Genomic DNA, 484,064 nt, shown 5'->3' with positions numbered 1-484,064 from the left:
TAAGGAGTCCTAAGATACCCCCATTGTCGATGCTGTAATCTCTTTCCCATAATGTAACTGAGACCCTAGCGTAAAACTGTACCTCTGAAAAAATGTTCCAGATTGGCCAACTCCCAATAATAAAGAATTGGGTTTTGGGAGCCAATTTGGTTTTTTTCTTTAGGAGCCTGATGCGGAGCTCAATCCCAGGACCCCAGGATCATGACCTGAGCTGAAGACAGATGCTTAACTGACTGAGCCACCCAGGTGCCCCCAAAGAAGTGGGTTTTTTATACTTAAACGATATATATAATTATAGTACAGCTATTCAAGAATTTCTGGTTATTTTCAATCTCTAAGATTACAACGGAAATTAGCTGCTTCTCTGAAACACCCCAATTACACAATTAACTGCAACTAAATTGGTGTTAACAGCCAGTACTTATTATCACTTACAGAATCTGTGTATTCTGTGGTAGCCAGGAGCTAGTTCCTGTCAATTCCAGGCTTGCCGAGGACAGCTCATTGGTTTTGCAAAGACACTTAACGTTTAGAAGATGAACAGCTACTATTTTCAGCTTGAAATTGGGGGACAGCTCACACTCCTTTGAAAGTATTGATGGGGTTTAAGTTAATCTTTATTGTCACTGTTAAAACATTTAACTGAGTATACACAAGTACAGTAAGAGGCAAAATAACAGATTCTGGTCTCAGCTTTGCTGGGGTGTCTCATTGGACAAGTTATTCTGTTTTGCTGGCCCTCAGTCTGGCTGTCTGAATAATAGTATTAGTGATAATAATAATAATAATAATAATAATACACTGATGGAATGCTTCACACTGTACATGCCAGGCACTGTTCTAAAAGCTTTTTAGGGGATCCCTGGGTGGCGCAGCGGTTTGGCGCCTGCCTTTGGCCCAGGGCACAATCCTGGAGACCCGGGATCGAATCCTACATCAGGCTCCCAGCATGGAGCCTGCTTCTCCCTCTGCCTGTGCCTCTGCCTCTCTCTCTCTCTCTCTCTCTCTCTCTCTCTGTGACTATTGTAAATAAATAAAAATTTTAAAAAAAAAAGGATAAAAGCTTTTTAGGTATTTGGGAATCTTACCAAACAACCCTATGAGTTATTATTGCCCTGGTTTTACAGATGAGGAAACTGAGACGAGGAGAGTTTAAGAAACTAGCCGAAGGTCAGTTAGCAAGCGGCAGAGCTGGGATTCAAATCCAGATGGGTTGGCCCCAGCATCCATGCTCTTAGCCCTTTGGGATCCTCTAATGCTGAATTTCGTGATGCTCTCGGCTGCCCTGGGCCACAGCAAGAACCTGGCTGCGTGTGCGGCTGCGGGTGGGGGAGTGTGAAGAGGAGCGCGGAAGGAATGTGCCTGCTTCAACAATTGTGCAACCGGATGGACAGGTTACCTTAACTCTGACCTCATCTCTCCCAGAACTGCCCAAGGCTTACTAGCATTTTTTTTTTTAAATAAATGAAGACCCTGAGGGGCTGTGCAATTCCTGCCTCCTCTCTTGTGTACTTTGTCGGTGAGCTGTCGAGGAGAGGTGGCATAGTGTGATGGCAAGGCGAGTTTGGGTCCAGCCTGTGGGGCTCAGATTCAGCTCCGTGAACTTAATCTCTGGGTGACCTTTGCAAGCATCTAGACCTCCCAGCTATAGGAGGTAACATCCTGGATTTCCCAGGTCTGCTTGGGAGTGAACTATGGTGATGTCCATAAAACGTCTAGCACAGTGCTTGCTGTTCAATAAATTGTCCTCTCCTCCTGCTCCGTGACTGAGAAATCCTGAGTATCTTGACTAGACACATCTACTTAGTATAATGCAGGTAGACACTGACACCAGGGATTCTTCTAAGGCTGGAAAGAAACTGTTATCTGAGATTTCAGGTCAGATCATCCTGACCATCAGCCTCTTCTCACCGGGGTGGAAGTGACCCCGAGTTTATATCCAGGTTCCATCAGTATGAACTTAGGTAAATTACTTGACCTCTTTGGGCTCTGTTTTTTCATTGTTAAAGTCAGAGGTCATAATGTCACCTGGTCTTGGGACTGTTTTGAGAACTATGTGAGGTGATGCCCACAGAGCACCTGACATGTGCTGGGTGCTCACTGAACGGTGGCTGCAGCTGCCAATGTTCCCATTTTGTTTTCCTGAGCCTCCCTGGCCTCACTAGAAGCCTTCCTGACATCCTACAAACAACCTCAAAGTCATAACTTCAATATACAATTGAGATGCAGGATCTGAGTCACTCATAACCACCCCAGCACAGATCATGCCATCAGTTCAAGGAGGACATCTTACTGGGCTGGCACTTCCTCCCACCAAGATCCTGGGCTTAGGGCTGCTTCTGGGCAAGGCATCCAAGGCAGAAACCGTGAGTCATGAGCAGAAGGACCTAAAAATTCTTAAGAAGATTCTCAGTTCAATACACCCACACTCACTAAACCAGGACCTAAAATAGTTTTTCTCTAGAGGGAAACATAAGTCGAGATGTGTCTCTATCATGTCACAGTGACAGAATGAAGGCTTAGATTATAGGGAGTTCCCGGGAGCTGAATCACTGCCTGTAATGCCCCCTACCGTGTCCCTAGGACAGGCTCGATTAATCCTAGCACAGCCAATGTCTCCCAGTACCTGAAACATCAAATTCACAGACTACCCCCTTATCCTCCAAACACACCATCATCCCTGTACTTGGTTCTTATTTTCACAGGCTACATCAGTAGGAGAGGGAGAGGTTTCATCCTGCACCCTCCTGTGGCCATCCCTGCAGCCTATATAGACTTGAACTACTCTATAATCACACTGAGTTCTTCCTCTCATTCCTCAGTGGACTCAATACACCCATAACCCAACCACCCAAGATGCATGTGGACCCTGTCCTTAAGATACTGTAAGCACTTAAGATACTTAAGTCCACATGCATCTTAAGTCCACACGCATCTTGCCCCATCCCAGCCTTAGCGTCTAACACGAGTGGCACAGAGTGGGTCTCAACAGATCTTCACTGAATGAATGATAAGTGAATAAATTCTGACATTAGAGAAGGAGTGAAAGTCTCTCCCTGGTACAGAATCACTAGAGTAATAAATACCTTCTAGAACTGTGCTGCCCAATGTGGTAGTCACTAGCTATATGTGGACATTTAAATTTTAATTGTTATTTTTTTTTATTTATTTATGATAGTCACACAGAGAGAGAGAGAGAGGCAGAGACACAGGCAGAGGGAGAAGCAGGCTCCATGCACCGGGAGCCCGACGTGGGATTCGATTCCGGGTCTCCAGGATCGCGCCCTGGGCCAAAGGCAGGCGCTAAACCGCTGCGCCACCCAGGGATCCCTAAATTTTAATTGTTATTAATTAAAACTAAATAACGCCATAAAGTTACACCTACCATATGCTCCAGCCATTCCATTCCTAGATATATACCTAAGAAAAATGAAAGCATATGTCCACACAAAGACTTGCCTAATGATGTTCGTAGCGACTTTATTTGCATTGACTAAAAACTAGAGAAAAGAAGCAAATGTTCATCCACAGATGAATGGATAAAAAAAAAATTGTAGTATATCCATACAACAGACTACTACTGAGTGATAAAAAGGAATGAACTATTGATACACACAACAGACATGAATCGCTGAATGACTACGCTGAGCAAGTAGACAAAAAATAAATATTGTATAATTCCACTTGTATAAAATTCAAACTATTTGTACAGACTGGAAGCAGCAGGTCCACGGTTGCTTGGGGACAGGGAGGAGCAGTGGAGGGGGAGGGAGGAGGCTTACAAAGGTGCATGAGGAGACCCTGGGCTGAGAGAGATGCTCACCGTCGGGCTCACCGTCGGGACTGTGGTGATCATTTCACAGGTATGGGGGTCATACACATACCAAATATTATTTTTTTAAAAGATTTTTTAAATTTATTCATGAGACACAGAGAGAGAGAGACAGAGACACAGGCAGAGGGAGAAGCAGGCTCCCTGTGGGGAGCCCGATGTGGGACTCGATCCCAGATTTCGGGATCAGGACCTGAGTCAAAGGCAGACGCTCAACCGCTGAGCCACCCAGGCGTCCTCATACCAAATATTATTAAGCTGTACTTTTTAAATATGTGCTGGATATTGTTTGTTAACTATATCTCAATTAAAATTGAGTGTTAAAAAAATTCAATAAAATTAAAAATCCAGGGGCACCTGGGTGGCTCAGTGGGTTAAGAGTCTGCCTTTGGCTCAGGTGGTGATCCCAGAGTCCTAGGCTCGAGCCTCAGCGGGGAGCCTAGCCCTCCCTCTCCCTCTGCCCCTACCCCCACCCATGTGCTCTCTCTCTCTCTCTCTCCCAAATAAACAACAAAAAAACCCCTCTAAAAAATCAGTTCCTAAGTCACTTTCACCACATTTCAAGCACTCAGTGGCCTATGTGGCTCGTGGCTACCACACTGGATGGCAAAGACAGAGAACATTTCCGTCATCGCAGAAAGTAGCAGATTGGCAAGGGCCCCAGAAGCCACCTGCGCAACCCGCCCCCAGAGCATAAATCTGCAAAATTCCTGGAGGCCCCTGTGGCCTCCCTGTTCCCAAGGCTCACCCCACAGCCCACCGCGCTGGGCCCCTGGGCAGGCTCACCAAGCTCTCCCTTCCCCCTCTGTGCTCCACTAGCCCCTGGGCCCTCAACCCTCCCCCCATCCCCTCCCTTCAGCCCTCGCCCTCAGTAAGTATCTCAAATCTGTCCCTTGCAGAACTGCAAATTAAACCTCCCTTGTTCCCGGCCCTGCCCCTGGCTACTGCCCCACTTCCCTCCCTCCCGAGCAAGGTCAGGCCAGCAGGTGGCCTGTCTCTGCTTCTCCTCCTTCTCACCCTCGTTTACTAGGCTGGATTTCACTGCCTCCTCTTGACCAAATCTCTCCCCTGAGGTCACCAGTGCTCTTCCAAGTAATGGCCCCACTGGACCTATTTTGGCCTTTTCCATTACTAGGTTCCAAACTTCCTCTATTTTCAATTCATAAACCCGTCATATGGTTCAAAAATTAAAGCCATATAGATAGCTACATGGCAAACATCTCACTCTTCTGGCTCTCACCATTCTTGCTGTCCATCCCCTAATAACGAATCACCTACCTGAGCTGTTTAGGTGTCTTCTTCCAGAACTTACCACCCCCCCTTCAATGCCCCCTCCCCCTTCCCACCCCACACCCAGCTCTCCGGGCATCCAGGAACTGCCCTCTCTGATCTTTTCGGCCCCCAAGAGTGCTCCCTCAGGCTTTTGTTTAGCTGACTTCTCACTGGATCTGCAAGGATGTTTCTTAAGGCTTTATTTTTTCTAGAGGAGCTTTAGGTTCCCAGGAAAACTGAGTGGAAGATACAGATTTCCCATAGACCTCTCCTCAACACACACACAACCAGTATCAACACTCCCTGTCACGGTGGTTACGATTTCTTACAATTGGTGAGCCTGCACTGACACTTTATTATCACCCAAAGTCCAGAGTTTACACCAGGCTTCATTCTTTACATTGTACCTTCTCTGGGTGTGGACTAATTTATAGTGATATGCATCCACCATTATTGCACCATATAGAGTAGTGTCACTGCCACAGAAATCCCCTCGGCTCACCTATTCATCAAGCCCTCCTCCCTAGTCCTCCTCAACCACTAGTGTATTGTCTCCCTGGTTTAGCCTTTTCCAGAATGTCACACAGTTGGAGTCCTGCAGTGTTTAAACTTTTCAGATTGCCTTCTCTCATTGAGTAATGTGTATTTAAGCTTCCTTCAGGTCTTTTCATGGCTTGATAGCTCTTTTCTTTTTAGCACTGAAAACATTCCGTTGTCTTGAGGCACCACAGTTTATTTACCCATTCACCTTTTGAAGGACTGTTGTTAAAGCCTACTGTTGGGAAGCCTGAGGAAAGGTGTACTTTGGGGGCGTTTCTGGGTTGCTCTAAGTTGTTCTGGAGGACAATCTGGCAAAGTATATGAAACAAGACATTCAAGTAGCTGTGCCCTTTGACCAAATTATTCCACTTGTGACATTTTCCCTACACAAAGAATTCAAAAGAGAAAAAGCCAAAACTAAATGTTTGCCTAAGGCCAGAATTCTCAGGGGGAAAGGACAGGAGTGGGGCTGGGGGGCAGACCCCCTAGAGGGTAGAATCTGAATTGCCTCGAGATTGTTTTTACAGTCAACACCTACTTCTGTCCTTTTCCTGAGTTTCTGGTGTCTCACATGAAACTTTGCCTAGGCTCTCCTGATTAGGCATTCCACCCTATACTTCCATTTAAAATTTTTTAACTTTATAACTGAAGTGTTAAATATATTTTTAAGTGCTCAAATCAAAGATAAATTATCACAAAGTGAACATACTCCTATAACCACGCGGGTGAAGAAACCTAACATCACCAGCCCCGGAAGGCCTTCTCATACTGGGTCCCCATCCCTGCTTCCATCCTCCATGCCTGAGATCTCCGGTATCCTGGCAGCTAACATACGTAAGCTGTTTTGCGCCTTATACAATTATTATCATACAGCCTGCATTATTTTATGCCTAACTTCCTTCAGAGCCCAGTTTTTTTGTTTGCTTTGTCTGTTGTTAGGAATTACATTGCATTGATATATTACAATTTATTTATCCAGCTGATTTTTCATGGTGTTTTGGTGTTTCCAGTTCTTGGCTACTACCAATAATGCTGTTATAAACAATCCCATATGCCTCTTAGTGTACATGTGCACACATCCGTGTTGGGTGTATACCAAGAAGTCTATGTTCTAGAGTATGTCTGTGTTCAGCTTTTTTTTTTTTTTTTTTTTTTTTTTTTTAATTTTATTTATTTGACAGAGAGAGAAAGAGAGAGCACATGCTGGGGGTAATGTCAGGCAGAGGGAGAAGCAGGCTCCCCGCTGAGCAGGGAGCTGGATGTGGGGGCTCAACCCCAGGAACCCGGGGATCAAGACCTGAGACAGGGCAGCCCAGGTGGCTCAGCGGTTTAGCGCCGCCTTCAGCCCAGGGCCTGATCCTGGGATCCGAGATCGAGTCCCACGTCGAGCTCCCTGCATGGAGCCTGCTTCTCCCTCTGCCTGTGTCTCTGCCTCTCTCTCTCTCTCTGTCTCCCATGAATAAATAAATAAAAATCTTTAAAAAAAAAAAAAAAAAGACCTGAGACAAAGGCAGATGCTTCACTCACTGACTGCACCACTCAGGCACCCCTATGTTCAACTTTAAAAAAATAATGTCGAACAACTTTTCACAGTTGTGTCACTTTGCACTTTCTCCAGCAGTGTGTGAGAGTACCTGTTGCCCCATATTTTTGCCAATTTGGTATTGTTAGTCGTTCAGTTTTAACCATTCTGGAGGGTATGTGGTGGTAGTTCGGGTGTTCTATTTGCATTTCCCTGATGCAAACGGAGGTGAAATTTCTCCCCCTAGTGGGTAAAATCTGAATTACTCGGGAGATTTTTTTTTTCCCTCGGTATTCGGTATTTTCTCCACCTCTTTCCTCCCCAAAGAGTCTAAGAATAAGAAGTTGACCATCTTTCTTAAATTCATTGTCCACTGGAAATCACCTTTTATGGACTGTCCCCTTAAAAGTCTCTCTTTTTAAAAAAAGATTGTTCATTCATGAGAGACACAGAGAGAGAGGCAGAGACACAGGCAGAGGGAGAAGCAGGCTCCGGGGAGCCCGATGTGGGACTCGATCCCGAGACTCCAGGATCACACCCTGGGCCGAAGGCAGATGCTCGACTGCTGAGCCACCCAGGCGCCCTTAAAAGTCTCTTGTTCATTTTTCTATCGTATTCTTTAGATTAAGTTTTAGGAGTTCTTCATAGAGTCTGACCCAGATCCTTTGTTAGTTACACCTGTTGTGGCACGCATCTTTTCCACCTTTAACTCTCAAATCACCTTATTTTCACCTGTACAGGAGGCTCAATGCAAGTTCAATTTTGTTATACCCAGAAGTGACCAGTAGATGGCGCCCTAGCCTCGCATCTGAGCCTTCCACCGAAGGCCTGAATTTCAGCTAAACCTCCCAAGATATTTTATAAATCAGCAACGTTAAAGAGAAACCAAACTTTAAACCATTATGCAGCTCCATGGAATACAGATAGGACTTCTTCTTTTTTTTAAAGACTTTTTAAAAAATGTATTCATAAGAGACACACAGAGAGGCAAAGACACAGGCAGAGGGAGAAACAGGCTCCATGCAGGGACCCGGATGTGGGACTCGGACTCGATTCCGGGGCTCCAGGATCATGCCCTGGGCCGAAGGCAGGCGGCAGGCGCTACACCGCTGAGCCATCCAGGGATCCCAAGACTGGGCTTCTTAAAGGGAACAACACATTAATCCTTTTTTGCTCAAAATAAAAGAATAAAAAGTTCTTTACCACAAGGCAGAAAAGCAGGGGTGAGGCTGTCCTCAGGCAAGTAGGCACCAAACAGAATCTGGGAAATATCCTCAGAAACTGTTTCACTCTTTTTTGTAAAATGATGATGATGATTTTATCTATTTGTTTGTTTGAGAGAGAGAGAGAGAGAGAACACAGAGGGAGAGGGAGAAGCAGACTCCCCACTGAGCAGGGAGCCCAATGTGGGGCTGAATCCCAGGACCCTGAGATCATGACCTGAGCCAAAGGTACACGCTTAACCCACTGAGCCACCCAGGTGCCCGTTTCATTCTTCATAGAAGGCAGGTGCCCCCTAGCACAGGGTCTGAGAGGACAGCAGAACTAGGGTTGGAGAAGGGGTGAGATATTTCTCTACATCCCCTTCCTTATTCCTTTTATTTTTCATTAGTTACATTTTGTGATTGCTGAAAACTGACATGGTGTGAAACCAGCATGTAGAGTGAACATGCTTGAAATGTGATGAGTGGCCTGTCTTCTCTGCATCTCGGGATGCTCCCCTTGAGCTGCCCCACACATGGTCTTGGAGAGACGTTCCATCTTGCTTCTCTTCCCCAATCCCCTTCCCCAATGAATGAATAAGTGAGTGAATGAATGAATGAGTGAGTGAATGACAAGGTCCTAGCCTTCCTGAGCTTAGAAAGCTGAGCATCTAAATCCCACACTCAAAGGAAGATCCCAAGGAGGATGCAGAAGCCCTACAAGTAAGTAGAGACAGCTCCTCGGAGAGGGAGCTAGGAGGGAGCCCGATGAGACAGGCTGCCTTGTGATGGGCTGTGACCACGGACAAGGGGAAGCCACCTTTAGCTGAGGGAGAGACATCAACCAGGGACTGAGGCATATTTGGGATGTGGTGGAAGGGGACCTCTTTCCTCCAGCCTCCACAATGGTCATGGACGGGAGGGAACACAGGAGCATCAAGCCAGAGATACAACTCTGGGGTCATGCAACTCTGACTCATTTCCTGGGGTCACCAAGACAAAGTTTTCACTGCTATGTGTCACTACCTCTGCTGTCACCAAGACCTAGTGCAAAGACGGACAAATTTAGAACATGCCCAATGAACTCTTCGGTGCTTTTCTTTCTCCCTGTGCAGAAGGGGGTCCAGGCTGAGTTAGCAGCCCTGAGGCTCTCTTCTGTCCCACGTCCGTTCAGACCCAGCACTACCCGCCTGGCATTGCAGCCTCTGAGAAATAAACAAAAAGAGGCTCTAGTCTCTTTTGTTTTCTTCATTGCTCAGAAAGCAGGCTTTGCCCCATCATCTACAATGTGGAAGTTCCAACCGCCGCAAGATTTCACACCTTCAAGGACAAAGGGCATTGCGCCACTCAGACTCCCTGGTTCTGGGCTGCCAGGGTAGGTGTCTAGGGACTGGGCTCTGGGTAAGGCCCAGGGCCCAGGGGTCCAGTACCAGGAAAGCCCATGTCTGCGGGTAGAGGGGTGCCCAGGGCCAGGCTCTGCTGCCTCTAGGCCTTACTATAAACAGGGATGCTGAGGCTCGCTGCCCGTCCCCTGCCACCCAGACCAATAGTGTCCAGGGCCGGGGCAGGGAGGCAATGCCAGAGGAGATCCACATTGGTGGAAATGTTATCCCCTAAAATTTGGGGTTTGGAGTCTCTCCCTTTTCTCTTGGCCCAGGTAGCACTTAGTTGTTTCCTGGGGCCAATCTGTACTGCTTGCAAGAGTGAACTGTTAAATTTTCAGGGATTTGGCAAACCAGTTGTTCAGCAGCCATTATTTAAAAAATGAGATTATAAAAACTGACAAGAAAATAAGTTCTAGGGGATCCCTGGGTGGCACAGCGGTTTAGCGCCTGCCTTTGGCCCAGGGCGTGATCCTGGAGTCCCGGGATGGAGTCCCGTGTCAGGCTCCCCGCATGGAGCCTGCTTCTGTTTCTCTATCATGAATAAATAAATAAAATCTTAAAAAAAAAAAAAAAAAGAAAATAAGTTCTAACTTCTGAAAAGCAATGAATACTTAAAACTCATCATTTCCTAAATAATTGTGGTTGTAATTGCACAGGCTCTTGAGGCCATCTCCACCTACCGTGTCTGTGCGGAGGGGGTATTACAGGAGCGGCTAAGACTGTCCCGATTCTGCCTTCAGTGCTGTCACATTGACACCTTGAAACTGGTCACAGCAGGGATATTTACACCACAGAAACCAGTAAAGGCTACCGGTCAGGGCTTTCTGCCCCAAGTGCCGGTTACACATTGGCCAGCGCCCCGCACACCTGGCGACCAACACCCTTGACTCTCCCGGGGCAGCGCAGGGAAGGGCCTGGCTCCCCCACGGGCAGACGGAACCAGCTCAGGAGCTCAGCCCCACACGGTCCAGCTCCTGCCCCGCGTACTGAACTCTCCTCAGCTCTGTCACCTGTGTCATCCTGCTGGCACCCTCATTACCCTCAGGCACTCCTGAGCTCCTGAGGCCGTACAAGTTCCAATCAGAATTTCATCCATTAAACAGCCACTGAGAGGTACTGCGTGCCGGGCACTGTGCCAGGCACCAGGGATGGGAAGGGAATAGGCCCGGGCCTGGCCCTCCGGGGCTCATGGCCTACTTAGGGGAGAGCCACATAAAGAGTCATAAGTTGTAACGATGCCCCGAGGTAAGGACAGTGGTGGAGTGTGCGCGGTCCTGCAGGACTTTGGTGGTACACATGCCAAGCTATAAGCCTGGGCACCTTTCTAGCCACTTGGGTCTCCCTCACTCCTAATAAGGGACCCCATGGAGGGTCCCTTCCTTTCCCAGATGCCCTTCTGTCCCCCAGCAAAGTGTAGCTCACAGGAGTTAAGCCCAGAGCCAGACACCAGGCTCCAGGGTAGTGGGTGACAGTGGAAGGTCAGCCAGGTCCTCTTAATCCATCCACACCTAAAAAAGTGTTTGCATCTAAAAAATTAATTATAAAATTTATCTTAATATCTATCATATACTCAGAAAAATGCTGGAGCTTCATGCAAATAAAGGTACAAGGAAATAATTCTCAAGACAAGGATGCGTGTGAACCTGAGGACTTTACTGTGACTATGACTAAGCAGGAGGCAGGGCTGGGCCCCAGGAGGCCCGGGAGGCCCGCTGTGGTGGGGCAGCTGAGGGGACGCGACCTGCTGCCCAGCCTCACTCTCCTCAGGCTCTCGGCTCAGGGCCCCTGGCTGACCTTCCACTGTCACCCACCACCCTGGAGCCTGGTATCTGGCCCTGGGCTTAACTCCTGTGAGCTACACTTTGCTGGGGGACAGAAGGGCAGCCGGGAAAGGAAGGGACCCTCCATGGCGGCCGGGGCAGCTAGCCCCCAGCTGCTTCTAGCACTTTACCCTGGCCAGCCTCACCGATGCCTCTGGGTTCCTGCACTTCCCCACCTCCAGTCAGGGCCTTGGAGCTGAGGCCAGGTCTCTGAGCAGTAGAGGTCTAGTAGGGAGGTGAGCTTCGTCCTCCACCCACTCTGCAAGCCCCCTCCCTCTCTGGAGGAGGCTTCCTCTGTCTGGAAGGCCCCACCTGCAGCTGCTTAACCTCCAAATCCCACGCTGACCTTCTGACCCAGAAGTGGGGGCAAAGCTTGACCCCACCTGGCAGGCCTCACCCAGGCAGGAACCCGGAGGAAGGACTGACCCTTGGCAGGAGTGGCTGCTAGGATGGCTGTGAGGAGGGAAGCCAAGCACAGGTGTGCTGTTTACCTCCCTGGCTCCCAAACATAACTGGGCCCTCCCTGCCTGACAGGGTAAAGTCCCTTCCAATGAGCCCAGCCCTCAAGCCTCTGCAATTCAGGCCGTAACCTGCCCATCCAGCCTATCTCCCCCACCAGTCTCGACCCCAGACGCTCTCCTCTCATAGCAAACCATCCTCGGACTGCACCACACCCTCGAGGCCTCTCTGGCTTTGTAGGTGCTGTTCCCTCTGTCTTTAATGCCCTTCCTGTCATCTCCATAGAGCCAGCTCTTTCTCATTAGGCCCAGGTAAAAGGTCATCTCCCAACCTCTGTGCAGAGCTTCCTCTCATCCTCCCCTTCCTCTCCTCCCACCCCCCACCCAGGCACAGTGTGCTGGGAGTGCTTCTGTGCCCCCCCTTACAGCATAATAAAGAAAATACAAGCTCAGGAGTCTGTGTCCTCACTAGACTCTCAACTCCTCAGTGATAGTGATTGTATCTTTATCTTCAAATTCTTAGAGCCTGGCACATAGTAGACACTCAAAAAAAAAAAAAAAAAAAGGAACAAATGGCTAATCAAAATCAATATATGGACCCTGGATTTATTCCAGAGCTAAATTAGGAAGCAAGTCTCAATGTTACACAAGAATCCCCTTCCAGCTCATTTATTCAACACATACTTTTTGGAGTACTGTTGTGTGCAAAGCCCTGGACAAAGTACTAGAAACTCAAAAGCTGGAGTAGACACAGGAATTTAGAGTTTGGGGGTACAGAGAGGCAGAGAAGAGGACTAGTTGGAAGGAAATGTCTGACCTGACTGGCTGGTGCAAGCAGGTGATTGCATTTAATCTTTTTTTTGTTTTGTTTTAAGAGTTTATTTATTCAGGAGAGACACAAAGACAGGCAGAGACATAGACAAAGGGAGAAGCAGGCTTCCTGTGGGGGAGCCAATGTGGCACTGGATCCCAGGACCCCGGGATCACGACCTGAGGCTGAGGCAGACACTCAACCACTGAGCCACCCAGGCGTCCCGATTGCATTTATTCTTATGTTAGCCCTACAAGGTGGGCACCTTTATTATTATGCTCACTTTACAGATGAGGAGATTGAGGCTTTCACAAGTGGAGAGACTTGCAATGGCGTAACTAGTAAGTCATGGGGGCAGGATTTGAACCCAGGCTACCCTCAGACACTACATGCCCAAACAGAAAGATCTGGTATAAGCATTTTCTTTTCTTTCTCTTTCTTTCTTCTTTCTTTCTTTCTTTCTTTCTTTCTTTCTTTCTTTCTTTCTTTCTTCTTTCTTTCTTTCTTTCTTCTTTCTTTCTCTTTCTCTCTTTCTTTCTTTCTTCTTTCTTTTTTTATACAGATTTTATTTATTTGGTAGAGAAAGAGCAAGAGACCACAGGCAGGGGAAACAGTAGGGAGAGGGAGAAGCAGAGTCCCCACTGAGCAGGGAGCCCGATGTGGGGCTCAGTCCTAGGACCCCAAGATCATGACCTGGGCCAAAGGCAGACACTTAACCAACTGAGCCACCCAGGCACCCCAAGTGTTTTATTTTCTTAATTAGTGATCCTCAAGATCGTCTGCATACCTCAAACACTTGGAGAGCTTTAAAGAGCACTGGTGCCCACCCTAGTGCCACCGAGAGATCCTGATGTAATTGATGGGGGGTGCAGCCTGGGCACCAGGGGTTCTCATGTGCAGCCAGGGCTGAGAATCCCTGTGAAATGAGGGAGCCTGGTGTCAAAAGTGTAAAGGGAGACCCACCTGTAGCCGAGATGCTCCTGGTTGTGGCAGCGTCCTGTTTGTCCAGACACAGAGCTTTCTTGTCCCCTTGGGAGGGGCCCCAGACAGTGTAGGCAGGGCTGGCACTTCCTCCCTGGCATTCTCTCGATGTTTCACCAGTTCTGACCTTCTTGTAACATTGGAGTTGCCAGAGACAACTTACTGGGGAAATTCCACGGTTTCCATGTGGGGAGGTAAGGGGAGGGAGTGGGAGTGCATGGGTTTTCCAGGCCGCCAGCCACCCAGCTTTCAGTATGAAGGAGCCAAGATCTGTGGGTCATAGCGAAGACAGGTGATGTGAGGACCCTGGGTGGATGGCTTGTGGGCTGCAGGCCTGAAGGGATCAAAACAACCCCCCACTTGTCCCGGTAGGCAGGCCCTGTGGGAGCAGAGTGGGGAGAGGGCTACTGGGCCCACTGTCTGGCTACTGCCAGACTCAGCAGCCACTGGCCCCCTGCACTCGTAGGTTCCCAGGGACTAGGAGGCTCCCCAGAGCCAGCAGAGCCAGGCTATGTGGCTGCAAGCAGAAAGGCTGGGTTTCCCCTTCTCAAGCCCAGGCAGTGACTCAGGGAACAAGTATTAAAAGCAGAGGGTGACCTCGGCATCCTTGCTCAATGGCAAGTGTGACCTTGCCCAGAACCCTCTTAGGAGCCCAGGGCCCAGTGGGATGGAGATGGGTAGTGAGGTGTAGGCATATGGAGCACAAAGGACACTGTCCTCGTTTGCTGGGTGCCTTGAGTCCCTTGTTCCTCAAAGAGGTGTCATGAGCATAATTTCATTGAATCCGCACACAGCACTTGAGGTGTAGCTTTTCAGTGCAACAAGCTCGGGGCTTCCCAGATCACACAGTCCCCTGGGCAGTGCCGGGCTCCTGCCCCGGGAGATGGGGAGAACGGACTTGGGCTACTTCCAGATCTCTCCCAATGCCAAACTTCCTGCCTCTCTGGTTCTAAGTCATGATTCCCGACTGCCTGACCTAGAGAAGCCATCACTTAGTGTCAGTTCTTCTCATCTTGGGGCTAGGATGTACCTGTGGTTTCACCCCACCATGACCCTACAGGAAATAGCTTTCTTTACAGGAAAACAACTGAATGAGGCACCAGAGCAGCCACAGTGCAAGGTGGGTTCCACCCCCAGCCTGTACTTATTCATAAGGGGAGAGATCCCAGGGACACCTGGGTGGCTCAGTGGTTGAGCGTCTGCCTTCAGCTCAGGGCTTGATCCTGGGGTCCTGGGATGGAGTCCCACATCGGGCTCCTCACAGGGAGCCTGCTTCTCCCTCTTCCTGTGTCTCTGCCTCTCTGTATGTCTCTCATGAATAAATAAAATATTTTAAAAAAAGAAAGGTGGGGAGAGATCCTGTTTCCTTTACCTTTGTATAAGCTCCCTCCCCACATTACCTAGCGCAGTACACTGCACAGGGCTGATGCTCCTCAAGTGTTTTCTGAATGACAAAACCCAGTAAGGAATCCTTTTGTGAAGACTCATGCCATGATTGACCTTTGGCATACTTAATCTCAGGCATCTTAAGTATTCATTTATTCAACAACAAATATGTGTGATGAGTGCCTGCTATCCACCAGGCACAAGCCAGCCGCTAGTGATCCAATGGTAAGCAAAAAAAAAAAAAAAAAAAAAAAAAAAAAAAGCTCCTCATGGAGCTCCACTCCTGTGGGGGAAGAAGTTAATTAATTGCCCAAATCCATATAAAATGACACCGCGATAAGGTTTCTAAAGAAAAGGGCCACAGGACTGTAAGTGTAGGGAAGAGGGCCTGCATAGGGTCAGAGAAGGCTTCCTTGAGGAAGAGGTTGGCACATGAATCCACCAACCAAAGCAGGGTTTGCTTAGCAAGCGGCCAGGCCCACGCTGGCTGTGCGTGATCCGCCGCACCGACCCGCACCGACCCGAAGGCCCCAGGGAAGCCCGAGGCTCCTGACTGCCCCATCCTTGCTCAATGCCGCCTCGAGCTTTTAGGTGTAAGTTTTCTGGTCAAGAGGAAAGAGGACTTTTGTTTTTTTATGCAAAGCAGCTTAAACTGGAACTGACCTCACCCTGGGCGTCTGAGGTGGTTTTCGGTGACTGGTGACCGTGGAGGAAATGAGCCAACTTTCCAGGAACCCCGAGGACACACCCTGATTGCCCAACATTGCAGGGCAGTGCAGGGCAGACGCCTCCCGGGCCCCTTCCCCAGCCTTGGGAGCCTGAGGGGACGCCCTCCTCAGTGTCAGCTCCTCTAGAGCCAAAGACCCACAGGGGATGACCCCAGCTGGAAACTTCCCCAGGGGCAGCGCAGGGTAAGGTCAGGGGCAGGCCTGGAGAAGTGACTCTCACACCAGCCAGTTGATACTCAGAGACCAAACTGTCAACAATCAGGAGGTGGCTGGTGACTGTTCCTCGCCCCCCTAACCCCCACCTCCCACCCCTTGCTTTGCCTCTGAGCTGCCCTCATGCCTTTTCAGGGCCCTTAGCTCGTGCTCATAATCCTACTGGCCCAGGGCAGGCGCTGCCTCCATCAGCTCGGCTTCTTTCTGGCTTTCTGCTCAGCTCGCTTTCTCTCTCCTGACTGGCTTCTCTCCATGTCTACTCCCTCGGTAACTTGGGGCACAAGTGGCCCTGCGATGGCTTCTCAGTCTCGACTTTCCTCCCCAGGTTGTGTGCCTCTGATCATAACTCCTGCCTGTCTCTTTGCTGAAGCTCCAGAGAGGCTCTGACCAACTTAGTAATTAAACCTTTGCAAGCCGGGCCTCCTGGGGTCTTTGAGAAGGGGACTCTTAAGATCCAATCTCACCTCCTCTCATTCTCTCTCCTTCCTGCTGATCAAATTGGTTTTCCTTTTGGATGTACAGGTAGCTACTACATCCTCACAAACTCTTCCTGTCTCCACGATCAGAACGTAAATTCTGTGCTGCTTCTCACGCTTTGTCCCTCCAAAGAAACATCCTTTCTCTCTTAGCATGCTGTGTACATATGCACCCTGGCTTTTAGGCTATGGTCTCAGCTCTGGATTTTTAAAAAAATATATTTATTTGTTTATCTGGGAGGCACGGAGGGGCAGAGGGAGAGGAAGAGAGAACCTCTGAGTGCAGAGCCCAGTGCAGGGCTCAATCTCATGACCCTAGGATCATGACCTGAGCCAAAACCAAGAGTCGGAGGCCTAGCCAGTCATGCCACCCAGGCACCCCTCAACTATGGACTTTAAAGCCTGTTCATTGAAACTTCTTTGGTCTAGACCAGAGCTTCTCAAACTTTAGCCACGTATAATAACCTGAAGAGGTTGTGTGTTAAAACACAGACTCCTGGGCCTCCCCCAGCCCAGAGATTCAGATTCAGTCGGCCTGGGGCACGGTCCCAGGTGATGTTGATGTTGCCCGTGGAACCCATCTACCCTGGAAGTAGGAGGGGGCTCGCATCTGCAGCCCTCACCCCGAGGCAAGGAATACTCCTGGCTTACAAATTGCAGGGGAGGAGAGCAATGAGGAAATGATGCAGGAATGTAATATCACAGTGAAAAGATTTCTAAATATTAACCCACCCCACAGGCCTACTCCTGAGATAAATCCCCTTTTGCAAAGCAAGGCTCTGAGAAGTTAGGAAACTTGCCCCAGTCACCCAGCTCTCTCGACCGGCAGAGCCCAGAGTCCGGTGCTGACCCATCTGCTTGTTCCTGGCCCACTGTGTCAGCTGCAAGGCTGAATCAATGAATGATTCGATCGTCACTGGCAGGACCACTGTCATCTGTCCTGATATGGGTGGTCACTTCTGCAGAGAAATGAAGATGTTCACAAATGCACAAGCCTTTACCCGCATGCCTGATAAATCCACTGCTTCTCAGGTTAGGTGCCAGGCCAGTGGGATTCAGTAAGCAGCCAGTCTCCCCGGCCGGGAGAGGTGTCCCACCCCTGAGCCTTCCATGCCTGGCCTGCCCCTCTCTCCCGGTAGCAAGAGTTCAACTCCTGGCTCAGGTTTGGGTAGAATTACCCACGAATTACCAAATGTTATATGGAGTGAAGCTTCGACACCATGCTCGCACTCTGGTGCCTGGACCACCATCATCAGCCTCACCAGGAACTTGTTAGAAACCCAAGTACTTGGGTGCCCCCCCACCCCGGATGTATCAAAGCAGAAATTTGGGGTTTAGGGCCCAGCAATCCATATTTTAACATGCCTTCCAGGAGATTCTGATGTATAGCTGGAAACCACTGTTCTACTGAGAGAATTTGGCAGGTTGATAGTGGGGGACTTGATTTAGTGACATGGGGGGTTCCGTGCTCTCTGGGCGAGCTCTGACATACACCAGTGGCAGGGGAGTTGGTGAAGCATATGCTAACCCAGCTGAGAAGTCAACTGTAACTTCCCCTGCTTCACGTGGTTACAGCCTTGCCCTGGAGAGGATTTACTGCCGGATAGCTTTGTTGCCATGGTAACTCTGGTCCTAGGCCTGGGCCTGTCCTCTGTGGGTGGTAATATTTGTGTCGCTTAGACACTAAGTAAACCCAGCGTCCAGACTCTGCTCCCAGGTCTCTGCACACCAGAGCGTAGGGAAGCCTATTTGTTGTCACTGAGAGGACTGAACTAGAAGCCCTGGTCCGAGTTGACCTTGTTAGTGTGCTTCCTACCATCTTTAGCGACGTCTAATTTCTTGTTTTCAGAAAAAAAAGCAAATTGAGTATAATATTTAGGGTAGGGGATTACTTCATATGATGGGGAAAAAATATACCAACCTGTCTTAATTCTTTTTTTTTTAATTTGATTTATTTTTTTTGTTTTTTTTTTTTTAGTTTTTATTTATTTATGATAGTCACAGAGAGAGAAAGAGAGAGAGGCAGAGACACAGGCAGAGGGAGAAGCAGGCTCCATGCACCGGGAGCCCGACGTGGGATTCGATCCCGGGTCTCCAGGATCGCGCCCTGGGCCAAAGGCAGGCACCAAACCGCTGCACCACCCAGGGATCCCAGCCCGTCCTAATTCTTGAGATGAGATGGCAAGTAAATGTGGAGCAGATTCCTTTTTTTTTTTTTTTTTTGGAGGGAAAGCAATAATTCACATACCATAAAATTCACCCTTTTGAAGTGTGCAGTTTGGTGGGGGGGGGCTTTTTAGATTTTATTTATTTATTCATGAGAGACACAGAGAGAGAGGCAAACACACAGGCAGAGGGAGAAGCAGGCTCCCCACAAAGAGCCTGAGGCAGGACTCGATCCTGGATCCCAGGACCACGCCCTGAGCCAAAGGCAGATGCTCAACTGCTGAGCCACCTGGGCATCCCTAAAGATTTATTTATTTGACAGAGAGAGAGAAAGATAACAAGCACAGGGAATGGTGGGGAGAGGGAAAAGCAGGGTATCCATGGAGCAGGGAGCCCAATGAGGGGCTGGTGTTTGTTTTTTTTTTTTTAAAGATGTGTATATATGTGGACAGAGAGAGAGAGAGAGAGAAGGGGCAGAGGGAGGGAGAGAATCTCAAGCAGACTCCCCACTGAACATGGAGCCTGATCCCATAACCCTGAGGTCATGACCTGAGCCAAAATCAAGAGTCAGATGCTTCACCAACTGAGCTACCCAGGTGCCCCAGTTTGGTGGTTTTTAATTTAAAAAGTGCCACAGAGGGGATCCCTGGGTGGCTCAGCTGTTTGGCACCTGCCTTCTGCCCAGGGCATGATCCTGGAGTCCCGGGATCAAGTCCCATGTCGGGCTCCCTGCGTGGAGCCTGCCTGTGTCTCTGCCTGTGTCTCTGCCTCTCTCTATATCTCTGTGTCTCATGAATAAATAAATAAAATCTTTAAAAAAAAAAAAAGTGCCACAGAGAGTGGACTGGAGGGGTAACAAGATGGCGGCAGAGACGGTGGCACTCCATAAGCTGAAGCTTGCTGAACTAAATAAAGCAGGAAGGTCTTGCTCGTGGTCTGGAGACCAAAGGAATCAAACAAGATCTCATCAACAGGCTCCAGGCATATCTTGAAGAGCAAGCTGAAGAGGCAAATAAAGATGTACTGGAGATGAGACAAAGGAAGAAGAGTCTGTCAAAGAGAAAGAACCCTCTGAGAAAACTGCTGCTGTGGCAGCACAGAGCAAAGTGGTAACAATGACATCTGAGATACCACAGACAGTGAGAATGCAGAAGATCACCGAACGATTCGATGTACCTGTGAGCTTGGACAGTTAAGAAAGCTGCCTGGGCAGCAAGATTTGGGGTTTCTTCAGTTCCATCCAAAGGCTGGTCATCTGACGTAGGTAAGCCTACGGTTAACCTGGATAAACTAAAGGAAGGAGCTCCAAGATTTGAGCTTTGAATGTCTCTTCAATCTCCAGAGTCTGAAGATGATGAGAAGCTTCAAGAGAGAAAGGAGAGATGTGGGATTGTGACAAGTTCAGCTAGAAAAGGAACCATGGAGGATACAGAGGCAAAGAAGAGGAAAAAGGCACTTTAGGATTGCCTGATGAAAAGCTCTTCATGCTGTCTGCTTTCCAGTGGTTTCCACCTCTTTGACTTGTGTTGGTCAAATATACACCTAAATGGACAGTCCTGCCCATAGGTCCTGTCTCACCATGAGAGAACAAGGACCCCGGGTACATCCAGGAACTCCAGCAGCAATTCACTCATCACTGTTCCAACAACTTTAAAGTTGTTGTTTTTAAATTATTTTACTTGTTAAATAAAAAACAAAAAAATAAAATTAAAAAATAGTGTCATAAGAGAACTTTCTGGAGTGATAGAAATGTTCAATAGTTGGTTTTGCATGATGCCTTCATGGATATATATAATTATTAACCCTCTTCTAACTGAACCATTAAGACCTATTCATTTTATTATATCTAAAGTATACCTTAATTTAAAAAATAATTTAAGGGATCCCTGGATGGCGCAGCGGTTTGGCGCCTGCCTTTGGCCCAGGGCGCCATCCTGGAGACTCAGGATCGAGTCCTGTGTCCGGCTCCCAGCATGGAGCCTGCTTCTTCCTCCTCCTGTGTCTCTGCCTCTCTCTCTCTCTTTGTGTCTATCATAAATAAATAAATAAATCTTTAAAAAACAAAACAAAACAAATAAGCAGTACTTTATTATATATGTATTATAAGTCATACCAAGGGAATGAAAAAAAGTGGTTTTAGCATGTCTACAAGAGTTCTGAATTTTGGCGTTTTCCTTAATTTTATTCTAATTTTTATTTTAAAGCTAACTGAAAATGATGGCATCAAACACCACCAAAACCAAAACAAAAGCTTTAACTTCTAGAGAAAAATCACATAATTATCTGAGGCAACTTTCTAAGCATGGGGAAAAGACATTATAAGGGCCAGAAAAACTAATTTGATTTCTGTAACTCCCTTAGGTACATGCACTCTGCTTTACCTGCCTTCCTTATTTAAACCACATCATGTTTGAATGTGAGAATCTATGTAATATACATGTGACTATAATGATCACTAAAATACATTTGTCTTTAAGGATATATCTTTATATTGTGTAAATACAAATAATTTCGTTATTATATGTGTTCTGGATGTGAGGTCATCTGTGTGGGCATATGTGTAGGGGTTCTTATCTCTAGCTAGGTCTCTATGTAGGAGAGAGTCAAGGTGATATGTATTTATCTATGGGTGTGTTTATGCTCTCGCAAAGGTTTATAACCGGGGCAAAGCGCACCCAAGGTGGACCAGTCCCTAGAGGTAGGGATGTGTGAATTTCAAACAGTCAATGTTCCCACTCACGGGAGAATATAATTTTAAATACAGTAAGACCCTCCTACTTTACAGAGATAATCATTTAAAAAAAGAAAAGAAGGGTACACTTTTTTGAACAACTAATGCTGCACACATGAAACACCAGACTCGGTACTTTATTGTTGCACTTGGTCTTCACAATTAACCCAAGTGGGTACAAATTAACCCAGTTTATAGATGAGGAATCTGAGCCTGGTCCAAAGCAGTATAGGTAGTAAGTGGCAGAGCAGTCTCATTTCAGAGCCTAGACTTTCACTTTCTACCAGAAAGTCTCAACTAAAATGTGAGACAATCTTCCCAAGGGGGGAAAAATGATGAATATTTTGTCAGATCTCAGGCCAGTTTTTAGTGATATGGAATGTGATTTTAACTTTATTCAGAAAGCGTCCTTCACATATTAGTTTCACATAAGAGAGAATTATAGATGTTTGCTTAAGGCTGAAAGCCATAAAGTTAAAAGGATTCTGGCCTTCAGTTTAATTGCAAACTGGAAAAATATGACCCGGAAGAGCACTCCTTCCCCTCTGGGCTCCAGGACACATTTCCTGGGTCTCCTTCCCTAGTCGTTTCTCTCAGTCCTCATCCACGGACCAGGTCATCCTCCTCTGGCCCCGTGCTTCGTGGTGACATCCCTCCCCATGTGGTCTTTATCTCACTTAGATGCCCTCTGCCCTCTGTGGGCTGCCTCACACACACCCCCTTGCAGTTCTCCAGAAGTAACCTACCTAGATAGCTCACGAGACTTTCAAACAACAATTCCGAAGTCTAGCTCAATTTCTTCCCTTATTTACCCACCCTGGGTCATTCCACTGTTTTCCTCCTATGCTCTCCATCTTGGCACCAGCACCCACTCACTTACTCAGGTGAGAAACCAGGGTGTCATTTTGGGGATACTCCATCCACATTCAATGAGCCTGAAGGTCTTCTCATGAATGGCTCTCAAAGACACCTTCCTTTTTTCTCTTCCCTGTGCCATTGCCTCGGATGGTTGTGTCCCTCACTACCTGTGCCCTGGGCTGCCACTGGCAACAGCTGGTCTCTGGCTGCCAACCAGAAAGTCCCTGCCAGTGTGCGTGCCCTACACTATCTGCTGTGGCCAGCACTCCAGTGAGAAGACTCTCTCCTTCCACAACTTAAATCCCTTTTCTGGTTCCTTAGTGCCTGCAGGCTAATAGCATAAAAGGCCCTACACATTCCATCTATTACACTCCAGTATTAAATTCCCCATATATTAAACAACTTCAAGTTTCTAGAAGATAGGCTATTTAAGCCCTCTATGCTCTGGTAAATATGCACGTCTATCTCAATTGAATTGCTGACTTCCATTATTGGGGTTTCAAACCAGACCGATCAGCCTCTCAGGGATCCACCTTCTTTGGGAAGCTTTCTTTTGTACCTTGTGCTTATGTCTATCCTTGCTTTGTCACTGTATTGCTCTGATTTGTTCATAGGCATGTCTGCCTTTCCTATGTCAGATTCTTGAGGCCAGCAAGATGCCTAGCATATAGTGAATGCTCAATCATTGTTCAATTTCTTAAATATTTCAATTATATGAAATTATTATTATATCTCAAATGAAAAAATTCGAACTCCACATCCAGGAAAATCTTCTCTAGATCAAACTCTATTGGGAAAGCCGTTCTACACAGGTTCCTTTGGAGTCATTTTTACAACCACGTATTTGTCAAGTACTCACTACAACAAACAAATGCAACAAGTGAATCTTGGATTGGATTCTGAACATAAAAATACAGCTATAAAGGACATTACAACTAGAGAAGTGGAAACTGATTGTATGTTAGATCACGTTATTGAATTAATGTAAATCCCTGGGGATCCCTGGTGGCTCAGCGGTTGGGGCTTCGGCCCAAGGCGTGATCCTAGAGTTCTGGGATCGAGTCCCACGTCAGGCTCCTTGCATGGAGCCTGCTTCTCCCTCTGCCTGTGTCCCTGCCCCACCCCCCTCTCTGTGTCTCTCATGAATAAATAAAATCTTTTTAAAAAATAATGTAAATCTTTTTGGGAATGATAATAGTATTACAGTCAGCTAGAATGTCCTTTCCCTAGGCATAAAAAAACAAACTTTGAAGTCTGGACTTATATTTTAGGAGTTCATTTTATTTATTTTTGAGAGAGAAAGAGCACATGCACATGAGGTGGGGTGCAGGGGTGAGAGGGAGAGGGAGAGAGAGAATCCTAAGCAGGCTCCATGCCTGACAAGGACTCAATCTCATGACCTAAATCAAAATCAAGAGTTGGAGGCTTAATCGACTGAGCCACCCAGGCACCCCTCAAAGAGTTCATTTTAAAAGAGCATAATAATATAGAGATATAGCAAATGTGGCAAAATGTTCAATTAAAAGTATGAGTACTCTTTCTATTAATTTTCCATCTTCTCTGCATATCTGAAAAATTTCAAAATAAAACATTTGGGCCAAATGCTAAGAACACAACCAAAAATGAAATCAATCAATCTTTTGAAATTTAAGCATCAATGTTGCTCTTGGGGTGTCCCACTCCCAAACCTTCCATTGCCATGTTCACCCCTTAAAGCCACTGCATTTCAATCAAGTTTGTGTTTTAAAGTTGTAAGCTAGTTACCCCTCACAAAACACTCTACAGTTTACTCTCCTAGTTGACCAACCTTCACAAGACTGTTGATTTTTATTTGCCTAAATGGCACCATATTGCACTTTAAAAACCTAAGCAAATAAAATTATGCTTCCTAATTGGTACATGTAATACCTTGAGATCAACCATTGAAAGTTTTCAACTGGGAAAACTGGAAGTGATAAGGAACCACCGAGGTCGGTACAGTAATCCTGCTTTAGTCCTCTCAGATGATGAAAGTCTCTAGCAAGCGCTAGTTATTTTTTATTGCCAGGAAGGTGATAGGATAGTCTGTCTCTTAAATTTCTACTCTATTCAGATGGAAATTTTTAAGAGGCATTTATCGTTTTTATTTAAAATAGTTGATGAACTTAGGTATATACACAAGAGAACTGAAAATGTATGGGTCCACTAAAACTTGGACATGGTTGCTCACAGCAATAGTACTCATGTAACAGTCAAAAAGTGGAAACAGTCCAAAGTCCATCAATGGATGGGTAAACAATATGTGGTATATCCATACAGTGGAAAATCACTCATAGAAAGGAATAAAATACGAGGCACAACATGCATGAATCTTGTACGCTTATTAAAGGAGCCGAACACAAAGGTTGCATAATTTATGATTTCATTTATATGAAATGTCCAGAATGGGCAAATCCATAAAGAAAGACTAAACTTATCAGTGTTTGCCTGGGGCTATGAGCAGCGGGGTCAGGAATGGGGGAATGACTGCCAAAGGGTACAGCATTTTCTTTTTTTTTTTTTTTTTTAAAGATTTATTTATTTATTCATAGAGACACAGAGAGAGAATGAGAGTCAGAGACACAGGCAGAGATAGAAGCAGGCTCCATGCAGAGAGCCTGACGTGGGACTCGATCCAGGGACTCGATCCAGGGTCTCCAGGATCACGCCCTGGGCTGCAGGCAGCACTAAACCGCTGCGCCACCGGGGCTGCCCGGGTACAGCATTTTCTTTGGGGTGGTGAAAATACTCTGGAGTCAGATGGTGGAGATGGTTGTTGCAAAGCTTTGTGTGAATATACTAAAAACCACTGAAGTGTGCACTTTACATCAATGAATACTATGGTATGTGAGTTATATCTCAATTTTTAAAAATATTTTATTTATTTATTTATTTGGGAGCGAGAGAGTACAAGCAGGGGAGAGGGGCAGAGGGAGAAGCAGGCTCCCCACTGAGCAGGGAGCCCAATGCACCTGATCCCAGGACCCTGGGATCATAACCTGAGCCCAAGGCACATGCCTAACCAACTGAGTCACCAAAGCATCTTAATTTTTTTTTTTTTTATAAAGGTAATAGAAAGCAATTCCTACTTGGTCCCATTTTTAAGAATAGTCAAGGGCATGCTGGGTTTGGTTGCACCTTCAGTGTTCAAATCACCATTGGCCAGAGTGAAGATGGCCCCCCACTACAGAGCGCAGGCAAAGTCTCCAGTCCTGCCTCCCCAACCCTTGTAGGAGCATCTCTGTTAGCCTTGGGATCTGCAGGGCCAATTTTGGCATGCCTCACATTCCTACTTACCACGGTGATCCCCAACACTTCCTTCCAAGACCAACTGTCATGCAAGTCTCATCTCCCATATCTTCTTCACTTTCCTCGTTGTGCTCACCATCTTTTATTCATCACCCCCCAAAATTTGGTTCTATTCATTCTCTTATCTTACTGGCCCAGGAAGTGCACAGCTAACAGCAGGGGCTCCATAAATTTCTGGTGAATGAGTCCACTTACAGGAAAAGTTGATATAGAAATTTGCACTGTGTATTATTTAAAAAATGTAGCTCCATGCTTCAAAATGTGTTTTTTCTCCCATAAAAGGACTTCCTCCTCCATTTAAATATGTATCTTTAAGAAATATTGCACAGGGATCCCTGGGTGGCGCAGCGGATTGGCGCCTGCCTTTGGCCCAGGGCACGATCCTGGAGACCCGGGATCGAATCCCACGTCGGGCTCCCGGTGCATGGAACCTGCTTCTCCCTCTGCCTGTGTCTCTGCCTCTCTCTCTCTCTCTCTCTGTGACTATCATAAATAAATAAAAATTAAAAAAAAAAAAAGAAATATTGCACAAATAGTATTTTATTATAGACAATTCAGTTTATAAATCTCTATACACTTTAAGGAAACCATTTGGGCATCATAAACATTAAAATTTCAATATGCAAAATTAAATTTACAACAAGAAAATAAACACAAAATTATTTTTGAACTATCTGGTCATTGCTATACTACCTTCATAATTCCTATCCCGAGTCCGAAAATGTAGTCAAGCCCTAAAAATGTAGCAGAAGCATTTCCGCACACTGGTATCCATAATCTAGTTTGTGCAGCAATGTTTCCACTAGATTCATAGAGTACTCTTTGAAAGAAAGAAGCAAGAACTGGTCATTTAGTGGCTCTTCGGACCTTCTGCAACTCTTCAATGGGCTTCCATTCTTGGTTGATTGTTATAAGCTTGGAAAAAAAGAAGGAAAACATGAAAGAGTTTTAGGATCTGCCCTTCATTCTCATGTCCCTTTTTGAGATTTGTCTACACTCCTCTTTGGAAAGAGCATCACCATAATATTTATAGCCAAGGAACCATCTCTCCCCATCTCTAAAAATATGCACAAAACAGTAACATGGGCTCTAAAAAGCCTTTGGGTTCCTAAGTGGTATAGGATCAGAAAGAAGGAGCCATGTATATTTGCCCACTTTCACGTAACAGGTGCTAGATTTCTAAGTTGCCCTCGGCTTTATGTAATCTATAAGTTCAAAAAGTGTGTCTGCTCCTGGTGAGTGGATACATTCTGCTCTAGCACAGGGGCTTGGCCCATAGTAGGCTCTTAACCAATCTCTTGTAATTGTAATTACTCAACAAAGGTACACATGATCCAAGTTATGCAATAAGAAAGAAGGGGCAGAGCTGTGTAAAGTCCCTGCCTTCCAAAAAACTCAAATTCAGAGATTCTCATTTATCCTTACAAGGTTTCTATTACCTCAAGATCTAAGAGAATGTAGGTAGGTTTTGTTTTATTTTTTTTCTGTTTTTAAAAAATTTTTACATTTAACTCTAGTATCATTAACATAAAATGCCATCTTAGTTTCAGGTGTACAACTCTACACATAACTCAGTGCCCATGATTCATTAACCCTATACATTACTCAGTGCTCATGACAAGTGCCCTCCTTAATCCCCATCACCTATTTCCCCCATTGACCCACCCAGCTCTCTCTGGGAACCACCAGTTTGTTCTCTAGAGTTAAAAGTCTGTTTCTTGGTTTGCCTCTCCCCGCCCCTTCATCTTTGCTCATTTGTTTCCTAAATTCCACATATGAGTGAGATCATAAGGTATTTGTCTTGCTCTGGCTTAGAGATACAGATAGTTTTAAAGACTCTAAATATCCCTTACTAGGTCAAACTCTGCTATTTGAAAGCTGTTTAAAAAAAAAAAAAGATTTCCTGACAGACCTAAGTAAATTCCAGCAGACTCAATGTTTTTACTTTCAAAATATTTAAAATGTTAAAAAAAAAAAAAAAAAAACTTTGCTATAGTCTTAAAAGAATGAGTGAAGGGCACCTGGGTGGCTAGGTCAGTTAGGTGTCTGCCTTCAGCTCAGGTCATGATCCTGGGGTCTTGGGATCAAGCCCGCATCCAACTCCTTGCTCAGCAGGGAGCCTGCTTCTCCCTCTCTTTCTGCCTGAAGCTTCACCTGCCTGTGCTCACTCTTTGTAAAAAGAAATGAAATAGGGACCCCTGGGTGGTTCAGCAGTTAAGCATCTTCCTTCAGCTCAGAGCATGATCTTGGAGTCCTGGGATCAAGTCCCACGTCGGGTTCCCTGCATGGAGCCTGCTTCCCCCTCTGCCTGTGTCACTGCCTCTCTCTCTCTGTGTCTCATGAATAAATAAATAAAATCTTAATAATAATAATAATAATATAATAAAATAAAAAAGGATGAGTGACTAATAGCTGATTTTGTTTAAACAGAATACCACTCCTGTTTCTCGGAGCTCCTGTTATCACAACAGACCTTATATTAACTTTATTTTTTTTTAAATTTCTATTTATTTATGATAGTCACAGAGAGAGAGAGAGAGAGAGAGAGAGAGAGAGAGAGGCAGAGACACAGGCAGAGGGAGAAGCAGGCTCCATGCACCGGGAGCCCGACGTGGGATTTGATCCCGGGTCTCCAGGATCGTGCCCTGGGCCAAAGGTAGGCGCCAAACCGCTGTGCCACCCAGGGATCCCTTTATATTAACTTTAGATAAATAATGGATACAATGGGATAACATATTACAATAATGATGAATATTAATATCTAGCCACTATGCTAAAGAATTTTATATATTTTATATTCTTTAATCCTCTTAACTCTGAGGTATAGATCTTTTTATTAAGCCCATTTTAGAGATTCTGAGAGCCCCAGAAAAGGCCAGTTGTCCAAAATCTCCTGTGAATAATGGAACAAGGATTTGAACCATATCTCCAGAACTCCATAGCACTCCCCTTATCACTACACTAAACGGCACTCTGAAAGTATTAAATCCATTTTGCTGACAAGGGTGCTAAAGTTCAGGCTAAATGTAAATCACTTTTTTTTTTTTTTTTTAAGATTTACTTTAGAGAGAGAGAGACAGAGGGAGAGAAATTCAAGCAGACTCCATGCTGAGCAGGGAGCCCACTTGAAGATGGATCCCACAACCTGAGATCTGATCTCAGCTGAACTCAAGATCAGACACTTAACCAATTGAGTCATCCAGACATCTCATAAACCTTTTAAAAATTAATTTTTAAAAAATATTTTATTTTTATATATTTGAGAGAGAGAGAGAGAGTGCATGCAGAAGCAGGAGGAGCTGCAGGCAGAGGGAGAGGGAGAAGCAGGCTCTCTGCTGAACAGGGAGCTGAATGCGGGGCTCCACCCCAGGACCCCAGGATTGCGACCGAGCTGAATGCAGACGCTCAACTGAGCTACCCAGGCTCCCCATAAACCACTCTCTAATGTAGCAATACCTTGCTAGGTACACTAGGGTCCACGGTTTCCCAAGGTTCTGGATTTCTTTTCCGATCAAGGCTAAAAATAAAAAAAAGCTGATTAAACACTAAAGTACGTGAATTTAAACCAACTCTGACATTGTGTCTATAAACATGCTGGGACATCATGGGACAATAACTAGGCATTCACCTGTTAGTTCACTGAAATTGATGGAAGGTTAGGTAAGGGAGCCTCAGGATTTGGCTCAAATGTTGAGGACCAGTTCCTCTGCAGGATAGAAGGTCTGTATTCCCTTTGTTGGGCTGGATCAGAGAAAGTTCCCATAAGCTGAATAACAACGGGAATGGAAGTGCCAGGATAAGAGCCAGGCAAGAATGTTCTGGCTCTGGTTTCTGGGAGAGGCAGAGGGTCTGGGCCTGAACCCTGCAGGTGGTGAACTGCACGGTGTGAGTCCCCTCTGCCAGAGCCTGGCCTTACTGCCCTTTCCAGCCCTGCGCTGGGCCAAGATCAGTTTCAAGTTTTTCTCTTCCTCATATTCCAGGATTCATGGTATTTTAGCTTCTTGTATCAAGAGCTGATTGTAGACAACTGAATCTATAAACTCTATCACATTAAGGAAAGATCTTTCTAATAAACTGAAACGTAAAAAAACTCATTAAAATAATTATTTCAGTTTGATGATATGCACCCCAAAGGCCATTTAAGAACTTTAGATTTCAAAACTTCAGTTTAAAAAAAAAAAATCGTAAAACTTGGGCAGCCCGGTTGGGTCAGCGGTTTAGCGCTGCCTTCAGCCCAGGGCGTGATCCTGGAGACCCAGGATCGAGTCCCACATCAGGCTCCCTGCATGGAGCCTGCTTCTCCCTCTGCCTGTGTCTCTGCCTCTCTCTCTCTCTCTCTCCTCTGTGTGTCTCTCATGAGTAAGTAAATAAATAATAAAAAAATAAAAATTAAAATATTAAAGAATCCTAAAACTTAAAACGTAAGTTAAAAAACTTTGTTGTAGAAGTGGAAGAAGGCCAATGGATGAAAAGATATTTAGATACAAGGAACAAACTAATTTTATTAATATCGTAATTTAACAGTCCTCTGGTATCAGCTTGCTTTCTAGTCCCACCTACAAGTTCACAATTTGACGCTCTTATTGTGAGGGTAAAACTCGGAAACTGAAACCATGCATTTATTTCATTACTAAGGTCAATCTAACACTGCTAAAAAACGTGTTTACAATTGATGCCTACTTACATCACATCAGATTTTTGAAGGGAATATACAGCAAAAGACGAAGCTCCGCCCGCCGCTGTGGCCATGAACAGCACCAAAGGAATAAGCTAACAGAGAACAGGTGGAGGGTAAATATTCCGACGTTTCCAGGTGAAACATATGAAATATAACAGAATAGCTAGATACCATTTTATACTTTCTTCAAAATCTGCACCATCTTTTCCATCGTTAAAAATCAGTATTTTAAGTCAAGAACGTCAATGGCCTTAAACACTTACTTCCTTCTTTTTCATCAGGAGTTGGAAAAAGTTCATGATGGCCTCAGCGCAGAAAGCCAAATCTAGGACTAGAACAAAACCAAACCCAGATACCGATCAAAACGTCAGCCCCCAGGACCCAACCCGGCGCTCGCCAAGCGGCCAACGTACTCCCCGAGGCGACCTCCGGCGGCTCACCTGGGAGGCGGCTCACCTGGGAGGCGGCGCCGGGCCACACGCGCGGACGGCGCACACGCCCAGAACGCAGCTGCGCCTCGGCGTCCGCGCTTATATACTGACCGCTCGGGTCACGCGGGCTCGGGGCGGGCGTGGGCGGAGGGGGTCCTGCCGAGCCGGACTCGCTTCCCCCGCTCGGCCCCCGGCTCCCCGGCGCCCCCTGCAGGACGTCCTGCCCGCGGACGCGCCGCAGCCAAACGCGGGCGCGAGCGCCCCCTGGCGGCGGGCGCGGTCCCTACCCGCCGACCCGCGAGGGCCGAGGCCCGGCGGGGACCCTGGCGGCCGCTCCCAGCTCCGCCGCGCGCCTGCTAGGGGTGCCCCCCGAGAACCCGCGGAGTTCCGATGGCCAAGGCCTGGGGGAAAATCCAGTTTGCTAATAGGCGGCCCGGAAAAGGAGCCGCAGAGCCGGGGGTGCGGGACGGTGGGCTCCCAGGTGCAGGCAGGTACATTAGGATCAATCCAATCACATTAACAGCTCCGAAATGTGATGGAGCGCACGTGCGCTCCGTCACATTTAATTTATTTTTTTTTAAATTTTTTATTTATATATAATAGTCACAGAGAGAGAGAGAGAGAGGCAGAGACACAGGCAGAGGGAGAAGCAGGCTCCATGCACCGGGAGCCCGACGTGGGATTCGATCCCGGGTCTCCAGGATCGCGCCCTGGGCCAAAGGCAGGCGCCAAACCGCTGCGCCACCCAGGGGTCCCCGTCACATTTAATTTAAAATTAAATTGTAAAATTCATTTCAGAAGAACTCTCATGATGTCCTGATTTATTCCATTTAATTTTTTAAAATTTCCACCACCACCCCCCCTTTTTTTTTAATGGGAAAAATCAGGAGGTGAGGGAGAAGAAACAGAATCAGCTTTGGAAAGAGTTCCGTCCATGGGAGACGGCACAGTCTTTGGCTTCAGTCTCCTTTTAATCGCCCCTAAACTAGCAGCGTTGCCTCGTACAGAGCATGCAGGAGTCTGCAAAACCACGGAAATAATGCTAACATTTCCATTAAGCCAGGCCCATGTGTCAGACTCTGTGCTGGAATCTTCTCAACGGTTTTGCAAGGTGAGTATGTTATTTAGGCTCGGAGATGCTCAAGTCACGCAGCCAGGAAGTGGCAGGGCTGTAATCAGAACCCAGGTCTGTCTGGTACCCAACACCACTGTTCTTCCTGCAAGTAAGCCAGGAACACTAGCTCGGTTATTTTTAAAATGGTTATTTTAAAACAATTATTTTAAAACTGAAGTTCAAAGCTATGAGTTAATATTAAAACAGAAACATCATGTTCTCTGGAAAGGACCAGGCCCAGATCTGTTTCAACCTCATTTTTTAGTTCTAGGCATGGGCTTTGCAGCGAAACAGAGGCCTGAGTTCAGAACCCACCCTGCCACACTTCATCAGCTGACTGACTTCAAGGAAACTACTTAACCCTTAAGAGTCTTAGCTTATAAATCTGTAAGATGGGAACAAATCTACTACAGGAAGCAGTTGGAAAACATATTAGAATGTATGTAAAGTGCATGGCATTCTGCCTTGGTAGTAGTAGGCATTCAATAAGTAGTAATTATTATTTGCAAAGATTTGTTTTGTTTTATATAAGGCAGATCATAAATGTAGCTTCACGCCCACTTCTCACTTCAGATAAGGGTTCTTACTGTGTAACCCCAGAGCTGTAACTGGAGACATCCTCTGGTTGGTTAGGTTCACTAATCAATACAATAACAACAAAAAACCCTCAACATTAATTCTCTGTGGTTTGTATTGAATAGAATCAAAGGAGCCTTTTAATGCTCCTTCTGCAGGATTTCTAAAACTTCTTTTGTCGGGAGTTTCTTTAAAAAGCCTCTTTTTTTTAACAATTAAAGGTAAGTGTTTCTAAAAAGGAAGGGAGAAAGGGGAGGAGGAAGGAAGAAATTTTACAGGAATGTATCATGTCTCCCAGATCAAAATTACAGTGTGTAGCCCTTGCCACTGATGGGTTTAAACTCAGAGCCCTGCTTCTTTCCAGTATTGCTTCTTTGCAAAATTCGGTGTTTTGTAGTAGTCTAGGCATTAACCTGGGGGCAGGGGCATGGTATATTTAAAAGATTAATGAGATATGAGTATCTTTTTTCAAGGTTCTTAAATTTTAATGCCGGTAAATAACCCCAGGCATGGGGGTTAGTGCCTGCAAATAACCCCTGGCACCAAAGACAGGTTATTAATTCCAACTAAGGGGGTCTGAGAAAACTTACAAAAAGTGAGGATATATATTTGGGGGCAATTAGGGAAACCAAATGTGGACCAGACATGAGAGAGTTATATTTTTTAAAGATTTTATTTATTTATTCATGAGAGACACAGAGAGAAGGCAGAGGGAGAAGCAGGCTCCATGCAGGGAGCCCGACGAGGGACTCAGTCCCAGGTCTCCAGGATCACACCCTGGGCTGAAGGCCGCACTAAACCACTGAGCCACCCAGGCTGCCCAAGACATGAGAGATATTAAAGAGTGTTGTTCATTTTGTTAGGTGTGATAATGGTATTATGTTTATGACAAAAATACCGCCCCCCCTTTAGAGATTGTGTATGGAAGTATTTAAGGGGGGAATGTATTTTGTGTTTTTTTAAGTAAGCTCTAGGCCCAACATTGACACTTGAACTTACAGCTGAGATCAACAGCTGCATGCTTTTCCAAAAGCGCCGACCAGGTGCCCCTTAAGGGAAAAATATGATGACTGAGATTTACTTTTAAATACTTCTGCTAAAAAACAAAACAAGGGGATCCCTGGGTGGCGCAGCGGTTTGGCGCCTGCCTTTGGCCCAGGGCGCGATCCTGGAGACCCGGGATCGAATCCCACGTCGGGCTCCCGGTGCATGGAGCCTGCTTCTCCCTCTGCCTGTGTCTCTGCCTCTCTCTCTCTCTCTCTCTGTGTGACTATCATAAATAAATAAAAGTTAAAAAACAAAACAAAACAAAAAATCCCACCAAAACCAGAAAAAAACAAACTTCCGCTAAAAAACAAATGAAACAAAATATTAATGATTAGTCGGTCTAGGTGGTAAGTATGTGGGAGTTTGTTATAGTGCTGTATTCAAGAACATTTGAAAATGTTCAGAATAAAATGTTTTAAAAATTCACAAATTGTATATACAGATACCATGTGTCCATATAACCTTTAAGATCTGCTTATTTCTACTTGCAGCAGTGAGAATTAGACCCAGACAGCCACATTTTCCTTCCTTTAAATTAATGCCCAGGTTTACTGACCTTGTGGGAGATACAAGGTCAATACGTAATTTGTTTTCTCCCGGGATTATTTGCAGGCACAGCTCCCACCCTTCAAATTCTGGCAGTCCCCAAAGAACCCACTCAGGACACACACCAGGATCACTCTCTGTCTCTGCTCCAAAACCTATAATCCACTGTGGGAGCCTCCCCACTCCACTCCAATTGCCAGTAACTTCTAGAACCTTCTCTAGCTGCTGCTAGCCAGTCTTGCAGGGGCATTGAGCCATAGCCGTTTGGCTTCCACTCTAGGAATTTCAACTTAGATTTTAATCAGCCCAGCTCAATCTTTATAAGAAAAATACTCTTTAAAATACTATGTTTTGGGGCAACCCCCTTAGGTCCCCTCCCTCTTTGGGAGCTTTGTACTATCACTCAATAAATTTTGACCACCATTAAAAAACTTAAAAATAAGATAAAATATTATTTTTTTGTTGAAATTCTTTCTGCCCATCCTTCAATGACTACCTAGTTTCCAGGCTTAGCAAAAAACTGGATTTGCTAAATTTTGGATGTTTAGGAGTACACTATATTGCTTATGGCTGTTAATGTGGCTCAGAAAGGAGTTTGAGCTCAGTGTATAGGGAAAGCTGTTCAGACTTCCCAGGTGCTTAGAAGCTGAAGTGTTCTTTTGTCACTGATTAAGAACACAGGTTTTAGAAGTTGCCCAGAGCCATCTTCAAATCACATTAAAACTGAGCCAAAGGGGCACCTAAGTGGCTCGGTGGTTGAGCATCTGCCTTTGGCTCAGGGTGTGATCCCCGGGTCCTGGGATCGAGTCCCACATCAGGCACCCCACAGGGAGCTTGCTTCTCCCTCTGTGTCTCTGCCTCTCTCTCTCTCGTGAGTAAATAAATAAAATCTTTAAAAATAAATAAAATAAATTAAAAATGATCTATACATGCATAAGGAACTAAAAGATTAAATACCTAAGTATTTTCTTTGTGTTTGTTTTTACTAACATTCGAATTAACTTTTGTTTTAAAAGGAAATAAAAACATACATATAACCTATGTCCTTAGAAGTTGCTTATAATTAGGGATGCCTGGGTGGCTCAGAGGTTGAGCATCTGCCTTTGGCTCAGGGCGTGATCCCTGGGTCCTGGGATCGAATCCCACATCAGGCCCACTGCAGGGAGCCTGCTTCTCCCTCTGCCTGTCTCTGCCTCTCTCATGAATAAAATAAATAAAACCTTAAAGAAAAATTGCTTATAATTACAAAAGGAAAAATAATAGCTATATGTAGAGGAATTGGACCATACCGTGAAGAAGTGATCAAAATTAACGTCACTGATATGTAGAGTCATGTGCCTCTATCAGTGATCTCTGAGAACACACCCCTTATGTAGTGCTCCACTGATAGTGCATAACCTGAATCTATCATGATGCAAAATCAGACAAACAAACCAGAAGCCAGTCGTTCTATGAAATAGTTGGTCTGTACTCTTTAAGTGTTGAGGTCAAGACTGAGGAACTGTTTCAAATCTAAAGACACATGACAACTAAATGCAATGTATGATCCTAGACTGGATTCCATAACTGGAAAAAAAAAAAAAACTGCTTTTGGGACAATAGATGAAAATCACTGGATAGATTAAAATGTTCTATCAATGTTAAATTTCTTGAGTTTGATAAATACATCATGGTTATCTAAGAAAATAATCACATTTATAAGAAATATACACTGAAGCGGCACCTGGCTTGCTCAGTTAGTGGAACATGTGACTCTTGATCTTGAGGTTGTGAGGTCAAGCCCCACACAGAGATTACTTAAAAATAAAATCTTAAAAAAATATATATATACACTGAAGTATCAAGGGGTAAAAGGGCATGATCATAAAATCTTTTAAATTGTCCTGAAAAATACTGTGTGTGCATGTATGTGTGTATATATAAAGGAGAAAGCAAATATGGCAAAATGTCAAAAATTGGTGAATCTGGTTTGAGTTCATAAGAGTTCTTTTTGTACTATTCTTGCAACTTCTGTAAGTATGAAATCATTTCAAAATACAGTTTAAAAAAAGCAATCAAGCCAAAACAAACAAAAGCAACCACCATCCCTACTACAAAAATCAACATACAGGGGTACCTGGCTGGTTCAGTTAGTAGAGCATGCACTCTTGATCTTGGGGTTATAAATTCGAGCTCTACATTGGGTGTAGAGATTACTTAAAAATAAAATCTGAACAAAAAAAATCAGGGGCGCCTGGTGACTCAGTTCGTTAAGCATCTGCCTTTGGCTCAGGTCACCATCCTGGGGTCCTGGGATTGAACCCCACAGAGGCTCCATGCTCAGTGGGGAGTCTGCCTCTCTCTGCCCCTCCCTGCCACTTGTATGCACTTTCTCTCAAATAAATAAAATATCTTGGGGGACAGGGCAGGATGGCGGAGGAGTAGGGTCCTCACCTCACCTGGTCCCACCAACTTACCTAGATAACTTTCAAACCATCCTGAAAACCTACGAATTCGACCTGAGATTTAGAGAGAACAGCTGGAACGCTACAGAGAGAAGGGTTTGCGCTTCTAACAAGGTAGGAAGGAGGAAAAAAATAATCCAGTGGGGGAAGCCGCCCCCCTCCCCTCCTCCTCCGCGAGGAGCCGGGCTAAGGCCCAAGGCGAGAGCCTCCAGGACGAGAAAGTCCAGCCTCGGAGAAGCGGGAACTTGAAAAACCCGCGCTGGATCCTTCCGGACGGAAAGGCGCCTCGCGGGGAGCTGGGGCAGAGCGCAGGAGGGGCAGTGGAGCCTCCGGCCTCCCGGGCCCGGGAGGGAAGTGCGCCCGGGGGAGAGCGCGCCGCACCCCGCGGCCGAGCTGGGCCAAGGGCTGGAGCGCGCCGGTCGCGCCTCGGGGAGCAGCTGGGCGGCGGCTCCCGACGGAGGGGGCTGCCCCTGCTGCTTTCCGCAGCCCCGGCCCGGAGCGGGAGCGCGATTGCAGCAGCGCAGGCCCCGGAGCCCAGGGCGCTGGCGGACAGAGCCGGGGTCCTGCGCTCCCCCTGGGACAGACGAGGCGGGGACGGCCCAGGACCGCAAGGACGCTCCAGCAGCTGGGGCGGCCCCAAGCTGCGCAGGTCGGCGCCCCCGCCCCGGAGCATCCCGGCCAGTGCGGCCCCGGAGACCGCGGTAGTTACTGCGAGGGCTGCTCCGAGCTGCTCCGGGGCTGGGGAGCCGGCCGCCGCCAGTGGGGCTGCTTCTCCTGGGGTCACCGCGTGCCTGGGACCGAGCGGGCCGCCAGGAACAGGGCCTCACGGGGTCAAGGGCTCCCACTGGGCCGCGCACCTGGTAGGGGCGGGGCACCTCCCCCAGGTGCACACACCTGAGAATCAGCACAGCAGCCCCTCCTCCCGAAGACCAGCTGGGAGGACGGGGGAAGAGCAACTTCTTGACCCAGCAGCACTGGAGAGCTCCAGGGGAAGTCGAGGATTTACAGCCTATAGAACCAGAGGGTACCCCTCCTATTTTTTTTCTTCCATTTTCCAGTACAACTCGGTTTTATATCAGACTGTAAATTTCCAATTTTTTTCTTTTCCCACCTTAACTACAATATTTTACCACCTCTTCATTTTTAAGATTCTTCCTTTTTGACTTTCATATTTCTACAAGTCTTAGATATACTTTCCACTTCTGGATTCCCTTCAACATACTCAATTTTGGGAGATATACAAGATATGTTTTTTTGTGTTTTGTTTTCTCTGCCTCATTTTGTTCTACAATGGCATAAGTTAATACCTTCTAAAACATGGCCAGTATACACCCAGAACCAAGTGGTATACCGTGCTGGTTTTCTGTGAGATTCCTCATTCCTATTCTGCCCCCCTCTTTTATCTCCTTTGTTTTGGTGGTCAATGTTGGGGCTCTCTACAAGTATTTCTGGTTTATATAAATTTGGGACTGAGCATCTTCTAACATACAGAACTTAATATACTCAGAACCAAGAGGATCACCCTCTAGGACCCCTCAGGTAGACTACATTCTCCCTCCACTACAACTTTGTCATCAACATCATCTCCCAGTCCTCCCTTTTTTTTTTTTTCTTCTCCTTTGGGATTCTTTTATTTTTTACTACTTTGTTTTAAAATATATTGTTCACTTTAGTGGTCCTTTTATTTTGTTCTGATCTGTTTTCAATTTCTGGTCTCTGACCTCGTCAGAATCATCTAGGTTGAAATTTACTTAGGTCATGGTTGATATTCTTGATTCAGTCCGCTCACACAGCTGCTCTGCACTGAGCAAAATGACTAGAAAGAAGAACTCACCACAAAAGAAGAATCAGAAACAGTACTCTGCCACAGAGTTACAAAATTTAGATTACAATTCGATGTCAGAAAGTCAATTCAGAAGCACAATTATAAAACTACTGGTGGCTCTGGCAAAAAGCATAAAGAATCGAGAGACTTCATGACTGCAGAATTTAGATCTAATCAGGCCAAAATTAAAAAATCAATTAAATGAGATGCAATCCAAACTGGAGGTCCTAACGATGAGGGTCATTGAAGTAGAAGAAAGAGTGAGCAAATAGAAGACAAGTTGATGGCAAAGAGGAAGCTGAGGAAAAAAAGAAGAAAACCAATTAAAATACCACGAGGAAAGGTTAAAGGAAATAAATGATAGTCTCATAAGGAAAAATCTACGTAAAATTGGGGTTCCAGAGAGCGCTGAGAGGGACAGAGGGCCAGAAAACATATTTGATCAAATAAATAAAAAATCTTAAAAAAAAAACACATATATTTTGTTCCTAAATTATGGTATTTTAATATATAATATATATTTAATATATATTTTTAGAAATAAGATGAGCTTTAGCTTATCTGGTACAAATTCTTTTATTTACAGGAAATAACACACAAACTCTAAAAGTGCAAAATTGCAAAAACTATAGGGCAATTTAACAGTTCAATTAATCTGTGAGCAGAGATGTAACATTAATTTTTAAATATCTTCTAAGTTAGAAAATCCTTGTTTCTGAAATAAGTTTTCATACAAAGTCAAGTCCTCAGGACTTAAGGATGGTTTCACAGTCTTAAGTGATTTTAGAAAGTGCTCTTGTTTCACTGTGGTTGCTTCTAATCCATTTTCTTGCAGAGCCAGCAAGGCAGCCTATAAGACACAAACAGGAGGAAATAATGAATGTGCTTCACTTTTTTTTTTTTTTTGAACAATTTGTGGTAATACTTTAAAATCCGGGGTAAAAACCTCAGTCCCACTTCTTAGAATTCCAATATTCATGACACTGAAAACACTAAAAAGTTAAATAAAGCGATTAAAAGTTATCTTAATAGACCATCATCTCTTCTTAAATGGGAAAAAAGAAAAAACAAGTTGCAGCATAATGCGTACACTATGAGTCCATATACATATTTAAAGATGAGAGACTATCTTTCTGACCTCAGAATAGGAGTTTTTAAACAGAACAGAGCACTGATCCTAAAGGAAAAGATCAAAAACACCTACTCTGTGACCCAGCAATTCTCTTGGTAGGTATATACATATATAAAATAGACTTATCTATACATGTACTAACAGACATAACAAGATTATTCACAGCAGCATAATTTGTAACAAAAAATAGTAACCCGAATGTTCAAAAAAATGAATAAATGCAGTATATTCATAACCTAGAATATTACAAAGTGATAGAAATGCACAAACTACCGCTATAGGCAAAACCACAGATGAAGTTCAAAACATAATCCTGAGTTAAAGAAGCAGATATAAAAATATACTGTACAGTCCTATTTATATAAAGTTCCAAAGCAAGCAAAACTAATCTCCAGTGTTGGAAGTCAGGAGAGTGGTTCCCTTTTGGGAGGGAGATTGGGAAAGCCCCAAGAGAAGCTTCTGGGGTGTTGATAATAATCCCTTTCCTGATAGTTATAAAAGTGTTCATTTTATGTTAATTCAGTGAACTATATCCTTATGATCTGTGCATTTTTCTGAATAGTACATTTTTTTAAAGATTTTATTTGAGAGAGAGAGAACACAGGGGCAGAGAGAGAGGGAGAAGCAGGCTCCCCCTTGATCCCCTGAGACCTGAGCCAAAGGCAGACACTTAACCGACTGAGCCAACCAGACACCCCTATCTGAAGAGTACCTATAATAAAATATAATATATAATAAAAGTTTGTGGAAAGGGAAACACCTAGCTTCTTTTGCTCTCAAAGTCTAAATCCCTTAAAGTGGCTTATAAAGACCTGTGTGATCTGGCCATTATCCAGCTCTTCAATGTCATGTTCTCTCTTACTTCAGTCGCCCGCGGTCTGGGTCAGTGTCCTTCACAAGTGCTCCCATAATACCCTAAACTTCCTGATTCACTACACATTATCAATTGTCAATTCAGTATTACAATTTCCCTCTTTGCAACCTGCCATGAACCTATAAGCTCGAGTAGGGTAGGGTATGGTAGGAAAGGGTAGGGAAGGGTAGGGAAGGATAGGGAAGGGTAGAGAAGATCTGAATAAATGAAGAAATGTTGTCAACCATATGTTCCTTCGCTAATTAACTTACTTCTTTGCAAAGATTTCCAAGATCAGCACCAGAGAAAAAACAGGTTTCTGCTGCTATGTTTTCTAAGGAAACATCAGGCCCCATTGGCATATTTTTTGTACAGACTTTCAAAATAGAAAGCCTGCCCTGAAAAAAAAAAATTAAAATGTTTATAATCTTATTATAACATTTATGTTTGACACAAAGCTGTATTAAAACATTTTAATATGTTTCCTGTCATACTACAGCTGTGTATATATTTATTTAAATAAATAATAATACTTCTGAAGAGGTAAGAAGAGTAACTCATCAATGGTTCATATGATAATGGTAAAAATAATGACATGATAAACTTTTAATACTTTTATAATAATTTTTAAAATAGCCAACTATAGGTACATTTAAGAGACACATGAGTCCTCATTTTGGGTATAAATAGTGTTATCAGACATGGTTATAGTGTTATCAGACATGGTTTAAGAAGCAAAAACATGAATTATCTGGATACAACTTAAAAATAGACATTTAATTTTTTTTTTTCATTTAGGAAGGATGGAAAAAATTTGTTGACTTTAACCATTCCTTGCTTGTGGCTGTGGATGTTAAAAGGGCAAAGATTTACTGATTCTCTGACTATGGAAACTGTGTAATCTCTCTAATTTCAGACTTTCCTACTATAAAATAAGAATACTGATAAAAATAATCTCCAACTGTTTTTAATACTTTAAGATTCCTCCATTCTAGTTGTAAAATAATGTTTGAGTAGATGTAACAAGCTCAGTATTTTGAGTCTGCCTCAGCAATGAAAAATATAATTATTTTTAGGCTTATGTTTCTCTGAAAATAGGCCTAGAGTATCCAGCAAAAGCAGATCAAAATTATGTGTTTATGAAGGGCTACCAGGCAAAGAAGAATGAGAACCCAGTGTAAGTCATATACCATGTACGTATATATCCAGTTTGGGATTCAATTCTGCTAGGCTCCTTAGAGCTCAGACATTGATGTGTTAAGAATCCTCACATACACTAAACATGTGCAATGATTACCTTTTCATCTGGAGGTGGAATATAAATAATCTTATCTAATCTTCCAGGTCGTAACAAGGCATCATCTAATACATCAGGTCTATTTGTTGCAGCAACAATCATGACATTTCTGTTAAAAACTTCTTGAAACTCTGAGAGAAAACACACAACATAATTTCAGTAAGCTGTCAATTATTAAATTTTTAAGAAATTATAAACCAGAATGTTCAGTTATTTTTAAATGAGTATATCCTTTTCTTAGGACCAGAATGCTTATACCTCCTATCTTTTTTTTTTTTTTTCTTTAAGACCATCTTTTAAGATTTTATTTATTTATTCAGGAGACTGAGGAAAAAAAGAGGCAGAGACACAGGCAGAGGGAGAAGCAGGCTCCATGCAGGGAGCCTGACGTGGGACTTGATCCCAGGTATTCAGGATCAGGCCCTGGGCTGAAGGCAGGTGCTAAACCGCTGAGCCACCCGGGCTGCCCCTAGACCATCTTTTTGATATCAAGGTATGCTAAAACAAATTATTAGTCAAAGAACTACTTTGTGTGGTGAAGGGACTAGCTAATCCTGAGGGACATCTCTCCATGTAAGAACCAAAGGAAAGCCTTATACCACAGCAGAGAATACCTATTGAACACACCTGAGCCCCAGTGAATGATTATAACCTAAGTGGATGACATGAAAGAACAAAGCATGTGACTTTGGAGATGGAGATGTATGGCTATGAACCACACTGGCTCTAATATCTTGGATGAGAGAGATTTACTTTTTATTTATTTTTCTTTCTAGAGGCAGAAATATACAACATAAGCTGCAGATGTGTAAATCCTAGATGAAGATAAGAAATACAGAAAAGCAGCCAGGGCAAGGCCTTTTACATGCTTGCTAAGCATTCAAAATGGTCTATTGAACTCTCAACAAACAGAAGTTCAGGATGGCTTCTAGGTGAATTCTACCAAACATTTAAAGAAGAGTTAATACCTATTCTCAAACTATTCAAAAAAATAGAAGTGGATGGAAAACTTCCAAATTCATTCTATGAGGCCAGCACTACTTTATATCAAAACCAGATAAAGACATGGTGAAAAAAGAGAACAGCCAATATCTCTGATGAATATAGATGCAAAAATATATATATATATAGATGCCAAAAATACTCAACAAAGTACTAGCAAATCAAATGCAACAATACAATAAAATAATCATTCGCTACGATCAAAAAGGGTTCATTCCTGGTATGCAAGGGTGGTTCAATATTTACAGATCAATCAACATGATATATCAGTAAGAGAAAGGACAAAACCATGTGGCCATTTCAATAGATGCAGAAAAAGCATCTGACAAAGTACAACATTTATTCATGATAAAAACCCTCAACCAAGTTGGCTGAGAGGGAATATACTTCAATATAATAGAAACCATATATAAAAACCCACAGCTAATATCATACTCAATGGTAAAAAACTGGAGCTTTCACCCTAGGCCAGGAATAAGACAACAATGTCCACTCTCACCACTTTTATTCAACACAGTACTAGAAGTCCTAGCCACAGCAATCAGACAACAAAAAGCACTAGAGGCATCCAAAACGGCAAGAAAAAAGCCAAACTTTCATTATTGCAGCTGAGATGATACTATATTAAGAAAACCTGAACAACTCCACCAAAAAGTAGTAGAATTGATAAATGAATTCAGTAAGGTCACAGGATACAAAATCAATGTACAAGAATCTGTTGCTTTTCTACACATGAATAATGAAACAGCAGAAAGATAAATTAAGAAAGCAATCCCATTTACAATTGTACCAAAAATAATAAAATACCTAGGAATAAACTTAACCAAGGAGATGAAAGACCTGTACTCTGTAAACTATAAACACTGATGAAAGAAACTAAAGATGACCCAAACAAATGGAAAGATAGTCCAAGCTCATGGATTTGAAGAACAAATATTGTTAACATGTTCAAACTACCCAAAGCAAGCTACAGATTTAACACAATCTATATAAAAATACCAATAGTATTTTTCACAGAACTAGAACATACAATCCTAAAATTTGTGTGGAACCATAAAAGACTCTGAATAGCCAAAGCAACCTGAAAAAGAAAAACAAAGCTGGAGGCATCACAATTCCAGATTTCAAGTTTATATGACAAAGCTGTAATCATCAAAACAGTGTGGGACTGGCACAAAAACAGACACATAGACCAACAGAACAGAACAGAAAGCCCAGAAATAAGCCCATGATTATATGACGAACAAATCTTTGACAAAGGAGGCAAGGATGTGCAATGGGAAAAAGTCTCTTCAACAAATGGTGCTGGGAAAACTGGATAACAACATGGAAAAGAATGAAATTGGACCTCCTTTCTTTTTAAGGTTTACTTATTTGAGAGAGAGAAAGAGAGAGCATACAGGCAGGGGAGGGGCAGAGGGAGAAGGAAAGAATCATAAGCAGACTCCCCAGAGTGTGGAGCCCAATTCAGGTTCAATCTCTTTACCCAGAGACCATGACCTGAGCCAAAATCAAGAGTTGGACAAGCTGACTGAGCCACCCAGGCACCCTGAAACTGGATCACTTTCTTAACCATATACAAAAAAAACTCAAAATGGATTAAGGATCTAACTGTAAGACCTGAAATCATAAAAATCCTTGAAGAGAGCAGGTAGTGATTTCTCTGACATCAGCCATAACAATCTTTTCTTGCCTCCTTACGCAACAGAAACAAAAGCAAAAATAAACTATTGGGAGACTATGTCAAAATTAAAACCTTCTGCACAGCAAAGGAAATAATTGACAAAACTAAAAGAAAACCTATTGATTGGGAGAAGATATTTACAAATGACATATCCAATAAAGGATTAGGATCCAAAATATATAAAGAACTTATATAACCCAATACACACAAATAATCCAATTTAATCAAAACCACAATGAAATATCACTTCACACCTGTCACAATGGCTAAAATAAAAAACACAAGGAACAAGAGTTGGTGAGACTGTAAAGAAAAGGAACTCTTGTGCACTGCTGGTAGAAAGGCAAACTGTTGCAGCCACTGTGGGAAACAGTATTGAGTTTCCTTAAAAAATTAAAAACAGAACTACCCTATGATTCAGTAATCACACTATGAGGTATTTACCCAAAGAATATGAAAATACTAATTTGAAGGGATAAATGCATCCCTAGGTTTACTGTAGCATTATTTACAATAGCCAAATTATGGAAGCAGCCCAAGTATCCATCAATAGATGAATGGGTAAAGAAAAATGTGGTGTACACACACATGAATATTATGCAGCCATAAAAAATAATTAAGTCCGGCCATGGCTCTAGAGAATATAATGCTAAGTGAAATAAGCCAGTCAGAGAAAAACAAATACCATATGATTATACATATGTGGAATTTAAGAGACAAACCAAAAACAGACTCTTAACTATAGAGAACAATGGGGAGGAGGGAAAGAATGGGTGAAATAGGTGATGGGGATTAAAGAATACACTTATCTCAACAAGCAATGAGTAATATATGGAATTACTATATTGTACACCTGAAACTAATATAATGCTATATGCTAACTACACTGGAATTAAAAAAAAATTTTAATTGAACTGAATATGAATAATCAGAGTAGTTCCTCCAGTAATCTGATCTCTCAAAGTAGTGAGTTCCCTATATCTGCAAGTATTTTAGCAGAGGCTGAGTCAACACCTATCAGATACTGTAGAAGGAATTCCTGCATTATGAGAAAATTTGATTAGAAAACCTCATGCGGGGCAGCCTAGGTGGCTCAGTGGTTTAGTGCCGCCTTCAGCCCAGAGCCTGATCCTGGAGACCCGGGATCAAGTCCCACGTCAGGCTCCTTGCATGGAGCCTGCTTCTCCCTCTGCCTTGTGTCTCTGCCTCTCTCTCTCTCTCTGTCTAGAAAAGAAAAGAAAAGAGAAAAGAAAAGAAAAGAAAAGAAAGAAAAGAAGAGAAGAGAAGAGAAGAGAAGAGAAGAGAAGAGAAGAGAAGAGAAGAGAAGAGAAAAGAAAAGAAAAGAAAAGAAAAGAAAAGAAAAGAAAAGAAAAGAAAAGAAAAGAAAAGAAAAAAAGAAAACCTCATGCGTCCCTTCAAATTCTAGTCTCACATGTTCCTAATGAGCTGTAAGACTCTCCTTCCATGGAATGATTTTTCAAATGGGAGAGAACAAAAGAAAAATGATCTGTTGGATAATCTAAGTATATCAAACACTATTGAGGAAGAGACTCAGAAAGGGAGGAAGGGACTTCCAAAGGTCATTTTAATTTCATTATAACCAAAGAAACCCATTCCTCAAGAAAACCGGAAGTTTTGAATACTAAAATCGTTGGTAACAACAATATTTTGTTTTGTTTCATATAAAAATTTTTAGAAAGGGATGAACACTGATAAATCACTGACCTCTACCTCTGAAACTAATAATATATGTTAATTAATTGAATTTAAATTTTTAGAAAAGGGATAAACACTGGTTCTTCAGGATATAAAAATAAGAATAAGAATAAACTCCCTTTCCCATTAGCAATATGTAAAGTCATATTTCTAAACCTTAGGAAAAATAAAATTCAGGTTCATATGTATTTAAGATAACTTATTACAAATATAAAATTTACCTCTTTCCTAGCCAATTTTAGCAGCTCTATGAAAATTCCAAGAGTCAAACCAAAATTATATAATTCCTTCTATGAGATGAATCCAGCATAGGAAAAGCTAGTGTATATGCATTGTATTTAATGTTGGCCTGGGTTTTTGGTATATTCTGGCTAATAAATACCTCTTCATTTATTTTCAGCTCCTTGTATTTACCCTGTTGATCTGATTTACTTCCTCTTCTTTCTGTAGTCTTCAGTCCTACCCCATCTAATTCATTCAGGAGAACAGAAAGAACACGCTCTTGAACATTACATTCTGTTTTGCTGATGGATCGGGAGCCCAAGATTGAATCAATCTCATCCAAAAACACAATTGCGGGAGTATTTGCTCTTGCTTGTCGAAATACCTTTTGTTAGGAAAATAAAATTATTGAAAAGCCGTATGTTATATGGTATTCTAGTGAATATATGCTTTCTGCATTACTATTATAATTTTTAAACTGTAAACAGAGAAAGGTGCTAAAAGTCTAAGAACTGGGGAATAAATAAATAGAATAGGAAACCATACAGTATTATGTACAGATTAAAAATTATGTTTTCAAAAGATAGTTAATATCACTCCATAAAAGTGATGAAGTGAAATTTCTAAATTTTCTATAAACGAATATAACTTTTCTAATCAGAAAAAAGGCCACTAATACTTTTAATAATAAGTTTATTTTTAAGGCATGCCATGAAAATTCAAAAGGACACTTATGTACTTGGGGGAAAATAAATGAACAAACCTGAGATAAGACTTTTTCTGAATCTCCAACAAAAGGAGAAAAGAGATCAGCACCACTCACTGAAACAAAAGAGCAATGACAGCTTGTGGCCAGGGCCCTCACCAGGGTGGTTTTAGCACATCCAGGGGGACCATACAGGAGAACTCCCTTTGGTTGTGTAAGGCCCATCCTAACAAATTCCCGAGGGAATTTAAGAGGCCACTCGATACTCTGTAAGTACACAAAAAGGGATAGTATACAATAAGAGATCATTATTTTAGTATAATGATAAAACATCAAATAATTCAGTAAATTCATTTGTTCACTCAACAATTCTCTGGTACCTATTATGAGCTGGAAATGCAGTCCATTCTCCACACAGCCATCAGTGATCTTATAACTTAAGTCAGGTCACATCATTTCCTGCTTCAAATCCTTCAAGAATGACTTCTCATCAGAATTAGAATAAAATCCAAATCTGAACTCCTTCCTACCAGTGATTACAAAGCTTTATACAGCCTATTTCCCAAACACTCCAGTGTGTTCCCATCTTGGGGCCTTTACTGCTTTTCTCTCTCTGCCAGAACACTCCTTCAAGATCCTTGTGCGGCCATCCCTCATCATTCCATCTCAGCTCACATGTCATTTCCTTGAAGAGGTCTTCTTTAATCACTCTAGTTAAAGCAGAACCCCTACCCCACCCCAGACATTCTATGCTACTGTCCATCTTTTACTTTGGGAGCACTTGCTCATTCATTATCTGAAATTATTATTTTTCCATGTTGGGTTTGTCATTCTGCTCTTGCTAGAATGTAAATACGGTTCACCTCTAAATAGCCAAACCTAGAACGACACCTTCACAAAGTAGGCACTCCACAAATGTTAAACTAAATTAGTAAACAAGTCCCCTTTATCTCTGAGGTAGGTGATTTTTATCATCATAATTTTACAGATGCAGAAGCTCAGGCTTACAAAAGTTAAGTAACTTGCCCAGGTCTTATTTCTAGTGAGGCAGCAGAACTGAGACTGCCCCAGGCAGTGTAGATTAAGAAGTATAAACCCTCACCCACAAAACTACAAAAAAAGGATAAAGTCCCTTACCAAGGGAACTCAGATTTTAGTTGGAGGGACTGGCTTATAAACTAACAATGAGGTCAGCAAAGGGCTTCCACAGAGAAGGAACAGTATGCACAGAGACAAAAACTCTTAATTCATCTCACCAGTCAGGAGGAACAAAGGGGAGAACAGGAGAAGCAAGGAGCAATAGAGTTGAAGTGGAAAGAGGAGTCAGATGGTGCTGCACCTTGAAAGTTTTAGTGAACACTGAGGAAGCAGTATAGAGAATGGACTGGAAAGAAATAAAACTAGAGGCAGGAAGACCAGTTAAATTCTCTCACAATGACTCAGACTGCAAAAATAATAAAGCTGGATGTGTCATAGGCAGTGGCAATGGTGTTGAAAGGATGGATTTGAACATAAAATGTAACTCTCTTTTATGCGGGGATTATGTACTTTTTTTTTTTTTTTGGTGGGGATTATGTTCTAAATCCAGAGAAGTTACATGCACATATGGCATGACCCATGCATTTATAAGAGTTTCTTTCTTTCTTTCTTTCTCTCTCTCTCTTTTTTTAAGATTTTATTTTTTTATTTTAGAGAGAGAGAGAGAGAGAGCATGCACGAGTGGGGAGGGCCTAGAGGGGGAGGAAGTGAGGAAAGAGGGAAAAAGAACCTGTACTGAGCATTGGAGCCCAACATGAGGCTCAATCCCATGAACGTGAGATCATGACTTGAGCTGAAACCAAGAATCAGATGCTCAACTGACTGAGCCAGGCTTCTGATTAGGACATGGGTGGCTGGCTATATTCACAGAGGTGCGGAACTCAGGTGTGGAGGGGCTGAATAGCTGAGCTTTGAATTTGTTTGAGATCCCTATAAGTTACCTGGTAGGCAGGCAGCTAAGCAATTCTAATGATCAAAAGAACTACTGGGGTACCTGGGTGGTTCAGTGGTTAAGCATCAGGTCATGACCAGGCATCCTAGGATAGAGTTTCACACCAGGCTCCCCACAGGGAGCCTGCTTCTCCCTCTGCCTATGTCTCTGCCTCTCATGAATGAATGGATAGAATCTTTAAAACACCACCACCACCACCACAAACAAAAATCCATCTTTGCCAGATATAAAGATTTTTCAAGTTAATAGTTTTCAGGAACAGTTGAAGCCCTGGATATCAAAATCATGAACTCATCGAATGAGTTTCTTCCAGGAGGCCTCCCAGAAACTTGGAGCACTAACATTTAAGGTACAGGAAAGGAGTGTTCTGAAAGTCAGGAAAGCTTGACAGCTGAAAGCTATAGAAACAGTGTTTACAACAGGAAGTTGTGGCTAATCTCTTAAGTACTTTGTGAAGATTAGTCATGATCTTAGGGCTCTGGGGTTGAGCCCCTCATCCAGCTCCCTGCTTAGTGGAGAGTCTGCCTCGCCCTCTGCCCCTTGCCCCTCTGCTTGTGCTCTCTCTCTCAAGTAAATAAATATTTTTAAAAAAATGCAACAGTGCATATAAAAAATTAGGGAATATTATAAATGTACTGATCTATAGACACAAGGATTCTACGTTTCACAGCAGAATAACTTCTAGCTAAGATGAGTAAGTTACAGTGATACTTATAAATCAGTCTTTTGTATGTGTGGTTTGAGAAACCTAGTTGCTTATGGCAGAATTACCTGAAGGTAAATTAACAAAATTAATTTCTAAAAATGAAATGCAAATGAGAGCATTTGGAGAGCTATGTCCCTCGCAGCCACAGTGAGAACCAGTGGCCACCCAGACCATACTGTTTTATAATTTTGTGCTTTTACCAGTTTTTCAGGGCAAACTAAGGCCTACAACCTAAAAATCTATTTTACCACCCACAAACTAAGAATCATTCTTACATTTTTAAATACTCGGGAAAAAAATCAAAAGAATATTTGTGACGTGAAAATTACATGATTTCAGTATCTATAAATAAAATTCCACTAGAATACAAGTACTAATTACATATTATCTATGGCTGCTTTCATGCCATGAAAACAGAGTTGAGTGATTGCAATAGAGATTGGATGGCTCACAAAGCCTAAAATATTTACTATCTGGCCTTCTACAGAAAACGTTTGCTGACTCCATTCTCTATCATAAAGTCTTTAAAGGAAAAACAAAAGAAGGGTGAAGTAGGAAATTATGAAAAATGGTATTTGATGTCTCTAGAAGGCCAGTTAAACCAGGACTGAAAAAGGCCCCCTGGATTGTGATATCAGGATGGCATTACCAATGTCAGCAAGATAGTCTCAGCCTTTTGTCTTCATTATAAAACTGTTACACTTAAACCCTACTATTCTAGTGGCATAAGCAAATTCTGTATCACCTGTTTTAACTTCAGTTTTACATCTTCAAGGCCACCAATCTGCTCCCAGTCAACGGGCTTGATATCCATCAGTCCAATGACACTTCGAAATGATGAGGGTTGAATCTTTTTAAAAGCTTCAAAGAAGTCTGTTTCATCAATAGCTGGGTTGTCCTTGTTCTGAAGAAATAAATCCCCAAAAGCAAAATCAGACCAAAAATTACATGGGCCTGTTTTATAGTACAGGAGCACAATTCTTTCTTTTTTTAAATGTTCTTCTGAATTTATAAATCTATTGTTATCATTATAAAATTTACATACACAATACAAAAAAATTAAATGTCTCCTCCCCCAGCTTTCTCCACTATTCATCCCTAGAGGATGTCAACCACTTCCTGTGTACTCCATCAGTATGTTTTATGACAGTAAGGATATGTACATCTTTTTTTTAAAAAAAAGATTTTATTTATTTATTCATGAGAGACACAGAGAGGCAGAGACAGAGGGAGAAGCAGGCTCCCTGTGGGGGAACCCAATGTGGGACCCAAACCCAGGACCCCGGGATCATGCCCTGGGCCAAAGGCAGACGCTCAACCACTGAGCCACCCAAGCGTCCCTATGTACATCTTTCAAACAGATACATAAGTGGGACTCTATTGTATAAATTAACCTGCACTTTTTTCCATTTACATTAGAAATCTTTTCACATGGATTAATATAGTTCAACCTCACTTTTTTTGGACAACTGCAAAAGACATCAGTGTATAAGTGTACCATAATTTAACTGCATCCTTCTGTTGAACATTCATTTATTTCTAGTCTGTTATTAAAAACAAAGCTACAGGGGATCCCTTGGTGGCGCAGCGGTTTGGCGCCTGCCTTTGGCCCAGGGCGCGATCCTGGAGACCCGGGATCGAATCCCACATCGGGCTCCCGGTGCATGGAGCCTGCTTCTCCCTCTGCCTATGTCTCTGCCTCTCTGTCTCTCTCTCTCTGTGACTATCATAAATAAATAAAAAATTTAAAAAAAAAATAAAAAACAAAGCTACAGCTGAAAATGTTTGTGCACACGATCAAGTATTTTATATAATTTCCTCCGAGTAGAATTCTGGGTTTAAGAGGATGTTCATTTACAATTGTGACAGAGGTACTATCACACTGCCCTCAAAGCTGCACTGATAATATAAGGCTGTTCTCCCCATATCTCTCCAACACTGGATATTACCAAGCTTTTAAGTTTCTGCCAATGTGACAGAGGAAATAGTACTCACTATTGTGTTGATTTCTTTAGTTAAGAGTGAGGTAGAAGGAACATGGAATTAGAAAATCAGCTTTTGGGCAGCCCCGGTGGCTCAGCGGTTTAGCGCTGCCTTCAGCCCAGGGCCTGATCCTGGGGACCTGGGATCAAGTCCCACATCAGGCTCCCTGCATGGGGCCTGCTTTTCCCTCTGCCTGTGTCTCTGCCTCTCTCTATCTCACTGCGTCTCTCATGAATAAATAAATAAAATCTTTTTTTTTTAAATCAGCTTTTTTTAATAGTCACATATAGTACAGGCTGTTTAGGGCAAGAATCATCCATGGATGCAAAACAAGGGGAGTGGAAGTGTGACAAGGAACATGATCTCAAAGGGTCTCCACAGATTTCTAATTAGTTACAAAGGGGAAAATAGCAGCTATACAGTGGAGAAACTGGACAAAAAACCCTGACTGGTTGATCATACCAACCACTGATTAAGGATGTCACCAATGAGGGGCAGGCAGCCATTTTGTACCTTCATCTGTGACACCCTAAGGACATACTATCACTTACGGAGTATTCCAAAAGTGCATGTGTAACCTGAATCTGACTATGAAAAAATATTAAGACAAACCCAAATTGAGAGACATTCTATAAAATCATAGACCTGCATCCTTAAAAACTGTCACTGTAAGATGTCTCACTGAAAAAAAAAAAGCAGGGGCACCTGACCTGGGTGGTACAGTCAGTTAAGCTAGGGACTCTTGGTTTCAGCTCAGGTCATGAGATCAAACCCTGTGTGGGGCTCTATGCTGGGTGTGGAGTCTCTTTCTCTCCCTCCGCACAACCGCCACCCCCAACAACCCCCCCCGCCGCAACATTTTATCTCCCTCTTAAAAAAAAAAAAAAAAAAAAAGCTACGGGAGTATTACAGATTAAAAGAAACTAAAAACTAAATGCAATATGTTATCCTGAACTAGATCCTGTACTAAAGGGGTAAAAAATGCTAAAAGGATCAAGACAACCACCAAAAATCACAGTATGGGCTGTAGATCTGAGGTTCTGTATCCGTATTAAATTTCCTAAATATGATTACACATAACCATACTGTGGTCACATGTGGGGACATACATTTTCTTAGGAAATGGATAATGAATGGGTTATGATGTATGCAACTCGTCCTCAAATGATTCAGAAAAAGTAGGTAATATGTGTGCACATGTACATTTAGAGGCAGAGGAGTGAAAAGGAGAATTATAAAGCTAATTTGGCAAAATGTTAAAAATTGATGAATTTGGATGGAGGGTTTATTGGGAGTGCTCTATTTTGCAACTTTCCCTAAACTTTTTAATTATTTCAAAATAAAGAGTTAAAACCTGAAAAAGACTAATTTTTTAAAAAAGATTTATTTATTGCCTGCTTAAGCAACAGATACTAAGATTTATTTATTTATTTATTTATTCATTCATTCATGCATTCATTCATTCATTCATTCATTTATCTATTTGAGAGACAGTGTGCAGAAGGGCAGAGGGAGAGGCAAAGAGCATCTCAAGGAGACTCTGTACTGAGCATGCCCCTCTCTGGGCTCTATCTCATGACCCTGAGATCAGGACCTGAGCTGACACCAAGAGTTGGTGCACTACCCAGGCGCTCCTGAAAGACTAATTTTTAAAGAAAGTAAAGTTGAGCATTTTTCATGTTTACTGGCTATTTGTAATCCTTTGCTGTCTACTACCTGTTCATATTTTATTACCCATTTTCTCTTGGATTGTTGGTCTTTTCACATTGATTTGTGAGAGTTCTTCCTGTATCAAGGTAATTGGTCTTTCTGTCATAGCCCAGAGAGGGGCACGTGCAGTGCAGTCTCCTTGAGATTCTCTCTCCCTCCCGCACACCCTGTGTCTCAAATAAATTCTTCCCAGTCTGTCTTGTCTTTATTTATGTATTGTTCTGCCATCCCCAAATGGTCAAATTAATAAATATTTTCCTTTTTGGCCATTAGGTTTTATGTTATGTTTGGAAATGCCGTGTTCAGGGTGCCTGAGTGGGTGTGGTTGGTGGAGCATGGGTTCTTGGTTTCAGCTCGGGTCATGAGATCTAGCCCCACCTTGGGTTCCAAGCTCAGTGTGAAGTCTGCTTAAGATTCTCTCTCCCTCTGTCCCCCATCCACCCTCCCCCCCATGGCATGTTCTCTCTCTCTCTCAAATAAATAACTTTTTAAAGAAAGAAAAAAGAAAGTTCAGCTTTAAGATTATATTTTAGAGAATTTTTCTTGCAATTTCCTTTATCATTTTAGTAAAGCAGATTTGTTAAAAACTGCTTGTATTTGTAATACCTGTATTATATTTGAGATTTGCCCTCATATCAAATTCTGAACATACAGTTGTCAAAAAATTTCCATTTTCAACAACAAACTATTTTATCCTATTTATAGAAGATTATGTAAGAGTATATATATGTATAGAGCTATTCTGAACAATGTTCCTAAAAATTATAATCTCTGGAGGGGTAGATTTCAGGCAATTTTTACTTTCTTTATAATGTATTCATCTGGTTTAATTTCTCACAAAGAACACCATTAAGTAATTTTTTTAAACAGCTTTTTCTTTTTTTTCTAACTGGCTAGGAGTATTAAATGTTGGGTACCTGAATACTAATTAATTTTTAAGCAACATCAACAAAGATCACTTATATGTACATTATTTCACCTAATTGTCATAACCCTTTCAGACAGACAAAATTCTTTCCCCTCTGTGTATATACGTGTATGTATTAAACTATATTCTAAATCCTTTAGTGGGAGTACTTCACAAAAAGCTGACTTTTTTTAGCCTTTTCACAAACTTTAACATATCCTCTGTCTGCCCTGATAGCAGCAGCAGCTCCTCAGCTGCCTGAGGGGTAAAGATGGAAAAGATGAAGCCAGTACCTTCCTAGATGCCTGTCCCTTCTTCCTTTTTGCCTTTCTTCCTTCCACTTCCCCTGGTTGTTTATGAACTCAGTCATCACCTGTGGTAACTATGCCTGGGCAGGCCACTCCTGAAGTAGCAGCTGGCTGGTCCACCTAAGCCAGGGTGCTTAAGGTCAAACCTGGAACTTCAAAAGCAGAGGGAATCCTAAGTGTAAATCTCCCTTCAGCCCCTGGTACTCTCATCCTCCTTTCAGAAGGCATATATTCACACCTCCACGCATGAGAAGTATCATTAAATGTTCAAGCAGTTTTGTTTTTTGTTTTTTTTTATATTTTTTTATTTATTTACTCATGAGAGACACAGAGAGAGAAAGAGAGGCAGAGACACAGGCAGAGGGAGAAGCTGGCTCCATGCTGGGAGCCTGATGTGGGACTTGATCCCGGGGCTCCAGGATCATGCCCTGGGCTGAAGGCAGGTGCTAAACTGCTGAGCCACCCAGGGATCCGACAGCAGTTTTGGTTCTAAATCCAGAAGAGAATTTACAAGTTCACATAACTCCTTCCCCACCTTCAGCGTACATGTAAAAATAAATGAAAATGAGCAAGGGTGTAAATTACATAGGTAAAAAGTTTTCAAAATTTTGGATTAATTGTCCTCTTATAATTGAAATTAATTCAAAACTGGTTTTTAAAAATTATAAGATCAAAGGGCAATTTTAATGTTATAATAGTTACAACAGAGATTGTAAACTTCGTCCCAGAATCCTCTGGGGGCTAAAATTAATTTTTTTCTGAAGGTGTTTAGGGATTAAGGATTACTTATTATATTCATGGTGAAGAGATTTTTCCAATCCATGGTGCTGAAAATTACTATATTTAAGCTAACATCCTAAATATTTTTAAGAAAGGTAGTCATGGGGACGCCTGGGTGGCTCAGCAGTTGAGCGTCTGCCTTCAGCTCAGGGCGTGATCCCGGAGTCCCAGATTCAGGTCCCGTATCAGGTACCTCCCAGGGAGCCTGCTTCTCCCTCTTCCTATGTCTCTGCCTCTCTCTCTCTCTCTCATGAATACATAAAATCTTAAAAAAAATAGTCATGAATTAAAGATTTCAATACCAAAGATAAATTTAAATAAAAATTCCAGGAGTCCAATCTTCTCCTGGGTTAGAAAAGGTTACTTTCCCTACAAAATATTTATTTATTAATAAGGAAAAAAACGGATGCAATGAGAACAGTATTTCTGTGCTCCTCCTGCCAAAAATGCAAAAGCTGAATCAAATCATGAGGAAACACCAGTCAAACCCAAACTAAGGGATAGTCTACAGAATAAATGACATGTAGTCTTAAAAAGTTAGCCACACGCCTGGGTGGCTCAGTCACTTAAGTGTCCAACTCTCGGTTTTGGCTAAGGTCATGATCCTAAGGGTCAGAGGACTGAGACCCACTTGGGTTCTGTGCTCAGTGCAGAGTCTGTCTGTCCCTTTCCCTCTGCTCCTCCCCCTACTCATGTTGTCACTCTTTCTCTCAAATAAATGAATAAAATTTTTTTAAAAAAATTAAAAATTAGGGATGCCTGGGTGGCTCAGCGGTTGAGTGTCTGCTTTTGGCTCAGGGAGTCCCGGGATCAAATCCCACATCAGGCTCCCTGCACGGAGCCCGTTTCTCCCTCTGCCTATGTCTCTGCCTCTCTCTCTCTCTCTGTGTGTCATGAATAAATGAATAAAATCTTAAAAAAAAAAAAAATTAAAAAGGCATAAAAGAAAGACTAAGGAATAGTTCTAGATTAAAATATACTAAGAAATCATAACTAAATGCAATACGTAATCTAGGATTACTATTATTCTTTTTTCCTTTTTAAATTTCTGCTATAAAGGAAATTAATGGGACAGATAATGAAATTTAGATAAGGTCTATAGATACTGGGTAAAAGTATCGTGTCAGGATTAATTTCCTCATCTTGATAATTGTATGGTCATTAAAGTCTTTGATTTTAGAAAATATACACTTAAGATTTGAAGGATAAAAGCCCATTATGACTACAGTATACTCTCAAATGTTTCACAAAATATATACATAGAAGAAGAGAGATATATCTATATGCTAATATATATAAAAACACAGATGAAGACAGAAAGATAAAGCAAAACTGGTAAAATGTTACATTTGGAAACTCGGGGTAAAGTATACTATTTCTGCAATTTTAAGCCTGAAACTGCTTCAAAATAAACAAAATTAAAAATTAAAAAAAATATATGTTTGATTCTTCTGGGGCCATCCTGTCTTTTTCCTGGCTGTTCTGGGCTTCAGCACTAGGGAGTTACTATGGGAATGGGGGAACATGCCCTGGTAGACCTAGAAGACTCAGCCCTCTGTCCCCCCATATGCCAGTCCCAGAGAGAGGAGATGTAAAAAAATATGTAAGAAATAGCTGTGGAAGGTATCAAAAGTAGCAAGAAAATGTACTTACCACTTGTTTAATCCCCAAATTAGTTTGTTATATTAATGAAGAGATCAACATACATGGTCATATATCAATACTTCCTACCTTCTCACTGTGAAGGAGAGCATGCAGGGCAGCCTCTCTACAAAGTGCAGTCAAGTCTGCACCGACATAGCCAACTGTCATTTCGGCAAGGAGACTCAAATCCACTTGACTGGAGATGGGCATCTTTGAGGTAATCACTTGGAGTATTGCCTTTCTTTGTTTAAGTGTGGGAGTCCCAATGACAACCTATATGCAAAGTAAAAAAAGAAAAATTAAAAGTTTCCAGTTTAAAATATTATGTAATATTTTTATTCTCTCAAATGTGAAAACTTAGTGAACAAATTTGGAATTGGAACGATGTACTCTTAAGCATACCATAAATTCTGAATATATTAAACTCCAGAGGAGTAACACTGGCCAGATAGTTATACAACGAAAATTACGTACAGAGCTTCCTCAACTTAAGATAGGGTTACAACCCAACAAATCCACGGTTAAGCTGGAATTACAGTAAGTGGATAAAGCATTTAACATACCTAACCTACTGAGTATCACAGCTCAGTTTACTTAAATGTATTCTGAGCATTTACATTAGCCTATGGTTGGGCAAAATCAACTAGCAGAAAGCCTATTTTATAATAAAGTTTTAAGTATCTCAAAAAATTTATTGAATACTGTACTAAAGTGTAAAACGGAATGTATGAGTATAAAATAGTTGTCAATGTGTTGGTTGTTTACCCTCATGATCTCCTGGCTGCCCAGCATCACAAGAGAGCATCTTACTGCATACGGCTAGCCTGGCAAAAGACGAGAATTAAAAATTCTAAATACGTTTTCTACCGAATGTGTATGGTTTTCACACCACTGTAAAGTTGAAAAACCATTAAGACGAATCATTGTCAACTGGGGGCCCTCCATATAATCATTAACAATATTTTGTTATTTTTTAGAACCTATCAAGTTCTGGAGCCAGGGATGCAATAGTAAACCAGTCTAGGTCCCTGGCCTTATGGAGTTGATTCAGGACACAAGTACTAGATGGTGCAAAAAAGAAATGTGCTCAAGTTCTGCAGAGATTAATCAGAAGTGTGCAACTATCATCCTTTTCTTTAGAAGCCTAACACAAAGTTCAAGCATCACTTAAATTAATCACTATTCAAGCTATTTAATCAAGAATCAAGGGCGTCTGGGTGGCTCAGGTGGTGAAACTGGGGTCCTTGGATCAAGTCCCTCATTCGGCTCCCTGTGGGGAGCCTGCTTTACCCTCTGCCTATGTCTCTGGTTCTCTGTGTCTCATGAATAAATAAAATCTTAAAAAAAAAAAAAATCAACTTGGGACTAAAGCTCAGGAAATAGAGGACAGCTTTGAATACTCAAATCTTCCTGGCAACCCAGGGAGCAACTGTGGGTAATTTCTCACTTGTGGGACAGGATGCTGGCCTCCTGACAAGGAATGAACAAATCCAGAATTAATGCCTGTTTTGATTTAGTTCTTCCCTGCCTTTTCCCTTTTTATTTCAATACACTTCTTGAGGCCATCCTACTTTAATTCTCATTCCAAATCCCTAAGAATGTAATACACGCACAGCTGACCTAGTTCCCTTAAAAATGAACGGTACCGATGGTACTCATTTTCAGGATGTGCACCACAAAACTAATCCTAACGGCCACCTGGCTTCTCGGAACAATTTGATTCTGGGGAAAAACAGGTCCAGGCTCACAGATCCCGTAAGGGCAGAGGACGTGCTCTCTGCATTACAAACGGCCCCACTGTACCCTCACTGACTGCCAAGCCTAAGTGGCAAACGCCTGGAGGCCACCACCCAAGGCCAGGAGAGGCCGAGGTTCCATCCAGGGCCTTAGGGCGCACAGCCCGGCCCTAATTACCTCTCGGTCAAATCTCCCCGGTCTGCGCAGCGCTGGGTCTAGAGCGTCCGGCCGGTTGGTGGATGCCACGACCACCACGTCCCGGTCCCCACGGATGCCATCCAGCAGCGTCAGCACCTGGGCCACCGCGCGGCTCTCGGGGGCTCGGTGCGCGCCGCCCCGCCGGGGGCACAGGGCGTCCACCTCGTCCAGGAAGAGAAGCGTGGGTCCGCGGCTGGCCAGCTCCCGCGCGCGCCCGAACACCCGCCTCACGTTCTCCTCGGTCTCCCCGGGCCGCGCGCCCTGCAGCGCGGGGGCGCTCACGGCCAGCAGCTCCGCGCCGGCTTCCCGGGCCACCGCCCGCACCAGCTGGGTCTTGCCCACTCCGGGGGGGCCCGCCAGGAGCACCCCTCGCGGCACCGCGAGCCCCAGGGCCGCCAAGGTGCGGGGGTAGCGGAGCGGGAGGCGGAGGAGCTCCCGGAGCGAGTCGGCCGCCTCTGAGAGGCCCCCCAGGGGCGCCTCGGGCTGCGGCTCCGCTCCCGACGGGGGCACCTCGCTGAGGCTGATGCGGGTGCGAGGCGTGACCAGGCCGGCCGGATCCGGGCTGGGCGCCCCGCGGACGATGTGCAGCGCGGCCACCGGGCCGGGGGCCCCCGGTGGAGCGGCCACCACGTGGCCCCGGGAGACCGGTCGGTTCCGCAGAAGCTCCTGCGCCGCCTCCAGCACGGCGGCCGCATCCCAGGCACCTGGTGCGTCCGCGCCCTCCCGCAACACCGGCCACACGGTGAGGAGCCGCAGGGACGGGCAGGGCACCAGGCGGAGGCTGCTTAGGCTGAGGCTCCCCCGAAACCCTGAGGCCCCCACAGCCGTCCCGGGGCTCGCACACTGCGGATCCAGTTGCACAAAGCCGTCGGCTCGGTCCCGCCGCAGCCAGGCGGTGCAGAGACAGGAGCCGCCGTCGGGCAGAGAGATCTTCACCGCCGAGCCCAGGTGCGCGCCCAAGGCGCGGAGGGCGGCCGGGCCCAGGCGGCAGCGCTGGGTGCCCCGGTCCCTAGCGTCTAAGGGTAGCGCCTTCAAGAGCGGCTCTTCGGGAGGGGGACCTGAGTCCGGAGCCATTGCACACACACACTCAAGCCGAGGAAAGTTGGGGGAAGGAGTTCCCCACGGACCGGAAGGGCCGGCACACCAGCTCCTCGGCCGGAAGCAGGTGACGCGCATGCGCCGGAGACAACCCTCCGTCGCTAGCGGGGGAGCGGAGGCCGAAAGGGCCAATCGGGAAGTTGGGTGATGCTCCGACTGCCGGTGGGGCGGTGTCGGCTTTGACTAACCCCCAGCGGCCCATTCCAGACCCGTATGGGAAAGGCCTTAGTTACGGGTATCCGGGAGGCCTCCTACGCTAGTTTCAGGAGGTCTTTAACCATGTACCTAGGTGATTTGGAGAGTCCCCCGCAGAGTCGTCTGTCCCTGGCGCTCAGACTCGAGCATCACCGCCAGCGCTTTGGAAGAATCCTCATCTGTCCCTACGGGCACAATATTTTGGAGCGCTCTCATGTTAAAATCTTTTTTTTTTTTTTAAAGATTTTATTTATTCATAGAGACAGAGAGAGAGAGAGAGAGAAAGGCAGAGACACGGGCAGAGGGAGAAGCAGGCTCCATGCAGGGAGCCTGATGCGGGACTCGATCCCCGATCCCCGATCCCCGGTCCCCAGGATCACGCCCTGGGTTGAAGGCGGCGCTAAACCTCTGGGCCACCCGGGCTGCCCTCATGTTAATATCTAAGGTGACTTGGAGCAGTTGAGAAATACCGCCTTGGTACCTCCGTTGGATCTGGGTTCTTACGTGTTGGGAAGGTCCAGGCACGCCCCTCCTCTGGAAAAGCACAGCGTAGCATTTCAAATCCCTGGGAGAGAGAAAAGAAGGGAACGCAGCCGCCTGACCTAGCTGTGGCACACCAGCACATTCTGCTCCATGCTCTACTCCTGTGGGGGCCAAGGGCAGGCCGGCCAGACTGGCCCGCAATGGCATACTGATTATTTTGAATTGAAGCTACCTGGGGAACGGCTGGTGCGAGGGCACTGACTCTCCCCTGTCCCCGAAAGCGAGAAAGAAACCTCCATGTGAAAGGTACCCTCTCTGTACTAAGAAGACATCCTCATCACCAGAGATAACGAACTTGAAAGGGGAGAAAGCCGTGGAAACAAACCTTGTGACTTTTTTTTTTACTAACCTACTACCTCAGCCCAAATTCCACTTAGAATTCCTCACTAATTAAAGCTCCCAAACATCTTTTTTTTTTTTATCTTGTCAATTCCTCACAAATGTATTGTCTCTTTGTATAAAAATTTTCTGCCTGGTTTATTTATTTATTTATTTATTTGGTCTCGATTTCATTACTGGGCCTCTGAGCACATAATAATAAAACTTAGGCGTTTCCTCCTTTTAATCGGTCTTGTGTAAATTTAATTCTTACTCCAACTTAAAGAAGGACTTACTCCCTTCTTCCATCTCGAAGGGCAGGGAGAGAATTTTTCCTTCCCTACACTTCTTTAAATGTTCTTTGACACCAGCATGATGGTAACCTCTTCTGTTGGTGTGATAGGTGCTTATTGCCTATTTGCTGCACAGCAGTACTGAGGTCTGTATTAGAGGGGATGGGATGCCTGTCTACATTATTAAGACCACTGCCTGCTATTCTCTTTCCACCTTCGTTCTCCCTTCCCCACAGGGGATTACTCCTTTTTTCTTTTTAACTTAAAAAATTGTAAACTTATTTTAATTCCAGTATACTTAATATACAGTGTTATATTATTTTCAGGTATACAACATAGTAACTCAACAATTCCATATATTAGTGCTCATTGAGATGAGTGTACTCTTACTCCCCTTCACCTATTTCATCCATCCCACCCCACCCTCACCACCCCTTCTCTGCTAACTATCAGTTTGTGCTCTATATTTAAGAGTATTTTGGGTTGCCTTTTTTTTCTTCGTTAATTTGTTTCTTAAATTCCACATTTGAATGAAATCATATGGCATTTGTCTCTGACTGGTTTCTGTTGCTTAGCATTATACTCTCTAGCTCCATCCCTGTTGTTGCAAATGGCAGGATTTTATTCTTTTTTATGGCTGAATAATATTCTACTACATACATATACCACATCTACTTTATCCATTCATCTATTGATGGACACATGGGCTGCTTCCATAATTTGGCTATTATAAATACTATTTACAATAATGCATATATCCTTTTAAATTAGTGTTTTCATATTCTTTGGGTGAACACCGAGTAGTGTGATTACTGGATCATAGGGTGGTTTTATTTTTAGTTTTTTGAGGAACCTCCATACTGCTTTCGACAGTGACTACATCAGTTTGCATTCCCACCAGAAGTGCACAGGGGTTCCTTTTTCCCCACATCCTTGCCAACACTTGTTACTTCTTGTGTGTGTGTGTGTGTGTGTGTGTGTGCGCGTGTGTTTTATTTTAGACATTCTGACAGGTGTGAGGTGATATCTCATGGTGGTTTTGATTTGCATTTCCTTGATGAGTGATACTGAGCATCTTTTCATGGATTCTATCTGTATATCTTCTTTGTAGAAATGTCTGTTCATGTCTTCTACCCATTTTTTAATTGGATTATTTGGTTTATTTATTTATTTTTTGGTGGTGTTGTGTCAGTTCTCTGTATATTTTGGATATTAACTCTTTATTGGATATGTCACTTGCAAATATCTTCTCCCTTTCAGTAGGTTGTCTTTTAGGCTTCAGTTTTATTTTTGTTTGTTTTTAAATATTTGAGAGAGAGACAGCATGAGCAGAAGGAGGGGGAGAGGGAGAGGAAGAAGCAGACTCCCCACTGAGCAGGGAGCCCAACATGGGACTCAATCCCAGGACCCTGGGATCATGACCTAAGCCAAAGGTAGACGTTTAATCAAATGAGCCACTCAGGTACCCGCTGTCTTTTAGTTTTTTTTTGTTTGTTTCCTTTGCTGTGCAGAAGCACTTTTTTTTTATGTAGTCCCAACAGTTTATTTTTGTTTTTATTTCCCATGCCTCAAGAGACATATCTAGAAAGATGTTATGGCTAATGTCCGAGAAATTACTACCTGTGCTCTCTTCAAGAACTTTTAAAGTTTCAGGTCTCACATTCAGGTCCTTAATCCATTTTGAATTTATTTTTGTGTATGGTTTTAAGAAAGTGGTCCAGTATTTCCAACACCATTTGTTGAAGAGATTATCTTTTTCACATTGCATATTCTTGCCTCTATCAAATATTAATTGACCATATAATTGTGAATTTGTTTCTGGGCTTTCTAGTCTGTTCTGTTGACCTAAGTGTCTATTTTTGTGCCAGTACCACACTGTTTTGATGACTACAGCTTTGTAATATAACTTGAAATCTGGAATTGTGGGGGTGCCTGGGTGGCTCAGACGGTTAGGCATCTGTCTTTGGCTCAGGTCATGATCTCTGGTCCTGGGATCGAGCCCCATATTGGGCTTCTTGCTCAGCGAGGAGTCTGCTTCTCTCTCTTCCTCTGCCTCTCTGCCCCCTCCCTACTGCTCCTTCTCTCTCAAATAAATAAATAAAATCTTTAAAAAAAGAAAGAAATCTGGTTTGTGATACCTCTAGCTTTGTTTTTCTTTTTTAAGGCTGCCTTGGGTGTTCAGGGTCTTTTGTGGTTCTATACAGATTTTAGGATTGTTTGTTCTAGTTCTGTGAAAAAAAAATGCTGTTGGTATTTTGATAGGAATTGCACTAATCTGTAGATTGCTTTGGGTAGTATAGACATTTTAACAATGTTTGTTCTAGAGGATTACTCTTCCTCTGTATCAGCTGGAATATATTTCCTATCCTTTTAAATTCTGTTCAGGAAAAAGAGCTGCATATCTTCAAAGTCAAGAAAATATGCCTTGTTTTTATCTTACATCTCTCTACCTCTATTTTTTGCACTTCACTGCAACCCAAGTTTATGTTTTACAAAATTCATATTGCACAGTGCTTAAGTCACTGGGGCCTGGTGGTTTCTCTCTGCTTATGCAAATAATCTATTGTGGACTCTATAGCAATGTCTTCTTAATGGAAAGTATTGTGAGACCTGGGATCTTAAGACCAATGCCAGTTCCCCCTACCCTACTCAAATCTCAGGGCAGACACTATGACTGACTTCTAGATTCCACATTTATTTATCTGGTTTCTGTTGTTATGTTTCCAGCTCCAGTGCTGGAACATCTTTTTTTTTTTTTTTTTTTTTTAAGATTTTCTTTATTTATTCATGAGAGTCACAGAGAGACAGGCAGAGACAGAGACAGAGGGAAAAGCAGGCTCCTTGCAGGGAGCCTGATGCGAGACTTGATCCCAAGACCCCGGGATCACGACCTAAGCCAAAGGCAGATGCTCAACCACTGAGCCACCCAGACATCCCCAGTGCTGGAACATCTTGAATCAGGAAAAAGCATACTATGGGGAGGTTCTGAACTGAGTAAGTCACCCATTACATACCATTTTCTTCTTTCTCATTATCTTATTGCCTTCTGTTCTTTTTGGAGAACAAAGACTCCAAAATCAAACTTTTCAAGAAAAATTTTGTATTTTCTGAAATAAAAGCCAATATTTTTACTAACCCCTGAAGGGGTGAATAAAATACCCATCAAGTTATTCTATCACAGGGCCTGTACTTCACAGATGTTCTTTTATTCTGGTACCAAGAAGCTTTGAGGAGCAAAGAAAAAGGGAGGGCAGAGGAAAGAAGACTTAACTGTATTAACTATGCGGAGAGCTCTCATATAAAAGAGTCAGTAGATTTATGTATATCTACAGTGCAGAACTATCCAGGAATGAAAGGTTAATGGAATAAACATGAGTCTTCCTCCTCATCTTTGGAGTATGGTTACATGGAAGAGGTAGGAGACTTTTTATAAGATAGCTGAGAGCCATAACCAAAGCCAACATAAATAAATTAAATCAAGATTTTTCAGCATTTGATGCCAGGAAACTACATGTTGTTTTGGGCTCTCTGACCTTATAAGGCCCATATACCCAGGAAATATTTACTTCACCCTATCTCTAAAAGGTCCAGTTCTCACCGTAGGCTGCAAGTAAAAGCAACCAGGAGTCTTGTTTCTGGGCCTTTGGCCCTTATCCACACTCTCTCAGAACGATAACTAGCTTTTCCAGTCAGCCATTGAAATTCAGAGTCCCTTTAGGTGGAACCATTTGCAACACTATTATTTCAACTATCTTAATGTCCACATTTATCCTACCAAGGATAAATTACAATAGTCTTTTATGATCAATGATGTAGTTTTCTCCTTGTCGAAAACCATTCTAATAGTAGTTATGTGGTTCTTTTGCTTATTTGTTTTTAATATGACTCCAAATTTGGTGATTCTATGGAGTACCAATTAAAGCTCCAAAAGGTTGAACCACTAGAGGGAGTCCAAAACCAAATATGCCCAAAGGCTACGGGATTGTTGCTATTGAAGTGTTTCATTTGTGGCTTCTGTTAGATTTCCCAAGATTCACACTAGGTGTGTGAAACGGTCTGTTGTGTATGCAGTTACTTATTTTCACATAATTTCTACATGTCTCAGGCCATGTAGAACTCACTTTCCAAGTTATAACTCTTGTATTAAATATCAAAATGACACTCCCCAATTCAAATTTACTGGTGGATCAAAATCCAAGCAAAATGAATTTATCTTTTGATAGCCTAGAAATAATTCTAGCTCTGAGTTGTTTCAAATATGCTTGCTAAACAAAACCTTTTGTGACGCTTTCTTGAAGAGATGTATTTAACAAATAGTTCCTCTTCATTTTATTTACTACATTCAAGGTTATTACGATCTAATATTAAATTAACTCTAAACATTCTTCATTAGCTATAAGTCTAAATTTCAAAAGATACAACTGGAACCTGCTTATTTTTTAGAATAATGGTTGTACGTTATTTTTGTGCCTTCAGTATCAATAATATTACGTATTAAATAATATATTTCAGGATGTGAAACACGGTAATTGTAAAAAATTTAAAGAAAATGGTTAAGTTAGTAGTGTGAGTCATGAATACTAATCTTTCTTATGTTTCCATTTTCATGTTGTGTTCAACCCTAATATTTTTGAACAGTAGGAATGATTATGAGTTGTAATAGATAAGTACAGAGAATCATTTAACCACATTTGAAAAGGCATGATTTGCAAATGCTTTCATCTCAACCTGTTCATGCAGACATATTAGTGACTTATTTCCACAGATACCTAATATGCCAAACAGTTTCTTAAAGTATGTAATGAAAACCCTCTAAAATAGGGCCTCGTTGAAATAGTTTTTTAAAATTGGACATCTTTAGTCTTTCTCATATCTCAAGACTAGAATTATTCTTTACAAGATACAGAGTCATGAGGCAATTAGAGCCACCAGAAATCTTGGCTGGATTACAAATGACCTGCAGACTATGGTTCACAGATCACCATTTGTAAAGTCTGTTCTTGCAAATTTTCCAGAAACTACGTGTTTCATCATTTTTTAGAAGTCTTTAAGATAACTATCCTCTATGATGTTGGTTCAAACTGTTCAACTAATGAAAGTATTAATATTCATGATTTATTAAAAAATTATTTATTGAACATCTACTTTGTACTACTTACTGTCCTGGAGGCTTAGTGTATGGCAGTTTAAAAAAAAAAAGGTAATTCTTGCCCTCATAAAACGTATAATTTAGTGGGGAAGTCACATGAAAGGACTCAATAAGCAAATAAATCAGATAATCAAAGGTGATGAAAAAATACAACAGAAAAAGACTACTTTACACAGGGAAGCAGGAAGGGCCTCTCTGAGGAAGCAGCATTTAGGATGAAACTGGCAGAAGAATTGGGGATGGGAGGCAGGGTGTACTAGTTAGAGGAAGGGCTGTGCCAATGCCCTGGGGGGTGGGGGTGAGGTGGGGGTGGGATGAGGGGGGTGGAGCATGATTGCTATGTCGGAGATATTAAAAGGAGGCCAGCTTTTTGTGTTGTGTGTGTGTTTTGTTTTTACTATTTCTTTGGTACTTATGTTCCATTTTTTTTCTAAATAGATCGATATTTTACTACTCTTACACTTTTCCTCTAACTAGATACTTTATTACTACTCTGTGTATACAGTAAGTTATATAAGGATAGAAACTAATTTTAAAATCTCTATCTTTGGGGAGGAGGGCGGGGGGTGGGGGTGAATGGGCACTGAGGGGGCATTTGACGGGATGAGCACTAGGTGTTATTCTGTATGTTGGCAAATTGAACACCAATAAAAAATAAATTTATTATTTAAAAAAAAATCTCTATCTATGGGAATGTCTGGGTGGCTCAGCGGTTAAGCCTCTGCCTTGGGCTCGGGGTGTGATGGTGGAGCCCTGGGATCGAGTCCCACATCAGGCACTCTGCATGGAGCTTGCTTCTCCCTCTGCCTGTGTCTCTGCCTTTCTCTCTCTCTCTCTCTCTCTCTCTCTCTCAAGAATAAGTAAAATCTTTTAAAAAAATAAAATCTCTATCTATGGTACACTTTACAGGAATCTGGTAGTGTGTTGGGATATATCTGTGCTCAACAAATACTTGATGAATTGAATTTGATTGAAATTAATGAATAGAGTCTGGTGACTCATGATATATGGGTTGGATTTTGTTCTCCTCAGACACTATTCAGGACAGACTCAGGTAGACCTCAAGGATAATCTTCAAGAAGGATGTCCCTGCTCCTGACTGAGGCAGTTCTATCATTCATTTCTCTCTCTTTTGATATTTTTAAAATTTCAGTTAAACCAATCATAGTAAGAATCTGTTAAAATTCAGGATTGTTGCCATCATCATTGCTGATGTTCAAATACTGTATCTTAGGATGACCATAATGTGCAATTGGAAGTCCATGTCCTGCTGACCTATCTAAACATCCATCTTCCCTTTTCTCTTCCTACTATCAATAGAAATAGAAACAGAAATTCATATCACTTTTATCCAATTATTACAACAGCCTAACTAAACTCCATCCCTCCAGTCTCTCCCTCATTGTCACTATATTAATCTAGTCAGGAAACTACTATATTCTGACTGGCTTGGGGGTTATATGTATTTTCATATATCCTAGATTTTTCATTCTCAAACTTGTCTGAGAGTCGACCCAATTTTATGTAAGTTCTGACCTTAGAGACTGAGCCAGAAAGAAGTGCACTATATAGGAATAGGGAAGATCTATCTGAAAATGTTTTATTCATACTGACTTCAAGGAAAATTGATAAACTTTGAACTTATTCTACTTTATTTTAAAAAAGATTTTATTTATTCATGAGACATACAGAGAGGCATAGACATAGACAGAGGGAGAAGCAGGCTCCATGAAGGAAGACTGATGTGGGACTTGATCCTAGGACCCTGGGATCACACCCTGAGCTGAAGGCAGATGCTTAACCAGTGAGCCACCCAGGGGCCCCTTAAAATTCTACTTTGGAGGCATCTGAATGACTTAGTTAAGTTCCTGACTCTTGATTTCTACTCAGGTCCTAATCTCAAGGTCTTGAGATAGAGCCCCTGCCTTGGGCTCCGCACTCAGTACAGAGTTTGCTTGGGATTCTCTCCCTCTCTCCCTTTCCTTCTCCCTCCTGGTCTGCTCTCGCCATGTTCATTCTCTCTCTCTCTCTCTCTCTCTCTCAAATAAATAAATACATCTTTTTTTAAAAAAATAAAAATCTATTTGGGGTCACTTTAAATTTGAGCGTCTGGGTGGCTCAGTCGGTTAAGTGACTGCCTTTGGCTCACATCATGATCTCAGGGTCCTAGGATTAAGCCCACATCAGACTCCCTGCTCAGTGGAGAGCCTGCTTCTCTCTCTGCTGCTCCCCCTGCTTGTGTTCTCTTGCTGTCAAGTAAATAATTAAAATCTTGAAAAAAATAAAGTTGATGACTTTCCTTGATCCATTCCCTTCTCCAAGATAAGTGTTCCTGTTGTGGGTTTCCTCAATAGCCTGTGCATACCTCTTAGAATGATTATTATATGGTATCATAGCTCTGGTCTCCTTGTCTGTCTATAAGGCAGAAAACAGGTCTTGCTCTTCTCTGGATGCTCTGTGCCTGAAGCATTTAGCTATAAAATAAAGATCTGCTGAATGAATGAATGAGTAGTAGCAAGGCTAGATTGGTAATACAGGACTCAGTTGTGGAAAGCCTTGAATACCATTTCATTTGTTTATTTTGTGTTCCAGGCAATGTCCTAAGAAATGGGCAGGAATAATACCCAAAGCACTAGAAGGGAAGAGAGGACAGTTAATGGTATTACCTCCTGCAAATAAATTCTTTACTCCATATATAAATCCTCAATACAAATCTAAGTTCCTCCTCCACATTGTGGTTCAAATTGCTCTTACCTTACTCTGAGGTTCTATACCAGTATCCATACATTAATGCAACTAGTTGCATTCTGTTTGTGTTAGGCAATTACTTATGCAACTTTGTATTCTCTCTCCAGTGAGATCTTCAAGTTATTGGAGATTTGTACCACTCTTTTCTAAAATTTTTTTTAAAAGAGTTTGTTTATTTATTCATGAGAGACACAGGGAGAGAGAGACATAGGGAGAGAGAGAGAGAGGCAGAGACACAGGCAGAGGGAGAAGCAGGTTCTACGCAGGGAGCCTGACGTGGGACTCAATCCCGGGTCTCCAGGATCAGGCCCTGGGCTAATGGCGGTGCTAAACCACTGAGCCACCATGGCTGCTCCTCTTTTCTAATATTTTATCAGTTTTGCTCCCTACCCCCAGCACTGAGCAAAATGCTAGTTGTTCAATAATTAAATATGTCTGTTCTTTCAACCACTAGATATTTGGTTTGGATTTAATGACATGACGAATCTCAGAAAATCTGGTTTGAGTATTACACCTGAGATATATTAGATCTAAGAACTCTATCATAATGAATCCTAGAGCTTTCATACTCTCAAATTTGTCTAGGAATTAATTAATCTAAGATCTGGTCTTGGGGACTGAGCCAGAAACAAGGCCAGTCTACAGAAAGAGGGAAGACTCTATTTGAAAATGGTTTATTCATAGTGATTCACAGATACATATTTCACTAAAGTTTCCTCTAGGGCTCTGCTACACCTCATCCAAAAATAGAATAAAGTATTTTGTTTCTATTTCCCAAGCCACCAAGATCAGGTGGAGGAGAAAGGATCATCTTTGCTGCACCATGATATCTCACTGATTGGCAAGATCTTGCTGGAAGAGTCCAAGCCCTGAAAGAGGAGAGAGACAGAGAGAGAGAAAAAATATCTCATAGCCGTTAGGTCTCAAAATGGGAGGACTGACTCCAGAAGAAATTGATCCACTGGGTTTCAAAGTAGCAAAACTGAAGATAAAAGGAAGAAGATACACATTCTGAATCATCTCAAGCAGATAGGGAGCTTTCTTAGAATAATCACATTGTTCACATTATCCTTGGTACTGAATACTTCATTTGTCCTTAAAATGAAGGTCACTGTTTCCCTCCTACATCCAAAAATGTGTGGGAGTAGCCTTGAATGCCTAGGCATTTTTCAAAGTTTTCTTTGGGCAACTTCTTTCCCTGTTATTCTGCTACTCCCAGACCTTCAAACTTTCTGACTTCAAGTAAACTCAATATGCTTCATTACCATGAAGTAGTTAGTGTCTGACCTGCTTTACTGCCATTGGGCTGAATTCTAGGCAAACATACTACCTCCAGACAGCATTCATTGATTCTTCCTTTGGCTTTCTTTAGCATGTAACTTGCACCCCGTTTAGCACATGGCTTCATTCTGCCTTGAATGAGCTAGTTATTTTCCTAGCTCTCTACCCTCTATTCCCTTCTGATTTTAAGAGTTGACATTGTGTGTTAGTCATTTTTAATTTTTCATTGCACTTTCCCCAACAGGGGCTATTGACTTGCTTCTGTATGATCTTGAGCAGTCCATTTAGCCTCTCTGAGCCTGAAAGGTATAATCTATAAAATGGATTATTGTGAGGATTAAGTGATAAACAATTATAATAACTGCAATTATTATTGCCTATCTTTTAAAGTCATTATGAGATAATTTATGGAAATTTCTTTTGAAAAGTAGAAAGCCCAACTGCTGTATAAGTAGGCTCTACTAAACAGTAATAGCTCTACTTACAGAGTACCAGACATAGTTCTAAGTGCTCATTTAATCTTCCCACTAATCTTGGCAGGTTAGAATTATTTTTATTTACAGATGAAGAATTGAGGCACATAAAGGCTAAGTAATTTCTCTAAGGTCACACAGCTAAGTATGTAGTAGAAGAGCTAGGATTCAAAAGTAGGTCATCTGGCTGTCTCTGAACTACACTACACTATGCTATAATCAAATTTGGGTTTGCAAACTAGGTTCACTAGTTACTTAATAGCTATGTGACCTTTAGCGATGCTTGAAATTCTAAACCTACTTTTCATCATTTGAAAAATAGATAAACATAATTCCTACCTCAGGTTAATTTACTGAACAGCAAATAAAACAAAGCTCCTACTGTTTGCTATATGCTGGGCATACTGCAAGATCATGATGATTAAATTCACATAAAACTTTGACATATTACCAGTCACATATTAAGTGGTCAATATTAATTATTTCAATTAATTATAATAACCCAATAACTTCTCTGATACCTATTTCCTATTACTTGGCTACAGATGATGTTGTCATCACCATATGGCCATTCTCTACTGGTCCCCTAATTCTATTTGAAAAATTTTTTGTGGCACTGCTATATAGGATATTGCCTTGCTATCATAGCAAATACAAAGCAAAACAAAAGACAGTGCAAGTATCTCTCAGGGCTAAATAGAGTGCTTTAAATGACTACTTTCTAATACATAGCTAAGGCCAGATAAGGCATGCAAAATATGCTTACTATGAAGGAATATGAAAATATGAAGTACAATTGGTGAATGTGAAGATATGAAGATGATCAAATACAATGCTTTCAGGAAATGTATGATGAGGTCATCTTAGGAAATGAAATAGCCCCATATTACATCTCTAGTGACATATAAAGAGCCCAGCAACACTCTTTGGACTCTAGAAAGAAATGGATGTCCTGCCATGCTCTCCTGCACTGTGCTTTGATGCTCACAGGGTCCATCTGATGCTTGCCTTAGCTCCATACTGTGAGACTCAGGAGTACTTGGTAGGTTGCATAAGGGACTTTACCTCCCTAGATTGCTGATAATCAAATGATATATATGGAGTCACTTTGAAGTACTACACACACACACACACACAAGCAAATAGTGATGAATTTTATACAAGATGTTGTATAGTCATGTACAGAGAATACTTAAAGTAGGAAGCAGATGTGGAAAGTACTATCTTCCCCATTTCTGAAATTGCTCTTGGTATCTTTTTTTTTTTAACATCTTTTTCTTTCCTAATGTGACTAAGCTTGCCTTCTTGTTCTGACTAGTTCCCCTTCTCTCCATTTCAGTTCCTAATAATAACAATAATGACAGCTAATTTGTAGTGAGCAGTGTTAAAAGTGCTTTACATGCACATATCTTCAACTTACGATGGAGTCACATCCTGATACACCCACTGTAAGTTGAAAGTGTCGTAAGTAGAAAATTAATTTTATACACGTAACCTACCAAACATCATAGATTAGACTTCAATGTACTCAGAGCACTTACATTAGCCTGCAGGTGAGCGAAATCATCCAACACAAAACCTATTATAAAGTGTTGAATATTTCATGTAATTTATTGACTACTATACTGAAAGTGACAGAACACTTGTAAGTGTGTGGCTGTCTACCCTCGGGATTGTGTGGTTGACAGAGCTGTGGCTCCCTGCTGCTGCCCAGAATCCTGAGGGTATCATACCACATATCACTATCCTGAGAAAAGATCAAAATTCAAAATTTGAAGTGTGGTTTCTACTGAATGCATATTGCTTTCACACCATCCACCATCATAATGTTGGAAAATCTTAAGTCCAAACATCCTAAGCTGAGGACCGCCTGTATTCATTTAATCATAACAACTCTATGAGTTATATATTAGCATTGTGCCTATTATATTCAAGAAAACTGAGATGCAGAGGAGTTAAATAACTCATAACCATACAGCTAGTAAGTGATAGAGTCAGGCTTCCAACCTAGAAGTATAGCTCTAAAGCACGTGCTCTTTACTGCTATGCCATACTTCATCGACTTTGCAATAGTGCCTGCCACTGTCTTAGACACATATTTACCAAGAAAAAATTCTTCAGGCAGCAGTCAGCAGTTTTCCCCTTTGCCTTTTATAATCAGGTCAGTGAAACTTGAAACCTGAGTCATTTTTTTCTAAAATCAACTCTAATATAACATGTTATGATAAATTTGGAATCTTATCAACTGCTAATAACTCATGCTATAGGGATCCCTGGGTGGCGCAGCGGTTTGGCGCCTGCCTTTGGCCCAGGGCACGATCCTGGAGACCCGGGATCGAATCCCACGTCAGGCTCCCAGTGCATGGAGCCTGCTTCTCCCTCTGCCTGTGTCTCTGCCTCTCTCTCTCTCTCTGTGACTATCATAAAAAAAATAAAATCTTTAAAAAAAAAAAAATTTAATAACTCATGCTATAAATTTTTATTTTTACTCATTATCAGGTGAAAAGGAGCATTTAGCAATAACTCTGTACTGTATTAACTAAACACTAACTAGCTCACAACCACAAATATATCTATTCAGGAAATGAAGTAAAGAATCTTGGCTATTTTTCCTCTGATGATTACATGATATAGGATAACATTCAGGCTGCCACTTGCTCAAAGGCTAGGCACAAAGTTGGCAGAATCAGCTTTATTAATGGCATTGGAATTAAACAGGGATGAGCATTGTTCTGAAATGTATACAAAGTACCTTTCTGAGATATCAGAATGAAGTGGTGAAAAACCAGGACTTGAAAGAAGCCTTGAGATTAACTAGTGAGGCCTGGAGAGGTTAAGTGACTTGTCCAAGGAGTTAGTTATCCAAGTGTTTAATGGTTGAGCAGAGGCTAGAAGTCAGGTGTCCAGGGCGGCATGCATTTCCTCAGCACGGCACCTCTGACCAGAACTACCTACGGGACAGGCACACACACGTACAGCAATGTGAAAGACTTCTCACAGTCAAGAAACCCTTCCTCAGTTCCCCTAATGAAAACACTACACTCATGAATCACAAATTCATTGTATATTTAAATAAGCAGATTTTGTATGTCATATCAGCTTAGTGTGAAAGCAGCTGAGGGCTTGGCTGCTATGGCTTAGAATTCAAAGGACGGACAAACCTGCTTCCTGTTCATGAGAAAACAGTAGTAGAAGCAATCATATAAAATGTATGTGAGTGCTTTACCAAACTCAAGTCCAACTTTAGGGTAAGAAGCCCCAAGTTTTGGAAGTGGAACTTCTCTCCACAATACTGATCTCTACATAAAATGTATCATCTTTTTGATGTTGGCAGCCTACATTTTTCAACATCACAGGAACTACAGAGTTGAGGAACTATTCAAAAGTAGTTTTCTTAAGGAAGACGATTCTTTCCTTCCTTTGGCTTATATTAGAAGATATCCAGATAACTGAATTTTATTCCTTTAATCACCAGAAGTTCTTTTAATATATAAATTTCTCCCATTCTTATGGCTGCCTTACTAAGACACATAATATGCTTTCACCTTCTTGAACAGAATATTCTGAAACACACTTTAACCTTTTTACAAAAGTTGATCATTATACTGAAATTCAGGTGATGGTTGAACTTGATGAGCTCTACAGTTTCTTCCAACTCAAGTTAGTAAGTATAGGACAATATTAATGAAACCATGTCCCCAAATAACCAAAGATTTCTTATTTTCAACCTAAGGTTTTTACCTCAGAGTGGGGGTACAATAGTTACAGCCTTACTTCTAGATCAGAGGTAAGCAATAGGTGTTCACCCAAAAGCACCCAGAACTGCACATACAAATCACTCAGGGAGGTTGCCAAAAGGAAGACTAATTCAGGCCTGAGATTCTACATTTCTTTCTTTTTTAAAACCAATTTATTTATTTTAGAGAGAGCAGGGTGTTGGGGGGAGGGATAGAGGAAGAGGGAGAGAGAATCTCTAGCAGACTCCCTGCTGAGCGCAGAGCTGGATGTGGGGCTTGATCCCACCACCCTGAACCAAAATCAAGAGTCTGACACTTAACCAAGTGAGCCATCCAGGTGCCCCTCAGACTCTACGTTTCTAACAACCTCTTAGGTGATGCCAATACTGCTGGTGCATAGATCACTCTTTGAGAAGTAAGGACACAGGGAATCCCACATAACAAAATTTGTATTCTAGGTGTTGACAGAGCTTTATGAGGTCAGGCAGTTTCTGGGACAGGGAAGAGCTTTTCTCTTGTGCTGCAAAGATCTTTGAATAGATATGGATTATTCACAAAGTATGGTCAAAGCTTTATAGTAGAAAGAGGAGCTAAAATTAACACTTTTATTAGGCAATGAATTCCACAAACATTTATTAAGCAGCAAGCACTGTGCTAGGTATAAGGGCTATGGGTCTCAGTCTGGTGAGAGAGACAGATCTGTAAACACGCTAATATAGCCATGTGGTAAGTGCTGCAAAGGAGGCAGCAACCCAGTGCGCTGGTACACAGGGAGGAGCTGCTTCACTCTGCCAGTGCAGGCAGGGAAGCCTTGGAACCTAACAACTAGGAAGACCATGAAATGTTACTACTTGACCTAACCAGAGTCAGTGAGGAATAAGTCCTACGTGAAACATTTATTTCAACTGGCGTGTGCAAAAATTTGGGATTACTGGATTTTCCCAGTCATAAATTGGCTGTTGCATCAGAATGTGGTTGCTACAGAGCTGGGCCAGAAAAGCACAAGCGTCTCATGTTGCAGATGCACTCTCTTGGGAATGCTGGTTGATATGCATGAAATCTGTCCGCCGAGGTGCCTTAATTGCTGTCACATGAATAACATCACTTTCTAGAAAAGGCCATGTGTTGGCTGTAATATTCTGTCATTTCTAAATCAGGCCTTCATAAAAAATTCATGCCTCTGAGATCATTCCATCTCCATCTTATAGCTGAATACTTGTGGCTCAGGCCTTGCAAGCCTGTCTTAGTACAGGTTTCCCCTGCCATCTGACAGTACAGTGTTCCCACGAAACATTTTCATAAGGCAAAATGGTGTAAAACATGAAAGCAACTATCTTTTCTTAGAAGGGAAAATCTTTTTCGGATTTCTGGCTACTAATAAAAACAGGTTCTAATGTAGTAGGTCTTTTGTGAAAGCAAAGTGGTGTGACACAAACCTTCAGATAGCAGGGGGAGCCTGAATACAGTCAGGCTTTTAAATACTGAACAGCGTGGTTGAAACAGAAATTTAGGGTTCTTAAGCAAAGTTCAAAATTGGCTCCTATTTTGACCCTAAGCTTGCAAATTCTGAATTTTCTACCTCCATTGACCTTTCTTTACTAAGGACAACATGCCTGGAGGGCAAGTTTTGCCACTTAAATGGTCTTGAGGGGTGTGGATGAGTGCTTTCTGCTGGGATGTTGCCCAAGCCAAGTAGGACTACTGCAGATGGGTAGAGAAAACTGGCAGATGTTAGTTCTCTTTTTCCCAGGGCCCAAGTGGGAAAGTGCCTTTTGCTGGGAGCCATAATTCTGGAGAATTCTTTATCAGCAACAAGTGAGACAGATAGGAGTGAAATAACAAGTAGAGACCTGAGGGAGACGGGCAAAGTGCACGACAGACAGAAGTGCCTTCCCACGCTGGTCTCCTCGTCCTGCCAAATCACTGCGGGGGTGCACAGGAGAGGAGCCAGGTGGCTGTGGGAGGTTTTCTCCCAGAACAGTGTCTACAGTTTTCTTGGGGAAGAGCTGCAAGGGAAAACATCTGTGACAATAAGAGAGCTCTTTCTGGGTACACACAGAACACTTTGCTTCTTAAAAAAAAATAGCATTTATGGTTCTTTTTCTTATAAAGAGATAATGGCTTATAGAGAAAATTGCACAAGTTGCAGAAAAGTAGAAAGAAGAATATAAAGAGTACCCATTATTTCTCTATCCATAGTGAGTTTCTTTCCAGGATTTCATATGCATAGGTATTCAACATGGTTAAGAGAATATTGTACAAACAATTTCATATTCTATTCTTTTTTTCCCTAATGACATAAGAAGTGTTCTAAGTTATTAAAACTCTTTGTAAACATTCTTCTTGGTGGCTGCATCTTTCATCCTATGATGAAATTTACGTATTCTAAGTCCTAAATGTATTCATCATTTAAGAATAGTCATTAATATAAATGTGCTTATTCACTTAAAAGCCAAATGCTGAATGTGTTGCAATTTCTTTAATCATTCTCTAGTTGTTGGTCGTTCAATCTGTTTCTTATTTCATAGTGTTTTGGGGCTTTTTTTTTTTTTTTTTTTTGAGGATATAGGCCAGAAATGAAAATAGGGAGTCAGATTGAAGAAGAGGGTGGGGAAAATCCTGGGAGAGGAATTTGGGCTGAAAGAATGAGATAAGGGAGAGGGTCCAGCGACAGCTGCCTTCCCCCCATTGAAGCATCCTAAGCACATTTCCTGCAAAATCAGGAATTGTTCATGGACAAAGGATCTGGCATTATGTAACATAGTGATGGTGATTAATTAACTTTTGCATCATTTCTGGGATTGCCCAATATGCATTCCTCCCTCTTAAGTGCCAACTAGCTGTGGCCACTCCTGGCCATTGCTGCCAGTACTACTGGCTGTTGGGTTAGGAAAGGGAAGTGCCAATTTAGGGGAAAAATGCCAATGGAGGGGGAAAGGTAAGGCACAGTATTTTCAGCAGGGTGAGTGGAGCTATTTTAGCTCTTACTAAAAGTCTTAAGGTTGGACTCAAGTAGGGATGAATAAGTAGCCTATTTCCAGAACCATCCCAATGGGATAGACCCTTCTGGAGCATCTTCCCCTTCCTGATGTTTTCTCCTCTTTGACTGCAGAGCAGGAGGCAACAGGTACATGATAACATAAAAACTTAAAAAAAAAATTAAAGTCAATAAATGTTAATTGAGCACAATTAGGGGCAGGACAGTATGAGAGACACCCTCCCCCCCACCCACACACATATACTTTATCTTTTAAGTAAACTGAGTTTTTCTATACAGTTTCATTTATATGTTTTTTAAAGATTTTATTTAGGGACGCCCAGGTGGCTCAGTGGTTGAGTGTCTACCTTCAGCTCAGGGCGTGATCCTGGAGTCCCGGGATCGAGTCCCACATCGGGCTCCCTGCATAGGGCCTGCTTCTCCCTCTGCCTGTGTCTCTGCCTCTCTCTGTGTGTGTCTCTCATGAATAAATAAATAAAATCTTTTTAAAAAAAAGAGTATAAATAAGAGTATAAATAAAATCTTTAAAAAAAAAAGAGTATTTATTCATGAGAGACACAGAAAGAGAGGCAGAGACACAGGCAGAGGGAAAAGCAAGCTCCTTGAGGGAAGCCTGACATGGGACTCGATCCTGGGACCCTGGGATCACGACCTGAGCCAAAGGCAGATGTTCAGCCACTGAGCCACCCAGGCATTCCCCATTGTTTAATTTTTTAGAAGTGAACTGTACTTACTGCTTATTTATCTATTCTAAAAATGAAATTTCCTCTCAATCATTTAGCTCTAAAGTTACCTTTCATAATTTAAAGATAAAAGGGTGTTTTAATCCCAGTCTCATACAATCTATATAAAGAAGTATTTCTTCTTTGTATTTGTAAGCAACTACTAATTTTGCCTCATTTGAAGGAAGGACGTTAGTTACTATTAATAGGCATCAGTTCCTCCCTAAATAAAGGTTTCAGTTTTTACCTGTTCTAAGACAGGTGTTCCAAGGGTGTACAAATGGCCAATAAGCATGTGAAAAGATTGTCAACATCTTTAATCATCAGGGAAATGCAAAGTAAACCCACAATGAGATACTACATCACACCTACTAGGATGGAGATAATAATAAATGTAGACATATAAGTGTTGGTGAGGAGAAATTGGAACCCTCCATATATTGCTGCTAGGAATGCAAAACTGGTGCAGCCACTTCAGAAAAGAGTTTGCCAGTTCCTCAGAATGTTAAATGTAGAGCTACCATATGATGCAGCAATATCCACAAGAAATGAAAAACTACATCCATATGAAAATTTGTACATGAATAACAGCATTATTCATAATAGCCCAAAACAATACAAATGTCCATTAACTGATGAACAAATGAGCAAAATGTGGTGTATCTATATAATGGAATATTACTTGGCCCTAAAAAAAGAATGAAGTACTGATACATGCTACAATGGATGAAACTTATAATTCTAAGAGAAAGAAGCCAGACACAAAAAGACCACTTACTGTATGGTTCCACATATATCAAATGCCCAGAATAGACAAATTGACAGATAAAAAGTAGATTAGTGCTTGCAGGGGTTGGGAGGGGGATGAAGGATAATTGTCTGCTAATGGGAACAGGATTTCTTGTTGGAACAATGAAAATGTAGTGGAATTAGTGGTGATAGATGCACAACTCTGTCAAAATATGAAAAACCACTGACCTTATACTCTTTTAAAGAGTGAACTTTATACTCTGTGGGTTATATCTCAACAAAGCTGTTGTTTGTTTTTTAAGACTGGAGTGAGGGCAGCCCTGGTGGATCAGTGGTTTAGCACCGCCTTCAGCCCAGGGCTTGATCCTGGAGACCTGGGATCGAGTCCCATGTCAGACTCCCTGCATGGAGCCTGCTTCTCCCTCTGCCTATGTCTCTGCCTCTATTTCTCTCTGTGTGTCTCTCGTGAATAAATAAAAAATATATATTAAAAATAAAAAGACTGGAGTGAGGGGTGCCTGGGTGGCTCAGTCGGTTAAGTATCTGCCTTCGGCTCAGGTCATGATCCTGGGGTCCTGAGATCTGAGCCTTGTATAGGGCTCCTTGCTCAGGGGAAGTCTGCTTCTCTCTCTCCCTCTGCCACCCCCCCCCCCACTCGTGCTCTCTCTCTCTCTCTCTCTTAAATAAATAAAAAAAACTGGGGTGAGACTGGAACAGATGCAGTTGTTTTTCCACTAACAAAAATTGCCTGCCATATACTCATGCTATCAGGACATGAACAAGTGTCAATGACCTTTGCTTTTTTAGTTTAAATTTAGTTAGGACCTAAAAGTGAATAGTATTTACTGATTTTAAATTCCAGAAGGGCATCTGAAGACTGAAGTGGAAGAAATAAGATCCTTTGGAGCAGACTCTGGATGTTTCTTCTTCAATATTCTTTTTTATTTTATTTATTTATGAGAGAGAGAGAGGCAGAGACACAGGCAGAGGGAGAACCAGGCTCCGCGCAGGGAGCCTGACGCGGGACTCGATCCCGGGTCTTCAGGATCAGGCCCTGGGCAAAGACAGGTGCTGAACCGCTGAGCCACCCAGGGATCCCCCTTCTTCAGTATTCTTAAAGCCAGATGGAGTGCTGACTTCAGCTGAGATTGGAAAAAGCTGGATTTAACTTAGTTGGCGCTACTGTTTTTGCAGTTGTTGTCTGATAAAAGAATCCACCTCTGAGACATGTTGCCCAGTAATGACCCAGATGTTGACAATACAAATCCTAAAAGGCTCTGTAAGAAGACTGTGCAGAAGCTGCTTTCAAAAGACTTTGCAATTCAGGGGAGATGGACAACTAGAGTAGAGGGAGGAGGCAAAGATATCTAGAGAGTTTCAAGCCTAAATGATTAGGAAAGGATAGAACTCTTTCTAGGAGAGAGGAGGAAGGGTTGGTGTGAGTTCCACTGCAGGCAGACTGAATTTGAGGTGCTGACAAAATCCCAGCATAGAAACACAGCATTTTTAGAGCTGGAAGGGACCACAAAGATTACCTAGTGACCAGTGTCTTTAATTTCAGAGGAAAAATCCCAGGCTGGGTGAAGAGGAGTGACTTGCACCATGTATAGCAGAAAACTGGTATCAAGCCCCTAGGCTAACATTCTGACCTGCAGGTACTTGAAAATGTAGGTCAGGCACCCAGGACAGAAAGTGGTGCTAGAACTACTGGAAATCATCTGAATAGTGGGGAGAGTCAAAGTTATGTGAGAGGATATCCAGAGACATAAAGGATGTTGAAATCAAAGACCACAGACAGGCAGCAAAGACAGAGGTCTGCTTATTCAGTTCTGGGCTTCCAGAATGGCATCTCCTTCATTGAAATTGTTTGAGGCACTGTGTCCAGAATATAGCAGCGGGTAAAACAGGCTCCCGGGCCTTCTGAAGTCACTGGCCCAGCAAGAGACAAAAAGATAAGCAGGCAATTTTAGGGCAGTATGACAGATGCCAAGAGTTAGGAGAACACGGTATTGTGAGAGTGAGTCAGTCTCACAGAATTTCAGGTCCAGAAACAGAATTTCATCAGTTTACCCACAATTGACTAGGCAGACAGGAAAGGGAGAACATTAAGAAGGGGAATATACTCAGAGAGCAAGGATTGAGCTACACCCACCCAAATCACCAGGCTCTGAAGAAAAAGCTAGAATAGTGATGTAAAAGTTTACAGGGAGGACTCCACCTTTCCAGCTCTTTCACTTGTGCTCCACCTGACGTTGTGAACCCTCTTCCCATGGCAAGGTTTCCAGAAATGATAAGGTTGCTCAGCGAACTCAGAAGGTAGAGGAGGTGAATATTCTAGAAGGATATTCCATCAAAATCCATGAAATTATTCTTTTCCTCAGTAAGTATCACCTTTTCAGGGACCAGAATATTCAGATTCCATCCTTAGAATTGGATGAATAGATTCTTACAAATTGTGCACTCTGGCTTCCTTTTGTAAAACTCCATTTTGACAATCATACCTCTATAAAATGCAGTCTTCTAAATATTTATTTGCTTAATAGGCAATTCATTAAATTGTTCAAAATTTAAAAGTACAATACGGTATGCAGTGAAAAATCTCCCTCTTGCCCCTGTGCCACAGTCACCCAGTTGCATCCTTGCCCCAGGCGCAACTTCTGTAATCACTGTCTTATGTATCCTTCCAGACACATTTTATTTATTTTTAATTTTCCCCAGAGACATTTTATTAATGCAATCCAAATAATACTTTTCTTAACTTAAAAAAGTGGGGTTTTTTTTGGGGGGGAGGGCGCCTAGGTGGCTCAGTTGGTTGAGCATCTGGCTCTTGATTTGGGGTCAGGTCATGATCTCAGGGTTGTGAGGTGGAATAAGATTCTCTCTCTTCCTCTCCCCTTTCCCCCTCTAAAAAAAAAAGTTTTTAAAGTAATCTCTAAACCTAATGTGGGGCTCAAACTCATAACATCAAGATCAAGAGTCACATCCTCTACTGTCTAAGCCAGACAGGTGTCCCCAAATAATACTTTTTAAAAGTTGTATCTTTCTTTAATTACATTCTAGTCATGAGAACATACTATAGTCACTTGCTTGAATTTGAGTAATCTCATATTTTTCTGATTTAATTTGAGAGGTATCCTGCCCCTTAAACTACAAATACAAATATCTCCTAGAACAGATGACTTCTGAAGGTAGCTAATTTCATCCACTGTGTGTGTGTGTGTTCACAGAGTATCTGTATCTCTTAAGCTCTAGGAACACATTACGATTGCTTCCTATGCACAGATTCTGACATCAAACCATGATGGTGAGATAATTAATTCTTACAATAGGCTTTTTTGTTGTTCATTGCGTTGACCCAAAGACTTTACTAGCTTTTTGGGGTTTTTTAATCTCAGGACACATTTCACAAACTCTGTACTTTGTTGGGTAAAACCAGGTAGAGTTGGGCATGTCCCCAAAGCAACAGTGATGAGGGAGAAATTAGAAAATGGAATAATTTGTCATACTTCTGTTGAGTTTTCTATCCCTTGTACTTTTACCCCCAAATGACTCTAAATTATGCCCCTAGATTAACCTACAAGAGTATACTACTATTAGACATGAATATGCCTAACCATTAATTATGAGACCACCAAGATCCTAAAATTATTGGTTTGATCAAAGTTATTGGTGTTACACTAACCTATTGCCAATGAGGGAGAAGAAGGTAAGAGTTCACAGCCTATTCCACTTCTGGTTTGGGTGGCTCTATTCACACACTCTCCCTGGATCCCAGGAGGTAAGTGTATGTTCTATGGCTATGAGCCTCTCTTTATGTAAAATTTAATGACATCCTGGCTTCATTTATTTCCAGGCACTTCCAATTCTTACATCTGCAAAATTAAAAGTGTCTTTAATGAATGATGTGAGGGTATCCTCAGATCTCAGAAATGTTATAGAGTAATGTCAATACCATTTGTTAGGTGTACTTACTGTACTCTTAAATTCCTTTATTGAGGAGGAGTATATTTCTGGCTACCATAAGACCATTAGAAAATTAGACCTTAGAGGTGACTGCACTTAATTCTTGGGAGAGATACTTTCTAAATTTTGAGAAATATTAGAGACTTGCCAAAGCTTTCACTAGAAGTGTGATGCCTTCACTAAAAAGGAGGAGGATTTTGATTCCAGGTCACAAAGCAAGTTAGTAGCAGAGCTAAGATATGATCCTGGATTTATTGACTCATTTCACCCTATTATCACATTTGGAGGCCTTCTTATTGTTAGAGCTGGTGAGATATTACCTCATATTCATATATAGCTCTTAGTGCCACCCTACTTTCACATGTACAATCTTTCCTTTTGGCCCCTCCACGACCCTGTGTGCTAGGGACAATAAATGCAACTGTTCTTCCTTTGAGGATAAGAAGACACAAGAAGACACATAGTAGTCTATAATAGAGTCAAGACTAGCACCCAGTTTTCCCAATTCCCTCTCCAGGGCTCCTTTTACCATGGCATTCTGCTTGTCTGGTGCCTTCTATCAGCAAACTTTGGAACACAAGTCTGAGACACCAGAATTAAAAAGACAGCTCATTAAAAATAATTACATATTTTGTAGGTAGTTGGTCAGTGATTCTTCTGCAACAGCCAAGAACCCTTCCTGATTTGACTTTGAGGCCCCAACATTGTAGCCACGGGGCCGCCCGGGCCCCAGCACCCTCCCGCCACCGCCCCACCAGGTTCCCCAGCACAGGCGCGTCCCCAGCGCCTTGTCCCTGTTGCCTGCTGCACTGATCACGAAGACACCGGCCGTTGCCACGCGTGTAGTACACCTGCCATCACGCTCCCTCCTGATGGGCAGTGTGCGAGGGGGTGTCACCCAGCCGTTTTCTCAATCCCAGGGGCCGGTGGCTGGTTTTGAACTTGTGTTGACTATGGATACTTATTTACTGTACATACATAATTTATCATTTGTATCATGAAAAAAAATTTTTTGTAGGTACAAAACGAAATACTCAAATCTCTCTGTCTCCTCTCCTGCTAGGTACTTAAAGGTTAAACTGAGTTCTCTCCTTTTGCACCGTTAGGGAAACTCCTTTTCTAATAAATGTATCCTAATCAAACCGAAACAAAAATTTAAATGTATGGAACGGAAGGGGAGACGAGCCTGTAGTCCTCCCTTATTTCTGGCCCACTTCTGTGTCTCTATGGCATGGCCGAGATTCTCAAGCCGGAGCACGTGGTCAACGACTATTTGAAACGTCTAGTTATTCCCCCAAACACCTGCCAGGCTAGTGGGTGCAAAGTGCAGCACCCCGGGGAGCTGATAAGCTGAATTCCAGACGTAGGCTTCTCTGATCGCAAACCTCGCGTTGCCCTAAGAAGCCGTCCAAGCTTTACGTGGTTTCGTTCACTGCAAAACGAGGGGACTGAGTCCGTGCATACAGACGACTTCAACCTGCGAGGGCACTTAGGCTTCACCTGTGTCGTCCAACAGAGTGCGCTTAGCGTCCTGGTCAGGTTACTCGGTCAAGTCGCGCGCTCCTCCTCGCGACCCGACGCACTGGCGGCCTCCTCGGCCCACGCGGGCTGGGCTCGCCAGCAGAGGCCGGCGGGCGCGCGGACGCGCTAACCCCCGCAGTCGGCTCGCGGTCCCCAGCTCGGGGCGGCGGCCGCGCCAGCCCGCGCTCCCCGGCCGCGCCACCTGCCACCGGCAGCCAATGGGGTGCGCGGGAGGCGGCGGGGCGGGGCAGGCTACAAAAGGCCGGGGCCGCGCACCGCCACACGCCTGCCGACGCGCTCCCGGGAGGCTCGGGCGGACGCCGCGGAGCGCCGGGAACATTCGCTCGAGGACAAGCCGGGCGCGGGGCGATGCTGCGGGTGCGGTGTCTGCGCGGCGGGAGCCGCGGCGCCGAAGCGGTGCACTACATCGGCTCTCGGGTGCGTGCGCCGCCTCGCCTTCCCTCGCCTTCCCTCGCCCTCCCCGGCCCGCGTGCCCGACAGAGCCCCTCTGCCCCCCGGGAAGCCCGGCTTCGGGAGCCTCTGCCGGCTGCCCCGGGCGCCGCGGTACCCCGGGGGGAGCGGCCGTGCAGTGGGGCCGCACCCCGTGGGCGCCGCCGCTCTCCGCGCCTCCCGCCGTCGGTGCAGGGGGCGCCGCCCTCCCGGCCCGACCCCGACTCGCTCCAGGAGGCCTCGGGCGGGGGAAGGGTGTGGGGCGACGAGTGACACTTCTTAATTCAGGGATGGAATTCTTGGGATTCAATGCAGGGGTGGGCATAGAGTTGGGGAGCCTTCAGGGAAATGCGTGGGGTGTGATGCGCGAGCGGGGAGGCAAAGTGGGAGTCAGACGGCGAGGGAGCAAGCAGGCCCACTCCAAGGGTGACACGGGCCCTGAGTCGAGAGAGGAGTCGGAGCGAGTTGAGGCCGTCCCGTACTTTGTGCCGGGCCCCACTTCCCGCTCGCCTAGTTAGCGTGCAGACCCTCCCTGGCTCCTGGGACAGGAATAGCCGGGCAGCCTGGCTCCCTCTCACAACTGCTTCCAGAACACCTGTCACTCGCCTTCTCGCTCCGGTCCCTACCCTGGCTCCGCTCCTGCCTCCTTCCCAAGGCATTTAACAGAGTAGGATGAAGATTGGGCGCGGGGCTAGGGTGTAGGGTGTGAGGTGTGGGTGGTGTTTGAAGTTTGCCCTGTGAGTGAGGGACTCTCCCTGTTGTAGATTTTATAGACCCTGGATTTTCAAAAGGCTTTTCTGAAGTCCTTAGTTCTCTTTTCTGTTGTTTACATTTGTACTTGGGTTAATCCTGTCTTGGCCAGGATACCATGGACCATCTGTAAAATGGAGCAGATGGCACTTGGTCACTCTCAGAATTGGAGTGCCAAAGAGTGTGAAGTGTGTGTTAGCAATGCAGAATTTTTAGTTTGAAGCTGATTATTCTGAAAGATAAGAATCTTTACATATGCATCTACATTTTTATTTGGGGAAAAAAAGTCTAATATTGGTAACTTTTTTTTTTTTTTTTTTGGTGACTTTTAATACTGAAAAGGAAAGGAGGCTTCTTCCTCCAGCTGGACTTGGCAGGGAGATATGGAGCAGCGTTCTGTGGTTTTCTAGGAACAGGATGATCCATCATCCATGGAAGGGTTGCTTAAAGCTTGATTAAAACTTGATTGTAGAAAACCATTCTGAGATATAAATGGAGGTGGTCACTGGGGACAAAATCTTCTGAGGAGCTTTAACAAGCTAGCTAATGAACATATAGACAAGGTAATTTATAAAAAAACAAGAAGGTAAAACTATAGCCCCACTACCCACTTACTTACTAACATCTTGATTTACATTCTTCTAAAGGATTGTAAATGTCTATGTTATGTTGGGTTTCTCTCCACCTGTACCTCCTCCTCCCCACAAGTACTTTGTAGGACTGTAAAATAATCTTTTTTTGTTGTTCTTGGAAGCTTGGAAGAACCTTAACAGGATGGGTGCAGCGAACTTTCCAGAGCACCCAGGCAGCTACTGCTTCCTCCCGGAATTCCTGTGCAGCTGACGATAAGGCCACTGATCCTCTGCCCAAGGACTGCCCTGTCTCCTCTTACAATGAATGGGACCCCTTAGAGGAAGTGATAGTGGGCAGAGCAGAAAACGCCTGTGTTCCACCGTTCACTGTGGAGGTGAAGGTAAAGCAAGGGTATTTGCAGGTCTGACGGGGTTTCACTCCTCACCTTCTGTAGGCTGGCTTTTGCTCCCATTCTCCTCTATAACTGCTTTCATTGTAGCTCACTCCAGACCTCCGAAATCTAGTGGTGATTTTAATTGTCTTACTTGAAATCTCTGTGGTGTTTTATACTAATTTACACAAACAACTCCTTTTTTACAACAACTTACTCCAAACAACTCAGATTCTAGCACCTTATCTGGGGATGTTAGTTCTTTCACTATTCCTCACCTCTTCCTTCACTGTCTGTGATGTTCGGGTTCAGCAGAATTTCACTTTGGCCCTTTTCTCTTAGTTCTTCTCACAGCTTCTGCTCCCACCTCCATGAGGGTTCAGATCTCTCTCCAGATCAACATGTTGAACTCCTTGGTGGGTATTGCTGTGGGACCTCAAACCTGGCACATCATTTTGGCATTCCTGTTTACTTCAGCTGAAACATCAAGGAATCATCTTTGATTTCAGTCACATCCTCTATATCCATTCTCCAAGATCTAACAAGTCCTCTGTCAAAGGCAGTCTTGCCTCCATCCCTCTGCTGCTGCCTTACCTCAGGATCTCATCCACTGCCTGGGCTATTGCTAAGCCCCCATTGTTCTCTCTCATTTGCTCTTCTCTCTGAACCACCTTCCAGCTTCTATGAGAGTCCTTTAAAAAAAAAAAAAAAGGTTTTATTTATTTATTCATGAGAAACACACACAGAGAGGCAGAGACATAGACAGAGAGAGAAGCAGGGTCCCTGCAAAGAGCATGATGGGGGACTCGATCCCAGACCCAGGATCACACAGTGAGCCACTAAGCTACCCAGGTGTCCCGAGAGTGCTTTTTTTAAAAAATTTTTTTTTAATTTTTATTTTTAAAAATATTTTATTTATTTATTCATGAGAGACACAGAGAGAGCGAGAGAGGCAGAGACACAGGCAGAGGGAGAAGCAGGCTCCATGCAGGGAGCCCAACGCGGGACTCGATCCCTGGTCTCCAGGATCAGGCCCTGGGCTGAAGGCAGCACCAAACTGCTGAGCTACCCGGGCTGCCCCCAAGAGTGCTTTTTTATTTTATTTTTTTTTAAGATTTTATATATTTATTCATGAGAGACACAGAGAGAGAGAGAGAGGCAGAGACACAGGCAGAGGGAGAAGCAGGCTCCAGGGGCAGCCCCGGTGGTGCAGCGGTTTAGCGCCGCCTGCAGCCCGGGGTGTGATCCTGGAGACCCGGGATTGAGCCCCACATCGGGCTTCCTGCATGGAGCCTGCTTCTCCCTCTGCCTGTGCCTCTGCCTCTCTCTTCGCTCTCTCTCTGAATGAATAAATAAATAAATCTTAAAAAAAAAAAAAAAAAAAGAGAGAAGCAGGCTCCACGTAGGAAGCCCGATGTAGGACTTGATCCCGGGACTCCAGGATCATGCCCTGGGCCGAAGGCAGGCACCAAGCCACTGAGCCACCCAAGAATCCCCCAAGAGTGCTTTTTTAAACCAAAATTGGATCACCTTGCTCATCCTGCTCCTATCATTCCTCTATTTCCCAATCTTCTACATGTCCCCTCCCCTGCGACTACTTCAGATAAAGTTCTCATGGTATTCAAGATCATTCACAATCTGGGTCATGTGTGCCTTTCCAGGACTCCCCATTTCAATCATTGGCTCATCTTAGAAGTGTGTTAGTATGGCAGGTTAGCAGATGTCCATTCCTATTTGGGTACCTCTCAACTCTAGTATTTGCCTTGACTTTCAGCAGACTTTATAGGATAACCATATAAGCAGCCAAACTAGATTACTCACTGTTCCCCAAACAATGCTTATGCCTTTGCTCCCACTCAGGACCCTTCCACCTATATTCGTGTATCTCTCTTGTCTGTAGTTTAAACCTACCCCTCTTACCACCACGGAGCCCTGATGGTACCTTCCGCAAAGCCTCCCAGGGTTTCCCTGGCAACAAGTAATATCTCTCTTCTAAAAACTCCTAATGTTCTTTATCTGTAATATTTCTAAGGAGGGGCCTCTGTGGTTTGATGTTCGGGTTGTATCCTGCATAAGAGAGTGCCAACCTCATTGCAGATACAGCCTGAGTTTCCATTAAATAAGGGGTTACAAATACTTTTTCAAGGAATTTAATTCTTCCTGAATATTTACATTTTTATTTGTAACATGGATTAAGGAAATAAATTCCATTACATCATTATCATCATCATCATAAATGTTGGCTACCTTGTACTAGAGCTCCAGGGGTATCAGCACAAAAGAACTTGCTTTCTATTTAGAGAGATAAGATATGGGATATCTGGGTGGCTCAGTGGTTGGTTGAGTGTCTGCCTTCAGCCCAGGGCATGATCCTGGAGTCCCAGGATCGAATCCCACATCAGGCTCCCTGCATGGAGCCTGCTTTTCCCTCTGCCTATGTCTCTGCCTTTCTCTCTCTGTTATCTCTCATGAGTAAATTAATAAAACCTTTTCAAAAAAGAGAGAGAGAGATAAGATATTCATATAGTAAGAAAGACTAAAGCTAAGTGTTTTATGCCAAACAACTGGCAGTTGAATTGAATGCCCGAAGAGTAAAGGAAAAAGCAATGACCAAATGCTGGATAGTTAGGAAGTCTTCTTGAAGAAAATGACTCTTTAATTAGAACTTGAAGGCAGGGTAATAGAAAAAGTAATAACTTCTAATTGTTCTGAAACTGCCTCTGGTTCTGATATTTGACACTTTGATGAACAGATTAATTTATGTATCATCCACATGTTTTAAAAAGGCATGATCTTTTTAAAGTTTTTTTCTTGGAAAGAAGTCCCATTCCTTAACCATTTTAATTGGGTGGAATTAAATTTCACATTCAAGCAGTGGTTTATCCTTTTACTTGTCTCTAAAAGTGTTGACTTTTATACTATGCAATCTTATGGAAACAGACATGATTCTCAGATATGATTTCGAGTTCTCTGTCATTTGTGAAAAGTGTACCAGGCTGAAGTTAGGAGAATAGGACTGAATTATATATGTGATTTAAAAGTTTGATACTAGTCTTGGCTAATCAGCTCTTTGACTTTGTGTGAGATCCTACAATTTCTGGGCCTCAAGTGAGGATATTAAGAGGTCTACTATCTACCTAACAAGACTAAATAAGAAGGTAAAAGGTTACATGCTAAATTTTTCCAAGGATAAAACCAAACTTCATTACTGGCCATATGGATCTAGTTTTATATCACAAAAATACATTGGAAGTGCAATGATTGTAGATACTACTAGCATTAGCTGTATTGATTTCATTCATTTGTCTGGTTATTTCTGCCCTATGCCACATACTAAACTAGGTAATGAGGGAGAGAAAGTTAAAGAACACGCATGGCCCCTGCAAGGTAAGGCCTTGACTAATAGAAAAAAAATGATACAGATGTATTAATCAGCTTGGGAACAGTGAAAGATAAAATAATGTATTAAACTGCTTATAGGCAATTAGAGCATAAGATTTGCTGGAATATATAAATGCTAGAGAAATTTTCTGGGAGTGAGGAATGTAGTTATTAGGAAGCACAGTTTTTAAAAGCTGTGTCGCTTTTTATTCTGTAAAACATAATGAATACTTTCCACCAAATGTATGCTTTTTGTTTTGCTTTTATCTCTTTAAAGCTTTTAAGAAAGGACCTTTTATAAAATACAGTCATTCAAGGCTAATGTACTATAAGCTTGAAGCTGGATAAATAAGAAGTTTCTATTGATATTTTTTAGCCTTCCAAAGATAGTATTTAAAATTCCTTTGGCACCCCCCCAAAAGATTTTAGGCCCTAAAAGACTATAAAGTTTTTAGGAGGGCAGCCACATCTCTGCAACAGGTTATTAAAAACATCATGTGCTAAGCATTTAATATAGTGGTTTTTTTTTTTTATCTTGCAGACACTTGGTAAATAATTGCTAACTCATTTAGCAGAGTTACAAAGGAAGTGTAAATAATTTCCAACTATCTCTTGGAAAATGTAATGTGCCTTGATCATTTGGACTTTGTTCAACCTTCGCCAGACAGAGTATCGGTTGCACAAGAAAACTCACACTTGTTCAAATAGCTTTTCTTCCCCTAGGAAAGTTTAGTTCATATTTACCAAAGCAAGCTTCATTCTGCATAGTTACACAGAATACTTTGGAATGTGTCTGGCAAGACAACATGGCTGTGCATCTGTTGTAACCCAGTGTTAATTTTCAAAGCCTTCTTGTCCTTTAGTGGACTGTAAGAGATGTGCCTGGCATGAGAAGGAGAAAGTGATGAATGGATGAGTAGTACCACGATGTGTCTGAGAGGAATATAAAGAGTCATTATTATCCTCTCCTGGTGGCTGCTGCCGGACTTCCTAGGAGTAGAAAACAGTGGAATGCTTTTGTTCTTAAAAAGAGTAGATTGATCTTAAAAAGTAGTCAATTAATACTGATAATTTGATACTGATAATATTTGTCACAGGCCAGAAATTGAGCTAGTTGTTTTCCTATAGATCTTCAAAAGTAAAGCAACTAACTAATAACTTAGACAGGGATCAGCAAACTTTTTCTGTATAAGGCCAGATAAATATTTCAGACTTTGCAGACCACTGGTCTCTGTCCCAGCCACTCAGCTTTCAACTCTGTAGTGCAAAAGCAACTACAGACAATATGTAAATGAATATGTCTGTGTTTCCATAAAACTTGTATTTACTAAAAAAAAAAAAAAAAAAAAATTGGCTATGGGTTTTAGTTTGCCAAAATTTTTTATTATTTTTTTATTTTTAAAGATTTTTAAAATTTGTTTATCTGTAAGAGACACACACAGAGAGAGACAGAGACATAGGCTGAGGGAGAAGCAGGCTCCCTGTAGGGAGCCTGATGCAAACCAATCCCAGGTGCTCTGCCAACCCCTGTTTTATACCCTCACCGGCATCTTCCATGTTTGGAAGACTTTCAACTTTATCAAGACATAGTTATCAGATTCTTAGTCCTTTTCCAGCCGGCTCAGCTCCAGCTTTTCTGATGTGAACCTGTGTACTGAGCTAACAAGAGGCAGGTCTGCCTCCATATGTTTGATATTTATCAGACTGAGGTGGAAATGGAAGCAGAGACAGAAAATCTGGAAAAAAACATTGTCTTTGACATTAATGAGCTAGGCATCTAGACACACTATATCTCATTACCCAGTTCCCTTCTTTCTACCCTGAAATTGTCTGACTTGTGGTAGAAACCTGACATGATAAGAACTGGTAGTCAGTTAATCAATGATATAAAGCAGTATTTTTTTAAATACCTGCTTTAGGGGATCCCTGGGTGGCTCAGCGGTTTAGCGCCTGCCTTTGGCCCAGGGCATGATCCTGGAGACCTGGGGTCGGGTCCCGCATTGGGCTCCCTGCATGGAGCCTGCTTCTCCCTCTGCCTGTGTCTCTGACTCTCTTTCTCTCTGTGTCTCTCATGAATAAATAAATAAAATCTTTAACTTTAAACTTTTTTTTTTTTAAGATTTTATTCATTCATTCATGAGAGACAAAGAGAGAGGCAGAGACACAGGCAGAGGGAGAAGCAGGCTCCATGCAGAGAGCCCAATGCAGACCCGACCCCTGGTCTCCAGGATCACATCCTAGGCTGAAGGCAGATGCTCAACTGCTGAGCCACCCAAGCGTCCCGCTTTAAACGTTTTTTAAACTTAAAATATATAGATATATATCACTCTGCCAGTCTTTTTGTTGAAAATCCAAGGTTTTTTCTTAGCATTCAGATCTTCTGATTGGAATTCTATACCTCATCTATCTTGATAAATTATATCCATATACATCATCTACATTTCCCAGTGTATTTCTTTAAATTGAGAACTTAGGCATATGCAAAACAATCAGAAGGAAGAATCCTTCTACATTTTTTTATTTTTGCAAACCAGTATTTTACAGTTGTTATGCCTGCCCTAATTCAACAGTCTTTTTTAGCAAATTGAGCCTTTTTAAAGCATTTAACTGGTTCAGTTGTCTTTTAAAATGCATATGACCTTTGGACACTTCCTAAATGTTAAGCTTTTTTTCAACTGCCAAAATTGCATGAATTCACTTACCAGATCACTTTCTTTTTTTTTTTCTTTTTTTCTTTTTTAATTTATTTTTTATTGGTGTTCAATTTACTAACATACAGAATAACCCCCAGTGCCCGTCACCCATTCACTCCCACCCCCCGCCCTCCTCCCCTTCTACCACCCCTAGTTCGTTTCCCAGAGTTAGCAGTCTTTACGTTCTGTCTCCCTTTCTGATATTTCCCACCCATTTCTTCTCCCTTCCCTTATATTCCCTTTCACTATTATTTATATTCCCCAAATGAATGAGAACATATAATGTTTGTCCTTCTCCGACTGACTTACTTCACTCAGCACCAGATCACTTTCTTCTAAGATAAAAGGATTTGAAGCAGTATGAAAACTTGGAAACACTGGGGAGGGGAGGCATGTCTGCAGGGAAGGATAGAAAGTCTAAAAGGCAGGCTTGCACTGCTGCACAATTTTGCCAAGTGCTAATTCTATTGAATGAGAGAATCAATAATGGTTTTTAAGAGCAACAAAGAATGTTTGAGACTATGTCCCTAATTTTAAGGGGGCAGTGTCCTATTTTCCTACAGAGTATTTTGCAGTGCTGTTTTCTAGACAGAATTCTGGGATGCATGGTTTGATCTAAGTAACAGATGTGCTCTTATCCTCTTATGCTATTTTGTTTGTTCTGTTATTTGATTTCATTGAGACTGTCTAACAGAATACCTATGTCCTGTTTTGTCTATGAAGCTTGTAAAAACCGGTCCAAGAAGACGTCAAGCTCATCTGAGGGCAGACATGCTGTGAACGGCAGGGCATGAGATCTCAGGCAACAGGGGCAAAAGGTCTCAAAATATCAAGAGAATTTAGAATTCTTCATTCAGCAAATATTGAGTGTCTGCCCGGACAGGCAGTATGCTGTGTGCTAGGGATCAACACTAGACAAGACATGGTCTTAGTCTCATTTCTATTAAATTACACAAATCATTGTTCATTGCCTATGACCTTATCAGGAATTGCATTTTTCTCCAATTAAATATTCTGCCTATTTTCTCCTGCTTTTAGGCCAACACATATGAAAAGTACTGGCCATTTTACCAGAAGCACGGAGGCCACTATTTTCCCAAAGATCATTTGAAAAAGGCTATTGCTGAAATTGAAGAGATGTGCAATATTTTAAAAACAGAAGGAGTGACAGTGAGGAGGCCTGACCCCATTGACTGGTCTTTGAAGTATAAAACTCCTGATTTTGAGTCTACGGGTAAGTGATGTTGTATACCTAAACTGCTAGTGTCTTAATGTTTCCTTCCTTCCTTCCTTCCTTCCTTCCTTCCTTCCTTCCTTCCTTCCTTCCTTCCTTCCTTCTTGTTTCTTCATGAGAGACACAGAGAGGCAGAGACACAGGCAGAGGGAGAAGCAGACTCCCTGTGGGAAGCCTGATGCAGGACTCAATCCCAGGACCCCGGAATCATGACCTGAGACGCTTAACCACTGAGCCACCCAGGCGCCCCTTAATTTTTCTTTCTTAATGTGTAAGGAGAAAGCTCAGATAATTTCTCAGGGATTCCTTTATTTTAATAATCCTTCAAAACTTTAGAGATTACTTAGGAACAGATTGGTTCTTTTTTTTTTTTTCTTTAAGATTTTTTATTTATTTATTCATGAGAGACACAGAGAGAGGCAGAGACACAGGCAGAGGGAAAAGCAGGCTCCATGAAGGGAGCCTGATGTGAGACTCAATCCCCAGACTCCAGGACCACACCCTGGGCTGAAGGCGGCGGCGCTAAATGGCTGAGCCACCCGGGCTGCCCCAGATGGGTTCTTTTTGATATGATTAAGGTGTCCATATCTTTTTTTTTAAAGATTTTATTTATAAAACAGTGGATTCCATGAGTTTTCCTCAAGTATAGAAGAGAGGAACAGAAACATTCCCATTTTAGTTTTAACTGATATTGCTACAAGATTGTTCTTGTGCCTGAGGTCAGTGTTCTAATTTAGAGTTCTAGAAATGATCATTGGCCCAATTTTTATCTTGTGGTACTGATATTCCCTGAAGAATTCCATTTCTGTATAGCAAGAAAGGAGCTTACAAAATGTGAAAACTTGGTGGTTCTAGATCTCTTTGAACAAGGTCCGTAGGGCTTCATTTCTTTTCTTCCTTTCCCCTTCTCTTTCCCTCTCTCCCTTTCTTTCTCTCTCTTTCTCTATTATTTTTTCTTTTTTTTCTTTTAAAGATTTTATTTATTTATTCATGAGAGACACAGAGAGAAAGAGAGGCAGAGACACAGGCAGAGGGAGAAGCAGGCTTCATGCAGGGAGCCCCATGCGGGACATGATCCAGGATCACTCCCTGAGCCGAAGGCAGGCGCCAAACCACTGAGCCACCCAGGGATCCCCTATTCTTTTCTTTCTTTTCTAGATTTGCCATACACATACAGAATAATCATGCTAACAATCTAGTATGTATCCATTTTTTTCCATTTGCATTTAAGTCTATACATACACATTCCTATAGGTTTTCTGTAATTTTTTTAACCAGAAAAACTGGGATCTTATTCTATAGACTTTTCTGTCTTGGAAATTAGCATTACTGAGATTTTTGTGGAAATTTTTGTGTAATTTTTTTAACCAGAAAAACTGGGATCTTATTCTATAGACTTTTCTGTCTTGGAAATTAGCATTACTGAGATTTTTGTGGAACCTTTTGGTCTGATAGGTTTATATGGTGCGATGCCTCGAGACATTCTGATAGTTGTGGGAAATGAGATCATTGAGGCTCCCATGGCATGGCGCGCCCGCTTCTTTGAGTACCGTGCATACCGGTCAATTATCAAAGACTACTTCCATCGTGGCGCCAAGTGGACAACAGCTCCTAAGCCAACAATGGGTGACAAGCTTTATGACCAGGTAAGACCCTAATTGTAGATGAGCTTATTAGTAACTCTTCTCAATAATCTAGAGAATGAGATAGAGATTCTCTGATACCTTGTATTTAGTATGCATATGAGAAACTGAGAGCACCACCTACATTAAAAAAATGGTTGTTTTATGATGAAGAGTAAATGATATTGTGATAATAAGAGTTACAGTAGTGATAGCTAACACTTATCTGGTGCTTACCGTGTGCTAGGTCTTGAGCTAAAGGCTTTTATACATCAACAGTCCTGTTTATTATCCACAAAACCCTCTGAGGGAGTAGCATCAATCATTCCCTTATAAAGAGGAAGACTTGCCTAAAGGCACACAGCTATTCATTGGTAGAAACAGAAAAGTGACTAAACTGAACCCCATTCTTTTCTTCTAGAGAAGCAATCTGGTCTACAGGCCAAATTCACAATAAAAGAAAGTATATGTCCTTTGTTAGGTCACTTATTATTTGATCATTTATAAGAAGAATCAAAAGATCAAAATTTCTTCTTAAGAGTTTAAAGACAGAAATAAGTAATGAATTCATTCCACCACACCAAATCAAATCTGGCGGGGGATGCATGGCATTTCATTTTATGGTCAGAGCCAAATTCCTTTTCTAAAAGAACAGAATGACTTCATTCTGATGACTTTCAATACTCTAAGTAGCTACATAAATCAGTGTATGGGTCATGGAATATTTTCAGAATCATTACTACCTCTGTATCTTTGCTACTAAGTATTAAGAAATTGGTGTCATGCCTAGTTTTTGGTTTTTGGTTTTTGTTGTCACCTTATTTTGATTTAGTTAGCATGGGCCTACGAAGGTCCTGAGTCAGTCTCATAGTTAGCATGGGCCTACATCTTCCCCCATACATGTTTTTGTCTAAAACAGGGTAGTACTATTTTGGGAAATTATGATGTTGAATTAATTTTCTTAGTAATTAATGCCCCATAGATAATTTTCTTATGAACCAATGTATGATATGTATTCATTCTTGTTCCATTTAGAATTACCCTATCCATTCTGTAGAAGACAGACACAAATTGGCTGCTCAGGGAAAATTTGTGACGACTGAGTTTGAGCCATGCTTTGATGCTGCTGACTTCATTAGAGCTGGAAGAGATATTTTTGCACAGAGGAGCCAGGTCAATAAAAGCTGCCTCTTAAATTCCATGCTTTATTATTATATTTTATTATTGTATTATTTACTTATAAATTGTATTTATTTAGTTTTTGAAAATATTTTCATCCTAAATATTTTTAGTTATCTAAACATAGAACCAAATCTTTATAGAATTATTATCATCCTTTCATTTTCAGGTTACAAACTATCTGGGCATTGAATGGATGCGTAGGCATCTTGCTCCAGACTACAGAGTGCATATCATCTCCTTTAAAGATCCCAATCCAATGCATATTGACGCCACCTTCAATATCATTGGACCTGGTCTTGTGCTTTCCAACCCTGACCGACCGTGTCATCAGGTAAGGGAGTTTTTAAGACTCTGGAAAAGCAATAGAGTCTAGTAACTTAAATAATTATCACTTTTATTTTAAGCACTTCCATATTTCCTAATGGTTATAAATTACAAATTCAGCAGTGCTCAACATTATGATAATCAAACATTGGATTGCTTATGGTGGATTTACTACAAAATGTCCAGCACTCACAAATGTACCTTGAAGCCATGATAATTAGTGTAGTGTCATCAGACTTTGACTTTGCTGCTTGCTGCTTTCAAAAGCTTCAAGTTTGTGTGTCTGTGTATGTTTTTATCGAACAGAGTATATTAACCCATAACTTGCAGCCAAGACTCCACAGCAACTGAATTGCAAATAGAATGATCCCTGCATGGCTGGGTGATGCCATTGGGTAGTGGGTATCTTCCTCCCTCTCCAGTGTGTCAGGACCCCTTTGGCCAGCCCCACCCTGCAGGGAGGAGCAGAGCCACTGCACTGCAGCTGGTCTATCCCTATCACCTGCAGCCTCCTACTTCTGCTCGCTCCCTCCTACTTCCAGTTGGGTGGTGAGTGATTTTGTGTTATTTGGTAGGCTGCAGTACAGCTCAGCTGCTGAGAGAGACCAGAAAGAATCCAGCCTTAGGGGTCTCCTGGAAGCAAGGGAGCCCTTTGTCATCATCAGTGTGTGGTTCCAAACCTCCTTGGGCCGTGTCTGCTGTTGCAAAGGCTTTTAAAGATATTCATTAAAAACAGACCTTTCCACTCAAAAAAAAAAAATAAGATAAGATAAATAAATAAATAGATAAATAAATAAATACCTTCACAGTGGGTGAAGTCATTTTTAAAAATGACTATTTTATCATGTTCATTTCTATCCCATATATTTATACCCAATGACCAAGTTTACTTATGTTTCATTTTAACATAATTTATTGATGTACTAAGTGAGTATGTGAACATAGGGATGCTGGGTTATAATAAGTCCCTAAGGACAATTATAGTTCCTGGGGAAGTCCATCCTTAATATCTATCTTTATGTTGTGGTATAGATACAAAATGATGGACTATGAAGTGGATGGACTATGGGTTTAATGCAGTGATATTTTTGTTTCCCTATAACTAAATAGGAGGAAATATTTTCATTTTCTTTAATGTGAATTTGTCAAGGAAAGTATCTTGTATTTTAAGGCCTCTGAAACCTAAATAAAGCATGAGAATATTTTTAAAAGCTTTAACATTTCCGTTACTTTTTAAAACTTTAACCTGGTAGTATGGGGATTTTATGTACATTTATAATTAGGATTCAGACAAAATCATTTCAAATGTTTAGAAATTTAATTTCTTTATTTTGGCAGCTGAGAAGTCAGCATCTCAAAAAGAATTATTAATCATAAGAGCTACCAGAGACTAAGAATGATAATAATAGCATGTATAGATTTAAACTTTGTCTTTGGGGTTTGTTTTTTGTTTTTGTTTGTTTGTTTTTGTCTTGAAGATTGATCTTTTCAAGAAAGCAGGATGGACCATAGTTACTCCTCCAATACCAGTCATCCCAGATGGTATGTTTACTATTATGTACCCATAGCATAAAATGAGTACTTCAGTGATTGAAGATCTTTCATCTATAGATAGCAGCCCAAATTTTAGTACTTTAGAGAAAATGTTTTCCCAGGAAGGAGTAAACTAGCATGTGGGCCTATAGGTACAAGGACAAGGCTGGGACTTATGTTTGCAACCTCTCTTTCCATGGACAATGAAAGTGCGAAGATGGGAAAAATCAGTATAAAGCAATATCACAAAGCAAGAAATGACTTTTTAAAGAAAACAAGGTGAAATCCGAATGTGTAATGCGCATAGATTGAGTCATAACATTCATAGATAAACTGTCTTAAGATCAAAATAAAGGGATCCCTGAGTGGCGCAGTGGTTTGGCGCCTGCCTTTGGCCCAGGGCGCGATCCTGGAGACCCGGGATCGAATCCCACGTCGGGCTCCCAGTGCATGGAGCCTGCTTCTCCCTCTGTCTATGTCTCTTCCTCTCTCTCTCTCTCTCTCTCTCTCTCTGTGTGACTATCATAAATAAATAAAAATTAAAAAAAATATATTAAAAAGATCAAAATAAAATCCACAGGGAGGGGATCCCTGGGTGGCGCAGCGGTTTGGCGCCTGCCTTTGGCCCAGGGCGCGATCCTGGAGACCCGGGATCGAATCCCACGTCGGGCTCCCGGTGCATGGAGCCTGCTTCTCCCTCTGCCTGTGTCTCTGCCTCTCTCTCTCTGTTTGACTATCATAAATAAATAAAAATTAAAAAAATAAAATAAAATCCACAGGGAAAGTGAACTACTGAAAGAATAGAGGTGTCACTTTAACATTCTTCACTTTGGAATCCAGGCTTAAACATAAATGAGAGTAGACATGATTTAACAGTTGTTGCTATTTTTAGATCACCCACTCTGGATGTCATCCAAATGGCTTTCCATGAATGTCTTAATGCTAGATGAAAAGCGTGTCATGGTGGATGCCAATGAAGTCCCAATTCAAAAGATGTTTGAAAAACTGGGTATGTACAATAAATGAAACATGGTGTCATGCATTAAAGTGTTAAACCAGAAGAACTAAAGAAATTACCTGCTAGAAAAAAAAAAAAAGAAATGACTTGCTAGGTCTAATGTATGGTTTATCTAATTCAATTTCTGTTCCTTTTAGAGGTACCAAGCTATTATTTTGTAGATGCACAATATTTTTACTTTTAATAATCATAATCCCAAAGGTTGGAGATGTATTCCAGGCTCCTCAGACACTCCCTTAGCAATAAATGTCAATCTTCTATGACTTACCTAATCTCTTGGTGGCCACATATGAAGAACTACCCCTTTGTAGATGGGCATATGGATTATTCAGTCTTTCTCCAAATAAGAAATTGACTTGTTGAGGGTCCTTTAAAAGTAGTTTCATTGTCATTACATATTTTAAAGGACTTATAAGGGTACAGATACAGAAATGACTTATGTGTGTGATAAGCACAGTGAACAAAGTCATGAAAAGCAGTAGAGGCTGTCAGTAAATCCTTCAGCTTTGAACTAAGAATTAGTTTTTACTTGGGTGGGAATTTGCTTATCTTGATATTCAAAATTTAAAATAGATATTCTAACACTATTGAGAAAAGTATTGAAAGAAAGGATTTTCATATGGCTAACTCATATAGAAAAATGTTTATCACTCTTCACATACTTGGCATATCCTAAGTGTCAAAGAAAGCCAGACAGTATATACTTGTTGAAAATGAGTCATGTTTTGATTCATGCCTTATATTTCAGGTATACTAAAGAAATTATTTGCCCCCTTAACACATCCCTCTTTAATGTGGTATCAGTTAAAAGGATTGTCCTGTCAGTTTTAGATTGAGCTCTTTAATGATTTGACCTAATACTCTGCCACCATTTTTTCTGACTTTCATTAAATAGCCAACTGCTTGAGCTTAGTTTCTTTGTCCATTAATATTTTATTGTTTCTCAAGTTAAAATATTATTAAGAACCAAATATATGATTTGTAATATTATTTTATAATTTTAGACCCAGGGAATTTGTTAAAGCAAACTTTATCAAGCAACTAGAACCTCTCCAATTCAGGATTAAAATGTCTCTAGCCATCTGAATAATATAGATATGTCTGTCTACCAAGAAGCATACTTGTGTTTAAAAGTCTACGCCTTATCCCAAGCCCACTCCTTACCCCTTCCAAGCCCTGTTCTTACTTCCCAAAGCCCTGCTCAGTCTCATTTTCTAGAAAAGCCTTTTCTGGTGGCTCCTGCTGCCTCCTTCCCTGACTACCCCAGTAGACTCTTTAGTGACTCTATAGCTATCTTTCCCCTCAAAATAATAAGTTCCTTGAGGGAGGAGAATAGATTTCCTTTTTAAAATCCCCTTATGCTGAACACAACAGATTTTTTTCTAAATACCACTGGTTGACTGGGCCGTGCACATCAGCACAACCACATCAGTAAAATAGTGCCAGATTAAACTAATTGCCTGAATATATTTGGTACCTGTAGGATTCTACAACCCAGCATATTAAAATATGAGTTCAGTTCCACTGTTTTCTTAAGGTGGTAAAGTTAATCTTGTCAGATACATCTACTCATTCAACTCATGGACTTGTGAATTGTCAGTAGAACAAAATAGACTTCACAGTCTCTGCTGACTTTCTGGTGAAGATTTTATATCAGCAGTGGAATAGGTTAGATGAAATAGAATTGGTGACAATATGGTTGAAAGACTGTTTGGGGTTCAGATAGACTTGAGAATAGAGACACAGGATTCCTACCCATCTTTTGGCTTACTTCCTACAGGAAATCTTCACGGGAGTCCATCTAACAGACACATGTCTCTCTTTTGATGCAGGTATCAGTACCATCAAGGTTAACATCCGTAATGCCAATTCCCTGGGAGGAGGCTTCCACTGCTGGACCTGTGATGTCCGGCGCCGGGGCACCCTGCAGTCCTATTTTGACTGAGGGGGCCTGGGTGGCTGGTGGCTTGGGCTCCAATAAATCTAGGAAGCTTAGGGAGAAGGTTCATTCTCTCACTTGAAAAAGTGCATGAACTGTAGTGCTTTAAACAATCATATATTTAACAGGGGTCTTAAGCCTGGTTTATTTTTATTACTTTTCTTTGATATAAGGAAATAACTTGTGCTAGGTCATACTCTCTACTCCTAAATTTATTTACTCTTTGGCTTCAAGTGTAAACATTTGGTAAATATGAAGCAACAAAAATTAGTCGTTTGAGTAACTTGGCCACTAATATTTAACCGTCTACCTCTGTTGTTAATTTTCTTTCCAAAAGGCAGCTTGAAATGTTGGTCCTAATCTTCATTATTTTTTCCTTTTTTTCTAGACTTGTGAATGTTTCTATCACTTCTCTTTTCTAAATGAGAGAAAGATTTAAAATGTACACAGATTTGAAAAGAACCAGATAATTGTCTCTTTTTCTAATGAGGAATTTAAAATTTTAATTTCTCATCTTTAAAAAATAACCTAGACTATGCAAACATTTTAAGTGAATTTTCCATAAATGTTTTTAATATTCCTATTTCAACATTGGTGATATTTGCTACTAAAAACCTTTTCATACAACTTACCTCATTTCAAGTGATTTAATCTTTTTTCTCTGTCCAAATTTTACAAAAATACTTAGTGCAATAGGTTATAACTCAATTCTGAGCCTAGAGTTTGATGTCCAGTATCTAATGGATATATTGCATCTTTGATAATCTCAGCTTGGTTTACAGATGTGCAAATTATTTAAAGCACAGACCTTAAAAGCATTTAAAAAAAAACTAATGGAGGTAAAACCTATATGCAACATGAAATAATTTTAATGTTGGATTGTATGTGTATTTTTATTCTAATAAACTTTTATGTTACAGAATGGATTTCGTTAGAGTTTGTCATCAGTCTTATTATTTTAAGCATAAGTAAATTACTAGAATGTAGCTCTAGGGACAGAATTCTAATGATCTGAAATAATATATTCATCCCTACTAAATAATTTAAACCCAATACTTGTATTCAGAAATGTTTAGCAGAGTCAGGTTTTATTAGTTGTGTTTTTTTAAAGATTTATTTATTTTAGAGAGAGCACGTTGAGGAGGGGCAGAGAAAGAGGGAGAACAAGAATCCTTAAGCAGACTCCACACAGAGCACGGAGCCAATTTAGGGCTTGATCCCACGACCCTGAGATCATGACCTGAGCTGAAAGCAGGAGTCAGATCCCTAACTGACTGAGCCACCCAGGTGCCCCAAAATTTTATTAGGTACATTAATTCATTAAAAAATATCTGAATGTTTTCTGAATCTAAGAGACTAATCCTAGGCCCCAGAAAACAAAGAGAGTCTCTGTTCTCAAGATGCTAAATGTTTTGACTCATGAGATATCTGGAGGGTTGGAGGGTGGGGAAGACCTGCTTTGAAGTGAGCCATAGGTCTCTAGCCGTGTCCATGCCAATACCTTAAGCTCCATTGTATTCTGGTGTCCTTTTTTGCCCACCACAGGAACACCTTATCAGTTCTATACTCGGGCTGAATCCTCAAGAAGTCCACAGAATCGTGTGGATGGGTGCACACTTAGGATATATATTCCCTGGTCTGAATACTGTTCAGCAGTTCTATTACATACCCCTCCACCTATTCCAAACCTTCACTATGTTCTCTTACCTGATCTTATCATTACATTTTTCACTGAGAAAATAAAGGCAGTCCAGTGTCAGCTCCCTCAGCTTTTCTGCTCCAAACCCCTGCAGATTGTCTGCATTTGCATTCTCTGGTTGAAGTCCTTTCTCTCCTTAACTTTATAGCTAAGCTTCTAAAGAGAAAAGTCAGGCCTTCATCTCATCACTTGTCTTTACTTCTCGACCCTCTACAAAGAGATCCTTCTCTCACCACTACAGAAAACAAGGTAAACCTTCTGAGCAGGTCTAACCCATACAACTATCCTCTGACTCTAATCTTTCCTTCAGGAACTTGCTGTATCAGTTATCATTCTTGTAACTCCAGTCTCTCTGCACAATGTATGCATGTTATTTTTTCCTCCTCAGTAAATAGTCATACTTAAAATAATTTCAAAATAAAAACTGTTCTTTTGACTGAAGTCAGAAGAACTAAGCTTCAAGAAAGAATACATCTACAATCTTAATTTTTTCACCTTTTATTTACTCCTCAATCTCCTGCTATCTAATTTCTAACTTATCACTGCAATGTACTAATATATATCCCTGATCTGACCTCTGCAGTGCTATTTTTAGTGGACATTAGTCAGGCCTTACTGACCATTCCTTTCAGTGTCTCTCCTTACATGGATTTTTGTGATGCCACTTTCTCGCTCTAAAAATAAATAAATAAAATCTTTAAAAGATAAATAGGCACATGAATCTGATCACTATGTATGTTAACTTGTTTCTACATAGGAATACCACACAATAGTTTGGGAGAATGTAAAAATACACTACCACAGACTTTTTTTGGCCAACTTTTTGGATACATAGGATCTTTTTCTTTTTTTGAGAAATTAGGAAAATATTTTTAAAACACGCCATTTTTGGGCAGCCCGGGTGGGGTTTAGTGCTGCCTTCAGCCCGGGGCGTGATCCTGGAGACCCGGGATCGGTCCCGCGTCGGGCTTCCTGCATGGAGCCTGCCTCTCCCTCTGCCTGTGTCTCTGCCTCTCTCTCTCTCTCTCTCAAATAAAAAAATTAAAAATAAATATAAATAAATAAATAATAAAAAACACACCATTTTTTTTTTTAAAACACACCATTTTTAACTTCACTGATGGTAACCGTTAAATGAGGCTTGATTGCTAAAGACTTATCAGAGTCAAAATTACATGCTTATAAATCTATAGTATATTGCAGGAAAAGGATACAATAGAGCAACAGCATTAAGTAAGGACATGCATCATAGCTAAAGGCTACCTCACAGCAAAGGATTCAGGGCAGCCAAGCCCAAGCTCCACTTGTAATCCCTCTGTAAGGGGCCATCTAGACACACTTTCTACAGATCAGGAACCACCAATGTGGACATGGACCATCTCAGAACCAAGGAGTTCAAGATGGAGTCTTGACCAGGGTTTCTCATCCCCTGTTTGTCATGTGGGCACATACTTGTTATGTAGCTACCTCCAATGACAAACCCTCGGGGTGTCTCAGACCAGGTGTAAATCATCAATATTACTGTTATCAATAAACAGTGCCAACAGCTTGCCCTGAAACTCTTCCCACCCATGGTTACAAAGCAGCACTAATAATCTGTAGACATTATGCCTTGATGAGATGTCAGGATCATGTGGGTACATTTCCTAATTTAGTAAAACAACTCAGGCCAATTTCAGTCCTGCAGGAATTAATCCTCACAGTACAGTCTATTCCCTTGATACATGCTCAGGTGGTTTTTTTTTTCCTTTTTTTTAGGATTTATTTTTTTATTTGAGAGACAGAGTGTGTGTGTGTGCGCATGCACAAGAGTGGGAGAAGGGCAGAGGGAGAAACAGAATCTCAAGCAGACTCCCTGCTAATTGTGGAGCCTCATTTGAGGCTCAATCCCATGACCCTGAGAACAGGACCTGAGCCAAAATCAAGAGTCAGATACTCAACCAACTATGCCACCCAGGTGTCCCAATAAGACAATTTTTATTATGAGTTTTAGCCTTAGCAGAGGCCAAATAACAGCAAATCCTTCTCAGAAAACTCCATAGTCAACCTAAAGGAAAAGAGGCTACTTGCTTATGGGACATAAATTCCTCCCATGGAAACTCATGGTAACATGCTCCATTTCCTTATTAGAATGCAACTTATTTGAGCATTGTCCACATTGGAGTGCTTTTCTGACATTACCCATGATGCATTTCAGGTCTTAACATAATCTTCTATCCTTTCGTTATTGGAGCTGTTTCATAAATGGTCAGTAACAATCCTATAACTGTTTTCTAGAAGGAGTATACTAGAGAGTAGCAACTGGTGCTTTTCTAGTTCCAAAGCCCAGAGGTCACCATCGATCAATGGCTATGGGCTTTTGTCAGAGACTCTAGTTGACATGAGTACAGGCAGAATGCTTCTAATTTAATCTTATCTTTAGGATCATATAGTCCTAATAGAACAATCTGAGCTGTAGCCGTCTGCAGTCTTATGAAGCCTTGTTTGCTGTTCAGACCCTCAATCAGATACATCCTTTTCCTGGGTAATTTTATAGATTTAAGCTAATAGTATCTATCCCCCGGTGAAGGATATAATTTTTCCAAAAACGAAATAGGCCCATCAGGTGTTGAACTTCCAGTTTATTCTGGGAGGTGAGAAGCAACAACAATTTATCCCTAGCTGTCTGTGGTAAGCCACAGGTTATTCCACCTTGTGCAATCGCCCCAAGTTTTACAGTCTGTGTGGGACCCTGGATTATTTTGGAATTAAATTGATCATCCCCAGTCATATGATTTATGACCTTAGTAAGGTTGCGTTTAGCTTAATCCTCAGTTGCTGAGATAATCATCATATCACCAAAATAGTGTACTGAAATATTGTCTAGTTGTATTAGATCTAGGTCTCACCTAACCAGACTGACAGTACATGGGAGAGTTCAATATCCTTGAAGTGATCCTGTACATGTATGTTATGGACCATAACATGTGAATGCAAATTGGTGTTGCCTCTCCTTGGAGACTGGTAATAAGAACAACATATTTTCTGTGGGGTTCTGTGGGGTGAATTGGCTCACTTCTCATTATCTCTGTAGACACTAGGGCTCTGCTTCCTGTATCCTGCTATCAGATCAGATATCACTCCTCCATCAGCTGTCTTGTCTTTCAAAAAATGTGTGGCCAGTTCTCATTTACTATTCTCTCTTTTCCCTTCTCTTCAGCCTTGTGGGTTTTAATCTTGTTATTCTGCAACTACCATTTTAGAGCAGTTTCAAAGATAAGTGAAGATAAATGTTTGTGTTTCATCCGCTCCGGTCCCTGATTGTGTAAAAGTCGTTAGACCATTAATCCTAAATTGCATGATAAAGGAGGAAATTGAGGGAGTACCCCAAAAACTTCATGAGATTTTGTAGGAAGTTGGGGGGTTACCCACAGCTTTGTCTCTTCAGACTCCTAGGATGTAAAAATCCCAAGGCTGGGAGTACAGTTCGGTAAGTGAAGTACTCACCTCGGGCACAAAGTTAAGGTAGCCCGAAATTTACTGATCCACATAAATACTTCAATGCAGTATTATTAATTAAAATTCATTAATAAAATAATGAAAAATCCATGATGAACAAAACATCGAATTTTAAAATAAAGATAGGGTCAGTATTATTGATGTTTCTTTTGCTTCTACTCCAATGTGGCTTAATTCCTGGTTGCATACTAGGAATTAAGGTGAAGTAGAAGTAAACCAGCCCTTGCACTATCTTCAGCCCAGCTTCAAATCGTCTGTAGCCCAGAAAGCCCTTCAAATTTTCTGTAGCTCAGAAAAATCTCTAGCCACCTAATGGATTAAGATGATACTTGATTGCCCATAGTCTGAGATGCATGAAAATAAGCAATGAAATTTTTTTTTTTGAAGAAATAGAACATCCATCTAGGGTTCAAATTATTTCTAAAAATAAAATTTCACAAAGTCCCACATACAGCCAAAAATAGATGCAGGAGGAGAAAAGACCCCTTCAGAACACATCATTCAGTAGAAACATATCCACAGGGACTCCTGATTATCAGATTAACAGAAGTAGACTATAAAGCAATCCTCCCACACCCCATGACCATTAGCAGTCCCTCCGCATTTCTCTTCCAACCCCCAGGCCATTACTAATCTACTTCTTGTCTTTAGAGATTTGTCTACTCTGAATATTTCACATAAATGGGAGCATACAATTTGTAATGGGCTTCTTTCACTTAGCAAAATGTTTTCAAGATCATACATTTTGGGGCAGCCCGGGTGGCTCAGCGGTTTAGTGCCACCTTCGGTCGAGATCATGATCCTGGAGACCCGGGATAGAGTCCCATGTTGGGCTTCCTGCATGAAGCCTGCTTCTCCTTCTGCCTGTGTCTCTGCCTCTCTCTGTGTGTGAATGAATGAATAAATAAAATATTTTTTTAAAAAAAGATCATACATTTTGTAGCACATATCAGTACTTCATTCCTTTTTGTGGCTAAGTAAAATTCCACTCTATGGATATTCCACATTTTATTTGTCCATTTCTACTTTTTGGCAGTTATGAATAATGCTGCTGTGAACATCTGTGTACAAGTTTTTGTGTGGATATATTAATTTCTCTTGGGAATAGGACTGGAATTGCCGGTAACTCCAAGTATGACTTACAGAAGAAAATCACATAAAAAAAAATTAGTAAGGGGATCCCTGGGTGGCTCAGTGGTTTAGTGCTGCCTTCGGCCCAGGGTGTGATCCTGGGGTCCAGGATAGAGTCCCACATCCGGGAAGCCTGCTCCTCCCTCTGCTTATGTCTGTGTCTCTCATGAATAAATAAATAAAATCTTTTAAAAAATTCTTTAAAATTTCTTGAAGCAAACCCCGGGGTGGGGGGGGGGGGGGAATTTTTCTCAGGTATTTAAAAATTAGACTAATGGGATATTTTTATATAAACAGCAATTTTATTATTTTCTAATATGATAGTGTAGTAATTCAAAGTAGACCAAGAAAACATTGACTAATAGAGCACCACAGTGAAACAGAGAAAAAATAAACAATTTGATACAAGAAAGCATGGGCTTCCCACAAGGTGCTACTTACACTGAAATTTATTATTTGCATGTTCATTGAAAATAATATCTGAAGCCTTTAAAAAAGTTGCAAATTTTCCCATATAATTTTGTAAATGGCCTTAATTTTCTATGGAAACGGTATCTCTGAGGTAAAATTCTGATTTTGTCCCTTCAGATGATCACAAGTGGTATGAAATCTGTTTTAGTGAGGTCTTACTCTAACCTACATTGCACAGAAAGGTTGTTTGGGTGATATTTGTGTGGATGCCCATATATATGTATCCTCCAGCCAAAGCTGAGACATTGGCCAGCATTTTGGTCCACACACTGTGTTCTTGAGCTCCAGGATACAGACAGAGGCCTTCAAACAGCTTTCTACTCTGTCCCTACAGAAACTATTTCCATAACCAGAGCTGTTGGCATTCCTTTTGCATAGAATGAGAACAAACTTTGGCACAAGGTTAGAATGCCTTTAGTTCTGTGAGACATTCTGAGAATTGCTCCAGCAATTTCTCCCCTCTCTCTGATGCACTGATATTTTTTTCCTTCTCTACAAAGACATTTCCATTCATATACAAATATGGTATTATTTCGTCCACTTAAACAATAGCATTCTTGACCTCACTTTTGCCTCTAGCTTACTGCTCTATTTCTGTACCCTCTCTAGAAAAATTCCTCAAAATAATCATCTAACCCCATGTCTGCAATTTCTCTCCCATTCTCTCCTGAACCCACTCAATCAGGCCTCTACCCCGACCTCTCCACATAAGCTGTCCTTGTTATGGTTACTAATATCTCCCAGGTTGTAAAATCTAAAATCCAAGGCACATCTCCACCAGCAGTGTTCTCAACAGATTACTTCTTTTTCTTCCTTGAAGCATTTCCTTCCTCTGGCATTCAGGATACCCTACTCTCCCTGGCTCAGACTGCCCTCAGTGGCCATTACTCCTGAGTGTCCTTGGCTGGTTCTTCCTGACTCCAGATCTGACCCTAAAGGCCAGAGTGCTCCTGGCCTCAGTCTTGGCTCTTTGTCTTACACTCTATCCACGTTTTCTCCCTTGGGAGTGTCATGTGTTGAGATGGCTTCCATATTTCTATTTCCAGGCCTGACTTGTCTATACTCGTATAATCCAACTGCCTACTCAGTATCTCTCCTTGGATGTCTAATAGGCATCTCGATTTTCACACATCCCAAACTGGACTCCTGATCTTTTTCCAAAAACTTGCTTTTCCCTGAGTGTTTGCCTCTGTTTATTTGGTTAAGGTAACTCCATCCTTCCAGTGGCTCAGGCTAAAAACTTTGGACTCATCCCTGACTCCTCTCTTTCTCTGGAATAAAATGAAAGGAAAAATTGATATCTGTTAAGATAATGCTTAAAGACAAAGGGACAGCATTCTCACCACTGTCTAAAAGTTGTAAGAGGGCTACTGCTGCCTCTTCTTCTCCCAAAATGCCAAGCATCACCTATCATCACCCTTTGGACAGACAAGGACAATTTTTTAAAACTTTTTTGTATATTTTTTTATTGGAGTTCAATTTGCCAACATATAGCATAACACCCAGTGCTTACCCCATCAAGTGCCCCCCTCAGTGCCCGTCACCCAGTCACCCCAACCCCCTGCCCACCTCCCCTTCCACCACCCCTTGTTCATTTCCCAGAGTTAGGAGTCTTTCATGTTCTGTCACCCTCACTGATATTTCCCACTCATTTTCTCTCCTTTCCCTTTCACTATTTTTTATATTCCCCAAATGAATGAGATCATATATAATGTTTGTCCTTCTCTGATTGACTTACTTCACTCAGCATAATACCCTCCAGTTCCATCCACGTTGAAGCAAATGGTGGGTATTCGTCATTTCTAATGGCTGAGTAATATTCCGTTGTATCCATAGACCACAGCTTCTTTATCCATTCATCTTTCGATGGACACCGGGGATCCTTCCACAGTTTGGCTATTGTGGACATTGCTGCTATAAACATTGGGGTGCAGGTGTCCTGCCATTTCACTGCATCTGTATCTTTGGGGTAAATCCCAGCAGTGCAATTGCTGGGTCGGAGGGCAGTTCTATTTTTAACTCTTTGAGGAACCTCCACACAATTTTCCAGAGTGGCTGTACCAGTTCACATTCAAGAAGAATCAACAAAACTAGAAGACAACCTACAGAATGGGAGAACATCTTTGCAAATGACAGATAAAGGGCTAGTATCCAAGATCTATAAAGAACTTATTAAACTCAACACCAAAGAAACAAACAATCCAATCATGAAATGGGCAAAAGACATGAACAGAAATTTCACCAAAGAAGACATAGACATGGCTAACAAGCACATGAGAAAATGCTCTGCATCCTTTGCCATCAGGGAAATACAAATCAAAACCACAATGAGATACCACCTCACACCAGTGAGAATGGGGAAAATTAACAAGACAGGAAACAACAAATGTTGGAGAGATTGTGGAGAAAGGAGAACCCTCTTGCACTGTTGGTGGGAAGGACAATTTTTTTCAAGATTTATTTACTTTTTTTAGATGGGGGGTGGACAGAGGGAGAGAGACTCTTAAGCATGCTCCACACCTCACACAGGGCTTGATCTTAAGACTCAGAGGTCAGACCTGAGCCAAAACCAAGACTCGGTCACTTAACTGACTGTGCCACCCAGGCACCCCCAGACAAGGAAACTTCTAGTCAGATCTCTAAATTCTACTAACTGGATAACAAATACTCAAACTGATTCCAGTCGGAGGAAGGAAGGAAAAACACAAGGCTGGACATTACATTCCTTTTACACACTCTACTTATATACACCGAAATATTTTTCACACATTTCTTTTATTCTCTACTCTCAAATGGTCAACTTGCCTACCAAGTGCTAAGGGGAACTCTGAGATGTCAACCTTTGGAAAAGTTCTGTGCAGAGCACATAGTTGTCATAGGTACTGTGGGGTGCTTGTATTGGAGGGAGGGAGAAACAGAGTTGGCTTTACCTCTTCTGGGGACATAAGGGATTCCTAAGAAATTATGGTAATGGGGAAAACTTCTGCCGTAGACAGAATGTAGACTCTAAGTCCCTCTGGGAGCTAGTTACTTACTTATTTACTTATTTATTTGTTTGTCTGTTTAGAGGGAGAGAGAGCACAGGAGGGGGTGAGGTGTACAGGGAGAGGGAGAGAGAGAGAATCCCAAACAGGCTTCACACTAAGGATGGAGCCTAAAGCAGGGCTCAATTCCTCAACCCCAGCAGAAACCAAGATCTCAACTTGAGTGGAAACCAAAAGCCAAAAGCTTAACCAACTGAGCCACCCAGATGCCCGTCTCTGGGAGCTTTTTAAACCGTAGGTGTATCTTCTGCTTTTTAAAAATCAGCCCCTTTGCAATTTCTTTGAGATATGAGCTATGTTTTCCACTCTTTTGTGGGGAACAGGGGGAACCACACCAAACAGCCTGAGTAAGGTATTTTATGTTTGATGAATACTCAAAAAAAAGTTGCTGATTTTTCTGAACGTTTCTCCCCCTTAGAAACTGGATGAGTTCCTTTTATTCTTTAAACACTCATCATATTTATATGTGTTTCTATGACCAAGACACAAGGAAGCACCTACCTGTCACATGAGGAGATTAAGATACACAAGTCCTAGTGAAGAAGGTATTTGAGACAGTCTTGGAAAGTTGCTCTCCTAGTGGAGGGGCTTCAGGCAACAAGGAAGATTAGGAGAAGAGATCCTAAGGTAGCCATGTATTTTACACATTACCAGTTTATTAGGAGAAAATCTAAAAGGATTGTTAATCTATCACTATTAATAGCACTACCTTCTTTCTCCCTTACAAATCAGCATTTGTACTCTTGTTGTCATTCTTCCTAACAATCTCTTAGTCTTTGGTGTCTTGAGTGCATGGAAATACACTTCTTCCCCTCCCATCATCCACCATCTATAACTAATTATATTTTGACATAAAGGAAATGGACACTATTTAATAGACATCCTAAAGATTGAAAATATTTTTAGAAGCTCCATCTGAAAAAAACTGTGACAGAGAAGTATGAAGAAATTACTTTGTATTTATATTTTAACTTTACTTTCTATTAAATGTTATTTTGAAATATTATTTTCTGGAAAAGACAAATGAACAATAAAGTTCTTTTTTTTAAGATTTTATTTATTTTGGAGAGAGAGCATGAGCAGGGGAGCAGAAGTGCCTACACAGGCCTGGATCTCATAACCCTGAGATCATGACCTGAGCTGAAATCAAGAGTTGGACACCTACCCAACAGAGCCACCCAGGTGCCCCCGAATGATAAAGTTCTTTTTATTTATTTATTTATTTTTAAAGATTTACTTATTTATGATAGACAGAGAGAGAGAGAGAGAGAGAGGCAGAGACAGAGCCAGAGGGAGAAGCAGGCTCCATGCCAGGAACCTGACGTGGGACTCGATCCCGGGTCTCTAGGATGGTGCCCTGGGCCAAAGGCAGGCGCTAAACCGCTGAGCCACCCGGGGATCCCTGATAAAGTTCTTTTTAAAAGAAGAAATTGCATAATAGAAATCTGTTAGAGCTATTACTAAAAAAAAAAAAAAAAAAAAAGCTGTGAACCCATGAACAAATGCTTACAAATAAACGCAAGTAATTGATGTAAATTAAAAACTCAGTCCTAGTTTCAAAGAAAGAATTGATAAAAGTAAAAGTAAAGTTAAAGAAATAAGGTTCCTTCCCACCCCTCTGTTTTATAGAGATATAATTGCCATATAACATTGTATTAATTTAAAGTGTACAACCTCAGGGGTTAAGCATCTGCCTTCAGCTCAGGTCATGATCCTGGGGTCCTAGGATTGAGCCCCACATCCGACTCCCTGCTCAGTGGGGAGTCTGTTTCTCTCTCTCCCTCTGCCCTCCACCCACTTGTACGCTCTCTTTCAAATAAATAAATAAAATCTTTTTTTAAAAAAAAGGTTGTATTACTCAAGGTTCTCAAGGGAAACAGAACCAATGAGAGAGATAGATATATCCATATAGATATAGATATAGAAACAGAACCAAGATATATATATATGGGAGATATATATACATATATATATTATATACAAATATACATATGTATATATATATATATTTAGAGAGAGAGAGAGAGAGAGAGGGAAGGAGAAAGAGAGAGAAAAAGAGAGAATGAGAAGAGAGAACAAGATTGATTTTAAGGAATTGGCTGATGCAATTATGGGGGCTGGCAAGTTTGAAATCTGCAGTGAGGTTAGCTGGAAATAGGCTGAGTGTCTATGTTGCAGTCTTGAGGGGAATTCCTTCTCCTTCAAAAAACCTCAGTCTGTTTTTAAGGTCTTCAACTGACTGGATGAGGCCCACCCACATTATGGAAGGTAAACCGCTTTACTCAAAGTCTACTGATTTAAATGTTAATCACATCTAAAAAAAATCTTTACAGCAACATCTGGACTGGCATTTGACCAAACAATGGGGCGCCATAGCCTCACCACGTTGACACACATAATGAAACACCATCACAAAGGTAGTCAAGGGATCCCTGGGTGGCGCAGCGGTTTGGCGCCTGCCTTTGGCCCAGGGCGCGATCCTGGAGTCCCGGGATCGAATCCCGCGTCAGGCTCCCGGTGCATGGAGCCTGCTTCTCTCTCTGCCTGTGTCTCTGCCTCTCTGTGTGTGTGTGTGTGACTATCATAAGTAAATAAAAATTAAAAAAAAAAAAAAAGGTAGTCAAGAAGGAGTATTCTTCCTCTATTTCTTCTTCAGCTAAGGAAGGAAAAGAACTCTTGAGTATTCAGGGGCGTGATCACGTGCACTAAGAAGGGTCACCAAATTTATTCAAGATTGGCAGACACCCGCCTAACGCTATTAAAGTCTCAATGAAAGAAGTAAGCGCTTTTGGCACTCTGCAAAGCTGCTGAAGGTCCCAGAACTGTGGCCAGGCCAGAATAAACAATAAAAATATGCTCTCCTTTCTACTTAAATCAATCCCTAGAACTATACACTGGTATGAAATGGGGCACTTTACTGGTCTGGGCACTAGTTTTGCTTTGGCTCAGTCAAGCCCCTTGGAATTTTTATACAGGTTCCCTCTCAGGTCCTCCCTGAGGTTCCCCAGTGCAGAGACAGCTACATGCTTAGGCCAAACTGCTCCATTGCTATTCACATATAAAGTTCACCTTGCAGATTTTCATCCTGAGGTCATTTATGAAGTTGACTATCTAATCATTTGGACTTCTTTTTTTTTTTTTTTTTAAGATTTTATTTATTTATTTATGACAGACACAGAGACATAGGCAGAGGGAGAAGCAGGCTCCCTGCTGGAGGTCCGATGTGGGACTCGACCCCGGGACTCCAGGATCACACCCTGAGTGGAAAGTAGATGCTCAACTGCTGAGCCACCCAGACATCCCTCATATAAACTTCTTGATCTACCCGCAGAGGCTGAATTAATTTTTCCTAAATTAATATTTTTATTCCCCTATTGTAATGAAATCCAAGCCTCTCTGATGTAGAATTATGATAGAAAATTATTGGTCTGCCACAAGCATTCTAGAGAGTGAAGGAAACACATGGCATTAATAATTTCTCTAAATTGAGTCCATTGAAGGGATCAGAGACCCCCTTTTCTTTTATTTTTTTATTCAAAAATGGCTTTCAATCACAATCAGTTGGATAGGCCTTCCCATCCATATCTCTGATAATTCCCAATGCCACCTAAGGAACTGCAAAGGAGACAGCGGTTAACTATCTGGGATGATGAGTAACAAAATCTGAATGCACCACCATTTCCCCCTCTGATTCTTTTTTCAGACCATCTTCCATGACTCTCTTAAAACTCCATCTTTTTATTCTTGGAATCCAGGAGATAGAGAAAAACTCCCGGTGCCTTATTTACCATCTAATTCTTGTTAATGTTCCTTCTACTAGAAAAGATGTTGAAAGTTAACAGCATCAATGTGGGTCTATAGGCAAGAATACTCTGTGGAAGATACAGAGAACAGTTTGGTGTTGCCAGAGATGGGAGGAAGGGCAAGTGAAGGTACAAACTGCCAGTTAGAAAATAAACAAACACATAAAATAAGTTATGTACAAGGCAACTAGAGTTAATAATATTATATTGCATATTTGAAAGTTGCTAAGAGAATACATTCTAAAAGTTCTCAGCACAAGAAAAAAAATCTGTAACTATGTATGGTGGACAGAGGTTAACTAGTCTTATTGTGATCTTTCACAATATATACAGATATTGAATTATTATGTTGTACACCTGAAACTAATACAATGTATGTCAATTATGCATCATAAAAAAAGAAATTTTAAAAAGAATATTCTATGGACAATAACTTACATGTATAAGTTACTTTGTGATATACAAAGCACTTTCACAACCATCTATCTTATTTGTTCCTCTTAATACCTTAATATGGCAGGGATTGTTAGCTCAGATTTAAAGACAACATTGAAGCTCAAGGAAATTAACTGACCTGTTCAATGTCACAAGGTCAAAAGGTGATAGGAACCGAGGTCTTCCAAAACCCAGTTCAACGCATCACCACTATACTCTACTGTCCTAATGAAATGAGTTCTTGGCTGTTAAATTTACCACTGCATGAGGTCTATATCGTAGAGGGAAGATATCACACAGATATCACACAGAAAATAATTATTGGTAAGCCTACAGAAAGAACCAGCAACAGAGGACTATAATTTTCTTGGATGGATTCTTTCAAAAATAAAAAAGTGCTGTTACACATAGTATAATGAATTTTAAAATGACTCTAGCACCCCTTCCCTTTTCCCTGTGACCTCATTCATTTTCTTAATCAGTTCTGAGATTGAATTTGCAATTCTGAGTTCTAATTGCCAGTTTGAATGGGTATGTTAATACCTTGCTATTCAAGCAGTAGCACATGGATGATAGATGGGTTGCATGGGTATCATTTGGGAACTTGTTAGAAATCCAGATTCTTAAGTCAGATTCTCATCTCAAAATTATTGAATCAGAATCTACATTTTATTTCTTTAAAGATTTTACTTATTTATTTGACAGAGAGAGAGAGCACAAGAAGGGGGAGTGGGATAGGGAGAAGCAGGCTCCCCTCTGAGCAGGGAGCCGGACACCCAACTGGATCCCAGAACCCCTGGATCATGAGCAGGGCAGCTTCTCAACCAGCTGAGCCACCTACAATCTACATTTTAATTCCCACAATCTACATTTTAAAAGATTCCCCAAGGGATTCATTTGCACTCTTAAGTTTGAGAAACATTGTTAATATATACTTGCAGATTTGTGTCAATATTATTCCGAAAGGAGGTGTCATACTAGCATGTTCATTAATAAATAGAAAGTCTGGGCAGCCCCGGTGGCTCAGGGATTTAGCGCCGCCTTCAGTCCAGGGCATGATTCTGGAGACCCAGGATCGAGTCCCACATTGGGTTCCCTGATGGAGCCTGCTTCTCCCTCTGCCTGCATCTCTGACTCTCTCTCTGTATCTCTCATGAATAAATAAATTCTTTTAAAACAAACAAACAAACAAAAACAAATAGAAAGTCTGCTTCAGTTAATGAGTGTGTGAAATGACAGATAATCAGTCAATAAAAGATATGTGAAAATCAAAATGTTTGACTTAGGTTCGTGCTAAAACTATCAAGTCCAAATGACTAAGATATTAAATCATGACAGTTATCATATTAAAATGTACAACTTTCACTCCAAATAATTCCAATTAGCATAAGCAAAAAATCTGGGGACCTTTCCATTTCCATATTCCCTTTACAAGCACAGAACAAGAAAATTTTACCATTTGTAAAGAAGCCCACAATCACCTAACCACCTGTTTCTCTGCCCTGGCTAAATATGAAAATAACCTGAGAGGGCCTGACCACCAGACATTCTGATTTACTTGTCTAAGATAAGGACCTGGGTCCCCATGATTTGAATATACAGCCAGGGTTGAGAACCACTGACTACCCAATCCCTTCATTCCATAGATGAGGAAATTGGGGTTAATTAAAATGGTACCAATACAGTATATTTAAATTAAAAAATTTCTCATAAATAAGTAGTGATCTCTAAAACCTGAAACTCATTGATCAAGTGATACTTAACTGTTCAGACAACTGTTTACCATCTCTCCCTCCATTTTTTTTTTTAAAGAACTAAAGGTCTTCCTCATCCTTGCATGAACTCTGTGATCATGGGTTAAGTCATCTAACCTTTCTTTGAAAAAATTACTAGCAAAATATTTACCCACAGGAGCCAACAAAGGCAAATTTCAAAAGAATAAAACCTTAAATAACATGGTTGACTCCCATTTTAACTTACTCTCACAGAATTTCATCATGCATTCACATAGTGAGAAGAGCTATTTTAAGTAGCTTACAAAATTAAAAACCAAACAATGATTAAAGTCTAACAAGTAATCTCTGCAACTAATAATACAGTATATGTTAAATTGAATTTAAATTTAAAAATTAAAAAATATATCATAAGAAAAAGTATATCTACAGTATTTTAATATTGTGAGTATAATTGGATCTATGCAGTTCAAACCTGTGTTGTTCAAGTCAACTGTAGTTAATGCCATTAAACTGTACACCTAAATATGGTTAAAATGGTAAATTATATGTTATGTATACTTAACCACAATAAAAGAAAAAGTGGGGTTACTTAAGGTTCAAGCATCTAAATTAGGAGGATAAATCAAAGCCAGCCTTTGAAATATACTATTTTCATTTTACTTTTCCCTTATGACAAGATGTCAAATATATATAATTCACAAAAAAACTTTATTAAAATTCAGTTCTTGCAATAAATGTGTGACTTGTTCACTTTTATTCACTTTTTATTCATCAACTACTGAATAAAAGTATTTCTAAAAATACACATTAAAAAACTGAGAGGTAAACAGACGCTATGGTAATTTCCAATTTTCTGTAAAGAGCCAGATAGTTAATATCTTAGGCTTTACAGACCTTACGGTCTCTGTTGCAACTACCCAACTCTGCATTGTAGCATAAAAGCAGTCATAGACAAAATGTAAATGAATGGACATAGCTATGTTCCAATAACACTTTATTTACAATGACAGGTGGCAGGCTGGATTTGACACAAGGCCACAGTTTACTTATCTCTGTAATAGAGTATGGAAGAAATGCCATGTGACTTCTAAAAGTAGGTCATAAAAGGCCCTACAGCTTCCACCTGGAACACTCTCGGGACATTCTCTCTTGGAACTTAGCCACCACCCTGTAAGAAGCCCAAGCCAGAAAGAGAAATTGGCTCTAGGTTAGTGATCTGGTCAACAGTCCTGGCTGAGCCCCAAGCCTTTGTGTCATCCCAGCCCAGGTGTTGGCATGTGACTGAAGAAGCCTCCTGATGATTCCAGTTCCCAGCTGTTCAAGTCACCACTCAACACTGAGTCTTCCTGGCTGAGGCCCTGGACAGAGTGGGACAAAGACAAAACATCCCTACCATGCCCCACAGAATTCTGTGAGGATAGTAAAACTGCTGTTTTCATGTTGCTAGATTTGGAGGTGGTTTATCATGCAGCAATATATAACTAGAACAGAGGATGACTAAAAAGCTCTTAAGATCACGCACAAGGCTAAAAATCTCAAAAAAAAGAAAGCTAGAGTTAATAAACTAATTTGAAAATATTTTTGCTTTTTAAAAAAATATATGCTTGTAAGTGATAAATCAAGAAACTTGTAATATTCTTTTCATATGAATACTATAAACATCCTGGAGTAATACATGAAACATAGTTGCCAATTTGGGATTATCCTATGACAATGGCTTTATGGTTAGGTGATAAAACAAATCTGGGACTAGTTACCAACTAACCATTAAATATTTATGAAAATAGTAAGCAATTGGGATCAGCTAATTTAGTCCCATTGGCTAAACCAGTTTCTGTGTATGTGCAGAATGCTGAATGCTCAAATGTGCTATGGTTGCAGATCCCTTGTACATTATAGTGAAACCAAATTTACAGAGCTAGTAGATACTAGAAAAGCTTTCTAATTTTAAGTAATATGATCTTTGTTCTAGTTGCAAGTAAATTATTGTATACATAAATATATATAATACATATATATATAAATTATTATAAAATCTAACATGATAGATATTAATTAATGTTGAACTTCAGGGATACGTGGATTAACAATTTGCTAACAATTTGGTTATAAGAGATTAAAGTCCAGACACCTCCACCCCCCTGCCCTGATCCCACAAGGCCCTGGACTGTTGGATATGGTATAGTATCAGGATTGTCCTAAGAGGACAGAGTATAGGTTGAAGCAAATGTGAAAGCATTATTCTGAGGCACACACAAAATCAAGTCTGGCACAGAAGAGGCAAAAACCAGGTATAAGGTGAGGGTACAATCTTAAGCCACCAACATAGAATGAGTATTTAGAGAGAATCTAAAAACTCATTAGGGATATGTTTAGAGTTTCTGAAGCATAGCTGCAAGGATTTTTTCTAGGGAAGTAAAATGGCTCTAAGACCAATTCCAGCATGTGTATGGAGGAGGTTCCCCCCACACCACTAAGCAATGCTCAGGACACCAGGTAGGTGTTCTACAGCTGAACTCAATTCTGAACTATCTACCTGGAAATAGCATCAGATTCTAAAGAGACAGATTGGGATCCCTGGGTGGCTCAGTGGTTTAGTGCCTGCCTTCGGCTTAGGACATGATCCTGGAGTCCCAGGATCGGTCCCACATTGGGTTCCCTGCATGGAGCCTACTTCTTCCTCTGCCTGTGTCTCTGCCTCTCTCTCTCTCTCTCTGTGTCTCTCATGAATAAAAAAAAAAAAAAAAAAAAGGCTGTTTAAAAATAAATAAAAAGACAGACCTCTGTCCCAAAAGACCACCCTCCATATCAGAAGCCAATTACAATCTCATGTTGCTGTTGTTTTTAAAGACTTCATTTATTTATTCATGAGAGACACACAGAGAGAGCAAGCTCATGTTTACACCTGTGCTATAGACTGGGGGTTCCAAAGATCCACTCCTTGGATTTCAGATGCCAGTTGCAAGTCCACATTGTTAGCTCTGCTTCTTAGCAACGGGCTATAAATCAGAGGCTCTCATGACCTCTACCCTTTCAGCTTTAACTTATTAGCCAGAGTGGCTCACAGAACTCAAGGAACCATTTACATATACTTACTAGTTTAATATAAGAGGATATGACAAAGGCTACAAAATGAACATCCAGATGGAAGAAATGTTTAGGGCAAGGTATATGGCAAGGGACACAGAGCTTCCATGCCCAGCCTGGGTGTGCTACTCCCAGCACCTCCAAGTGTTCATCAACCTGAAAGCTGTCCAGATTCTGTCCATTTCCAGGTTTTTATGGAGACTTCATTACATAGGCATGATTAATTAAATTATCAGCCAATGGAGATCAATTCAACCTCCGGTCCCTCTTCTCTCCAGGACATATGAGGGTAGGACTGAAAGTTCTAAGCCTCCCAATCACAGAGTTGTTTTTCCTGCCAACCAGCCCCATTCTTAGGTGACCTGGGGGTGTTCCAAAAGCCACCTCATTAACATCACAAGAGGCCTCTTTTTTTTTATTTTTTTAAATTTTTATTTATTTATGATAGTCACACAGAGAGAGAGAGAGAGGCAGAGACACAGGCAGAGGGAGAAGCAGGCTCCATGCACCGGGAGCCCGACGTGGGATTCGATCCCGGGTCTCTAGGATCGCGCCCTGGGCCAAAGGCAGGCGCTAAACCGCTGCGCCACCCAGGGATCCCACAAGAGGCCTCTTTATCTCACTCACCACTTAAGAAATTCCAAGGGTTTTAGAAGTTATGTGCTGGAAACAGGACCAAATACCTATTTCTTATTATAATTCATAGTATCACAGGAAGGAAGCCATTAAAAGATGATATAGCTTAAAAAAAAAAAAAAAGGACGATATTGCTTCCTGAAATTATGGATTCATTCTTGCACTTACTTGCTCTGACGGGTCTCATGCCCAGTACCCTTATTAGCCTCCTAAGGTTAAATCTTTGCAACTAATTGTTATCCAGGAATATTCTACACTTTGCCAGCCTTTAAGAAATAATAAGAGTATAGACAAACCAGCTATTGGTGAAACATCAACAGCAAAGTGAAGAATCAAACTATTGGTCTAGAACATGATTTCTTACAACTTTGGCACTACTGACATGCAGATGGCACATCTAACATAATTCTTTGATTTGGGGCTGCCCTATGCACTGTAGGATGTTTAGTAGCGATTCCTGGCCTCTACCTATTGTCAATAGCATTTCCCACCTCAAGTCATGACAATAAAAATGTCTCCAGATGTTGCTAAATGTCCTCCAGGGACAAAATTGCCCCCAGTTGAGAACCCCTGGACTAGAAATATAATTATCCATGTGGTGTTCTTCCTGCTTCTTTTCTTAGAATACATGCCAGGGGATTACTACTGGGGGAGGTTGTGGTTATTCTTTTGGTAATAAGCTTAAAGCATTTCCTGTTGGACTGAGGACCTCAGTTCCTCAGGTGTAAGTGACCAGAGGCCTCCCTCAGTTCCTTGCCACACTGACTTTTTTATGGGATGGCTCATAAGAAGATTGTTGACTTCATCAGAACAAGGAACCAAGAGAACAAGAGAGACTGCAAGCAAGACCAAGTCAGGCTTTTGTAACCTAATCATGAAAGTGATATCCATCATTTTTGCCTTATTCTGTTCATTAGAATTCAAACCTCATTCTGTTATTGTTATTCACCAGGGCCAGCCCATATTCAAACAGGATCACTGGGGGCCAATTTAGAAGCCTGACTACACCAGGATGCAAGGGAGGTAAATTAAAAAATATATATATTTGCATATATATCTATGCATATGCATTTGCATATATATCTTTTGTCTAAAAAGGTCTTTTTTCTACTCTCCTATTTAGTCAACAGTTAGGCATAGTTGAGGGTGCTGGGCTGGCTCTCCTCCCCAACCCTACTGAGGGTAGGCTACTCTGAGAAGATAGGAAGGGTAGGCCAATGACACCTAACTCCTTCATAACTCCCAATGTGCACAAGAAAGAGTCAGACCTGGTCTCCTTCAGGTTCCGAGGTGCCAGGCCAAATACATCAGTAGGTGAAGAATTACAGAAAAGCACACTTAAAAGATAAAACTTAGAAGAGACAACATTATTGGTTACATACTAAACACTTTGAGACCCCCTATGATCTGCAGAATTTGTCCTCACAGGACAAATTTTTTTCTTACAAGTCATCCAAACAATCTGCATGATAGACACAGAAAATGAATAAAAGAATTGAATGAAGATGAAATCAGGACACTGACACATAAAAACAAAAACAAACAAGAAAAAAAATGACAAAACTTCTGCCCAGGAATAAAACAATAAAGACACAAACAATAGTGATGCTTCGAACCCCAAAGCAGGAGGTAAAGAACTGGATGAAGACATTTCACATTTAATCCTTGAAGAGAAGGAAAACAATACCTAAAATCCTTATTTGAAATTTTGATACTTATGTAAACAAAATCTGCCTTTGGATGGACCAGAGGCTGATGAAACCCCATAAACTCTCTAAGCTCCTGATAACTTTCAAGCATTGCTGATGTGAGGGATAAATTCTGGTGAAGAGGTCCTGAGAAAGCACTTGAAGACCGTTCGCACTAACAAGTTCCACTGGAAACAGCACAGTCAGATGAGAGATCTGTGAGTGCTGCGTTTCGGAAGAAACCATCAGGGAAGTGAGACTCACTGCTTTCTTTCCTTTTTTTTTTTTTAAGATTTTATTTATTTATTCATGAGAGACACAGAGAGAGGCAGAGACACCGGCAGAGGGAGAAGCAGGCTCCATGCAGGGAGCCTGACATGGGACTCGATCCGAAGTCTTCAGGATCACACCCCGGGCTGCAGGAGGCGCTAAACCGCTGCGCCACCGGGGCTGCCCGACTCACTGCTCTTTCATGGTCACTGGTGATGTATGGACAAAGCAGGGGAACGAACACCCACCTGTGTTGGTGAGGTTAGTTGATGAATCCACACCAGGGAGAAGAAGTTGTGGGCATCTTGCCTTAGGAAGCAAATGCAGAAATTTTGATTGTGTAATTTCATACCATAATAACCAAGAAATGGGAACTAAATATGGAGTACTGTTGTGGCCAGGAGTGCCATACTTCCAGTAGATTTGCATCAAAAATGAAAGTTGCTTCAAGACTTTTAGAGGAATGGCCCTAAGCTCTCTACACACTCTGCTCTTCCTGTGCCTTAAATAAAGTGGTTGGCAAAATCAGTGCCTGTTATGGGAGTATCTGTTGTATTGGGAACAATTGAGGAAGGTTTGTTCTTTCATCCATCAATCACTGCAACTCTTTCAAAATGTGACAGTGTAATTTCTGTCTTTTCTCAGAATAATGAAGAAAAGAGTAATGAGCTGAAGGAAAATTGTCATTATCCAATGGAGAGACAAGCATGATGTTTTTGAAATTTTAATAGATTTCCTGCAAGCATTTGTTTTATGTTTGGATGGTATAAATTAAAACATAAATATTAGATGGAATAACTATGGCTGCTAAGAATCTGTCCCTCTGCCGCACTATCAACAGATTTTTATTTTATTTTTGTCATTGTTGTTCTTAAAAATATCCTATCTTAACCTTTAAAAAAACGTCCTTTTATAAGAGCCATTGGACAAAATTCCCATAGGACACATCTTAGATGTTTTCTTTGCAGCTAGCAGCTTGACTGCAGTGTTGCATTCACTAATGAGGTGATGAAAAACATTAAAACCTACCATGGATTTTGGTTGGAGGAAGCCATAAATTTGATAACCAACTTGGTATTTAAATGAAACTCCCTGAGACATTCCACAGAGCTCAGCAAGGTAAACTGGAATCTTAGCTAATCTTTAAGAATTACTATAAAGGATCCCTAAGTTTTTCAACAGTGGAAGACATTACTCAGGAACCTAAAGAACAATAGAAAAATACCCCCAAAGCTTGTAAACACTGATCTCAGGTACTGTCTGTCATGGGACAGCTCAAATTCAATATATCAGAGAAACACCAGCTGACTTGTACAAACGTGATTTAGCCAATCCTGGTACACTCTCAGCCCAGCTTCACTGGTAGAAAATCATGTAGAAACACAGAGGGAAAGAGGTAGAGCTCGCATCCACTGCTTAGGAAGCCGTCCATCTGCCTGACCTCAAATTTATTCTAATGTTTACACATTGCTAAAAGTCTTATGTATTCTTCCTATGATGAAGGTTGAAAATGAGTCCTGTGAAAATGCTCAGAAGCATCTCAAAAGCATTCCAGAATGCACCTCAAAAGCATTTGATGGAATGAAGGCGAAGTAATTTGGCTTTGCTTAACATAAACTCTTACATAAAACATGATCTGAATTTAATGGTAGACACATATATCAAATTCTATACAAACAAGTCAATGCTTCCTAGAGGTAATTCATAAACCATAAAAAAGTACCTAAGAGAATGTTAAAAAATAGATTTTCTTCTGGGACACTCAGTGGCTCAGTTGGTTTAGCATCTGCCTTTGGCTTATGTCATGACCCCTGGGATAGAGCCCCACATTGGGCTCCCTGCTCAGTGGGAAGCCTGCTTCTCACTCTGTCCTACCCACCCCTCCCCCTCCCTGCCAATGCTCTCTCTCAAATAAATAAGTAAAGTCTTTTAAAAAAAAAAGGTTTTCTCCTATATTTAATATTTGGTGGAAAAGTTGTAAGGTGTATATAGGCCATTTAATCACTGAATTTCTTTGCCTATACACCTCTTATTGAATACATTAGGCATTGATAATATATCTATGTAAACAACCTGTTTTAATGCTCACACCTTGAAGATTTATCTGTTCTTCCAGAAGATAGTATTGCAAGTATGTTGTTTCATTTCTGCATGATCTCTGGTTCTGGCACTCTAGAAATGTTTAAAGTCATTTTGGATATAGCATTTATTATCACTGTGGATCTAATTGTATTGAGTTGTCACTTCTTTGAAGGAATAAATTTGGAGGAGGTATAGGTGGAAAGAATAGATTTTATAAAATATTACAATGAATCTCACAACTGACCTTTGACTATAAGGACTTTAAGTATAATGTTAAAGATTTGTAATGTACACTTAATAGGAGTATCAGAGAGAGAGAAACTATAAGCTCACTAAACAAGAGTGTCAGTACAGGTTTTGTCTTTATCATGTGAACTTAAAGGAACAAGTTACAGTTGAAGTTCAAATGGGAGAACCTGCCATTCTTGTTCCATATCTGGTTGTTGCTATTTATTACTTTGTTAAGCTATACCTTCCTGAATCTTAAGCTTTTAAGCAAGTATATATTAAATACTACTGTGTCATGATCAAACTAAAATCAGAGACCATGGGTCCTAAGAATTGATTTATTTTCTTCTGTCTTTTTCTGTGGCTGTATCCACTTCATCTTAACTTGAAAAACTTACAAAAATAAGAGTTTTGTGGTTTATCTATGCTTACGACAGAAAATACGACTATTGATTTTAGTGAGGAAAACCAATTTCATTTCAATCTAAATAATAAGTTTTCCTCTTATTTCAGTGAAATGTGGGTTTTGTTTTTTCAAATTTGTTTTTATTTTATTTTATTTTTTAAAAGATTTTTATTTATTTATTCATGAGAGACAGAGGCAAAGACACAGGCAGAGGGAGAAGCAGGCTCCATGCAGGGAGCCTGACCTGGGACTCGACCCTGGGTCTCCAGGACCACGCCCTGGACTGAAGGCGGTGCCAAACCGCTGAGCCACCAGGGCTGCCCTCAAATTTGTTTTTAAAAAAACATTATTCCCAGAAGGGTTCATTGGTGAATCCTACCAAATATTTAATACAGAAATTATACCAATTCTCCATAATTTCATCCTGAAAATAGAAGCAGAGAGAATACTTCCTAACTGATTCTGTGAGGCCAGAATTACCCTGATACCGAAACCAAAGACATTAGGTCTTTGAAAAAGGAAATTATAGACAGATTCTCATGACTATAGATGTAAAAATATTTAACAAAGCATTAGTAAGCCAAATCAAATAACATAGAAAGAGAATTATATGCCATGGCCAAATGGGATTTATCCCATGTATGTAAATTCAACATTTGAAAAATCAGTTGTAATCCATCACATCAACAGGCTAAATAAAATCACATGAGCTGGGGCAGCCCCGGTGGCCCAGTGGTTTAGCGCCGCCTTCAGCCCAGGGCGTGATCCTGGGGACCTGGGATCTGAGTCCCATGTCTGGCTCCCTGCGTGGAACCTGCTTCTACCTCTGTCCGTGCCTCTGTCTCTCTCTCTGTGTGTGTTTCTCATGAATAAATAAATAAAATCTTCAAAAAAAAAAGATCATATCAATAGATGCAGAAAAAGCATTTGACAAATCCCACACCCAATCTGATAAAATCTATCAGAAAATTAGGAATAGAGGGAAGCTTCCTCAACTTGATAAAGAACATCTACAGAAACCTATAACTAACATCATATTTAATGGTGAGAACTAGAAGCTTTCTGACTAAGATCAGGAACAAGGCAAGGATGTCCCTTTTCACCACTCCTTTTCCTTTTAGTTCTTACTAATGCAATACAGAAAGACAAGGAAAAAGAACATAAACAAATTCGGAAGGAAGAAATAAAACTGTATTTGACAGACAAAGTGATTGCTATATAGAAAATCTGAAAGAATCAACAGAAAAACTCCTGGAACTGTCAAGCAATTATATAACAAGGATGTAGATACAAGATTAGTATACAAAAAGTAATCACTTCCCTCTATACCATCAATGAAGTAGTGGAATTTGAAATAAACCAAGGTTCTAAATGGCTATGCAATTATTCCAAAGTCATTAATTTACTAATTATTTTCCACACTGATTTGGAATGATCCCTGCATCATACACAAAATTCTCATATACATTTCCATTTTTAGATTCTCAATACTATTCCATTTAAGTGTAGATTCCTGCATTAAATAACAAACTGTTTTTATCATTATAACTTTATGATCAAATATCTAATTGGGTCAATGTATTAGTTACCTATTGCTGCATAGTAAATTACCCCAAAAGGTAGACCCTTAAAACAACATTTATTATATCTTACACAATTTTTAAGGGCCAGGAATCTGGGATTAGTTTAGCCAGGTAGTTCTGGTTGTCTCTCACAAGGTTGTGGTGGGGCTGCAGTTATTTTAAGGCTGGACTGGGGTTGAAGGATCCATCTCTAAGCTCACTCACATTGTTGATAGGCATCAGTTCCTTACTTGATGCTGGCCAGAGGTTTTAGTTCCCTGCTATGTAGGGTCTCTCCATAGGGCTGCTCACACAGCATTGCAGCTTGCTTCCTCCAGGGGAGAAATTGGGGAGTGGGAGGGTATCCAAGACAGAAGCCACAGTCTTTTATAACTTAATCTTGAAAATGACATACCATTAGTTTTTTCATAAGCTACTAGTCAGATCAACGTTGGTTTAATAGGGTTTCAGATTTAAGAACAACAACAAAATAGTATTCTCAGTTAAACTTGATTTTCAGATAAACAGCAAACTTTTTATTATAACTATGTCCCTTGCAACTAAAGATACACTTATACTAAGAAATACACATTGCTTGTCTGAAATTCAAATTTAATTTGGCATTCTATATTTCATCTGTCAACCTTATACTGGTACAGTGTGGGAAGAGTAACAAAGGGTGTGAAAACCAGAAGACAGAGATCATTAGACTCCATCTTGGAAACTGGCTACCAGAGCTAAGTCTTCTAAGTCTTTATTATTTATTATTTTTATTTATTTTGCTGATCAATTTCATGTAATTACTTTCTAGTTGAGCTGAAAATCAAGTTGCCAAAAAAAAATGCAGTTATCGTTTTTATTGGGATTTCATTGAACCCATAGATCAATGAAGAAATACATATATTCATAGTACAGAGTCTTCTGATTAGGACTTTTTATACCCTCTACTAAGCTTTATATTTTTCTTCCCCTAGATCCCATATATTTCCTGTTAGGGCTTGTTGTTATTGTTGTTTTGATTTGTGATTGCCATCATTTTACCTATGATATTTTTTTTTTTAATTTTTATTTATTTATGATAGTCACACACAGAGAGAGAGAGAGGCAGAGACACAGGCAGAGGGAGAAGCAGGCTCCATGCACCGGGAGCCCGACGTGGGATTCGATCCCGGGTCTCCAGGATCGCGCCCTGGGCCAAAGGCAGGCGCTAAACCGCTGCGCCACCCAGGGATCCCACCTATGATATTTTTGAACTGGTTGTAGTTGAAATATGAAAATGCTACTGATTTTTATACATTTATTTTGTAAGACTGCCTTATCAAATATTCCTATTATTTCTAATAACTTTTAAAAGCTGATTCTCTTAGGTTTTCCAGGTATATTATAATGTTGCCTGCAAATAATGATAATTTTCCATCTCTTTTTCAGTATTTAAACCCTTTATTTTTTGTCCTTTTGATTGATTACACTATAAAGCAGTTATAATTTTAAAAAATGATTTATCCATTTATTTTAGAGAGAGAGCATGAGTGGGAGGAGGGCAGGGAGCAGAGGGAGAGGGAAAGAGAGAATCCCAAGCACATTCTCTGCTGAGCATGGAGCCCAATGCTCAATGGCTCAATCCCATAACCCCAAGCTCACAACCCAAGATGAAATTAAGAGTCAAATGTTCAACCGACTGAGCCACCCAGGCGCCCCCCCCCACACTTTTTTTTTTAATTAAGTAGACTCCACTCCGAGTGCAGAGCCTGACATCAGGACCTGAGCTGAAATCAAGAGTTGGGTCATCCAACCAACTGAGCCACCCAGGTGCCCCAAGCAGTTTATTGTTTTAATGAGGAAAAACTTGGGAAAGGTTTTGTTTTTTTTAAAGATTTATTTATTTGGGAGAGAGAGAGAGAATACGATCAGGGGAGGGGCAGAGGGAGAGAGAGAACCTCAAGCAGACACTCTGAGGTTCAATCCCACAACCCCAAGATCATGAACTGAGCAGAAACCAAGAGTCAGACACTTAACTGACTGAGCCACCCCAGTTACCCCTAGAAAAACTCTTCAGAACTGAGGGAGAGTAATATTACTGTCATTTTATTATTTATACACATTAATATTACACATTTTATTATTTAGGTTATTTAGGCTGAGGTGTAAATGTGCTATGATGTTTCTAAACTACCCTCCCCAAATGCAGTAAACCAAAATTTGCTACATAAAACTTTCTAGAATTTTAGTTTGTTTAAATATCCCATACTGCATTGCTTTGAAAGAACTTGCAACTGAGTCTGGCTTCCAGATGGCAGCCTGACTTTTTCTTTACTTAACATTTCAGGTAAAATGTTCAGGGGGGACTTTTCATAGTACTTTAGCCATATCACTTCCCAAAGAATTTACTACACAATAAGCTTTGGATGAGAATCACACAAGTAAAGATAAATAAGAACAAAGTCTTCTGAAAATCCAGAATACAGGCCACAGCACAGATATAATATAACCTAATAGGAGAAGGAAAGACAAGGAATGAGAGACTCAGCTCTCAGAGGAATGCTACATCTTTTGCCAGGCATTGGCATCCAATTTTTTTTTTTTTTGGCTGCCATTCTTTAATAACAGCTGTTAACAATCTCTTGAGCACTAGGAGTGTCAGATTTCTTTACCCGGTAAATGCTTAGGAATAACAATCTGATGGGAAGGGGAAGCTACAGGACTTGTCTTAACTTCATGTTACTTTTGCATAGTAAGCACGCTGTTTTTACTTAGACAACAATAAAAATAATGTGTTTTCTAAAAATAGTTTTATTTGTAATTCGTAAACTTCTTTCTTTTTATATATATATATTTTTTTGTTTTCTTTTTATATATTAATTATGATTCTGAAGGAGGGTTGTGGAGCTTGTGAAAACTGGAGTGGCGAGCTAAAGCTCTCCTAGGTCATTCCTTTAAATATAGCATTACCGAGGCTATAAAATAGCACTGTTCTACACTGTATGAAAGTATGAAGTTTAAAAAGACAGAATCCTTCCCTTCAAAAAACCACAGTCCAAAGGTGCAAGCAAACAGGTACAGAGAAAATGCAGAGTGAATCAAAGGAGGCGTGTGGGGTAACTGTTGATTATAAGCACAAAATGAAACCACTGCAGGCTAAGTAGATTTTAAACTTTGCTTTAGGAACGCCTGGTACTCAGTGGTTGAGTGTCTGCCTTTGGCTCAGGGCGTAATCCCAGAGTCCTGGGATTGAGTCCCACATCAGGCTTCCTGCATGGAGCCTGCTTCTCCCTCTGCCTGTGTCTCTGCCTCTCTCTCTGTGTCTGTCATGAATAAATAAATAAAATCTTAAAAAAAAAACACAACTTTGCCTTAACACTGTGTTGATAATGGCAAAATATTCCCGTGCAGTGGGGCATGTGCCTTTTTCTAACACACCTGTTGTTGTAGTCCTAAACTGTGATGAGTTTGGAGAGGCACCTACTCCCAGCCCACAAGTTATGCAACAGCTTTTTGGGAAATAGGTAATACAAGGCATTTCAAGTCCTATGGAGAGTCTGACTGAGGTCTGAAGTATGAAAAATGATCCAGATGGAGTGGTTTCATTTCAACACACATTTATTGAGTTCAGGTACTACGTTGGGGACGAAACGTGGTCTCTATCTTCAGAGTCAAGGGAAGAAATTTTCATCTCTGTCATCTCAAAATCACACCAGGATCTTACCTGCACATATCAACTAGAGAGGATCCATCAGCATAAGTGGTCTTGCATTTCTAGAAGCTTCTTGTCTTTAAGATTATGTCCTCCTCCTGAACAGAGCGCACACACACACACACACACACGCACAAAAAATGTAAAAGGTGCTCTGCCCTGTTTTTTGTTTTGTTTTAAGATATTATTTTTAAGTAATCTCTACATCCAACATGGGGCTGGAACTCACAAACTCAAGATCAAGGGTTACATGTTCTACTGACTGAGCCAGCCAGGCACCCCTGTCCTGTTTTCTTTAACTCTCAAAAAGCCCAGCTCAAAAAACAAAAAACTCTGAAAATTTAAGCTGATTTTGCTATTGCTCAGTAGGAGAAATGAATCAACAGCAATTTTTAACTAAATGAATGCCAACCAAAAGCCAATTTAAACCAAATATGCCAGTCCAAACCATTCTACTGGGAAGTAGATTGGTGCAAACTCCATCCTAGCCTGGTTAAGCGACATCTACCAGAACCCAAATGCCTAGGGAGGAGCAATTTAATTAACATTTTTCACTGAAATCTTGATTCTTATCTACCATCCTATCCTCTAAAATCTTTCTCTACCCAAGTCTTCTCTACCTGAAAAAATGCCAATCCATGCACCCAGCCACTTGCTCAATCCAGAGATGTTAATGCATCTGCTCTCTGACCTCTTGCATCCAATGACCAAGTCCTATCAGTTCTATCTAACTCCAATACATCTTGAATGCATCAACTTCTCTTTCCCCTAACACCATCCTAATCCAAGTCATCTGTATCTCCCACCTACACAATTGGTCTGCTTACTTTCCATCCTGGCCTCTATCAAATTCCTCAGATAGATATGTGATTGAACTTGTGGGGGTTTTTTGGATATTTGGAATGAAGCTCCTTGAATCCATGTCTGACTTTTCCCCCTGGGTTATTGCTAATACCTAGCATATAGTAGGCATCAATGAGACTTGAGAGAATGAATGCATGGATGCTTTGTAGAATTCCTGCATATAGGAGTCTTCCTTTGTAAAACAGTTAAAGCTCAGAGTCAATTCTCTTAAGTCTTGTTTTCCCCTCAGAGCCTCACAAACCAATTCCTCAAAGATAATTGAGTCTTTTTTCTTCCTTCAGGCAGATTGTATGGTGACCTTTTAGTAGAGCCTTTTAGGAAGAAATCAGGAGTGAGAGCTCTGATAGAGCATGACTAAATGGAAATAATCCAAACTAAGCCTACCTCTTTTCTAAATCTTTGGAAAGAAGTGGAGAAATTGTCCTAAAACCCCATCTTAGAAATAGAGCTTTTGAGGCAATACTGCCATCTGGTGGCAATAATCTGCGGGCAACCAAGAACTTTTCCCCCTTTGCCTTAGATTCATCTAAATGTTTCTGAAATTTTACAGTTTTGATTTTAGCTTTGGAATGAGTCTCTTTTGATCCATCGTGCCTTATATTCTGGAAATGTATGTCCTTCAGTTCTGGGAAGTTTCCTGGAATTACTTCTTTGATATTTTTTTCATCATTTTCCCTGTTCTCATTTTGTTTGGAATTCCTGTAACTTGGATATTAAACCTCCTGAATTGATCTTTTTTTAACTTTTTTATCCCTTTTCTCCCACTTTCCCCTCTGCGTTTTTGTGGGTTTTTAAAAAAAAATGATTTCATTTACTTACTCATGAGAGACACACAAAGAGAGGCAGAGGCATAGGCAGAGGGAGAAGCAGGCTCCTGTAGGGAGCCTGATGCAAGACTCCTTCCTGGGACCCCGGGATCATGACCTGAGCCAAAGGCAGATGCTCAACCACTGAGCCACCCAAGTGCCCCTGTGGGGTTTTTTGCACTACTTTTTAAGAAGTGATGATTTTGGGTTTACCAAAATATGGCTGAAAAACTTGCTGATAAAACAAAACTGAGTTTATTCCTACTAACTTGACAGCCTACTAGTAGCCTCTCAGACGGAGAAAGGCAAAGTTGAGATATTTGTGAGGTTTTGAAGTCTGGTTTAAGGCAGGTCTTTCAATGCTACCACTTGATTAAGATTGAACAAAGATAATAGTTCAGGGATGGAGGACACAGCAAGCAAGGATTTTGAGATGAGGGATCAAAGAGACTTTTTTTTTTTAAGATTTTATTTGATAGAGCTAGAGAGAGCGCAACCTGGAGGAAGGGGTGGAGGGAGAGGGAGAAGTAGACTCCTCACTGAGCAGGAAGCCAGACTGGGGGCTGATTCCAGGACTTTGGGATTATGACCTGAGCTGAAGGCAGAGGCCTAACTGAGCTACCCAAGTGCCCCAGGATCTGGGAGTCTTCAGGAATAAACTGATGCTATTGGTGAGCTAACCAGTTTGATTCTCATTTTAAATAAGCTTCCTAGGGAATGAAACTCCCAGAGCAGTTATTTACATCTTCATTGCCCTGTGAAGGAGTTCCCTGTAATAGTAAAGTTATACTGCCAACAAGATTGAAATAGAAGTTCTATAAAGGTAACAGTAAGTTGTGTGAGTATAGCTGGTTACAGTTTTCAGGCATTTCCTCACCTTATTTTCCATCCTTTTTGTTGAATTTTTCATTTCTACTATACTATTTTCAATTTACAAACACATTTTTTTCCTTCTGAATGTTCCTTTTGAATGTGTTCTTTCCTTTGTGGGACAAGGATATCTACAAGGATAGGCAATAGGGTTTTTAAAACAAGTTCTCCTACCAATTTCATAGCCTCTATTTTCTCTGAGTTCCTTTTTGTTCATTTTGGTTTCTCTTCTGCTGGAGGCTTTCCTTGATTGTCTGAGGGCAAGCCTTGGCTGTCGGAGTGAGGCCTTAGCAGGGATGAGGTAGGGTAGGAGGTTGGGCTGGTCAACGGAGGATGATTTTTTTAGAATTGCAGGATTTTGCCCCTCTTGGGCTGGAAAGTTTTCCTAGTGAGAAATTATCCAATCAGCTATGGATGAAGGAGGGAATGGAGTAAGCCTGGTTGCCAGTATCCTCAGAGCTGAGTTGGAAGCAGGGGCTGATAGATCTTGCCATCTAATATTGCCTTTTGTTTAATTCCCATTTTCAGTACAGTATCTCTGTCCTCAGCGATGCCTCATATTTTTTCTCACTCATACTCCCTCTGTCAGAGGTATCTAGTACCTCCAACATTTAAGCTCCCCTAGGGGTTCTGAAAATTGGCTTGCTCTATTTCCCTTACTAAGAGCTTAGTGAACTACTACTCTGCAAAATCAGCCCCCACACTTGTACCTGCTTTATAACTTCCAAAATGTGGTTGCTGTCATCTGCTCACCACCAAATTATGCATTTGAGCTTATTGTCTCTTTAGAGGACTTTGGATAAGCAGCAGAGATAAATGAATGTGTTCAGTTGATCATATTTAAATAGGACTCAGCATTATATTCCTAAAGTCCCCTCTAATTCTAAATTCTGTTATTTTAAGTGCATTTTCTTTTTTTTTTTTTTTTTTTTTTTTTTTAATTTTTATTTATTTGTGATAGTCACAGAGAGAGAGAGAGAGAATGAGGCAGAGACACAGGCAGAGGGAGAAGCAGGCTCCATGCACCGGGAGCCTGACGTGGGATTCGATCCCGGGTCTCCAGGATCGCGCCCTGGGCCAAAGGCAGGCGCCAAACCGCTGCGCCACCCAGGGATCCCAGTGCATTTTCATTAAAGCAAGAATAACATAGGTGGGAATGATATTGAAGCAAGTGCAACTCAGGAATTTCATGTCTAAATGTATTAGGAGAAAAAAGGTAATTGGTTTTTCTTTTCAGTAATCAATTTGAGGAACTTCAAGGAAGAGGCAAAATTTGAGGGACTATTAACATGATAAGAAATGTACATCTTGGGCCGCCTGGGTGGCTCAGCAGTTGAATGTCTGCCCTTCAGCTCAGGTCGTGATACCGGAGTGATCCCGGAGTCCTGGGATCCCCATCAGGTCCTCAGCAGGGAGCCTGCTTCTCTCTCTGCCTGTGTCTCTGCCTCTCTCTGTGTCTCTCATGAATAAGTAAATAAAATCTTTAAAAGATATAGGAAACTGTGGTATCAGCTGGAAGGATAAACTGAAGGAGGAAGAGACAATACTAAAAAAACAAGTTTTTTTAAAGAAACAGAAAAGTCAATCTTCTAAAATTCATAGGGATTTGTAATAGGCCTTAATTAGCCAAAACAATACTGAGAAAGAACAAAGTTGGAGGACTCCCTTCCTAAATGCAAAACTTAACTACATGACTACTGTACTTTAAAATCTGTGTGGTACTGGCATAAGGATAAACATCCAATGAAATATAACTGAAAATCCAGAAATAAACCCATACATCTATGGGCAATTGATTTTCAACAAGGATTCCCAGACCACTCAATAAGAAAAGAATAGTTTCTTCAATAAATGGTGCTAGCACAACTGGATATTCATATTCCTATCTCATACAATATACAAAAGATTAACTCAAAATGGATCAACAACCAAAATGTAAAAGCTAAAACTATAAAACTCTTTGGAAAAAAACCTATGGGTAAACCTTCATGATTTTGGATTCTGAATGGATTCTTAGATATGACATCAAAAACACAAGCAACCACAACAAAGATAAATTCGACATCATCAAAATTAAAAACTTTTGTGCATCAAAGGATATTATCAAGAAAATGAAAAGATAAGCCCTAATAGGGCTAAAGAATCAGGCCTGGGCAGCCCTGGTGACTCAGCGGTTTGGCTCCACCTTCAGCCCAGAGCCTGATCCTGAAGACCTGAGACAGAGTCCCAGCCAGGCTCCCAGTATGGGAGACACTCTGTCTGTGTCTGTCTCTCTCTCTTTCTCTGTGTCTCTCATGAATAAAAAAATAAAATCTTTAAAAAAAAAAAAAAAAAAGAACCAGGCCTGTGTCATGCCTTAAGGATCTACTCTGGGGGTACTGTGTCCCACGGGGATATGAGGTCTCCTTTGGGATTTCATTGCAAAGTGTATGATTTACCTCTTCACAAAAATAAATAGCAGTACAAAAATAAAAGAGAGAGAGAGAGAGAGAGAGGAAGAAAGAAAAAACCGAAAAGATGACCCACAGAATAGAAGAAAAAAAATTGCAAATCATGTATCTGATAAAGGATCTAGCGCTCAGAATATATGAAGAACTGTTACAACTCAACCACAAAAAGATATGCAACTCAAAGTAAAAATGTGCAAAGAGGGCAGCCTGGGTGGTTCAGTGGTTTAGCGCCGCCTTCAGCCCAGGGTGTGATCTTGGAGACCCAGGATCAAGTCCCATGTCAGGCTCCCTGCATGGAGCCTGCTTCTCCCTCTGCCTGTGTCTCTGCCTCTCTCTCTCTCTCTCCTGTGTCTCTCATGAAGAAATAAAATCTTTTAAAAAAATGTGCAAAGAACTTCAATAGACATTTCTTCAAAGAAGTTATACCAATGGCCAACAAGCACAGGAAGAGATGCTCAACATCACTCATCATTAGGGAAATACAAAGGAAAACCACAATGAGATACAACTCTAAGCCCACTAGTATGACTATTTTTAAAATGGAAAATAAGTGTTGATGAGGATAGGAGGACATTGGAACCCTTGCATACTGCTGGTGGAAATGTAACACAGGGCAACTGCTATGAAAAACAGTTTGATGGTTCCTCAAAAAGTTAAACAGACTTACCATGTGACCCAGCAATCCCACTCTTAGGTAAATATCCAGAAGCTTTGAAAACAGGGGCTCAAATATATATCCATGCATATAATCATACCAGCATTACTCACAATAGTGAAAGGTAGAAACAGTCTAAATGTCCTTTAATAGATAAATGGATAGATAAACAAATTGTGGTATACACCAATGGTGGAATTTTAGTCATAAGAAGGAATGAAGTATTGATATATGCTACAATGTGGAAGAACCTCAAAAACACTAGGCTTAGTGGAAGAAATCTGACCCTAAACGCCACTTTTTATATGATTTTACTTACATGAAATATCCAGAATAGGTAAATCTATAGAGATAGAAAGTGATTTGGTGGTAGCCAGGGACTTCACTTGGAGTGAAGAGTGAGGAGTGACCATGAATACAGGGTTTTCTTTTGGGGTAATGAAAACATTTTGGAACTTGATAGAGGTGGTGATTTAACATCATGAATGTTTTAAATGTCACTGAATTGTATACTTTAAAATGGTTAATTTTATGTTATATGAATCTTGCCTCAATTTTTAAAAGAATAGAGGAGATGCTGAAGGACCTATCAAAAAAGCCTTAGAAGTGAGACAGAAAAACAAACAAAAAATAGTGAAACAAACAAATACAAATACAGAGCAAAAACAAAACAAGGAGGCATAAAACAGATTTTCTCCTCTGAAGCAATGATGTATCTGAACATTCTTAGTTCTAAAAAAGGGAGCAGAGTGTATATAATCAGAAAAAAGCAAATGAAAGAATTTTCTAATTAGTAGAGCTCTGGGAATGCTGGTTGGACAGGTGAAACATGTGATTATCATTTTAAGTTCACTAAGATACTAACGAGCAATAAACCTAAGTGGCATAGAGACAGTAGGGAAGAACCTTGCTTTTCTGAGAACCTAGGGAATTTGAAAGAGCTCAGATTGGTTTGAAAGTGGTTACTGAGTAAACTAGAAAAGAAAAACCATTGCACTAAGGATCAGGACTTACAGAGATGTAATGTAGGGTAGGAAGATAGTGAATACCTAACAGGCTATATTTTTTAAGATTTTATTTATTTGAAAGAGAGTGAGCAAGTGAGCGAGTGAGCATGAGCTGGGGAGGAGCAGAGGGAGAGAGAGAGGCCAACAAGAAAGTCTGAGGATTTATGAAGTTGTAATCTAACTTTTTCCAAAAAAGATTTATTTATTTTAGAGAAAGAGTGTGCATGTGTGAGTGCTCATGGGGGGAGGGGAAGCAGGAGAAGGAGACAGAATCTCCAGCAGACTCCTGCTGAGTGCAGGCCCAACGTGAGGTGAGGCTCCTGAGGCTCGATCCCAGGACCCCGAGCCAAAATCAAGAGTTGGATCTTAACCAACTGAACCACTCAGATGCCCCAGCAGTATTCTAACATTTTATTCTCAGAAAAAATTGAAAATTTAAATTAATGACTGTATAAAGATACACATACAAATGTTCATTGCAGCATTGATTATCTTAGCAAAATAATTGATTCAAAATAAATACTCACTAGTATAGGAACGGATAATTTATGGTAACCATACAATGAAATATTATGAGGACGTTAAAAAGGGTGAATAAATTTTTCTATATTGGTTTAGAAGAGGTCCAAAACATAACTAAGTGGGCAAAAAGCATATTGTAAAGCAATATATGGGAAAGGTTTCCATTTTTGTGAGACCAAAGTAAAAAAGAAGCCCCAAGGAACAAGATTCTATGTGTGTGTAGCCTAGGAAAAAAATCTAGAAGACTGCACACCCAACTGTAAACAGCAGTTATCTCAGATGGTAATGGCTGGGAGATTGTGCTTAAGTTAACATAAGTAAAGTAAAGTCCTAGAACAGTGCCTGGCACATAATTATCATTCATTATGTGTTAACCATCATCATTTTTCCTTTATATACTCTGACATTAAATTATTACAAAAATTACTTTTGTAATTAAAAAAAAACAATGTTCACAGAATGACAGAAAAACAAAGGGCTGAAAACATATGAAAAGATGCTCAGTCTCTTTAAGAAACAAGAAAATACAAATTAAAATAATAGTATCATTTTCTGCTCATCAGCATGGCAAAAAAGGGAAGGTTTATAATATCCATTTTGGTGAAAATTTGACTAAACCAGCATTATCACATACATGAAAATCAATTTGTAGCATAACTACCAAAGTCTAAAACAGAATGTATATCCTGTGATCCAGCAATTTCACTTCTAAAAATCAATCCGAAAGATATAGTTGCCATACATACAAAGTGATATGTATAAGGATATTCACCATTTCGTAGTGAAAAACTGGAAATAACCTAATGTCCACAAATGAAATGAAGACACATGGAATTATACAATCATCAAAAAGAGTAAGATCTATATGTATCAATATGGAAAATTCTCTAAGAAGTAAAAAAAAGTTAGTTGTGTATCTGTTCCAGTTATCAATTTACTGCCCTCAGCTCCAAATGTATCCTTCATAGCCCTGTTGTGATTCTGCATATAACATTTTTCCTTTGCCAACTGATTCAACTCTAAGCTATATCAGTAGGGGGTGCTAGAGGGCCACTGCAGGAGGAATGGGGAATTCTCTTCCTGGTTCCTAAGTGCTTTCCTCCTTTTTTTTCCCTTTGTATTGGGGGAATACCCAGCGATGCTTGCCTACCATTAAGTTCTCAACAGCATTATTTCAGGAAAATGAGTGAGATTGGAAGTATAGGGTAAAAGAAGTTTCCTCATTTATTCTATATATTTGTCATTTTAATTTTTTACAATAAACATTAATTTAGGTATTATACAATTCAAAAGAAATATATATAATATATAAGATACATCATGCCAATTTCTGGGGATTAAAATACAGTATTAGAGGACTATTTCATGACTGAGGGTTGTTCTTGGAAAGATAAACTAGTTATAAACAGAAAAAATGGGGATCCCTGGGTGGCGCAGCGGTTTGGCGCCTGCCTTTGGCCCAGGGCGCGATCCTGGAGACCCGGGATCGAATCCCACGTCGGGCTCCCGGTGCATGGAGCCTGCTTCTCCCTCTGCCTGTGTCTCTGCCTCTCTCTCTTTCTCTCTCTCTCTATGTGACTATCATAAATAAATAAAATTAAAAAAAAAAAAAAAAAAACAGAAAAAATGATAAATTGGGGGCTGGCTCAGTTGGTCAAACATGTGATTCTTCATCTCAGGGTTGTTAAGCTCAAGCCCCACGTTGGGAGTAGAGACTACTTAAAAATAAAATCTTTTTATTTTATAAGAAAAAAAAAAGATAAACTATAAAAAGGCAATGAATAGTGTGGAAGAGGCAAATTCTACATGATAAGGATTTGAGATTATTGCATAATTTCATGAGATGCCAGAAATTATGGGCTGCTCATTGTGTCAACAGTTGCACAGGCAGGAAAAATGATAAGAGGAAGATGACCAGCTCCAGCTTCATGATATGAGTAAGCAGAAGTTAGTATCTAAAGTATAAGATATTTATTTATAGATTTAGAGCTCCTCCTAAAATTTGGAGGCCTTGAGTTGAGGGGAAAGTTAATAGAATAAACCCTGAAGTGCTAACAACTGTCATTCCAATAATTTCCAGCTTTATTTATCAACTTCCTCCCACCCCTGCCTGATTGCCTGTTCCACAGTAGCCATGGCAAAATCTACTACTATGGTCAGAGCTGTAAAGTCAGCATTCCCTAACTTAGCAGTTAGGGAATATATACTCCAAAATATATTTTTTTCTTGAAACTGAAGTGTTTTATAGAACCAAACTGAGGGAATGAACTTAAGGTAGTGAAGTTGATTTACATGCCATTCATATACAGTACCGATAACTGAACTTGCAAAAAAGATAAAGGGCTTTAGACTTAATGGAAACTGTGGTGTGATTAAAGGGGGGGGGGAGCACTCCACTGAACTGGAATTACAGTCCTACCACTTATCTAGTATTTCTTTTTACTCAATTATTAAGCAGGTGGGTTTTAAATCAGATTTCCTGGGTTCAAATCCCAATTCTATCACATATTAGGTTAATCACTCCTAGTCTGTCTTTTCATTTGTAAAAAGAGAATGAAAGTACCTACAGCCTAGGTTTTTGAAGACTGTATAAGAACAGTAAGTATCTGATACTTACTAAGGTCTTAACACATGTCACTTGTACTCTTTCTGAGTCTCAGGGTTTTGTCTTTTTTACCTAAAAATGAGGCTTCCCTACCAGATTATTTCAAAAGCCCCATGCTTTACCAGTCTACAAGTCTAGAGATCAAGGATAGAGTTTTCGTTTTGTTTTGTTTTGTTTTGTTTTGTTTTGTTTTGTGTAGAGGTGGGATGGAAGGAGGTATTACTACAGAAAATAGTCTAACTTGAAAGTCAATGAAAGAAATGTTAACAGAAAGGCAGAAGATAATTCAGCTGAAACGGTCTTCAGGAAGTTCATGAGGGGCAGCCCGGGTGGCTCAGAGGTTTAGCGCCACCTTCAGTCCAGGGCGTGATTCTGGAGAGCTGGGATCGAGTCCCGCGTCGGGCTCCCTGCATGAAGCCTGCTTCTCCCTCTGCCTGTGTCTCTGCCTCTTTCTCTGTGTGTCTCTCATGAATAAACAAATAAAATCTTAAAAAAAAAAAAAAAAAGGAAGTTCATGTCAAGAGAATGTGTCACAGGAGTCAAAATGCCTGGTGTCCTATAAAGGCAGGGGAAAGAAGAGAGATGCCCTTCTCATAGTGGAGGATGTGCAGGTGATTTTGCAGTAATTTAGAAGATGAATCTGCTGATCTGGTTGTTTAGGCCCAATCCTGAGAAGGGCTAAGGAAAACTCTGTATCAGTCACCTCTTCAAGGCCTCGGAGGTCACCTCTGCTCTCGAATCAATCTCCTTGCGTCAGTTTGATACTAAAGGGGCGGCTAACTCGGGGATCCGACGGGCCCAGGCGACAGCGGACTCTCAACACACTGCCAGGCTCTGCTTGACGGCCCCACTCGGGTGAACCCCTCGGATATCCCATACTCGGGGGGGGGGGGGGGGTCACGCTATTCTTCCCTTTACCCAGTCAGCGCACCGCCTGCACACTCCTCGTCCTTGGGCCTCCTCACCGCGCCGCTCCCCCCACAGCTCTCCCTCCCGGTCCCCGTTTCTTCGGCCCCTCTCATGCTCCCACCCTAACTTTCTTCCCCATTGCTTCCTATCTCTCATCTCTGATGTTCATATCCCACCGCTTTCCCGTTTCTACCCCCCCGGGTCCACGCTCTTTTCCCGCTCTCACCTTGGTCTAGGCGCCGGCGGCTCGCCTACCGCCACAGGATTGACGGCCGAGGGGCGGGGCTGCGCGGAGGCCCCGCCCAAGGCGCGTGACGTCCCCATTCTCCCGCCCCCTGAAGGTGGAGCCCGAGGGCGATTGGACCCACGTGCGCCTCCCGGGCCCGGTAGTTCTTCCCTACCCTCCGGGCAGTGCGGGCCGCCTCCGCCTGTCCCTAGAAGGGCTCCTTTCCGCCTCGGAGTCTGGCGGCGGGGGCTGGTCTCGTTGCTGCCGGGGTGGTGCGCGGCTTAGCTCTACCTCTTCCACCTTTTCAGTCTGTTTGGCGTTTCTAGGATCCGTCCTGTTTTTCATTGCGCCCAGATTTGCTTTAAATAGGCCGAATTAGGAAGCCGGGCCTTCCTCTCCAAATTTCCTCCTTGTTTATTGTGTGTTGGCCAGATTTCTAGAATCCAGCAAACTGATTCGGAGCCATGGACTGAGCTGCATGATAGTACTGATGGTGGCTAATGCTCCAAACTTACTGAGCGACAGCAACTGTTAGAGATGCTTTGCAAAAATTAGCTCATTTCTCTGTAAGGTACACATATATATATTATCCTCGTTTTACAAATGAGGAAATTAAGTTACAGAGAAGCTAAGTATCTTCCTCAAGATCAGCTATAATTGCAGCTCTTAACGGGCAGGTAGATTAGAACCAGGTAGTTGGACTCCACTAAACCAAACCCACTGTAACAACTGCTTTTGGGTCCCTAGGACAAATCCCGCTGCCACTCAAGAAGCAAATTTTTGAGGCTTATCTCTTCTGAGTCAGATTTATAAGACATGGAGGAGGAAGGGTGAGGATGGGAAGGAAAACCAAGAAATTCTTTGTTTTGGTGTTATGTTTTCTGAGTTTGGTGAATTGGAGGATAAGATGGATTCATTACGTGTACCTACAGTATATGGATATCCTTCAGAAATCATTCTTTAAACGTGACTTGCTCAAATACTAAGAGGAAAAAACTACTAAATGATGTCTTATTAAAATGGGATGGGACGCCTGGGTGACTCAGCCGTTAAGCGCCTGCCTTTGGCCCAGGGTGTGATCCTGGAGTCCTGGGATCGAGTCCCACATCCCTGAGTGGAGCCTGCTTCTCTCTCTGCCTATCTTTCTCTCATTCTGTCTCACATGAATAAATAAAATATTTTAAATAAAATAAAATGGGAAAAATCTAGCTCTCTAAAACTAAAGCATAGTATTATGTTTATTTCAAGAGAACGTGTCACACAGGAGTCAGAGTGCCAGGTATCCTGAAAAGGAGCATGGATATTCCTTAGGGGTTTGTAAATAAATAGTATTTTTGTTTCTCTATTAATATTTAAGGAGCTATATAGCAGTTATGCAAATGTAGGGGGAAGGGAAAAAACTTTGCCCATTAAGTATATATGTACCTTTGTTGTTGTTGTTGTTGTTGTTGTTAAAGATTTTATTTATTTATTCATGAAAGACATAGAGAGAGGCAGAGACATACATAGGCAGAGGGAGAAGCAGGCTCTCCGAGGGGAAGCAATGTGGGATTTGATCCCAGGACCCTGGGATCAGGCCCTGAGTGTGAAGGCAGAGGCTTAACCACTGAGCCACCAGGCATCCCTTATATGTACCTTTCAGATGATAGAGTAGCCACATAAATCTCACTTCACTGTCAAAATTTCCAGAAACAGGGCTTTTCTCCACAAGTTCTATTATTCACCATACCACATTACATCATCTAATTTATAGAATGACCAGAAACAAAAATTTTAAATATTTGATATAATATTTATCATTTCAAATATAAGTTCAGGTAAGGTCCATGGACAGTCTCCTATATTACTGTTCAGTAAATTTTCATTATTAAGATACAGTTAACAAGACTAAACATTTTCTAATAAAGATCTTGGTAAATTATAGAGAAGGAACTCAGCTAGCTTTGCTAATAAAAAGGTAGTCTGAGTAAGGAATGGTACAGTCTTAGGTACAGTGGTCCACTTAAACACTAAACTCTTTCTACTTAAGGACTAGAAAATGATGGTGCCCTTTAGAGAATGCTCTAAATGAAATGAAAAGACAGAGGAACACAGTGGTTAAATTAATATAGAGCAACAAAATTGTGTCAATATGGGGAAGACTTCAGCAATGGCTAAGTGAGTAAAAAAGGTATTTTTTCTTTTCTACTTCAGATTACACCAATAAGGAACTCTGGAAAATGTACTAGGAGAATTACTTTCCTGTCTTCTCCCATGCTTCATACTTAACTCTCTGCCCCTGTTGGGAAACTCACTCTTCAGGCTTTGTTGCAATTTAGTTGATGCTTTGCCAAGTAATTTCTTTTGTGGGTCTCCATCTTAAAAGTTGAGGTAGGTATCCTCAGGTCTCTCTACTTTTGACGGAGAGAGAATAGAGACTGAGGCTTAATGTTTACTGATGATTGGGTAAAAATTGTTCTGCCTTCAGATTCAGGATGTTAATGGCCTTCATTATGGAACCTTAGGCAAACAGTTAATTCTGGCTCTTAAAAAGCAACTAAGAAACACTCTGCATATTCATTTGGGCATAATATACCTCAGTAATGTAACTATAATCACGTTGAACAAAATGGTTATTTTTATAGTATTCTTTTGCTACATTTGGCACTTATGATGACACAGAGCCACAATAAGAACAGAAGAATTAAAAAAAAAAAAAAAGGCCAGGTAAAGATTATCCAGCTCAGAATTCTAACAATGGACCAAAAAGACTAAACTGGAGAACTAGATTGCCTTCCCTGAAATTAAATTGGAAATTCAATAGGATAGCATCCTATAACTTTCCCAGTATAGAGCCAGGACAATGAACATAATACCTCTAATGTGACTGTCATTTATTTGCTATTGACTCCCAAATCTACATCTCCAGTTCTGATTTCCTATTCTGAACTCTATAAACTCCAATGGCCTTCTTTATCTCTTCCTGAATGTCCTGGGTGTCCCACAGGTATCTCCAACCCAGCCTGTCCAAAACTGAATTACTTATCTCCACCCTCACCCACCCCAGAACCATTCTCCTATATTTCATTGAATGAATAGTACCCCCTTAGTTTCAAGCCAGAACTAGAGAACATTTCAGGTTTTTTCCTCCCCTTACACTACATTCTCATTCATCCAATTAGCAGTCAATCATACTAATTCTACTTGGTTCAGTGTATCAGGCATCTCCATCCTTATAAACAGTTAATACTTGCTGTCTTAGGTCTGGTTCCCTAGAGAGTCCAAAAGAGGATATTGGGTGCATGTGATCTCTTGAGGGAATGAGTTAAAAAAAAAAAAAAACTTTGAGGGAGAGAAACAGACTAGGGAAAGGAAAGTAACCTGACAAGCATGTAGTCTCAGGTAAAGTCTTGCCTGGCCTGATCCACAGGTAAAGGACTTAAAGCATTAACCATACAGCAGAATTATGCCCCCGTAAGGCACGAGGGCCAATCTCTTCTACTCTTCTAGCAGTCATCAACCAAGGGCAGTGGTTGGCAGAGGGGCATCACAGATTGTTTTCCAGGCATAGTAGCTGCAGTCAGTTGTGGGTGATTCTCTGAAGAAAGGGGCAGCTGTGAGTTATCAGTATCCATAGTCACTGCTGGGAATGGGGACTTCCACTTGGTGAAAGGAGACCTGGGCAGGGCACCACAGTGTCTTCCACACCAGCCCTCATCATCTCTCACTTGAACTACTACAGTAGCCTTCTTGTTGGAATTTCTACTTCTAGACTCGACTATCTTTCATTCACCATCCACACTACAGCCAAGATGATCTTTCCAAAAAGAAAATCTGATCACACAGCTATTCAAAATTATAGAGAAAAAGCGAAACTCATTAACATTTCACATCAACTTTTCATGTTAAAACCTTACATGACCCTCCTAGCTTTATTTTCTAGAACTCTTCACTTACCTACACTTCATGACTATCTCACACTCACACACACATACACATGCATGACTTGCTCATATGCGCACATTTACCTTTGCTCTAGAAGTATCAAATGAAAACTTCATACTCTCATGTTGCCATGTTTGTATACTGTGCTTGATCTGCCTAGAAGATCTTTCTGTCCCTGCTGCCACTTACCTACCAGCAAAATTCCTATTCCTTCTCTAGAACAAAGTATAGCATCACCTATAAAGCTTGCCCTGATTCTTTAGCCAGACCCACCCACAGCTCTTATTGTACCAAATTACAGGACATATCACTTTGTATTGTAATTGTGCATGTAAGCACATGTGCCTCCAGTTAAACAGTGAGCTCTTCCTTTTACTTCTTAGGATTGGCGTGGAGCTAAGGCTCAATAAATGTCAGTTGCTGATCTTTCAGGTTTATCATCCCTTGAATAACATGTTCTATTTTTTAAAAAATGATTTTACGTATTTATTCATGAGAGAGACAGAGACATAGGCAGAGGGAGAAGCAGGCTCCCCGTGGGGAGTCTGATGCAGGACTCCATCCCAGGACTCCTGGATCATCCACAGGCTACACTCAACCACTGAGCCACCCAGGCATCCCAAAATGTTGTACCAGACCCACCCACACCTCTTATTGTACCAAATTACAGGACATATCACTTTGTATTGTAATTGTGTATGTAAGCACATGTGCCTCCAGTTAAACAGGGAGCTCTTCCTTTTACTTCTTAGGATTGGCGTGGAGCTAAGGCTCAATAAATGTCAGTTGCTGATCTTTCAGGTTTATCATCCCTTGAATAACATGTTCTATTTTTTTAAAAAATGATTTTACGTATTTATTCATGAGAGAGACAGAGACATAGGCAGAGGGAGAAGCAGGCTCCCCGTGGGGAGTCTGATGCAGGACTCCATCCCAGGACTCCTGGATCATCCACAGGCTACACTCAACCACTGAGCCACCCAGGCATCCCAAAATGTTACATTAGTTTAACATTCACGGTTTCATGTGATCCTTCCTTCCATGGCCCCAAATTGTCCTCTTAAAGCTGCATGATGTATCGTCTCCTTTTTTTTTTTTTTTTAACACCGTAGAATTTGGTTAAAAAGTCGATGTTCATTCATGATTTTACTAACTTCAATGTTATTTTTCCTAAGTCTTTTGCAGTTCTATCTAATATAGTAATTTATATTTGAGCTAAGTAAGCTTTAAAAATGGAATAAGATTTCTACTGATGAGGAATGAGAAGATGTCCTTTGACACTTAAGAAGTACCATGGACAGGGCAGCCCCGGTGGCCCAGCGGTTTGGCGCCGCCTTCAGCCCCGGTGTGTGATCATAGAGACTGGGAATCGAGTCCTGTGTCAGGCTCCTTGCATGGAGCCTGCTTCTCTCCCTCTCCCTCTCCCTCTGCCTGTGTCTCTGCTTCTCTCTCTGTCTGTCATCAATAAATAAATAAAATATTTTAAAAAAATAAAAAATAAATTTAAAAAAGAAGTACCATGGACAAAGGTGGAGGAATGAGAGTATTGGTGAATCAGAGCACTAACTACAGCATCAGGAGGACAGAGGGATGTGGTAGGGAAGAGACTAGAAACCAAGGAGTGTGGAGCCTTGAATGCCTCACTGACTGAGATGCAGGACATAACTTGTGTTGTCAGAGGTGTGTAAGTCCTGGGTCCTCCATGTCTTAGCTTTTTGATCTTAGGTAAACATCTTTGCCTCTCTAAGCATTACCTTCCTCATTTATAAATTTAGTTGTGAAAACTTTAAAAATATATGAAACCTAATTAAAATGTGATGACTGAATGCTAGTGGGGAGATGACTGGCAGAAGGGCAAGGGAGAAAGACCAGTTCCAAAGGAGAGGAAGAGCTAGCTGGGATCTGGGAGGACTCCCCTAGTTGCTGTTGGTGGCCCAGCACAGGTAGATGGAAGCAGGGAATATGGAAATTATTTGAGTCATGCTGTAGACTAAGACCCAGGTATTCTCCAAGCAGAATGGAAAAGGTTTTCCATGTGGACTGAGAAATAGGAAAGAAGAAGGCCTTTCCCAGGTGGGGATTGGTCTGGAGGAGATGACCCAGTGGTTCTGACTCTGAACGTTGGCACAGAGTTGCTTGCCTGAGAGTTGACAATACATGCAGATAGTAAAGAAGCAGCATCAACTCTAAGAGCATTCACACCTGCAGTAAGAAATAGCACATTTGGTCTCAGTGGATGGTAGGACTAGAAAGGGAATTAATTCCCAGGTAACTGCATGGCTCAATGCACACCAAGATAAATGAGGAGCTCCTGGGGAACCCACTAACACCTGAAAAACAGAAGGTTCCTCAAAATAAGGCTTTTGAGGGATAACACTTATGTTCGGTCTTCGTGTTTCCAAATAGAGAGACTTAAGCTAGAAAAAAGTTCCCTCCCTCACTACTCTTTGGGTATTTGTATTTGGGATGTGCTGGGCAGAGACTCATGTGAATGGTGACTTTGGGAGAAGGGACAGGGAATATAAGGCTCAGCCTCTAATTTCATCCTCTTTGGGACTCAATCTGATCTCGGGATGCAAATATTTTAGTCTGTATAGTAAAGAGACTGTTCCTGCAGGAAAAAGCCTGAGATTGTCCTCAGCTGCTTGTCCTGGGCAGAAAATTACTATATGTTCTTCAACTTAGCTCTCATTAATTAAAAAATAAAGAAAGAAAGAAGGAAAGAAAAGAAAAAAAAGAAAAGAAAAGAAAAGAAAAAGGCTGACATTTCTTTTAGTTATTTTTTTAGATATTTTTGAAATTGATAAATTAATTTTGTTGAAAATAAATTTGATTTGATTTTCAAACTATAAGAATATTTCCCTTCACCTAGATTTCTAATTGTAAACATCATGAAGACAAGTGCTCAGCAGTTTCAAAGATTGTCAATAAATAGTCTGAATCTGGCAATAAGAAGGTGACTGAAGACAGTTGAAAGTACTATTTCAAAAGACCTACTAGAGTGTAAACTGAACATTACATGAAGAAATGAAAACAGTAAACATGACTACTTTTTGATAACATTTGGCAATAAGTAAACAAACAAGGAAAGTAATAGAATATAGGTTGAGAAGGGAATAAGATGAAGAGAGGTTTGTAGGGTTGAGCCAGTGGAGGCAGGCATGGCTCCCAGTGTTGGCAAGTGCCCTCGGCTTCCTGCCCCCAGATCCCCACTGGGGCATAGCTTGCTTCCTTCCTACTGCCAGGCACAGAATATGATCTGGAAAGGCAGGTGACCCGGAGAGATCACCCTTACTTCCACTCCAGCCTCTGTGACTTGCAACTTAACCTAGACCACATTGCTTCTTACAAATCATGGCCAGAAGTACAACTGAGGACCCAAAGAGCTGCCAAAGGTCTGCTCCACAGAAACCCTAGCAACAATGATAATGAATTAACATGTTGAATACATAAAGTAGATCTCGACTGTCCTAGGTTTGCAGTCCTTGAAACCTCTCTCTCACGTGGGAGTATGAGGACTCACATTTTACAGATGTGAAAACTGAGGTTAGGAAAGTTCAATTAGTTGTCCAAATCATAGGGTTGGTAGCAAGAAAGCTGAGGTTCAAAATGACATATTTCTGATTCCAAAGGCTATACTTCTTCTCCTTGGGTACCTGAGGCCAAAATACAAGCTACAAGCAAAGCTACAAAGCAAACCTAAGGACAGATCATGAGTAGCCGACATTCACAGAGAGTATTGAGTTATAGGACCAAAGAGAGACAAGTTAGGACCAGAAGGGTTTGCCAGATAAAATATAAGATGCCTGGTTAAATTAGAATTTCAGATAAACAGCAAATAAATTATTAGTATAATTTCATTCTAAGTATTGCTTGTGATATATTTACATACAAAAATTATTTACCTAAAAATAAAAATTTTGTATATTTTTATTTGGTCAATCTGGCAACTGTATGGCCAGACATGGAAGGTTCTAAAATATACTAAGGAATTTAGACTTTTTTTCATAGCTAATATGGACCCACTGAGGATTTTGGCACAAGGAAGTGATGCTGGTAAAGTGTATTTAGGACAATGAAATTCTGAAATATAAGACCAGGATGGTGGAGGAAGGAAAGAAAAATGGCAGGATAGTAGCCTGTTAAATACGGACAGATGAAAAATAAGGAAAAATCCAGTATGATAGGTCTTCAGCCTGGATGACTGAAAGAATGATAGTGATACAAAGAGACATGTCTAGAGGAGGAATTGCTGTGAAAATAAGTAAAAATGGCCTTTGAGGTGATGCTTATATATTTAAGTGGATTTTACAAGGGGATAAGTGATTTATCTTTTTTCCAGCACTTTCTCCGCAGTACTGCAGAGATGGGATGTTATTCCTCAGCCTCACAGCCACCCGGCCAGGTCAGGAGGACCGAAATATTTGAAGAGACAAAACTGGCACCACCAGCAGATGGCAGTGTGAGGATTTGAAGTCCCAGGCTGCTGGCATTAAGCCTGCGCTTGTTTCCGCTACTCCACACTACCTCTGGTTGGAGATCTAGAAGCAGATCTCCAGGGAAATCATGGTAGAAGCTTTGGCTGCTGAGAGTTGGGAAGAAGGAGCTGACGGGGAGGAAGTTTGCTAAGAGGACACGGAGGGCGGGAGAGAACCTGGGGGCATCTTTGGCAGAGCAAACATGAGGGATGGCTAGGAAGCTTGAGTGAGCCTAAGCATTTTGAAAACAGCAGAATATGAAGTTCCTAGAAAATAAGGAGCCTAGGATGACGAAAGGACATACAGGAAAGGAATAAAGGCGTCGTGTCCTCTGGGGCCTCCTGTGCCCAGGGGCTCAGAATTTTACTCTAAGCAATGGAGAGTCACTGAGCATCGTAAGCAAGACCTGCATGACCAGATTTGTGTTTCAGAAAGGGCATGCTAGTGGCAGTGGTGTGACAGCTGGACTGAAGGTCAGTTAGGAAGCAGCTGTGATGATCCGGGGGTGAAAGAACGAGGAGGCAGAGGAAGTAGATGTTTGGGAGAGTCAACTGGACATGGAGAGGAAAGAGATGTGAGGTGGTGGCCAAGAGGCCTTTCCCAGGGTAACTGGGAATGGTGATAATATTTACAAAACAGAGAGTGCAGGATAAGGAGCGTATTTGGGAAGGGAAGTGTGAAATTATTTATCTCTGCATACCTACAACATTACTTAGAGCCAACAGAATAGACAAGCACTAAATGCATGTTAATTTGAATTTGACTTTAGACACATTTTGTTTGAGATACCACTGGAATATGCAGGTGGAAATATTTGGCAAACCATTAGAAATATTGCTCCAGAAGCTTAGAAGAACAATGAAAGCCTGTGAATTAGCTTTTTTATTTTTTAGAAGAATTTATTTATTTATTTATTTTTAAATTTTTATTTATTTATGATAGTCACACAGAGAGAGAGAGAGGCAGAGACATAGGCAGAGGGAGAAGCAGGCTCCATGCACTGGGAGCCCGACGTGGGATTCGATCCCGGGTCTCCAGGATCGCGCCCTGGGCCAAAGGCAGACGCTAAACTGCTGCGCCACCCAGGGTTCCCTTATTTATTTATTTATTTATTTATTTATTTATTTATTTATTTGGAAAGCACACACATGTGAGCAGGGCGAGAGGCAGAGAATCTCAAGCAGACTCCCCGTTGAGCCAAAAGCTCAACATGGGGTTCATCTCACCACCCTGAGAACATGACCTGAGCTGAAATCAAGAACCGGCAGCCTGACTAAGCTGTGCAGGCGCCCCTGAATTAGCTTTTTAAAGCAAGACATAAATAAAGGAGTGAGAAAGGCCCATGGACAAAATTCCTGAAAGTACTTAGCACATAAAGAGCGGGGGGCGGGGGGTAGCTAATAAAGAGAGAATGGGCAGCCAGAGAGGTAGGCATACAAGAAAGTTCGGTGTAATGAAAACAAACAGATGAATTTCAAGGAAGGGATTTGCACACCCATGCTCATGGCAGTATAATTCATAATAGCAAGGTGGAAGCAAATGCCCATGGGTGGATGAATGAATGAATATGCTAAATACATGCAAAGGAATATTATTCAACCTTAAAAAGGTAGGAAATTCTGTTATATGTTACAACATGGGTGACTCTTGAAGAAATTATGCTAAGTGATATGATCCAGTCACAGAAGGACAGATTCTACCTGATTCTACTTATATGAAGTATTTAAAATAGTTAAATCCATAGAACCAGAAAGTAGAATGGTGGTTGCCAGGGTCTGGGGGGGAGGAGAGAGGAGTTGTTATTCAATGGGTATGAGTTTCAGTTTTGCAAGATGAAAAAGTTCTAGAGAACTTTTTTTGGGGGGGGGTCTTGAGAGGCAAGAGAACTTTTTAACAATGAGCATATGGTTAAGGCTACCATACTGTACACTTAAAAATGGTTAAGATGATTTTTTTAAAGGGAAGGGGTTATTTCAAGGGTCTTGCTGCAGAGATGCCCCATGAAATATATGTGTGTACCTTCAGTGAGAGCATTTAATAAAGTGATTATGATAACAGTTAATTGCTCTTGGCTGAGGAGTGAATGAAAGATGAGGAAGTAGAAAGAATAAGCGAACTTCGCTTTTGCAAGAAGTTTGGCCACAGAGGATATGGATCTTTCTTGGGTAGCACAACATTAAGAGGATAGATTTAGGGCTCACCTTGCTTGCATTCATTCTCCTTAGGGGTCACAGTCCTTCACTGATTATTGTTTAACATCTAAAACCAGTCATTTAATACATTTTGTCCAGGTTCCCAATTGTTTACTGTGGGGGGACATTTTTCATACTAGTTAATCAATTGTGGGCAGAGACAGGGCTCTCTTTAATGAATAAAAAAATTTCAAATATAAAATGGAGAGTAACATTTTAAAAAAATCAGCCACCTTCCAGATTCTCCCTTTTTCAGTATCTCCCTGGGGATTCCACAAAGGTGAACTTTTATAGGCTCTAGAAGGTAACATTCACATTCTGCATCCTCATGAACAGGGTCCTGACAGCACCTGCCTGGACAGGCTAATAATTTGGTATCCTCCAAACCAGTATCTAAAAAATATTCTTAGTGGGTGGGAGACTCACCTGTGAGAAGGAAGGCAGCAAGGACTGCTGCTGCTGGGGAACAAGGATGCTTAGAGTCCAGGGCTCAGGCCACCTACATTTCCTCCTGCAGCAGAGATTACCCTGCCTAGGTGATTCTGTGAGCAGGGAAACAGAAACTGAAAACAATCCTCAAGCAATAGGGACTGCCCTACAAGATCTCCAGCCAGCCCAGACCACCCAGTGGCTTTAAGTGTAACCCCTGACTTAGGCCTGAGAAGATGGACCATGGTGTAATCTCTAGAATGATTGACAAGTACCTTTACTTTACTATCATTCTAAAGTCCCCACGCAAGGAGGAGCACAAGCGGGGATCCCTGGGTGGTGCAGTGGTTTGGCGCCTGCCTTTGGCCCAGGGCGTGATCCTGGAGACCCGGGATTGAATCCCACATCGGGCTCCTGGTGCATGGAGCCTGCTTCTCCCTCTGCCTATGTCTCTGCCTCTCTCTCTCTCACTGTGTGCCTATCATAAATAAATAAAATAAATTTTTTAAAAAAGGAGGAGCACAAGCCTCATTTACATAACATACAATGTATGTATAGGCATGTTTCCTTAAGGCCTATGCATGGCCTTATGCCCACCTCTACATACCATGAAAAGGTTTCCTTCCCTAACTAAATATTCCTCCTAACCCTAAATAAAAGGAACCCATTCTCCCTTGCTTAGAGAGTCACAGCTTTGATAGTCATTCCCTGTGATCTCCTTATTTGCTGCATTAGTAAAGTTTCCTTTGTACAGCAACTCACCCAGCATAGTTTCTATCTGTGACTCACCAAGAAGCAGACTCACATTGGTTTGGTTACACCAGGTCATTATCTTTGTTGATTCTTCATTTGTGAGCTGGTCTTTAATAGGGCATAACCCTTAATTGATAAAGCTTTGTGTAATGTTACCCAATTTATCTATTTCTAGTAATTCTGTATCTCATATATAAGAATTTTAATTTCAATTTGCAGGTGATTTGTATTTGCATAGAGAATATTAAAATATTGGGAGAGGATAGAAATTAGTCTTGAGGAAAGGCCCACTTCTAACAGCCAGATAAGTCATGCACTAAACTTCAAGGGATGTCTGGACAGAGATGAGTGGGAACAGATAGATTTAACTTTATTTGTGGTTGGTTCCTAAGTGATTGTTTCGACATTATAACACATTTTATTACCTAAGCATGTAACCACAGGGACTCAGATATTCACTAATGTGGTCATGAGAAACTGCTTCCCTCACGATTGGTGATTAATAACAATTGTGGATTGGCGCAACTGGTTGGCTCAGTTGGTTGAGCATCCAACTTTTGATTCTGGCTCACATCATGATCTCAGGATCATGGATGGAGCTCTGCTCTGGACTCCGTGCTCAGTGGGGAGTCTGCTTGAGATTCTCTCTTCCCCTCTGCTTCCCCTACCTTCTTTCCAAAATAAGTAAATAAAATCTTTTAAAAGGTAAAAAATAAAAACTGTGGATTGAATGACTGAAAAAATAAAAATATTTTTAATATTATGGAGTGAATATAGAAGATGCTTATTTTCTTTTGTAAAATTGAATGCCTCTTTCTTCATGCTGATAAACTGTATGTCAGCTGACTCCCTGGGCCTTTCTTTTGAGCTTTCCCAAGTGAAACTGCACGTACAAAAGAACATTACTAAGTGATGAAGAAGCCAACTTCCTGAATACACCCTTCATTTGCTCCTTCAAGGATATAAATGAAAAGTTATCAAACTTTCTTTGTCTGAAAATATCTTTGGTTCTTTTTCAGTTTAGCTAGGGATAGAAGTCTATTGACCATTATTTCCCTCACTACTTTGAAGAATTTATACCATTATGCTTTGGTCTTTAATTATACTGATGAGAGGATTATTGTCCAATTGTTGTGTCTTTGTTAATTTGTCTCTTCTCTCTTCTGTTGAAATGTTGTTCTTTGTCAGAACAAGTTTATTTGTTTAAAGATTTTATTTATTTATTCATAAAGAGACACACAGAGAGAGGCAGAGACATAGGCAAAGGGAGAAGCAGGCTTCTCATGGGGAAAGAGAAGAGCCCCTGTTGTGGGGCTTAATACCAGGTCCCCAGGATCACACCTTGAGCCAAAGGCAGATGCTCAATTGTTGAGCCACCGAGGTGCCCCTGGAGACCTGAAGTTTTACTACAATGTGTCTTGCTATACATTTATTTTGAATCATTTTGTTCAGGACCTGAGCATCCTTGCCTTTCATCACATCAATCTCATCAATCATGAGATCTCTTATCTACTACATTAACTGTCTTGTGTATTTATTGTCTATTGCTGCCATAATAAATTACCACAAATTTAGTGGCTTAAAACTTTCTTTCTCTTTCTCTCTCTCTCTCTCTCTCTTTCTCCCTCCACAGCTGGGAAAGATCCATTTTTAAAAAAGATTTTATTTATTTATTCATGAGAGGCACAGAGAGAGAGGCGTAGAGACATAGGCAGAGGGAGAAGCTGGCTCCCCTCAGGGAGCTCAATGTGGGACTCAATTCCTGAACTCCAGGATCGGCCCTGAGCTGAAACAGAGCTCAACCACTGAGCTATCCAGGCATCCCCAGGAAAGATCCATTTTTAGGGACTCATGTGATTACAATGAGCCCACTGGGACAATCTCAGATAATCTCCACATCCCCAGGTTCTTTTTTTTTTTTTAAGATTTTATTTATTTATTCATGAGAGACACAGAGAGAGAGGCAGAGACACAGGCAGAGGGAGAAGCAGGCTCCATGCAGGGAGCCCAACATGGGACTTGATCCCGGGACTCCAGGATCACGCCCTGGGCCGAAGGGAGTCCCAGGATCACACCCTGGGCCGAAGGCAGATGCTTAACCGCTGAGCCACCCAGGGATCCCCCCCCCCCATCCCAAGGTTCTTAACCTTAATCAAAGTGCCTTCTTCCATGTAGGGTAGCATATTCGTCGATCCTAGGGATTAGAACATAGACATCTTTGGAGGACGATTATTCAGTTTATTATGCCTTGAGACCTTAGCTTCAAATACCAAAGTCTCATCCAATTTTTGCTGTTGTCCCTTAGGGTATCGAATTCTCTTGCTTCAGCTACTTTGTCGAGAAGCTTGGCTATCACTTCTACTACTAGTGACCTCTGTGAGAATGTCATTCCTCCAGACACAGTAGTCATTAATGGTAATCAGACTTCTGATTGTGGTCACCTGGAGCTTTTGGGGTCCCTAGGTTACATGGAGGCAGAAAGAAAAGAGAAAAAAATGGCCTGTTTCCCAGCCCTATAGATACATTCCACTACAACCCTAAATTTTGGAATATAGTAAATAATCCCAGTCTCTTAAATTTTTTCATGAGTTTAGAACTTTTTCCTTTCTAAAACTAAGCCTTCTTTCCAAAGACACTCAAAACTAGACCATTGGTCCTAACTGATGGATAAGCCCAATTCTATCCCCTCCTAGTTGTTACCTCCTTTTTCTCTTACTCTACATCCCTGGCACACCTGCCCTACATGCCCACCAAAACAATGAAAGTCCTTGTGCATGTCAGTTCATGCCTGTGGCTTACCAAAGTGCTGTTCCATGGGTTCTCTGAACTGCCACTTCCTGAATAAATATGGAGGTCAGTTAAGATACCGTTCTTTAGAAAGATTGAGTTGATGAAATATTACAGGTTTAAATACAGTTTAGGTGAGAGATTCAGTCATAGGTTATTCTCCTACAACCAACATTTTTCAAGAGAACATGACATCAGAGATTACCTCAATCTTTTATCCTACCTAGAATCAAAGTCTCTTCAAATCTGGTCCTGAAAGAAAAAGAAAAGGCTTCACTTTTGTCAAGCTCCTTCCTATATTATTCTGATCCCCACACATTCTCAGGTCCTACAATTCTTTTGGAATGTAGACAACTTCCTTCTGCAGCAGGCTGAGCAGAGCTCTGACACAAGCTATTAGAGGGCCGAAAGGGTGATGCAAGCATGTCTTGAAGAAAACAAGTCATCTTACAATGAATCTATTTCAGGTGAGTACATATATGATCTCTAGGCAAGGGGAGGTTGTTCTCCTCTGTAAAGAGGAAATGTTCTGCTTCTTTAGCTAAGAAAATTTAGGGACAATTGGGAGCTTAAGGTTCTGTGACTCAGCCACCCATATATTCATTGTCCAGGTTTTAAGGTCTCACATTTTTCCTATCTGGAAAAGACTTTGACATGGGAGACCCATTGAAATCATGCATTCAATCTCTTTTGCAGTTCTGCCACTCTAAATCTTGAACCTAATTTTCAACAGTGTCTAACTTACTGCTGCAAGAGATGGGAGTCTCCTTTATGGTTGCCATAGAAGTCCTCTGGCTTTCATAATGTTCTTACATTGTCAATTAGCTGATTCAAGTTGTGTGTGTGTGTGTGTGTGTGTGTGTGTGTTGCAAGGCTTATCAATGCTGTTAAAGACAACCAGTCTATTCCTCAATTCTCATCATTATCATTTCTCCCATACCAATCAAGTACAGTATCCACTTGGTATCCCAATGTCTTGTCTTCCACTTGCACCTCATCCCAATTAACTGTAGGTGAAAGCTTTGGTAACAATGATGCATGCCACTACATAGTAGGGATTATTATCCCACTTGAGTCAGGAAAACCATTCCTATTGCTTTCAGATAGAAGCAATAGGAAGTTGGCTATTCAACTCCAAAATCCCATTTTGAGGGTCTGCTCTTAAAAACCACTTCTGGTACCAGCATTTTTAGTTGAGGGTCCTAAGAAAATAAAGTTTGAAGCAAAAGATTATGTGCAAATGCTTTATTGCTGGGTGAAATTCCCCAGGGGAGAGAGGGAAGAAGAGAGAGTGAGAGAAAGAGAGAGAGAGAGAGAATTAAAGTAGCAAAAAAGTAAAAATAAACATAAAAGATGTATTACCAAGATGGTCATAGCTTCATTGCCAACAAAAGCTGACTGTTGCATCTTATGGGGCATCTCCAGAGAGTACTTACAAAGCTACTGCTTCTCAGAACCATCCACCACACAGAAGGCAGTTTACAATGCTGGCTGCTTTCTATCTCCTATTTCTCATTGGTTGAGAAATATGCCCCCAGACTAACTCCCCAACATTTCTGGATTGTATTACCCAGCCCAACCAAGTATCTTCTTGGGAAACCAGAGTCTCTGCTGACTATTCTGGCCAATTTTCAGGTGCTTCAGTCCTTCCTCCTAGTCAATACTAAATATAGGGGCTAGATGGCAGCAGTGGTGTGGCTATGGCTTTATGATTGTAGGATGCCTCATAGGGCTCTTGTGAGGACTCAAGTCAGGTAGTATCCAGTGCCTGACATATAGTAAGCACTCAGCAAATGTTAGCTGTTATTATTTATAATTAGGTGAACTTTTTATGTGTGACTATTATGTGGTATGACCATTATGAAAATTTCTCCCACCCCTTCTAAGACTTTGTTAAGCACTGCTGGACTCAGCACTCTGATACAGAGCCAGACACAAGTGAGTGGTTCAACAATACCACAGGATATGGTCTATAGGAGTGGGAGACAGCCAGGGAGCCAAATGCTTTTGCACCAAATTCATAATAACGGTAGCTACCAGCCAGGTGGGATGCAGCTACACAATGGTGCTGAGCACTTTGCTTCTCTAAAAACATGACTGTGATAATGCCTTCCATTGTCTAGCAACCTTAAAAAATTCTTTTAAACTTTTATTTATTTTTTTTCTTCTTTTAAACTTTTAACTGGTCCCTTAAACCCACTAAGGAAATAAATTGGTATTGTTTTTTGTTCTATAAATTATAGCCATATAGCTGAAGGATAAGTTGCCCATTCACAGAGTCATAGATTTGCTTCTGAAACCATGAATACAGGAGCCCTCAAATGTCAAATATCTGAAGGATAATATGTTCTCTGGGAAATTTTCTGCATCATCCCGAGTTTGGCTAATCATAAATTAATATCTTTCATTTAATGAATAATTCACATCTTAGTCTTGTCACCATAGAAAAGAGGGCTACCAACTGCTAATGTTTCTTTATGAGGCATTCGGTGCCACAGGCATAAATGTTTACTTCCCTTGAGGGAATTACAGCTCTTGACAAGTGGAAACATGATTTCAGCAAAGAAATTGCTGTTCTATATGTTAAAAATGGCTTCAGTATTCTGCTATGATTCCTGCTTAAAATATATGGAAAGGATTTTTATAGTCAAGGTAAGTCTCTGTACTGATAAATGTGATAGACATGAATCTTGAGAGAGTGAAAAAATGAATTTTGGGAATTCAAAAAATATGTCTTTGCCCTTCTGGAAGCAAGAGTTGAGTTTTTAAAAAATAAAAACTGATAGAAGTTATTCAGTCTAATGAAAAATACAAGCTACAACGTGGGTGGTTTCCAATAAACTTCCTAAGTCATACCTTTCTTGATGATAAATGTTTACCATGAATGTCTGGTATTTGTGTTAAAACCATCTGAATACCTAGTTGTCCCTGTTACCTGATCTACCTCATCCCTATCACTTGAGAACAAATTTGGCTTCATCAATTCTGATCTTTGGCCTTGTGCTCTAAACATGGCAGGGGGGACTCCTGTCATGATGCTTCAAGCCACCCTGAGCAATTACCAGCCTCTAGCCCCACCCTTCTGAGACTATCTTTGGCCCTAAGAGAGTAGTAGGACATGCAAAAGACATGGAGTCAGGTGCCATCAAAGCTGTAGAGAAATATAAGGAATATATGGTAGAGTTATGAAAGAAGTATTGAACTTTAAATTGGGAGATGTGAAAGAGAAAGAAAGCCAGGGAACCAAGGAGAGAACATTCTTTAAGTATCTCAATATTCCAAGTGCTTTAAAGTTAAGACATTTAATCTCCACAACAATTCTTTAACAAAGCCATTTTATCCTCATTGTTTTTTTTTTTTTTTTTCATTTTATCCTCATTGTATGACTGTGAGAACAAAGGCTCTGAGAGGTTAGGTACCCTTTTCAAAGTCACTTAAGTGTAGATTTCTTAGGGAAAGTCAGTAGATCTGTGTGGTGATGTGTACATGGATGAGTGGCATGACACAGTGGTAAGAACAGTATTAGAATGCTAGATTTCACCCAGATAGTGAAAGCCTTAATAAACCATGTCATTTTCACTATATGAGGCTGGCTTGGGTTCTTTGAGCTCTGTACCCAAGAGCATACTTGCTTGGTTAAAGTCTCTCTTCCTGAATTTCCTTGTCTTTTAAATGGAGGGGTGAGGAATGACACTATCATACCTACCACAGAAGGTTTCCTTAGTTCCAATGAGTCAGTGCAGGGGCACCTGGGTGCCTCAGCCACCAAACATCCAACTTTTGATTTCAGCCCAAGTCATGATCTCAGGGTTATAAGATCAAGTCCTGTGTCCGGGTCCATGCTGGGCGTGGAACCTACTTAAGATTCTCTCTCTTCCTCTCCCTCTACCCCTCAAAAAAGAAAAAAAAAAAAGAGAGAGAAAGAAAAGAAAAGAAGAAAAGTTTGTACATAGAAAAGTGCCATGCAAATTCAACTAATTTCTTGTCATTTCTAGTTGTATAAATTTACAATCCAGCTGGGATGACATGACATAAATATAACCATAGAATTGTAACTTGAGGTCTAGCTGTCACCCAACCCACTAGAGGATCGACCATCCTATAAGATTTAATGGAAATGGTTTTGCACCTCCATCCTAAAATGAGACCGTCTGCTGACTAGCCTGCCTTTACCACATTATCTACATTGCATACCACTTGGATTCTTGAATTCTCCAAAAAACCACGGGCAGCAGAACATATATAGAGTAGACTTTTACTAAAGATTTGAAGGCAAAGCTGGGGGCCAGGGGGTTATATCAGGGTAGATATTAGGTATCCTTGTTCTTAGATGCCCTTTGCCTTATTCTTCTTCTGAAAAGTCCTCACTGGCCATCTCTTTACAAAGAGCTCAAACCCAGCATCATTTTTCTCTATTCTTTCTTTTCTTTTCTTTTTTCTTTTCTTTTTTTTCTTTTCTTTTCTTTTTTCTTTTCTTTTTGCCTTCCCATTTTCTACCTATCCATAAACTTCACTTTATTCACATTATACTTAAATAGCAATAATAACTAACACTGATTAAAAACATATTTTGTACCAGGAAGTACAAGTGCTTTATGTGTAATCTTTGATTTGGCAGACATTTTCTCTCCTTTTGTTATGCCCCAGGTATTCATGCCCAAACCCTTGGAGTTTTGTCTTTTTTGTTCTTCGACAATATTAAACAACTCTGTGTGTGTGTGTGTGTGTGTGTGTGTTGTTGTTGAGCACAGTGCTAGCTCCTAGGGCTTTGGTAACAAATAAAACAGACTTGGTCTCTGCCCTTAAGAAGCTCCACATTCAGAGAGCTGATAAAAGTAACTTGTTAAATGAAGTCAATTCTGTCTTTGCGGGAATTGCCAGCTTGAATAGCAATCATTTTTCTACTTGCTGCAACAGAAGACAACAGTAAGACAAATAGCAAAATGAGACAATACAAAAAATGCCACATAGCAGGATATGATTGGCATACAAGTAGTTCAGAAAATGTAAATACTTTAGAAACTGATGAGATCACTTAGGTTAGACCCGTGAGTAATGGAGAAGGAAGACAGGCAGGAAGGGCTGAGATGGTGAGAGTGGACATAATGGTTATGAGTAAATCCTCTGAAGTAGACCTGGGCTCAAATCCCAGCTCTGTCACTTACTTTGTGACTATAGGAAGTAATTTAAGCCTATCTTTCCTCCTTTGGAAAACTAGGATAATACTAGTACCTACTTCAAAGCATTGTTATATGGATTAAATGGGGGGAAAAAGCAAACATGTAAATCTTGTCAAGCAATGCAAGGTATGATAAGTGCAAAGGCTTGATATATAAGGTTCTTACACTTTACTTATGAAAAGAAAATCTTCAGAGCACCTTACCATTAACATAATGTGTTTTTTTTCATATACATTACTCAAATTTTCTAGCAGCTTGTCAAATATATAATTATCATCACATTCATCATGCAGAAGTGGAACATGGGCTTCAGAGAGATTAAGACCCTTCACATGGCTTGAGAGGGACTTTGAATCCAGATCTTCTGGATCCTAATCTTTCCTTTTTATTCCTGTCTTAAAAGTCAATTATTCCCACAGAGGTGATAGACCATTAAATGCTTGACCACCTTAGCTTAGCCAAAAACTTTTGAAACCAAGAGTAGATTAGGCATCTAAAGGCAAGTCAGAAGCAGAAGTCAAACACAAACTTTGCCTACCTAAGGCCTCTAGAAATAACTGGCCAAATATAAATCAATCTAAATGTCCATTAATAGGGGCACCTGGGTGGCCCAGTTGGTGAGGCTTCTGACTCCTGGTTTCAGCTCAGGTCACGATCTCAGGGTCATGAGACGCCTCTCTGAGCTCAGCCTGGAGTCTGCTTGAGATTCTCTCTGTCCTTCCTCTACCCCTCCCCACGCAGTTTCTCTCTCTCAAATAAATCTTTAAAACTAAATGTCCATTAATAGGGAAGCAGATAACTTAGGAGGTATCCTTATATGGAATATCGTGTAGCCAATAAAATAAATGAGGTAGATCTATATGTACTGGCCTGGAAAGACCGCCACACACAAGCAAAGACGGCGCACAATGGAACAATCAATTTGCACAAGAGACGCTTCAATGTGTAGCGTCGAAACCGACTCCACCCATTTAAGGACCCAGACTGTCACTCTCCTTTCCTTATGCCCACCGTCTCCTTTCCACACTGCCATTCCCACATCCCACCACAACCCGCTCTTCTGGTCCTCTTTCCTCTTGCCCGCTTTTCCTCAGCCTCCACCCTTCTCTGCCGGAGGATCCCTTAGCAGAGATAGAGGCACCGAGGCCCCCCCGCAAAGAGATGGTCCTCCCTGCGGAAGCCGGACGCCCGCGCCCTGGCGCCTCCCCAGACCCGGGGAGGCCTGTTTGCCCCGCCCGCGGGGAGGAGCCCGAATGCGATTGGTCTCCTGCGACTACGCCTCCCAGGATTGACCGGCCGCCGACTCCTCCCACCACGTTTGGTGCTTCTCGGAAGGTGCTTCTTGGCCCTAGGAGGAGGCAGCGTAGCTTTTGCTAAGGTCGCATTCGGTACCGGCTTTTCCTGCTCGACTGTTTGACAGATGATGGCATTAAGGTTGCCATGCTTCCTGCTGTGTGGTCCTATATGTTATAGCAAGAGTTTTCTTTAAATAGGACACGGAGAATCAGAAAGCAGGCCCTTACCCCCTGAAAGATACGGAGCTTCCTTTGTCCCACATGCGTCCGTGTGAGAGCTAAATTTCATACATAACTCAAATTAATAGTCGTGAATTCAGCTTAAATAGTAATAGTAGGAGTTCACCTGTACACTGGGCTTACAGTGAGCGGTCACTGTTTTGATCCGTTTAAAACCTCACAGCCTTTACCTAGAATGCAGGTTCCATTATCCCATTTTATAGACAAGGATCCCAAGACACAGGGAAGTTAAGCAGCTTGCCCAAGATCACCCAGGGCTAAGTGGCAGAGCCCCAGTCGGAACCTGGCCTAGTGTCTGGCACCACCAACCACAGCATCAGTCTGCCTCTTAGAAAGAAACCAGGCAACGGTAAATATTATTGTCTAGGTCAAGAAGCAGTTTATTGAGGCTTCGTTTTCTTTTATGTCAAGTTTGGAAAATATGGGAGAGCAGATGGCAATGGAGACTGGAAAGAATGGAGACTGGAACCTCCATTCAGGAGGTTCTGAGCTCAGGTAATTATAAAGTAGAAGAAGGTAGATTAGCTAAGGGAACATACAAATACAAATACCTACATCCATGTTTAAAATATATGTATATTTAATTGAGACACCTGCTAGAAATTGCTGAGAGTAACTATAAACACTTGGGAGGGATAACAGAAGGAGCTCTAAAGCAGAAGAGAGAACAGCTTGAGTCTGAAAAGACTATCAAGGAACTGCAGGGCCAGCTGTGGTACAAACAGCTCCCTAGAGAAAAATTAGAAGGTCAGTTGGGATGAGTATCGTGCAGAGGTGGATCAACTCAGGGAGATACTGGCAAAAATTCAGGTCCCCAATTTTGCTGTGGATGATGACTCTTCTTGTGAGTCAAGCAAAGAGAAAAGGCAAATAAAGAATAAGGTGTCTTCTGGGGAAGTTTTTGTGAGAAGGTACTAATCAGTGACATAGTTTGAAATAAACTTGCTTGATTTTTCTTTTATTTAAAAAATATATATACATATAATTTACTGAGGTGAAATTCACATAACATAAAATTTAAGTGAACCATAAGTCATATTTAGGACATTCACAATATTGTGCAACCTCTATCTATATCTCGATCCAAAACATTCCTGTCACCCCAAAGTAAAACTTATATTCATTCAATAGTCATTTCTTATTCCTGCCTTCCCCCAGACCTTGGTAACCACCAATCTGTATTGTCTCTGTGGACTTCTCTGTTTTGAATATTTCATACAAATGGAATCACGCAATAATAAGCCTTTGTGTCTGGCTTCTTTGAACTAGATAATATTTTTTTTTGGTTCCACTATGTAGCATATATAGTACATACAAAGTACTTCATGCTTTTTATGGCTGAATAAAATTCCATTGTATGTATGTAACATGATTTGTGTACCCATTCAGCAATTGATGGATATTTGGACTGCTTCACATTTTGACTATTGTGAATAGTGCTGCTATGTACATGCCTGTACATGTACGTGTTGGAATACCTGTTTTTAGGTCTTTGGGGTGTATACCTAGGAGTGGAATTGCAGGGTCATGGGGTAATTCTATGTCTAACTATGAGAAATGCCTGCATCCTTTTGAAATTCATTCTTTTTTTTCATTTGCAAAAGAGTCTTTTTTTTACATATTTTTTAAATTGGAATTCAATTTGCCAACATATAGCATAACACCCAGTGCTCATCCCATCAAGTGCCCCCCTGAAATTCATTCTTAAGGATATAATATTATTCATATTATAAATAATATTTGATATATAATATATATTAAGCATTTTAAATCAGAGTATCTTAAAGTTAGCACTGTTGACATTAGGACCATAGAATTTTTTGTTGTGGGGGCTGACTTGTGCGTTTGAAGATGTTTAGCAGCAATTCTGGCCTTTACCCAGTAGATGTCAGTAGCATCCCCCCAGTTGTGACAACTAATATTGTCTCAAGACCTTGCCAAAGGTTTCCTGGGTGGCAAAATTTCCCGCTATTCCCACTGACATCCATTGCTTTAAAGGATTCTCTGTACACTGGAAGCATATCTGTCACTAAAACAAAACACTCAAACAAAGTAAGGGCATTTAAGAAACAGATGTTCCTTGCAAGTTTGCATACAGGAAATATTGTTTACTGTGTAATGATGTTAAGGAGTTTGCAGATTTCTAAATGTGTGACAACCAGAAAACTGTATCATTGGCTTCTCTCTTTCCGCCATCTTGGAGCCTGTGGAGGCCTGCTGGGAACAGGACTCCTAAAGCGACGACTATGTCTGGAAGGCTTTGGTCCAAGGCCATTTTTGCCGGCTATAAACGGGGTCTCCGGAACCAGAGGGAGCACACACAGCTCTACTTAAGATAGAAGGTGTTTATGATCCAAGGTGTTTATGTTCGAGATGAAACTGAGTTCTATCTCGGCAAGCGATGTGCTTATGTATGTGTACAAAGCAAAGAACAACACAGCAACTCCTGGTGGCAAACCAAACACAACCAGAGTAATCTGGGGAAAAGTTAACTCGTGCTCATGGAAACAGCAGCATGGTTCGTGCCAAATTCCGAAGCAACCTTCCTGCGAAAGCCATTGGCCACAGAATCCGCGTGATGCTGTACCCCTCAAGGATTTAAACTTACTGAAAAGTAAATAAATAAAGGTGTAGATTTGAAAAAAAAAAAAACTGTATCATTAAATATTCAGGTAACTTTCATATATTCTTTTGTTCCAGCTCACCCACAGAACCCCAAGAAATATAGCTTTTCACATCAGTACATGTTATATATACCAAATCGCTTTTACAGCTCACCGCATCACATAATTTTTAAGATGGCAGCTAGAAGCAAGATTTCACAAGATTTTTTTGATATGGTAATATTTATTATTTCAAATCTAAGCTCAGACAGAGCCCATAAGGAATTTCCTATTTGGCTCAGCCAAATAATGGAAAGACATCTGCTAATTTTCATTATTGAGGTACAGTGAACCAAAACAAAATTTTTACATTTACCTTTAAAGATCATGGTAAGTTAATTGTAGAGTGGGAACTCTAAGTACATAAACACCTTTGCCATCAAAAAGCCATTAGGATCAGAACTGTTATGGAAATGGACCAGCTTTAGGCACAGGCAGCATTGGTGTAAAACTCACAGCAAGGTCTATGGCACTGAACTCTATCTTCCCAGGTATGGAAGTGGAGGGGTGGGGCAGGAAGGTTGGTGCTATTCTGCAATGAAAAGCCAAAGAGATACCTAACCTAGTAGGTCACATAAAAATAATGCAACAAGTGTATCAATAAGTACTACCAAACTGCTGAAGAAAAACAAGAACACAAACCTATAGATGGATTCAATTGTGATGACCAAATAAATAAGACAGAATTAAATGTATTTTCTCATTCATGTCCAAGATAATACTAGCAAGAAAGCCTGTAGAATAGGTCTACTTCTGTGACTAACAGCTACCACCATCAAATCACTGAGGTGAAATTTATGCCTTGAATTGTGATATAGAATTCATTTTATTCTGAAAAGTTGGTATTCCAAAGCCAGTCTCCTCTTGAGAAAACAGCTCCCACTTATTTAATTATTAGATTTATGTATATGTGTGTGCTTATTTTTATTTATTTATTTATTTATTTATTTATTTATTTATTTATTTATTTATTTATTGTTTCGGCTTTATTGAGGTGCAACTGAAAAATGTAATTGTAGGAATGCCTGAGTGACTCAGGCTCAGCTGATTGAGCAGCTAGCTCTTGATTTTGGCTCAGATCATGAGTTCAGGGTCATCAGATGGAGGCCCACCTCCATCTATGAGCTCAGTGGGGAGTCTGGTTGAGATTCTCTCTCTCCCCCTTGTCCTTCCCCCCATTTACATGCTCTCTCTTAAATAAATAAATAAATAAATAAATAAATAAATAAATAAATAAATAAATAAATATTTTTAAAAAGAAATATAATTGTAGGGATCCCTGGGTGGCGCAGCGGTTTAGCGCCTGCCTTTGGCCCAGGGCGCGATCCTGGAGACCTGGGATCGAATCCCGCGTCGGGCTTCCGGTGCATGGAGCATGCTTCTCCCTCTGCCTATGTCTCTGCCTCTCTCTTTCTCTCTCTCTCTCTGTGTGTGTGACTATCATAAATTTAAAAAATAGAAGAGAAATATAATTGTAATATATTTAGAGTATATGATGATTTCACATATGTATAAATGTGAAAGGATTCCCAACATTAATTAACACACCCATCACCTCACATGTTTATCTTTTTCTTTCTTCCCTCCCTCCATTTCCTTGCTTCCTTTCTTTTCTATTTTGGTGAGAACACTTCAGTTCCACTCTCTTAGCAAATTTCAAATTTCAGTTATATAATACAGTATTATCAACTATAATCACTATGTTATATATTAGATTCTGGGACCTTATTCATCTTATATCTGAAAGTTTATACTTTTATACTGGTCATTCCCTATTTTCCCCACTCCCAATCCCAGGCAATCATCATTTTACTCTCTGATTCTGTTTTGAACTTTTTTTTTTTTTTTTCAGATACCACATATAAATTATACCGTGTGGTATTTGTCTGGTTTATTTCAGGTAGCATAATTGTTTATCCATGTTGTTGTAAATACTAGGATTTTCTTCTTTTATAACGATAAATAATATTCCTTTATATATATATACATACATATATATACACACATATACCATATTTTCTTTATCCAATCATCAGTCAGTTGATATATAGGTTATTGCCATATCATGGCTACTGTGAATAATGTTGCAATGAACATGGGAGTACAGAGAGTGATTTCATTTCCTTTACATATATACCCAGAAATGGGATTGCTGGATCATACGGTAATTCTATTTTTAATTTCTTCAGCAGTCTCCATACTCTTTTCCATAGAGGCTATACTATTTTACATGTGTTTCTTTTTCTCCGCATCCTTGCCAGCATTTGTTGTCTCTTGTCTTTTTTATAATAGCCGTCCCAGAAGTTATAAGGTGATATCTCCTTGTAATTTTGATTTGCATATCCCTAATTAGTGATGTTGAGCACCTTTTCATGTACTTGTTAGCCATTGGATTTCTTCTTTAGAAAACTGTCTATTCAGTTCCTCTGCCCATTAATTGGATTGTTGTTGTTGTTGTTATTGAGTTGTGTAAGTTCCTTGTATATTTTGGATATTAACCCCTTCCTGGATATGTGGTTTACAAATATTTTTCCCATTCTGTAGGTTGACTTTTCATTTGTTGATAGTTTCCTTTGTAATACAGAAACCTTTTAGTTTTATGTAGTCTCACTTATTTTTGCTTTTGTTGTTTGTGCTTTTGGTGTCATTCCCAAGACCAGTGTCAATGGGGTTTACCCACCATGTTTTTTTCTAGGAGTTCTAAGGTTTCAGGTCTTATGTTCAAGTTTTTAATCCATTTTGAGTAGATTTTTGTGTATGGTATAAGATAGGAATCCAATTTAATTCCTTTGCATATGGATATATGCATATGAACTATTTATTGAAGAGACCGTCCTTTCCCCAGTTCTTGGCTCCTTTGTCAAAAATGAATTGACCACATACGCATGGGTTTATTTCCAGGCTCTCTCTTCTGTATTGTTAATCTATGTGTTAGTTTTTATGTGAATCACTATAGCAATTACTATAGATTTGTAATATACTTTGAAATCAGGAAGTGTGAGGCCTTCAGCTTTGTTTTTCTCAAGACTGGTTATTCAGTGGTTCCACATGGATTTTAATATTGGTTTTTTCTCTTTCTATGAAAAATACTATTTCAATAGGGATTGCATTGAATCTGTAGATCACTTTGGGTGGTATGGACATTTTAACAATATTAATTCTTCTAATCCAGAAACACAGAATATCTTTCCATTTCTGCCTTTTTAAATTTCTTTCATCAGTGTTTTATAGTTCTCAGTGTACTGATGATCTTTCATCTCCTTGGTTAAATTTTTTCCTAGGTATTTTATTATTTTTGATGCTTCTGTAAGTGGGATTTAAAAAAAAATTTTTTTAATGAGATTTTACTTATATTTTTTCCAATAGTTGATTGTTAGTGTATGGAAACACAACTGATTTTTTTGTATATTGATTATGTCCTGAACTTACTGAATTCATTTATTAGGTCTTACAGTTTTTTTTTTTTTTTTTTTTTTTGTGTGTGTGTGTGTGTGTGTGTGGAGTCTTTAGGGTTTTTTATATATAAGATCATGTTATCTGCGGAGATAATTTTATTTCTTCTTTTCTGATTTGGGTGCTTTTTTTTCCCCCTTGCTTAATTGCTCTGGCCCTGACTTGCAGTTCTGTGTTGAATGAAAGTGATGAAGGTGGGCATCTTTGTTATATTCCAGACCTCAGAGGAAAATGTTCAGCTTTTCACTGTTGAGTATGATGTTGGTTGTGGGTTTGTCATATATGGCCTTATTTTGTTGAGGTACAGTCCAATTTGTTGGAAGTTTTTATCATGAAAGGATATTGAATTTTATTAAATGCTTTTTTGCATCTATTGAGATGATTGTATGATTTTTTTAAAGATTTTTATTTACTTATTCATGAGAGACACAGAGAGAGGGAGAGAAGCAGAGACACAGGCAGAGGGAGAAGCAGGCTCCATGCAAGGAGTCCGATATGGGATTTGATCCTGGGATTCCAGGATCACGCCCTGGGCCACAGGCAGGCGCTAAACTACTGAGCCACCCAGGGATCCCGACTGTATGATTTTATCCTTCATTTTGTTAGACTGGCATATTACATTTATTGATTTGTATATGTTGAACTATCCTTGCATCCCAGAAATAAATCCCATTTGATCATGGTGTATGATTCTTTTAATGTACTGTTGAATTTGGTTAACTAATATTTTCTTGAGAAATTTTGCATCTATATTCATCAGGAATATTAGCCTGTAATTTTCTTTTCTTGTGGTATTCCTATCTGGCTTTGGTACTAGAGTAATACTGGCCTCATAAAATGAGTTTAGAAGTATTCATTCTGGGCAGCCCGGGTGGTTCAGCAGTTTAGCACTGCCTTCAGCCTAGGGCCTAATCCTGGAGACCTGGGATCGAGTCCCAAGTCAGGCTCCCTGCATGGAGCCTGCTTCTCCCTCTGCCTGTGTCTTTGCCTCTCTCTCTCTCTCTGTGTGTCTCTCATGAATAAATAAAATCTTTTAAAAAATTTTAAAAAAGGAAGTATTCATCCCTCTTATGTTTTTAGAAGTATCTGAGAAGATTCATATTAAATCTGTATTAACTGTTTGGTAGAATTCACCAGTGAACCCATCTGATCCTGGGCTTTTTTGAGGGGAGAATTTTGATTACTGACTCAGTCTCCTTCTTAGTAATCAATCTCTTTAGAATTTGTTTCCTCAGATTCAGTCTTGGTAGGTTGTATTTTTCTAGAAATATATTCATTTCTTCTAGGTTATCTAATATGTTGGGGTATATTGTATAATTGTTCACAGCAGTTTCTTATAATCCTTAGTATTTCTGTGTTACCAGTTGTGGTATCTCTTTTATTTCTGACTTTATTTGAATCTTCCCTCTCTCTTTCTTAGCTAAAGTTTTATCCTTTATCTTAAAAAAAAAAAAAAAAGAGCTCTTAGTTTCATCGATCATCTCTATTGTCTTTTTTGCCTCTATTTCCTTTCTTCTACTAACTTCTAGCTCAGTTTGTTCTTTTCTAGTTCTTTGAAGTGTTAAGTTAGGTTGCTTATTTTGAGGTCTTTCCTTTTCCTTAATGTAGGTATTTATTGCTATCAATTTTCCTCTTGGAATTGCTCTTGCTCCATCTTTGAAGTTTTGATATATGGTGTTTCCATTTTCATTTGTCTCAATTCTTTTTCAAGTTTTCGCCAGTTTTACTTAAGTATAATTGACATATATCACTTACAAATGTAAGGTATGCAACATAATGATTTGATATATGTATATATTGTGAAATGATTACCATGGTTAAGTTTAGTTAAGATCCATCACCTCACATAGTTACAATTTTGTTTCCTTGTCATGAATCAAGATATTTTAATTTCTTTTTCGATTTTTATTTTGGACCCACAGTTCAGGAGCATATCATTTAATCTCCACATATTTGTCAATTTGCTAGTTTTTTTCTCATATTTGATTTCTAGTTTCATAGGATTGTGGTCAGAAAAAAATGGTTGGTATGATTTCAATCTTCTTAAATTTATTAAGATTTGTTTCATGACCTAACATATGATTTATCAGAGAATTTCCATATATACTTGAGAAGAATGTGCATTCTGCTGCTGTTGGGTGGACTGTTCTGTAAATGTCTGTTACGTTCATCTGGTCTAACATGTAGTTTAAGTTTCCTGGTCAATTTTCTGCCTGGATGATCTATCCATTGTTGAAGGTGGAGTATTGAAATCCACTACTATTGTATTGCTATTTCTGTCTTGAGATCTGTTAATACTTGCCTTATATCTTTAGGTACTCTATGTTGGGTGCATATATATTTACAATTTTATAGCTGCCTAATGAATTGACTCCTTTATCATTATATAATGACCTTTGTCTCTTGTTACTGTTTTTTGCTTAAAGTCTATTTTGTCTGATGTAGGTATAGCTACCTCTGCTTTCTTTTGGTTTCCATTTCCATGGAGTATTTTCCTGATCCCTTCACTTTCAGTGTATATGTATCTTTGAAGCTGAAGTGTGGGTCTCTTGTAGACAGCATTTAGCTGGTCTTTTTTTTTTTTTTTTTTTGAAATCTATTCAGCTACTCTATCTCTTTTGATTAGAAAATTTAGTCCATTTACATTTAATTATTGATAGGTATGGACTTACTATTGTAATTTTGTTGTTTTCTGACTTTATTGTAGTTCCTTTGTTCCTTTCTCCCTTTCTCTCTTCCTTTGTAAGTTGATCATTTTTCTGTAGTGGTGTGCTTTTGTGTATCTACTACAGGTTTTTGTTGTGTGGTTACCATGAGGATTACATAAAACATCTTATAGTTATAACAGTCTATTTTAAGCTGATAACAACTTAACTTTGAATGCATAGATTTATATAACCTTCCTCATTTTGTTTTTGCTGTTCCAATTGACATCTTTTCTATACTGTGTATCCATTAAATATTTTTGTTAAATATTTTTGTCTTTTATCATTTGTATTATAGTTATGTGACTTACATGCCATCATTACAATATTAGTCTGAATTTAACTATATATGTGCTTCTACCAGTGAGTTTTGTACTTACATGTGTCATGTTACTAATTACCATCTTTTTATTTCAGCTTAACATTGTTTCCTTTAACATTTCTTGTAAGACCAGTCTAGTGGTGATGCAATCCTTCAGATTTTGCTTGTATGGGAAAAATCTTCTTCTCTGAAGGACAAATTTGCCAGGTAGAATATTCTTGGTTGGCAGTTGTTTCTTTTGAATATACCACCCCACTCCACTGTGGACTGCAAGGTTTCTGCTGAAAAAATTTTTAGTAGTCTAATGGGGGTTCCCTTGTCTGTAATAAATTGTTTCTGTTGCTCTTTTTAAGAATCTCTCTTTATATTTAACTTCTGACAATTTAATTATAATGTGTTTCAGTGTGGGCCTCTTTAGTGTCCCAAAGGGAGGCCTGCAGTTAGCACTTACTTACAGGCTGATTAGAAGTTAGGCCCTTAGGTACCAGGAGGGAAAGCATGCAGTTAAACCCCTTTCAGGGAGAAACTGGGAAATGGGCATTTTTGCCTACTCCCTCTATGCTGAGACTGGCTGGTTAGCTGTTGGAGTTCTCCTAAACCCATTTGAAAACTGCATCTTTGTTTGTTATAGTCCTATTGTACTCATGAATGCAAACCTCGTTTATTATCAGAGCTAGGTGACTTAGGGGCTCATCCCTTGGTGGCAGCCATAAAAGTTAAGGTATCAGACATGAATTCACAAGCTCTTCCAGAGAGATACTGGCAACTTAATTTTATTGTTGAAGGGAGCTAGAGGGGAAAGATGAACTCCAGGGAGGATCAGAGTTATCCCCTAGATACACACTGGTTAGAAGCTGGATCCTCAGGCAGTGGCTTGTAAAGTATGCAGTCAAACCTCTTCCAGTGAAAGACTGGGAAATGGGTGTTTTTGCCTGCTCTCTGCACTGAGCCCTGCGGGGATAGCCACAGTGAGTGCTCTTGTGCAAGCCCATTAACAACGGCTTCTTTGTCTGCTTCAGTCCTGTGGGATTCATGAATGCAAGTCCTGTTGGCTATCAGATCCAGGCAATCTGGAAGCTTGTCCCTTGGGTGGCAGCCACAAAAGCTGTGGCACCAGACATATGTATGAAGCTCCTTCCAGAGAGATGCCAATGACCTGGTTTTACCATTGGAGTGAGCCCAGCGAAAGGTATGGAAGTGCCTATCAGCTTGTTCAGGCTCCAGGGAAGATCTTGGTCAGCACCAAAATGCATGCTAACTGGAAGCTGGGCCCCCAGGCAGCAGCTTGTATATAGCTAAACCCTTTCCAGGGAAAGACTGGCATTTTTGCCAGCACTGTCTGCACTGAGGCTTGGAGGCATAGCCACAGTGAGTAGTCACACACCATTAAGAACAACTTCTTTATTCGCTATAGTTCTGTGGAACTCAGGAATCCCAGCTGTATAGACTATCAGAGCTAGGTGTTTGGGATCTCATCTCTTGGGGGTCAGGAGTCTTAAAAGTTGGAGCACTAGATGGGCAGTTCAAACCCTTTCCTTCTCAGGGAGAAGATGGGAGTTAGGATTTCCCTTGGATTATATGGTGCTGTACCAGGGGTAGGGTTTATGGGGAGACTGTTTCAGATTTTCCTACCCAGTTAGATGTGTATATCTTCTCAGTTGCCTGATATGTAGGAGTCACTCAGCCACTAGTTTCTGGATTTCTCTCAGAGAGAATTACTCCATGTGTAGCTATACATTTGGTGCATCCATGGGAGGAGGGAAATTCTGGAATCTCTTATGCCTCCATATTGGTCTGTAGTCACTTCAGGCTTCCTTAGTATAAATGAGATGGACAAAAACATTATCTCTTTCAGATTCTAGATGCTAAGGACACTCAGTAAGTGACTTTGCCTAAAGTCACTTTGAGGCAGAAATGAGCAGGAAGACTATTTTATTAATTTTTTAGTGAAGTTGGGACACCTGGGTGGCTCAGTGGTTGAGCGCCTGCCTTTGGCTCAGGGCATGATCCCAGAATTCTGGGATCAAGTCCCACATCAGGCTCCCTGCATGGAGCCTGCTTCTCCCTCTGCCTATGTCTCTGCCTCTCTCTGTGTCTCTCATGAATAAATAAATTAAATCTTTAAAAAAAATTTTTTTAGTCAAGTTTAGTGACATAAAGAAAATTCATCATTAAACAAAAATTAGCAATTTTTACTTTATTCATTTGCTCAAGAGTATGCTTACAATGACACTGACTGAACTGCCACAAGAACACAGGAATCAAAACTATGCCAGACCATGATCTATCCAATATATAATTCATCTTTAATAGTACATCAAAAAAAATAGTACATCAAAAGGATTATTTTTTCAGAGGATGATGTTGCCCTCTCTGATGATAACCTTCAAACAGAAGAGGGTAACATCTCTTAATTTGGCATAGTAACCTGTCAAGCAGCTAGCACCTGAACATCTACCTGTATAGTGAACAAATCACTTACTTCCCAATAACTTCCCAATCTATTTCCAGCTCTGATTTCTCTCCTGAATCCCAGGCCCCAGCTGGCTTGCAAGTAGCTTCACATGGTGATCCCCCCCAACCAGGTACCTCCAAATCAACATATCCAGCTGAATTAAGCCATAATCTGTCCTTTACTCCTATTCCTGAAACTAGTCCTCTTCTTCACAGTGAATGAATGGCACCTCTTAGATCCACTTGCCCAAACCAGAAAGAAGTCAGTCATTTATGAGTCCTTTCCCTTCCTCAAAACCCTTCCCTCCTGTCTAGCAATGTCCAATCCCATTGATTCCCCTTGGTCTAGTGCATCTCCACCCCTACAACCACCTAGTATCAGCTCTCATTATGTCTCACTTGGACTATTACAGCAATGTGTTTATTGGTCTCTCTGGCATCCAAATGGCTCCCAGAATGATCTTTTGAAAAAACATCTTATCATGCCAAAATTCTGTAAGTTAAAATCTAAATCCCTAACATTTCATACAAGATTTTTTTTTTTAATTTATTTACGATAGTCACACACAGAGAGAGGCAGAGACACAGGCAGAGGGAGAAGCAGGCTCCATGCACCGGCAGCCCAACGTGGGATTCGATCCCGGGTCTCCAGGATCGCGCCCTGGGCCAAAGGCAGGCACCAAACCACTGTGCCACCCAGGGATCCCTCACACAAGATTTTTAAAGATATTTCAACCTCATCTCCCAGAATGCTCTTCATTTACGTATATATCACTACTAACACATATATCTTTTGCTTTGGGAGAACCATTCTAGTTCCTCCAATATTTTTGTGTGTTCTATAAGTAGTTCTTTTAGTTTAAAGATAATTTTTTTCTGCTGGCTCCTTTCAATAGTTTTTCTTTTATTTTTGATTTTCTGTGATTTTAAATGATATGCTTAGGTGTAATTTGAGGGGTGGGGCATTTATCCTGTTTGTTGTTCTCTAAGCTTCCTGGATCTGTGGTTTGGTATCTGACATCAATTTAGGGAAATTCGCAGCTATTACTGTTTCAAATATTTCTTTTATTCCCTTTTTCTCTTTCTGGTATTTCCATAATATATATGTTATACCTTTGGTAGTTGTCCCATAGTCCATGGATATTCTTTTCTGTTTTTTTTTTCCCAGTCTTTGTTCCCTTTGCTTTCAGTTTTGAATATTTCTATTGATATATCTTCAAGCTCAGAAAATACTTTCCTCAGCTGTGACCAATCTACTAATAAGCTTATCAAAGGCATTCTTCATTTCTGTTACAGTGTTTTTTGATCTGTAGCATTTCTTTTTTTCTCTTAAGATTCCTATATCTCTGCTTACATTGCCCATCTGTTCTTGCATACTGTGTACTTTATCCATTAGTGCTCTTTGCATAATAATTGTGGTTGTTTTAAATTCCCAATGTGATAATTTCAACATCCAGACATGGCAAGATGTCTTCAAGTTGTATTTTTTAACTTTTAGTGTGCCTTGTAATTTTTTTTTGACAGCCAGGCATGATGTACCCATAAAAGAACTGCTATAAATAGGCCTTTAGTAATGTGGTAGTAAGGGCAGGGGAGGGGAAGGGTACTATAGTCCTATGATTAGGTCTCAGTCTTTTAGTGACATATGCATCTGGACTATCACAAGTGTTTCTTAGGGTTTTTTTCTCCATCTTTAGTTGGAACAAGATGGCTAGAGTGGACTAGAGTTGGATATTTCCCTTCTCCCAGGTCAGGTAGGCCCTAATAATACCCCAGCTCTGGTTAGGCTCTGGCTAACTAGTTTCCCTTGTGTGAAGTCCTTGTCAAAAAGAACAGAGTGCTCAGGGATCCCTGGGTGGCTCAGCAGTTTACCACCTGCCTTCGTTTGGCCCAGGGCATGATCCTGGAGTCCCAGGATAGAGTTCCACATCGGGCTCCCTTCGTGGAGCCTGCTTTTCCCTCTGCCTGTGCCTCTGCCTCTCTCTCTCTCTCTCTCATGAATAAATAAATAAAATCTTAAAAAAAAAAAAAGAACAGAATGTTCTGGTTTCAAAATGGTTCCTTTCCCCCTTTTCCTGCCAAAGTATTAGGGAATTTTTTTGTCTGATATGACTATGAAAACCTGGTCTAGCTACTGGAGATAAACTCCCTAAAAGTATGGGGACTTCATACTGAAATGAGCATTTCAGACTGCTCATTTTTTTAGTTGTTGTTAGAATGGAGTAGTGACTTCCAAACTCCTTGTATTCTATTCTAATAATATCCCAGAATTGGTAAGCAAGTTCAGGTTTGCACTATCTAAATGCACCATGGTTTTTTCAAGACAACTTTATCCTCTCTCAGTCTTCTTCATTTCTGTCAGGAGCAGCCCATAATTTTTTAGCCACTTAGGGCCACTGCCAAAATTTCACCTACAACCTATCTATATCCCAATCACAATAAATACAGTACCTTCTTATTAGGGAAACCCCCACTACTTACTTATTCCTCTGCCTCTCCACTTCTCAGTACTGCACCAATAAAGGTAAAATCTGTCACTTATCCATATGAGAACTAATATGAGGATGTATCTAATGAGAGAAAAGAACAAAAATCTAGACTGCCACAAATACCCATCCTTCTTTTTACATACTATATTAGCATCCCCATTATTACCCTCAAGACCTTATTTCTCCCCACTCCCAGAAGATTCCTGAGTGGAAAATAGTGTACAAGAGGAGGGAGCAGGGATCCTAGTGTTCACCCAACTCTGAAAGCAGCCTTTGCAGCACACATAGGTTTCAAAGGTTCTACTGGTGAAATCTGTGTCCTAGGAAGGGGACACAGTTTCAGCTCCCCTGAGGACTTAGAGGATTCTTAGATAAGGAAGACAGAATTCCTAAGGGGAAGATTTTACACATGTCCCTTAAGGCTCTTAATTCTTTGTGTATGAATTGAGAATGTTATAGATTAGGTGCCTTTTCTTTGCATCTTTGAGATGGATGCAATCAGTATTCTGAGAGAGATTTTTTTCAGGATCTATGTAAGTGATTTCTGCCAAGAGATGAAGCTGAAGTGCCTCCCTGCCACACAGACACTGATAAGGGATACACAGGCCCCTGTGAAGATAGCACTGACCACAATCTTGGAAACAAGTCACTCTTCTGGCGAGGTACCACTGAGGCTATAGACCACAAAACACAATTTAATATCGTCCCTATCAGACAATCGGGTATGCTTCATGGGCACCCATGTACAAGAATGCAGAAAAACAAACATAGCAGATGAAAAGCATCCTTAGCACCAACCACCAGAGGCTAGCCAGTGGTACCCCAAGAAGTGTGTTTATAGGGTTCCCTGGGTAGCTCAGTGGTTTAGCACCTGCCTTCAGCCCAGGATGTGATCCTGGAGACCCGGGATCGAGCCCCACGTCGGGCTCCTGCATGGGGCCTGCTTCTCCCTCTGCCTGTGTCTCTGCCTCTCTCTCTGTATCTATCATGAATAAATAAATTAAATATTAAAAAAAAAGAAGTGTGTTTATACATTAAACCTGATGGGCCACAAACTCAGAAATCCCCTAGGTCAAGGATTGTGTATCTGACCCTAACTTCAGTGCTTCTGTGAAATTCCAGAGAAGTATCTGGATCAAGCAAAGCTCTTTGTTGCCCAGGCAGGCACAAACACTTGGATGTTCACTAGATAAGGTTTGCATTCTTAAGCTATGGCCAGAATTAGATGGACTGCTTTGATCAAGAGGGATAAGGAGGGCAACACTCACCTAAGCCTTGGCTGCATGATGCATATCCCACTGCTAGATGTCAATCACATGGTTAGACAGTAATCAGGCATCAGAATTAGAACAATACAGACAAGTGTTTAACAGAAAAGATAAACTGAGATGAAATTGTTTCACTTTTCAATTGTTTAATCAGCTACCAAATAAATTCACTTAATGATTCTACTCCAGAATATGAGTGCCATAAAAAGTGGACACACTGAACTGTATTTCTTCTTTTTTAAAAAGATTTTTTTTAATTTACTTATTTGAGAGAGAGTGAGCAAGAGAGCATGAATGAGGAGAGGGGCAGAGGGAGAGAAAGAAGCAGGCTCCCCAGTGAGCAGGGAGCCCAGTGAAGGGCTCCATTCTAGGACCTGAGCCAAAGGCAGATGCTTAACCTCCTAAGCCACCCAGGCACCCCTGAACTGTATTTCTTCTTATATGTTAGTTTTAACCTGGATCTTCCAAACTTTTGGAATCTGCTAGTCATTCTCCCTCCCCTATCCTCAAGGATAATTCCACTTTCTTCATATCATTTTCTGCAAGTCACCACCCACATTCAGCAATATCTTTGGCAGTCCAACTGTATGTAACTGTGTCTGCTTCAAATACACTTATACCTCCCACACCTGATGACCTGTAGCTTTTAATCAAACACTTCATACCACTTGCTCTTTCTATTTATCTGTCTTATATGTGTGCTGCTTTTATTTGTATTTTGAGTCTTTGTGTAACTCCTATTTCTGTGAAGATGGCTGGTAAGCAGCCTAATTTCAGAAGCAATCTTTGCTACAGAATAAAAACTCAAATATCTTTACTTATAAATACATTATGTCCATTTAATGGCAAAATAAAAATATTATGCCACTATAATCTCCCTCATAGGAAAAATAAAAATGAAATTGGTCTTTTGGACCTCCAATCAAAAGGAAAAAAAAAGAAAAGTAATAGAAGTTGAGATTGTAAATCCAGGTGGGCTCCACCCATAGTCTGGTAGCAGTGGTTGCCTTAACTCCAAATTAACTGTCATGTGAGAGGGCCCATTTCACATCAGCTTCTCTATCAGGTCTCAAGTTGTACTGAAAAACCAGGACTATCCACTACAGAAGCTGGAATCTTGTTGGCTTATTGGGTGTTGGGAAAATGAATTAATTCACTCAAGCCTCCCAGTGTGATTCCTATGGAACAGAGATTGGCAAAATCCACAGTGTTAAAATATAATGATTTCAGCTCTCACCTCGGGAAAACAAAAATAACTGAGTAAATAAACTCAGTCCCTTGTGTGCAGCCATATAATCAGGATAAAAGTTCTAGAGTACTTAGGACCCCCAGCTTGTCCACACTACCCTAAAGAATGTGGAAAGGATGCTCAGAAAATAATCACTTCATGAGTTATTATAGGAATATGGAAACCCCATGGGCCTCTTTGCCCAGCACTCTTCTTGTTGAAGCTTGTGAATAAGGAATGAGGATGATGGAGAAAAAAAAGGAGATTGATTTATAGCAACTTAAACATATAAATGAAGAAGTGGACCTTAGACTATCAAAAATAGCAAACAAACAGACTATCAAAAACCCTGGAGTGCTCCAACTGTAAAGACCCAACAATTACATTACAGAGAGAAGCTGGGTCAGACTGTGGGGGAAGAAGACCTCAGGGCAGCATGAGCATTGGAGTAAGTGTATTGTTATGCTTGTTTTGTGGTTAGGCCTAGGACACTGGAAAGGGATATGTGGGTGTGAAACAAGCTTTTGTTTAACAAGTTCTGTCTGCCCACAGACAATTTGTGCTTTTCAGGATTCTGACTTACTGAAAGCCACTGTTTGTCTTCAATCCACTCTTACATTCCAAAAAGATGTCTGTTCTTGTATTGAGATAGTTGCTGAGCTACACACTCATTTGTGAAAAACTTGATCCCTACCATCACACCTACCACTGGTCATTCTGCTCACTCTACACCCATCATGAAACCGTGGGCCTTAGGATATAGGAGCAGATGACCTGGGTGAAAGAAAGATATCCCAGGGAAAGGAGGCCAGGAACCAAGGACTCTCTCTGGAGCCCTGACTCAGTCTCCACCCTTCTCCTATCCAGGTTCTCTTTTAGCTCACTATGGGTCAGGATATGCGCAGTTCAAGGACTACTTAACCGTACTCTAGATGGATAGCCTGACTTTTACCTGGAAAGATTCTATACGTCTACCAATTCTCTTAGCCAGGAGAGGGCAGCACTGATGAAGGACACCACAGTCAAAAAAGACAATCAGGATGGCTGCTAATGGTTATCAATATGGCCTATGGCGTCCCTGGCTCCATTGCTGGCAGCTTCCAGGACATTCTTCTCCTCCCTGTGATTATTTGGCATAGAGGAAGAATATGGTGTCTAGGGTAGTCTCAGCTCCTCATAGAAGAGAAATCCCACTGTTCCTGCAATGCAGGAACGCAGGAGGAGACTGCAAGGCTAGCGTGAGAAGTGACAGGGGTTCCTAGTGACCCTTTTGGTGGCAATTATAGTGAAGCAGTATCGGATTTAATTGCCATGAGATTGCACTGACACCAAAGACAGAGGATAATGGCATGTGGAAGACAGGCTGGTGGGAGGGTTAACCAAAAAAAAAAAAAAGAAAATCAACACGGTTAGCTAGAGGCAGAGGTAGACAAGAGGGGATATGGAATCATTATTCCTTCACCAAGACACTTGAAGCCTCTGCCACCACACCATCACTCTTGACCCTGCACTTGACCTTACCATCCCCCAGATGGCCTCAAATGCCTCATTGGACTTACCCACAGGGTAATTTTACCCCCTTCTATTCTTGAACTTGGCCTCCCTCTGATTTACCAGCTTTGACAAGGCAAGAGCAGAAGGGGCAGCCACCACAGAGGCACAAATTAAGGATGATGGAGGCTCCCAACACAATGACCAAAATGGTGGCAAACGCTCCAGTCATCACTGCATGGATTTCAGAAGGCATGATGTCTGCAAGATATAGATGGATGAGCAGGGGTGCTTCTGTCTATAAATAAGGAAAGCTGTGTCAGATTCAAGAGATTGCATCTCCCCAGCCCCAAAGTACCCACCCTGCTCCTAGGACATATCCCTTCAGTGTGAGTACCCCTCTAGCACCCAGCTCTGTTCTCAGATCCTCCCAGCGTTTACCTCACCCCTGCTGGCACCTACTCATATCCTGGATGGCACTGTTCTCATTTGTTTTCACAGGAATTTTTCTCTCTCATTTAAATTTTAAAATGCTATAGAAGGGAAATGGTACATTTCTTTTGTATGTTTTCAGTGTCTGAAGCCATATACTTAATGAGTGATCTTATGGAGTGCATATTAGTTACTTGAAAAGTACTTGTTAAATTAATTGCAAATAGATGATTAAAGCCCAGTGTTGATGACAGAATCAAAGGAACCATGTTTGTTTTTAACACTGTGTGTTAATTATACTTCAATTAAAAAATAATGTTTGTGAAAATGTTATGAAATTATGAAGGCCCAACTATGTAAACTGTATCTTGAATTGAGATAAAATAATGTTATTTAATCACTTAATGAGCAACAGCTATGTGCCTACTGCTGTACTAGATGCTAGGGATATTAATATGAATAAGGCAAAGTTTCTGCTGTTAGATGTCTAGCAGAAGAAACTAAGCTGACAATGCATAATTTCAGCAAAATGTGGAGTGCTATGGAAAAAGTGTGCAGAAGTACCCTAAGAACATTTCAGAAACAGTTAATCTGCCCAAGACCTTGGGAAAGACCTCAATACTAACTCTGGGTCAATTTGACAAGCCATTGTCCCTAGCATTGAGCTGAATAGTCAATAGCATATATTGGGCACCTACTCCATACAGATAAATGTATCAGACAAATATTATGAGAGACAGCCTTCATGTTAGCCCTGAGCAAGGCAAATTATTGTCTCCTTAGAGGCCCTGGAAAACAGAGGTCACAAGGAGAAACCTGAATACAGGGCTAACATCTTGCATAGCCCCTAAAGAAGGAGAAGATTGGATCAGGATATTTCCATACATTCCTGTGTAAGAAGTTGGATCAGTGGTTAAGGATATCCAAATTAAGTATGCCCAGATAAGTATGAGATGTGAAAGCAAGCAGAGTTTCTTTTGAGCTTCCAAGTTTTCTTTTATCAGTGATTGGCTGCCCAAACCATCCTCAGATATTTGACGTATCAGAAAAAAAACATACTTTTCTCAACCTGTTGTCTGCCACGCTTTGTGTTCCCCAAAGAAAAGAAGATCAAGGGGATCCCTGGATAGCTCAGCAGTTTGCCTTTGGCCCAGGGCATGATTCTGGAGTCCTGGGGTCAAGTCCCACATCAAGATCCCTGCATGGAGCTTGCTTCTCCCTCTGCCTGTGTCTCTGCCTCTTGCTCTCTCTGTGTCTCTCATGAATAAATAAATAAAATCTTTAAAAGAAAGAAACAAAGATCAAAAGGCCTTAGAGTGCTTACCAACCCCACAAAGATGCTTCTTGCCACAGCCAGGGTGTTTGTGGCAGTGGTACCTGTGGTTGTTTACAAAAACCAGGTTACCCAAAGGGATATAAAGTCCTAAAGCATTAGCATTAACAGGAATCTTGGAAAGTATCCTGCAAAACCCCTTCTCCATTTTACTGGTAAGGAAACTGAGGCCAGGAGAAGCAGAGTGACAAGTGTAAGGCCACAAAGTAAGTTACAAACAGAACCTGGACCAGAACTCAGGACTCCTGGCTTTCAGAACAAGTAGATTAAAATTCATTATGAAATAGAAATGCAGCCTCTGGGATCCCTGGGTGGCGCAGCGGTTTGGCGCCTGCCTTTGGCCCAAGGCGTGATCCTGGAGACCCAGGATCGAATCCCACATCGGGCTCCTGGTGCATGGACCCTGCTTCTCCCTCTGCCTATGTCTCTGCCTCTCTCTCTCTCTCTCTCTCTCTCTCTGTGACTATCATAAATAAATTTTAAAAATAAAAAATTAAAAAAATTAAAAAAAATTTAAAAAAAAAAAGAAAGAAAGAAAGAAATGCAGCCTCCTTTCTGTCCCTGCTCTGCCCCTCAGCCTACATAGGGCCTGGACATGACCATCTAAAATCAGGTATGCTTGAAAGAGTTTGCCTTTTCACATTGGCTTTACCACTCTACATCCTACACACAAGCACTTTTCCGTAATAAGTGTCATCTTCATGCCTCCTAACAGATCACAAGATGAAAGCCCACCTGCTGACTGGTATAAGAATGAACCATCCACTGCACAAGGCCCAAGTAGCAGAGAATGGACATCATACATCCAAAAAAAGGGATGATTGGGAAAGTCTATAGTAAGAACGACAGGGCAACTGGTGAGATGAATGTGCTCATATGTGCCCTAAATGAACTGCATTTCAGGCCTCTGAATTAAACTCTCAGCATCCCAAGAGCAGCTGAAAGAGTATAGATACTCAATGGGTATTTAAACACAAGCTAGTTCAGGAATACATTTAAATTTATTACAAATCTATCATCCCATCAGTACTAAGCCACAAGGAGATGTTTCTGAGCCTTCCTCCCCAACCCCTATTTCATTCCAATTTCCAAAGAATGATCAAAGGGCAAGACATTGATGCTATTTACTGAGGAGATCAAATTCTCTTCTTAGGGCCACCTGGGTGGCTCAGTCACTTAAGTGTTTGCCTTCAGCTCAAGTCATGATCCCAGGGTCCTGGGATTGAGCCCCAAATCTGGCTCCTTACTCAGTGGGGAGTCTGCTTCTCCTTCTCCCTCAGCCCCTCCCCCCTCTATTTGTGCTCTCTCTCAAATAAATAAATAAAATCTAAAAAAATAAAATCTCTTCTTAGAGTCAAATTGATATATACACTAGTTCATCTCTTGGACACACATTTTCTTTTTCTTTTTTTTTTAAAAAAGATTCATGTATTTATTTGAGAGTGAAAGAGAGAAAGAGAGAGGAAGGACCCTCTCTAGGGTTTTAAAAGAGCCCTTCTAAAAGGGCTGGGCCCTCACATTCAATTTCTCATACCTAGATCTGGTCTCCCAGCCATCAAAATTCATTAAACTGAGGATCAGTTCTGATGACCAAGATACCAAAGAGCCAGTTGAAGACCCAGGCCCAAAACACAGCCCTCCAGGACACTTAGGACCAATTAGAACATTATTCCAAGGTGAGTTCTGAATCCTAGTTGTTTATTACTTGGTTTGATTTTTAAACATGAGTGTATGTACTCTGGGTAGAGCCAACCTAGGATGTTAACAGTAAATCTGGAGTGAGGAGCAGGGGGAAATGGAAATAATATATAAAGAGCCACATATATCCATATGGTTTTTAAAAACTGTCCACAGACTAAATGACACACACACACACACATATATATATATACACTTACAAATAAAAGTGTCATAAACCAATACTTATATTTTTTTAAAGATTTATTTATTTATTTATGATAGACATAGAGAGAGACAGAGACACAGGAGGAGGGAGAAGCAGGCTCCACGCTGGGAGCCCGACGCGGGACTCGATCCTGGGACTCCAGGATCGCGCCCTGGGCCAAAGGCAGGCCCCAAACCGCTGAGCCACCCAGGGATCCCCATAAACCAATACTTTTAATATTACTGTGTGCAATATGGATTCTCTATTGTATTTTCTTTTCTTTCTTTCTTTCGTTCATTCGTTCTTTATTTGCTTGTTCTTTCTTTAACACTGATCTGGATCCACAAATTGATATCAAGATTCACTAATGGGTCACAACGTATAGTTTGAAAATAAGTGGTCCAGGGCCTCTGAGAACTTTAAAATTTCTCTAAGGAACAAAACTGTCAGAGAAGCAAATTCCAGAGATTGTTAAAAATTTAGTTCTATAAAAAAAATAAAATAAAATAAATTTAGTTCTATGCCTTTGTAATCAATACTTCTTGACACATGCACTTTTTTAATTAGTAACACATGGCCCTTGGCTATGTGATACTATGCCCATCCTGCAGACCCAAAACTCACTGCATGGCAGTGTTTGGAGCAGGCAGAGGATGAGAATGAACATGTAGATTCCTGTGAGGGAGATCAAATGCTCTGTAGACTCTGGCTATCACCTCTCTCCCTCAACTCTTACAGAATGAAATTAGAAGAGTCCAATCTGAAGACACAAGTCACATGACTTCCTTTCCCTCAAATTTCTGTAATGGTAAGATGTGATAAAAAGGTTTATTCTTGGGCAGCTCAGGTGGCTCAGCAGTTTAGCGCCACCTTCAGTCCAGGGTGTGATCCTGGAGACCTGGGATTGAGTCCCACGTCGAGCCTGATTCTCACTCTGCTTGTGTCTCTGCCTCTGTATGTGTGTGTGTGTGTGTGTGTGTGTCTCATTAATAAATAAAATCTTTAATAAAAAAAAAGACTGTTCTAATGGATAACGAGAGTATTTTTTAAAATGGTCCCCTGTGGATCTCTACCCAATATCCAACCACTCCAAGGGCAGGAGAAAAGGCTAAGCCACAAATCAACTACTTAGGGTCTTGTGGTCCTTTGATGTACCAGACATGTTTGATCAATACACAAACTGGTTTCTTCATGTCTGAGTATTGGACAAGGAAAGAGAATTAGAAGAGAGGTCTTATATGAAAAGAAAGGAAACAAAAAGAACATATTGTCCATTGAGATGCCTCAGTAACAACAACGACAAAAGTCTTCACAGGTCACACTTGAATTTCAGAGCTGTTCTCATTGTGAACTCATCTCACTTAAAGGGAAATAAAATCTGGCTTCCATAATCCACCCTCCTAATGAGTGTCAAATAAATCAAGGATCCAAAATTTAGGCTGTAATCTGGTGTGTTTTTCCAAATTATCACTGTTGTGAACATTTTTTGTGTGTATGAACATTTCCTGTGCATCCATTGGAGAATAGGCAGAAAAGAGGAACTTCATAGAGAGTGTGAAAGTTATTCTCTCACCCCATACATGCGATCAAAGGACATGTGCATGCCATAGTCAGTTAGATGAGCTATGGCTGCTGTAGAATCCCACTCAGTATACACTGAACAGTAAGTTTGCTCCTTCAACTCTAAAGAATTGTAGAAGATACCAATCGGGTGCAAGAATTCTAGAGGACTGGGGGGGGGGGAGCATAAAGAGTATCAGGGAAGGAGCACCTGGGTGGCTCAGTCAGGTAAGTGTCTGCCTTCAACTCAGGTCATGATCTCAGGGTTTTGGGATCAAGCCCCCTATCGGGCTCCCTGCTCAGTGGGAGTCTGCTTCTCCCTCTCTCTCTATCCTCATTCTCTCTCTCTCTCTCTCTCTCTGAAATAAATAAAAATAAAGTCTTTTTAAAAATAAAAAGAGTATCAGGGAAGTAAGGGAGACACATATGGCCACCATATCAGTTCAATAGCTTAATGTAGCTGCAAGCCTCTATGTTTTATTTCACTGAAAAGGAGTATGGTTTTTCTCATTTTTGATACAAGCCCTGACAATAAACAGACTGAAATTCTTCCATGAAACTTAACCTTCTCCGCCCCCCACTCCCTGGCCTCCAGCAATGTTGAGACATGAGGCTACAAGAAACTGAAGTCCAGTACATGGAGGCCTGTTGCTATTTGCTCCCTGAGCCTTGCGTTTCTAAGTGTAGGGGAGTGGTTTGAGAGACAGCTCAGGAGCTGTCAAGGGAAAAAAAGGGAAGATAATCAAATCTTATTCATCATTTCATCCAAAGCTTCAGGCAGGAGTTTTTAAAGGCCTTTAGACATCTTGTTAGTTTTTTACCAAAGAGCCTTTTTCAGAAAGTGGTGAACCAGGACCAAGAACACCAAACAGGTGAGGACAGACAAGGCCAGTGCCCTCTGGGAATCCACAATGCAGGTGCCAGGAAGTAGGTAGCTTAAGCTAAAAAGAGAAGGTACCAAGTGAGGATCAGCAAACAGGGCTCCTTGGGGGCAAATGAAGCTCTAATGATGAATGCCTGAGACTTAAAGCAAGAACTGTCCAGTGACCTTGCTATCCAGCCCTAAGGGTCAGGCTGAACTACAGTCCTCAAGGCAAAGATCGATGGCCATTTTCTGCTTGAGGATTCCCAGGAAGAGTCCAGCTTAGTTTTCACTGATTTCTAATGAAATCTCACTCCCTTCTATTTTATCTGATATCCTCTTTTGGTCCCTTGGAGTAGATTTGATCAGCATCTACCACTAGACTCTTCAAAAGTCATCTGTTCTCAAAACCATATAACAGCAGTCATTTTAATCTTTCCCCTGGAGCAAAACCACATAAACAAGGTTACTCTTAAGAAGTGTAGCCATATGGTTCTCACCTCGTGGCTGCTTGACTTGCCTCAAAATAAGATTTTTGTTTTCATCATCCTAGCTCCCTCCAATATTGGCCCCAAAGTCCTATACATCACTGACAGTATACTTTAAACAGGTTTTCTGTCTTTTTAAAGTGTTTTATATCATTGTTCTTACTAATGAAGCAGGAAATAAGTAATATATACTAGGCTTCTCTTGTAAAGACTATAACAAGCTGCATTGACTCAAGAGACAAGAAAGAAAAAACCCAGATTCTCTCAAATATCTAAGTCTATCAAATAGTATAGTTTTGAGAAATAGTTCATTCTCAGGTTTTACCTATTCCTAGAACTGCAACTCGATAAATTATGTTCACTTACAAGTCATTAAGATCTATACACCAAATAGCCCTTTAGATCAGTTTGTGAATAAAGTTGCTTTCCATCTAGCAATTGTCTTGATACAAGGTTACATTCCTAAAATAACTGTTGTCTCTTGCTTCCATGAATTCTCAACATCTCACCCAAACAGGCCCAGCAGGATCTTCTTGAACAAGCCAGCATATGTTTTGGAGAAACTTCTTGCTCTGGTAAAAGGCTGTAGGTTCCTCCTGATAAGAACAGCAAAACTAAGTTACAAAAATTACTTCATCCCATTTGTATCAATTCCCAGAATTTATATTACCTGGCCTGGGAAGAATTTATTAACCAATGAGAAAAATTATTCAGCCATGGTACAATAGATAATATTGTGGCATGGCAGAAAGGCCAATCAAACCTTGCCAAGGAGGAGCAGGTCAGAATAAGCCTACCCAACCTGGACTAGCAATATCCTCAGTAATCTCCAACCACAGAATTGGACACTAGTCACATCAGGAGAGACTCTTGGAACTGACTTCTCCCTTGTTCCTTAGGGACAAGGGATTGTTTAGCTTCCAAGATTCAGAAAAGGGCTTATTCTGAGAGGCAGCTTTGACCAATCTTCCCTAAGAACCATACGAACCCATAACCCTGAGCAGTCAATCAGATGTGCACTGACAGACTGGAAGAAAATCACTACCACCGTCAAGAATCCCTGGTGAGCAGGACCTGATGCTATTCCAGTTGACCACTGACATGTGCTTTCTATGTGCTGGGCTCTTTGTGGGAACTTTATAAGGAGTAGCTCATTGACTCCTCCGAACAATTCTGGAGGTGGTTACTATTATCTTTTCCATTTTACGAATGTGGAAACTGGAAAACAGAGATGTTAAGTAACTTTCCCAAGGTCATTGAAGGTGTAAGGAGCATAGACAGAATGCAAACTCAGGCAGCCCGACTTCAGAATCTGAGCTCTCAACCATCCTCCTATCTTACCTAGGCCAGGCTCACCCATCTCTGCCCTTCCTAAGTATCTTCAGCACACTTAAGTCATATGAGCAAAGATCTCCAATTTGCAAACTCTTCGAAGGTCCAAAGAAGGCAAGACCAGCATGAAGGTCCCGTTGGCCATCATGCTGAGCCAGTACAGCATAGCCAGGGCTGGGACCAGTCACTACGTTCAGATGCCCAGGGGTCTTGGTTCACAGATTTCCATGACTCTCCACTGCTATCTCTTCCATCTGAGATGCTCCCTCTTCCTTAAGCATAGCCTTCCTTTTCACTCTTCCCTCCTCCTCATTTCCCCTTTGCAGGGAGCCCAAGCCTGTGTTAGTTGAATAGAGAGTATATTACCAGATATAGGTAATTTGAGAAAAGAGAAAAAAACCTTTATTGCCACCTAACTGAATCAATTCAAAAGGATACATCTCATGAACTCTGTTGCCTTTCCTTGCTTAATAGAGAAAGTAGTGAGTAAAAGAGATTGCTTAGAGGTATTTGTGTGCCTGAAGTACTTTATTATCTCTGGAACATCATTTGCAAAGTGTATCAAGGAACTAATTTAGTTTTAATCTAGACTTCCTGTGTCAGGTACCTTTGGTTTGCCCCTCCAGATCCACTCTCCACCCAGCTCTGTACTCCATGAGCCTGACCCTGTGGACTACCTGGAGGGCTCCCATGCCTTCCAGCTCATCTGATTGGGTTCTACCAAGGGGACCCACAAAGAGATCAGAGTGTATGAAAAGACTGAGGTCACTGTATTGAGGAGGTCTTTATCTGACTCTCCTCCTGGGTTCTCTTACATCTTGTCCCTTCAGGCCTAGGAATAGTAGCGGTTCACTGCTTACTGCCTCAGGTTCTTGCACTATCCTTTCTTGTGGCTCCACTACATCTTGCACACATCTTTCTAATGGTCTCTTTGTAAATGAACCCTCCTATAATTATCTGAATTTAAGTATTCCATCTGTTTCCTGTTGGGACCCAAACTGATACACTAGGTGAAGCTGATTTAAAATTATACCCAGTCAAATGCCAGTTCAGTAAAGCCACTGCAAAATTAGAGGGGGTATACTAGTCCAAAAATAAATAGAAATCACATGCCTAGAAAAGGTTTGTCATCACTTTGTAACCACGTTCAACTATTTCCTGGGAACTAAAGTTCAGTGGGTACCACCAGAAATGAGTTAAGAACAATAACTTTAGCAAAATCTATTAACATTCTAATCCTAGAATATCAAGTTGAAACTAGACCTCTCTGGTTAAAATTTTAAATAAAAAAAGAAAGCCATAAAGGGTATTGCAAAGGAAAAGAGAAAACAAACTCTCACACTCTTTTAAACCAATTAAGCAGCAGAGCATAGAGGTATGAGAAATCATGGTCTTGGTATCTTGCTTGGCCAGGGTTCTTGTTAATACTACCTAGCTCTTTGCTTTACATGACATTACAATTTGAGGGTTAGTAACTGTTCTATCTGAAAGCTGAATCGAGAAGAAATCTGTCTGATAAATGGTGAATCATAATACCTTGGCCAATCATAATACCTTCACTTTCTGTTAAGTATGTACCCATTAATAAATTCTCTAAGTATGTGTATGGGACCCTTTTCAGATATGTACTAACAATAACCTTCTCTCATGCTTACTGCTTGCAGCCTCAACCGATAGAGCATGAAAGAGTAAAGGCATTAAGCCATGCTAGGTGAACAGAACATTAGTGGGTACTATAGGTTAGGCTTAGCAGCAAAAGTGTTCATGCATTTTTGCAATGACTTTATTCATAGGATGTGAAAACTCAACTAAGTGAGACAAAGCTATGGAAACTCCCAGGGCCTGCAGTACTAGCATTTAGCAGTTAGAATGGAAAGCTTAGGATGACTTTCAGAAAGTCCATCTGCAGTGCTGTTGACACTGTGACCCTGGTTGATTTTTTTTTAATTTATTTATTCACAAGAGACAGAGAGAGGCAGAGATACAGGCAGAGGGAGGAGAAGCAGGCTCCATGCAGGGAGCCCAATGTGGAACTCGATCCCAGGACTCCAGCACGGAGCTACCCAGGTGTTAATCTTTTCTTCTCTAGCTTAAGAATGACTGAGTCTGAAAAGCATAAGATTATCAATGAGCCAAAGTAGAAAGCCAAATAGGAGCTAGAAAACCACGGAAGGCAAGAGAAAAGTCAACCGGGTGGAGGCCAGTAAAGTTACAATGGAGGCAGAGACTCCATGAAACTGGGGATGACCAATTCTGAGAACCATCAGCCCAGATAGAGTAAGAAGGGAACCTAAACCAGAGCATGGCCAGGTGCTTAATGCTGAATTGGGATTATCACCTTAGAAAAGAAAGCTTTCTCCACAGAATACCCAAATCTCTGTTTCATGTGTCCATTTCAGACAAGAGAAAAAAATCAGATCTTTTTCACACTAACAGTGGAGATCCAATGCCAAAGGTCCATGAAGACAGTAAGGTGATACATTCAATTGGCCCGTCAATTCACCCTCAACTTCTTCCTTCCAGAACTCTTATCTCTCAGAGTTAGAGATAGCATTAGTTCTGACAGGCAATAATACAGTGGCCTTTTTAAGCCAAGTCCTAAATTCTTTGTTAAGCAAACGTTTCCCCTGATTTCTAGTACACAGTCAGTGATGATCATGGGCTTCCTATGTTGATACAATTTGCTCCTGTTTATACATTCTTTTAACAATTTCAGTAGGAATTTGAGGACAGAAAAGCTCTAGCTTCCTTAGCTGCAGATAGCAGACTCAGGCCCTAATGAGAAAAAAAGTGGAGGAGGAAAAAGAGCTTCTACCAAGGATGCACTGCCTAAAATTCTTCACTTGGGATTTGTATTCACATGTAACATAGTCAAGCCTGAGATGTTCTTCCAAACCTCATTCCAGGGAACTTGTATAGCTCACACCCACCCACCTATCTTGCTATGCCCACCCACCCCTGCCAGGCTTACCACCACCCTCCCAGGAAGTCAGAACAAGTGCTCTGACAGGACAGCCAGAAGAGACAAACAGACTTAATAGAAGCAGTTGGAGAGCTAGGAGGAAAAGTGAAAAAGAGATATAACCCATAAGGAGGAAAGATCAATGATATTCAATGATACATAAAATCAGGTGGCATGATAAATGAGAAGATGCTAGATGTGGCAGTGAAGAAGCAACTGGTTCTGTGTGAGTGAACTGTTTACATGAGAGCCAAGGACCATACCAAGTGCTAATGAATTTTCAGAGCAACTGGACTTGTTCTTCAGAGCAACCTCATGGTGGGAATGATTTCCATAAGAATATGCAAAAACAAAATACAAAAATCAACTGTGTTTCTGTGTACCAAAAAATGAAGTTTAATGAAAGATATTTTAAGATATAATTTTTAAAATAGTTTATCTTCTAAGATTTTTTTTCTGTCTCTCCCATCTATCCTCTCTTTCTAGGACTCCAATTATATGTATACTAGGCCACTTGATGATATCCCAGGAATTCTAATACTGTTCTCTCTCTTTCAGTCTTTCCCCTGCTCTGTGTTTTATTTTGGATAATTTCTATTGCTATGTCTTCAAGTTTACTAATCTTTTCTTCTGCAATGTTTAAGTTGCTATTCATCCCATTCAATGTACTTTCTTTCCAGATGTTGTATTTTCAATTCTAGAAGTTCAATTTCAAACTTTTTTTTTTTACAGTTGTTTAAACTGTCTACAGGCTAGATGACACACAGAAGGCCTTCCTGCCCTGCTCCTGTCTCACCCCCCAGAAAGATTCCATTCTCCTCTGTGATGTCCTCAGCCATCTGTCAGACAGACAGAAAGCCTCTCCAGCAGCCCAGAAACCCAGTTGAAACAAACCCACCAAAACATTCATTATTCACAATTCAAATGCACAGTACTTCCTAGAGCTGTTACACAGCAGGCACTTGATAGATACTTGTTGGAGAGTCAATAATGAAGAACAACTCAATACGCAAAAAAAAAAAAAAAAAAAAAAAATCCAGGGCAGCCCAGGAGGCTCAGCAGTTTAGTGCCACCTTCAGCCCAGGGCATGATCCTGGGGACCAGGGATTGAGTCCTGCATTGGGCTTCCTGCATGTTTCTCCCTCTGCCTGTCTCTCTGCCTCTCTGAGTCTCTCATGAATAAATAAATAAAATATTTTTTTAAAAATCCAAATAAAAAATGGGTAGAGGGCTTGAATAGACATTTTTCCAAAGAAGATAAATGGACAATAGACACATAAAAAGATGCATAACATGACTAATCATCAGGGAAATGCAGATCAGAACCACAATGAGATATCATCTCACATCTCTCAGAATGGCTACAATCAAAAAGACTAGAAAGAACAAGTGTTGATGAGGATATGGAGAAAAAGGAATGTTCATGCATTGTTGGTGGGAATGCAAACTGGTGTAGCCACTGTGGAAAACAGTATAGAGTTTCCTCAAAGAATTAAAAATAGAAATACCATATGATCCAGTAATTCTACTACTGGGTATTTACCCAAAAAATAGAAAACACTAATTTGAAGGGATACACACACCCCTATGTTTACTGCAGTATTATTTACAATAGCCAAGATATAGAAGCAGCCCAAGTACCCATAAATAAATCAATGGATAAAGAAGATGTAACATATATATATATATATATATATATATATATACACACACACACATGTGTTTATACATACACATATAAACACACATATGCATATATATACACACATGTCTTTTTTTTAAAGATTTATTTATTTATGATAGACATAGAGAGAGAGAGAGAGAGAGAGAGAGGCAGAGACACAGGAGGAGGGAGAAGCAGGCCCACGCCGGGAGCCTGATGTGGGACTCGATCCCGGGACTCCAGGATCGCGCCCTGGGCCAAAGGCAGACGCTAAACCGCTGAGCCACCCAGGGGTCCCCAACACATGTCTTTCTATATATGTATATACCTACCATGAGATATTACTCCACCATAAAAAAGAATGAGATCTTGCCATTTGTGACAACATGGATGGACCTAAAGTGAAATAAGTCAGAGAAAGACAAATACCATATGCTCTCACTTTTAAATGGAATATAAAAAAAATGAGCAAACAAACAAACAAAGCAGGAATAGACACATAAATGCAGAGAACAAATTGATAGTTGCCAAAGGAGAGGGGATGGGAGGGATGGGCAAAATGAGTAAGGGGAGTGGGAGGTATAGGCTTCCCGTTATGGAATGAATAAGTCATAGAGATGAAAGTTACAGCATAGGGAATATAGTCAGTGGTATTATAATAGTCTTGTATGGTGAAAGATGAGAGCTACACTTGTGGTGAACATAGCATAACATATGGAGTTGTCAAATCACTATGTTGTACACCTGAAACTAACATTGTGTGTCAACTATACTTCAAATTTTAAAAATGGAAACATTTAAAAAAAATAATGAAGATAGAAGAAATCATGCTGTAAGGAAAGGAGCTGGATAGCTCTGAACATCTTTCAGGCACTCTTGAAATCTTCCCACATGGGTGACCCCTACTGAACTCTTAAGGTTGGGTCTGAAAGTGTTAATATAGTACTCATGTCATTTAGCCACCTCTGGAGAAAATGTTTAAAATGAAGGAGTTATATTAAGAGGAAAGGCCAAGAGACTGAAAATCCAACTTTCTAATCATTGGCTGAGCTATTGAGTGATTGTATTATCTTGTTATCAGCTATGGAAGAGAACAGATCTAGAAATTATCCTGCTTCCAAGAGAATTATTGAAGAAATCCAAGTACTGACGAGGAGTATTTGGAGGCCCTCCTGTTCCTCTCTTACTCAATTCCATCTCAAGTCCGTGGTGCAAGCCAGGGTCATAAACTAGCTGTTACCTGGGGGTTTAGAGCAGATTATCTTGCAGAATCATACAGATTTTTAGAGCAAAATGGACCTTCAAGATCTTCCTACTAACCACAACTACACTGATTGTAGACAATCCAAATCATGAAGCCACAGGCAGTCACCTGATGGGTATGGCATAAGGACCCTGTGCTCTCCTGTCTCTGCACTCTGCTGCCTCTGCACTCAGGCTTTCAGTGAACTTAACAGCCTATGACGCCTCCCACTTCATGGAGAGGACATCCAGTTTCTCTCTCTAACCCTGACTTTAAGACACTCCTGTCTTCCCAAAATCCTAAAGGTCATTTTCTTTTTTTTTTTTTTTCTAAAGGTCATTTTCATTTAGATGACTCACTGATGTCCCAGAACCACCATGTTCTATGTAAGAACCTCCTGTATCTTAGATGCTACACTCTCCCGATTCCCCTCTGTTACCCCCTAGGTAAAGCACTCCTTATACTTGCTTCTCTCTTCCTGTATCTGCCCCCCAAACCCCACTATTGGCACTTTCCTTCATTTGGCCTTGTGTCAGAGCTAAGCATGTGTTAGAGCTAGGAGCAGAGCTTGTGTTAGAGCTAGGGCCTTAAGGCCATCTCACCAGAGGGGAAGTTCCTTGAAGGAAGATCTTGTGAGGGAGAAAAAGAGATGTGGAGTAGGGTACAGAGGGACACATTTAAAGACCTATTTCTTCAACATCACAATCTTGGATAGGGTTGACCCTGAATACCAAGCCATCTGAGTTACTGCAGGCAGTTTAAATGTCAGGTTTAGGGCAGCCTGGGTGGCTCAGCGGTTTACGCACATGCCTTTGGTCCAGGGTATGATCCTCGAGTCCTGGGATCAAGTCGCATGTTGGGCTCCCTGCACGGAGCCTGCTGTGTCTCTGCCTCTCTCTCTGTGTATATCATGAATAAATAAATAAAATCTTTATAAATAAATAAATAAATAAATAAATAAATAAATACATTTTTAAGATGGCAGGTTTAAAGGGGAGGTGACAAGTGTTTTGCAGGGATGCCATTATTTTTTAATGTCTTATGTATCCAATCATAGTTAATTTTTTTGAAATGCTCGCCATTTCTCCTGGCATTCTGATGCTTTTTAAATTTTGCTGGCAAGAATTTTAAGGTCTTTTTCTCTCGCACTTTGGCCCACATGCAGTTTCTTACTGCAGTGAGACACTGAATGTGTGAAGAGTGTGGAGAGAGGGGAGAGAGATGATAAATGTCCCTCCAGGCTGCAGTGCTGGGCATGGCCAGTACAATGGCCACATACCAGATAACCTCTTCTTTCAGGAAAGAGTTCTAAAAATACCAAATTGAAAGATCAACCAAATACCATCTGACCACAGAGAGTGGGACTATGGTAAATACTAAGGGCTTATACTTCTCTGTCCTGGCATTAGGGATTTCTATCTTCTCTCCCATCCTCTGCTTCTACATCCTGTTTGTACTTTCTCTATCTCTCTGACTCTCCCTCCCTCTCTCTTCTCTGTCTCTCCCTCAAACCCCTTCCTTCCTTTCTCTGCCTCTCCTACTTACACTTTGTAGTGCTCTGCCTGAGATGTGATGGAGAGAAGTCTGGGAAGACAGCCTCCAGAACATCTGTGGGGCCCACCATGGTCCTTGCAGAGTGGAGCTGATGACTGAGGCAAACAGTGCTGAACGCATGTGCATTAGAGAGCAGGTAGGTGAGCAGTCATGGCCTGGTAATGGGGATGGACAAGGCTGTGGAGAACCCAGAGAAGCCCCATGAGAGTGTCCTCTAGACAATGAGCATCAACAATCTTCTACAATTAGTCTTATAGGCTGCAGATTCAAATCTTTATTTTCTGTTTGCTTAACTTCGTAGGAGATTTTTGCGCCCTGGGTTCTGGTTAGAAAAGCCTGACCTGGGATCCCTGGGTGGCGCAGCGGTTTAGCGCCTGCCTTTGGCCCACGGCGCGATCCTGGAGACCCGGGATCGAATCCCACATCGGGCTCCCAGTGCTTGGAGCCTGCTTCTCCCTCTGCCTTTGTCTCTGCCTCTCTCTCTCTCTGTGACTATCATAAATAAAAAATAAAAAAAATACTTAAAAAAAAGAAAAGCCTGACCTCTAGTATTCCTTATTGATTTATGATTGGCTAATTATTTTCCATGGCTAAATTGTACAGTGGACGAATTCTAAAAAAGTTGGTGTTGGCCTCCCAGTCCTGACCCTCCCCCTAAATGCTCTAATCTGACTAAAGTCTACCCTTGTTTGGAAAATAAGTTATAAGGAAGTAATCTTTGGTCTCTGTTATTAAGCATTTCCGGGTTTTTCTCTCTTGGGTTTTTTTACTTTTTTTTTTTTAAGATTTTATTTATTTATTCACTCACGAAAGACACACAGAGAGAGGGAGAGAGGCAGAGAGGCAGAGACACAGGCAGAGGGAAAAGCAGGCTCCATGCAGGGAGCCTGACATGGGACTCAATCCTGGGAATCCCCGGGACTCGATCCTGGGACTCGATCCTGGGACTCGATCCTGGGACTCCAGAATCACACCCCGGGCCAAAGGCAGGCACTTAACCCTTGAGCCACCCAGGGATCCCCTGGGGTTTTTAACTTTTAAGGCAGGTTTAAAAATACTAGGAATCAGAGGCTCTTTGGGCAAAATGACCTCATGACATGGGGGAAGGTAGAATATTTAACTTCCATAAACCTCAATTTCCACTTCTGCAAAATGGAAGTGGTGATAAGCATATCTGCCTACAAGACTGAGACTGATTAAATTAGAACCAAAGTGAAAGGAGGGGAAAAGACATTTGTATAAACAGTAAAGTGCTCCAAGAAGTGTAAATCACTTAGCATACTGCCTGGTGCAAATTAAGTGTTCACTTGGTGGTGGCTATCGTGTCCTACACCAGTAACATAGCAGGAATTACTGGAGCATCTTAGAGCAGGACGTAGAAGGCGGCAGGAGAATAGAGAGAAAGAAATGGAGCAATATGGTGATTGCTGGGGAGTCATGCAAAGAGCAGAGCTTCTATTTACTTTAGTCTATGCAATTTTGACTATTACCAAAAAAAAGGCTTTCAGAAACTTGACTTTGTTTCTAAACAAGAAAAATGTACACTTTTCAAAGCACAATTTCATTTTTTTACTGACACGAGTCTCAAGGAGACTTCACTCATTAGTTTACAGATTTCCTGTAACTAAAATATCCTCCCATTTATTTGATATAAGAATTGAAACAAAATATTAAGTCTGATTTTTAACAAATTTGAAGTAGCAAGTTCTTTTCTGAAACCTTATTTCTTTTTACCAAGAGCCAGTTGTTCCCTTAAGGGGAATGAACAATATGTCTGCAACATCGACTATCTTATGGAGACAGATGTCCTTATAAGAGAAAGGCAGAGGGAGGCTGGAGACACAGTAGAGACGAAGCAATATGAGTACTGAGGCAGAGATGGAATTAGGCAAGCCACAATCCAAGGAATATCTGGAGTCACCAAAAGCTGAAAGAGGCAAGGAAGGATTCTCCCCCAGGGTCTTTGGAGAGTGCAATTCTGAGAACACTTTGGTTTTGGACTTCTGGCCCCCAGAACTGTGTGAAAACAAAATTCTGTTTTAAACCACTTGTTTATGGCCATTTGTTACAGTAGCCTTAGGAAGTGAAAACAAGTGCCCAAAGGACAAGAGTAGGCTGGCACCCAAGTCTCTGGACTCCCTCAGTCATATGTTTATTTCCCTACCACCGTTTCATACCCTCTAAATTCTGATCTTAACAGAGATGTGAAAAAAATTCACACTCTTTACTGCTGAAAAGATAACTTCTTAGATGGAAGCAATGAAGAATATTGCAGGTGCTGCTGCTTCTATGAGTTGATGCCTAGTCCATCCAACAACTAAGCTTTTGGGCAACAACAAAATCTTAGTTGTATGGAAAGTGATATATCCAACTAAGATTGGTATTAAACATTAGGGAATCATTCTAAGATCTGGAGGAGAGAACTGATAAAATATAGCCAAAAAGATAAGCCAGTTGATTCCAACAAAATACAGAAAATAGGTAACTCACAAAGTCTATATGCAATCAACAGAATTTACTGAGCATACAGTATGTGCCAGGCAGTTGGGACGCCTGGCTGGCTCAGTTGGTAGAGCATGTGACTCTTGATCTTGGGGTCATGAGTTCAAGCCCCATGTTGGGTGTAGAGCTTATTTAAAGAGTAATAATAATGATAGTAGTAGTAATAAAAATGTGTCCACAAATCCTTTAAAAAAGAAAAAAGTTTCTGGATCTGGTAAGCAGAGTTCTTACTTGAGGTACCACAGTGGAGAATACACCACATAGCTCTTGTTTTCTCCTCCAGATCCCCTTTCCATCTCTCTCATCCTGCTCTGACTAGTGTGAGCTACATCACCAGGCTGCCTCAGTCTCTGGGTTCCAATTGGGCTCAGCCATTGGGAACCACTGACAGGAGATTGGATACCTTTCTGTCTATTTCATCAACTACCCCAGTGCTTGTTCAGTGGACTCATAAACAAAATGGCCAGGATGGCAGAGACGAAGTTATGTATAGGCTCTACAATAGGGACTTCTCATCAAGGTGAATCTGGCCTCTCCTACTGGTGATTGCTGAATCTACCAAGAACAGAGACCAATGTTGAGTCCATAGTATGGCATCGATCTTCAGGGGCACTAGCCAGTTACCTGATAACAGGTTGATTATGTTGTCCCACCATGGAAGAGGAAGCAATTCCTCAATGAACTTAATGCTTATTCTGGATATGGTGTCCCTTTATAGTTTGATGTTCCATAGTAAAAGTTAAGGGAAGACTATAGCAATACCATTCTGTCAGGACCACTAATGGTTCATATACCTAAGAGTAAAGGCTTGAGATATCAGATAAAGAACCGGTTGATCACCAATTAAGAAAAAAAATCTTAGTAGATAAGCATATTTTTCCTTGGTTTATTCTGCATATATTTATACTTCTTAGTTTCTTTCTTCTTCTTCTCTTTTCCCTTCCTGTGCTTGTCCATTTAGGATGAGTTGATGACAGTTAACCTTATATTTTGTTTTTAGATTTCAGGATATCAAGGTGGGGGGGGATGGCGGATCGTGACTGAGAAAGAAAAAGGATGACCATCAGAAAAACAAGAAAAATGACTGATAAGACTTTGGGTCTCCCCTTTTAAGGGGAGATGGTAAGGCATCTTTGTAAGAGAGATAGTTACAGCACATTAGGTGTAAGCATTATATTGTCACTATCATTGTTTGGAAGCTAAATGTGAGTAAAATGGTATGTATGGATACTGAGTACCTAAAATAACGAACTGCACTAGATTGTCTACTGGCAACTCAGCATTCCACTTCTGTGATCCCCCGAGATTTAGGAATTCTGGAAAATGTTTCTTAGAATCCCTCGACAACTGTTTTTTCCATGTTAGATTCCACAAATGAGAGGTACTTGTGTGACATTTGGAGAACAGAAGAGAGGTAGCTAGCTTCTTCAAGACTATTCAGACTTTAGTACAACATCCATTCATGATCAAAACCCTCTGCAAAGTAGGTCTAGAGGAAACATACGTCAACATAATAAAGGCCTTATATGAAAAACCCACAGGTAACATCATACTCCATGGTGAAAAATTGAGAGCTTTCCCCCTAAGGTCGGAACAAGATTCTCTCCACTTTTATTCAACATAATATTGGAAGTCCTAGCCATAGCAATCAGACAACATAAGAAATAAAAGGCATCCAAATTGGTAATGAAGAAGTAAAACTCTATTTGTAGATGACTCTGTGTCTATAGAAAACCATAAAGCCTCCACCAAAAACATACCAGAATGCATAAATGTATTCAGTAAGGTCACTGGATACAAAAATCAATGCACAGAAATTGGTTGCATTCCTATACACTAATAATGAAGCAGCAAAAAAGTCAAATTCAGGAAACAATCCCACTTATAATTATGGTCAAAACAACAAAATATCTAGGAATAAACTTAAAGAGGTGAAAGACCTATACTCTAAAAAACTATAATACATTGATGAAAGAAATTCAAGACAAGGCAAAGAAATGGAAAGACATTCAATGCCCATGGGATGGAAGAACAAATATTGTTAAAATGTCTATACTACCCAAAGGAATCTACAGATTTAATGCAATCCCTATCAAAATACCAACAGCCTTTTTCACAGATCTAGAATAAATAATCCTGGGATCCCTGGGTAGCACAGCGGTTTAGCGCCTGCCTTTGGCCCAGGGCACAATCCTGGAGACCCGGGATCGAATCCCATGTCGGGCTCCCAGTGCATGGAGCCTGCTTCTCCCTCTGCCTATGTCTCTGCCTCTCTCTCTCTCTCTCTGTGTGACTATCATAAATAAGTAAAAATTAAAAAAAAAATAGAATAAATAATCCTAAAGACTGGATGGAACCACATGACCTCGAATAGCCAAAGCAATCTTGAAAAAAGAAAAACAGGGCAGCCCAGATGGCTCAGCAGTTTAGCGCCACCTTTGGCCCAGGGCCTGATCCTGGAGACCTGAGATCAAGTCCCACATCAGGCTCCCTGCATGGAGCCTGCTTCTCCCTCTGCCTGTGTCTCTGTCTTTCTCTGTGTGTGTCTCTCATAAATAAATAAATAAAATCTTTAAAAAGAAAAACAAAACTGGAGGTATCACAATTTCCAGACTTCAGGTTATCCAAAGTGGTAGCAATTAAAACAGTATGGTACCAGCATAAAAAATAGAGCAAGAGAATATAATAGAAAACCAGAAATAAAACACAATTATATAGTCAATTTAATATTTGACAAAGGAGGAAAGAATATACAATGTGAAAAAGAGTCTCTTCAACAAATAGTGTTGGGAAAACTGGGGGGCTACCTGCAAAAAAAAGAAAGAAAGAAAGAAAGAAAGAAAGAAAGAAAGAAAGAAAGAAAGAAAGAAAGAAACTGGGCCATACAAAAAAAATAAACTCAAAATGGATTAAACATCTAAATGTGAGACCTGAAATCATAAAAACTCTTGAAGACAGCACAGGCAGTAATTTCTCTGACATTGGCTGTAGAAACACTTTTCTAGATAATGTCTCCTGAGGCAAGAGAAACAAAAGCAAAAATAAACTATTGGGACTATACATTAATTTATGCGTCATCCTTGCACAGGAGCCATGCTAATCTCTGCATTGTTCCAATTTTAATATATGTGCTGCCAAAGTAAGCCCACTATTGGGGCCATATCAAAATAAAGTTTCTAAACAGTGAAGGAAACAAAAAAACTAAAAAGCACCCTCCCGAATGGGAGAAGATATGTGTAAATGACATATCCAAAAAAGGATTAGTATCCAAAATATATAAAGCAAGGAAAAGAGAGACCAAGAAACAGACTCAACTATAGAGAACAAACTGAAGATTACTAGGTGGGTGGGGGTGGGTGAGATAGGTGATGGGGATTAAAGAGTACACTTACCATAATGAAAAAAAAAAAAAAAAAAAAAAACCTATTCAAACTTTCCCTAACACTCTTCTCAAAGCTCTTCTAGTGTTTTCCCAGTTCCAAACCCTCTTTCATATTTAGGTTTTTATATTATGGCAGTGCCCCACTTCTAGGTAATAAAATCTGTATTAATTATCTATCACAGTATAACAAATTACCTGAAATTTTAGCAGCTTTAGATGATGAACACTGATTATCTCACAGTTTCTTAACTCAGGCATTTGGAAGTGACTTAACTGAGTGGTTTGGGTTCAGAGTCTCTCATGAAATTGTTAAAATGTCAGCCAGAGTACAGGCATCTGAAGGTTTGACTGAGGCTAGAGGATCTGCTTTCAAGATGGCTCACTCACAAAGCTATTGGTCAAAGATTTCATTTTCTTGTTTTTAAGATTTTATGCATTTATTCATGAGAGAGAGGCAGAGACAAGGCAGAGAGAGAAGCAGGAGCCCAATGTGGGACTCGATCCTGGGACTCCAGGATCACTCCCTGGGCTGAAGGCAGATGCTTAACCACTGAGCCACCCAGGCATCCCCAAAGATCTCATTTTCTTGATGATTGTTAGCAGGAGTCCTCAGTTCCTCAACTCATGGATCTCTCCATGGTGTTGCTTGGGCATTCTCAAGACATAGAAGCTGGCTTCCTCTGGAGCTAGTGATCTGTAAGTGCCAAAGGGAGGCTGCCCCCAAGGTGGGCCACTTTGGCATGAACATTATTTTGAATTAAAAACAATTAAAACCCAGTAGATTCAGGAAAAGCTCTTTATGTCCTCTTCAAATGCCTGCTTGTACAAGGAAGAGGGCTATTAACAGATTCTTCTCTACCTAAGTAACTTATCTACATCATAGGGCAACCTTTGTTTTCCAAACATCTCCTCTCACCTTCCTACTAATGGTCCTGTCTCCCTTGTATTCTCAGACCTTACCCCTCCCTTAGCTCATATAAGCCTCATGTTGCCTCACTGTCTGCAATTTCCATGTGTGTGTAGTTCTCATACAAGCACTATTTTTTTATAAATTTATTTTTTATTGCTGTTCAATTTGCCAACATATAGAATAACACCCAGTGCTCATCCCGTCAAGTGCCCACCTCAGTGCCTGTCACCCAGTCACCCCCACCCCCCGCCCACCTCCCCTTCCACCACCCCTAGTTCGTTTCCCAGAGTTAGGAGTCTTTCATGTTCTGTCTCCCTTTCTGATATTTCCCACTCATTTTTTCTCCTTTTCCCTTAAGTTCGGCATCAATATGGTGACCTCCTGGGAGCGGGGGACCACCAGGTTGCCTAAGGAGGGGTGAACCGGCCCAGATCAGAAATGGAGCAAGTCAAGACTCCCGTGCTGATCGTATAAACACTATTAAATTTGATTTTCTCCTATTAATCTGTCTTATGTCAATTTAATTCTTAGTTCAGGTAGAAGGACCTTATAGGGCAAATTATTCCTCTCTGACAGATCCAATAGAGAGCGCAAAGGGGAAGCCACAATGTACTTATGACTTCATCTCAGAAATGACACACCATCCCTTCTACTTTATTCATTTGAAGATGTCACTAAGTCTAGCCCTCACTCCAGGGAGAGAAAGGAAGCTCTATGATCGGGAAGGTAGGAGCATCAAAAGACTTGTGAACATATTTTAAAACTACAAGTTCTCTTGAAGCATTTGATCTAAAGAGATTTAGGGAGGAAAGGAATTCTTAGCCATTTTGATGATACAGTAAGAAAGTCATCCAGACTCAGGATGAGGCCAGTCAACCAAAGGGTAGTCATGACGCAAGTATTTTGACTCTGAAATTTAGGAGAAATTGGGGAAACAGTTAAGTCAGTTTTTTGCAATTTTTACATGTATCTCTCCCTTCTAATTTAAAATTACATTTGAAAATTGCATACTCTGTCATCATATCAGATTCTCAATATCAGCAATGACATTAGGGCAACACAGATACATCTATTTTCATAGTATTTGAACTACCATGACTCCAAAAAGTATTCTACCCTTGATATTAGAGCTTCCTCTCAAACCTCCCATCCATTTCCTTCATCCAACATGTCCATCCCCTCTACCTGTGAGTTGAAGAGCCTCTAAGCTTATTGCTCTCTGATCACACACCTATGGGTGTGATGTGAGGAAAGAGCTCCTCCTTCACCCCCAGATTAGTCCCCAAGCCCCAAACTCAACAACCAGAACCAGAAGGTGAAATTCTCTTCCATCTCTCCTCTGAACTAAGACTTTGTCAGTAAGGACACCTGGGTGGCTCAGTGGTTGAGCATCTGCCTTTGGTTCAGGCCCTGGCCCAGGGGTCCTGGGATCGAGCCAGTCCCGCATCAGGCTCCCCACAGGGTGCTGCTTCTCCCTCTGCCTAGGTCTGCCTTTCTCTCTGTGTCTTTCATGAATAAATAAAATGTTTTTTAAAAAAGACTTTGCCAGTAATTACCCATTTGTACGTCGTCTTTCTAAAATACAGATATGATTATGTTCCTCTTCTGCTTAAAAATGGAGACTTAAATAGTCCCCAATACCTATAACAAAGTCTATAAATGGCCTTCAGGAAATTTGTGAATTCCTGACATTTTTGTCATAGATCCATCATTTGAAGAACAAGCCTATGGCTTCAAATGGATCCCCCAAACAGTAAGTTACCACAAAATGTTAAGAACCACTAGCCTCCATGAAAAAAGACCTGACTTGACAAGGGGCAAGTGAATCATCACAATTTGGCTCCACCCCTCCTCTCCTTTCCATATCTTATGTCACAGCTATGACTTGTCTTTCCCTATGCTCTTTGTATATTCATGCTTCCTTGCCTTTGTTTCTGCCTTTCTCTCTGCCTAGGCTATCTTTTCCTCTTTTCTGCCAGGAAAATTACTATGCATGCCTTGTAACCCAGCTCAAATGTCATATCCTGGGGGAATGAATGATCTAAGCTGTAATGCATTTTGTATATACTTCTAACATAATTGTAATTGTTTCTTCACTCTTCTGATTAACCCTGGACTGAAATGATCATCTCAGAGTAAGAATGAGTCTTATTCAAATTTATATCGCCAAAGCCTAACATAGATCATACTAGGGCCTACTGTTTGTTGGGTGGGTGAATGGGTGTTAGCTTTGTAGTGTACTTTTAGATTTTACTGACTAGTAAAATTTAAAAAATAATTTTGGAGATCAACATAGGATTGCCAGTTAATTTTCCAAGTAAAGACTGTAGAAAAAAAATATCACTTACCTTATCACGTTATAAAAGAAAAGTCACTTTAAAACCTCAAAAGTTTGAAGGATATAATCTCAGCCTAGAAGACAGTCCTTTGAATTAAATACATTTAGCCTTTTGAAGAGCTTATTTTTCTCTCATCCCATGATGAAAAATTCCTGTTTATCATTTCTAGAATAATGTTTGGAAATCACTGATTTAGACCTTTACTTCTGAGAGATGGCTCCTGCATTCTTCTTCAGGAATGAGTTTCAGGCCTCATGACAAGAATAGTCCTTCAGGATCTCTCCATGGATTTATTTCTACAGGAACAGAGAAAAATACCTGGAAATAAGAGACCAACTAATGCATGTGTACTAGGGGCATATCTCAGTTAAAAATTCAAGAATGCAAGAAGTGCAACTTTATCTCTTTTTCTTAAATTTATTTTCTATTCAAATATGTTCCACTGGGTAACAAATATAATCTTAATTCAGGGTCCCTCTCCTTTTCTTTCCCTGAGGGTTGCATCTTTGATCCAGGGGACTGATTTAGTGCACAAAAGATCCTAAGCACTGATGAGATTATGATGTCTCATGTGTAATTGAAAAAAATTAAGTATTTATAGCTCGTTATTTCCCAACAAAGTTCTGGGGTCTTCTTCTCTCTCTCCTGAAATTATCACTTCAGTGCTTTATATTCTTTTAAAAAACTCTCTTACGTTTTTGGGTAGATGATTTGTTTTTCTGGTGTCCTTGGTAAATTCTTGGCCTACCAGTGAGGCCATCTGGTTCTGCTCATTGCCCTTAACATTCAATTGGATATATTTTATTTTATCGTGGGTCCATGCAGATCACCAGAATCATCCTCACCCTGCCTACCCAAGACTGCCTCAGATCTGAAGGCTCTTTATGCCCCCCATGAGCCGTTCAGGGTCAGAATTTATCTCCTCAGTGTAAAACTTTGATCCCCTTTAAAATGCAACACTTGTTATTATTAGCCATCATACTTCGCACAAAGGAGCCGAGGAGCAGAGGGAATAGGAGGATGGAAAATAGGCAGAAAACAGGAGAACACTATATCACATTATTTTCTGTTGGCTCAAATTCTATTTATTTTTTGTTTAGCTTTCTTTTCTGCACTAGACCATAGGTCTATGAGAACACACATCTACCTCATTCATTATTATTGCCCCAGAACCTAGAACAGTGCCTGGCACAAAGTAGGCCCTCCATAAATATTGTTGATGTAATGAATGAGAATAATGAGATAGGAACAACACAAAGAGGTTGAAGAGAGAGTGAGGGGGCTGGAAGTGCTAAAAATAAACTTCAATTCTTTTACAATTCTGGTGGAAGTTTATATCAGTTTTCTCTTGAAAAGTTTTGTTCCACTGAAGTAAGAAATGGCTCTTCCTTCTATCATTTTGTGGGGGGTGGGGGGGGGGGAAAGCGAGAATCTTAAGCAAGCTCCTCATAGGAGGAGGGGCTCCATCTTAGGACCCTGAGATCCTGTCCTGCGCTGAAATCGAGTCCCATGTTTAACCAAATAAGCCATCTAGGCCCCCCCTCTTGTGTTTTCTGATTGTTGCCTCTGGGCTAGTTGTTTCTCCTAGCTGGAAAACTAAACTATTTGGGCCAGGAGTATCAGTATATACCATTGCAGCTCTCCAGGATGCAAAGCACTTTAAGTGCTAAAAGATGATAGTTTACTAAATGAATGAATGAATGAATGAATGAATGAATGAAACTTGAGTCCTGAATAGCCAGAGAATCTCTGGGCAATAGGTTCCCTGTTGGGGGTTAAATCCAAAGTGGGTCTTGAAAGCAGCACCTCCTAGTAGAAGTACATGGGTGCTACTTCCTCCTTAGATGCCCCCAAATATGGGCCTCTTGGTGACTCCTCTCAGAGCTCCATCTTTTCATCCTCAAAATCTTAATGTTACTCCCCTAGATGAGGCCCAATAGACTCTGACAGGTCCCTTCTAGTAACCCTGAGTACTGGCAAGGTAAATAATGAAGGGCTTCACTCCAACCAAGTGGTTCTAGAAAACAGCAGCACCTTCTCAGACTTGACTGTGCAAGTGAATCACCGGGGGAGGATCTTGTTAAAATGAAGATTCTGATCTAGTAGTTCTGGGCTGTGAACAAGATTCTAATTTTGAAGCACCTCCAGGAGCTACCAAGGCTGTTGGTCCAATCTGTACCACACCTCTGTGGTGGCCAGCAGTTATAACAGTAGCTCCCAGAGGCACCAGATGTGACCAGGAAGCCATGGCATTGGCTGTTTATGCAAACACTCTGAAGCTCATAAATTACAGTTGTCCCCTTCAAGTCAACACACTGGGGGCGCCTGGATGGCTCAGTTGGCTAAGCTTCTGCCTTGGGCTCAGGTCATGATCCTGGGGTCCTGGGACCAAGCTCCGCATCCAGCTCCCTGCTCAACAGGGAGCTTGTTTCTCTCTCTCATGCTTTCATCCCCTGCTCTCTCTCAAATAAATAAATAAAATTTTAAAAATAGTACTGTATGTTAACTATACTGTAATTAAAAAAAAACTTAAAAGTAATGCTTAACAAAAAAGTCAACACTCTGATACCAAAAAATAGTTTGCTGGAATGTTACCTAAACCATTTTTGGAATCGCTATTGAAGCTTGTTACACCTTAAAAACTCAGTGCAACTGGGTGGCTCAGTGGTTGAGTGTCTGCCTTTGACTCAGGACATGATCCTGGGGTCTAGGATCAAGTCCCACATCAGGCTCCTTGTGGGGAGCCTGCTTCTCCCTCTTCCTGTGTGTGTCTCTGCCTCTCTCTTTGTGTCTCCCATGAATAAATAATAAAATCTTAAAAAAAAAAAAAACTCAGTGGTGACATCTTTTGAAGATGGATTTAAAAGCAGTAAAAAAAAAAACATTTCAAAGTAAAATATTGAGACTATAAATATTGAGATGGATTAACTTATATGGCTTATAAATTAGCCCTGAAGGTAATCCCCAAACAAGAGTTCCAAAAATATCTGGGGCAGCTAATTGGAGTAAGTGGAATGTCTACTTGGAAATACACCATTTAGATGCCTAAGTACCACTGCCTTCCTTTTTAAGGTGTTGATTTAATTATATCCTTTTTAAGGGGTTGATTTCATTATTAGTTTAAGTAAACCTAGATAGGGCTTAGTAAGTGGCAGGCACTGTTACTTTACAAATATTCATTTCATTTTCATAATAAGCCTGCTTTATTCCCATTTTACAAATGAGAAAACTGAGGCACAGAGACATTAGGTGGCTTACCTAACATCACCCCACTAATTAATGCAAAAGTCAGTATTCAAACCTAGGGAGTCTGCTTCCAGGTGGCACCAGCTTAATTATTAAACTATGCTAACCTTACTTAGGGTTAGGAGTAGCCCAAAAAAAGAGTGTTAGCTACTAGAGTCCATCAGAAAGAAAAGGAAAAAATTAAGTGACTTATAGTGGAGACTGAAAGCCAAAAACAAAGCAACGACAACAACAACAAAAAATCCAACCCAAACAGAAACAGCTGGAGCTGGAATGTGTGAACAGAGGTTTTACACCTCCTGCCTCTTTTCCCAGTTCTGATACATAGAAGAGACCTCAAGGTGGTAGGGATAGCAAGTTCTCAGGCTGACCTTTCGCTATTTTATTCTCTCATGCTCTGAGCTGTCCTGTTTTGTGGCTTTAAACCCATCACATTTAGGGAACTGGGAGCAGGGAGACCCTAGGAAATTACAGCCCACAGTAGTATCTTGCTTTTTACATGCTATTCAGTGAGACTTTGCCAATGGATTGTGGGTAAAGAGGGCACAGCCCCACCAAAATGTCCATCTCTTCCAGGAATGCTTCCTGACTTGCTTTGCCACCCCCACGATCCCTGAGAGGAGCTAGAGAGGCTCATTCCTCACTCAACCCTCTCTCATTCCTTCCCTGACAGTGACACAAGCCGCCAGCAGCCACCCAAGAGTCAAATCTAAACCTCACTTCCAATTTGCCTGATGCTGAATGACAGATCCGAATTTGTTGAGCTTGGATTTTTTTTTTTTAAGTGCACAAAAAATAAACTAACAAATAAAACGTGCTTTAAATCTGAGGTGGATTAGGGAAAGAAAAAAAAAAAAAAACCCTGCAGGAGGAAAACACCCTCTCACCTAGGAGGTTGTAGAAGTGGGGGCCACAAGCCTATCATTAACACCCCTCACAGTGGCTCTCTAACCCTTAATAAATGTTTGCCATCTGTTCCTATAACCCCTACACTCAAAAGTATTGACGTTTTAGCAGGGCGAGGCTTTTCTGAGGACCTGGTGTACGAGCCGATCACTGACAGTGAGCAAATGAGCTAAGAGAAAGTACCACACAGGAATACGTCCTAAAACAAACACGCCGCGGGGAAGGTGCAGGTGGGGGGCTTCACTTGTGTCCACTTTGGCCGCACTGTATAATTTCGGCCCTAACCTACAATGAAGGGGGCAGTCGGGGCACAGCCGCAGGGAGGCCATGTGGCTCCCCGAATCTAAAAAGGCGCCCTTGCCGTGCCATTGTTCCCACAATGCCGTGACTCGGATTCGAACCGAGGTTGCTGCGGCCACAACGCAGAGTACTAACCACTATACGATCACGGCGAGCTACCGGGACGCCACGAGGCTCGCGCTCCCGAGTGTGGGCCTTCTGGTCTCCCGGGCCGCCGCCTTAGCCTTCCCGTGCCGCCCCGGGCCAGCCACGCCTAGCCTGGCCCTCGCGCCGACCCCGAAGCCAAGCGGGGACGCCATGGACTCCCCCTCGGGTCTCTGTCGGTCGTGCGCACGGGTCGTAAAAAGAAGGACCTGAAAACGCTTTGCAAACCGAAGGATTCCTACGAGGCTGGGACTCAGCCGTGGCCGGGACGGAGGTGATGACCCGGGGTCGCCCGGACGGGGGGGGGGGGTCCCTCTTGCACCCACCTTGCCCCGGCGCTCACGCAGTCTGAGCGGACTCTGGCTGGGAACGGGGCCGTCTCCAGAATTCTACCACAAGAAAGAAAAATCGGTTCCGCCCCACCCCCGCAACGTCCCTAAGGCTCGGGGGTGAGGGGGCAGAGAGAGCCGCGGCGCAGCCTCCAAACTGGCGGAGCGGCGGGATCTGGGCCGCGCAGCGCGTCTGCGCGCACGCGAGAGGCAGACTTGGAGAGCGGCGGGAGCCGAGGATGACGTGACAAGGGGGCGGGGCTTTCAACAGAGAAGAACTCAGGCGAGGAAACCGAAGGCCGGATCCCCAGTAGCTCGCCGTGATCGTATAGTGGTTAGTACTCTGCGTTGTGGCCGCAGCAACCTCGGTTCGAATCCGAGTCACGGCATTGCGAAAGGCAATGACACGGCTAGGGGTCTGGCTTTTTTTTTTTATCACCGTCCTCCATTTTTATTTCGAGTCTGTAACATTCTCGAAAATGGATCCCAATCCCTTTGTGACAGTTGAAAACGACATTTACGTCACGCCGGCTCTGGCTAAATTGGACTCCCGAAGAATGCAGGCTTCCCATTACTCGGGCCACCCGCCATAGCGTTCACTGGGGACAAAGCACGGAGGCGCTCACAAGGCTGATCATTGTCATAGGCATATGTACGAATTTTCACGGCTTCGCTGGAAAAGGACTCCCAATAAGAATAGGAAGAGAAGCCTTTGCAAAGGAGGTGACTTTCGAAGTAGCTCATAAAGGCAGAAAAAGGAATTTGCCGAGCAGCCAGGATAATCTTGTGTGCAAAAGGTATGAAGGAGGTCTCAAAAAGGAACTACTGGCAATTCCTCTTTAAAAATCCAACCCCCTTCCCCACCTCGAAAGGACCTGTTGAGTGAGTGAGTGAGTGGATGGATGCATGCAAGTAATTCAGGAATGAGAAACAACGCCGAGGGATGAGCTGGAAAAGGTGGACGAATTTCCTGCATCTGTGGGTGGAGGTGAGGGGTGGAGGAGTGAAAGGATACGACTAGTGTTTAGAAACCTCCCTCCGGTGACTCTGCAGGGGACGGGGGTGATGATTAGAGCAGACAGGTGGTCGCGGTGGATTCTCTTGTTAGAACCAGCGGCACGTTCTCAGTTGAGCAAAAAGCCTCCGCCTGCTGGGGACTCGGCCTGGTTCTAGGCGCCGCGGGGCGGGAGCCCTGGCGGACAAGAAGAAAAACCGGACTGGTGGTGCCCGCTGCCGCCCGGGGCACAGCGGAGGTGGGCACCGGGTCCGGCGGGAGTACCGAGAGGGAGCACTCAGGGCTGTCAGGGCCGTCCGGCCCGGAGAGAAGCTGCAGGGAGGTTGATGGGGAGCGGACGGGCAGGGGGGAGATGCGTTCACTGAGCCCTTTCTGCGTGGCTAACTAGTGCTGGGGAGGGGGGCTGGGCGGCCACAACCACCGCGGAGGAGATGCTGGGTCACTCCTCGGGGAATCAGCGGGGACGGGAACCCCTTAGGAGCGCCGCCTTCACACCCCGGGTCGCCCGCCGCAAAGACCTCCCAGGCGGAGGAGATGGGCATCTTCCTAGGAATGCGAGTTACACAACCTGTGAACAGAGATCCGGCCAGTCCCGTCCCTGCACGCCCAAGTGGTCCCCCCTAAACTCCCACCTCATTCACAAGGAGCCCACCCTTCCTCAGCGGGTTTGTTCCGGTGGCTACGGGGCCAACGCTTGAGAACCCCAGCGACGCGCTGGGGCGCAACGCGCCTGCGCACTCTCGGACTTAGCGTTCGGCCGGAGCTCCGCCCCATAGGTGGGTCCCTCGGTGACGTGCAGCCTGCGAACGCCTATGACTATTGAAGAGGACAATCAGAAGGCCAGCCCCGCAGGTCCCCGGTAGCTCGCCGTGATCGTATAGTGGTTAGTACTCTGCGTTGTGGCCGCAGCAACCTCGGTTCGAATCCGAGTCACGGCATTGTGGGAACAATGGCACGGCAAGGGGGCCCGCCTTTTTCTTAACCTTTCGTCTTGCCACGGATAATATTTTGCAGAGATCACAATTCATTTTCTCGAAATGAACCGCCGCGTCTTTCTACCTTGAAGAGTGAGCCGCCCCTCAGATCGCCACCTCCAGTAATTCGCACTTAAGGCTTCAGTTTCACAGCAGTTCTAATCCTTTCTCGAAGAAATTGGAAATCAGTGTCCCAGTCATTCTGCAGCAGCAAAACAGCGCCCCCGTGACCTTGCGATTTTTTTTCCCTTTCATGAATTTTTAAAAATTGAGTTGTTTATGTTTAAATAGAGAATACATGTGCACAAGCCCAATGAAAAGTAAGTGTCCCTCTCAGTTCTTCACCTCATCCACCAATTATTGCAGTTTCCCTCATATCTTTCCATGAGACCTTTGTATAAACAAACATTTATATAGCACGTATGTAAAAAAATATATATATCCTCTCCCCTTCTTGCATAATACAAACGACCTCTTCCCTTCCTTGCCCTCACACCCAGAAGTCAGACACAATTTGCTATGATATATGTACACAAATAGGCAATCTCCCTTTACAACGAAGAGTACACATACTGGGGGGTAATATCCACCCACCGACTCTGTCCTTTTTCTCCCCAGCCCCTGGATCCTGCTGAGGACTGGTGAGGGATGGCTGACTTGGTGAGATAGGGAAAAGGGATTCCTTATTGTGCTTTAAAAAACCTTTGGATGGGAGCCTGGGCTCTGTTGAGAAGAGTCCTATTTTGATTTCATGTTGGAAGGGCAGGGTAGCATCCTAAATTTTGGGTTGTGAAGAGGGACTTGACTTGGTAGTGCATTTGAAAACCTTTCACTTCCATCTATTATCTTATTATCAGGATCAAACTTAAATTACAGGCCACTAATGTTAGAAAATTCAAGTTAATCAAAGGCAGAATTGAATCTTACAATGTATATGTTCCAAGCATACAGCCACTCCATAAATATTTGAATAGAAGTTTCTTATGGAGCCCATAAATGAGTGAAGTGGGCCAGTTTACTTCATGATTGTACCTCAGGCTGTATTCTTTCAAAACAGAACCATGTTATTTTTATATCAGACAACTAGAAAACTAGGCCCAAATGAAACTCCACCTATATCTAGAATCTCAAAGAACAGAGTGCATACATATGTGAGTGTACTAAGATATGTTTGTACTAAGATAAGTTTGTGAACAGAGATAGGCCTGAAGCAAGCCTGGTGACAAGAGGCAAGGACCAGTCTTAGAAGAAAGCAAAACCCAGAAGAGATCAGAGCTAAGGAGAGGACTGGGCATCCAAAATCAGACAAACAAAAGTGAGGGAACCCCACTGAGAACCCCCTAAGAAAAGTAAAGGCTAAAGACTAAGCCTTGGGACATGCACAAATTTAGGAGGTTAAAGGAGGGAGAGGGCGTGGCCTGAAAGAAAGGAAAACCATAACTGTCATTTAGAGAAAGTTTGGAAGAAGAAGGGTTCAGGGATAGAGGTCAGTAGATTCAGGTGCTGCAAAGGAGAAAGAGGAATAAGATAAAATCACTGAGTTTGACACTTAGAAGTCATTGTTGACTTTAAAAACCTTGTTTTTAACATTGTTAAAAAACACTGTTAAACAAACAATGTTAAAAAAACATTGTTGACTTTAAAAACCCAGGTGGCTCAGCTGTTTGGCGCTGCCTGCAGCCTGGGGTGTGATCCTGGAGACCCGGGATTAAGTCCCACATCGGGCTCCCTGCATGGAGCCTGCTTCTCCCTCTCCCTCTGCCTGTGTCTCTGCCTCTCACTCTGTGTCAATAAATAAAATCTTTTAAAAATAAATAAAATAAAAACCTTCCACGAGAGCAACTAGGCACTGTATATCAAAGATTCAGGAAAAAAAGAAATAAATGTACACCCTTTACCCCCAATAATTCCATTTCTGGGAATCTTGCTAAAGAAAATAATCCTAAACTTGGAAGAGTTATCTGTGTAAAGGTGTTTATTAAGGTTATTTAGAAGGGAAGAGAGTGCAAATGTCCCAAATGCTCAATAAATAAGGTAATATTGAACTAAACTAAAATATGCTCATTTGATGATATATTGAATAGTTTTGTTTTTTGTTTTTTTTTAAGTATCAAAAGCACATAAATGAAGTATTAGGTCATCTTTTAAATACCATTTCCAACTAAAAGGAGTAAAGTTCTCTTAAAAAATGACTGATTATGGGTCTGCAGCAGGGGAAATGCAAATCTGAAATATTTTCTGTAACAAAACAAGTTAACTGCTTAAAGATTGATGGGACCAAGTCAAAAGGACACAGAAGCTTCTTTAAAGAGCTCCTCTTGGCCAAATTTGGGACAATCTGAGCATCAAAAAGGAATAACAGGGATCCCTGGGTGGCGCAGCGGTTTGGCGCCTGCCTTTGGCCCAGGGCGTGATCCTGGAGACCCGGGATCGAATCCCACGTCAGGCTCCCGGTGCATGGAGCCTGCTTCTCCCTCTGCCTGTGTCTCTGCCTCTCTCTCTCTCTCTCTGTATGACTATCATAAATAAATTTAAAAAAAAAAGGAATAACAGTAATAATGGTAACAAATTATATCACACTGAATAGATAGATAAATACATAATTTTTGAGACCATGGGGATGAAAGAGAAACAGAGAGACAGAGAAGCAGCAGAGCAGCAGCTTTTTTTTTTTTTTACAAGAGAATACTAGATAATAAATAAAAGAAATGACAAAATTAGAGTCACCATTTTGCAATCCCCAGCATCATAACAAATATAAGCAGAGATCATCAATGGAAGCTAAAAACCACTGGGCAAATAATTTTATTTGTTGGGAACAAATAATCAAAGGTCTTCGGATATCCCATGACAGCTTACCCTTAAATTGTAAAGGAAAGATCTGATGAACTCCAAATTATCCAAGTGATCGAGCCCAGCATCACGAATAAAAGGACAAATGTGCACTACGGGCCTACCAGTGTGACATAGTGGGAAGTCCACAACATCCCCTATGTAGTGGTCTTTTCTGAAATGTCTAACCTATACTGAATCATGAGGAAACTGGAAAAACCCAGAATGTGGGACATTCTGCATGACAGCTGCCCTGGATGCTTCATAATGATCAATGTCTGAAAAACAAATTAACAATAATAAAATGGGGAACTGTTCAAGATTTTAAAAGACTAAAGAAACTTAACAAATGCCATAGGGGGGAGTCCTGGTTAAATCCTGAATCTGGTATATATATATATGACATTTTAAGGGGAAAAATGGAAATAATTTAATATGGACTGCATAATAGACAACACTATTGTGGATGTGTTCATATGGTCCTGTAGGAGAATTCTTTATTTTTAGGAAATGGCTGCTGAATTATTTAGAGTGAAAGTGTCATATTTGCAACTTGCATCAAACATTTAAGTTAAAGAGAGAAAGGGATAAAGTGAATATGGCAAAATGTTAAAAAAAAAAAAAGTAGTGAATTTAGGTGAAGGATATACAGATTTTCACTGTACTTGTTTCTGTGAACTTGTCTGTAGGTTTGACATTTTTTTAAAAAAATGGAAGAAAATAAAGCTCACAATAAAAATGGGGAACTATGCAATGTTAAGTGAAAAAAAATAAGGACATAAAATTGTGTATGCCACAATTATAGCTATATAAAAATAAGAACAAGAGAAATGATCTTTATTCATTTCAACATTTGTTAAGCTCCTGCCACATGACAGGCTCTGCAATAAGACATGGGAGCACCCTGCTCCCCTACAGAATCCTGATTTTATGGTATAATGCTTGAAATGCAAGACTTTGGATCTGGCGAAACTCACCCAAGTCTCAGAGAGCCTTGCTGTGATCACCTCACCTCTATATCCTGGGTTCCTAGCAAGCCGCTCGGTCCCCAAGAGGGGCTCAACAGCCTGCTTCCATGAGTCCATATGCTGGAAAGGGAAGAAAGTGCACTAATAGATCATTTAAAATAACAGGAAGTGCAAGGTGCACATAGGGTATTAGTTTTAAAATTATCATTTAAAAAAATAAATAAAAATATCATTTATATTCTACTTTTATGATATCCACCCTCCTCCTCATCTAACATTTTTTCCTATTATTCTCCACCAGGAATCCTCCCCTTCTTTATGCTGCTTCCTACCATTGCTTTGGCCCAGCTCATGTTAACCCCATAACTTGGAGTGACCTTTTGCTTTTTTTTTTTTTTTTTGCTTCATCTGGTCAAATCCTACCCAGCTCGGGTCTATTTCCCTCATGAAGCCTGCCATCTTTTTGTGTAGACTCAATTGATTTGGTTCCTCTGAGCTGTCAGCAGCTTAACTCCATACATTCTAAACAAACGTGGCTTCATTTGACACCTACCATTGTAAGCATTTCACAGGTTTCAAAACCTGTTCATTGTCCATTGTCTAATCCTCACACAACAATTATTATGTCCTTTGCAGATATAAGGAAAGTGAGGATCAGTTGTATTGAGTACCTTGTCCACAGATCTGGCTAGAGCCCACGACTATTGGACTCCTGAATCAGTGTCTCCTACAACCCTACTACTCTAAGTGTGTGTATGTTTTGGGGGTGAGGGTGGGGATCAGCAGCATCTGATAACTAGTGAGCCTGTTAGAACTACAGTCTGGGATGCTACCTCAGCTAGACCTACAGAATCAGAAACTGCAATTTAACAAGCTCCCTAGGTAAGATTTGTGTTCACATTAAGGTCTGAGAAGCACTGTCCTATAATGCCAACTAGAATATGCACAAAGCAGAAACCCAACAAATATTTGGAGACCTCGGCCCTGGAATTCCTAGGGGATTCCAAGTTTTGCCTTCAACATCTTCCTCTACTCCTCTTCCTCTAAGCCACCTTCCCCTTTGGAGCCTAATGTGGCTCTTTGCTCCCTCAGATGGCAGATGTGAGCCCAAGGATGAGAGAGACTCTGAGGCAGTGCCCAGGGGGGATGATGGTGAGATGAAGCTGCTACCTTCTCGGCAGAGCCAAAAGCAAATGTTGGCGTTTGCTTCAGGGCTACATTATTTCTGTGGAGAAACAGGCTTTATTTCTAAGACAAAAATGCCTATCGCTTGAGCATCGGAGCCTCGAGCCTCTCGAGAGGATAAGGGGTTGTGATAGACAACACTGGAACTGTTTCTAGACTTGATTTATTGACTTGTCTGTTTCTATTCTGTCACTAATCTGATTGACAACGAAACCTGGGGTTTGACTTGAAGGGATTTCTGCGTGTGTGCTTGCTGCCGCCGGCGGGGCCGGGTGGGCCTGCTCCAAGCGGCGGCGCCCGTCGGTGGGAGGCGTTCGTTCGCGTAAGGGCTGTTTGCATGTGAGCAGGGCGTGTGTGGAAACGACACGGGAGAAGTGGGTGTCACTAGGGAGTTGGTTATCTGTGATGTGAGATGTGTCTGTCTGGATCGGGAAGCAATGCAGTGGGAGCAGCTGGGTGGGAGGCGGTAGGTGGGGCTCCCACGGTGCGCGGGAGAGAGGGGATTGTCACAGACACACGTCGTACGGAACAGCCCCTCCTCTCGCCCTCCCTAGCTGTTCTTCCTGGGATATTTCCCAGTTAGGAGGCCTTGGGGGAAGGGAGGCGTCCAAGCGCTGGGAACCCAGACGTGTGAGGTGCCGCGCGTGAGCTGCGAGCTGGGGAGGGGGACAGATGGAGACAGGTGCGCCCCCACGGGGGCACGTGTGGGGACACGTGGAGGACTCACCTTCGGTCCAGGATTCGCATCCCCCGCGTTGGGGGTCGCCCACTTCCTTCCCGTGTGTCCACACCCGCTGGAAGCCCGCACCCCCCCTCCTCCCAGGCAGGGGGAGGCCGACCCCGATCGGGAGCGGAACCCCGCCCCTCCCTTGTTACCCACGAGCCCCGCCCCCCCGCCGCCCGGCGGAGCTCCGCCCCCGCCCCGCCCCCCGCCGGCCGCCGAGCTCCCCGAGCTCCCCTCGCTCAGTCTGGCTGGCCCCATGTTACTGAGCGGAGCTCCTCCGGCGGGCTCCGGCCCGGGGCAGCGGGCGCAGGGGAGCGCGGGGAGCGGCCCGGGGGGGTCGCGCCGGGGCGCCGGGGGAGCGGGAGCCGGCCCAGGCGGGGGCGGCAGCGGCGGGGTCGCCAAGTGGCTCCGGGAGCATCTGGGCTTCCGCGGGGGGGGCGGCGGCGGAGGTGGGGGCAAGCCGGCGCCCCCCGAGCCGGACTACCGTCCCCCCGCACCCTCCCCGGCCGCGCCCCCTGCACCACCCCCGGACATCCTGGCCGCCTACCGGCTGCAGAGGGAGCGCGACTTCGAAGACCCCTACTCTGGGGGGCCGTCCAGCTCCGCTGCTGCCCCGGCCACCCCCACCGCCCCCGGCCCCACGCCGCCCCCGCGCCACGGCTCGCCTCCCCACCGCCTTATACGGGTTGAGACCCCTGGCCCTCCAGCGCCCCCTCCCGAGGAGCGGATCTCTGGACCCCCGGCCGGCAGCGACAGGGTGAGTGCTGCGCGGGGCGGGGGGGCCGGGAGGAGAGGTGGTATGAGGGCTGGGGCTTTCAAGAGGGACAAAGGTGGCCTGGCCGGGGCCGGGCCTGGGCCCCTCCGTGTTACGGTTCCTGGAGGACAAGATCTTAATCCTTGACCCGCAGGCTCGGAGCCTTCATTCACCTTTGTTCAAATTCTCGACCGACTAATCTGGGACGTGCGCCCCAAACTCTGCTTCTGTCCGTGGTATCGCCCCAGGACTAGTGACCCTCTTCCTCAGGGGCTTTGCTCTCTTCGTCTCAGCCCTCCGCCTCGTCCCGGGGCCTAATCAGCGTGCTTTGCTCTAACGGTATTTGAGCACCCCCACCCCACGCCAGTTGGTGGCCTTTCTGCCCTCCGGCAGCAGCAGCTCCCTGCCCTTTGATCTCTGACCCCCTCCTCCTCCCCCCACCCCCGCCCCAGAGCGGAGGCAGCACAAAGCTCCGTTCCTCCTCCTCAGGGAGCCCAAGCATCCTTGCAGGTGCTGGAGCCCCAGGAAGGAGGTGAGGGCTGGGGTTTCTCCCTGTGGATACAGCAAGAGCTGGCCTTTGCCTTCCTTACCCAGGGGTACTGGAGCCAGGTGGACTGTTGTTCTCGGGAAGCCAGGACAGGCCGTGTGTAGCTCTGTAGCTCTTCACCAAGGATACTGACCACTGAGGTCCAGGCAGGCCCACGGCACTACTTACTTCCCTTGTCCCCCCAGGTGTGGGGGCAGTCAGTGTTTAGAACCTGTTGCCCAGAAAGGGCTGAGCTACTGAGCCCACTTCTCTTCTTTTGGCCTCTCCTTTCCCAGGTCCATTCTGAGGGAGGCTAGAGCCTTTGGGAGACCTGCAGGTGTGGGATAAAAGGAGACTTGGGCATTCACTGTTCTGGAGAACATTCACTGTGCTTCTGGTGGAGAAGCCATCCCTTGCTCAAGCCCACTTCAGCCTCCCTCCTTGATAGCTGAAAGCCATCTCCAGGTCCCTCTAGCCCTAAATTCCATGACAGTGACTCTGTGGGCTGTCCTGGCTCTGTTGTCCCCTCACACATCCCTGGAAGCTCAGCTCCGAGGCTTAATCCCTTTCCTCAGCAGAGAACACAGTTTTATTTGATTGGAGAGCAAAGTTCCTGTCTGAATCCATTGGCTCCAGGGTTGAGGTTTTCAGTGGAGAGAGCGCTGTTCTGCCCTATTTCCTGGATGAGAGAGATGTGTCAGGGTCAGAGCAGAAGCCTCAGGAATGTGAATTATTTTTTCCCTAGTTCCTGCCATGGGGCATGGCTGCCCCTCCTGGGCCAGGATCCTTAGCCTGCAGAAGGAGACTGTGCTATCATCACATGTCCTTTAGCTCCTCTCCTTCCTAATTGTCCCCCACTGTTGGGTGATGTGATGCTCGTAGTGGCAGTGAGGCAGAGGGAGCATTAAGCCTTGTTCTTACTATTGGCCAGTTAGTGTCCCTCTCCCTGACCACTGCCCATTGGCACATGGGCCTGAGCTATCCCTGGCATTCCTTTCTGCAGTCTTGGAATGGCCTAACATGCTTGCTCCCCAAGTCATGAGCTCCTCTAGGAAAAAGGACTGTTGTCCTCCTCATGTCTGTATTTCCCAAGTGCCTGACATGCTTGGCATAAAGAAGGGGTGAATGAAATACGTCCATTGAATGGTGACTGTCCATTGCTAGGGTGACCTGAAGGTCGGAGACTCCCTTAACAACAGCTCCTCTTTGTACATTTCCCCACAGAGACCCCCCCCCCCCAAGGAAGGGGCTGTGTCCACACAACTGTGGTTGACCCATAGCCTCTTCTCACTGAGGGCATCCATGTCTCAAGCTGGGTTGGTTCTGTGATCTGTGGGCTGTTCAGACCTTAGGGGCCAAGAGGTGTCTGACTCCTTTGTCAGCTGCAGGGACAGGAATGAAATCCAGCAGGATCTCCCAGGAGCCACACAATCTGTGGTTTCTTTAGTGGGTGTGATGAGAAGGATCCAGGATGCCATCCAAACCGGCTCAGGGGCAGGGACATTGTCTCTGCGGGCCCTGACCTGGAGCTTCCCATCACTGGGAGAGGGTAGCTCCACTCATTTAAGAGCAGAGTTCAGGGGATCCCAGAGTCCTCCCTTAGGAAGAGTCCAGTTCAGGTACCTGAGCCCCTTATTCTAAACCCAAGTGATGGCACATGCCTGTAGCACTCACACAGAGTTGCTGTCTCTGAATGGTGAGCCAGCCTGTTGAGCTGGAGTTTCTGTTCTGTGACATGTTTTGTCCCGATTCTCTCTGCTCCTCTCCTCTTAGCCACGCAGGTCTTCTTGGCTTGTTGCTTTGGGTTACTTCCTGAGGTGAGATGAGCTGCCTCATTTTCCTTCTTCTCCTGGAGCCCAGTGGCTGGTGCTGGGTGGGTCAGAGCCCTGTGAGAGGGCCTGGGTCAGGAGGTTTGATGAAATGGGTGGAAATACTTCTGTAATGAGAAGATTGAGGGGAAATGAGCCCAGTGGAGAGTGACTGTGGGGGGCAGGAGAGATTGGGGATTTAGACAGGGCCCTGAGAGGCCCAGGGAGCTTAGGACCATTAGTGTCTCCCCCTGCAAGGCTCTGGCTACTGGCCCTCCCTTAAACCCACCACTGCATTTGGCACAGGGGCAAGGGTGGCCATCTGGGCAGGCCTGGCAAGGCAGGTGTGGGAGCAGCAGGAACCGTACCCTGAACCAGGCAGGCAGGGCCTCACCATCTGGCCACAGGAAGGCCCTCATGGTGCTGGGCCCTGTCTGGCCTCCAAGCCATACTTGGGCAGAGGGGTTAGGGCCTTCCTTGCTTTGCTCCTTTGCTCCTTGCTTTTTCTCAGACCTGCAACAGGAAAAACCTGGTCTAATTAGGAAAGGGGGATGGGTATGGGAAAGGGACCCTGATTGGATGAAGCTTTGAGCTGTCTGTGACCATCTGCACAGTGTGTCCTTTGCTTCTATCCTGCCAAGATATGTGCGCATTTGTGTGTGTGTGTGTGTGTGTGTGTGTGTGTGTGAGAGAGAGAGAGAGAGAGAGAGAGAGAGAAACAGAGAAAAAGAGATGGTATGAACAATAAGACAAGCACCCTGTATGAATTGAAACTAGGGCTCTTATTCTTAGCTCATGGAGAGGCTGTTGGGGTTCATGAACCTCCAGATTGTGTACAAATATTTGGGTGCATGAGCATTTTTCTGGGAAAAGGCTCCCAGCTCCCAGATTCTTAGAGGGTTTCATAGGGCCCAGTGTTTTAAGAACTTTTATAAATAGGTACACATCATACATGGTGTCCACACCATGGAGGAGTTGGATCCTCCAAGTCCAAATTTGGAGGCAAGTGAAAAGACCGGTAGAAAGAGAAAAGGGAAGGAGACACCGAGGGTGTCTGAAGTCCAGCAAGACATAACTGCCCTGGAGTTAGGAGGGTGGGTAGGGGCTGCTGCTGTAAGATCACAGGATCACGCCTGTGCCAGTGTTTACTGAGGATTTCCATATCATTAAATGACACTGGCCTGGACACTGAAAGGGACTTCCCACCCTAGAAGACTTGCCTTTTTTGGTTTTGGTCCTTGCCTTTTTTGAGTTTGTTCTTGCTTGAATTTTCCTTCTTATGACTTCCACAGAGTCTGGAGTTCTGATCTGTTTATCTTGCACATGTCCTTTAATGGAGGCAGAGGGAGGAAAAGAGAAGGGTCCTAATGAAGGGACCTTTGTGGACTGGTTAGGTCTCTTAACCCTTTGGGGCCCTGGCTGGCCATCTTTGCTGCCATTGGTGCTTGGCCAGGGGTGGGAAGGTACTACTGAGGCCTGCAACTACCAGGGGATTTTATGGCAGGCCTGTCCACTCTTCCAGTGCTCACTCCTTTGAGAAGACATCTGCAACTTGTTGGTTTGGCCAGTGACTCAGTGATACCTCAATCAGTGCTGGCACTCCACCTGTCGGGAGCTGGCAACAGCTAGGGCCCCATGGATCATGGGTGGGTGCAGCTGGCTGGGTCCTGGGGGGCTCTGGAGGGTAGCTGCTGCCCCCTCCAGCTGGGCCTCCCCACAGGACCAGTGTGATGTTAGGCAAGAGTGGAGGCAGAGCCCAGTCCCCCACATGCAGTGGGCCTGCGGTTCTTCCACAGCCTGGGGTGCAGCCTCGCTCTTTTGGAGCTGGCTTTGTGGCTGTCACTGTGAGCTCCTGGAGGACCCAGAAATTTAGTCTTTTTGTCTTTAATGATATAATGGTAGATAGTTATCTAGGACCTGCCTTGTGCCGGGTACCATTTGGAAGCAGCTGATATGCTTTAGACCAGTTGCTTCTGGCAACGACCCCACGAGGAAAGTTCTGTTATTATCCCCCAGTTATATATAGGGAGACTGAAGCACGGAAACGTTGAGTCACGTTTGCATGGTTTCACAGCTAGTAAGTAGGGGAGCTGAGATTCACAGCTAGGCAGCCTGACTGCAGACCGCCTGCCAGCACCATGCTCTGGGACCACTGCACCTTAGGGGAGTCCTACAGACCGGGGACAGCTAGTGTTCACTGAGCATTTGCTGATGAATGAGGGGGAGGAGACTCGGAGGAGGAATGGAGAGTGTGTTCTGTGCTGAGTTCACCATTTCCTGAACCCAAAGGCCAGCACTTGCCACCCAGTTCTGAAGTGGCCATAGACACACCTTAAGAGGCCTGTCGGTAGCCATTGTGTGTCTGTGATGTTTGAATGTTTTACAAGCATGACATTTCTTTGTAATTAGAAAAAGATAACAAATGTGTCTCATGTGAAGAAGTTTCCATGGCAGATAAAATTGGGAAGGGCATTCCAATAAGTGGGAACAGAGGGTGCAAAAGTTTGGTCTTTTGGAAAAGCAAATAGTATGCCATTTCCAAAACTGACAGACTCTCAGCGGAAAAAGGATTTCACGGTTAAATACTTTGGAGAAATGCCGAGTTAAACAAAATTAGACAGCTCTCTTTGCTACATGAGTTCTCAGAGCCTTTAACATGCTAAAATGTATTTTAAATCTACGAGTAGAAAAGATGCCACATTTCCCAAATTCTCTGGAAAGTCTGCGGCAAGGCACTGAGAGTCAAGAGACCTGGGTCCCAATCTTGTCTCTACTGCTGCAATCTGTGTACCCTGCCGAGCACCGAAACTCGGACTTTAGTGTCTGAATAGGAGAGATCATCATCAGGACTAACATTTTTGAGCACTGACTCCATTCCAGCCTCTGAACTCAGGACTTTTACATTCATGGTCTTTTTTTTTTTTTAAGATTTTATTTATTTATTCATGAGAGACACAGAGAGAGAGGGGGGCAGAGACACAGGCAGAGGGAGAAGCAGACTCCATGCAGGGAGCCTGATGTGGGACTTGATCCTGGGTCTCCAGGATCATGCCCTGGGCTGAAGGCGGCGCTTAAACCTCTGAGCCACCCAGGCTGCCCCTTTCATGGTCTTCTTCCCAATCCTACGAAGTAGGTACTAATACCATCCCTATTCTACAGGTGAAAAACCAGAGGCTTCCAAACATTAAATGTCAACTGAAGAAATGGAGGAAAGGGGTGGTGGTAGACTTTGGGGACCTTGCAGAGCTCAAAGCCTGTGGCATGTGCTCCTAGCTAGCTCCCCTTGGACCCCAAGAGTTCCTGGGGCCAGGAACTTCTAGCAGGGCCCAGCTGCATCTGGTGTGGAAGGTCGCACCAGATGGTGGGCCTGCCAGCTATTGCGGGAGAGGCTTCGGCAAGAGAGAGAGTCAAAGCAGGACAGCTGCTCTGGGAGGGGCACTGCCCATTTGGAACAGGCACAAGAGCCAGGTCTGGAGCCTGCCGGATGACAAGAGGAAGGGGATCTGGTTGGCAGGAGGCCTGGGGACAAGGGGGCCTCTGAGCAGCAGCTACTTGCCTACTAGTTTGGAAGTATTTCAGCATTTCGACAGCATTCTGTCAACCAGACAGAGGGTTTGCCTAAATATTAGCCCTGGTTTTGGGTGCCTTCCCTGCCAGTTCTTCCCTTCTGCCCTCAAACTGGAGACTTTGATCCCCATTCAAATCCCCCCATTCTCCTGACAGCCTGCTCCTGCAGCTGCTACTGGTTTGTCAGAGTGGTTGGAGTTGGGGATCTGAGAGTCCGTGTCACTCCAAAAGATAGAGTCTGAGGAGAGGGAGGCCTTTTGAGCATCCAGTAAATGTGCTATGACCTACCTTGTGCCAGACCCTGTGATGGATGTGGTATACAACAGTGAGTACAGCAGTCAGGTAAAGGTCTCATAAACAATAAATCACGATAGAGCAAAGGTATCAGAAGCCTGCAGAGGCAGTTTTCTCCCACCAAGCAGTTTTGCCTCCTCACATGACCTGTAGGCCACTGGGAAGCCAAGCCTGGCCTCTGACAGGGATCCTATGGGCCCGGGGTGGGTGCCCATCTTGCCAACCTTCCCAGCAGGTGTTTCTGCTTCTGCTCCTGACTCCCAGCCCTGTGGGTGGCTCCTCTGGGTGACCTGCTCAGGGCGGGGGGCTAGGATTTCCTGGAGCAGGGTGTGGAGTCAGGGATGGAACAGAGGAGCCATTGACCTGCCCACAGAGCTGCCACCTGGGTGCCCACAGGCACTGTGGGCTGGCACTTGGGAAGCCCGTGCTCGGCTGGGGAGGGGTCATGGCTCAAGCCCAGCCCAAGACTCCAGTGGGAATGGCACTAGTTTGGTGAGGGAATGGCTGGGCAGGGAGGGGCGGGTGTCTGTAGAGTTGGGGACCCTGGGGCTTGGGCCAAGTGCTTCTCACTGAGCAGCTTCCAGGGACTCAGTGCTCTCCCCCGATCTCCCCACTGAATTTGCTATGCATTTCTCTTCCGAATAAACAAGGAAAAGTGTTTCCTTTGTCCATTCTTCCTGTTTTATGTGAACTAATTTAACAAATATTTACTGAGCACTTTTAGGCACTGGGAATTTAGCAGTAAACATGGTTTCTACCCTCAGGAAGCTCACAGTCTATAGGAAGACAGATGATGAAACAAATATTTATGACACAATGTAATAATAGCTCAGCACAAAGGCACTTAACCATTGCTTGGGGGAGGATGGAAAGGCTTTCTGAAGAAAGAGAATAATCTAATCCAGGCAGAGGGAAAAGCTTGTTGGTAAGAAACAAAACATAGAACTTCAGGTAACAGAGTGATCCAAGGCTGGTAGGGAGAAACCGAAGAGGAAAGTGGATCTTTAAATCCCTTTAACTTTGGGCTTTTTTTGTGTGGGCATTACACCATTTAAGGATAGCATGTCTGTGGATTTGGTTACTGTTAAGTGTCTGCCACTTAGAAGTGTGAGGCTGGGGGCCAGCTCCCAACTCCAGAGCCCCCTTGGTCAGGTGGCTGGGGCTGTGGGTGCTACTTGGCCTGAGAGGAAGCAGCTTGGGGTAGGAGTGGATTTCTAGAGAAAGGAGGACTAGGGGGGAGGGCTCCAAGGGGAAATAGGCAGTGGTCTAGTAGAGACATTTTTCTAGTACCTACTGTGAGCCAGGTGCTTATTAGAGCTGGAGAGTCAGAAAGGACAAAGAACTCTAGGCTAGGGGATGATCCAAAGGTGGGGATGGTATGACCTGAGATGGTGGTCTTCTCAGAAGCAGGCAGAGATTCGAGGGAGGTGAAGGAGCTGGGGGGCTTGGGTGGAAAAAGATGGAATAGTGGGAGCTGAAGAACGGAAGGGGGAGATGGTAGGAGATGTTGGGATGTGCTTCAGAGACCTCTAGAGGGGCTCACAGGGGGCCCCAAGAAACATGCAGGAGGGGTTTCTGTGGTGGGCAGTTTCCTTTCTCCATTTCTGCTTTGCTAGGGGTCCCGGATCCACTGACCCAGGGCAGGCAGTCACCCCCATAGCCTCCCTGCTCAACTGGCTCCCACAGTCCTGATCTGGCCCAGACCCAAAGCCCACACCAAGCACAGAGGAGATGTAGGAGTGGCCCCTCCTCATGCCGCAGGCCCCAGAGCCACCTCTTGTCAATGCCTGTCAACTCAGTGTGCCGTGCTTCCCCTGAGGTGCTGGCAGCCCTGGGCGGGCTGGGTTGTGTCTCCACCTCAGCCTCCCCCCTTCAAGGAGCCAGTGCCCTGCTTGGAGAAAGGCTCTATTGTCCTCTGCTGCACCCCGCCCTGAGCACCTTGAGCTCCTCCTCAGGATGTGTGGCTTACAGTTCAGTCTGCCTGAACTGGAGCAGGGAGAGAGGGATGGTCATGAACCACCTGTGAGGGAGAAAGGGGCAGTGTGGGATATGAGGCCAGGGCACCACCTTTTCTGTTCCTATCATCAGGAGCCAGGGGCTTTCAGCAGAGCTCAAATCCTGGCTCTCCTCAGGGCTGTCCTAAGGTGGCCTCTTCTCCCCGGATGGCCAAGATGCTCACTGGTGGCAGGTTGGCAGCATAATTTCACACAAAGGGCACGGGTTCCAATCAGGTTCCTCCACTTATACAGAATGGTCTTGGGCATGTTGTTCCCTACCTGCCATGAGCCTCCATTTCCTTAAAATGAGGATGATAATACTCACATGATGTTGTGATGAATGTTCTGAGGATAAACCAGTAGAACTGTGCCATAAAGTGAGTACTTGGCTCTTTTCTTGATGGCCAGCAAATTTGTCTTTGTTCAGCATCTGGGAATGAACTTGTAGGCATAGATCAAGTTAATCTGTTTTCTGCTATTCCTCACTTGTTCTTTGAACTTCTCCAACACCTCTCTGAATTAATTCCCTCTGTTGAACCACCTGGTGTCAAATACCTCTGTTGCCCTGTCTGGACTCTGACTGAGGCAGGCAGTAAGGCCCAGAGCTTAATCCGGGCCATTTAACCTAAGGGGTGCCCCAGAGGCACAAAATTAGCAGAAAAGAAAAATCTATCATTCTGTTGACAGACTTGAAGGGGAGCCCTGCAAAGGAAGAGCCAGAGCTCGTCTCCATCCAAGCTCAGAGCCTGCCCTTGGATACCTCGGGCTCTGGATGTAGGACATTCTACCCAGGACTCACTCCTATGGACAGAGCATCTAGGGAGAAGCAGAGCTGTCTCTCAGATGTCTGAAGCCTGCTCTCCTCACTGTCTTCCCACAGTTGGCAATCCTTGAAGACTATGCGGACCCGTTTGATGTTCAGGAGACTGGTGAAGGCCCAGCAGGAGCTTCAGGAGCCCCCGAGAAGGTGCCTGAAAATGACGGCTACATGGAGCCCTATGAAGCCCAAAAGATGATGGCTGGTGCGTGGTGGAGTCAGGGGTGGGGACTGCTTCCTGAAGCCTACGTATTTGTACAACAGGTTCTGGGACCCACAAGACAAAGGCTGATTCCATGATCCCTTTACTAGATCCTTGGAGACCATGGGTCTACCATGGACCACCTGGGGTCTTTGGCCCTTGCCTTCAAGAGTTTTTTTTTTTTAAGATTTTTATTTATTTGACAGAGAGAGAGCACACAAGCAGGGGGAGCAGCAGAGAGAGAGAGGAAGAAGCAGACTCCCTGCTCAGCAGGGATGTGGGGCTTGATCCCAAGACCCTGGGATCATGACCTGAGCTGAAGGCAGACACTTAACCAACTGAGCCACCTAGGTGCCCCAAGAGAGTCATTTTAGAAAAGGAGCAGTGACTTGTGGTGCCTAAGACATGAGGTGGTAGAGAAAGCCACACAACCAAGGGTCAGGAAGGGCAAGATAGTGGTATGGGCCAGAGGTCATGGAACCCAGAAAGAGAATCACTAGCTTTAGAGAAGGTGGTGAGTTTGAGATGATGTGATGTCAAAGTGAGACATCTTTATGGCAATTGGAAACACATGGCTGGAGAAGCAGATGCAATGCACGTGATGCTGGTCAAGCCTGTCAAGGAGCAGGGGCAGAGAGCAATGAATAAGACCTGGTCCTGGGGAGCAGAGCAGAGGTCAGGAGAGGATCCAGGGAAACAGCACGAATGTGGGTGATCAGAGAGGAGGAAAGGGGTGAGTCAAGCCAAGGCCTCAAGGCAGGATGAAAGGAAGGTTTGTTCAGGGGCAGATAGTTTTAGAATTGGCCATACTGGGGAGCCAAGTTGAGAGAGGCCAAAAAGGGGCAGTGAAGACTGGAATGGGGCATTTGAACTTGCTCCAAAAGAAGAAGGAAAGCAATATGGATTATTAAGCAAGGTAGAAACAGAGCAAATACATTTTAAGGGGATTACTGAGGCTTCAGTGTACAAAACAGACTAGAAGAACTGGGCATCAGAAAGATGAGTTAGCATTTGTGGAAACTGTTGAGACTTTAAGGAGCAATAATTAACACTGCTTTCTTCCCCTTCTGAGCTTGGAGATCATTGAGAAATAAGATTAAGGAAACAGATGAAGATAAGAATGTCAGCTTTATTACTGATAAAGTAGATTAGGGAACATTACTTAGCTATCTCTCCATGATGGGCTTCTTAATACTTCCCAGAAGTAAACTTGCCCACTCAGCCTTGGGCCATGCAGGACAGTTATAGGCCCCTTCACGGGGGGCAGGAGGAGAAAGAACCAGAAGGCAGAGCTGAGAAAGGGAGCAAGCATCCACTGGTGATCAGATAAGCTGCTCTCCTTTCTTGGGAGAAGGGCAAGGAGGCAGAGCATGGTCAAGAGTGTTATTCCATGGGGCTCATGGAAACGTGAGCTGATAGAGTGGAGGTCACCCTCACAGTAATCTAGATGTGGAGAGATGAGGGTAAGAGTCATCAGGTACTGGTGCCGAACAGATGGGATTTAGAGGATGAAGGAGGGCCAGGACTGAGGGAGAGCAGTGTAGGAGACAGAAAGGAAGAAAGTGGTGAGGGTGGCTACTCTATGTAGATCAGATGGATGTTACCCCAAGGGGACCCACGAAGGCCCAGTAATTATAGGTGAAATTTTGCGCATTTTCCGGGGGAGTAGCTCCGTAGCTTTTATTAGATTTCCACAGGGGTGCATGATCCCAAAAAGAGAATCACAGAGCAGACTAGAAGAACTTCTGGGGAAAGTGGCAAGTTTGAAACATAAAAGTGAAAATCTTGATGGCACTGGAAGTGTATAGGGTGCCATGAGACTGAGCAAGGAATGAGGGCAAACGAGACCAAAAGAGGGTCCAGGGAAGGAGACCAAACAGGGGCAATCAGAGAGGAGGACCACAAAAATGACTTATTAGAGGGGACAGTTTCAAAGAGGGAGTGATCAGTGGTGTCTGATCAATAAAGGATTTTCTGATTGTCAAGTATATTACTTGGGTTGCAAGGGAAAAATTGGACCTGTGTAGCCAAGAGGAGGTAGATTAGGAGAGACCCTGCCTCAGTTTCCAAAATGTGTAAGCCTCATTTCCCTAGCCCTTGCTGGCCATCTAAGAATCTTTTTTCTATCTTTCACACTGGTGCTTCTCTGCCCCTGCCTCCATTGGATCCCATTGTTTTGGAACTCCAGAGGTATTTTGAGGGCAAGGGATCCCGGATGTGTGGCCACTGGGCCTCTGAAGCCAGTGACATCTCCTCTGAAGCAGACTTGGTGGGTTCCTGAGGGAGGGTGCTGCCCGAGTAGCTGAGCCAGGCAGCCAGGGCTGCTCTCACACCTCCCCTCCTGCCTTGCCCTGGCAGAGATCCGGAGCTCCAAGGAGACAGCAGCTCAGCCCCTGCCTCTGTATGACACGCCCTATGAGCCAGAGGAGGAGGGGACCACCCCAGAGGGTGAGGGGACCCCTTGGCCTCGGGAGTCCCGGCTGCCAGAGGATGATGAGAGGCCCCCCGAGGAGTATGACCAGCCCTGGGAGTGGAAGAAGGAGCGGATTTCCAAAGCCTTTGCAGGTAAGCCCTGGTTGGAGAGGGTGGGTCTGCTGGGGCCTCTGAACAGCACTCCAGGCCCAGGGGAGTGGAAGGAGTGGACCCCAGGGGCCATGGGAGGCCCAGGTGCTGGGCTCCAGGGAGGTATAGTTGAGTGCATCACAGAGATTGGTGAATTGGGCAGTGTGAGTGCAGCACTGTGTGCAGGGTCAGGGAAGGGGCATCCCTCAGACACCAAGAGGCTTAGGCCACTTCTACCTTTTGGGAGATTGGGTATATTTTAAATAAAGAAATTCCAAACAAAATGATAAAACTTGTGATATATGTTGAATACTCACACTTAACAAAAGAGGAAGGCATTTAACTCTCCAGACAATGAAATGGCTGTGTGTAACCTTTAGAGATCCCAGCCCTGAATTAGGGAGCCATGTCTCCCAGTAGCAGGCTGTGCCAGACCAGGGGCGCCTGTGCCTCAGGGGGATTTCTGAGGAGCAGAAACTGGTGGGGAGAGGGAGGCTATGAGAAATCCCCCTTTGCTGAATGAAGGGTAGGTTTCTCCTGTACCAAGCACCCCAGCGCCTATCCCAAGCCTGGAGTCCGCCCTGCAGAGGTGTGTGTTGGTGGCCTGAGTGGGTGGTGCTACAGCCTGGAGAGCCTGGAGAGTGCTTTAGTCCCTGGACTTGATTGAGTGAGAACATAAAGGATTTAACTGTCATTCAACTCCATCCCCACTCCCATGCTCCCCTCATCCCTCCTTGGGCAAGGGGCTCATCCTGGAGCTGGACTCAGCTCTCTGCCCTGTCCTCCCCACCCTGGCGGCCAGACTGGATAACCACAGGTTTCTAATTTGTTTCCTGTAACGCGTGCACCATTGAGGATGAACCGTTTATTTCCAGAAGTCTCCTTGGAGAATCAATACTGTTTGGATTGCTTAATGGGAAAATCTATGCTCGTCATTAGGAAACCTCGTTAGCAGTCTTGGAGCCGCCAGTGGCATCCTTCTCTTAATTGTCAAGGCTCAGGATTGAGGGTTGTGGGGGGTAAATTTCAATAAAACATCTGCCCCCACATCAGAGACTTCCTGACAGCCTGGAACTGGGCTGTCTCAGTCTCGCTGCCCATGACTTCCCAGGCCATGGGGAAAAGGAGGAAGGACAGCAAGTCCGAGGGTGCCAGAAGGCCATGGGAACCTGGGTGTGGTGCTGGGAGGTGAGGGCAGCTTGTTGTTCCTCCTTTCCTCCTTCCTGGTCCCTCTGGGCCCTGGAGGCTTATGAAGGTTTAAATGAAGGGGACCCACACGGCTGGCAGGGCAAGACTGCATCCGATTTGCTATCTGTGCCTCCCACCCTTGGACTAAGCTAGCCTGGTGTGATCACTGTGGCTCCGTCCAGCCCCCTGATGGTCCTGTTCCCCCTAAGAAACCACCCTCGCCTCTACTCTGACCCTCCTCCTTTCTAGGCTATCCTGTGTCCTGACTCTGGGTTTTGGTGTCTCAACCTTTGCCTCTCTCTGTCTCTCTCTCTCTCTCTGTCTCTGTCCCTGTCTGTGTCTCTTCTTCCTGCTGCTACTGGCTCCAGTTGACATTAAGGTCATCAAAGACCTACCTTGGCCTCCACCGGTGGGACAGCTGGACAGCAGCCCCTCCCTGCCTGATGGGGACAGGGACATCTCCGGTCCAGCCTCACCCCTCCCTGAGCCCAGCCTGGAGGACAGCAGCGGTGGGTCCTGTGGGAGCTTCTGGCCAGGGTCACAGGTCCCCTCACCCCTCAGGCCCTGTGGGCTTGGGTTGGAGGAGCAGAAGTGGGGCAGGGTTTGGAGAACCTGGGAAGAATCTCCCTCATCCTGGAGGAAGAGAAAGGGCACAAAGTACACATCCCTCCTTCCTCCCAAAGGTGTGAGGAAGGGGTCTCCCACAAAAATCCACTGTTTTAAATTCACTTCTTTGCATACGACTTTAATGCAAATGACTATTGGGGTGGGGATGATGATAGCACAGGTGTCTGACTCCTGTGAGTAAGGGAAGGGTCTAATCCTTACATCTGGTGACTGAGAGACAGATAAGGGCCTGAAAGTAGTAGAAGGAGAGAAAAAGCCCAAATAAGGAGAAAGGAAGCACTGGACACTTAGTCTTTGTTCAGTTTTGTACAGAATGGGCAGCCAAGGGCTTGTGAACACCTGTTTGTACATTTATGCCTGAGCGAGGCGGGGGTGGGGTGGGGGGTGGTATTTTGTAAATACAGGATGGAGGAGGGTCTCTGTTGCCTGTCCATGTGCACTTGCACCCATGTGGCCCCTTGGCTCCCTCCCTGCCTCGTGTTGGCCCAGTGGTCAGGCCTGCCCTGGGCTAGGAGGGCAGAGCTGCCTCAGCTGGCTTCCTCCGGGTGGGGGCAGGGAGCCTGTGGGCAGCGACCTTGGGGGGGAGGGGCGGGGGGGGGGTGCTGGCGGCTTTGGGCAGGATTAGCCTGTCAGGATGGCACCAAGGGGAATCGGATAATTGTTCTCAAATCGATAAGTCATTTCTACAGAATGGCTTGGCAGGGTGATATGGAGAACGGTAATGAACTCTGAGGAGGAGAAAGAAACAATATTATCAGCGGTGAAGCCACCCCGAGGGGGAATGGAATAGGGGAAGGCAGGCAGCTGCTCCACAGGGAGAAGTTTAAGTGGTTTCTCATGTAGCTCCTGTCCCCTCTCTTCCCACAGTGTAGGGACTGGTAGGCACAGTATGGCACAGAAGGGCGGAGCCCCACCCCCAACCAGGGAGTGGACCCAGGACTCTGTCCCCAGAACCAGTCAAGCCCAGGAGCATGTCCCACCCTTCCAGAACATTCCTTTGAACCCCTTTTGGCAGAAAATGGGGGTGGAACACTGGTTATTCTATAGGGCTCTATCTCTGGGGTCTTCAGAGTCTATGACCGGTATATTCCCCACAGCCCAGTTTGAAGGATCTGAGAAGAGCTGCCTGTCACCTGGCCGGGAGGAGAAGGGGCGGCTACCTCCCCGACTCTCTGCAGGGAACCCCAAGTCAGCCAAGCCCCTAGGCATGGAGCCCAGCAGCCCCTTGGGGGAGTGGACAGACCCAGCACTGCCTCTGGAAAACCAGGTGTGAGTGTCTGTGTCCAGCTGGGGACTCTTTCCCCTCCCTTCCCCTCCCGCCACTGGCTTGCCTGCAGGGGACACCCAGAATGGGTGGGCCTGGACAGCGAGGGACCCAGCAGAGATGCCCCCCTTCCTCTCTCTTGTCCTCAGCTGGTACCACGGGGCCATCAGTCGAACAGATGCCGAGAACCTGCTCCGGCTGTGCAAAGAGGCCAGCTACCTGGTGCGCAACAGTGAGACCAGCAAGAATGATTTCTCCCTGTCCCTCAAGTGAGTAGGGGTGGGCCAACTACCGGTGTTAGGCAGGATTTGCTTGTCAGGATGGCGCCAAGGAGAATCCTTGGGAAGACAACAAGCAGGACAGGAGGAGACTCCAACATTCTCCCCATGCCCAGCCAAGCTGGGGAGAACTCCATCCCCTACATGCACATTTGCTGATTCTGGGCCAGGCCCTGGGGATCTGGAGTAGTTTGAGGCTCAGCTCCTGATCTCAAGGTGCCTAGAGTCCGTTAGAGGAAACAGTCAAGCTACAGTGTCCAGCTCAGAAAGTTTCTGTCACTTACTAGCTATGTAGCCTGGGGACTCCTTAACTTCTCTGGGCCTCATTTTTCTTTTTTATAAAATGAGGGAATAATAATATCTACCTATAGGGAAGGATCAAGTGAAATAATACATGGGAGGCACTTAACACCATGTTAAGTGCCAAGTAAACTATCACCGTCATCTTTATTAATGGCAGTCCAAGATGTTCCTGAAACACAGGCGAGGAGATAGGAACTTTGCCTGAGGGGAGGCTGGGGGTCCTGGGAGGGGGTGGAGTAATGGACACAAAGCTATTGTTCACTTGGAAGAAGTGGGCAGGAGGTCTGGGTGCTAGTGGTTGTTAACCAAGTTTTAAGGGATCCAGGAAGAGGAGTGGGAGGCAGGGCACTCCCTTCCCATCAGCCTTCGTCCTAGGGAGCAGATATACACAGACCAGCACTGATTTCCTAGGCCATCCCGGCAGAATGGCCCTTGGTACCTGGGAGTTCTGCCCCTGCACCCCACATGGCAGCCTGTCAGAATGGTATGTCCATTCACAACCCCTCATCGCTACTGGGACATCTTACCACCTCCTACCGCATTTCCCAGGGGCATTAGAATTCAGGTATACCCCCACTTCAAACAAATGCAATATACAGAAGTTTGGGACTATTAAACAGCTACATTTGAGGATAATTACTCAACTTCAACTAAAAGATCATGGGAAAATGCCAGTCAACCTAAATTTTATTCTTGGGCTCAATAAAACCAGCCAAGTGACCCTAGGCAAATCATGTAACCTCTCTGGGCCTTGGTTTCTTCCTTCGCAAAATGCATTGATGGGTACTTCTTAGGTTTCTCGTAGCTCTCATACTCTGCAAATTATCATAAAATCATAAAAGGAGCATTAGGAAAAGTTCGTCTGTCAAAAATTTGATATAACACTAGGAATGTGTATTGCTTTAATAGTTAAGATTCATAGAGCATCTATGTGCCGAGCAGTGTATATACCCTCTCCAAACCAACTACCAACCTGCAAGATGAATCTCTTTTTTATAGACAGAAATAAATACAAAGAGGTATGTGACTTACTCAGGGCTACCAGGTAATAAAGTGCCAAAGGCAGGATTTGGACCCGGCTCAGTCTGACCACAAGAACGACACTATTTCATTGGATAGCTCCTCCTCTCATCAAGTCTGGACAGTCCAAGGCAAGGGTCTGACTCCCCGAAGGGAGCAGGGCAGGGCTTAGCCTTAGCCTGGGGAGTAAGGGGGGAGGCAGACCTGGATGCTACTACAGCCCAGGCAGATCTGGCCCCACTGGCGTCTGTCTGCCGGAGCCTCGTTTGCATATAAATGGCTTCTCTGAAATACAATTATGGTTTCTCTGCTCTCTGTAATGCAAGGGCTTTCACTGGTAATTAAACAGCTTCCTCCAAAAGCCATGTCAGCTCTGGCCCTGCGGCCCAGCTAGTCCCACCCAGGCTCCTAAGGGTTGGGCAAGGACTCTGCTTGGGACTCTGTCCCAAGAGGTCAGTTATCCAGAAGGAGGCTTGTTGCCACACTGTTCCTCTTTTGGCCAGATCTCTCCCTCAGGGAGAAGATATAATGCAGTTTTTGGGAGAGGTGATTATCCCAAGTGGACTGTGGGTATGGGGGTATCTCCAAACTGAGAGAGTGAGGGAAAGCAAGGCCCAAACTGCTGCCCACAACTTGGGCCGGGGCCCATAGGGTAAATGGGAGAGGGACTTCCCATTGGAGAGAAGGGAGAGAAGGAAATGCCTTCCCTCTCTGCCACCCCCAGGAACTGTTCATTTTCCTCCAGCCCTTAGCTCCTTTGCCCAGGGCCTGTGTGGTCACTGTCAGCCTCAGCCGTTATCTCAGGCCTACAGAAGAAAGATGCCTGCCACCCCCCCAAACACACAGCTTGGGGCCCCCAGCAGGCTTTAGGACACTGTATCCTGGGGCAGGGGGAGGGGATTGGGAGGGTGGGTGATAAGGCCTGTTTTTTCCTGCCATCCGTTTCTTCTCTTCAGTCACCCACTCTCCCCCACTCACTTACCTATGGGCCTAGGGAAGTGGGTCCAGTCAGAGGCCTCTTGATACCCAGGCGGGGGAGGGAAATGAGGCTTGCCCCTCCTCACTGGCCCTAGCTCCCATACTGGTTTCTGAGCCCTGCACTTGTCTCCAAGTAGGCTCTTGCCAGGAGAGACAAGTATGCAGGCTTCAGGGCCCCCCAAGCACTGTGTCCGCCTTGCCTGTGGTAGCTTGGGCAGATGCTGTTCTTGCTGGGGCCCCACCCCCATGCTTTCTCTCTAAGAGGGTGTCCAGACAGCTGGGAGCTGGCCAGAGCTCTGAGCTGCAGGGTCCTTGTCTTGTGGGCAGGGCCAGGCACTAATGTCGATTTCCTGGATTGTGTCAGGGAGATGGGAGAGGCAGTGGATCGTTTCCTCTCTGAGGGAGGGAATGGAGTTACAGCCTCACCAATGATGTCATTGCAGGCTGAAGGGATAGAGGAGCTGGGGGCTTGGCCCAAGGCCCAGTTAGCAGGAGGGTAAGGGGATATCCCCAAGACAAGGCAGTTGAGCCTTCCCTGATTTGGGAGGGACTTCCAGAGCAGCTCGCCCCGTCCCCTGGTTTCTGCAAGAGAGAACCTCAACCGAGATTCACTTGGTTATCACATCTATCCACACACTGTCTTGCCAAGGATGTTTGTGTCTCCACGTGAGTCACCAGGTGTCCTCCCCCACAGCTCAGAGATGAGGAGGGTAAACCAGCCCTGGCCATACAGGCTGGAGAGCACTGGTGTCTGGGTCCCAGGGTTTGGGGCAGGGAGAGTGGTTGGTTGCTAGAGTTTCCACTTGCACACACCCTGTACACACACACACACACACACATTTGTGGCACACCCAGTGCCCTCACCACACAGGCAGTGCCTACTGTTACCTACTCACAAAAATCCCCTCTGCCTCCTCCATGTTTTCTGGACTGACCTCCACCTTCCCTAGTCACCTCCCCACACAGCTGGCTAGGAACAACCACATTTGCTGCAGGGGTGGAGGTGGGGAGGGGGCTGGAGGGGGCCCCTACTCACCAGGGTGTCCTCTCCTCTTCCCAGGAGCAGTCAGGGCTTCATGCACATGAAGCTGTCCCGGACCAAGGAACACAAGTACGTGCTGGGCCAGAACAGCCCCCCCTTCAGCAGCGTCCCTGAAATCGTGCACCACTACGCCAGCCGCAAGCTGCCCATCAAGGGGGCCGAGCACATGTCCCTGCTCTACCCTGTGGCCATTCGGACTCTGTAGATGTGAGGCCCGGGCGCCGTGACGAATCCTGGACCCGGCCCTGTGCCCACCCCTGGCCGGGGGCTGTGGCCCTTCCCAGGGACTCGTTGTGTCAAACCTTTCTTCCCCTCTCCCGAGAGATCGAGCGGAAGCTGGAGATTCCTTAATTTATTGTAAAGGGGACGGCCTGCTGGGGCCTTGGAGTAGAAGGTTGCGTGGGGCCGGGGGCGGAATCCCCGAGGAGAAAGGACAGTCCCTGGAGGAAGCCGCTGGCCTCCGGAGGCGTTTGAAGCTCCGCGGCTCGTCGCCTTTTCCACCGCTGGCGCCCAGGTGGCGACCCCCTTCTCCACCGCCCCTTCCCCCGGGTCAGTGCGGGGCGCCCTGGCCATCCCTCCGCCTCCCCCTAGGCCGCCGGCGGGCTCGGTCCAGAGGCCGGTGCGGGGCTGGGGGAGGCAGACCCCCGGGCGGAGGTGGCATCGGGGGCGGGGGGACGGAGGAAGGGCTCGGGCCGAGGAACTGGCGCAGTCCCGGGCCGCGCCGGCTCCCGGCCAGAGGCAATAAATAAACCCAGTCCTGCCAGGCACCGCCGCGCCCGCGCCTCCAGCGCCGCCCCGGGCTGTCGGGGAGGGGGCGGCCGAGCGAGCGCAGCTTCTGTTCCTGGATCAGCCCCGGAGCAGACCGCGGCGGCTGTGAAAAGCACTTTCGAAGCATCAAGTTCCTTCCTTTGACGAGATGTCAAAACATCGCCGCCGCCGCCGCCCCGACTGGGCCCCGCGCCCCCGCCCCCGCCCCCGCGCCGAGGAGCGCGCCCCCGACAGCGCGAGCGGTTTCCTGCGCTCAGCCTCGCCCGGGGGGGGGCGGGGGGAGGCGGGGGGAGGCGGCCGCGCGGAGACAAAGGGGCAGCGCGCCAGGCGGGCGCGGGAGGGAGCGGGCGGGAGCGGGCGGGCGGCCCTGCCACGCGGAAGCCGCGCACCCGCCGCGTCTTCTCTCCGGAGGAAGCGGAGCCTGCCGCGCCTCGCCCACTCCCCGACCGTGAGTCCCGGCCCTGGAGACTCGCAACCCGCAGGTCTGGGCCCGGACCTCCCCTCCGCCTGGGGCTCCGGGCTCGCGGCCGAGCCTGGCGGGCGGTTCGCGTGTGCCCCCTGCTGGCCGTGCCGCTAGCCGCGGGGCGCGGGCGCCGGGCTCCAGCCCGCCCCAGGACGCCCCTGCCCGCGCCCACAGCCAGAACCCCCCCCCCGCCCCCGCCAATGCCCACTGGGCTACGGGTCGGAGCCGCTGTCAACCCCTCCAGGCCCGCGCCCCTGCCCCCACGGGGCTCCCCGTGGGGTGGTACAGACTTCCGCTGCCCTGGGAGCACAGTCTGAGGGCCTCCTTACAGAACCTAAACCTGCAACATCCAGTGCAGTGTCAATCGTGGGATTTGGGAGTTTCTAATGCCCTGGCTATTTTATTGAAACCCAGGATCTATGATCTGACACATGTAAGAATTCTGTAGGGACAATCGAAAGGCTCACTTGAAACTTAGACATTCCCTCAAAGAGGGTTGCCCTATCTTTAACCTGGAGGGTATTCAGTCACTTTGCAGATGAGAAAACAGGCTCGGAGAGTTTAGGTGATGTGCTCATCCGGCTCCTTGCTTTCATCTCTTTACCTGGAAGACCCATGTAAGCACAGGTGATCAATTCCTGTTGTTCAGAGGTCCTGGAGCAAGCCAGGCAGATTCTGGCCCCCTGCAGGCTCCTGCTCTGTCCTGCCACACACACCTCCTTTGTGCTTTGTGCCAGCTCACCTTCTCCAGAACTCCCACCCCTTTTCTCTCTCTGCCCTTCAGAAGCCCCACGCTAGCTATCCTGAGAGGCCCTGGGTCAAGAAGGGTACTCCTGAGCTGGGAAAGGGGTCTCCAGTGAACGTACTTGGCCTTGGGCCAGTTCCTTTAGTAGTAGACGCTGCCGAATGCAGAGGGCTGTCTGCACCAGCCGTTAGCTGGCTGGATGACTAACTTCCTCTGCCAGTACCTATCCCCATCCTGGGGCAGAATAAAGAAACCCAGAGGGCAGAAAAGTGGTTTATTTATAAAGGAGACTACTGCAGTAGGGAGAGAAGGCCTGAGAGCACTACAAAGAGATATCAGGCCAGATTCTGACTACAGTACACGTTTAAGAACCCGGGAGAGGAGATCAATTGTGCTGTTAGACTAGGAGGCTGAAGGGGTTCCTGTAAATTTCTCTCTGCAGGTCTAGCCTCTGCCCCGCCCAAGGCATTTGCCAGCCCTTTTGACAGTGGGGAGCCTAGAGAAGGGGGAGGCTTGGGGGGAGGGGTTCCAAAATGCAAGCATCTGTGCTCCCACTTCACCCTTAGGCTCACAGTCCCCTGTACACATGCACACAGCTGACACATGTCAGCTCCAGTCTTTTGAGGGTTTTTCTTAGTTTGGAAGAAGAGGTGTCCCTTTGCCCCAAAATAATAATAGCTCTCCTACCTGCTATTTCCCAGACAGTGCCTCCCATTTCTCCAGGCTGAGACAGTCTGAACTTGGGGGTCTCTGAACCCATATGGGGTGACTGACCATGGTCACTCGGACCAAAGTTGGGAGCTAGGAATGGGGAGAAGGCTGAGGAAGCCAGAAACAGGAAGTACAGAGTAAGGTGCGGATCCAGACCTGCTCAGTGGGACAGTGGGAAGAGCCCTTGGACAGGAGGCCTAGAAGTTCTCATAATGGTGGGAGAAGTGAGTCCGGTCCTGCCTATTGATGAGCTGACAGGCCTTTTCCACATTCTTGGTCATGCCAGGGGGGCCACAGCTAAACACCCCAATCTTCCGGACCTGTTGGGGGAGGAAAATGTGAAGGCTAGCTCAGTGCTCATGTTGAAGGCCAGCAAGAGTCCTTGGTGAGGGCTCTTTCCATGTTTCTGATAAAGGTTTGCCTCATACCATGTGTGGTGAGTGCAGGCTGGGCATTTTTAAGTCTAGCTCAGTTTTGGTGGATTTGCTCTGTGTGGGTCTAACCTCCACCTCCTCCAAGGCATTTGTCAGCTTCATGTACATGATCAGTGTTTCTGCTAGGGGCTGGGTTAATCAATGTGCAAGTTAAAGGCTAGCTTAGTGTCTCTCTGAGGGCTAGGTCATTATTTATGAGTAGAGGCTAGCTGAATGTTCATGGTAAAGATCAGCTCAGTGTCCAGGGTGAGGGCTGGCTCAGCGTTAATGGTAAGAGTAGCTCTGAGTTTATGGTAAGGACTAGCTCAATCACTGAGCTGTTCCTTCTGGATAGGCATCATGGCTTTAGAAGTGGCAAGTCCCTGTCCCCTGCCTCCGACCCTTCACCCCTCAGAGTGACCCCTACTTTTTTTTTTTTTTTACATTCTGTTACCCCCACTTATCACCCAGATGATGAGTTCTCATCAGCAGTCAGTTCCTTCCCTCATGGAGCTGGGTTGGGAAGTTTGCTCAGACCTCAGATGATAAAAACCAGGAGAACCTTGATATGGGGTGGGGCTGACCTGTGGGTGGACCTCCTGCAGGGACTTGAAGAATGGCTCGAAGGGAGGGCGGCCGAAGTGGGTGATGGAGCGTAGGCCCGTGAACAGGCTCCGGTTCAGCACCTTCTGGAAGTGCCGCTCACAAATGTACTGGGGGCAGAGGGGCAGGTCAGGCCAAGGATAGTCAGGGTCAGTGCCTAACCCAAGCCAGCCTGCAGCCCAGGAGACAGAGACTGGGGTGGAGAGGGGGCTAGGGGCTGAGGGTCAAGACCACCACTTCTGTGCCTCCTGCCATCTGAAGCTGGCTGTCCACCCACCTGCCTTGGTCATTTGCCTCACCCTGCCACTCCATATACCCACCTACCCACCTTGCCTGGCCAGCCCTGACATACCAACATGGTGGTCCTGAGGTCAAACTTCTCAGCCAGCTGGGTGATGTAGATGTGCACAGACACCAGGTCCTGACAGTCATTCTCCTCTACCTCCCGGATGATGTCAGCCAGCCACTCAAACTGCCGCTGGGTTCGTGTCACCCAGATGAAGTAGATCTGGGGACACATGGCTGGAGCTTAGGACCTGGCTCATATCAGGCTCCCTATATCGCAAGGATCTCCAAAGCAATAGAACTCTTCTGGCCTTGGTCACCTTGTGCCTCTCCCCAGGCACCCTGGGGAGATGGAGTATTGTGGGGTGATAGGACCAGGCTCTGGGGCAGGAGATGGAGTTGCCCCAGGGCATGCAGAGGTAAAAGGGAGTGATAACCTGGGATGATGAAAAAGGAGCTCATTTGTCAAGTGAACTGATGGTCTGATGGGGTGGGAAGCAGCTTTTTCACACTGAGCCTGCCCTGCCATTCCCTCCAATAGGCCCTCCTCAGGCTGCTAGGCTCCCAACCAACCTTAGCCCAGAGGGATAGGGTTCCACTAGGGGGCACATCACAGAACGACCTTAGGGAGGACCCAGCTGGCTGCTTGGAGCAGATGGGAATGGGCTAAAGAGAGACCAGGAGGATGGAAGCTGCCATGGAAGGACCCATCTCCAACTTCTGAAGAGGATGAAGCGGGGCTGTGTGGGTTAAGAAACAGAGGTAGAGGTGCCACGGACGGAGGAGCAAGGGAGCTGCCTGTCACCCCCTGAATGCTAACAGTTTATGGGCTGGGCCTCTGCCTGCTGCGTTCCTGTGCCCCTGACTCACCTGCCAGGCCCAGAGAGACAAGCAGGGGCCTGCTACCAGGTCCAGACTGGGGTGAAGGGACCTGGTACAGAGGGGGCCTCAGGGCCTGGGCTGTGTTCCTGGAAACGACCCAGCCCACCAGCCCTGCCTTGCCACCTCCCCTCTTCTTCCTCTTGAAAACAGTTTAATTTTTGCCCCACCCCAAGTGTTCCCTTCCTTCTCCCAACATGACAATGCTTCCTTCCTCTGTAAGAGGGAATGGGTTCCTTTACCCCTTTCCAACTCTGTTCTTTAGGGTCTGAGGATACCCTGATCCTTCTGGGGTCAAGCCAACTTGGCCTTGCCCATGTCAGGCCAAGAACAGAGGCAGGAGAGACAGGCAGAGATGGACACAGTGATAGGGAGCAGGGGTCATGGGCTGGCAGGAGGAGAAGACACTCACCTTCTTACAGAACACTTGGCAGCTGACTGATGACTTGAAGACCAGGTCTTTGAGGATGGAGGCAAAGGGGGTGACCCCAATGCCCCCTCCCACCAGCACTGATACCTCAAACTTATGCCACTCCTGGTGACCCTCTCCAAATGGTCCATCAAGGTACAGCTGCAAGAGGAGGAGTGGGTTTGAGTTAAGCTCCACCACCACAATAGTTCTGAAGCTAGAAATGGGAGGCAGGGAAAGGGCAGATATGCTTATGGAATGAAGAGAAAAGGGTGTACCGTGTTATTACGTGGTATTACCTGGAAAGACCAGTCTCTGGATTGGGGGGGGGGAGGAACACACTGGGGAGTCTGGGGCTGCAAGACTAAGGCCTGCTGAGTGGATGTGGGGGCATGTAGCACATCTGGCCTGGGTTTGGTCACCTTTGGGTATTTGGCACAGCCATCTCCTGTTGGAGGTGAGTAGATCTCCCTGAGACGAGTGGTCCAAGGCCCTGCTGCCCGGATGTGCAGGCTGAGTGTGTCCTCATGGGGTGCAGAAGTCAGTGTGAAGGGGTGGTACTCAGTGGTGCCCAGAGCCAGGCAGGCAATCTGCACCCACTGTCCCGACTTATATTCAAAGCCTTGGGGCCGCTGGAACTGCAGGTGGGTCACGCCTGGGGAAAGGAAATGGGCAGGAGGCTGCTGTCCAGGACTCAGCAACACTGTGGCCTCCAGAAAATTCCCCCACCTGCAGTCTCAGCTCTCCTTCTGGAATATGGCAAGGCCTCTCCCCATCAGAAGGCATTACCCCCCCTTGGGCCATGTTCCCCTTGAGGAGAGGCAATGCAGCACTGGTGGTGGTAGTCAGCAGGGAAAGGAATCTGGCCCGGGGTTCCTCCTCTCTCTGTTGTGAAAGAGACTCAGGTCCTCTGACAAAGCTCCTTCATCGCTGCCATTTCAGGGCCATTGCCAACTCCAATAGCCAAGTCAGGGGATTGCAAGATCCAAGCTCTGTCCCCGCCCTGTCGCCTTTCTCAGTACCACCCAGCTGGTCCCTGACTGCCTATGGGCTGGTACCTGAGGGCAGCAACTCTGCCTTCACCACGCTGATCTCCACCTTCTTCCGGCTCAGGCTCACCAGCTTGTCCCCCACATAGATTAGTGCCGGGACCAGGAAGAAGATGTGGAAACGGGGCAGCTGGATGAGGCCAAAGCTGCCGTGGATGATGAGCTGGACAGAGTAAAGAATACAGCTCAGACCAAGCCATACCCACAACAGTGTCTGTGGCCAGCTCGGGCTTTAGCCTTTTACAACCTCCACACCCCCCTACCCCATCCCCATGGGCACACTCCATCCCCACCTCTCTGTGTACCATGCTCCTTCCAGGTTCCCAAATCTAACCACTCCCAACCCCAACCCCATCCTGCAGAGCATCCATGACAAGTGAGACTATTTGCGTCTTCCTGGCACCATCCTAAACCAGCCACTTCGACTCTCACCTATTCTCCTGGAGTAGCCTCCTAGCTGATCTTTTGGGTTGCCCCATTGTGACCCATTCTCTTCCGGGCAGCCAGTGTGACTTTTTCAAGTTCATTTTATCCTGCCATCCCAGCTTAACCAGCCTTAGTAGACTTCCCATTATACCATAAGGCCTTGAGATGCTCTAGCCTCTGCCTGCCAGTGTATCCCCTTTCCTGTTCTTCAAACATGGCAAGTCCTTTCTGCTTCAGGACCTTGGCACCTGCTGTTCCCTCTCCCAGGAATGCCTCCTCCCAGGTTCTTCCCCTGGCTACCTCTGTCTCATTTTTCAGGCCTCAGCAGAAACGCCACCTCGTCAGGCCTTCCCTTGGTCTTCTGTTTTATCTCCCAGTTAACTCCCATCAGAGCACTTGTCATCATCCACACTAATGTTTTTTCATTCATTAACATGTTTCTGTTGTTTTCCCCACTGGACTGGGAGTGGGGTCCTTTATTTTTTTTATTTAAAAATTTTTTTTGCCACCATACTGTCAGCTCTTAGAAGTTGCTGCCTGGTACATAGCAGGCACTTAATAACGGTTGAGTAAGAGGAGTTCCTCCAATTTATCCCTTTGGAGACTAACACCTAACCAGTTCCCCATTTTCCAGAAATAACTGACAGGTATTGTCCAGCTCTGATCCTTTCCCCAACAAGCTGATCTAACATGGTCAGATACCATTGCCCCCATTCTTCCCATTTGCTTGCTCCTAAGTCTGGTCAGTCTGGCTCCTGCCTCCACCTCTTCTCAGGACCTGCTCGCTGGGAGCTCACCCGCCCCATGAATGGCGAGACCCCAAGGTTTCCTTTCATTTGCTCCAATGGTTGGCAGTCTGTGGTACTAGCAACTGCCGGCTCCTTGCCACTTGGGTGACAGTGCTGTGCTGGTTCTCTCAGGACACTCACTTTCCACCTCCTCCACCAGCTCTCTGTTCCTTCTCCCAGCCCTGCATGTTGCCTAAACCTGCTTTTCTCACTCTCTGCTCTCTTCTGTCTATGATCTCCCATATGGCACGTCCCCTCCACTGAGCCACAGCCCTTCAGCTGCCCCTGCAGCCCACACGGGTCCACCATGTCCTGTCAGCACCTAATAACCTGAGACCAGCCACAGCTAGGCCTGTCCCCATTGTGCCCTGAATATTCTCTCATCATTTCTGCCTCTGCACCAGGGCTCATGCCCTTTCTTCTACCTGGAATGCTCTTCAGATTCCACTGTGCCCTTTCAAATCTTAGCCTCTCCTTAAGGCTTGGCTCAAGTCCCATCTTCTCCCCAAAGTCTTCCCTAACCAGTTTGGCCCAAATGAAACTCCCTTCAGTGAGCTACTGTAACTCACTGTTTGGAATGCTCAACTCAGCAATTAATCCTATATTGTCTGCTCATTCTGATCACTTCAGGTGCATGGCACTTATCTGCAGCAAATCCTAAATTCTTGAGGGCAGGGCTTAAAGTCTCCTACTTCCTCCACTGGGTCTAGCACCAAACTAGTACGTACTAGACCCTTCAACAGATAACTGTTAAACTGAACTCTGGCTCCTCATTCAGCTCTCCCTTTCCCCTCCTGAGCCTTTGCCCACAGAACTAACTGAAACCTCTCTGGGCTCTTCTCTAACTGGCTCTGGTTGCCCCCAGCTCCTCTTTCATTATGGAACCCACGCCCTCCCCCTCAGGCTTTCGGAGGATCTAACTAGGCTGAGAACAATGTCAGGGTGACCTCATACTCCTCTGTTTATACATCCCATTTGGTGTTGGCTCTACATTTAAACCACAAAGCTGCTGCAGACTCATGGTTGGCTGAGGAGCCAGGGGAGCTGCCGCCAGCTCAGCTTCTGCTGTGCTAGCCCTGCCCTCTTCTGCCTGGATCAGGATTCTGGACATCCTTCTGCAGGGTTGGCTCCATGCAGGGGTCCTTTACTTGTAGCTTCTCTTTCTGCCTGAAGTCAAGTGGCCATAGCAGGGATAAATGGGAAGGAAACTGGTGTTTTGGCCCCAATATCCAACACCACCCCCCAACCCCTCACCCCAACCCCCCACCCCAACCCCCCACCCTAACCCCCAACCCCCACCCCCGCTCCAGGTGAGACTCTCCCTAGCTGCCAGGGCTAAGACTGCTCAGCAGAGAGGGTCCTGCACCTTTCTGAGCTGCTGACTTCCCTAGTGGCAAGAAGGGTGACTCTGAATCCCAGGACAAGTCAGAAAGGGGTCTTGGTCTCAGGGAAGCAGTTTGGCTACTCTTCTGGGTCTCTCATCCAGTTCAAAGAAGCTGTTTTTTTTTTTTTTTCCCCCAGGATCAAGAATATCATCTCCACCCCAACAGAAACAGTAACCTGGAATGGTAGGGCTCCACCCTAGAAAGGGTGGGTAGGGAGGGATCACTTAGCCACAGCTTCCAAAGAAGGCAGAGATTTCTTTGGAAACAAACATCAATTCTATGAAACAACCTAAGTCAAGGCTGGGTACTCATCTAGAATTGTGAAGTGCTGAGCCTCCAGCAACATGGAAACAGACCCTCTGATCAGTGAGGAGAACCGCATCTGGGAGGAGGCAGGGCAGCCCACAGGTGCTGGCCTGACCCAGGCAATGATGGACTCTCTCCCTCTGTCTCAGGACAAGGGAGATCCCTGTGTGTAGTTCAGCCTGGAGCCAGGTAGCAGATGGCAACCATCTGGGCTCTGCACGTCTTGAAAGCTGGCAGCCAAGCTATCATCAGTGGGGACACTGGGGCCTTGGGACTTAGTATGGCTTCTCAGCAAGACCTTTGGGGTGTCCTTTAGGGAACTGCTTGCATCCATGAGGAAGGTAGGTTAAGCAGAGCCATGACACAGGCACAGATCAGAGTCAGCTCTGGAACTAACTAGCTGATGCAACTGATGGCAAACCCAGGGAAGGTAAAGGGAACAAGAGAAGGCGGGGGGGGGGGGGGGGCGTGGGGGCGGATTGTGAAGGAAGTGAAGCAGGAGCCCAGGTTAAGGAGAAGGAATGGAAATAGGTAGAGTCTTAAAAAATCATCTTATCAACAGTCCAGTGAAGACATTTTAAGCAAGCTTATTAACTTTACCAGTGGCACTTAGCTGGGTGCGGTGCTAACACCCCAGAAAACAGGATCAGAACAAAAGTGTCAGAACCAAGTTAAGATATATTTCTCTAAGAGAGAGGGTGATGCTCCCTTGAATGTAGGCAGTCCACCCAGGAGCCCACACCAGCCACTGGAACTCAGGAATGACTGATGAAATGATGTGAAGGAAATGATGTGGAGGTGTCTGCAAGGAACATAGACCAGCCTGGTAGGGCTACTACTGCTAGAGCCATGCCAGGGCATCCATCTTCCAAGTACTGCATACTGAGGTCAATCTGCTTGACCGCCCCACACTACAGTCTCCAGCTTTGAAGTGACAAGTGGAGAAGGTTCTTGAAATGACCAAGGGGATGGAGAAATGATGTCTCAGCCCTCATTGCCTCCCTGGGATCATCCTGCCAAGACCCTGAAAGCCCTCACCAGCACGTAGAGCAGGATGTAGAGGTGGTGGGTCAGCCAGAAGCCCCGGAAGCTGTGGCGACGGAAGTGGTGGGAGGCGAAGACATACATGATGGCCAGGACCAGGAGCAGCATGACCCCCGTGAGGCCTGTGAAATGAACATGGGGTGAAGGGCAGAGGAGCAGGGCTATTCTGAGGCTGCCATGGCTCAGGGGCCCCGTTCCACTTCACTGCTCTGGGTGGAGGGAGTGGAAGCCCAGGTTTCTCCTCTGTTCTCCTCTCCCTACACCACTGATCACAGGTGTCTTTTATTTCAGCAGACTCTGCTTGTCCCTCACAGACCCGATTGCTATTTTTCAAGGACCTGTGTCATTTATGTTTGTCACTTCTCTGTCAGGCCCACAAGAACAAGGACTAGGCTGCTGGTTCACCACTGAATCCTAATGCTTACGGTAGGGCTTGGCACCCCATGGGTCTTATATAAATGTGTGCTGAAAGAATAAATGCACGGGGTATCTGCTCCGGGCCCTCTGGGTCAGACTTTGAACATTACAAGCCATGCCTCCATGGAGTTAAGACTTCATCTACATCCCCTTAGCACTCTACTTGGCTACCATGGCATGAGCACTGGCACCATTAGTGAATAATCACAACCACTTGAGCCCCCTGGGTTCAGTTCAGTGTTGGTGGGAGGACCCTCCTCTCACAGGGGACCCCAAGCATGGGGTACACAAGAGAGTAATATTAGAGTCAGGACGAAAGTGTGGGGCCAGAGAATGGCCCCTCAAGTGATCGAGGAGAGAGGCAGAAATTAAGAAGATTAGAACCCTGCAGTATAGAAAAGCAGAGGTTAAGAAGGGATCTAATCAAAGCCTGTAAAGGCCTGAACAGAGAGGAGAGCATAAATACAGCCTTATCCACTAAATCCCAGTGTGCAGGAATTAGCAAGCACTCTGAAGTTCAAAGCAGATTGTTTTAGGATTAAAAAAAGAATGCTGTGTTTCACGGAGAGGAGTGTAGGAAATGTATTACCCCAAGGAGGAAACAGACTGAAAATATAAATAGGTTCAAGAAGCTCTTGAATAGATTCGCAGCTAATAGTTCTAAAATGGGTGATTATGGGGAGTTAGAATACATCCTTAAACAGCCCTTGTCAAGACAGACTACAAAGGGTAGGGGGCTCTTCCTAGTTTGACAATGAGCCTGTCCCTCCAGCAGAGTCTGCTGAATGCAGCTGCAGCACAGCATTCCTCAAAGCCACTGTCATGGCAGGTGTCTATGTTGGGGTGAGGGGAGAGGCGGTCCACTCCCATTCCACAGAAAGAGGAAGTTCAGACTTGGGGTAGGAGCCCAGCCAAGCACCCAAGAGAAGGACTGGGAAGCAGAGGCTCCTACTGCCCAGGAGAGTCCTCAGGGCCAGAGGGCAGAGCCTGATCACTGTGAGAGCTGAGTAAGAGCTACTAGGCAGCCTCATGGCAGATAGAACCCAGAGCCCACAACTCAGAGCAGGGAGGGCTCTTACCTGGCACAGTCTGAAAGAACCACCAATAATATTTCTGGGGAAACTCAGATCTGTGAAGGGAAAGCAAGGAAGGATGCTGAGATATCTGGGACTTCCAGAGGAAACACCCCAACCCAGCCACAAGTCTCCCTTTCTGCCCACTTGGGGTCAGGGCTCAGGCTGGTCACTGTCCTACAGTCTGGAAGGTGACATTCTCCTCAGAGCCAAGAGAATTTGCTTCTTTCCACCCATAAAGAATCCTCCAACCTTGACACACACATGCACACACACACACACACGCACACAGCGACCCACTCACTCACCCATCATTGTGGAAAAGTCCAGGGAAGAGGCAGGAGAGGACGCTGAGTGGGCTGATGGAGAACAGGTACACATTCACCACGTGGCCCGCACTGTGTAAGACTAAGGAGGACCAGACAAGGTGGGAGTGAGCCTGTGGGCAGCCTGGTGGGGGCACTCAACCCATTCAGCCCAAGTTGGAGGACTCTAGCCACCTAGTGTTGGGAGCCTAAAGAAGGTCTGGTCTCTAATCATCCTCCTGTCCATCCCCACCCCCGGAAGTGCCCATATATGCTACCCATGAGCACAGCCACATGAGTCTGAAATGATACCATCAGAAGTTCATTCTCTTGTTTTCTCTCACAGAATATGTTTTGTAACATCAAAACTGGGAGAGATCACGTATTATGTGCACTTGTTCTAGGGTGCCAGTAACTTGTCAGGAGGAGGCTGGCGAGGTGGCCCTGAGAGCATGGGAAGGCCCTTATGAGGCTCCTGAGCTCACTCCACACCACTGCCAGGTCAGCGCCATCCTTTGGAGAAGGACATCTAGCACTTACATTCAAGTTAAGCACAAAAGAGAGGAGGGGCTATCAGAGGGGGGTAAGGCAGCAGGGGGCAGGAGGAAGTGGACAGAATCCCCAGGACTCCAGGGCCCTGCCTGTGAGGACGATGGCAGTGGAGGCAATGAGCCGATGGAAGTCCACGGCAGCGTCGAAGGGCACATAGCGGTTGAGGAAGGTCTCTCGCAGGAAGGTGATGAGGTTGCGGCACATGGTGAGCAGGATGTAGGAGAACATGAAGGAGATGCTGGCGGCTGTGCCCCGGGACAGGATGATGCCCACACGGGTGGTGTCCGTGATGCCCATGTGGTGAGCCCCAAAGGCATAGTCTGTTGGGGAGCCCACATAGGTAAGAGGGGAGCAGTGCAGAGGAGACAAGGCCTCTGAGGCAGATCAAGTGCACGTCCCGGCTGCCACCCCTCAAGCAGGACTTCCCCGCAGCCTCCATTCCAGCAGGCCCCATGTACCCATGGGAGCCCCAACTTCAGGGCTGCCCCCACTCACAGTAGGCCCGCTCCAGGAAAAGGCCGCCAGTGATGGCATAGAACACAGCCACACAGCCAATGTGGCGTCGGTAGTTCTCGATGAAGCGCTTGAACTGCTGCAAGGTCTGGTGGCGGCGGCTGCGTTGGAACTTCTCCCGTTGAGCCTCCGTGAACAGCAGGGGCTGGAATGATGTTACCCTGGGAGACAAGAAGTCTTGGCTCTGGCTACGGACCCACCGCTAGTGCAACCCACCTCCCTAGAGCAGAGAAAGGGCATCAAGTTGCTCAAGCCAAGCAGGGTTCAGACCCAAGGCTATCCCATACTCCTCAAGCAGACTGGGACTGGTATCAGACAGCGTTGCAAGGGCTCACTTGGTCAGTTCATCCCAGGGGATGCACTCCCTCTAGCCCAGTTCCCACTCACACTCAAGATGGCCCTCTCCCTTCCCAGTCTGCAACTCCCCATTCTTGCTCTGGTCTCACCTTTTACTGGAAGCTCAGAAGACACCCACCTCTGGGAAGTCTTCCTTGACTTCCCAGGCAGAGTGTGAGCACTTCCTTGAGCTCTGAGGCCTCCTGCTCTTACCACTATTACAACATTCATCAGTGGGACATTGTAATAATGATCAATATACCAGACCATCTTGTAGGCTGTGATCTTCTCGGGCACGAACTATTCATCCTTCCTGCACCCCTGCATGCTAAAGGGATGGATGAACTGCCCGGGCTTAAGGAGAGGAGTGGGCGTACTTCTTGCCAAACCTCCGACGAATCTCCTGGGGAGGGTCTGTGTCCACGGGGCACTGCAGTCTCTGTGGTGTCCACTCCACCTCAGTGTTGCTGTGGGGACAGCGAGCACTCACTCTGGGGGAGGGACTAGGACAAGAAGGAGAGGACTTTGGCCACCTAAGGCACTTGATCCTCTACTGTCCCCAGTCTGCCTTCAGGCAGACTCTGCTGAGGAAGGGTCAGAGCTCTCAGGCAGGGAACAGCAGGATTCCCACAGTTCCCTAGAGAGAAAAGGAGTTACATCCTGGGGGGTCCCAGCCAAGGAAACGCATCCAGCTCTGCCCTTGACCAGGGCACCTGACCCTGGCAGCAGGAGAGCACTGAAATCCAGCAGGCTCTCTGCTCCTTATTTATTTATTTATTTATTTATTTATTTATTTATTTATTTATTTATTTATTTATTTTCTCTGCTCCTCTTGATGCAGGGCTGTGTCTGCCTGGAGTAAGGAGCACTGTTTTCTAATTTGCATGAAGGCACTACATAGGCTAGAAGGGCCCCTGATTTTAGGCATTCTGGGGAGAGAAAAGGCAAGCCCCCCAACCACAGCCCTCCCTCTACCACTCCCAGATGAGAGGACTCACCAGATCTTTTCCTGACTAATGTAGGAGGCTCGCCGGCATAGGTCTTTGATGACTTCAGGTACTTCCACCCCTGTAACACAGACCTGATCTTGGGAACAGCTCAGGGCCCAGAGCCCAGGAAGACCTGGCACTCATCCTATGTCCATACTGTAGAGGCTCCTTGGCCGGTACCCTTGCCTTCAGGTGCCCAGCCTCAAGCTGTGGCCCCAGTGGGAGCTAGACCCAGCCATGAGTGGGCAGAGAGGCCTGAAACAGTTAGCCAGGCAGTGTCCCCTGGATGTGTGTCCACCTGCAGCCCCACTCCTGGGACTGGAATCAGGCTAATGGGGTAGAGTTCAGAAACTGCAAGCAACCTGCCTGCTAAGACCATTCTGCTACAAAAACCCCTGCTGAACCCTCCAGCTTAAAACCTCATGGGAATTAAATGTAGATCTAGGTGGCATATATGGAGATATGGAGATCACCATAAAATGCTTTCTACCTTCCTGTGTTTACAAATGTTCATAATAAAATGTTGGGGGGAAAGTAGTACTCAAAGCTACCCTTCTACATAATGCTTGCTCCCCCAGCCTGTCCTCGCCTCCAGGGACTGAATGTCCCTGGGACTGTGGCCTGGGCTCACGTCCAGGCACCTGTCCCTATTCTGCCCTCAGGCCCAGGTGCCTACTGCCCCAGCTACCTAGGAAAAGTGAGAAGATGAAGAATCAGGAGTGCTGGCTCTGCACTCTACCAGCTCCCCTCCAGCCCTGGACAGGGGAAGCCATGACCAGAGTGCAGCTGGGTCTTACCCAGCTCACCCTTCTCCATCTGGGCTGCTCAGCTCCCTGAAGTGCTCATAATCTGGAGAGGCTGGGTTTGGTCTCAACATGCTCCAGTGAGAAACTGTGAAGGTGCAGCACCAGCTCAGAGTAGGCCATGGAGGGTCCTGCTACCTGCCCCTCCTACCCTGGCTTTAGCCCCTACCTACCCGAGGTGGACACAGATGGGACAGGAAGTAGGGGTAAGGACAACAGATGTGGGTCTCCGTGCACTAAAGCAAACTTTAACTGAGCACTCAGCCAAGGGATATAAAGGCAAACAAAACCAGAGCACCCCCACCACCACCACCAGACACCCCAGCTCAGGCAAATATGGCCTGGAGAGGACTGTAACAAAGAGACACTGTCGTGTACCCCCACCCCCACCCCCGTCCTGGGCACCCTGCACATGGCCCTTTGAGAGAGAGAGCCAGGAGAAGCAAAATTCTGTGTGCTGTCCCCCTCCCCACCCCAACCCTGCCCACCCCCGGGACAAAGCTGCACTGTGGGCCCTAGGCACTGTCGCTTTCCTAAGCCACTTCCTCCATTAAAAAAAAAAAAAAAAAGAAAAATATGTATATATGTGTATTTATAAAAGATAGATATTTTTTACAATCATGTTGGTTATACAGAAGAATATAATCCAGCCTGGATTAATCATCCCTTGTTTATTATTGTTATATTCATTCTTCAGATTTTAAGAGAATCTTAAAATTGATTAAAATATCTCTGTGGGCTCCTAAGAGGATGTGGGCCTTATACGCTGTGCCTGCTGTGGCTAATGGATAAGTCAGTCTGCCCCAAGGCCAGGCTGTCCCACCTCTGACGCAGAGCTGCGTGAATCGGAGCTCACTGTCATGATCCCGCAGCATGAAGTGGAAGTCCTCCCACGTCAGTTCCTCCTTGTCCTGGAAGCCTGACTCCCGGAACATGGACTCTACCACCTCAGTCAGCTGAGCCTTGGACAGACAGTTGTTGGAGATCTCGATGAAGGACCTGGGGTCAGGGGAGGGAAACCATTAGGCCCTGAAAAGAAGCCTGAGGCCTAGGCAGGAGGACCTCCTGATCATCCCACCAGGCCTTCAGAGACCACATGGAAGGGCTCCAACTGGCCAAATTCCAAGCCCCCTCCTAGTTGTGACAGTCTTTGGCTATATAGATGAGGAGGAGGAGGCCCCTGATCTTTACTCTCCTGCTCCCACCTTCATGCCCTACTTCTTACCCCCAGTAGTCCCTGCTCCGGCCTACTCTTCTGGCCATCCCACAGGACCAACCTCAGCATCCTGATGAACTCATCCTTGGAAATGAGACCATTCCCATCAAAGTCATACATGCGGAACATAAGGCGAGACTTCTCCTCAGGAGAACCTGGGAGAAGGAGGACCCTGTGAGACTCCAACCTACCTGCCTAAACCCCAAGCTGACCAGAAGGGACCTCACATGAGTGTGACCCAACTGCTGAGCACAACAAGGAGTCGCTCTCCTTGCTGATCTCTATCTAGGTGCTCCCAGCTGTCTGCCATGGCTGGAGACCTGGCCCCAGCACTTCCCCATCTCCAACAGATCAGCTACCCTCCAGCCGCAGTCTCTAGCTCCTTCCATCTTCTCCTACCTGGATGATCACTCCCTTCTCCCCCTACCTTTCATGAAGACCACCAGGATGTCCAGAAACTCCCGGAAGGACAGGTAGCCATTGCCATCTTTGTCAGCCAGAGAGAACATGGACTCCACAAACATGTCCTGGGGCTTAAGGCCCAGGGACTCGGCAAACTCAGCTCTGCTCAGCTCGCAAGTCAGGGCCTCCTGTACCTTCTGGGATGAGTCCAGAGGCAGGGTCCCTGCATCTGCCTGGTCAATGTCCAGCACCTGCACTCGGGCAGCAGCAGAGGGAGGGAGAGAGGAGACAAGGTTTCCTTGAATTGAAGTCCAGTTGAAGCTTATAGGACAGATACCACCTTTTCCAGATAGCTGCCGAGCACCCTGTCCCCTAAGCACTACCCTATGACCTGCAGGTGGTCCCTGAGGCCATTTGTTCTACAGAGCCCTGGCCCTCTGTGTTAACTGATTGGACCAGGGATGCACAATTGACCCAGGCAGATTATCTGGAATTGGGACTGACAGGTCCCAGGTCTGTCTTGATCTGAGCACAAGAAAGCTCAGAAGTTGTGGGCCACCCTGTTCTTCCAAGTGCTCAGAGACACAGATGGAGGGAAGTAAACACACAGAGAAAATGAGGCCGGGTAAGAGATTTGACCTTGCTTGCTGGCATCTTTCCTTTCCCTAGCCCCTTCTAGGCCAAGTCATAGTCCTCCCTTTGGAATTCCTGAGAATTCCATCACCATATCCTCAGAGTCAACTGACCCTTCGTCATTGCTAGCTTGCTCTTACACCCCAAGGAGTTTTGACTGAGAAAAACCCCAGCTGAGTGGAGAAAAAGTTGGGCATGGGAAAGGGGAACTCTCACGGTGGGCTACCTTCAGGTAGTGAGGGAAGCAGGCAGGCCCCAGGCTATAACACCTATATTTCCTGCCTTTTAACTGGGAGCCCCCAGTCCAGGGCTGGTTATGGTTTCATGAGGCAAACCTTGTTACTTCAAACAAGGAGCTTTAGTGGAAAGAGCCTGGGGCTGGAGGCAAAAGACCTGGGTTCCTGTCCCAGCTCTGCCATCCACTTGCTGACATGCCCTACTTATCTCACAGGGCTATTGTGAGAATTCAACAGGAGACATTGTATGGAGATTGTTTTGAAACCTGGAAGTGCTGTGCAGATAGAGAGGATTGGCAGCCACCCCCAGGACACAGCAGCAAACCATCTCACCCCCAGCAACAAGGAGTCCCCGTAGCCCTGATGGGTCCTGAAATGAGTAGAGGTGCTCCAGTCCCGCCTGGGCCCTGGCAGTGAATCTCCTCACCTATGGGTCCTTCCATTCTAGAGCATACTCATGTTCAACTGGTTTGGGAAGTAAATGACAAAAGTCATGTGCTTGGCACATAGTAAATGACCACTAAATGGTTGCTTCCCTCATGAATCTTCTCCCCAGCTTGCCTACCCTGCTCCTTCTTCTCAAACTTTTTTTTTTTTTTTTTTTTTTTTGTCCTTATACTGGGCACCTCTGCTCCTTTCCTCTGAGCCAAAAATTTTCCACCTTTTTTTAAGTCCTCACCAAATCTGACCCAAACTATGATCCTCCACCAGCCTGAACTCCTACACTGCCTACCTCCTGGATCAGTTCTGTAGCCATCATTTTTGGCCAGTTATCTTCCTTTCTGGGTAGGTTCCATTTTCCCAGAAGGATGACAAAGATCTTAAGTGGGGCCCATGATGTATTGATCTTACCTCTACCAAGCTTCTCCTCTCCACCCTTCTACACCCAGACTGCTTTATTTTTGTGCCAGATATGGATGCAAGTCCTTGCATTTCTCTTCATGGCTTGTTTCCCCACATCCTCTCAGTAGTTCTCAAAAGTCTGCAAGGTGTGCATTAATACCCCACAGAGGCCTCTTGCAGCTACACTGTGCCAAGGAGGGTGGACCAAGGGCTCTCACTGCCCCCACACTGCCCTTCTCGTCCTGGGTTTCTGCAGCCTTCTGGCCAGGGTGAGTTAAGTGAAGGTAGAAAGCCTGGATAGCCCTGGGGAGAGAGCTGAGTGACACATGCATTTAAGCTCCTGATGCGGCCTCCCTGGAGTCACGCAGGTGGGCACCAGAGCATTTCCTTACTGAAAGGCCAGGCAATTGGGTCAAAACCTCAGTAGACCTGATTATTAGTGTTAGGCCATCTGCAGATAAGGGCACCACCATAGGCAGACATGCAGGGACAGACCTCACCCTACCTACACACCTGGGAGAAAAGGTGCCTGAAAAAGGTCTCCAGGAGATGGCTCCTCTGCTGTCGTGTCACAGCTGTCCTCATCAGTTCCTGCTCCCGCAGTTCCCACTCCTGGAACTTCAGTCCGCTCTCCTTCAGGGCCCCCCGAAGGTTTTCCACCAGCACCTGCCGCTCTTCCTCCAGGTTAAACAGCAGCACCTACAGAGAGGTGACAGGGAGAGCAACCACTTCTCAATGCCTCCTGAGGCCAGGAGCTTTGTGTGAGTTTTGTCAGGGACCCCTTGAAAGAGCACCCTTGTAAAAGGGATTTACTGTTACGGCCTGGGCTCAGTGGGATTCAGGCTTGCTTATAGGCACAGAGATGGCATGCCAAGACTCATGTCTGAAGCAATCCTTCCTTCTCTGTTCATGCTGGAGAAGAGAGGGGAAGGGAGGGAGGACACATGACAGAGGGCACCGGGAGCCAGCTAGTCAGAGCTGAAGATCAGCCTCTGATTGAGTTATCCTCCAAAATCTCTAACAATTCCCTGGATCCTAAAATCAGGGGGCCTGGCTTCTTCCCAGGACTCCCAGCTAGGATCCACTGGTGCATCCTTACAAAGGGAGGAGGAGGACAGTGCAAGAAGAAGAAGGCACTGTGGAGATCATGTCACCCCATAGGCCCAAAGCAGGACAAACATGTTCAAGGTTCTCTCTGCATCAAGGACTACAGCCAGGGACTAGAAGAAACTAGCAGAAACTCTGCTTGATTTGGTGCTCCTTCCCCTCCACCCACCTGCCTCCCTGGCTGCGCTTGGAGGAATGGGACCAGCTGCAACATACCAGGTCATACTCCTTGGGGATCTTGAGCAGCAGGGCCCGGCGTCCGCGGTTGCCAGATAGGATGAGGTTGACCTGCTGGGGGGGCCGTAGCTGGATGGTGCGGAGCACAGACAGCCTGCCATCCACCACAGAGATCTGCCCAGGCTGCAGGTGCACGAGCACAGGCTGACAAGGCTCCTTGTGGCCCTGCCATTCCAATGCTGGAAAGATAGGACTGGGTCAGCCAGGGCAAGGACGAAGGAGGCTGGCTTAGGACTGGAGTCAGGTCAAGGCCTCCAAAGCTCCTCACCCCTTCTTGGGTAGTGAGGGTCATCCTCTGCTCAGCGGTTCTCCTGTGCCTCTAGCCTACGTGAAGAATGACTACCATTTCCTTAGTGTTTACTATGTGCCCAATACTGTACCAAGTGCTTTGCGTGAACAAGTTAATTTAATGTTAATAAACCTGTGAGGTAAATGCTAGTATTATTCCTGTTTTACAGGTAAGGAAAAAATGGTTTAGAGAGATTAAAAAATCTGCCCAAGGCCCAAAAGCCCAAGAGGTGAAACCAAGATTCCAATCCTCTATCCATCAGTGTGACTCTGGACCTTCATTAATTATTTCGCTGTTGCTGAACTTCCAGTACAAGATGCCACAAAGCATCCTTTCCCAAGGATTCTAGAGAATCATATTAAGCCTCTAAAGTGTAGTCAGGGTCCTGTGGCTCTTCCCCATAAGTCTACCACATCCTCTTTATTTGGGACCTTTGGGAGGATTTTTTTTTTTTTTTTAAGATTTGTATTTATTTCAGGGATCCCTGGGTGGCGCAGCGGTTTGGCGCCTGCCTTTGGCCCAGGGCACGATCCTGGAGACTGGAGACCCGGGATCGAATCCCACGTCAGGCTCCCTGCATGGAGCCTGCTTCTCCCTCTGCCTCTCTCTCTCTCTCTCTCTCTCTCTCTCTCTCTGTGACTATCATAAATAAATAAAAAAAATTAAAAAAAATAAAAAATAAATAAAAAAAAAGATTTGTATTTATTTCAGAGAGAGATGGCATGAGAGGGGAGAGGGGCAGAGTGGGTAAGCAGACTCCTTGCTGAGCAGAGAGCCTGAAGAAAGGAGGCTTGAGGCTCATCCCAGGACCCTGGGTTCAGGACCTGAGTCAAAGGCAGACGCTTAACTGACTAAGCCACCCAGGTGCCCCCGTTGAGAGGATCTAAGGAGGGTGGAGGACCTCAGGTCCAACGACTACCTGATGCCTCCACAGCTCTTCCCACCTGCCCTGAGCTGCTTGGGGGCCTAGTAAGGGAAGGCCTTTTCCATAGGCTGCTGAGGTGGGGGTGGGGGGCTGCAGCCCAGGCATGTCCTCCCTCTCACCACCCTGGCCAGCTCCAGGCCTACCTTCCATGCCCCCAACGAGCTTCTCAGACATGACGCTTTTGCGGTCCTGGCCCTGGAGCTTCTTGAAATTTTTCTTTCGGAGCCGGGCAACAATCCAGGCACTAAGCAGGCTCACTGAGAGGGCAGAGGCAGTAGGATGCTCAGAGGAAGGGTGGGAGTCTGGGGAGATCAGTGGCCTCCTTCCTTGGCAAGACCCCCTGCCTTCCCACTTCCTAGGTGGGCTCATTCAATTGTCTCAGATTGTGAAGCTCCCTGGTAGGGGGGTGGAGGAGGGAGCTTTGGGTATCATCTAAGATGTCTGCAGCACTGTCAGCACAGCCTCCCCTGCTTCCACCACTCAGGTCCCTTCCCAGCCAGAGACTAAGGCCAGAGTCCTTGTGCTGATACTGGACCCACTCTGCCATGCTTGCTGGTGGACTCACACACAGCCATGACAAAGTCTAAGTCTCAAACCTTTGCCCCAGCTAGTTCTCAACTGGTTCTCAAGCAGGGTTTGCCTCTAACAGTTTCCCAGGCCCAGGTTCCTGCAGATAACTGTGAAATACAGATACCCTGTGGCTCCTGACCAATCTGGGCCTTAGAGGGACCCCAGGAGAACAGGAAGGCAATTTTCCCTGGAGTTAACTTAGCTACAGGTCAGACACTTCTCATGTCCCCTCCTGCTCTGAGGTTTTCTTCATGTGCCCAAATAGAATCCTGCATAGTCTGTATTAATGAAACCACCCCACTGCCATCCCTCAGAGTACACATTCCACCCAACCCCACCCTGCCCATCACTTTTACCGAGGGGGAAGCAGCAGAGAGTCCCAATGGTGACTCCAAAGCCAAATCCACTGCCTTCAAAATAGTCCTGCATGGTGGAGGGAGCACAGGCTGGCAAGCCCTGAGTGCTGAGCTGTCTTGGCTGTGGGCAGGGGTCTCCTGGGGAGGAAGAGGAAGCAGGAGTCCTGGGGTGGGGGTGTGCTGAGCCAAAGGCTCTGGCACCGAATCACTGAGAAGGTTAGTGTGGCAGAAAGGGTGGGGGGGAGGTGCTCTCGGTAGCAGAGGGGGTGGGAGCTGCTTACCCCTGTCATTATACCAAGAATGTGGTGTTTGCCTACTTGGGTTACCTCAGCCTCTGTCTCCCTCACATGCACATATGTACACACACACACACACACACACACAGCCCTTCCCCTGTCACTGCTGTGGGATAAGGATATCCTCACTGCACTACGCCTTCCTGATATCACACCCACCCAGGCTTAGCCCAGCCCATGGAGCCTTCTCCTTAGGTCTCTTGAGTTTCAGTCTTGCCCTCACATGGATACCTCCTGGGGTTGTGCAGAAGGGGACCTACACAGACACCTGTGGTCGGTCACCTTGTGCCCAGAACCAAAGTTTCTAAGGGCAGAACCATAGCTCACTGCCTCCTTGGAATCTACTGCCCAGCTGCACCTGAACCAGGCCCACGGCTGAGGAGGGATGAGACACCAGACCCCAGACCCCTCCAAGTACCCCCTGGCTACTCACCCATATGCCAGAAGAAGACATTGGGCTGCAGGGTACTAGGGTTCATGTTGGTGACAGCCACTAGAACATCCCGTAGGGAAGTATTTCTGATCTCTGCGATTTCTTCCTCAGAGAACAGCCTGGGGTGGGATAGGTAGGGAGCTGTTGCATTGGGAGACAGATGCCTGCTCTGGCCCAGGGACCCAGATGAGGAAAGAGACCCAGAGAGGCTGAGGAGTGGGTGAGTCCAGCTGAATCAAGGGCCCACAGGGCTGCTGACATTACATGCAGAGGTCCTGGAGCTCAGGCCAAGGTGGAGTCTGAGGAAGGGGGCCAGCCAGGCCTTACCCATTCCTGGTATTCTCAAACCAGTAGCGGTCGCCATCCCGCAGCCTCACAAACTGGTTGAGGACGATGGCACTGAAGAGGGGTCCAGGGTCCCCATGGCTCTCCAGGAGCCCCCCGGGGAGCAGCTCTAGCTGGGATAGGTCCTGGTTGTACAGGGCAGCTGTGGCCTCCAGCACCTGAGGCCAAGAAGGGACAGGAGTGAGTGCAAGGACCTGGCACTTGCCCTGGGGCAAAGAGGTAGTTCCCAGGGATCAGCCCCAGGGATGATAATAATAAATGACAGCGACGAGCACTCACTTATTATGCCCCAGGCACTGCTCTGTGTGCTTTACATAAGTTAACTCGTTTACGGGAACTCACTCACAGATTCGGCTGCCTATTTTCTAAAGTTGGAATAAAACAGGCAGCCAGTTCCCTATGTGGCTTGTTCTCAAAAAGGTATGAAAGTTAAGGGTCAAAATTCAGTACAAAAGTTGGAAGGCTAGAATGATGTGTTAGAAAAGGTTTCTATTATTGAAAGTGAAAAAAGTTTTTAAAAATCCAATCCCGGGATCCCTGGGTGGCGCAGCGGTTTGGCGCCTGCCTTTGGCCTGGGGCGTGATCCTGGAGACCCGGGATGGAATCCCACGTCGGGCTCCCGGTGCATGGAGCCTACTTCTCCCTCTGCCTATGTCTCTGCCTCTCTCTCTCTCTCTCTCTCTCTCTGTGTGACTATCATAAATAAATAAAAATTAAAAAAAAAATCCAATCCCTGCATATACATTGCCTTTTGGAGACAGACTTCAACATTATATGAGCAGCATTTTCTATCTGACCTTTACTTTAGTTCTTTTTTATGCAATCCAAATAAACATTTGCCCAGCTTAATTCCAGTGAGGCCCAGTTAAGCTAAATATTTGCTACTTTTGGTACTCCTGGTGATTCCTATCTTTATATTGATTTTATAAAGTTTACAAGCCCCATGTGCATATTGCTTCTTCCACGGTCTTTTCAATTCTCCACTTTCCAACAATCTTATAAAATAGTAAGGACGAAAGTAATAAAACAAGCATGCAATTGTAGAAACACCACTGTGCTAAGATGGTGAGGCCACAAAAACTGGTCTGTTGGCTGCAGACAATGCCACCTGCCCAGGCAATAGCTCAGGGTGTGACAGTTGACTCCCCAAAGGCAGCTTGAGTAGCAGTATATAAAAAAGTACAGCTTGTTCCTGGGTTGAGGACCTTCTACACTTGCTCAGATGGGATGTTGGAAAGAGTAAATGAGATAATGCCTATTAAGTGCCTGGCATGCTAGAGATGTTCAACAAACATTTGCTAGATTGCACAGTCACAAATTCTAATGCCAAATATTGCTAGTCTGGGACCCTCCATCCTGGTGTATGATACTAGGAAAAGCCACCTGGGTAAGTCCCATCCCTCTCACCAGGGACTTGTCTCTTGTTTGTGTCTCACTGCCTCCCTTCCATGTCTCAGGCCAATGTGCCCTGACCCTCCCCCCTGCCGTCTGGGTCCCAACCCCTCCTTACGGTGTGGTTGTTCTGGGAGAGTGCAGGGTTGATGTCCTGCCATCTGGTAATGGGAGGCAGACCCAGTGCTGCCCTGGCCTTGGTATAAGAGGGCAGGCCCAGATCGCGGCCCCTCTGTAGACAGCCAGCCACGTGGTCTGTACGGGAAAACTTCAGGGACCCAGGCCAGAAATCTGGGGATGAAAGAGCAGAGAGTCTGAGGTTGCTCAGGGCCACCACAGCTCCATTAGCTCAGGACCCAGGCTTCGAACATCTCCAGGGGGCCCAGAATCACACAGAGGAAACCATGGTCAACAGTTCTCTCAGCAGTGAAAGAAGGAAGGCTCCCAGGCCCAGGCACTCCTCCCAGCCTGGAGCAGGAGCTCCAGCAGAAACCCCACCCAGGGGCCACTCTGTAGGGACAGCTTCAGCTTCACCTAGCACATCCTCAACCACCACATGGTCCTCTCGCTCAGCGATCTGGGAGGCCATGCCTAGCAGTAGCGCGTCCACATCTTCAGCTCTTCGTAGGTTTGGATGCTTTGGGAACAGGGAGAGAAAATGGAACTGGAGGTTGAGCAGTCAGGCTCTCTCCATACCCACAGTCCATATCCTGGCCCACACAGTACTGATATTTGCTCTGAAACCAGTAGGCCATCCCTCCTTCATAGGTTGATTCCCTCCTTAAGGTGAGTGATGTCCCTATCTGAAGCTCGTGCTGCTGCGAGACAGGTCACCACAAACACAAGGGATCTAAATCTTTACTTCTATTTTTTAAGAGACTTGACAGTATGATTGACAAAGGCACTAGAACATGTAGGTCTTGGTCCTTGCTCTGTTAGCGAACAGCTGTGTAACTATGGGCAAGTCACAGGACCTCTCTGAACTTGGTGCCCTTCCCTTAATGAAAAGAGCATTAGGGATAAAATTAAATTAAGTTAAATTAAAATAATTAAGAGGACACCGAGGTCTTTTTCAATTCAGCACTATGACTCTGATTCTGCGCATTCCTGTTCTTCCTTTCCCTCCCATCTCTCTTTACCTCTTTTCTCCTCTTATGAACACTCTACAACAAGTATTGATTTTGCTTTAAATTATTTGTCAATGGGATGCCTGGGTGGCTCAGCAGTTGAGCATCTGCCTTTGGCTCAGGATGTGATCCTGGGGTCCTGGTATTAAGTCCCGCATCAGGCTCCCCACCAGAAGCCTGCTTCTCCCTCTGCCTATCTCTCTGTGTCTCTCATGGATAAATAAATAAAATCTTAAAAAAAAAAGGTATTTAGAAAAATTATTTGTCAACACTCTTCACCCACACTGGCCAGGTCTGGATGGAACAGATTATCCCTGATAATGTCAGAATTCTTACCTCCTTCCAACATACACATTCACACACTGCCTTAGGTATGTCTAATTGGGACATTTCTTTTGGGGGTACTCCAAGGCCTACAGGGGACCCAGAGCTGTCAAGGGAGAAGAAAAACCTAGAACCACATTTGCATATAGGGCTCACTGTCCGTCACATAGCCCTGAGGTCAGGGTGGAGGACTGACTTTTGAGCATGCATATAGCTAGCTGCCTTGGCCCTGCTGCCAACCTTCATCACATACCTGACACTCATACACAGAAGTGCATGTGCACACACACGCTACACACATACACCCACCCACATACTGACCTTTCGACTCCAGTAGCTATTGCAGACCCGGAGAGCTCTGGAGATACTTGAGTTCCTATTGATGACCTCTTGGAAGTGACAACTGGCATTTCTGAAATGCAAGTAGAAAGGGAGTGATGACTGAGGCCATGGGGTCCTAAAGTCAGGCAACAGCTCTGGTCTCCAAGACTATATATAGCCAGGGGCCAGGTCATTGTAAACATCTAAAAATGTACCCAAAGCATGCACATGCCTCACCTCCCTCTGTCTCTTTCTCCATCTCACTGTCTATACATATATTACTCAAAAGCATGAGGCTCTGTTTAGAGTACCATTTCTTTCCTGATTCCCAAAGAGAGAGTTTATACATTATATATATAACATATATATGTAAGTTAAAACATTTTAAAAGGATTTTAATCGTTGTTTTGAAATTACTTGTCTGTGGAAAAGTCAATTGCTATGATTTCTGTGGTTCTCATCAGGCATATCTAAAAATTGTTCCCGAGTAAGAAAATCTAACCTATGAATTGTTTTTAAATTATAACACAATTGTGAAAAGAAATGGCATTTTTGTTCCATATACATTTAATTAAATATGTGTTTTTTAGTTTAAAGTTCCCTTTTCATTATTTTGGAGTCAAAATGTATCTTCAGCTCTCACACATTTCTATTGTAATTCCCTCCAAAGGCTTGCAAGCCCCAGGTCCTGTGCCTATAGTTAAAAATGTCCCTTGTGTAGTGTCAAGACCTAATGTTCAGATGAGCAGGCTTTGTAACTCACCCTCTGAGCCTAAATTAGCCTGTGTTTAATTGGGGGGTTAATATACACCAGCTATAGGGAAATGGACATAAAGTGCTTAAAAACCACACTGATGTCTTTTTAAAACACTGTTCTCCCCACTACCACCACCACCCAAGTTCACTGTTCCCTTGGGAAATGAGCACACTTCAGACTGATAATCCTTTCCTGAGGGCTCTAAAGAGCAGATTTTTCTCAAATGACATCCCCACTCCCCCCAACACACCAACATTTACCCTTTGCGCTCACCTCATGTAAATGCCAGGAGGCACCATGGTGGAGAAGAACTGCTCAGAGGCCACCAGGAACTCTGGGGAGATGCTGGGGTCCAGGAAAGGGTTATATCCTGGGGGAAGGCGAGAGGAGAGGGGATAGGAACATTTAGCCCTTCACTGCCCAGCCTCCTTCCCCACCCCCTGCTGCCTCCCTCCAAAATACTGCTAGCTCTCCCATTCTTCCTCCTCAACCCTTCACCTGCATACTTCACTGGTGCTTGCTGCAGGAAGCTGGGCAGCCACTCATAGAGAGCAATGTTCTGAGGGTCAAGAGAGGGCAAAAGGGAGGCAAGTGCTGGAGCAGTCCCGCTGGAGGGACCTGAGCCCAGGGAAGCCTTAGGTGGGAGATGAGGGCCAGGCAGGGGCAGTCAGTCATAAGGGAGGCAAGTCAAACGGGACAGGTGTGGAGGCCTGTCCCCCACTAGGAACACGGGATGGGAGCAGGGACCACTAGCTAAGAAGCACAGCCAAGTCTCCTGTATAACACCCCTTTGCCTGCCCCTCCTCCTTGGGGTCCATTCCCAGATGCTAGCTCCAGTTCTGGGGAGCAGCGCCCTCCTGGAAAGGGGCGTTTCTGGGGGCTGCTCATGCGAGGAACGAGGGCTCCGCGGGGCACGGTGGGGGTGCGGGGGTGGGGGGCAGGCGGGGGACGAGGGGAGGGCGTGTGACGGACCTGGTAGGTGGCAATGACCCTCTTGCGCGCGTGCTGGAACAGCTCCTCGTCCCCCCAGTGCGGGTGCTGGCGGGCCAGCCGCTGCGCGCACAGGTTGTGGTAGCGGAACCACAGCAGGCCCAGCGCCTGCAGGAAGGGGTCGCGGTTCCCTCGCTCCGCCCCGAAGGCTGCACGCACGCAGGGCCAGGGCCGCAGGGAGGAGATGGGCGGCGGTGTGACCACGGGGAGTGCCCCGGCCGCCCCGCCCCCGCCCCCGGCCGCCCCCGCCCCCGCCCCCGGCCTCACCGTACAGGCCCCCGGGCCCGCGCTGGCCGCTGGCGGGGTCGGGCGCGCTCCACATGAGCAGGGGCGGTTGCGCGTTCCGGGGGAAGGCGGGGTCGGGCCCCGACGCCAGCTGCCCCCCGGAGAAGCTCCGCAGCGCGTCGCTCCAGGAGTGCGAGGAGCCGTAGATGGCGCTGCCGTCCAGCCAGCCCGTCACGGCGTTGGTCTGCGGGGGCACCGGGGGGCTGAGCCGCGCCGGCGGAGGCGGGTGTCCGCGGGCGAGGCTGTGGGAGGACCCGCACCCGGGAGCCCGCCTGCCTCGTCTCACCAGGTCCCGGGGGTTACTGGGGCTCTGTCCGCTCTCGGGGTCCCAGCGGCTCCTCTGGAAGGGGAGGACCACGTCCCCGCGCCCGTTGGGGTCGAACACCGGGTCCCCGGGCGGGATGCGGATGTTGAGGAACTCGGCTGGGCAGCCGGGTGTCTCCACGCTCACCAGGTCCGAGAGCACGTGGTAGCCTGTCGGCAAGAGAGGGTAGGGGGACACGGTGTGCTAGGCCAGCTGAGGGCCACTCTCCCTTCTGCATCAGTATCTAGCCCTCCTAGACTTCCCTTGAAGCTTCAAAAGACTCCTCAGCCGTTTAGAGTAAAGCCAAGTCTTGACCTCCTCCACCCTTCCTAATCCTTTGTTACACCCTGGTCCAAACTGTTTTCATTGCCAGTTTGGTCTTCTCCTTGGTAACTGGGAGGTGCCGGGTGAGTGTGCCTAGGCAGTCCTGCTGGGAGCACCTGCTCCAACATGCAGCTGGGAGCAGCCTGCCCAGAGAACCTGTCAGTCTCACTGCAACGCTGGACACTTAGAATCAAATGTAGACACATGGGTGGCCAGCAGGAGCCAAGCATTCCGACTGGGAGCCAACAACCCACAGTCACTGGGGTCACACCACCCACCCTAGCACCCCTATTTTGACACACACACCCACCAGCCCTCTAGCCAAAATCAGAACCCTGCCCTAAGACTGTCCTAGGAGTCACAGAAGCAAAAAGTGAGAATAGGTTCCCACCAAGAGTCCCTACCAGATTATTGTCATGCTCCTGCCTCTACCTGTACTTCCATCAACAGCTCAATGTGAGGCAAATTTATGCTTCCTCCATCCAGACTTTCTCCTTTTACTTTTTCTTCCCCAGAAAAAATACAAGACATGGCTTTCTTGACTTAAGGAAAGTCATGTTAGGCCCCAGACATCTTGTAATTTATGACTACTTGCCCAAAGTACATTCTTGAGTTATCTTTGCAGGATTTAAACCCCCTTGAGCACTCAGATATCAGATCAGTTAAAGACAGAGAATTGATGCCTACCTTTGCCAGCCCTTGTGTGACTTCCATCAATTAAGACCTGGACTCTGTCACTCTGAGATGACTTTTGCCTAAATTCTAGGCTGAATTCCCCATTGTACAAGTGCCTTTATGAATCTGTAAGTACCTTTAGCTTAAAACTTCCCCAATTTTGTTATTGGGGAAGACACTGCTTTGGGAAATATCTTACATGTTCCCCCTTACTTGTTCTAAATAAAACTCCTAATTCTTGGCTTAGTTGTGTCTTTTGGCTCAACACTCCCCAAGAGGCAAATCCAGTTTTGGGTAACAGTATCCCATCCCACTGCCTCCCTCTCCGTCTCTCACCCCCATCTCTAAGATCCTCCATCACTTCTCTCTCTCTCACTCCCTGACTCCCCGCCTCAGACATAGAGGTGTCCAGTGGACCCTACTGGCCTCCATCCCCCAGAGGTTGAGGCCCTCACCAAAGAAGACTCCTAGCACTGTTCGGTTTCGCAGGGAGGCCTGCCCTGCAGGGCCCCTCATGGCAGCGTTGCTAAGGTCTCTGGGGTTAGGCAGGTGAGGTTCTCCCAAGGGCTGGTACACACCATCTGCATAGCTGGCTGGAACCAGGCGCTGGAGCCGAGAGCCTGGGGTTAGAGGGGTAGGGACAAAGATTAATCCTCAGTGGGGCTCCCTTACCTCCTCTCTCCCAGGCTTCCCTCCATACCACAGATCCTAAAACCTTAATAATCAATGAGCCTTTGCTGGCACCCTGGCCCTGGGGCTGTCTCCACTTGGCCCTCACCTACCTTTGCTGCCCCACTTGTGCTCCATGAGGTTGTTGTACCACCCATCAAATCGCTGCACCTCCCAGGAAATGGGTTTCTGAGCTCCTGTGTGAGAAGAGGGAAGGGGCAGCTGGGTTAGTTCAGGCATGAGAGGGCAGGCAAGCCTGCAAGATATAGGTCTTGGGATCCTGGCAAGGAAAGCAGCAGAAGTGGACCCCAGGCACACTGTGGAAGGTAGGGTGCAAAGGGAGAGAACTGAGGACAAAATGATATCCAAACTCAAGCTCTCAGTGAGAGGAACATGGTAGGGAGCACTGAAGCAGCATAGCCAGGGGCAGTGTGTGCTGATAAAGAACCTCTAAGAACAAGACAGAAGCTAGAGAATAGTAGCGATGTGGAAGGGCATGCAGGAGCTTCCTACTGCCCTCACAGCTCAGCTTCCTGGGGGATAGGGCAGGACAGAAACCATTCCCAGCCCTAAGATATCATATGGAGCAAGAGCCAGCTACATCCCAAAAGCCAGCCAACCACTCTTCCACCCAGGAAAGGAGAGGTCATTCTGTGACCACTCCCTGGGTAGGGGTAGTGTGGAGAGGGGCTTGGCCCTCTCCTGCCAAGCAAAGCCCAGGGCAAGGGTATGAGCCCTGGGGCTGTGGCTCTGGGGTCTATTGCTACTCTGATCTCTTTTCCAGTTTCAGTTTCTGGGGTGGGATCAGGGACTGCCTGGTGATAACCTTGCCTTTCCTCTCTGTTGAGGCATCATGTTCCTCCTATAATTCCCCTTGTTGATTATCCTATTATACTTTCCAAAAACTAGGATCTGGAAGGGAGCACTCAGTTGTTGAGGGAAGAACTCAGACAGTGAGGGCAGAGGGAGGGGTCCAAAATCAGAGGTGGAATGGGGGTCCTTTTGGTCAGTAGATCAGATGACCAGTCATATTCCTTTCCCCAAACCAAAAGGCTAGAGGACTAAAACTCCCTCTCTAGTCACTTCAGAGAAAGAACAAAGAAAAGGACCCACATCAGCCAGCAAGAGACCCATTCCTCACAGACCAAGGGCAAGATCTCAGAGCTACCCTCTGGCCCCACATTCATGTGCATGTGCACGTCCATGCGTGCACATTCACTCACCCAGAAGCCAGAGAAGGAAAGTGACTCAGGCCCTGATGTTTGAGCAAAGAGCACAACCAAGGATTCAGGACTTGGGGCAGGAACTAGGGCAGCTACGTTACATGTGATCTCTAAAATAAGATGAACTGGTGGCAGAACAAGGGGGAGGAAGGCCTTTGGGGAAGGGTATAAGGTAGAATGCCTCCTGGGAATAAATGGCAAGAGCTGGCTAGGAAAGGAAGATCCAAGATCAAAGCAAAGAGAGAGTTGGAAGGAATAGGAATGTGAACAGCTCTGTCCTGGGAGAAACTGCAGGGGTCCACTGCCTTCAGTCAGAATAGATCATTCATCATTCCACAGGTTTCCTCTGCTTCCTTTTCTTGTATCCTCCTGATGATAAGGAACTGCCTTTTTTTTTAAAACCTAACTTGTAGCATCGCAAACCTACTCCCGTTCTCAGAGACCCAGACTTCAGAGAATGGCCTCAGATTCTAGTAAGAGACTGTCCAAAGCTGACAGTAACAAGATGAAATCAAATGGACCATATTGGTGGTGGTGGTTGGTTTACTGTTTTCATATTGTTTTAAAACACTGGTGACTTCCCTTCAGCTTTGGGTCTAATCTGGCCACAAGATCCTTTATTGTTTTGTATGCCTCATCCATCTTTTCCCACCTGGGATCAGGGGGTCCTTACTTTATGAAGAAAGAAAGAAGAAAGATGAAAGAGAAAGGGCCACCAGAGTGTAAGGAATGAAATTGGAAATGCTGACACAGCAAGGTTCCTCTGCTCCTAACTCTACTTCTTCAATTTGTACTTACCCATGGATGTCCATGACCCAACCAGGAATGTCCATGTCAGAGCCAGGCAGAAGCCCATGATGAATATAATAGGGCTCAGGTGTTAGAACACCCTAAAATAGAGACCCTAGAAAAAGAGGACAGGGAGAATGCATCCCAGCAATTCAGGAGATTCAGGCCAGGGCCTCTGCAGGTCCCTGTGAATCTAGGTGTGGGCTGGACCAACACCATAGTGGGGAGCAAAGAGCAGGAGACTCACCGTCTCCCAAGAATCTTTCATTCATTCAACAAACACTTGACAAACATTCACTATGTATCAGGCACTGACCTAGGAACTGGAGATTAAGTGATGAACAAAGCAGACAGAAATCTCTGCCTTTCTGGACTTACCTTCTGAAAAACCTTGCTTTGGCCCAGCTTCCAGAAGTATATATTCCTTGGACAGAGTCTTGCTCAGGGGCCAGGACACTGGGCTGCTGCTAGTCCACGAATGTGGTCTTAGGCAGGTCACTTATCTGGTCTGGACCTTGGTTACCTCTTCCAGCTATGGGAGTAAACATGCCTGAACTGTCTATCTCCTAGCATGGTTGCCAGAATCAAATGCAAGAATGAGGTTGAATTCAAAGCAAGAAAGGCTACAGGTGTTATGTAAATGTGATATGTAGAGAGAGTGGGCTCTGTGGACTCAAAGAATACAGCACCAGGCACTCCTGTGTTTGGTGCCAGCTTTCTGCTCTCTCTCCCCAGGCCAACAAATTGCCCAGAGACAACAGGGAAACAGAGGCAGCAGGGGACTCAGGCTGGGGCTCCTAACTGGCATCGGTAGTGCCTCAGGACAGTAATGACCTTCTAAAGTCCCCCGTAGAAACTGGGGGTGGGGTGGGGCTGGGGAACTCTCTAGTGGAAGAAGGTGGGAGTTCAGAGAAAGCCTTAGGGCAAACCAAATCCTCAGGACTCTTGAATAGGTTGTCTAGTCCCAGAGGAGGAGCCCCAGAGGGTGACCTCATCCCCAACTTGCCATCTCCTATTAAACAAATGAAAAACCCTAAGCCCTGTCATAACTCAAAAGCTCAGCATTCCACTCACTCCATCACAGAGACTGTCCAGATGGTGGCCTTTGATAGAATGTGAAGAACTGGGTCCAGAACGGTTGAAGCCATAGGGATGGACATGCTGATGAGGCCATAGTGGTCCTTCCCTGATCTAGGATGCCCTGCCCCTTCCCCTCTTACCACTGTGTCTTCAGGATCCTGGACCCCAGCTGGTAAAAGCATGCAGTGAGCTTTCAGGCCAAGCTGTGGGGATAAACCTGAAGAGGAATGTGGGCATGCTTAAAACCCACTCCTTTCAGGTAGGTAGCCACAATGGTTTATACAGCAACATTGGTTCAGTAACTTTCTAACAACCTTGAGCAGAAGGCATAACCTTATGACAGGGCAGTGAAGCCCCAGGCAGTGGCAGAACCAGGGAGAGAACACAGGCCTACCTTGTTCTTGCTCCACATGGCTACTTTTCCAGTTTGAACTCCTACAATGGTGACCCTGGGGTGGGGGTAAATATAAGCCAAAGCCTTAGGGATACCAACCTGGTCCCAAGGGAAGGTTGAGGGGAAGCCTGGACTCTCTAAAAACCCAAAGTTCCCTCCCTGGCATAACGTGCTGGTGCCAGGAAGAGCTCCAGAGAGATCCTCTAGGCCCAAGCAAAGTAGGCCACGGAACATTCCCAGTTCTCCGAGAACCTAAAACTTTGGTGGGGTGGAGGATAGGCCTGAACACGTTCCATTGGAGGCCCCCTCGGGCTAGTAACCGAGGCGCAGGGGGGCCAGGGCTCCAATTCCCCTTCCCCCAAGGAGCACAGCGGAGCTGGGGCGCGCTCCACCGAAGCCACGCGGGGAGTCCCTCCCCCGGAGCGCCGAGAAGCCCTTCGGGGTCTGACCTGCGGCCGCGGCGTCCCTGGCCCCGGAGTGCGGCTTGGCTCCCTCCCGGCTCGCAGCGGGCCCCGCGACGCCCGCTCCCCGCCGCCTGGCTCCGCAGCTCTGCGCGGGGCGGGCGGGGCTGTGGGTGCGGAGCCGACGGCGCGGCCCAGCGCTGAGGCGGGGCGGGGCGGGGCGGGGCGGGAGGCGAGTCGGCGCGCCCGGGACCCGCCGGGGTGCGCCGAGGGGCCCGGGGTGCGCCAGGCGAGGCGGCACCGGCTCGCGGGGCTCAGGCGCGACATCGGTCCCGTCCGCGGCAAGGGCTCGTCGGTGCGGCCGCCTGGACGGCGAAGAGGGCAAGTCTGCTCCGGGTGGGGAGGGGGCGGAAGACCGGGAGGGTGCGGGGGAGGGAAGACCGGGAGCGTCACCCCCAAACTCCCCACACCTCCGGATCTGGGCATCAGGACCAGGAGGACCGGTCAGCGCGCGCACACCTTCGGACCGGGCATCAGGACCAGGAGGACCGGTCAGCGCGCGGCAAGGAAGCTCGTCCCAAGACCCTGAAAGAGTGGGTGGCAACCCCCCCCCCACCCTCCCGGGGTTCCTCGTGAGCTCCCGAGACCTCAGGCCCTCGAGCCCCGCCCGCGCTCCCGCGGGTGTCGGACTGCCTCGCTAGGTTTGTGCGGGAGCTGCCCGGGGTCCCGGGCAGGGGGCAGGAGGAGGAGGGGCCGGAGGGATGGCGGGGGGCGGGCGGGGGGGTGGCTCTTGCGCGCGGCCCCTCCCGAGTCCCAGATCGAGGACGGGGGGGGGGGGCGGGGGGCAGCGCCTCAGTGCCTCGGGTGCGGCCTGAGAAGGTTGAGAGCCGCTTGGAGTGGCGGGCGGGGAAGCACCCGGACCCGGTTTGTCCAGTCCGAGGCCTGGTCCTTCAGTGAATTAGGGGAAGTGTGGGGTTGGAAGCGAGCTGGGCCGGGAGAGGGAGCGCGCTTTCGGTGACAGAACGCCCGGCCCTGGTTCCCGGCCTAATCCCACCCCCAGAAGCGCTGCCCGGGACGTTCCACCGCGAGGAGGCCAGCGGCAGGGGTCGCCACGCACGCATTGTTGGCAAGACGCGAAGGTAAGGACGTAGTGGTCCAGGGGTGGGTGGCGGGGGTGAGTCTGCGGGTCTGTGCCGTCAGGGAGGGTTCTGCGCAGCGGCCTTAGAGTGCCGCCCCTGCCCCGCACGTGCACTTCCAGCGCCCACCCAGGGCAAGTTCAGATCGAGTGGGAGTTCCTCAAAGAGAGAGCTTGGTAAGAAATTTAAGAGGAGGCGGTAAACGCCACTGGGTTTACAGACATGGCATCCTTATCCCGGTTTACCTGGAGCCCAGGTAGTTTGACTCACATGATTCAGCCCCTCTGGGCTCCTTACCTCAGCCCTGACTGGGGATTCCTGCCTCAACCCACTTCTCAGATCTTCTATTGCTCCACTTAATCATACCTTGGTGCAACAGTACACACACACACATGTCCACTCATCTTCTTGAAGAGGCTGGGGCAGGAGCTCCTGGCAGGGTTCCCTTAGCCAGCCAGAGTTGTAAACTTTTAATGGGATCAACTCCAACCAGAGAAACAAAATATTACATTCCAGTAGCTGTGTATCATTAATCAGAGCTCTTGGCAACTCCAGCCATGTCACCCATTCCCTTTTGTAGAGAATAACTAGGTTCCAGAAGATGGGGGAGGTGGGCAGAGGCAGGCTACTGGATGGGCCACAGAACACTAAGAAAGCACTTGAGAAGTTTGAATGCTGAGGACCTGCTATACCAGGCTGAATTTTCTTAAAGGTGTGTAACTTTATTCCTTGCCCACCCCTCATACATACACACTCTACTTCAACCTGAGATAGGTAAGGATTACATTAACTGTCTGAAACACAACTGAGCAATAGAAATGCTTCAGTATTTTAAGGGAGTTCAGAAAGGTGGGGGGGGGGTGCCCCTCACTTGTCCAGGCCAGGGAGGAGGGAGGACCCCAGAGTGTGGGGATTGGCCAATCCATTGAGAAAGCCCCTCAGTTTTGTCACCGGGGCCTCTGATTGAGGGCTTATGTATCTAGTTCTCTATGTTACTGAGAACTACTTTCTTCTCCTGTCTATATTTCTGTTTACAGAAATTGTAAGTGTATGTCTGACTGTATCTTGTGCTTATTTATATCAATATCCATTGTGTATACATATTAGTCATGGTGGTGAGCTAGGGAGAAGTGAGTGAAGACTGACAAAAGGTTTTTCTCAGATTGGAAGAAATTCTGCTGTCAGAGCCTCCTTGGCTTGCCAAGGAGGAAGATTTTCCAAAGGGAAACTACAATCTGTAAGAAAAGCAGTATCGCTGGGCATGGGGACTTTTCATTTCAGTCCCACTACTTCATACAGGAGGCCTGTTACCTTAATAATTAAAACTAATTTGAGATCAGTGTCATCCAAAATTAACTTTAGATTAGACAATGTAGGTTAAGGAAAACCTAATTCATTAAATTTTTTTTTTATTTTATTTATGATAGTCACAGAGAGAGAGAGAGAGAGAGGCAGAGACACAGGAAGAGGGAGAAGCAGGCTCCATGCACCGGGAGCCTGACGTGGGATTCGATCCCGGGTCTCCAGGATCGCGCCCTGGGCCAAAGGCAGGCGCCAAACCGCTGCGCCACCCAGGGATCCCTAATGCATTAAATTAAACAAGAAGAAATTAAAGAAGGTGAATTTTATTCACCAACCATCTTTTTGCTTTAGTCATCTTTAGTAAATATTTTGGAGAATTGGAAATAAGTTAACATTGTTTTTTTTTTGTACTTAAGATAGAGAGCCTTTTGTTAGTGTTTCTTTGAAGCACTATGTTATTAGAGATGAGCCATTCTTGTAAAATATTTTATAACCTCCCATTAAAATATATTCAGGAATAATGTTAACAGGTAACTCTAACCAAAATACATTACACAATTATTTGCTTATATTGCAAATATTTGTTTTTGAAATTTCAACATATAACATGTATTCATAGTATTAGCTAACTTGCTTTCTCTTCCTACTTTATTAACCAAGATATTCTATATTTTATAGAATTTTCTAAAAAATATAGCCTTCCATCACAATTGTAATGGCTTTAGTCTAGGTCATAGATAAAAAATTTCTAAAACATAAATAAAATCAATATCATCACACATTTTAAAAGATAACAATCTACAAGTTCTTAGTTATTTATCTTTAGCTTGTGTTGAAATACATTTCAGATTCAATTAAACATGAACATTCATACTTTGGATTCCAACTATTGGAAGAGACTTTCTGAAAATTTTGTGAAAGCACAAAAATGGACAGAGTTGGTCAAATCCCTTCCTGCCCAGTCTTTAGCCCTGTCCTGGTGACACTCCATTAACAATGAATGAGAGTTTAATACTGTATCGAGGACAGAGGGAGCATAGCTCCCTCTTGTGTGTGAAATAGAAGATGCCACCTAAAGGGAGAGGAACTCCTTCATATATTCGTTCATTCAACCCACAGTCTGATTAGTATATGCTACATGCAAGGGATGCAAAGATGGAGATTAGAAGCTAATGAGGAGACTGATGTTCACACAATTACAATACAGTGTAATTATTGTTTTCGTGGAAGCATATTCAAAATGCAATCAGAATATTAGGGAACATCCACCCTGGCCCAATGGTGTCAGAGGATATTTCATAGAAGGAGTAACATGAGCTGCGGCTTGAAGGGTGTAAAAGGAGTTTGCTAAGGGTAAGAGCATTCCAGGCAGAGGAAATAGCATATGCAAAGGCATGAAGACTTGAAAGAGCGTGTCAAATTCAGGGAGAGGCCAGTAGTTCAGTATGGCTGGAGGTTAGGCTGGGCCAAAGACAGAGATGCAATGGTAGGTGAGATCAGATCACAGAGGACTTCGTATGTGATTGTGAGATTAGATTTTACCTAAAGCAAATAAGTAACATGATTATATTTGCTTAGTCAAGGCAAGATAGATGAGGCTGAGCTAGGGCGTAGAGAAGGAAATGCATGGATGGTTTCAAGAAATGTTAGGAGGTAAGATGGTCCAGCTTTCTGACTTATTTTATTGATAAGATGGTGATGCCACTAAAGAGACTTAAAAAACAGAATGAAAGCAGACCAGAGACAGTGAATTCAGTGTGGGACCTGTTAAATCTGAGGCATCCGTGGGAAAGCCAAGTGAAGATGTCTATGGGGCAATTGGCCCTTTTGTGTTTGAAGCCCAGGTAAGACGTCTACCTAGAGACAGATTTGAGAAGCATCAGCCATAGGAGTTTGCTTAGGGAATCATGAAGAGTGCTAGAAGAAAAGAGCCAAGACAGAATCCTGGGAAACAAACATTTCAGAGGGAGGAAGGACTAGCAAAGGAGCCACAAAAGGAATGGCCAAAAGCAGGAGACCCAGAAAAGCATGGTGTCATGGAGGTCCAAGGAGGACAAGTTTGAAGAAAGAGGGAACAGTCCACAATGCAAAATACCACAGAGAGATCAAGAATGATCAGTGAAAACTTCCCTTTGGATTTAGCATATGGTAACCTAATGGAGAAGTTGGAGATGGAGAGAAGCCAGATTGCAATGAGTTGAGGAGGTAAAGCAGTGAAAATACCAACATAGACTATTCTTGCAGAAAGCCTGGCTGTGAAGAGGGGAGAGTGGGATAAAACAGTAGCTGGAGGGACCGAGAAGTTCAAGGGAGAGAGTCCTTTCTCTTTGTGTTGTTAAGATGGGAGAAATGTATACATATCCTTAGAAGAAGGAGCCAGAAGAGAAAGAGAAGCTGAGAAGTTGTAAAGAGAAAGGGGATGATGAATGAGAAAGGTGGTAGGCAGGCAGGATTTGAGTGACAGCCCAGGAGGAAAAGAGGTACTTGTTCCTCTGGAATGGAAGAATTAAAGAGTTAAGAGAAAAGCAACACTTCATGTGAAAACTGGGACTCAGGTGTTATGTGACTTGTCCAAAAGACAGGATTAAAAGTTCAAATTGTCTGTCACTTTGTCTTTTTGCCTGACACTATGCTACCCCCAGAGACAGCATAGGAGGTGGCCCGCCTAGAAGGAGAGTAGAAGGCTGGGAGCCACCAGGTATTATAGAAGAATCACAGAATTTAGAACTAGAGAGGACCTGGAGATCACCATATCCAATTGTAGATGAGGAAACCAAGGGCCAAGGAGGTTGTCATTTGCCTCCCCAATGTTTTAAAATTAATGAAGAACTGGAACTGGACCCAGATCTGATTCTAACCCATGGTTCTCTCCGAGAAGGATTGGATAAAGAGATACATGGAGTAATAAAATGTCCCCTCTTTCCCAATGTGGTAGTAATAAAATGTCCCCTTTCCCCTATCAATGTCATTCTGTTTCAGATATTATTCTTAGCATTTTACACACACACAATCTTGTTTCACACTCACAATGACATTATCATCCCTATTTTGTAATAAAACCAAATCTCTGTAGGGGTCAAATAACTCGCAAGAGGCAGAGGCAGAATTCAAACACAGAGCTGCTTAACTCCAAACTTATTCACTATATGGCTTAACAAGACCCTACCCGGTCAGACTATAAATAATGGAGACTCCTGGGCAAACCAGGGCCCCAGCAGAGGTCACACATAGGGATATTAGCAGAGCTAGGTTCATTGACTGTCAAATGAGGTGAATGAACTCAATTATTTCAATTATGCTAGAGTTGCCAGAGCAGGAGCCAGGGTGCTTGAGAAAGTGGGACAGACCAGTGTGGGCATCGCCAGGACTGGGAATCAGTCCTCTGATAATGTAGTTGGATTATACACTTAGCAGAGCTGTCTGCCCTTTGTTCCTTTGGGGACTAAGAAAGAAAGCCAATCTTTTTGTAATCTGTACCATCTTTCACCCTTATGCCTTCACTTGATAGTAAATATAGCTCTTTTTATGTCCTGTGATTTGTCTGATTGTGCTGGAGGCCTGAGAGAGAAAAAAGAGAATTATGTTTCTTAAGACAGTCCTAGAGGAAGCAGAGAAGCCTCGAGGGTGGTTGTGGCACTGACTTAAGGGACCTCAGGGTCAGGAAAGGAGCATGAGGCAGCAGAGACAGATTGCTAAGACCCTCGCTCTCTTACAGTCAAAACATAGGGAGATGAAAGACAGAGGGGCAGTGGAATGGCAGTAGCAGTAGACTCTGGTGAGCTCCAGAGATGAGGGACCTAGTCTGGTTTACTCTCTGCTGTATTTCCAGCACTGAGACATACATATCTGTTGTCCTACAGCATACGCCTCCCCTGCACAACCCCACCAAAATGGCTACTCTGGGACACACTTTCCCCTTCTATACTGGTCACAAGCCAATCTTCCCAATGGACACCACCTTGGCCGTCATCATTGCCATCTTTCTGACTGCACTGGTCACCTTCATCATCATCCTGCCTGGCATTCGAGGCAAGATGGTGAGAAACAAACCCAGCCCTGGAGACCCCAGCCCCAGAGAGATCTTGGCCTCAAGGTGAGGGGGCCAGACTCTCTGACTACAACCACACTCAGGAAAGAGCCTCCAGTCCTGAGAAAAAGTGTCACTCCTACTCCCTGATTCAAAAGATGATTATTGAGTACCTATTACATGCCAGACACTTTGATCTCAATTGACCAAGTGACCTCAATTTTAGAATATGTCCCCCTGCCTACACACACAGACACCCAAGTTTGGAAAGAGGAAGGGTGGATTTGGAAGGAGGGTGTTCCTTCCTAAACCTACCCACTCTGTGACTCAGAGGCTGTTCTGGCTGCTGCGGGTGGTGACCAGCTTATTCATCGGGGCTGTGATCCTGGGTGAGTGTGATCCTGTCACATCTAGTTCCCTCAGCAGTCAGCTTCTCCTCTCCTTGTTTCCTCACTGGCAGCTTCTGCTTCAGGGAAGGGAGGGAGAGGCAGAAGCAGAGTGTCACCAAGGGAAATCTTGGGTTCTGATCCCTTTATTCGTCTTGGGCAAACATATTGTTGACAAGCTAACCATGAGCCAGAGACTGAGCTAGTTAACAGATCTACAATTGTGAGCAAAACAGACCTAGACCCCTTCTGACTCTAACCCAGTAATGCCTAGACCTTCCTGAGTTCCCATATGTCCAACTCCCCAACCCCAGCTGTGAATTTCAGTTCGGAGTGGTTCGTGGGCCAGGTCAGCACCAACACATCATACAAAGCCTTCAGTTCTGAATGGATCCGCGCAGATGTTGGGCTCCAGGTTGGTCTGGGAGGAGTCAACATTACACTCACAGGTGAGGGATGGCTCTTGTGAGGGAGGAGAAGATTCTGCTATGTCTTTGGGATCTGGTTTGGATCTACAGGATGGGGGGACAGTAGGAAGGGAAATTTCCAGACACTAAGACCAGCTCCTGTCCCTCTACCCAATGTGACAAGCCCCTACCTAGGCAAATGCCCACTCTGGTCCTTGGGTTCCTGCTGAGCACAACTGCCCCATTCCCCAGGAACCCCAGTGCAGCAGCTGAATGAGACCATCAATTACAACGAGGAGTTCACCTGGCGCCTGGGTGAAAACTATGCTGAGGAGTATGCAAAGGGACTGGAGAAGGGGCTACCAGACCCTGTGCTCTACCTCGCTGAGAAGTTCACCCCCAACAGCCCGTGTGGTCTGCATGGCCAGTACCGCCTGGCAGGACACTACACCTCAGCCATGCTCTGGTGAGGGTGGGATGGAGGCCCTGCTGGCCTAGACCTAGAAATGGAGTTTCTACCCATGTTTCCTCCACTTCTGTGGAAATCCCTAGTGGGGACAGGCTGGCACCAGGCTGGCACCCACAATGCTTGGTTGGGAAACCAATAGACAGAAATCCCTATCTCACATCTTTGGGATGTTCTTGGGTCCCTGAGCCTCCACCTGGGCCCTTCCGAGTAGAGGTGCCTAGGCCAGCCTTCATTTGGTCCTGGCTCTCTAGGGTGGCATTCCTCTGCTGGCTGCTGGCCAATGTGATGCTGTCCATGCCTGTGCTGGTCTACGGTGGCCACATGCTGCTGGCCACAGGCATCTTCCAGATGCTGGGACTGCTCTTCTTTTCCACCGCCACATCACTCACACCATCCTGTCCCCTGCGCCTGGGCACTGCTTCGCTGCACACTCACCATGGGCCTGCCTTCTGGATCACACTGACCACAGGTGAGGCCCAGCCCTGAAGATAGACACCGGAGATCTTAAGGCTGGGGAAGAAGGTCAAGGACCACCATATTGGTGGGGGTTGAGGGTCTGCCTCTGGTAGCCAGGATGCTCTTCCTCTCCTTAAAGCACCAACCCTCTTACATTACTCATCTCTGGATTTTCTCTCCTCAGTTCTACTCCCCACCCCCATGGATGCCTATGCCCTGTCTTCTGTCTTGTGTCTTTGGTCTCTGTCATTTCCCTCATTCCCTAACTCTTCACCCAGCTCTTTCCCAAATCTTCCAGTCTTGTGTCCCGGCCCACTTCCCCCAAATACTCTTCTCTGTGTCCTCCATTCCTTCTCTTTCCCTGCCTCACATAGCCTTAAATTGTCCTGCCCTTTCTCATGCCTCTTCCTCTGTGCCCTGCCCTTCCCTGAGGGTTCTGTTTTTGGAGTTCTCTCTTTCTCTTTCTCTGTCTCTTTCTCTTCTGAGATGTAATTCATGGCTCATTGGGCTGAGTCCAAAAACTCAGTACAACAGAGCCACATCAGCCATATGACCCTAAGCTAGTCCCTGCTCTGAGACCAAGTTGCCCTGAAACAGGGATGCCAGCAATTCTCTTAGAGTTGTTCTGATGCTCTTAGGAGAAGATGTTCTTGGCAGGGTGTTACTGTTACCAAGGCAGGACACCTGTTGTCTCATCCCCAGGACTACTTTGTGTGCTGCTTGGCCTGGCCATGGCAGTGGCCCACAGGATACATCCCCAAAGGCTGAAGGCTTTCTTCAACCAGAGTACGGGGGAGGATCCTGCACTGGAGTGGAATCCCGAGGAAGGGGGACTCCTGAGCCCCCGATACCGGTCCACAGCTGAGAGTCCTGAGCCCCAGGACATTCCTCTGTCAGAGGCTTCCTCTGAGGCATGCTGTAAGGAGAAGCATCCCACAGAGCCTGACTGTGCCCTATAAGGTTCTTCTCCCTGGTGGACACCTGGACTTCCAATCTGGTTGCAGATCTCATTGGAGCCTCACAAACCTGCCATGACTGACTGAAGGATGGGTTGTGTCTGGCCCCCAGCCCCAATCTGTAGGTGGAGTAGGAAAAAGAAGCTCTTCCTATTGATGTTAAAAAACAAAACAAAAAGCCTTAAAATGCTAAACAGACATTGGGGCTGCCTATAAACCCTGTCTCCATGGTAATACCAAGCAGGTGCTGCCCATTTCTGCACAGCAACACTGCCTTCCCTAGGTACCTTGCCTCTTTGACAGGGCTGTTTATTGAAACTCAGCTTCATCTACATGGTGTGTGTGTGTGTGTGTGTGTGTGTCTGTGTGGTGGGTAGTCCCATTTCATCCCTCTACACCTCTTGTTTTCCTTTCTCCTGGTCCCTTTTGTTTTTCTTTTACTTCCCCAACTTGTGTGATCTCTTGGTACAATGAAAGCCCTGGACAGGAGAAGAAACAAAACTTCTTGTCCTGGGCCTAATATTAACTCAGCGTGCTACATTATTTTTAAGCTCCCGTTCTCAAATTTGCCAAATAAGATTGTAGGTCTTGCCAAGGACCTTAAAAAAAAAAAAAAAAAAAAAAATCCTAGGATTTGCATTTTTATGCCTTGCTGATATCTACCTTGGCCCTTGGACACTACCTCTTAGTGAATAAACTGGAGTTAATAAATGACCTCAAAAATGCCATTCCCTCCTACTCCACTCAGCTGGCCAGCAGAGGGGATCCCACTGGGCCAGTGGGAGGGTGTCCTGCCTCCTTACTGCTACCTAGGATCCTTCTGGAGCAGCTCTAGATGCTGGCTCCTGTGGGTTCCCTTTGGGCTCACTAGAGGGCGCCCCTCTCCCAGAGCCTGTGGCAAGGCTGAGAGACTGCTTCCAACCCAGGGAAGTAGGCTGACGACTCATATTTCCCAAGCCTGGAAAAGCCATGGAATGTAACAGAAACAAGTTTAAAAAAAAATTATTTACAGCTCGCCCTGGGAGACCATTCTCAGGGCACAGGAGAGCGGCATGTCTGAGGCCGCCTGCTTTTCCCTGCGCCCAGCCTGCCGTGCAGGGACTGTCCTCATGCTCTTCTGGCCAGAGCCCAGCAGGTATTGCTACCGGGTTTGCAGAGGGCCGAGGCCGGGAGAAGTCCGCAGTTGAGTCTCCCTCAAAGGTTAGTACTGGTCGTTAAGTCCAGGGCTCCAAATTGCTTATGTAGTGGGTTGTTGAGGATGAGAGGCAAGCTCCCTTTCACCTGGCTACCATAGTTCTTGACACTTTGGTCCAAGAAGGTGCGAAGAGCGCTGGGCCGAGAGTAGTGGAGACTCACCACGGCCACTCCGAGGAGGAGGCACAGGATGCCTGCGGTGACCCCGACAGAAAGAAACAGGGTAGTCAGGTCTGCAGGCCAGAACCTGGCCAGCCCGCTTCCATCTCCCGGGAGCTACACCTTGCATTTCCTCCCCCAGCACATGCAGCAGAAAGACCTCTAATACGGATTACGTGATACACGAGTTCATGCGCTAACTGGGGCAAGCGCCCTTCAGAAGCCCCTGGCCTCCTCTGGAAAATGGGTATAACAGTGCCTGCTTGTAGGAGCTATTAAGAGGAGCAAATCAGATGATCTAGTATGTGGACTCATTTTGTAAACGGGGAAAGCGCACCTCGGTATGAGTCCCGTGCCCTCCCCGGGCCTCCCGGGATCCGCCCCCTCGGTCCTCACCCGTGGCCAGGGTGACCCAGAAGGCGGCACCGTAGTGAGTGGTGAGCGTGGAGGAGCCGAGGCGGAGCGGGCAGAGCGGCACGCTGGAGATGGAGGCGAAGGCGAAGGTAGAGAAGAGCGCGAAGGCGCCGGCGGTCAGGAGCGCCAGGCCCCCGTGGAGCGGGACGGGCATGGAGAGCAGCGCGTTGGAGAGGAGCCAGAAGCAGAACGCCACCCTGCGGAGGGGGCGCCGCACCCTGACTGGCTGCCCCGCCTCGCCTCCTCCGAGTCCCGACCCCCCAGCCACAGGGGCAGGGACGGCGAGCGCGCGGCGGAACCCTCCGGGTCTCCCTGGGTCCCGACGCCCTGTGCGGGCCTCCTGACGTCCCTGCGAGAGGCGGGGATTCTCGGCCCGCGCGCCCCCCGGCTCCCGCCCCCCGCGCGCCCCCCGGCTCCCGCCCCCCGCGCGCCCCCCGGCTCCCGCCCCCCGCGCGCCCCCCGGCTCCCACGCCCCGCGCGCCCCCCGGCTCCCGCCCCCCGGCTCCCACGCCCCGCGCGCCCCCCGGCTCCCGCCCCGCGCGCGCCCCCCGGCTCCCGCCCCCCGCGCGCCCCCCGGCTCCCACGCCCCGCGCGCCCCCCGGCTCCCGCCCCCCGCGCGCTCACTCCCGCCGGCCGGGCCTCCAGGCTCACCACAGCGCGGCGGAGGCGAAGTGGCCCGCCAGGCGGTACTGGCGGTACAGCCCGCAGGGGCTGCTCGGGGTGAACTTCTCGGCCAGGTAGAGAACTGGATCGGGCAGCCCCTTCTCCAGGGCCTCCCAGTACTCCGCGGCGTAGTTCTCACCCAGACGCCACTTGAAGTGCTCGTTGTAGTCGATGGTCTCGTTCAGCTGATGCACTGGGGTCCCTGCGACGGGAGGGCGGCCGGGGTCAGGGAGGTCGCACCATCCGGGACCGCGGCTAAGCTAATACGGATGGGAGGGGGGAGGGTGTGCGGAAAAATGGGTTCGGCAGCGGTTGGAGAGAACACGGATCCATGAGGACTAAAAACTATTCAAGGGAATGCCCGGGTGGCTCAGCGGTTGGGTGTCTGCCTTTGGCCCAAGGTGTGATCCCGGGATCAGGGGTGCGTGGAGCCTGCTTCTCCCTCTGCCTGTGTCTGCCCCTCTCTCTGTCTCTCTCATGAGTAAATAAATAAAAGCTTAACAAAAAAAAGGAAACCATTCAAAAACTATTCAAGCCGGGATCCCTGGGTGGCGCAGCGGTTTAGCGCCTGCCTTTGGCCCAGGGCGCGATCCTGGAGACCCGGGATCGAATCCCACGTCAGGCTCCCGGTGCATGGAGCCTGCTTCTCCCTCTGCCTCTCTCTCTTTCTCTCTCTGTGACTATCATAAAAAAAAAAAAAAAAAAAAAAAAAAAAACTATTCAAGCCTGTGGGGTCCGAGATTTCCTCTGGCTGCCCCTGCCGCACTCCCCCCACCACCCCATCTGCTACTCCAGAAGTTCAAGCCCCCACCTGTGAGTGTGATATTAATCCCCTCCAGGCCGATGTGCAGACCAACGTGAGCGCTGACTCGTGCTGCACTGAATGCCTTGTAGGATGTGTTGGTGTTAATCCCTCCCACTGACCACTGTGCGCTGAAGTTCACGGCTGTGGGGGGGGGGAGGATTAGGGAGAGAATTGAGGACAAGGAAATTGCAGAGTGGGAGGGCAGACAGGACACTGTACAGAGAGATGGGGGCTCTAGGGGTCCAAGGGGGTAGACACTGTAAGGGTGGAAGAGTGGGCACTAGAAAGAGCCAAAGAATGGGAAGAGAGAGTGGAAAATAAACCCCAAATCTCCATTTCCCTAGGTGCCCTCCACCCACCTCCATCCTCACCCCAGGTCCTCTCCTGATCCATTGCACAGCACACTCACCCACAATTTCTGCGCCTATGAACAGACTGAGAAGAACTCTCACCAGCCAGAACCAGCGCTGCAGGAACAGGAACCTCTGTCAGGCCTGGTAACTGCCCAACTAGAGCCCCCAAGACCTCCCTTGACCCCATGCCACCTAGATCTTTAGTGCCCTTGCAACTGTCCTCTCCTGCCCCACACCCTTTTCCCAGTTACATTCCTGATGTTTTGAAGTTACAGTCTTGCTTTCTGTGCAAGTCCCTCTGAGCCACTGGCATTTCCAAAGTTTTCTAGCCAGGCACTTCTGCCTCCCTACCCCATTTCCCAGTCCACTCTGCAATCTGGCTCTCTGCCTGGTGTTGTCCCATCACCTTCACTCCCACCAGCCTCCCCCCCTCCCCCCTCCCCCATCTGGCTCCTGGTCCTGGTCTTGCCAGCTACTTGAGTCACTACTATGGTGAGGCTCAGTAAGTCCAGAAGTGCTAGGCAGGCTGAGGTCACCTACCCCAGGAGAGGGCAGCCTCAGTGTCCTGTTGCCAAGTAGAGAAGGAGGGAATGCAGCCTCTCAGATATTCCTAGTTGCACCAGTTTCCCAAGGAAACCAATACAGAGCAAGATTCAGGAAGGCTAGATAGTCCTAGACTTGAAAAACAACTTATGTTCTAGGAGAAGGGGGAGTCCAACAAAAACTACCCAGTCTGCTACGACTTTGAATCCTGCATGGGAGTCCCCGAGTTCCTAGGATGGGAGAGCCCATACACATGCATTTTAACCCAGCACACCAGTGAAACACAGCAGTCTCAGCCACTGGTTTCTATCCTTTTGGTCCACTGGTCAGTACTTGGAGGCTGAAACTGGAGTGCAGCCACAGTCTGAGGAGAGGAGGGAGACTCCAGCAGCATGTGAAGACTAGAAGTAGCCCCAGGATTCCTGGACTGGGCACCCACTCTCTGTAGCAGCCTCCTGAATGATCCAGGTGGGATCAGTCTCTAGAATGTCTTGTACAGGGCCTCAACCTCTCTCAGTCTTTGGGCAGCGGTGTAGGGGGAGGGGGGGCAGTGCCTGCTGCACCAGATTTCTGGGTCTGCTCCATCTATGTTCCTCCGGTTCAACATTTCATCTGACTATTCATGGAGGCCCTTATTACAGTATTACCTGTCCTATGTCTTCGAGAGACAAGCTGCCCATGACCCTCAGGCCCTAGCATCTAGCATCTCCTTACCGAGTGACCACGGATCCCAGGCAAGATGAGCAGGAAGCTGGCAGCCAAGGCCAAGAACACCAGAATGACGATGAGCAATGGGACGCTGAAGCCAGGGGCATGCCGGGGTTGGGGGTAGAAAGACAGCTCGCCATTCCACAGAGTCATGCTGCAACCGGGCCAGGCTGGGTCTGGTGGAGAGGGAAAAGTGAGAACCTGGCAACCGAGCCCGAATCCCAGTTCTCTTTACCCAGTCTCCTGTGTTCTTGGACAGGACTCAATGGGCTGGTCAAGTCTGAGCTCCTCAACTCACCCCTAAGGAAGCAGAGTGGCTGGCTGCCTTCAAGTGCTCTGGGTTGGCCCCAGCAGGGGTCGGGTAGGCAGGAGAGAGGAATTATTTCTCACTGGCTATAGCCAGTTACTTTCGCAGCTCTGTGGTTCACACAGTGTTTGTAAGCGGTGCAGGACCTGGAGCCCTTTTATAGTAGCCAGGGCAGCTGGCTGGGCCATTGTCTGGGCTTGGCAGCTGGGTGGGGTTGGGAAGAAATCCTGCAAATAAGGGGTGGAGGCTGCTATGCAAATGAGGGGAGCCCTACCATCACAGCAAGAGGGTGAGCTTCCTGTCCAGATGCAGACTCTTGGCATTGATCTGACTCAAGTGGACACCAGGGCAGCTAGCCTTAGAGGATCCAGAAAAGAGGGTAAGACTGCTGCTGGGGAGGCAAAGGATCTTCAGAGTTGGGAGGGGCAGGGGTGGTGGTACTGTGTTGGGAAGATGGAGGTTGGGAGGAGAGCAGAGAAGCAAAGATTCTTAGAGGAAAGAAAAACTTCTGACCCCAGATGGGGGTCCTAAACCAGAGGTTGGACAGGAGTTTGGGGCCTGATCTTTCCATCCCTCTTGTCCATGCACAGGCATTCACTGCAGAGTAGGAGGGGCTGCAGATCATGGGTTCCCAGCTCACTAATGGCTTTCCCTTCCATGACTCCTCTAGGAGAAGCAGTTACAGAGGGCTTGGGGATGGAGATTGGAGGTTGTCCGGTGGGGGTGGAGATGCGGGCGGGTGGCTGCGAGGCTGGATGTAAAGTTCTGCCTGGGAGTGACCAACCTCAGAGGACTAGTGGCCTGGGGGGTTCCTTTGGCCACTGTTAGTTCTTCCACCAGGTAGAAAGTGGGGACCCAGTGTCAGTGTTTACCAGGTATCCTGAAAAGAGTGGCATGCAGGTGTGGATCTTTGGTGATGCTTCTAAAAGCTTTGCTCCAGAAGTGGAAACATGAGGCACCTCTTCCCCAGTGCGGGCTGCAGGCATGGGGACACTAGCTCCTCGTCCCTCACTTTTCACCTCCCACCTCCCAGGCAGCGGGTTCAGCATGCTCTGTGCAAGGCCAGAGGCAGTGGTGCTCCTGGGAGCTCTGCTGACTGCATCCCTGGATCCCGCGGGTAAGTATCCGGCGCCCCTCGCTGTGGGATGTCACCCCGTACCTCCTGAGGACCGGGAGGAACAGATGCAGGCAAGCTACAAGATCCGTCAAATCACACGGAGCGGGATGGGAAATATCCCAGGGCAGCTTCAAAGCCGCTCAGGTGTTGCCTCTTGGGTAAGGTTGGGGGCGCTCTGTGAGCGGGAGAAGCACGGGCGAGGCCGTCGTGTCCCCGGGTGGTCGTGGTCGCAGGGAGGCTAGCGCTGGGCGGACCACTCACTCTCTGACCCCCAGGCGGCCAGGACTCACCCCCACTGTCCTGGGAAGTGCAGCGCTACGACGGCTGGTTCAACAACCTGAGGCATCACGAGCTGGGCGCAGCGGGTGAGTCCCGTGGTCCGGGGCGGGGGTGAGGGTGGAGGGGGTTGGGGGGATGGCTAGTGGAGAGCCGGGCGGCGGGAGACCCCGCGCGGAGATGCGGGGAGCGCGCCGCCAGCCGCACCCCGCCCCCTCGCTGTCTGCGCCCGGAACTCTTACGCACTCCAGGGACCAGGAGACCGCGGGAAGGAGGGTCTCGTCAGGGAGGATGGGGATCGGACGTGGTGTAGGGAGAGGTTTGAGGGCTTGTTGGGGACGGAGTGCCCGGACAGAGCTCGGCTCCCCGCTTCGCACAGGCTTCCGACTGCAGCGCCGCGTGCCGGCCAATTACGCGGACGGCGTTTACCAGGCCCTGGGGGAGCCCCTGCTGCCCAACCCGCGCCTCCTGAGCGACGCCGCCACGCGGGGCCCGGCCGGGCAGGCATCCCTGCGCAACCGCACCGTGCTGGGGGTCTTCTTTGGTGAGAGCAAAGTGGGAGAACACGGGGGCGATCAGTCGCTTAGCTCAGCGCCTGGGGAGAGGGGCCCGGTGGCCCTCTGCAAGAGCGCAGGGGACGGACCCAAGCCTCCCAGGCACCTCCTCCTCCGCACTGAGCCGCACTCCCAGCCTTTCTATCTCAGAGGGATTTGGGAGTGTCTCGACTCAGGGATATTTGCTTTTCCGATCTTTCTCTTACCCCTTGCTCCAAACCTGGGAGTGTCCCTGGACCGCCACTATACATACCTCCTAGGAGCTGAGTCCTCCGCCACCGCTCTCCTGCCAGTATGATTATATCCTCTTTCCTGCGAAGAGAAAGGGGGAGGCAAAATCTGTTGGGGGATGGGAATCAGTTTGGGGAGCCCTTACACTCGTATTATCTTGATTGCTGCAACAATGTTATGAGGTGGGTGGAGGGGAAACTCTATCCCCACTCTGAAAATTAGAAAAAAAAAAGACCCGGAGCTGGTGGTAGAGCTTGCACTCCAACATGTCTTTTGACTCTTAAGAAACCTAGAGAAACTCGCTGCCCAAGGGGAATGGCCATTCCCATCAGTTTGGCCCCCTTGCCAACAGGCTACCACGTGCTCTCGGACCTGGTGAGCGTGGAGACACCCGGCTGCCCAGCCGAGTTCCTCAACATCCGCATCCCGCCCGGGGACCCGGTGTTCGACCCCAACGGGCGCGGGGACGTGGTCCTCCCCTTCCAGAGGAGCCGCTGGGACCCCGAGAGCGGACAGAGCCCCAGTAACCCCCGGGACCTGGTGAGACGAGGCAGGCGGGCTCCCGGGTGCGGGTCCTCCCACAGCCTCGCCCGCGGACACCCGCCTCCGCCGGCGCGGCTCAGCCTCCCGGTGCCCCCGCAGACCAACGCCGTGACGGGCTGGCTGGACGGCAGCGCCATCTACGGCTCCTCGCACTCCTGGAGCGACGCGCTGCGGAGCTTCTCCGGGGGGCAGCTGGCGTCGGGGCCCGACCCCGCCTTCCCCCGGAACGCGCAACCGCCCCTGCTCATGTGGAGCGCGCCCGACCCCGCCAGCGGCCAGCGCGGGCCCGGGGGCCTGTACGGTGAGGCCGGGGGCGGGGGCGGGGGCGGCCGGGGGCGGGGGCGGCCGGGGCGGCCGGGGCACTCCCCGTGGTCACACCGCCGCCCATCTCCTCCCTGCGGCCCTGGCCCTGCGTGCGTGCAGCCTTCGGGGCGGAGCGAGGGAACCGCGACCCCTTCCTGCAGGCGCTGGGCCTGCTGTGGTTCCGCTACCACAACCTGTGCGCGCAGCGGCTGGCCCGCCAGCACCCGCACTGGGGGGACGAGGAGCTGTTCCAGCACGCGCGCAAGAGGGTCATTGCCACCTACCAGGTCCGTCACACGCCCTCCCCTCGTCCCCCGCCTGCCCCCCACCCCCACCGTGCCCCGCGGAGCCCTCGTTCCTCGCATGAGCAGCCCCCAGAAACGCCCCTTTCCAGGAGGACGCTGCTCCCCAGAACTGGAGCTAGCATCTGGGAATGGACCCCAAGGAGGAGGGGCAGGCAAAGGGCTATTATACAGGAGACTTGGCTGTGCTTCTTAGCTAGTGGTCCCTGCTCCCATCCCGTGTTCCTAGTGGGGGACAGGCCTCCACACCTGTCCCGTTTGACTTGCCTCCCTTATGACTGACTGCCCCTGCCTGGCCCTCATCTCCCACCTAAGGCTTCCTTGGGCTCAGGTCCCTCCAGCGGGACTGCTCCAGCACTTGCCTCCCTTTTGCCCTCTCTTGACCCTCAGAACATTGCTCTCTATGAGTGGCTGCCCAGCTTCCTGCAGAAAACACTCCCAAAATATACAGGTAAAGGAGTTGGGTTAAGATATCGGGATTATGGAAGAGGAGCAGTGGCCGGGGGTGGGGGTGGCCAGGATCCATAGGATCCATAGGGTAAGTGCATGTATGGCACGATGTGATAAGGAGTCTATTTCTCTTATTACCATATGGGGCAGGGTATCATCCTTTCTTGGACCCCAGCATCTCCCCAGAGTTCCTGGTGGCCTCTGAGCAGTTCTTCTCCACCATGGTGCCTCCTGGCGTCTACATGAGGTGAGGGAGGGGCTGACAGTGGGAGAGGTGTAGAATGCTGGCAGAGGTGAAGAATCAAGGCTCCTCAGGGACCTGGCGCCTTTTATACAACTCCACAGTTTAATGGGGAAGAGAAGCAGAATTTGGAACCCTAAAAAGGACCCTGGGGTAGGAGTTTCAATCTTAACAATCCCTCCTAATGGCTGAACTTTGGTTGCTGAGAGCAGGATTTGTCCAGCAGTTGGGTTACTCTCATTCCCCACCTTCCCACTGTAGGTGGGCAAAGAACAACCCATACCTTCCATCCACACACATTGCCACATCTCTGCTATGTTCAAAGAGTTTCAGTCCTCAGTCCTGGCCATACCCCTCTGAGTCTCTCATCCCACTCAACCTCATCTCAGCTTTTTCCCTGATTTCTCATCTCATCCTTGATTCTCCATTTCAGAAATGCCAGTTGTCATTTCCAGATGGTCCTGACCAAGGATTTGGGCAGCTCCCCAGCTCTCAGGGTCTGCAACAGCTACTGGCTTCGGGAGGTCAGCCTGGGGTCCGGGTCATGGGAAGGTGGGTCAGTGTCAGCCTGGACACACATGCTGGGAAAAGCAACCATTCCCTTTCTCGGGTGTTGTTGCTCCAGGTAGTAGGGATCAGAAAATTATCTGGAGACAACAGCTCAAAAGAGTCTAGGATGGGCCAAGGGCTCTTTGTCCTGAGGTACTGCAGTGGTTCAGGGTGACAAGAGCCAGGCTTTGGGGAGAGGCCCAAGAGCCTACCTTGAATGTGTTGTTTATTTCCAGAACGCCAACCTGAACAGTGCCCAGGCGGTGGATCAGCTCCTGCTGGGAATGGCCTCCCAGATTTCAGAGCTAGAGGACAGGATAGTGGTTGAAGATTTGAGGGGTGAGCTCAAGAACCAGAGGGGAGAAGGGCCCAGAGGCCCAGAAGCCTGGGGATCCTTCTGGATGAATCAACAGGCAGACCCTAGAATATCTACAATGTGGGAACACAGATACACACACTGCAAATAGAAGAAAAAATATTTTATTTTGTTTTTTTTGCTTAATTTGAGCTTAGTGTAGTTTTTATTCTAACTTACCTATGCTTAAGAGTGGGAGGAGGGGTGACAGCACAAACTCCTTGGTGCTTAGGTCTCTAAAGCTTTTCATCCAGCCCTTTCATGAGGTTAAGGAGGTAAAGGACAGGGAATATGCTACTTGGTGACTAGAACAGTCTTGAGTCCCAGAGGAAGATTCTTGCCAGAAAAATTGCCTCCCATCACACATGGTAACATTGACCCCACATGGAGGCAAGGTTGATATGGGCCCATATATTGGGAGTGCTGGGATGGGTAGTTCCAACAGCCTAAAGTAAGGCTGCTGGACAAAGAAGGGTCAGGAGGATTCAGCCTATAGCCTGGTCCTCCCTCCTTATCAGACTACTGGCCTGGCTCTGGCAAGTTCTCCCGCACAGACTATGTGGCCAGCAGTATCCAACGTGGCCGAGATATGGGGCTGCCCAGCTATACCCAAGCCCTGATGGCTTTGGGGTTGGAGATTCCCAGGAATTGGAGTCATATCAACCCCAATGTGGACGCCCAGGTGAGAAATACTAATGATGGCAATGGCAGCTAAAACTTTCTTGTTTTAAGACCTGTACGTATGTAACTCATTTAATCTATATCAAGAATATTATAGGGTAGATACTATCATTACCCTTATTTTACCAATGACATAGTTGGTAAGTCAGTCATAGAGACAGGATTTAAATTCAGCCCTCTGATTCTAGAGTGTGCTCTATGTTCCTCACTGCTACACTGTACCATTCCTGCAGGCTGGCCTATGTTGGGTGCCATTGTCCTATTCTTGCTGGTGCCCTCCTCATCAATTGGGTGACCTTGAAACTGCTCATTGTTGGGGCCGGATAGTCTGGGTAGTGGATATGGTCCTCAGGCACCTCACAGCGGTCTCACCATGGGTGGAGACACATTTGTCCTTCCATCAGACTTGCCACTCTTGAGGGGGGCTGTCTAGGAAGAGGAGACTCCCTCAGGCCTGAGCAGCAAGCCGGAAAGCTGAGGGAGTCCTGTGTTTGAAGGATGGAGCAACAGTGACTGCCCTTCCTAACACAAACATGCGTGTGTGTGCACACACATACTCCTCACTTACTGTGATGCCCCAGGTGCTGGAGGCCACAGCTGCCCTGTACAACCAGGACCTGACCAGGCTGGAGCTGCTCCCTGGGGGGCTCCTGGAGAGCCATGGGGACCCCGGGTCCCTCTTCAGTGCCATCATCCTCGACCAGTTTGTGAGGCTGCGGGATGGTGACCGCTATTGGTTTGAGAACACCAGAAATGGGTAAGGTCTGCCGGCGCACCTTCCTCAGACTCTACCTTGGCCTGAGCCCCAGAACCTCTGTGTGTAATGTCAGCAGCCTCAAGGGCCTTTGATTCCCAGCTGGCCTCACCCTTCCCCCCAGACTTTCTGGGTCTTTTTCCTCATCTGGGTCCCTGGATCCGAGATTGCTGGAGGCTGGCAGCCCCTTCCCATGCCAACAATTCCTGGCTTTCTCCAACAGGCTATTCTCCAAAGAGGAAATTGCGGAAATAAAAAACACCACTTTTTGGGACGTGCTGGTGGCTGTTACTAACGTGAACCACAGTGCTCTGCAACCCAATGTTTTTATCTGGCATGACGGTGGGTGGCCTGGGAGAACATAGTGAATGGCAGCCAGAGAAAGGACTAAGCATGGAGGGGGAATCACTTTGGTCCTGTCCAGGGAGCCAGGTGCCAGGAAGTCCCTTCTGTATTAGGGAAGCCTGCATTAGGGTGACTGCACTGGGAAGCGTGCATTAGGCTGCCTCCCCTCGTAGGGACTAGACTGGTTTGCAGGCTGTACTCTGTGGTCAAGCTGGGATGGATACTGAGAACAGGATATGGAAGGAGACTTTTTGAGGGGAACAAGCTCCAGAGAGGTGGGCCTGGGAAGGAGAAGGGTACCTGGTTCTTTACAGGAGAGAGAAGAATACCTGACCTATGAGTGAGATGCTCAGACTTTGAGATCTTCTGTATCCTTTCCCTTAGGTGCCCCCTGCCCTCAGCCTCGGCAGCTCACAACTCAAGGTTTGCCCCAATGTGTGCCCCTAACCGTGTTTGACTACTTTGAGGGCAGCGGTCCTGGTTTTGGCATCACCATTGTGGCCCTCTGCTGTCTTCCGTTAGGTGAGCCCTTCACACCCTCACCCACCTCTTTTCTCCTGGCTGTTGCCCTGCCCTCTGATTGTCCCTGCCCCTCATAATGTGCTGGTCTGTGGGACTAGCTTCTCGCTGCAGTTGAAGCCAGGTGCACGGGACCTTGTGAAGGGAGGGGCAAGAGTAGAACCTTCAGTGAAGCTGTGGGCAAAGGGGCCCTTCCCCACTGGTTCCTTCTGATCCTTTTCAGTGAGCCTGCTTATCTCTGGGGTGGTGGCCCATTTCCGAGGCCGAGAGCGCAAAAGGCTACAGAAGAAAGGCAAAGAGAGTGTGAAGAAAGAAGCAGCCAAAGACGGTGTGCCAGGTGAGATGGGGCTGAGGGGAGAGACGGGAGTGGGGGTCAGATTGGGGGCCCTGGGAGAAAAACCAGGTTACAGATATGAGGTTAAAGCCAGGCTTTGGGGTGCCTGCTCAGACTGGTAGAGTGGAATTGGCTTGAGGTTAGGGGCCTGGGTACCTCTGTTGAACTCTCTGCCCAATTGTCCCTTCCCCAGCGATGGAGTGGCCAGGCCCCAGGGAGAAAAGCTGTCCCATCACCATCCAGCTGCTCCCAGACAGGCGACTGCAGGTCCTGGACAGACAGCTGTCTGTGCTCCGCACTGTCCAGCTGCAGCCCCCCCAGCAGGTCAACCTCATACTGTCCAGCAACCGTGGACGCCATACCCTGCTACTCAAGATCCCCAAGGAGTATGACCTGGTATGGCCCCTCCTGCCTCCCCTACCTGGAATGCTTATTTATGTATCTCCCCTCTCAGAGCAAGTCCTGTCAGCTTGCCCTCTCCCCAGCTACAGAGCTCCCTTGTGAAGGCAATGCTGGGGAGAGCCCACACTCAACATGACCCTCCCTCTGACCCCTTTGGTCTACTCACTGGGTTCCAGCCTGGATGGATTGGCAGGGGGCAGCTTTTCTCCCCTTCCCTAAACTCAAGGTCCCTTTGAGGGGAGACTGGACCAGAGCTGGAGCTCTGAGCACTGGCACGGGCTTCCTTCTACCCAGGTGCTGCTGTTTAACTCTGAGGAAGAGCGGGGCACCTTTGTGCAGCATCTGCAGGACTTCTGTGTGCAGTGGTCTCTGGGCCTTGACGTGGCTGAGATGAGAGAGAATGAGCTGTTCAGAAGAGCTGTGACCAAGCAGCAGCGGGGCCGAATCCTGGAGATCTTCTTCAGATACCTGTTTGCCCAGGTGCCATAGCTGTATCTTTTGGAGACAGGACCTGGCCCAGGGGTTGGAGGGAAGCTGGGCTGGACAGGACCCTACATGGGGTAAACTAAGCTTCTGCTCTCTGGGCTGGAGACAGACACTTTTGACTGGATTGTAGCTTTGCCACTCATTCCCTGCCTGACCTTGGGCTAGTCCCATCGTCTCTGCTCTGTATCTCCATTTCCTCATCTATAAAACAATGATTTAGATAGGATCCATCACCTTGGGTTGTTGTGACACTTCAGTAAGATAGTCTACATTAGTGGTTCTCAAAGTGTGGCCCCTGGGCCAGCAGCAGCCACCTTACTTGGGAATTTGTTAGAAATCTAAAACCTCCCCATCAAATCTAGTAAATCAGAAACTCTGTGGTTGGGGCCCACAAGCCCTCCAGGGGGCTTTACATTTTGAAAAACACTGTTCTGTGTATAGTGTTTTATCCAAGTGCTTGGTACACTGTAGGCATTTAACAAATGGTAGTTACACATATATGACTTTTAAAATTTTTGTATGATGGGCAGAGACCAAATCAGGCAAGATAAGAGAACATATCTCTAGCCTCTTCCTGCCTGTCCACCCTTGTCTATTCCTCTTCTGTCCCCAGTATAGGCTTTTTCATTTTGCATTTTGCATCCCAAACTTTGCCCTTTCTCATTCCCCCCTTGCCCTGCTACAGACCTAACATCATCCCATCCCTACTGTGTAAAGCTCCCAGATCTTGGGTCCAAGGAGAAGATGGGCTAGTTGCTAGAGGTTTGAGTCACCCCCTCAACAGGAGAGCAGAAGCCCAAGGCAGAAGTATAACTAAGGGCCAGGAGTAGTCACTAGGGCTCACCCTTTCTGAATTGGGCTTTGGGGAGATATAAAGGGTCACTGAACTGCATCCAGCCCAGGCCTCATCTCCTTATCTCTCTCCCTCTGCTGCCCAAATACAGGTGCTGGACATCGACCAGGCAGATGCAGGGACCCTGCCCCTGAACTCATCACAGAAGGTGCGGGAGGCCCTGACTTGCGAGCTGAGCAGAGCTGAGTTTGCCGAGTCCCTGGGCCTTAAGCCCCAGGACATGTTTGTGGAGTCCATGTTCTCTCTGGCTGACAAAGATGGCAACGGCTACCTGTCCTTCCGGGAGTTTCTGGACATCCTGGTGGTCTTTATGAAAGGTAGAGGGAGGGTGGGCCATTCCAGGAACCAGCAATCTTTCAGCATAGAAGTGATCTGCATCCCCCTTTCTCTTTCCAGGCTCCCCAGAGGACAAGTCTCGCCTGATGTTCACCATGTATGACCTTGATGCAAACGGCTTCCTCTCCAAGGATGAGTTTTTCACCATGATGCGGTACAGTGTGGGCCCTTCCAGTTCTGAGACTCCCTGCTATTTGAAACAGGAAAACACGTCAATTCAGAGGAGGGTGGGTGAGGAGGCTATATGACCATCTGTTTTGAGAGGTGGCTTAGCTACTGCATCCTAGGCTCTCAGAGCATCCAGCCTCATAAGTGTATCTGGCCAGGCCTCTGCCTCCAGGAGGGTCTATTATCTGCACTGTCTATACCAGCCAGAAAGTTCTCCTTCCCCAGCTAAAAACAAACAAACAAACAAACAACAGTGACAACCGAACCCACATGACCAATAACAAATGTCTACTAGCCCCTTTTGGATGCCTTTGGATCTTTGTAAACTCTTGCATACCCTAACACTGTGCTTTACATTGTGAAATAATGGATGGAGGATGGATGATCTTGGTCACTCTTCCAATATTAATCACCATGACATGCAGGAGGAGAAACATGGGAAGTTCTTCTATAATCTAGCCCCCCTTTCTTCCTGCTTCTTAAGCTATTTCTGGTTGTGGTGTGCTGCTAAAGACCAGTTTTGAATGCATAGACTTCTTATTCTTTAAGACACTGTTTCAGTAACACAGTCCCCTTCAGCTCCATAAGGACAGGGTTCTTATTTCTCTTTTGTTTCCCACTGACTCCATCTCTTCTGCACTGTGATGAGCACATAGCAGGTATTCAATACAATCTTAATTGGGTGGAGTAGATGAGTAAATGAATAAATAGAATGCATAAAACAGTGCAGAGTCTTTTATCTTTTCTACCTTAAGCCTTTCCATTTGCTCTCAGCATTCCCCCTCACTGCTGCATCCCTCTTATAGCCCAGATACCACAACTGGACATGGGTGTCTAAAAGGCTAGGGTGAGGCTGCCTGGGTGGCTCAGTCAGTTAAGCATCAGACTCTTGATTTCGGCTCAGGTACTGATCTCAGAGTCGTGGAACTGAGCCCTGAGTCAGGCTCCCTGCACAGCATGGAGTCTGCTGGAAGATTCTGTCTCTCCTTCTCCCTCTGCCCTTCCCCCCACTAGCTCTCTCTCAAATCAACCAATCAATCTTTAAAGGCTAGGGTGAAGCTGATTGCTGTCCATCCCTCCCTGGGTGTGCCATTGCAGGCCCAGGCCTGGGTGAGGCTCTAGGGAATCTAGGAGAAGGTCCCTGTCTCCCAGGACAGAGCATCCACCTTCTCCGCCCGTACTCAGTTGTGAATCCTGCTCAGTCTCACTTGGATGATGTGTTTTTCTAATGTGCTTGCTTTGCCATGCTCACAAAGGTATCTTTCTATTGGACTCACACAAATGTGCATGCTTGTTTTGTTTTTGTCCCAAAGCACAGCCTGAGAAAAGAGTGTGGCCACTGCCTCTGTCACTCTGGGTGCTATATCAGATGGGGTGTGTAGACACTCCTCTCTGTACCCTGAAGTGCTGGCACAAGGAAGCACAGCCAATGTAGCTATATCTCCTCCCGCCCCCCTCCCCATACACGGGCTGTCTATGCCCCCACTGGACTGCGAAAGGGGGAAGCCAGCGGTGGCATGGGATGCGTTAACACAGGAGAGTGGGCAGAGAGCCTGCCACATGAGAAGCCTGTGGCCCATCTGGACGTGTCCCTACCCTAAGTGGACATTCATCCTACCTTTCAATGCCCCCTTGTTTGAGTGCTGCTTTCTCTAACTGGTCAAGGTCACTTTCAATTTCAAACCCTTGGCCACCCCACCCAGCTTCATGTTAGCTGCAGGCTGGATGAACACTTTCTCTGTGCCATTTCCCGGGTCACTGGTAACCACATTAGATCATCTAGGGCCCGCCCCACCCTGCACCTGCCTGAACCTGACCTTGCTGGATGACAGGCTGCTCTGTCTTTCCTCCTCCTCCAGGTCCTTCATCGAGATCTCCAACAACTGCCTGTCCAAGGCCCAGCTGACTGAGGTGGTAGAGTCCATGTTCCGGGAGTCAGGCTTCCAGGACAAGGAGGAACTGACGTGGGAGGACTTCCACTTCATGCTGCGGGATCATGACAGTGAGCTCCGCCGTACGCAGCTCTGCGTCAGAGGTGAGGTGGAGGTGTGTGAGTATGTAAGAAATGGTAGGAGTCAGGGAGAGATGTTCCTTCAAAATGAGAGTTACTGGTGGATAGAATCACCCAGGTTTTATTTCTCCCCAAGTCTTTTGTGCCTAGTATAGAGCCAGATACATGTAATCAAGGGTGTCACATTCAGCTGTGCAATCTGTTCACTGCACAAAGATGCCTACCGAGACATCAGGGGGTGGGCTGAAATCTAGCCTACATGCCACTCACTAAGCTCATGCACATGGGCCTGGGGTGTATCTAGTCAGATGAAGAGGCATTATTTTCTTTATACAAAGGATGCGGTGGTCTCCTTTTCTAATGGTACCAAGTCACCACCTTGTCTAGCAGTGGCTGCCTTGTGTCCAATGGGTACTCAGGGTGGGTAGTGAGGGGAACAAGACTGGAACGAGAGATGAGAACATGATCAAGTCTCTGGCAAGTGCTGTGGCAGCCTTCCTGGAGAAGACTCTCGTTCTTCTCTTCAGGTGTTGGAGACATCTTTAAACCAAACATCAGCTGCCGAGTCTCATTCATCACTCGAACTCCTGGGAAACGGTGAGCAGGAATGGAGCATTGGCAGGTCCCCTCAGCCAGGTTCCCTGAAGAGAAATGAAGGAAGTAGTGCTGGCTGAGTCAGTCCCTGGAATCAGCTATTTGCCCTCTGAAAGAAGTTCCTAGTACATGAATGATCCTGGTTCAAATTCCAGTGCTTCTCCCACCCCATGTCCCCATGTGGCTCAGGAGCCTGGCTCTCTCCCTGCCCCTCCAGGACAGAATCCTTCTCAGCAACAGAATCTTTTATTCATTCCGCCTTGCATCTCCTGCCTGGCTTCTCTCTGCCCAGTTTTACAGGCGGCTTCTGTGGGCAGGGATGCGTCCCAGGATCCATCCCCATCTCCTGAAATTCTGGTCTGGTGGTTCTTCTCCTGGCCACAGAGACAAGAGGAGAACAAGCCCCATTTTCCGTTTCTCAGCTCCTGTTCCCAGGACTTGGAGTTCTCTGCCTCAGAAGCCCCAGAGCTGGGAGGCCCTGGGCTGAAGAAGAGGTTTGGAAAAAAGTGAGTATTTTCCAGACCCCTGGGTCCAAGGAAGCATGGGGAAAAGTCTCAAAGTCTCTGGGCCCTGTCCACCCTTCCTGGACACACAAGGAACCATCATGTATCTCATTCCACGTGTCCCTGACCTGACTCGTGGGCCACAGAGCCTAATGATCCTTCAACATCTTCCAGCCTTTGCACCCTAGTCTTCAGGCAAGAAGCTTGGCCCTCAGATACAATACAGAGATGGCAGTAAGGGGCCTCCTGGCTCCTGCCTGCCTTGGACACAGCAGCAAGGCTAGGGGCAGTGGGGGGTGGGAACAGCAGGAGGGAAGGACAGAATGAGCAGGAGGAAGATAACGTGAAGCAGTGGGAAGACAGAAGAGTGAGTAGATGGAGCAAATAAATATTAGGTAAAAGTTGGAGGAGGGTAGGAGTTAACTTCCCATAAGCTGCTTCCTTCATCTGTTCTGGCCCATCCTGAGCCCTGCCAGGTCACTAGGTCTCCTTTGTGGGATGGCATTTAGGGGAGGCTGGGGTGCCCTGGTCTTAGGGCCAGCCCCCTCCCATGGCTGCAGGGTGGTGGGGCCCACACCCCGGCTGTACACGGAGGCACTGAAGGAGAAGATGCAGCGTGGCCTCCTGGCTCAGAAGCTGCGGCAGTACAAGCGCTTCGTGGAGAACTACCGGCGGCACATCGTATGCATTGTGGTCTTCTCAGCCATCTGTGCCGGCCTGTTTGCAGAGCGTGCCTACTGTGAGAGCTCCAGGTTATGGGCAGTGGGGAGGGAGATGTGGAGAGCCCAGGTGTCTGACCCCAGCCTCTGTGCCCTGCTGATCCCCCCACCACCCCTGCCCAGATTATGCCTTTGCCTCGCCACCCTCGGGCATCGCAGAGACTACCTTTGTGGGCATCATCCTGTCCCGGGGCACAGCCGCCAGCATCTCCTTCATGTTCTCCTACATCCTGCTCACCATGTGCCGCAACCTCATCACCTTCCTGCGAGAGACCTTCCTCAACCGCTACGTGCCCTTCGATGCCGCCGTGGACTTCCATCGCTGGATCGCCATGGCTGCTGTTGTCCTGGCCAGTCCGTGGCTCCTGGGCATCCCCCCTTCCCTTGTTGCAACCCCCTGGGTCTAGCTGGGAGGGAAACAGTCCCTCGGGTAGGAGGAAGAGTTGGCCCCGAGTGACATCTCTAACATGATCTCTCTCAGTTTTGCACAGTGCTGGCCATGCAGTCAATGTCTTCATCTTCTCAGTCAGTCCCCTCAGCCTGCTGGCCTGCATCTTCCCCAACATCTTCATGAATGATGGGTCAGTTCTGGGGAGGGTTCCCCCTTGGAACACTAGGAGCAGGCCGAAGGGTATAATGGAAAAGAAATAGATGGCACTTAACTCCACTCTCTCATTGAATGAGAGTGAGAAGCCTGGTGGGGGAAGCTGAAAGGTGACTTCCTTGCTCTGGAAGCAAGCTGGCCATGATTAGCCCAGAAAGACGTTTGAGAGTTGAATTGGAGACCTTTCCCCACACTTACCTGGCACAGAGCTTGGTATCTTAGCCTATCATTCATTCACTGGGCAGACATTTATGGAGCACATCTTATGTGACCATCCAGGTGCCAGGGAATAGGCAGGATAAATTCATGCAGTCATTCAGCAAATACTTACTGAGTATTTACTTCAGCCTGGCGTTGTTTGAGCAAAGGGATTAGAGCAATGAGCAGAGCCACACCCTTGCCCCCATAGAGCTTACAGAATATGAAGCAGTCAAGGAAGCAAATGTCAGCTGTGGTAGGAGAGTTCAAGATAACACGGGGAAAAATTGCCAAGATAACAGAGGGTAGAGCTGTGGGAGGCTCTATGGAGGCCATGTCCCTCAGATGGATCCCTGGCCATCTGAGTGGAGGCCCAGTAACCTTAGCAGTCAGGGCCAGCAGGAGCAGAGTCACATGGTGACAGTGGGGGAGCCAGTCCTGCCCCAAACAGAAGTTCCATATATCTTTGCCCTACAGGTCCCAGCTTCCCCAAAAGTTCTACTGGTGGTTCTTCCAAACAGTCCCAGGTAGGGAGTGGGGCTGTCTGTAGGGTGTGGGGCTTCTATCTCAGGACCTCCACTTAACATGAATACCTGCTTGTTTGTAGTGGTCGTGGTTTCTTTCTAGTCTCCATGTCAAGCCCTGGCTGCAGCCCCTGCAGACAAGCTGGGCCAGGGAGGTCAGAGAAGGAGGGCAGAATGGGGGCAATGCTCTGTTGTATTCTCACCTCATGCTGAGGTCCTGAGAATATTCTCTGAGCCAGTCCCCACTGCTCTCAGGCATGACAGGGGTGCTCTTGCTCCTGGTTCTGGCCATCATGTATGTCTTCGCCTCCCACCACTTCCGGCGCCGCAGCTTCCGGGGCTTCTGGCTGACCCACCACCTTTACATTGTGCTCTACGTGCTGGTAAGGGCTTCCTCTGGGCAGGGACAGGCCATGGGGCAGGGATGAGTGCTCACGATGAGGGTAGGGAGCAGGCTGAATTGGACCTCAGATCTCAGGGTAAGACCTTGAGATCGAAGACCCCAGCCTCTGAAGTCTATACTGGCTTTGTCTACCCAGCCCAGGCGAGGGCCGGTCAGGAGGTGTCTAGGCAAGGGGAGTTCAGGGAGGGGGCCTGGCTGCCTGAGCTGTACTAACTGGCCATGTCTCCAGCTCATCATCCATGGCAGCTTTGGCCTGATCCAGCTGCCACGTTTCTACATCTACTTCCTGGTCCCGGCACTAATCTATGTGGGGGACAAGCTGGTGAGCCTGAGCCGGAAGAAGGTGGAGATCAGCGTGGTGAAGGCAGAGCTGCTGCCCTCAGGTACCAGGCCCAGCCTGACCCCAGGTGGACAGCATTGGAAGTCAACTCACGAGGTGTGTGGAGACAGCTCTCCAGGCCTCCAGACCACAATGGGGGCTTCTGGTAGCCTCTTGGGGAAGAGGCTTTCTTGATGCAAACAGAGCCCCAGAAAGGGCTATGCTTGCCCCCAGGAGGCCTTGCAAACAATGAGAAGAGACTATGAGAAGAGGCAGCTGAGAGTGCATACAAAGAGGTTTAAGGACAACACAGACTACCTCCTGTGTGGCCTGGGTAGGGCTTGGGGAATCATAAATACCCCCCCCATCCCTTCTTCTAGAATAACTATCCCCCCTTCAGAAATGGGCAATAGGCCCACATTTTGAGAGTCTGTGTTGGCCAAAGTGGCAATTCACATCACTGTAGAGGCTGGCAGAAGATGATTTTAGGTGTTGTAGGACCATCTAATCTTCAAAACTAACATAGTAAGAAAATTAACCTCATTTCAACTTTATGTCAATTAAGATTACTCCAGGACAAAGCCTCAGCATGGAGCTTTGTATGCCTTTTGTACTCTCCAATACTTGCAAATCAACATTTTTTTTCTTCAAATCAACTTTTTAAACAAAGAGAATGGGCCTGAAGCTCAGCTATGGTCAGGTACCAAACAGTACCCAGCGAAAATTTGATAAAATATACTGCCTTCTATTTAGAATACATGATCACATGATACTGGTTTTCTACCCATTTTAGCAATCTGAAGTTTGTCAAGGTAAATCAAATTGAAAAAAGTAAGTCAATTTAAGGAAAAATATTAAACAATAGTTCAGAGGTGTGTAGAAATGGCCCATCACAAAAGTAATTGATTCTCAGATGGTGGAGGTTTGGTAAACACTGAATTGGTCCTTGGGGAACTCGAGGTCCCCTACCTGTAGACTGATAGGAAGGTGGTCTAGGGCCCAGGACTTTCATGGGAATAAGGAGTGGAGGAGAAGAGAGGAGCTGGAAACAGGAGCAGAGAAACCCAGCTCTTGGGTTACCCAGGAAAGAGAGAAAGGGATCCTCCAACTCCCACCTCCAGGAACCCCACTTGCTCAGACCATATGTCCACTCCCCATACCTTGGTTGTGTGGAGAAGACAGGACATCTGTCAGTCCTCAGGCACTAGGAGCAAGCGTTCTGATCCCTTCCCTTGCCTGTTCATGACCCCCAGGAGTGACCCACCTGCAGTTCCAGCGACCCCAAGGCTTTGAGTATAAGTCAGGACAGTGGGTGCGGATCGCCTGCCTGGCTCTGGGAACCAATGAGTACCACCCCTTCACACTGACTTCTGCACCCCATGAGGACACACTCAGCCTGCACATCCGGGCAGTGGGGCCCTGGACCACTCGCCTCAGGGAGACCTACTCACTTCCAAAGGGTGACGGCTGTGCCAGATACCCAAAGGTGCCCACCACTGGGAATCACTTTGGGGGATCCAGCATTGGCAAAGGCTTCCCACCCTCCTCTACCCTAAGACTAGATGCTCCAGCCAGCACAACAGCAGGCTGGTACCTCAGAAAATGCTAGAATGTTCCTATGTCCTTCTTTTCCCTGCCCCATCCCCATTTCTAACCTCAGAGCTGAGGCCAGGCCAGGCTCATCTCCTCTCTCTCTTTGGTTGGCAGCTGTACCTTGATGGACCATTTGGGGAGGGCCATCAGGAATGGCATAAGTTTGAGGTGTCAGTACTGGTGGGAGGGGGCATTGGGGTCACCCCCTTTGCCTCTATCCTCAAAGACCTGGTCTTCAAGTCATCCTTGGGCAGCCAAATGCTCTGTAAAAAGGTGAGTGTCTCTCTCCCATTCTTTGAAGGAATGGAGACAGATTGCCTGATTGTGTCCCCACATCATAGCAGAGTAATATGAGGAAAAGCCCTCAGCTCCTAGGCACTGAGGCTTCTGAGTCATTCATACATGGTTATCCACATGCCTGACATTTGAGGGAGGGAAGGAGTTATGGACAGAAGGGCCTCTGCTGGAGTCTGTTGGTTATAAGCTTGTGGGGTTGCCAGAGTTTTGGTGTCTGTGGGTGGTCTGAGGTTTTCCAGCCTCTCAGGTGAAGGCATCTGGAGTGGAGGAACCTTCAGCTGAGTTGAGTCCTGAGCTCCAGCCATGTATCCCCAGATCTACTTCATCTGGGTGACACGAACCCAGCGGCAGTTTGAGTGGCTGGCTGACATCATCCGGGAGGTAGAGGAGAATGACCACCAGGACCTGGTGTCCGTGCACATCTACATCACCCAGCTGGCTGAGAAGTTTGACCTCAGGACCACCATGCTGGTATGTCAGGGCCGGCCAGGCAGGGCAGGTAGGTGGGCCACCATCTAGACTAAGAGCTGACCCTGGCTTGGCTGTGACCTTCCTCCTCCACTCCATCTCCCAGTACATCTGTGAGCGGCACTTCCAGAAGGTGCTGAACCGGAGTCTGTTCACGGGCCTGCGCTCCATCACCCACTTTGGCCGACCTCCCTTTGAGCCATTCTTCAAGTCCCTGCAGGAGGTCCACCCACAGGTCAGCCCCTCCCCACCTGCCCTGGGACCCTGGCTTTCCCCTGCTGGGATATCCTGGCCTTCAAGCAGCCTGCAGCTGTAATCTGAATGGAGAACCACCCATGTCAGCCCCAGGATAGGGTCAGGTGTTGGAGGAAGGCTTCAGACCTGACCCCCTGCAGCCCCCAACTCAAGCCTCCTCTTTAGGACTAGGGGTCAATGCCTTGGTCATTCCAGCAGGCTCAAGAAGCAGCTTCCTTTTGGGGGTGAGCATCTTAAGCCTTCAGGCCTCTCCTCTCTGCAACCATTCCTTTCAACACATTTGATAGGTACCGAAGATTGGGGTGTTCAGCTGTGGCCCTCCAGGAATGACCAAGAATGTAGAGAAGGCCTGTCAGCTCATCAACAGGCTGGACCAGGCCCACTTCGTGCACCACTATGAGAACTTCTGAGAACTTCCTGGTTCCTGTTTTCCCTCTGTGGACCAGCCCTACCAGCAGTTTCTTTCTCAGGCCTCAGCTGGGAAGCTAGAAGAGCCCCTCCCTCCTGGCCCCATCTGTCCTATGCTCTGAGAAGGTGGAGAAGACCCCTCTAGCTAAAGTCACAGCAGGTTATGGCAAACAAAAGTAGGATGGGGACAGTCCCTGCCTTGTAACATCTGTAGAGGTGAAGAGATATAATAGTGTCTGCCTCCGATCAGTCCCCATATCTCTGCTTTCCTTGCACAAAGTTGATGTATTGCTTTGGTATTGGACTCAGCATTTGAGGGCTAAGTGAGAATCTCCTCAGAGCCTAGCTCAGAAGCCATGATGCTTGGAACCTAGACCGTCAAACTGCCTCTGTTCAGTCTCTGAGGTCTTGTCCTTCCAACTCTACCCCTGACCCCTTCTTATTCTTAAAGGGTCAGGAACACTGAAAAATAACCAGAGAACAAAGATGGCTCCCTAGTCCTGATGTTTCTGCAGTCAACCAGCAATGCCTGATACCATGACCTTTTGATGGATCCTCTCTGAGTCTGTGGGGCAGCCCCTTGGCTCTGAGACTAAGGGAGTCCAGCCTGTCTGCCAGACATCCAAAATTCCCTCTCAGTTTCCTACTTCCACAGAAGCCGGGTGACCAGCTGTCCCGGTTTGCCCAGGGCACTCCCAGTTCTACCACTAAGAGTCTCTTATCCTAGGAAACATCTGAATCCCAGGCAACTCAGACAAAGTTAGTGACCTCACACAGGAGGCAGCCTGGGATGTCATCTCCATACTCAGCTCTTTAAGACACTTTCTTTTCCTTCTGCAACTGACCCTTTCCTAAAAATCTGAGCTTTAATTTTTTTAAATTTAAGTATAATTTGCATGCAGCAAAGTGTGCAAATCGTAAAGTTACATGTCCATGTGTCAACATTACCCAAGTCACGATATAGAGCATTTCCAACAGTCTCCCCCAACCAGTAGAAGCAACCACTGATGTGATTTCTGTCACCCTGGATTAGGTTTGGCCATACTGAATGTATTCTTTGGAAACTGGCTTCTTTCACTCAGCACAATATCTTTGTGATTCATCCATGTTGTTGTGTGTATCAGTGGTATATTCATTTTCATTGCCAAATTGTATTCCATTATAGAAATGTACCAAAGTGTTTATCCATTCTTCTGTTGATGGACATTTGGGTTGTTTCTAGTTTTTGGTAATTCTGAATAAAGCTTCAATGAACATTCTCGCACCTGTCTTTGGTGGACATAATGTACTCATTCCTCTTGGGAATATATCTAGGAGTGGAATTGCTGGGTCATGAAGTTTTCCAGCCAATAGGACCAATGGCAGGGAGAGTTTCTGTCCATCTCCACATCCCTGCCCTATGCGCCTCTCTTCATTGGTCCCAATTTCTTCTGACGGGGCAAATGCCTTTAGCTCCTAACCCTCTATACTGAAGGAATCTCTCTGACAGAAGTGGAAGAATGCTGGATCAGAAACCAGGATCCCAGTGCCAACTCTATCCTTAAGTAGCTACAGAGGAAAAACTCTTAATTTCTCTGAGCCTGCTTCCTCGTGTATAAAAATGTCTGTGTGGGTATTAGGAAGTCAGATAGCAATACTGGTCCGAAAAAGATGCAGATGGAAAATGTATGTGTTGTGTGCCAGTCTCAGCCCATTAATAATCAGTGTTGTAGTCCTTGTGGTTCTTCTTATGATTGCAAGATGCCCCCATCAGGAGACTTTGAAAGAGATGAGGTTTATTACTTAAAGTGTTGGAAATTACATGACACACCTGGGACCACACAGGGAGGTCATAGCTCAGGCCTGGGGGTCTGTGTCTATTGGGGTAGAGAGGATGGGTGCTTAGGGTTTCACAAGCTCACTCTTTACTGGTGAATTTAAAACAAGAATAGAGAGGCTCCAGACTAACTGGGTTGACAGTGGAGCACACAACTCTTGATCTCAGGGTTATGAGTTGGAACACCGTGGGAGGTTCAGTTGGTTAAGCATCTGACTCTTGATTTTGACTCAGGTCATGATCTCAGGGTTGTAAGATCAAGCCCCAGCAGGGAGCCTGCTTAAGATTCTCTTTCTGCACCTCTCCACCTCTAAAAAAATTTTTTTAAACCCCTAAGAGTGGGAATCAAAAGTACAGGAAGAGAAAAGCAGTTCAAGGAGTAGAAATCAACCGAGACCTCTAAAACAATGGAACTTTGAGTGGTGTGGTGGGAGGGAGCCACAGCCTGGCTCTTTATCTAGCCATGTGGCTGGTAATGTGTTTATTCAAGATAGCCATCTTTTAAATGACTGCCTCTTTTTTTTTCATATTTATTGAAAAATAATTAACCTGTATCACTATATTACTGTATAGGTTTAAGCAGTAGAGTATAATGGTTTGATTTACATATATTGTGAAATAATCACCACAATAGCTTCCACTAACAACATTCATCATATCATATAACTACTATAAAAAGAAAAGAAGCAAAGAAAAAATAATTTTTTTCTCCTTGTGATGAGAACTCTTAGGATCTACTCTCTTAGCATCTTTCCTGTATATCATTCAGCAGGGTTAGCTGCAGTCACCATGTGGTGCATTACATCCAAGTACTTATTTATCTTATAATTGGAAGTTTCATACCTTTTGATCCCCTTCCTCTAATTCCTTATCCCCACCCCCACCTCTGGTAACCACATATCTGATCCTTTTTCCTATGAGTTTGGTTGCCTTTTTTTTTTTTAATTCCATATATAGGTGAGATCATACAGTATTTATCTTTCCCTGTGTGACTTCTTTCACTTGGCATAATGCCTTCAAGCTCCATCCGTTACTACAAATGGTAGGATTTCCTCATTTTTTTTATTACTGAATAATATTCTGTATATATACATACATAGCACAACTTCTTTATCCATTTATCCACTGATGGACATTCAAGTTGTTTCTGTGTCTTGGCTAACATAAATAATGCTTCTATGAACATGGCAGTGCAAATACCTTTTCAAGTTAGTGTTTTTGTTTCCTTTAGATATATTCCCAGAAGTGGAATTGCTGGATCTTATAGTGGTTCTATGTTTACTTTTCTGAGGATCCTCCATACTGTTTTTCAGAGTGGCTGCAAATTGTAATCCTACTAACAGTGCACAAGGGTTCCTTTTTCTCCCCAGCCATGCCAGCATTTGTTATCTCTTATCTTTTTGATGATGGCTATTCTAACAGGTATGAGGTTTTAGTTTGCATTTCCCTAATGACTACTGATATTAGCATCTTTTCATGTACCTGTTGATCTTTTGTGTGTCTTCTTTGGTCCTTTGACCGTTTTTTAAAAGGTTTTATTCATTTATGGGAGAGAGAAAGAGAGCAAAGGGAGGAACAGAGGGAGAGGGACGAACAGACTCTGTTCTGAACAATGCAGGGCTCTATCCCAGGACCCTGAGATCATGAATTGAACTGAAACCAAGAGTCAGATGCTCAGCCAACTGAGCCACCTAGGTGCCCCTCCTTTGACCATTTTTAATGCCTCAGCAATCAAGAGTTAAATCAGTCACTTGCATTAAAAAAAATAAAGAAGGAAGGAAAATAAAGAGAAAGAAAGAAAGAAAGAAAGAAAGAAAGAGAGAGAGAGGAAGAAAGAAAGAAGAAAAGAAAAGGAAAAAGGAAGGAAGGAAGGAAGAAAAAACCATCAGGGCTTGCACTATAGCATAAGAATGTATTATACATTTGCAATATGTGATAATTATTAATCTACCTACTTATTAATATCATCATGTCTATGGGCCTCCAGCCCCTCTGCTCCTCACCAGGTGTACAACCAGTGATTAATCCTAAACTCTAGTCGTTTAAGTCTCAACCTTAACTTGTTCCCAAATCTGGCCCACCAGTGCCTGCCTTATTTCCTTCTAAGGACTGCTCAAAGTATTTATCTTCCTCCTCCTAACTCACCTCTCCTTGCCAGACTAGAGGATGTTGTTGATATGGCAGTTATGATTATCTGTAACACTCTCTACTCAGCCCTACCCTCCCTGCCATGATAGGGCCTGAGGATCTCCTAAAAACTCCATGATCACTCTTGCCCAGACCAGACACCAGACAATGTCAAGTGCATGTCCAGCTGGACACAGGGATGTGTCATCATGATCTTGAATAGCCTCAAGTGGCACCCAGCCTCCCTGGCCTCAAGTTCTAATGCCCTACTCCAACCAGGTTCTAGATGTCAACTCTAGGCATATGTTCTTGTGGTCTGGCTGCCCAGTCTAGCCTTGCTCAGGTTTCCAGTAAGCCATTTGTTGCTGAGATAAGAGTAAGCAACTGGGATAAGCCAGGAACAGGGAGCCATCAGGCGATTTCTCATTTTGAGAAAATGAGGTCATCGAGGGGGTGTAGGGGAAAAGATAGACTCCAGAAAATTATGTAAGCAAGGGAAGCCACAAAAATACCTCAAGAAAAGAGGACTAGGGAAGAGTGACTTAGAGGAAATTTATGGAAACGTTCATACTAACAGTGTAAAAGGGAACAAACCTTCTCTACCTCAGGTCATAGATGTTGATCTCAGGCCTTGGGACAAAACCCAACCCAAATTCTGCCTCAAAGGGATAGGGGTGAGGATAAGAGTGGAACAGAGTTGGAGAAGGAATCAGGTGGGATTTGATGGCAATGGGATGGGGGATGAAGAAGATGAGGATGAAATTGGATGGAAGAGCTTCAGGGTCAGGTGGGAATGGACTATATGAGGATGAGGAGGTTCTGAGGCTGAGCTATGTTAGAAAAGGAATGAAGGCTTGCTCTTTGCCGCTTTGTCAACTTTCCAGACTGAGGTGCTACCTCAGTTGAGAGGAGAGAAAGTTGACAAAGTGTGGAAACCTTCCCACTCACTTGCTAAGAATTTTTGAGTAAGTGAAGCCAGTGTAGAGAAGTAGTTAAGAGTAGAGACTTTTTTTTTTTTTTTTAAGATTTTATTCATTTATTCATGAGAGACACAGAGAGAGAGGCAGAGACTGAAGCAGGCTCCATGCAGGAAGCCTGATGTGGGACTTGATTCTGGGACCCCAGGATCATACCCCGGGCTGAAGGCAGACGTTTAACCACTAAGCCACCCAGGCGTCCCAGGAGTAAAGACTCTTGAATCAAACTGGGTTTAAGACCCAGCAGGGTGACCTTGAGCAAACAAAGGAAACTCTCGGTGCATAGTCTTTGTAGTTTATAAGTGTTCGGGCAAAGATAATGTGTGGAGAGCCCTTACCTGTGCCTGGCACCTAGTAATACTGTTTATATTATCACTTTCATTAAGAGACTCATTGTCTCAAGTGAATGGAGCCCTCATATTAGGAAAAAGTCTTCCTAGGCCTCTTATCCAAGGTTCAATTGGCTAGGGGAAGAGACCTGGCATTTGAGGACTTATATGTGTTAGATCCTATGTCACATTTACATAAATCTCTTCATTTAATCCTCATAATAACTCTTGGGGGAGGTAATGTTACCCTCATTGTACAGAGGAGGTGTTTGAGGCTCAGAGAGCAAATTGCCCGTTAGTATCCTGCTAATAACAGGCAAAATCAGTATTTGAACCTAGGTCCCATGAAATCTTAGAATCTCTGCTCTTTCCATCCTGATGTCTCTAAACATACAGAAAGAGAAGGCAATCAAGAAGCAGTCGAAGTACAGCATGGTGACTATAGTTAATAACACCATACTGCATATTTAAAACTTGCTGAGTAGGATCCCTGGGTGGCGCAGCGGTTTGGCGCCTGCCTTTGGCCTAGGGCGCGATCCTGGAGACCCGGGATCGAATCCCACATCGGGCTCCCGGTGCATGGAGCCTGCTTCTCCCTCTGCCTGTGTCTCTGCCTCTCTCTCTCTCTCTCTCTCTGTGACTATCATAAAAAAATTTAAAAAAATAAAACTTGCTGAGTAGTTAAAAGTAGTCATCACAAGAAAAACACTGTTATATGTGATGATAGATGTTAACTACACTAACTGTGGTGATTGTTTTGGAATATATACTATATCAAATCATTATGTTGCACACCTGAAACTAACATAATGTTATATGCCAGTTACAACTCAATAAAAAGGGGGCAATCAACATTTTTATTGTTTTATTTTATTGTTTCTCATTATTAATTGTTCAAATGTAATTTATTGAGCAACTGCTGTGAACACAAAGCATATTAAATCACACAGGGCCCAAAAGAATGCAAGACACACTCCTAGCCCCTCAGGGGTGGAAAATCAGCCCAGCTCTTGTGAGGAGGAGGAGTCTCTCTTGCAAGCACAGTTCTCGTGCAGTGCCCCTCCTTCCTATTAACGCTGTGAGCAACCAGAGGGTAAGACCAGTGCCTTTGCTGTTCACTGTTATTTCCTCACTGCCTTGTACGGTGCTGGGCACAGAGCAGGCCCTTAGAGGGTATTCGGTGAATAAGTTGCATCACACAATAAATGACTGATGAAATGCCCAGATGATGGCAAGGCCGTGAGGACTGGAGGTGTTTAGAAAATTCTCTGAAGGAGACAGACTGTGAGCTCAACCTTTAGGACACAGAAGGTCAGTTGTACAAACTCATCCTGGGTTGGAATCTACTTCTACTGGTCCAGTCTTGAGCTGTGTTCCCCTTCCACAGTCAGACCTTTGTAAAGACAGCATCCTCAGAAGGAAAGAACATCTCTGAATTTCTATTACCTTTGCATCTGCCAACACCAAATGTGATATGGCTACTTTGTCAGTGTCAGCGACTTCTGAAAAAGCATTGTCACCTTAGCATCATCCTCTAGGAAACAGGAGTCTGGCCTGGTCTGGGTTCAGGAGAGGTTGGCATCCATGAAGGCACAGGCTTTGGGGGATGGGCTGGAGTGGCCTCCAGGTGGGATGGAAGGCAGTTAGGACTGAGTTTTCAGGGAGACAGAATGCCAGTACCTGGAGTGGTGGAAGGAAGGGGTAGGCAAACAAAGTAATGGAGTTGCCCTCCGAATCTGGCCCAGAGCTGGGTTCCTTCCTATGTTCTCTCATTTCATTTTCTCAGCAGCCCTGTGAAACAGCCATAACACCTGGACATCCAACAGTAAGAGAATAGTTAAGTAAGCTACGGGACCAAACAGAATATTATGTAGCCATTTACAGTGAAAATTATTAGATGAGTAATCTCATATTCAGGAAATGTGGCAAAATATCTTCAGAATCTTAAAATATTTAAGCCCTTCACCCCCCACTAATTCCTCTTATAAGAACCTATCCCAAGAAAATGATAAAAAATCTGAACAAAGATTTACATTTATAGACAAATGCACCAAAATTGTAATAGTGATTATTTCTAGGTGACAATGTTATCGTTGATCTTATTCTCCTCTTGTAATTCTATTCATTGTTCAAAAATACAAGGTATCTCTTTCCTCTTTTTTTAAAGATTTTTATTTGTTTATTTGACACAGAGGAAGAGAGAACACAAATAGGGGGAGTAACAGAGGGAGAAGGAGAAGCTGAGCAGGAAGCCCGATTGCTGAGCAGGGAGCCTGATTCGGGGCTCAATCCCAGGACCCTGAGATCATGACCTGAGCCAATGACAGATGCTTAACAGACTGAGCCACCCAGGTACACCAAGATATTTCTAATAAGAGGAAAAAATAAACATTAAAAATGGATTCCAGTCCAAACAAGTCTTTTTAGAAAAACTATAATTACAAAGATTTTGTAAACATATAAAAATGGTTACTACTTATTATTAGGTGAAAATAAATTGTATCTATGTTTTGATGGTAACTGAAAATATTTATAAATTCTTAACAGTGCTTATCTTTGGGGGTGGAGTAGAACTGAGAGTGACTTTCATTTTCTATTTATACATTTCTGTGATTTTTTTGTAGAAGTATATATTACTTTCATACTCATAAAAAATAAAGATACTTTAAAATTATAATTACTTAATAAGCAAGGACTTGCAACAAAGAAAAATTAAAATTTGATGTGTCATAGTGATGGTTGTCAAATCAAAATCTATATTAGATCAAAATTGATTTGATCAAAATCAAATCAAATCAAAATCTGTATTAGAGCTGTGTCAAAACAATTTTTTTTTAAATCAGTGTTTTTGTTTTAATCTATTAGGTGTGTGTTGGTTTTTTGTGCAGCAATAGAAAACTGTAACATCCTCTAACACATCATCCTGTATATTATACTTTATATAATGCATCAACCTGCAAGGATCATATTTATCATTTCTTTCCTTCCAGTCACCACCCTCAATTAAATGTCAGCTCCACGTCTGTCTTAGCCACTTCTATGAATGATCTCTGGTATAGAATAAATGCTTGGAAAATTTTTTTAAAAAATCAATATTTCACCCGCAAAAGGGAAAAAGGTGGCTAAAAGGAACCTGAAGGAGGAAGAAAGAGTGGGACAAATGCTGAAGAACCGCAAATAGCCAGTTGATTAGATAGCATTTATTCTGAAAGCAAAGAAGAAAATATTTTTGCTCCCCAAGGGAGCAGATGGGTGATTCTTGAAAATTATGTTAACATCCTTCAGCATAGGGGAACTGGGTGACTCGTTTGGTTAGGTGGCCAACTTTGATTTCAGCTCAGGTCATGATCTCAGGGTCATGAGATGAAGCTCCAAATCCGGGCTCTGAGCTCGGCAGGGAGTCTAGTTAAGGATTCTCCCTCTCCTTCTGTCTCTCTCCCAGCGTGTGCTCTCTTTCTCTCTCTCTCTCTAAAAAAAAAAAAAAAAAAAAAAAAAAAAAAAAAAATCCTTCAGCATAGAAATCCTACTTGTAACAAACCTACAGAAATTTTTATGTATTTATGTGGAAAGATGTATGTGCAATAAAATGTATTGTATTTATAATGGCAATATATTGGAAGAAACCTATACACCCACCTACAGGATAATGATAAAAAAATATATGATGATACATATATTGGTATTAGTATGGTACATCCATGCAATGGAATAATTTTAGCATTAAAAAGAATGAATATGATGGTGTTCGTGGGCTATCATGTAAACATATGTAACAAGGATATGATCCCATTTTTGTACAACTAAATCTGTGTATATATGATATAGATATATGGATATAGTTATGTATAGCATTTGGGGTATATCTGCAAGGACATACTCCAAATTATTAACAGTGCAGGGTTCTACGAATATGGGGTTTGAGGTAAGATAGGGTTTCTCAGGTGCATTAAGTCTTTATTCTACAGGACGGTGAATAATTACCAATGCCAAGAATACTAGCATAGAAAGACTACATAGAGCCAAATTAAACAATGAGTTGATTATAATGCAAACCACCCAGTCCCCACCACGAACCTAGCAGCAGGGGAAAGGAGAGAACATCAAGGTACAAGGACCACATGATGATCAAGAATCACAAAGAAAATGCAGCATCACTGTGGTTGCGGGATCAGTTATTTGGGCTCAAACCCCCATGAGCCAGTTATCTCCATTCAAGTTCCATCACTGCTCTGACACTCAATGTGAGGGCGAGATGAGAATGAAAACCGCCAAGAGCAATACGATCCTCCACCAACATTTCCCTGCATGGCTACTTGCCAAGTCTGTAAATTCTGAGATGAGATCGAATGGGATAATATAAATGTGGGTGCAGTACTTGGTGAGTGGTTGGGGAGGGGCTGGGAAGTGATATTTTAAGAAGCTAGAACAAAAATTTTTTGAGCTTCACATCTCAAGCCTAGGGAAAGAGAAGAGCCTGAAAGAAAAGCCCCACAACACGAAGGAGAAAGGACCCAGCAGCATCAAATAAAGACCCCAGTTGACTTTGCCACTTAGAAGAATATTTCAAGAAATGGAAACCTTGAAATAATTCACCAACAGAGGTTGTGGGCTGTCAAAGTAATTCATAATAACGGTGGGGATCTAAAAAACTGGTCACTCCAAATGGCATGAGGTCTAATTAAATGGTGTCTTAGCTTCGATATCCTGAGAACTACCAGGCAAGTGAACAATGAGGTTTACAGGGTTTTCTAGACAACCACATCATATCAAAATGTTGGTGAGGCTGGGGAGGAGCCCATATTTCTCTAGAGCAAGATTAAAATGTGAAATTGGTAGTAGAAAGATAAAAACATTCCATCAAAGTTTCTTATGGTAAAAACCAGTTTAAAAAACTAGAAAGGTAGAGGCGGATCCTTCGGCCCAGGGCGTGGTCCCGGGGTCCTAGGAACGAGTCCCACATCGGGTTCCCTGCGTGGAGTCTGCTTCTCCCTCTGCCTGTGTCTGTGTCTCTCATGAATAAATAAATAAAATCTTAAAAACAAACAAACAAACTAGAAAGGTGGAGTGATGTTCTCTTCTGACCCCACTTTTAAGGATCCAGAAAATACAAAGTCCTCTACAGAAATTGCATACAGGGAAAAGAAGCAAAAGAAGAAACCAAGGCAGGTCGGAAGGATGATGAAGCCACACACACCATCATCACAGCCCCAGTGAGTCCCAGCTGAGTTCATCTGCCAGCTGAAGGGTGATTGATGATTCAAAAACAAAACTCAAAAAAAAAAAAAAAAAAAAAAAGCCCTCAGTGCAATGAAGTCCACAAAACATGGCTAAGACCAAAAGATGCAGGCATCTGGGGACTAATGGGAGGCAGCAAAGACTAGCCCACTGTTGGCAGTCACTCTGCTCCATCAGATAAAGGTAATTAATTAGAAAGACTAAGACTACAAAGATACAGCCTCATGGCTGAAATATGGGAAGAGCTAGCTTTGCAGAACTAGTGAATCTATCCCACAGTCCTTGAGGCCACATGATTGACTTTTGGGCCCATGATGTAACAGACCACCCTGCCCAGACTGCCCAGGGTTCTGCTGGAGTCAGGGATAGTTCTAGTTGTTTGAGAGTGGGTGGCTCCCTGCCTCTCCCTGCTTCTGGGAATTGGCCAAATACAAAGCCTTTTTAGGAACGGAAAGTGTCCCCTACCTCGGGGGTCCGTGCTGCCACTTACACTCTTCTGTGGTTAAGTCTGAAAGCCACTGAACTGTGATTCCCTTATTCATTCATTTTCTTTCCTTTTTTTTTTAAAAAAAATATTTATTTATTTATTTTGGAGAGAGAGAGAGTGCACACTCAAGTGTGGGGGGAAGTGTGATGGGGAAGGTGCTTGAGGGGTAGAGGCAGAGGGAGAGAGAGAATCTCAAGCAGACTCAGCGCTGAGCGCAAAGCCTGAGTCGGAACTTGATCCCACAACCCTGAGATCATGACCTGAGCCGAAATCAAGAGTCAGATGCCTAACCGACAGAGCCATCCAAACACCCCCCCTTATTCATTTTCTTAAATTGCAAAAGTGGGATCCCTGGGTGGCGCAGTGGTTTGGCGCCTGCCTTTGGCCCAGGGCGTGATCCTGGAGACCCGGGATCGAATCCCACGTCGGGCTCCCGGTGCATGGAGCCTGCTTCTCCCTCTGCCTATGTCTCTGCCTCTCTCTCTCTCTCTCTCTCTGTGGGACTATCATTAAAAAAAAAAAAAAAAAAAAAAAATTGCAAAAGTGATACATGCTCCTGGTAAAAAAAAAAAAATTTTTTTCAATCAACAGAGAAACGAAAAAAAAAAAAATCAACAGAGAAACGTATATGGTTTAAAAAAAGAAATTCCTCCTGTTCCCCTCCCCTCAAATAATACAAAACCTCAAAATCTTCTCCAGAGTTAAATGCCATTAACTGTCTGGTGTCTATCCTTAGAGATATTTTTTTCCCATGCATATTCAAATGTATGTCTGTATGTGGTGGTGATGGCAAATGGTGCAAATTATTTAACCTCTGTACCTCAGTTTTCTCAGCCTTAAAATGGGGGAATGATATTAATCCACAGGATTATTTGAAGGTGACATGAGTCAAGACGTCTCCATTCTTAGACGTGTCTAGCCCGTACCATAGTAAGCATTCAGGCATCAGCTGTTATGATTATTCTCTCACTCTTTTCCAGAGCAATTTAGTATCTGATTATATAAATGATAAAGATACTGAGAGAGGTGTTACTGACACCACTTGAAATGCCCAAGAACACACACAAATTAAATAGCTCTCCTAAAATTAGTTGGGATGGGGCAGATGTGTTGGTCCCAGAACAGAGGATTCCTGATACAGTGTTGTTTTTACCACGCTACAGAGTCCCCCACAATCCCTCTTGAAGCCAAAAACGTCTGGAGCGGGCAGCTGGTCCCCATCTTATTTGGACTCCAGGCTGTCTCATGGGGGCTCAAGGCTCAGGTGAGCCATCCTCTTGCTACACTCTCCCAACATGCCCCTCCTGGGTCCTTGGGGCTTGACTTCTCTTCTACACAGAGAATTGTGCTGAGATCTCCTGGTAACCAGGGGGTTAGCTTAAGGGGATGGGCAGGATGGCAATGGCTTGGAACTGAGAGGGAGATCTGGCTGCTTCTCAAGCTACAGACATTTCTAGAGCTCCTTCTGTGTGTACCAGGCACTGTACTAACCAGTGAGGGATACCTCCATGCCTCTGGGAGTCTCTGTCCCACTGGGACAAATTGCTCAGGGCTCTTGAGCACAGGGCCTCCTCTGGTGGTCTCAGGGGCAGAACAGGGCAGGCAGGTAAGAAGCAGCTCCTGAGTCCAGTTACCTGGTTTCCAGTCCTCCTCTCTGTTGGGCCTCCAGGTTTATTTCTAGTGTCCTTGCTCTGACAGGTTTATGGAAGAGTTGAGGGTGCTGGGTCATGCCGGGCTGAGGCCTTTTTTGCCATCCAGGGAATTTCTCACATACTTCCAAGTGCCTTTCTAGACTCCAGGTGCAAAGCTGGCAAAGTCTTGAGGATCAGCGACTCTGCTCATTTGCCATAGGAAGAGATAAGTTTTGGCGAGCGAGAGGCAGGGGCATAAGCACTTATTAAGCATAGTCATGGCACTCTTGGCCAAGCTAAAGATTTCCAAATAGAAGCTTTGCCCAGAGTTTTAGATCCACTTTCATCAATCCTTATGGTCGCTTGTCAGATTCCAGCTGCCAAAATGGGTGAAGCAGACCGTGAGCAAGTATGCATTTTAGGAAGCTTTGAACAGGACAAGAGATAAACTTGTGGTAGTTGACTTCTCAGTCACATGGGGTGGGCCTTGCAAAATGAGCAAGCCTTTCTTTCATTCCCTCTCTGAAAAGTCTTCCAATGTTGTGTTCCTTGAAGTAGACATGGATAACAGTCAGGATGCTGCTTCAGAGTGTGAAGTCAAATGCATGCCAACCTTCCAGTTCTTTATTTTTTTTTTAAGATTTTTTTTTTATTTATTAATTAGAGACACACACAGAGAGAAACACAGGCAGAGGGAGAAGCAGGCTCTACGCTGGGTCTACGTTGAGACTTGATCCCGGGTCTCCAGGATCATACCCTGGGCTGAAGGCGGCACTAAACCGCTGAGCCACCCGGGCTGCCCTTTCCAGTTCTTTAAAAAGGGACAGAAGGTGAGTGAATTTTCTGGAGCTAATAAGGAAAAACTTGAAGCCACCATTAATGACTTAATCTAATTATGTTTTCTGAAAACATAACCAGCTATTGGCTGTTTGCAACTTGTATTTTTTTTAAATTTATTTATTTATTCATGACTGACAGACACACACACAGAGAAGCAGAGACACAGGCAGAGGGAGAAGCAGGCTCCATGCAGGGAGCCCCATCCGGGACTGGATCCCCGTCCCCAGGATCACACCCTGGGCTGAAGGCGGCGCTAAACCGCAGGGCCACCGGGTCTTTTTTTCTTTTACAAAAAGTAAAGATCGAGTATGAAGACTTGTGGCAGAGCAAGACCTCAGCAAGTAAAAGAAACAGTAAGAACAGGGACACGCATAAACAGCAACAGCGTTATGCATGTGCAAAAGCCAGTTATCCCGGAATCGGTCCGCACTGAAAACAGTCCACGCTGCAAACAGCAATGATGGTGGGGAGACAGCCAGGCCTGCGGAGGTCAGGGGTCCCATCCCTGCTGCCCCTAGGTAGTGCTCCTCGGAGACCCATGCAGACAGTCACGTACACAGTTCCCTGCTGCCCCTCACGCGATTGGCTTCTTGAGTTGTTTTTCCTTCCTTGTTTCCACATACTTTACATTCTACGATAATAAAACCAAGAGTCAACGTGGACTCTGGGCTTCACCTCGCTGTACCTGCAGTTCCTGGCAGTGCCGGATGCTGTAGCCCCTTCGGGCCTCTCTTTGTTCCAAGATATTGAACTCTGAGTAATCGTCTCACCTCTTATCGGAAAGCATCACGTGGCAAAGACTATATACTCAACTGCCATTTGATTGTAAGTGGCAAGAAAATATTGATTCTACCCTTAAAAAAAAAAAAAAAGACCTCAAAATCATTCTGTTTCTATGACAACCTTGAGCTAGGTATTATTTTTCTTACTTAAAGGATGAAGAACCATGAGGCTTAAAGAATTAAAGTGATTTGCTCAAGGTCATAAGGAAATGACCTACCTACCCAATGTGTACCTACCTCTTTCTTATTGTAGGGAGATCATGACACTGAAACACCCCACTAGCCTCTTTCTTTACCACCTCTTCCCAATGCATGGGAGCTTTTCTTCCAGCCAGGCCCATGACGAGACATATTTTGGATGACAGAAACACCTCCCCAGCCAACCACTCCAGCAATGTCTGTCTTCCCCTTGGGAGCATCACTCCCTCTGGATCCCTATTCTGAGAGAAGGCTATTGGGGACCCTTTGAACAGGGCAACAATGTTCCTCAGGTTCTAGTTTTGCTCGGTGTGCAGCAAGATATGGGAATTTTCTATGTGGTACCAGGAGAAGCCAAGTCAGTTTGGCTCAGGGAAGCTCTGGTTGGAGCCTGTCAGTCCCTGTGCTGGGCAGAAAGTCCACCTGTTCCCCAGAACCAGCAGCCCCAGTCTCCAAAGGCCACAGCTGAGTCACATTCTTCACCCTGCCCTAGATTACTAATTCCTTTGCCTCTCAGCTTTTTCCTCATTCACTCTCAGGTCATGTGTTGTCCTCCTTCTGCTTACTGCTAACAATTTTTCCAGAAGTTCCTTAGAATCTCAATCCTTAATACTAGCAATGTTGGCAGTCCCACCCCATCCCACCCCACCCCACAAAGTGGGTGACAAGGGAGATAATTCACTTTAGTGTCCCTTAAAGCACACAGCACAAATACAAAAGCACACTTGAAAATCTATACTGTTAAGCTCTATAAGCACAACATTTTATATGTATTTGACAAGAGATTAAGATAGCAATGTGATGATTGTATTTGAATCAGCACCTCAGAAGAAAAGATGCTTTAAGAATCCTACAAATTGTCAATTTCTTGGGGTCTGAGAATTCCAAAATTTCCATCTTTTTTTTTTAATATTTTATTTATTTATTCATGAGAGACGCAAAGAGAAGGCAGAGACAGGCAGAGGGAGAAGCAGGCCCCATGCAGGGAGCCCAATGAGGGGCTCGATCCTGGGACTGAGGAATCATGCTCCAAGCTGAGGCAGATGCTCAACTGCTGAGCCACCCAGGCACCCCCAAAATTTCCATCTTAATTACTCTAGTTCACTCTATCCTATGTGGATTTGCATCTACTTAAGAGAGGCCAGAGCCAAAAAGGAACATTCTACACACACCACCCTCACTTCCTCCTGGTTAGTGACTTACTAAAGTTTGGTGAATGACGCCCAGAGTCCTCTGGCACTGAGGTGGGAAGAGATTCTTCCAGTACAAATTAATTGACAGGGTTTACTGTTCCACACTAACCCAGCCACAGTTCCCTGTGAATCCTATGGCAGCCTTTGGCAGGAGCCATTTATTGTTATGTGCTAGTAGTAGCCTCAGAGCTAGAAGGGACCACTGAGTTTACTAAGAAAGAAACTGAGGCCTGAAGAGGTGGTGACCCATCCAAATTTATAGATGGTGAGACCTAAGCCTCCAGCTTCCCCAAGGTTGGCCTAAAGCCAGAGACCAGTGGTTTCATGGCCCCATCCTCAACAACCCCTGAAATCTCCCCCAGACCCCAAAGTCCTCCTACATTATACATGGCCTGGGGCATCCCGATCTCAGATTTTGTTAGGTAATCTCAACAATATTTGGTTTTCTAGTCTAATCATCTCATCTTTAAATTGTATACCCCTTAACTTTATTCATTTCGCTTTATTTTTTAAAAAAGATTTTATTTATTTGACACAGAGAGAGTGTGTGTGTGAGCAGAAGCAGGGCATAATGGCAGAAGCCAGCAGGCAGGGAGACTGACATGGGGCTCCGTCTCAGGACCCTGGGATCAGGACCTGCGCCAAAGGCAGTCACTTAACTGAGCCATTCAGTTGTCCCCAGCTATTTTCATTTTAAAACATAACTTCAGAAAGCAAGAAGTTGAGAATACAAAGATGTATGCACACAGTAATCATTTGCAACTTTATTGTAAGCCCCAAACCCTGTAAACTATACAAGTACCCAAAATATTGTGATTTGCTTTATGAGTGACAGTACATCCACAGGTTGGAAAATGGTGATTAAAAATAATGATGGGTGTAACTATTGACATAAAAAGGAATATAAAATTTATTAAATGAGCACAAATGCAAAACAGTGTGTTGAGGACAAATCACCCAGTTGCTTCAACATAAAAATAACATTTAAATAAAATGGAGGGGGACTATGATATGTTAAAAGAAACATTACAGGCATATTAACCACATGCAGTGTGTTTGGATCCTGATTCAAGAAAATGCCATGGAGCAGGGCGGCCTCCCAGCTAATGTGGGGTGCTGCCTCCACCAGGGGCTGGGTGCTCAGCACGGATTCAGGACTCCGCTGTATTATCAAGTCCTAAATTTTGGCATGATTGTCTCCTTGGCACTAATGATCTGGAAGAGGTTAATGCTCATAACTGGAAGTCAAAGTCCAATTGTAGTGGTCCTCAGTGGCAGCGCGGGACCTGCATTTCATAGAAGAGATCTCTTTTTAACAAATCAAGTTGAAGATCCCACCCGATTGGGAGAAACTGGTGTTTTTAGGATAGAGGAAAGAGAGATTTCTATAGTTCGTGGAGTCTTGAAGACTCATGCGAAGCAAAATGGATATATCAAATTTTTGACAAAAGGAGATAACACAGTTGATGACTGCGGCTCTATAAACAAGCACAACACTGGCTAGAGAAGAAAGATGTCATGGGGAGAGTCAGGGAATTTGTGCCTTTTACTGGGATTGTGCTGATCCTCACGAATGACTACCCTAAATTTAAGTGTGCAGTACTCTTTCGGCTGGGTTTATTTGTGCTAGTCCATCATGAGTAATAAGTCTGCCTTGTTTCTGGAAGATGTCCTACTTTTTCATACTGAATGTTTGGAATAGATACTGGTCTGTGATTGGTGGAGTGGAGAACACACCTATCCATGTCGCTTAGTAGCAATGGTCTGCATCAGTTTCTGTTTCCACGCCAGGATGTGCATGGGCAGATGAGCGAGCACCATGGCATGCACTTGGGGGCGAGGAAACTCTCAATCATAGGATTTTGTATGTTGTCATTGCCACACTTCCACATTTTGTACATCAGTGAATTTTTTTATATTAAAAGGTTGAGCCAAAAAGGGAAAAAAAGGAAAGGAAGGAAAGGAAAGAAGGGAGGAGAGAGGAAGAAAGAAGAAAGAAAGAAAAGAAAATGAGGTGGGAAAGCTCACTTTTTTTTTTTTTTTTTTTTTTTTAGATAATTAGGGAAAGTTGGACTTGGATTGATGGAGTGTTAGATGACGTGAAACAATTATTTTAACTTTCGTTAATGGGAATTGTGATTGTTCAATTAAAAGTCCTTATTGGGGGATCCCTGGGTGGTGCAGCGGTTTAGCGCCTGCCTTTGGCCCAGGGCGCGATCCTGGAGACCCGGGATCAAATCCCACGTCGGGTTCCCAGTGCATGGAGCCTGCTTCTCCCTCTGCCTGTGTCTCTGCCTCTCTCTCTTTCTCTCTCTGTGACTATCATAAATAAATAAAAATTAAAAAAAAAATAAAAGTCCTTATTTGTTATGGGTGAAAATGGGGGGAAAGTAGGTAAAGTACATTCCCATTTCTGATTATAAATACATGTACATGCTTTATATGCACAGAGATGCACAGGGGAAAGCTGGAAGGAAGTTCTCCAACTTATTAGCATCCTTGGAGAAGAGATTATGGCTGATTTTCTCTTCTTTTTATTTTTCTGCCTTTATTTTCTTAACAATGTACAAACTTGTGTGATAAGGGGAAGTACAGACACTGTTATCTCCTGGCAACAAGGGCTCTGTAAACAACTGAACAGCTGAGTCTCTTGGGATTCCTTCAGGAAGGAGGAACTGAGGCAAGTCTGTGGGAGAGGCCTCAGGGAAGGGCTGGTGCACATAGAGCCCTGTGAGGCCGGTAGCTTTAGCACCACCCTCTGAAAGCTGAAGCAGGTCCCAAGGGAGCTGCACCCCGACTATGCCTTGGTGGCATGGTGCTCAGAACAGGTCCATCTCTTTCCACAGCTTCTTCCTCCCTAAGGATGGATTGCTGGAGTACCCCCCACCCCCACCCTGCTAGGCTGTGCTTCTGCCTCTGTAGAGGTCCTATGTAGAGCACAGAAAGGCCAATCAGTGACCACCAGCAGGGCAGTCAGTGATGGAGCCAGACCTCTGAGGGCCCAGCTCTGGGCTCTACATACCTCATCAGGACCATACCTGAGAGCCTGAGGCCAAGTAACAGAACAAGGTGATGCTCAGGATGCAGGCGCTTCCTCTCGCCTCCCTCCCTCGGGTCACCTCTTCACACACACACACACACACACACACACACACGTACACATACACGTATACACACACATACACAAGACTGGAATGGAAACCCAAGAAGGCACCTCACACCTGCACCCTGAGGGCCATACCCCCCAACCCAAAGGGGTTCTCACTCCCCAGGGCCTTAGCATGATGTATGATACTGTAACTGAACTAATAGGAGTTTGTTTTTTGGTGAGTTGCAGGAAGAAATGACATCAGGTGAGTTGTCACACAGTCTAAAATTTATTGGCAGCAAATAAGATCACGGGGAATAACTTCCAAAGCTGTGACTCCCCAGGCAAGAGTAGATGAGCTCCTTTTATTTAGGGTTAGGATGAATATGTAAAAAGGGGATCCTCGTCATGGCCTGTGGAGGCAGGCATGGCCTGTGCATGTGCCTTGAGAAACATGCCTATACATACACTGCATGTGATGTAAAGGAGACTTGTGCTCTTCCTTGGATGGAGATTTTAGTATTATAACAAAGTAAAGGTAATTGCCGGTCATCCCAGAGCTCATTCCTGGTTCACCTGTGCAGGCTCCAGTTGGGGATTAGCTCAAACTGGTCTGGGTGGTCTGGGCCGGCTGGATCTTACCAGGGCAGTCATTACTGCTGGAGTTTTGGTTTCCATCATAGGCTGCTATGCCTGTTGAGTCTTTTGCCTGAGGTAAGAGATAAACTAGAAAGAAGAGCTTAGGGGGAGGTGTGGGACAAAAGTCGGTGAGTACAAGCAGATGCGCAGTAAAGGAGGGTCTTAGGGTCCAGTCAGTGACAATATCAGTGACGATAGAGACCTTGAGATCATCTTGCCCAATTCTTCTATTAAAATGGGAGGGGCGGGGGCAGCCCCGGTAGCTCAATGGTTTAGCTCCGCCTTCGGCCCAGGGCGTGATGCTGGGGACCCGGGTTCGAGTCCCAAATCAGGTTCCCTGCGTGGAGCCTGCTTCTTCCTCTGCCTGTGTCTCTGCCTCTCTCTCTCTCTCTCTGTGTTTCTCATGAATAAATAAATAAAATCTTAAAAAAAAAAGGGGGGGGAGGGGCAGCCTGGGTGGCTCGGCGGTTTGGTCCCACCTTCGGCCCAGGGCGCGATCCTGGAGACCCAGGATCGAGTCCCGGAGTGGGGCTCCCTGCATGGAGCCTGCTTCTCCTTCTGCCTGTGTCTCTGCCTCTCTCTCTGTGTCTCTCATGAATAAATAAAATCTTTAAAAAAATAAAAATAATAAAGGAGGAAACCAAGATTCAGATTGGGGAAGTCATCGGGCAAATCAGTGAGTTAGTGATGGGCCCAGGACTAGATAGAACCCAGGAGTCCTGGCATCAAAGCCTTTACCACGTGCTGCCTCTCATAGGCCTCCTGGTTGAAGACCCTGAGGACAGAGGTTACTCCCCCAACCCCTTCCACCCACACCGATGGTGAGAGCCGCTGAATGATCTCTTGGTGGGAACACCATCTATACATCCTGTGCCACTTTCAGGTGCCCAGGGAAGGAGCTCAGTGTCTGACTCCACCAAGGTTTTAAGAGGAGAGGGAAGCCAGGAGCAGGGGAGACGGAGGCAGTGGGAGCGCCGACTGCAGTGCAGCTTAGCAGGGCAGCTGTGGCACCAGAGAACAGGTGCTGCTGTCTTGAAGGCGCTTCCTGCAGGCCAGAAGCTCCTAGCCAAACCACTTCCCTGCTGCCCCTTCCTCACCCTGCTCCTCCCTGAACCCTCCAGAACTTGACTATGTGAGTATGCATATGTGTGTATAAGGGGGGGGGGGGCGGAATTCGCCTGCCACCCAGGAAGGTGCGTCTCATTGCTGGCCTTCTGAATTCCAAGCCTAGGCTAAGATCATGTGTAGAGGACAGTTCTGGGAAAAGGCAAATATCCAATAAATCCCGTGTGCCTCCCACACTCCTAACTTCTGGCCCAAACAACTTCCCCACAAGCCCTCACTGTTCTCTCCAAGGGAGTAAACCAGGAGCCCAGAAGGAAGAGGCTGGGTGTACAGAAGGAGGCCGACTGGGATGGCCTGAGAGCCGGGGACTGGCAGTCCAGAAGTGGCTTCCATCAGCATTCCCTGGAGCCAAAGGTGGATGGCAAGAGGGAGGCGCTGGAGCTGGAGCCCTTCTTCTCTTTTCAGGTAAGTGGGCTGGCCTCCCCGTCCACCTTGCAGCCTTGCAGCCTGCCTTCGGGGTCCCTCTCCCCGGCTTTCCACCATCCAGGCTGCCCTCACACTGGGAGTGCCGGCCGGGCGGGGTCCCCAGTGTTGATCGAAAGCCAAGGTGCCAGGCACTGGTGCCAGAGCACACAGAGGCAGCAGGGCCATATTCTTGGTTCCGGGACTGATTCACGGAGTTAATCAATATTTATCGAGCACTCAGTGGAGGTGTTAGGAGGGATCAATTCCGGGGCTTCCTGCACTTCCTTCCAAACAGCAGCGGGAACACTCGTCAAGGCTGCAGAGGCAGGAGCCAGGCAGAGCTCAGTAGGGCCAGCTCGGGCCCTCTCACACCCCAAAGGACTGAGCAACCAGCACTTCGCAGCTCACCCGTAGCCCTCCTCTCCTGCCGTTCTCTCTGCCCCTACCCGGGAGCTAGGAAACTGAGCAGTGCCTTGGAAGCCTTGGGAGGATTTGGACATGGGAGGTATTCTCTGAACTGTTTTCCATCAGGCTGTCCGCTCTTCAGAACTGCCCCATGGCAGCAGCTCGAAGCCCCGCTGGTGGCACACGGGGAGACAGACTGCGGGCTACCGACTTGAGAAGATCCAGCCCCAGACGACTGTCAGATCCATGGCAGGTGTTTGTCCTTGGTAGCCCCACCTTTCCAGGATCCCCTCTGTAGCTCCCAAGTCCCTGTCCAGCTCAGTGGCCTTCTCCCTCTAACAAACCACAATCAAAGGGAAAGGGGCTACTTGTGAATTTAACAGAGAATCCACTTCCCTCAGGGGCATTTCTGTTGGAAGCCTTCCTTCTAGAGGGGGAAGGCCTCATTCCACATTCAAGAACTCACTCAGGGCACCACAATGCTGGGAGGGGCTTGAAGGCGAGGCAGCCCGCAAGTCTGACCCTGGAGTGAAGCAGGACTCGAGAAGGAAGTGGGACAGTCCCACAAGTGGGCTGTGTTGCTGCTGAGCGGTCACATCTCCAGCCTCCCCCACCCTGCTCCAGAGATAACACGAGAGAGGGAAAGCAGTGGGTGACCTTGAACAACGTACTTAATTTCTCCATTTCCCAGCTGTAAAATAATCCTGTGCATTTAGCTTGCTTGTGAGGTTTGGAGATCATTAACATAAATTTCCAGTGGTTAATGAAATTATATTTGATGCAGACATGTGTCCCTTTAAAAAATCCTGGCTCCAAAAAAAAAAAAAAAAAAATCCTGGCTCCTTCCCTTTATGAAATAAGTAACCAGAGTCCATTCCCCCCTCAAAAGGAGACAAACAGGCGGCAACAGTCAGGCACCACAAGGACAATTTATTACCCAAAGCAGTTTGAGGAATTCCAAGCATTGGTCACAGCTCTCCCCAGTCACAAGAAAGCCAGAGCCTCTTCAAACTCACCCTCCACTCCCAGCTGAAGGCAAGGATTAAAAGGCTGCAACCCAAGTTAAGTCACAGCTGCAATATCCTCATTCTTGACTAATAATCTCAAAGTCACAAATGGGCATAAAGTGATTTGGACCCAAATCGTGTTTACAGAGGAAAGCTCCACGATTAAAATACAATTGGAAAGATCATTCCAAGAGAAAAGATAACAAGAGTGTTAACAGGTAAGGAGGAGGGATTTCTGTTTATAAGGATCAGAAATAAATGGAATTGCCTATCATCATCATCAGGGAGGGTGAAGGGAATGCTAAGCCTGGGGCTGGAGGGGGAGGACAGGTACACTGGCCAAACCCTCCTGGGCAGGTCTCCCAGGAGGACTCCCCTTGACTGCTGCCCTGAGGAAGGAGCCTCCTGGTTGCCTAGCGACAAAGGAACCCCCCCCCCCAGGTGACTGCCTCTGAATCTGCAGATGGGTTGGTGGGGGGAGGGGGGTGTTGGGAAGACAGTTTAGGTTACACAGTTCTCAGGAGTTGAAGAAGAGGCAATCTTCAAGCTGTACTGAGAACTTCCCTATTTCTACCTTTGGAGGATGTGCAAGCTGGTTGGCCCTCATGTGGGATTTCAGTTCGTGGGTTTTTTTAAATTGACTTAAAACTTATCCTAGACCCAAGAAGGTCAGTCCCTTAAAGTCTCCTTTTATCATCAAACTAAACAGCACTTATATCTAGAAACACTGTGCTCTAAAAATGGCTGACACATTCATGTCACAAACTGAGGTTTTCGTGAAAATCAATTTCTGTGCCAGTCAAGTCTGGATAAAGTTATCTCTTCATAATTTAGCTCCCACCCCCCAACTGGCCAGTCACAGTGGAACCAGGAACCCAAGGGGCAGATTTCTTTCCTGATTTAGGCACTCCAGGAAGAAGGGGAGTTCCCAGCACCTGCCTAACCTGGCTCCATTTGCTGAACTTTGCTCTGGATGAGTAGGTCACTCTGGCTGCAAATTCCCCCAAACTCTCCCTACTGTGTTTTTAAGGCACACCAATTCCTCTGTGTAAGGCTCTCTGCTTATAATGAATTATTTTAATTATTTCTGCTACTCAAAAGAAACTTCTGCATCAAAGCCCACCTGCCCTGAGATACTGGCTCTGTGTGGGGGTGGGAGGATGAGGGCAGAGCCCAATTAATATTAGGGATTCTGGTCGTTGGGGTCGCACTTGAGCATGACTTTCAACCCCGTTCCCTTTCTGGCTGTTTCAAAGGCCTCCAGAGCTTTCTCCAGAGGAAACCTATGAGTAACTAAGGGCTTTACATTCACAGCCTTGGACGCAAGCATTGAAATTGCCATCGGCCACCTGTAAAAGATCACAAGTGATACATTCAACCTACAGGAGGAAAGAACCAGATCCCCCAAACTGCCAAGCTCGAGATAGGCCTGGTCGTGATTATTTATAGTGCTGTGGTTCTACAAGGTCTATTCTACAAACAAGCAATGATAGAAGTGACCTTATGGCTTGCAATCTGGGAGTATGGAGTCTGTTCCCAAAGGCCTCCACCCCTCTGCAATGTCTATCTTGAAGCCTAGAATTCCTTTGGCATGAAGGCATAAGGCAGATAGAAGCCACTGTGAAAAGGCAGATAAGACTCAGAGAGGCAGCCCAGGATAATTCATCCATATCTCGTTGCAGCATGGCTTGGCAAGAGCTTATGGGGAAAGGGCACTCTGCTGAGGGAATAGCCACAGATCGTAAAGGTGGGAGAAGGGACACTGGTGTGGAAGATGGTCCTGGGAAGTTTCCCCGGTTGGGGAGGGGCTAGAGCCACACAACATGAGGTGGGGTGAACTAAGACCCTCTCATTACCCAGGGTGGGCCCTGGGGTGGAAACTAAGGGACTTAAGTTCTTGCTGCTGTCCCCCTTTCCCTCCTTCTTCCCTTTAAAGGGGGAAAATGAAGAGCCAGCCACTTGAAGAAATGAAAAAGAGAGGGCCTGTGTGATGAGGGGCAGACCACCAAGAAAAACATGCTTCAATACCCCACCACCCCCCACTCCCCCTATTCCCTCTGCCCTCCTGTTTTTTAACCAGGAGTGATGCTCTCTCCTTAGATGCCTACCATAACATGTGGCTGCCAGTGTGGCTAGAGGAGTGCTCCTCATGAATAAACAGGAGAGACTCTTGCTCCCAGAGGCCATGCAGGGGTCTTGCGGGCCGCTTACCACCCTGTGCGGCTCACCCACAGCATACTCACGTGTTGCAATATCGAAACACGCCCTTGATATCCACCTCCCGGGTGCTTGCGTGTGTTAGGGGCACCGTGGTCATCTCGGAGCCCAGCCCTACGAGCACCAGGGTCCCCCCAGCACGAGTAGCCTGGAGGGGAGATATGAACAAGATAACCCAGAAGATCAGAAAGTGCAGGCTTCTCCACTCAAAATGACTTCTGTCATTCGCGTCCGGTAAGTAGCCAGATATTCCAGAGAATACGGTTCTTTCTCTACCATCAAACTCTTCCACATGCGTCCAAACTTAACAGAGCAGCAGAGTTATCCTCCCTTGAGATCCTGAAATGATAAACTTTACCAGTGGAGGAACAGGCATAGTGGGAGTACCTTCCACTGTCCCACAAGATCCTAGGCAATAGCCAAGTTTCTCCAGACCCCAGTAAGAATCTCGCCAACAAACAAGGTTAATCTTCAGCCCCTGAACATCTCTCAAAGCTTTTACTAATTCAGTACCCGGTATTGGCTCAGGTACCTCCTTATCTCAGCACCCTCCTCCAGAATGTCAATGCCACAAAAGACAGACTCTGTCAAACCTCTCAGGAACCACCCTCTTGGTGAGGAAACTACCAACTGCATACAAATGGAGAGGCCATTAGAATTCTATGGCTTGAACATTGCCTTATACATGCAAGCTGGCTGGGACTGAGAAATATTTCCGTCCCAGAGGCATTCCTTCCAATAGTATCATCGGTCATAATGGATTTTGTCTTCCTTGCGCATCTACCTGCTTTACCAGTTCCCTCCTTGGAGTGGGCCAGACACTGAAATTTCTCCTGATAATCTCCACATGATTCCACACGAGTGTTGTTGCCTGCTCCAGGGATTTTTGAGGATCACTGTGGTCAGAGTTGTGAGAGGCAAAAAATTGTTCATTTGCCTCAGTTTTCATGATAGTCAGCAGCAGCAAGCACTTACTGGAACCATTCTAAGTTTCACCAGTGGAACTGCAAAGAGGCACACACCTCAATCTCTATCTCTGAAGGGAAGGATACATCATGGAGAGGCCTGCAGCATGGGGGTGACTGCAATTTACACCTTTGAGCAGTGGGACCCTCTCAACCAGCTTCCTCAGCAGGGCGGCTGGCCTAACATAGTGCTCAGTGCCAGGTCGGGCTCATTGTTTGGCACATTTTCTGTTTTTAGTGAAGCATAGAGTCACTTACAAACCACCTGTGACTTATGAACACTGTTGGTAAGGGGGGAGGCTCTCTCCCCACTAGAAAAGGTGGGGTGGGGTCAAAGTGGTGACTGAGCCACTGAAAACTCGAGTGAGAAATTGTCTCAGAAGAAATGTTTCCCCATCAGCATTTCCTCTCCAGCTAGTGAGAATGAGGAGGAACACTGCCAAACTGGCCATCCCAAAGTGCCAGGAGGTCAGCAGTTTGCTGATCACAGGCAAAGGAATGCTTGGACTACCTGACCATTGTTTTGTGGGTGTGACCTCTGCACCAAGAGGACATGAATTCTACCCTAAGCATTTGCCACGTCTCCTCTCAAACATTTTCTAGTCACAAACCTGGTAGGAAAGTGACCCTCAGGTATGTCCATGGAAGGTGCCTCCTCCTAACCTGCTCACTGGTGGGGTGGCCTGCAGCATTCTACAGCATCTGTCATGCATAATGGCTCCACTCCCCACTCAGGAGAGGTACTCGCTTCAGGCCTACAGAGGCCCTTTGGGTCACCTTTACCTCTGCACCCACCACAGGTAGCCTGGCAACTGGGCCCCCACCATCAACAGGAGACAGATGCCAGCTGTTCCCAATGCTCTCTAGGCAGTGGAGAAGAGGAGAAAAAGTCTTGCATTATGAAGCCATGTCTTTTACCACCTATCTGTGGAGTGGGGGTCACTGACTGCCAACAACTTGAAGACAAGTAGATATAGCTTATGCATCATAGCCCTCAAGGTCCTTGGCACAAACCCAGGACACAGCAGGTGCCCAAGACATGTCACTGGTCAATTGATCACATACAGACTCATAACCCTCTGAGTTTTGGTTTCTTTTTCCCCCTTGCCACAAGGCAACTGTTATCTCTGACAGTGGAGCAGAGGGTGGGCAAGCCCCAGCTGGAACTTAGGACAGAGCAAAAGTGACACCTGTTCTTCCCTTGTCTCACCACTTCCTCACCCCTGATGCCATGGGCATCCTGGTAGGAAAGTGGCTAGGCCATTCTGCCAGGATACCAGGTCGGCTTTCCCCAGAAGGTCTTGCGTGGTGCCAAAGTGTCCTTTTGCATGACCCAGCTGTGACTCAGAAGGAAGGAGGAAGCCCGAGCTGTTGTAGGACAGCAGTGTGGGAGGCGAGGCAGGAGTGCCTGGGGAGGTCAGCTGCCACCACCACTCTCCTCAGCCCAGTCCCTCCCATTCTAGTATGGTTGCCCGCTGGCTTCTTGTCCCCTTCTTCCCTTCTCTCCTAAGCAGCAGAGTAAGAAAAGCTCAGGCATTGGAGCAGTGTGGTCAAAGGCAAGTCACCATGCCTCCTGCAGTAAAATGTGGAAAATGATAACTGGTCTTTGTGGCTATCGTGCAAATCTGGCATCACATTTACAAAGCAGCCAGCAGACTGGGTGATACGCTATATGTTGGCAAACTGAACTCCAATAAAACAAAAACAAAAAACAAAACAAAACAAAAAAACAAAAAATAAAGCAGCCAGCAGAAGACCCAACACATGATAGGGCTGCAACCTAGAATGTCTTCTTTCTCCCCTCTTTTCCTCATACTTGGATCCATCCATGCCACTCCCCACCCCTGTGTCCCCCAACTTCTCATAAATTATGGGTGGGTCCCACCATCCATAACGCATAAAGGGGTAAATCAGGTGCTGGCAGCTTACCCACTCCTAGGTCTGGGAGTGAACAGGAGGAGCCTGAAAAATCACCCCACCTTTGTGACTAACTAAATTAATGGCTGTTACTTTGTATCAATGACTCAAAGATTGTAGTTTTCCTCAATAAAAGAAGAAGATAGGGATTTCCCATACACAACGAAGGCATGGTTCCCCATTCCTCCTGTTGATCTTTTTACCAAGAGGATTGCTTTTATGATCACAGATACGATCATTTTAAGAGGGTGGCCTCTTAACATCTTCCAAGGGCTATATACACTTGTTATCTCATTTAAGCATGACAATGACCTGATAAGGAAGGATGCTAGCTAGGCAAGTGAGATCAAACAAACAAACAAAACCCAGAAATACCCAGATTACCTCATTTGGCCTGGGGGTCACATAGTATATTAGTAGAGACACTAGATCCCAGCACTCCTTATTGCTGCCTCCTTGTGGAACTGCCCACCAGCTTCAGCTACCCTCATCCAACTCACATAGATGCCTGACTGGATGGCGGACTCCACCCCTGTGCACTCGATGGTCGCTTCTGGCTTGCACCCCAGCATATCTTCCACTTTACTGGCTATTTCCTTAGGGCTCTCCTTGGAGATCTGGAGGACGATATCAGCCCCAACTTCCTTGGCTTTAGACAACCGAGAGGCAGACAGATCTAAAATTGAACAAAAGTTTCTTTCAAACTAAGAGCTGGATGGTGGATTAGGGAGAAAACGGTGGAGGTGCAGGTTTTTTTTTTTTTTTTTTTGGTGCAGGTTTTAATGGTACTGAAGCCCCAGTGTTGTGGGTGGTGTCAATGAGTCCATCACACATACTCTCTATACTTCACACACTCTCTTCATACCACGCAGCTGCACTCTCTCTCTCTCTCTCTCCCTCCCCATCTCTCACTCAGATCACTTCTCAAACATTCACACTGTTCTACACCCTTACACACCTCTATACACACCACAGAGCTAAATACACACACGCAATCTCTCTGAAAGTTACCTGCTCCTCATACGCTTTCCAATACCCTCTATGCACACTCTGATACTTTCTTTGCACACAAAACACACTCTCCTAGACCCCTATTCACCTTTATACACACTCCATACAATTCTACATACTTACCCACACCCACACTCTCAGAAACCTTTACACACACACACACATTCTCTTTCACAGAAGCCTTCTATGTACACACACACATACAGCTTTCTTCTATACCTTACATGCTTCTACACTTACCACACATGCTACTACAGATAAACTCTCCTCATACATACCCTTACCACACACCTCACAAACAAACACCCTTTTATAAACATATACCTCCCACTAACTCCACACACACACAAGCACACCTTCTTTGTCTTCTGGGTTTAGTCAAATGGATCAAGGGCTAAGCCTTAGAACCAAGTGAGCAGTAGGGGCATCTGAGGTCCACACAGAGATCCAGTTCCTCTTCTCCATAGCATCCACCCTCTCCCAGAAGTTTCAAGAGTCTCCTCCTGAGCCCTGAGTTGGTCATCCCCTGGGCGGGCTTTTCAACCCTGGAACCCAGGAGAAAAGAAGAGGAACCCCTTTAGGAAACCCAGTACCCCAAGAAGGAAATAGTTCTCATGCCCTTGCCCTAAACTGTAGCCCAGCTGTTCCCTTTTCAAAGAGACTTTTTTTGAGAGAGAGAGAGAAAGAGAGAGAGCACATAAGCAGGGGGAGTGGCAGAGAGAGAGGGAGAAGTAGAGTCCCTACTGAGCAGTAAGCCCAATGTGGGGCTCGATCCCAGGATCCTGAGATCATGAACTGAGCTGAAGGCAGATACTAAACTGAATGAGCCAATCAGGGGCCTCCCTCTTCAAGGAGATTTAAAAAGAAAACCTTCTTACCAGTCACCAGCACTTGACCTGCACCCATTGCCTTGGCCACAATCAGAGTGACCAGTCCAATCGGCCCTAAATAAAGAAGGAAATGGGAGATGTTTGTGAAATATTAAACATCAGCTCTCCCCCTTGCCCATAGACATGAACCACATCTTTTGTGAACCTCTATCATCTATCTATCCCTGTGCCTGACACATAGTGAGAACCTAACAACTATTTGAACGCATAAGTGAATGCACAAAGAACTGTTCTCTACATGAAATTTTGCTCCTAGTGCTGAGCTCCACTAATTCTCTCAGACCTCAGAGCTAGAAATTTTCCATTTACTCTTGGACACTGCTTGGGGATAATGTCAAAGAACCAGAGGGCTCAAGGAAACATATTTGTTAAGAGAATAAGATGTCTTACAAGGTCTGGATACATTGTCCTGTTCTCTCTAGTGTCATGGAAAGATGTTCATAACATAGTGATTTCTCTTTAAAAAAAAAAATGAGTAGGTAAAAAAGTAGGTTAAGCATGATCTCATTAAAAAAAAAAAAAACTGAAAGATTCTACATCAAAATATTTACAGTGATTCTCTCTGGCTGATAGGTGATGGAACTAGGGGTGAATTTCTCTGCATGTATGTATACATGTGGGATATGTGACTTTTTTTTCTATGTCAATAAGGTATTACTTATGCAGATTTGAAAGATATATATCACCTGAATACTATACTCTGTTAGCTCATTGAGGCAAGTCTGTTCTATGCCCACCACCTCTCTTGGAAAACCCTGCAGTCACTTATTTGGCCATGTCAAAATCAGTAATGAAGATGTGTATGAGGACTAACTCAAAATGGATTAAAGACTTGAACGTCAAGACCTAAAACCATAAAACTCCTAGAAGAGAACATAGGCCATAGGCTCCTTGACATCAGCCTCAACACGATTTTTTGGATTTGACACTAAAGGCAAACGTTTTCTAATAAAAGCAAAAATAAACATGCGAGACCACATCAAACTAAAAAGCTTCCACACAGCCAAGAAAACCATCAACAAAATGAAAGAGGCAACCTACCAAAATAAGAGAAAATATTTGCAAATCATATATCTGATTAAGGGTTTAATATCCAAAACACATATAACAATATGGAGATTCTTCACAAAATTAAAAATAGAACTACCATATGATCCAATAATTCCATTTCTGGATATTTATTTGAAGGAAATGGAAAAACACTAACTCAAAAAGATAAATGCACCCTCATGTTCATTGCACCATTATTTACAATAGCCAAGATATGGAAACAACTTAATTGTCCCTCCATGGATGAACATACAAAGAAAATGTGGTATGTATGTACACAGTGGAATATTATTCAGCCACAAAGGAAAACCTTGCCGTTTGTGACAACATGGATGGACTTTGAGGGCACTATGCTAAGTGTAATAAATGAAACACACAAAGACAAATACTGCATGATCTCACTTTTATGTGGAATCTAAACAAAACAAAATGAAACAATGAAGCTCACAGATACAGAGTAGAGACTTACTGCCAGAGGATGGGTGGTGAGAGGTGAGAGAAATGGAGGAAGAGGGTCAAAAAGTCAAACTGCCAGTTATAAAATAAATAAATCATGGGGATATAATATACAATGTAGTGATTATAGTTAATAATACCATATTGCATATTTGACAGTTGCTGAGAGTAGATCTTAAAAAGTTCTCATTGTCAAGAAAAAAAAAATTTTGTAACCATGTATAGTGACAGATGTTAATTAGACTAATTGTGGTGATCATTTTGCAATACACACAAATATCAAATCATTATGTTGTACACCTGAAACTAATGTAACATTATATGCCAATTATATACACACACCCCCAAAAGGTGTATGAAAACACCAAATCACATCCACAAGGAGTAAGAGCACGCTGTCTGTGTCACTAGTATTAGACACCTAAAATGGTTCAGTGTGAGGCTGCTAGGGTTTGTTCAGGTGGCTGGAAGCAAAGGAGGACAGAAGGCAGCCAGTTGCAACCCCAACAAGCAGAGTGCTGGCTCACGGTGGACCAGACTCCATTCCTTCCAGAGACCATGAGCAGGACCCACCTTATTCCTGGATGGACCAGGAGATCATTGCTCTGGCATGATTTGAAAGTTCTAAAAGTTGCCCTTCCCTTTACTATCCAAAATATTTCCCTAGTGTCAAGTTAATAAATAATTCCAAATTACATTCATTACATGAACCAAAGGATTATGTTGCCTAGGAAATAACCTGAGTTACTATTATATCTGCAGATAGTTTATTTTAGCAAAGTGCTGATCACTGAGGGAAGGGGACACTGTAATCCTCCCCTACCCAGAAAGATTCTAGGAACAATTTCAGCAATTGGGAGGGGGAGTGAGATGGGCAGAGAGATCTCCATATTTTCCTTTAATGAACTTATAACCACGGTGCCATCTGTGACTTACCAGCTCCACACACTAAGACCTTGTTCCCCAGGGTGATTCCAGCTCGCCGACAGGCATGGATCCCCACAGACAGTGGCTCAATCAGGGCCCCTTCTTCATAGGTGACATTGTCAGGAAGCCTGCAGTATCATTCAACACACTCAGTTAGTCCCTCTGGGTTATTAATAACAAGAGTTAATACTTACTGAGCACTTATTTATGTGCCTAGCAACATGCTAAGAATTTTACATATATTCATTCATGTGAATCCTTGGAAGAGTTCTGGGGTAGGTTCTCAAATTCTCATTTCATAGACAAGGAAAGAAAGCCTTAGAGAATGAAATGACTTGCTCCAAAGGTTCAAAACTAGTGAGAGGCTCAGAGTTTGAAATGAAAACAATATATATCTGATTCCAGAAACCCTGCCATACTGCCTGGCTCTTAAAATGGTTTTCTTTGGACAAATCACTTCAGTGAATGTGAACACATTAGGTTTTCTTCAACAGGTTATCTGAGACAAGGTATGGTGTGGCTGTCATTAATAAATGAGAAGTTCACCTAACAAGAGGGTAATATAACCATATGCCAACATCTCATCTGCTTCTCAAATTTATGTATGGCCTTTCTGGTTTCACTTCAGCAAACAATCCCAAATACCAGCAGCTTTGCAAAACAAGGATTTAGAAGCTGGCATCACTCTGTTGTCCCCTGTATGAAATGTTCCAGAAGAACCACATCTGATGGCAGCAGCTGCTTGGCTGTCCCTGGACGGGTCATGAGAGAGAGCTTGACTTCTAAGCAGTTGATTAAATGCTGTGTCACCTTCACCACAGGATTCTTGGTTTTCACTGAGTTGGCTTGACCCTATTAACAACCCCACCGTGATGACAGCAAACATTTGCATAAGGCTTTACAGATTAGAGGGCTTTCTCATCCATTATCGGATTTGATCTTCAACATGACCTTGTCAGGCAGGAAGGGCAGGCTTTATTTTTGCCTTTATTCTACAGAAGAGGAAATGGAAACCCAATGACATTCAGAGACTTGCCCAAGGTTACAAGGCTAATTGAGCAGAACAGCCACACTTGAAGCCAGGTCTCCTCGTTCCACATCCCGCCTGCCCCATATTAAGCTGCCTTCTGGTACAAGTAGCTCTGTGGATAATAACTCATTTCTGCTTGGTCCTCATTGTCCAGGATTTTTATTCATGTGCCCCAAACCTCCACATGCTAGAACATAAAATTCCTCAAGTCCCAAAAAGACAGAAAAGTGGCAGCCAGGCCAAGTGCTCACTTCGATGATGTGTCACTGCTCATGCTATTCCACAGAACAACAAGGTCCGCAGTGGGCCTGCCCTGCGGTCCCATCTTCTCCTCCCCCACCCCTCTGCTTCTCTCCCACAATCCCTTCAATCCTCTCTTGCTCCAATGGCCATCATCACCACTTCTACCCACACCACCTTCCCCATTGACTCTATAAAAGGAACAAAAATTTGAAGTGAAACAACGAAGACTCCCAAACTCTCTCAAGGAACTGCCCCCACCCTCTCTCAGACTTGCCTGCCCCCTCACATCTGGGACTCCCCCGAAGCTTGTATGGGCTCTGAACTGAGGGTGGGCATTGGTGCACTCCTCTCACCTTTGCTCTGATTTCCCCTTGGCAGGAGAACACCCAGGAAAAATGGGATTGGGGATGGCAATGATGGAAGATTGTTATGGAGAGATTATTCTGATGAGACAGAGGCACCAGGCAGAGACCTGGGCGCAGCGCCTTTACCACTGACCTTCGGAGAGTTACTGGGTCCTCCTTCCCCGACCTTGTTGGGGGGGGCGGATTGAGGGAGAAGGGAGAGGAGAGCACTCTAAGTTTCTTCCCGGCTCCAATCATTCATGACTTTAAACACTAGAGAATAAGACAACTTGGTGGTTTTCACAATAGAGTTGAGGGAACAGCACAAGGTTAGAGGATGATCAAGAAGCCAAGGGGGAAGCAGGAAGATAAAAAGAAAATAAGGTGGGTAGGAAAATAAAGAGGTTGTGGCAGTAGAGGATTCCTCACAAAAAAAACAGAGAGGTGGGTGTGGGTCCAGGGCTGGTGTGTGGACCCGAGCAGAAAGAACATGAGAGGAAAGGAGAAGTGGGGGACTGCATGTTCCCCTAGGGGCCCTGTTCAGCCCTCCCATTAACAATCACCAAAAGAACACCCCCCTCCCCACCATGCCCTATAAACTCCGCCCCCAGCCCCAGTGCCAGGCTTCCTTTCAGAGCTAACCTGTACCCCAGACACAAGGCCATGGCTATGACATCTCATGGCATCATTTATTGAGCACCTACTATGCTCCAGGCCTCATCTTGAGTACTTGGTATGCTTTTCTCATGGAATTCTACCAATTTTTTCTATGCATTTTATCACATTGGTGCTATTATCATCTCTATTTTACTAGCAAGGATATTGAGGTTACCAAGTTTCAGTAATTTGCTGAAGGTCACACAGTTGGTAAATGGCAGAGACCAGTGATTAGTCTTGCGACTTTACCATTTTGCTTTTCTGCCTTTCATGAAAACCTTGTTTGGCGCTTTAACTTGGAAAGGACCCAGACAAAGTAGGCTGGTTCAAGAACTACCTGCTGAAAGGCAGACTTGACCCACGTAACCTGCTTTCTTCTCGAGCAGTTAGTTGTTGACTTAAACTCATCACGAGTTCAGGTCTGTGACTCCTCTCAAGGCTTCCAGTGGGCACTAGAAAACTCAGATCCATCACACTGCCCCTGTGACTGGCTCCTGGCCTCCTTCAGAGGAGCCCCATCCTGGCCAGCCTGGGATGGGAGGAAAGCACACCAATCCAAAGGTCAGAAGGAAAGTGGCACATCGGCACCTAGAGTTCCAGGCAGGGGGACCCATGCAGAAAGTGCAACACTTTGCTTCTGCCAGATGCAAGTTCTTACCCTCAAAACCATTTCCAGAGTAGAGGTAGGGTGATGAGCACAGGGCAGGAACTTAATTAAGACTCAAAAAAAAAAAAAAAAAAAGACTCACAGCTGCCCTAGCTTGACTCCTGGCTCTGCTTGTACCCCAATTAGCCTCCTTCAACAGGGCCTCTGCACCCTTGCACAAACCTGCCACACTGGTACCCACATTATCATTGTTCTTATGAAGGTTAAGTAAGATAAGACATGCAGAGCGCTGATCAGCACAAGGCCAGGCACGGAGTACTAATAACTGTGACTCCACATGCATTGCCTCATTGAGTCTTCAGGTGAAATGAGACCCAAGCAGCAGAAAGTTGACATCATTTCCCCAAAGTCACTCACTAGGAGGGAGTGATCCAGGGTCCCAAAGCTCAGGCACTGGCTACAAGCCATGCCTCCCCAGTAAACCCCAGGGGCTGCTGTTACTGGTGTTACAATCAGGCTCATTGCTATAATTTAAGTTCTCTCTCCTGGGCACTGCCTTGGAAACCAGTAATGGAGGACGAGCCCCAGGGAGTTATCTGCAGGCTGGCTGGAGAGGAAGGAGTGAGTGAGGCCACCAACAATTCCCTATCATTGCTCCAGGCAAGGGGAGCTTCAGCTCAAAGACTAAACCGAGGACTGTGAGTCAGTCTCAGCCCTAGGCCAGCTACCTTCTCTCAGTGCCACCAAGAAGGGTCCGTCGAGGGGATGCTTCATGTCCAGAATTACAAGCGGAGAAGAACAAAGAAATCACCACTGGAAACTAGAAGAAAGAACCCCAACCAAACGGAGGGGGAGAGGTCCCAGGTGGCCCAGCCAGGCCTCGGGCACTAACTTGTAGCAGAAGTCAGCGTTGTGCTTATAAAACTGGCAGAGGTTCCCATCATCAGGGGGTGTGGCACAGAAGAAGATAGATGGTGACAGATTGTACCGGCCAATCTTGCAGAATTCATCCATTTCTCGCAGAGCACCAGGCTCGATGGCAACACGATCCCCTGGAGAGGAAAACACGAGCAGGAACAGAGCTTCTGTGAAGGGGCAAATGCTCCTGGGCAGATGCCAGCAGAGGAATCTGGCCCAGTGAGCCACCCTCCTCCCTGGGATCCAGGGCACCCTAGACAAACCCAACCCGTTAGAACTGCCACAGAAAACTGGAGATGCAGCACAGACTCACACTCTGGGAAGAAATGACCAAGCATACTTCTCCACGGACTGGTTTGACCTACCCTTTTACCCCTCAGCTCCACAATCACTTCCCAACTTGGGAAACAGAGAACCAGCCCTATCTCTAAGGCAAGCTGGGGCTCATCTCACCCTGCTGTGTGGAGTATGCAGACTTTTTTTCCTTCACCTGCTTTAAAAATTTAGGGCAAGGCCTTTACAAACACAAGAGCCACAATTATGGCATGTCTTATGTTCAGTCTGGTTGTAGGTAGACAATAACTAGGAATTAATTGATTTCTGGGTTAGCAGACCTGCTTGGCCAAATAACCCACAGAGGTCTGAGACTCAGATGGAGTGGAGAATAACATTCAGGCTTGTGAAGGAGTGTACTACTCCTGTCTCACTATGCCTGCTTGGAAACCCAGCCTCAGAATTGCTCTTCTATCTTTTCATTATGGAAATTTTCAAACATACATTAAAGTTGAAAGAATTATACAGTCAACACCCAGATATCCTCCATTTTGATTCTTCAATTAATATGTAACTAATTTGCTTCATCCCATAACCACCCACCCATCCATCCCAACTATCCATTGACCTATCTTCTTTCCTGATGCATTTCCAAGTAGATTGTAGTCATTAGTATATTCCATGTATAAATACTTCAGCTTGCATATCATTAACTAGAGTTCGATACTTGTCTATGGTTCTTTTTTAAGGTAAAATTTAGGTGTTGGTCAAAAAAACACACTCACATGGATCACTAGATGAATTCTGATAAATGCACTCACCTGTGTAATATAAACCCCTATCATGATACAAACATAACCACTACCATGGAAATGTCCTTCCTCTGTGTCGTTTCCCAGTCAATCCTCACCCCCACCCCCAGAGGGGTGCATGAGTAGAGGTAGGCCCTCCTTAACCTGATGTGTGTCATCCGTGGAAGATTTGCCCTTTACTAAACAGACATGTTATTTTTATGTCTTTTGTGTTAAAAGTACCTACAGAACAGTGCAGACTCCTGGTATGTAGTTAGTGCCTATTAAAAGTAGTGGTGGCAGTGATGGTAGTAGTAGTAATGTAAATAGTACTATCCCTTTTTATTGTAGTTATTATTATAAGTATCTGAGCTGGTGTTATTGTACATGAAATTCAAACTATTAAGATAGATAGCCAGATCGTAGTAAGTCAGGAATTTTTCCATGCCTTAGATTTATTGATTGAGATTTATGTTAAAATTTTATAGACAAACATTAAGAACTACTTAGTGCTTTTCTTCTTTCTAGACTAGTCAATTAGACCTTTCCGTCCAAATCAGCATGTAAAACACCTCAATAAAAATTTTGTGTTCTAAAAGGAAAGGAAAAATAAAAAGGATCCATGGAAATCCTTGCAACCACCAGTGTGTTACTCCACCTGTATGTGTCTCTTCCTCCCATCCTTCTCTACTTTCTCTGCAGCCCTTCCTCCAAATTATGTTCTACCAATGACAATGACTTCTTCAACCTGGCACTCAAGATCCTTCACAAGCAGCTAGAGTTTTGTATGCCTCAGTTTTATCTTCTAATGATTACATTATAATGTAATAACTCACAGTTGTATGGTGCTTTTTAATGAGCAACTTTATACAGATTATGCATTTTTAACATCATTGCTAACTCCCAACACAGAATTTTTACCCTGAACAGCACAGAATTATTAGCACCCCAGATATGTTACACTTGCCTCTGTAAATTTATTGCTCTGTTCCTCTTAACTATAATATTCACTTCTGACCTCTTCATTAACTCCAATACAAAACTGTTCTTGGGTCTCCAGCTGCTGGATAGCCCAGTGGTTTTGAGCATTTGCTTTAGAGTCAGAAAGACCAAGGCCAGCACCCTAGCTTGAGACTCGCTGGTATGTGACCCTGGACAATCACCAGGTTTCACTTTCTTCATTTGTTAAGGAAGGAAATAATGCCTACCTCAGAGTTGTTTCAACAATGAAATTCATAATTATACATGTAAGTATTTAACATGGAGACCAACAAATAGTAAATCAATGAATATTAGCTGCTTTCTTCTTCCTATAATTATTAGTTAAATGTCCAACCCAAAGACCTATCTCCTCCATGAACCTTCTTTAAACACCTCTGTCCACAACAAATTCCCTTTTTTTGAATTGTTAGAGCCTATTCTTTTTCATACCTGATAACACACTATGGTCTTATTCTCTAATTACTGGTATTTATGTATGTCCTGATGTCTGGTCTCCCCAACCTAGATCAAAGTATCCAGGGATTGTATCTTCTCAATTTTCTGTATCCCTCAAAGCACCTGGCACAAGGTTAGACCCATTGTAGATGCTGACTAAATGCTTATTATAATTTACAGAACCTCATTCTGTTGTGATTAATATTTAGAGATCTCATCCCACAGGTAAGAACCAATCAGTGGCTATTGGAATTGGAAACTATGAATCTTACACTTTGAGATAACTGCACAGAATCTCAGGGGCTTCCTCAACTTCCAGTCATGATGAATGGAGGGCCCAACAACATTCCTAAACGAAACACGAGACCAGCTTCTTCAGGGCTGGACAGTTCCTCTCCATGTAGCTGTGCTCAGAGAACATTATAACTAATACAGAATGGCATCTCCTGCCAACCTTCTCCAAATAATCTGATGTCATCTCCGGGCTGTACAGTGGCCTCGTCCACAAAGGAAGGATAAGTTCAATAGCTGGCTGTGTCACACAGCTTGTATTTAATTCAGTGTATTGGGGAACATCACAGGCTGCCTCAGCTGAGAATTCCTCCCTCCAAGAGAATGAAGTAAGCAAATCTAGAAAAATACTGGTGGTTTTCCAGTCATCCAATAAGATCAAAGACTGTATCAAAAACCCTGGTTCTCAGCATGTGAAAGCTGTTTGTGGTTCCTATGCCTGGAACATTTTCCCTACCCCTTTGCTTGGCTTATTCCTTAGCTGCCGAGCTAAGGGTGTTGGCCAAGGAGGAATAGACAGGAATCTGTTTAGAACACACTGATCATGCCACTATTCTTTTCTGTTGTCCTCAATACAATTGTAAGTAAGTCACTGTATGTGTGTCCCAGACCTGTCTTCCTCTGTGTAAGGTACAATTCATTTGTGTAGAAACTGAGACTGTCTTGTTCACTGTCTTAACCCCCAGGGTTTTAGAGGGCCTGGCCCCAAGAAAGTACACACAGAAATTCATTTGTGTTGAGGAATAAATAAATCAGTTGAAAGATTTTGCTGACCTGATTTTAGGTGCTTTACCAGTGATCCCACTTTTACGACTGTTCCTGAAGCTTCATGCCCCAGCACCATTGGCTTTTTCACAATAAAATCCCCAATTCGACCATGCTGCCAGTAGTGGACATCTGAGCCACAGATTCCGACGGAATGCATCTTCAGCAGTACTTCTGATAAGAGGAAGGAGAAAACAAGTGAGGGAAAGAATGACTCCTCTACAGTCGGAGGCACCACCATGTTTTCCCACCGGATAGGAAGCGGGCTTGGTTTCAAAGGCCTGGTACAGTATTTAGACCACAGAGGAAGACAAGCTAAACAGTGATACCAATTAAGACTTGTGCCAAGAAAGCTTCCATAGAGCAAAATAATTGTACTTGATGATTAATTTTGTGTCAACTCAGCTAAGTTATGGTGCTCAGTTGTTTAATCAAACAGTAGTTGTTGGGGCACCTGGATGGCTCTGTCGGTTTAACGTTTGCCTTCAGCTCAGGTCATGATCTTGGGGTCCTGGGATCAAGCCCCATATCAGGTTCCCTGCTCAGGGGGAGTCTGCTTCTCTTCTCTTTCTCCCTCTGCCCCTCCCACTCCCCGTGTTCTCTCTTGTTCTCTCTTAAATAAAGTAAATAAAATATCTTAAAAACAAACAAAACTCCCAAAACAGTAGTTGTTGCTGTGAGGTTTTTTTTTAGATGCAATTAACATATAAATCAGTAAACCCCGAATAAAGCAGATTATTCTGCCTAATGTAGGTGGGCCCCATCCAATCAGTTGAAGGCCCTAGGAGAAAAAGACTGAGGTTTTCTGAAGAAGGAATTCTCTAAGACTGAAGCATCAACTTTTACCTGAACTTCCAGCCTACGGGTGAGTTCTACAAATTTCAGATTTGCCAGTCCTCACAATCACAGGAGCCAATTCCTTAAAATAAATTTCCCTCAGCCTTCTCTATATAGACATGTATAATAAAACTATGTATAAATAAATATATATAATAAATCTCTTTATTTCTCTCTTTCTTGGTTCCATTGCTCTGGAAAAGTCTAATATACTGCATAAACAAGATATTATTAATAGGAAAAAATGTAACAACCATGTAAGGGAAAAACTGTTTTATAGGAGATAACTGTTTCCACACAATCTGCTATGCCTGATTCTTATCTATCATGAGAGAAAGGCTGCAAAATCTAGGCTTGGCAACACTTTGTCAGCTATCTGACTGCATTCTTCATGTCTGTTTTGTTTAAAAGTGCAGCTTTCATTTAAACCATCCAAAGATTTCAACTGGTATTTCCCCTTCACAGGTTTGAATAAGTGAGATTTGTTGGTATTGTTGTTGTCAGTTTTCCAAGTTAAAGATAATGATGCTACTGAGCCCCTGTGCTAAAGTAAGTGCTAAAGGATTACTGGTCTAGGCTGACTAAGGTGACCATGGTGCAAATCTCTCCCTGAGAAAAAGCACTACCTTAGAAAGACAAAGAGACCTAAAGCTCTGCCGTGTATTCAGTGTCTTACACCCTGCCCTCACCACAAATCACCTACCAATCCACCAGGTGTGGTTCTGTAGAACCTTCTCTGTCCTTGGCCTTGGTGACAAAGTAGGAAATGGCAGGGTGAAGACTGATCAAAAGTAGAGAAGATTATAGGAGTTTCCTCTCTTAAAGTTACCAATTTGTAATAAGAGATTAAATTTGACTTGCTAGAAGGCTAGCTGAATTTACCATCGTTTCCCCTTCCAACCCAAGGACAGCAAGAGACAAGAAAGTAAGAACAGAACGCTGTGTCAGAGAGAGAAACAGTACCAGGGTGCTTTGAGTCCAAGAGAGCTCTTGTTTGGTTACTTCTAGAATCAATACCAACTTTTCAGGACACAGTGAGGGGCCTCTTTCACTTCTCTGAACATGTTATCTTGGTGAAAACCCTTAAGCCCTAAATATGCATTACATGCTAAATTCTGATAGAAACAGCTATTGTCTGTGTTCTTATCACTATAAACCAATAACTCAACTGACCTTTGAGTAGCAAAGCTCTGGAGGCTTCAGGAAAGCTGCCTTCAATCTGATGTTCACACAGAAACTACAGTTCTGGGGTAAGGTAGGAAAACACATCCCCAACTCACCAAGGGCAGGAAGGAGGCCTGAGTGGCTGCATATGAGATGAGTTATCTATAGACACTCTTCTTCTTGCTCTCAGCCTCACTGCAGATTATGAAGTGGAACACTCCAGGGATGGGAGGTACTGGAAAATTTTCAGTAGGCATCTGCCTTAGCCAGCAGGGGGCATGACTTTCCCAGGTACAGATACCACCCCAGGAAATGTGCTTGTCAGCTGGGTCTTACAGGCTCACCCAGTGAGAAGCCAAAGGACTAGAACAAAGGTGACAGGAACGTTCACCCACTGTCTGTGCCTGGTTGATTAGGGCCATGGGGCAGCGATCCATGAGGCCCCTCCCATTCCCACTGAACAGAAGGTCCTAGTCTCCCTATGGTGACGTCCTCTTCTTTAATGAAGAGATTAAGTTCTGTAGACTCACTCATTTTCAAAGCTTGGGCTAGGGTTAGGACAGGCTTTGGCCACCCAAATAGCACCTTATAGTACACAGAGTAACCTAACTCTAGGTTAGGTCAAATGAGGAACAAGTCTTTCTGGTCCAGAAAGACATTTTATGTCAAAAACTCTGGGACAGGGACGCGTGGGTGGCTCAGTAGTTGACTGTCTGCCTTTAGCTCAGGTCGTGATTCTGGGGTCCTGGGATCAAGTCCCACACCAGGCTCCCTTCAGGGAGTCTGCTTCTCCCTCTGCCTATGTCTCTGCCTCTCTCTGTGGGTCTCTCATGAATAAATAAATAAAGGCTTCAAAAAGAAAGACTCTGGGACAAGTCAGCAGTCTGATATGGTAACTCTTCTGATTCTATCACTATTTATTTCATGTAGCAGTCAAGTTGAATCTATCTAGTCATGCCATGGGTAACAGACTGGGTTGACAGCCTAACAAAATGATAGTTTTTAATTGGAGGCAAAGTAATAAACAGGAGGAAAAGAGGGTAAGCAAGCAATGCACAGGTGTCTTCAGGATAAGTAATAAGAAACAATAAAACGTAAGTTGAGCATCCCAAGGACCTACCATTTGGGCCTGGTTCTGGGATAGGATAGTTCTCCTAAAGGAAATAAAATAGAAAAACCAGTTAGCATGCATAATGACTTTCTCTTATGAACATTTTCAATTTGCTTAGTCAACATGGACTCTCACTCAAGTACTTCTTAGAATTAACACAGGGTCAGACCATATTGCAGCTGAGTGGATGCCTGAGGGGCCACACTAAATCGTGCTGCCCCTAATTCCTTTTTTTTATATATATTTTATTCAAGTTCGATATGCCAACATATAGCATAACACCCAGTGCTCATCCTGTCAAGTGCCCCCCTCAGTGCCCGTCACCCAGTCACCCCAACCCCAGCCCTGCCCCGAATTCCTGACTTCACCATCTCCCACCCACTGGTGCAATTTGCCCTGGACTGATAAAGTGTACTAAATGCTCCCCTAGGCAGAAAGGGATGTTTGGATGGCCTTCCATATCAGATCCTTCCCTCCTCAAAAAACACATTCTTAAGATACAGATTTGTTTGGTCTGGGAAGCTCTTACAGGGTGAAGGGTGAAGGTATCTGGTAGTTGCATGTGAAGGCTTTGACCTCTAGACAAGTTGGAGAAAGTGTATGCAGTTTCTCTCTCCTTTACATCAGCACACGGATCAGTGCTTGGTCCCCTCTTCTGAAACCTCCCATGTGGAATTTTAGAGGCCCTTTGGGAACACATAGCATTTGGCCACTCTCCAGGTTCAAAAAGCAATATGAGCTATTCTGGCATTCACAGCTATTATTATCATTAACCAACTTTTCTTTCCATTACCAACAAGCTAGGACATTCATGGTGACAAGAAGGAAGGATGGTGAGTGGCCAAATTCAAGGGTGCATTTTATGAAATCTTTGAAGGCAGCCAAAAGAGGAAGGAATGTGAAATGTTCACTGTACCAACTATGTGCCAGACAATGTTCTGGCTTTACACACATCATGGCACATGGCCCATGGTTTGCAGATGAGAAACCCGAAGCTGGGAAATTAAATAACTTGGTCAAAGTCTTACCGCCAGAGTGGATGAACCAGTACTAAACCTGATTCCCCAGCCTGTCTCACTGCATCCCACTACACCTCAAGGGTGGAATATGCCCTTTCTCCTTTCAGGGTGATGCAAGGAGTAGTCAGAAAGGTGGAGAGAAGGTTGGGGCAGGGCCCCTGCAGAGCACGCTGCTGGGGCACTGCCCAAAGCTGGTCCCCTTCAGAAAGCCTTCCCCAGATGCTTGCTTTCTTTTTTTTCTTTTCTCTTTTTATTTTTTTTAAATTTAAATTCAATTTGCCAACATATAGTGGCAAATTGAATTTGCCATTCCTCATCCCATCAAGTGTCCTTCTTAGTGCCTGTCACCCAGTTACCCCATCTCCCCACCTACCTCCCCTTCTGTAACCCTTTGTTTCCCAGAATTAGGAGTCTCTTATGGTTTGTCTCCCTCTCTAATTTTTCCCACTCAGTTCCCCTCCTTGTAATCCCTTTCACTATTTCTTATATTCCATGTATGAGTGAAACCATATGATCGTCCTTCTCCAATTGACTTATTTCACTCTGCATAATACCCTCCAGTTCCAGCCACATAGAAGCCCAGATGCTTTCATAGGTTAGCAATGAATGACCCCTGGGCTATTTTGCTATCAAAATAACCCTGAAGCCAAAGACAATGCCTTCGATCTCTCCAGTCACCAGGCACAGTGCACTGCCTCAAACATGGGGGAGCATGTACTTGTTACCTAACCACTCTCCATAATAGACAGGGAAAGAAGGTTTGCAGTTCTCGCTCATCTCAGATTACCAGCCTTTCTGTTCAAGTAGCTTGAAGAGAATCAGTGCTAATGCTGATTAGCTAAAACTAACTTCCTCCTACCAGGTCCTGTGCTAAATGCTGTACACGCATCACCTTGGTTCATCCTCACAACAACCCTACATAGTACCTTCTCTTATGATCCCATTTTCCATAAGATGAAACTGGAGAACAGGGAGATTTAGTGATCTGCCCATGGTAGTACTAAGGTAAAACTGGTAGAGCTATATATATCCAAAGCAGACTGATGTGGGGAAAAGGTGCTCAGTCAGTTTTTCAGCTCTTAATAATTTAAACTGGCTACATGTGAAAGGAAGGAAGGAAAGAAGGGGGGGGGGGTGGGAGGAGGGAATCCATCTAAAAATGAGCAACTCCTGATAGCCAACTATCACCAAAACCTCCCCAGTAAAGCTACCAGTAGGCAACTTCTCAAGCAGCAAGAGGTAATTTATTCTTCATTATCCCTGCCTTCAACCAGGTCAGCCCTGAATACCCCATTTAGGGGCAGAGAGGGGTAAGAATCAAGCTCAAAGCAACAGCTGGGCACACCAAGGAGGCCCTGGGTCACTGGAGAGGACTACAGTAAAGATTTGCTGGAGGTGAGAGCCGACCAGCTTTGGCCCTGCCACCAAGGAAAGCTGCAGTCACCTTTCTAGACACTAGAGGGTGCTGTGTGGATAGCCTGGTCTTCCCTTTGGAGCAGGTGGCACATGTAGAACTTCAATACCTTTTCCTCTCCGTTCTCTTTCTTGCTTACTCTAAACACCCTGACAACTCAGCTTGGCTCCTGACTCCCCTCTCTGCAGAAGACATGCCGCAGAAGCAGAAGACCGTGTTAAGATGAGCCCTTAAGTCTACAAATGTTATCCTAAGCATGGCTGTGGAGCTCTTATTTTAAAAGGTTATCCCAGCACAGTTACTAAAAAAACCTTGCTTTTCATTTGTGATTCTTCCAAATGACGTTAGTCCAAATCCTCTGTTTCCTTAATCTCCTTTTCTGTCTCAGATTTCGGTGACGATATTCTTTCATCCATCCTACTTCTCATCTATCAGTTTCTTAGCTCCTCCGAGATCCCCAGCTTTCATTTTTATCCCCACTGCCCTTTCATCTCCTAAGTTTTGTTATCAGGCATCTTCAAGGTTTCCTGAACAGGACTTCTTATCTCTGTGAGTGACAGTAACAAAGGGATAAAGGAGAGTGGAGTTAACTGTTCTTTTCTGTAGTTATGTCACTTTTCCGGCATTTTTCATTTCAAGTCAGAAATACGTCACATACATATCCTCCCTTCTATCCCTTCCAACTCCCCCTCCTCCCCACAAAATCAGGGAAATACTTCAGGTAAAACTCTGTGGGGGCATGGAATCATTCCTGGTGCCTCTTGCATCCTAAATGTTATCTTGTATTTCCTAAATATATTTTGTCAAATCAGCCTAAATGTTTGTTTCCTAAGTATATCCTCCTGTCCTCCCCCCCCCCCACCTTCTTCTATGGCCACCTGTGCAGCAATGGCCTCAACATGAGGAGAAATCAAGGGAAAATGCCTTTACCCTCCTATAGATGACCCAAGGGGAGCAGGGGTGAAGAACTCAGTTTGCAACTGCCTGTCTGTGTGCAAACCCAGGCTCCCCTCCACCCATTGCATGGCCTGGGGGGGGGGAGGGGGGGTAGTTACATAAGCTCCTTGCTCTTGCAATTTCCTCCTCTGTATAATGAGGATAACCATAAGATACAGTGCCCAACTCATAGTAAATAACTGAGCTCTTATTACAAAAGAAATCGAAGCAAAATTCTATTTCTTATCATTAACTCACAGTATGGTAGAACCTGCTCTGGACAGCCTTGTCCTTCTTTTGAAAAAGGTATTTTTTATTTTTTAAAGATTTTGTTTATTCATGAGATACACAGAGAGGCAGAGACACAACACAGGCAGAGGGAGAATCAGGCTCTGTGCAGGGAGCCCGATGTGGGACTCGATCCCAGGATTCCAGAATCACGCCCTGAGCCGAAGGCAGATGCTCAACCACTAAGCCATGCAAGTGCCCCCTGAAAAGGGTACTTTTAAAAATTGTTTTTGGACAAGTTATTTCCCTTGTTGTCATGTCAATATTAAGAAAACTGGCCTCCTCCTTACAAGGCTGGGATTTGGGAGAAAGGGAAATGGGATTCTGCAGTTTTAAGCCCAACTCTACTGGTTGTGGGCAAGTGTGTAAAGCCAAGCTTTATGCCTTAGAGTGAGGGCTTTGGGAGCAGCCTTACCCCAGGTCCCCCAAGCCCACCACGGCCTACTTCCCCATCAGGTCTCCTGATGACAGCTGGCTGCCCTCTATATGTAAGAAGAACAGAGCAAGAGACCTTATTTTGCTTTCCTTCCTCAGTTTTCCTCCTCCCTGGAGCATGTTTCAAACAAGGGAGGAAAATCCAAAGGTTTCCTGATGGGCCATTTTGTCATAAAAGGCTCTGTTGTAGCTGCATTAGCCCTGGCCAAGTTGGGGTCAAAGTAGAGGGTCAAATACTCCCTCCAAAGCCCACTGAACCACTCTCCAGCCTGAGCTCTCAGGGTTCCAACCCCCCACCTTCTGCTAACAGTCTTTCTAAAATACAAATCCATTTCCAGCGCCCCATGGCCCTGTAAAGTCCTAACCCCTCCATGATGCAGCCAGTGCTCTCTGCAAGCCTCCAGCAACTCCTAGCACACCGCTGCTCACTCACCTCCCCGCTGCTCACTCACCTCCCCAGAACCACTTCCCCAGGGGCTCATCCTTCTTCAGGAGGTGGGAAGTGAAGGGGAGGAGATGGGGGGGGGGTGACTTGCTAATTCTCCTGGGAACTCAGGGAAATATAGGTTTGGATGTGTTGGAATTGCAGTGTCTGGGGACATCCAGGTGGGGCTGTCCCACAGGTGGCTGTACTCCTGGGACTGGCACTCGGCATAGGTCAGGGATAGAGGCCTGTGAACAAGTGAGAAACAAGCACACAGTGAATCAATCACCTCCTCTAAAAAGCCTTCCTTGTCCTCACAGGTCTGGGAAGGTGGGCAATCCTCTCCATTGAGCCTCCCCAGCTTGTAGAGCTGGATCCATACAGGATGGTTAAAGGACTGTAATTCTCAACTGGGACAAATCAGTAAATTTTTTTTTTATTTTTTTAAAAGATTTTATTTATTTATTCATGACAGACACAGAGAGGCAGAGACACAGGCAGAGGGAGAAGCAGGCTCCATGCAGGGAGCCTGATGTGGGACTTGATCCCGGGTCTCCAGGATCACACCCTGGGCCAAAGGCAGCACTAAACCACTGGGCCACCAGGGCTGCCCAATCAGTAAATTTTTAAAAAATTAATTTCCTCCTAATTCAAAATGTACAAATATAACTATATAATTATACCTATCAGATGGACTTTAAGCAAAAATATGAAGTCTCTCAGCTTTGCTGGATGCACTAGTGTGTTACTAACATTGATTAAATGCTGTGTTCAGGTCTAGGAAATGAAACATTTACATTTTAAAAAATGATTTAGCTAAACATCACTTCATAAAATCTGGACCTATTCCTTCCTCAGTGTAAATCCGATTTTGAGAAAATTGCCAGCTTTAACAGCCACACCAGAAGACTTATCAAGTGGATGTCATTACAGTAGGAGAGTACATATTTCTCCTCCTCCCTAATTTCTGTCATGCAATTTTAAAAGAGAAATTTTGGGGCACCTGGGTGGCACAGTCAGTTAAGCGTCTGCCTTCAGCTCAGGTCATGATCCCAGAGTCCTGGTCCAGGGATGGAACCTCATGGGGCCCCCTGCTCAGTGGGGAGTCTGCTTCTAACTCTCCACCCTGCTTGAGCTCTCTCTCAAATAAATAAGTAAAATCTTTAAAATAAATGCATAAATAAAAGAGCAATTTCTCCCATACTCTTAGTTATTCCCTTCAGAATAGGGGTATTTCACTACATTTCTTAGTAGTACTAGGACTTATTACATAAAACGTTAAGATCCTATTTGTGGTATTATTAACTGTTCCTGCTACTTTTAGTGGAAAAAATTAAGCTTTGTGGCTCTAGGCCTCCTGCAGACAAAGGCACTGTCCTTGCGTAGCAGTTGGCAGAAATAGCTGGATTTGATTTCCTGTTGTTCATCTGGTTCGGGTCTTGTTTTATTACTGAAATATAATTAAGATAAAGGAAGAGGTATTTCTTTGAGCTATTTGCTACTACCTGATTTTCTCTTTTTCAGAAGGAGCTTTATATTGTATTGTCAGTGTCTCTGACTGATAAATCTAGTTCAGGTGTTAATGTGTTAAGTAGCCTGCACTTCTTCATTCTGGTATAATCTCTAGGTTTAATCCAGCTGCTACTTAAAACCTATCAGGGCCCTTTAATTTGGTGGTAGAGATGCAGCTAGCTGGGTCTAGCAGCTATGGCAAAAGTAACCTGGGAAAGAGACTTGATGCTCAGGACCACTTGAGTTGCCAGTGTTGATGCTTCCTCATTAAATAATCCCCTCATCCTTATCCCAAAATCTTAACAGTAAAGTACATATGCAAGGAGGGGATATCTTCAATGTGTTACATTAAACAGAACTATTTTACTTTAAAAACTATTAAAGATTCAAAGCAATTTTTTTGACCTAGGGTATAACACGTCTCCTCAAAGGGCAAAAACTCAAGAAATATCTTCGTGGGGCCTGATTAATGTTTAAGCTTGATGCTGACACATTTTCTCTGCTCTTTAAAATTTAACATCAACTCATCAACCCTTTTTTTTTTTTTTTAAGATTTATTTATTCATGAGAGACACAGACTGAGAGAGAGAGGCAGAGACAAAGGCAGAGGGAGTAGCAGGCTCCTCACAGGGAGCCTGATGTGGGACTTGATCCTCCATCCTGGGATCAGGACCTGAGCCAAACAAAGGCAGGCCCCCAACCACTGAGCCATCCAGGAGTCCCATCAACCCATCATTCTAAAATGCCTATTTTCCCTTTAACTTGGTCTTTCCTTAGGGGGAGCAGAATTTGCCATCCCCAAATATATCTCTTTGGCAAAAGAATTATTTTAGGCAGATCATTTTTAACAAACAGCAGATTTAGGAAAAGCTCTGAAAACTGAGAACTTACTTTATGAAAGAGATATTTACATTTACAAGGAAAATCTTTTGTAAGGGTGTCTCCCTCTCCCTATCAGGAAAAAAGAGATTGATCCAATCTCTCTCACCAGGAGAGAAGGCACAGATTTAAATTTGAGCAACAACCTTTTATTTTCTGTGCTTTTCCCGAAAACCTCCCTAACTGGCTTCCCCCATTCCAAGATCTTTTGTTTTTAGGTGGAAATGGAATTTAAGGTGGTAGCTTTGGCCATCTCATGAAATTACTGTTTTTTCTTTTTTAAAGATTTTATTTATTTATTCATGAGAGACACAGACAGAGAGGGAGAGACACAGGCAGAAGGAGAAGCAGGCTCCATGCAGGAAGCCTGATGCAGGACTCCATCCCAGGACCTTGGGATCATAACCTGATCCAAAGGCAGCCACTCAAACCACTGAGCCACCCCAGTGCCCTGAAATTACTATTTTCATCATTACCTCCCATATATACAGGAGGTACACATTATTAAACTTGTATAGTCTTGTTAATCTGCTTCTTATTACAAGGGATCTCAGCCAAGAACCTAGAAGCACAGGGAGAAAATTATTTTTCCTCCCCTATATCATAAAACAAAAATCTGACTATATCCCATCTGGAATCCAGTGGTCCGCCTCCGGGAAGTGGGGGCTGGGTTGCTCCTTTCTTCTCCCTGGCCACATGCGGGTGCCTGAAATCTGGCAGAGCTTGCAGGAGTACTGGCAGATGAAATGCACTCAATGTGGTCGATGGACTACTACTGATGTATGATGCAATATGTACAGAAAAAAACAGATTAGGAGCATTTAGCAATATTTAAAGCATCTTGACTTTGCTGCAACACCAAAACGCAGCAACACAAACATATCGGCTTGTGGTTGAAAATAAATAAAATTGCCATTTGTTTCACCAAGCATAGTGTGTGAAGCACTAATTAAAGTACATGGCACATGCCCAAATTTGGTAGGCACTCACCACATTAATTCTCTTTGTTCCCCTCTACCTTTCAAGTGAAACCTAGAGCATTAAAAACAAACAAACAAACAAACAAACAAACAAAAAACCCACAAAGTCTCCCCTCAGCCCTCCTCCGCAAAGCAGCTTCTGTGCAGAAAAACTCACTTGACTTTTATATCCCAACTTCATGAACTCAAGAGAGAATTCATTTCCCAATCAAAAGGAACTTCTGGATTTCTCAAGACTGAACTAAGAGGCACAAAGTAATTAAACTGGCAAATACAGATAAATACAACATTATTGCCCAGGCCTACATTTATTATAATTTGGTTATGAATTGTCCACAGAGGGGTACCTGGGTGGTTCAGTAGGTTAAGCATCTGACTCCGTATTTCGGCTCAAGTTGTGATCTCAGGGTCATGGTGATGAGGGAGCAGAAGCTGAGGACAAAGCACAAGGTGACACCCCATAACCTACCCCCCCCCCCCCACTCCTGTGACATTCCTCCAGGAAACTTACAACTATCTTAATGTTAATGCTTTGCTGGGGTGTGTGTGTGGGAGGGAACAACCTTGGCTTAACAAAAACAAGGCCTCCTGTACCCAGAAAGTCTTCTTTAGCAATATCAAAGTCCTTCTGGACACCTCCCTTTTTCCTTACCCCTAACTCTCAAGCATATATAATCAGCCATTCCTCACAACCTCAGTGCAGCAGCTCTTTCTGCCCACGGGTCCTGTCCCATGCTTTAATAAGATCACCCTTTTTACACCAAAGATGCCTGAGAATTCTTTCTTGGCCATGGGCTCCCGACCTCACCTAAATTCCAAAACTACATCAGTAAGGATCAAGCCCTGCATAGGGCTACATGCTCAGGGGATAGTCTGCTTCTCTCTCTCTGCCCCTCACCCTGCTCAAGTGTGTGCTTTCTCTCCAATAAATAAATTTTTTAAAGATTGCCCACATAACACACACACACAAAATGCCCATGTATTTGAAGGTTTTGATTTTTCTCTTTTTATGCTAAGATTTTTTTATTACTATTTTTAAGGTCTTTTTAAGTAATCTGTATACCCAATGGGGGGCTTTTAACTCAGGGTCCCAAGATCATGAGTCCCGTCTTCTTCCCAATGAGCCAGCCAGCCAGGCACCCCTAAACTGAGATGGTGTAAATGTCTGATTCTCCATAGGCCCTAGCCTTAGCGTATGTCATTAGCTGTGCAAGGCCTGTTACAGGCACCATCCCATTGTAAGGGCCAAGGGCAGTCTGCCCTGATTATTTTAATCCGAAGGCAATCAAGGTCCTGCGGATTCAGGAGACACTTTTACCCCTCCCTTAACAACAAAGAATAATGGAAATTAGAGGGGCTTGGCCACAGATAAATTTTATCTGAGTAATCTAGTTATACGTCAGGGCAAACATTTGTTTACCAAATATACCAAATATTTACTCTTTGATCTTCCTGTGAATTGCATTCATTCCCTTTGAAGTCCCAAACCCCAGCCCCTTTCTCCTCAATTCAGAATCCCATATATACCTCATTTTGCCTGTCTTTGGCCATTTCCATGTATTTGTAGATTCTTTGTACATATTACCTATTAAATTTGATTTTCTCCTGCTAATCTGTCTCATGTCAATTTGATTCTTGGTCCAGTTAGAACCTTTGACAGGACATGAAATTCTTGTTCCTTGATACCATCTAGTCTTCACACAACCCAGAGGTGAGAATTACTGTCATCCCCATCACACAGATGGGAAATTGAAGCAGAAAGTAATCTGGCGACTCACAAAACTATAAACAGCAGAGCTGGCACTAAACTGCACTCTGGGCCTCAACCTGGCTCGTAACTTTATTACTGTTTCCATTTAAAGAGAACTTCAGCCAGCTGCACTTTGAGCTGACACTTTTTGCTGACAAGCAGTTTGCCTCTTTACGGATCAGTTTGGCTGCCTTGCCCCTTGCTCCTTTCCCTATTTAAAATAGGGAGGGAAAAGTAAAAGCTCTGTTTCCCCCCTCAAATTTTTGTTTTCCTCATTATAAAAAAATAAACCACCAGTCAGTGTGTCTCTGTGCGTTTGTGTGTGCACACATATACTCTCTCTGATTTACCACTCAACTTAGAAATGCCCAGAGTGAAGACACCATGCAGACCTGAATCCCCAGGCCAGGGAGCACTGGAGCTGCCAGGGCTCTTCCCTTGCTGTGGCGAGGAGATCACTAGCTACATAGTAGGCAAGGAATTTAATTTTTCCTTCCCTGCAGCCCCAGCAATCAAGGAAGAAGAGGGAATCCTGCCTTCTCCGTAAGGCAGAAAGAAGCGAGGTCTTAAGTTTCCTTCCTTGGCAGGTGGAAGATGCCAGGAGTTTGAAGAGGTTCAGGTCAAATTTCTGCCACAAACCACTGCCATGGATGCTGGCTGGTCCCTGGGCTTACCCGAAGTGGGATAGCAGCACTAGAAAGGGTTGAACCCTTGGCTTCCTGCTTCAGAACCCTTCCAAATCCTGCTTCAGATTTTAGAAATGGGCCTTTCACCAGATAACTCCCTTCCCATGAGTTCCTGAGGCACAACCATTTCTATCAGTGGATCCTGACCCTGGTTGGCCAAAATGGCCACAGCCGGCTATCTATGTCCAGGAAATCTTGGGTTTCATTCTGGTTCTCCCACAGAAAGGAGAACTGGTGTTCCTTTGGAAAGCCTTTCGGGTTGCTTCCTGGTGCCCTAGTAGTACCACCCACCCCCAATCCCAAACCACTTACCTATTTGCCTTACAGAAGGGGTGGAAGGACAGAGATACTCTATGGAAGTCAGGGGGCTCTCTGTCGAGGTGCTGAGGGTCCTTCTCTGCAGGGAGTGGTGAGGGGCCAGGAGGGTCTGTGCTGAGGTTATCTCTGTGGCAGCCTAGTCATCCCTGGTCACCCTTCTGACAGCTTTCTGCCCTTTCCCCTGAGTGCGGGGCTCTCTCCAAGGTAATGTCCTCCACCTGCTGCCTTCTCAGTCTACACATCCCACTCAGCCTAGGCAGGCTTATCCTTCTACAATTTCCCACTACAGTGAAACTTTGGGAAGGACAATACTTTGTTGAGCAGGACAGTGCTGTAAACCTAATGAAGTCTGCCCCTCAGCTGTTGTGACAACCCGGGCCCCCTTACACATTCCCAAATGCCTCATGGGGTGGGAGTGCAAAACTGCTCAGTAAAGAAGCAGATGACTCCTGAATTTACAGCTCCAGTTGCTATATCCCAGATCCTTAGAACCACGATAATTTCTCAAAGACTCCTCGATGTTGTGTTCCAGAGACATCTTAAACTCAGACCTGATCTCATCATTTTAATGTATTCTCTTCTGTCTAGTAAATGATCCCATCACCTCTTACTCTCAAACAGACCTGAGGCCCTCATGAATCCATCCTGAATCCTTTCAGTGTACCAATGCCACAACCACAGACAACATTCTCTAGCCCATCATATTTTCTAAAGCCTTTAGGATACACCCACCTCAATTCCTCCCTAATTCAGAGAGCAAAGCTGATCAAATTCTATGGCAAAGCGATAAAATCAATCTTTAAAAAATTTTTTTTTCATAAAATCAATTTTAAGGTGAGCTTCCCACTCCCTCCAATCTTCAAGGCTCTAGAGAGCGGTGATAAAAATAGAGGTCACCTGGAAGAGCAGTAGGAGAGCATGAGTTTAGGAGTTAAGGCAAAGCAGATCCTGGGGTTGCAATTCTAGTCCTGCTACTTATTAGATCCATGACTGAAAGCAGGCCCTCTGCAGCAGAAGCAGATCCTATCCACTTCCCCAGCCTCACCAAACTCCACACTATTTGCAGGGCCAGTAAACAGGACCCGTAATCTTGTACTTCATATATCTTTGCACTTGTTCTTACATTTGCCTGAATGACTCCTACTTATCCTTCAAGAACCAGGTCAAGGAGCATTCACCTCCTCTAGGCCTCCTTCCTAGGTCAAGCACACACACCCTCACCCACCCACCCCCTAAGGTCTTTACTCAGTGCAGCATCCAAAACCCTCACACTGTCTGATTGTTAACTTTATCTTGTCTGTCTCCCTAGAGCAGCTTGAGGGTAGGAGCTACATCTTCCTCTTCTCTTTTGGGACCCCAGCCCTCCACCCAGCGCTTGGCATATGGCAGTCACCCTCTCATCTAATAAATGTGGAATGAAGGATGGAGTTGGAGGTCACTCTGTAAGCTGCGTAGAGCTGTATTACTTTGCCTTCCTTACAATACCATCTGGTGTTGGGAGTAATAAGCACTAACAGCATCACTTTAATTTGGGACCTTGGGTGAGGCTCCACAGAGTGGAGAGAGCACTAGAATGGGAGCCTGAACCCGAGTTCTCATCTGGGCTCTGTTAACTAAACAAGCCTGTCACCCTGGGGATGGCACTTTCTTAACTAAGGAAATGGGAGAGTTGGCTCAGGGAAGGAGCTCATGGTCAGGGATCCACAAAACTCTAGGGAGTTGATGGAGGGACTTAAAGGAACTCCACAAAAATCTCTGAAATTGCTGCCAAACTCCGTCTATCTGCATTCTGTGGGGAAAGAGACCCTAGATTCTCATATAATCAAGAATCGCTAATCTGGATAATCTGCTGAGTCTCTCCTATCTAGATCTTCCTGTATCTTCTCTTTGAGGAGGAAGGAGGTGCCAGGGAGCAGTTGAGATGGCTGGCGCCCACCCCACACACCCACTGCTATCCCAGGCCCATCTGAGATGGACTTTGTCAAGGGACCCCTGACACCACCACAGGGCTGACCCTGTAGCTCCCTGACTCTGGCCACCTAAGCCAGAGAGCAGACATAAAGGTATGGTGCCAAAGAGACATACACAAAATGTTCTTAAAGATAACAGGGGCCGGATCAAAGATGGTGGGAAAATGAACTAAGCGTGGACTAAGGGTGGCAAGGAGAAAAGAAGCTTTGGAGATATGGACACTATCCAGATCCTGAAGTCTGGCACAGGCGCAGGAACGCCAGGGGTCCTGGAGACAGAGGCCTGTGCTGGAAGTTCAAGAGGCAGGCACTAGCATTTTCTGAGTAGCCGGTAAGTCCTGGGTACTCTTGTGATCACAATAATCCTGCAAAGGAGGTTTTACCAGGCCAAGGCAAGACCGATTAAATATGAGTTCCACAGCTTTGCCCTCCTTTCTGCCTTGCACTGTCTTCCCAGAGTTCAGGGCACGTCCTACATCAGGTAGCCTCCTGGTATCGCTTGAAAAGCGCAACGAAAGAGCCAAGACTACGAATCTGCAGCCGGCAAAGCAGGGAGAAGGCTTCGATCAGTTTGCAACCCTCCTGGCCTCCGGCCACGTGCCGGCCACGGGGCTGGATTCCAGGAGGCGCAGGCAAGAACCTTCCTCTCAGCGCTTTACAGCCACAGCCCCCTCCCCTCCCCCCGCCACCGTAACCAGCTCGGATCTGGGCGGCCAGGACCCGGCCCGGACCCGGCCAGGACGCGGAGGTGCAGGCCCCGTCGCCAGGGGGAGCCGGCCGGGGCCGCGGCGGAGTTCCCTCCGAGGCCAGCGGGGCAGGGTCGGGCCAGCTTCCCTCTCCCCTTCCCGTCTTACCAGGCGCAGGTCTCCGGGTCCGTGCACCACCAGGGTGAGGTTCTCGGCCTTGGCCGCCGCCATGTCGTGCTCTCCCTCCTGGGTCGAGGCTGCAGTCCGCGGGACGTGTGGTGGCTCGAGTGACAGCCCCGCCAGGGTACAGGGACGGTTAGAGCTGGGAGGCCCCGGGTGTCAGAAAAGGCGCACGGCCGGCCGGGGGCGGGGCCTCCCCGTCCTTGACAACCGGGGCGGGGCGGGGCTAGCGTGGGGGGCGGGGCCTCCCTGCGGCGCCCGGGCCTCTGCCCGGGAGGGTGCGGGTGGGGGCTGGGACGCGGTGGGGAGGGGGCCGGGAGGGGGTTGGGGAGGAGGCTGGGAGGTGAGGGGGCGCTGGGGAGGGGGCTGGGAGGTGAGGGGGCGCTGGGGAGGGGGCTGGGACGGGGTTGGGGAGGAGGCTGGGAGGTGAGGGGCGCGCTGGGGAGGGGGCTGGGAGGTGAGGGGGCGCTGGGGAGGGGGCTGGGACGGGGTTGGGGAGGAGGCTGGGAGGTGAGGGGCGCGCTGGGGAGGGGGCTGGGAGGTGGGAAGGAGGCTGCAGAAGGGGCTGGGAGGTGAGGGGGTCTCTGGGGAAGGGGCTGGGAGGGGGTTGGGGAGGGGGCTGGGAGGTGAGGGGCGCGCTGGGGAGGGGGCTGGGAGGTGAGGGGGCGCTGGGGAGGGGGCTGGGACGGGGTTGGGGAGGAGACTGGGAGGTGAGGGGGGCGCTGGGGAGGGGGCTGGGAGGTGAGGGGCGCGCTGGGGAGGGGGCTGGGAGGTGGGAAGGAGGCTGCAGAAGGGGCTGGGAGGTGAGGGGGTCTCTGGGGAAGGGGCTGGGAGGGGGTTGGGGAGGGGGCTGGGAGGTGAGGGGCGCGCTGGGGAGGGGGCTGGGAGGTGAGGGGGCGCTGGGGAGGGAGCTGGGACGGGGTTGGGGAGGAGACTGGGAGGTGAGGGGGGCGCTGGGGAGGGGGCTGGGAGGTGAGGGGGCGCTGGGGAGGGGGCTGGGAGGTGAGGGGGGCGCTGGGGAGGGGGCTGGGAGGTGAGGGGCGCGCTGGGGAGGGGGCTGGGAGGTGAGGGGGCGCTGGGGAGGGGGCTGGGAGGTGAGGGGGCGCTGGGGAGGGAGCTGGGACGGGGTTGGGGAGGAGGCTGGGAGGTGAGGGGCGCGCTGGGGAGGGGGCTGGGAGGTGAGGGGGCGCTGGGGAGGGGGCTGGGAGGTGGGAAGGAGGCTGCAGAAGGGGCTGGGAGGTGAGGGGGTCTCTGGGGAAGGGGCTGGGAGGGGGTTGGGGAGGGGGCTGGGAGGTGAGGGGGGCGCTGGGGAGGGGGCTGGGAGGTGGGAAGGAGGCTGGGAGGGGGCTGGGAAGGGGCGAAGCCAGGCTGCTTTTTTGCAGCCTGCTGGTTTTGCCTCAAATCCAAGGGATCGTTGCTGCAATCAGAGTAGCCTGCAGAGGCAACAGCCACCAGACCGATGTGCTCCGACTTCAGCTGCAGAAGAGGTTCCGCAAAGTGGAGCAGAGTCTCAGGACCGGCACTGAGATTCTGATAGGGTAAGCCTAGGTCTCACCGAGACGTGAGGCCTCAGGGTCTGTATTTGCATTACCACTGAAATGCTGAGGTTCCATCCAGGTCGGGCAAGATCTACACTTTGAGGAACAGGCTCTACACTGATGCAACCTCCATGTTGTCCCAGTGTCCCCAGCATCCAGCAAAGCATCTGGTACAAGTAGGAGTGAATGAATGAATTGGTGTACCACCCCACGGGTGGGCTTGGTGCATCAGGCTACAAAATGGAATCTGCAAACCCTTTTTCCCTTAACTGGCTCTTCTTGACTAGAAGCAGGATTTCTGCCTACATTCTTCTTTCAAGCCTCTTTCCTCAGAAACAGTGACATTTTACTCCAAGGGGAGAGCTGCCCTCAGAACAGGCCTAAGTCCATAAAGTCCCTTCTCTTCTTTGAGAACAATGCTCTGGATTTCATTCCCTACAGCTCTCCCCAAGCCCAGACTTTCTGCTGGATTGTTTTATCTTCTCCAGGAGGCTCTCCCCAGTGCCCAGCCCTCAAAGATATCTCTCTTTGGTGCTCACTGCATGACACACAAATGGGTCACAGCCTGTACTTTCACCTATAATCATCCCTTCCCCAGATGCTCAGGAAGGCTTTTGAGGGCAAGGCCTCTTTTTTTTTTCTTCTTTTTTTAATCTACTAAATGCCTTTTCTTTTTACTTTTAATTTTTAAACAGCTTTATCAAAGTATAATTGACATACAGTAAACAGCCAATATTTAAAGTACACACTATAATTTTTAAAAGATTTTATTCATTTATTTGGCAGAGAATAAGAGTACACAAGCAGCAAGCAGAGGGAGAGGGAGAAGCAGACTCTGCTGAGCAGGGAGCCCAACGTGGGGGGCTTGATCCCAGGACCCTGGAATCATGACCTAAGCCAAAGGCAGATGCTTGACTGAGCCACCCAGGTACCCCTACAATAAGTTCTGATGTATGTGAATATCATGAAGTCATCACCATATTCAAGATAATGAGCATATCTGTCATCAGAAATTCTCCCCCTATCCAAAGCAACCATTGCTCTTCTTTCTTCACTACATATTAGTTTGCATTTCCTGGAGTTTTTTTTTTTTTTTTTTTAAGATTTTATTTATTTATTCATGATAGTCACAGAGAGAGAGAGAGAGAGAGAGAGAGGCAGAGCGAGAAGCAGGCTCCATGCACCGGGAGCCTGACATGGGATTCGATCCCGGGTCTCCAGGATCGCGCCCTGGGCCAAAGGCGGGCGCCAAACCGCTGCGCCACCCAGGGATCCCGCATTTCCTAGAGTTTTATATAAAAAATGGGTATTATTTTAGTCTGGCTTCTTTCACTTACCCCAGTTGTTTTGAGCTTCATCCAAGTTGTTAAATATATCAGTTGCTCATTCCTTTTTACTGCTGAGTATTATTTCTTGATATGGATGTACCACAATGTGTTCTCCACTTTACATATTTGATGGACACTTGGATTGTTCCTAGTTTTTTACCATTACAAATATGATTGCTATGTACATTCATGAACAAGTTTTGATGTGGATATACGCTGGGTTATTGTTACTCTATGTTTAGCCATTTGAGGAACTTCTAAACTGTTTCCCAAAGTGACTGCACCACTTTACATTCCCAGCAGCCGTGCAGCCCAAGCTGAGAGGTCCAGTTTTTCCAAATTCTCACCAATAGTTGATATAGTCAGTTCCTTAAAAAGTTTAAGATGTTTTAATATATGTGTAGTGCATCTCATTGGTTTTTTAACTGAAATATGATTAACAGTGTTTCAGGTTTTCAATATAAAAATTCAACAATATAAAAAAAAATTCAACAATACTATACATTTCCCAGTGCTCATCACAATAAGATAATTCTCTTCACCTATTTCACCCATCCCCTACCTACCACCTCTCTGGCAATCAATCACCCGTTTGTTCTCTATATTTAAATGTGTGTTTGGTGGTTTTTTGTTTTTTTGTTTTGTTTTGTTTTTGTTTTTGTCTCTTTTTTTTCTTTGTTTTGTTTCTTAAATTCCACATATGAGTAAAATCATGGTATCTGTCTTTCTTTGACTTCTGTGATTTAGTATTATATCTTCTAGCTCCATCCATGTTTTTATGAATGGCAAGATCTTACTTCTTTCTATGGCCTAGTAATGTTCCATTATAAGTATATATCACTTCTTTATACATTCATCTATGGATGGACACTTGAGTTGGCTCCACATCATGGCTATTGTAAATAATACTTCAGTAAACATAGGAGTGCATACATCTTTTCAAATTAGTGTTTTTATTTCCTTTGGGTAAATCCCCAGTAGTGGAATTACTAGATCATATGATAATTATATTTTTAATATTTTAAGGAACGTCTTTATCATTTACCTCGGTGGCCACACCAGCTTGTATTCTCACCAGCTGTGCATGAAGGTTCTTTTTTCTGTATATCCTCACCAATTTTCTTTTTCTCCAGAACCCTTGCCAAGGCCTTGTATTTAAAAACATAATCTGGTAAAGTGTTTCGGACAGTGTAAGGAGCTCAAAAAAAAAAAAAAAAAACAGTTTTTATGATAAACATGGATCAAGTTCTGGAATGCCAATAATGACAAAAATATAAGTATGTGTCCAGCAGCCCAGGTGGCCCAGCGGTTTAGCGCCGCCTGCAGCCCAGGATGTGATCCTGGAGAGCCGGGATTGAGTCCCATGTTGGGCTTCCTGCATGGAGCCTGCTTTTCCCTCTGCCTGTTGTCTCTGCCTCTGTGTGTGTGTGTGTCTCATGAATAAATAAATAAAATCTTAAAAAAAAAAAAAAAGAAAAGAAAGTATGTGGCAGGGCAGGAGGGTAAGGTGTGACAAAGCCATGGAATGGATTTTTGCAGGGGACTTGTAGCATCTGTCATGCTCATTGCTTTGAGATCTATCCCACAAGGCTAGGCTATACTTGGTGGGTCCCTCCAGTATCTCCTGCACTCAGCTTCTGAGCAGGCTTTGCTTGGAGAAATGGACTCACTCGGGATTACCTGGCTTCATTCATGCACATGAACTTCAAACTCAGTTTTCCCTTTATGCCTTGTGGAGTCCCTTCAGAGTCTTCCAAGCATGGCTTTCCAGTGGGTGAAGCTGACAGAGAAAGCCCTAGGAAAGGCTTAAGAGCAGAAGACCCCTTGAAGTAGACACTTACTGACTTTCAAATTAAGTGAACAAAACACCAGAATCAAAGCAGAGGTTTGACACTAAAATATGACACAATGGCCACACTTTGGAGAGGTATTTGTTTTCTTATGAGCAATAACACTCTGAAGTTGTCTTGAAGGTTGTTGTCTGAGGTTAAAGAGATTTGGAAAGGCAGGAGACAAATTTAGAGATGTAATCGATAACTGGGATCCTTTATAGAAAAGATAAAAGGGTAAGTTGATAAAGGTTTTTAAGAAAATGACATTTTGGGGGATCCCTGGGTGGCTCAGTAGTTTAGCATCTGCCTTCAGCCCAGGGTATGATTCTGGAGTCCCGGGATCAAGTCCCACATCAGGCTCCCTGCATGGAGCCTGCTTCTCCCTCTGCCTGTGTCTCTGCTTCTCTCTCTCTGTGTATCTCTCAGGAATAAATAAAATCTTAAAAAAAAAAAAAAAGAAAGAAAGAAAATGACATTTTTAAAGTAAAAAGCAGGTTGTTATTACAGTATTTAAACAATTTGGTGTGACATTTCTGCATAATTTTCTCACAGAGACCAGCATTCATGAGGATGAGGAACAGATTTTTCTAGGCATTTCACTGAATAGAGGATAAAATGCTGGCTTTGCCTTTGCTGGTAGCCCGCTTGGCCCAGTTTCTCTGGGTCTCTGCCTGACTTTCCCAGACAGCACAGCACTTTGAGGCACTCTCTCCACTGATTTCAACTACAAGTTGTTGATAAATTTCTGCCCTGAAAACCTATTTGGAATTTAAAAGTTAAACCATGAGATGCATTCCTCCAGGGTCACACATCTAGAAAAAGGGAGACTTTAGTCCAGGTGGTATCCTATCATAAACCCTGGGTTACTTCAGGTGAAGGTAACACAGTGTACTAACAACAAGTAAAGTCAGTATGCCATAGGGCCTTAACTTTCCAAAGGTCAATGTAGTTGTAAAATCCTTGTTTCCTGATTTTTCCTCTTGCTCATCAACTGGTCCATTACTCCAACCTGGTTATTTACACCAAAAGAAAGAAAAACAAAACAAAATAAAAAGAAAGAAAAGAAACCATGAAGTTTCTTGCAGACTTTGGAAATGAGGTTACCAATGAGAGTTAAATTAGTAAATTCCATATGCAACAGATGAGATTAATGGGCTTCACTAAGGAACTATTGACATCCCTACATTCAAGGAAGGTTAAGAAAAGAACAAGGAGTGCAAGTATTTTAGTCTAGGACTACCTAGGGGAGGGAGGCACTAGGTAGGAGTGCCAGTGCTGCTGGGCACAGGAGAGTGGAAGCAAGGGGACCTGTTAAAGGTTAATTGCTACATGCCAGCTGAGGATGGTGATTTGGATAAAAGTTGGAAGTGGAGATGGAGTGAAGCGGGTAGACCTGAGATCTATTTTGGAGCTAGGTAAGGGATTTAGTAAGGGATTGGTTTATAGGAGTGGAGGAGAAGGTAGTTGGAAGTTGACTCTCAGATTTCTGACATGATTACTGGATGGATGAGTGCTATTACCTGATAGAGGCAGTACTGAGGAGGGACAGATTTGGGGAAAGATCAGGTGGGTAATTTTGGATAGGCCAAGTTTGAGATGCCTGTGAGATATCTAAGAGCAATAACCCAGTGATATGAGGATCTGAGAAAGTCTTGATTTGAAAAATCTAGACTAAATTTGGAAATCATTGGTATATAGACTGTATTTAAAGCAGTAAGAGAGAAGAAGATAATGTAGGAAGAGTCAGAAGAAAGGCAGGCAGGGACAAAGCCCCCCCCCCCCCCCCCCCCGCCGCTTTCCTAAGAGGAAAAATGCCCTTAATAAGAAAAAGACCACATCCTGTTATTCTAGGCTTTATACAGTGCCCCCAACTTTAAGTTTTCTACCAGGTGGAAGGGAAGGGACTGAAAGGAAAGAAGGGAATGGACTTGGCCATCCTGACCCAGACTTGGGGGCCAGCTCAACAGCCAGTGAGATATTGATTAATTGATTGATTAAAATATTTTATTTATTTATTCATGAGAGACACAGAGACATAGGCAGAGGGAGAAGCAGGCTCCCTGCAGGGAGCCCAATGCAGGACTCTTATCTCAGAACCCCAGGATCACTCCCTGAGCCAAAGGCAGATGCTCAACCCTGAGTCACCCAGGCATCCTGCCAGTGAGATATTTAGGCAAAGACCTTGATCTAGTGGCCTGCGGTTGGCTGGCACACCTTAGGACAGGGGCAGCCGCTGTCCTCTTGGCCCTGAGGCTATGAAACATCACTCTGGAAGGAGTCCACCACCCTTTCCCACATGAACAACAACCTCATAGGTAGATGAGTGCATGGACAAAAACCTGACGGGGTGACCGGTGCATGGAGGGTTATCAGATTAAAACAGCCTGCACCGAAGAGCTCCTAAAAACTCCCGAGTTTAAATGCCAAATTGGCAACTCTCTTGGGTCCCCTCCCTCTTCAGGAGCTTTGTACTATTGCCCAATAAACTTTGCTTTGCTGCCTACCACTCTTCATCTGGTCTACCTCTTCATTCTTCAAAGTGGCAGGACCAAGGACCGCAGGCACTACAGGAAAAGAAATCCTGCAACATATAGAATGAAAAAAGACACACTTCAGGTCTAAGCTTCCAGCATCCAACATTGAGGAACCAGGAAGAGGAAAGAGGAACCAGCAAAGGATTCTGAGAATAAGGGAGAGCATATGGGGAAAGGCGGTGTTTTAAGAAGAAAGAGGTGAACTGTTGAATACTGACAACAGGTCAAGATAGAAACCAAAAAGTGTCTATTAATTTAGCCACTAGGAGGTCAAGGGTGATCCTGGCAAAGAATTTTGGTATGAAAATAGGAACAGGAGCGATACTGGTTTGGAATAATTCATATATTCATTTAGGAAATACATAGTAATCTGTGACATGCCAGATATAAAGTGTTGGAGATACAATGAACAAGACAGAAACAATCCCCATTCAAGGAAGGGAAGCCTTTTTGGTGATGGCTATGAATAAAAAGGAAAGAATACCATGAAAGTGTGTAATAGGAAAACCCAGTCCAGCTTGAAAGTGAGGGAAGATTGCCCCCCAGAAGTGATCTATAAGCTATAATAGAAAGGCTTAGATAGTCACAGCAGTGAGGCAAAGAAGAGAGTGTATTCCAGCAACACACATGTGGACTCCTAGAGGAAGAAGACACCATCATTAAAAGTTTGCATTAAAAAAAAAGAAAGAAAAAGTTTGCAGTGTGTTGGAGGACCTGGGCAGCTCAGTCAGTTGAACACCTGACTCTTGGTTTTGGCTCAGGTCATAATCTCCGGGTTGTGCAATCAGCTCTGCATCAGGCTCTATGCACAGCAGGGAGTCTACTTGAGATTCTCTCCCTCCGTTTGCCCCTCCTCTTGCTTACATATGTGCTTTCTCTTTTTAAAAAATAGGTAAGGAAAAAAAATAGGTAAGGGACACCTGAGTGGCTCAGCGTTTGAGTGTCTGCCTTCAGATCCCGGGGTCCAGGATTGAGTCCCACATTGGGCTCCTTGTGGGGGGCCTGCTTCTCCCTCTGCCTATGTCTCTGCCTTTCTCTTTCTCTGTCTCTCATGAATAAATAAATAAAATCTTTTAAAAAAATAAGTAAAATAAATCTTAAAAATAAAAAGTTAGCAGTGTGGAAGGGCCATGGTGAGCAAGGAGATCTAATCCATAGGTCTTCCAGTGTTTCTCATTACTGAAATGCAGGAATACAAGAAGAAATGTGGCGAGAATACCTAAAGATCTTAGGGCAAAAGTGAGAAAAATCACACTTTTCCAAGGTCAGGAGTTCCCTCTGAAGAACAAAGTCCATTTTTGCAGCAAGGACAGGGAACAGAGCTGAGAGCATAGAACCTTCTGGAATTGGTTTGATTCTGAGAATCAGAAGATAGGATTGAATAGGGAATCCCATTAACAAATCTTACTTGTAGGAGGCAATGGGGAGGAACTGGCAGACAATGTTATAAACAGCCTATCTGGCTAGAAGTGGGAGCTAGAAGAGTTTGTTGTTGTTGTTGTTGTTGAGAGAGAGAGAAAGGGCAGGAGGAGGGGCATAGGGAGAGGGAGATTGAGAATCTGCCCCAGGGCAGAGTCCGACAGGGCCTGGATCTCACAACCCTGAGATGACCTGAGCTGAAATCAGAGTTGGACGTTTAACTGACTGAGCCACCCAGGCACCCCCAAAAGAGCTCTTTTAGACAACTTGAGTTAGAGAGGAAATTCCTGTTAGCTAAAACTCTGCCTTGTCTTCTCTTCATGTCATGTCTGCAATAACTGGTCCAGCAGTAATTCATGTCATTCAGTAGTTATCAGTGAAGCTCCAGAATAGGAACCGTACAAACATGATAAAGGAAACAAATAGTAAAAAAAGAAAGAAAGGGAGAAGAAAAGAAATAAAGAATATTCACCAGAAAAATATTGCTGAGGAGCAAATGAAAGTTGTGATAGAAAAGTTTGCCATAAAACTGAAGAGGGTATTCAACATGGAGGCACTCCACATTGGAAGTAAGGTGGAGGAGGGGTACCAAAGTAGGGGTGGGGATAGGGCAACACAGGTGTGAAGCCTGTATGGAATGAAAAGAGCATCTTCACAGGGAAGTGGTAATAACATGGGGTGTCAAGGCCCTAAAAGGATGAGGAAGAGCCCACATGGGGGCAGCACAGTTCAGTGTGAGGTGAGAGAGACTGGATATGAAGAGGATGACCATAGGGAAAAGTTGGGTATAGGAGCCTGAATGGGTTGGAGGCAGCATTCGTTCAGGTAAAGAAGGAGCCACAAAGATAAGAGATTGATACATACAGGAGGATTGAAAAAATAAATAATAAATTAAGGAAAATGGGAGCAGGACTTCTCACTATTGGAGAAGAGGTATACATATGGAAAGAGAAAAACAGAATGAACTTTGTATGGTGTTAGATAAAATTGAAGAGGTCAGTGTCAACTCATGATTTGCAATATAGACAGGAATAAATATAGTTATAATCATATGTGTATACACACACACAACACTCCATAGTTCTGTCTATAGAAAGAGCTTGGGAACAATGACACCTGACAGCAAAATGTATATATCTAGTACTCAAATCTTGGTTTCCATTCTCCACTAAAAGGCACCAGGGCTTCTTAATGAAATGACTTAATCTAGGGCTGGAACAAGAAAAGTACAAGTTGAACCTGGAACATCTTGTGCCAGAGTAAGGGAGTATTCCATGAATGATGGATGATGGGACATATCAAAGGACACAGAAGCCAGCTTGAAGAAGTTCTACTGGCCAAATCACAGTCAACATGAGCATAAAAATAAATTATAATAATAAAGATCATAACCCATTGAATAAAATACAAATCATAAGTCCATAATGATAAAAATCAATAAATTGAAAGTTTGACAAAGAATGGGTAGTTACATAACCCAAAGCACCTCCCCACAAAATACTTAGTAATTACCTATGGGAAAAGAGTAACCTTATAGTGGAAAGCCTGGTATATACCACCTTAATCAAGTGATCAGGGTTACTATCATCAGCAATGGGATATACTGAAATTATATACCACTTGATAGGATGCGGTGAGAAGAAAACAATTGGGATATTCATGCCAAAAAAAATGCATAAGCTGAATGAGAAAACATTAGATAAGCTCTAATTGAGGGACATCCGGCAATAATTTTCCTGTAACCTGTAAATGTGTCAGTGCCTTGGGAGTTAAAGAAAGCCTGAAGAAATATCGGATTGAAGGAAATTTAAAAGACAAGGCAAATAAATGCAGCATGTGATTCTGAATTGGATCCACTTGTGTAAAGGACATTCCTGGGGCAATTGCTTAAACTTGAATAGGGTTGGAGGATTATCAGATAGTAATACTATATATCAATGTTAATTTCCTGGGTTTGCTGAGGCCTAATGTTGACAACTGGGTTAGGAAATAAAGTCCTTTGTATTTTACTTGCAACTTTTCTTTTTTTTTTTTTTTTTTTTTTTACTTGCAACTTTTCTATAAATAAAATTTACAGGGCAGCCCAAGTGGCTCAGCAGTTTAGCGCCTGCCTTTGGCCCAGGGCGTGATCCTGGAGTCCTGGGATCGAGTCCCATGTCAGGCTCCCTGCATGGAGCCTGCTTCTCCCTCTGCCTGTGTCTCTGCCTCTCTCTCTCTCTCAAGAATAAATTTTAAAAATCTTTAAAAAAATAAGTTTACAAAATTAATATGCTTGAAAAAATTCAATAACGTATTTGCCTTTGTGAGAAAATAGCATAAAGTAGAGATGAAAAAGAGGAGCAAGAGTGAAAATTAGAAAGAAATGAAATGTGAGCAAGAAGACCTCAGGAAGGAAAGTGGGGAAAAAAAACAAAATCATCCAAAAAAAAAAAAGAAAGAAAGAAAGAAAGAAAGCAAAACTGGAAGTATCACAAAGGAATAAGCACTGCTAAGAACAGTGAAAGACATAGAGGACAGAATTGAGGAAGATGAACAAAATGAAATAGAAATGAACAAGTTAGATGATTAGAGAGAAAATGATAGATATGGAAGATAGGTAAAAGAGATCCAATATTTGCATAATGGATATCCTGATAAAGATACCCAAAATAATAGAATAGAAAACAATTTCAATATATAATTTGAGAGAATTTTCCAAAAACAAAAGAATATTTGAATCTACAAACTGAAAGTTCACACCACATCCAAGAAAATGTTATTGTGAAAACTGAGAAAAGCTTGATTTTCAAGATAAATAAAGAATCCTTTGGGCAGCTAGACAAATAATCTAGTCACTTATACGGGTGAAGAAAAATTAGACTTAGTTTAGACTTCTCCATGGCAACTTTCATTGCTAGAAGCAATACCTAAGAAGGCCTCAAGAAAGTGTTGCCCATACATTTTGTACCCAGCCAAACCGGTTTATACAAAAAAGGCATAGTGAAACATATTTGAACATAAAAGAACTAAATATTGTTTCCATGAGCCTCCTTTGAATAACTACTAGAAGATGAAGTTAAATCAATCATGTGATGAACAAGAAAACTATGACAAAAAGAGAAGGGCTATTGAGGGAAGGAGAAGGAGAAGAAAATAGATTTATTTCATTGTTTGTATTAGGGGATTGATAAGTAATGCTTAAGCAATGAGAATTAGGTGTATGAATTATACACTAAAACAAAAATATAAGCCTTCCAATTTTTCAGAAAAAATAAAAAACAAATACATGTCATATTTTGAGACTTTTTAAAGAATCTGTGAAGAAATAAAAGACATCATATAAAATAATATGAAAACTAAGACCAGATGTATATAAACTTGATAAATATAAGTGGGCCAAACTAATTTATTAACGTAAGAGAAATTCATATTGAATCATAAAGCAAAATCCAACTCTGTTCTGTATACACAGGACCCAAAACAAAATAATTCAGAAATCTTCACAATTGCAAACAAGAAGAAGGTTATGATTGAAATTAGGCAGAATTAATACCAGGACAAACCAGTGTTTAAGGTGACAGAGTAGTCATTTATAGTGATAAAGAATGCATTTCACAATGAATTTACAAAGTTAGGAGTATCTATGTACCAAACTACAGAGCATCAATATGAATATTAATTAATATTAATAAATAAAACCACAAGACACACAAAGAAAAATAGAAACATAGTAGTAGGAGCTTTAAAGACATAGAAGGCCTAAATTGCATTCTAAAAAGAGAATACACATTCTTTTAAGTATCCATGGATAATTCACAGAAACTTACCATATTGTAGGCCAAAAAGAAAATCTTGGTAAAGTACAAATGGTACAAATATACAGATAACATTTTCACAACGTAAAACAATAAAGAAAACAGACAAGATTTCTAACCGGTTTTATGACACAGGCATAATCCTAATGCCAAAACCAGACAAGGACATTACAAGAAAGAAATACACACACACACACCCCAAATCAATCTGTCTCATTATAGATGCAAAAATCCTAAACAAAATATTGTCAAATCTAATTGCAGTAATATGTTAAAAGCATGTGTGGTTTTTAAGAATGATTAGATATGAAGTCAAGTTTGAACCACTATTGTGCATAGTATAAGTTGTCATCAGCAGGGAACAGAATAATAAATTACAGGTTGAAATACCAGTTTGGAAGCTTGATCTTTCATAGTCACTTCAGTGTTATGGGAGATGAGGCTGAACTTTGAAATCAGACTGATCTGAGATGAAGTCATTAATCTACAATTTATCAAGGTGTGTGATTTCAGACATGTTTGGGCAATTCTTAAGGTCAGTTTTTTAAGCTTTAAAATGAAAATAACACTAGTTACTCTATAATGTTAATTTATGGAATTAATGAGACCATATTTATATGGACAATATGTTGGACTGACACCCCAAAGTATTTTCTAACTTAGAATAAAATCAGGAAGACCCAAAGGAAAGGAATGAGATCGGACTAGCAGAAATGATATAGTCAAAGGGATTATTTGTAAATGTGTAACAGATGAATCGCAGAGACACCCAGATCAGATTAAAGTGTTGTGAGTATATTGTCATCTCAGGAAAATGTGGACTGGATGGAACTAGATTAGGTTAGGTTTAAACCTAATCAATTACATAATAATGTGGGAAGAAAAAAATGTGCTTACAGAAGGGGTTTTTGGTCTTTAAAACCATCCTGAAGAGACAGTTCTCTGACCTAAGGATATGAAGAGCCAGTCCTCACTATGGAGATTTCCCAATAACAGCTATAGAGGCATCAGGCCACAGAAGCAGGGGGGTATTGGCCATTGCAAACATCCAGCACATCCCCTGCCCCATCCCGTGGTTTCATGCTCACTTTGCAATCTTCCTAGTGACTTTTTGATTTCCATGCAGATTTGCTTATAGGAAAGGGAACTGAACCGAACCAATAGCATATTCATTCAATCCCCTTAGTGCTATTCGGGTAGAAATCTAAAATCTCTAAGATGTAGGCCACTGTTTAATTCTCCTGTGTAATGCCTTGGAGATGCTAGTAAGGATACTTTGTTACTTATTGTAATTCCCATCTTTTCTCCCATCCCGGTCTATTCAGGTCATGTGTCAATAAGGAGGGTAAATGGAGGCTTTGGTGATTCAGGTTTTTGGGGTGGCTGCTACAGAATTCATCAAAGACAATGCTGTGATGATGATTTCTTAGCTGTACTAAATATTGGCTGGCACTTACTCTTTCTGAAGAAAAACAGGTCTATTAGGAGGTGACTCAATTTTTATATGGCCACTTCTGGTTTTTTTCTGTCATGTTTTAGAGACAGGCTTAATCAAACTGCCTCCCCTTCTTCTTGCCTAATTCTAAGCCCTTTTGTTTTCTTTCATCATGTTTCATTATCTCTCAGAAATACATACCTTCATCACAAGCTTTTTTTAAATAAAGATTTTATATATTTATTTGGGGGAAGTTCAGAGGGGGAGGAAGAGGGACTTTGTGTTAAGCTTGGCACCTGAATGTCAGAGGTGGGGGTGCTGGGACTTAGTCTCACGACCCTGAGAGTCAGGTGCTCAGCCATCCTGAGAGTCAGACACTCAATAGACTGAGGTCCCCCAGTCCCCTACCTCCGTCACATACTTCTATCACTCTTCCTTCACATTGTGCTTTTTTCCACCATCATCCAAATGCTTATCACTTTGACCTTGTAGATACCTCTTTCTTCATAGTTTATTTGCTGATTTGACTTTCTCCTGTTGAATGATGTCCATCTCCTACCCATCCCATAATATGCTGAATTTAACCACAGTCTCATCGTGCAAGGATGATTAGAACATTCTGCATTAACAAAACACTATTCTTTATGGAACAAAATGAGATGTTTTCCCAAAGAGTAGTTATAATCTTTACATATCCCAGACCAATAGGCTGGCTGACCTTCTCACTATGTCAGCCTCTAAGGGTTGGCAAAATACGGATGTGGATTTTGTTCTGTTTGATCAGTATTGTTTGCACTTAATTGACTTTATAGTCTCCAGCTTTGACAGTTAAATCAACAACATTGATTTCATTTCAGTATGTAGAGAACACCAAGACACAAGGGAAAGTGCACAGCAGACTCCCTGTCCTGAAACACAGGCCAGTCAGTGGGGAGGGACCTCTCCTCTCCAAGAAAACATGCATCCATTCAAATGGCTGAAATAGAAAAGTAGGATGGCGCCCCAGCGTTACTGTAAGAGGAGAGTAATAGATATGCTCCCCAAAGCCACACTGGGATTGTGGCTAAGAGCAGCAGCTCTGGGTTGAGTCTTTTGAGTTAGAATTCCACCTGCCATCTGATTTTAGGCAACTACCAAAGCTTTCAAACCTCTTTTCTGTAAGGTAGGGATATAATCTCTACCTCATAGGGTTGTACTGAGGATTCAATGAGGTGATACATATGAAGTACTTAGCACAGTCATAATAATAGCTAACATTTCTTAAGCATTTTCTTTATGCCAATGTGGCAGGCTGAATAATGGCCCCCAAAGATATCCAAGTGCTAATCCCTGGAATCTTATGTGGCAAAAGGGACTTTGCAGGTGTAATTAAATTAAGAGTTTTGAGATGGAGAAATTATTCTAGATGAAGCTGGTGGGTTCTAAATGTAACCAAAAGTGTCCTTTTATAAGAGCGGGTCAAAGGAATACTTTACTACAGAAGAAGGCAATGTGATGCCTAAAGCAAGGGGCTACACTGCTGGCTTTCAAATAGGAGAAGGCTCCACCAAAGAATGCAACTCTACATCCTGGAAAAGACAAGGAAACAAGTTTTTCATTATGCCATAGAAGGGTATGTGGCCTTGCAGATACCTTGATTTTAGCCTACTGAAACAGATTTCAGACTTCTGACCTCCAGAACTGTAGGATAATAAATTGGTGGTGTTTTTTCAAGCTTTGTGGAGATATAATTGACATATAACATTGTGTAAGTTTAAGGTGTACAATGTGATGATTTGATACACAATATATATTGGGAGATGTTTACTGCAGTAGGGTTAGTTACCTCCTTCAGCTCACATGACTACATTTTGTCCTTGTTATGGGGAGAATATTAAAGCTCTATTCTCATAGCAACTTTCAATACAGTATTGTTAACTGTAGTCACCATGCTGTACGTTAGATCCCCTGAACTAACTCATTTTATAACTGAAAGTTTTACCCTTTGGCCTTCTATGCCCCCTTCACTCCCACTCCTTAGCCTCTGGCAACCACCATTCTCTGTTTCTGTTAGTTCAGTTTTTTAGATTCCACATATGAGTGATGTCAGACGGTATTTGTCTTTCTGTGCCTCACTTATTTCACTCAGCATAATCTTCCTAAGGTTCATTTGTGTTATCACGAATGGCAGAATGTTATTCTTTCTCATGATTGAATAACATATATTCCTTCTATTTCCAATTTGTCAAGTGTTTTTATCATGAAAAGATGTTGAATCTGGCCAAATTCTTTTTCTGCATCTATTGAGACAGTCATATGATTATTGTCTTTCATTCTATTGATGCGGTGTATCATATTTATTGATTTGCATGTGTTGAACCATTCTTGCATTCAGGCATAAATCCCACTTAATCATGGTATGTGATCCTTTTAATGTGCTATTGAATTTGGTTTGCTAGTATTTTGTTGAGAAATTTTGTGTCTATATTCATCAGGGATCTTGACCTATAGTTTTCATTTCATGAAGTATTCTCTTTTTTTAGGATTTTTTCTTAACCTTTTAAAAAAATTAATTCCAGTGTAGTTAACATACAATGTTACATTAGTCTCAGGTGTACAATACAATGATTCAGCAACTCCATATATTAGTGTGCATAAAGATACGTGTGTTCTCATTTCATGTTCTCATTTCTTACTTAGCTTTAGAATCAGGGTAATGCAGGCCTCATGAAATGGGTTTGGGAGTGTTTTCTCTCCAAGTTTTTGGAAGAGTTTGAGAAAAATTGGCATCAATTCTTTAAATGTTGGGTAGAATTCACCAGTGAAACCATCCTGTCCAGAGGGCTTTCCTTTGTTGGGAGGTTTTTGATTACTGATTCAATCTTCTTACCTGCTATTGGTCTACTCAGATTTCTTCATGATTCAGGCTTGGTAGGTTGTATGTTTCTAAGAATTTGTCTATTTCTTCTACGTTGTCCAATTTGTTGGTGTGTAACTACTCATAGAAATCTTTTATGATCCTTTGGATTTCTGTGATATCAGTTGTAATGTCTCCATTTTCACTTATAATTTTATTTATTTGAGTCTTCTCTCTTTTTCTTGGTAAATCTAGCCAAAGATTTGTCAATTTTGTTTATCTTTTCAAAAAACCAACTCTTGTTGTTGTTGTTGATCTTTTCTACTGTTTTTCCATTCTCTATTTCATTTATTTCTGCTCTAATTTTTGTTATCTCCTTCCTTCTGATGACTTTGGGCTTAGTTTATTCTTTTTCTAGTTCCTTGACTAGAGGAACTAGTTCCTTGTTCCTAGTTTATTCTTTTTCTAGTTCCTTGACTTGAGATCCTTTTTTTTTTTTCTTAATGTAGGCATTTATGGCTATAAACTTCCTCTTAGCTGCTTTTGCTATATCTTGTAAGTTTTGATATGTTAGTAAGTATAGCTACCTCTGCTGTCTTTTCATTTCTACTTGTGTGAAATACCCTTTCCACCCTTCACTTTGAGTCTAAGTGTGTTCCTGAAGCTGAAGTGAATCTCTTGTTGGCAGCATACACTTGAGTCTTGTTTTTTAATCCACACAGCCACTCTTTGCCTTTTGATTGGAACATGTAATCCATTTGAATTTAAGGTAATTGTTGAGGGATCCCTGGGTGGCGCAGTGGTTTGGCGCCTGCCTTTGGCCCAGGGCTCGATCCTGGAGACCCAGGATCGAATCCCACGTCAGGCTCCCGGTGCATGGAGCCTGCTTCTCCCTCTGCCTGTGTCTCTGCCTCTCTCTCTCTCTCTGTGTGACTATCATAAATAAATAAAAATTAAAAAAAAATAAAGTAATTGTTGATAAATAAGGACTTACTATTGCCATCCTGTTCATTATTTTCTGGATGTTTTGTAGTTCCTTTGTTCCTTCTTTTCTCTCTTGCTGTTTTCCTTTGTGAACTGATGATTTTCCATAGTGGTCTACTTCTTTTGTTTCCTTCTTTTTGTCTTGTACATATCTCCTTATAGGTTTTTGTTTTGTGGTTACTGGAAGGCTCACTTGAAACGTCTTATAGATACTATAGTCTATTTCAAACTGATAACATTTCAACTGTATACCAAAAAATCTACCTTTTATTCTACCCCCTACTGCATTTTGTTTCATACTTTACATCTTTTTATATTGTGTATCTATTTGTAAGTTATTGTAATTATAGCTATTTTTAATACTTTTGTTCCTCAAGCTTTATATTAAAATTAAGTGGCACACATACCACTATATTACAGTATTAGAGTATTCTCAATTTGACTATACTTGCCTTTACCAGTATGTTGTTTATTTTCACATGTTTTTACATTACTAGTTAGCACCTTTTTGTTTCAGCTTGAAGGACTCTTTCAGCATTTCTTATAAGGCAAGTCTAATGGTGGCACCAGGTCTAGGGGTCATGGTGATTTGTCAGCTCAGGCCATTGGGGTCTCCTCCATCAACAACTACATGGTCCTTATCAAGTGCCAGTTTCTCACCCCGCACTTCCTTTCCTGTTGAGGCAAACTCTTTCTAACTTGGGAGTTCCCTCGTGGTGCTAAGCAATGCTGGCTGTGGGGGGATGCATTGATGCAGCAAAATGAAGCTATTCTTCCTTCCCTTTTTGCGTGATTGTTCTCAAGTTTAGCTGCATTGGTAGAATTTATAAAGTGGACTCCAGAGCTGTTTTTATTTGTGAATAACTGTCTAATTGTTGATATTTATGGAGAACTGGAGGGGTCTACTACCCCACCGTCTTGGTAATGTCCCTCCCAAATGTGTGTTGTTTTAAGCTACCGAGTTTGAGTTAATTTATATAGTAAATGAATAAGCTAGTCATTATTCCAAATGCTCCCCATATATTACTTCATCCAACTCTCACTTTTCTCATCTCTTCATTAATCATGGAGAGGTGTGTTAGTAAGTTGGCCGCACTACACACACCCTATGCCCTGACCTATTTTATGTTGGGACAGAGATGACCCTGAAGAGCTCAAGCCTAGTGGTTTCCCTCAAACCACTCCCATACTCCCACACTCAAACCTTGTTTAAAAAGGAGCGGAGGGGCCAGCAGAGGGAGCTCTAACACTCTACTACTCCTTGTGAATTGCAGACCTTACAGGAAGAGACAGATCTTGCAGGTGGGTATTTCTTTACATCCCAGAAGGAGGGAGGAAGTTTTTCTTCCTTGCCTGGCAACATCCTAGCTAGTGAGACTGTCACAGCTTCAACCAACGAAAAGCCACTTTGAACTCCAGTGTACTCCAATGGACTTTTTGTTTATAATGGTCCTTCCTGGGATCCCTGGGGGCTCAGCGGTTTAGCGCCTGCCTTCGGCCGGGGGCGTGATCCTGGAGACCCAGGATCGAGTCCCACATCGGGCTCCCTGCATGGAGCCTGCTTCTCCCTCTGCCTATGTCTCTGCCTCTCTCTCTCTCTCTCTTTCTCTCTTTGCCACTCATGAATAAATAAATAAAATCTTGAATATATATATATATATATATATGTGTATATGGATATATATATATATATAATGGCCCTTCCAAATTCCTCCTTTCCTCTTTAAAAACATGCTCTTTGTTGTCTGGACTTGCCTATGGTTTTGCTATAGTTCGTTGGTCCTGAATTGCAAATTTCTGCTATTCCCGACTAAACCCGTTTTTGTTTTTTTTGTTTTTTTTTGTTTTTTTTTTTTGCTGGTAAAATAACTGGAGTTTTAGTCTTAAGGATAACGTAGTTCTTGAGTAGGGCTAAGATACTGAGGAAACAGAAACTATGGTTATGCAAAAGCAGTGAGGTCAAGAACAACAATCTATATAGAATGGATGCTGAGAAAGACAGAAGTGGAAATTACCCCAATAAGCAAAGTCTCAGTAGCTGAGTCACATAAATGGCAAAGAAGACCTATTAGCTTCTGCCACTGAGATTCCTAGTGCCATCCTGGGATCAGAAGAGTTCCAATCTTGGATTTCCTTGTTGCACATGCCATTTTAAAATGAATTCTTATTACTTGAGTTTGTCTATTGATTCTTATTTCTTGCAAAAGAGTTTAATTAAAAGGAATCCAAGTCGTAGTTCTGTCTCATTTTTTAAATGGATCTTGAAACAGTGAGGCATAAGAGAGGCAGAAGAATATAACTGGCAAAGGGAATATCAGGAGTCAGGGCTTGGAGGTGAGAGAACATTAAAGATATTGGTGGCTGGGAAGAGTCTTAGAGCAAGGGACACCTGGGTGGCTCAGTCAATTAGACATCTGACTCTTGATTTTGGCTCAGGTTATGATCTCAGGGTCCTGGGATTGAGCCCCACATAGTTAGTGTTCAACAGGGAGTCTGCTTGAGGATTCTTTCTCTCCCCCTTTCCCTTTGCCCTGCTCCCCCTCACATGCTCACTCTCTCTCTCAAATAAATACATAATTACATAAAGACTTTATTTATTGATTCATGAGAGACACAGATAGAGGCAGAAACATAGGCAGAGGGAGAAGCAGGCTCCATGCGGGCCCAGTGTGGGACTTGATCCCTGGACTCCCAGATCATGCCCTGAGCCAAAGACAGACAGACGCTCAACTGCTGAGCCACACAGGCGTCCCTAAATCTTTTTTTTTTTTTTTTAAAGAATCTCAGAGCCATAGTCAGAGGGTTGTGATCTCTCACAAAGGGTAAAGGCAGTAGGGTAGAGTAGGGTAGTTGGGAACCTTGATGCCCAAGATGGACAGCTTTACTGTTATTAGAAGCTGAAGATTTTCTGCTGAGGCTTTGTTATTCTCATAGCATCAGGGTTTTATTTTAGTAATACATATAATTTTTAACATCTTAAAGAGCAATAAACAATTTGTTCTAAGTCCTCCTAGGCAAGAAGTATACTAACTTGATTAATGATCAAAAACCTAGTTGTTATTATGTGAGACTACTGGATATGTCACTTATCTTTGCTATTCAAGAGCATTTCTGTCTTCAAGAAAGCTACTTGTAAGTAACATAGAAAACAAACCAGCTCCCTGTCACATATGTCCCTGTGGCCTGAGTCATAAGGAAATGCAGACAGGATAGTACCAGGCTTCCTATCCATGGGGTAACTCTGCCCCAGCCCAGACTCAAGTGATGACTGAAGCCCCTGGGAGTTTGGATACAGGTCAGGACTGGTAAATTCCACTGGGCCTGGGTCCTTATTCAGTATCAGAATCTGTTTCTGTGAAGTGTTTTCCAAATTTTCTGGGCTCTCTGAACCCAAGGAATAGCCTAAGAATGGTGGTATCCAATAGAAGTATAATGTAAGCCCTATATCTTACTTATTTATTTATTTATTTATTTATTTATTTATTTATTTAAAAAGATTTCATTCACTTATTCATGAGAAAGAGAGAGAGAGAGAGAGAGAGAAGCAGGCTGCATGCAAGGAGCCCGAAGACACCCTGGGCCAAAGACAGGTGCCAAACCACTGAGCCACCCAGGGATCCCCACACTATATCTAATTTAAACTTTGCAGTAATCATGTGATAAAAGTAGAAATACATGGGTGACGTTAATTTAATTTAATTTAATTTTTTAAAGATTTTATTTATTTATTCACGAGAGATACAGAGTGAGAGAGAGGCAGAGACACAGGCAGAGGGAGAAGCAGGCTCCATGCAGGGAGCCCGACATGGGATTCGATCCCATGGATCCCAGGATCCCAGGATCCCAGGATCACACCCTGCGCTGAAGCCGGCCCCAAACCGCTGAGCCACCCGGGCTGCCCCTGAAGTTAATTTTAATAATATATTTTATTTAATCCTGAATATCCAAAACATATTTTTAACATGTAAGCAATGTAAAAACTATCTTTTGTGCTGTCCTCACAATCCAGTGCATGTTTTACACATAGGTACATCTCAATTCAGACTAGGCACATTTCTTTTTAAAGATGTTATTTATTTATTTATTTATTTATTTATTTATTTATTTAAGAGAGAGAGAGAGAGAAAGCGCACATGAGTGGGGTGGGAGGGAGGTGGGCAGAGGGAGAGGAGAGAATCCTAAGCAGACTCCTCTCTGAACACAAAGCCCAATGCAGCTCTTGATCCCACAACCCTGAGATCATGACCTGAGGTGAAATCAAGAGTCGGATGCTTAGGAACGCCTGAGTGGCTCAGCAGTTGAGGGTCTGCTTTCAGCTCAGGGCGTGATCCCAGAGTTCTAGGATTGAGTCCCATATCAGGCTCTCTGCATGGAGCCTGCTTCTCCCTCTGCCTGTGTCTCTGCCTTCTCTCTGTGTCTCTCATGAATAAATAAATAAAATCTAAAAAAAAAAGAGTAGGATGCTTAACCAACTAAGCTACCCAGGTGCCCCCAGACTAGCCACATTTCAAGTGCTCAATAGCGCCATTTGGCTGGTGGCTGCGTATTAGACAGCATAGGTCTAGAAGAACTTGCTTCCCCCTTCCCATCAGAGGCAGGGATTTGAGGGGCGGGTGAGCCAGAAGTTCAGGGGCCTTGTCATGCCAATGCTATAAGTCCACTGGAAAAAACAAAGTTGTTCTTCTTCTGAATCATCCTCATCTATTTCAATATGCCTCTTCTTTTCCCTCCTGAAATCAAGGGCTGGTGCTCTCAGAGAATTTGATCTATGTTATAGCATTTTATTTCACTTTGCCTTACACTCGGTTGTTATGTTTTGGACTCCATGACTGGATTACAAAGGCCTTGATGGTAATTGTCATACTCTTAGTCATCTCTTTTTACAACATGTTTAAGCCTCTGGTCATCAATAAAATGTTTGCTGAATAAATGAATGAATCCTTACAGAATTGATGAAGATGTATTATGGAACCCTTTGTTTTATCTGACACCCCCAGGTCCATACAGCCCTTTTCCTCATTTCCTAAAACCAATCAGGGCACTGTTGATCCCACCCTAGAAACTGGGGGAAATATTTACCTTTGTCCTCTGGGGTCTCCCGCTCTGGACTCAGTTCAACAGTTAGTTCCTGAACAACTCCCATGCCCCAGGCATTGTGCTGGGTGCTATGGGAACTATACAGATAAGTAAGAAATATCCTTGCCCTCAAGTCCCTAACTATCCAGTTGGGGGCCTTTAATAGGTATACACAAATAATTATAATTTTGGGTTGAGTAACCTCAGTGCTATAAGTAGAATAAAGAGTCCTGAAGGGAGGGGACTGGAAGAGGGACTCACAAAAGAGGTTTCATTCAGACTTGTCCTTGAGACGATGCTTGAGGTTAGGGCAGGATTTGAACAAGTGGGAAGGGAAGGAGGGAAACAAACAGCTTTTAAAAATCTGACAAATGAGGAAGAAACACAATACAGAGGAGGTGTGGTAAAGAGACTAATTAGGACAAGGAAATGAAATGGAATCCAAAGATAAGAGCAGGGTGGAAGAAATCACAACAGGGTGGCAGAGGAGCAAATCCCATGAAAGGGGTGAGCACTCCACAGGCACCTTTGTTTAAGAAGGCGATGCCAGGAACAAGAGCTTGCCAAGTGAAGCTGGGAATTCCAAAAGGAAGTGAGCTAGGTCTGGGTCACACACTCATGGTGGCAGAGGCAGGGTCTGGAGGAATGAAGAACTCTCTGATCAAGGAAAGTAGAATCTCCTAAAGAATGTTATACAACCAGATTTGAGCAGAGCCCCAGAGTGACAGGGAAAGGATGAGACGAGATCAGAGAAGCTGGAAAGAGGAGGATGTGGAGACGAGAGCAATGCTCTATCTAGCCAGTACTGCATGCCCTGGAGATCACAGGTACAGTCAAATCAGGAAATCAGACACCAGCCTGGGAAATTAGCCCCCAGTGGGAGGATAGAAGGAAAATGGAAACAGCAATTGACTAGGTGTAGTATAAATTACAAGTCATGATAGCCTTTCCCAATCCCTGAAGTCGGGATTCATGCCTGGAGGAGTGTAGGTAGTTATTACACTACAAAAGTTGCACCAACAGTAGTGGGAAGAATTCCAAGACTGGCATTGAAGCAGGTGTACAAAAGAAAAGCAAAGAGAATCTAATATAAGGAGAAGACTGGGGATGCCTGGGTGGCTCAGCAGTTGAGCACCTGCCTTTGGCTCAGGGCATGATCCCAGAGTCCCGGGATCGAGTCCCACATCTGGCTTCCTGCTTGGAACCTGCTTCTCCCTCTGCCTGCGTCTCTGCCTGTCTCTCTCTGTATCTCTCATGAATAAATAAATAAAATCATTTTAAAAAAAGAAGAAGACTGATTTACCTCCAGTTTTATTTTTAAATTTCAGATAACTCTATTGCCTCTAAGCACTTTTATTTCAGAGAAAAAGGCAGACCAGACCATGCTCTACCTTTCAGGGTGCCTGAAAAACACACGTTTTTGTACTCAGTGACACACACCCAAAGCTGTAATGGAGACTAATAATGGCTAGTGTACATTGAGCATGCGGCAACTGCTAGGCCATGTGCAAAGCACTTTTACAGGCATTATCTCATTACATTTTTGATATTACCTATGACAGGGGCACCAGGGTGGTGCAGTCAGTTGGGCATCAGACTCTTGGTTTTAGCTCAGGTCGTGATCTAGGAAGGGAGGGGTGCAGGATCCTGAGATCAAGCCCTGTGTCGGGCTTAGCAAAGAGTCCACCTGGAACTCTCTTCCTCTCTTCTGCCCCTCCCATCTCTCAAATAAATCTTTTTTTTTTTTTTTTAAAGCCAATATTACCTATGACACTATGTTACTATCTTAATTTCTCAGATAGAGAAACAGGTTACATGACTTGTTAAAATCACAATGCTAGTAACTTGTGGGAGGAAGCTTTTTATAAATTCATTGTTTTTTATAGTTATTGGGTTATCCAGATGTCTCTTTTTTGTATCAATTTTAGTAAGATATATTTCCTAGGAAGTTAGTTCATTTAAACCTTCAAAATTAATGGCATGAATCTGGTCAAAACCTTAATTTTTAATAATTTAGGATCTTTGATGTATTCCTGTTTTCATTTCTGATATTCAATATAAGCACTTGTTTCTCTTTTCCATGACCAGTCTTGTCAGAGATGTATCCATTATAATAGTCTTTTCCAAGAAACAATTTCTTGATTTGTTGTTCCTATTATAAATTTGTTTCCTATTTCATTAATTTCTCCTCTTATCTACATTATTTCCACTATTGGGTTTTTTTGTCAATTCCCCCCCCCCCCCAGTTTATTGAAATGGATGCTTAGCTTATTGATTTTTAGTCTTTATTCTTATCTCAAGTGTCTCTTAAGACTTTTATCATTTCCTAAAGCATGGCTTTGGCAGCATCCCACAACTTTTGTATTTTATTATCATTCTGTTTAAAATATTTTATAATTTCCATTGTGGTTTTTTTGATGCATGGGTTTTCTTAGAGTGTATTTCTTAGTATTTAAATATGAAGATTTTCTAGTTATTATTTTTTATTGGTTTCTTGCTTAATTGCACTGTGGTTAGAGAATACACTTTGAATATTTCAGTTCTTTGAAATTTGTTGAGACTTGCTTTATGGCCCAGTATCTGGTCTGTAGCAGATTATAGTTTCCAAAGAGAGCCACAAAAATATCTCCAATGCCACATGCTCTTTTGCTATGTGACTATGCAACCTTCCCATCAAGGGGGAATCTAAGTTTCCATCTCCTGGAATCTAGGCAGGCTCTGTAACTAACCAAGAAAAAATATCCTTGCATCTTTAGCTCCCAGCTTCTTGGAAGATGGCTGCCATGGAAGAAGTGTGACTAGCTGATATAACCATGCTGTGAAAGATTCAAGCCATGTGAAAAGACCCTGGAGGATAAGAGATCTTGAGAAAGAAAAGCCAAGGAGCACCCAGGTGCCAGGACATGCGACTAAAGAAGTCATTTTGGATATCTAGTCAAGACTTCAGATGACTCTAGTGTCAGCTGTTTCTGACTGCAGTCACATTGGAAACTCCAAGTGAAAACTACCCATCTGAGTCCATTGAATCTATGGGACCTTGAGAGATAATAATAAATTGCTATGCTTAAGCTCTACATTTATGGGTAATTTGTAACAGGAATAGTTCTCCAGAACATGGTCAATTTATTTAAATATTCTGTGCATATTTTTAAAATTTACAATTCTAATTGTGGGGTGTGGTTGTCTGTATGCATCAATTAAGTCAAGTTCATTAGTTTGTGCATCTAAATCTATATTCTTAATGATTTGGTTTGTTTTCTGTGAATTACTGAGAGAAACATATTAAAAATCTTTCACTATAATTCTGTATTTGCCTTTCTCCTCTCATTTGAGGCTAAGTTTTAGGTCTTTGTGTCTTACAGGAGAGAATACAGAGCTCCCTAAATATACTTAATTCTTCTATATCCACTAACCCTAATTGAGTTTAGAAAGTACTAAATATGCTAGTAGTAATATTTGATATGCTAGTATAATACTAGAATATGCTAGTAATAATAGCATTATTATATGAAACTGAATAACTTTTTCATTGAGCACTTACTAAGTGCCAGGTGTTGTCCTAAGTACTTTACATGTATACCTCCTTAATCCTCACAATTTCCCTATAATTTTGGCATTATGATCCCCATTTACCACAGACAGGTTAAGTAACTGGTCTAAGATCACTCAACTAGATAAGCACTATATTGGAATTTAAAACAAGACAGTCTGACTCTGTGCTCTTAGCCACTTTTTTGTACTGCTATTGAGATGTGATGCTCTCTCTAGGGCAGAAGATGTGAGTCCAGGTGTAATTTATGAGCATGTTTGCTTTGACATACTGCAGTATGCAAAGTAAATATAAAAAAAGATAAAGTACTCCAGGAAAGGTCTACATATGTTCATAAATTATTAATAGCTTTAAGGGGGTTCTTCTGGTATATAGTAGTAACAGGATGATAGATATGTCAGTGGGCTACTAGGCCTTTTATTTGAGTACTTCATGGAATCACTCATACTAAATAGGAATTTGTGCAAAATACCATTTCTGAGAATAATTTGTACCTAGTAAAATATTATAGACTCATAGGTCTGGAAGGTCCCTTAGAGATCAGTTATTTCAGACCACTTATTTATAGTATTAACAATCATTATCTTTGAAGGTGGCATTTTAAGGGACTTTTACTTTTTGTATTATTTATTTGTATGTTAATTTTGTATAAGAACACATCACACATAATCAGAAAAATAAAATAGTTATTCCTCTAAGACAACTCAGTGGGGGAAAAGATTAGTCTTTTCAACAAATGATATTGCAAAACCAGATATCCACATGAAGAAGAATGAATTTTTACTCTTACTTCATACCATATACAAAAATTAACTCAAAATGAATTGCAGACCTAAATGTAAAAACTAAAACTATTAAAGTCTTAGAAAATATAGCCTAAATGTTCGTGATCTTGAGTTAGACAAATACTTTTTAGATACAAAACCAAAAGAAAAATAAAAAAACTGGACTTCATCAAAATTAAAAACTCGTGTGCTGCAAACAATGCCATCAAGGTAGTGAAAGACAACCCATAGAATAGGAGAAAATATTTATAAATCATATAGATATAAGGGACTTATATTCAGAATATGATAAAAAACTATTTCAACTCAATAATAAAAGGGCAACCCAGGGATCCCTGGGTGGCACAGCGGTTTAGCGCCTGCCTTTGGCCCAGGGCGCAATCCTGGAGACCTGGGATCGAATCCCACGTCAGGCTCCCGGTGCATGGAGCCTGCTTCTCTCTCTGCCTGTGTCTCTGCCTCTCTCTTTCTCTCTCTCTGTGTGACTATCATAAATAAATAAAAATTTAAAAAAATAAATAAAAGCGCAACCCAAACTAAAAATGGGCAAAGAATTTGAATAGATGTTGATTTGCAAATTCAGGAGCTTTGCAAGTGAAATCTGTAACTGGCCCCATGCACAGAGGGCAAGGAAAGGCTGAAGAAAGAGGCAGATCACTCCAGACTGATAGGTGACAGGTTATAAGCAAGAGAACTTACATACAAGGCTTGTCTTAGGCAGTTGCAGGATAAGTAGATATCTGCATCCACCCACCAGAATCTTAAAAATTTATATAGAGGCTTTAACTGAGTTCAGTACATATATCAATCAGATGGTCTAAATGCCATATTGCTCTCTCAAGTCTGCATCCTTGAAAATGGTTCTCATTGTGGGAAACAGTGAGCAGAACACACATTTTAGGGACAGGGAAAGGGATCAGGAGCCTCCAATTGCCTGGGTCCATGTTGCAGGTCAATCAGTAGTCACATCCTCTTGATGACTTCCTCTGACAATTAGACATTCCTCCAAAGAAGTTATAAAAATAGACAGTAAGCATGTGAAAAAATGTTCAACTTCATTAGCCATCAGAGAAATGCAAATCAAAAGCACAATGAGATATAATGTCACACACACTAGGATGGCTATATTGAAAAAACAACAACAAACCAGATAATAAGTGTTGGTGAGGATGTGGACAATTTGAAACCCTCATACATTGCTGATGGATAAATGATGCAGCCACTTTGGAAAGCAGTTTGGCAGTCTTCAAAATGTTAAACATAGTTACCATGTGATCAAGGAATTCCACTTTTATATACCAAAGAGAAACGGAAACACATATTCACACAAAAACTTATACACAAAATGTTCGTAACACCATTATTCATAATAGTCAAAAAGCAGAAACAATTTAAATGTCCATTAATTAATGAATAGATAAATAAAATGTAGTATTATCCAAACAATGGAATACTATTGGCAATAAAAAGAAATGAAATACTGGTACATGATATAACACGGATGAACTCTAGAATATGTTATGCTAAGTCAAAGAAGCCTGTCACAAAAGAGAGTGTTATATGATTCCATGAATATAATGTGTCCAGAATGGCAAATCTATGGAGACAGAAAGTAGATGAGTAGTTGCCTAGGGCTGAGGCAGGGGTGAGAGGGCATAGACAATGACTACTAGTGGATAAGGAGTTTCTTTTTAGGGTGGTGAAAATGTTCTAAATTAGATTTTGGTGGTAGTTGCACAACTCTGTCATGATACTAAAAACCATTGAATTATACCATTTAAATTGGTGAATTGTATGGTATGTGATTATAAATAAAGCTGTTAAAAGGAAAAAATGGCTATTCCATTAAATTGATGCAATGTGACTTAAGATGAATGCCTTGGAGGCTCAGTTGGTTAAGCATCTGCTTTCAGTTCGGATCATGATCTTGGGGTCCTGGGATTAAGCCCTGTATCAGGCTCCCTGCTCCTGGGGAAGAGGGCTGCTTCTCCCTCTTCCTCTGTCCCCCTTCGCCCCACTCGTGCTCTCTCGTGTGCTCTCTCTCTCCTTCTTATGAATAAATAAAATCTTTTATAAATAAATAAAATGATTTAAAGTGTCCTTCTATTCACTCATTATTAAACAGTGAAGTTATTTTTAGGTTTTCATATTGCTTGGTGTAACCAAACACTCCATTTGAAAGAACTATTTTTTACTAAAACTAGTATAAATCTAATAGATAGGTGATGTCCCTAAGGTCATCTATATATTTTCAACATCACAAATCTGTCAATACTTTTCAGGTGTAAAGAATTAGTACCTTCCCATATAGAATAAGGTCAGTGGCCTGTCCTCAAGCCTCACTTACGAGTAGTTTAGCAGTAAGAGACATGAAAATACAGTGCCATAAGAAAAGCAGAAGCTTATTTTTCAATCACATAAAAGTCTAGAGGTAGGCAACCCAGGGCTGAGATGGCAGATATCTCCACAATGACCTCAGGATCCCAGGCTCCTGCTGTAGGCCCCAGGCTCAATCTACTGCTCTGTCAAATACAGGAGATAGTTCCTGCTATTATGGTTCAAATGATAGCTATCACATCCAAGCAACAAGATGAAAAAAACAGAAAGAGTATGGGTGGAAGGAAAAGGGACAAAGTGTATGTGCCAAAGGTCTTTAAGTTCCCAGATGCCCTTTCTGCTGTGCATCGATTGACCAAAACATTGTGACGTGAGACTGAAAAATGGCCTTTATTCCAGGTAGCATGTGTCCCTATAGAAATCAGGGGTTCTATCATCATGAAAGAAAGGTAAACACTCATTCAGAAATAACTAGCAGACTTTGCCAATAACTCACAATTTATCTAATGTCACAAAACCCTACCGAAAGCTAGAGAGAAAAATAATCTGATCACAAAGGATGAAAGAAATAAGATGAACTGAGAACTATACACTAAATTAAGCATTATGAGGAATGACTATGCCTAATAGTGAAAAGCCTCAGAGGAGACATGTTTGCAAAAGGGTAGAGAAATAACCAAAAGTTCTAAAGTGGGGAGAACATTTTTATAAGATGGGAGCCAGAGGCAATATCCATCGGATATACTAGGCAAATAAAAATAAATGTTTAAATGGGCAATAAAATCATACTTCCTTTGCTTCCCATTAAGACCATCAACTTTTAACAAAAGAGTTTGTCTTTGCCTATTTGTTCATGTTTCCAACTCCTGAAAGCTTATGTTATCAACTGATTTTTTGCTTCTGGTAGTATTTCAAGGATATACATTGCTTCTGGCCTTTTCTATACTTCTAAAGATATAATTACTTTTGTTTGGAAACACTTTGGTTGTAGTTTTTCATTTACTGTGTTAACACATGCATATGATATATATCAGAAAAACACTTGAACATTTCCAGAAAATCCCAATGTAAATTTACCTACTGTAAATTTACTTAATCCTTGTAATAATTTTTTAAAAAGATTTTATTTATTTATTCATGAGAGACACACACAGAGAGAGGCAGAGACATAGGCAGAGGGAAAAGCAGGCTCCATGCAGGGAGCCCAATGTAGGGCTCGGGGCTCAATCCCAGGACTCCAGGATCACACCCTGGATGGAAAGCAGGTGCTAAACCACTGATCCACCCAGGGATCCGATCCTTTTAATAATTACTTTAAGTCCAGAATAAGCTTGATTTCTATGTAAGAAACAATTTAATGTGACTGAGATAAAGTGTTCAAAGGAGATAATATTTAATATGTTTCAGGAAAAGGTCATTAACATTTAGTTGGGTTTTTTAAATTTACAAATACAAATAAGGAAAAGTCACCATATGGGGAAATAGAACCTTTAAATGATGATGCTGAGACTGTTCTAATGTTGCATTATGAAATTTGAGTCATGGAAGAAAAGCCAGGGATCACATACATTTTTAAAAAGTATATTTTAAAAAATATTTTATTATTTGACACAGAAAGAGAGCACAAGCGGCAGGCAGTGAGGGAGAAGCAGACTCCTACTAAGCAGGAAGCCCAATGTGGCACTTGATCCCAGGACTCTGAGATCATGACCTGAACCGAAGGCAGACGCTTAATGGACTGAGCCACCCAAGTTCCCAAAAAGTGCATTTTCTTTAGATAATTCCACAGCTGGTATTCTAAACTTCCTAGGAGAAAGTAGTTTTTAAGATATGATAGCCTCGGGACACCTGGGTGGCTCAGCGGTTAAGTGTTTGCCTTCCGCTGAAGGCGAGATCCTGGGGTCCATGGATCAGGGGATCGAGTCCCGCATGGGGCTCCCTGCGAGGGCCTGCTTCTTGCTCTGCCTCTCTCTCTGTGTCTCTCATGAATGAATACATAAAATCTTAAAAAAAAAAAGATGATAGCCTCACAAAAATTATATAAAAGATATATCATGCACAAATTCTCCTCTCACAGATTGTTGGTAAGTATCTGCCAGTTTGTTTGGGATGATGAGGTAGTTTCTGCACTGGGTGAGTTAACTAATTTATTCTTTGTGGATTGATTCTCTTATAGATCCTAAAAACCTTCATGCCATGTATAAACATTATTTCACTGTAGGTTTTATATATTTCACTAGGGCTCATAAATCTGCCCTAAAGTTCTTTTTTCTTCAGTGTTCTGGTTCTCCTCTGTCTTTCCTATTTCCCATAGCCCTTCTGACCCATAAATTAAACTATATTTGCAAACATCACTCATACATTTCATAATGTTATTTCCTGATTTGGCCTCCAATTAGTCACCCTAAGCAAAACACCCTCTCAAGGCCTTCATTTCCTCATTGTTCCCTAAGGTTCTTTCGAGCACTGTGATTCTAAGGTGATTTGAGGGCTCATTTCAGTTGATAAAGTGCTTGTTACATTAAATCACTTCTGGTACATGCTTTCAGGAACTGTCCACACATGAAGACTGAATCATTAAAATGTTTTACTCCATATTTTTCAAGTCAGAAACAATAATTCAGAACTCAACGATAACATTCTAATTTTTAAAAATCAAAATAAGATGATCAGAATCATAAAACTTAGCATTTACAACATTGAACCTAGAAAAACATATATAATAGAATGTTAAAGGCAAAAGAGCAGCTGATAGAGAGAAAGACTGAGACTTCTTATGAAGTGTTTCAATTACAGTTACTCCATAACAACTGTGTAATCAGAATCTGTGTACATAGCCTTATAAGGTGGGGAAAAAATCCAGCCAAAATGTCAAATCATGGAGCCAGAATGATTCTGAATTACCTAAAGATACATTTTGAGAAACAGAACTCTCCCTTATATTCCCCTCCCCCTGTATGAAAGGACAGAATGTAAAATTATGCATATCTTTAGTAATATTTTATAAAAAATAAATGCCTAGATATAAAGACAATTTAACATTTTCTCTTCAATTTGTTTTTTATAGCAGACATGTTAATTTCATTTTGAACATGGTATGCCAAATATCCTGAGCTTCCAGGAATAAAGTCATGTAGCTCCCCAAGGAATTTCTTCATGGCATCAATTGATATATAACCTACAAAATAAAAATATATATTTATATTTGAAATCCTATCATACTATCATTCTGTTTTTCAGTGTGTTTGATTTAAGATTTCTAAAGAATATTTTTAGAAATAAGTAAAAAGAAGAAATAATACCAGTGAGAAAATCTTCCATAAACACTTTCCTTTCCAACTCCCCACTCCCTGCAACCTTCTACCTCCTTTTATTTATTTATTTTAAAGGGTTTATTTATTTATTTTAGAGAGAAAGAGTGTATGAAGCAGGGGAGAAGCAGAGAGATAAGGAGAGGGAGACAGGGATCCCTGGGTGGCACAGTGGTTTGGCGCCTGCCTTTGGCCCAGGGCGCGATCCTGGAGACCTGGGATCGAATCCCACGTCAGGCTCCCGGTGCATGGAGCCTGCTTCTCCCTCTGCCTATGTCTCTGCCTCTCTCTCTCTCTCTCTCTCTCTCTCTCTGTGTGACTATCATAAATTAAAAAAAAAAAAAATTAAAAAAAATTAAAAAAAAAAAAAAAAAGGAGAGGGAGACAATCTCCAGCAGATTCCAAGCTGAGTGCAGAGCCTGTTCTGAGATCATGACCTGAGCTGAAACCAAGAATTAGACCCTTAGCCAACTGAGCCACTCAGGAACCCCTTCTCCCTCCTTTTAAAACACAAATATTTGATTATCCACTTTGACTACTGAGGTCCTTGCTGTCTCTCTCGCTCTCTCAAACAAGTAAATAAAATCTAAAAAAAAAAAAAAAGCTAGGGAAAATCAGTATTACTGCTTAATCAACAAAGGTTATAGATATGAGTAATTTTGATGTTGTTAATAATCTGAAATTGATAAGAGTATCAAAAAGAACACCTAGAATGTAGAGAGCTTAAGGAATCAATGACTTTAAGCAATATTACCTTGATAGCAACTGCTTATGTGAATGATTATATTTTATGTGTAATATGTTTGTAGTTTATATTAAAACTGAAACTAATTTAAAAGTAAATACTATGAGAAAAATTCTGATAAATCTCAAAGGTTATTGATTTTAAAACACTACCTCTGGGGATGCCTGAGTGGCTCAGCGGTTGAGCGTCTGCCTTCATGTTCAGGGCATGATCCTTGAGTCCCAGGATCAAGTCCTGCATCAGGACCACATGGAGCCTGCTTCTCCCTCTGCCTCTGTCTCTGCCCCTCTTTCTCTGTGTCTCTCATGAATAAATAAATAAAATCTTTAAAATAATTTTAAAAAACGAACATCTTTCCTCAGAACTCTCTTTTCTTCCCTCCAATTCATCTGATTTATATAGAAATAGTCATTTTCTACATGAACTTGCTCCTCGCCCCCAACAGTTGCTTTGGGAATGATTTGAGTTGGGCTAATCACAGCTCTTTCTCTAGATTTTTATATATATAATGCAGCCAGTCAAATCATTATCACTCAGGTGACCATAGCTCTAAGATCCAAAACTTGGGAGTCATGGGGGTCCATGTTTCCTACCATGTAAAGAAAGCCAACTTGCTTCAAGAGAGAAAAATAAAATGAAAATAACATGCAGGGGGCGGCCAGGGTGGCTCAGCATTTTAGCGCCGCCTTCAGCCCAGGGCCTGATCCTGGAGCCTCTGGATCGAGTCCCGCATCGGGCTCCCTGCATGGAGCCTGCTTCTCCCTCTGCCTATGTCTCTCTCTCTCTCTCTGTGTCTCTCATGAATAAATAAATAAAATCTTATATAAAAAAAAAAAGAAATTAACATGCAGAAAAAAACTGGGTATCAGTAAGAGATAGCCATGAGTCCTAGTTACTTCTAAGGCCGAGCAATACGTCTGTCTTCCTCACAGTTTGGTTGATGTGGTGATTTTTCTAATAGACTCCCTTTTGTTTAAGCTAGTTTAAATCAAGTGTCAGTTGACTGTAGCCTAAAGTCCTAACTACTTCAAAGCTGCTAGAATAATCCATTTCTGATGCATAAATGTACTATCTTTCTTATAATTACAGGAATATTTTTATTAATGTAATAATTATTTTTAAAATTCCTATCCTCACATATATCTTCAGAAACTTCACACAGTGTATATGTGCAATTAACTAAATGTTAATATTTTTCTGTACTAGTTTATTTTACACAGAAACCTTGTCATTAGGCAAAGATCATGAGCCATATGGAGTATAGTAATGCTTCAAGAGATTTTCTGAAGTGAATGATAATGATTAAAATATCTTTAAAAACACTAATCAGTGTTATATTATTGGATTCATAGTTAATTTATTAGCTGTCACTTTATATTAGAGGCAATTAAGCAATATGCTTATGTACCACATGTTGATGGAGGTAGTGTTTTTTTTGTTTTGTTTTGTTTTTTAAGATTTTGTTTAAATCTTTAAACAAAAACTGTGGGGAACCTGATGCAGGACTCAATCCCAGGACCCTGGGATCATGACCTGAACCAAAGGCAGACATTCAATCACTGAGCCACCCAGGTGCCTCAGGAAAATGTTCTTGGTGGAGGATTCCACATGTGTCTGTGGTAATTAGCCTCTCAGATGGCCCTAAATGATTCTTATCTCTTGGTATTCACTAATTTGTGTAATCTCTGGAAGGAGACTGTACTTGGGTTGGCCTAGTTGACTGATGGCAAGTGGCAGAAGTGACTGTATCCCACTTCTAAGAATAGGATATAAAAAAGACCGTGGCTTCTGTTTTGGGTATGCTCTTTTTCCCTCTTGCATTTCTCACTCTAAGGAAAGCAAGCTGCCACGTGTGAACAGCCTTATGGAGAGGCCCACTTGGTGAGGAGTTTGGCCTTTGGCCAAAAATCAGCAAGGACCCAAGGCTTGCCAACAACCACAAGAGTGAGCTTTAAAATGGATATTCCAGTCCCAGTTGTGCCTTGGAGTAACTGCAGGCTTGCTGACAACTTGATTGCAACCTTATGAGAGACTTTGAGACAGAAATATCTAACTAAGATGCTCCTGGATTCCTGGCCCTCAAAAACTATCAAGTAATAAATGTTCATTGTTTCAAGCTGCTAACTTTTAGAGCAGTTTGTTACACAGTAATAGATAACTAATACAGTATCCATGATAGGCTCCTAAGCTTTTAATTATTAGAACTTTTTGGTTTGAAAATTTTTGCCTGGGGATCCCTGGGTGGCGCAGGGGTTTGGCGCCTGCCTTTGGCCCAGGGCGCGGTCCTGGAGGCCTGTGATTGAATCCCACGTCAGGCTCCCTGCATGGAGCCTGCTTCACCCTCTGCCTATGTCTCTGCCTCTCTCTCTCTCTCATTAAAAAAAAAGAAAAGAAAATTTTTGCCTGCAAGATAATTTTAGTTATTAATTTTAAAAAATTAATCACACATGTAGCTATCAAGCAGAACTTATTATCATGGGTGATAACTAGTGATATCAGACTAAAAGAATTTAATTCCAAGGATGCCTGAGTGGCTCAGTGATTGAGTGTCTGCCTTCAGTGCAGGACATGATTCCGAAGTCCTGGGAAGCCTGCTTCTCCCTCTACCTATGTCTCTCCCTCTCTCTGTGTGTCTCTCATGAATAATAAATAGAATCTTAAAAAAAAAAAAAAAGAATTTAATTCTAGTCAAAAGCAAAACACACACACACACACAAATCCCTTGATACTTTATGGGACATTTGGCACTATCTGAAGATATTTTTGGTTGTCACAACTTAGGGCCTCAGGTCCTAGGGCATAGTTCCAACTTGTATTTTCTGCACCTAAAATCTAATTAGTTTTAAGAGATTTAATATTCATTAAGCTGAACCCAACCCATTTTGAGAGACAGTCAAGTTATAGTCACAGAAATTGCTACCACTGCCTAAATTAGAACTGTCAATCACTATATTCCAACAAGAAGTTATTCCTTCCTGTATAAGCAGATGGGCATGATAAAAAAATAAATAAATAAATAAATTTAAAAAAAAAGGAAGTAGTTGTCATTCCACGCAAAATTATAGCCAAAAATCATCTCTAAAGATTAAAACTTTCTTCTAAGAAAGTGTTATTTAAAATTTTAATGTAGGGGCACCTGGCTGGCTGAGTCAGAAGAGCATGTGACTCTTGATCTCAGGGTCATGAGTTTGAACCCAAGTTGGGTATGGAGATCACTTAAAATAAATAAATAAATAAACTTTAAAAAAATAAAATAAAATTTTCATGTAGAAATATAAAGAAAGAAAATAATCAAGCAAATAAAAATACCAGAAAATTTTACTATGGTTCTATCAATAAAATTAACAAAAGATTATCAGAGGTTGAAATTTTACTTTAAAAATTCTAATGATTAAAAAACAAAAAAAAAAATTCTAATGATTATTTTTATAGTTCTTTTTTTAGTTTGTTCTTAATACAACATTGTCTTGTCTTTTGAATACAATGAAACACAGCAGCATTGTTACACGTCCAAATCCAAGCATTTGTCTTTTTACATGGCTGATTTTAATATTTATCATTGATTTTTCAAATAAGTTATCAAACATTTGGTAAGTCCAAATAAACATGAGACATTTAGAATCTGGTGATATAGTTCCCTGAAACAAAACCAATACCAGTAGTATGCCACAACCATAGTTTAAGGGATACCTACATTTTTAAAAAAGATTATTTATTTATTTATTCACGAAAGACACAGAGGAGAGAGAGAGGCAGAGACATACACAGGGGAGAAGCAGGCTCCATGCAGGGAGCCCGATGTGGGACTTGATCCTGGGACTCCAGGATCACGCCCTGGGCCAAAGGCAGGCACCAAACCACTAAGCCACCCAGGGATTCCCAGATACCTCCATTTTATCTGAATGTTTAGGCCTAAGGGATAAGTCAGGGTACAACTGCTGCTCCCAATATTAGAACTTAAGTACTTCTACTTAGTTCATTGCCCTTTACAGCCCATGATTTTTCCTAAGAGCCCCAGACTGACTTTGTTGTCAAAGCTGGGTAACAGTTTTCTTTGATGTCTCCAAGACTCATCCTCAAACGACATATTAAAAGTTTTTCTAAAGTGCTTTTCTAAAGACTATGAACAGAAGAAAAAAGTAATAAAACAAATGGCTAGGGCAGCCCCGGTGGCGCGCGGTTTGGCGCCGCCTGCAGCCTGGGGTGTGATCCTGGAGAACCAGGATCGAGTCCCACATTGGGCTCCCTGCATGAAGCCTGCGTCTCCCTCTCCCTCTGCCTGTGTCTCTGCCTCTCTCTCTGTGTCTATGAATAAATAAAATCTTAAAAAAAAAAAAAAAAAAACAAATGGCTAGACCAAATGGTAAGAAGGAATAGTACTATGAGAGAAGACATCTAGGAATTTGTGGACTAATTTTAAGAGTTTTCACACTGATAAAAAGAATGCACTCTAAAATGATTTTTAAAATGAAATTTCAAAAACCTATACTTTTCAAGTTGCTGTGTTTTAAACAGATTTTTTTTAAAAACTTGTATTTTAGGATCCCTGGGTGGCTCAGCAGTTTGGCGATGTCATATGTCATTGGCCCAGGGTGTGATCCTGGAGTCCCAGGATCGAGTCCCACATCGGGCTCCCTGCATGGAGCCTGCTTCTCCCTCTGTCTGTGTCTCTGCCTCTGTGTGTGTGTGTGCGTGTGTGTGTGTGTGTGTGTCTCATGAATAAATAAAATATTTTTAAAATAAATAAAACTTCTATTTTAAAAATGACCCTACTGAATATTACCCAGATCAAAGTATCCAAATATCCACCTCACTCACCATTATCTAAATCCCAGTGGCCACTTTTCACCTGGTTCCCTTGGTTCCATCCTCTCATGTCAGCCTTAGTAAGCTGTCTTTTCTTTATGTCAGGCACTAGAAAAGCTAAATATGGAGTCCATGGACACCTGTGAATCTCTTTAATTATAGTAAAGTTGGTGTGTTATGTTTGTGTGTGTGTGTATTCTAGGGAAAGGGGTCTAATCCATCAGATTCTCAAAGGAAACTATGATTAGAGTTGTCCATGTAATTTGTCTCTCAAATTGGGACACCTGAGAGTAAAAAACTGAGTTTGAGCCCAATGTTGGGTATGGAGATTACTGATGCCAGGACAACAGACATAAACTGGAACTGTCTTGTGTAAACAGGAATGTGTATTCACACTACCAATAGACCAGCTTTTTAACAGAAAATATAGGACCTAACTCTGGGTCAATTCAGCAGATTTATTTAATTCAAATGATATCTCCTCTTTTAGCATCTATAACTGAGTGGTCTCTACTTGCTAGTCTAGGACAACTGCATTATTGTACAAGATATTCTTTTGTTTCTTCCCTACTTGGGTGTTCTCTAAATTTTATTTTAAATTACCTGTTACCATGTTGTTTACTGGATAATTCTGAAGAGGGAAGTACATCTGCTTTTCTGTAACTGGAGTCCTTATAAAATGTTTTTCTGTGCTATAAAATGAAGCATACAGAAAGTCATATTTATACTTGTTTTTTCCTGAGAAATTATTCCAGGCAATATATATAGTAAGCTGTTTGCACTTGAGCAGACTTCAGTTTTATTGGATGAAAACATTCAGTGTGAACTTCTTTTATGCTTCTAAGTAATACTAGTTCCCATACAGATATTTTCAGTTTTCTTGGCCACTTCACAAAACATATTTTTTGTGTATGTAGAAGCCTAGGTCTTCCTCAATATTCTTAAAAGCATAATAATTCAATAATACTTTATAATTAGGGACGCCTGGATGGCTCAGAGGTTGAGCGTCTGCCTTTGGCTCAGGTCCTGATCCCACGATCCGGGATCGAGTCCCACATCGGGCTCCTTGTGGGGAGCCTGCTTCTCCTTCTGCCTATGTCTCTGCCTCTCTCTCTCTCTGTCTCTCATGAAGAAATAAAATCTTAAAAATTATAATAAGACTTTATAATTAGATTAAAAATATACATATGTAATCTTAAATATGCCAAAAGAAGGCACAGTGGGCTCTATTTAAAATAATCACAGCATTTTTTGTTACTCAGTGTTTAATAATTGGAACTCTGTTAACTAGTACTTCAAAACTTTAAAATAAATAAAAAGTGAAATCTGGGAAAATCATGCAATACACTAAAATTCTGAAGTGACTTCTGAGTTAAAAAGAAAAATGGTTAAATTATTCTGAGTGTGGTTGTGTATAATTATTTATATTCTAACTTTTAAGAGCTAAGTAGTTTTCAACTAAAGTATTCTGTTTTCTAACTGTGCCAAATAACAATGTTTATTATATTTAGACTACATATAACCAATAGATAATACAATTGCATGAAAATAAAAGTCTCAATAATTAAAAGTTGGGGTCATCCTTAATTTATTTTCCTTAAAAAAATCTAAAATTACATTTAGTGATAGTAAAAGCTTTATTTTTAATTTATCTAAAAGTTAGATTTCATCTGAACTTTTTCTTTTTTTAAGATTTTATTTATTTATTCATGAGAGACACAGAGAGAGAGAGAGAGGCAGAGACACAGGCAGAGGGCAAAGCAAGCTCCATGCAGGGAACCTAATGTGGGATTTGATCCCAGGTCTCCAGGATCAGGCCCTGGGCTGAAGTCAGCGCTAAACCACTGAGCCACCTAGGCTGCCCTCATCTGAACTTTTATAAAAGAAACTGTAGCTCAGTTAGGGTAAGATCCTTCAAATAAGCAAAATAGTGTTCCCAGAAGAGTCAAGGACTAAAAAAAGATAAACCATTATTATCATCTATTATGGCTCTGAAATTTCTAGCTAAGCAATGAGATGGGGGAGGGTAAAGAAAGAAATGAAAAAGAGATAACTAGTAAAAAGGAAGAAGCAATCTTTCATATTAACAAATGATATGATTGTATACTCTGAAAAGCCAAGAGAATCACTGAAATGTTTCTAGAATCTTAAAGATTCCAAGTGGGCAGTTATAAAACAAATATCCCCAAATCAATAAATTTCCTATATAACAGCAATAACTAATAAAAAATAAAATAAAATAAAAATGATCCAATCTGCAACAGCAACAAAATTCATAAAAATCTAGAAATAACTATAACAAGGAATTTGTGATTCTATATGTAGAAAAATAAGAAATTTTACTGAGATATAGAAAAGGAAAATTAAAACAAAAAATAAAAGATATTCTCCTGGATTGGAATATTGAAAATTATAAAGTCATCAATTCTTCTCAATTTTAACACAATTCCCAATAGGGATTTTAGAGGTCAAGAAAAAAATAATTCTAAAATTTACTTGAACAACATGTTAGAAGATCTAATAGGAGGCAGATCAAATTTATAATAGAATGAAAAAAAATACCTAGCAATAATCTTAAAAGACAAATGTGATTCATATGAAGAAAATATGAAAAATGTTCCTTAAGGGCCACAAAAGAAAATTTGAACAAGTGAGGGAAAAATACCGTTTCTCAGATGGGAAGATTCAGTATCAGAGATAGTCTCCCTAAGTTAATCTATAAATTTCTTGTAATGTTATCAGAAATAACAGTAATTTTTAAAAAACATATGAACAAGATGGCTCTAAAATTCAGACAGAAAAATAAACTAGAAAGAATAGCTAAGAAAATTTGAAAAAGACTAAAGAAGAAAACCTAGCACCAGATATTAAGTTCTATTATAAATAACTAAAACAGAATGGTGCTGTTGCATGACAAATGAATGGAATATAAAAATATAAAATGCAGAAATAGACCCAAATAGTTACAGGGATCTAACCTATGATAAAGGTGGCATTTTAAGATGGTGGTGAGGGGATAAATTATTTAATCAATAGCCACAAGTAATTAGCTATCTGGAGGAAAAAAGAAAAAAAGTAGGTTCCCACCTTACACCAAAATATATTCCAAATGTGTCACAGATTTAAATTGAAAAAAAAAAAAAGAAATCATTAAGAAGAAACCATAGCAAAAAATGATAATAATCTTAAGAGTAGGAAGACTTCCCTAAGTACAATATAAAACCAGAGAACCATCAAAGAAAATGTTAATAAGCATGAATGCATACAGGAAAACATATTTGTATGACAAAACAAAGTCAAAAGACAACAGGCTAAAAATTAAAATTAATTAAAAATTAAAAATTAATTGTAATTTATTTCAAATGAAGTAACTCTCCTAAAATGTAAAGAGTTCTTATCAAAAAATAAAAAAGCAAAACTCAATAGAAAAATATGCAAAGGATACGAACAAACATTCACAGAAAAAGAGATATAAGTGGTTCTCAAACATCTGAAGACAACTCAACCTCATTCATAATAATAGTAATTCAAACAAAACTAGAGTGAGATACCATTTTATACCTATCAGATTAGCAAGGACCAAAATATATGATAAGTACTCTGTGTTAGAGAAGGCATAGGGGAAACAAGATGACTAACCAGTTTACCAGTTTTATATTCCAGTTTACCCCAGATTGAGGGATTTCTCAGGACATGGGGCTTTTCAGGATTAAAACCAGGACATTTCTAAGCAAACCTGAATGTTTGGTTACCATAGCTAGAAAAGGCACATTTATACATAACCAGTAGGAGCGTAAATTGATTTAAACTGTATGGAGGGCAATTTGATAAGACCTATTAAGGATACAAATCTACATGCCTTTCGATCCTAAGAATTACCCTACAGATACTCCCATACATACAAAATGACATAAGATAATCATTCACTGAAGCACTGCTTTTTTTTTTTTTTTTTAAGATCCATTTATTTATTTGAGAGAGAGCAAGCGAGAGAGAGAGAATGAGCCAGGGGAAGGGGCAAAGGGAGAAGCAGACTCCTTGCCCCGCTGAGGAAGGAGCCCAAAGAGGTGCTCTATCCCAGAACCCCAAGATCATGACCCCAGCAGAAGGCAGACACTTAACCGACTGAGCCACCCCAGGTTCCCCTGAAGCACTGTTTTTTTTTTTTTTTTTTTTAATTTTTATTTATTTGTGATAGTCACAGAGAGAGAGAGAATGAGGCAGAGACACAGGCAGAGGGAGAAGCAGGCTCCATGCACCAGGAGCCCGACGTGGGATTCGATCCCGGGTCTCCAGGATCGCGCCCTGGGCCAAAGGCAGGCGCCAAACTGCTGCGCCACCCAGGGATCCCTGAAGCACTGTTTTTAATAGCAAATTAGAAATTACTTAAAAGTCCATTAAAATAAGCAACTAGTTAAGTAAGTTATGGTACATCCATATAGTAGAACACTATATAGATAAAAACATGAAAAACTCTTTATGTAATAATATGGAATGATCTCCAAGGTAAATTATTGAGTGAAAAAAGGCAAGGAAACTGATAATATTGGTTGCTTCTGGGAGGGAAATTGACTTACTAGGGACCAGTATTTTCATAGTATCCTTTTTTGTACATGTTGGGTTTTCATAATTAAAATTTGAAAATAGGAAAGTAACATGTAGGCATGAAGATGTAAGGAAAATATTTTTTAAAAGGAGAGTAATAATAAGACTGGGACTTCCCTTGTACGTATTAAAATACATAAATGAAGTTATATAACTTAAAAGAATATTGTATTGATACAGAAATAGATCCACAGATTAATGGAATAAAACAAATAGCCTAAAAATAGATCTTCATATACACAAAAACAACGTTCGACAAAGGAAAATTACACATCAGTTTGAAATAGATTATTCAAAAAACCAGTGGAAATCTCTTATTTGCAAAACAAAATCAATTTAGATCTTCACCTATTACCATACACCAAAATAAATATCTGCAGAAAAAAAAAAAAAAATAAATAAATATCTGCAGAGTTTAAAACTAATTTGATCTCTGAATGGGAAATAACATAAAAGCGGTAGAAGAAATTATAAAGGAAAAGTGATTAATGATGGAAAATATAAAACTTATATCTCTAAAAAAGTATATGCCAGACAACAAATTGTGAATACAATGTGGCAAATTGGCAAAAGGATAATATAGCTACTATATAAAGATGCCAGACAAGTTGATAAGAAAAACAATAAGGCCTCCAATAAAATAGGGAGAAAGCAGGTCACCTGGGTGGCTCAGTCCATTAAACATCTGCTTTTGGCTCAGGTCATGATCCCTGATCCCCCAGGGTCCTGGGATTGGCTCCCACATCAGGCTCCCTGCTCTGTGGGGGGCCTGCTTCTCCCTCTCCCTCTGCCTGCCACTCCCCCTACTTGTGTGCTCTCTCTCTGTCAAATAAATAAAATCTTTTTTAAGAAATGGGTGTGTGTGGGGGGAATAAAGGATAAAAACAAACCACAGAAAAGAAATATAAAACGCTAAAAAATTCAAAAAGGTTCAAATCCATTAAGTATTCAAAGAAAAATGCAAATTAAAGCAAGACTTATTTGTATAAAACTAGGAAGAAATGTCCTAATGTTGGTGGTGGTTATCTCTAAGTGGCAGGGTTGCTTATTATTTAAATTTTTCTTTATTTTCTATTTTGAAAAATTATATGCATTAGGTTTATAGTAGAGTAAGTTCATGCAATTTTTAGAAGATTTGGGGAAGATACTGAGAAGCAAAAATAGTATAGTGATTAAGAGTTTGGATTCTGGATCAGCTAAACTTAGCTTCAAATTCAGCTTAAGCAATGTTGGGTGACCATTAGCTCTCTGAACTCTTTTCCTCAATTGTGAGATGGGTCTGATAATATTTATCTATCTTATAAGGTTACAAGAATCAAATGAACTGATAAGCTTGCAAGTGTCTTATATTCAGCAAGTGTTTAATAACTAGTTCATCACTTACTGTTCAATATCACCAGTAGTACACCAACAAAAATGCTTCCTGAGTAAGGACAAGTATATTTTATCTATGTTCACACTGCACCCTCTGGTGGTTCCATAAAGAAAAGGCTCTAGATTAGATACCTACCTAAGGTATCCATTCATATCCTTTGTCTATTGTTATTGCTATTGTTATTGGACATCTTTTCTTCAGATTTGTAAGCCCCCTTTGTATCTTAAACCCGTTTTTATCAGATGTTTTTCCAAGTGTATATTTTTCTTTTGACCTAGTTCATGGTATTTTTATTGCCACATACAAGATTAAAATATTTTTTGGTAGTTATACTTCTCAATCTTTTTCCTTTATGGCTTCCATGTTTTACAGGCAACCATGAGTTAAAGAACTTATGTATCTAATATCTTTCCTAGTCAAGTGAATTACTGGGAGTTACTTTTTATTTTCTATTTCCCAGCCTTCTCTTACAAGATCACTTAGGATAATTATCCTTTCCTCTATTAATCCCTTCAGAATATCTTCACGGTCTTACCTCCTCTATTCTTATTTTTCTTCCTCTATTTATCTTATCTCAAAAAAGCGTAACAAGTAAGTTCAAAGGAGTGCTAGAGATAGAGATCCCAAGACTTAAAATATGAATTCTCGGGACACCTGGGTAGTTCAGCAGTTGAGTGTCTGCTTTGGCTCGGGACATGGTCCTGGGATCGAGTCCCACATCCGGCTTCCTGCATGGAGCCTGCTTCTCCCTCTGCCTATGGCTCTGCCTCTCTCTGTGTGTGTCTCTCATGAATAAATAAATAAAATCTTTAAAAAATGAATTCTCAAACTTAAGTAGTAGAATATCTAGAAGTCACAGGACCATGAAACAATAGTTTACTAAACTTACTTAAATACACAACTTTGTGTAAATTAGGTAACAACTAACTTCAAATTATAACAAACCAAATAGTTGGTACAAACTATGGAAGAAAAACTTAAAATTGAAAGAACTATATAAAGTAAATCCATTAATTTTAATATTGAAGAGAGATAGCTACTATTTGATCATTTTTATTTCAGCAGCAAAATACCAGACCTTCGAATAGCCAGTACTCCCCACGAGCATTTGAAAACCATGGAACTGGAAAATATGGAATTAGGACTAGATTATGAATAAGGCTGAAACAAAGGGGGATTCTCATAGATTGTTTCTAACATAATGGTAAGTCCATGAGTGTGTCTTTTTAAATTTCATTTCTTAAACCAAAGGAACCACATTACAAACAATTTGGAAAAGAGAGGAGGAAATCACTTAGACCTTCCAATCCTAATAAAATTACTGCTAATATTTCATATATTTTCTTATTTAAAAAATAATGTAACATAAATAATAAATAAATTCTTGTTTCTTTTGTGCAAGGATAGTCTAGCATACTGGTTGGCTCTGGAATTAGACTGACCCAGTTAAATCCAACTTCTCCACACCTAATAATAAAAGTTTGGGGCACCTGGGTGGCTGAGTCGGTTAAGCACCTGCCTTTAATTCAGGCCATGATCCCAGAATTCTGCGATAGAGCCCTACATCGGACTCTCTGCTCAGTGAAGAGTCTGCTTTTTCCCTCTCCATCACCCTCTGTTCCTCCCCCTACTCATGTTCTCTCTCTTTCTCTCTGAAATAAAATATTTTTAAAAAATAATAAAAGTTTGTATAACTTTGGGCAAATTAATGTACCTAATCCTAGATCTTTTTTGCTATAAAGTGGCAATGGTGATAATGATAATATTAATAGTGTAAGAAGACCACGAAAATTAAATGAGATAAACACAGTCGGTGCTCAAAGATGCCTACATTAAATTGAATATCAATGAAGTATATGAATTCAATACCTTTTGGATAATTCTTTTTTGCGATCTGTTTCTAGTTCACTGTTTTCCCTAAGGGCTTTTATTTCATTTGGTGTTACTTCATAATGCTGTGGATAGCAAAAAGAAAACAAAATCACATTTTTAAAAGTCAGCACATCAATGATCTAATCAAATGTTTTTTTAAAAAGCAAAAAAAGTAAATTGGCAATATACTTGAGTATATTATCAAGAGTCATAAAAATATTTAGACACTTAGGTCCATTCAATCTAGTTTGGTGGCAAAAACTTGAAAAATTTTGCACACACACACAATTATACTATTTGTTTTTAGGGCTATGTAGACTATGTATTTTTAAAATATCAGCTGTGGTTGTATTAGATTGTAAAATTTTGACTAATTTTATTCTCTTTTCAATTTTTGAAATTTTCCCTAATGTGGCCATAGTACTTTTTAGTTTTTAAAAGGAAACAAAAAATAAATAAATAAAATAAATAAAAGGAAACAAAAACGTTATTAATTTAAACTTTCTTAAAATCTTCGACTTGAAAATTCCTAGGCTTCCATTGAGTTACAAATCAAAAATATTAAGTAAGCTGAACAAATTATATTTCCACTTCAAAATTAAAATGGAATATATAGCTATAGAGTTATGAAAGAACTAAATGTGTATTACGCTTTTCAAAAAGATTATGTGAAAGTGACTCAGATATTGGCACCTGTCACATAATTATAATTACTTAATACACCATTAGGAAATTTCTGTTTAAATCACAAATCCACTCCAAACAATATTAATGCTCCCCCAAATTACTTTCCAGATTTATCCTTGCTGTTGCCATTCAAAGAAGTACTTTCTAGTTATATATTCTATGGTTACATTATTATAATTGGCTAATATTAATCAATATTTTGAAAGAACTAACAAAATCATTTATCACAAAATCATATAATTTCTAGAGTTAGTCACCACTACAGACATGTTCTACTAATTTTTTCAAAGAAAAAATACTGGATCGGGTGGGAGCTGAGAAAATTTGGTTCCATTTTGCTGATGTCTAGTATATAAACTAAAACAGTTTTTTACCTTTTCTTTACCTCAGTTCTCATTTCTAAAACTGAATAATTAAATTAATGAGCTTTAAGGAGCTTTTTCAGCTTTGAAGTTCTAGCATACTCAATAATTATTGTCAAATAACAACTATTCTACACCATAGTGAAAACACTATGACAAGCCAAGGATTAGATATTTGGCCCTTACTATAACATAGCCAAAGATACTTAAATAACTATGATTTTCAGATGATGAAAACTTGGGAAGAAAAAACAAACTAATGAAAGGAATACAAAATGTATAATTGCTTGGCTTTAGACATATAAAGATTTTCTTCCTAAGTGTTTACTTCGAAAATTTTCAAACTCTGAATTGTCAGAGAAGTACTATACACTTTTCACCTAGACTCATAACGTGTTAACATTTTTTAATCACTCTGCATGCCTTCTCTCATTTTTTATTTTTGCTGGACCATTTGAAAAGATTTGCAGATATCATGACATCTTACTCCTTAATCTTTAGGTTGCATTTTCTTTATCTTTTTAATTTTTAAAAAAGATCTTATTTTTTTTAACAGAGAGAGCACAAGCAGGGGGAGCAGCAGAGGGAGAGGGAGAAGCAGGCTCTCTGCTGAGCAGGGAGGCTGATGTGGGGCTCAATTCCAGGACCCTGGGATCTTGAGCTGAGCTGAAGGCAGATGTTTAATGGACTGAGTCACCTAGGCACCCCTGCATTTTCCTTAAAAAGCATTCTTTCATCTTTACAATACCACCATTACAATTAAGAAAATTAACATTAAGTCAATATCACCTAATAGTCCACATTTATATTTTCCCAATTGTTCTCAAAATGTCTTTTTTACTTTTTATTTAGAAAACATCCAGAATCCAATCAAGGTTTATACATCACATTTGCTTGTTATGTCTCTTGATCTTGAACAGTATTTCTGCCTTTTTGTTTTGTTTTTTTAGGACATTGTTTTAAAGAGACTAAGCTAGATAGCTGTTTTGTGATATGTCTCACATTCTGGAATTGTCTGATTACTCATAATTAAATTAAGGTTAATTAGGTTAAGCATTTTGAACAAGAACGCTATATAAATAACATTGTGTACCTTTAATATATCACATCAAGCTGAACATAATGAGAGGTTATTCCATTTTCGGTGATGCTAAATTTGACCAGTTGGTTATGTGGTGTCTGCCAGATATCTCTACTGGGAAGGCACATCCTTTATCTTTGTAACTAATAAGTAATCTAAGGGGTGATAATTTAAGATCATGGGTTTAACATCTACTAATGATCCTGCCTAAATCAATTATTTTATTAGGGGTGGTAATTAGGGCTTTGCATTCTACCATCTTTTCTATATTTATTAGTTGCTATTTTATAAGGAAATTTTCCCTTAAATTTAAATTTTTTTTCTTAAATTTCATCTTTCCTTTCCTTACTTCCAACCCTCCTTCCTGCCTTCCTTTCTTTCCTCTTCTTACCTCCTCTCCCTCCTTCTGTTCTTTTTTTTTTCTTTCTTTACGCTTTCAGAGTAGCACTACTGAATCATGGATTCTTTTAAATTTAATGTACTATAATTCATTACTATCATTCTTTTTGACCCTCAAATTATCCCAAATTGGCTACTGTGTAAAGATTTTGAAGTAAGTCAAAAGTACTAACAAGTTTGAGGCAGAATAGTAAAAGCTATAAAACAGTTTTCAATATTGTACACATTTATTGAGGGGTGTTATTCAAAACATTTAACAAATGACACAACATAGGAATTAGTAAATCAGAATCTATGCTGGCAATAAAAAACTGGTAAATTCTGTGCACCTATTACTTCTCCAATTAATGATAAATTTTCAAGTTTTTTACATGAATAATTTTATTCATATAAAAATATCTCAACATTATCAGTGTACTAGTGTGAAAATAGTATTAGACTAGATAATGTTCTCTAAAAGCATGTCCTTTAAATTCCATAACCTGGATCATTGATGTTAGCATGTCACAAGTAAACATTTTTAAGATTACATTGCTTTAAAATTTTTTTGCAACTGTATATTCTAACCAAGTACTTTAATTTACTCTTACCTTTTCTATCTGAAAATGTTGGTCTTGTTCCCAAATAAAATTACCAAGTTTTCTTCTTATTTCTGTGGTAAGAAAAACAAATTCAATACTATTTTTTAAGTAATTTTGTAGTTTTCTGAAGTTTACTTGAAGACTGAAATTTCTAGGTCACCGTTATTCCACTTGCATCAAACTCACCTAAGATACTGATTTAAAATGCAGATTCTTATTGAATCAGATGATTGAGGAGGAGCTCAGGAATTGTATTTTTAACAGCCTCCCCAGATGATTCCATAGCATCATGAGAATCATTGTTGTAAATTTTTTCTGCTGGAATATATGCCTTCATTAGATGTCTGTATCTTTAGGCCAACCGTTAATAAAGAAGACAATTATCCAGTCAAAACAAAAGGTGTAAACTTCCTAAATTTGTACACTAGAGGTCCTCAAGAATTTAATGGTTGGTAAAAGAAGAATGGAAGAGAAACATGTCTAGTGGGCATAATAGTATAGGAATTCTAACAATGCTCAGCATGTTAAAGGACTATGTCATTCTTTAATGATCTCAAAAGCTTCCACGGTAGCCCAATTGAAGATAAAAAGGTAACATTCCTCTAGACCTATGCGGTCCACTATAGCAGCCACTGGAGCAGCTACATATTGGCATCATAGAAAATGTGGCTAGTCCAAAGTGAGATGTTTTGAGTATAAAATAAACACTGTATTTCAAAGATTTAGCATTAAAAAAGGAATGTAAATATCTTGATAATTTTTATGTTGGTTATATACTCAAAGGATAATACTTTAGTTATACCTGGTTAAATAAAATATATTCTTAAAATTAATTTACCTAGGGGCACCTGGGTGGCTCAATCAGTTAAGCATTTGATTTTTTTTTTTTTATGATAGTCACACAGAGAGAGAGAGAGAGAGAGAGAGAGAGACAGAGACAAAGGCAGAGGGAGAAGCAGGCTCCATGCACCGGGAGCCCGACATGGGATTCGATCCCGGGTCTCCAGGATCGCACCCTGGGCCAAAGGCAGGCGCCAAACCGCTGCACCACCCAGGGATCCCAAGCATTTGATTTTTGATTTCGGGCTCAGGTCATGATCTCAGGGTCATGAGACTGAGTGGGAAGTCTGCTTGAGATTCTCTCCCTCTCCCTCTGCCTCTGTCCCTCCTCTCACTTGCACTCTCTCTAAAAGTAAATAAATTAATCTATTTTTCGTTTATAAATAAAAATCTTATTTTTATTCATTGATTTCTTATTTATACTAGAAAATTTTAAATTAGCATTGGTTCACATTTGCATTTTACCCTTCTACTAGACAATACTGGTCTAGGTAGATAATAATGTATACTTTTTATTCTTAAAAAGGAGCATCATTTCATTTAAAACAGATTTTTAAAATTTTTTATTTATTTATTTTAGAGAGAGGGAACACATGCAGAGATTGGGGGAGGGACAGAGGGGGAGAGAAAGGGAGGGTCTTAAACAGACTCTGCACTGAGCATGGAGCCCCCCATGCTGGGCTCTATCTCACCACCCTGAGATCATGACCTGAACCAAAACCAAGAGTTGGATTCTTAACCAATTGTACCACCCAGGCTCCCCGTTATTTATATGAGAGAGAGAGAATGCATACAAGTGGGAGCTTGAGGGGCAGAAGGAAAAGATCTCAGGCCGACTCTGTGCTGAGCATCGAGCCCCAAATGGGGCTTGATCTCATGACTCTGAGATCATGACCTGAGTATGACAATGAATAAAAAATCAAGAGTTGGATGCTTAACCAACAGAGTCACCCAGGAGCCTCAATACAGATTTTTTTAAAATTTAAATACATTTTAATATAAGATGCTAAATTCAAAGACAGAAGTAATAACAATATTAGAGCAGATAGTCATTCTATAATATAAGCTCTTTAAAGGTGGGTATTCACTGATTGGCACAGTTTTTTAATAAAGCAGTTGTCCTATCCAATCCCCAATCCTTAATTTATTTGTATAATCATTTAGAACAATTTATTGTTATAACTAGCTCTTACCAGGACATCAATTGTGGAAGGAATCCAATCTTTGGAGTTTCTAAAGCTCTCCTATAGAAATCTTTTTCAAACTCTTTTTGTTTTTTTTTGTTTTAAATAGCCTGCTCAGTGGGAATTTGTTCTAGCTTCAGTCTGTCTTTCTAAGCATAGACACACATGTATCATTAATTGGGTAATAATGTAAGACCTAAAATGAGATATTTAAAAATAGGCCACAAAAGTCAGGGAAATCGTATTCTAAGGAGGGAAAACTAAAAGAATCAATCTCAGAAGCAGTTTATTCACTTGCCCTTTATCTTATAGGGTTGCTGAAATAATTAAACTAGTTAATGGGAAAGTACTTTTTTTTTTTTTTTTTTTTGAGAGAGAGAGGGAAGGGTGGGAGAGGGAGAGGAAATCTTTCCTCTTTTTTTAAATTTTATTTATTCATTCATGAGAGACACAGGCAGAGGGAGAAGCAGGCTCCATGCAGGGGGCCTGATGCAGGACTCGATCCCAGGTCTCCAGGATCACACCCTGGGCCAAAGGCAAGCACTAAACTACTGAGCCACCGAGGCTGCCCCTGGGAGAGGAAATCTTAAACTGACTCCGGCTCAGGCCAGAACTTGACTCGGCTTGATCTCACAACCCTGAGATCATGACCTGTGCCAAAATCAAGAGTCGGATACTTAACTTATTGAGCCACACACGTGCCCCAATGTATAAAGAACAATACAAATAAGTATATGGGTTCATTATTACAATGAATCTTAAAATTTTATTATAATAATGAAGAGATTCAAAACTAGCAAACATTTATTAAATGCTCACATGTCAGACTACTTGATATATTATATTTTATCCTCAAAACAACTTGCTAAAGTTTACAAAACTAGTAAGTATTGGATCCTAGCCAGTGAGCACTGTGAGGGCAAGATCTGCTTTTTGTCTTATTCACCACTGACTCACCACCACCTTGGTTGAAACCTGACACAGTAGTTTCGTGAATGTGTGAATGAGCAATAAACAAACAAAACCAGACTATATACTCAAGGTAATCTGATCCCAAGCTCATGCTTTTCCACTTATATTAAATGATATGAAACACAAAAATCTCTTATTGAGAACAAAGATCAGTAAAGTTGGGAGAACTAGCTGGATTCTGCTAACAGAGATCGGATAAATGATCTTTGCTAACCTTTTTGCAAGCACTCAGGGGGAAGAATGAAATGACCTAAAGTCACCGAGTTTTTTATTTCAGCATTAGCGACTGCAGAGAGATAGTGGGCATGAAAAACTGTAGCATTGTCTTCTATGTAATCAAGGCTCTGATATATTCTAGGAGAAAGAAAGGAAATATTTTAGGTTATAAAATAAACAAGAATGTATTCAACCTTTCAAAAGAAAGAAAAAGTGAGAGGAAGCAGGGATAATTATCTATAGGTACTCAAGCCACTGGGGAATTAAGGGAGTGGGGAGGGGGCAGCCAGGGTGGTGATTACACCTCTGGCTTGTAATCATAAATGGGACAGCAGTGTGAAGGGGGATCGCGGGGGGGGGGGGTGCAGATTGGAGGCAGAGTAACCTCTCAGAAAGCTACTGTTAGAGCCGGGCGAGCGATAATGAAGGTGTGGAGGAAGATAGCAGCGAGTAGGAGGAACATTTACAGGCGTACACGGAATACGTACCCTGGTGTTTGGCCACCGACTGATTAACGGGGGTGGAGTTGTTTATTCACAAGAAACTAGTACAGTTTGAAGTTTGAGAACACAGGACCTGGTGCAGGTGTGAAGGGGCAATCAGGGGGTTGGGCTGAAACATACTGAATGCGATGGGCCTTCAGGGCACCATACAGAGTTGTGGGGCAGACAGCTAGAATCACAAGGCTGGAACTCGGGAAGCCTCGCAGACCAGGAGGGAGGCCATTCGGCTGTGGCGAGAAGTTATTTACATACCCCTCCCTGCCCCCCTCCCTGCCCCCGCCCATCCCCCCACCCCCCATCTGGGGCTGAAAACGTGCTCCTTTCCAGTCTATTCCTATCATCAATATTTCTCAGGGCACCGCGACTTCCATCTCCAACTCCTGGCTCATCAGGACCCAAGAGGCACTGCCCGGCGGCCTTCAGGTACCTCAGCGTGTCTGGGTGGGAGGCATCACAGCTGAACAAGAAGTCGGCAGCCCTTGGGTCACTGATGGAGCCCCCTTCGTCCACTGCGGAGGCAAGAGCACAAGGTGAGCCCAGCAAGTATCCTGGCACCAAAGCACCATAGAGAAGAGGGGTGCTCTGCCCACCACCTCACCCGCCCCTTCCACCCAGCTGCCTACCCCAGAACTGCCTCAGTTCCTCGCCGACGCTGCCGCAGAACCAACCCCGCTGCCCTTGAAACATGGCGTCGGCCGGCACACGAGGGGGGGGAGGGGGGGAGCCTAGCGGGGATCGCTGATTGGTCTGAGGTGCGAAGCCAAGCTCGGTGATTGGTTCTCAGAGTAATGGGCGGGAAGAGACTGAGGGGAGAGGAACAGGAATTCCGTCACCACCAGAGAGCTGACCGGCTCGTGGGACTGTGGCGGAGGAGCCTCTCAGCTTTCCCCTGACATGGCGGAGAAGGGTCAGTCAGTCCAGCTTGTGAGTGTTAAACCCTCAGTATCAAAGTTATTGTGCTCTTGTTACAGGCGTGGTCGCAGGTTCTGTGGCATCAGGTATTATTTTGAAGCAAAACTCATTTTATCGTTTAATTTATAAATGTCTCCATTAGAATATCTGAAAGTTGAGGACTTGTAGAAAAATAAATCCACAATACCATTATCACCATTGAAAATAATAATTCTTTAATATACTCAAATTTCACTAGTGTTTACATTTCCTGCTTTTTCAGAATTATGCTTTTCTTTTACAATTTCCACCCCCACCCTCACCATAACCCACCACCACCCACCCCCTTACATCAGTTTTGATAAGCTATATTTTTCTGGTGTTGGAGCCCTTTAATCTAAAATTTCTAAAATATTGATATAAATTTCATAAAACATTTTATTATCTTTTTTAATGTTTGCAGGCTTTGTGGCAATACCATTTTCATTTTTGTTATTAGCAATTTGTGCCATTTTATTTCTTAGTCTAACCAGGGGTTTGTCAATTTTATTAGTCTTTTCAAAGAACAAACATCTGACTTTGTTGATACTCTTTTTTGTATTTCTTTTCTGTATTACTAATTTCTGTTCGTATAATTTCCTTAGCTTTAACTTGCTTTCATTAATTTCTTGAAAGAGAGGAGTGATTTTCATTCTTTGTTTTCTGATATGTGCATATAAGGCTATAAATTTCCTTGAAACTGTGTTTACTTTAAAATTTCCAAACACATGAATATTTAGTTACTCTGCCATTAATGATTGCTGGCTTAAATACATTGGAGTCAAAGGATATGGCCTATATGATTATAATCCTTTAAAATTTGTTGAAATTTCCCTTATGATTGAGGTATATGGTCAGTGTTATGTATGTGTTTCCAAAGAATATTCTGTGAGTGTTGGATATTCTGAGTGTTGGGTACAGTATTCTGCATATACTGACCCATTCATTGGGTCAAGTTTGCTAATCATGCTGTCAGATTTTTCAATTACTGAAAGAACCATAGTAAAATCCCTTTGTGGATATTTATTGATTTCTTGTTAATTTTTGCTTTATTGAAATTAAGTTGTTAGGTGCATGCTAATGTATGCTTGTTACTTTCAAGTTGACTGGATATTAAGCACTTAAATTTGAAAGGCAAAACTTTAAAACATATGAATAAGACAGGGGGGGAATACCTCTCAGGCCTCTGAGTAGAGAATAATTTTTAACAGAGGCAAGTATTAACCAATAGGAGAAGATATTTGCAGTATGAATAACCAACAAAGAATTGGTATCCAGAACACATAAGTAACCTTTTTTTTTTTTTAAGATTTTATTTATTTATTTTTGAGAGACACAGAGAGAGAGAGGAGCAGAGACACAGGCAGAGGGAGAAGCAAGCTCCATGCAGGGAGCCCGACGTGGATTTCGATCCAGGGACTCCAGGATCACACCCTGGGCTGAAGGTAGCACTAAACTGCTGAGCCACCCAGGCGTCCCATACACAAAAGTAACCTTATGAATCAATAAGAGAAAAACAACACAATAGAAAATATGGGCAAACACCTAAATAGACATTTCATGGATGAAGAAATTTAAATGGCTGATAAACTTATAAAAAGATGCTCAACCACAGGGGTAATTAGGAAAATGCAAACTAAAACCATGAAATACCATTATGTACTCACTTTACTGGTCATAATGGAGTTGCTAGAGACATAGATTAATGGGAACACCGATTAGTGGGGATGTAAATTGGCATAGACACTTTGACCAACAATTCAGCATTACTTAGTTGAAGATGTACCCTATGTGCCAGCATTTATTAGATATATACCTAGAGAAACTCTTGCTCCAGTTTACCAGTACACCTTGTACAGTAATGTTTATGGCAACATTGTAGCTAAAGCAACAACCAAAAACAAAACTAGAATCAACTTCTTATTATCAACAGTAGTTTGGGTATTTAAACTGTTGTATTTTCAGAGAATGGAATACAATGTAATTTTTAATTTCAAAAAAGCTAGGAAGACATAGAACAAGATTCCATTCATTTAAACTTCAAAAACCAAGTGGGGGTGGGGGTTGGCTGGCTCAGTTGGAGAGTGTGTGACTTAAACTTGAGGTTGTGAGTTTAAACGCCACATTGGGTGTAAAGATTATTTATATAAATTAATATTTTTTTAAAATTAAAACAGGCATAATGAAACTTTTATATATATATATATACACACAAGTATATATATATATATATATGTGTAGTAGAGAAAAACTAAACAGTACAGTTGGAAAAATATACCTATGAATTGTTTTCAGAAACGAAAGAACTAGATCCAAAATGTAGAATGATTACCACAGGGCCTAGAAAGATGCACAGGGGACCTTTAAAGGTTTTAATACTAATCTATTTGCAAAACTAGATGGTCAATTAATGAGTGTTTTTTATATCACTCTAAACTGTGTATATATATTACATACATTTTTGCGTGTGTATATTACAGTTTAATTCTTAAAAATAATCAACTAGGTCAATTGAGGAGGATTTTATTTAAAGTAGTTAAACAAATATTTGACCTTGAATAAATCACCTTTACTCATCTGAAAAATTAATTTATCCAAAGCATCTTTTTCCTTGGAAATACTTGGTAATCCAGAGTTACTTTTTTTTCTCCTGTATCTCAGGTATGTTATACAACTGTGCAATGATGTTGCCACTGCTAGTCTAAAAGCCAGTTTAGTCACAGAAAAGTGCAAGGCCTTCTCTTTTTAAGGTTCTCACCTCAGTGAAGGGTTACTGCCATTTTTAAAAAAAGATTTTATTTATTTATTCATGAGAGACACAGAGGGAGAGGCAGAGACACAGGCAGAGGGAGAAGCAGGGAGCCCGATGTAGGACTCGATCCCGGGTCTCCAGGATCAGGCCCTGGGCTGAAGGCAGATGCGCTTAGCCACTGAGCCACCCAGGCATCCCTGGAAAATATACTTCTTAAAAATGAATGTTGGGGGGGGGGGTTGGTTTGTGTGATGGTTGCATACTTACATAAATATACTAGAAATTAGTGAAGGGTATACTTATAATGGGCAGATTTTATTGGGTACAAATTATACCACAATAAAGTTGTTCTTTAAAAAAGGCAAAGAAAAAAAACTGAATTTTTTTTTTCAATCACCAGGGGGAAAAAGACAGACCACAGGTGTATATGTATTTCCCACTATCTGTAGGTATCCAACTTAATACTTTCTCTAACATGCTACCTCAACTTTCCAGCACTTGTCTTAACATAGATGACACAAATTTATTTTTACATAGTTCTCCCAGATAACTGGTTACTCTATACCGAATAATTTGAACAATCCTTCTATGTAGAACTCAGATAATAATTTAAAGGCAGGAATCCAGGCAGCCCAGGTGTCTCAGTGGTTTAGCGCCACTGAATTTTCCAAATTCAGATTAGAATGTTTATTTCTACTCATCTTTCACTATCTCCAACTTAAACACAATTTTTCTTTAGAATTTTCTCTTCTATTCTGGTGAATATTGACCTCCTCTTTCTCTGAACTCTGTAGTAAACTTGTCTATCCCTGAGGACAAACTTTAGATATCAGTTATCTAGAACTCTGTATATGATTTAATAGGTAGGAGGTAGGCCCTATTCTATTCCCCAAACTCTGTCATACTACATGAAATTTTCTAGCACAGTGCCTAAAACCCTATCATTAGAAATATTTACTTTTTTGCATATGGACTATATGTTAGTAACTATTACCAGGTTGATGTTAAGTTTTCTGAATTTGATAATTTAGTACTGTGATTATGTAAGAGAGTATTTTGGGGGTGCCTGCCTGGCTCAGTCAAGAAAGCATGTGACTATTGATCTTGGGGTGGTTAGTTCAAGCCCTATGTTGGACTTAAAGCTTACTTAAAAAAAAGAAGGAGCATCTTGGTTCTTAGGAGATACTCACTGAAGTATTTAGGAATAAGAATCATAATGCCTGTAACTTAATCTGAAGTGGTTCCGCAAAAATAACATTAGCCATAGCTATGCATTACACACAAAATCATATGGGGTGGATGTGGGAGAGAGAGAATAAGAAAATGTGGCAAAATGTTAATAATTGATAAATCTGTGTGGAGAGTACAGAAGAGTTTATCATACAAATATATAATTTTCCTGTAAGTTTGAAATTTTCTTGCAAAAGGTTAAAAAAACAGTTCCTTTAGTTCAGTGGTTTTCTGCCCTACCTGCACATTAAAATGACCTGAGTGCTTTTAGAACTACAAATGCCCAGGCCCCACCGGCTAGAGATTTTTATGTAATTGGTCTTGGGTGAGGTCCAAGAAATTGAAGTTAAGTCTCCCCAGATTAGGGGCACCTGGGTGGCTCAGTGGTTGAGCATCTACTTTTTTTTTTTTTTTTAAAGATTTATTTGTTTATTCATGATAGACATAGAGGCAGAGACACAGGCAGAGAGGGAAAAGGAGGCTCCATGCAGGGAGCTTGACGTGGGACTCGATCCTGGGACTCCAGGATGGAGTCCTGGGCCAAAGGCAGGTGCCAAACCGCTGAGCCACCCAGGGAGTATCTGCCTTTGACTCAGGTCGTGATCCTGGTTTCCTGGGATGGAGTTCCGCATCAGGCTTCCTGCAAGGAGGCTGCTTCTCTCTCTGCCTGTACTCTGCCTCTCTGTGTGTGTCTCGAATGAATGAATGAATGAATCTTTAATTTAAAAAAAAAAATCTCTCCAAATGAGCCCTTTTTTCTTTTTATGCTTCTTCTATATCCTTCAAAATATCTAACGAGGTTTCAGGCATAAAACAAGTCTTATTACATTCCGATTGAAGTGAATTTATTTATTTAAAGATACACAACTTATTTATTATTTTTTTTAAAGTAGCTCCATGCCCAATGTGGGGCTCAAAATCACAACCTCGAGATCAAGAGTTACATGTTCTACCAGCTGAACCAGCCAGGTGCCCCAAATTTATTTTTTTTAAGTAATTCCTTAAAAGTAGCTATAATCTGTCATCACTGTTACCCAAATCAACAGCTATAAATACTTGTATATTCTATATGCCAACACTACAGGAATATTCCCCATCGTATGTGTGCATCTTTCCCATTATGATAGATAAGATAGTAGGCTTTTAACCTACCAATGAGCCATGCTGATTATAATTTTAAACGGCTAGTGCTGCAGGTCCTAAATAATTACCCTCTCCCTCCAAAAACCCTATTAAATATAAAGAATGAAGCTCAGTTAGATGGGACTTCGAAGGAAAAGAAGGGATGGTTCATCAAGGGTACTGCTGAGATAAATGATACTAAGAACTTTAGACTTAGAAGGAACATGCTGGAGGATAATTATACCAGAGAGGACAAGATGAAAAATACTGAGAGTTAAATTATAGGCAGGAAGAATGAAAAGGACATAGTGAAAAGTAGACTGAAATACTTAAGTATATTTGAATACAGAAAAACAAGTACCTCTGTAGACAAATAAAGCAAGAGAAAGAAACTGAGAGAGGTAGATTTGCTGGACTAAAAAGTATCTTGAGAGAATTTAAGACAAAATTATAAACTAGCCCAGATGATTTCCTATTTTTTTCTGTAAATCTCTGAACATTTTTTTTAAATTACAGCAACACATTCTAGAAAAGAAATGTGGCGCAAAAATTTTAAAAGGTAAATAGGAAGAAGAGTACACATCTGAAAATTTATCTGTTACGAGTCTTGTGCTGAGAATAGTGACAGCATAATGAAATTTCTGGCTACATTTAAAAAGGGTTTTCAAGCATTACAAACTGAAGTTGCAGTTTGCTCCGGTAACAATAGCATAATGATCATTCTTGTGAAGAGTGGCTCCTGTGTCATAGAAGACCCCAGAGAATTGGAAGGACATCTTAAAAAATTCCAGTGAAATCCACTTATGACATTGAAAGTGGAATTTAGTTTGTGAATCCTGGAATTCATTATTCCAGAGTTCCCCATAAACTGGGAAGAGAAACCAGTGAGATTGGTAAACTATTTCAATACCTCTTTAATAATGCTCTGAATTTATACAACAGTATGACTAATTACTGTGGATGTAAGATATGCAAGGGTTCTTTATTCTCTCCACCATCATTAAGGCAAGGGCAGAAATAGGGATAAAGTTTCTCCATGAAAGTGCTACTAAAGGTGTAAATGTGGGTCATGGTTTTAGCATTATAGAAGGACACCTGCCCTCCTTCATAATCCAGGTATATGCCCACCTTGTTGAGATTGTTAGTCAATTTCAGACTGTAAGAAGGCAAATCCAGAGCCTTTAGGTCAATTTGGTTCCTTAGTCTTAAAAGCCAGAATCCTTGCTCAGGAGTTAGAGGACAGCTGCCCTTCCGAATGATAGATTCTCTGACGACTCCAACTGTCCATTTTGTCTTCTTTGCTACTTCTACTTCCCAGTACCACTTTCCAGATGTGAAGCCCTTTGAGCCGAGCACAGCCACACTTGAGTCAAATCTCTCTGGATCATCAGGCATTACCTGCTTAATGTCACCATGCCACACACTGGTTCGATTTTTGGAGAGCATCAGATTTGGGTGAGCTGTTTTAGGGTCCAGAGTTAATGAAGATAAGCCTAGTAGGAAAAGAAAGCAGGGTATGGGAGAAAAGGGATGACTGCAAATTTCCATAGTAAAAGACACCATTTACATAGACATCAGGACTTTATCTTCACATGCACACATGCTCTTAGACAAGTAATTGCTTACATACTTTTTATTGTTTTATATCTATTTGGCTATATTCGAGACATTTTTAAATTTGTGATAAAAATCTGACTTTATTCTGAAGCAACTTATGCTCCAACAAAGAAAACAATGTAAATAATATTAATTTGTACCAATTAAAGAAAATACAAATGTGGAAGGCATAAAGATTCGGTAAATTTGTCCTTGGAAAACTTTCTAAGGACAATAACTGTGAGACCTATTCAGGATGCACTGGGTAAACAAAAGCAAAAAGGAATGAGTTAAAAAGCAGTAGCTTACACATAGATCAATGGAACAGAATAGAGAACCCAGAAATGAGCCTTCAACTCTATGGTCAACTAATATTCAACAAAGCAGGAAAGACTATCCACTGAAAAAAAGACAGTCTTTTCAATAAATGGTGCTGGGAAATTGGACAGCCACGTGCAGAAGAATGAAACTAGACCATTTTCTTACACCATACACAAAGATAAACTCAAAATGGATGTAAGATCTAAATGTGAGACAAGAATCCATCAACATCCTAGAGGAGAACACAGGCAACACCCTTTTTGAACTTGGCCACAGCAACTTCTTGCAAGATACATCTATGAAGGCAAGGGACACAAAAGCAAAAATGAACTATTGGGACTTAATCAAGATAAAAAGCTTCTGCACAGCAAAAGAAACAGTCAACAAAACTAAAAGACAACCTACAGAATGGGAGAAGATATTTGCAAATGACATATCAGATAAAGGGCTAGTATCCAAGATCTATAAAGAACCTATTAAACTCAACAGCAAAGAAACAAACAATCCAATCATGAAATGGGCAAAAGGCATGAACAGAAATTTCACAGAGGAAGACATAAGACACGGCCAACAAGCACATGAGAAAATGCTCCGCATCCCTTGCCATCAGGGAAACACAAATCAAAACCACAATGCGATACCACCTCACACCAGTGAGAATGGTGAAAATTAACAAGACAGGAAACAACAAATGTTGGAGAGGATGTGGAGAAAGGGGAACCCTCTTGCACTGTTGGTGGGAATGTGAACTGGTACAGCCACTCTGGAAAACTGTGGAGGTTCCTCAAAGAGTTAAAATAGAACTGTCCTATGACCCAGCAACTGCACTGCTGGGGATTTACCCCAAAGATACAGATGCAGTGAAATGCCAAGACATCTGCACCCCAATGTTTATAGCAGCAATGTCCCCAACAGCCAAACTGTGGAAGGAGCCTCAGTGTCCATCGAAAGATGAATGGATAAAGAAGATGTGATCTATAGATACAATGGAATATTCCTCAGCCATTAGAAACAACGAATACCCACCATTTGCTTCAACGTGGTTGGAACTGGAGGGTATTATGCTGAGTGAAGTGAGTCAATCGGAGAAGGACAAAGATTATATGTTCTCATTCATCTGGGGAATATAAAAAATAGTGAAAGGGAATAAAGGGGAAAGGAGAGAAAATGAGTGGGAAATATCGGTGAGTGTGACAGAACATGAGAGACTCCTAACTCTAGGAAACAAACAAGGGGTGGTGGAAAGGGAGGTGGGCAGGGGGTTGGGGTGACTGGTTGATGGGCACTGAGGGGGGCACTTGACAGGATGCGCACTGGGTGTTATGCTATATGTTGGCAAATTGAACTCCAATAAAAAATATACAAAAAAAAAAAACACAGTAGCTTATGTGGGAGGGAAGGTAAGGTAAATAGGCTAGAGACAGGTAAGTCTAAGATAACTGGGAGGGTTTAGAGGACAATGGTGAGAAGTTTATATTTGGCTTAAGAGATAATGGGACTTTTGAGATGAGAGTGGTTTATGCCACTGCTAATCAGAAGGTGTGGTTACCAATCTGGGGCAAAATAGTACAGAAATTAAGAGTAAGCTCTTAGGAACTTTATTTTTTTTTTAAAGATTTATTTACTTATTTGAGAGAAATAATGGGAAGAGGAAGGGCAGAGGGAGAGGGAGAGAATCTCCATCAGACTCCCCGCTGAGCAAGGAGCCCAACGTGGGACTGGATCCTATAACCCTGAGATCATGAACTGAGCTGAAATCAAGAGTCAGACACTTAACCAACTAAGCCACTCCGGTCCCTTGTTCTTAGAAATTTTTACAGCAATCTGACAGTAATTTTATGTCAGTCGATCTAATAATTAAACAACTGGGCTTGTACTTTGTAATACTTTTTTTTAATTCCACTTTTTAAAAATTTTTTTATTCATGAGAGACACACAGAGAGAGAGGGGCAGAGAGAGACACAGGCAGAGGGAGAAGCAGGCTCCATGCAGGGAGCCTGATGTGGGACTCAATCCAGGGACTCCAGGATCACGCCCTGAGCCAAAGGCAGACACTCAACCACTGAGCCACCCAGGTGTCCCTAATTCCACTCTTTTGGGTAACTATGTTGTCTTCCACAAATATATCAGTCCACGACAGGGTAAGATTTTAGAAACTGGTCCTTCATCATGGTTATTTGACAAGCACTGGTTTAGACAAGTAAGTGGGCAGCAGTGTAAAGAATTTCTAAGTGAAGAGATGTTGGAAGCATATCAGCAAGGAGACGACACAAATTTTAGATGTAAGGTAATCAAGCCTCAGCACAAAATTAGATAAAGGAAACTAAAAAACTATGTGTTCACATAAGGGACACAGATACATCTATGTATACATTTGTTGTTAATGGATTTAGCTATCCTTGGAAGTGAGATCAATCCAGTCCAAACTCTCTCTTCCCAGAGAAGCCAGAGTCTTTTTCTATCATCCCAAGGAATTCTCTTCCAACAAGAGATTTTGTAGAATCCTGACTTTTTCCATCCAGGCTGAATCTTGCCCCCCTCTGCACCCTCCCACGTATTCCCATTTGCCTTGGGTTTTTGCTCTTTCTGATGTGAGGATTGGAATTGCTTTGGAGGAAGTTTTAGAACCTTTTTAGAACCCCGCTCTGCTATTGTCACCAAGCCTCTCACACCAGCTAACCCAGCCTGCTCTAGCTCCAAAGATTCCCAGAAGTCAGCTTTACCTCCCTCTTTTCTTCTCATACCATATTCAGCCCAAAAGGAAATTCTGTCAGCTCCACCTTTAAAGTATATTCTGAGCCTACTCAGAATTCAGAGACAGTCAACTTCTACAGATACCGCTGGCCTGAAACTATTGCAATAGCTTTTTGACTGTTCTGTTTCCAGTCTTGCCCATCTGCACCCTATTCTGTCATATGAGTGAGATCATCCATTTCTCCTACTCAACGCCCTCTTATGCTTTCCGTCACACCCAAGATAAAATCTGGAGTCCTTACAGAGCAAATGGTACCTACATCGTTTACCTACCTCTGTGGCTTCATCTCCTCACGCACGCCTCCCTTATTTACTTTGATCCAATCATCTTTGCTTTTTGGCTGTTCCTTGAATACACCAAACTCATTCAGACTTTAGGGCCTTTACACTATCTTTCTGTGTCCTCGAACACTCTTTCCCCATATGGTTCACTACTTTACATTATTCCAGCCTTTTTGTTCATGCAAGTTCAGTGAGATGTTAATGATAGAACTTAGGTGGGTATAGCAGTGTTCAGTCTAAAATTCTTTAAATTTCTCTATGTTTGGAAATGTCCATAGTAGAACATAGGGAGGGGGAAGTTAACTTCTCAAAGACTTTTTTTTCTGGCTAATATCTAAACTAGCATGTTCATCTATCACTGCTTGTACCCTTATCCTTCTGTATTTTTTCTCATGAATAATTACTTGCTTGATTTGCTTGACCATGGTTATCATTATGTGAGATTATTTACTGTTTCATTTCCTCCACAAGAATGTAATCTCGGGCGGGGGCGGGGGGGGCTTTATCTGTTTTGTTTCCTCACGTGTCTTCAAAATTTAGAACTGTTCCTAGGTAGTCAGGTAACTATTTGTTAAATGAACTTCAGGGTTCCATTTGAATCTTTGACACCCAACTAATTGCACTGTGCCTCATATTCCTGTTATCCTTGGCCAAAACTCATAATGTAGATCCCTCTAATGATTTATCCTCTAATGTGCTTTTATCCCCCATAATTCTGTTCCTTGCTTCCTCTACCTTCACCCATCTTCCCACTGTTCCCACCCATCCCTTTCCACTCTGCCCTTTAGAACTCTCTCCCTAAATAACTGTCCTGCATCCTCACTTTACAGAATTCTCTCATCATCTCCTTACTTTAACAGAAACCTGACTGGTTCTTTGTCAAAAATATAACTTGAAAAGTTCATGAGACTATTTATTTTCTAAATTCAGAGCCAGAGATCCAAGAACCACCATTGCCACTTCTAGACCCCTATCTAATCCTTATCCTCATGTAAAAATCACTTTTGAGGCTTTTGTCATTCTATCTCATTACCCCTTATCTCTATATGATGTTACTATGTACAGACTTCCTGATTATACTCTCTGCACTTTGGGTTAACTTTACTCCACTACCCCAACTCCAGCCCATCATCCCAAGTGATTTCACCATTCTTTGGATATAACCATTTTTCCATTCTTGCAGGTTCTTGACTTTACTGCTACTGACTTTTGACTCTATTACATTTCAGCAGTCCATGTTAATGACCACATTCTAGACCTTGTAATCATTGGGAACTGTTCATTCTCTAAAATCTTAAACTCAGATATCCCATTCTCTTATATTTATTTTCTCAATCTCATCTCCCCTACAGCCATTACTTCACTGAACAACTCTAGTCCCTCATTTTTCCCTATTATCCTATTCTGTTTCCTGGCTTTGAATCTTTCCCTGAACCACTTGGCATTGGCAGCTTTACTGCCAATAACCTTATCACCTTTATCTTATATCTGCAGCATCTGCCATGCAACTCACTGACCCTGGTTCTACACAGCTATCAAAATTTACATGCCAATTCCTGACCATTGCAAGAGGACTATCACAAAATTGTACATGTAGATATTACTACAGATTCATTATTTCTACTCTGTGCTTGACCATCAACACTGCCTAGAATTCCTGTATTTCCCAGATCAAACCCTCTCTAGTTCCTCACAACAACAATTTCAGACCTCCAGCTCCCTCCTCAAACCTCTGTTCCATCAATTCTTACTGCCAGGCAGATGACTTCATCCCCTGCTTCACAGAGAAACCACAGTACATCTTAAAGGAATTCCTCAATTCTTCTCACTCATACTTCAAGTTCCATTTGATAAAATTGTTTGCCTCTACCATTTTATTTCCTCTCTATTTTCAGAGAAAACTGAGGAACATCAATACTTCTCTCTGCTAGAACTCACTCTTCCCTATTTCTACTAGTTATCCCCTGTCTTATACCATTGGTTTCTGCCTTTCTATAGGCTGTTTTCCTTCAGTATGTTTTAAAAAGTCTTTTTTGGGGGTGGCTGGCTGACTCAGTTGGAAGATCATTTGACTCTTGATCTAGAGGTCATGGGTTTGAGCCCCACATTGGGTATAGAGATTACTTGAAATAAATTAAAAAAAAAAACTTCCAAAAGTTCTTTTTTGATTCTGCTGCCACAGTCACATCTTCCCTTCTTAGTGAAGCTTCTCAAGTGAATGATCTGTTCACTTCACTACTGTCTCATTCCAAATCACTCCTGAACGCTTCATAATGTAACTTTTATCTATTCCACATTTTAAAAATTGCCCTTACTGGGAGATAACCACACACACCAATACACTCACAGTCCTAGCAGCCAAACCTTATAACTGGCAGTGCAGAGAGTGCTCTGCCAATCAGTGCATCTGCAGCCCCAGAAGACATCTGGCCTGACTGCAGGCCCCACCCACCAACAAAAGCCTCTCAGGGGACAAGGCAGGGAAAGCACCCTAAAGTTTCGTGCAACCACAGCCCTGGCAAAGAGGCTAAAGACAGGCATCTGGTTTGACTTCTGACACTGCTCAACTACAGAAATCATTCACCACAATCAAGTGATATTTATTCCAGGGATGCAAAAGTGTTTCAATATTTGTAAATCAATCAACGTGATACGTCATATTAATAAGAGAAAGATAAAACCATATGATCATCTCAATAGATGCAGAAAAAGCAGTTGACAAAGTACATCCAGTCATGATAAAAACTCAATTAAATAGGGTCAGGGGGAACATACCTCAACATAATAAAGGCTATATATGAAAAATCCACAACTAACATCATACTCATTGATGAAAAACTGAGAGCTTTTCCTCTAAGATTAGGAGCAAGACAATGATGTCACTCTCACCACTTTTCTTCAGCATAGTACTGGAAGTCCTAGTAAAAATTAATCAGACAAGGAAAAGAAATAAACACATCTAAATTGGTAGGGAAGAAATAAAATTTTCACTATTTGCAGTTGACATGATACTATATATTAAAAAACCTAAAGACTCCACCAAAAAAAATTACTAGAGCCAGTAAATGAGTTCAGTTAAGCCTCAGGATATCAAATTAATATACAGAAATCTTTTGCATTTCTATACACTAATAATAAAGTAGCACAAAGAGAAATTAAGAAAACAATCCTATTTACAACTATACCAAAAAGGATGAAGTATTTTTTTTTTCAAAAAGGATGAAGTATTTAGGAATAAACTTAGCCAAGGAGTTAAAAGATCTGTACTTGAATCTATAAAACATTGATGAAAGAAATGGAAGATGACACAAATGAATGAAAAGATATTCCATGCTCATGGAAGGACCAATATTGTTTAAGTGTCCATACTACAAAAGCAATCTACAGATTTAGTGCAATCCTTATCAAAATACCAACAGCATTTTTCACATATAGAACAAACAATCCTAAAATTTGAATGAACCACAAAAGACCTGGAATAGCCAAAGCAGTCTTGAAAAGGAAGAACAAACCTGGAGGTATCACAGTCCTAGATTTCAAGATCTACTACAAAGCTGTAGTAATCAAAACAGTATGGTACTGGCACAAAACTAGACACATAGATCAATGGAACTGAATATAGAGTCCAGAAATAGACCCACGCATTTGTGGTCATTTAATCTACAATAAAGGAAGCAAGAATCTACAATGGGAAAAATCTCTTCAATAAGTGATGTTGGGAAAACTGGACCACTTTCTCACACCATACACAAAAATAAAATCAAAATGTATTAAAGACCTCAGTGTGAAACTTGATACCATAAATGTCCTAGAAGAAAACAATCAAGAGAAAAGAAAAAAATTTTTCTTTGAAATCAGCTATTTTTTTCTAGATATGTCTCCTCTAGTAAGGGAAATAAAAGAGAAAAGTAAACTATGGGACCACATCCAACTAAAAAGCTTTTGCATAGTGAAAGAAACCATCAACAAAACAAAAAAGCAACCTAGTGAATGGGAGGAGATATTTGCAAATGATATATCTTATAAGGGGTTAATGTCCAAAGTATATAAATAACTTAGACAACAACAGAAAAACAAATAATCCAATTAAAAATGGGCAGAAGACCTGCATAAACATTTTTCCAAAGGAGACATATAGATGGCCAACAGACATGTGAAAAGTTACTCAACATCATTAAGCCTTAGGGAAATGCAAATTAAGACCACCTAATACCTGTCAGAATGGCTAGAATTAATAACATGAGAAATAACAAGTGTTGGAGGATGTGGAGAAAAAGGAACCCTCATGTACTATTGGTGGGAATGCAAATTGGTGCAGCAATTGTAGAAAACAGTATGGAGTTTCCTCAAAAAATTAAAAATAGAATTACCATTTGATCCAGTAATTCCATGACTGGGTATTTATTTGTTTCTTTGTTTTTTATTTGAGAGAGAGAAAGTGAGAGAGCACGAGATGGGGGGGGAGGGGAAAAGAGAGAGAGAGGGAGAAGCAGACTAACTGCTTAGCAGGGAGCCTAACATGGGGCTCAATCCCAGGACCCCAAGACCGTGACCTGAGCTGAAGGCAGACGTTTCACTGAGCCACTCAGGTGCCGCTCTGCTACTATTTACCCAAATAATATGAAAAGGCTAATTTGAAAAGATACATACACTCCTATGTTTATTGCAGCATTATTTACAATAGCCAAGATGTGGAGCCAAGCAGTGTCTATTAATAGATAAATGGATAAAGAAGAGGTGGTATATATACAATGGAATATTACTCAACCATAAAAAGGAATGAAATCTTGACATTTGTGACAACATGGATGGATCTGGAGGATGTAGTGCTAAGTGAAATAAGTCAGAGAAAAACACGTACCATCTGATTTCACCCGTATGGGGAATTTAAGAAACAAAACAAAAGAGCAAAGAAAAAAACAGAAAAAAGAGACCAAAAAAACCTTTTTTAAGAGACAAAACAAACCCCTCTTTTTAAAAAAAAAATTTTTTTTTTATTTTTAAGTAATCTCTACACCCAGCGTGGAGGGCTTGAACTCACAACCCTGAGATCAAGAGTTGCATGCTCCAAAACTGAGCCAGCGAGATGTCTCAAAGTAGACTCCTAAATACAGAAACAGACTGGTGGTTGCCAGAGGGGAGAAGGGTGAGGAGGATGAATGAAATAGATAAAAGGGTTTAAGAGTACACTTCTCTTGATGAGCACTGGAGAAATGTATGGATGGTTGGATCATTTTATTGTACATTTGAAACCAATACAATACACGTTATGTTAATTATACTTGAATAAAAAAAAAAAATGCCCTTACCACAGTCACCAATTCCTGTTAAAAAAATCTCTTTCTAATCATTTTCTTTTTTCTTTTCTTCCTTTTTTTTTTAAAGAGCAAGAGAGATGGTAGGTGGGCAGGTGAAAGGGCAAAGGGAAAGGGAAAGAGAGAATCTTAAGCACCTTCACAACCCTAAGATCATGACCTGAGCCAAAATCAAGAGTCAGATGCTTAATCAACTGAAGCACCCCCCAATCATTTTCAAGTTGATTTTTATGTTTGGCATGAGTGACCACTTCCTCCTTCTTGACACTCTTTTTCCTTAGATTCTATGTCACTTCATTTCTGGTTTTCCTCTTAATCTCTTTTGCAAAAATTCCTCAATCTTTTTGGGTGGCTTCATTGCCCTTTATTTATTTTTATATAAGGTGCTCCCACCTTACCTGTATGTTCTCACTTTTCTTGGGAAATCTCATTTACATCAACAGCTTCAGCCACCCCACTCTATAGTGATTATTCAGCCCTGGCCTCTCTTCTAAGTTCTAATTAGGATAGTTACCCATTTGAATATATTCACTTAGTTTTCCTATAGGTTCTTCAACATAACATGGCCAAAGTTGAACTCACCAACACCCCGCCCCCCAAAAAATCTGTATCTCCTATAGTTCTATCCTTGATAATCACCTTTCTCTATTCCCTACCACCAATTACTGTCCAGTATATCTCAGCTCTTGGAATTCTGTCTCTAGAATCTATCCTTTATTTTCCATCCCCATTCCCATGGCTTTGGCTTAGCTCTTTTTTTTTTTTTAAATTTTTTATTTATTTATGATAGTCACAGAGAGAGAGAGAGGCAGAGACACAGGCAGAGGGAGAAGCAGGCTCCATGCACCGGGAGCCCGACGTGGGATTCGATCCCAGGTCTACAGGATCGCGCCCTGGGCCAAAGGCAGGCGCCAAACCGCTGCGCCACCCAGGGATCCCTGGCTTAGCTCTTAATAATTTTTCATCTAAGTGTGCTGGTACAGACTCCACCTTGGTCTTTTAGCCTATCCTTCCTGGAAACAGAAACTATGTTTTTTATTTCTGTATCTATAGAGTCCAACTTAGTACTCAGTACATAGTAGGCCCTCTATAAGAGTGTGTTGAATGAATGAATGAACTTTAGTAATGTTTTATTAATTTATACAAAACTAAAAGAAATACATTAAGATGTTTTAAATTGAATTATTCCCTACACTGGAATTTATAAAACTACATCCAGCAGGCCAAATGTAGCCTGCTGCCTGTTTTGTAAATAAATGTGTATTGAAAACATTAACTGAAAATTGAACAAATTAACAGCCATTCATTTACGTATTGTATATGGTTGCCATTTCAGTGCAATGTAGTTAAGTTTTGTGGAAACATACAACCCACAAAACTAAAATATTTGCTATCTGACCATTTATAGAGAAAGTACCAGCCTCTGCCCTAAAATAATAGTTTCTATTATAAGGCAGGAATGGAGAAAATATGAACCTGAAGAAAAAGCAAAGGCCCAGAAATAAAAAGTATGAAGTATATTTTACTATGATTTGACCACGGTTACATTATTAGAAATAGCCATAGATTAAATGAATTTCTTTTCTTTTCCTTTTATTTTTTAAGATTTTATTTACTTATTCATGAGAGACAGAGAGAGAGAGAGAGAGAGGCAGTGACACAGGCAGAGGGAGAAGCAGGCTCCATGCAGGGAGCCCGACATGGGACTCGATCCCAGGTCTCCAGGATCACACCCCAGGCCGAAGGCAGGGGCTGAGCCCACTGAGCCACCCAGGCATCCTGATTAAATTAATTTCATTTGATTTTCTTAGATGTAGACTTAGGCCAAAAATGAAAAATCAGTTTGTGCTTTAAATGATTGCTAGAAGTGAAGTTTGATTTTGCAGGGCAAAGGGTACAAGAAGAAAAACATAATGTGTTCTGAACACTGCTAGAATTTGCAGAGTAGAGTAACACAGAAGGAGCTACACAGAGAATTTCAAATATCTACAAAGGGATTCCCTCGAAGCTGTATCTGAATACTGATGTGCAATTAGGGCCAGTGAAAGAATCTCTAGAAAAGAGTAGGCTGAACGATTTCCAGAGCCCACACAAGCCTGGTAGTAGTTTTCAATCCTGCCATCCATAATGAGAAAAATGTCATAATATGTAGAATGTCATGCAGAGTACTCAAAAGGATATTACCTTAGAAAATGGGCTGTTAGCCCTAGATTAGAGGCTGCTCTTGAACTACTCTAGCAAAGCTTAGAAACTTCAACAAAGTTTAAAGTGTCAAAAGGAACAAAGTTATGTCAAATAACTACATGCCAAAGTTAAATCCAGGAAAGCTTAAAGGATTATAACAAAATCCAGCAAACAACAATGTAAAATTGATCATGTTTGTCATTCAATAAAAAATTACCAGCCAGAAGAAACAAATCTTCCATGCAGAAGAATTCCAAATAAATTATGTAGATACTCCACACTCAAGGAAGGGAAGCATAACTCCCCTTAAGTGTGGGCTGTGCATAGTGATTTCCTTCCAAAGTGTAAAGGGGTGGGGAGTAACTTAATAGTGGGGAAACCTGATGAATACTACCTCAGCTAGGACTGGTGGTATGGTAAAAACAAATACCAAAATACTACATTTAAACCCAGGCATATTGATAATAACATTGTCAGTGGTTACAATGCCTCCATTAAAAGAGATTGTCAGAATGGATAAAAAACACAAGGCTTTACATGCTAGCTACATAAAATGCACTTAAAATATAAAAACAGTAATAAGTTAAAAATAAGATGATAGAAAAAGATTGACTATGGATGTAGCCATAAAACATGATTACTTTTACAACATAATTAAATCTCGAAAAGCATTATGCTAAGTGAAAAAAGCCAGACACAAAAGATCACAAAACGTATGATTCCATTTATTTGAGAGTTTAGAAAAGACACAACTAAAGTGAAATAAAGAGAATGAAGGAACTGACTGCAAAGGGATATGCAGGAGTTTTGGGGGTGATAGAAACTTTTTATATCTTGATTTAGAGATGTTTACAGAAGTTTAAACATTTGTCAAAACTCATAAAATTGGAAGAGTTAGCAACCAGGAGGGCAGGGCAGAGGGCTTGGGTTTAGCTGTGGGGAAGAAGTGGCCAGTTTAGGACCTCAGGGGACAGATGGGATAGATAGCAGAGTTAGATGAGACTCCAGGGGTTGAGGGACAAGGATAAGGAAGGTTAAAGAGGAAACTAGATCTTGGGGAAACTATGGTGAGGAGAGTTGTGTTGATAGTTCCTGCAGTGACCCAGGGGAGGACAGCCTTTCAGGCCAGGCTGTCACGCCTTCTGGAGAAGGGGAACTGGGCCTCTAGGCAGGCACTGCTCCTGCATGGCCCAAGCAAGCACCAGTGCCCTGGTTTGTATGAGAGGAAGAAGGCAGTTAGAAGCCCTGAAAGATGGGATCTTGCCACCCTTGCTGGAGAGGAGGCGGAATTGAGACAGTTGATGCCTGGAGAATGATCAGGAAGGAAGGCAGTGGCATACAGGTCTGCAGGTGGATTGAGAGGGCAGACCTTGAACTTGTCAATGCCAGCAGCCCCCTTTTTTTTCAGAGGGTTACAAACCCATGTGGGGATGAGGCCTGGTCTTGTGGAAACTGAGCTTAGCTTCACGGGTATATATAATTATGGTTCAGCCTGAGACAAGGTCCAGGGCATGCCCAGCCTGGACCAGGTCTGAGTGTGAGGCCAGGCCCCTTGTTGGAGGTGAGGGTGGTCTCAGGAGTGATTGAGGAGGTAAGGTGCCATGTAAGCGGTTATTGGTATGGCTCCTGATGTCTGACAGGCTGGGGCTGCTGAGGCAGGATGTGTGTGTGTCTGTAGACAAAACCAACCCACACTTTATTTCCCAGGTGACAGTGCTCCCCCACTTCAGATTTTTCCTCTAGGTTTGGTGCTAACTTCTATGAGCTCATGCCCCTCCTCCTCCCTTTAACTTTCTTGAAGTTGTCCATTCACTTAAAACATTGCTTCTGGGGGGCAGCCCGGGTGGCTTAGGGGTTTAGCGTTGCCTTCAGCCCAGGGTGTGATCCTGGAGACCCGGGAACCAGCCCCACATCAGGCTCGCAGCGGGGAGCCTGCTTCTCCCTCTGCCTGTGTCTCTGCCTCTCTCTCTCTCTGTGTGTGTCTCTCATAAATAAATAAAATCTTTTTTAAAAATTGCTTCTGGTAACTTGGGAAGCCTGGGAAAGTTGCTGAAGGCCCTGAGAAAATCGGTTGTATGGGTTATCATAGAAGAGGAAAGGCCTTCCCTGCTGATACTCTGGGTGATGTGGGGTGGTGGTGCTTGCCTGCAGAGCGGGCAGGGATTGAATGTATACCTTGGGTGGGCCTGCAGCAATGACCCCAGCTGACAGTTACAGAATGCTTCATGGACTATGGTTTGTTACTGTAGTTTTCATTGTGATCAGATACCAGGAAGAACGGAGCCCCTGACCAGTGTGAGTCATAGCAGTGCAGGAGAAGAGACACTCAAGGAGAGAGCCCACCTAAGTTTATGTCTGCAGACTGAATTTCCAGAGGCTTAGGATATGGAAGTTCTTCAGTGTCCTATTTCCAGGCCTTGCTCAGGAAGCACTGTATTCAGAAGGCCACTTATGGTTTTCAGATGAGCTTATGAGGGGGCAAGCATTAAAAGTCGAAAGCAGATGCATCAGGCCATCAGCAGATGTGTTGCTTTATTGTTTGATCCAGGAGCACCAACCTCCAGGCAGTGTGAATGGCAGCAGGCACCCTTCCTTTTCTGGGGTGGAGGTTTTCAGATGCTACATCTTCTAAATTGAGACTCTGGTAACTCCGGTAATAACTAGTTCTGGGCTATGAATCTTGCTACAAGAAGATTCTTAAGGTTTAGGACATTCTGACATGCTACAATGCAGAGTGATGCCTTCTAGACGAATCCTGCATATGGAGCCCAGTCCATCTCACCTACCTGCCTGTCTGCCTGCTTGCACTTTGGTTGGAGGAATCAGTGTGATGATCTAACCTGTATTTTGGGAAAGTGTTCACATTTGAAATGCCTTAGGCAATACTTAAATAAAGCATACCAGCAAATTGGAGGGAGGGGTCACTGTGTTTCGCTACAGTCTTGGGTACAAGTTGGTTGTGGCCAAATTCTGTCAGAAAGGGCATGTCTATTCGGGCATTCCGATTGCATTGCAGATAATTAAGTGAAAGGAATAGTTGGGGTACTGTTAGTGATCTTTGATTTTTCGATGTATTTTTAAAAAGATTTTGTGTATTTATTCATGAGAAACACACAGAGAGAGGCAGAGACGAGGCAGAGGGAGAAGCAGGCTCCCTGCAGGCAGCCTAATGTGGGACTCTATCCCAGGTCCGCAGGATCACACCCTGAGCCAAAGACAGATGCTCAACTGCTGAGCCACCCAGGCGTCCCACTTCTATGTATTTTTTAAAAATATGAATTTTGCATGATTTAATTTCAAAGTAGCAATCTTCAAATGGGAGGACCCTGAGGTGTGAAGGTTGGGGGTGGAGCACACCTTGGCATTGGTACTGGGAGGGGTGGGGGTGAGGAAAGGGAGAAAGTTGAGTTGGTTAGGTACATGTTGCAGAGGTTGAGGGTGGTAGAGAATTGGGTTAAAGGGAATTCTGGCACAAAAGCAAGTACAGCTCTAGAGCATGTAATATATATACAACTGGGCAATGGGCAAAGAAAATACTAGTTAAATTGTCTCTTGGAAGCATAAAAATTGGTTAGAAACTTAAAAGTCCTTTAGAAATCTAAATGCAGGGAAAGAAGCAAAACAGTTTTGCTTTGGTGCAAGGTGGGGGAAGACTGAAAAGATGTAACTGAATAGGAATACCAGTCACACAGAAGTCTGGGGTTCAGAAGCAGGTGGGTGCAGAAATTTACATTAGTGGAATAAATAGCCTTCACTGCTTTGCTAGCTTCTCCAGTAGTTTATGTGAAGGTGTATAGTACTGGAGAGCTAGAAGTCTTAGGAAAGACTTTAAATGCTCAAATTGTGAGCTTTTAAAGTATTTAGATTTTAAGAAGTAAGTTTAAAATTTTGGTGTACACGTGAGATTAGAGTTCTCTTATGGATTTGTAATGTTTCTACTTACTGAGATTTTGTGATTGAAAATTCTAAGTAAAGTGAAAATGCAATGACTTTTAAAGGAATTTTATGTCTTAAAAACGTATCTCTCATCTTTGTGATCTCTGTTATCTTTGTTAAAAATTTTTGCTATTACCTTAGTTATTGTAACAAAAAATAACCTTTTGGGGGGGCACCTGTGTGGCTCAGGGGTTGAGTGGCTGCCTTTGGCTCAGGTTGTTATCCCAGGGTCCTGGGGTTGAGTTCCACATCCGGCTCCCTGCAGGGGAGCAGGCTCCCTGCTTCTCCTTCTGCCTATGTCTCTGCCTCTCTCTGTCTTTCAGAAAGAAAGAAGGAAAGAAAGAGAGAGGAAGGAAGGAAGGAAGGAAGGAAGGAAGGAAGGAAGGAAGGGAGGAAGGAAAAGAGAAAAGAAAAGAAAAAAAAAAGAAAAAGAGAAAGCAAGCAAGTCTTTTTGTGGTCCCTGTAAAATTACTGTAATATTTGGTACCAAACAATCCATGTGCCCTTGTGAAGGTTAATCAGTTCTTTAATTTGAATGTGTGTGGTTTTTAAATTGATCCAGTACTTGAGGGGCAACTATCAGTCAAAATCAGTTTGGGGAATAAGCAAAATGAGGGGGCGGGTATCTATACTAGATGTGGTCTGTTTTTAAATATTCAGAGAAAGATATGAAGACTATTTATGATGATTCTTGTTTCTGAGATGCATCTATTGAATTGGTAAAATTTTATCAGTGGCCTTTGATCCTGTGCCTCTTCCCCTTAAATTTCACTTAAAATCCCCAATGCTTGTTGCCTCTGGGATTTCTGTCTTCTGGGTTCTTTTTTAATGTTTAAAAATATGCTGGTATTGTTTGGTTTTTAATCAGTGACTTGAGTACGATATAATTACTGCAATAGGAATTTAAAGAGTATTAGTCCTACATATGTTGGGAAATGTGTTGGAATGTGCTGTTGTGAAACTGAAGCTGTGGTTAAAGTACTCTATGTTGCTCTGTCATAAAAACTAGTCCTGTTGCATAATGTATGTGATTGCTAATCATTTTTCCCCCTCTTTACAGCACAAATAAGGGTTTGGGTTCTAAATTCGTTAAAAAAAAAAAACTCATCAAATTGTACACTTAAAATTGGCGAATTTTATTCTGTGTTAATTAAACCTCAGGCTATGTGTAGTAAAGCTGTGTTTTCAATGTCAATTGCTTGGAAAATTTGTTAACAGGAATGAATTTGTGATTTTCATTAAATCAGTAACTACAAACAATAATAATAATGAACCTATATGAATTAAAGAACATATTTTAAGAAACTTTATTTAGAATTTTATTTCTATAAATATTATTTAGAACTTTATTTTATGTTCTTGAATTGCCATGTGTGTTCTTTTGTCCTGCTCAGTCCCTTGGTATCTGCAGGATGACAAAAACTTGTGTCCTTATTAGGTACATCTATAGAAATTATTGATTTTCCTTTGAAGTACTAAAGATCTCTAAACAGTTTCCTAAAATGTTATATTCTATGTTATGAACATCAAAAACAAGATCTATAAGGACTCTATTACATGCAAAAGGTATATATAGTAACCTCCTCATTCAGGGCAGAGAAGCCCCAGGGATTTATAGAACTGATTTAGAGAAACAGGATAAAATAATTGGTTGTCACATTTGATAGAACAATGAAACAAAATCATAGGCTGAGAAGTAATTCTCACATAAGACTCTATTTACCAGTGAAAAGTCATAAATCCTTGGGTCATAGTACCAGAAGAAATTCAGTCATACTGACTGAAGTCATACCACAGTCTTCTTTTGGTTAAACTCTACCCTTCCCCTATCCCAGACTCTAAAGTATTAATTAGGGCCACAGAAGAGGTCCCACAGAGGGAACATAGATTAGGAGCCCCAGGAACCAATAACTAAACTACTGCCCACTGATACCTGGAGAGAGAGAGGACTGCATTTCCCTCCACATCATGTATTGGATGGGACCTTTGTATAGGCCTGGGTTCAGCTTTCTGGAGATAAGCTCTCTGGGCATCAGTACCCTCGTTCCTTGCTCCAAGCTGCAGGGAACATAAATCATTCTAGACATCCTCCACAGACAAAGGAAAGGTATTAATACCATACAGAAACACTTACCTATCTAAGAGAGATGTGATATCCTAGAAGAGGAAAGGAGTAATAAAGAAGTTAGATGCCTATTTATCAACACCAGAAATTTCTTTGGTGATACTGGCCACCACCAGAATTTGATCATCAATACTGGGATCCTGTGCAGAAGTCCCCATTCCATCACCACCAACTCCTCCCACTGTCCATATGGCTTTCTGATCAGTATCCTTCATCTAACCTGAGATAAACTGGCTTTATCTTACTTTAGTTTTCTAGAGTTCCCTTTTACATGAAATAAGAGAAATTAATAGGTGGGCCATTTCTAGCTATACTGCTACATGGTTTCAAGAAAAACACCATAGGTCTTTCAGCCCAAAGCCACTTTTCCTTAGTCTGGCTAAGTAAACTTCTGAGTGCTGAGCTGATAATTAATGACACTTTAGAGGTCAGGCTTCGAGTAATAACAACTGGCAAACACCTTTCAAACAGGTCAATTGAGGGATTCCTGGGTGGCTCAGAGGTTGAGTGGCTGCCTTAGGCTAAGGGCATGATCCTGGAATCCCAAGATCCAGTCCCACATCAGGCTCCCTGCATGGAGCCTGCTTCTCCCTCTGCCTGTGTCTCTGCCTCTCTCTGTGTGTCTCTCATGAATAAATAAATAAAATATTTTTTAAAAAACCCAAACAAGTCAATTAAAAGCCAGTCTAAGGTACAACTCAGGTTGCAACATTCTTATTTTTGAGAAATAAACCCTCAAAATTATTTTTGAAGAAAGATTAAAATATTAATAGATGCCATTATTAATGGCATTTATTATCCTTTTTAGGAGAGTGAAAACAAAGCTTCCTATTGACTGTAAGGCAAAAGTAGCCTTCTGCTTTTCTCCCAGAGAGTCTTAAAAGCACTAAAGTAGGTTTCTTCCCCCTTCCCAATGGGTAAAGCTGCTTCTACATCTTTCCAACCTTCTTCCCCTGCTAGTGTACCCATAATTATGTTGATATGGAGTCTCACTTTGAGAAAGTCGAAGGGATTCTGCTGTTCCATTCGTGCCTGGATGCTCACCAACATCTCCTTGGCTAGGAGACACTGTTCTTGAAGCTGGTTCAGATTCAGCTCCATCTCCTCATTCAAGGCTTTCCCCTCTTCTCGGAGATCATTTAAAATGTTCTTTTCTTTGCTGTGCAGGAACTGATGTAGCTTTAGAAACTCCAAGGAGATGTGTTGCTGCAGATGTAGCTTGTTTTCCTGGAAACCTCCATGATCATCATCATGGTAATTACTGAGACTAGCACTTGGGGATGGGGACCCACACCACTACTCATATACCATAACAGGAAAATGCACTAAAATGATTCGACCACACTAAGCAGAGTTCTTTGGGAGACTTATTTTGTTTTTCTCAGTTTAATAGTTCAGGAATGAAATAGTCAAAAGTGATCTCTAGGTACCTATTGCAGTACCAAGGTGGTAACCAATCCCATAATAAATAAGGTTGTGGGGTTAATTAATTAATTAAACATCCTGGAATGAGTAATAGTATCCTCCTACCAGAGGTACAAACTAATGTCTGCCAAGTGATGCTGTTAGACTGGGGCCATCAGGAGGCTGAAGGAACTATTCTTACCTAGAAGACAGAGCTAGGGGGATGTCACTTCTGCTGCCAGGACACTATAGAAGAAGCAGGAGACAGGCAACGTCTGAAGCACTGAAATTAATAACTGTTCTATCCTTTCCTAAGGTAACCACAATGTCCTGAGGGATGAACCATCTGACATTTGAGCTTCTCAGAACTTTATCCTCCTGATTTCTAGTGATCTCCACCTTTATCTACTCATTCTCTCAATCACACAGGATTTTATCATTCCTAGCAATTTCACTATCTCCAAAATTAACTTCTTGTGCTCACTTAGGTACCTCTACTGTAACAATTATTGGTCTCATTGAAACCTCTTATTCATTGACCCCCTCCATTTCTGTTTATCATCTTCTTCTGTCTCCATGTCCCCTCCTATCCAGCTTGGATTTTGTGGTCCATCATTATAATGGCACTCTTAAAATTCACTCTATCCTCTAGCTCACACTTTTCCAATTTTCCTTTTACCTATTTCATCACTATTTCACATATTGGTTGGTTCTTTTTTAACCAAGCTCTAAATATTGGAGTTATTTGATATTCTGTCCTAGGCTCTTTCCCCTTCTCATTCAATATTCTCTTTCTAGGTAATATCCTCTCCTCACACAGATTTAAATCAGTCTCTTTGCTGACTTCTTATTCCCAGTCTAGATCAACTTCTGAGCTCTAGATTCCTGTATCCAACTGTCTATGACGTCTCTACTCACCCTTCTCACATCTAATCAGTCACGACATCCAGGTCATTTTTTTTTAAATCTCCAAAGCTTATGCTGAAGCTGTTTATTTCTCTCTTTCTCTGTGCCTCTCTTGTCTAAGCTACCATCATCACTCTCTGGGATCACTGCAATAGCCTTCTAACCATTATCCTTATCATTGTCTCTCTTCTCATAGCCACTAGACTCATATTTTCAAAATGAGATGAAATCATGTCCTATTTAAACCTCTTTAATGGCTTCTTACCATAGGAAGAAGTTCAAAATTCCTAATGTTATCTACAAGGGACTCTGTAACTGGGCCCATATCTACCTCTTCAAGCTCATCTTGCCTCCCATGATCCAATTTTATTGGCCTTGTCTCTGTTTAACATAGCAACCAACTTCCTATCTCAGGACTTCTCCATATGCTCTTTGCTCTTCACAGAACATTATTCTCTAGGCCACTCTCTTCATATTCCCTTCAGTCAGTTCACTTGGCTAAGTTACTTGTCCTTTAATTCTTAATTTTTAATGGGTGATTTTTTTCAGAGAATACCCCTCCCCTAGCCTAGATTAATTCTTCACATATATTTATTATAGTACCCTTTATTTTCATTTATAGTAATTATCACAGTTATCATTTTATTGCTATTAATGGGATTACTTAATCCCATTAATCTATCTCCCACTCTAGTGTAATATAGTATCTAGTGTAATGCCTTACTCAATAAATATTTTTTGAATGAATGAATGTTGACTGTAGTAGCTAAACTAGGAACTCTTAAAACAGAAACAACATTCTCTGGAGACATTATTTCCATCTATCCTTCTTTCCTTCATTGTACATATTTCTTATTCCAGATGCCAAAAGCCAGAGAAGACTCTCCCATAGAGTAATTATGAAAAAACAGAGCTACCAATTTAGCCCCAAAACCTAGGGACTGCTTTGCCAAGTTTCTAACTAGGAATGTTCTCCTAGAGCTCCTGTGAAGTTGACAGTATAGGCAATGGTTTATTTAGTTTGGAGGAGCTAGAAAAGATCAAATTGGATGGTGAAAACCAGCAATCTGAGAAACCTTAAATCAGAGGTAGCCTGGTTATAAACTCAAAGAAAAGAAAGGTATTTCTTTCGGCATAATAATCTTTAGCGGATTTTTCTGATAAATCCCTTATTTTGCCATATGTAAAGGGAAATATCAGACAGATCACAACCTCAAAACAATCACCTAGTGATTGAGCCATCAGAAGGATCAGCATGTAACAGAAAAGGTCAGTCTGCTCTCTCTGTTGATCATCCATTGAGAACTTATTTCACTGCTATGTTTCTTTCCACCTTACAGTGTCCGCTTTCTAATTCTATAGCCCAGGTGTCATTTAGTGTATTGATAATATATGTACAAGCACCTTTCTACCCATGTAGCTGAAGTTACAAGGAAGGTATTCCAGTTCTATCTCATAACCCCTCTGCCCTGTTTCTCACCTTGTAAGCAGCAATAGCATCTTTCTGCATATTCTTCAGGGACTGAAGTTCCTTCAGGGTTGCCTCCAGTTGACCCTGATGGATGGTGAGCTCCTCCTGGGAATACCGTATAGAATTATGGTCTACCATATAGAATTAACCACACTAACTTGGGAGATGAAGGGCCATAGGGACATCTCTCCTAAAGCCCCAGGGTATCAGAGAAAACAAAACAAAACAAAACAAAACAAAAAGCTCTTGCTGCAAACCTTTCCTTAACCCCTGAATTCCTGTCTCTTCCAAGAATTGTAAAGAAAATAACAAACAGCAGAAAAACTTAGTTTTATGCTATTAACTTACTACAGAGGTTTGAAGAAGCTGACTCTGCATTTTCTGCTGTAGTTGTTCTGTTCTCACTATCTATACTTTTATTTATGTTATCACTTAGAATATTCATTTCTCCCCTCTGCCCATTCAAATGCAAATGATTTCCCATCTCAAGCTTTCATTCACCATACATCCCTTATTTCAGTATTCTCTAATCTTCTCTGAAATTCTAAATATTTACAAATTACAAATGTGACAACATTTAACTCTCAATAGTACACTATCTTGATTCTGTTGTTTTATTCATTTTAAGTTTGACTAAATTTCAAGACTTTTGTTAACAAGAGTAATATCTTGTACATCCATATTCTACAGAGTGTCTAGCAGAGTCTTGTCGTGGCAGGGTGTAGGTAAATATTTGATTGATTGAGGGAGTAGCCGGAGCTATTCCACTACTCCTTTCCTATAATCAGCAACTCGAGAGAAAGAACTTTGCAGGATACATTGTATTTTCTGAGCTTACTAATAATCATCTGAATAAAGGGGTGGGGTTGAAAGAGAGAAGAAACCCTACAAAAGATTTCTCTCAGCTTTCCTAAGGCATTATTCAAGGCTCAAGCCTCACCTACCATGAAGAAACAGACAGCATCAGAGATCTGCAGGAAATCTTTAGACTGCTCCACAGACAGCCGAGCATCTTTGCATTGAAAGCAGATCAGTTTCCCATCTGGCTTACTGAATAGTTTCAGGTTCTCTCCATGCTCTGGGCACTGTGGATGGCCCTTGAGTAAGGGTAGCTTCTTAATCTTCTCTACCAGCTTCTCCAGTACAAGATTGAATGTACAGTTACTATATTGACATAGCATCTTACACTCAGGACAGAATGTTTCCTTTGCTTGCTGCTTCCAAAAGTTTTGGATACAGGCCTGGCAGAAGTTGTGGCCACAGCTTAGCATCAATGGATCACGGAACCAGTCATTACACAGTGGGCAGTGTAGCTCCTTAGTAATGTCTTGTATCTGCACTTTAGAGGGTATTTGGGTGATCAGATCATGTACTTCACCATAGTTGCCTGGGTCGATGTTGGAGGAAGGTCTGGAAGATACCTTTGGAAAAGAACAACTAAAATGAGTTTCTCTTTCTTGCGGCCCATTTCCCCACTCCAAGATAGTGGGCTCCATTATTAAAGGAGCTGAGAATAGGTGCAGCCAGAATAAAAGCACCAGTCTCCTTTTTGAAAGTTACCTGATAAATTCATTGTTGTCTGTCTGTCTCTCTCTCTCTCTCTCTCTTTCAGATTTTATTTACTTATTCGTGAGAGACACAGAGAGAGGCAGAGACAGGAGAAGCAGGCTCCATGCAAGGAGTCTGATACAGGACTCAATCCCGGGACTCCAGGATCATGCCCTGAGCCAAAGGCAGATGCTCAACCGCTGAGCCACCCAGGTGTCCCAAATTCATTGTTTTCTAACATTATCTCTACTCTCAACACTATTTAAACTTTAATAGAGGGGATCCCTGGGTGGCTCAGTGGTTTCGTGCCTGCCTTTGGCCCAGGGCACGATCCTGGAGTCCCGGGATCGAGTCCCACATCGGGCTCCTGGCATGGAGCCTGTGTCTCTGACTCTCTCTCTCTCTATGTCTATCATAAATAAATAAAAATAAATCTTTAAAAAAATAAACTTTAATAGAGAACTAAGGCAGAAGAAAGAGTACTCAAGAATGTTTTTTGTTGTACATCCATACCTCCACCCACTTTCCTCATGTATCAGTTAAAAGTTTACTTTCAATTTCTACTAGTTATTACCTTTTTATTTTGTTTTGTTTTCTAGATATCATGTACAAAGAATTGGAATCAGTGGCAATCAGATTCCTCAGTGGCATAATATCACCAATCATAATATCATCCAGGCTTTTCTCTCCCCCTTTTTAAGAACACATTACAGAAATAACACATATACAGAAAAATACAGATTCATGCATATAACTCAATGACTTTACACAAAATGAACACATCTGTGTAATCATCCCCTGATCAGGAAACAGAGAACTGCCAGCATTCCGGAAGTCCCCCGTATGCATGCTTCAAGTCACTATCCCTCATCAAAGTTGGCCACTGTCTTGACTTCCAGCACTATATACTGATTTTGCCTGTTTTTGAGTTTTATATAAATGTAACCATGTACTATGTATTTTTTGTTGCTGACTTCTTTTATCAGTCTTACATTTGTGAGATTTTTATATATTATTCTATGCAATTGTAGTGCATTTATCCTCATTCCTGTATATAATATTACATTGTGTGAATATACCATAGTTTTTTTCTCCATTCTACTGTTGAAAGACTTTTGGGTAGTTACTAGTTTGAGGCTATTATAGTGTTGCTGAGAACATTCCAGTTCATGTGTGTGTATATATATATATATATATAGAGAGAGAGAGAGAGAGAGAGAGAGATATTTGTTTTGTTTTTTTTGTTCAACATAAGTTTTGGAATTCATCTGTGTTGATATACATAACTGAAACTCATTAATTTTTACTTCCATACATACATACGTGTGTGTGTGTGTGTGTGTGTGTGTATTTCTCTTGGGTATATACCTAGAAGTGGGAGTAGGTCATAGGTTTGGCATATATTCAGTTCAGTAGATACTATCACACTGTTTACTAAGTGGCTATATCAATTTACATTGCCACCACTGTTTTCCCATACCCTTTTGAATACTTAGAATAAGTATATTTACTTTAGCCATTCTGGTGGGTATGCACCTGTACTGCACTGTGCCTTTAATCTGTATTTGCCTGATGACTATGGATATTGGGCCCATTTTTCATATGTTAATTGTCCATTTTCATTTCCCCTTTTGATGAAGTACTTAAGTAGTGTCTATTCACAAGAGTTCTTCACATATTTTAGATATGAGTTCTTTATCAAATATATATATTACAAATATCTGTTTCCACTCTGTGGTTTGGCTTTTCACTTTCTTAATGATATCTTTTAATAAACAAAATGTCTTAATCTTTTAAAACTTTATGTTTAAATGGAACATAAATACAGAAAGCAGCATGAAAAAAATGCATAGGATATTGATCTATTAATACATGAATAGTCATGAAAGGAGAGAGAACCTTGCCAGCTACCCCAGAAGTCTTCTATATACTCTCTACCACCTATATGTCCCCCCCATTCATGAGATTATTACTATCCTGAATTTTGTGTTAATCATTCCTTTTGTGGCCTGTTTTGATGCTATATAAACAAAATTGTATTTTATGTATTTGTGCCTTGCTTTCCTTGTTCAACATAACTTTTGAGATTCATATGTGTTGATACATATAACTGAAAGTTATTCATTTTCACTTCCATATAATATTCTTTTTTAAATTTTTTTAATTGGACTTCAATTTGCCAACATATAGCACATCACCCAGTGCTCATCCCGTCAAGTGCCATATAATATTATATTGATGAAAATTTACTCATTTTACTGTTGATAGTCAACTGGATTGTTTTGGTGTTTTGCCATACAACCAATGCTACCATGAACATTCTTTCACATGCTTCCTGTTACGTATATGCAAGGGTTTTTCTAGGTGGGTTTTTTTTTTTAAGATTTCGTTTATTTATTCGTGAGACAGAGAGAGAGAGAGAGAGAGAGAGAGAGAGGCAGAGACCCAGGCAGAGGGAGAAGCAGGCTCCATGCAGGGAGCTTGACACGGGAGGACCCCAGGATCACGCCCTGGGCGGAAGGCAGGCGCTAAACCTCTGAGCCACCCAGGGATCCCAAGGTTATTTAATGCTAAACCAACCTTTCTTTCCTGGAACTAACCCATCATGATCATGATATATTATTTATGTATTACTAGATTTGGTTTGATAATATTTTATTTAGGATTCAACCTTTATGTTCATGACTGAGATTGCTTTTAATTTTCTTAAACCATTCTTGTCTGGTTTTCTTATCTAAGTTATACTAACTACATAAAATTAATTGGGGAGTGTGCCTTTTTCTCTTCTCTGAGTTTGTATAAAAATAATAGAATTATCTGTTCCTTGAGTATTTGGCCAAATTTCCAGCATAGCTCCTGGGACAGATGCTTTATTTTTTTATTTTGTATTATCTGGAAGTACTGATTTACTTCTTGAAAGTTATGGGATCATTTAGATTTTCTGTATTTTCCTGACATGGTTATGATAATTTATATTTTTCTGGGAATTTACTTTGCCTAAGTTTATAAATGTATTGGTATAAAACTATTCTCTTACTATCTTTTTATTGTAAGATATAGATACATAAGAATATATAAAGCATTTATATATTTTTAAAATAATAATAACAAAGCAACACTTTGTAATTACCACCTGGGTTAAAAAGTAAAACACTGACTGCCAATACCTTCAATGACCCCTGTGTATTCTTTTCCAATTGCATGTGTTTCCTTTTTTCCTCATAAATAGCCAATATTCTGCTTTTTGAGTTAAACATTACTATACTTTTCTCTATTATTTCATCATCTATGATTGCATTCCTTAGCTAATATAGTGTTTATTTTTTCTTCTGTTTTGAACGTTACATAAATGGAATAAATTGAATTTATTATATATTATATATAATATATTCCATATAAATGGAATTATACTGTATGTGTATCTTTCTGTGACTTGTTTCTTTCATTTAACATTATGTTAAAGTCCATGGCAAGAATTTCCACAATAGCTAAACTGTGGAAGGAGCCATGATGTCCTTTGACAGATGAATGGAAAAGATGTGGTGTATATATATATATATATATATATATATATATATATACAATGGAATATTACTCAGCCATCAGAAGAGACGAATACCCACCATTTGCTTCAATGTGGATGGAACTGCAAGATATTATGCTGAGTGAAATAAGTCAGTCAGAAAAGGACAATCATCATATGGTTTCACTCATACGTGGAATAAGAAATAGTGAAAGGGATTATAAGAGAAAGGAGGAGAACTGAGTGGGAAAAATTAGAAAGGGAGACAAACCATGAGAGACTTCTGACTCTGGGAAACAAACAAAGGGTTGTGGAAGGGGAGGTAGGTGGGGGGATGTGGTAACTGGATGACAGGCACTGAGGAGGGCACTTGATGGGATAAGCACTGGGTGTTATACTATATGTTGGCAAATTGAATTTAAATTAAAAAATGTAGGACACTGGGTGGCTCAGCAGTTGAGCATCTGCCTTCCGCTTGGGGCATGATCCCGGAATCTGGGATCGAGTCCCACATTGGGCTCCAGTCTCATATTGGGTTCCCTGTGGAAAGCCTGCTTCTCTCTGTGTCTCTGCCTCTCTCTCTGTGTCTCCCATGAATAAATAAATTTAAAAAAAAATTTTAATGTAAATATTTAAAAATACATTATGTTAAAATCATTATGTATAAAACATAAAAACATTATGTTAATCATAAGATTAATCCATGGAGAACCCTTGCAGCTGTTCCTCTTCAATTATATATAGATTTCATTATGTGAATATACCACAGTTTATGCATCCAGTCTCCTGTTAATAGACATTCATTTCAGTTTTTTTTAAAGATTTTAAAAATTTATTTATTCATGAGAGACACACAGACAGAGGCAGAGACACAGACAGAGGGAGAAGTAGGCTCCATGCAGGGAGCCTGATGTGGGACTCGATCCAGGACCCTGAGATCACGCCCTGAGCCAAAGGCAGACGCTCAATGCTGAGCCACCCAGAAATCCTTCATTTCAATTTTTTTGACTACTAAACACAATGCTTTTAATAATATTCTTGTATGTGTCCCTTTGTGAATATGTATAAGAGTAAATATAAATAAAATGTAATAAAAAATTTTTAAAAAGATATGATAGATACAACCCACACTGTTCTTTCTGATCACTGATTCATTTTGTATCCTCTGATTTGCTATTGCTTCTCTCTCGTGTATTTTATATTTCAGTTATTGTATTCTTTAGCTCTGATTGGTTCTTTTTATAATTTTTGTATCTTTGTTCAAGTTCTTACTGAGTTCATTCACTTTTCTTCCAAGTTCATTGAACATCTTTATGACCATTACTTTGAACTCTTAAGTAGATCGCTTATCTCCGTTTTGTTTAGTTCTCTTTCTGAGTTTTTTTTTTTCTTGTTCTTTCATTGGAACATATTTCATTGTCTTCTTATTTTGTCTGATTCTCTATGGTCAGCTACATTTCCTGTTCCTGAAGGTAGTGATCTTATCTGGCAGGCATCCTGTGGGGCTCAGAAGTGCAATCCCTCCTGGTCACCAGAACCAGGAACTCCAGGAGTGTCTCCTGTGTGAGCCACATGTGCCCTCCCATTGTGCCTGGGCTGCAACTGTTGTGAGCATGCTGGTGAGTGAGGCTGGCCCCCGCTATAGCTGCAGGGTTTGGCTATGACCATTACAGGTGTGTCAGTGGGTGGGACTGGCCCCCTTGCCTCCTAGGACAGAACTCATCCTGGCTGAGGCTACCTGTTTGGTGTGGTGGTTGAGGGGCAGCCACTTTGGCGGAACATTTAATGAGGCAGATTGGGTATGGTGGGCCTGCAGGGGAATGCTGGAGCAGGGTGGTCAGTGCTAGCAATGTAGATGGAGAGTGTTAGAACTGGCACCTGCCAACATCAGGTCAATTTGGCTGAAGGAGGGCAAGAAAAATGGTGCCTAGTGCACTTCCTGGAGTAAATTCCTACAGATCCTTGCCCTGTGAGCACACCCCTAAACTTAGTAAGTATCCTTCACATATATTCCAGATGCTTTTCATATGTGCTGGGCCTGGGAGCAAGAGAGATTATGTGCGGGCCCTTTAAGAGTAGAGTTTTGGCTTCTTTCTTTCTTTCTTTCTTTCTTTCTTTCTTTCTTTCTTTCAGATTTTATTTATTTATTTATTTGACAGAGAGATTAAGAGCAAGAGTACAAACAAGAGGAGCAGCAGGCAAAGAGAGAGAGGGAGAAGCAGACTCCCCACTGTGCAAGAAACCTGATGTGGGGCTAGATCTGAGGACCCTGGGATCATGACCTGAGCTGAAGGCAAATGCTTAACCAACTGAACCACCCAGGCGCACCCTGAGTTTTGGTTTCCTAAAGCCCTTCAGCTCTCCCAGAGTTAGGCTCCACTGATTTTCAAAGCAAGATGTTATAGAGACTCATCTCCTCAGGGCAGATCCCCAGGCAGAGAGTGCGTGATGTGAGGCTTGACCCTCTCACTTCTCAAGGAAGACCTTGGTATCTGTGATATCCTTCTTCCTTGTGGGTCACTGCACCAAGGTTTGGTTTCCAACCAGACTGCATCACTGCCCCTTCTGCCTTTCTCAGTGTGGCTTTTTCCTTATGTCTTTGGCTGTGGAAGAACTGTTCTGCCAGTCTCCAGGTCATTCTCCGATAGTTGCTGTATATGTGCTTGCAGACTTGGTGTGTCCATGGAAAGAGGTGAGCTCAAGATCTTCCTACTCTATGATCTTCCCCTCTAATCCCAAAGTAATACATTTTAAATCACAGAATTTCAGGCTTGAGTATATGAAATTTCTTTTAAGTGTTGCTTTCCTTTTTTTTTTTTTTTTTTTAAAGATTTTATGTATTTATCCATGATAGACACACAGAGAGAGAAAGAGAGGCAGAGACAAAGGCAGAGGGAGAAGCAGGCTCCATGCAGGGAGCCCGACGCAGGACTCAATCCCAGGTCTCCAGGATTATGCTCTGGGCCAAAGGCAGGTGCTAAACTGCTGAGCCACCCAGGGATCCCCATAAGTGTTGCTTTCCTGACTCTATTCTAATCATATCAATTACATGACCACCTTTGTCTATGTATAAGGCTACTTAAGAGGAAGTTGTAAAAAACAAACAGGAAAAGAAGAGAAAAGGTTAGGCAAGATTCCTTTCCAGTGGGCCTGTTAGGACCCAGATTCTGACTGATTTCCACAATCCAGTCTTCTTACTGACAAGCAGATGTCTCAAGCTAGCAAATCTACTCCTATTTATTCTAGATAGACGCAGGCTTCCAACTCCGTATTCAGTGAACCAAGCAGGTGGTATAATTACCTCGTATTTCCCACTCCTCATTTTGAGAAGAGTACTCAGGAGAAAAATTCTTTCTCTGTAGTTCTGAACATTTTGGGGATTTGGGTTTTGGAAGCCAACAGAAGCTCCAGATGGGACTTTAAGAACATTAATCAATGAAACAGCAGTAGTCAGGAAAAGGATTAAATTGAAAAAAGGATCCCAGCCCTTCTTATTGATTGAAATGGTAACCATTGCATACAAAATTTTAATTTTAAGTACTAAATATAGAAGATTTAAAAAATTGAATCTAGGACTGACATCACTAAAAAAGGCAGAATAGGGAACTCCAGGGAGATCTCCACAAAAATATATTAAACTTGCAAAACCTGTCAGAATCAACTTTTACAGAACTTTGGGATTTAGGGACACCTGGGTGGCTCAGTGGTTGGGCATCTGCCTTTGGCTCAGGGCCTGATCCGAGCCTGCTCCCTCTGCCTGTGTCTCTGCCTCTCTGTGTCTCTCATAAATAAATAAATAAATCTTAAAAAAAAAAAAAAAGAACTTTGGGATCTAGTCAAAAACTTGTAACTAGAGGAAAACTTAAGGAAGAAACTGCCATATGGCAGTAAGCATGTACTTACTACCATTTTAAATCATTTTAAATCATTCACCTACCATTCTTCACTCTCCAAATTGTTGACAGCCATGAGAATGGTAGCTGAATTCTTGATGCAGGTTGCTAGTGCTGAGAGGGAGTATGGACCTTATTCTCAAAGAACTGTGGTTGTGTGTTCTGTTCTGCCTGCTAGCTATCTTGAGGACGAGAACAAGGGCTTGCCTTTATTTTGCCTACCACAGAGTTCCCAGGGCTGAGGCAGCTTCCTGAATTGCCTTTAATGAAGATATTTAAAGGCAAAAGGATTGGACACAGCAGTCTATGGGAAGAGAGGATAGTCAGTATAAGAAATAAACCAAAAAGCCTAGGAAGGAAGAAGTTGGAAAGTAAGATACATGGGGAATAAGGGCTTTTAAAAGCTCCCATGTGGGGGTACCCGGGTAGCACAGTTGGTTAAACATCTGCCTTCAGCTCAGGTCATGATCTCGGGGTCCTGGGATTAAGTCTTGTATCAGGCTCTCTACAGAGAGTGCCTGTCTCTGTCCCTCTGCCCCCTCCCCTCATTTGTATGCTTGCACGCTCTCTCTCTTATATAAATAAATAAAATCTTTAAATAATAATAAAATAAAAGCTCCCATGTATGGTAGGGAATTGAGAAGCGCCTGTACATACCCAGGTCTGGATACCTGCTTTAAGAAAGGTCTGAGAAGACTCTAAGTTTTAACCTCTTACTGTCCTTCAGGCTTCAAATGAAGAGGAAGTAAAGACCAAGACAGAGTTGTAAATGGCCTGGCTCAGGGTTCAAGAAGTGCCGCAACACAGAACCAATTAGAAAAGACTAGAAGAATACTTTTTCTTTTACTTTTTAAAAAGTCTCTTCTTGGCTCCAGGCATTTAAGAAAACTCTGTCAAACCACGAGCTGATCACTAATCTAATGGAACACAGGTTTCAGTGGCCACACAAGACAACATACATAAAAAAATAGTTCAGAAAAGTTACTAAGCAGAAAACACCCCCCAACAAGCAGCAACAACAAATAGCAGGAAGGGGGAAATGGACCTGTCAAGGAATAGAGTTTCTCTATACTATTCAAACTAAGTTGGTATCAAATCACCCTTGATTGTTAGAAAGTTCAGATATTAAATGTAACCCCCTGGGTAACCTTTAAGGGAGAATACTAAATAATGTATAGAAAAAGAAATGAGGGACACCTGGATGGCTCAGTGGTTGAGTGACTGCCTTCGGCTCAGGGCATGATCCCGAAGTCCTGGGATGGAGTCCCGGGATGGAGTCCCACATCAGGCTCCCTGCACGGAGCCTGCTTCTCCCTCTGCCTATGTCTCTGCCTCTCTCTCTCTCTGTCACTCATGAATAAATAAATAAAACCTTAAAAAAAAAAAAAAAAGAAAAGGGAACCAAAATGGTGCACTAGGAAAAAATCAATTTGAATGCAGTAATAGAGGAGTTTATAAACAAAAAGATATCATGTGTGGAAATTGAATAGCAAAATGGTAAAATGAGTCTTTCCATATCGGTATTGACTTTATATGCAAATGTCTTAAACTCTGATTAAGAGACAGAACTTGGGAGAATGGACAAAAGAAACATGATTGAACTATATGCTGTCTACAGGAAACTCACTTTATGTGCAAGGATACAAATAGGCTAAAAGTATAAAGGATAGGAAAGTATATTTCATACAAATATTTACCAAAATATAGACGGCAATAGTATGGCAAATATTAAGACAAAAACTTATGACATGTGGTAAAATGCAGTACTCACAGCTAAATTTATAGTGATAAACACGTACATTAAAAAAAAAAGACCACAAATCAATGACTTAATTTTCTACCTTAAAAAACTAAAAAGAAGAAGAAGGAAGAGGAGGAAGGAAGGGAGAAGGAGGGGGAGGAGGATTAATGATTTTAGAAAGGAGAAAGAAGACTGAAATAACTAAAATCAGAAATGTAAGTGGGGGCATTACTATAGAACCTTAGAACTAAAAAAGAATTATAAGAGAATACTATAAACACTTGTATACCAACAAATTGGATAACCTAGATGAAATGGAAAAATTCCTAAAAACATATAAACTACCAAAACTGACTCAAGAAAAAAATAGTAAAACTAAATAGACCTACAACAAAAGATTAAATTAATAATCAAGAACCTACTAATAGGGATCCCTGGGTGGCTCAGCAGTTTGGCGCCTGCCTTTGGCCCAGGGCATGATCCTGGAGTCCCAGGATCGAGTCCCACATCAGGCTCCCGGCATGGAGCCTGCTTCTCTCTCCTCCTGTGTCTCTGCCTCTCTTTCTCTCTCTATGTCTATCATAAATAAATAAATAAATAAATAAATAAATAAATAAATCTTTAAAAAAAAAAAAAAAAAAGAACCTACTAATAAAGAAAAGCCTAGGACCAGATGACTTTACTGGTGAATTCTACAAAACATTAAAAGAATTATCATCAGTCCTCCGACTCTTTCAGAAAGTAATATAGGAGGGAACACTTCCTAACTCATTCTGTGAGGCCAGCATTATCCTGATACTGAAGCCAGATAAAGATATCACAAGAAAATAAGCTAATTTTAGTTTTCTTCACAAAACAATGAAAAGACAACTCAAAGACTGAGGGAAAAAAATTGTAAAACCTATACCTGATAAAGATCTGGTATCCAGGATATATAAAGAACTCTGACAAACTCAAGAGCAAAAAGAGAAACAATTTAAAATTGAACAAAAAACTTGAATAGACATTTCTCCAAAGAAGATAGATGGCCAACAAGCACATGAAAGATGCTCAGCATCATTAAGGAAATGCACATAAAAACCATAATGGTTGGTAAACACCAACTAGGATTGTTACAATTTTTTAAATAGAAAATAACAAGTATTTGGTGGAGATGTGGAGAAATTGGAACCCTCATTCATTCCTATTGAGAGTATAAGATGGTACAGCCTCTGTAGAAAAGAGGTTGGCAATTCCTCAAAAGGTTAAACAGAATTAACATATGGCCAACTATTCCACAAGTAGGCATATACCCAAAAGAATTATTTTAAAGATTTTATTTATTTATTCATGAGAGAGACAGGGAGGGGCAGAGACATAGGCAGAGGGAGAAGCAGACTCCCTGCGGGGAGCCCAATGAGAAACTTGATCCCAGGACCCCAGGATCAGGACCTGAGCCAAAGACAGACGCTCAACCACTGAGCCACCCAGGTGCCCCTACCCAAAAGAATTAAAAACAGGTATTCAAACAAAAACTTGTTCACAAATATTAATAGCAGCACTATTCACATTAGTCTCAGGCGGAAACGACCCAAATGTTCATCAAATGAATGGATAAACAAATTGTGGCATATCCATGAAATGAAAGATTATTCCATTACAGAAAGGAATGAATTACTGATACATACCACAACATGGACAAACCTCAAAAACAGTATGCTAAGTAAAGAAGCCAGGCACAAAGGTCACCTATTATATTATTTCGTTTGTATGAATATCCGGAAAAGGTAAATACATAGAGACAAAAAGCAAATTAGTTGTTGCCAAAGGCTGGGAGGAAGGGACAAATGGGGAGTGACTGATCAACCAGTATGAGGTTTCTGTTGGGGATCATAAAAATATTTTGGAATTAAATAGAGGCAATAGTTACACAATATTGTGAATGTGCTAAATATCACTCATTGAATTATACACTTTAAATTGGTTAATTTGAGGAGTGCCTGGGTGGCTCAGATAGTTAAGCATCTGCCTTCAGCTCAGGTCATGATCCCAGAGTCCTGGGTCCAAGCCCTGTATCGACAAGCCCCACATCAGGCTCCTGGCTCAGCAGGGAACTTGCTTCTCCCTCTCCCTCTGTCTCTCCCCCTGCTCATATTCTCTCTCTTCCTCTCCCTCTGTATCTGTCTCAAATAAATAAGTAAAAATCTTAATAAAATAAAATGGTTAATTTTATGTAAATTTTACAATTCAAAAAATTGAAGCTATATCTGACTCCAGAGCCAAAATTTTTATACTGAACATATCCTGCTTTGAATGCTGTATTATAGCTACTATTTGATATGTAGCCACCAGAAGTGGCTACAATCAATATCTAAGAGTCTGATGAAGTAAGCATTCAATAATGCCAGCTCTGTTCTAATGTCCATATTTGCTGGGGCATTAAAATGAGTGAAATAAAGAGAGGCTGTGCCCATAAACTGCTCACATCTGGGTCTCCACTAATATTTGTGAGTCAGGATAAAGTACAACTAGAAGCACCTCACCCATTCTTGTTTTCACCTCCGAGACTGCTTACCCTGTCCCATACACCTCATAATCATGTGTGTGGAAAACCGAGTCCAAACAACCAAGCTTCACACACACACACACACACACACACAATCTAACACAGCTACCTTTTGGGCACACAGCTGGGAGCTATAGAGGCCCTAGCAGTGGGCTAAGAATCTTTTGGGCAGAGAATTTTAGAGTCCTGGATACATGGCATGTGATTCAAAGTAAGAGAGAGTAATAGGCTCTTTAGTCTCATGGACTCCTTGTCTTGTAAAGAAGAACATAACTAGAGGAGGCTCAGTCTAGGAGCCTCAAAGCACAGGCCCAGGAAAGAACCTCTCCCCCACCACTCATTGCCCAAGTCTAGGAGTGGTATTACCTTTCTGTCCCATTCCACTTACCTTTATCCTATATCATCTGAGCACTAGCTATGGGTTGGGCCTGTCTGTGCTCTAGAATCAGCAAGGAGGGGCTATAGTTCCATCTCACAGGCCACACCCTTACCAGAATTGAATTTCTGGAGTCTCAGGGGCTTGTCTGTCTTAACCATGTGGAAGACCTGGTTATAACTATTGGCTGCTCAGATTTCAGGATTCTAGGCTCTGCTTTCTACAAAGTTTTCTACCACAGTTCCTAAAATGACCTTGCCCACCTCAAAGTTTCAAATGCAAGTACCCGTTGCTCCCAGTATATACCATAGGCAGCTCTGAGTATTTTACGCTTTCTTAAATAAATGCTAAAGCTGAAAGGCTGTGATCCAGGAGCATAAAATGGGAACTGAGATGAGACCTCCTCAAAGTAGGAGGTAATTTGTGTGACAGATACAAGAATTTTTAGGGGAGCATAATTGACAGGTCCCTGACACTTGAGTAGGAGGTATGGCCACGAGAAACATCTAGGATCTCTAATATGGGACTTGACAGATCATATCTTAGGCAGACAAAAAGTGAGGAAGATTATTATGGGGGAAAAAGAAATGTTAAATGGACATATACTATTTCTCAACTTGTAGATTATGTTTTCCAAAGGATGAAAAACTTAAATATGAATAGGAGATATATTCTGAGGCAGAATCCCTGAGGATTGGTCCATGGATTACATCTCATGCCCTTGAAAGGGAAAACTAGAACTCAAAACTTGTTCTAATACTCAAGTGATAGAATCAAGGGAATCCAAAGAATTCTTTTTTTGTTTTGTTTTGTTTTTAGATTTTATTTATTCATGAGAGACACAGAGAGACAGGCAGAGATATAGGCAGAGGGAGATACAGGTTCCTCACAGGGAGCCTGATGTGGGACTCAATCCCCGGCGCAGGATCATGCCCCGAGCCAAAGGCAGATGCCCAATCACTGAGCCACCTAGGCGTCCACCAGTTCTCTCATGCTATACATCCCCTTGAAAATTTGAGTACCCAGAACTGCTTTATTTCTAAAGCTGAACATTTTTTAACTCATCATCAAATTCCATTCTCATTGATGACTATTTCCGTTGCTCCTTCCCATACCTAGATTTTCATGTCTTTGGCTTGTGTCCCTAGACCTTGACTGCCTAGTTTTGTGTACCACCTGTGTTCACTATCCCTGACACCCAATTTCCCCAAACCTGAATCTTGCCTGCTTGGATCAAATATAGCCATATTCTCTTTGAATATTACCTCTCCACCATTCTCTCCAGTCTCTTTTTTTCTGAAACTCCTATCAGACAAACATAGGAGTTTCTTACTCAGCCTTCATTCTTCTTAATCTCCTTTTCTTATTTTCTTTTTTAAATATTTATTTATTTATTATTCATAGAGACACGGGAGTGGGGGAGAGAGAGAGAGAGGCAGTGACACAGGCAGAGGGAGAAGCAGGCTCCATGCAGGGAGCCCGACGCGGGACTTGATCCCGGGTCTCCAGGATCACACCCTGGGCTGAAGGCAGGTGCCAAACCACTGAGCCACCCAGGGATCACCTCCTTTTCTTATTTTCTAACTACATCTGGTAGCTGTCTGTGCTTTGCTCTCCCATTTTCTTTTTTTAAGATTTTCTTTATTTATTCAAGAAACAGATAGAAAGGCAGAGACACAGGCAGAAGGAGAAGCAGGCAGAGGGAGAAGCAGGTTCCATGCAGGGAGCCTGACCTGGGACTTGATCCCAGGTCTCCAGGATCATGTCCTGGGCTGAAGGCGGAGCTAAACCACTGAGCCACCCAGGCTGCCTTTCTCCCACTCTTTTTTATAGATACTGTTTATTTTTTGTTTCCTTAAACATCTTTTTTTTTTTTCCTTAAACATCTTTGAATGAAGTGAGTTCTTCCTGAATAAGCTATTTATAAGAAATTGGCAAAAGGGTAGAGACAAGCCATATTTGAGACTATTTTCTTAATGAAACATTGTATCTATGAGCTCTTATAGCCCTTACTTTTCCTCATGGTTAGCATTGCAGAGTTGCTTACAATGCAGTCTGTTTCCTCCACTATTCTAGACCAACCGACTGCTTTCCACAAATATGGCTTATTTGTCCTTGTTCAACTTCACTTTCCCTATGTCTCAAATCTTGGTGACAAACAGGTCTATGAAAGCTCCTGCTTTAGCCTCCTTGCCTGTTTTCATTGTTCTGTACAAGTGCTTACATGTCTTGGGGCACTTTGTCTGGAGAGCTATATCATTCTTGCTTTGCATAAAATCTACATCCCTAAGCATCCATGATCTCATTCCTATTTGACTTTCACTGTATTGGGCAGTCCTTCTTCATAGGGTTGTAATCCAGGGTTACAGATGTCTCTAGTTATATTGAAAATAGAGTTTGTCTGATTTTCATTCTCCTTGTAGTTTTGAGTTAAAGAAGGGTAAGTTTCTGAGAAAATAAGAAATAAAACTACTATTTTTATTCTACCATTTGAAAACTAAAGCTTAAGTTGTTTTTGACACTTTATCCAATATTTCTATGTGTCTAGGGGAGCAATTTATAGAGATATTTCAGTATGTCCTTCATATACCATCTTGACCAGATTCGGTAATGTACTTTCAGCAGTAAACAGTGTGGATGCCTCTCCTCAAAGATTACAAGGTGAATTTCTCTCCAGCCCCTACAAATGAGTACTTAAAGTCAGTATTAAGCAGTGCTACAGAAAAGGCTATGTGTTCTCTGAACACCTGGATTTTTTAAAACCAAGGTTCATCCCCAGTACCTACTAGATGTGTTAATCAAAGTTACTGTCATTTGCACAGTCTATGCTAAAGGTCAGGGCTACATTCATGGGGTGCTTGGGTAGCACAGTCAATTAAGCATCTGACTCTTGCTTTCAGTTCAGGTTGTGATCTCAGTATAGTGAGATTGAGCTCTCTGGTCAGTACGGAGTCTGCCTCAGATTCTCTCTCCTCTCTCTGCTCTTCCTGCTTGTGCTCATGTTTGTGCTTTCTGTCTCTCTCAAAATAAATAAACAGACCTTTCTTTTTTTTTAAAAAAAAAAAAAGGGAAGACTGCATTCATCATGTGGCCTTCCCATTCTGTCTCAGGCCACAGGTGAATAAAATATAGGTGGGCTTCTGACTCATTCCATAGGCTGTTTAACAACCCAAGGTGTGACCTAATGCAAAAAAAATGATCTGGGCAAACTAGAACCTCTTGCGAATTTAACTTTGGAAATAGAATCAGAAAACTGACAGATGAAGCAAATCAAATAGATAGCCATGAGGTAGACTTTGGAACATGAAAGGTCATGACATGAAGAATCATAAAGGAAACAGAATCTAGGAGTGAAATTTTAAATATAAGACAGAAGAAATGCAGAAATGTAGGATGGAGTCAGTTAATTGGTAAAGACAAGAATTATATAGAGAAAAAAATGTGGAAAGTGGGTATGTTACATTAACCACAGCACTGTCCTATGACTCTTCCTGGATTCCTATGCCTAGCACAATTCCTAGCCATAGTAGGGGGTTCAACAAATAAGTTGAAGGAATGCATTTTTATCCTCATGGTAAGTGTGGTTACCTCTTACGATAACTTGTCTGAATCTCTGCTCTTGTAACAGACCTTCTACCTCGGCACACTTTAATAACTTTTCTGGAATCTTGTCATGGAGTTTGCTAAACACTCATTTAATGGCTTACTCTCAATCTTCATCCTTCTTGACTTACTGAGTTTCTCCTTTGGCTTTTGTGATATTATACTGTTCTAGTTCTCCTGTCTCTGACACTCCTCTGCTTTGGTTGGTTTCTTTTCCTCTTTTCACTTTCTTAAGTGTAAACAATCACCATTGTCTATCTTCAGCTCTCTTCTAGCTCCATACTCTTCTTCCCAAGTAAGCCATTCATTTCCAACTTTGTGTACAACCTCTATGAGGTGACTCCCAAATCTGTATCTCTAAGCTCACATCTCTGAGCTCACAACTGGGTCCTTGAAACTCAACAAACCTGAAACATAATTCATCTTTCTCCCTAAGTCAGTTCCTTCGCTTGACTTCCTATTTCTATTTATTATACCACCCATATCCCAGTTTTGAAATATGAGTTATCTTTGGGTGTTCTCTTTTTCCTTTCCCATCATCTAGTCAGTTACAAAGTGTAGTCAGTAATAGTAGAAATAATAATTGCTAACATTTCTCTGCCTCGGAAATCTTCTTTTGCTTTCCATAGCCTAACAAAATAAGTTGTGTGGGTTTTGGTTTTGTTTTTTAATTAAAAAGGCCCTATATTTCAGAATTCTCTACAATGTTTTGCAAACTCCTATTTCTAGTCTTATCTCCCATGGTTCTGTTGTACAGTGAAAATTTTTAATTTACCATCCTTTCATATATTAATGATTCATTTTAGTTTCATTAACCAATAGATAACAAAAAATTTTCTTAAGATTCTTTAATTTTTTTGCATTAGGCTAAGTGGGCAATTCAAAGAGAAAAAAAATCTAATTATTCTCCACCCTTTCAATGTGCTTAGAAGACCAAACTCAGAAAAATATGCCCCTCTGGAAATATGCAAGTACAAAAAACATCGCATTTTAAACCCATCAATCTGTCTGGAAAGCTTTAAAATTAGGTGCATTCTGAATAAGATAAAACTTGTGGGAGAACCTGGCCAATTGGTGATTTAAGAGAAAAGTTGCCTGCCAGAGCCAGTTGTTACTCCTAGCCATGGAAATGGATGATATTTAGGAATTTTATTCAATGTGTTTTTAAATTACATTTATTTTTTATTTTTTTAAAGATTTTATTTATTTATTCATGAGAGATGGGGGTTGGGGGGCAGAGACAGGCAGAGGGAGAAGCAGGCTTCTTGCAGGGAGCCTGATGTGGGGACTCCATCCCCAGACCCCAGAATCACACCATGAGCCGAAGGCAGACACTCAACCGCTGAGCCACCCAGGTGTCCCTAAAATATATTTAAAGTAGAGTAGTAGTTTCCAGGACTGGGGAAAAGGGGGAATGAAGAGCAATTGCTAATGGGTATGGAATTTTTTGTGTGTGTGGTGATGAAAATGCTCTAGAATTAGATAGTAGTGATGATGGCATAACTTTGTAGTTGTGAAAAACCACTGACTCGTACACTTTGTATATAAAAATATATATTTAATGTTATTGTCGATATTATATGAGTTTTTGTTATTTGATTGTAAATTTATCTTGCCAGTTGAAGTTTTTCCAATTACCCTGACTTTCAAGAATATGGATTCTTATACAAAACATTAATCGTATTAACTAATATTGACCATTTACTGTGCAAAATGCTTTAAGTGCATTATTTCATGTAATCCTCTTAAAAGCCTTATGACATAGATATTATTCAACCATTTTTAAGGAGATTGAAGCTTAGAGAGGTTAAATAACTTGCCAGGATCCCACAGTAATGAAGTGGTAGAGCCTGGATTTGAACTGGTTATCTAACCCAAAAGCCCATTTTCCTAATCATTGAGTCAGCAGAGGTCCAATCAATGTTTTGTGCAGTTGAATTTATAAAATGGATCAAACTTGTGAGGCAAAATTGCTGGAACAATTTCCCACTACGCTAGAGGGAAGAATAGGAGATTCTGAAAATTGGAAAACAAGGGAGATTCTGAAATTTTTCTATCTGGAAATCTTAGGAAATCATACCTACTGCCAACTCCAACTCCTTAGGGAATGTCTAACCTTAAGACAGAAGGAGAGAAATTCAAGTCAAGGATAGGAATTCATCCTTAGAAAGTAACTGGCTGGCAGCATTCACTTCTTTTTAAGATTTTATTTATTCATGAGAGACACACAGAGAGGCAGAGACATAGGCAGAGGGAGAAGCAGGTTCCCTGCAAGGAGCCTGATGTGGGACTCGATCCCAGGACTCATGATTATGTGAGCCGAAGGCAGATGCTCAACCACTGAGCCACCAAGGCATCCCAGCAATCACTTTTTACAAAAGCACATCCACTTCCTTCCACTTACCTTGCATATTCTCATAAAGCAGAAAAAAAAGGCAAGGATGGAGTAGAGCTATGAAGTCATTAGAAACATGCAGAAAAATGCTTTTCTTTTGATGTCTATCAAGAAAACACTTAGTTCAGACAAATATAACTTTCTTTGTTTTAGCTTTGAAGAAATCTTAAGGGAATTCGATTAAAAATGTTTAACTACTCAACAAAACTAAAACACAACCTACTGAAGGGGAGAAGATATTTACAAATGACTTATCAGATAAAGGACTAGTATCCAAAATATAAAAAGAACATATATAACTCATATAATTGTATAACAAAAACAAATAATCCAGTTAAAAATGGGCAGAAGACATGAACAGACATTTCTCCAAAAAAGACATACAGATGGCTGACAGATATAGGAAAAGATGCTGAACATCACTCATCATCAGGGAAATGTAAATTAAAGCCACAATGAGGTACCACCATACACCTGTCAAAATGACTAATACCAAAAATGCAAGAAACAACAAGTGTTATTGAGGATGTGGAGAAAAGGGAACCCTTGTGCACTATTGATAGGAATGCAAACTGGTGGAGCCACTGTGGAAAACTATGGAGGTTCCTCAAAAAATTAAACATAGAACTACCATATGATCCAGTAATTTCATTACTGGGTATTTACCCAAAGAATACAAAAACACTAATTTGAAGGGATACATGCACCCCTGTGTTTTTTTTTTAAGAATTTATTTATTTATTTATTTATTTATTTATTTATTTATTTATTTATTTATGAGAGACACAGAAAGAGAGAGAGGCAGACACAGGCAGAGGGAGAAGCAGGCTCCATGCAGGGAGCCTGACATGGGACTCAATCCCGGGTCTCCAGGATCACATCCTGGGCCAAAGGTGGCGCTAAACCGCTGAACCACCTGGGCTGCCCCACCCCTATGTTTTTTGCAGCATTATTTACAATAGCCAAATTATGGAAACAGCCCAAGTATCCATCGATAGATGAATGGATAAGGAAGAGGTGGTATATACACACAACAGAATATTACTCAGCCATAAAAAGGAATGAAATCAGGCAGCCCGAGGGTGTGGTCCTGGGGACCGGGGATCGAGTCCCATGTTGTGCTCCCCACATGGAGCCTGCTTCTCCCTCTGCCTGTGTCTCTGCCTCTCTCTCTCTCTCTCTCTCTGTGTCTCTCATGAATAAATAAATAAAATCTTAAAAAAAAAAAGAATGAAATCTTGCCATTTGCAACAACATGGATGGCTCTAGAGTATAATGCTAAGCAAAATAAGACAGAAAGAAAAATACCATATGATTTCACTCATATGTGGAATTTAAGAAACAAAACAAATGAAGAAAAAAAAGACAAAATAAACAACTATAGAGAATGAATTGGTGGTTACTGCAGGAGTGGTAGGTGGGTGGATGGGTGCAATAGGCAAAGAGGATTGATTGTACACTTACTATGGTGAGCACTAAATAATGTGTAGAATTATCATATCACTATATTGTGTACCTGAAACTAATATAATAACACTGTATGTTAACTATACTGGAATTAAAATTTTTTAAAAAGTATATCTTAGCGGGATCCCTGGGTGGCTCAGTGGTTTAGCACCTGCCTTCTGCCCAGGGCGTGATCCTGGAGTCTCAGGATCTAGTCCCACATCGGGCTCCCTGCCTATGTCGCTGTCTCTCTCTGTGTGTCTCTCGCGAATAAATAAATAAAATCTTTAAAAAAAAAAAGTATATCTTAGCTAATGCCAGTTCTAACTTTTTAGAATTTATAACTTAAAAAAAAAAAAAGAATTTATAACTTTTTTAGAATTTATAACTTTGTATAACTTTTTAGAATTCTAACAGGTATAAATAACCCCAGACTTCACTGTAGTGAAAAAAAATGATTAGTTCTTCAGTCAATTTTGAAAGATGCAACTAAAGATAAAAATAAGTAACTGGAAGACCAAAAAATGTTTAATTCCTGTGAGTATGAGCTCTACTATAAATATAAAATATCAAATGTTATGGTATAACTGGCAAACAGTTATACATAATAAATTTTTTCAACCTAAAATAAAGTGATTAAGATGGGTGAAATATGTGAAGAGGGGGCAGCTGGGTGGCTCAATGGTTGAGCATCTGCCTTTGGCTCAGGTCATGATCCTGGGGTCCTGGGATTGAGTCCCACATCCGGCTCCCTGCAGGGAGCCTGCTTCTCCTGCTGCTGTGTCTCTGCCTCTCTCTGTGTGTCCCTCATAAATAAATAAATAAAATCTTTAAAAAAATAGGTGAAGGTAGATTGAGAGTTCACTTATCTTGATGAGCACTGAGTAACATATAGGATTGTTGAATCACCATATTATACACTTAAACTAATATAACACTGTATGTTAACTATACTAGAATTAAAATGTGAAAAGGATGAAACAGATCCATGCATACTGAAACAACAAAACAATCTTTAGAATATAAAAAATAATTAAAGTGATTAGTTAATAAAGAAAGTACATTTTTATATAGCATTTAGTTTGATTTTTCTCAAAAGTTTACGGTGGGCATCACTACTTACCTACCAAACTCTCTTATCTAAATTCTCAGTTATTCCAGGGACATCTAGGTGACTCAGTTAAGCAGCCAGCTCTTGATTTCCACTCAGGTCGTGATCTCAGCATTGTGGGATCTAGCCCCATGTCCAGCTCTGTGCCCAGCAGGGAGTCTGCTTGAAATTCTCACTCCCTCTGTCCCTCCTTGCCCCCCCCACTAAAATAAATAAATCTTTAAAATAAATAAATAAATCCTTAGTTATTCCAATACCCTAAGAAAGTATAGCAGCTGTAAGCTGCCACAAATATTTCCCTAAATTTCCTTTCATGCTCTGAAATCCATACCCCCTTCTGCGACCCAGTTTCCCACACTATGCCTAGAAAATCAGGTGAGTTAGAGAAGGGTCGCTCACCTCCATTAAGCTCTGTCATCAGGCCACTAGGGAGCAGATGCAGGCACTTGAATCCTAGCACAACAGGCTCAGGATAGCTGCAGACCAGGAGTCCGGGACCTGGTAGTTTGCTAAGAATGGGCTAAGACCATGACGGAAGGAAGAAAAGTTCAGGAGCTGAGGAGATAGGGCAAGGCCAGAGAGAGGTCTGGAGGATTCCGTGGCAGTTTGTCAGTTTTGATCATCATTAGCTTAAGAGAAAGAGAAACCCTAATTGGAATGGCCTACCCACCCACCCTTTTTTGTGGGGGAGGGGAAAGGCAACTCATTTAGATTCAAGGTGGGTCTAATCCTGAGATTGATATATCCCCAATTCTGAACTGAGATTCTCTAGGAAAGAGCAAATAAGCATCTGCCTGTAAGCCTAATGCATGAGAAATAATCACTTATCTCTGCTTATGATCCCAGCATTGAGATGCCACCTCAATGGCTTTAATAGAGAGCTATTCCACCTCTCAGATCTCATGTTCCATTTGAATAGCCCTGACTCTATTTCTGAGAACGAAACAAATGCCTGGAAAACCCTAGGCCCTAAGGAAGCAAGATGAGGAAAGCTTCATTTCTTTTTTGAGCAGTTTTAGTTCACAGAGATCTGTCCTTAGACTGTGCTGAGTGACCCACATATAAACAGCCATCATGGAACCAGATTTTCTTACAGTAATTCCTCTAATGCAAAAGATTTTATAGAATATCTAGCTCCTACTAAATGCCTCACTGTCCAGTCTTAATGCCCACAACTATTCCTCTGGTGTTTAGGATTGCCCAAATATGTCAGGGTCTGTAGCTTTGCACATGTTGTCCCCCTCCCCCAATCATTATTTCTTTAGTAAACTCTTCCATAACCAGCCCCACCAAGCTTTACTCCCCTCCCCCATCCTTTGTAGAAAATATTTTGCTGGCTCTATATCAGAGTTTCTCAACTTCAGCCCTGTTGACATTTTGAGCTAGCTAGTTTTTGTTGTGGGGACTGTCCTGTGAATTTTAGGATGTTTAGCCATGTCTCTGGCTTCTGCTCACTAGATGCTAGTAGCACACCGCCCCCTCTTGTTATGATAGTCAAATGTCTCCAGACATTGCCAAATATCTGCTAGGTGTATGGGAGTAGGACTCACTCCCAGTTGAGAATCAGTGCTTTATACATTTCTGTAGCACCCTAGATTTTTCTGCATACCTGTACATAATTATTTTGTTAGATTTCATGTCTATCCCTTCACTAAATTGTGAACAGCTACTGAGTAGTGCTGTAACTTGCTCACCTTAACAGTACATGTCATTTGTTGGATAAAACTCCTTATCAAACAAATGGCTATGAAATTTTGATGATCAGCTAGGAACTATGTTCCTAAGTTTAAAAAAATAATAATTTTGTTTCATCTTGAAAATTTATGTTGTTGGCTGAAATTTTTTTAAATATTTTCTTTGGGCAGCCCCGATGGCACAGCAGTTTAGCGCTGCCTGCAGCCCGGGGTGTGATCCTGGAGTCCCGGGATCGAGTCCCACATCGGCTACCTACATGGAGCCTGCTTCTCCCTCTGCCTGTGTCTCTGACTCTCTCTCTCTCTCTCTGTCTCAATAAATAAATAAAATCTATATATATATATTTTTTTTCTTTATTTATTTGAGAGAAACAGCACAAAAAGGGGAGAGGGGCAGAGGGAGAGGGAGTCGCAAGTTCCCTGACATGGGGCTTGATCCCAGAATCCTAAGATCATGAACTGAGCCACTCAGCTGCTGCTTGGCTGAAATGTTTAACAGCATTCAATAAAGATGATTGTACTAAATCCTAGATAGAGTCTGTAGCCCTGGGGCAAAAATACTGGCCTTCTTAGAAGACAGAAGACTTCTCTCCCACTGAAGAACCCAGAACACTGAATAATGTTGGCTAAAATATGTAACTCATAAAAAATTAAAAAAAAAAAAAAAAAAAAAGGGATCCCTGGGTGGTGCAGCGGTTTGGCGCCTGCCTTTGGCCCAGGGTGCTATCCTGGAGACCCGGGATCGAATCCCACGTCGGGCTCCTGGTGCATGGAGCCTGCTTCTCCCTCTGCCTATGTCTCTGCCTCTCTCTCTCTCTGTGACTATCATAAATAAATAAAAAATTAAAAATAAAATATGTAACTCCTCTGAGAATCAGTTCCTCCTATAAAATGTGATTTCCTAAGACTCCCTTCCACCTCTAAAGTTTGTGATGCCAAAACCTATATAGCATGAGGTCCCAGATTTCATAAAGGGACACTTCCACTTTTTATTTAACTGTTTAAAAACAAAGTTGGGGGTAAGCAGTGGACGGTGATATCTAAGAAACTACACTACTAGATTTTACCATGCTATTTGTAGGGGGGAAAAAAACCCAAAAACAAAGTCATAAATTTACTTTTCTTTTTCCAAGCCTCAGTCTTAACATATGCAAAATATAGATGACAATATTTACCTCATAGGATTGTGGTGAGGATTAAATGAGATGCTGTATGTAACGGACTTAGCAGCACCTGGCACATAATGAGCTGACACTGGTATAGCAGATTGTTTACGAATCTTCTCCTTCAGAGAAGGAGAAGAAATATAACAAGAGATATACGTAGGTATTAATCTTCAAGAACTCCAACAGAGCTGAATATAACCCAAAAGTTCAATTTTCCATCTTCTAGTCTCCAAGGAAGTTACAGTTATTTCCTCTTTTGTGCTTCAGCGAGGACCTGGCAGATATTTCTACTGTAGCTTTTATTACACTGCATTATTTCTTTCATTGTATTACATTGTACTACAACTATTTTTCACATTTCACATTTCTTCTCCACTAGCTGTGAACATCTTGGAGGAAAGGCCTGTCTTATACATCTTTTTGACTACACAGTCCTACCACTCTATGAAATTTAATAAATACCAGGTAAATGAGCAGATGAATGAGTGAACTAATGAATGGCCTATGCCTAGCAATGCACTGCACCTTCTCTCTTCTGGTTGGAGACTAGAACAGCTGTTTTCTCTGTGGCTTGGGCTTGTTCAGAGGAAAGGCAGAGAGAAGTTCATTCTCTAAAGGCTCTTTTTTCAGCAGAGAAGCCAACTAGTGTGAGTAGCTACTTCCTCTATCTTGTCACACCAGGCAGCCCCTCTGCTGTACTTTTACAGGGTCAGTGATACTGGCAGAGCCACACCTGGGACCAAATGCCTTCTATGTGCCACTACAGAAGGTAAACAGAATATGCCCTATAGGATCTTTTTGCCTGGTGACAGCTAAGGGGGTCAGGGAAGGTCCCATATCAAATGCTAACCTGAGTAATGTCTCCCATATAGTGAGGGTTAGGATGTTAGAGCTGTCTGTAAATAGACCCCTGGATAGTGAAACAGAAAAAGATTGTCTTAAAATCAGAAGCCCACCTGCTTAATACTGTGAAATGCAGCTATGAAACTGGAAATGGAAGAAGAAAACTACATGTTTAACTTCTAAAATACTGTGTATTAACAAATGTCTAAAATGGTTTATAAATAAGTCTGGCAGAAAAGCCGGCTGTCCCTAACTGTGAATAGACCGTAGGGCTCAACTTTGCTTACTAGCCTGAGACCCGAACCCATTCAGGGAGTACTGGATAGGGCTAGGATACCAGAACCTACAGACAAAAAAGGCCTGTGCTGCCTTGAGACTTTTGCCAGTTCTAGATATCCATGAGGCTGTCAGGAAAGCCAAAGGAAGACAGTAGGTAAGAAACACTGGGAGTTCATGTGCATTTGTACAGGTGTTGGGTGCTGTTGTTCCCTGATCTTGCTGCAGGGAAACTATTATTTTAGAGACAGACACTGAGGGATCCCTGGGTGGCGCAGCGGTTTGGCGCCTGCCTTTGGCCCAGGGCGCGATCCTGGAGACCCGGGATCGAATCCCACATCAGGCTCCCGGTGCATGGAGCCTGCTTCTCCCTCTGCCTGTGTCTCTGCCTCTCTCTCTCTCTCTCTCTCTCTGTGACTATCATAAGTAAATTTAAAAAAAAATTAAAAAATTAGAGACAGACACTGAGCTGACAATGTCACTGAAACCTATTTTATTAAAACTCCCTGGGACAATCATCCCAGTACAGATTTTAATATCAAGTCAGTGGGACCTAATTGGTATAGCTAAGGAAAGGACAGAAATTTTATCCTTTGTAACAATTTTAGGTTCTTGGAGAGTAATTTGTTTCTCCTGGAAGGTGTAGTTAATATTTACAGTACGGATAAATTCATTCTGGACTAGACAATAGAAAAGACCAGTCCTTGCTGAAACTTGGGCCTGACTTCTCTACTCTTGTCTCTCTTAACCCCTTTCTTGAATAGTTCAATTTAAATCTGTGGTTGATGAAATCCAGATATATTACAGCTCAAGAAATTTGGCTTTCATTCTCTGCTGTAACCTCAGTGAACATCAGAAAATGATAAATGCACATTGCCAGATTAAATTGGTCTAAAGCTAGATCGGGCTTCAAGTAAATTCATTTGAATGTCTACATCTCCTAATCCCGTATCCACTCCGGTCAAATGAGCTTCTACTTTTCTAAAAAGGACTGGAAGCTAAATCCAGCTTCCACAGCTGTCCCCCTGGAGTCCTGCCATTGCTGCTTCAGAAGAAACACCATCTCCTAGGAGCTGCCACAGTTTAGAGGGCTTGCACAGCTCTGCTGGCATAAAAATGAAACTGTTAGACATCTGAAGGCAGGAGAGTACTAGTGGACTAACAAATTCCCAGACCAAGGTTACTTCATCCTATTTCTTATACACTTCATTAAATTCACTTCTATTTTGAGAGGAAAGTCAACAGCAGAATTTTCCCTTCTCAATTCCACCTCCATATTTTTTCCTCAACTTTCAAACAGCATCTTTGACCTTCACTGAGATCATGCTGAATCCTTAAGAATCTTTCTCTGGGGGCTCTCCTCCAGAGCCTTTAAGGGCTCTTTAGCACCTATAGAATACGCTCTATAACTCAGCACACAATGCTCCCTATTCATGATGTGGCCTTAATCTTCTTTTCTTTACTTCACTTCTTCCCACAGCCATGCACAATAGTCAGCCAAATTATTCATGTCAATATGCTTTGTGGCAACTCACTTCAACTTCTGCTCTGACATCCTGTTGGTTTCCTGTTCTTGCCTAGGTGTATACCTTGACTGCCTAGGAGTATGAAGTACCTAGTACTGTGCCTGGAATATAACTATTACTTAATAAATGGTAGGTGTTATTATTATTGACACTTTCTTGCTTCAATTCTCCTTTTTTTTGCATTAAATTAATATTTATTAATAGTTATTGTACCCCTGTCCACAAAAGGCTTTTAGGGGTTTTTTCTGTTTCATTTTGTTTTAAAGTATCATTTTATTTTCTTCAAGTTATTTTTTTTTAAGATTTTATTTATTTATTCATGAGAGACACACAGAGAGAGAGGCAGAGACATAGGCAGAGGGAGAAGCAGGCTCCATGCAGGGAGCCTGAAGAGGGAGAAGCAGGCTCCAAGCAGGGAGCCAGATGCGGGACTTGATCCCAGGACCCCAGGATCACACCCTGAGCTGAAGGCAGATACTGAACCACTGAGCCACCCAGGCATCCCCAAGTTCTTATTTTTTTAAAAAAGATTTTATTTATTTATTTATGAAAGACACAGAGAGAGGCGAAGACATAGGCAGAGGGAGAAGCAGGTTCCCTGTGGGAATCCCAGTGTGGGAGTTGATCCCAGGATCACTACCTGAGCCAAAGGCAGATGCTCAACCACTGAGCCACCCAGGGATTACTTCAAAGTCTTATTTAAATTTAAGTTAATTAATATATCAATTTCAGGTGTAGAATTTAGTGATTCATCACTTATATACAACACCCAATGCTCATCACTACAAGTGCCCTCCTTAATCCATCACCCATTAAACCCATCCTCCCACCCACCTCCCCTCTGGTAACCCTCAGTTTGATCTCTATAGTAAGAGTCTGTTTCCTAGTTTGTCTCTCTCTTTTTTCTCCCATATGTTCATCGTTTTGTCTTTTAAATTCCACATATGAGTGAAATCATATGGTATTTGTCTTTCTCTTATTTTTTGCTTCAATTCTTAAAAGAGGTAGTATTAATTGTGCTGCCACTAAAACATTTGATCCCTGCCTAGTACTTATACTCCAAATCTAAATCTCTATCAAATTTTCCTTCCCGATGAGCTAGCTGGGCTAGACAATGAAGTAATAAAAGTTAGTGTTCCCAAGCATGTGTATGGGGACAGTAATCAGAATAGTGGTTGCTTGTGGGGGGTCGGTATTTTCTAGAAAGGGGCATAAGGGAACTTTCTGGAATGATGGAACTGTTCTATGTTTTGATTGGGGTGTTGGTCATTATGACTATATATATTTGCTCAAATTCATCTAATTATACACTTGAAATCAGTGCATCTTGCTGTCTATAAAACTAATCTTGATTTTTTTGAAAAAGTCAGAATCACTTCTATTTTTTTCCCCTAAAACAGAGTCAAAAAGTCAAATGTCCTCTCTCTCTCTGTCTCTCGTGAATAAATAAAATCTTAAAAAAAAAAAACCCTCAAATGTATGAGCTTTGCAGGTAAGGGATGTGTGTAGTGGGTTAAGTAGACTGCAATAGGGAGGGTTGAGGGCTGCTGACAAACTGGAGAGTCTGCTTTTTATCCTAATCACAGAGACAGTATGTGCAAAAGCAGAATCTGTATTTAAGAGGCACCTCAGATGTTTCCATCATTAGTCAGTTTTCTGATACACTGTGCTGTGTCACAGAGCATTTAATTGTCTCCAAAGTGGGATGCATAAGATGATCTATTTAAATGTAGGAAGATAATATTTAGAAATTGTTCTTTTTTTCATTTTCATGTTCTTTTTCTTCTCCTTTTCATCTTAGAATGTACAAAGGAGGGATCCCTGGGTGGCGCAGCTGTTTGGCGCCTGCCTTTGGCCCAGGGCGCGATCCAGGAGACCCAGGATCGAATCCCACGTCCGGCTCCCGGTGCATGGAGCCTGCTTCTCCCTCTGCCTATGTCTCTGCCTCTCTCTCTCTCTCTCTGTGTGTGACTATCATAAATAAATACAAATTAAAAAAAAAAAAAAGAATGTACAAAGGAACCCACAGAGGGGAGCATACCACATTTATCTTGCATATCCTGTGCCAAGTCAAGCAACCAAAGCCTGGAGTTTGGAACATTTCAGAGGGTGCAGTGTGTGGACAGATACTACACAGGGCCTCGGAGAAAGGAACTGCTATGGCCTTAGAAATAAGGAACAAACTTTACTATTTAATTCTAAGAGAAAAGGAAAGGGCACTGAAGTTCTCTAGTTCTAAAGTGCAGGCTGAACTGTGAGTGCTATATGATCCTCTGCAAAAAAAGAAAGAGTATGTGTTTAGCTGAAGGTGTGGCATGAGTGGCAAGGAGGTCTTCTCAAGACCTGTGACCCTGGAGCAGCTGGAACGGTGATACAGTGATGTGTTTGTTCATAGAGAATCATGCCAACTTGTTGATTAGCTGCCCAGTGTGGTGAAGGCAGGCACACCTGTAAAGCCAGGGTGATGGCATCTCTTCTCTGGCCTGGCAGAGCACAGAACCACAATTCTAGATTTCAGTGTGCCTACACAAGTCCTCATACTAGTCCCAGGGGACATGGTATCTGCCCACGTACCGATCTGTACCCTGCTGGTTGGAGAGGTGGTCAGAAGGAACTGACTTCCTTCCATTCCACTGGAATCAGGAAATCCAGAGAAACCCAGAGACAGCACACTGCCTGGCCCCTTAATTAATATACAGTTTCCATTGTTCTAAAGAAGACCTCATATCGGGTTGCTTTAACAGAATAAAGTTTATTTATCTCTCAAGTAAAAGTCCAAATTTGTATGGTGGTGCTGACTCACAAAATTGTTAGTCTCCCAGGTTCCTTCCATCCACTTGCTTCACCATCTCTAGGATGTTGCCCTTGTTTACATGATCCAAAATGCCCATGTGTGGCCAGTTAAAAATTGAATACTATGAAGAAAAAAAAAAGGAAAAATTGCTTTGAGGTCAACCACCAGTCTGTGGCACATTGAGTACCAAAGCCCAGCCCTGAAGCGTGAAACCAAAGGGAATCAAAAAGAGTTTCATATTGTGTGAGAAATGAACGAGTTTTTCACATACTCCAGAGAGCAATTTTTTAAAGCAGACTTTTTGAGTCCAGTGTATTGGATGGCAAGAATCCATATTTTCTGCATGAGGACATGTTTCCATCCCAAGGGTTCTGTCCTGAATAACACAACACACCTCATACAAAAATGCGGTGGTACTGATAGCAGTTGATTTTCTTCAAACAAACTGGGCAATTTTTATTATATTTAAGGGACATGCAGAGGCACCGACTACAGAAGATATGGCCACATTCTGTAGAGTAAATGTGTCGCCTACTTAGTTCAATCTCCGAGTACCCATCCATACAAATTCGGCACTGGATATAACCAGGTAGTGTGCAACTTACAGCTTCTTCTTCCAGGGCATTATGGCAGGTACTGTCCGTCACATATACATCCCTGTTTCTCATCAACTCCTCCTTATCACTGCTCACTACAGAGCTGCCAGTTTGGCCTTGGAATGACCTTGTGTTCCCCCCTCGTCGCCTCCTTTCTTCAGTAATCACAACAGAGTCGTGGCAAGTTAGGTCAATCACTGTAGGTTCTAGCGATTCGCAGGTGAGGTCAACTATTTCATCACTTTCCCTGAGGTCTATCAGTTCTGCTTCTAAGACCATCTCAGGACTTGGGCCTCCTTCCCCAGCTGTACCGAATTCTCGGGTTTGTCTGGAACTCACCATGCTACCATAGCACATTCTTGTATTCATCGTGATTGTTGGATCCAGTCTTCAGAGAATTAAGTGATCTGTGTCAAAGTTTACAGTCCCCAGTGAATGTTAAAGTCCCCAGTGTGTCACAGCTGTTGGTCAGGTATATTTGAACTCTAATTCTGGTTGCTCCTCTCTCCACCTCTACAACTGCTGTGTTCCTACGTAGGTGGGTTTATGAGGCTTCTGGATGTCACTTTTAAGACTACACAACCTGAATTTTTAACTGTAAAAAAGAGAAAAAGTAAATTTTGGTAATATCTAACGTAAAATTGATAGTAGTATAAAATGAATAGATATCTAGAGGAAAAAAATGTGTACTCAAAATATTTGGATAATTATGCATTTAAACAAAGTTTAAGCTTTTGTCTTTCCACATTCCATGTCCTGATGACAGTGGGAAGAAGAAGTCCAAAGGACACTAACATGAAGAAAAGCACAAAATCACTTCATGCTGGGGCATCTGGGTGGTGCAGTCAATTGAGCGTCTGGCTATTAGTTTTGGCTGGGTCATGGTCTCAAGCCCCATATGGGGCTCTGAGCTCTATGTGGAGTCTGCTTGACTCTCTAAAACAGTGGATGAATACATCTTTAAAAAAAGAGAAAAAAAAGTACTGCATACCAAGAAAGTGTCACTACTTCATCTAAGATCCAGTGTGAGGATGTCAAGGAAACACGTTTTTTTTTGGGTTTTTTTTGGTTTTTTTTTTTTAGAGAGAGAGAGAAGGAGGAGCAGAGGAAGAGGTTGAGAGAGAATCTTAAGCAGACTCTATACCCAGTACAAAGCCCAACTGGGGGCTTGTTTTCACAACCTAAGCTGAAATCAAGTCAGATCAATCAAATCAAGTCAGACACTTAACTGACTAAGCCACCCAGGTGCCCTGGAAACACTTATTTTTTACAAAGAAAAATTAAGAGACCAAAAAGTTATTTGCACATTTGGGTTTCTAATAGCAAATAAGAAATGAACCATTTAGTCCATGCAGAGATTCATCTTGTGCAGTGTTCCCTTTCTAACAGAGATAACAAGAGAAATTTTCTTGAAGAGTTTTATCACAGATTCTCTTTTAGGAAAGAGGGGGTGGAGTTCAAGCATTTGCCTTAGAGAGGCTTGTTTTGAGTCTAGGCTCTGTGACTTTGGACATGTGATGTAGACGGTTAAAGTTCTCAAAACCTCAGCATGTAAATTCTTTCTAAAAATAATTTTGTTGGGACACTTGGGTGGCTCATTGGTTGAGCATCTGCCTTCAGCTCAGGGCATGATCCCGGGTCCTGGGATCGAGTCCACATCGGGCTCCCTGCAGGGAGCCTGCTTCTCCCTCTATGTCTCTGCCTCTCTTTCTCTCTCTCTCTTTCTGTGTGTGTGTGTGTCTCTCATGAATAAATAAAATCTTTTAAAAATAATAATAAAGAAAAATTTAAATTTTGTAATTTAAAAAACAATGCATCCTCAGTCATCATTAGGGAAATGCATATTATAGCCATTATGAGATACCACTTCACACTCACTAGAATGACTATAATTTAAGAAATAGAAAATATCAAGTGTTGTTGAGGATGTAGAAAATTTGAGATTCTCATATAGTGCTGGTGGGAATGTAAAATGGTGCAGCAGCTTTGGAAAATAGTCTGGCAGTTCCTCAAAAGGTTAAACATAGAGTTACCATATGACTCCGCAACTCCACTCCAAGAGAATTGAAAGCTTCTGTCCAATCTGAAAACTTGTACAAGAATGTTAATAACAGGCAGCCCCAGTGGTGCAGCGGTTTAGCGCCGCCTGCAGCCCAGGGCGTGATCCTGGAGACCCTGGATCGAGTCCCATGTCAGGCTCTCTGTATGATGCCCGCTTCTCCCTCTGCCTGTGTCTCTGCCTCTCTCTCTCTCTCTCTCTCTCTGTCTCTATGAATAAATAAATAAATAAAAATCTTTAAAAAAAGAATGTGGATAACAATATCATTCTTAATACCACAAAAAGTAGAAACAACCTGAGTACCTACTGAATAATGAATGGATAAACAAAATGTGATATATCAATAGAATGAAGTATTATTCAGCAGTAAAATAAAAAAATAAAGGACAGATACTTGCTATAATATGGATGATCTTTGAAAACATCATATAAAGTCATAGAAGCCAATCACCAAAGACCATAAACGGTTTGATTCCTTTAATATAAAATGTCAAGAACAGGCAACTCCTTAGAGACAGAAAGGTGAGTGGTTCCTTAGGCCTGGGGTGTTGAGGAGAAATAGGAAATGACTGCTAATGGGTACAGGGTTTCTTTTGGGATCAGGAAAATGTCCTAAAATTGAAGTGATGTCTGCACATCTCTGTGAATACACTAAAACCCACTGAGTGGTGTTACGTTGAACACGAATTGTATGGTTTGTGAATTATATCTCAATAAAGCCTTTTTTTTATTATTATTATTTTAAATGGCAGAGACAGAGGCAAGGGAGAAGCAGACTCCATGCAGGGAGCCCGAATGTGGGACTTGATCCGGGACCCTAGTGCCATGCCCTGAGCCAAAGGCAGATGCCCAACCTCTGAGCCACCCAGACGTCCCTCAATAAAGCTTTTACAAAAACAAACATAGAAGCTGCCATAGAAATGTTACACAAAACAGTGTGACACAATCTGGATTTAGACACAAGCCCTAGAACCCGTGGGGGAAATGTGGGACCCTAAAGGAAAATGGGGAGGAGGGCACCCGAGGACGGCCCAGCGCTCCGCCGGACGCGCCCACTCACCGAGGCAAGTCTTGTCTTAGGCCCTGGACAGCTGCCTCCGGCCGGTCGCCGCCCTTCAGTGACCCCTCGCTCCTCCTCCTCCGCGCTGTTCCCAGGGAGAGAGAACCTTCAGGTGGAGGCGGGGGAGCCCGGAACGGAAGCGCCCGCCACCGCCCACCCAGCCACGCACCCCAGCGATGACTTAGCGGTTCTGTCTGGTCCAGCCCAGTCCCGCGCCGGCAGCTATCCAGCCAGGACGCCCTGGAGGGCCGGCTGCCCGCCGCGCGCCACGCTTCAGCCTCCGCGCCGCTCCCCGGCCGGCCTGCGCCGAGCGCGGGGGCGCGAACCCAGGCGCCCGGCTACCCGCCGCCGGGAGCGAGGACCGGGAGGCGCGGCCCCGGAGCGGACTCACCGCGAGCGCGCTCCGGCGCGGCGGCGCGCAGGCAGGAGCCCGGCCACGGTCTCCGAGGGGTCTCGGCCCAGGCTAGCGACAGGACGGCGGAAGGCGTTGGGGCTCCCCCTCCTTTTAATCCGCTATTTTCATTTCTCACCTGCCCAATCAAAACCCGAGGCCACGGGCCGCGTCATCAGTCTCTGGGCGGAACGCCGTGTACCGGGTTAGGAAAGGGTTAGCTTCGTCCTCAGAAGAGAGAGGCGCCAGAATGTTGTTCTTTAGATCATCTACTCCCCACTCTCAAGAAAAAGTGGTTCTCATTCAATATGAGGCAGTATCGCCTCTCTAAAAGTTTTGAAAATTAACAGGGCTATTTTTGGTTGTTCCAATGATGTGTGGTCACTGGGGGTACTAGGGGCTGAGGGCCAGGGCCCCAGGGCCCCCCCCATTCTTTCTCTCCCTCCCTCTCTCTCTTTCTCATTCAGTGTATGAAAAACCTGCTCATAATCTGGTCTTTACAATCAGATGTAAAAACGTGTTTTATTTTTCAATTATTTTGTTATTCTTAAAAGATTTTATTTATTGATTCATGAGAGACACGGAGAGGCAGAGACATAGGCAGAGAAAGAAGCAGACTTCCTGCAGAGAGCCAGATGCGGGACGCGATCCCTGGACCCTTGGATCAGAACCTGAGCCAAAGGCAGCGGCTCAACCCCTGAGCCACTAGGTGGCCTTCATTTCTTGATTATGTATTGACTATTTACTATGCCAGGACTGTTAGTTACCAAACCAAACAAAGGCCTGCTCCTTGATGAGTTATAGACAGGGACTACACCAAACGGAGTTGCCTTACAAAGTCAACTTTATTTGTACAAACAAGGCGATCATGGGAAATCATTTCCAAAGGTGTGTCTCCCTGAACAAGGGAAATTTTGCAGGCTCTTTTTATTAAAAAGATATTGGGATATTCTGAGGGAGATTTTAACATTACAATGAGCTGAGGTAATTGCTGAGCACTTTCTGAATCCTCTGGGCAGGCAACTTTCTCAACCGTTCGAATAAATGAATAAACTTTATGATGTAGGAATAATTGTTCCATTTTATGGATATGGTAACAAAGAGTCAAACCAGTAATAATGATTTTTCTAATTTCTTTTGTGAATTAGGATCCAAACTCAGGTCTGAGTTCATGGGCATTCACACTTTAATTCTAGCCCCTAGAAATTTTGAACTTTTATTTTTTTTTAATCTTTCTATTTTTTAAAGATTTTATTTATTTATTCATGAGACACGCACACAGAGAGGGGGGGGGGCAGAGAGAGAAGCAGGCTCCATGCAGGGAGCCCGATGTGAGACTCGATCCCAGGTCTCCAGGATCACTCCCTGAGCTGAAGGCAGGGCTAAACCGCTAAGCCACCAAGCTGCCCAATTTTGAATTTTTAATAGAAGTTTGGTACTTCAAGTGTTGTGAGCCCCACAGAGGAAGTTAACAGGAAACTCTCAGTAGCAAACTGAAGCTCCACCCGGGTTCTATGACCCAGCTTTTTTTCACATTTTGCTGTTAACAACTAGCACCTACACATTACCACAGCCCTGCAGACTACCCTACCGCACTGTAATGAGCTGGAAGTACCTTGGAATTTTATGTTTCATCCCACACAATGCATTCTGTAGCTTATAGCCAAAGATAGGCTGATGTGAGGTCCCAAAGCCCAGCTCCTTTGCTTCAAGGCAAAACTAATGTTGAGGGGTGTTCCCTTGTTCTTCCCATTCTCTCTTCTTCATTTCCCCACTCCCTTATTGGTTTCTCCTGGAAGCCCTGTCTTTATAAGCCACATATATCCAAATTCTGGATTCATGGACTGCTTCTGCAAGAGCTTAACCTAATGTGCTCCCTGACTCTTCAGATGATGAAAATGGCATGCACACTTCCAAACAGTAAGGATGACTAGAAAACCCCTTCAAACAGCGCTATGACATTTTGGGGCAGCAAGAGTACTCTCTGTTTTTTCTAAGAGAAAACAGTAAAGAGGAAGTGGCCCAGGGGGGTGGGGAAGCCTCACACTTCTGTGGTCTTCAGTTAGGCCTGTGTGCTAAAAAATAGAAGTAGCTTCTTTGTTTCATAGACTTTTTAATCATAGTAAGTGCTTGATACATAGCTAAACTTTTTTTTCTCAATTCTATTTACCAAAGTTTTTTTCCTAACCAAGTTTCCCTTCCTTTTTATTGTTCTCCAAAGTATCAGAATTTTTTTTAATGCATGAAGTTTCCAGTCAAACTACTCAGATATTTAGGACCCAAATTGGTTAGTCTTTGATTGTTTTCTAAAAGCCTAGAATCCAGGAGACAATTTCCTGCCAAGCTGGGCTGTCTGTGTTTGTCTGCTAAGCTGCATCCTTGCTGTGTCCCAGAACATGGGCATCAGTAAGAATGGGGACCTGCCGTGGCCCTCCCCCAGGAATGAATTCAAGTATTTCCAAAGAATGACCACATCCTCAGTTAGGAGGTAAACAGAATTTGATGATTATGGGAAGGAAGATATGGTTCTCTATTCTGGAGAAGACTCAACCTTTAAAGGAAGGAATCAATTTAATGCTCAGTAGAGATCTCAAGGAACCTCCACAAGAAGGTCATTTTCTTGCCAAAAGTCTGTATGATGCCTTAAAAGTTATTGAGCAGGGGCACCTGGGTGGCTCAGTGGTTGAGCGTCTGTCTGCCTTTGGCTCAGGTCATGATCCCCGGGTCCTGGGGATGAGTCCTGCATTGGGTCCGCATGGAGCCTGCTTCTCCCTCTGCCTATGTCTCTGCCTCTCTCTGTGTGTCTCTCATGAATAAATAAATAAAATCTTAAAAATAAAAGTTTTTGAGAAACCAGCATTAGCAAACAAAGTGGACGTGGTTTGGATTGTGGGAGGCAGTTCTGTTTTATAAGGAAGCCATGAACAAGCCAGACCACCTTAGATTATCTGTGACAAGGATTATGCAGGAATTTGAAAAGTGACACATTTTTTTCCAGAAATCGATTTGGAGAAATAAAAACTTCTCCCTGAATACCCAGTATTCTTTCTGATGTCCAGGAGGAGAAAGGCATTAGGTACAAATTTAAAGTGTATGAGAGGAACAATTAATGTGAAGGTGTTTTCTGCTTTATTTCAAGTAGTTCCCCCCTCCCTTCCAAACAATTGTATATTTTAATATTAGAAAAAAGTTTTATTGATTTAGGCCAATGGATAATTATTTCTAAGCAATGAGTCTTTGTTAAGTAATCTTAATTAGACTATAGTTAAAATCAATCTTAATTAGACCATATCAGATACCATTTGTGAACCATTTCTTTCTATAACTGTATGGATACCCATCAAGGACCAGCATGTGCCTAGGGTAGCATATCTACCAAGAACCAGAGTGAGAAAGTCCCCTGATAGCATGAGTTGAAACCATGACCTAGGACAGACAGATTTGTCCAAAGGTCAGAAATGGATTATAAACAGAAGATCTAGAACTGAGATATTAAAAGAAAATTCAATCAAAATAGGGACTATGAATTCTCTATACATATCACACCTCTGAAAAAGTTCTGTTCATTCAGACGGGGAATCAGTAAGTTGAGAACTCCTGTATATTCCATAGGGATGGTAAAGAGGCGGATAGGACACTATTTTTTTAAGGTTAAAAGAGAAGATTGAAACCTCTAAAAACTGTTTCTGATATTCAGTGAGATTCCATGGGATTTATGATGATAGAAGAAGAACAGACTGCTCTTTACAAAAAAAGAGGAGTCTAAAAATGGCATACGGCTAAAATTAGAAATTGAAATGGTGATGAATTGATAATAGATAATGCTAGAAACCAAAATTATGAAGAAGTTGGAAATTAAACTAAATTTCACTGAATTGAAAAAAGAAAATTAAGGGATCCCTGGGTGGCGCAGCGGTTTGGCGCCTGCCTTTGGCCCAGGGCGCGATCCTGGAGACCCGGGATCGAATCCCATATCAGGCTCCCGATGCATGGAGCCTGCTTCTCCCTCTGCCTGTGTCTCTGCCTCTCTCTCTCTCTGTGACTATCATAAGTAAATAAATAAAAAATTAAAAAAAAAAAAAAGAAAATTAAAAGAAAAAGCCAATAGTCCAAGGAGAGAGAAGGCTAGTTTTTGCCCTTAAAACTTTAATGACTACATCACAGACAAAATATTTATTTTATTAAGGAAAGACTTTGAATTTTTCCTCAAGAGCTTAGGGTATGGGCAGCCTCAGCAGTTTACCACTGCCTTCAGCCCAGGGCCTGATCCTGGAGACTGATCCTGGAGACCCGGGATCAAGTCCCACATCTGGCTCCCTGCATGGGGCCTGCTTCTCCCTCTGCCTGTGCCTGTGCCTCTCTCTCTCTCTCTCTCTCTGTCTCTCATGAATAAATAAATAAAGTCTTTTTTTTTTAAAGGGCTTAGGGTATAAGAAATAAAGTAAAAAGCAACAGCCCAAAGATATTGGGAGAGTGATTGTAACCAAAAACTAGAAAAGATAACATTTGCCAGTTCCTGTATTGTTTCTGTTTATGCCATGTTTTCATTAGAGATAGTGAAAAAAAAGTGAACTACAACAGTTATTATTTTGAAAACTTTTAAAACATTATAATAATAACAATGACCATTTCTTATGTTTTATTTCTTTTGACGTTATCAAAATATACTTTGAAAACTGGATATTAAAAAAAAAAGAAAGAAAACTGGATATTAAACTAAATAATACGTTTCTAATACTTCCAAAATGCTTGGGAAGACATACCCTCAGTGCAATGCTGTTTACCTCCATTCCTTCCTTCCTTCTTACATTCCGCTATAATTAGCATATAGTGTTATATTGGTTTCAGGTATATGATATAGTGATTCAACGATTCTATACATTAATCAGTGCTCATCACCACATGTATACTCTTAATCCCCTCACCTGTTTTACTCATCTTCCCCCCTACCTCCCTTCTGGTAACTACCAGTTTGTTCTCTATGGTTAAGAGTCTGTTTTTTGGTTTGTCTCTTTTTCTTTGTTCATGTGTTTTGTTTCTTAAATTCCACATATGAGTGAAATCATATGGTATTTGTCTTTCTCTGACAGACGTCTTTCACTTAGCATTATACCCTCTAGATCCATCCATGTTGTTCAAATGGCAAGATTTCATTCTGTTTTATGGCTAAGTAATATTCTACTGTATGCATATACCACCTCTTCTTTGTTCATTCATCTATTATGAATACTTGGGCTGCTTCCATAATTTGGCTATTGTAAATAATGCTGCAATAAACGTAGGGATGGATATAGTCCTTCAAATTAGTGTTTTTGTATTCTTTGGGTAAATACCCAGTAGTGGAATTACTGGATCATATGATAATTCTATTTTTAACTCCATACTGTTTTCCACAGTGGCTATCAGTTTGCATTCCAACCAACAGTGAATAAGTCTTCCTTTTCCTCCATATCCTGTCCAACAAAACTATTTCTTATATTTTTGATTTTAGCCATTCTGATAGGTGTAAGGTGATATCTCATTGTAGCTTTGATTTGCATTTCCCTGACAATGAGTCATTGTTGAGCATCTTTTCATGTATCTGTTGACCATCTGTACGTCTTCTTTGGAAAAATGTCTGTTCGTGTCTTCTGCCCATTTTTAATTGAATTACTTGGGTGTGTGTGTGTGTGTGTGTGTGTGTGTGTGTGTTGAGTTGAATGAGTTCCTTATATTTTTTGGATTTAAGCTTTTATCAGATATGTGATTTGCAAATATCTTCTCCCATTCAGTAGGTTGTCTTCTAGTTTTGTCATTTGTTTCCTTTGCTGTGCAGAAGCTTTTTATTCTGATATAGTCCAAATTGTTCATTTTTGGTTTTGTTTCCCTTCCCTCAAGAGACATATCTAGAAAGATCTTATGGCTGATGTCAGAGAAATTACTGCTAGTGCTTTCTTCTCGGATTTTTATGGTTTCAGGTCTCACATTTAGCCCTTAATCCATTCTGAGTTTATTTTTGTGTGTATGATGTCAGAAAGTGGTCCTGTTCCATTCTTTTCATGTAGCCGTCCAGTTTTCCCAGTACAATTTGTTAAAGAAACTGTATTTTCCCATTATATACTCTTGCCTTATTTGTTGTAGATTAATAGACAATATAATTGTGGGTTTATTTCTGGGCTCTCTATTCAGTTCCATTGAAATATGTTCCTATTTTTGTGCCAGTACCATACTGTTTTGACTAGTACAGCTTTGTAGTGTCTTGAAATCTGAGATTGTGATTTTATTCTTCTTTCTCAAGATTGCTTTGGCTATTCAGAGTCTTTTGTGGCTCCATACAAATTTTAGGACTATTTGTTTTACTTCTATGAAAAATGCTGTTGGTATTTTGACAGAAATCACATTAAATCTGTAGGTTGCTTTTGATAGTGTGTACAATTTAACAAATATTTGTTTTCACAATCCATGAGCCTAGAATATCTTTCCATTTATTTGTGTCATCTTCAGTTTCAACAATGACCATTTAAAAATAATAATAAAACAGGGGCATCTGGCTGGCTTAGTTGGTGGAGCATGCAACTTGATTTTAGGATTGTGGGTTTGGAACCCATGTTTGGTGTAGAGATTACTTAAATGTAAAGTCTTTTAAAAAATTAAAAGGGAAGCCTGGGTGGCTCAGTTGGTTAAGTGTCTGCCTTCAGCTCAAATCACGAACCCAGAGTCCTGGGATCAAGTCCTGCATTGGGCTCCCTGCTCAGGGGGAAGCCTGCTTCTCCCTCTCCCTCAGCCCTTCCTCCTACTTATGCTCTCTCTCTGTCAAATAAATAAGATCTTTTAAAAAATTAAAATAAAATAAAATAAAATAAAATAAACAAAAAATAAAAATCTCCTGGAAAGCTAACCATACCAAATTGAACACTAGTAACTGATATCTCTGGCTGGTGAAACTAACAAGATTTTTTTTTCCTTTCTGTTCATATAAACACCTTTAAAAAAAAAAAACACCTTTTTTCTTTAAATAATGAACTATACTCAAATGATAAAAGTAGTAAAAATTAAAATCATATAAACATATGTAAATAATTTTTTTAAGTCTACTTTCAAGGGGTGCCTGGATGGTACAGTTGGTTGAGCATCGGACTCTTGGTTTCAGCTCTGGTTGTGATCTCAGGGTTATGAGATCAAGCCCCACTTTGGGTTCCGTGCTCAGCAAGAGTCTGCTTAAAACTTGCTCTCCCTCTTCCTCTGCCCCTCCACCCTGTGCCCACATGTGCTCTCTTGCTCTCTCACTCTCTAGAATAAATAATAAATATATTTTTTTAAAGTCTATTTTCAATTGTTCCAAGGAAGATGGCCAAGTAGGAGGACTTTAAGCTCACCTCGTCCCACGGAAACAACTATAGATAACACTTAATCAGTGCAAATAAGAAAACGACCCAGAGACTGCCAAAACAAACACTATAACGAAGTATAGAGGAGAGGCCACAT

At 43.3% G+C, this 484,064-nt stretch overlaps 12 protein-coding genes, 5 long non-coding RNA genes, 4 other non-coding genes and 6 pseudogenes across 71 annotated transcripts; 14 read left to right on the top strand and 13 right to left on the bottom strand.

Annotated features, from left to right (window-relative positions):
* The first annotated feature begins 19,652 nt into the window (after window positions 1–19,652).
* On the top strand, window positions 19,653–20,253 carry LOC144302851 (SAP domain-containing ribonucleoprotein pseudogene; annotated as a pseudogene).
* A 5,977-nt stretch (window positions 20,254–26,230) lies between these two features.
* COXFA4L3 (cytochrome c oxidase associated subunit FA4L3) lies at window positions 26,231–30,932 on the bottom strand. Of its 2 annotated transcripts, none has more exons than XM_077880960.1 (5): window positions 30,843–30,932; window positions 30,650–30,717; window positions 30,393–30,478; window positions 29,165–29,225; window positions 26,231–26,623 (listed from the first exon to the last, which is right to left on the bottom strand). In XM_077880960.1, exons 2-5 carry the CDS (start codon window positions 30,683–30,685, stop codon window positions 26,555–26,557), a joined length of 252 nt encoding a protein of 83 aa, XP_077737086.1. In that variant the 5' UTR covers window positions 30,686–30,717; window positions 30,843–30,932; the 3' UTR covers window positions 26,231–26,554. The 2 variants fall into 2 exon arrangements, with proteins under 2 accessions (XP_077737086.1, XP_077737085.1); XM_077880959.1 differs by having other exon boundaries at window positions 30,827–30,915.
* Window positions 30,933–38,926: 7,994 nt separating this feature from the next.
* AFG2B (AAA ATPase AFG2B) lies at window positions 38,927–60,083 on the bottom strand. 2 transcript variants are annotated; one of them, XM_077880951.1, is made up of 8 exons: window positions 58,924–60,081; window positions 57,097–57,282; window positions 50,423–50,581; window positions 47,039–47,248; window positions 46,468–46,660; window positions 41,652–41,782; window positions 40,627–40,752; window positions 38,927–39,219 (listed from the first exon to the last, which is right to left on the bottom strand). In XM_077880951.1, the coding sequence occupies exons 1-8, from the start codon at window positions 60,016–60,018 to the stop codon at window positions 39,052–39,054; spliced, it is 2,268 nt and encodes a 755-aa protein (XP_077737077.1). In that variant the 5' UTR covers window positions 60,019–60,081; the 3' UTR covers window positions 38,927–39,051. The 2 variants fall into 2 exon arrangements, 1 of the variants encoding a protein (XP_077737077.1); XR_013370131.1 differs by lacking the exon at window positions 38,927–39,219 and having other exon boundaries at window positions 40,685–40,752; window positions 46,436–46,660; window positions 58,924–60,083.
* A 13,644-nt stretch (window positions 60,084–73,727) lies between these two features.
* LOC144303146 (uncharacterized) lies at window positions 73,728–211,152 on the bottom strand. Of its 25 annotated transcripts, none has more exons than XR_013370133.1 (12): window positions 210,925–211,152; window positions 206,012–206,298; window positions 196,861–197,046; window positions 181,624–181,853; window positions 160,474–160,652; window positions 156,780–157,019; window positions 156,128–156,174; window positions 153,225–153,340; window positions 91,023–91,160; window positions 87,492–87,589; window positions 87,176–87,374; window positions 86,182–86,476 (listed from the first exon to the last, which is right to left on the bottom strand). It is a non-coding gene; the product is annotated as an uncharacterized LOC144303146 (long non-coding RNA). The 25 variants fall into 25 exon arrangements; XR_013370141.1 differs by lacking the exon at window positions 91,023–91,160 and adding an exon at window positions 86,952–87,026 and having other exon boundaries at window positions 210,925–211,151; XR_013370146.1 differs by lacking the exon at window positions 156,128–156,174 and having other exon boundaries at window positions 156,780–156,817; window positions 156,991–157,019; window positions 160,470–160,652; window positions 210,925–211,150.
* On the top strand, window positions 85,014–102,749 carry GATM (glycine amidinotransferase). The gene is made up of 9 exons (XM_077880957.1): window positions 85,014–85,171; window positions 86,688–86,906; window positions 94,010–94,205; window positions 95,661–95,851; window positions 96,863–97,000; window positions 97,176–97,340; window positions 98,812–98,875; window positions 99,759–99,875; window positions 101,717–102,749. The coding sequence occupies exons 1-9, from the start codon at window positions 85,103–85,105 to the stop codon at window positions 101,827–101,829; spliced, it is 1,272 nt and encodes a 423-aa protein (XP_077737083.1). The 5' UTR covers window positions 85,014–85,102; the 3' UTR covers window positions 101,830–102,749.
* On the top strand, window positions 122,141–123,273 carry LOC144302820 (52 kDa repressor of the inhibitor of the protein kinase pseudogene; annotated as a pseudogene).
* On the top strand, window positions 123,425–125,059 carry LOC144302818 (52 kDa repressor of the inhibitor of the protein kinase pseudogene; annotated as a pseudogene).
* Window positions 165,630–166,148, top strand: LOC144303145 (large ribosomal subunit protein eL33 pseudogene; annotated as a pseudogene).
* On the bottom strand, window positions 202,415–202,518 carry LOC144303695 (U6 spliceosomal RNA). Its single transcript, XR_013370674.1, has one exon. It is a non-coding gene; the product is annotated as a U6 spliceosomal RNA (small nuclear RNA).
* Window positions 210,535–210,606, bottom strand: TRNAH-GUG (transfer RNA histidin (anticodon GUG)). Its single transcript has one exon. It is a non-coding gene; the product is annotated as a tRNA-His (tRNA).
* A 35-nt stretch (window positions 211,153–211,187) lies between the features above and the next one.
* SHF (Src homology 2 domain containing F) lies at window positions 211,188–238,619 on the top strand. Of its 4 annotated transcripts, none has more exons than XM_077880955.1 (7): window positions 211,188–211,724; window positions 228,452–228,593; window positions 230,949–231,155; window positions 232,709–232,849; window positions 234,065–234,236; window positions 234,381–234,500; window positions 237,871–238,619. In XM_077880955.1, the coding sequence occupies exons 2-7, from the start codon at window positions 228,560–228,562 to the stop codon at window positions 238,055–238,057; spliced, it is 861 nt and encodes a 286-aa protein (XP_077737081.1). In that variant the 5' UTR covers window positions 211,188–211,724; window positions 228,452–228,559; the 3' UTR covers window positions 238,058–238,619. The 4 variants fall into 4 exon arrangements, with proteins under 4 accessions (XP_077737081.1, XP_077737080.1, XP_077737078.1 ...); XM_077880952.1 differs by lacking the exon at window positions 211,188–211,724 and adding an exon at window positions 218,867–219,382; XM_077880953.1 differs by lacking the exons at window positions 211,188–211,724; window positions 232,709–232,849 and adding an exon at window positions 218,867–219,382.
* On the top strand, window positions 211,245–211,316 carry TRNAH-GUG (transfer RNA histidin (anticodon GUG)). Its single transcript has one exon. It is a non-coding gene; the product is annotated as a tRNA-His (tRNA).
* LOC144303149 (uncharacterized) lies at window positions 211,351–212,806 on the bottom strand. Its single transcript, XR_013370158.1, has 2 exons — window positions 212,575–212,806; window positions 211,351–212,119 (listed from the first exon to the last, which is right to left on the bottom strand). It is a non-coding gene; the product is annotated as an uncharacterized LOC144303149 (long non-coding RNA).
* On the top strand, window positions 212,809–212,880 carry TRNAH-GUG (transfer RNA histidin (anticodon GUG)). Its single transcript has one exon. It is a non-coding gene; the product is annotated as a tRNA-His (tRNA).
* LOC144303148 (uncharacterized) lies at window positions 215,704–218,764 on the bottom strand. The gene is made up of 3 exons (XR_013370157.1): window positions 218,629–218,764; window positions 216,761–216,836; window positions 215,704–216,026 (listed from the first exon to the last, which is right to left on the bottom strand). It is a non-coding gene; the product is annotated as an uncharacterized LOC144303148 (long non-coding RNA).
* Window positions 238,620–240,088: 1,469 nt separating the features above from the next.
* Window positions 240,089–272,230, bottom strand: DUOX1 (dual oxidase 1). Of its 11 annotated transcripts, none has more exons than XM_077880939.1 (37): window positions 272,106–272,227; window positions 271,657–271,711; window positions 271,403–271,479; window positions 270,561–270,714; window positions 270,192–270,297; window positions 268,284–268,367; window positions 267,957–268,121; window positions 266,485–266,672; window positions 266,181–266,382; window positions 265,896–266,062; window positions 265,422–265,482; window positions 265,197–265,293; window positions 264,167–264,257; window positions 262,929–263,031; window positions 262,513–262,685; window positions 260,985–261,160; window positions 260,658–260,776; window positions 259,929–260,066; window positions 259,146–259,259; window positions 257,768–257,967; window positions 256,958–257,143; window positions 254,758–254,983; window positions 254,392–254,485; window positions 253,938–254,113; window positions 252,321–252,390; window positions 251,700–251,825; window positions 250,969–251,147; window positions 250,563–250,793; window positions 249,925–250,024; window positions 249,623–249,672; window positions 248,121–248,248; window positions 244,187–244,340; window positions 243,551–243,783; window positions 243,132–243,290; window positions 241,908–242,063; window positions 241,537–241,665; window positions 240,089–240,859 (listed from the first exon to the last, which is right to left on the bottom strand). In XM_077880939.1, exons 5-37 carry the CDS (start codon window positions 270,247–270,249, stop codon window positions 240,737–240,739), a joined length of 4,656 nt encoding a protein of 1,551 aa, XP_077737065.1. In that variant the 5' UTR covers window positions 270,250–270,297; window positions 270,561–270,714; window positions 271,403–271,479; window positions 271,657–271,711; window positions 272,106–272,227; the 3' UTR covers window positions 240,089–240,736. The 11 variants fall into 11 exon arrangements, with proteins under 11 accessions (XP_077737065.1, XP_077737076.1, XP_077737070.1 ...); XM_077880950.1 differs by having other exon boundaries at window positions 251,700–251,789; XM_077880944.1 differs by lacking the exon at window positions 270,561–270,714.
* A 320-nt stretch (window positions 272,231–272,550) lies between these two features.
* On the top strand, window positions 272,551–281,722 carry DUOXA1 (dual oxidase maturation factor 1). Of its 3 annotated transcripts, none has more exons than XM_077880933.1 (8): window positions 272,551–272,608; window positions 273,118–273,196; window positions 278,356–278,532; window positions 278,854–278,911; window positions 279,223–279,357; window positions 279,568–279,781; window positions 280,036–280,253; window positions 280,943–281,722. In XM_077880933.1, the coding sequence occupies exons 3-8, from the start codon at window positions 278,386–278,388 to the stop codon at window positions 281,197–281,199; spliced, it is 1,029 nt and encodes a 342-aa protein (XP_077737059.1). In that variant the 5' UTR covers window positions 272,551–272,608; window positions 273,118–273,196; window positions 278,356–278,385; the 3' UTR covers window positions 281,200–281,722. The 3 variants fall into 3 exon arrangements, with proteins under 3 accessions (XP_077737059.1, XP_077737061.1, XP_077737060.1); XM_077880935.1 differs by having other exon boundaries at window positions 272,608–272,650; XM_077880934.1 differs by lacking the exon at window positions 272,551–272,608 and adding an exon at window positions 272,637–272,758.
* On the bottom strand, window positions 274,803–286,497 carry DUOXA2 (dual oxidase maturation factor 2). Of its 4 annotated transcripts, none has more exons than XR_013370129.1 (8): window positions 286,334–286,494; window positions 286,042–286,211; window positions 284,841–284,898; window positions 284,438–284,572; window positions 283,615–283,828; window positions 282,946–283,160; window positions 282,207–282,584; window positions 274,803–278,988 (listed from the first exon to the last, which is right to left on the bottom strand). XR_013370129.1 is itself a non-coding variant. In XM_077880938.1 (7 exons), the coding sequence occupies exons 2-7, from the start codon at window positions 286,186–286,188 to the stop codon at window positions 282,391–282,393; spliced, it is 831 nt and encodes a 276-aa protein (XP_077737064.1). In that variant the 5' UTR covers window positions 286,189–286,211; window positions 286,334–286,497; the 3' UTR covers window positions 282,183–282,390. The 4 variants fall into 4 exon arrangements, 2 of the variants coding, with proteins under 2 accessions (XP_077737064.1, XP_077737062.1); XR_013370130.1 differs by having other exon boundaries at window positions 274,803–278,985; XM_077880938.1 differs by lacking the exon at window positions 274,803–278,988 and having other exon boundaries at window positions 282,183–282,584; window positions 282,946–283,028; window positions 286,334–286,497.
* On the top strand, window positions 285,577–306,298 carry DUOX2 (dual oxidase 2). 2 transcript variants are annotated; one of them, XM_077880931.1, is made up of 35 exons: window positions 285,577–285,795; window positions 285,993–286,721; window positions 287,376–287,459; window positions 287,735–287,824; window positions 288,115–288,279; window positions 288,873–289,060; window positions 289,163–289,364; window positions 289,487–289,653; window positions 290,059–290,119; window positions 290,269–290,365; window positions 290,793–290,883; window positions 291,145–291,247; window positions 291,782–291,945; window positions 292,526–292,701; window positions 292,922–293,040; window positions 293,428–293,565; window positions 293,786–293,899; window positions 294,090–294,292; window positions 294,593–294,778; window positions 295,729–295,954; window positions 296,034–296,127; window positions 298,001–298,176; window positions 298,680–298,749; window positions 299,169–299,252; window positions 299,810–299,988; window positions 300,092–300,322; window positions 300,450–300,549; window positions 301,248–301,297; window positions 301,550–301,677; window positions 301,927–302,080; window positions 303,270–303,502; window positions 303,724–303,882; window positions 304,222–304,377; window positions 304,481–304,609; window positions 304,917–306,298. In XM_077880931.1, exons 2-35 carry the CDS (start codon window positions 286,595–286,597, stop codon window positions 305,037–305,039), a joined length of 4,767 nt encoding a protein of 1,588 aa, XP_077737057.1. In that variant the 5' UTR covers window positions 285,577–285,795; window positions 285,993–286,594; the 3' UTR covers window positions 305,040–306,298. The 2 variants fall into 2 exon arrangements, with proteins under 2 accessions (XP_077737057.1, XP_077737058.1); XM_077880932.1 differs by lacking the exons at window positions 285,577–285,795; window positions 285,993–286,721 and adding an exon at window positions 286,749–286,880.
* A 7,898-nt stretch (window positions 306,299–314,196) lies between these two features.
* LOC144302850 (thioredoxin-like) lies at window positions 314,197–318,532 on the top strand (annotated as a pseudogene).
* A 3,288-nt stretch (window positions 318,533–321,820) lies between these two features.
* On the top strand, window positions 321,821–322,296 carry LOC144303652 (signal peptidase complex catalytic subunit SEC11A pseudogene; annotated as a pseudogene).
* A 4,928-nt stretch (window positions 322,297–327,224) lies between these two features.
* SORD (sorbitol dehydrogenase) lies at window positions 327,225–360,911 on the bottom strand. Its single transcript, XM_077880926.1, has 9 exons — window positions 360,688–360,911; window positions 347,232–347,265; window positions 344,120–344,284; window positions 340,528–340,687; window positions 336,764–336,882; window positions 334,310–334,375; window positions 332,921–333,096; window positions 329,565–329,686; window positions 327,225–328,670 (listed from the first exon to the last, which is right to left on the bottom strand). Exons 1-9 carry the CDS (start codon window positions 360,748–360,750, stop codon window positions 328,505–328,507), a joined length of 1,071 nt encoding a protein of 356 aa, XP_077737052.1. The 5' UTR covers window positions 360,751–360,911; the 3' UTR covers window positions 327,225–328,504.
* LOC144303134 (uncharacterized) lies at window positions 360,502–386,777 on the top strand. Of its 2 annotated transcripts, none has more exons than XM_077880930.1 (3): window positions 360,502–360,977; window positions 362,108–362,237; window positions 363,024–363,316. In XM_077880930.1, the coding sequence occupies exons 1-3, from the start codon at window positions 360,749–360,751 to the stop codon at window positions 363,028–363,030; spliced, it is 366 nt and encodes a 121-aa protein (XP_077737056.1). In that variant the 5' UTR covers window positions 360,502–360,748; the 3' UTR covers window positions 363,031–363,316. The 2 variants fall into 2 exon arrangements, with proteins under 2 accessions (XP_077737056.1, XP_077737055.1); XM_077880929.1 differs by lacking the exon at window positions 363,024–363,316 and adding an exon at window positions 386,226–386,777 and having other exon boundaries at window positions 360,524–360,977.
* A 6,348-nt stretch (window positions 386,778–393,125) lies between these two features.
* Window positions 393,126–414,454, bottom strand: TERB2 (telomere repeat binding bouquet formation protein 2). Of its 2 annotated transcripts, none has more exons than XM_077880927.1 (7): window positions 414,310–414,454; window positions 414,114–414,195; window positions 413,182–413,321; window positions 409,981–410,042; window positions 406,859–406,944; window positions 399,613–399,701; window positions 393,126–393,325 (listed from the first exon to the last, which is right to left on the bottom strand). In XM_077880927.1, the coding sequence occupies exons 1-7, from the start codon at window positions 414,371–414,373 to the stop codon at window positions 393,183–393,185; spliced, it is 666 nt and encodes a 221-aa protein (XP_077737053.1). In that variant the 5' UTR covers window positions 414,374–414,454; the 3' UTR covers window positions 393,126–393,182. The 2 variants fall into 2 exon arrangements, with proteins under 2 accessions (XP_077737053.1, XP_077737054.1); XM_077880928.1 differs by lacking the exon at window positions 393,126–393,325 and adding an exon at window positions 398,999–399,126.
* A 4-nt stretch (window positions 414,455–414,458) lies between these two features.
* On the top strand, window positions 414,459–473,368 carry LOC144303136 (uncharacterized). Its single transcript, XR_013370128.1, has 4 exons — window positions 414,459–414,610; window positions 467,435–467,520; window positions 469,756–469,829; window positions 471,502–473,368. It is a non-coding gene; the product is annotated as an uncharacterized LOC144303136 (long non-coding RNA).
* TRIM69 (tripartite motif containing 69) lies at window positions 420,617–464,818 on the bottom strand. 4 transcript variants are annotated; one of them, XM_077880923.1, is made up of 7 exons: window positions 464,595–464,818; window positions 442,959–443,435; window positions 442,024–442,119; window positions 439,227–439,403; window positions 438,243–438,265; window positions 438,042–438,166; window positions 420,617–421,213 (listed from the first exon to the last, which is right to left on the bottom strand). In XM_077880923.1, exons 1-7 carry the CDS (start codon window positions 464,598–464,600, stop codon window positions 420,672–420,674), a joined length of 1,446 nt encoding a protein of 481 aa, XP_077737049.1. In that variant the 5' UTR covers window positions 464,601–464,818; the 3' UTR covers window positions 420,617–420,671. The 4 variants fall into 4 exon arrangements, with proteins under 4 accessions (XP_077737049.1, XP_077737048.1, XP_077737050.1 ...); XM_077880922.1 differs by having other exon boundaries at window positions 439,227–439,460; window positions 464,595–464,817; XM_077880924.1 differs by lacking the exon at window positions 464,595–464,818 and adding an exon at window positions 464,208–464,329 and having other exon boundaries at window positions 439,227–439,460.
* On the bottom strand, window positions 472,433–476,568 carry LOC144303135 (uncharacterized). Its single transcript, XR_013370127.1, has 2 exons — window positions 476,210–476,568; window positions 472,433–473,685 (listed from the first exon to the last, which is right to left on the bottom strand). It is a non-coding gene; the product is annotated as an uncharacterized LOC144303135 (long non-coding RNA).
* Window positions 476,569–484,064: the final 7,496 nt, after the last annotated feature.

The sequence above is a fragment of the Canis aureus genome, chromosome 32 (assembly GCF_053574225.1).
Source record: "Canis aureus isolate CA01 chromosome 32, VMU_Caureus_v.1.0, whole genome shotgun sequence".
NCBI classification, from domain to species: domain Eukaryota; kingdom Metazoa; phylum Chordata; class Mammalia; order Carnivora; family Canidae; genus Canis; species Canis aureus.
The sequence above is the reverse complement of the archived record's forward strand: the minus strand, read 5'-3'. Positions and strand labels throughout refer to the sequence as shown.

What these genes read in the sequence shown, in the direction of transcription:
- COXFA4L3 (XM_077880960.1), bottom strand. Translation starts at nt 30,685, where the DNA reads ATGAACTTTTTCCAACTCCTGATGAAAAAGAAGGAA. An exon ending in TCCTGATGAAAAAGAAGGAA is followed by an intron (nt 30,479 to 30,649) that starts GTAAGTGTTTAA and finishes GTTCTCTGTTAG; the next exon opens with CTTATTCCTTTGGTGCTGTT. An exon ending in ACCCTAGTGTACCTAGCAAG is followed by an intron (nt 26,624 to 29,164) that starts GTATTGCTACAT and finishes TTTTTTTCCAAG; the next exon opens with CTTATAACAATCAACCAAGA.
- AFG2B (XM_077880951.1), bottom strand. Translation starts at nt 60,018, where the DNA reads ATGGCTCCGGACTCAGGTCCCCCTCCCGAAGAGCCGCTCTTGAAGGCG. An exon ending in CTCTCCTTCACAGTGAGAAG is followed by an intron (nt 50,582 to 57,096) that starts GTAGGAAGTATT and finishes TTATTTCTTCAG; the next exon opens with AACAAGGACAACCCAGCTAT. An exon ending in CAGAAAAAGTCTTATCTCAG is followed by an intron (nt 46,661 to 47,038) that starts GTTTGTTCATTT and finishes TCCTAACAAAAG; the next exon opens with GTATTTCGACAAGCAAGAGC.
- GATM (XM_077880957.1), top strand. Translation starts at nt 85,103, where the DNA reads ATGCTGCGGGTGCGGTGTCTGCGCGGCGGGAGCCGCGGCGCCGAAGCG. An exon ending in TCCTGATTTTGAGTCTACGG is followed by an intron (nt 94,206 to 95,660) that starts GTAAGTGATGTT and finishes TTGGTCTGATAG; the next exon opens with GTTTATATGGTGCGATGCCT. An exon ending in CTGACCGACCGTGTCATCAG is followed by an intron (nt 97,341 to 98,811) that starts GTAAGGGAGTTT and finishes TTTGTCTTGAAG; the next exon opens with ATTGATCTTTTCAAGAAAGC.
- SHF (XM_077880952.1), top strand. Translation starts at nt 218,882, where the DNA reads ATGTTACTGAGCGGAGCTCCTCCGGCGGGCTCCGGCCCGGGGCAGCGG. An exon ending in GATTTCCAAAGCCTTTGCAG is followed by an intron (nt 231,156 to 232,708) that starts GTAAGCCCTGGT and finishes TACTGGCTCCAG; the next exon opens with TTGACATTAAGGTCATCAAA. An exon ending in CTGCCTCTGGAAAACCAGGT is followed by an intron (nt 234,237 to 234,380) that starts GTGAGTGTCTGT and finishes TCTTGTCCTCAG; the next exon opens with CTGGTACCACGGGGCCATCA.
- DUOX1 (XM_077880942.1), bottom strand. Translation starts at nt 270,249, where the DNA reads ATGGGCTTCTGCCTGGCTCTGACATGGACATTCCTGGTTGGGTCATGG. An exon ending in AGTGCTAGGAGTCTTCTTTG is followed by an intron (nt 266,673 to 267,956) that starts GTGAGGGCCTCA and finishes TCTTGCCGACAG; the next exon opens with GCTACCACGTGCTCTCGGAC. An exon ending in GGGTCATTGCCACCTACCAG is followed by an intron (nt 265,483 to 265,895) that starts GTCCGTCACACG and finishes CTTGACCCTCAG; the next exon opens with AACATTGCTCTCTATGAGTG.
- DUOXA1 (XM_077880933.1), top strand. Translation starts at nt 278,386, where the DNA reads ATGGCTACTCTGGGACACACTTTCCCCTTCTATACTGGTCACAAGCCA. An exon ending in CATCGGGGCTGTGATCCTGG is followed by an intron (nt 278,912 to 279,222) that starts GTGAGTGTGATC and finishes CCCCAACCCCAG; the next exon opens with CTGTGAATTTCAGTTCGGAG. An exon ending in CTGGATCACACTGACCACAG is followed by an intron (nt 280,254 to 280,942) that starts GTGAGGCCCAGC and finishes TCTCATCCCCAG; the next exon opens with GACTACTTTGTGTGCTGCTT.
- DUOXA2 (XM_077880936.1), bottom strand. Translation starts at nt 286,188, where the DNA reads ATGACTCTGTGGAATGGCGAGCTGTCTTTCTACCCCCAACCCCGGCAT. An exon ending in CTGGGATCCGTGGTCACTCG is followed by an intron (nt 284,899 to 286,041) that starts GTAAGGAGATGC and finishes CTGTTCCTGCAG; the next exon opens with CGCTGGTTCTGGCTGGTGAG. An exon ending in GATTAATATCACACTCACAG is followed by an intron (nt 283,829 to 284,437) that starts GTGGGGGCTTGA and finishes CTCCCGTCGCAG; the next exon opens with GGACCCCAGTGCATCAGCTG.
- DUOX2 (XM_077880931.1), top strand. Translation starts at nt 286,595, where the DNA reads ATGCAAATGAGGGGAGCCCTACCATCACAGCAAGAGGGTGAGCTTCCT. An exon ending in CCTGGTGGTCTTTATGAAAG is followed by an intron (nt 295,955 to 296,033) that starts GTAGAGGGAGGG and finishes TTCTCTTTCCAG; the next exon opens with GCTCCCCAGAGGACAAGTCT. An exon ending in GGCTGCTGTTGTCCTGGCCA is followed by an intron (nt 300,323 to 300,449) that starts GTCCGTGGCTCC and finishes GATCTCTCTCAG; the next exon opens with TTTTGCACAGTGCTGGCCAT.
- LOC144303134 (XM_077880929.1), top strand. Translation starts at nt 360,749, where the DNA reads ATGTCGTGCTCTCCCTCCTGGGTCGAGGCTGCAGTCCGCGGGACGTGT. An exon ending in CCGGGCCTCTGCCCGGGAGG is followed by an intron (nt 360,978 to 362,107) that starts GTGCGGGTGGGG and finishes CTCAAATCCAAG; the next exon opens with GGATCGTTGCTGCAATCAGA. An exon ending in GGCACTGAGATTCTGATAGG is followed by an intron (nt 362,238 to 386,225) that starts GTAAGCCTAGGT and finishes ATATCCTTGCAT; the next exon opens with CTTTAGCTCCCAGCTTCTTG.
- SORD (XM_077880926.1), bottom strand. Translation starts at nt 360,750, where the DNA reads ATGGCGGCGGCCAAGGCCGAGAACCTCACCCTGGTGGTGCACGGACCC. An exon ending in GGTCTTAGTGTGTGGAGCTG is followed by an intron (nt 334,376 to 336,763) that starts GTAAGTCACAGA and finishes TTCTTTATTTAG; the next exon opens with GGCCGATTGGACTGGTCACT. An exon ending in GTGTTTCGATATTGCAACAC is followed by an intron (nt 328,671 to 329,564) that starts GTGAGTATGCTG and finishes GATCTTTTACAG; the next exon opens with GTGGCCGATGGCAATTTCAA.
- TERB2 (XM_077880927.1), bottom strand. Translation starts at nt 414,373, where the DNA reads ATGTTTCAAGGGCAGCGGGGTTGGTTCTGCGGCAGCGTCGGCGAGGAA. An exon ending in GGAACTGAGGCAGTTCTGGG is followed by an intron (nt 414,196 to 414,309) that starts GTAGGCAGCTGG and finishes TTGCCTCCGCAG; the next exon opens with TGGACGAAGGGGGCTCCATC. An exon ending in AACATTTTCAGATAGAAAAG is followed by an intron (nt 406,945 to 409,980) that starts GTAAGAGTAAAT and finishes TGCTATCCACAG; the next exon opens with CATTATGAAGTAACACCAAA.
- TRIM69 (XM_077880922.1), bottom strand. An exon ending in ATGCTGTCTGTTTCTTCATG is followed by an intron (nt 442,120 to 442,958) that starts GTAGGTGAGGCT and finishes CGGTATTCCCAG; the next exon opens with GAGGAGCTCACCATCCATCA. An exon ending in GCAGTCCTCTCTCTCTCCAG is followed by an intron (nt 421,214 to 438,041) that starts GTATCAGTGGGC and finishes TTTTCCTACTAG; the next exon opens with GCTTATCTTCATTAACTCTG.